This window comes from Podarcis cretensis (assembly GCF_951804945.1).
Source record: "Podarcis cretensis genome assembly, chromosome: 8".
NCBI classification, from domain to species: domain Eukaryota; kingdom Metazoa; phylum Chordata; class Lepidosauria; order Squamata; family Lacertidae; genus Podarcis; species Podarcis cretensis.
The window spans coordinates 85,873,492-86,442,518 of NC_137177.1; the positions used below are offsets into that span (position 1 = coordinate 85,873,492).

General features: G+C 47.4%; 6 protein-coding genes and 1 pseudogene across 16 annotated transcripts; 4 read left to right on the top strand and 3 right to left on the bottom strand.

Moving 5' to 3' along the window:
- The first annotated feature begins 231 nt into the window (after window positions 1–231).
- On the top strand, window positions 232–63,865 carry ATXN2 (ataxin 2). 9 transcript variants are annotated; one of them, XM_079987428.1, is made up of 25 exons: window positions 233–677; window positions 18,414–18,450; window positions 20,975–21,034; window positions 21,942–22,013; window positions 24,067–24,217; window positions 28,874–28,998; window positions 30,533–30,624; window positions 31,391–31,588; window positions 34,345–34,523; window positions 37,006–37,215; window positions 38,811–38,993; window positions 39,971–40,168; window positions 41,807–41,917; window positions 42,630–42,700; window positions 43,669–43,973; window positions 46,546–46,609; window positions 46,840–46,992; window positions 49,468–49,534; window positions 51,340–51,524; window positions 52,050–52,182; window positions 55,456–55,509; window positions 57,752–57,897; window positions 59,696–59,923; window positions 61,755–61,926; window positions 63,118–63,865. In XM_079987428.1, exons 1-25 carry the CDS (start codon window positions 328–330, stop codon window positions 63,144–63,146), a joined length of 3,573 nt encoding a protein of 1,190 aa, XP_079843554.1. In that variant the 5' UTR covers window positions 233–327; the 3' UTR covers window positions 63,147–63,865. The 9 variants fall into 9 exon arrangements, with proteins under 9 accessions (XP_079843557.1, XP_079843558.1, XP_079843554.1 ...); XM_079987429.1 differs by having other exon boundaries at window positions 49,468–49,528; XM_079987426.1 differs by having other exon boundaries at window positions 234–677; window positions 24,067–24,223.
- Window positions 63,866–65,370: 1,505 nt separating this feature from the next.
- On the bottom strand, window positions 65,371–144,771 carry SH2B3 (SH2B adaptor protein 3). Its single transcript, XM_079987688.1, has 8 exons — window positions 143,541–144,771; window positions 127,767–128,549; window positions 80,203–80,310; window positions 77,188–77,279; window positions 73,801–73,895; window positions 73,280–73,494; window positions 71,794–71,965; window positions 65,371–69,318 (listed from the first exon to the last, which is right to left on the bottom strand). Exons 1-8 carry the CDS (start codon window positions 144,369–144,371, stop codon window positions 69,008–69,010), a joined length of 2,607 nt encoding a protein of 868 aa, XP_079843814.1. The 5' UTR covers window positions 144,372–144,771; the 3' UTR covers window positions 65,371–69,007.
- An 8,909-nt stretch (window positions 144,772–153,680) lies between these two features.
- LOC307223309 (protein FAM53C pseudogene) lies at window positions 153,681–155,286 on the top strand (annotated as a pseudogene). The gene has a single exon. The product of its transcript is annotated as a protein FAM53C pseudogene (transcript).
- Window positions 155,287–163,755: 8,469 nt separating this feature from the next.
- Window positions 163,756–174,779, top strand: PHETA1 (PH domain containing endocytic trafficking adaptor 1). Of its 2 annotated transcripts, XM_079987599.1 has the most exons (3): window positions 163,756–163,917; window positions 166,466–166,587; window positions 173,089–174,779. In XM_079987599.1, exon 3 carries the CDS (start codon window positions 173,101–173,103, stop codon window positions 173,905–173,907), a length of 807 nt encoding a protein of 268 aa, XP_079843725.1. In that variant the 5' UTR covers window positions 163,756–163,917; window positions 166,466–166,587; window positions 173,089–173,100; the 3' UTR covers window positions 173,908–174,779. The 2 variants fall into 2 exon arrangements, with proteins under 2 accessions (XP_079843725.1, XP_079843724.1); XM_079987598.1 differs by lacking the exon at window positions 163,756–163,917 and having other exon boundaries at window positions 166,154–166,587.
- Window positions 174,780–184,848: 10,069 nt separating this feature from the next.
- Window positions 184,849–450,082, bottom strand: CUX2 (cut like homeobox 2). The gene is made up of 22 exons (XM_079987653.1): window positions 449,806–450,082; window positions 297,254–297,364; window positions 294,354–294,401; window positions 252,519–252,597; window positions 232,259–232,396; window positions 230,814–230,937; window positions 227,871–227,947; window positions 223,962–224,028; window positions 219,940–219,988; window positions 219,720–219,824; window positions 217,011–217,202; window positions 215,575–215,633; window positions 212,469–212,517; window positions 210,429–210,528; window positions 209,011–209,658; window positions 207,042–207,143; window positions 203,493–204,274; window positions 202,713–202,872; window positions 193,282–193,551; window positions 190,540–190,728; window positions 188,191–188,464; window positions 184,849–185,667 (listed from the first exon to the last, which is right to left on the bottom strand). The coding sequence occupies exons 1-22, from the start codon at window positions 449,941–449,943 to the stop codon at window positions 184,896–184,898; spliced, it is 4,533 nt and encodes a 1,510-aa protein (XP_079843779.1). The 5' UTR covers window positions 449,944–450,082; the 3' UTR covers window positions 184,849–184,895.
- A 40,106-nt stretch (window positions 450,083–490,188) lies between these two features.
- MYL2 (myosin light chain 2) lies at window positions 490,189–503,843 on the top strand. The gene is made up of 7 exons (XM_079987633.1): window positions 490,189–490,327; window positions 494,542–494,631; window positions 496,819–496,894; window positions 498,877–498,981; window positions 499,943–500,018; window positions 500,499–500,547; window positions 503,537–503,843. The coding sequence occupies exons 1-7, from the start codon at window positions 490,325–490,327 to the stop codon at window positions 503,633–503,635; spliced, it is 498 nt and encodes a 165-aa protein (XP_079843759.1). The 5' UTR covers window positions 490,189–490,324; the 3' UTR covers window positions 503,636–503,843.
- Window positions 503,844–508,915: 5,072 nt separating this feature from the next.
- Window positions 508,916–533,170, bottom strand: CCDC63 (coiled-coil domain containing 63). Its single transcript, XM_079987512.1, has 12 exons — window positions 532,942–533,170; window positions 531,249–531,363; window positions 529,707–529,873; window positions 528,273–528,462; window positions 527,372–527,491; window positions 524,536–524,717; window positions 523,700–523,881; window positions 520,613–520,830; window positions 516,881–516,955; window positions 515,128–515,320; window positions 512,190–512,387; window positions 508,916–509,236 (listed from the first exon to the last, which is right to left on the bottom strand). The coding sequence occupies exons 2-12, from the start codon at window positions 531,285–531,287 to the stop codon at window positions 509,097–509,099; spliced, it is 1,704 nt and encodes a 567-aa protein (XP_079843638.1). The 5' UTR covers window positions 531,288–531,363; window positions 532,942–533,170; the 3' UTR covers window positions 508,916–509,096.
- Window positions 533,171–569,027: the final 35,857 nt, after the last annotated feature.

The window sequence follows — 569,027 nt, forward strand, 5'->3', positions numbered from 1 at the left end:
CTCCGGCCGGGCGCCGCTTCTCCCCCCCCCCACCCCACCCCCGCTACGTACCGCCGAGTTGGGCCCCGCCCTGCCGCCTCCCCGGTGCCGCCGCTTTCCTCACGGGCCTTCACCCTCAGCGTCGGTGGGCCGGCCGGCTTGTCTCCTCCTCCTCCTCCTCCTCCTCCTCCTCGCGCCCCACCTCCTGAGGAGGCGGCCTCAGCCGCCGCCGCCGCCGTCGTGAGGGGCGGAAGGAGCCTCCGCCGCGAGCACGGACGAGCGTGCGCGCGCGCGCTCCGCCCGTCCCTCCCCCTCTCCCTCCTTTCGCCTGCCTCCCTCAGCTCAGCCATGTCCCTCAAGCCATCGCCTCAGCCTTCGCCCGCCGCCGCCGCCGCCGCCGCTGTAACAGCAGCAGCAGCCGTGGGAGCGCCGCCGCAGCCGCCTCAGCAGCAGCAGCAGACCACGGCCTCCACCACGACGACGACGACGACCGCGACGACGAGCCAGCCGGCGGCGCCGCCGCCGCTGCCGCCACCGCCCCAGGGGCCGGCCCAGTCGGCCGGCAGCAGCAGCAGCAGCAGCAGCAGCCGCAAGCCCCTCGGTAGCGGAGGTGGGAATAGCAGCAGCGGCGGAGCAGGCCCCGGCCCCGGCGGGATCCCGGCTGGAGGAAGCGTCGGAGGCAGGCAGAATCTGGGCAGGTGAGTCGAGGGGCGAGAGGGAGCGGGGCGGGGGGGGCGCCAGGCCTAGCGGGTTTGACGGGCGGGCCTCGCCTGCTTCCCTGCCGGCCTCTTCCGCGGCTACCTGGGCGCTGCAGGGTGGGGAATAGGGTTGGCCATGCCCGGTCGCGGCGGGTGGAAGGCCTCGGGTGGCAAGGCGCCTGACGGGATAATAAATAATATTTATTTTTTTGGGGGGGGGACAGACCTCCGCTTTAGGCCTCTCCCCTCCCACCCCCGTTTCATCCCCAATAGATTCGGCGCCGGGCCTCGTGCATCAATGAGCCCATAATGAACAGCGATCGTAATAAGCAGGAGCCGGGAGGACGTGTGGTGGATGCGGCCTCGGAAGGGCTGCGATCCTGCGGCCGCTCGCTTTGGGGGAGGGAAGCGGGACGCAGGCTTGCTTGGGAGTAAGGGAAGGGGAAAGGGAAAAGGGGTCGCGCGGTGGGATTCCCCTGCCGGGCGCTTTGCTGGCTGGTTTCTCCTTGAGGAGGGCAGACCCAGTAACAGCCATGGAGGCATATGCTGTGCAAATATTTGTTCAGGAGGAATATTGCCGCCTTTTGTGTGGGTCTGTGTGCCGCGGAGAGAGGCCTATCTAGATGGTTGCGATTGCGGCGTTGATACCATTCTGATTAACCTGCCTTCTTCCCGTAAAAGGACCCGAGGCAAATAAATGTTACGACTGATGATTTGGGGAGAGAGGGGCTGGGGCCGCCGAGAGACTAGGTGGAAATGTAAAGGGGCCGCGTTGCCTTGAAATAAAGAGAAGATTCCCCCTCCCTTCCCACCGCTGGTCGTTGTAGAAATAATGGCTAAAGAGTGTCTCTTTTCCTCCCAAGTTCTCCTCTAAAAAAAACCTGCATAATTGCATAACAGGGTTGGGGGGAGCATGCGAAGATAGAGGCAAGGGTGGCATTGTTTGAAGGGAGCACTTGTCATAGGGGAGGGGGGCAATGGAGGTTGCCCGCTTTGGAAGTGGGGGAGAGAATGGGAAGGTTTTGGTGAGTGGCATCACTTTCCTTTGCATTGTATTGAGGGGGAGGTGTTACCTGGAATCTTAAGAATGGGGGGGGGGGTACGTAATCATTCAATGGCTGACTTTGACCTGGAAGAAATTGTATTTTAGGGGTGGGAGGAGAAAAGGGGATTCCACGTTCCGCATCCCCTCAGGAAAGGAAATGGGGGGCCTCCCCCTCCCCACTTCAGCTGGCCCAATGTTGTGTGTGTGATGGGAGTTACCAGGCGCAGCAACTGGCATTGCCCTGGGAAGGGGGGTGGCATAATGCCTTTCGTGGAGGGTGACAGGGGCAGGAAAGGCAGCTTGGCCTCCATGTTGGGCAGAGGCTTGAGGAGAGAGAATACCGCATAATAGTATTTTGGAGAGGGGGTGAAGGAGGAGAAGCAAGCTGGGATAGATCTTCTGCTCACACTGCCGTGGGGAGGCAGAAGGCATTTCCAAGCTTTGGGCATTGCTGTGGGGTGGTGGTGGAGAATAGGGAAGGACAACCCTGGTAGGAGCCCTCCAGATTTTGCGGGAAAGCATTTTTTGGCAAAGGGAGGGAGGGAGCAAGAATTGCCGGGGAAGGCATGCATACACGGGCGCTGCAACCAGCGAGCTGTGACAGTAGAAGGCCTCTCCTCCCCTCCCCAAGGCCGAAGCTGCAGCAAAGGCTGGCCGGGCCTGGAAAGGACGTTGGTGCTGTCGTAAGTGTCACTCCAGGGTCTAGGCCTTTGGAGTTGATCGTTCCCTTGTGTATGTGTGAGAGGGGAGATGATTAGCAGACGTGTGTGTTGGGGTGCCTGCCCTTCAAGACTCGCAGGCAGGAAACTCAGCCTGGGCAGAGGGCACCTGGTTTGCTGCGAGGCAGGCCCCTGCCAGTCGGCCTTACCCGTTACTGCAGCCTTGAGTGCAGAGAGTGACCATTTTATATCGCAGTTGAGGTTCTCCCCCAGCTCCACCCCCCAAATGATCCTGCCAAGCCTCATTGCCCAAACCAGGGGGGCCTTCCCTTTAAAACAGGCCTCTTGGAAAGGGAAGAGAAAGGTGATTCAGGAATGTGTGGGACTAGATTTCCCCTCCAGCTGCGATAAGAAGTATTTTTCTGTTATGATTTTCAATACCATTGCTAATCTGTTCAGAGCAGCGGAGTTTTTATACAAACTGATCCAAAACATTGATGATTCTTACAGTATTAAAATTATGCAATATAAGGTGCATAGACAGTAATGTGCATTTGTCATATTGAATCGTGTGCCTGCAGGAAGCAATATAACTTCGGGCTAAGCAACTTGCTGTGCTGTCCCTGGAACAATGTATAAACAGAACTTGTGTTGTTGCCAAGATGTGTTTAATACCCTTAAAAGTACTGGCTTCCCCACTTCTTTTTGCATGTTTTATTTACCCAACTACAACTATCTGATATCAAAAGAACAGTCACTTAGAAGAAGGACCAACAGAAGTAGCTCAGACTTGCTTCCAAGTAAAGCTGCTGAGAGTTCTAATCAGTGGGATATTTATTTATTTATTAAATTTCTATATCGCCCTTAACCCACAGGTCTCAGCGTGGTTCGCAATATAAAAACACAAAATACATGATAACAACAAGAACGTAGATCAAACCAACAAACCAGTAACACCCTTCCCCCTCTTTCTATCCTCTTGCAATTTAGACATTTCTTTGAAAACTTGCTTCTATATTCATGAAAGCCAGAGCCTTCAGTTGTGCAGAAGTACATCAGATACTTAGATCAATAGCAAGAAGGCTGAACTGTGAACCAGGAAGTCCCCAATTCAAATGTTGCTTCTGGTGGCCTTTGGCAAACTTCTTTCTCTTTCTCTCACTCCACCCTGTCTGTAATAGGAGGATAATAATATTGGTTGTAAGTATTCCCAAGATATTGACAAGTACTTTAGAGAGTTCAAAGTACTTTAGAGAGTTCATGTTTTAGATCAGGGGCATGGGTGCATAGTCTGATATCCAGGACTGCATTTTGCCACACAAACTTTTTGCAGACTATATAAACCTGATACAACCAGCATATCAGCATATCTTGTACAGCTGGTGCATAACATACAAAACTCACAGAGATGTAGCATTGAAATGTACAGTGCCTCCCTTTCTCTTTTCTGTATGAGTGAAAAATTACTGCACATAGTGGATGTCAATAGTGCAATTCTCCAGAACTTACTCTACTTCTTAGATGGGAGACTTGGGGCGGGGGGGGGGGAATAAATAGGAATATTCTTGGAAAGGGCATAAGGCAGGACCTGTTTGATGTTGTCACCCACCAGTGTTTGAAATCCCCTCAGCGCATTTTGCGACTGGTATGGGTCCAGTTGTGAGGACATGGAGATCTCTAGATACCAGGTTGGTGACTGACATCTCCATTTGGCTGACCCTCCAGATTGCTTAAGCAGGTAAGCTGAAGAGCTTCTTCACTGCATTTATATCCCACCCTTTTCTTCAAGGAGTACATGGTTTTCCCCCCTCCTCAGTTAATCCCTCCAGTGACCCTTTGAGGTAGGTTCAGAGGCTGTGACTGGCCCAAGGTCACCCAGTGAGCTTTATGATTGAGTGGGGATTTGAATCCTGATTTCACAGGTCCTAATCCAACACTCTAACCACATCAGCACACTGGCTTCCTGGAGTATTTATTCTATGGGGCAAATATATAGATTAAGTAGGTACCTAAATATGGGGAAAGCAAAATGTAACTTAGGGAAGGATCTGAAATATTTTGAATTATGGTTTATTCTAGATTCCTTTATTTGATGTTTTACTGTGTTGTAAACCACTTTGAGATTTTTTCCCCTTCAAAATATAAAGCAGTATAGAAGAGAAATGAATAACAACAACAAAATTTCATTAAAATGTGCCTACACATTCTGTTGTGGTGAGTATAGGCCAGTTTTAAGGTGCCATTTGGCTATTAGCTTACATATCTGAGTTTCTAACACTGGTCACCCCTTTTGAAATGTGATATCTGTGAGTATAGCTATTAATTCTAATATTAAGCGAGATTTCAACAGAAATAGCTTATTTTTCTTTCACCTACTTACCTCTTCAGTGTGCTGAAATTATTTTTAATAATTTGAATTTTCATTGGTTGTGCTCTGTCTCAGGATAATGCTTTTATGTGGAAAAGCAAAATCTACAGATTGAAAGAGTTGTTTATGAGTCAGTTGGAAATGTTGCATGTACTGAGGATTAAAGCACCTGTTTAGAATCTAATTTGGGTTTCTAAAATGGGCTTGTGTTCTTGTACCTCTGTGTGGGGACCTTACTGGATGCTGATAATTCTGGCATGCCCCTATTCTGATACCATGTTTCTTTTAAATATGAGAATAGTGACTACTGCTTTTTAGTTTTTGAATGCCTTTTATTACTCTTTATGCTACAATACTAGTTTATTGTACAATAGAATCCTGCTGAAGTGAAATGTCCTGCTGCTGTCTGTTTTGAAGTTGTTTTTTGTATTCAAAATGTGAATGAATATTCCATTTTTATCCAGTGGAGATAAATTCTGAAGGAAATAGGTATGTACATCTGCTTTTTTGGCAGAGAACAGGAATGCCTGCTGTGTTCAACCAAAAAGGTTGAACACAGCCAAAAAGGAGAAAATATTGTAGCGGATTAGAGGATTTCCTGGTATCAGTATTAATCATTTTGGATATGTGTATTAATATTAGCAGACGGACCCTGAGAGCTGCTATAGACACACCCAAGCATTTGTGTGTGACTGTTGCTGTTGTTGTTGTTATATTAAATTTCTATTAATGCCCTTCCTTCGAGAATCACAGGCTGGTTTACAATATAAAAACACAGTAATATACAACACAGTTACAAATACAAAACATACCAAACCCCCTCAGTTTAAAAGGTCGTATATTCTTTAATTAGCCAAAAGCCTGGGACGAGAGGGATACATTTGCCTGACACCTAAATATATGTAATAAAGGTGTCAGGTGAGCCTCCCTGGGGAGAGCAGTCCACGAGTGAGGAACCACCGCGGAAAATTGCCCTCCAGACCCCTCATGGAGGAGGCACATGAAGAAGGGCCTCAGATGATGATCACAGGCTCTGTGACAGTTCATGTGGGGAGAGGCAGTCCTTGAGGTATTGTAGTCCTGAGCCATTTAAGGCTTTATAGGTCAAAACTAGCACTTCGAATTGGGCCAGGAAACTAATTGTCAGCCAGGGTAGTTGGGCCAGGATTGGAATTATATACTCTAGCCGTCAAACCATAACTCTTCCCCTGTCCCTGGTTATGAAGCAAGTCCTCGTACTGTTTCACAAACTGCTTTTGAACGCCCCCCGCCAATCAGTTGCAAAAGAGGTTGGACATAAGTACATAGTACCATTGGGTATGTGGATGTCAATAAACCATGGTTTTCCAGGACTGAGCAGCATGCTAGTGCATACTGCTTCATCATTCCTGCCCTACTTCTCTCCTTAGGCTGGTGGGGACAACAAACCATGAGCCTTGGTTTGTTGCCATATCTAAACTAGGAACATGGTTTATCTCTGACAAATCACAATCAGCAACAAACTATAGGAATATAGGAAGCTGTCTTAAACGGAGTCAAATGATTGGTCCATCTAGCTCAGTATTGGCCACAGCTCTCTCAAGATTTCAGACACAGGGTCTTTCCCAAACCTATGTTGAGTTGTAACCTTTGGCAAGCAGAGCACATGGTCTAGCAGTGGTGTCCAAACTTTTTTAGAGAGCGCCAGATTTGATGAAGTGAAGCGCCGTGAGGGCTGACCAAAGTTGTTAACCTTTTTTTAGGATTGAAGTTGTTGAGTTTTTTATGGTTTTGCCCCAAAGTTGTTGAGCTTTTTAAGGGTTGAAGTTGTTGAGGTTTTTATTAGGATTTTACCCCAGGAAATAAACTGCCACAGGGGCCGGATTAAGCTGACCGGTGTGCCGGATTAGGCCCCCGATATGGACTTTGGACATGTCTGGTCTAAGGTCATTCCGAAATACATAGACCTTGTTCACAAATAACAAAAAGAGATGGTCAATGGCTTATTTGGACCAAAAAGCATTCTAGTGTTCACTGCCCAATTGCTCCCACTTTGCTGCTTCCCCTTATGTGCGTAGGAACAATTTACAGTGGTACACTGGTGCCCCGCAAGACGAACGCCTCGCAAGACGGAAAACGCGCTAGACGAAAGGGTTTTCCGTTTTGGAGGCGCTTCGCTAAACAAATTTCTCTATGGGGTTGCTTCGCAAGATGAAGAAATCTTGCGAGTTCCCGCGGGTTTTTTCGCTCCCCCCCCCTTTCCTAAGCCGCTAAGCCGCTTATCAGCTGTTCCGCTGATAAGCCGCCTCTCAGCTGATCGCTAAAAGCCGCTAGACTGCTAATGCCGCTAAGCCGTCAATGGGCTTGCTTCGCAAGACGAAAAAACCGCTAGACGAAGAGAATCGCGGAACGGATTAATTTCGTCTTGCGAGGCACCACTGTACCTCGGGTTAAGTACTTAATTCGTCCTGGAGGTTCATTCTTAACCTGGAACTGTTCTTAACCTAAAGCACCAATTTAGCTAATGGGGCCTCCTGCTGCCGCCGCGCCGCCGGAGCACGATTTCTGTTCTCATCGTGAAGCAAAGTTCTTAACCTAAAGCACTATTTCTGGGTTAGCGGAGTCTGTAACCTGAAGCCTATGTAACCTGAAGCATATGTAACCTGAGGTACTACTGTACCATGAAGCTTGGTGTCTATTGGTTCTTTAATAGCCTATATGAATTTTTAATACACCAACCTAAAGGTGTGTTTGGTTTGCAATTCTAAGAGCCCAGCCCAGGGGTGGGAGGAGGAGTCCAGCTACCTGGAATTGCCCCCATCCTTTCAAATATCATTTGAACAAATGTATTTGCTTTCTCTCTGAATCCATAACCTTCATGAGGGTATATTGTGTCTTTTGGATTGGGGCTGTTTGCTTGTCTGAGCTGTTTAGAGGCTTGATTGTGCATTTGTGAGTGTGGCCATGTGGTGTGCTAGAGGAAGTGATTTGGGGGAAGGTGTTAGCAGTCAGCAGCAGTTCCAGAATCATAGGCTTGGAAGGTACTCTTATCTAGGGCTAGGCCAACCCCCCCCCCCCGCAATGCAGGAATCACAGTCAAAATGAACAGTACATGTAAACAGGGGTGTTTAGCAGGGGAGTTTGAGCTGGAGGCCCAGAGTGCTGTCTTACGGTGTGTGTAGGACCAAGAGATATGGAAGCAAAGGAGCGGTTGCAGGGACCTGTGACACCTGTGCCGTGTTTGTTTCCTGCTTGAGAATGTGCAAAACTACACCTGCAGCACAGTGATCGAAATTAACTGGTTTCCAGTCTTCTTCTTTTTTGAGACTCAGCACCAGCTACCTAGTGAACAAACTGAGATTTCTAGTTCTATGATTTGCAACTGAGAGCCTTCCTTTTTTGCAGGCTTCTCATGAAGACTTTTGATGTGCTAAGCAAACTGTGAAGAAGCTCTTTCACACATTTAAATGGATTGCTTTTCTCTTGTGGTTGCAAACAAATGGATTGCAGGACATGGGGCAGCAGGGGAGAGCTAGCTGTTTTGCTTCTGATCACACAGAAGATAGTCACTTTGGAGAAACAGAACTGCTGTGTGGGAAACACCCTTTAAAGTCGACCATATTCTATAAAATAGATTTTTTTTTAGAAACAGAAGAAAGCTGGAGCGGAATTGTATGATCTTTTAAGTGCAAGGGATGTCAGTATGACCTATCAACATTTTATAATTCGAAGCACAAGTGTTCGAAATTAGCCAGGCTCATTTTGCACCTGACTATTGGCCACTTGAGACCAAGTGAAGATGCCTGGGCACCCCTAATACCTCCACCATCTGGAGGTGTATGCCTGGGGATCATTGGGCCCTTGACTGTTTTCACACATGAATACCTCATCCTGTAGAATTCTATCAATTATATTTAATCTGCGCAATCGGAATGAATTTCTGGAACTAAAATGCTTTTTCTTTGCAGCCTGAGCAGGAGCAGTGAACAACATTATAATTGTTGTAGCTTGTTTTCACTTACCCTACCCCCACTGCTGTCTCATGGAAGATAGAGCAAGCTTGTTTTCTCCTACTCTGGAGGTTAGGACCCAAACCCATGGATTCAAGTTACTGGAAGGGAGTGTCCAGCTCAACACCAGGAAGGATTTTCTGAGCTGTTTGACAGTGGAGCAGACTCCCTTGGAACGTGGTGGTCTCTCCTTCATTCACTAAGCAGAGGTTGTAAGGCCAACTGTCTTGGGTGCTTTAGTTGAGATTCTAGCATTGCAAGGGGGTTACGCTAGATGATGCTTTGAGTCTCTTCCAACTCCACAATTCTGTGATTATCCTATATATTTGAAATCAAAGATGGAGTTGGTGTTTCTCTTCTTGCAATCATTAACTAAGCTTGATATCTTTGCCCTGCTCTTTTGGAAAGTCAGGGAAATGTGCTCTTTCTAACTGTTCCTGAAATGATGAAGTGACCTTGAGAATCTCTTCCTGCCCCAGCCAGTTGCTAATTAGTATCTTTACAGCAACGTCTTGAGACTGATACATGCGGAGTACAAATGAGCTACTGCCGACAAGGTGGTAGAATCCCCCACCTCACTGCCCCAGTAAGGGGCATGGGAAGCCAGTGAGTTTGTTCTGAGTAGTGTGGAAAGTGCAACTGTTATTTTTGTACAGTGGTACTTCTGGTTAGGGACGCAGGTGGCGCTGTGGGTTAAAGCCTCAGCGCCTAGGGCTTGCCGATCGAAAGGTCGGCGGTTCGAATCCCTGCGGCGGGGTGCGCTCCCGCTGCTCGGTCCCAGCGCCTGCCAACCTAGCAGTTCGAAAGCACCTCCGGGTGCAAGTAGATAAATAGGGACCGCTTACCAGCCGGAAGGTAAACGGCGTTTCCGTGTACGGCTCTGGCTCTGGCCAGAGCAGCGATGTCACGCTGGCCACGTGACCCGGAAGTGTCTTCGGACAGCGCTGGCCCCTGGCCTCTTAAGTGAGATGGGCGCACAACCCCAGAGTCTGTCAAGACTGGCCCGTACGGGCAGGGGTACCTTTACCTTTACCTTTACTTCTGGTTAAGAACTTAATTCATTCTGGAGGTCCGTTCTTAACCCGAAACTGTTCTTAACCTGCAGCAGCAGCAGGAGGCCCCATTAGCTAAAGTGGTGCTTCAGGTTAAGAACAATTTCAGGTTAAGAACGCACCTACTGAACGAATTAAGTTCTTAACCCGAGGTACCACTGTACAGAAACAATTGTGTAAATGTAATCTAAAGGACTGCTTAACTCTAGAAGAATACTTAACGGAAAACTTAATCTGAAGAAGTGTGCATGCACACGAAAGCTCATACCAAGAACTAACTTAGTTGGTCTTTAAGGTGCTACTGGAAGGAATTTTTTTATTTTGTTTTGACTATGGCAGACCAACACGGCTACCTATCTGTAACTTAACCAAAAAAAGATTGCAGAAGGGTAGTCATGTTTTTACTAAAAGAAATCATTAAGGAGCTTGTGGCATCTTAAAAGACTTAGGGATTTACCAAAGCATACATTTTTGTAGATGGGATTTCATTTCATTATATGCATGAGGTTTATCTTCAGTTGAAATGTAAATATACATATGGGCGGCAGTGGTAAACATTGAGGGGAAATGTCATGAACTGCAAAAAATGCAGTCTGTGACAATTCAGTTGTACTTTAAATATATACAAAATAAACAGAGTTGACCACAGCAGCAGTAATGAGTGATAACGTAATCACCAAACAAACAAAAACCTGGGACGTTTGCATTTATTTATTTATTTATTTATTGGAGGGAAATTGCATTCTGCTTTTTACAGAAGAAACATAAACAGATTACAAAAACTTAATACATGACAATAAAAGCAGTTCATATCAAGGTAAAAACATATCAAGATAGTTAAAATACCTTTCATGCAATAAAAACAGGATGCAAACAGAATTCAAGCTTTAAGAAGCTCACCTGAAACCAATCAAAACCTCTCTAGGAAAGAAGTTCTGCAACTACTGCAGAAAACACCCCCTGTTGTGCCCCAGCTAATTGTGCTTCTGAAAGTGATGAGATGCATTGCACGGTCACTGATGCTTAATGCATCGGGTAGGAAGAGTTGTGTGGCAGGAGGTAGCCCACCAGAACTCCTTGACAGTATGCAGCTTCATAGGTGAGTAATGATTGATAACAGCTATAGCAATCCTTGATCATTGGGGGGGGGGGGTGTTTCCCAAGTGTCTTTGTAATCTTATTTAGGAATTGATACCCCTTTTAAAAAAGCACCCACGCCAGGCCAACAAACTGCTTTGTTGCAAATATACTTTAGAAAACATCTGAAGGCAACATCTGAAGTTCAGGAAAGTTTTTAATGTCTAGTGTTTTATTGTTTTATATATTTTGCTGGAAGCCTCCCAGAGTGGCTGGGGAAGCCCAGCCAGATGGGTGGGGTATAAACAATAATATTAATATTTATCTGATGTTGGTCCTTTATTCTTTTCAGTCCCTATTTGAACATAAAAAGCCAGTCACTTTGTACCTATCTGCTGAACTCAATAGGATGTGCAAACCAAGTTTAATGAAGGAGGTAATGATTGACAGTCATGGAAACGTTTTCTAGGACTATTTTGAGGAAAACTGTGGTTGTTGGAGCATAGAGCCATTTATCAGGACAGCTTCACCGTTTATAGAGTTTTTGCTTTCTGTTCACTTGTATGTTTGGCATTAGCTGCATTCAGACAATCATAAGCCAAGATAGACTAGGAAATTTCTAATTACCGTATTTTTCGCTCTATAAGCCGCACCAGACCATAAGATGCACCTAGCTTTTGGAGGAGGAAAACAAGAAAAAAAATATTCTGAATCTCAGAAGCCAGAACAGCAAGAGGGATCTCTGCACAGTGAAAGCAGCAATCCCTCTTGCTGTTCTGGCTTCTGGGATAGCTGTGCAGCCTGCATTTGCTCCATAAGACGCACACACATTTCCCCTTACTTTTTAGGAGGGGAAAAAGTGAGTCTTATAGAGCAAAAAATACGGTAATAAGTGAATATATGAACAAGCTTTTTACTCACTCAAATATGTTTGTTTAGAACTAGGAAACTATAGATTTGGAACAAGACAGGATCCTAAACCATAGTATGTTGTCTTTGTATGTCTTGGCTGATGTAGTGTGTTGATGGATGTGGTGTTTAGATATGGGAAAATCCCCACTCAAGATTTTGGAGAGCTGTGGATAATCCTGAGCATCTCTAGGTAGAGCTGGGAATGTCCCTTGCCTGAAAACCTGGAAAGCTGTTGCTAGTCAGTGAACAATACAGTGGTACCTCGGTTTAAGAACTGTCCAGTTTAAGAACGATTTGGTTTACAGACTCCGCAAAACTGGAAATAGTGTATTGGTTTGAGAACGTTACCTTGGTCTAAGAACGGAAGCCACACGGTGGAAGGGCACCGGTGGCGGGAGGCCTCATTAGGGAAAGCGCGCCTCGGTTTTGGTTTAAGAACGGACTTCCGGAACGGATTAAGTTCGTAAACCGAGGTACCACTGTATTGAGCTAGATAATGTCCCACCACCTTTCACCCTTCAGAATTGTCATAATGGTGATGATCCTCAGAGCTCCTTGAAAGAAGGGGTTGTGCATGAGATTATTGATTTGCCCCCATGTTCTACATAATACTACACAAACACTTTAAAGTATGATAATCAGAACTGGTTCCAAAATGAGTTTGAGGCTTTTCATTAAAGATTACTGCCTTACAATGTATTTGATTTGTTCTTTCTATATTTGGGTTTTTTTGTGCTAGAAATACCAGAAAGCCAAGATCCTAGTTGCTTCTCTGTTTACACAGAAATATGTTTATTTTGAGCTCAGGCCTGAGCTCATTACTGTAAGTAGCCTGAACCCCCATGTACACAAAGAGGCCTTGGATTTGCCACACTGTTTGACCCCACTTTTTTGCCAAAGCTTTCATGCCTCTGTAAATGTAGAGCAGAGGATGTACATCTGAGTCTCCTCCAACATGAGGCATAGTTGTCAGTGCTACGTGAGAGCACAAAGGTAATTGAAGAACAGGCCTGAATGCACCAATTTGTCTTGTATGCCAAACTGGTCAGGAGTAATACAAGCTTATTCATCAGGGCAGAAGGTTTTGAGTCTTGGTTGCAACTAAGGGAATCCATTGACAGACTTTTTAAAGAACCGCCTCTGCAACAGCTCCTGGGTGTGAACTGAAGCCCTTCTAAGCTTACACACTGTGTTGTGTCTAATGACGTCGACTGAGAGCTTGGCAACTCAGCCACCAAGGTTCTCACTATTTAGTATTGCTGTCATAAGGGTTGATGTGCCCCTGTGGGTTTAAAGGGGATTGTGATTGCTGCTGTTTTTGGTGTGTTCTGTGGTGGCAGGGAATATACAGTGGTACCTTGGTTTAAGAACAGCCCTGTTTAAGAACTATTCGGTTTATGAACTCCGCAAAACCGGAAGTAGTGTCCTGGTTTGTGAACTTTACTTTGGTCTAAGACCAGAATCTGAACGGTAGAAGGGCACCGGTGGCGGAAGGCCTCGTTGGGGAAAGTGCACCTTGGTTTAAGAACTGTTTCGGTTTAAGAACGGACTTCCGGAACAGATTAAGTTCGTAAACTGAGGTACCACTGTCGTTGCCTTTCATATTCTTGTTCCCACTTTTCTGCTCCACTCTAGTGCAGGCATGTCTAACTCCTAAGAGACTGTGATCTACTCACAGTATAAAAATACTGGCTGTGATCTACCCATTGTTATTGACAGCCAAAGTTGTTGAGCTTCGTGATCTACCACAGACGTCCAGTCATCTACCGGTAGATCACGATCTACCTGTTGGACATGCCTGCTCTAGTGTGACCAGCGAACATAGCTGAGAATGGGGCAGTGCAGAGAGCAGCAGTCTGGATTCTTAGCAGCTGAGGGAGGTGGCGTCTCCAGGGTAGGGAGACAGCTTGGACCTTGCCTCAGTGGTCTGGTCTTGTTAACTTTCAAATGTGTTGTCATTCAGTCCTGTAGGAAAATGCTTGGCAGTGGGTTGCGGTGAGGACAAAGCTGGCCCCAACCCTGATGCTGGGTGTCCTGGCCCGCACTGACAACCATCCTGTGCATAGGGAGTGGTGATACATTTTCCAGAGGGTTTTGCTGTGCAGTACAAGTCTCTCTCTCTCTCTCTCTCTCTCTCTCTCTCTCTCTCTCACACACACACACACACACACACAGTATATTGTAATGAGAAGTGTCAACTTACATTGAAGTGTTGCATCACGTTCAGGGTTTCAGTCACTTAATTCCATCCTTCTGGTTCAATTCCCACAACCAAAAGTATTTTGTGCCCATTGCAGATGCTCAGGTGTCTTTTGGGAATTTCTGGGTTCCCTCCTTCCATAGGGTTTTCCTCCAATTCTGTTATTGTTTTTTTTTTGGGGGGGGGGGAGTGCAGTGAACACACTTGCACCCAGTCCCAGCTATATTAAATTCTTGAATTTTTCTACTGTTGTCTATAAGCAGCTCTTTCTCCCGCTTGAAAAATGCTGTGAACCAGGAAGTGACCTATCCAGACAATGAATTTTTTCTGTTTGCCAGTTCTTTCCCCCCAAGAAAAATAGGTGCTGGAACTCAACATGAAGTTGTTACACTAAGTCACCGGGCAACTCAAGGCAGCCCTGAACAGATGCCAGTTTGACAACAGTTGCGTTCATCACCCACAGAGGCCCTAAAAACTGCGGCAATCTGTCTCCCTAGCTAGTTTTGGGATTGCCCCTGGTTTTGGTGGATGTCCAATGTGCCTCTGCCTTCCTTGTTCTCTTAGATTCAGGCGGATGGCTAGGGCAGCTCAGAAGGGCACATTGCGTAAATGTGCACGTGTGCAACAGTAGATGGCTGGCTGGAAAGCTTAAATCCCACCACCGCAACCTGGGAGAGATTGAAGAAAAGGAAATACAAATTGACCCTTCTCCGTAGCTTGACTAGGAGTGGCTATGAGATAGGTGAAGTCATAGATCTAAAAGAAAGTGTAGAATTGCACACACTGACCAGCTTCTGTTTTGACTTGAAATGTTTGTTTTGGGGTTCTCAGAAGTATGTAAAGGCAAGAAGTAGGCGGGGGAGTGCTGATCGCAATGGCACCCATCTGAGAGGTGCCACAACTGTGCTCTGGCATGCTCCAGCTGAAAAAAAGCACTGCTTTCTGCCATATACACACACAAAACTAATTTTATTAAAGTTTTCTTGGTTTACAAAGGTATGCGCAATGTCTCTTTTTTCAAGTTACATTTTCCATAGGTCAGTTTCATTTTTTGAGACATTAGGGTTACATTAGGAAGAAGAGGGGGGTGCTTGTGTTACTTTGGTGGTGAGAGAATTTGGGGTTGGCCTAGGGTGCGGTTGCTTGTTGTGATTGGTTGGTTAATAAGTGCATGCATGAGATGACTCAAATTGGTACTTATGTAAAGATGCTCTGGATTCACTTATTGAGGCCTGTTATTTTAATATTCCCCCCCCCCCCCGTTACTTTAACAGCTGTTTTTGTGGGTGTTGTGGCCCTTAAGCACAAGAAAGGCTTTTCGCAGTGCTGTCGGCATGCCCTCAGGAATTTCACTTAACCACTCAATGATTTAACAACACCAGACATAGCTAATTGAGAGCTCTTCGAAGTCCACTATGTTGTTGCTTGTGTAAAGCACTTGAAGATGCTTGAGCAGAAGGAACTAATTTGTAGATATACTGTGGTAAGAGCAGAAGCGAATTTTCCAGGTAGCTTCACTGCATTACTATATCAGCTTCTAGGAAGCCATAGCATGCAAGTTTGTAACTGCTATATGTAGCCTTTCACCTAGCTGGCAGTAAAAACTAATGTTCACAAGATCTCTAAATAATCCAGAATAGCTGGAAGGTAGTAATGTTAGGCAAATGAGCCAAGTCTCTTACCGTATTTTTCGCTTTATAAGACGCACCAGACCATAAGACGCACCTAGTTTTTGGAGGAGGAAAACAAGAAAAAAAATATATTCTGAATCTCAGAAGCCAGAACAGCAAGAGGGATCGCTGTGCAGTGAAAGCAGCGATCCCTCTTACTGTTCTGGCTTCTGGGATAGCTGCGCAGCCTGCATTCATGCCATAAGACGCACACACGTTTCCCCTTACTTTTTAGGAGGGAAAAAGTGAGTCTTATGGAGCAAAAAATACGGTATATGTCTTTGCAGTGCTTGATTTATGCAACTATTGTCACTTGTCGGTACAGTCAGTGTTGGCCATTAAAAAAACAATTAGAAAGGGGCCAGTGTAAAGAAGTGATGGCTTGCAGCAAGTGTACAAATGTGCCTTTGAAAACGGGACAGGGTGGAATGGGGCAGGGTGGGCTTATGCACGTCCCAGCAGCATGTGTAGGTACCTCGGAACACAACTCCCACCCTGCAAATGGGGAGTTGCATATATGAACATTGGTGATTGTTACCAATCTAGAACATTTTAAAAGATCATTAGACAAACACATGGAGGAGATAGTGATTGATGGCTTCAAGCCATGATGGCTATGCTTTGCCTCCACTGTTGGAGGCAGCAATGCTTCGGAATACCAGTTGCCAGAAACCATACGAGGAGAAAATGCTCTTGTGCGTGGCTTTTGCCTGCAGGTTTCCCACAGGCATCTGGTTGGCCACTGAGAATGTGATGCTGGACTAGATGGGCCATTAGTCTGATCCACGAAGCTCATGTTCCTATGTGCACACATACTTGATTCATTAATAGGTGAAGCAAGAATTTAAAACACTCCAAGCTTGCTGAATCAGATCCCAATCTGTTTGGAATATTATTTTTTTTAATTGGAAAATTACTAATAACTAATATATGTACATATTTAGGTGGCTCTTCAACCAAAGTTCACAGGGCAACATACAAAAATTACCATAAAACCATGGAACATAGTAGCAAAGATATCAGATATAATGTTATCCATATGCCTGGGCATTTTATTGGTTAGATAAACAAACTATACTAATGAGCAGCTACCAGAAATGCACATCTAGGTCTCAAAGAAATCGCATGCAAGTTACAAGTAGGGGAGAACTCTTTGTTCATCTTTGAAAAGTTTAAAAACACGCATAATTGGGGGGGGGCAGTTCACAAAATAGCTGAGCATTTTTTTCGCATGTGTAACAATCATAATACTTTCTTTGTTACTGCTCAAAACTAAAATGCAGCTAATTAAATCTTTTAGCTTTATACATTTATGCATTTTGACCTGGTTTTGGGTTTTTTTGAAGCAGGAGTTGCTTTGTATTGAGGCTAGTGTGCTTTTTGAGGTGATGGGACCCCAGGGGAGAATGAGCTACTCTAATTCAAATATCTGAGAGTTTTGCAATAGGAGAGGTAGTCAGAGCTTGAATTAAGATAGAAAGTGCTGTGTTAATTACCAAGCTTTATATATTGCCCTTGTTATCAAATAACATCAGATGTGTGCGAGCAGAATTATGCTTATGTACATAATTTCTCAGAAAACAATTTTGAAAAGTACTCAAGTATGTAATTTCTGTTCTGTATATCATAAGTACCTTTATTTTTTATAATAATTTTTATTAAGTTTTCCATTTTAACAATCCATTATATCATAAGTACCTTTATTAAATGAATTTGTTGTAATTTGAACTGTTTGACATTGGTTACCATCATAGAATTGCAGTGTTGGAAGAGATCACAAGGCTCATCTAGTCTAACCCTCTGCAGTGCAGGAATGTTTTACTCAACATGGGGATTGAACCCACAACCCTGAAGATAGTGTCTCATCAAGTTAGCTATTTTTTCTTGGTATGATTTTTCTGAGCCCCCATTCCCCCACTTGTTGCAAGTCAGGGTGATATATCCCAGATCACATGCGGAAATGTACATAGTGGGACTATATGCAAGACTTAAGGGAATTCTAGAACTGCCATTAAAATCAATCCTGTTACTGTTTTTCTGCTGTTATGTCAGTGGGAGAACTGATCTAATAGTTTTAGGTTGCTAAAATATCATGATGTCTCTTCTGTAGGCATTGTGCTCTGCTGTGCCATAACACTTCTGCCTTTCAGACTCATGATGACCTGTGTTGAGTGAGTTAGTCCGATGAGTAGATGACTCTGACTTGCAGTGAGGGGTTAAGATTGCTTGGCTTTTTGGTATTCCGGCTCTGCTTTTCTTTGATGAGGGAATTTTTGAATTTCAACATGTTTGCAATGAGCTGTTTGAGTGCTTTCCAGTTTATTTCCCCTCTTAATAGACTGGGGGGTGGGGGCGGGGAGAGTTGCTTTGAGTTATATGTTTAGGTTATAATTTATTCCCCTCCTCCACTTGCCTATTTGGGAAGTTAAAATTTCTGTCACCATTTTAAAGGTTGCTTATTTTTGTGACCTTTTTTAAAAATGAAAAACAAAATATTCTGATGTGTTGAGAAACACGCTAGGCAAATCTGTTTCTTAGGGAAATCATTGATAGCTGTAAACCCTAGAGTACATTTAAATAATACTTGATTTATATGTGGTAATGTTCTGGACAATAACAGAGAAGAATGTCTGCAAAAGGGGTTTTTCATCCTTGTTTCATACTATAGTGAGGCTTTCCATTCTTTTTGGAAAGTTAAATTTTAGCCGCCTAAACAAGCATCTTTTGTTATATTTTGTCTCATAACTGTCTTTATTAATTGCAGAGGTCGCAGCAGCGGCAAAAGTCTGCCTCAGCCTTCGGTAAGTAAATATTTTATATTGTGGTTCTTTGTTGCACACCTGATAATGAGATATATTGAGTGTGAAAGGCAGAACGCAAATCTGCTTTACTGTTTGGAATGATTCAAACTACCGTACCTTTTATCATAAATATGTTAGCTTCATTGCTATTGGGTTTTCCTTTGGGCCGGATCAGATAATAACCTCTCCTTGATCCAATCCCATATCATTTGGGTTGGATCAGATAATGACCTCTCCTTCATCCAGTCCATATGGAAAAGAGAGTGAAAGACTGAATTGACATGCCAGTCCCGCCCACAGATGTTCACGTGTGGCAATTTCCTAGTTGGATAGGGAGGGCAGACATGCTCTTGCTTCTTTCAACATATAACTTGTGTGGGCTGGATCAGAGAGAGGTGTTGTCCAGCCAAGCCATTTGTCACACTCCGGTGGAATGCAACATGACATTTTCAGACAAAATTATACTTGGGAGTATAAAGCACTAAACTGACAAGTTTTCTAGATATTTTTGGCAACTAGGCAGCACACAGGCAGAATAATTTAAAGCTGTTGCTGGTGACAGCACCTAAATATTTTCATTCTTGCTTGAAACTTGAAGCACCAACCTCTCCCTCCTACACTGATATGATAATATGTTATTTATCAGTTCTTTTATTGCATTTGTAATGGTTTGTCTTGGGCACCATATTCAGAAAAGTGGGGCTCAGGTTTATTTTATTTTTTAATAACAGATTTTTTAGAGCATTTAGAATTCTGTCAAGTATCTATAAGAAAATGCTGATAAAATCAACAAACTTTGAAAATAAGAAATCATAATAAAATTAACAAAATATAGATACAATCAACAGAGTTTAAAAAGAAGTTTTCTTAAATTAGCTTTACCCATCTTGATAACTGCAGTAGGGTGATGTGCAGAATTGGGACCGTACATTATATCTCTGTTCTGTTGTTTTCCCTTACTGGTGAGAAATCGAACTTCATTCTTGACCATGGCTTTGACCACCTCCACTCAGTTTCTCCTAATCTGAGAAACTTTGGGAAAGCTATGACATTAAATAGTAGTAGAAAACTGACATAAATATATAGTCATATTGATGATAAAAAATTGATGTTAGAAACATTTTTCTCTTGTTGTATTTTAACAAAATATATTGTCTAGGAAGCTCAAGGTGATTCAGCTGATGACCTTAATACAGTTTTACTGAGTTACCGCCTAAGATGCTTTCTTAGGTAAATGGGTGATGTCACAAACCTAATGTGCTTCAATATAGAGAGGGCTACATGACACCCAGGCAGTAGGAGACAGCCCAAAGTCAGCTGGTCAATCAAAAAGATTACAATGGAGCTTTTGTTATTCATGTTCTCTGGTTCACAAGAGTAAAATTGATGGAAGAATGGAGACAGCTTCCAATCTAGAAGCTCTGCCATCGCTACACATGTGTATGTGCAGACCCACGAAAGGCAGCTGCCTGTGTGACATTTCACATTTGGTAGGATCAGAAGCATGCCATGTACGTTCTTTTGTAATGAACAGTGTGCGGTCTTGGAATCTATTTTGAATTGACTTTAACACAGCTGTTTTAGACATGTCCCTGTGAATCTGTACTTATTGTAGAAGTGCTAGCTTTTAAACCAGCCTTACCATAACCTGGTGCTTCCCTCCAGATGTTTCGGACTACATCTCCAACCACCTCCATGTGCCATAACCATGCTGAATTATAGCTGGAGGGCACCATGTTAGGGGAAAGCTGCCTTTAACTCACAAGTAAAAATTGCAGTGCTTATTCTTGTCTTTCCAGGATTTCAAAGCATTTTAATTTAATGTATCTTGTTGGAGCACAAAACAATAGGGAGGTTAAAATAAGCCTGGCAATGATTAACATACAGGCATCAAGCATGTTGGAGGCAATTTAGAGGGTTCTGTGTGTACTCTGTGAATTTACAATAGCAACCCTATGGTTGTTTCCAACCAAGTCCTCATGTGAGCAGCACAATTTCAGTTTGCATAACAGAACCCACCCCCTTCCATGCACCTTCCAAAATCTGCTTTGGGGGTTCTCTCGCCCCCCCCCCTTTAGTGATTTTTAAAGCTGTTGGTGGGAGCCCCTTTTGGCTAAAGAGCAGGCTTTTAAAATGTCCCTAAATCCCCTAAAATTTTAGCACTAATTTGTTGTACTGTTTTAAATATCACATTGTTTTTCAACAGTAGCATGTATTACTGTGGGGTTTTTTAATTAGTTTATATATCAAACCTGTTCTATAAAGTACTGAGCAGTCAAACAACCAAATCTTTTTTTTTATTGGTCAGACATCCAACCCCTCTTCAGCATTTGGCAATTGGTTTGTCAAATGAACAAACATCAGTGCTGTTTTGATTCACTTTGACTAACCCAGTTGTAATTATTCCAATGGCTTCCTGGCTCTTCTCCCCTCAGCCCGCCTGGCCTGGCCCACCAGCAATCTGAATTTTTGTGAGTTGCAGCTGTGCTTTGATGCCTAATGAGTTTCTCCCCTCTTGTTTCAGGTTTCTTTCCCTGGTATATATGCGAACATGCGGATGGTTCACATTCTCACATCAGTTGTCGTAAGTTATAACCAAACATTTCCCTGGGGATTCTTGTAACAACAATGTTAGAGGAGATCTTAATGGCTTTTATATATATAACTGTTAATTTACATTTCTAAGTGGGGTGCATAAAACCAACCCAGAGAAAATAGATCAATAAAATACTAAAAAAAGCATAAAACTAAACTACCTTAAAATTAGTAAAAAATCCTATTTCTAGTCAGGACATTTGTACACTGCTTCTTTAATATGAGGTTGGCAGAGTGTATTTCTCCGTACTCCCCCTATCCCCCAGTGATCCTTCCTGAACCCTGGTTCCATTATGGAAGCTCTTACTCTGCCACCTGAGTATAGGCAAGTAGTCACACAGGGGAGGGTTTTCTGGGTTGTGATATCTGGGATAGGGAACTGATCTCTCTGGAGAGGTATGCCTGACTTCCTCTCTCCTGTCTTTTAGGTTTTATTGAAGCAGACCTTTAAACAATCTTATTTGTTTTATATGCTGCCGTGACTTTTAAACTGCTGTTGGTTTGCTTTATTACTGGGTTGTTTTGCATTAACTTATATTTATTTCTTGTCTTACTTTGCATTGTATTCATTTTATTTAAATAGCCTCCATACTTTAATAAAATTAAGTCAGCAAAGAGTAAGGGGCTCTTATTGTGTTGGAACTTGATTCACTTTTGCTGTTGGAATAGTGTTCTTGTATTATGGCCTGCACCAAGCTTTGAAGGGGGTGTGCTATAAACCTTAGTTGATTGAGGGCTAGAGTCAGAGGGATAGAGAATCACCTTAAATGTGTAGTGAGATTTTGTGTAGTTATGTAAACTCCTTGATGTTTCATTTCCCTTGTGTTCAATCCTTTGTTTTCTAACTCCTACATTAAAAAGGGAATTTCTCTGAATGAGTCTTTTTTTCTATCTAGGGATCAAAATGTGAAGTCCAAGTGAAAAATGGAAATATATATGAAGGAGTTTTTAAAACTTACAGCTCTAAAGTAAGTGTGATTAGCTTTTTGCTCTGATTCTGTTGCCTATCCTCATTTGGTGTAGGTCAGAGGTTTGCGTTGGGATCTAGTCTTTCTGGTTTTCACTTGATGCCCCAGTATAGAATTAATTATTTTGGAGTTCACGGTGTTAAGAATTCAGTGGTTTTATTTGAATATTTCTAAAAACTCGCAAGCAGATGAAAAAAATGAGTCTTGGGTTCAGTGGTGAAGTCCATGCATTCGTGCACTCAATTTTTGAAAGCCCATGTAGGAGGTAAGCTGTTATATTTTTGATAACGTAGGAATGTCATCTGGATTCTGTTAACTGGCACCATGTAATTTTTCTTTTCTTAAACTTTGTGTTTGCATTGCCTTTTGAGATGTATGTAAAATTTGCTGGAGCAGTTGTTCCCAAAGGGGCTGGCAGGAGAGGGTGGCAAGTGTGGCAGGAAGATTCAAGGACAATCAAATGAGAGTTTGTCTCAAATTGGACCTAATATAAATGAGATTTCCTGGCAAAAGTAACCTCACACCTCTCATCAAGTTTGCATATATACTTAAGGTATACAGTCATACCTCGGGATAAATACGCTTCAGGATATTTTCGGGTTGTGCTCCGCGGCAACCCGGAAGTAACGGAGTGCATGACTTCTGGGTTTCGCCGCTCGCGCATGTGCAGACGGTCAAAATGACGTCATGCGCGGAAGCGGTGAAATGCAATGCACAGTCACATCTTACGTTCTGTTCAGGATGCGAACGGGGCTCCGGAACGGATCCCGTTCGCATCCCTAGGTACCACTGTATACGTAAGAGGCTTGTTTATAATTCTGTTTTGGGAATGATTCCTGCCCATATGTAGCTGCTTTGTTTTATACTTTTTGGATGCCCCGTGAACATATTACAAAGCAGTTGTGTTCTGGTTCAAAATCAAGCACTGCTAGGAGTTGCTTCTTTTTGTTTTCCTATGTATTTTTTATCAATAAAAGTTTTGGTATGGCGTGAGCAAAATTTTGTTCTGAAAGTGTAGCCCAGAGGAAAAAAGTTTTAAGAACCACTGTGCTAGAGGGAAAGAGGGAGGCTATTGTACGTTAAAAAGGTAAAGGTACCCCTGACCGTTAGGTCCAGTCGCGGATGACTCGGGTTGCTCATCTCGCTCTGTAGGCCAAGGGAGTCGGTGTTTGTCTGCAGTCAGCTTCCGGGTCATGTAGATTAGGAAGATTAAAAAAGCCTTCTCTTTTGGGCAGCCTTTTGAACAAGGTAAAAATACCTCACTGTCTATTGATGTGCTTTAATCTGAGCTGATCAGCAGGTTGTGTGAGTAGTAACATACCTCCACTTTTGCTTGTCACATTATGACCACATGCCTGTTGGTTCATTTTTCTCAATTTTTACATTTGTGCAGGCTAAATATCTGGAAACCCCACACTGATTTAGAAGATTTGAATTATGTGCATAACTTCCGCTCTCTTCAGACAATGGCTTGCAAATTAAAAGCTAGCTCCATTAGCATATCCTCGCTTCCCTGTTTCTCTCCAGGGCAATTTCCTCAATCTCTCTACTGTTAATCTTGGTTTTGTGCTATCTGTGCACTAGTTCAATTGTGGTTAATGCAAACCCTTAACATTTTTTTAATAAACCGGAGACTGAAGCCGTTGTTTGGTTTATAAACCCACTGAAGCCAAGTTGCAAGAGAGCCTGATACAAGTTCTCCATGGTTTGTGTTGGCATTCATGAAACAAATATTAATGCTAAAAGGGATGGAAATACTACACTTGATAGGAAGAAGGGAAAGGAAAGTGGCATGCCTTCTGAGGTGTGCAGAGAGCTATAGTTATGTCTGCACTAGTTGTAAGGATATCAACAGTGCAAACCCAAGTCTTTGAGAAAACTTTCTAAACCCCCCCCCCCCCGCCTTCCTGGGGCCTTTCAAATGTTTTGAATTGCATCAACCCCGGCCAGCATGGGAGGGCACCAAGTTGTGGAAGGCTGTTCCAGGCCATCTGTTGTAACTTAAGTTCTTTCACATTAAGCTTGCTCAGTTCATGTTTCCCTTGTTTTTTAGTGTGATTTAGTGCTTGATGCAGCTCATCGAAAGACTGCAGAATCCAGCCCGGGTCCAAAACGAGAAGACATTATAGAGAGTATCTTGTTCAAGTCTTCGGATTTTGTGATGGTGCAGTTCAAAGACATGGATTCCAGTTATGCACGGAAAGGTACCTGTTTCTATATGTTAGAATGGTTTATGAAACTAGCTTCTCTTTTAAAAAATGTTCCTAAAGGCTTAGCTTGGCGTGTGTTTCTTTGTGGGAGGAAGGGGTTAGGCCATAAGGAGCTGCCTTCTGTGGCATTGGAGTCTTAGTCCACACAGCTTCATACTGTCTACTGACTAGCAACTCCTCTTCTGGGGTTTTGAGGAAAGTTATTTTCCAGCTTTCTTACTCTGGAGCTGCCAGAGATTCGCCACAAGGCAATGTACACGTGGAGCATATGCTTTCCCACTATTGAACCCTCCGAAGGTTTGGCGCACCCAGTCTTTGCAACTACTCAGAAGGATTCAACCTCTTGCGCCGTTTATTGCTCCCTGCTACAACACTTGACAAAAGCTCCTTGCCCCTTGTAATCTGCCAGGCAGAGGAGGACAACTGTGGTAGCTGCATTGTTACAGCAGAACAGCTACAGCTCTCCCCATGTTATGTAGTCACACAGTGGGGGTGGCTGATATTTTCAATTTAATCCAAGCATTCGGATTCTGGTGGCAGCTGTCTTCGATATTGTTTTCAAAACCCAGTGGGGAAGAAAATAAGTCTGTTTGGGCTCTTCTTTGGAGGATGTCTTTAGAAAAGTAGTGATAGTAACTTATTGACAGGAGGACTCAGCTTGGAGATCAAAGCCAGACTGGATTTATAAGGACAAAAGCAGCAGGCACCCGAACAGGTGAATAAATGTGGTGAAGTCTTAAATGTCCCAGAATTGTGAGCAATAGTTTAAAAGCAGGGCTGGGGAACCTTATTCCTGTCAAGGGCTGCATTCCCTCAGGGGTAATCTTTCAAGTGTTGCATGCCAGACATGGGCAGGGCAAGAGCCGAAAGCAGGCAGAGTTTGCAGCACTGCTGGATTGCTTAGCTTTCTCTCTGTCTCTCTGCTACTCCATCATGCTTGTGGTGTCTGCCTTTCAGCTTTCTCGGTCCACCTCCCCTTCCATTAGTACAGGGTAGAACTGATTGCTTGCAGAGGGCTTTTTCTTTGCTCCTTCCCTCACTCCATCCATCTCCAGTTTTTCCCTCTGTCTCTCCCTCGAAGATCCCCCCCCCCAGCCTGTGGCTCACTGTGAAGCTTTTCCCTCCAGGCTCACCATGTAACAACAGCCACGCCTCCTACTCCACCTGTCTCTCATTGTCACACAATGGAAGACAAAGCAGTTCTCAGGGGGTGGCCCCAGAGAGCAAGAGTGGGCCAACAATGTCTTGAATGCTGCAGGAAATTGGGGCCGGGGCACAGATTCCCCATCAAGGTTTAAAATGACCTTTTGCAATCTTCATTTGTTGTGTTAGCATATTAAGTATTTGGAAAAAAGAATACTTTTAGTTCTCCTAGTACTGTATATTGCAACAGATGGCCAACTTACTTGATATACTCTGGGTTGACTGGCAATAACCTTCCAAAAACAACAACACCCCAAACAGATAAAGAGCTCAAAAGTGCACGTGCTAAATTAGTATAACTAGTGAGTTCCCAAGTGTTATAAGGAAAACAGATGAATCCTGCCAAGGTTAAATATTGGAAGTATGAGAGATCTGTGTCTGCTAGGTAACCTGAGTTTTTTCTAACTGGTTTAACAGGAAGCTCCATTGTAGAACAAAGGAATTCCTGAGGCTCCAGTAGCATGTGTGTTTATAACTGAGGGAGCGGAGACAGAGGGTGAGGAGGGAGTAACTAAATTCTGGCAGTCTTGACTAAGTGAGATTTAAAGGATTCCATGAGCTTAGTTTGCAACCCTGAAAGAAGTCATGGCGCTCCATTTCTTTTCTCTGGAGTGGGGTATGTGCGTTGAGAGTACAGTAATATCACAAGGGGGTCTTGTTGAGCTTTTGACTGTTAATCATTTATAGATGCACTTTTCTCTGTTATGACTAACTCACTTCTGATAACAGGAAATGCAGGACAGCTGACTGTTCTGTTCAGAGAGTAGCTAAACAGTGTCCAGAACGGGGAATGAGGAAGAAGCTTATTTTGCTACTGCATCAAAAACCAGCCACCCCGTGACTCTAAATTCCGTCTACCATAGTGGATCAGATTTGACAAAGGGAGGAGGGAGTAAAAGAGGGTGTGTGTATGTATGTATGTATGTATGTATGTATGTGATTTGGGGACCCACCAGGTAAACTTATTTTAGCACTGCACTTTGGCGCTAATCATATTTTTGTGTTTGGGTTTTATTTTGGAAGATGGCACTACCAGTCAACCCAGAGTATATCAGGTACTGCAGGCTCCCTGTTATGAAATGGTAGGAGAACAAGGAGCACTCTTTTTTCAGGGTTCTGTTCCAAATTCATTATTTTAAAGCCTTCGACTCTATTCAGACAATCTTCTAAACCAGTGTTTCCCAACCTTGTGCCTCCAGCTGTTTTTGAACTACAACTCCCATCATCCCTGACTAGCAAGACCAGTGGCAAGGGATGATGGGAATTGTAGTCCAAAAACAGCCGGAGGCACAAAGTTGGGAAACACTGTAATCTAAACCATGGACTTGGATGTGCCCCCCCTTCCCTAAACAGCAGCAAGAAGAATTATTCCAGTTGTAGTTCATTGCAGTTTCCCTGAACTGGGAAAACTATGGTCTCCAAGCCATGGTTTTGAATTGGTCCTTTGGTTTAGAGTTAGTGCTAAGCGTCATTTCTCAAAACTAGGAAGTTGAGGACAGAATTGGCATGTGAGGCTGCTGCTTGTTCCCAAGTCCTCCGTACTACAGTGTGGAAGATTAATAAGGTCCTTTGCTTTAATAGCTTACATGGTTCTTGCATTATTGCTTATGTTTTTCAAGCAAACTTTGGAAAACTCATCACATTTTCAGCTACTGCCTCCCGCCTCCCTGTTGCGAGATAAAATGTTGGTAGCTTTCTTGGCCCACTGTGATATTAGATATTTGAATGGTTGTTGAGCAGTAGTGCATGTACAGCAGTTTTCAAGCTGTGCTGCAGAACTCTGGGCTCCCTCTGAAAAACATCTCTTTTTTAAAAAAGCCTAATCCGAGACTGAAAAAAAAAAATCCTCAAATTTTAGTCACCAACCCCTTACAGGGATTGAGGGGATGAGGTGGGGGAAATACGTGCCTGCCATCAAACTAATAGGCTTTTTCAGATCCTGGAGTACCTGGTGAGTTTGCTGGAATATGCCTTGTGACACAGTCATCATTCATGTTCCTGACTAAGTTTGCTAGGGCACTGCAGTTACCTTACCTGCTACTTTTATTTGTGATATTTAATCATGGTGTGCTTGATTTTCCAAACTTCTAACCGAACAAAAAAGCTAATAGCCTTTGCTGCAGCTGTTAACTTTCTGGATCAGAATTCAAACCCTGAAGCTGTCTAAGCCATGTTTGTATTTACAGTATATTTAAGGAGTATTAGGATGTGCATCTAGCAATAAACAACTTATCCAGATTTTTGAGGCCATGGCGGTCAGTTTTCAAAGCACAAATGACACAATAAATGTTTGTGAAGGGATAGATAAGAGAATGCAAAATACGTGAATCTGACTGATTTTTATTTTCTTTCTTTTCCCATGTCTGTTGTAACTCCTTCAGAAGCAGGTAATATATTTGGCAGTCTTTTATTTCTGTACTTTGAATTTGCATATTTCTCTTTTAAAAAGTAGTATGTAATCTGTGTGTTTTATACTTGCTTACAGCTTTATGGCAGAAGAAATCATGCAGGCTGCAAATAATTGAAATTGGTTACAAGATTATTTTTGTATACAGGCAACTCCCAATTTATATGGGGATTACGTCCAAGGCACCACATGCTTAAGTGGAATTGCATATATTTGAAATACCATTGAAAAAGCCTGCAAACACCCTACCTCTTTCTTGTGACATTTTTGGGTAACTTCCGGGTTTGGTGCAATGTGTGTGGTCACAGTTCTAGCTGTGTGTAATTTACATTTATTTTAAAATATAAATATTTCCTCTTGCTACACACAGTATGAAGCCTAAAGCAATTGCATGAGAATTGTTTGTAGCCATGTGTTGATAAAGCAGTTTTGTTTTTGTTTTTTAAGTAACCAGGTTGCCAGGAATATCCCTTGGAGTGTGTGTCCCTACCCTTTTTTTGCTGCAACTTGGGGGGCTTCAGGTGCCTGGCCTGATTCTCCTTGCCATGTGTGAGATACAGAGAGTTGTAGACTGTGAAATCAAGTGGTGCAGCCCTCAGAGGGGGAGTTGTGCTAGTGTAACTTGTACTTTATAGGACTTATTTCTGAGTAGACATGCATAAGATTTGTACGGCCTTCCCAAGTGTTGTTAGTGATGCTTCTGCCCAACGCTAGGGGTGCAGAGTTGGCTCTAAATTGGAAGTAAAATAAAGCAAACTTAAGGTGATGAGCTCCAGATTCATAATACTTTCCTGGTCATAGACATAGTCTTATGTAACTGAAGCAGTTCCAAAGTTTGTTTTTCAAGCCATAAAGTTGGCTACGTAAGCAATTTCTACAAAATAAGGGCTCCTGATTGTTGAAGTTTTGTCCTAATCTTGTTCAGTTTTTCCTTCATTCTATGGAATCAAATGATTGGTTTTGGAATTTGAAGGTATATAGACTATTAACTAACTTGAACTGATGTTAGCATTGCATTAATTTTATTTTTTCAATTTCAGATGCTTTTACAGATTCTGCAATCAGTGCTAAAGTTAACGGTGAACACAAAGAAAAGGATCTTGAGCCTTGGGATGGTGGAGAAGGCACTACTACAGATGAGCTTGAAGCTTTGGAAACCGATGTTGTGAGCATATCTTTGTCTTGGGTTGACATTTGAGGGAGGGCATGAAGTTTGAAGAAAAATCATCCAAGCAATATGGCATTTTTTGTTTTTGCACAAACCGCTCCAAAAAGAGCTGCCTTACTAGGGCAAGGCAGTGTTGTAACTGGGATTTTTTTTATAAAAAGAACATTGAGGATAGTGGGAACCAGGGTGGATTTGATTTAAATCACTAGTCAGTAAGACTTGATTTAATTTTTTTTTTCTCAGAAAGACATTCCTGCTGGTATAATCTTAATATTTACAATCAGATGAAGGTTTCGTTTTTAGAATAATAAATTTTCAGAGTAGTTTTTACAGTTGTATAAAAAAATACTGAGTTGGTTATACTATTAGAAATACCTAGATAATTATGAAATTATTGTGAGGTTCAGTAAGTTAACTGTTTATATTTGGACAACTTTTCTGCTGTGCTTTAGTGGAAGGAGAAAAATAATAACAATTAATAACAATTTCCTAAAAAACCAACTTAGACTGTATTTCAGCACACATGAAAAATTTAAAACAAATCCTTATTTCCTGATGGAAATAAGCCTTTGGACTATAATGTAATTTAAATAGAAAACTATCTTTAGAAAGATTTTTTCCTCCAAAAGCATTTTATTTTAAAAATCCAATTTATATATATAAAAAATTTTATTTATATTTTTAAAGCATTTTTTTAAAGCATTGATATTTTTTTTAAAGCATTGATTTTTATCCATCCTGGTGAGAACTAGTTAAAACAGGATTTTGCTGAACCCCTGTACCTTAAAGTTGAAGGAACTTCATTTAAATTAAATTTTGTAGATTTAGTGCTAAATTGTTGACTAACTTCTGGAAGTGTCTGAGGTTTTTGTGTTGGGGGACAGACCTCACCTTTTCATACAGAAATATTTCATATATGTCATAGTTGTCATATGATAAAATTTCTGGATGCTTGTGCAGCCTTGCATTAGTGTGATTGTTCCTTGATTGGTGTGATTTCCTATTCTGCAAAATACCATGTCTTGCAGTCTCTAATCAAGCAGCTGCTCCAGGAGTTGTCTGTAAAATGTAATGAAGATGATTTTGAACAGCAGTTTGCTGAGAGATAGCCTTCACCCCCTAGCTCTGTGGCTTGACTCCAATAACCTTCCCAAATATGTTGTGTCTATAATAGTAACGCTTCAAAGCAGTCAAAGCAAGGCAGACTATTGGTGTGTTTCATGAAGTGAATAATCTTCCTGTTTTACTAAAGATAATTTACGCAGCAGCTCTTGGGTAAAACATAGCTCAGCAGTTCAAAACATTCCAGGCTTTATGATTTATATCTGTAAAATGCAAAGATACTTCCGTAGGATTAGGGATGGGGAAGCTGTGGTCGTCCAGCAGTTGTTTGATTCCAGTTCTCCGCATAGCCAATGCTCAGGGATGATGGGAGTTGTAGTCCGGCAATGTTTGGAGGGACACAAGATTCCCGCCCCTGCTTTAGATGACTTTTGAACTGTTGTGAATCCCAAGCTTCTTTTCCTTCTAGTCTAATGGATGGGATCCTAATGACATGTTTCGATACAATGAAGAAAACTATGGTGTAGTGTCAACTTACGACAGCAGTTTGTCTTCATATACGTAAGTTACAATAGGTGGTGTTATTTTTATTGTTCCTGTTTCATTTAGTCTGCAACATTAAGAATATTCCTCTAGGGTCTTTGCCTAGGAGGCTGGGGGGGGGGGGAGGATTTTAAATTTTTTCCCCCCCTGCATGTGTCAGGGTGGATACAGGTTTCTGACGCAGGTCAAACTTCATTCTTTTTTGGAGATAGTAGTAAAAAAGAATTCTAAAGTTGAAACAGTTGCCAACATTCACTTGGTACATAAAAAAAACCAACAGATAGGGGAGGGAATCATTTGGAATAAGGTCAGTTTTGCCATCTGAATCCTATTTTACTGTAATCAGCATATCACAAATTTGACTGCTTAACGGGAAGCTTTGGGCAGTGCTATGTGTACTCTGGATTGTATCCCAATACGTTATTAATTGGCTTTGCCCTTGACAGCAAAACAACCGGATCAAGGTGCAGATTCGTTACCCCAAATGGTACAAACCCCAAATTCAACTTGTTCTTAATCAGGGAGTTGCTTTAAAGAAAAAAATGTAAAATACTGTGGTTCTGTGGCAGAGGAGTTCCTTTGCAGAGAAGATGACGGTGCAGACAGTATTTCCTGAAGGAAGCTGGTTGGGAAGTCACTGGCAGATGTGCTATTAAACCGTCATGCCACCATCAGATGGCTCCTCCGATGCTGCAATCTTAACACTATGGAATTTTTTTTTGCTTGTATCGAGAGTTTAAAACCAATCTCCTTTTTTTACCTCTCCTTCTCCCCTTTGTTTTAGGGTACCCCTTGAGAGGGATAACTCCGAAGAATTTTTAAAAAGGGAAGCCAGAGCAACCCAGTTAGCAGAAGAAATTGAATCTAGTGCTCAGTACAAAGCTCGAGCTGCTTTGGAAAACGACGACCGGTCAGAAGAGGAAAAATACACAGCTGTTCAGAGAAGTGCTAGTGAGAGAGAAGGCCATGGTGTGACCCCCAGGTATCTGGCGGGGCAGTGGGGAATCACTACATTTTCCTATAATTTTAGAAATAGGTATTGAATTGTTTTTACAGGCCAAGTAGTTTGGCGTTGATCTGTTGATTGAGTTTCTGAATGACAGCATAGCTTCTCTGTAATCTTTGTACAGTTTATGGGGAAAAGGGATTGCTACATCGTACAAGGTTATTTTCCTACATAAGGAGTGTTCTTCCTCTGAACTTGTATAAGGTTCCTCAGTCTTCTGTGTGTACAGTGGAATCTGCATGAGGGTCCAGCTAAAATGGTTCAGTTGTAAAACTGGACTGCTTCTCTGTATTTTAAATTAGTGGAGATATTTGTATGTGTATACAGTGCTGCTTTTCTAGAAAAAGGTGCCTGAACTCACCATGAATGCCTCCCTTGTTCTCTTATCATGGCAATGGCACCCACCTGAATGGTGCTGGAACAGAGTTTCAGCTCTACCTAGCTCCTAGCCGTGATTGGTCAAGCTACTGGTCAGGGCCAATTCTTTTTTTAAAAAAATAATTTTTATTAAGTTTCCATTTACCAAATTAAACATATCAAACCAATTAATCCAAATTATAACAATACACATCATATAATCCAATTATTTCCCAATTGTAAATTTTTGTGAATTTTTGTGGGGGTACCCATGCTTCTTGATTGGCAGGAGTCCAATCCTCAAATATTTCTGCTGCTTTCATATTTACAATGATATTTTCAGTCCCTCTTCTCAATCCTTGTCGTTACTCATTTCCCTTTTCATTCACCTCCAAGTTATCTCCGCAAGTGGGTTAAAAAAACAGTTATTTATATTTCTGTGTGGATTCTGTATTGCTCTCTCGTGAATTACTCTCATCCAATAGTCCAGGCGTTTCCACTTGAGCGGGCAATCACCATCTTGCCCTTCCGAGGAAATACAGTCTAAAATCCCGCTCGTTAACTTTCCAGACCTGTTGCATCGTAAATTAGTCTTTTCCAGGAGGGCTGCCCCTTCCAGTTCACAATCCCATCCAGATAAGAAATCTTCGGCTTGCCCTCCCTAAGACCAAACTCCCTGCAACAGATGTCTGTCCTTCTGTATCAAATCTCAATTCTTGCTGTGTCACAAAGAGAGCCTTCCCCCCCCAAGTCCTTCACAGAATAAAACCTTTAAATTCATATAATTTTCCCCCACACAGCTCATTTTTAACCCCATTTGCCAACTAGTTATTGTGACGGATCTTCTGAGGGGGAGGGTTATTAGGTAATCACATGAAACAAGAAATAAAAAGTCATTCCCCCCCCCTTTCCATTCCGTTGCCTTCCACATACCAGCATGTCTGTAGTACTTTGATGTAATCTTCCGTCTCAATCTTCTTCCTTTCAGTGGCCAAATTATTAGCAGATAAAACCTCCTGCCTCTCTCAAAGCATGTGCATTAGCTTTCTCCAAATTTTTCCTTTTAAGTAACACAACTAGTTTCGCTCCTGGAAGCAGCTTCGGAGGAGTGCCGAAACCCGCCGAGGGTTGTGCACCCAGTGCTTTGCACCCCCTTCTTCTTCCGAACTTGGGGGTGATTTATGGCAACCGCGGGTGAAAACTGCGTCTTTCCATTCCCTGGAGAGACGAGGGAGACTGATTTACTCCCCATAATCAGCCTCAAATTACCTCGTGCGGGCTGGATAGATGGTATTATCCGCCATCTTCCAAGGCGCCCCTAGTGGCCCCCCGGTCAGGGCCAATTCTTATTTCCTTTTCTTCAATCCATCTCTCATGTAGCAGTGGGGGGCCTTAAGCTTTCCAGCCAAGCCTCTACTGTTGCATGTACATGCATTTGTGCGAGGATCCTTCCGAGCTGCCCTAACCATCTGCCTGAATCTAAGAGAACGAGGGAGGTGGGGGCGTATTTATTTGACCTGTACTAGGTGTGACCCCCAAAGCATCCAGGGAGACCGCTTGTTGTAGTTTTTTAGCACCTCCAGAGGTGCTAAAAAATTGTACAAATTGTACAATTTGTTTGCATCTCATTCTTTTGTTCATCTTTCTATGTACTGATAACATTTTATTGTTTATGATTTCTGTATTTATTGGACATGTGTTAGTGGATTCATATGACAATGATGTCAGCAATACTGAGATGATCCCAAGAATTATTTTCAGAACCTAGCATTAAATGTCTCAATGTCCAGTATTGCTGGTGGCTCTGGGCTGTAATTTGTTGTCATTGTTGCATAGAAATAAAGACAACTCTCCCAATTTGAAGCTAATGTGAATTGCTAATACAGTGGTACCTCGCAAGACGAATGCCTCGAAAGACGAAAAACTCGCAAAACGAAAGAGTTTTTCATTTTTTGAGTTGCTTCGCAAGACGGATTTCCCTATGGGCTTGCTTTGCAAGATGAAAACGTCTTGCAAGCTTGTTTCCTTTGTCTTGCAAGTTTATTTCCTTTTTCTTAAAACCATGCATTCACTTCGAGGAGCAACTCATAGCACGCGGTGTGGTAGCCTTTTTTGAGGTTTTTGAAGACTTTGGTGATTTTTGAAGCTTTTCTAAAGTCTGTGCTTCGCAAGACGAAAAAATTGCAAGACGAAAAAATTCGTGGAATGAATTAATTTCGTCTTGCGAGGCACCACTGTATCAAACATGTCCTGCTCCCTTTTATTCCTGAACATTTAAACATTTCCCTGCCCTTACGAACAAAGCAACATGTGATTTTAAGCCAAGAGCTGAAGTCCCATCTTACATCTCTCTTCCTCCCCCCTTTTTTCCTCAGGGAGAATAAGTACATTCCACCTGGACAGCGGAATAGAGATGTTCTTTCCTGGGGAACTGGAAGGCAGAATTCACCAAGGATGGGCCAGTCCAGTACAGGCCCACCAATTTCAAGATCTGGGTCTCACTCATCGGACTACAGTTCTAACTCTGGAGCAGACCAAAGAGTAGTTAATGGAGGCAAGTGTTCATCATGACTGAAATAAGAAAGCTTTTCTAGAGAGAGCTCTCCATCGCTGGATCCCTGGGGTAGTAGCCCTTTGAAATAATGTCTCCTGTTGCATTCCACCACTAAAACAGAAAGAAACTAAAGCTGTGTTCATGGATATATAGTGAATTCCCTTTTGAAAACATCAAGCGAGTCCCTGTTTCATTAGAAAGGGCAGTTCTCTGACTCCCTTCATTGCTGTAATCCCAGTGTGGTCAGTAGGTCTACATCAGCTGAACTAGCCAACAAATGCTTTTGTTTAGTCCACACTAAGTGTTGAAATAGAGATGGATCTGGTGGATGAGAAGAAAGGCAATCCAGCAGTCTTCTCTCTGGTTTGGCTCCTAACAACAACAACAACACCTTTATTGCCAATGTACAACCTGTGTACAATGAAATTAACTGAGCCTCCCCCTCCCCCCACAAACACTCAGTCTCATTGCACTCTGTGTGCTTGTCACACAACACTGCACACCTAGCACACTTGCTATCAGATGCTGCTTACAATAACTATGGCAATACCAGCAAACAGTTACCGTATTTTTTGCTCTATAAGACGCACCAGACCACAAGACGCACCTAGTTTTTGAAGGAGGAAAACAAGAAAAAAAATATTCTGAATCTCAGAAGCCAGAACAGCAAGAGGGATCGCTGCGCAGTGATCCCTCTTGCTGTTCTGGCTTCTGGGATAGCTGTGCAGCCTGCATTTGCTCCATAAGACGCACACACATTTCCCCTTACTTTTTTAGGAGGGAAAAAGTGAGTCTTATAGAGCAAAAAATACATCAATATGTATTTTTTTGTGTTATTGATGTATATGTATACATCAATAATAGCTGCAGCTTTTTGTGTTCTTAAAATTTAATTTCCAAAATTGGCATAAAGTACAGTGGTGCCCCGCAAGACGAATGCCTTGCAAGACGAAAAACCTGCTAGACGAAAGGGTTTTCCGTTTTGGAGGCGCTTCGCAAAACGAATTTCCCTATGGGCTTGCTTCGCAAGACGAAAATGTCTTGCGAGTTCCTGCGGGGGTTTTTTTCCTCCCCCCCCCCTTTTCCTAAGCCGCTAAACTGCTTATCCGCTAAGCCGACAAGCTGCTAAAAGCCGCTAATAGCGCTAATCCGCTAAGCCATCAATGGGCTTGCTTCGCAAGACGAAAAAACCGCTAGATGAAGAGAATCGCGGAACGGATTCTTTTTGTCTTGCGAGGCACCACTGTAATCAAAATACATAGTCCAGTTAAAAACAAAACTGTAATTCATTTTTTTGTGTTGTAAGCTGCCCTAGGGGTCTTTGGCGCCATGTGTGGCAAGGTATATATTTCACTAAAGAAATACAGCTCGTTTTTCTTAAGTGTGGGGGTTGGGGGAAGAAAAGGCCTGGACTGTACATTGATTTCAGGTAAGTGGCATTAACAAGACTTTGAACTTCAGCTGGTAAAAAAACAAATGATAGCTGTGTGGTACCTGCAAGATAAAATGAGGCTGAAGCCCACCAAGCACTCCTCCTGCTGCTGCTGCTGCTGCTGCTCCTCTCTTTTTACATTAGGGGGTCCCATGAAGGGCTCCTGTTCAGATGAGCAGTTAAGTCCATGCCTTGGACTTGTGTCGTTCTGTTGCTTCTTATATATTCCATGGAAGATCATCAAAGGCCTTGTGTTTTTGAAGTGCAGCAGGTTTGAATTTGGAAACAGTGCCCTCTAGAGGAACCTCCTGCTGTAGCCCAGGGGCAGAGATCTATGTGGATCTATTGTGGCCCAATTTCCTCTTTCACAAAAATTCTGAATGACTTCATTATTGAAAGGGCACAATAGAAGTAAATGTCAGCAGCTAAACACAGCTCTCTTTGTAACGTGATTTCTGTAGTTTTCACATGTCTTAGCGTTTGAAAGTGGTACATCCAGCGGTCAGTGTGCCTCACCCGCTTAATGAAATTCCCTGGAAGCCTCTTGTAGCTCCATTTCTGAAAAGCTGCTGTGCCAAGTGATGCATTCAGTGCATTCCTTTTACCCTGGGCAAGTTGATGCAGGCATGTTTTCCTTGATACATGGGGGATTAGCTGCACCATTTAGGTTTTCCTCACTGCTCATGGAACCATGCACAGCTATCTGTGATTAAGCACAAGCCATATAAGTGTGATATGCAAATAGTCTTAACTGATTTACACGCTATTGTCTTTTCCATGGTAGTGTTCATAGATCCTGAATTTAACCCATTGGGGGGAAACTCTGGTTGGTGATTGCAAACTAATCTGTCCTAGATTGAGGGTGGAATAACTGCAGATTTTTATTTATTTTGATTTTGTACGAACCTGTAGAAATCCCCAATGGGTTAAAAAAAAAAAGTTTTGAGAAATCATTTTTGTCATTTTTACTTTCCCCTCCCTCTGTTTTCCCCCCCATAATTTTATTTTCTTTAGTTTTTATACTTTCCTTCATATCATTTGTTCTGTCAGGTGTTCCCTGGCCATCGCCTTGCCCATCTCCTTCCTCTCGCCCACCTTCTCGCTACCAGTCAGGTCCCAACTCTCTTCCACCTCGGGCAGCCACCCCTACAAGGCCGCCCTCCAGGCCCCCTTCGCGGCCCTCCAGGCCCCCGTCTCACCCCTCTGCTCATGGCTCTCCAGCTCCTGCCTCTACTATGCCTAAACGCATGTCTTCAGAAGGTACAAAGACCACAGTTTTGTTTGTTCATGAATTTTCGTTTGTCTTTGTGTTCTCCCTTTCCTCTTGTGAGTTACAGTTAAAAGAATTGTTCTCTTCATTACTAAACCTTTTATTTGTGCACTTCAAAAAAATTAAAGTTTTTCTTTTTGTTTTGTTTCTGTTAACCTTTTTTTTTTGTTTAAAAAGGGGAATTTCACAGAAAACCAAACCATTAAAGGGATGGCCCTTTCCTGAAAGTGAGAAATTTGGCTTCCTAGTGCTACTTTAGTGCATTGCAGAGCACATGTGGATGTATCATCTGCAGTCACTTAGCCATGGTTGCAGGATCACACCGTCGCCCCTACCGGTCACTGGCCGTAACCATGGTTAAAGGTTATATCTCCATTGCCGTTAACTGTGTTCAGTGCTAGCTATGTTTTGTTTGAATTCAGATGCTTAGTTAAAAACAAACTGGTTAGCTTTAGCCATGGTTAAGATGAATGTCACCTTCAGCCTTTATTAAGGCCAGTCCGGGGAATTGCTGTGCTAGATGGGAAGATCAGGTGGAGGGATAGGTATATGAACCTGAGACCCATTCCTGATCCCATAACCTAGTTAAGGAGCTGAGAGGGCTGCATCTACATATTTCCTGAAGTGGCTGGTGATGGAGGGTTTTGCTCAGAATGATGCTTTATGACATAAATCTGTTAAAAATGCCTGATTCACATTGTGCCCACTGCAGAATCCTCCTTACTGGCAATTGCAGTGAGGGAGACTGGTTAGAAGTGGGTGGAAATTAATTGTGTATTTAAATTCAGTTTGAGTTCCTCTTGACTTTCCTGAAACTGTTCAGTGGAATTGAATAATTTTAATTCTGTCTTGAGAGGATGAGACTTGTTCTGCAATAAGGAATCATAGACTGAACCTATTCTCAGCTGCAGCTAATTTCCATACTTTAATTGCATTCAACTCATATACTATCTAGGAATTTTGAAGATGCTGAACCATTTGCAGGGGGCACGCTGACTTGTTTCTCAAATTCTAAGGCAATTCTTTGAAATGTCTCCGTGATATGCAGGGACATAAAAACGATGAGAGCTGAAAAACTATTAAGTGTGGGCTGCTTAATTTGCTGTTAAATTTTCTAAGTTCTCTGCTGCCAGGAGGGCTAGAGCATTCAAAGTGGTCAGGTTTGGGTTTTCTTAGCAAGAGTTAACTGAAGAAATCCACTTGAATTCTCTCTGCTGTGCTTTTGCACACCTCCTATTTTTGTTTTATGGGGCATGTGAATATAGGGGACATGTCCAGTGGATTGTGTCCTAACCTAGCATCTGTCTGGCTTCATATTTTTTCCTCCCCAGTTTTGTCACGAACTATATTGAGAGGAGTGCTGATTTTTAAATGTCCTGAGACAGGGATGGGGAACCTTTGTGCCTCCAGATGTTTTGGAGTACTGCCTCCCATCAGCCCCAGCCAGCATGGTTAGGGATGATGGAATCTGTAGGGTCTAAGGTTCCCCATCCTTTATGTAGAAAAAATTAATAGAATTCGGGGGTGAAAACGAAGATTTCATGTTGTGTTCATAGTTTAGGGTGTCTTTTCATGCTTTCTTCAGGACCTCCGCGGATGTCTCCAAAGGCACAGCGGCACCCTCGAGGCCACAGAGTCTCTACTGGGAGGGGCACAATTTCAAGTGGCTTAGAATTTGTCTCTCACCCTGTGCCAGGAGAAGCCACCACACCTTCATCGGCCCGAGGCAGCCCTTCAGGTGGGACATGGTCATCGGTGGTCAGTGGTGGTAAGTCAAGCTCGGCTTCCTACAGAAAGTCCTGTTTGGGGATTTTACAGTTAAAAGAATCCTGTTTCTTAAGCCAAACATTTGAGAACCCAACAGGCCTGCTGCTGCTGCTGATGGTTGGCGAATCCTGATTCTTTATTTTGCCTGGCTAGAAACCAAATGTTACAACTGAGGCTAGTAAAACTGGATTGTCATGGAAAGCAGCAGATGTGCCGTTTCTCCCTTCCACTTTGATAGACTGTTTTTATCAGTTGATTACATTCCTTTCCAGAGACAGGCTGGTAGGTCAGTTGATTGGAGCTCTCAGCCTTTATTAGGTGATTTGACTTTTCTCCCCCCCCCCCCCCAGTCTCTTCTCTGTGTTCATCATCCTCTGGAGTGATGATCAGGTTGTGCTCCTGTGAGCCTCAGTATTCTTAGGCCTAGACCCCATTCCTGGTTGCCCACTTTCCTTCTTTCTGTCCTGTTTTGAGGGTGACTCAGAAGACACTGAAAGCCACAGTGAGAAACTAGGTGGACTTTCACAGGGCAGCGAGTTTAGGATTTTGCCGCAGATCAATTTTTGGGACGACAAGCAGAAATTGGTTCTTACCATGAATTTCTGTTTGAAGAGTGGACTGGGTCATTAGGCGATGGAAGCTGTTTCTCAGATTCTTTTCCATGTTAGTGAGGGCTGGTAATAGGAAGCGACCTGACTCTGCTTAAAGTCTCCCTTGACAGACCTTTGCTTCAGTGCAATCAATTATCAAGCATTGTTTAACAGTAGAAGGATTCTTAGTACTGTATTCTACAAGAATCGTTTAAAAGAAGCACTTAAGAAGTAACATCACAGAAATCTGGGGACTTTCCTAGGAAGGGAAAAAGAGTTTTGGTGACAATTTTATCAGCTCAGTGTAAGCCTGGCATTAGGTTTCACTCCTTTTAGTACAAAACAGCTGTGCAGTGTTTCAACAGGCTCTCTCTTATTTTGTTTCTAGTCCCTAGGTTGTCCCCTAAAGCACACAGACCCCGGTCTCCAAGGCAGAGCAGCGTTGGCAGTGTGCCTTCTGGGCCGGCTCTGTCTTCTCCTCAAGCTGGCTCTACTCCAGCAGAGCCTGTAGCTGCCCCTGTTCTAGCTGCATCTCCTACCCCAGCCAGCCCTGCGTCCATTAGAGCAGGTACACCATCAGTTGAAGGTAAGAAACCCTTTTATCTCCCCCTCTTCTGAGCCTGAGTACAAATGCAAAGACATAGGATGATCTAAAAATGGCTTCTCTGTTTTAAGTGGTTGGAGAGCAGTTCTCACACACGTTTATTTTTGTGCATTAGGTTTGCTAATCATATGCAGTCAATTTTCTCTCTGTGTGGGAATCTTTATACAGAGGGAGAAAACTGGCGGCTCCAGGCAATTACATAATTTTCTGAATGGCTGTTGAAAATTACAAAAATGAGTAGGAAAAGGTTGCGCTCTGTTTTTCCTAAGACCTCCTGCTGACTTTCTTTCAACTCAGCCGATTAGGGCAGCCTTCCCCAGCATGGTGCCCTTCAGCTGTTCTAGAATTAAAAGGTAAAGGTAAAGGGACCCCTGACCATTAGGTCCAGTCGTGGCCGACTCGGGTTGCGGCGCTCATCTCGTTTCATTGGCCAAGGGAGCCGACGTACAGCTTCTGAGTCATGTGGCCAGCATGACTAAGCTGTGAACCAGAGCAGCTCACGGAAACGCCGTTTACCTTTCCGCCAGAGCGGTACCTATTTATCTACTTGCACTTTGACATGCTTTCGAGCTGCTAGGTTGGCAGGAGCAGGGACCGAGCAACGGGAGCTCACCCCGTCACGGGGATTCGAACCACCAACCTTCTAATCGGCAAGTCCTAGGCTCTGTCGTTTAACCCACAGCGCCACCCGCGTTCTAGAATTAAACTTCCACAAATCCCATCTGGTATGTCTGTGCCATCAGGGGCTTATGGGAGTTGAAGTCCTAAACAACTGGAGGGCACCAGGTTGAGAAAGGCTGGATTAGGGTTTCATACAGTAAAACAGTAATATTTTAAAAGTAATATTGCCCTTCCATGTATTATTATTTTGGAAGAAATACATTTAATTTGATTTGCAGAGCTGTTGTTTTCTTATTGTTGTTTCTAACCCACCCTTTCCCAAGTCCAAAACTCAAGGCTGCCTACATAGACAAAATAGAAAAAAGTAAAAACCATAGAAAGACAAACATTAAAATGTAATTAAAAACTAATAGAATTAAAATATTAAAAAGTGGCTCTTTGAAAGTCTCTCTTTAGTCATCTTCATTATCATCGTTTTATTTGTACGCCACCTTTCCAAAATCAGGATGGCTTACAACATAAAACGATCTACATAATTACAAACATAGCAAAAGTAGTCATAAACAATAAATAAAACACAGCAGAAAGTACACAACCAAACTGAATAATTTCCACATAAATCATAATATTTAAAAATAAAGATGCAAAAATAATATTAATAACAGCAACAATACCCAGTACAAGAGTTTTTCCAGCAACCTCAGCTTTTGTAGCTGTTGTCAGTCAGGGCCCTGTTCTCCCAGGCTGGCTAGAGAGAGGCCAGCAAGAGAATAAGTAGGTCTTCCACGACTCACAGCCAAGATTACGGTATGTTGGTTCCCCAAATAAACAGAGACACAATCAGGATAATACCTTGTTTGGGACAAATTGTTTTGGTGCTGAGCTTTGGTGCTGAGCTTCAACAACCTGTCCCTCTTTCCTTCCCCACCCATTGCTATCTAGAGTTATTAAGAGTGCTGTGTATGTGAAATCTCAAACAGGACTGATTTTCCTTCCTAGCTAAAGATTCAAGGCTTCAGGACCAGAGGCAGAGTTCTTCTCCTGCTAGCACCAAGGAACCCCTGAAGCCAAGTGAAATGTCTCCCAGCTTTAGCAAACCTGAAAACAAAGGTAGGAGTTTTCTGAAGTTGTGTTCAACTCCCATCATTTGCAGCCAATATAGACAATGGTCGGGGAATAATGGGAGTTGGAGCCAAGTACACCTGGAGGCACCTTGTTGGTTACTCCTGTACTGCAGGCTTAGTTACATTGCTGTTTGGATTGTTGTAAACACAACATGGCATGCAGCCCTCAAATATATCTCTGCACACAATGAAAAAGGAGTTCTGTAAACTAAGATCACTCCAGTTTCTCTGCTGCTCCAGCTGCTTGATTCCCACCCCACAACCTCCTGGGTTGTAACTGGATTGCAATTTCCGCGGAACTCTTTGGGGGCGTTTTCTTTTCTTTTCCGCCCTGAGCTGAGACAGCATTTCAGATTTGGGTCACTCTATTGGGACTTCCTTTAGATAGTTTCAATTGGCCCAAATATATGCTGGATCCATGTCATCCATGTTTATAACCCAGTAAAGTGATATACCTTGGTTTACAACCATAATCCATTCCAGAGGTCCGGTTGTAAACCAAAACAGGTTGTAACCCAGGGCGTGCTTTCGCCATTGGGGTCTCTCCCCCCCGCCACCCAAAAAGGGTTGTAATCAAAAAAAATCAAAAAAAATGGACCCGCACTTCTGGGTTTGACGTGGTTGTAATCCAAAACGGTTGTAATCCAAAACGGTTGCAAACCAAGGTACCACTGTATATGCGTATATTCTCTTAACAGGTGTGTCTCCAGCTGTCCTAGAACATAGAAAACAGATCGATGATTTAAAGAAGTTCAAGAATGATTTTAGGGTAAGTGCTTTTGCTATTAACGACAGCTGTCTGAATAAACAAGGCAGTACCAGATCAAACTACATGCAGGTAGGAACGGTGGCTTCAGGAATAAGCATGTATGCCCTCCGCCTGGTTCCCTGTAGCTTTGCTTTTCGCAGTGAGGGAACCGCCAGAAGGCTCTCAGAGCTGGACCTCAGTGTCCAGGCAGAACGATGCGGGTGGAGACACTCCTTCAGGTATACTGGGCCGAGGCCATTTAGGGCTTTAAAGGTCAGCACCAACACTTTGAACTGTGCTCAGAAACGTATTTCAGGACTGGTGTTATATGGTCTTGGCGGCCACTCCCAGTCACCAGTCTAGCTGCCACATTCTGGATCAGTTGTAGTTTCCAGGTCACCTTCAAAGGTAGCCCCACGTAGAGCGCATTGCAGTAGTCCAAGCGGGAGATAACCAGAGCATGCACCACTCTGGCGAGACAGTCTGTGGGCAGGTAGGGTCTCAGCCTGCGTACCAAATCCTTGTCTGTTCTTTCCCTCGACTAAAAGAACATTGCCTAGGGCAATGAAGGTCACTATAGAACATTCAAATGGCTGCAAATAAGACACTCCCTAGAGTAACCACTACAAGTGTGCCTTGCCACCCCTTCATCCAGATACGTACTCGTTTTGAAATGTTTTACAGGCGCCCTCTCTGGGGAGGGAGTTCCACAACTTAAGGGCTTACTTCGCCTGGGCTGCCACCCCCTGAGCTTCTCAGTACGGTGGAAGAAGCAAGAGAACTCCTTCTACTGATATTAGAACCCAATATATTCCTGGGTTTTCTGTATGTAGGAAATGAAGCAACTTTTATTTCAAGCTGTAAGAAAGAATGTGCAAAAATAAAATCAATGTAGACTGTGCCTTCTCTCCAAATACCCTCGGTCAGGAAGTACTGCTAAAAGTATAATTTTTCTGTTTCCTCCCACCCCACCCCCCTGCACTCTCCAGTTACAACCCAGTTCCGCCCCAGAAGCAGTGGAACAGCTGCTAACCAAAAACAGAGATGGTGAAAAATCCAGAGAGGTTCCTAAGGAGAAGGGTGACGCCAGCTGTAAAGACTCTGTAACTGAAACTGGCAGCAATGCCACCTCAACCAGTGGCAGTAGCAAATCGAACAGCCCCAGTATTTCACCACCTGGTGGCAGCCTGGAGCAAAAGCGAGGGCCTGAGGTGACCTCACAAGGAGTGCAGACCTCTGGCCCCGGAGCGAAGCAGGAGAAAGAGGAGAAAGAAGAAAAAAGGGACACCACCGAGTGAGTAACTCTGGCTGCAGCAGCTCCTGCTCAGATTTGGCACTGCTTTCGTGGAGGGCCCAGTTGTTGAGATGACTCAACCATGCACAGCATTTTCTTCTCTGCTCCTTATTTAGATTTAACATATTTGTATAAAGTTTTTTACCTCCACTGCTGGAGGCAGTGCTTAGGAAGCCAATTTCAGGGAATTAGAGGTGGGTGGAGTGCTGTTGCTCCCCCTGGTCTTGCTTTTGGGTTTCCCACAATAGGCATCTAGTTCACCACTGTGCAAACAGGATACTGGGCTAGATGGGTTTTTGGCCTGATCCTGCTACAGGGCTCTTCTTCATGTTCTTGTGCTCTTCTGTTCAGCTTCTGGTGTCGAATTGGAAACTACGCACAGGACTTTTTAAGGGTTGTATTATCCAGCGGAAATGCAGCACCTGGAGAAAAATGGGTGTTGTGCTTTTAAATGTGTTTGATCAATGACTGGGGAGAGAATACTATTTTCTGTTCCTGCTCCCTTGTCAGTCTTTCTCCTCCTACTCTGTGACATTCATCCAGGATTTCATGCTTTTGTTGGAAGGCTTGTGTTGCATTTTGAAACAGAAACAAGGCATCAAGTGATGGGCAGTTTTCCTCCACTCCACCAACGGAGGCAGAATCTGTAGAGGCTTCACACTTGCACCAGGCGGCGTAGTTGCCACCTCAGTTTTCAGCCTACCCTCCACAGAGGGAGCATGGCTGACAGAATCTCTTACGGAGTTTAGAAGCTGTGAATTACTATTTTAAAAAAGATATTCTTTCCTCTTCTTCCTTAGTTGTTGTTGCTAGTTGTTGCTTCTTAATGTACCGTATTTTTTGCTCTATAAGATGCACCAGACCACAAGATGCACCTAGTTTTTGGAGGAGGAAAACAGGAGGGAAAAAAATTCTGAATCTCAGAAGCCAGAACAGCAAGAGGGATCGTTGCGCAGTGAAAACAGCAATCCCTCTTGCTGTTCTGGCTTCTGGGATAGCTGCGCAGCCTGCATTCGCTCCATAAGACGCACACACATTTCCCCCTACTTTTTAGGAGGGAAAAAGTGAGTCTTTTAGAGCAAAAAATACGGTATTTACTAAATTTGTATATTGCCTTTCTGCCGATACGTTCAAGGTTTCTCACAGTTTTAGACAGCAGCTAACTTGGGACTGTGCAGATTTTGCTGGGCTCCCAGCCAACATAGCTAATGATCAGGGGTGATGGGAATTGTCATAACAATATCCAGATGACCACAGGATAGCAACCTTTGGTTTGCAGGCTATTTTCATTTATTAATTTTATTTCATAAGAGTCATATACCACTTGATTGTAAAGGAAAAACTTCGAATTTTAATAGACATGATCCAAAAGGGAACATGGAGAGAAATTAGCAAATTCAGGTCCCGCAAGAGGTGTGTTTGTGTGAAAGAGAGAGAGATGGAGAGACTGACTTCTGGGATGGGAGGAGCCAAATAGTATTTGGCCCCATCTGAGCCAAAGGAGGTTAGGGATTTTGGTTCCCTCCCCCCCCCCCCCCCGGGATATTATTTTTGACCCTGAGCCTCTAATATCTTCGTGCAGCAAGAGCTGCAGCTCGGGATCCAGGACTTGTCAGCAGAGCTCTCTGGGTGGCAGCTGGGCCTTCTCACACTCTGCAACAGGCTTCTGGGCTTTCTCAACGAGGGTAGGTGCATTTTTAAATTAGCAAGAGCTGCTCCTAGAGCTGCTGCTGGCAGGAGGATGTCTTCGCAACTGCTTATCTATGCCCTCTATTGCCACAAGCAGACCTTCCAGTTTTGATTGCTGCAAGCAGATCTTGTGCCTTCTCAGTGGTTCTGTTCTGGCTGCAGTCTGTCCGTTCTAGTAGCTAGTAGAAGACCTTGAGCCTGCAAGGAGCTGCAAGAAGCCCAACTATAACACTGACTGCTGATAAGGTTTGGTTGCAGGCCCCCAAGTATGTGTCAAGGCATCATGCTAAGAGTTCTTACTATGTTGTTGATCTGCATCTGCCCCTCCCCCAGTGGTCTAGTTCAGGGATGGCTAACACATTGCCTTCCAGATGTTGTTGACTCCACCTCCCATCATCCCCAGCAAGCATGGACGATAGTTAGAGATGATGAGGGTTAATAGTCCAGCGACATCTAGAGGGCCAAAGGTTAGCCTCTCCTGCTGCAGCCCGTCAGTCTCAGAAAAAAGGAACAGTCTAAGGTCAAGGAAACAGTGGTGTTGGAGTGTTTTCTAGTTAAAACCTTGCAATGAACATCTTTTTCCTGTCCTTACTTTCCTCTTCGGTGGCAGCTCCGCCTTCAATAGAACGTGTTACATTTTGATAGATTTTTAGTTGTGCATCCTCAGCAATAGAATGTCCTATGCACAGAGGACAACTCCCTGCCACTCACGCCCAATGCACATGGCGCAGGTTTGAAGCCTCTGCAAGTCTTTCTCCACTAGTAGATGTGAGGAGTCAACCATCCCTGGATATTCAGCTCTTATCTGAGAGAAATGAACTATCATGCTGGGAAGTCCAATCTGACACAAATCTTTCTTGTGTTTCCCCCCACCCTTTCATAGACAAGTTAGAAAATCAACACTGAACCCTAACGCAAAGGAGTTCAACCCTCGATCATTTGCTCAGGTGAGTCTTAAGAGGCATCGCTGTCCTCATTCTCTGCTTATCCGAAGCTGCATTTCTTTATGTGCCACCCATTAGAAGCAGTCACTGCATAGTTTGTTTTCCTGCTTTAACCAGCCGTAACGAGAACTCGCTGGGAAAAGTCCACGGGGCATGTTGATGCACGCTTGATCAAACTGTTCAGTGCCTACTTACAGCTCAGCTATTCCGTTTTTCCTTCATGTTTTTGGCAGCCCAAGCCTTCCACCACACCAACGTCACCCCGTCCGCAGGCCCAGCCCAGCCCTTCCATGGTGGGCCACCAGCAGCCCACTCCGGTGTACACCCAGTCTGTTTGTTTCGCACCAAATATGATGTACCCTGTTCCCGTGAGTCCAGGTGTTCAGGTAAAGCGGCAAAGGCTTTAATGCGGCAAGCTTATACTTGCTGCATTGAGTGTGGATAACAACTTGTCACTGCTTTGGAGTGTGAAAGGCAGAACAGGGCATGAAGCATGTGAGAGTTCTTTGTGTTTATGGGAGATGGGGTGTGTGTGTGTGTGTGTGTGTGTGTGTGTGGATCGGTGAATAAGGAAAAGATTAAAAAGCCCCTCTCCCATACAAATGCCCCCCTCATTAATGTTACCTGCTCAAATTTGGACTTGGATACCTTTGTTTGCCAAAGTGATGTGCATTCCTACCTTCTGAAAAGAGGCTGGGCCACTTTGTTTTCAGCACTACATAGTACCCTTTCTTGGCACTTAAAAATATTGAGTACCTCTACTAGCTGGAAAAGGGAAGCGGGGTGGCGCTGTGGGTTAAACCACAGGGCCTAGAACTTGCCGATCAGAAGGTCAGCGATTCGAATCCCCGTAACGGGGTGAGCTTCCGTTGCTCGGTCCCTGCTCCTGCCAACCTAGCAGTTCGAAAGCACGTCAAAGTGCAAGTAGATAAATAGGTACCGCTCCAGCGGGAAGGTAAATGGTGTTTCCATGTGCTGCTCTGGTTCGCCAGAAGTGGCTTAGTCATGCTGGCCACATGACCCGGAAGCTGTATGCCGGTTCCCTTGGCCAATAAAGCGAGATGAGCGCCGCAACCCCAGAGTCGGCCACGACTGGACCTAATGGTCAGGGGTCCCTTTACCTTTACTAGCTTGAAGGCTACCTTGAAATATATGCAGGGGCCTACTCATTGTCTTGAAAAAAGATCCCATCAGATCAGTAACTTTGTATTTGCAGAGCTCATGTGACTGAGAGCATTTGTCCTTGTGTACTCTATTTGTGAAATGTATACTCTCCCAAGAGGAGATCCTTGTTGGAGGGACTGGCCAACTATTTAGTTAGCCAACTGTTCTTACCCTTCTGTACAACTAAGAGTATTTGCTGTGGCCACAAGAAAATTATTACAACAAATGTCAGAAACGATGAGTGTATATGATAAGATGTGCATTTTAAGCATATTCATTCCCTGTACATACCTTGGTTTGTTTACTTATTTTTACTTTGGGTCCAGTTTTATCTGATACAGTGGTGCCTCGCAAGACGAAATTAATCTGTTTCGCAAGTCTCTTCGTCTAGCGGTTTTTTCCTCTTGCGAAGCAAGCCCATTGATGGCTTAGCGGATTAGCGGATAAGCAGATTAGTGGCTTAGAAAAAGGGGGGGGAGGGGAAAAAACCCGCGGGAACTCGCAAGACATTCTCGTCTTGCGAAGCAAGCCCATAGGAAATTCGTTTTGCGAAGCACCTCCAAAACGGAAAACCCGTTCGTCTAGCGGGTTTTCCGTCTTGCGAGGCACCATTGTACTTGATTTTGTCTATGACCTGTAATGATGATGAAATCTTCTAATAGCCTAATTGATTAAACAGTGTGTTTTTCACTTTACTAATAAGAGACCAGAGTTCAAAGAACTTTTAGTTCATCTCAGTAGAATGCATTGTGCTCTTTCTGGCTGCCACAGCGTTCCAAAATTATCTCCTAGTGGTGCCAATTTGTCTTCAGTGGTTGGTATATGGGGATCACTTTAAAGTAAGGCATTTATTTTTAGTCACGTTTCTAACAAGTATTTTGATCCCGTTCCCTCCCACCCAAGCTATTTTCACCTGCCTCTTGACTTCAACCAAGCTTGCACATCGTGGCACTGTTAATGTTCTTTCAAGCCTGGTTCAGATATAAAAGTAGCTGCCTAAAGAGAATGAACATGGTGCTGATGCTTTCCCTCCTCCTGTCTCTCTCACACTGTAATGGAACAATTCAAGGTTTTGTTACACCATAGTTTCCGGTTAACACTGGAGCATGAAAACTGTAGCTTAAACTCTTGACTACAAACCATCTAAATCAAGCCTGAGGGAAGCTCTATTAGCATTCAAGGCAAATGTGATGTGCTCCTGTTCAAGATAAGTTCAATCCTCCCACTCAGGTGGTCCCCCTCTTCCCCACCCCCAACTGTTAGCACCTCCACTTAGCTTTTTCATGTGTGCAACTTTTGGGTTCCCCCAATACCTCCCTCTTGTCTGCCGGTGATGCTGTTTGGGCTCCATAAGGAATGGTGACAGTCAAGAGGTGTTGGTTCTGCTGCTGCAGATAGCCATGGTTGGTTCCTAAAACTAACCTTTGGAGAGCTCCACCCAGGATCCTCTGAGCATTGCAAGGAATCCTTTGTGGGCACCTCTTGGGTTGGGTGGTGAGGTTCAGCACAAGACAATAAGCAGACAGTAGCACCCATAATCAAATGTTCGTTGGGAAAAGTGTCAGGTGCATATCTGCTGGGAACCCAGTGGGGAGCAGGCCACCACGCATGACTTGCACCCAGAGAGGAGAAATATATATATGATGCGTGGTGTGCACGCGTGTCTTCCTCTAATTGTCGGCCGTGTTATTTTTCAGCCTTTGTACCCCATTCCCATGACGCCTATGCCAGTCAACCAGGCCAAGACCTATAGAGCAGGTAAAGGTGAGAATAATACAGTATTGCATGCTCTTGTACGTAGCTTGCGTGTAGAATAACTAACATGCCTTGCTCATTGTTCTGTTACATTTACTTTGCTTACGAATTAGCAACCTGCCTTTCTATGCAACCCCTTTACCAAGCTGCCTCCGCCGCCTCCTCTTCTTCTTCCTCCTCCTCCTCTTCCTCCTGCTCATGTGCCCTCTTGCTTCTTGCATTTTGCAGCACTGAGCAGACAAAGTTTATATATAGCAGCATAGGGCCTGGTGTATGGGTAGGCAAACTAAGGCCCAGGGAGCCGGACCTGCCCAATCGCCTTCTATTTTTTAAAAAAATAATATTTATTAAAAATTTTAAGGGTTACAAAAAGCAAAAGTAAAAGTAATAACACCATATTAAACAAAAACAAAACAACACATCACAATAAGGAAAAAAGAAGAAAAGAAAAAAAAGAAGGAAAAAAACACAACTAATCTTCCCATAACTTATCTTTCATTTGCTTGTTTCCTTGACCTCCTCACACCTCCCTTTTTTGTATTCTAATTCGGTTAACTATTTCAGCAAATCCTTTCCATCTTTTCCAATTTTTGTTCTGTAATTTATCTCAATATGATGTAACTTTACTTTCCCTCCTTTCACCAATTAACAGTCTATTTTTTCCTAAACCCTTATAACATTTCTGCTAAAACCACATAACTTCATTCCAACATCCTTCTAACATTCATTAATTTTACAATGTTTCTGTAAATAGTCTTTAAATTTCTTCCAATCTTCCTCCACCGACTCTTCTCCCTAGTCTCTGATTCTGCCACTGCCCAGTTACCTTCTAAATCAGGCCCACATACAGTCTGGGAATCAGCGTGTTTTTACATGTGTAGAATGTGTTCTTTTATTTGAAATGCATCTCTGGGTTATTTGTGGAACATAGGAATTCGTTCACCCCCCCCCCCATATAGTCTGACCCCCCCCCAAGGTCTGAGGGACAGTGGACCGGGCCCCTGCTGAAAAACTTTGCTGACCCCTGGCTTAGTGTCTTGGCTCCAGTTCTAAATCCTTGAATGGATGCTTTTAAGCGTACTTAAGGCTGAAAGATCCTATCCACACTTTCCTAGAAGTGCACTCTGCTGAACACAGTGCACAACTTACCCCCTCAGTAACATGCATACGAAGGTACTGAAAGAGTGTTTGATTAGCTCCTGTACCTAATGATGAGGAGAAGCAACATACTGACTTTCCACGTCAGAGGCTTGTTTCTTCTGCTCGGCTTTTAGCTGAAGGAAACTTTTATGCATACAGTTGGGCACAAAGCTACTGATTCTGAAAGCTCCTCCCTGACATCAGAGTGCTGTGTTTTAACAGGATTTTACTGTTGTTTTGGGTTCTGTTGGTCTTGGGGAGAAAAAATGTAATCGTAGAAAAAATAATAATTATGCCATTCTTCTGTATGGGAGGAATGTGAACCTTGTATGGGTTGTCTCTGCCCATCTCTCCACAGGCAGGAAGTTAAATCTTTTAAAAGTAAAACATTTTTGTTGCACCAGAGCAGTGTTCCAGTATATATCGGCTAATGCTTGGATAGTGTTTCTGTGATGCCTTCTTTCTGCCCAGCCTACTCTGAGCTGACCTCTCTCTCCTGTCGCCTTAAAGCCTGCTCACAGGGTGAGATTCTTGAACCCTACCAGCAGCCCTACCAGATTCCTCATCTTCATTTGGCTTCTTTGTGGTTGCCATTGTGCCTAGCTGTACGTAGAAATGTTGGCACAGGTTTGTTTTAGTGCTTTCGTAATGTGCCCTTTCCCCTTCTTTTGCAGTATCAAACATGCCCCAGCAGCGGCAAGACCAGCACCATCAAAACACCATGATGCACCCTGCCTCTGCTGCTGGGGCTCCTATTGTTGCTACGCCACCGGCTTATTCAACGCAGTACGTCGCCTACAGCCCCCAGCAGTTCTCCAACCAACCTCTCGTTCAACATGTGCCGCATTACCAGTCTCAGGTATGCCTTCAGCTGAGCTCTTTGCAGCTTGAATGGTGGAATTAGAATATGTATTTTGCCACACTGCATAAGTGGTGATGCAGTGCTTGCATAGCACTTCAAAAAGAGCTGCCTAGGGCCGTTGTCGCATGATGCCCTGTGTGCATGTTTGGGGTTATGTGTGTGTGTGCAGGCCACCTTCCATGCAGACAGGATTGACAGCTGAGTGATGGAACAGACTCAGAGACCTGGATGTTTACTGCAGTCTTACATAGATCTATTGGCACGTGAAAGCTTTAGGTTACCTAATGGCATAATTTCACCTTAGTGCTATAGTGTTAAGAGGCCTGTGTGCCATAATAGGAGGGGCTGGGAAAACTGCTGCAGAGGGGAACGATGGTGGATCCGGAGTCTTCCTCTAAATCCAGCCAAGTCTGCTAGTATAACTGGGCATCTCTGACTAACTTAACGAAAGGCATTTTGTACCTGTGAAAGTACCTGTAGGGATTTACTCCTTCCTTGTTCTCTTTCTCATGCTTAATGCAGCACCCCCACGTCTATAGCCCTGTAATACAGGGCAATGCCCGGATGATGGCACCACCGGCACACCCGCAGCCCGGCTTAGTTTCTTCCACCGCTACGCAGTACGGTGCGCACGAGCAGACCCACACGATGTATGGTAGGACACTTTTTAATGAGTTCTCTTTTGAAACTTTGAAGGATCTCATTTTTAGTGGCTTGCCGAGAGAACTGGAACGCTCTGTGTTTTGAAATTCACTGAAACCCGTTTGGATACCGGTATAGTAAAGAGAGACTGGGAGAATGAAATGCAATTGTAAAGCATGAACAGCTGACTTTTCTGTCCCAGATACAGTGGTGCCCCGCAAGACGGAAAACCCGCTAGACGAAAGGGTTTTCCATTTTGGAGGCGCTTCGCAAAACGAATTTCCCTATGGGCTTGCTTTGCAAGACGAAAATGTCTTGCGAGTTCCTGCAGGTTTTTCCCCCTTTTCCCCCCTTTTCCTAAGCCGCTAAGCCGCTTATCAGCTGATCCGCTGATAAGCCGCTTAACAGCTGATCGCTAAAAGCCGCTAAACCGCTAATAGCGCTAATCCGCTAAACTGTCAGTGGGCTTGCTTCGCAAGACGAAAAAACTGCTATACGAAGAGAATCGCGGAACGGATTCTTTTCGTCTTGCGAGGCACCACTGTACCTCTTATAAAACAGCATATCACAATTTCTCCATTTAAAGGGCTCGTATTTATCACTGGTGACCGATTCACTTATGTATGTCTCCACTTGCATGTGTGACTGAGCTAGTGTGCATCATTAAGCCCCGCAGAGCGAATATTTGTAGTGCTGCTGTGTCCATTCAAATGTACTACTATTCCGCAGACATGAACCATTTTGTATTGGTAGGGGATTCTTAGCACCTAACTCTGCTCTCAGTTGGCACTCAGAATTTGTGCCAAGGATTTGAGGCATGGCCTCCATTCACACAGGCACTGTTTTGGGCTCAGATTTCCTGTTCTGGGGCAGTGTTTGGGTTATGTGCCTGCAGTGCTCAGTTGATTCCTCAGCATGAATTGAGATGTGTCTGTCTTTTGCCTCCCCGATACGAGGCCCTTTCTGGCTTGGAGGTATCACCAGGTGTGGGTTTTGCACACTGATTGCTTCCTGTAAACCAAGGATGACTTCCTTGTGGGCTGATGGCATTAAGTGATGCTGAGTGTTAAGAATGTCCCTGTTGCAATGTGGGATTGTGCCCATTTTCAGAGATTATGCTAATATTCTTTGGGGCAGCCACTAAAGGGCTATGTTGTTATGCTGGACCACACAGGAGGACTCACAAGTAAAATAAGCTTAATTCTTCTTCATGCCCTTTTTTGTCTGGAGTGGGAAAGGCAAAAGTTGAGGAGAAACCTCCACTGCTGTGTCTAGTCAGCCAGGTCACTCAACTAGCCATGGGAACACCAAGGTGGTCCTTGCTTTGCAATGAATTTATGGGTTCTCCTTTTCGAGGAAAGGACTGTGGCTTGGTGGCCAAGCACCTGCCTTGTACATGGAAGTTTCCATTCCTGGTATCTGCAGGCAGAGCAGAGGAGGGAAAATCCTAAGACCATCGAGATCTACCAGTCTCTGTAGACAATAGTAAGCTGGATAAACAGACTCTGTATGAGGCAGCTTCCTAAATATTAATAAAAGTGGGAAGGTCTCTGTAGAACTCTCCAGGCAGCCACTGTTTAGCTATTAAATCTCCAGAAGGGGTTCTCCCGTTCTTCCCCTTCATGTGTGAGGCAGGTCTTGAGATTTGTCACCCAAGAGTAACTTGGGGGTTTCAGCTGGCTGCTTTGAAGTGCCATGTTATCAATTCTAACACAGAGACGCCCCTGCTGACCACTGGATGCTGTGAGTGAGCTTTCCCAGGCCCAGCTGACCGGCCTTGCCCTCTAACCTGTTTGCTGCAGATGACCTGGAAGCAAACTGACCCGTTTGGGCCTTTTGCCTTCATGGACGTATGAGCCCATTGGCCCAGAGATGAACGAGCCCAGGCACACAGCCACTCAGTTTCTCCTTTTTGCATGAGCAAACATACCAAGAAGTCTTCTGCTGAATGTAGTTTCCTATTTCATCCAAACTGGGAAACTCATTTATTTATTTGTCAAGCTTTCTATACTGCTTACTTGACAGAATATCTCTCAGTGCTTTACATTATACTTAGCTTTGGAATGAAGCCAGCTTCAAATCATGGGGGTTCGAGGCAGAAGGCTCATTCACATCTTGGCTTATTAAACCGAGATACAATCGTCTGAAACCGACCACTGTTTCCAGTTTGTCACCTTGCGGCCACTTTTTTTACCAGGATGAATCCAAATTCTTAGTGCTCAGTGGTTTTTGTTAAGAAATTCCCTGATAGTTTTCTTTTAGTATAAGGTGGTGGTCCTTGGAAGCTTAAATCATCAGAAGTGTTAGTGACTGGTTGGATTTTCTTGTCTGGCTTGCACCAACTTAGCTACCTGTAGCAAAGAAAGGAAGTTACTGTAAACCGCTCTGTGATCCTCAGATGAAGGGCAGTATAAATAAACCATCATTATCAAAAGTTCTTGGTTCAAACCTTAGCACAAATGTATTGGTGTTCACTTTTCAATCTCAGCAGCCCTCTCCATCTGAATCGTAGGTATGACAATACTCTTCTGTCTCACAGGTTTGTTGTAGAGATTACTGAGAGAATGTGTGTGAAATACTGAATAAATGTTAAGTGGAGGTATACTGTTCCCTTTAGCAAAACTGTAATCGGAACGCTGCATTGATTTGTAGCACCTCTAGTGCTCTATGAAACTACATCTAGCAAAGAGAATGAATAGGAATTCATTCTATTAACCTTTGTATAAACGTGTGTATATGTCAGCAGTTGCTAATTGCTGAACTTCTGTTAAGATGGAAAGGCTTGTTTCAAAAGTCTGGTAAACCAAGATAATGTTTATTCACCAGCTTGATCCTGATTTTGCTTTGTATTTTATCCAGTATTTTTCTGTGTCTTATTCTCTCTCTAAGCTATCTAGTTTCCTGTCTCTGCTAAAAAATAAATAAACAAATTAGTATGCTGAACTAAGCAATAATTGGGGAACTGGGGCTCTGCATCTTGGGGAAATCCAGTTTTCTGGGATTGTAACTGGTGTTTTTCTCTTTGTCAAAGCACTTTTAATCCTCATTCTTCATGCTGTGGTTAGTTAATGGAATGTAAAATACTTTAAAATAGTGGACATTTTAAAATTGATGAACACCAGCTGAAGATTGTATGTGTGATTGAATATCTCTTTAACTTTTTTTTTTAATTGCAAATTGGTTTGTGCATGAAAACAATGATTGACTTAACCTTTCCAGAAGACTGGAAGTGGTGCTCTCATCTTGTGGCACACAGCTAATTTCCCTTTCTATTTCCCAAATTCAGCATGTCCCAAAATACCCTACAGCAAGGAGACAGGTCCTTCTTTCTACTTTGCCAGTGAGTTGGGGTTTTTGTACTAACTTTGATTTGCACAGTAAAGAACTTTGAAAGAATCTGTTGGAGAATAGGCTTGTTGAACAGATGTCTTTGCACCAAACCTACTCAGAATTAGGAAAAGCTTTTCTGTCATTGAGAAACCAGTGGACTCATGGGACATGTAAAGGATGAAACTGTCTGAGGAAGATTATCATAACAGAGAAGGTAAGATGACAGCCAGCACTAGGTGAAAAGAGTAAAAATAAGTCCAGTTATGTAGAGACTTGGTTGACGTGTTTATTTCCTCCTTACATTTCCTTGAAACCAATATGGTCTACTGCCCTGTGAAGGAAGGGTTCTCTACTTTGCAGTGGTCCACAATAAAGGGTACAGAATTGGTTGGTCAGAGATTTGGGAAAGGAAGATTCAGACTTTTAGGGGGGTGGGAGAAGAAATCTGAAAGGGCAAGATTGGAATTTACAGGGCAAGACATTCCCCAAAGAGTTGGAATGGTGACCCCTGGAAGGCCTAACCCAACTATGAACCCTTGCAGAAAGAATGCTGAAAATTTGCTTTAACCACAAGAGCTAGAAAACTTCGAAAAAGCCTGAGGTTGAGCTGAATGGAATTCAGTGTTGGATTTTGCAAGACAGTTGTGGTCACAAAGGCCCCTGGATCTTTTAATCAAAAGCGCTGATTCCCTTTTATGTATTTGAGTGAACGCAAAGATCCATTGTGACAGAATGACCTACACAGCCAGAGCTGTTAGCTGGAGAAGGAGGGCACTCCTTTTTATTGCACAGCAGAAATCAGGAGCTCTGTGTCTTTTGGGTATGGAGTTGTCCCAGGAATCTGCTGCTAACCTGTTCCATTTGGTCAGAGGGCTGTAATGCAACCACATTGGTTTGGTGGACTGAAACTCTTTCAACAAGTCAATTTCCTTTAATAGATCTTCCTTTGCAAAATGGAGCCCGCTGTCTGTCTGTAACATCCGTTTACATTTGCTTCCTCTAATTCAAATGAAGGTCTCTTTTGCCGTCTAATTGTGGTTATGTTTACCTTCAGGCAGTTTTCACACTTAAAGCACTGACTCTTCCCAACATCATCTAAGTGGGTGTTTTATTTGGTTGGCCTTTCCCTCCCCTCTCTGCCTTTCTTCATTTCCTACTGCCTTGACTATCCACCACCCATCTCCCTTTTAGGATTACAGTTGCAACTTGCAACTTCTACACATTATCCTTCCCTTATCCCAAAGCATTTGCTCTTGTTTCTGTTTCCTCCTTCCTCTTGCTGACATATTGCAGTTTGCAAAGAACTAAGTGCCATCTTACCCCCTGTTCCCATTTATGGCAGGGGGCAAGGGAACTAATTATGTAGCATATCTATCCTGTGAAAGGCAGGTGATGTTCACATTGGATGTTTCTTCCTTTTGCATCTGCTATGGGAGCTGTAAAGGCAGATTTTAAAATTTGGGTGCAGGTTCTGGGTCCCCATTTTGTCTACAGTAAACTTTGGGCATGCTTCTCTGAGCTCTGAATGTGACTGCCCTGAGCTAGTTCCTCCAGTTCCTGCCAGCAAGATAATCTATTTTGGACTGAAAAGAGATCACCAGCAAGACCCATTTCTTCTCTGTGGGTTTGAAGAGGAAATGAAGAGTTTTAAGGCAAGGATGGGAACCTGTGGCCGTCCAGATGTTGCTGGCTACTAGCCATGCTGGCTGGGCCTGATGGGAGTTGAGTCCTGCAACATCTGGAGGGCCCCACAGGTTTCCCCTCCCTGTTCCATGGCCAGACTTGTATGCTAGGGAACCCAAATGCTGCATGCAGTATGAAGCACAGTTCTGTGACTGGAGCCAGGTGTGTGTGTGTTTGTGTGTGCTTTCCCACCCCGACCCAAATAAATTTGACTTTTGTGACAAGAGCTTAAGGTTAGAGGAAGCCTGGAGCCAAATGGCCATTTTCAGCAGGAGAGGATTGAAAAGCCTCTCAACTCTCACTGAGCCTGGCACTTTACTTCTACACAGTCCTCACACACCCTCAAACTTTCCCCCGCAACCATGTAGGTTTTAAAGAATGTGCTCTGCAGGCTGCAAAAGTGATGTTGAGTCGAGGGCAAGTCCCAGGTGGCTGGCATTTGTATTGTTTCTAAATGAAGGAAAGAAAAGCAGCTATTTAAAAGGGAGACACCCAGAGTTGGGGGAGTCCTATGTGCTGACTCAGCTTGGCATCCGTTCTCAATTTCCTTTCCCCTCTTTTCTTCCTAGTTTCCACTGGTTCCCTTGCTCAGCAGTATGCCCATCCCAGCGCCACCCTGCATCCGCACCCGCCGCACCCACAGCCTTCTGCCACGCCCACAGGGCAGCAGCAGAGTCAACATGGGGGAAACCACCCAGCTCCCAGCCCAGTGCAGGTAAGCGCTACAACTGGCCATCTGTGTGGCAACAGAGAAGCAGGTTCCTGCTCTGCCGTTGTTTGGGCCTGTTGCATTCATTGCCTGGAGACTGTGCAACCAGAGCTGACTACTCTGGCCAACATGCTGTCATGGTAGGAACCATATCACTAGCTCATTGCACACTGGAGGCTACTATTTTCCACTGGAAAAGAAGCTAGCAACTGGCATTAGCCATCCTGATGGATGCAAGCTTAATGCAAGTCAGAAAGTTTAGGCAGATAGTTACACTTCTTAAACAACAAGTGTAAGAAGTTACACTTCTTAGCCAACTTAAACGGCTAAGAGAGCTGGGCATGTTTAGCCTGGAGAAGAGGAGGTTAAGGGGTGATATGATAGCCATGTTCAAATATATAAAAGGATGTCACATAGAAGAGGGAGAAAGGTTGTTTTCTGCTGCTCCAGAGAAGCGGACACGGAGCAATGGATCCAAACTACAAGAAAGAAGATTCCACCTAAACATTAGGAAGAACTTCCTGACAGTAAGAGCTGTTCGACCGTGGAATTTGCTGCCAAGGAGTGTGGTGGAGTCTCCTTCTTTGGAGGTCTTTAAGCAGAGGCTTGACAACCATATGTCAGGAGTGCTCTGATGGTGTTTCCTGCTTGGCCGGGGGTTGGACTCGATGGCCCTTGTGGTCTCTTCCAACTCTATGATTCTATGAACTATTTCTTAAAAGGTCCCACGGCACTTGTATTTATGAGTAAAATACAAATGTTCTTTCTCTGTCCAAGAGTATCTGTACCCTGCTCTTCATTAAAAAATGCCTCTGGCACAGCTTACGAACAGTCTGTAAAGGAAAAGTTCTTGCTCACAAGCTTGCAGTCTAAAACACAGAAGGAAAAAGAGACAGGGAGGGAAGAGGGCAAAAGCACACTTGGGCCCCAATGTGGTCTGCAGGAGTGGAAACTTTTCAGGAGCAGGAAGCACAAGATGGAGCTGGCCTTTCACTAGAGCTACTGAAATGAGCTCTGCCTCCCATCTCACCCCCTGAGGCAGCCTGTTGGAAAAGCTGCTATCAGGTTGACGAAGTCTGACGGAGCTGGCCTTTCAGTGGAATTGAGAGAATAAACCATTGTTTATAAATTCATAAAGTACATGGGCCTTCTGGCCACTGAAAAATACCCATTACAGCATAAAAATGATGATCTGCTTTTAGTTTATTTAACACAAAAAGAAGTAGCAGCTCGGAACATCGAGAACAGAATAGTGATAATGTTTAGCAGGCTTCAGTCTGGATGTTCTTCCATAAGTTTAGCAGCACCAAAGAGAGCCCAGCCTCTGGATCTTTCCTTCCTCTGAGTGTGGCTTGAATCCGCAGCAGAACCTCTGAGCTGCCCTGGTGGATTGTAAAGGGTGAGGCATACACCTGAGGTTCCTCAACCCATAATGTGGAATGTGAACATGGATGTCAAGCATGTTGGATTATGCAGCTTTTTTGCTGCTGGGAAATTTGCCTCTTCCCAGCCAGGTTTCCTTGCTGTGTCAGCTTGCCATGAGGTGGAAGGAGCCCTGGCAAAGCACTGTATTTTGCATTCCCAGCATAGCTTGAGAGCAGAACAAGCGTTTTTGAGGGCAATGCTTTTTTTCAGCCGGAACTCACCGGAGCTCAGTTCCGGCACTTCTCAGGTGGGCGCCATTGCCATTATAAGAGAACAAGGGAGGCGTTCATGGTGAGTTCCGGCACCTCTTTTTCTAGAAAAATAGCACTGTTTGAGTGTCAATATTGCCAAGCCATTGCTATGCTTATGATTTCTTCAGCACCATCAGCACCAAGCCGCCCAGGCTCTCCACTTGACAAACGCCCAGCAGCAGTCAGCCATCTACCACACTGGTCTTGCGCCAACTCCTCCTTCCATGACCCCAGGCTCAAGCACACAGTCTCCTCAGAGCAGCTTCCCTGCAGCTCAACAGACGGTCTTTGCCATTCATCCTTCCCACGTCCAGCCCGCCTACACCAACCAACCGCACATGGCCCATGTCCCCCAGGTAAGAAAGACGCTTGATGTAGTCTGAGGTCCAAAGAGTGCTCTCTGTTCCAGGGAGGAGAAGACTGGGGGCGGGGAGCTATTTCTCATTAACATGAGAGAGATTCAGGCTGCTTTGATCCGGGGAAGGCCATGGGTATGTGTCACACCCTTGTGCACCAAAGAGCTGTTCAGAATGCCTGATGAGTATTTATGGACAGAATAATCTCTGTCCAGCAGGAGGTGCTAGCGAGCACTACGGGATCCCTGGACTATGGGTTGCCCAGGGTAGAAATGGTCACTTGAGTACTTCCCTCTGGAAGGCAGGCAGAACAGGGCATGACACTGTGCACCTTTTGTGCTAGAGGGTAGACAATGGTGCTGCTGCTGCTGCTGCTGCTGCTGCTGCAGTTGCTTGGCTAAAGCTGAAAAGGTTGGGCATGGTGGTTGAAGGGTGGTGTGAGTCCTTGGCCCCCTGTTATGGAAGCGGGCTCTGAGTGCCACAGAGGGTGGTGTCCTTCCTGAGGAAGTTAGGAGTGAGAGAGATCCTTGCTATGGAATTGGTGGTCAGTCAGCGAGCTTTTGGGTCTGAGGCTTGAACACTGGAAAAGGTCCTTTGCAGGGAAGTCTGAAGCCTCCCTCAACTGTACACTTAGATTTTGTGCTCTGCCCCCCCCCGAATGTGTCCCCCCCCCAGCTGTGAATGGCAAGCCAAGAGCTGCCTCCCTCCCTCCAACTGGCTACTTAACAACATATTTTGTGCTGTTTCTAGCAGTAAGGCTGTCGTGTTCCTCTGAGAGGGGAGCCTAATAATAGTAATAATAATAAATGAATAATAATAATTCATTATTATTTATACCCTACCCATCTGGCTGGGTTTCCCCAGCCACTCTAGGCAGCTTCCAACAGAACACTAAAATATAATAACCTATTAAACATTAAAAGCTTCCCTAAACAGGGCTTAATAATAATAATAATAATAATAATAATAATAATAATAATAATAATATATTTATACCCCACCCATCTGGCTGGGTTTCCCCAGCCACTCTGGGCGGCTTCCAACAGAACACTAAAATACAATAATCTATTAAACATTAAAAGCTTCCCTAAACAGGGCTGCCTTTAGATATCTTCTAAAAGTTTGGTAGTTATTTTTCTCTTTGACATCTGGTGGGAGGGCGTTCCACAGGGCAGGTGCCACTACCGAGAAGGCCCTCTGCCTGGTTCCCTGTAACTTGGCTTCTCGTAGCGAGGGAACTGCCAGAAGGCCCTCGGCGCTGGACCTCAGCCTTGCAACTATAGCCTGAGTTCGGTGGGGTCCCGGCCTCCCCCCTCCCCTGCTGAAACAAACCCACTTTTAGCGCCATCTCTGGGATTCCTGTGGTGCTGGCTGTGGGCCCCCCTCACCTTTGTGGCCTTGCTACTAAAGAGCTGGTTTGACATCGACTGATAGGAAGTGCCTACAGAGGGTGGTGAATACTGCACAAGATGATATGGGCTGTCCCATGAATCCACTGGATGACATTGCAGAAGAACGTTGCCTCAGGAGAGTGAGGAAAAGTCTCAGGGATGATTCACACCCTGACCAGCATTTTCTTGATCTCTTGCCCTCGGGCAGAAGATATAGAAGCATGATTAGTCGCACCAACAGGGTAAAGAACAGCTTCTATTCGTGGGCTGTTAGGCTGCTGAATGAAAAGATAACAACAGGGCAACTGACTTTCGGGTTTGGTGGGTGTGCGTCAGTAAACAAGGGGAATTAAGACTAAGAGAGCTGAGTGGGGGGTGCTCATGTAATCTCACTGTATACAAGTTGTACAATAAAGTATTTCAATTTCAATTTATTTCAGGCCCATGTGCAGTCGGGAATGGCTCCTTCTCACCCAACTGCCCATGCTCCAATGATGCTCATGACAACCCAGCCACCACCCGGTGGGGCCCAAGCCGCCATTGCGCAAAGTGCACTACAGCACATTCCAGTTTCAACAGCAACACACTTCCCCTACATGACGCACCCTTCAGGTGAGCGGAGTGTGTGCTTGGGAGCTGCCGCAAGTCCCAGGAGGGGGGGATAAGGGAGAGAAGATGAAGGTTGTGTGATGTTGAGGCTGGGCTTGGGAACGCAGAGAGGGGGAGCACAGAACAGGCACAACAAATGCTCTTAAAATGCCCTCTCCCCCCACAACTGAATCTTTACTCTGTTCAGGAGCAGTCTTTATTTCCAGTCATCATCATCAATCTTTATTACGGTCCAGAGACCCAACAAATCGTTACAAAGCAATACACAATTCATACAGCCTACCTCCAGGTTAAACAAGCATTTTGTTCAGAATATAGGGATCATTGGTTCTTGCAACCACCGATAAAAACTTTGCCACTGCTAATGTTCTAGCATTTGTCCGGTCTTCCAATAGGAACCTGACATAGTGAGCCTCTGATTTTCCCGGGAAAGGTACCAGCAAGGGTAGTATCAGTTCAGCTCTGGCTTGCTCATATTTTGCACAGTGCGACAAAATATGCTTTATGGAATCGATGTCTTGAGCACACGAGCAAAGTCTGTCCTGGTAGGGAACTCCTCTCAACCTACCACCCAACACTGCAGAAGGAAAGATGTTTAGTCTGGCTTTGGTGAAAAGCCTTCAATAGTTTTTTTTCAGAGTGAGGATCCTGTGACCTCCATATGTCATTGGACTCCATCAGCCCCAGCCAGGGTAGCCAGGAATGAGGGGCCAGGGGACTTGCAGTTCAAGGGGCCTCTGGAGGACCACAGGTTCCCTACCCCGGCTTCATGGATACACCCAGCTGTGTTGTGAGTCCTCCCACCTCCTGGCCTTTCCTCTCCCAACACCTTAAATGGCAGCCTTGGTGTTGCTGCCTACACTTGGCCCTTGGCAGACTAGCCGTCATGCTCCAAAACCCATTCATGCTCATGCTTATTAAGAAAGCCTTCGCTGTGCTCACGCCACGTTTTTTAAAAGCACCCACCACCTGGTTTTCCATGTGTCGTGTTTTCCGTTCCTCTTCCCCACTCCTGCCACCCTGGCCCATGAGCAAGAATATGTGTTGCAGGCGGATAAAGGGCACGGGAGTGTTTATCTGAGAGAGACATCTCTTGTAGTAGCCGAGCCGCTTTTTAAAATGCCCTTGGTAGGATTTGGGGTCTTTAACTCATGTCTCAACTCATTCTTCTCTCTCTCTTTCTCTCTTTTCCAGTACAAACCCACCATCAACAGCAGTTGTAAAGCTGACCTGGAGTAACTGTGAGGCTGGATCCCTCTTCGTTTCTTTCTTTTGTTTTTTTTTTTAGGCCAAATACCTTCCTTCTCCTGCTTCTACCAACTTGGAAGCACAGAAACAAAAACAGAAATCAAAACAAAATCTAGTATTTCACTTTATTTTTGTTTCTAAGAGGAAAAAAACAACAACCTTGTAACATCCAATAGGAATGCTAACAGTTCACTTTGCAGTGGGAGAAATTCGGACTGAAACAAAAGGCATGTAGAGCTCTTGTGGGACGATTCCATAATTCCATGTGTTGTGTCAAAAAAGGAAAACAAAAAAAAGCCCTGCCCCATTTCCGCTTGCAGATAAAACTGGAAAAAAACTATTTATTTTTTAAAGCAACCCTTCAAAGTCACAAATTCATCAGCTAGAGAAAGATGTAACGAGAGTGATTCTTGCTGCTATTCTCACTAAAAAAAAAAGAAATTAAATGAACATAAAAAGAAAATCAATACCTTTTACTTCTAACTAAACTTGAAAGAGGTTTGAAAAAAAGCAAGTTCTAATCGTCAAGCAGATATGGATTTATTATTTATAAAATCATGTTTGATGATGGGGGAAAGCCGCCGTCGCAAGGCAGCGGTGTAACTTTTAAGTTAAGAGGAAACTTTTACTTTGTAGATAATATAAAATAAAAACTTTAAAAAAAATTAAAAATAAAAAAAGTTTTAAAAACTGACCTTTTTCTTCTGGAATCTGTATGGTTCACCTTGTTTCCTTTACCTATTTTCTGGTTTAGCAGTTCACTGGTGCATAAGATAGGCAGAGAGGCCTTTGGACAGGGGAGCAAAAGAGGGAAAACATCTGTCTTAAAGGTAGCTTCAGTATAAATGTGTGAGTTGGGCCAACAAATGTGTTCTGGCAGATGAAGGGATGGTAGTGCTTCAGGCCATTAAAGCATTAAGCCTTCTTCAACCTAGTGCCCTCTTGAGTGCTTTGGACTCATTCCCTAGCCAACAACATCTGGAGGGCACCTGGTTGGGGAAGGCTGGATTGGAAGTAGTGCCGATTTTCACAATCTTAACCAGAAACAGGGAATCTTAGGCATGGTGGCCACATGTGGCCCTCCAGACATGGTCCTTGGGGCTCTCCACAGGCCACACCCCTCACTGGCCCTGCTTCACCCACCATGTGTTTTGGACTGCCTGGAATGTACCCTTGAACTCTGATGACGCCTCTTGCTCGTCTGGAAGAAGGATATTGAGGAGTGTTTATGGAAAGGAGCATAGTTTGCAAATGGGGAAATTTGCATGCCTTGCTTCACCCACTCATGTGGACCTGGGAAGGTTGCCCAGAACAGAAAGCAGCCCTCAGGCTGAAAAAGTTTCCTCACCCCGATATAAACTTACTGTATTTTTTGTTCTATAAGACTCACTTTTTCCCTCCTAAAAAGTAAGGGGAAATGTGCCTGCGTCTTATGGAGTGAATGCAGGCTGCGCAGCTATCCCAGAAGCCAGAACAGCAAGAGGGATTGCTGCTTTCGCTGCGTAGCGATCCCTCTTGCTGTTCTGGCTTCTGAGATTCAGAATATATTTTTTCTTGTTTTTCTCCTCCAAAAACTAGGTGCGTCTTATAGAGCGAACAATACGGTGCTTTCACTTAGGAGTTGGTACCTGCTTGACCATACTCTGTCCACCAGGAACCAGGAACCCAGGGGCTGAAGGCAACAGTTGCCCACACCCTAAGCTGTTTATTCCTTTATATATCAGAGGCAGATACCTCTGGCATGGAAGCTTCACGGCTGCTTGGGCTCATAGCTTAAGAAAAGCTCATGGTGCACTCTTCCACCAACGGCTTCTTGAGCTAGTGACTCATCATCACAACGTAATTTGGGCTCAGGAATGCCTGAAGTGGGAGGTGTGTGTGATTAATGGAAACTCTTCCTTACATTCTGTGCTCACAGGATGTAAGACTTGCGTCCTCCAGGCAGTTCTTCCCTGTTCCAAGAAGTGTGACTGATTTCAGCTTGAAAGCAGGAGAAACCGAGGTGGTGCCCTTCAAAAATTGATGGGCTCCCAATTCGCAGCAACCCACACGGTTGATCCTGTTATCTGGAGGGCACCACACTGGCTATTCCCATTTTTAAGTATCTTATCAGGTGATTTAAAAATAAAATTCTGTTAGGATGGCTCCGGGGGGGGGGGGGGGGTGGAAGGAAAAAGAAATGACCACGAAACCAACCAGTGAAAATTTCTAAAAACAGTTTTATTTTACTGCAGGGGCAGATCTGTATGCATTTTTTAGCTGTATTAAAGAATAAGTTACATGTACAGTACATACAGAAACAATATATAGAAAAATTATACTATACAAGAGTAGAAAGGTGGAGAACAAGAACACTCAGTTTTTTTCTTTAAATGCCTGTTTAGTTTTTTTTTTTAAAAAAAATAAATAGCAAGCTGTGGAGCTCATTCATTTGCTGCTGTTGATAGAGACTAATCTGTTAAGATTTTAAAATTTGGAAACCACAGTGCAGGAAGCTTATACCTACAGCTCACAGAGATGACGTCAAGTAAACTGTTCATGGCCGGGTGCTATTCAGCCTTGGGGCTTTGCCATCCTGCTGTCCATCTCCTTTTGTGTGGCGCATCTTGAAGGACGACTGGCACAAATGTGAGGATGTAGCTGGATGGACCCAGGTAAACTAATTTTACAATGCATGTTGAGCCCCTTTGAAGGATGCTACCTGCAGGGCAATTCTGAGCCTGAATGCAGGTTTGCCCCCAGCCTCTGAAAACCCTGCCCTCAATGAGCTCCTGCACTTGTATCAGAAATTGTAACGCCCCAGAAGACTTTGTGCCCTGATTGACGTTCTGAGCAAACAAACAGGATCTCTGATGGTGATGGTCAGGGGATGGAGAAAGAAATTTATTTGCATGAGCCGCCAAGCACTGCTGGTGATAGGAAAAAGGCACTTAATATCTAGGCAGGGACCTCGCTACTGCTCTACTACCGGTTATGTGGTTTGGAGCATTTAGGTTTACTAGGTAGGAAAGATCAGAGCAAGTTCCTTAGAAGAACTCAAGAATGGGCTGAAACCGGGGGGAGGGGGGAGCAACCTTGTGGTCCTTCAGATGTTTTTGGGCTCCTGCTTTGAACAAACTTTCACCAAAGGTCATTCCAGCACAAGGCGTTAGTGTGATGAAATGCTAGCTAATCATAGGCCCTTTTACCGTCCAGCGGGCACATGGGTCCCATGCTTAAATCTGTGTGAGGTTAGCTTGTGTGGGCAACAGCTCAAAGAGGGAAAAGCATTTTTAAAAACCAACAACAAACCTCTAGTATCTTTGGATACACAGCCCTCATTTTGAATAACAATTTGCTAGACTGTGGACAACGTTGTTAACTTGACTATACTATATATGCTTTGCCATTACCCATGTTTATTTTTTGATACATGCTACCGTCCCCATGCCCCCCCAAAATCGGAACACCACCTTAGCCAAAGAGAATAATTGTTAGATTTTGCACACACACAGTGGCGTAGCGTGGGGGGTGCAGGGGGGGCCAGCCGCACCAGGCGCAACATTTGGGGGGGGCACGCTCCCAGCTCTCTGCCCCTACCTGGCTCACTCTCACTGCAGTGCTGGCTGTGCGAATCCGATCTGAGCTGCCGGGTCGCCGCCCACTGTGGAGGGGGAGGGTGCCAGGCGTGCGTTGCGGTGCAGAGCGGATAGAGAGCGAGGGAGGGACTATCTGGGGGAGGGACAGTGCAGCGGCCGCCCAGCGCAGCGCTGAGCGCGGGAGAGAACCACACCTGACCAGCCCAGGCAGCAGCAAGAAGAAGCTGGCAATGGCGGCAGGTTAGGGGTTAGGGGCGCAAATTACTTGCCTTGCCCCGGGTGCTGACAACCCACGCTACGCCGCTGCACACACAGCAGATACCCTTGGTGCTAATATGCTGTTAGACCAGGCTTTCTGCTTTTTGGAGAGGTTTCCCCCAACTCTGGCGTTTGTGGCTTTGAGGATGCTGGAAAAGAGCAAATTCAGCGCTGTGTCGTTTTCATTGTGCTCCTAAAGTTAATGCATGATAAATGTGTGTCTTAACCTCACTGAGGTTCGTAGACTTCCTCTAAGAATTATGCTGTTAAAATTACTCTCAAAAGCATTTTAAGCATTTTTGAAACTGCTTAAAGGCAGCTGCTGTGGATTTTTTTTTAGAGGAGGGAAAAATCCCTGTAACCCTCGTTAAGGTTGGTGTGGCATTTGTAAAGAAGTCAGATTTGGAAATGGATCAGAAGCTATTGACAGTTTTGAGTAATTCTGTGCTGCACGGTTGGGCTTGAACTAGGGATGCTAAGCAACTTAAGACCAGAGTAGCCCTATGGGGCAAGGCAGAGATGCAAGATGACTCCTTTTCCCACTGGAATGGTTGGAAGGAAGCAGCTATTTGAGGCTAGGTCATCTTAACCTCAAAACGTATAATTTCATAGCTCAGTGATGGAATGTCCCATGTCGTAACAGGGAAAACCTCTTTGCGTGAGTCTTTGGAAGAGCTGGTCCAATGAGATAATACCAAACCAAGCGGACCAGTTGAGCTGACCAGCTGCTTCCTAGTAGGTTCGGTTCCTTTTGACTTGCTCATGAGCATCCAATCCATTAATTGTAGCCTATTCCCTGACCCTTCCCTTGCTGTGTCTCTAGCTGATGTTGAAAGGAGATCTGTGTTGCCAGGAATGATGGCGCTTCTAGTTTAAGGTGGGGAGGCATAGCCCAGTTGTAGCATGCATGTGGCAGTCCTAAGGCTCAATCTCTGCCACTAGCCAGTTAAAGGACCACAGGTATGGGTGAGGCTCTGAAGAGGCTATGCCAATCTGGAGTGCACAATGTTGGGCTAGATGAGGGACAGTGATGGGATTGTCAAAAGGAACTTTCATCCACTCCACAAGTGTGATCTTCCTCTGCCTACTCAAGACCTTGTGCTTCTTGCTGGGAAGCCACAACAGTTGAATCTGTCTTACTTGTGGTGCATTTGCATCGTTTTAGGCCTGCATGGAGGTTGATGGATCTGAGTGTTTAGATATTTAAGGCCAAAAATTGTGCACAGGGGTAGTGGTGATGGCCTTCTGCCATGGTTATTCCTCTTGCCTTTACTTCCAACAACCACCTGGTTCTGTTTGTATTACCCTACTTGGAAGGAAGCTTAAGTTTTCAAAAACAAAACACAGATTTCCTTAGTTCCCAAGGGAGCCAAGAAATTAGCTCAGCTAAAGAGAGCTCTCAATTGCCTTCATTCAGCAACAAAATGAGAGGCAGGTGATGGAAAGAGGAAATCAGATCAATTACTTGAGTCTAGTTGGATCTGGGGTTTTTCTTCTACTGCCCACACATTTCCCCTTTTCCTCAAGTGGAGGAACATCGTTACAGAGACCAAAAAATATTGTATGTACCGGTAGCAACAAAAATAAGCTAGGAGCCTAAAGCAAAAGAAGAGCCATGTGCAAAACCGATGAGAGGATTGAGTGAAAAAACTTAACAGAGAGGCCATTTAATAAGCCGAATCGAAGGGTCACATCCATAGTGGAGTGAGTTATCAATCTATCTTACAAACCAACACAGCCAAGCAGGCATGTGCAGAGCTTTCCTGAGGCCTGGGGCAGAGTCTTGTTAGAATAAAGTTATAAACTCAAACAAAAAAGCAGCCGGTCCCTATTACACCCCCCCCCCGCCATCTTAGCCCTCCAAGGCTTGGGGCAAGTGTACCCAGCTGCCTCGCCCCAGCACGAGCCTGCAGCCAAGAGGAATAAGTCTTTTCCGTGGCTTTCTGAAACATTTATCCAGAGTCTTGTGCAAAAGCAGGCTGTTGCCCTATGCAGCTGTGTCAGAGGGATGTATACTGGTTGTTAACCGCCCGCAGGTGGGACCTGCCTTGTGAGTCCATCTCGTAATCATTGTCCCACTGGCGCGTTGCAGGGGTGGTGGGTGGGCTGGCCAGGTGGCTGCTGGGCCACAGGCCGCTGGCCAGCTCTTCTGGAGGGGGCACCAGGTGGAATATCTGCTCCACCGAGGAGCTCTGTCGGAGGTTGTCGGCCAGGTGGATCCGCGGGCAGCTGGAAGGGCTCAGCTGGACAAGGCTGAATTCCGGGTGGCAGCGGTGGACGGAGGGAGAGAGTGGGACTGTGCTGCTGGAGCCTGCATTGGGAGGAAGAGAAATGAGGGGGAGTTACACTGAATAGCCTAAAAATATGCTGACATAAGGGAATATGACGTTCCACAGATGGGGCGGCATCTGCACCCTGTAGAGATTATGCAAACAAATAAGAGCATTACAAGAGGCTGATCTGGCCAATGGCCCATCTAGTCCAGCATTTTGGTTTTACAGTGGCTAACCAGATGCCTCAGCCCACAAGCAGGACCCGAGCACCCGAGCCCTTTCCCTTCCTGTGGCTTTACTGTCGCCAACTGTGGAGGCAGAGCATAGCCATCATGGCAAGGAGCCATTGACAGCCCTCCATGAAATGGTCCAGTCCCCTTTTAAAGGCATCCAATATCGTGGCCATCACTGCCTCCTGTGGGAGAGAGTTCCATAGTTTATTCTGTATGACAAAGTCCTTCCTTTTCCTTGTCATGAATCTTCCAACATACAGCTTCCCTGGATGTCCTTAAGTTCTAGTGCTAAAACTATTAATTTTATCACTTCTATCGTGCCGCCTGTTATGCCTTTTCTCTAAACTTAAAAAGGCGAGTAAGATGTGACTTTGCCGATGTTTATAGAACTATATGCATATTTTTAAAATTTATTTATTTTTTACAGTCTTGCTACGGCAAGTTTCTAATATGGGGCACCCGACCACATCCTCAGCCATTGAAAATGTAAGGCCGTGTCAATTCATTTCTGATATTTGAGGAGGCACGACCCACCGACTCTTTAAAAAGTACCGTTAGTTGTAAGGACTAGAATCTTGTGTTTAAAGGTAAAGGTACCCCTGACCGTTAGGTCCAGTCGTGGATGAGTCTGGGCTTGCACACTCATCTCACTCTATAGGCCGAGGGAGCCGGCGTTTGTCCGCAGACAGCTTCCGGGTCATGTGGCCAGCATGAATAAGCCGCTTCTGGAAAACCAGAGCAGCGAATGGAAACGCCATTTACCTTCATGCCGGAGCGGTACCTATTTATCTACTTGCACTTGACGTGCTTTCAAACTGCTAGGTGGGCAGGATCTGGGACTGAACAACAGGAGCTCACCCCGTCGCGGGGATTCGAACCGCCGACCTTCTAATCGGCAAGCCCTAGGCTCTGTGGTTTAGACCACAGCGCCACCCGCGTCCCTTTGGTGTTTACAGAACACCAAATATGACATTCCATACAACTCCACAGTGGGGATAGGCACAATGGCCTGGTTCCATGTTTCCAAGAACCATGATAAACTGCAATGTCTCCACAGCTGCAAGGGCAGCACAGAAAGCAGCCAAATAGCAGGTGAGGCACTCTGCTCCCTTCTCGACAAGACTCTGAAAGTTACTAGCCCTGAATGGACCTACAGTAGTCATTGCTGGCATGACTAGAAAGGAAGCCAAGAACTAGCTAACTTTTACACTACTGCACCTGATTGCTTTGAGGTCATCCATGTCTGCAACTGTGGGAAGTGGCGCTGTGGGTTAAAGCCTCAGCGCCTAGGACTTGCCGATCGAAAGGTCGGCGGTTCGAATCCCTGCGGCGGGGTGCGCTCCCGCTGCTCGGTCCCAGCGCCTGCCAACCTAGCAGTTCAAAAGCACCTCTGGGTGCAAGTAGATAAATAGGGACCGCTTACCAGCGGGAAGGTAAACGGCGTTTCCGTGTGCGGCTCTGGCTCGCCAGAGCAGCGATGTCACGCTGGCCACGTGACCCGGAAGTGTCTCCGGACAGCGCTGGCCCCTGGCCTCTTAAGTGAGATGGGCGCACAACCCCAGAGTCTGTCAAGACTGGCCCGTATGGGCAGGGGTACCTTTACCTTTACCTTTATGTCTGCAACTAGCTAGGTCTTCCTTGGTGGTGCTAAGAGTTTAAGAGCTTCCTTCTTTTCTGTTTCCAATTCCTGTATCAGCAATACAGGAGTAGGCTATGTCACCCCTAAGCAACACACATTCCTGCTTTGCACCTAAGCAGAAGCATCATATGTTGGTGATGTGATTTGGGTGGTTATTTTTTTATACAAAGCACACACACTTCTCCAGCTCAGTTCAGCAGGTAGAGGCTTCCACCTTCCAGCTGAGTGATCGAAAGCGGAAGAGAGCAGAGGATATGGCAGGGGATTTCCCCCACCAAATTACAGTGGAAGGAAACCACAAGCGCTGGTGTCCAAAGCCATCTGCCTTCCTCATTCTAGAAGGACAGAGCCTTCGAATTCTCCAAGGCCTGCTGAAGCTGTTCCAGCAGGAATTCTAGAAAACAGCACTTTCACCTTGATAGATGTTGGCAGAAAACAGAGGATGGTGTAAAAATCTTAACTGTAAGTGTTCAGTGATCGCAGCCTTAGCATGATGAAGAGAGGAAAGTTCCCCAAGTTCAGTCCCCAGCCGTCTGTGCCTCTGTCTGCCTCCGCTCCTTATTTCCTGCTTAAAGCCAAGTGTGGTTGGAAAAGGCCCAATGCACGGAAGAGGCTAAATGGCAGCCATAGCTGCCTCCTACCTTGTGCATGTGGAAGAACCACTACATAGCTGGACAGCTGCACGTTGCAGGCTGTTCCGCACTCCAGGGGGATGGGGAAGCGCTGGAAGTGGTGCAACATGTCCAAAATGGAGGCAAAGTGCAGGTGCTGGACACGACACTGGCCTCTCTCGGTCAGGGAGAGCCGTAGGTGCTGCCAAGGTAAAGGAAGCAGGAAGACGCATGTCAGTGACAGCAGCCAATTCATACAGGTCATGTAAAAGTTTCAGCAAGGATCAGAAGGGCATGTGCAAATCCCATCACCTGAGCCGGGGGATACCCCACTGCCTAACCTTCCACAAATCCCATGAGCACGTCAGCATGGCCATGGCCTTGAGAGTTGTAGTCCAACTCATTTTTCTCTCTCTTTAATTGCATTCTCCTCTCTTGCACTGAACATAATAAAAGTATACCAATCCACTAAAACTGTCTTTTCATTTCATTCCTCTTGCTATTTTTTTGTTTAGCAATTAATTTTTCCATCAACACTAAATGCCAAACATCTCGACCATGTGGTCAGTGCCCCATCCTTTAAGAATTTCCAGAAGCTTGCCAATAAGAGGCTTAAAATTCAGATTTATATTGTCCCCTGGGTAAAGATTACTGCATTTTTCGTCCCATAGGACGCACCTATTTTTTTTTGGGGGGGGGGGGAATAAAGGAATTCCCCCCCCTTTATTTCCCCCCCCCAAAACCAGGTCGGGGAACAGCGGGATGGCGGCGCTGCGCCTCCCTGCTGTCCCCCCAGCTTGTGGGGCTGGCTGATGTCTGCCCGGAGCACGGGGCGCTCTGCTTCAGGGTGCGCCGGGCGGCAGGCTGCTATCCGCAGCGTGGGGAGCCGTGCAGGAACTCCCGCAGGGCTCCCCACGCTGCAGATGTCTGCGCGGGGCGCTCTGCTTCAGGGCACTCTGCGCGCCGGGCGGCAGGCTGCTATCCGCAGGGGGGGAGCCGCACGGGAACTCCCACAGGGCTCCCCATGCTGCGGATGTTTGCCCAGCACGCTCTGCTCCAGGGTGCTATGCGCGCCGGGCGGCAGGCTGCTATCCTGCAGGCTCCCCAGGCTTGCTGATAGTTTCCTGAAGCCTGGAGAGCGAGAGGGGTTGGTGCGCACCGACGCCTCTCGCTCTCCAAGCTTCAGCGAAAGCCTGTATTCGCCCCATAGGACGCACACAGATTTCTCATTCATTTTTGGAGGGGAAAAAGTGCGTCCTATAGGGCAAAAAATACGGTAAGTAAAACCAACTCCGTGCCTTTGAATATTTTTGGTCCGGTTATCTAATTCCTTTGACTACATCCTCCCAGAATGTGGCTGCCTTATCGCAAGTCTCCTGGACATTAAAAAAGCCCACTATTTAGATATGAAGTACAAGTGGGATTTCAACAGTGCTCCAGTTTTGGGCCATGAAAGCCCGCCTGCTAACGTACTGACTGGTGTCAGAGGGAGTTCCCTCAGCAAGAGACACTGTACCTTTGCTCTTCCTTGGAAGTTGAACGTGAGGACGTAGTCTCCCCTGCGGGTTTCACTCTGTCGAATGAGGAAAACCCCATGTCCGTCAAGGCCCTGGTGCTGAACCAGCTGAGCGGCTTTGACTCGAGAAATGGGGCCATGGAACCAGGGGAAGGATGTCAGGTAGTGGTCGGTCTTCTGACCGTTCTGGTCTGGGAGGCTGGGTGGCATTGCCCCTAGGGGAGAAGGAAAGACTCAGCTGTCATTTTAAACAATTTCTCCCCCCAGAAAAGCTCAAGGCAGCTATGGTAAAAACGTGTTGCACCACACACAAGTGCTTACAGTTTGCAGAGCCAGAGAATTAGCAACACAAAACAAAAAATAGGCAGCTTTGTTAGTATCGGGAAACTCCCTTCTGCTGGTTGCTCAGAGTCCAGTAGCTTGAACTGCTCAACCAGATGTTTCTTGGTACTTTTTCTTGGCAGGCATAGGAGAAGAGCCCCCTCCAACCTCAGACCTCACCACAGATGAGCCCCAAATACCTTGGTTCAGGGAGTCCGTGCTGCTGTTTGTGGGGCTTGCGGTCACAGCCTCCGAGTGAGAGTCCGAGATCAGCTCAACATCGGCGCCTTCTGACCTGAAAGAGGAGGGAATGTTTCTTATTGTGAGACACCAACAGGGCAGCAACAAGGTTGTTGCCCCCAAGGCCAGCAACAAAAGATAAGGCAAAGAAAAGAAAAAAAGCAAAAGAAAGAGCTCCCTGATGGGGGTGAGGACTGGAAAACTTGAAATTCCAGGAAAAAACCCATATTGTTTTCTCTCAGCATAAGGCAGTGTTGAGTCTGCTGGCACTATACTTTAAAGGAAAGAGACTTTTTTGAATGCCTTTGTAAGCAAGCCTATAAGATGAAGGAAAACACACTGGTCAGAAGGGTTGGAATGGAAATGGGTTTTGCAATATGAGGTTCCACATGTGAGATCACATCCATCCTTACTACTGTCGAATCGTAATACAGTGGTGCCCCGCAAGACAAACGCCTCGCAAGACGGAAAACCCGCTAGACGAAAGGGTTTTCCGTTTTGGAGGCGCTTCGCAAAACGAATTTCCCTATGGGCTTGCTTCGCAAGACGAAAATGTCTTGCGAGTTCCTGCGGGTTTTTTCCCCTCCCCCCCCTTTCCTAAGCCGCTAAGCCGCTTATCAGCTGATCCGCTGATAAGCCGCTTAACAGCTGATCGCTAAAAGCCGCTAAACCGCTAATAGCGCTAATCCGCTAAGCTGTCAATGGGCTTGCTTTGCAAGAAGAAAAAACCGCTATACGAAGAGCCTCACGGAACGGATTAATTTCGTCTAGCGAGGCACCACTGTACTTTTATTATAGTTTTTATAGGAAACATGGTTAGCAAATACATGGAACACCCAGGCAAATGAAGCCATGTGGCGAAAGCCATCAATACACGGCCTCAGAATTGGTGCTCCTGTTAGGCCTGAGGTGCAAGGCCAGCAAAGAGGCCAGATTTAGTGGCCCTGCTCACTCCGCAAAGGATGCCATGAACTTGGGGCTAGCCACAGACTTGAGGAGGGGTTGGGACCACATTGCTAAGCCTTCTCCTGAGTCCAAGGCAGGGTCCATTCACAGGGTTCCCCCTTGCCAACCACTTGCCTCAAAAACTAGCCTTAACCCTCCCAACCAACACCTGGAGTTGGTTACAAAACTCTTTCTTCCTATACAAATCACTTGAAAATTGCTGACCACCTATTGATTTGTCTGCTTGTCGTAGCAATCATGATATGCTGTTGTAGACATTGTAGGATTATTATTGCTATCATCATTGCTCCTGTTATTTATTACTTTGTATTTTATTGCATTCCCATTTTAGTTCCGTAGAACGCAATGGAAAATACTGTGATAAATAACAAAATGCAAGGCAAGAAATAGAAGCAGCAATAAAAATGCAACTAAAAATCAAAAGGACTATTTCATACGCTGCTTCCACCATTCTTCAAACACACTGTGCAGCTTGCGGGCCACCGGTGGTCCCCAGACTAAAATTTGGGAACTCCTGCCTTGAAAATTAACCTTTGCAGGACGAGGAGAACTGTTGGCATTACAGGCTTATTCACGTTGCACTGAACACAGGTCCAAGTTGCCTTGTGCATGAACAGGTGTTTGTGTGAAAGAGATTTGTGCAGCACAACTATTTGGGCACACACAGATTACATGCTCAGATGTCACCCAGGTTGTCTTCACCCCCCCCCCCCCCACTTACCAAGCGGCCTGGCACTAGTGACAAGTTTGGGAGCTGATTTCCTGGCACATTTATGCTACCCCTGACCAAACACCCAGTGTTAATGTAGCCATTTTATACTCCGAAAAAGGGGCAGAGAACCTTGGAGAAGCAGGCAGATTGGGATAGTAATAGCTCTTAGGTTTTGTACACAGGGAGTTCAGTTGCCACCCAGCACTGCAGCTACAAGCTCAAAAAGGAGCCTGAAATTTGGTGGAAGGTGTGTGTGTGTGAATGAAAGGAATCACAGTGTGGCTCTCTGCAAATCACAATACCACTTCTTGCCCCTGGCAGATTTCAGTAAGAGGAAGCCCCAAGAGGAAGTGGGACGTCTTTGAAAGAAGTACATTTTCCAAGAGGCGTGAGAGAGAGACTGGCCTTGCATCCACACTCTGGGCATCCCACACTCTGTCTTGCACAAGATACACAAGAGGAAGTTCTTGCTTCCTATGGACTCCAGGGCTTAAAACAAATTTCCCAAGCCAAGCAGAAGAGAAGGTGCAGAAAGGACATAGATTCTGCAGTCCAAGTAATAATAATAATAATTTATTACTTGTACCCCGCCCATCTGGCTGGGTATCTCCAGCCACTCTGGGCGGCTTCCAACAAGAGATTAAAAATACTAAATTAAATAATAAATTAAATAATAGATTAAATAATAAAATAATAAATTAAATAAATAATAAATTAAATAAATAATAAATTAAATAGATCAAGATTGAATTCCTCAACCAATTCTTCAGCTTTCCTGCATCGTTGCACACAAGGAACACCTAGTTCCACACCGTTTTCTTTCGGGTTTGGCTATTTTCATCACAGAAGCCATCCTTACTCTGGGCATTTTCACTTCTAGGTCAGTCCAGGCTATAGAGTACAGGAAATACCCAGTAAAGGATAGTGTGGAGTTGGAAAAAGATAAAAAAGGGCAATAAAGAGGATAGTATGAATCCCCCATAAAGAAAGCCTGCCATGTTTGGGACTTTAGAGAAAAGGTCAGTAACAAGAGACAGTATAGAAGTTTATAAATTATGCCTGGCATGGGGAAAATGGATAGACTAAAGTTTTTCTCCCTCATAACTCTAGAATTCGTGGGCAACCCATCAGGCTGAATCTTGGAAGTTTCAGGACGGGCTTTTGTTTATTTAAAGAAGCAGGCTTCTAACCCTCATGAGGTGCTGGGGTTGGGGGAACATTCCTACGCACTTCCCTGTCTTCCAATCCCTTCTGTCCAGAGCTCGCTTTGTACCAACCAAGGACCAGCCCCGGAACCACTTTTTAGGGCCTAGATTACAGCCTGCAATACATGAAGCAAAAGTCAACGCGAGAGACTCTGAGCATGTGAACCTGGATCCGCACCGCGCAATAAAGAGAGAAAGAAAATCTGCGCCAGGAATAGGTGGAACCTGTAACCAGCTTAGTCTGCATTTTGAAAGATAATCGTGTCTAATTCAGTCTGCATCTGCCAATCAAGGCAGCCCAATGCCTCCCTTGCTTCAGATATTCCACAAGGAATCGCTGTACACATTCAAGCTTATCCATGAGGACTATAAATCCTCTTTTTTTAAACACCCTAGCAATGAAAAACACTTGGAGAACTGCACCACACAGCCCTGGCACAGAGAGTAGTGGGGCAATAACTTACCCTCGATGGAGACACTCTTTAATTTCACACATCCAAGAACGCAGTTGCTGGTCATCGCCAGCCTCAAATACAACATCCATGGAGGTGTTTACCTGTGGCAGGGGGAGAGAAAAAGAAGATAAACACTGGGAGTTCTTCATAATGCTGAGGCAATGCTGTCTAGGTTCAGATCGTCTTTAAAACCCCATGGGATATCCACACCTGTAATGGTTCTAGGGGTTGCTCGTGCGTAAGTCGTCGCCACACCTGGCTGAGTCACCTGGGTGAACCCTTTCTGTCCGAGTTACAGATAGGTAGCCGTGTTGGTCTGCCTTAGTCAAAACTAAATAAAAAAATTCCTTCCAGTAGCACCTTAAAGACCAACTAAGTTAGTTCTTGGTATGAGCTTTCGTGTGCATGCACACTGATGTATCTGAAGAAGTGTGCATGCACACGAAAGCTCATACCAAGAACTAACTTAGGTGGTCTTTAAGGTGCTACTGGAAGGAATTTTTTTATTTTGTCCTTTCTGTCCGGACAGCCACCCATCCGTGGCTGTCTCAATCGCTGGCAGAATCCGTCAGTGGGCGTTTCTTGAACTTCTTCCAGCAAAGAAGTTCTTTGACTCCAAGTCTCCGCCTACTCTCCCTGCGTGGAAGTCTTCTGCGCAGGGAGGGTGTGGGCAGTGGAGGACCCGTGCTCTCCCCGCTGGTCTCCGGCGAGGAGTCATGGAGCCTCCTCACCGATTCCCCCATCTGCCCCCCTTCTCCACTGGTGCTACGCTGATTTCCTTCCCCCACAGATGGGCTGCTTCTCTCCCTCCTGGGACGCTCTCCGGCATCCCTCTGGAGCCCTCCCTCCTCCTCTGGCTCCGATGGCAGTTCCCTGACAACACCCTTTAATTAATTTCACAAAATGTGTATCAGTATGCATATATACTAACAGTAACACCTTCAGCTTGGCCTAGCGGCAAACTGGCATCCAGTGAAGATCTCAGAGCACAGGAGTTATATACTGCCCAGGAATGATAAATAATAATAATAATAATAATAATAATAATAATAATAATAATAATAAATTACTTATACCCTGCCCATCTGGCTGGGTTTCCCAAGCCACTCTGGGCAGCTTCCAACAGGAGATTAAAAATACATTAAAACATCAGTCATTAAGAACCTAAACAGGGCTGCCTTCAGATGTCTTCTAAATGTCAGATAATAGTTTTTTTCTTTGACATCTGATGGGAGGGCGTTCCACAGGGCGGATGCCACTACCGAGAAGGCCCTCTGCCTGGTTCCCTGTAACCTCACTTCTTGCATAGAGGAAACTGCCAGAAGGCCCTTTGTGCTGGACCTCAGTGTCCGGGCAGAACGATGGGGGTGGAGACGCTCCTTCAGGTATACTGGGCCAAGGCCATTTAGGGCTTTAAAGGTCAGCACCAACACTTTGAATTGTGCTCTGAAACGTACTGGGAGCCAATGAAGGTCTTTCAGAACCAGTGTTACCGTAGTTTTCGCTCCAAAACACGCACTTTTTTGCTCCTAGAAAGTAAGGGAAAATGCCTGTGCGTGTTAAGGAGCGAATGCACGGATCGGAGCCATGGCTGCCGTCAGTCAAGCAAAGCGGGAGCCGCTTACACACTCTACGAGGCTCTCGCTTTGCTTGCTTTAAAGCGACCTGGAGCCGGGGAGGAGGGAGGGAAGGAGAGCCATGGCAGCAAAGCGGGCAGCAGCCGCTTACACGGGAGGAGGGACAGACGCTAGCAAAGGTCCGTGTGCTCTCTAAACAGAGCAATGAGGCTGCAGAGGGACGGCAGGAAAGATAAAATTTAAGCAACCAGCAGCAAAATAAAACCAACCTCGAGCTCTGAGCCACGCAGTGAAAACCAGGAAGTTAAAAAAAAAAGGCTGGGGATGAGGGAGAGGGGAAAACTTCGCAAATCCCCGCGTCTCAGCTGATCCGCTGAGAGGGAGCAGCTTGTTTTCAGGCAGGATAGATTCGAGCATTGTCTGGGTCCTAGTGCCCCTACCACTTTTTTGTGCTCCATTCTATTGCTGCTGGTGGCTGCTTATCACTCAGGCTACAAGGAGGAGCGCTTTTACACAGCTAATGGTGAATCCCCTGCAATCCAAGTCCTCCTCACTTGCTCAAATCTATTCTGCCTCAAAACAAGGAGCAGAAGGAAAAGGCTGCAAACTGTTAAATGGAAAAAAACCCAGGCACAGGGCAAGTACCTTAAGTATACCTTTAAAGCAACAGTGCTCTTTCCCTCCCTCCTCCCCGCTCAGCTCGCAGAAAAGCTCCTTCTCCACCCGTGCTCCTTGTCCCTTGAGTGCTTTTCCTTCCCTCCCCACTTAAAACGTGGTTACAAAGCACGGATCCACATGGATCCTCAGGATTTTTGCATTGGGCTACCCCAAACTCACCATCAGATCACATGTCTGTGGCCACAGCATGAACCATAAAAATCATGCACCCACTGTTTCATTCAGAATATTTTTTCTTGTTTTCCTCCTCTAAAAACTATGTGCGTGTTATGATCAGATGCGTGTTATAGAGCGAAAAATACGGTATATGGTCTCAGCGGCCACTCCCAGTCACCAGTCTAGTTGCCGCATTCTGGATTAGTTGTAGTTTCCAAGTAACCTTCAAAGGTAGCCCCACGTAGAGCGCATTGCAGTAGTCCAAGCGGGAGGTAAATAGAGCATGCACCACTCTGGCGAGACAGTCTGCGGGCAGGTAGAGTCTTAGCCTGCGTACCAGATGGAGCTGATAAACAGCTGCCATGGACACAGAATTGACCTGCGCCTCCATGGACAGCTGTGAGTCCAAAATGACTCCCAAGCTGCACACCTGGTCCTTCAGGGGCACAGTTACCCAGGGAGGCCCCCACACTTGCCTGCTCCCTGTCCCCCCAAAACAGTACTTCTGTCTTGTCAGGATTGAACCTCAATCTGTTAGCCGCCATCCATCCTCCAGCTGCCCCTGAAGTGTCCCTCCCTCCCTCCCATAAGTGCAGCGACTGCATAAGGATACCTTCATCTTGAGGACAAAGGTGTCTGCGTGGTCCGGCATCTCCAGGCGAGTGCAGGGACGGATTTCTTGGATCTCCGAGCAGGTGGTCTGCAGCTTTGGCTTCGAACTCTGCGGAGAGAGGCAGGAGAAGCAGCTGCGGTGAGTCTGCGCACTGGTTGCACAAGCGAGGCATCCCTCAGAGGATCTGGACTACGGGTAGAGCTGAACCGTACATTGAAAGGCACATCACTGTTGTGTTTGCAGTGTCCGTGCACAGCGGAATGATGAGGAATACGTGCACATACTCTATATTGCTTTATTTACGTTCCAAAGCTGGTAGATTACAGAAAAACATCTTGCCTCTGCCGGAGCAGAGAAAGCATCCTCTCTCCTCTAAAGCACGTAGAGAAGCACTGACTGAGAACAGTGAAAAACAGGAAACCAGTGTACGTCACATCCAGTCTCCTTTCCCGTGAGAAACTCCAACAGCAACTCTGACTGGAATGTAAACATTGCCTCGTGACAAGCACTTCGCTGCACAGTGAAGAGAGCAGAAACCAACGATCACATGCACATTCAAAACACGTATCTTGCCCCCAAAGAATCCTGGGAACTGTAGGGTGCGGGGAATTGGTCTGCGAGGGGGCAACTGCAGTTCCCAGAATTCTTTTTTTTGGGGGGGGGAGGGGGAGTCATGTGCTTTGGAAGTGCACTGTGGATCAGCCCTGCATCTCCTGCCGACCTCCTGCCTGGTGTAAGCTACAGTCAAAAACATCTGGAGCATTCCAGGTTGGAGAAGCAGAGATCATAGAATCATAGAATCCTAGAGTTGGAAGAGACCACAAGGGCCATCGAGTCCAACCCCCTGCCAAGCAGGAAACACCATCAGAGCACTCCTGACATATGGCTGTCAAGCCTCTGCTTAAAGACCTCCAAAGAAGGAGGCTCCACCACACTCCTTGGCAGCAAATTCCACTGCCGAACAGCTCTTACTGTCAGGAAGTTCTTCCTAATGTTTAGGTGGAATCTTCTTTCTTGTAGTTTGGAACCATTGCTCCGTGTCCGCTTCTCTGGAGCAGCAGAAAACAACCTTTCTCCCTCCTCTATGTGACTTCTCCCTCCTCTATGTGACAAGATCGTGTCCTAGGACTCCTGAATGAGCAAAAAAACAATGGACCTAACATTTAGGGTTTATTATTTGATTCGTTAAAGTATTTGCTTTTGGTTATGTGGGCACCTCAATGAAAATCACTAGAGGAGTCAGGCAGACTCTTCAAAAGCATCCTTGGAATCTCATAAAAGGCTGGCAGCAGCAGCCAGGAGACAAAAAAACATTTTCAGCAGGTGTTGGAAGTGCTTGACCAGTTGCACATGCCTTATTTTGGATGGGGAGTTAGGGAAATAAGGCGTGCACACCTTGATCCTGCTGCTAAAGGTAAAGGTAAAGGTACCCCTGCCCGTACGGGCCAGTCTTGACAGACTCTGGGGTTGTGCGCCCATCTCACTTAAGAGGCCAGGGGCCAGCGCTGTCCAGAGACACTTCCGGGTCACGTGGCCAGCGTGACATCGCTGCTCTGGCGAGCCAGAGCCGCACACGGAAACGCCGTTTACCTTCCCGCTGGTAAGCGGTCCCTATTTATCTACTTGCACCCGGAGGTGCTTTCGAACTGCTAGGTTGGCAGGCGCTGGGACCGAGCAGCGGGAGCGCACCCCGCCGCAGGGATTCGAACCGCCGACCTTTCGATCGGCAAGCCCTAGGCACTGAGGCTTTAACCCACAGCGCCACCTGCGTCCCGCCCGATCCTGCTGCTAGATTGGATCAAAAAGTCTAGCTTTCTGTCTCTGAGAGATGCCAACAAAACATCTCTGGCAGGACAAAAGAAAGGCAGAAATCTGGCAGCATTGTTGCAGCTCCGCCATCCAATAACTGGTTGGAATTCAGAAGCATTGCTGCCTCCTCCATGAACCTCTCCAAGCCTCTTAAAACCATCAGAGTTGGTGGCTCCCCCACCTTCTCCTGTCAATCGTTCAGAAATTGTGCTCGGGCGGCAGCGGGAGGCCCCATTAGCTAAAGTGGTGCTTCAGGTTAAGAACAGTTTCAGGTTAAGAACGGACGTCCGAAACGAATTAAGTACTTAACCCGAGGTACCACTGTACACGCGAGATGCGGGTGGCGCTGTGGGTTAAACCACAGAGCCTAGGACTTGCTGATCAGAAGGTCGGCGGTTCAAATCCCCGCGACGGGGTGAGCTCCCGTTGCTCGGTCCCTGCTCCTGCCAACCTAGCAGTTTGAAAGCACGTCAAGTGCAAGTAGATAAGTAGGTACCACTCCGGCGGGAAGATAAACGGCATTTCCGTGCGCTGCTCTGGTTCGCCAGAAGCGGCTTAGTCATGCTGGCCACATGACCCAGAAACTGTACGCTGGCTCCCTCGGCCAATAAAGCGAGATGAGCGCCGCAACCCCAGAGTCGGCCACGACTGGACCTAATGGTCAGGGGTCCCTTTACCTTTACCACTGTACACAGATTCTATCCGTCATTCCACCCTCTGTTTAAAAGCTACCCCAGAATTCAGCTGCCTCTGTGGCTCAGCCTTTCAGGGGCCAAAGTTCCAAGCAATGATGACATGTATCTCTCACTGTAAAAAAATGAAGGACCACAGTTTCTGGCTTGTTCAGACCCCAAGGGGCTTTGACAGTGGCCGAGTGGAGAAGCCACCTGGGTAGGAAGACAGAGATCAAGACATCCCTCCTTCTACCCTGATTTCTGACACCACCACTGTGAGATACTCTGGGTGGAGAATCATGGTGAATTTGCATTCGCCCAAACAGCTGGAAGCGGCCAGGGATTTGACCAAATAAAACATGCTAAGGGTGTTTCCTTAGTGGAAGCAAATGGTTGGGAATAGGAATGTCTGGAGGGGAAACTTTTGATGAAGAGGGAGAGGAAAAGAAAGCTAGGGCAGTATAGTGGTTAGAGTGTCGGACCAGGACTGGGAGAGACCAGGGTTCAAATTCCTTAGTTGGCCATAAAGATCGCTTGGTGACTTTGGGCCACTCACTGCCTCTCTCAGTCTAAGCTAGGACATAAATGCAATAAATGATAATAAATAAATAAATAAATAAATAAATAAATAAATAAATAAATAAAGCAGCAGTTTAAGAACAGAGAGACGGAACCAGAGAGAGAATTAAGAGCTTAAAACAGCAAGTGAGGATCCTGTCGCCTTCTAGGTCATGGTAGGCAAACTAAGGCCTGGGGGCCGGATGCGGCCCAATCACCTTCTCAATCGGGCCACACAGTCAAAGAATCAGTGTTTTTGCATGAGTAGAAAGTGTCCTTTTATTTAAAATGCATCTCTGGGTTATTTGTGGGGCATAGGAATTTGTTCGTTTTTCTCCTCCAAAATATAGTCTGGCCCCCCACAAGGTCTGAGGGACAGTGGACTGGTCCCCTGCTGAAAAAGTTTGCTGACCCCTGGTCTAGGTGGTGTTGTACTCCAACTCCCATCAGCCCCGCTCAGAGCTGCCAAGGATGATGGGAGACGTAGTCCGTCAATCTCTGAAAAGCCACAGGTTGCCCATCCTTGAGCCACAGATTGAAGAAAACAAAATGTCCTGGGTGACTTCATGGTAACAGATACCTGGCTGTATCTGTACCAAAGAAAGATGAATTCAACAGCTTGTATAAATGATGCAAATGATTCCCACCCACCCCCCCCCCCGCATAATTTTAATCTGCTCATGCTCCCAAGGCAGCCCCCAAATCTTGCCTGCACCCTCCAAGTGCCCCTATTTTCCAGGGCCAGCATTCATCCGGTACTATACCAGCTGCACTGGCTCCCGGTGGAGTACAGGATCAGGTTTAAGGTGCTGGTTTTAACCTTTAAAGCCCTTCACAGCCTAGGACCCTCGTACCTACGGGACCGCCTCTCCTGGTATGTCCCACAGAGGACCTTACGGTCTTCAAACAAAAACATATTGGAGGTCCTGGGCCACAGAGAGGTTAGACTGGCCTCAACCAGAGCCAGGGATTTTTCGGCTGTGGCCCCGATCTGGTGGAACGCTCTGCCACAAGAGACTAGGGCCCTGCGGGACTTGACATCTTTCCGCAGGGCCTGCAAGACAGAGCTGTTCCACAGCCTGACCCCCTCCTTTGGCAATCCTCACAGAACTCTAGCCCAATAGTTGCCATTAATCTGATTTGAACTGATTTTATAATGAAATGATTTTAGAATGTTTTGCCAGTTTACTGTTGTTAGCCGCTCTGAGCCCGGCTTCGGCTGGGGAGAGCGGGATATAAATAAATTATTATTATTATTATTATTATTATTATTATTATTTACAGAAGCCATCCTGGTTTCTGATTTGATCCCATAATATCCTGCTTTTCCTTAGGACGTCCCTATTTTCATAGGAGGGTGTGGAGTTATGTGACCCCTGAGCCAAGGGGATAAGAAACTATACAACCTTTAGAAGACATCTGAAGGCAACCCAGTAGAGGGAAGCTTTTTAAAACGTTTAATGTTTTATTATCTTTTTATATATGGTGGAAGCCACCCAGAGTGGCTGGGGAAACCCGGCCCTATGGGCGGGGTAACAACAACAACAACAACAACAACAACAACAGAATAGGATGTCCCTGTTTTCATCAGAGAAATGTTGGAAGGTGTGCAATTCAGAATCTGATTAGACCACTCCAGCTTTGAGATTACACCTAGTAACCCAGATTGCTTTAAAGCACAGACTGACTCCCTCCATTGGCAATCTTCACAGAACTCTAGCCCAATGGTTGCCATCAATTTGATTTGAATTAATTTTATAATTAAATGATTTTAGAATGTTGTATTATTTTATTGTTGTTAGCCGCCCTGAGCCCAGCTTCGGCTGGGGAGGGCGGGATATAAATAAAAAAATATTATTATTATTATTATTCTCCGCTGTCAAGAGGACTAGAACCTTGGAACTTAAACAGATGTATTTTCAGCAGAGAACCTCACTGTATTCAGTGACCACTTCCACTTCCCGTGCTCCCTTGACGTGACGGAGGAGCACAGAAAGCTCCTGACGGGTGGAAAAGATTCCATGCGGTGCCCGTTATGTCTGTATGGGTCTCTGGACCGCAGGGGGTGTGCATTCTTGCCCCTCCCACACTGCTTCCGAAATGCCACCTTCCTTGGTAATTATGCCACCCCAAGAAACCAGGAGGGGAAAATGAGACAACAGCTGCGACCAGTTCCCCCAAGTGAGGCAGCAGGACTGGCACAAAAAGGGTCGGATTCTGAGAGCTGGCGTGAGGCGCGGGAATGCTGAGCCAATGCACGAAGCCTGATGACGCAATCGGTTTACCAGACAGGCCGTTTCCATCCCCAGCTGATGGGCTGCTTGGATTTTTCCACAGGCCGAGAGCCTCAGAAATCCTCTTGGCCGAGAGGGGCGGCCGGCGTGACTCACTGGCATTAAGGAGCCATGAGCCACTCGGGGTCAGCGGTGTTAGTAGAGGGGCAGCAGGGTGGCCAGCAGGCACCCAACCAGCCAAACCCCAGGCCTGCTGGATGCTGGAAAAGCACCACCCTGCAAGGCTGTGTGTGGGGGGGGGAACAGGGGGCAGCCGGCTCTGCTGGAGGTTACACAAAACAGCAACAAACTGAAACGAAAACAACCCCACAGCTGCTTGAGATTCCAGCATCTGTGAAACCGCTTGCAGATCGAGGGCTGCAGAAGTCATCCAGGAAGTGGGAGGAAGACAGATGCGTCTTTCCCCAGGCGGAAGGCGCAAGGGAACAGGAGGGGAGGCCAGCTTAAAAGGAGGGGGCCCCAGCAGGCACCCCGAAAAAAACAAACGCCCCATTCACATGTCCTGGAGTCAGTGCAGGGCCATCGGCTTCGCCCCTTCCCAAATGATATTCCCAAGGATGGTGAACATTGTGATAGGAATTTCATGGTCTTAGATATATGGCAACGTTCATAACCACACGTACATAGATCAGCACAGGAAAGCCAACTTGGAACCATTTTGATTCCTAAACTGAGCAAATGTTTCTCTGCATGGTCAAAATGGAAAAGCCTCCCCATTGTCTCTTCCTTCACAAATCCTGTCTTAATCTGTGCTTGAATAAGGGTGTGAGCCTTATCATTACAAAAGACTGGCCAGGCTCCCCAGGCAATCCAATCAAGTAACCTGCCAGACAGGAAATAAACAAAGCGACAGGAGAAAACAACATGCAAATGTTCTGTTTTAGATCCGCCTTATCTGAGGGGTGGTCTTAGGTTACACCCCTTCTGTGATGAATGCATAATGTTTCTGGGGGTGGTCTTGATCTACAGGGTGGCAATTTCAAAAGTCTTTATAAGGCCTTGCACACCATTTTTCTGGGTTCCTCCTCTCTCCTGCGGATAAGGGGAGCACCCTGTTGCAACAGATCAGTAAAGATCAAGCTTACTAGCTGCTTTGCTACTCAATATTCTCTGGTTGGCCTCTGTTATTTTCTCCTACCAGTAGGGAACCTATGTAAGGACTCTATATGGGCTCTTGGATACCCCATAAGAGAAAAGGGCATATTTTTATTTACAACAACATATGTTGTTGTAAATCAGGGACGCAGGTGGCGCTGTGGGTTAAAGCCTCAGCGCCTAGGGCTTGCCGATCGAAAGGTCGGCGGTTCGAATCCCTGCGGCGGGGTGCGCTCCCGCTGCTCGGTCCCAGCGCCTGCCAACCTAGCAGTTCGAAAGCACCTCCGGGTGCAAGTAGATAAATAGGGACCGCTTACCAGCGGGAAGGTAAACGGCGTTTCTGTGTGCGGCTCTGGCTCTGGCTCTGGCCAGAGCAGCGATGTCACGCTGGCCACGTGACCCGGAAGTGTCTCCGGACAGCGCTGGCCCCTGGCCTCTTAAGTGAGATGGACGCACAACCCCAGAGTCTGTCAAGACTGGCCCGTACGGGCAGGGGTACCTTTACCTTTACCTATGTATTAATCAGCACACAAGAGCAGATCGTTTAGAATCATAGAATCTTAAGAGTTGGGAGGGACCCAAGGGTCATCTAGCCCAACCCCCCGCAATGCAGGAATCTCAGCAGATGGCCACCTAACCTCTGCTTAAAAACCTCCACGGAAGGAGAGTCCACAACCTTCTGAATGAGTCTGCCATTAGCTAAAGTGGTACCTCAGGTTAAGAACAGTTTCAGGTCAAGAATGGACCTCCGGAACGAATTAAGCACAGTGGTACCTCGGGTTACATATGCTTCAGGTTACAGACTCCGCTAACCCAGAAATAGTGCTTCAGGTTAAGAACTTTGCTTCAGGATGAGAACAGAAATCGTGCTCCGGCGACGCGGCAGCAGCAGGAGGCCGCATTAGCTAAAGTGGTGCTTCAGGTTAAGGACAGTTTCAGGTTAAGAACAGACCTCCGGAACGAATTAAGTACTTAACCCGAGGTACCACTGCAATCATCATTCATCATCATCATCATCACCACCACTATTCATCATTAATAGCAGCAACAATACCACCTTCCAGGTACTGGGCAAGTTAGTTGGCGGTGCTGGGGGGGGACGTGGGGGGAGGAGGAGGAGAATCGGATTTCCTTGTTGCCGTGGAAGGGGATGTGGCCGAGACTCCCAAAATATCTCTGCTCTCTTGGCTATCCGGGAGGGGGGGAGGGAATCCGCTTCTGCTTTCCATCTATGTCATGCTGTTTTTGTTCCCGGTTTTGCAGCCTTCTGAGGTTTGTGGGTTGGTGAGTCATGGACCCCTTTTGTAATCCGGAGCCAAATGCTGCAGCAGCAGCAGCAGCAGCAGCAGGGGCTCCGAATGGTCAGCTCGCTTTTGTCAGGAAGGGGGGGTAGGCATCGCTAAACAGCATTGCCTATTATAATATATGCCATTTAACATCTACAGGAAACCGCTCATTCGGAGCTTTGGAGTACAGTGGTGCCCTGCAAGACGAACGCCTCGCAAGATGGAAAAACCGCTAGACGAAAGGGTTTTCCGTTTTGGAGGCGCTTCGCAAAACGAATTTCCCTATGGGCTTGCTTCGCAAGACGAAAATGTCTTGCGAGTTCCTGCGGGTTTTTTCCCCTTTTCCTAAGCCGCTAAGCCGCTTATCAGCTGATCGCTAAAAGCCGCTAAACCGCTAATAGCGCTAATCCGCTAAGCTGTCAATGGGCTTGCTTCGCAAGACGAAAAAACCGCTATACGAAGAGCCTCACGGAACGGATTAATTTCGTCTTGCGAGGCACCACTGTACGTTGTCAGGAATATGCCGACGACACTCAGCTCTGCTTCTCGTTTTCATCTGCAGGTGAGGCAGTGGAAGTGCTGGACTGTTGTCTTGCCTCGGGACTGGACTGGATGAGAGCCAACAAACTGAAGCTCAATCCACATAAGACAGAGGCACTTTTAGTGGGCGGTTTCCTAGACTGGATGGATGTGAACCTTCCCTGCTCTTGATGGGGTCACACACCCTCTGAAGGAGCAGGTACGTAATTTGGGGGTACTCTGGATCCTTTGCTGTCACTCAAGAAAGCTCATACCAGGAACAAACTTAGTTGGTCTCTACAGTGCTACTGGATAATTTTTTAATTTTTTTATACAGTCATACCTCGGGTTGAAGTAGCTTCAGGTTAAGCATTTTTGGATTGCGCTCCGTGGCAACCCAGAAGTAACGGAGCGTGTTACTTCTGGGTTTCGTCGCTCGCGCAGGCGCTCAAAATGACGTCACACGCATGTGCAGAAGCAGCAAATCGCGACCCGCACAGCCGTGCGGACGTGGGTTGCATTCGCTTCAGGATGCGAACGGGGCTCCAGAACGGATCCCGTTCGCATCCAGAGGTACTACTGTATATATTTCTACTGTTCTCAAGGCTCTAATAACCACTAGGCTGGATTACTGCAACACATCATAGACAGGGCTGCTTCTGAAGACAGTTCAGAAACTTGCAATGAGTACAGAATACGGTAGCTAGGTTGGTAACCAGGCCATACAGTTTGAACATATGACACCGCTCCTGGCCCAACTTCACCGACTGTCAAATAGCTTCCAGGCCCAATTCAAAGTGCTGGTTTTGACCTATAAAGCCTTAAACGGGTCAGGACTGCAATACCTCAAGGACCGCCTCTCCTCATATAAACCACCCCAGACTCTCCATTCATCATCTGAGGCCCTTCTTTGTGTACCTCCTCCATGAGAGGTCCAGAGGACGGGAACATGAGAACGGGCCTTCTCTGTGGTGGCTCCCCATCTGTGGAATGCTCTCTTTAGGGAGGTTCACCTGGTGCTTTCATTATATACCGTATTTTTCGCTCCATAGGACGCACTTTTTCCTCTCCAAAAATGAAGGGGAAATGTGTGTGCGTCCTATGGTGCGAATGCAGGCTTTCGCTGAAGCCTGGAGAGCGAGAGGCATCGGTGCGCACCGACCCCTCTCTCCAGGCTTCAGGAAGCTATCCACAAGCCTTGCAAGCCCGGCGGGAGGTCCCGCCGGGCGCGCGAGGCTTGGGGCGGCAGCCTGTTGCCCTAAGCACGGGGAGCCCTCCAGAGGGCTCCCCATACTTGGGCGAGTGTCTGCAAGCCTTGCGCGCCCAGCGGGAGGTCCCGCCGGGCGCGCAAGGCTTGGGGCGGCAGAAGGGTCTCCTTCTGTTCCTTCTCCAGGTTCGCTGAAGGGCGATGCCCCTTCTCCCTCTCTGCGCAGCACCTCTCCTGTGAAGGAGGGGCGCTGGGCAGAAAGAGAGAAGGCGCAGTGCTCCTTTTAGCGACGCGTCTGTCCTGGCTTCTGCTTTAGCCCTGCGCAGCCTCTTTGGGCAGGGGGAGCCTTCATCCCGCTGCCCTGAAGAGGCTTGACGCGGTTACCCCAGAAGCCAGAACAGCCACACGGTATCCCAGAAGCCAGATCCCTCTTGCTGTTCTGGCTTCTGGAGTTCAGAATAATTTTTTCTTGTTTTCCGCCTCCCAAAACTAGGTGCACCCTATCGTCCGGTGTGCCCTATGGTGCGAAAAATACGGTATCTTCAGGCACCAGGCAGAGACGTTCCTCTTCAGACAGGCCTTGGGCTGATTAATATTCTACAGCCTTTTAAATGTGTTTTTGTGTTTTTGTGTTACTGTTTTGTTGCTTTCTGTGTTGACTATTTACTTGTGCTTCAATAATGATAATGATTAATAATAATAATAATAATAATAATAATAATAATAATAATTTATTATTTATACCCCACCCATCTGGCTGGGTTTCCCCAGCAAATCTGGGCAGCTTCCAACAAAATATTAAAATACAATAACCTATTAAACATTAAAAGCTTCCCTAAACAGGTCTGCCTGCCTTATGTTTTTAATCTTGTGAACCACCCTGAGATCTTTTGATGAAGGGCGGTATATGAATCAAATCAAATCAGTAATCAAATCAATAAATTCCACCACGTCCTCCGACACTTGTGGACAGCAGCAGCACCATCCAGCCCCTCTCTGGGACCAGCCAGGTGTCCGAAGGCTCTCTGAACACTTTGGCCTTTTTCTTTGCCATGCCCAATAAAAACGACACCTGGGGTGACATGCCGTCGCCATGACACCCCAAGCGCACAGTGTGATGCCACGGCGTCACCTCAAGCATCGTCTGCATCAGACGTTGGCCACATTCGGACCACACATTTAAAGCTCTACGATTCAAAATTCACACCTTCCCCCAAAGCATTCTGGGAGTTGTAGTTTGTTAAGGGGGCTGAAAGGAGGCCCCTTATTCCTCTCACAGAACAGTAATTCTGAGTGGTTTATCAACCAATCCTTCTTCCCAGGGAACTCTTAAGAAATTCATATTTTAGTGCAGTAGCCCCCACACTTTGGAACTCCCTGCCAATTGACACCAGGGAGGCACCTGCTAAAAACATTTTTGAGTGGACAAGCTGCCCGGATATGTAGAAGGCTGATACGCATTTAATCATGATAGCAAATGTTTTATGTAGATGCTCGTAACTGTTTTCACTGATAATTTTATTGTTTTATTCTTTTCGTAAATTGCTTTGATGTTTTGTTTCATACTGAAATTCTAGGACATAAGTAGATAATAGAAACTGTCCCGCCTACAGTTTGTACGGTTGCACGAGGGTCGTTTTGACGCCAACACATCACTACCAAAACAGAAAGAAACAAAAAACAAAACCTCTGTCTCCCCCCCCAACAACATGCCCATCAGCTTCGCCCAAATTTGCTCTGCGGTTCCTCAGAATGCAACACCAGGAACAGACAAAAGGCAGAGAAGCAGGGAGTGTTAGGAGACATTTGGTGCGGAGAGATAAAGAGTCACCAGGCTCTGCAGCGAAATAGAACAGGGTGTCCTTTCAACACGTAAAACACAAACAGCACGCTCTTCGGAGGTCCCCAACCTCTGCAGGATCCAACCAGGTTTTTAAAAAATATATATAATTCTCAGCTTGCAGATGCTGAAATGCATTTGCCATTGTGATAGAAATTTTGAGGTCTTCGATATATGGTAATGTTCATAACCGCATGTACATAGATCAGTACAGGAAGACCGATCTGAAACCATTTTGATTCCTAAACTGAGCAAATGTTTTCTCTGCAAGGTCAAAGTGGAAAAGCCTCCCCATTGTCTTTTCCTTCACAAATCCTGTCTTAAGGGTATGTCTGTGTTTGAACAGGGTGTGAGCCTGTGACCTGGCCCAGGAACTAAGTATTTATCACTACAAAGGAATGGCCAGGCTCCCCAGGAAATCCAATCAAGTAACCTGCCAGACAGGAGATAAACAAGGACAGGAGAAAAACAACATTTAAATTTCTGTTTAGGCCGCCTTTTTTGTGATATAGGTATGATGTATCTGAGGGGTGGTCTTAGGTTACACCCCTTCTGTGATGTATGTATGATGCTTCTGGGGGTGGTCTTGATCTACAGGGTGGCAATTTCAAAAGTCTTTATAAGGCCTTGCACACTATTTTTCTGGGTTCCTCCTCTCTCCTGCGGATAAAGGGAGCACCCTGTTGCAACAGTTCAATAAAGATCAAGCTTACTAGCTGCTTTGCTTCTCAATATTCTCTGGTTGGCCTCTGTTATTCTCTTCTACCAATAGGGAACCTATGTAAGGACTCTATATGGGCTCTTGGATACCCCATAAGGGAAAAGGGCAAATTTTTGTTTACAACACCATAGATAACTGATGGAAAAAAATTCTTGCCCCCCCCAACCCTTTGCAAAGACGGACTGTGGGGCGGCGGGGGGGGGGGGGGGGAGAGAGATAAAAACAACAAGAAAGAATTATAAATTCCAAAAGCACAGAGAGCAGTAAAGTACACAGAAGCTTCTGGGCAAATAAAAGTTATTAATTATACCCTGCCTGCTAATTTAGCAGGGTGGGAGTGGGGCAAATGGTGGCTATTCCAGCGGCGGACTTTGAAGTTAACAGAGTCTCCCAGATGGGATGCAATTATCTCCGTGACAATGCACTGCGAGACCCAGAGCAACTGCAGGAAGCCTGGATAATAGAAAACGTAATGAAATTTAACCTGCCAGACATCAGGGAAGGGCCTTTAGCTTCTGCGTTGCAAGCAAAGATCCCAACAGCATGTCCTGGGAGGGCTGGGAGAGACTCGCGGCCTGGAATCGTGGAGAGCCTCTGCCAGCCAGAGTAGGCAATATTGAGCTACGTAATTGGGAGCATAAGGGACGCAGGTGGCGCTGTGGGTTAAACCACAGAGCCTAGGACTTGCCGATCAGAAGGTCAGCGGTTCGAATCCCCGTGACGGGGTGAGCTCCCGTTGCTTGGTCCCTGCTCCTGCCAACCTAGCAGTTTGAAAGCACGTCAAGTGCAAGTAGATAGATAGGTACCACTCCAGCGGGAAGGTAAACGGCGTTTCCATGCGCTGCTCTGGTTCGCCAGAAGCGGCTTAGTCATGCTGGCCACATGACCCGGAAGCTGTATGCCGGCTCCCTCGGCCAGTAAAGCGAGATAAGCGCCGCAACCCCAGAGTCGGCCATGACTGGACCTAATGGTCAGGGGTCCCTTTACCTTTAATTGGGAGCATACAGTGCTGACCCCTGGGCTGCTGTCGAGGCAAAGTGTACTTTAATGCCAGCAGCACTCGCTTGCAGGGGCCCAGGCCCTTATCCAGGGTTTGTGTTTCCTGGGTTTTTGCCTAATCGCAGGAGAGGCAGAACACACCCTCTGTGGCATATTAAATGGCAGAGACGGGAGAGGATTTCAGGTGGAGGGCTGGCTTGAGGAAGAGTGGACGCCACAGCCTGTGTCCTTTTATAAATCAGTCAGCTAAAGGTTTAGCTGACGGAGAAGTAAATTATTTCTTAGGGGTCCAAGTTAGGGTCCAAGTTGCTGATATTTCAGAAAGCTGTTCTGAGGCCCGTATGTTACTGACTTTCCTTCTGAGAGCGAGTGTCAACACGTAAAACTGCAAATCCGACCTTTGTTTCCGTTTTGAGCTTTTTGGCAAAGAAAGCAAACCTTATTTATACTGAAACTCAATTAGCAAGCAATTCACGTAGTAAGTGTACACGATTCATGTACTAAGAATTCTCCCAGTCGGTTAAAGTAAAGGTAAAGGTACCCCTGCCCGTACGGGCCAGTCTTGACAGACTCTGGGGTTGTGCGCCCATCTCACTTAAGAGGCCAGGGGCCAGCGCTGTCCGGAGACACTTCCGGGTCACGTGGCTAGCGTGACATCGCTGCTCTGGCGAGCCAGAGCCGCACACGGAAACGCCGTTTACCTTCCCGCTGGTAAGCGGTCCCTATTTATCTACTTGCACCTGGAGGTGCTTTCGAACTGCTAGGTTGGCAGGCGCTGGGACCGAGCAGCGGGAGCGCACCCCGCCGCAGGGATTCGAACCGCCGACCTTTCGATTGGCAAGTCCTAGGCGCTGAGGCTTTAACCCACAGTGCCACCTGCGTCCCTAAACCTTATTTATACTGAAACTCAATTAGCAAGCAATTCACGTAGTAAGTGTACATGATTCATGTACTAAGAATTCTCCCAGTCGGTTAGGAGCCCTAAAAATAAGGAAACCTGCCAGATCAGAGGTTGGAGTGGAGGACGGATCCTCAAGAGGCCGGAATCAAGTGCAGAAAGCAGAGTTGGTTCCACTATTTATGACAAAAAAAGGGTACAAAACCCCAAGCAGAAACTTCCACAAAACGCCACCAGCTTCCACAGCACAAAACTTTCATTTCCTCTACCCCACAAGAGAAGTGGTTCAGTGAGGTTGAAGCGTTACTCAAAAGAGGATTCTCTTTGAGGTAGGGCCTAGGCTGGCACCCTCCTCCTTCATCCAAAGGGTATCCCCCCCCCCCCAGCCAAGTAATCTGCCTGGGATCCAGTGGGTGGAGCTCAAGAGTCTTTAAAAAATGCTGATTTAACTCAAGTCAGGATTAAATGGGTGGCACTGGGTTCTCACTGCAAGGGTATATGTCAGCGCGGGTGCACATGCTGCCATGTGCACAGCAAATTCTGAGAATTATGCCCTCGTTTGTTGCATTGTTAAAATAAAACTGTTAAAAGTTCAGTGCATTCCAGAAATAAAACATATAGCATAAAAGAAGAGTACAGCAATAGAAACATGCAGACAACTCTATGTTGTATCCCAAATGAGCAGGAAACAGCAAAGGTTGCTAGGTTCATAGCTGGGGCAATCAGAATAAGGGCCACTAACTGACTGCTGATTCAGGACTTTAAATTGTGCTCTTATATCAAATTTCTTTTTCTTCATATACAGTGGTACCTCAGGTTAAGAACTTAATTCGTTCTGGAGGTCTGTTCTTAACCTGAAACTGTTCTTAACCTGAGGTAGTATTTCTGGGTTAGCGGAGTCTGTAACCTGAAGCGTCTGTAACCCAAGGTACCACTGTACTGTAATGTTTTACTGTTGCTATGGCCATTGGCTAATGCAAATAAAGTTTTATCTTATCAGCTATGTATGCATCCACCGCACTTTCCTCCAAGGAAAGAAGAGCAAGCGTTCTTCATTTCTATCCTAACGACAAGGTAGGTTAGGCTGGCCCAAGATTACCCGGTGAGCTTCTATGGCCAAGTGGGCAACTTGGGTCTCCCCAGTTGTAGCCTAACACTCTAAACAGTGATGGTTCTGCGGTGACTCCTGAGTACCGTTCACAACTCTGTTTCTTCATCTAGGGCAGACCCAAAATACTACACTCCACTCTTCTCCTCCATCTGCCGCTGGGAACTAGGACTGGGTTGCGTTAAGAATAGCTGCTGTGGTTAAGAAGAGCACAGCTGCTTCAATTGCCTGTACAGTTTGCTCAGAGGAAGGGCAGTTTAGCGGTTCGTGCCTTGCACGTAGAAGGGTCCCAGGAGCCCAAGCAGGCAAGCAGGCATGGGACCCCATGGTGATTCGAACCACAGCCCCTGCAGAGGACTTGTGGGAGTCGTTGGGTGCAGGGATACCAAAGGCGTCAGAACGGCCAGTTCTAATGCTTTATTCTTGCAGCGAGTCAGGCTGCCAGGCCTAGCCTCCTCTTGCAGAGATGCAATACGGACACCGCAGCAAGGAAGCAAAATTACACATATTCTTTATACACAAAGCAACATGCATCACACTGTCCAGGACCTCCCATTGCTCCACCTGCCCAAAGGAGGGCATAGGAGGCAAATACCCAATTATTACAGATAGCTCCCCTTTCTGGGCTTAGAGCCCAGCATCCCAAGCCCACAGATAAGGACAACATCAACGCAAGCCAGTTAGCTTATACCCAAGCAACTGAATGTAAGCAGGCCTGAGCTCATTGCAGCTACAACAACAACCAATTCATTGTAAGGTTATCTTCGCTGCCAAGATGGTGTGAGTGGAACTTCTGGGACTGTTCACCTTTGGTTCAACAGACACGGAGCCCAGCTGGGGACACAGAAGAACCTGCTATAGGCCTAATGCAGCCTGATGTTCTAGTCTTGCCCGTACCCTCAACAACCCACCCCCCCCCGCCGCCCCAAACCCTGCCCCAAACCCAGATTCCCCTCCTTTGCCTCTGAGACTTTTCTGGAACAAAGGCAGCACCTGATCCCTCTGTCAGCGGCTCTCATGTGTCTCTTGCAGAAGCAGAGGCCTTTCTCAGTACAGTGGTAGCTCGGGTTACATAGGCTTCAGGTTACAGACTCCGCTAACCCAGAAATATTACCTTGGCTTAAGAACTTTGCTTCAGGATGAGAACAGAAATCGTGCTCCGGTGGCACGGCAGCAGCAGGAGGCCCCATTAGCTAAAGTGGTGCTTCAGGTTAAGAACAGTTTCAGGTTAAGAACGGACCTCCGGAACGAATTAAGTACTTAACCCGAGGTACCACTGTGCCTGGGACGCAGGTGGCGCTGTGGGTTAAAGCCTCAGTGCCTAGGGCTTGCCGATCGAAAGGTCGGCGGTTCGAATCCCTGCGGCGGGGTGCGCTCCCGCAGCTCGGTCCCAGCGCCTGCCAACCTAGCAGTTCGAAAGCACCTCCGGGTGCAAGTAGATAAATAGGGACCGCTTACCAGCGGGAAGGTAAACGGCGTTTCTGTGTGCGGCTCTGGCTCGCCAGAGCAGCGATGTCACGCTGGCCACATGACCCGGAAGTGTCTCCGGACAGCGCTGGCCCCTGGCCTCTTGAGTGAGATGGGCGCACAACCCCAGAGTCTGTCAAGACTGGCCCGTACGGGCAGGGGTACCTTTACCTTTACCTTTTTACCACTGTGCCTGCTAACGAGATAACAACAACAGCAACAACAACAACAACATATCCTGCCCATCTGACTGGGTTGTCCCAGCCACTCTGGGCAGCTTCCAACATAATATAAAAACACAGCAAAACATCAAACATTAAAAAGCTCCCGGGGCTGCCTTCAGATGTTCTACCCATGAGCATTTATCAGTCCTTCTCATCTCAGGAGGAAGTAGATAGACCTCGTGGCCAGGAACGACAAAAAGAAATTCTTCATCAGGCAGCTCTTAGAAGTCTCACGTGGAAGAATCTGCGTGAAAGTAATCCTGAGAGGATACTGGGAATGATATGCCAGCAGCCAGCAAGGAAATCTAGAAGGAAACATGAATATGACGGAGCCCAGGACCTTTTGCATGCAATGGCCTTGCCAGAAATGGCTTCTGCTCCAGTTTACAGGACGACTAATAATATGGTATACTGGTTTAAACATCTATGTGAAAATCCAATGACATTAAAAACATAAAATTGGGGGTGCAGAGAGGGAGAGAGAGTCATGGCCATGTGAATCCCAACGCACGTCCCCACCCACTAGGGAGCATCGCCTTTCCATCTCAGAAGCCACTGTTCCGCCACGTGCTCTCTGGGGAGCACAGAAAAGGAAGAAGTTCTAAGAAGCAGCATTTCAGAGAAAAAGCAACCTCAGAGCTGCCTAGAACTGAGAACACAGAGGGGCGGGGGAGGAGGGGGGGAGAGAGAGACCAGGGCATAAATTAAGAGAAAGAAAGAAAATGAAGAAACTAAAAGAGGAAGTGATACATTCCTGCGATAAGGAGGCCAGCAAAGTCCGGTCTTCGAAGAAGCCTCCACCAGCCACTGCAAAAGGCATGCAGGGGTCAGGATGCAGAGGATGGGCTCCCCCAGTTCTGAAGATACCTGGGTGAGATTTGGAGCCACAGCAGGAAAGGGACATTTCCAAATACAGTGGTTAAGTACTTAATTCATTCCGGAGGTCCGTTCTTAACCTGAAACTGTTCTTAACCTGAAGCACCACTTTAGCTAATGGGGCCTCCTGCCGCCGCTGCGCGATTTCTGTTCTCATCCTGAAGCAAAGTTCTATTTCTGGGTTAGCAGAGTGTGTAACCTGAAGAGTCTGTAACCTGAATCATATGTAACCCGAGGTACCACTTTAAAGCGCTCAAGGACTTTTCAGGAAGATGAAAGAGGTTGATATGTCCAAGCCTCAAAAACCCAGGAGTGGCACAAGCTGCCCTCACATGCCAGTCTCCAAAGCCGTTCTTTCCAATTACACTGGTACCTCAGGTTACAAACACCTCGGGTTACAAACACTTTGGGTTACAGACTCCGCTAACCCGGAAGTAGTACCTCGGGTTAAGGGCTTTACCTCAGGATGAGAAAAGAAATCGTGCGACAACAGCGGGAGGCCCCATTAGCTAAAGCGGTACCTCAGGTCAAGAATGGTTTCAGGTTAAGAACGGACCTCCGGAACGAATTAAGTTTGTAACCAGAGGTACCACTGTACAGACAAAACATCAAAAGAAACAAACTGGTATGAAACGGTCAAAACATCCCTATGATCACGTTGAGTGGCGGGGAATATATAAATGAATTATGCATCCTTCATTACACACTTTGGAAAGTATTTACCTATAAATGCCAAACATGGATGGATACAACAACAGCAGGCTTGTAAAGTTAGCATCAACCTTGGAGTCAGTGGCGTAATATCTAAATAAAGAAGATCTAGAACATGGGTAGGCAAACTAAGGCCCAGGGGCCAGATCCGGCCCAATCGCCTTCTAAATCCGGCCCACAGACAGTCCAGGAATCAGCGTGTTTTTACATGAGTAGAATATGTGCTTTTATTTAAAATGCATCTCTGGGTTACTTGTAGGGCATAGGAATTCGTTCATCCCCCCCCCAAAAAAATATAGTCTGGCCCCCCACAAGGTCTGAGGCACAGTGGACCAGCCCCCTGCTGAAAAAGTTTGCTGACCCCTGATCTAGAATATCCAGTGCCGGATTTACATATAAGCTAAACAAGCTACTCTCTTGGCCCCCCTGCAAATTTCACTGTTAATATACTTCTTAATTGTATTTCAGTTCAACAGTTACTTTGATAAAATACATGTTTTGTTGTGTGCAAATGGCTTTAGATACCTATTAGGTCCATAAATGACCATATATCATATATTCAACACAAAAAACAGTGACAATTTGTTGTTGACAAAGGACAGCTGGACATATAAAGGGCCCCATTACCTTCAATAGCTTAGGGCCTCATCAGACCTAAATCCGGTCCTGGGAATATTGATAAAAAGTTCAGGATAGCACACCTCTCCAAAAAGAAAAGTGGGCAGAAAGTGGTCTAGGCTCTTCTGGCGATGAACTAATGATAGAAATGAAGGGAGACCAGTTCAATTACCATAAAATTCACTGTGATACTGTCGCCTCTGACTACTCTGGAAGTGTTTCTAAGATATAGCATGCTGCGCAATTAATAAAGCTGCGCCAAGCTTCTACCCCTCTTCATCTGTGGCTTAATTCGCCCTGGAACATCTGAAGTCACAACCAAGATGACCAACGTTTTTAGAGTCTGCCAGGAGAGGTTGACTGGCGAGTGAGGGGGGTCCATCTTGAGATTCTTGGAGGAAAAGGTGAGATTTAAATGTTTTTAATAAATAAAATGGGTTTGATACTAGTACAGCTACTGTGGATTGCTCCAGGAGAAGTTTGCTCAACCTGACGTATTTATATAAGAAGAAGAAGAAAAAGATTACCATGAAATGTTTTCAGTTTAGGGAAGACTTGGATAGCTCCGAGGTCATTTGCAAGCGAAGAGATATTACTATCTGCTTCTTGTCATTACATTTCTAACTCACCTTTCCTCCCAAGGAACTAAAGGTGGTTCGCTACCACAACCCCTCCCTCAACCCCTCCTTTCTGTGATGTATGCATGATGTTTCTGGGGGTGGGCTTGATCTACAGGATGGGAATTTCAAGTCTTTATAAGACCTTGCACACCATTTTTTCTGTGTCTTTCCTCTCTCCTGCAAGTGAGGGGAGCACCCTGTTGCAACAGTTCAATAAAGGCCAAGCCTACAGGCTGCTGTTTTGCTCCAAGTTATCCTGGTTGGTGTCTTTGTTTTTGTCCAAGGGAGCCCTCGGATTTTTCCGTTAACAGACATCACGGCTGAGTGGTGATTATTGGAGAGTTAATGATCTAACAATGCTTCCACAGTTTTTTCGAACCATGGAGGCAGAGAGCATAGCCATTGCGGCTACAAGCCATCGATTGGACTCTCTTCCATGAATTTGTGAATATGCTGTGACCAACTGCGCAACGTGAAAAAGAGGGTTGTCCGGAGGCCTCCCTCCCCCCATTCCATGATTATGATTAAATATTATTATTTAAATGTATTACCTGCCTCTCGCCTTAAGATTCCAGGGCAGGTCAGAACAATTAAATGTTACAAACAGTGAAAAATAACTTAGATGGTACACTACTGCCTTGCAATATTTGGCTGAAGGGTGACTTTCAGAATATTAAATAAATGTGGGTTCAGAGGCAGCACAGAATAGGTGGATGATGTGGGATCCAGCTTCCTCAGCATCTCGTTTTGAACCAAAGAAAGATCCCAGGCCTCATGGATGCAGTCCTGTACCCGACAAGCAGTAGATGGTAGTCAAAGCTAAGAAACAGTGAGAGACTACCGCATCTTCCCTTCCCCTCAGCTGGCACAGGGTATGTTCTGTGTATTCATTGCGAATGAATCACGCGAGTTTCTGCTCAGCATGATTTCGTACACATCTCAGAATTCAGTTCATCCTACTACAGAATACTACTCATTTACAGTGGCACCTTGGTACTCGAACGGCTTGGCTCCCGAACAAATCGGCTCCCAAACACCACAAACCCGGAAGTGAGTGTTCCGGTTTGCGAACGTTTTTCGGAAGCCAAACATCCGACGCGGCTTCCGCTGCTTCTGATTGGCTGCAGGAAGCTCCTGCAGCCAATCGGAAGCCATGCCTTGGTTTTCTGTTATGTACTGAAGTTCTCACCCTGGGCCAGCAGGGGGATACTGTAGATAGTTGTGCAAATGAAGGATGGAAAAGTGACGTTCAGTGATTGGATAGTTTGTATGCAAATGAAGGATCGAAAAGTGATGTTCAGTGATTGGATAGTTTTAGAAAATGGCAACAGTTACATTGTTCTGGAACTCTATATAAGCAGGCTGACTGAGCCCCTCAGCTTAGTTCTGTTCTGACATCTGAATAAAGTAGAGCTGTTTGAAGAATCGCTGTGTCGTCTGCTATGTTCGCCCACAACTTAACATTTTTGAACCATTTCGGGAGTCGAATGGACTCCCGGAACGGATTAAGTTCGAGAACCAAGTTACCACTGTATTTAAGTACAGTTTTTTTTATATAAAAAACAAGAACACAGCACTTCTTTTTGTGCTTTGAATATCTGTCACGAGTATTTCTCAGGGGGGTGGGAAGCATATGGTAGCAGGTTTGGCTGACATTACAGTACTCTTATTATTATGGTTATTAAATAGGGATCCATTCTGGTCAGGATCAAGGGGAAGCTACAGGTCTCAACAGAAAAAAACCCAGCAACTGCTGCCTCCCGAAACCACACAAAGCCCAAGGGAGCTAACAAAATCAGGCTTTGACCAAGTGGCAAATCTACACTTGCAACGGGAAGCGAGATTGCAAGGTCACATTAAAGCAGACCCTCCAAGTGTCCTTATTTCCCAGGGACAGTCCCAGATTGACAGAAGCCGTCCCGGTTTCTGATTTGATCCCGGATTGTCCCACTTTCCCTCACGACGCCCCTATTTTCATCGGAGGAATGTTGGAGGTTATGCGGTCGCAGCTGGAAGCGAGATTGCAAGGCCGCAGGAAAGTCACAGCGGCCATCTTTTCCTCTCAAAAGCTTGGAATAGCTATTGCGAACCTGGTGCCCTCCGGACTACAACTCCCATCAGCTTCAGCCAGCATGACCATACGGTGCTGGGGCTGATAAGACCATAAGAACAGCCTTCCGGATCAGGCCAGTGGCCCACCTAGTGCGGCATCCTGTTCTCAACAATGCCCAACCTGATACCCATGAGAAACCCACAAGGAGGAATCGAGAACAAGAGCCCTCACCCTTTTTGTGGTTTACAGGAACTGATATTCAGAAGCATGGCTGCCTCTAGCCATGAAGGCAGAGCAGAGGCATCATAGCCAGTAGCCGCCGATAGGCTTCTTGTCGCCCCCTGCTAATCCCCCCCCCGCAAAAAAAAAACCCCACACCCTCTAGTAGCCTTGAGCTCTTTGGAGAAAAGATGGGATAGGCAGAATGGTTCCCAAGGAACTCTGGGGCTACCATAAATATAATAAATAAATAAATTTTATTTGTATCCCGCTCTCCCCAGCCAACGCCAGGCTCAGAGCGGCTAACATATAAATAAGACAATATGCATAATACAATATGCAATATGCAAATAAAATAACATCCAGCATTCATTAAAATATAGAATAATATTAAATATCAGCATTTCAAAATTAAACAGAAATCCACTCAACAGTTACAATAAGTAATTTCTAAACTCCAGTCAATAAAACAACAGCAAACCACAGTGCACAACATAATACAATACAAAATGAGAAGCAGAGACTGGACTCTCTCAGCTCCCTTCCTCCGAAATCTGAAATGTGAGCAGTGCTGGTTTTGAGGGGCGCCTGGACAAGGTGCCTTCTTGTGGGTCCCGTCCTTGCTGCCAAGTCCAGCAGCTAGCATTTTAGATATTGCACAATGCCACAATTGTCACTCCCAATTTAAATGGCAGATCCCAGACTCTTTTCAAAACACAGAGGCAGGCTCCATTAGAGTGTAGAGGGGTTGGGAATTGCACTGACTTCAGGCTTCAACAACAACAACAACAACAACAACAATAATAATCTCTTTTAAGTTAAGCTATTGTTGTTATTATTATCAGTTTAACAAACATGAAGTGCATAGCTGTCAACGTTCCCCCTTTTTTAAGGGAAATTCCCTTATTCCGAATAGGATTCCTCGCAAGAAAAAGGAAAGGTTGACAGCTATGATGAAGTGCTTCGAACACAATGATCTGCTAAGTTTTTCCTTTTTAGTTTTGAAGAAAACATTTACAGGTTAGACTTTTCACATGCTTAAATGGAACTATGTTTGCTGGGTTAATTTTAAAATGCGCAAAACAACAACAAACCTCTGGTTACGTGAAACATATTACCTCTTGTGTGTTTATTGAATGGGTTAATTTTAAAAGGCAATGAAAAATGAAGGGTCCCCTGATTTATCAGGCTGATCTGCAAACTGTTGTGTGAACTGACCTAGTAACCACTAGGCAAGCTGTCTACCTTCCTCCACCGCCCCTCCACCCCCTCAAAAAAATTGCAAAGGGGACTTCTTGACACAGTTTGAGATGCTTTTTTTTTGCGCTGGAAGGAAACAAAATCCCCAGGAAGACCCAAATGCTGACAGGAAATCTGTGTGCAGGCAGGAAGGGGGTCTCTTGGATCGTGGCGGGCTTTCCCTCAGTGGATAAAAAACACTAGCCTCCATCCAGTCACAAAAGCTTCCTTGTTGAAATAGCAAACAGCTGTTTAGCAACAAAATAGAAGTAATTTTTGGTGGGGAGGCAGCTTCCCTTCTCTCCCCCCCCCCCCGGGCCAATAAACATGCATTTCTTATGAAGACGAACACATTGAAGGAAAGAAGCCGATTGGAGGCATTAAAAATATGTTTGCAAAAGCCAGAGAAAAGCTGAGAAACCCCCATCATGCTCTGATAAGAAAACAGAACAAATAATTTAAAGGACGTGTGGGGTGTGCATGGACGGAAGGGGGGGTGGTGTTCCTGCTTTCAAGCTGGAGTGAACAACAAGCAAAGTATTTCGTTACTAAAAAGCCTTGAATGAAAAGAAGAAGAAGGTGCCTAACCACACATTTTCATTTTGATTGAGGACCGAGGGGCTGGCCCCTGTCAGGCGGAATCTGGTGCCGCGATTCACTCTCGGTTCCTTCAAAACAAAACTGGTTTTGGGGAGAAGATTTGACAGAAAGAGACATGGCAAAATCCGCCCCGAGAGTTAACCTCAAGGGCAGGAATTGAAGAAATAACTCATCGTGTGTGAGGGTAGAAGGGGAAAGGGGGGGAAACAACCACAATATTGACAGGGTTTGTTGTTGTTTACAGTTGAAGAAGCCCACTTTTAGGAGTCGGCAGCTGGCGGCCTTAGGGCCAAACCCAGCCCAGAAGGGCTTCCCTATTTGTGTGCTCCCAAAGCAGAGCCTTTAGTCCCAAAGGCCCCTTCCACACACAGCCGCAATATCATGTTGACAAGGGCTTTTATTGCAACACCACAACACGCCTGCAAACAGCATTTCTAACCACATATACCGCCTAGGGGATGAGGCAGTTCTCCTGCGCTTAAGCCCAACACATAGGCAAAACACCTCTTGAAGCCTTCGGTCTCGGGGTTCTCTACTTGCACACCCATGTGCCTGTGCCAATATGACTTTTGGCTCATGCAAGGCACCCAAGTAACAGCTAGGAGAACCTGGCAGAGCCTTGCTTGCCCTTTGCACCAGGGAGAAGGGGATCAAAGAGCCCTTTCCTTTCGGTCAAGCGGTGTGTCTCCTGCCTCCAGTTTCAGAGACACTTTGAATACCATTTGCTGGGAATCACAAATGCGGACAGGGCTGTTGCCATCTTCAGGTCCTTCTTGCAGTCATCCCAAAGACTGGTGGCCAATGGGTTTTGGGGTCGATGGGCCCCCTTTGGTCAGATCCAGTGTCAAGTCTCTTCTGGTAGTCTTATCCCCGCATAATAATGATGATAATAATAATAATGATTTATTTGTACCCCGCCCATCTGGCTGGGTTTCCCCAGCCACTCTGGGCGGCTTCCACAGAGACTAAAAATACACTATAATATCACACATTAAAAACTTCCCTGAACAGGGCTGCCTTGAGATATCTTCTGAATATCAAGTAGTTGTTTATCGCTTTGACATCTGATGGGAGGATGTTCCACAGGGTGGGTGCCACTACCGAGAAGGCCCTCTGCCTGGTTCCCTGTAGCTTTGCTTCTCACAATGAGGGAACCGCCAGAAGGCCCTCGGTGGTGGACCTCAGCGTCCGGGCAGAATGATGGGGGTGGAGACGCTCCTTCAGACCAAGATTGGGTTAATTCTCATTTTACTCTGGATTTATGTACTTAAGCCTTGTTGTAGTTTTAAAAACATTGAATTCATTCAGAGTCTGCTAAATTGTTAACTTTTGTCATTTTTGGATTTACTGACATGCTCTGTATTTTGTATATTTTTATTTCCAGTGCTCTGTATCTTGATGTTTTGAATGTTTGCTGTAAGCTGCTTTGTGCACACATCATGAGGAAGGTGTTCATTTCTCTAGAAAAATAGTACTGGATAGCACTCAGGGCCAGATTTAGGTTTGATGAGGCCCTAAGCTACTGAAGGTAATGGGGCCCTTTATATGTCCAGCTGTCATTTTACAGGGAGCTGTTTTTTATTTAGTGCAAAGGACGCACGCAGCCCTATGAGCGCCAGGCACAAGCGCCACATGCTCCTCACAGAAGTCACGCTGCTGACTTAAGGGCACAAGTGATTAGGAATCCTACCAGTATATTGTACAAGGAAATAGTAAGGTAAAGGTAAAGGTACCCCTGCCCGTACGGGCCAGTCTTGACAGACTCTGGGGTTGTGCGCCCATCTCACTTAAGAGGCCAGGGCCAGCGCTGTCCGGAGACACTTCCGGGTCACGTGGCCAGCGTGACATCGCTGCTCTGGCGAGCCAGAGCCGCACACGGAAACGCCGTTTACCTTCCCGCTGGTAAGCGGTCCCTATTTATCTACTTGCACCCGGAGGTGCTTTCGAACTGCTAGGTTGGCAGGCGCTGGGACCGAGCAGCGGGAGCGCACCCCGCCGCAGGGATTCGAACCGCCGACCTTTCGATCGGCAAGTCCTAGGCGCTGAGGCTTTAACCCACAGCGCCACCTGCGTCCCTTGTACAAGGAAATATACACACACACACACAAAAAGAGGAAATTTGGATTACATAACATATTAGCTCATCAAATAGAACTTAAACTCACTTGTGTAAGACAGAGATACCGGGAGAATGTTGAAAGACCAGGAAAGATTTTGACTAATCGTCTAAAGAAAGACAAGTCAACAATCCCACTTACTAGAGGAGATAGAGGTGATGTTTACAAAACTTCAAAAATCATTTTTTTAAAATTCTACTTGGAATTATATATTAACCCAGAAAAAATTCCCTATGAAGACATAGAGGCCTTCTTTAATAAAATAAAATTACCATATTTAGATGATTCACAAAAGCAAAATTTATTAACATTCCATTGCTGAGCTTTCCCCACTTTCATAGTTCCAATGCCTGGCTGTCCCATCCTAAGCAGAGGCCACAGGGTTGAGATGCATGCAAAAAGCAGATACTTTGCAGGAGTGTGTGTGTGTGTGTGTGTGTGTGTGTGAAGTTCAGTCTGTAAATAACCAGTTGCCTATTTATTTATTTACATAACATTTATCTACTGCTTAATTGCAAAAAAAAAATCCCTCAAAGCATTTTACAAAACTAATAAAACAATAAAAGTTTCAGTAAAAACAGCTATTTAAATATTCAAATAGACTTTTTAAAATAACCAATAAGCTAAATACGTATCAACATTCTACATACTTGGGTAGGCTTGTCTAAAGAAACATGTTTTTAGCAGGCACCGAGAAGGAGCGTCTCCACCCCCATCGTTCAGCCTGGACACTGAGGTCCAGCACCGAGGGCCTTCTGGCGGTTCCCTTATTGCGAGAAGTGAGGTTACAGGGAACCAGACAGAGGGCCTTCTCGGTAGTGGCGCCCTCCCTGTGGAATGCCCTCCACCAAATGTCAAACAGAACAACAATTACCAGACTTTTAGAAGACTTCTGAAGGCGGCCCTGTTTAGGGAGGCTTTTAATGTCTGATGTAGTACAGTATTTTAATATTTTTCTTGGAAGCTGCCCAGAGTGGCTGGGGAAACTCAGCCAGATGGGCGGGGTATAAATAATAAATTACTATTACTATTATTATTATTATAGTACATCAAAGGCCTGGTGTCAATAGGCAGGGAGTTCCAAAGTAGCTGCTGCAACAATAAAATACAGTGGTGCCTCGCAAGACGAAAAGAATCCGTTCCGCGATTCTCTTCGTCTAGCAGTTTTTTCGTCTTGCGAAGCAAGCCCATTGACGGCTTAGCGGATTAGCGCTATTAGTGGCTTTTAGTGGTTTATTGGCTTAGCGGATAAGCAGATAAGCGGCTTAGCTGCTTAGAAAAGGGGGGGGGAGGAGGAAAAAAAAGTCGGAAAAACTCGCAAGACATTTTCGTCTTGCGAAGCAAGCCCATAGGAAATTCGTTTTGCGAAGCGCCTCCAAAACGGAAAACCCTTTCGTCTAGCGGGTTTTTCGTCTTGCGAGGCATTCGTCTTGCGGGGCACCACTGTATCTGTTTCTTAACAAATGTGCAGCAGGGCCAGATTCACAGGTCGAAGCAGTCAAGTGGACAAACATAGGGTCAAGCTATCTTGCAAGTTAACTGGTCCCAAGGTGTTAAGAGCTTTTCATATACCTTGAACTTGGCCTGGTAGCAAACGGGAAACATAGCACATCCCTGAGCACAGGTGTTCTATGCGCACCCATCAGCAATCGTGCTGCAGCGTTCTGCAACTTCTGAAGCCCCACACAGAGCGCAAACTTTGCCTCCAGGTGACCAAATCTGCCCGCACAAAAGAGAGGCGCAACATGTGCAATACTAACCATTATTGGCTTGATACGATTTATTGTGAGTGCGGATTTTATTTGCTAGCAGGGACCTCCCTGGGCACGGACCCCCCCCCAACTCCCTTCCTGTCCTCCTCCCCCCACACCTCACTTCCCCTTGACTTCCTTGCCAAACGCGCGGCTGGCATAGAGCACGAGAAGGCAGGAAACAGACGGGAGCACATTCATGCGCTCTCCGGCCCAAACGAACAAAGACATGCAAGCCCTGCAGGAAGTCAAAGAGGAAGATCTCAAGAGAACTCTTTCCCCAAATTAGACAGCCCCTCGCGCAAGCGGAAGAGAAACTCTCTGCATTAGCCAGATGAGAAAACCTGCTGAGGCGGCAAAAAAAAACCCAATAACTCCAAAAAGGGGGGGGGGTGGAGAGAGAGAGAGAGAGAGAGAGAGAGAGAGAGAGAGAGAGAGAGATTTAGAGGGAGACAAGGGATTTGAAACTTCCTTCTGCTAATAGGTTCAGGTTTTTGAGGACTGGAGAAACAGGTCTCTCTATCTGTAATCTATTCTTCACCATTGTGAACAGCCACATAAGGCTGGATGCAGTCCCATTCTCTCCCTTCGCCGGCAGGTCCCGGGGGGGGGGGGGCATGTGACAGCAACTCAAAATTCAGAATTAAAAACAGTTAAAGCATATGACATTCACAGGAACGGGGATGGGCCCTGAAAACTCACATCTCGGATGGAAAAAGGCCTGCATTCACTGAAAGCTGTGCAGTGAAGAAGACCAACACACCTGAGTTCCACAGCATAGGGGCTGCCACAGACAAGGCCCTGCAGACAATAATCAAGGCTTTTCTCTGGTGTGAGAGAGGGCGAGGGAGGTGGCCTCTTCTAAAGCGATCCAAAAGAAAATATAGGTCTGCCTTTTTCCTTTAAACCATTTGTTGCTTTCCCATATGCAGATATGCATGCAATTAATTGACTAAGATTTTTCTCTTTATATAGCAGGCCTGCTAAATGGTCACTAATAGACCTTTGTTCTGCTTTCAGATTTCTTCTGAAACTCTTCATTCTCAGTCATGCGGACTTGAATCTTACTTTACTGGCGGGTTCTGGGCCCAAGCAAGATTCAGGTTGCGGAGGGGGGTGTCCCCCATTTTGTAGCTCAGCTCCTTTGCTGCTAGAAGAATGTTTATAACCAGAGTCCAAACACGTTTTCCCAAGTCTTAAATTGTTGGAGTGTGTAAACACCCTCAGGAAGGAACTGCAGCTCCTCCGAATGAGCTGATTCAGGGCTTTCATTCTACCTCAGCATAGAAAACCCAATGTTTTTTGGCGCCTGACGCAAACCACAAAATAGTGCCCCCACTTCCCACCAGGGAAGAAAAGGTGAGTGAGGATGTACATCCGGAAAAGCAGGAGGGGATAAAGATCTACATTGGGATCTGCTGACCCTGTGGATCCTGCCACCTGAGGCGGTTGCCTCACCTTGCCTCATGGTAGGGCTGGCCCTGTAGCTCAGTATACCCAAAAGGAGAAACTTCAGTGTCAACAGAGACAAGCTGGGAGGTGGGGGTCAATCCACAGCAAGGCCTTCTGCATCGCAGTCCCTCCTGGGTGGAGAACAGTTCCCCCCAAGAGAGGGAAAATTCCCCCCTCTACACACAACCGCACACACAGGCGGAGAATGTGGTTCATTAAAATGGGCCCTTTTGGAATCACAAATACGATACAACACAATATGATAATCTTTATTGTCATTGTCCCATACAGAACAACAAAATTGAAAAAATCTACACCAGACATTCAAAAACCCACAAGCCTGCTATCCCAGCTATCCCAGCCTGGTTAGCCCCTAAAAACTCTGATACCCCATAACTGAATACAATATAAGACTACCTTACACTGCGTTTAAAACCAAAATCGCATTTGGGTAGAAACTGTTTCTCAGGTGGCTAGTCCTAGTCTTTATAACCCTGTACCTTACTCCAGAAGGCAGAAGCTGAAAGAGATCATTTCTGGGGTGCGCACTATCCTGCGCTATCTCTGCAGCTTTCTTATGGCACCTGGAAGCATAGATTTGATCCAAGGTGGGAAGAGTGCACCCAATTATTGTCTCCGCAGTCTTTACAACCTTGGACAGCATTGTTTTTCCCCTGACCATGCAGCTCCCAAACCACACACAGAGACTATAAGTTAATGCACTCTCCACAGTACAGTGGTAAAATGCCATCAACAAGTCCTTTAAGAGATTGTTTTTCCGGAGGATTCTCAGAAAATATAACCTTTGCTGTGCTCTCTTCATTAGGTCTTTGCTGTTTTCTCCCCAGGTTAGGTCATCTCTCAACTCCATTCCCAGAAATCAAAACACCGAGACCTGTTCCACACACTTCCCCTCAATAATAAGTGGCTGAATATTCAATTTACATTTCCTAAAGTCCACAACAATCTCTTTTTGTTTTATTTAACTTAAGGAGTAAGTTGAAACTGGTTCTATTTGATTTTGTTGTTTGGAGGCTACATACTGTTGACTTTTTAACATAAGAATCCCCATGTGTTGTTTTTTTGCAAAAAGGATGATGAATAATAACAATAAATTCATAGCAATAGCAACTTATTTATTCCAGGAAACCTTGCTAGCAACAGACAGGCCTCCCTGCTCTCTGCCAAGGCTAAACGAAAGGAGTCAGGGAGTTCATTCTCTTTCCTTTCTTTCTGTATTGCATCTTATCTAAAAATAGGACTAGATGTCCTCCGGTAGAAATTGCTGCAGAACAAGAGATGTTTGTGAAACAGATTTGTCTTTGTAAGCAAGTGTACAAGGCTGTAATCCCATGTGCTGGTTGTTGTTCCCCAACAGCGCCAGCTCCAATCTGGATCGGGCCCTCACAGCTGATTTCTTCCCTGGAATCAGCCCACCTGAGAAGTGCTGGAACTGCTGACACCCCCCGCCACCAAAACCCCTGGGTCTCCCCTAATGAACGAACACCACAGCGATTTGCAATTGACTCCTACCCACATTTACCTTTACCTAAGTCTTCCAGCCCCTTCATGAATCACTGCCTTGCCATGGCGAAGGGGCTTGAATAACTCAGAGAAGCTATGAGCTATGCCGTGCAGGGCCACCCAAGATGGACATGTCATAGTGGAGAGTTTTGACCAAACGTGATCCACCTGGAGCAGGAACTGGCAAGCCACTCCAGTATCCCTGCCAAGGAAACTCCATGGATAAAGACAAACAGATCCTGAAGCTGAGGTTCCAATACTTTGGCCACCTCATGAGAAGAGAAGACTCCCTGGAAAAGACCCTGATGTTGGGAAAGATGGAGGGCACAAGGAGAAAGGGACGACAGAGGACGAGATGGTTGGACAGTGTTCTCGAAGCGGCCAACATGAGTTTGACCAAACTGCGGGAGGCAGTGGAAGACAGGAGTGCCTGGCGTGCTCTGGTCCATGGGGTCACGAAGAGTCGGACACGACTAAACGACTAAACAACAACAACAAGTCCTTCAGTTCAATCAGGAATTGAATGGTTTGGGATAATTTGCAACCTTGAAGGCTACTGATGATGCCCAGCAATCATAGATAGTTCCTGTTCAGAAGCGGCCTTGCGAGCAAAACATAACCCTGTCAGCTGCTGCTACCTTGCGCTGTTGACATCATCTTCTCCCCGGCAGCACCAGTGTTCGGTGGCAAGCTCCCTTTGTTGTGTTAGGCCACAAGTCCAGTACAACAGCAGAACCTTCTTCCTGGCATGCTGCCCTCTCTAAACCTCTGAGCAAGCTGGCACCAGGCCTTCCTGCCTGCCATTTTGGAAACATGCTAAGAAAAAAACCGAGCCCATACTGAAAACAAGAACTTTCCATAACTTCATGTTATTAAACTAACTGTCAATAGATTACACAACCTTTTAATGCTCATTTGCGCTCCAGGGTGGGATGTTGAAAAATAAGATCGCCACACCAACACGGAGTACTAGCAGCTTTTTATATAACTTGGAAATCTGTATTTTAATAAGGAAGGGGAGGGGGGGGGGTTCCTTTCACTGTGGTCTTCTCTTCAAAGAGCCCATCTCCTTTTGCACACCCTGACTGTCCCAGCAACAGAGTTTTCAAAATGAGAAACACGTCATACATTAGTGATTAATGCCAAAAAGTGTAGCTGAGCTGCTCTGAAGTCTTAGCCGGAAATTACCAATGATGGAAAAAAGCTGTGGTTTAATAAATGACAAACAAAGATTTTGACACATCTTGTCTCCTCTTGCAAAACTTGGAGAGGAAAATGCTCCTCAGCGGGGGGCGGGGGGTGGGGGGGCGAGGAGAGAGAAACCATCACGAAACCCCAACACTTGCCTGCTAGACAGCCTTCGAAGAAATATTTAAAAAACCTCAGAGTTTCCGAATTTAAAGAGCGGGGAGGGAGGCTTAATCAGGGCTGTGACTCAACTGGGGCTTAGCCCAGAAAACTTCAGTGTTGGTACTCAAGAGCCGTTTCACACATTTCACACAAATTAAAGAGGAATAAAATATTGGGGTTGGAGGCCAGGTAAGCTCCACCCCCACATAATCAATTACAAGATGTAGTAAAGTAAAGGGGGGGCCCTGACCATTAGGTCCAGTCGTGGCCGACTCTGGGGTTGCGGCGCTCATCTCGCTTTATTGGCCGAGGGAGCCAGTGTACAGCTTCCGGGTCATGTGGCCAGCAGGACTAAGCCGCTTCTGGCGAACCAGAGCAGCGCGTGGAAACGCCGATTACCTTCCCACCGGAGTGGTACCTATTTATCTACTTGCACTTTGATGTGCTTTCGAACTGCTAGGTTGGCAGGAGCAGGGACCGAACAACAGGAGCTCACCCCGTCGCAGGGATTCGAACCGCCAACCTTCTGATCAGCAAGTCCTAGGCTCTGTGGTTTAACCCACAGCGCCACCCGCATCCCTTACAAGATGTAGTACATGCACACTATTTGAATGGCAATGCCCAAATATTTTTTTGGGGGGGGGAGCGGAGGGACGTCAGCTCCTAGAAGTTGGCTCCTAAGACACAAAAACAGTAACAAAAGCCCAGTTTTGCCTATCTGGCAACAAGCAGGCTTACCAACACACATCTTTTTAGATAACTTGACACTCAATGAAATAAATTCCGGGGGGTCGGGAATTAAAAAATTCTGAAAAGTACTCTTAGAAATACAATGCGCTAAGAAGCCCTGGCTTTAGTGTATTAATACAGTGTGCCCAGTCTATTATTAACTATTAGCATTTATTTATTCATTTTATTATTAATCTCTAGTTATTACAGGGGACGCGGGTGGCGCTGTGGTCTAAACCACAGAGCCTAGGACTTGCCGATCAGAAGGTTGGCGGTTCGAATCCCCGTGGCGGGTTGAGCTCCCGTGGCTCGGTCCCTGCTCCTGCCCACCTAGCAGTTCGAAAGCACGTCAAAGTGCAAGTAGATAAATAGGTACCGCTCCGGCGGGAAGGTAAACGGCGTTTCCGTGCGCTGCTCTGGTTCGCCAGAAGCGGCTTAGTATGCTGGCCACATGACCCGGAAGCTGTACGCCAGCTCCCTTGGCCAATAAAGTGAGATGAGCACCGCAACCCCAGAGTCGACCACGACTGGACCTAATGATCAGGGGTCCCTTTACCTAGTTATTACACTGAAACCCAACCTTTCTGTAAGGAGCTCGGCAGCCCCTTTTAACCCTCACTCACAGCAACCCTGTGGGGTAGGTTAGAAAGCTGGGGGTGCAGAGTACGACCAGGTCACACAATGAGCTCCTTGTCTGAATGACGATATGAACCAGGATCTCCCAATCTTTGGCCCAATGCTCATCCACACCACCCCTTCTTTGCCGAGTGCTCTATGCCAACCTCTTCCTACAGAGAAAATGTTTAATTTGAAATCCGTTTACAGATTCAAAGGCAAGGCACAGACTTTCAAAGGCGTACCGCAGAACCGGGGATGCTCTGGAGCGTGATAAGAGTGCTTTTCTATGCTTCAACCTGCCTCTTCCTATACACCAAGCTTTCTACGCAAGAAATTTTGGATTCAGCCCCTGCCTCAGAGACAAAGACTGAACCGACAAGACTTGTTTCTCTTGTGCTTTTGAGGTCTCCAGAAGCTGTTTGATGGATAGGCATACCTGTCAATTTCAGACTCTTTCAGTCTCTCGTTTCTTGCTTGCTCTCAAAGGCACATTGCGTACAAAGCAACTTTCCCCAACATACGCCTTTTTATATGTTATTTTCACTAATATATGCCTCTTATGCCCACTGCACTTTGTGTGCCTTATTTGTTTGGAGAAGCCACAAAATCTGGAGAGGTGCAAATTTCGAGCGACAGCCGAGTTTCAGTTTACGGACTCTTTCGGAAAGTGCAAATCAGGCAGGTTCGCATTAAAATCTGAACCGCGCTGGTTTCCCCCCTCCTCTCCATCCCTGTTGGACTCCAACTCCCATCAGTCCCAGTCAACACAACCCCTGGTCAGGGACGATGGGAACAGGAGTCCAACTGCAGCTGCAAGGGACAGCTTGGCCGCCAAAAGGCAAGCAAGATATAAACATTTTAATAAACAGAAGTCAGGAATAAATAAATAGAGAAATGCGGGTGAGTGTGGCGCTGTGGGTAAAACCTCAGCGCCTAGGACTTGCCGATCACATGGTCGGCGGTTCGAATCCCCGCGGCGGGGTGTGCTCCCGTCGTTCGGTCCTAGCGCCTGCCAACCTAGCAGTTCGAAAGCACCCCCGGGTGCAAGTAGATAAATAGGGACCGCTTACCAGCGGGAAGGTAAACGGCTTTCCGTGTGCTGCGCTGGCTCGCCAGATGCAGCTTGTCACGCTGGCCACGTGACCCGGAAGTGTCTGCGGACAGCGCTGGCTCCCGGCCTATAGAGTGAGATGAGCGCACAACCCTAGAGTCTGTCAAGACTGGCCTGTGCGGGCAGGGGTAACTTTACCTTTACCTATTTGCACAAGAGCTGTTTCAGAGCATAGCTGTCAACGTTTCCCTTTTTTAAAGGGAAATTCCCTTATTCTGAATAGGATTCCTCGCAAGAAAAGGGAAAAGTTGACAGCTATGTTTCGAATCCCCGTGATGGGGTGAGCTCCCGTTGCTCGGTCCCTGCTCCTGCCAACCTAGCAGTTCGAAAGCACGTCAAAGTGCAAGTAGATAAATAGGTACCGCTCTGGTGGGAAGGTAAACGGCGTTTCCGTGCGCTGCTCTGGTTCGCCAGAAGCGGCTTAGTCATGCTGGCCACATGACCCGGAAGCTGTACGCCGGCTCCCTCGGCCAATAAAGCGAGATGAGCGCCGCAACCCCAGAGTCATCCGCGACTGGCCCTAATGGTCAGGGGTCCCTTTACCTTTATGTTTCAGAGGCTCGTCAAAAAGCCAAGTTTGGCATCTCCGCTTCAACCCACTCCCCACCCCACTCCCACCCACCCCCATATCAAAACAGTCTCGGTGCCGTAACTGAAAAGGCGCCCTCCCAAAGAGGAAGCTGTGTGGCAAAGCAGCTCTTTGCAAGCAGGCCCCCCCGCCCTCCCTATGAATGAAAGGCGGCTTTGCAAAAGACTTCTGCTCCATTCACAAAGGCGCCAGCCAGCCCAGGGACTTCCGAGCCGGGCCTGCGGTTAGGCCTGCCGTGGCTCAGGGCTGCAAGGTTCTCCTGCCTTGCCTCCAGAGAAATCAAGCACAAGGGACAGAAACCGAAGAGCAGGGCAGATGTATCTGGAACGAGTGGGCTGGGGGTCCCCACACTCGCCCACCTCCACCCACCCCACGGGTTTTGCGAGTATGGAAAGGAGAGGCAAAAAGACATTGCTGTGCTAAGTCTCCAGGTTTCAGAGTGGGAAATGGAACAAGCGGCTGCGTCACAGCCGGATGGCGGTTTCAAAACGTTCTGCCGGCAGGAAACCCTCTGCAGGTTGACTCCTTTGCTCTGGGGATTCCTGCACCTTGCAAAGGATTGTGGGTCGTATTTTGCAAGGTGTACGCTGCGTAGTTTCTGGAGGAGGCCTCACAGTCTCCCCCACTTCGAAGTGAGGATACCTGGAACACACAACTTGGGCCAACAACCCATTCCAGTGTGGTGTAGTGGTTAAGAGCGGTGGACTCGTAATCTGGGGAACCGGGTTCGCTTCCCCGCTCCTCCACATGCAGCTGCTGGGTGACCTTGGGCCAGTCACACTTCTCTGAAGTCTCTCTGCCTCACTCACCTCACAGAGTGTTTGTTGTGGGGGAGGAAGGGAAAGGAGATTGTTAGCCTCTTTGAGACTCCTTAAAGGTAAAGGTAAAGGTACCCCTGACCATTAGGTCCAGTCGTGACTGACTCTGGGGTTGCGGCGCTCATCTCGCTTTATTGGCCGAGGGAGCCAGTGTACAGCTTCTGGGTCATGTGGCCAGCATGACTAAGCCGCTTCTGGCGAACCAGAGCAGCGCACGGAAACGCCATTTACCTTCCCGATGGAGCAGTACCTATTGATCTACTTGCACTTTGACATGCTTTCGAACTGCTAGGTTGGCACGAGCAGGGACCCAGCAACGGGAGCTCACCCCATCACAGGGATTCGAACCACCAACCTTCTGATCGGCAAGTTCTAGGCTCTGTGGTTTAACCCACAGCGCCACCCGTGTCCCTTTGAGACTCCTTAGGGTAGTGATAAAGCGGGATATCAAATCCAAACTCGTCTTCTTCTCCTCCCCTGGCTGGCCAGTTTACCTAGCACAAACCACAGTTTCGCACATCTGCACATCCCCACTCCAGTTCAGCTTTGGCCCAGAAGAAAAGAACACAAGGAAGATCGGGGCACCACCTGTTGAACTGAGCACTCATTCTGGTTCGTTTGCAGGGAGATCAGACAACGCTGGCTATTTAATGAACATTCACTCTGATTTGTTTGTAGGGAGGTTAGATGACGTTACAACAAAACAAGTGTCATACCACACTTTCTTTCTCCCAATCAGCAAACTTTAGACTGGAAGCTCCAAGGGGCAGAGGCCTGACTAATCTTTGCCTGTGCCAATTAATAAAAAACAAATAAAATAGCAGCATATTCTGTTAAGTTATCAACATTCCAAATTGGTCCCAAATTAGTCCCATATTACTGGGACCAAGCAAAGGGGCTCAGAGGGAAGGAAGGAAGTGTGATTAAGTGAGGGGTATCACTGGAGAAAGTGGGACGCAGGTGGCGCTGTGGGTTAAAGCCTCAGCGCCTAGGACTTGCCGATCGAAAGGTCGGCGGTTCGAATCCCTGCGGCGGGGTGCGCTCCCGCTGCTCGGTCCCAGCGCCTGCCAACCTAGCAGTTCGAAAGCACCTCCGGGTGCAAGTAGATAAATAGGGACCGCTTACCAGCGGGAAGGTAAACGGCGTTTCCGTGTGCTGCGCTGGCTCGCCAGATGCAGCTTTGTCACGCTGGCCACATGACCCGGAAGTGTCTCCGGACAGCGCTGGCCCCCGGCCTCTTGAGTGAGATGGGCGCACAACCCCAGAGTCTGTCAAGACTGGCCCGTACGGGCAGGGGTACCTTTACCTTTACCTTTATCACTGGAGAAATTTGTAGGAACTGAGAGAGACACAAGGACAGCATCTCTACGTTCAGTTCTAACCAAATTCCACCTTCTGATTTGCTGGAGACGCTAAGAATCTCGCTTTGCGGCAAAAATGATGTCTTTATTCCAGGGAATTATTTATATTTCAAATTTTTATCCATTCCATCCTTATAGCAGACTAACTGTCCATCAAGCCTTGTGTGGGGGGAATTACCAGTTCCAATCTAGCTCAGATTACTCATATATACTGAACACTGGCACAAGCCGTCTCTATAAATGTCCAAGCGTTTGTGCGATGGAGTGTACTGTTGTTGTTGTTGTTGTTTCAATTTATATACTGCCCTTTATCAAAAGATCTCAGGGTGGTGTACCGCAATAGAAACACATTAAAAACTTCCATGATAAAAAACTTAATTAAAAACATACTGGCAGGCAGCCTAATGGTAAAATAATCACCATAATAACTCTTTTCCCACACACTTTCACAGGCCATAGATTACTTAATTGCCATAGGTCTGGGTAAAGAGGAATGTTTTCCCTGGCATCTAAAAATGTGTAATGACGGTGCCAGGCAAGCCTTTCTGGGGAGAGCATTCCACAGTTGGGGAGCCACCACCGACAAGGCCTGTTCTCTTGTTGCCACCCTCCGAACCTCTCTAGGAGTGGGGACATAGAGAAGGGCCTCAGATGACAAGCGCAGGATCTGGGTCGTTTCATATGGGGAGAGGTGGCCCTTAAGGTATTGAGGTATTGTTGACATGTACACGGATTGCATGTTTGCTGCATGTAACAGGCAAAACCCCTATTACCTTCTGTGACTACTCTTCCAGGATCTCAGGTAGAGAAAGACTTCCTGGGCTGGAGATGCTTTATTGCCGTTCAGCTGACAGAGCAGAGGCAAGCAGGAGCAAGGACTGGGGAGAGTCCTGAGGGCCGGAGAGTGTTGCCTCAAGGGCCACATGTTTGCCCAAGTTGCCAGGAGCTCCCTATCCCTGCAATAGCCATAGTGATTGGGGGGGGGTAAGGACGTTCCTTCCTGACCCCCACACCGCACATGGTGCTAAACACAGCACAAAGAGCACATCCTCTCTTCCCGAAGCCTTCTCCTGCCGTAACATCTGGTTGAAATAAAATGACTACAGATGCTTCCGTTGGAAGTACCAATTTTCATGGGATTTTTCAGCTTGGCTGTAAATACTGTATTGCTCTGGGCTGGAACCTGGCAGAGTAGTCGAGTCAGCTCTCAAAGGAGAAAACAGCCCCCACCCACCCTGAAAAATGCTTTCCTAGAATTATTGGTTCTAGTATCCTTTCAGCTTGCCATCTATCACCTGCGGCCAGGGGATGCCCAAGGGAGAAGCTCGATGGCACAGAATTTGCCAATTCTTCTCCTTTTGAGGCACCCAATTTTTAGGCCAAGTCCCCCTCCTGCGTTGAAATCTGGGCTTTAGTCTCTCTATTTCTGGATTCTCCCCCAACACCATGTCCAAAACCATTTCATGAGCATCGTGTTCCAAGAGCTGGATTTGCTAGATGAAAGCAAACATTGCTTTGCATGGCACGTTAAATTAAGAGGGGAAAGGAAAAAGAAAAAGTTTGCCGAACCTCAACTGTGAGGCAAAAGGAGTGCTAAAAGTTCTGCCAAAAGTCAGAGTATCTGCTCCTTGAGCTCAACACACACACACACACTGCAAACAGAAAAGCACACCATATAAACATTGTCATGCATGCCATTCTTGACACTTGCTCCTTTGCCCAGTAGCCAGCTGGCACCTCAAATGCCCTGAAGGACCTGGCAGGAGAGACAAAGTGTGAAAATCTCCAAGTGATGCTGTGGAAATGGATAAAACCATCAGAAAGAATAAATCAACACATCCTTTTACCGGTAAGAAACATGTCGCAATCTGGAATACAGTATTTGTGTGTGTGCACAAGAAGTATTGAACCAACAGCAGGATGGCAGCCAATAAGGTGACGCTCGATCCTAGCAAGACAGAAGCTCAGTGGGTGGATCACCCACTGACTCTGCTCTGGAGAGATCCACATTCCCCCAGTCTGGAGTTGAAGTGCCTTTCACCAGCTGCGAAGTCTCTGGGACATTACTATCTTGGCCGCAGTGATATGAACCCTGGTTCTCTTTTGGCAATACATTCTATGCTGTGCTTCCCTTGAAGACAATTTGGAAACTATTAGAATCCTAGAACTGCAGAGCTAGAAGGGACCACAGAGGTCATCCAGCCCAACCCCCAAAATGCAGGAATCTTTGGCTCAATGCGGGGCTCAAACCCACAACCCTGAGATTAAGAGTAAGGGATATCTCTCCCGACTGAGCTATCCTCCTCTGCTACACCTAGCAGAGACTGCAGGTGCAAGGTTTCTGGGCACTAAAAGTACTTACCGTATTTTTCGCTCCATAAGATGCACTTTTTTCTTCCTAAAAAGTAAGGGGAAATGTCTGTGCGTCTTATGGAGCGAAAGTGTGGTCCCTGGAGCCGAATTGCCCAGGGGCAAAAAGCAGATCATGCTTTTTTTTAAAAAAAAAAAAAAAGAGGGAAGTCGGTGTTGAAACAAAGCCGCTGATCGGCAAGTGATCGGGAAGGAGATAAGGGATGCTAGCAATAAAGTAGGCCGCCTGGGAGGGGGGAGGTAAAGACAGCGAACTTGCAAGGAGAGGAGACAGGAAGACTAAAGCAATGAGGAGAGAAATTAGAAGAAAAGGAGGAGCAAAAAACTGCTCTAGCTAAGGAAAAGATACTAAGGCAAACAAGAGGGAAGGGGGTGCTGAAAGGAAGCAGCTGATCGGTAAGCGATCAGGAGGGAGATAAGGGACGCTAGAGATAAAAGAGGCTGCTTGAGGGGGGGGGAGGTAAAAGCCCATAGATCCTCAGGAGTTTTGCATTAGGTCACTCCAAATTCACCATCAGATCACATAGCATGTCCATGGCTACAGCCTGCACCAAAAAAAATCACACATCCACTGTTGAATGGGGCCACAATGCTGCAAAAACGTGGTTATAAAGCATGGATCCACAAGGATTCTCAGGATTTTTGCATCGGGCTACCCCAAACTCACCGTCAGATCACATGTCTTGAACCACAAAAATCCACTGTTTTGTTCAGAATATTTTTTTTCTTGTTTTCCTCCTCTAAAAACTAGGTGCATCTTATGGAGAGAAAAATGCGCTAATTGGCTTCCAAATTTACTTGCCAGCCCAACTCAAGGTAATGGCTCTGAAAGCCCTATGTGACATTGCCCCAGGTACAGTACCTAATGGAACACCTGCCGAGATTCAGAGGTCATCTGATGATGCCCTTCATCAGGTCCTCTCACTAACAGCGATGACACATTTTTAGCTGGGATTCCCTCCCCAAAGAAGACTGCCCAGAGTCCATTCTGCCATCCTTTCATGACCAGGCAAAATTGTTCTCATTCTCTCAGGCTTCTTAAGGGATTCTAGATCTATCTGAAGTTTTAACTGGGGTTTTCTTCTAATTACTTTTCACATTAATTGCCTTTTGATTTTTAAACATGACATTTCTTTGTGAACCGCCCTGGGATCTTTGTTGTTGAGTGAACAGTGGTATATAAATCTCCTAAACGAAATAAAAATAAAGAAAGGTGGAATCTACATACATATAAAAAAAAGTTCTGAAAATGCTTCTTTTTTTAAAAAAAAAAAGTTTTTAAGAATACAGTGGTATACCTTGGTTTACAACCATAATCCGCTCCGGAGGTCCATTTGTAAACCAAAACAGGTTGTAACCCAAGGCGTGCTTTCACCAATGGGGCCTCCCCAAAAAAATTGTTCATAATCCAAAAAAAAAGGGGTTGTAATAATAAAAAAAAAGCTGCAAACTGGGACATGCACTTCCGGGTTTGACATGTTTGTAATCCAAAACATATGCAAACCAAGGTACCACTGTGCCTTGAATTTTCCATAAGGCTCACCATCGCTATCTAGGGTCCCACTGTATATTGTACTTGAAACACGCTTAAAACATTTTATTTGCAGCTGAGACCAAAGATAGGTCTTGATGTGACCGAGAGACAGAACCCAGGGAAAGGATCTAGATCAGAGCCAGTTTAGGAATAGCAAAACTAGCATCACTTGCAGGCTTGAGTCTGTGCTAGATGCTAGGAGCTGCTGATGCAACAGTTTTCTCTTAACACCCCTGCCCGCTTTATAATTTCTGTGGGGCAAAGTTAACATGCACAGTTGGCAGTCGGGGGGGGGGGCAGAAGGAGGAATCTGCCCCCATTCCCTGCACTAGCTAGTCTGAAATATACCTCTGCTCCACCCAGAGACCAGGCTTGCTCTTAAAGATTACCAAAGGTTGAAAGTGGATTGATTGGGGAGGGGGGGGGGTCGAGAACCTTGGCATGTTATCAAATCACCTATACTCCTAGCTGCAATCCAAGCCATGCACTCCAAGCTCCTCCGGTCTACCTTGGAAGAGACGGGGCCTTCTCAGTGGTGGCTCCACCCCTTTGGAATTCCCTCCACCCTAGCGAGAAACATGGAAGGTCCTTGTCACGGCCGGCTTTTATGAGAACTCTTAAAGCCTTTAAAAATAAAATCCCAATCCTATGTTAAAGGGAGGGGGAAAAAAAGGTTTTGCTGCTGATCTGTTTGTGGTTTTTGAAAATGGCAAATTTGCTGTATTTAACTTGGGATCTTCTGATGCTTCTAAGCTTCGTTTTAAAAATATTTGCCCCCCCTGGAAACTGCCTGGGCATGGGCAATGTACCCTGAGGGGAGAGCACAGAAATCCGTTTAACAAATAAACATATACTAAAAGCTGTTAATTAATAACTAGTAGCTCTTGTTTAATAAGAATTACGAGCCGGTGCAGTGCAGTGCCAGACTAGGGACCTGGGAGCCCAGGGTTCAAATATTACCACCTGGTCACAGAGCTCTGTCTTGCAGAATCTTCGCCTAGCCTACCTCAAAGGGTTGTTGTGGGAATTAAACGAAGAGGTTTAAAACGTGCTTGTCGCCTTCAGCTCCTTGGAGGACAAGGTGGAATATGAATGCAATAATAAACTAATGAATTCGATGCAGACAAAGCAGCATTTATGCACTGGGGGTTTGGCAGGAATCTCTTGAAATGCCCCGGAGCCCCCCGGCACAAGAAATCACTTAGATTTGCGGCAAATCTAAGAAGTAACCCCCGTGCCCTCTTTTTTAAAAACAACAACAACAGCAGCACTTAATACTTATTCCCTCACAGATTTGTAACTTAAGGGCAAACGCAGACTGCCTTCCCCTTTCTTGCAGGGGCTGTGGGGGAGCTGCAGTGTGCAGAAAATATTCTCTCATTAAAGGAAGGCCAAAAGCTGCATGAGGAGAATGTTATGTTGTTGAGTCCTCCGGAAGACACTCGCATCCGACACGGCCCCACAGAGCTATATTTAGTTCCTGAAGGGCTGGGGGGTTGGGGAGAGAGGAGAGCGAACGCCAAACACCAAATCCTTTGGCGAGCCTACGTGAGTTTAAATTCAATCCCCGTCCTCAGCTCTCTATTAATTGCCGGCCTCTGTGCGCCGGATGAATAGATTCCTGTTTTAACATGGGATGGGGGGGGGGCCGCTTTGAAGGCATGGAAGAGAGGAGGAAGAGGAGGAAAGCAAATTTCTCCTCTGCAAAAAAAAAAGAAGACAATTCTTATTACTGATGGCCTTTACTACCTTCATTGTGACCTGCGCTTACAAAATTTTCCAGGCGAAAAGGCTTTCGCCATTCACAAACCTTCCTTTGGGGCAGCAGCCAGGATCGAGTGCGCAAACATGCGTGCGCACACACACACACACACCCCAAAAGAGATGGAAAGAGCATTTACTCTCGGCCGGCTCATCCAAGGACGCTGGCTTTCAGCCCTTAGCTCCCATGAGATATGCAGGGGCCAAATTTTTGCAGACATGTAAAAGCAGCTCTACTTGCCAAAGGAGGGGAGCTGCTATCTGTTGATTCCATCCCAACAAGGCAACCAAACTGTCAGAGGCACCCCCCCACCGCAACTTGCCCCCATCTCTGTTGTATTTTAATATTCTGTTGAAAGCCGCCCAGAGTGGCTGGGGAAACCCAGCCAGATGGGCGGGGTATAAATAATAAATTATTATTACAGTGGTACCTCGGGTTAAAGTTATGGTTTTCCCAGTAGTGATGTATGGACGTGAGAGCTGGACCATAAAGAAGGCTGATCGCCGAAGAATTGATGTTTTTGAGTTATGGTGCTGGAGGAGACTCTTGAGAGTCCCATGGACTGCAAGAAGATCAAACCTCTCCATTCTGAAGGAAATCAGCCCTGAGTGCTCACTGGAAGCACAGATCCTGAAGCTGAGGCTCCAGTACTTTGGCCACCTCATGAGAAGAGAAGACTCCCTGGAAAAGACCCTGATGTTGGGAAAGATGGAGGGCACAAGGAGAAGGGGACGACAGAGGACGAGGTGGTTGGACAGTGTTCTCGAAGCTACCAACATGAATTTGACCAAACTGCGGGAGGCAGTGGAAGACAGGAGTGCCTGGTGTGCTCTGGTCCAGGGGGTCACGAAGAGTCGGACACGACTAAACGACTAAACAACACCCCGGGTTAAATACTTAATTCGTTCTGGAGGTCTGTTCTTAACCTGAAGCACCACTTTAGCCGCCACCATGCGATTTCTGTTCTCATCCTGAAGCAAAGTTCTTAACCTGAAGCACTATTTCTGGGTTAGCGGAGTCTGTAACCTGAAGCGTATGTAACCCGAGGTACCACTGTATCATTATCATCATCATCATCATCATCATCATCATCATCATCTCTGGGTTAAATCTCTCAAAGGGAAAAGGGATGGAAGGGCCTGTCAGTTTCAGGTTATCTTAGTTTCTCATTTTCCCCAGTTTTAAAGACTTGTAGAGTTGAAAGGGACCTTCGAGGGTCATCTAGCCCAACCCCTGCAATGCAGGAATCTCAGCTAAAGCATCCATGACAAACGACCGTCCAACTTCTGTTTAAAAACCTCCAAGGAAGGAAAGTCCACAACCCCCCGAGGGAGTCCGTTCCACTGTTGAACAGCTCTTATAGCCAGTTCTCCACATTTCTGCAATCAGATAATCACGAAAATCAGTACGCATTTTAGTGCAAGTTTCTCCCAAGGAACACATCATTTGTTTGTTTGCAAAGATACTTATATCCGGCTAATTTATAAAGAAAATATCAAAGTGGTTCACAACAACTGCACACAGAACCATGCAATAAAAGCCACATTAAAAAGTTGAAATCAGAAATCAGATATTGTGGAAAGAGGAATTCCTAATTGCCTGCATAGGCCTGACAGAATAGAAAAGGTTTCAGTTTTGATGAATGTAGACATTTTTGCAAGCACTTTCCCCTAATATATTTTCACAAATGTATGCATTGTTTTAAAAACACTTTACATTTCCCCCCTAAGATATGCAGTTTTGTAAACATTGGCTGGGTAGAGAACTAACATTGGGGCAAGGGTGAATTTCAAAGGATAGTTGCCTTTTGGTTTGCAAGTTCTTTTGGAATCAATGTGAACTGAAGTGTTGGGGTTTAGGAAGGAGGCACGAGGTTTTCACAGGGTCCTCGAGCCCTCTGACCTCCTTCGCAAAGCTGGGGTGCACTGACTAGGCTTGGGGAAGGAAGCATGAGAACTCCAGGGCCTTGTCAGAGCCTTCCAAGAGCCAGTGTGGTGTGGTGGTTAAGAGCGGTAGACTCGTAATCTGGTGAACTGGGTTCAATTCCCTGCTCCTCTACATGCAGCTGCTGGGTGATCTTGGGCCAGCCACACTTCTATGAAGTCTCTCAGCCTCACTCACCTCACAGAGTGTTTGTTGTGGGGGAGGAAGGGAAAGGAGATTGTTAGCTGCTTTGAGACTCCTTAAAGGTAAAGGGACCCCTGACCATTAGGTTCAGTCGTAGCCGACTCTGGTGTTGCAGCGCTCATCTCCCTTTATTGGTCGTGGGAGCCGGCGTACAGCTTCCGGGTCATGTGGCCAGCATGACTAAGCCGCTTCTGGCAAACCAGAGCAGCGCACGGAAACGCCGTTTACCTTCCCACCAGAGTGGTACCTATTTATCTACTTGCACTTTGATGTGCTTTCGAACTGCTAGGTGGGCAGGAGCTGGGACCGAACGACGAGAGCTCACCCCGTCGCGGGGATTCAAACCACCGACCTGATCGGCAAGTCCTAGGCTCTGTGGTTTAACCCACCCGCATCCCTTTGAGACTCCTTAGGGTAGCGATAAAGCAGGATATAAAATCCAAACTCTTCTTCTTCTTCCTTCTCAAAGTCCAACACAGCATTTACCTGGCTTTGGGAAGGGAGGACAAGGGCTGGGGGGGGGGGCATCGTAAGTTGCAGAGGGCCATGCATTGGACCACCCTCGTCTAAAGTCTTTAATGAAATACGGCCAACGTACCTGTGTGCCCATCTCTCTATCCCTTGCGCTGGTGCTGCTAGGGACACAGGGAAAACCTGGCCAGAGATTCGCCAATAAAGGCCAGCTGCACCTTCTGCTACCTGCTGCACGGCTGGAAGTTGTGAGGTGCTAGGAATTTGGCAAATACTGAATCTTGGTATACAGTCGTACCTTGGAAGTCGAACGGAATCCGTTCTGGAAATCTGTTTGACTTCCAAAACGTTCAGAAACCAAAGCGCGGCTTCTGATTGGCTGCAGAAAACGTCCTATCGGACGTTTGGCTTCCAAAAATAGTTCACAAACCAGAACAGTCACTTCCGGGTTTGCGGCGTTTGGGAGGCAAAATGTTCGAGAACTAAGCTGTTTGAAAACAAAGGTACGACTGTACTTGATTCTGTGTGGTAGCATTGGCAGAAAAACTGACATATGAGCAGCACAGGGAAAATCTGATTGTTTATCACTCTGTAGCTCCTGGTAGCCATTCACAGGCTATAAGAGACGAAGATCATGGAAGAAAACCACCAAACACACATGGAGGGATGTGGGAGACCTTTTGGAATAAGCTGATGGACTCTGATTCTAGCATGCATTGCCAGGATTGTATGTTTGCCAAGCCAAATATTACATTATGTTGATCTTTATGCTTTTTTGCAATACTGAAAATAAATAAAAACATTTATAAACAACAACAACAACTGTGGGCTGTGTAAATAACAAATTCCTTTTATCTGGCTCCTCCAACATTCGGCATCACCGGGTGTCAACAAATTCCTGTGTTGCGACAGGATGAAAACTCTCCTCGGCCTATTTTCTCCATAAACCTCTGTAATGGCGGCTCAGATTTTCCTTTTCTCGAAACTAAAACGTCTCCAAGTCTGCGACCTTTCTTTATAGGGGAGTCACACCACCCCCTTGCTCATTTTTGGTTTGGCGAGACACATCCCAATTAAAATCAAAGCACCCCCAAACTTCCTTGCAGTTGCAAAACTGCACCGAAAGCGGGATTGCATTTTGCAGCCTCAAAACCACCATGAATGCACAACTGAAAAAGGGCCTGGTGGGGGAGGCGATGTCTACCCCACATCTAAGCTTAGACCCCAGCTCAGTTTCACTTTCAGTAAACCCACCTCCCTTGGGGAAAATGATGATCACTACTTTCACTAGGGCAAACACCATTTAACCAGGTCCTTCTCACCAGTCTAGAAAACGTAAACAACAACAACACCATTCTAGTAGAAGATTCACACAAAAATGGGTCTCCTTTCCCACACGCAAAGTGCCAGCACGACAACAAACCATTTGGACAGATACCTTCCCATGCCAAGCCGTGACAATGGACCTGCTCTTGATTAGCTGCTCCTTCCCTGTGAATTTCTCTAAGCACATAGTCATCATTAGGCATAGGCAAACTCCCGCCCTCCAGATGTCTGGGACTACAAATCCCATCATCCCTAGCTAACAGGACCAGTGGTCAGGGATGATGGGAATTGTATAGTGGTGTCCCGCAAGACGAATGCCTCGCAAGGCGAAAAACCCGCTAGACGAAAGGGTTTTCCGTTTTTCAAGGCGCATCGCAAGACGAATTTCTCTATGGGCTTGCTTCGCAAGACAAAAACGTCTTGCGAGTCTTGCAATTTTTTTCGCTCCCGCCCCCTTTTTCTAAGTCGCAAAGCCGCTAATAGCCGCTTAGCCACTTTGCCGCTAAGCCGCTAATAGCGCTAATCCGCTAATAGGGTTGCTTCGCAAGACAAAAAAACCGCAAGACGAAGAGACTCGCGGAACGGATTCTTTTCGTCTTGCGAGGCACCACTGTAGTCCCAAACATCTGGAGGGCTGGAGTTTGTCTTTGCCTAATGTAAAGCAAGCCCTTACCCTCTACTAGCAGTAGGACTCTGGAAATATAATTGTGCGCCGTAGGAAACAGACTAAGCCTCTGGGCAAAAGTGGTGGTTCTTGCCATGAGGATGAATGAAAATGCAGGAAACGACAAATTCTGCTTACTGGAAACAAGGCACAGTTGTGCTTCAGGGCAGCAAACAGCTTCCCCAAGGCAACCAAAACCGCAACAAGCCATTGAGACACAGAGACAGGCCTCCGGGAGCGGCTCCCTTCACTCACCTTGGGGGGATCAAACACCTCCAGGATGTAATCGTCGTTGTCCAAAGCCCCCGCTCTCCGCAAAACCAGCCGGCACCTCTGCCAGCAAGCCCCGCTGTCCATCGTAGCCTCGGTCACCATCCAGTATTTCAGACTGCCCTCTTTCTGAATCTGAGAAGAGGGGTCTTGCGAAAGGGCCCACGGGAAGAACTTCCGGGCAAGGCCAGGCTTTGAAACGGAGTCCAATATCTCCCCTCCTCCAGGGGCCGGCTCCAAGGACCTCCTGCGGAAAAAGCTGCGCCAACTCCTCCTCAAGCGGTCCAGGGAAAAGGGTCTCCTCGCAGCCAAGGGGGAAGGCGTTCCTGCAAGGTTCTCCGAGCTCCAGGCCTTGGTCAGGCCTCGGGGGTGGGCCTCGGGGGCCCTGGCGGCCTGGTCAGCCAGCTCCACTTCGGCTTTGGCCACGACGCTCCCGAGGGAGCCCCCCGGCTGCTTCCGGCCGGTCTCCCGGTAATCCCGCACCCTGCTGAAGGGGAGAATGCGGAACCGGTTCATGGCAAAGCCATACTTCACCTCATTGCGGAAGTACTGCTGGAAAAGGTCGGCGAACTGGAGGGAGAAATTCTCGGCCGCCAGGACTTCGTGCTGCGGGTTCTCACTGACAAAGAGGAGGTACTTGCGGGCCAGCTCTCTGGCGGTGGAGATGGCATGGTGCTCGCAAAACTCATTCCAGCCGCCGGGGTGCGCGGGGTTGCCTGGCGGGGCAGGGAGCCCGTTCATCACAGGGGCCGGAAACATTTGGGGGCACTGCGGAAAAACGAGAACACAACCGCAATAGGAATGAATGGCAAAAGTAGTAATAAGAATAATAATGCCACAGGAGCAACAATGGACTTGAATTCATAGACACTGCAGTGGTACCTCGGGTTACGTACTTACAGTGGTGCCTCGCAAGACGAAATTAATCCGTTCCGCGAGTCCCTTCGTCTAGCGGTTTTTTCGTCTTGCGAAGCAAGCCCATTGACGGCTTAGCGGATTAGCGCTATTAGCGGCTTAGCGGCTTTTAGTGGCTTATCGGCTTAGCGGATCAGCTGATAAGCGGCTTAGCGGCTTAGAAAAAGGGGGGGAAGGGAAAAAAACCCGCAGGAACTCGCAAGACATTTTCGTCTTGCGAAGCAAGCCCATAGGGAAATTCGTTTTGCGAAGCGCCTCCAAAACGGAAAACCCTTTCGTCTAGCGTGTTTTCCGTCTTGCGAGGCGTTCGTCTTGCGGGGCACCACTGTAGTTCGTTCCAGAGGTCCGTTATTAAGCTGAAACTGTTCTTAACCTGAGACACCACCTTAGCAAATGGGGCCTCCCGCCACTGCTGCGCGATTTCTGTTCTCATCCTGAAGCAAAGTTCTTAACCCGAGGTACTATTTCTGGGTTAGCGGAGTCTGCAACCTGAAGCGTCTGTAACCTGAAGCGTTTGTAATCTGAGGTACCACTGTATACGGGTCAATTTCAAGAGATTTCCCCTCAGGAGAGTTTCCATTTATTTTATTTATTTCGTAAGATTTACACACTGTCTGATTGCAAAAAGAAGAAGAAAGGAAACTCAAAGTGGTTTACAAAAGCGAGCTGGTTGGTTTCTTGTGTCCCCCAAGAACAAGAACGTCCCTGCATTGTCTTTCAATGACATTTTAAACCCCAAACCTCTTATTTAGCTAGTGAAACTGAGTGGAAACGCTGCCTGGTTAGGATTCGGAGAGATCCAGGTTCCAAGGTCAGCTCAAGGGCAACCGCCCCGACCTGGCCACAGTGAACCATGCGACAGTCATCTCCAGGCTTGACTACTGTAATTCGCTCTACGCGGGGCTGCCCTTGAAGCTGTCCCAGAAACTCCAGCGGGTGCAGAATGCTGCAGCGAGGCTCCTCACGGGGTCTCTGCCATGGGAGCATATTCACCCAGTGCTTTTCCAGCTGCACTGGCTCTCGGTGGAGTACAGGGTCAGATTTAAGGTGCTGCTTTTGACCTTTAAAGCCCTTCACGGCCTAGGACCCTCGTACCTACGGGACCGCCTCTCCCGGTATGCCCCACGGAGAGCCTCAAGGTCTATAAATAGCAACACCCTAGTGGTCCCGGGCCCTAAGGAAGTTAGATTGGCTTCAACCAGAGCCAGGGCCTTTTCAACACTGGCTCTTGACTGGTGGAACGCTCTGCCTCATGAGACCAGGGCCCTGCGGGATCTGATTTCTTTCCGCAGGGCCTGTAAGACAGAGTTGTTCCGCCTGGCCTTTGGCTTAGAATCAGTTTGATTCCCTCCCTCTATTTCTTTTTTCCTTTCCTTCTCCTCCTGCAATGAGGCTACATTTTAATATTTTAATGTTTCAATATTTTAATGTTGTATTTTAATTTTGTTTTTAAGTTGTAATCATTCAACCTGTTTTTATTATTGCTTGTAAGCCGCTCTGAGCCTGGCCTTGGCTGGGGAGGGCGGGGTATAAATAAAAAATTATTATTATTATTATTATTATGGCTCAGCTGGACCTACCTCGCAGGGTTGTTCTGAGGAGAGGGTTAGGGAAGAGACAACACAGCAATACTAAAATGCAATAAATGCATGTGGTTGAAAATGTATAGCCTTAAAAACTGCAATACAGATCCCTGACCATCTATAGGAGAAGGTTGTTCTTGGCTATCAGACTCCACATCTATCCCCCAGAGCAGCCCCCTGACCACCCACACCCCCCAGTTTTGCACACAGGCCAGGTTCTTCCAAAGAAAAGGAATGGACATGCTACGTTTTCAAGTATCTGCTCCACAACCCATACGGGGGGGGGGGTGGCGAACCTTGCACACAGGGGCCACAGGTTGCCCTACAAGCCTCTGGATCTGACCCTCAGGACTTCTCCCCAGGCAAGACGCCCTCCCAAGCAACACCCGCTTGTAGTCCTGGTTTGCATTCTCCTTGAGTGCTTGGACCCGGCTGGGATGCGTCCCTGAACTCTGAAACTGGAACCGTGACTGTTTAATGTGGTATCATAGTGCTCTGAATGAATGCTGTGAGTGTGGTCTTAGTTCCGCACTTTGCAACGGGATGATATCCTGCACTACAGTGCACCTGAGGGTACCAGGCTAGCTTAGCAGGGCGGGCATGCTGTGAGGCATATACCGGTAAGCACTCCTCAGTCCCTCCAGCGCCTCATTAGCAGCCTGAGGCAGGCAACCTCATCTCTACCTAATGGTAGGGCCGGCCCCAGGTTTGTGCAAGGAAGTCCAGCGTTCTCTCAAAGGCCTCTCTCTACACAAAGGCATGGGATTTCGCAGCCCGCTTGGCCCTAGAGCGTGACGCCCTCCCAGCAAGCCCCTCTCCTCATCCTGCAAAAGTGTTTTTATCGTTGCAGCGCACGCCACTCCAAGCAGGAAGTGCGTTCGTTGCCCGCCCCAGTCAGCAGCACATGGGCAGCCTCTCTTCTCAGGCAGGCTCCAGACTTCCTCGAGAAAACCCATGCTTGCAATTTAAAGGCAAACTGACGGGAACGCCTCTCTAGGAAAGTTTGCTGGCAGAGAGAGGGTCCTTTAAATAATAACGATCACAATCCAAGTCTTATAAACGGCAGCGTTCTGCCCACTGCAGAAGTAGCTATGCCAACTTCTGAGTCTAGCTCCATCAACCACTGCCAGACAGGGGCCCCCTGGCACCCCCACTTTCCCCAGGAGGCTGAAAAAGGTTCCCCGCTTCTGATTCACAGCTCGCCCAGATTGCAAGCTTTCTTTAACAATCACACACTCGCAATGGGCTGCTGCACGGAGCACCCAGTGGCTGCATCGGTTGCGATTTCAAATCAGCCGGGAACTTTTCATGGTTTCCAAGGGGGAAAGGGTCAGTCACAAAACGCTGAGCCGTGCGACATTTTGGGAGCACGCCCGGGAAGAGGAAAGCCGCCGGGGTCTGGCATGTGTCCAGAGCAGGCCTGAGTAGCAAGACGTTCCAGGGGTCAGAGTGGGGGACAGGAAGACATAGCAGGCGGCGATCTGAGAAGCAGGGGTCTCGATAATGGGCAAAGCGAGGAGAGAGTTAGCTGCAGCAGGCTGGGAGCTGGAGCAAAGGAGATAGCAGGAATAGGAGGGTCCTTTCTTACGCTGCTGCTGGTGCAGAAACTTCACATGCCCTTGGCCAGAACAAACGCACAGATAGCGACCCCCACAGATACCACGCCACCACGATTCTGGGCGGCCGAACCCCAGGTGGGGCGAGCCACCCGGACCAGAAGAGCTGGCAGAACTTGGAAACCAACGCCAGAAGCCTCCAATCCGCTCCGAATCCGGAACCCAGAAAGGCACGCCAACGTGCTCCGCTGCTGGTCGGGCGCCTGAGCTCTTTGCCCCCCAGCCGGGCCCCCGCCTGCTGGGTCTATCAGCGAGACCAGCCTGCGGATGACTCAGCAACTGCTCTCGCTTCCACACACCAGGCCTCGTGCTTCACCTCCAACTTTCCAGTGGTCACTGGGAAACGGGTGGGGGTAGGGGAGAGAGCGTGGGTAGGTGGGATCCAGCGGTCATAAACAGGAGGAACCCCCAAGCACCACAATACCCCTTGCCCTGCAAAACAACAACAACTGGTCCTCTCTTCCAAAGGAGAGGTGCCATGTTTGGGTTTTCCTTCCCATCGGACAACTACGTATCCGCGCACCTGGATATGGCAGCTTTCTAGAAACTCCTATTTTAAAGCCAGGATTGTCTTAACAACACACTGTAAATAGCCCACCCGGCGGTGGAAACCCCCCCCCCCTTAGTGACACAGCCAAAAATTGCAAAACAGCAAGCGCAATTTCAGGAAGGGGCTTCCCCCGCACTCCAGCGCAGCAGAGAAAGTAAAGGAAGGACCCCGCCCCAAATCGACACAAGATGTGCACTGTTACCTTGCAGGTGGCAATCTGGCACCTGTGGACTTGCTGGCCGGAGGGGGAGGCCCACCCATTTGGGAAGGAAAGCTCCTGGTGCAAAAATGGAGCCGCCCCCCCCCCACTTGTGAGCAGGGAGTTCCCGGTCACGCACTAGGAAGGGCAGCGTTGATGTGTGGCAACGGCAGCCGCGCAACACCGAAATAGAAGCGCTTGGAAGATTCCCCCTTCTGCCAGCCGAATAAAATAAAAAAAACACAATGGCTTTTTCTAGCGAGCACTATAGGAGGAAGTCAACTCCCAACTTCTCCTCCTTTTTAGACTGGGGAAGTTGACGCGCCGCTCAGATGGAGGCAGGGGGAAGCATATTTCATGCTCCTGAAGAGCAGGGAGGTCTGAAGTTCTGGGGCAGTTGGGTTCTCAATGAGAACCCCTCCCTTGGCACACAGAGGCAACACCAGAGTGCATGAAGTAGCAAACATATATACAAAAAACACACACACACACTGTACAGCTGTAGGGCTGCCTGCTCCCCTCGCCAGCCACCCTTCTATTCCCCCCCCCAATTAACCTCCCCTAGAGCCTCCCCTTCTTGCCCCATGCAGTTAGAAATCCTTTGATGGGGGCTGTGTGATGACAGCATTACATTTTAATGTATATAGGAAGATATTCAGAGGCTCACTAATCTTCAGCGGGAGATGTTCTAGGATCTTTGGGAGAGGAAAAGATTTTGAAAGAGCAAAGGCAGAAGAAAGATGAGAGGGAAAAGGAGGAGGACAAGCAGAACCAGAGAAGAGAACCGACAGAAGAGGAGTGTACAGAAGGAAAGAAATTGGCTGCCTGCCTGTACTAACCCCTTGTTTCCACGCTGAGGGAACCCTTTCCACAGAGACGGGTCTGCCACAGAGCATCTTGGCATTGTGGACGGAGATGGGAAGCCACAAAGTGCACACTGGCCAGGCTTGCTATGTGTCGCCATCGCTCTGAGTGCGCCAGCTCCCCAACCCACCTCTGGCTGAGCACGAAACTTGAAACACAAGATGCCCACCGTTCCTGATCTACTCGGAGAACCGCCAACAAACTTCTGGGAAACACCGACCCACCCCCAGAATGCAGCCAACCTGGGCACTGCAAACAACCACATCCAGGAGTCTGTGGCTCACACACTTAGCTGGCTTTCAGCCAACAGATTGGAAAAATAAATGCTGACCTTGCAAGGAAAAGTAGGGAAAGTGTATCGTGGAAGTTCACGACAGGACACTGACATTTTTCTCCAATGTGCAAAGTGTGCGTATGTTCACGCACACACACCTTTTCATAAAAGGCCCCTCACTACTAACAAAAATTCGTCATTACAGTCGTACCTTCGTTTTCGAACAGCTTAGTTCTCAAACGTTTTGGCTCCCGAACGCCGCAAACCTGGAAGTAACTGTTCCGGTTTGCGAACTATTTTTTGAAACCGAATGTCCGACGGGGCTTCCGATTGGCTGCAGGAGGATTCTGTTCGACTTCCAAGGTACGACTGTATTTGTATTGAATTTGGAGAACAGGCAGTACCACTGTTGATCGGTGAAGTATGCCTGTTTCCAGCCTCTCAATCTGCAGGCATTCTACAAAGTCTTTAATATTTTTAACACTGGCCTGTTAATTTTGGTAGCACTAAGAAGCCTTCCAAACCCCTGCCGTTGCTGTTTCTTCTCACCATTTGATAGTCAGAGGTACATTGCCTTGGGCTATGGAGGTTCCATTTAGTTGTCACGGTTAGCGTATCGGACTTGGACACAGGAACCCTGGCTCTGGACGTCTTACAGCCGGAATTGCGAGCCACGGCCCTCTGTATCCATCCTTAATCTTCCTGGCATATGATACCAGCAAGTCACAACAAGAGGCTCTGCAACTTCAAAAAGGCCGAGGCAAAATCCCTCACAGATGATCCTCCTGGATGTTATCCAGATATGGCATCAGCTCCCAGGGGGATGGGCGGAGAAAAGGGAGACGATCTTTCATTTTAACCTGCAACCCACTGAGGACATTCCAGACAAATAAGCCTTTGAGAAACCCCGTCCGTTCTGCTCTCGTATGACCAGAATGAGGGGAGAAAGTTTCTTGGGTGGGGGAAGGCACCAAAATCACAAACCCAACTGCAGAGATTATCCAAAGACCGCTCTTCTTACCCACAAACCTAGTCAACAATAATAAAAACATTTTTTAAAAAGTTTAAAAGTATTGAGCTATAAATAAACTAGCAACAAGCGCAAGTTAAATGAGTTCTAGCATTGTCCCACCCCACTTACATTTATGCACCACAATCCCCACCCACATATGAAGTTTGAAACCAATTACCAATGATGTGGAATGCATAATCCCAGAGGGAGGCACACCCGGTCCCATCCTGGCCCGCTCTGCCCACAGTGACTTTTCCAGCAGGCAGAGAGAACAGAAAGAGGAGATGCTTCACTTGATATATTCCACAATTCACAGAGGGTAAGGCTGTCCGTAGCTATGAGTTGCGATGGTTGTTTCACACCCACCAACATTTCTGCTGTGCTGCGAGACGCAGTGGTAGCCCTTAGCTCAGAGGGCTTTATAAGGAGATGAGGCTAATATGATTGAGGAGGGGGTGGGTCTATTGACCACAGCTCCCATCAGCCCCAGCTAGTAATAAATCAGGTAACTAATAATTCGCTGTGGGTTAAACCACAGAGCCTAGAACTTGCTGATCAGAAGGTTGGCGGTTCGAATCCCTGCAACGGGGTGAGCTCCCGTTGCTCGGTTCCTGCTCCTGCCAACCTAGCAGTTCGAAAGCACGTCAAAGTGCAAGTAGATAAATAGGTACCACTCCGGTGGGAAGGTAAACGGCGTTTCTGTGCGCTGCTCTGGTTCGCCAGAAGCGGCTTAGTCATGCTGGCCACATGACCCGGAAGCTGTACGCCGGCTCTCTCAGCCAATAAAGCGAGATGAGCGCCGCAACCCCAGAGTTGGTCACGACTGGACTTAATGGTCAGGGGTCCCTTTACCTAATAATTTGCTGCCCTTTGGGAATACCCCAAATCAGCTAACCAAGGCTGCTGCCTCACTCAGCTTAATGGTAGGGGCCAGCTTAGCCCAAGAGACATCGTTGTTACGAGTGTGTACCTGGACTCCCAGGTACGCAGCCAGCACTCAGGTGTATATTCTTATGCACACTGCTGAGAGATTTAGGATCTTTCGCTGGAGTTATGATGTGTGCTTGTTTATGGGTGTGTGTCAACAATCTTATGCCCACAGGAAGCTCTCACGCGAAGAAATAAAAAAGGCTTGTTTTATTACAAAAAATAGGAAGAAGCAGGTAGCATATAACAATAGCTAACACACCTTGATTAAGGGGTGGAAGATTCCCTAACTAGTCTAAAAGACTACAGAAGAATGAGCATGACAATTTTGCCATAAACCCACACTATGACGAAGAGAAAAGAAAGTATACCTGTCCTTAAAGCAAACAAGAGGAGTGCTGAATAAGTTCTGTCCTGTTGGAGCTAGGAGAACCCAACTAATATTTGCATCTATTTATATTTAATACCCTTTTTGCCAAGGCATGCCAGGGAAGAGGGGAGCGGGTTGTGAAATTTCTATATTTTCCATAGATCATCTTAGTGAAGAATGGCTGATAGTGAGCGATTACCTGAAACTAGGCGTCTTTGTTTGACATCCTTTACATCACCTTACCATCGTATGGATAGGTGAGGAGCTGAGTACAGTCGTGCCTTGGAAGTCGAACGGAATCCGTTCCGGAAGTCCCTTCGACTTCCAAAATGTTTGGAAACCAAAGCGCGGCTTCCGATTGGCTGCAGGAAGCTCCTGCAGCCAATCGGAAGCCGCAGAAGCCCCGTTGGATGTTTGGGTTCCAAAGAACGTTTGCAAACCGGAACACTTACTTCTGGGTTTGCGGCGTTCAGGAGCCAAAACGTCCGAGGAGGGCCAGATTTAGGTTTGATGAAGGTAATGGGGCCCTTTATATGTCCAGCTGTCTTTTGTCAACAACAAATTGTTGCTGTTTTTTGTATTGAATATATGCTATATGGTAATTTATGGACTTAATAGGTATCTAAAGCCATTTGCCACTGTTGCTGTATGTAGGTTTAATTTTTTTATCGTATATTTTGGGAATGTACATCCAGTTTTTTTCCCTTTAATTTTGGGGGGGCCTCCGAGAAAGTGGGGCCCTAAACTATAGCTTGTTTAGCTTATACAGCCATACCTTTTTTTTTTTTAAGCGTTTATTAATTTTCCAATAAAAACATCCAATTAACATATCAAATCAAATCTATACCTCAGGTTGAAGTTGCTTCAGGTTGAGTGCTTTCGGGTTGCGCTCCGCAGCGACCCGGAAGTAACAGAACGCATTACTTCCGGGTTTTGCCGCTCGCGCATGCGCAGATGGTCAAAATGGCGCCACGCGCATGTGCGGAAGCAGCGAATTGCAACCTGCGCATGCGCAGACGCGGGTTGCGTTTGCTTCAGGGTGCGAATGGGGCTCCGGAACGGATCCTGTTCGCATCCTGAGGTACCACTGTACGTAAATCCAGCACTATGTCCGAGTACCAAGGCGTTTGGGAGCCAAGGTACGACTGTATTTACCTGACAGCTAAATTTGCATGCGTTAATCATTAAATCAGATGTGTGTGGATATTCCTGAATCCCTTTCAGCAGGGGGCTGGAATCTGGCTGGTTCCATAGTCACCAAAACTCATCCTGGAGGATCTCATGTCGTATTAGAGTTATTTCAATCTTATGCCATGACCTACAGAGATAAACCATATCATAAATTCAGTTTCACGCACACTGCCTTACACTGTGGCTTCTTGCTCTATAATGAGACTCTGCTTTCTGGGAACAGGCCGGGGGAAAGTTGCTTTGGACAACTGCTCCCATCAGTCCCAGCCAGGAAAGCATCAGACTGTTTCAAAGCAATTCTCCTTTCTCCCTGCCTGCACCCTCGCACTTCCCTCTCTCCGTAGGAGCTTTCAAGGCCTCTTCTCCAGTTTCCTTGACAGCTAATCCTGGCCTCAGGTTGCTGCAATCCCTTGGCACCTGTAGAGGCCAGTCACCTGTACAGGTGGTGTCATCTCAATATGAATATTGTGGGGTGAGGGGGGTAGGATAAATGCTCCAACATGGGGCAGAAATCCTAACTTCAGTGGTCTAATGCAGTGTTTCCCAACCTTGGGTCTCCAGCTGCTGTTGGACTACAATTCCCATCATCCCTGACCATTGGTCTTGCTAGCAAGGGATGATGGGAGTTGTAGTCCAAAAACAGCTGGAGACCCAAGGTTGGGAAACACTGGTCTAATGAACCTTCAGCTCCACTTTTTGCTTATTCAGAAGTGTATTTTCTCACAGAGCATGGCCAAAGCTGGTGTTAAGTGGTTAGGGTGTTGGTCTAGGACCACAAGGGTCCAGGTTCAAATCCGTACTCAGCCACAATGGCCCAGAAAATTGCTTTCCAGGCCTAACCCGCCTCACAGGGTTCTTGATAGGGTGGGTGCGTGGGGGGGGGGGGAACGAACAACACTCCCTATATCTTGGGCCCTAAATTAATTGCAAATTAAAAGAAAAAGTCCCTGCCCTCCAGGAGCTTCCAAACATCAATGGCAGGAACAGAGCGAGATGAGTCAATGCGGCCAAAGATCTGAGAATGAAGAGGTTAGATGAACAGCTTTGTGACTGATACTACTACTACTATTATTATGAAGAGCCAGATTCACTGACCATGTTCTGATTTAATTCTTCTCTTTCTTCACAGCCACTAGGATTGTCCTAAGGAGCTACAGATTCTAGCAAGTGATCCGGAAAACCAAAAAACAAGCTAAACTTGGGGGTGGGTGGGTGTTTACACACGCACGGAAGATACATCATTTCAGCAAAATAACTACCAAACCCTTAATCTGAATTAATCTGGTTTCTGACAGACACCTAAATATATATAATGATGGGGCTCATCGGCTCTCAACTAGCAGGCTATTCTCCAAAGCAGAGGGCATCCTCTGCCCTCTAAAAGGGCTTGCATATTGTTGCCTCTTAAATCTAAACCATGGGTAGGCAAACTAAGGCCCGGGGGCCGGATACGGCTCAATCACCTTCTAAATCCGGCCCACGGATGGTCCTGGAATCAGCGTGTTTTTACATGAGTTGAATTTTCCTTTTATTTAAAATGCATCTCTAGGTTATTTGTGGGGCCTGCCTGGTGTTTTTACATGAGTAGAATGTGTGCTTTTATTGAAAATGCATCTCTGGGTTATTTGTGGGGCATAGGAATTCGTTCATTTTTTTCTTCAAAATATAGTCCGGCCCCCCATATGGTCTGAGGGATTGTGGACAGGCCCACGGCTGGAAAAGGTTGCTGACCCCTGGTCCAAACTAATAAACAAGGTCCAGACCAGGGGTAGGCAAACTAAGGCCCGGGGGCCGGATCCAGCCCAATCGCCTTCTAAATCTGGCCTGTGGACAGTCCAGGAATCAGCGTGTTTTTACATGAGTAGAAAGTGTGCTTTTATTGAAAATGCATCTCTGGGTTATTTGTGGGGCATAGGAATTTGTTCATTTTTTTCTTCGGCCCACCACAAGGTCTGAGGAAGGGTGGACCGGCCCATGACTTTAAAAGTTTGCTGACCCCTGTATAATACAGTTAAAGCACATTGTGTTTGTTGGGTTGGAGAGGGTCACAAGGTGACTTAAAAGAGCCTTAACAAGAGTAGCATTGGGTGTAAGAGGAATAGTGATAACGGGGGAGAGATTTGGATCACCCTGAACCAAAAACACAGCCATCCTTCAAAATCTGCACTTCTCAGAATTTTTTAGTGCAATTCTCTGGCCAAATTTATATATACTAAGGGGAAGATTGCCTAACACCATCCGTAGCAATGAAATAACACCAAAATGCATTATGATAGGCGGGGCGAAATTACATTTTAAAATGTTGCTTATTAGGAACGATTCACAATAAACAGCTGGTGAATTTTCATGACAACTTCTAAAGAGAAAAATCGCAACAACAAAAAAGAACAGTTGGAAATCAAAACTGACGGATTTGCCACCTGTGGCTGGAGAATTTCACTACGTGCAGCTTATTGGGGGGCGGGGGGGGGGGGTGAGGAGATACATTCATTCTCTGTCCTGCAGCCTGAAAGGCATAGCAAGGCAGCTGGCCATCTTTTACACCAGAGCAGACTAGCAGAGGCCAAAGGATCACACCAACCAATTCTTCTTTTTCCACATACACTCGGAACACAGACTGTCAAGAATCTCTCAGTGGATTCAAGGGGAAACACAGGAAATGACTGACAACTGAAGCCCTTTTTTTGTTTCTGTTTTTCAGAGATGGGTCAAATGCAAACTAATGGCTTGGACTAATTCCGCAAAAGCACATCCATTAGTATTGCACGTAGAAAAGAGAAGCCTAACATTCTCAGCTTTAATTTACGTAGTTTGTGGGTTTTTTGGGTTTTTTTTCAAGTTTCTAGTCATTGAAGAGGAAGGGTTGCTGAAACCTTATTTGGCAGTGGGGCAGGGAAGATTTATGGGGTGTGTGTGTTCATGATTGTGTCTAGGACCAAAGGGCCCCAGTGGGGAGGGGGGGGCTACATGAAGGAACTGGGAACACCCATTTGAGAGCCTGCAATTTTGCTGACATTGCATGTGAAATATATTGGTTGTATTCATTTATTCTGTCCATTTATATAGCCTGACTTTTAAAAACGTTGCTTTTGTCCAAATGTGCGCCATCCCCCCCACCACCACATCTCGCATCTCAGTTCTTCACAACTATCAAGACCTGTAAGATTTCTCCTGCCACACATGCGGTTAAGAGTTACCAACTTTTCGCCTTTTATACATGCAGAAATCTAGCAGACGAAAGGTTTTCCAGGCACGGAGAGAAAAAGTTAAGAGAGGAAAAGTGTCTCTGTGTTTTGTGTTCTATTTTAGCTGCCCAATCAAAGAGGCAGAGGTTCCCTGGCCCAAACTGGCAACCCTCAAAGCAGCAGCACATTTTGCATCGAGGTGCACGGAGGCCACCCCATGCCAGGCAGCAGGGAGACAGGACCCCCCCCCCAACTTAGGGGTGGCAGGTCCAAATACCGACCGGCTTGTTAAATCAAATTACCTGGTCAGGGGGAGGTGAGTCTCCAATATTTCACTTTTGGATTTTCAATTAAAACCCTTCCCTGGAAAGGCTAATGTCTGAATGACAACTGGTCTGGGGAAAGTATTGGGTGGATGCCCTGATCGGATTTTATCTGGACTGAACAGACTGGGCAGTGGGAAGATTTTAGGATTTTGCAGAAACATCAGTCTGTGAAGCGATGCTGCGAACCTACGGACTTAAAAATCACACAGAAACATACTGTTTTGAGCTATCTCACTTGCCGGAACAACTCAGAGGCTGCGGAAAATACAGTGGTACCTAGGGTTAAGTACTTAATTCGTTCCAGAGGTCCGTTCTTAACCTGAAACTGTTCTTAACCCTGAAGCACCACTTTAGCTAATGGGGCCTCCTGCTGCTGCTGCGCCGCCGGAGCACGATTTCTGTTCTCATCCTGAAGCAAAGTTCCTAACCTGAGGTAATATTTCTGGGTTAGCGGAGTCTGTAACCTGAAGCGTATGTAATCCGAGGTACCACTGTAATGAGGATTAACATCAGAATGGCTTATGGGAGCTATCGGGAATGATTATGAAAAGCAGTAGACGTATGAGGTGATCAGATCCCCCCCCCGACCTCAGAACATGGGGAAGTCCCCCCGAAAATTTTTATAATTTGGCATAATATTTGGTCTGTTGGGTTATTGAATAATATGCATAATTTGGAATATATGATGTGGTTTGACTGGATTGTTAAAATGGAAAATTAATAAGTATTATTTAAAAAAATAATAATAGGGGTGGCAGGTTCATATATTTAAAAGGGGTGTGGGTCTGGGAAAGGTCTCCCACGCACAAGATCGTACATTCAATTGGTCCAAAATGCAGCGACTGGGTTGCTTTCAGATCTCATAGAACTCTTCTTGTAAAATAGCTGCACTGATTGCCGGTTTGTTTGCTGGCCCAATTCAAGGTGCCCACATCGGTGTTTAAAGCCCTCGGTGACTCAGGCCCCAAATACCTGAAAGACCACCTACGGTTACCAGACGTCCCCATTTCCCGGGGACAGTCCCCGGATTTACAAACCAGTCCCCATACAAAATCCATTGAAGTTAAAGTGCGTCCCCATATTCACAGAAAAAAATCTGGTAACCTTGCTACAGACCCTCTCAGGTACCCAGATAAACCACCCTTTTGGGTAGTTCCATCTCCCTCAGAATTTCAGGGTTGCTGGGTGGCCCAGGGAGAGAGGGCATTCCCTGTGGCAGCCCCTAAATTGTGGGGCTCCCTCCCCACAGAGCTGCGCCTGTCTGGCACCTTCATTGTACAGCATTCATTTCGGTGAATGCTGAAGATTCACTTCTCAACCCTGGCTTTTGGCGCTTGAGATGTGGTTATTTCTAGAACCCACCGTAATTCTGGGATTTTAAGTTCCTTCAAACGGTTATGCCTTGCATCTTGCAGTTATTCTTATAGATCGTGGTTTGGTAATTATTATTAAGAGTGAATTTCTGTTTATCATTTGCTGATGTTTTTCGAGAGTTAATCTTATTGTGTGCTATTATATGCCAATAGATTATTGACTATTACAGTGGTACCTCGGGTTAAGTACTTAATTCGTTCCGGAGGTCCGTTCTTAACCTGAAACTGTTCTTAACCTGAGGTACCACTTTAGCTAATGGGGCCTCCTGCTGCCGCCACACCGCTGGAGCCCGATTTCTGTTCTTATCCTGAAGCAAAGTTCTTAACCTGAAGCACTATTTCTGGGTTAGCGGAGTGTGTAACTTGAAGTGTATGTAACCTGAAGCGTATGTAACCCGAGATACCACTGTATTCCATTTAATATAAGTTGTCCCACTTAAAAGTTACATTTTATTACGACTTTTATTATAACGTGTGTGTTCTTTGTTGTATATTTTGTTGTTTGTGCGCAGCAATACAGAAAGGCAGTATACAAATTAAAAGTGAAATGAAATGTTCTAGTTGTTGTAACCACCCCAAAATCTTGGGGTGAATTGGGGGGGGGGGATAATAAATGCTCCTACACTAATGATAACAATAATAAGCATTGAGGGAGGCAAGATGGCAGATCACAGCCATTCCCCAATGTATGCAGGAGAGCAGGGAAAAGTAGTTGCAAAAATCCTGCACTCTTCACATCTAAACCCAGCTGTCAGAAATCCAACAGGGGCTAATTGGTTAAGAAGGGTTGCTGAATAATTGTTTAAAATAAAGGATGCAAAAAGGGGAAGGTATGGGGAAGTCCGGGAAAAGAGGTTTATGGAAATAAGGTAAAGAAAACATGATTTTTTGTGTTTGTTTTTATGTTGTTTTTTGTGTTTGTTAAAAATTTGGAAATTAATAAAAAAAATTATTTAAAAAAAAAAACAGAAATCCAACAGGGGCAGCTTTCCCATCAGGACTCATTTCCATGCTGCCTGCTGGCTAAAACGGCAGCTCAGCTCAGCCTGCCCACCCCTTCATATCCTGAGCTCACACTTTCTCAGTACTAAGGAATGGGCACTCTGTCCATGCTCAGGGGCACTCTTTTTTTGTACTACAGCACAGGGGGAAACCCCAGTTTTTTTTTGGGGGGGGGGGAAGGCCTCGTGTTTTGTCCCCAAGCAATCAACTTTGAATAAAAGATGCCCTTTTTATGGGGCGGGGGGATAGTCCTCAAGCAAGTACTGTAAACCCCAATTCGAAGTATTTCCCGGAGCAGAGGCGCGCTAGGTGAGCGGTCTGCTCCGAGGGAAGAAAAAAGGGGGAGCGGCAGAAAGTTGGGGGTCCCCTTACCTGTAGGAGAAGCCGGCGCTCGTCCCGTGGCCCATGGTGCGCCTTGCCCGGCGCCCGTCCGCCCACAGCCCTCGCCGGGGCGGCAGCAGCAGCAGCAGCGAGGAGAGTCCGCCTCGTCGAGAGAGAGAGATACAAGGCGGTGGCGAAGGGACCGAGCTCGCCTCGCCCCCTCCAGGCGCCCGGGCGGCGGTGGCGACGCCTTTTTCGGGCAGTTATGTAAAAGGCAGCCCGGGTCCGGGAAGGAAGGAGGAGGAGCCGCCCCTCGGGGGCCGCGGGAGAGCCGGGCGGGCCGCGCGCTCGGGCGGCGAAAGGCTCCTCGGGGCGCGTCGTCGGAGGGAGAAGTTGGCGCTCGGGCGCGCACCGAGAAGCGCCCGGGCGCGCCGGGAAACTTTCTAGCGCCCGGTTTCGGTCCTGGAGAGCGGAAGGCGGCCGGGGTTGTGTAAGCGGGAGGGCCGCCGAGCCGCCGCTCCGCCGCCCCGCATCTTTCCCACCCTCGGAGGCGGCTCTTCGCCTGGCCAGGAAAGGGCGCGCAGGGGCGGAGAGCAAAGCGCGGAGAGGCGGCCGAGAGCGCACAGGAGTTGGAGAGGTCGCAGGGCTCCCCGCGCGCCCCTGCTCGCCGGCGCCGTCGGGGGAAAGGGCTGCTCTCTTGCCTACCCAAGGCTCCGGGTTCAAGTCCCCGAAGAACCGCTGCCGGCCCGTGTCGGTAGTACTAGTCTGGATGGGCTCTGTATGAGGCAGCGCCTTGTTGGAGGAAGGGCGCAGTGGCAGAGCAGCAGCAGAAGGCTCGGGTTCCCTCGTCAGCATATGAAAACCCGAAGTGCTGCTGCCCATCCGTGTCGGCAATACCAGTCTGGGTGGACTTCGTATAAAGCAGCTTCTTGTTAGGGAAAGGGCCGAGCAGCTGCTTTGCTTTCAGAAAGCTCGGATCCAGTCCCCCCCAAAGTACTGCTGCCAGCCGGTGTTGACAAAACTGGCCTGTATGAGGCAGCTTGTTGTTAGGGAAAGGGCTGCATAGGGCAGCAGCTTTGCTTGCAGAAGGCTCTGGGTTCTGTCCTTAGCACCTGAAATCCTGCAGAATGCTGCCAGTCAGTGTCAGCAATACTAATCTGGGCGGACCAGCAGCTTGAAGCAGGATAAGGCAGCTGCTTTTTTTCCCCGTTCAAAATATTTTAACTGAAATTTTAACAGACATAAAAGAGATGTGCAACACACAACGTGAATAAAAACCTTTTGTCACATCAACCAAGGGAAGAGTTATTTGCGAGCGACCTTTACTTTTTCTGGCTGGGAGTCCAGGAGAGAGGGGCCCGGAGGGGGGGGGGAGAGTGAGAGGGTAAAATAAGGAGATAGAGAAGGAAAATTCAGTCCAGTTCTACCACATTAAGAAAGTATCCCCTCCAGAATGAAGCATCACCTCTAGGACAGCACAAGCTTTGCTGTTTGTTTATAAAGTCGGTGAAAGGTTGCCAAATTACTAAAAACTGGCCTTTTTTGGTTGTGCTTCACATCAGCCGAGCCAGCCGAGCCAGTTTTTCGTACAGGGTGGTGCACCAAACTCTACGAAGCCACTTGTCGAAAGTCACCCAGAGTTGCTGGGGAAACCTAGTCAGATGGGCAGGATAAAAATATTATTTTTATCAATTTATTATTACTTGTGGTATGACAGTGTGGTTTGCATCTTTCCAATGAGTTGCTAATTCTGATCCAGCAGCTGCCTGGAGCAACACTGATTGAGTTTTTATGTTAACAATTGCCAATAAAGTAAGGTTACCAGATTTTTTTTCAATGAATCCGGGGACACTTTTCAGCTTCAATGGATTTGTATGGGGACTGATTTGTAAATCCGGGGACTGTCCCTGGGAAATGGGGACGTCTGGCAACCTTACAATAATGCTATCATGGGACCTGAAATCATCACCCATCATCATCATCACTTTTAATTTGTATACCGCCTTTCTATCTTACGATACTCAAGGCGGTTTACAAGCTGAAGAAACAAAGAATAGTAACATTCAACAATCATTAGAATAGTATAGAATAATAATAATGTTGTTGTTGTTGTTGTCGTTTAGTTGTGTCCGACTCTTCGTGACCCCCTGGACCAGAGCACACCAGGCACTCCTGTCTTCCACTGCCTCCCGCAGTTTGGTCAAACTCGAGAACACTGTCCAACCATCTCGTCCTCTGTCGTCCCCTTCTCCTTGTGCCCTCCATCTTTCCCAACATCAGGGTCTTTTCCAGGGAGTCTTCTCTTCTCATGAGGTGGCCGAAGTATGGGAGCCTCAGCTTCAGGATCTGTCCTTCCAGTGAGCACTCAGGGCTGATTTCCTTAAGAATGGATAGGTTTCATCTTCTTGCAGTCCATGGGACTCTCAAGAGTCTCCTCCAGCACCATAATTCAAAAGCATCAATTATTTGGCGATCAGCCTTCTTTATGGTCCAGCTCTCACTTCCATACATCACTACTGTGAAAACCATAGCTTTAACTATACGGACCTTTGTAGGCAAGGTGATGTCTCTGCTTTTAGACAATCCTAAGATAGATGGAACAACAGCAGCCTAACTCCAGGTAAGGTGGTTTCCTAGGTTCCTAACCAGATGTACCGACCCGCAACTTAGGACAGTCTGAAAAAGGGTTTGGACAAATTCACGGAGGAAGCCATGGGGGTGGGGGGGAGACAACGGTTGCCTCTGAGGTTGTTGAGGCGCATGAGCAGGAATGGGATTCTGTGCTCAGGCCATGCTTGGAGGTTACTGAGACTAGATGGGGCCTTTGCAAAGTCTGCTCTGATGTTCTCCTGGAACTGGCACCCTCCAGCCCACTGCCAGCCAGAGCCTGGGGCTTGGAAGTCTCTCACATCTGCTAACAGAGATGATGATGATGATGGTAATAAACCATTTTTATCTATATCCTGCCCTCCCCGGCCGAAGTCGGGCTCAGGGCCGCTAATATCAGATATATAACATTAGTATAAAATCAAACAATAAATTACCTCCTAAAAACAGGTCAAATCAAATTAAAGTCTAATTCAGGGGTCAGCAAACCTTTTCAGCAGGGGGCCGGTCCACTGTCCCTCAGACCTTGTGTGGGGCCAGACTATATTTTTTTTTTGGGGGGGGAGGGAATGAACGAATTCCTATGCCCCACAAATAACCCAGAGATGCATTATCAATAAAAGCACACATTCTACTCATGTAAAAACACCAGGCAGGCCCCACAAATAACCCAGAGATGCATTTTAAATAAAAAGGCACATTCTACTCATGTAAAAACACGCTGATTCCTGGACCATCTGCGAGCCGGATTGAGAAGGCAATTGGTCCAGATCCGGCCCCCGGGCCTTAGTTTGCATAAAAAGGTAAAGGGACCCCTGACCATTAGGTCCAGTCACGGACGACTCTGGGGTTGCGGCGCTCATCTCGCTTTATTGGCCAAGGGAGCTGGCGTACAGCTTCTGGGTCATGTGGCCAGCATGACTAAGCCGCTGCTGGCGAACCAGAGCAGCGCACGGAAACGCTGTTTACCTTCCCGCCGGAGTGGTACCTATTTATCTACTTGCACTTTGATGTGCTTTTGAACTGCTAGGTGGGCAGGAGCTGGGATAGAGCAACGGGAGCTCACCCCATTGCAGGGATTCGAACCGCCGACCTTCTGATCGGCAAGTCCTAGGCTCTGTGGTTTAACCCACAGCACCACCCGTGTCCTTAGTTTGCCAACCCCTCGTCTAATTAGATGGCTTTCCGCAGGGTTAGGGTTGGGAACAGTAAGTGCTCATCGGCCCAACTGTTTACGCTGATCTTATATGAATGGGCCTGTGAGAATGCTGAGAGGCCTCTTTCATATTAGTTCTTATACAAAAAGAAAAGGGGAGTCAGGCTGAGCCCTGACCACAGGCCAGGTGGAACAGCTCCATCTTGCAGGCCCTGCGGAAAGATGTCAAATCCCGCAGGGCCCTGATCTCTTGTGACAGAGTGTTCCACCAAGCCGGGGCCAAGGCCGAAAAGGCCCTGGCCCTGGCCAAGGGCAGCCTAATCTCTCTGAGGCCCGGGATCTCCAAGGTGTTTTTGTTTGAAGACTGTAAGTTCCTCCATGGGGCGTACCAGGAGAGGCGGTCCCGTAGGTACGAGGGTCCTAGGCCATATAGGGCTTTAAAGGTTAAAACCAGCACCTTAAACCTGATCCTGTACTCCACTGGGAGCCAGTGCAGCTGGTATAGCACTGGATGAATTATATCATTTTTCTGTTCCAGAGCAAGCGATGTGCAGGAGAGAAATGGTGTTTATGTGTGTGTGTGTGTGCATGGCTGGAATTGTAGATAAATTGAATTAGGCAGTGCTTTTTTCCTTTAAAAAGTGTTTAGGGGTACTCTCGTTTTGACTCGAGAAAACCACCATTTTATAGTTCAAATCGGGGAAAGTAAATAGACAAAAGTAGAAATATTCCCAAAATGTTTAGGGGTATGCGTACCCCCAGAAAAAAAGAACCGGAATTAGGATTCTCTTCCCTAGCTTGACAAAAACCTTGGCTTATTGTGCAGCCAGCGCCTCTTGCAGGTCAAATATCCAAAATCTTCCCCATGGAATCAGAATTGTATAATTGCTAGGGGAGGGGACAGTAGCTCTGCTGTGGGACATGGGCTCCTTCTGGGATCAACTGTCCTCCTTTGGCCCCCACCCTGCATTCAGCTCTTCACCTGTGGCTTCTAGAAGCCGTCAGCATGCAACAGACAGTGGCCACACCTGGAGAACGGCTTCGGCAAGCCGGCTAAACCAGGTGAGGGGAGCGGATGGGTTTCAAATCCTCGGTGAGTTAGGAACTACCCTTGCCACTGAAGACAGACTCCAGGGAATTGACCGAAGGTCAATAATTTTCTGCATGCGCTGGAGAGGAAAGTGAGGGGCCGGTGGGGCTCATTAACCTGGGAAGTCTAGGAGAAGGAAACTCTGAAAACCTCAGAAATAAATAAATTAAGGTCTTAATTTAAGGGACACAGGTGCCGTTGTGGGTTAAACCACAGAGCCTAGGGCTTGCTGATCAGAAGGTCGGCGGTTCGAATCCCTGCGACGGGGTGAGCTCCCGTTGCTCGGTCCCTGCTCCTGCCCACCTAGCAGTTCGAAAGCACGTCAAAGTGCAAGTAGATAAATAGGCGGGAAGGTAAACGGTGTTTGCGTGCGCTGCTCTGGTTCGCCAGAAGCAGCTTAGTCATGCTGGCCACATGACCCGGAAGCTGTATGGCGGCTCCCTCGGCCAATAAAGCAAGATGAGCGCCACAACCCCAGAGTTGGCCATGACTGGACATAATGGTCAGGGGTCCTTTTACCTTTACTTATGTATATAATAAAGGTCCATAAATGTACCAAGCAAACACATACATAGATATATAGGCCACATGTCTGAAGCTGCACAGGAGAGCAGCAACGGAGCCATTTTGACTCCCAGGCTGACCAGGTGTTTTCTCTGCAAGGGCAAATGGAGGAGCCTCCCCATCGTCTTTTCCTTCACAAATCCTGTCTTAAGGGTATGTCTGTGTATGAACAGGGTGAGCCTGTGATCTGGCTCAGGAACTAAGTATTTATCTTTACAAAAGACTGGCCAGGCTCCCCAGGGGATCCAATCAAGTAAGCATTAATAGGTAACCTTCCAGACAGTGTGAGATTTTGACCAGCTTCGGCCCATTAGAAGCTGATACAGGCTCGTCTTATCTTGAGCCCAAGCAGAGTAGTCCACACAGCAGAAGGATAAGCAGTATGTGCCACATTCTTAACTTTATTTCCACTCTATGCTGAGAGAATACAAACATGCATCTTGCCTCTGTGAGAGCAGAGAAGCAACCGTCTCTCTAACAAAGAAACCGAGAGAAGAGTGAAAAACAGGAAACCAGTGTACGTCACATCCAGTCTCCCATTCCCATGGGAATCCAACAGTAACTTGGACTGTGGAATGCAAAACAATGTCTTGTGACTGCAGTTGCTGCTCAGTGAGGGAAATAGAAACCAACAGACAGGAGGTAAACAATGCACTCAGATTTCTGCTGTAGACCGCCCTTTCTGTGATGTAGGTATGATGTATCGGGGGGTGGGTGGGCTTGGGCTACACCCCTTCTGTGATGTAGGTATGATGTTTCTGGGGGTGGTCTTGGGCTCCAAGGTGGGCAATTTAAAATATCTATATAAGGGCGGACCAGGGGACGCAGGTGGCGCTGTGGGTTAAAGCCTCAGCGCCTAGGACTTGCCGATCGAAAGGTCGGCGGTTCGAATCCCTGCGGCGGGGTGCGCTCCCGCTGCTTGGTCCCAGCGCCTGCCAACCTAGCAGTTCGAAAGCACCTCCGGGTGCAAGTAGATAAATAGGGACCGCTTACCAGCGGGAAGGTAAACGGCGTTTCCGTGTGCGGCTCTGGCTCGCCAGAGCAGCTATGTCACGCTGGCCACGTGACCCGGAAGTGTCTCCGGACAGCGCTGGCCCCTGGCCTCTTAAGTGAGATGGGCGCACAACCCCAGAGTCTGTCAAGACTGGCCCGTACGGGCAGGGGTACCTTTACCTTACCTATATAAGGGCGGACACACCTTGGTTCTGGGTCCTCCTCCTTTTGTTTGTTTTTTCCTCCGACCGATGGAGAACCTACAAAGGACTCTATGAGGGCTCTTGTGTCCCCCATAAGGGATTAAGGGCAGATTTTCGTTTATTACACCTTCATTGCCTTGCAGATGTTGTAAACAAAAATCTGCTCCCCCCCCCCCTTATGGGGTATCCAAGAGCCCATATAGAGTCCTTACGTAGGTTCCCTATTGGTAGGAGAAAATAACAGAGACCAACCAGAGAATATTGAGAAGCAAAGCAGCTAGTAAGCCTGATCTTTATTGATCTGTTGCAACAGGGTGCTCCTCTCACACGCAGGAAAGGAGGAGGAACCCAGAACCAAAGGTTTGTCCGCCCTTATATAGACATTTTAAATTGCCCGCCTTGGAGTCCAAGACTGCCCCCCCAGATACATCATACCTACATCACAGAAAGGGCGACAGCAGAAATCTGAGTGCATTGTTTACCTCCTGTCTGTCAGGTTATCTGTTAATGCTTACTTGATTGGATATGCTGGGGAGTCCGGCCAGTCTTTTGTAATGATAAATACTTAGTTCCTGAGCCAGGTCACAGGCTCACACCCTATTGATATCTTAAATGTGCCCTTAAGACAGAATTTGTGAGGAAAGAGATAATGGGGAGGTTTCCCACTTTGACCTTGCAAAGAAATATTTAAGGTCAATTTGTTCAGGACTTTTTTTCTGTGGGGATTCAGACATGTGGCTTATATGTACGTGTTTGCTTGGTACATTTATGAAGATTTATTACATATCTAAGACCTTAAAATTCTTATAACACAGATACACTCGTTCATGAGAAAGGCTTCAGGAGCAAACCCCAAGGAAAAATCTCTACCTGCTGCCTTGTGGACATCTTTGGGAGAAGAAAGAGAAAAACCTTTCTCTGTCTGATTTCTCCAGGCCAGGCAGCACCGTTATCCCCCTCGATCGCAGACACCTGGAAGAGATTATCCACATTTACCTTTCCAGGCACATGGCCACGTTGTAAAGGCCTGTGTCCAAATCAGAGAATTGTAGAGTTGGAAGGGACCGCAAGGGTCATCTAGTCCAACCCCTGAAGTGCAAACACTGAGTGGTGGGTGTGTTTTTTTGGTCCAGAGCTTTCCCCACAAAAACTCACTCTTTAGCGTTCAACCAGGCAGAGGGCCTTCTCGGTAGTGGCGCCCACCCTGGAACGGCCTCCCGTCAGATGTCAAGGAAATAAACAACCACCTGACATTTAGAAGATGTCTGAAGGCAGCAATGTATTGGGAAATTTCTAATGTCTGATGTTTTATAATTCTTTATGTGTGCTGTAAGCTGCCCAGAGCGGCTGGGAAAATCCAGCCAGATCGGTTGGGTATAATAATAATAATAATAATAATAATAATACAGTCATAGGTAAAGGTAAAGGGACCCCTGACCATTAGGTCCAGTCGTGGCCAACTCTGGGGTTGCAGCGCTCATCTCGCTTTATTGGCCAAGGGAGCCAGCATACAGCTTCCAGGTCATGCGGCCAGCATGATTAAGCCGCTTCTGGCAAACCAGAGCAGCGCACGGAAACATCGTTTACCTTCCCGCCGGAGTGGTACCTATTTATCTACTTGCACTTTGACATGCTTTCAAACTGCTAGGTTGGCAGGAGCAGGGACCGAGCAATGGGAGCTCACCCCGTCGCGCGGATTCGAACCACCAACCTTCTGATTGGCAAGTCCTAGGCTATGTGGTTTAACCCACAGCGCCACCCACATCCCTAATACAGTCATACCTTGGGTTAAATGTGCTTCGGGTTGAGCGTTTTCAGGTTATGCTCCACAACGACCCGGAAGTAACGGAATGCGTTACTTCCGGGTTTTGCCGCTCGCGCATGCGCAGACGCTCAAAATGACATCACGTGCATGCGCCGAAGCGGTGCATTCTACTCAGGATGCGAACAGGGCTCCATAACGGATCCTGTTCACATCCAGAGGTACCACTGTAATTGTCATCATCATCATCAGAGCAAACATCAATTCAGGTTTTTCACTTGCATTTGTTCCAATTCAGCTTTAAACAGCAGGTTTTTGCAGGGAAAACTGTGGACTAAAAAAAAAAAGGGGGGGAGGGTGGTCAGACATGGAGCTTTCAAGTGCAGAGTGTACCTGGAAAGAGTGGGAGAAAGGACAAGCCCTTGCTCTCTTTTTCTCAAAACTGAAAAGTCCCAAACAATGCAGCCTGGCTTTCTTTCGCCATGGGGAGTCGCTCCACCCCTTGATCATTTTGGTTACTCAGCAAGGGACGGTCAAGGGGCCCTTCCCCCCTCCCCGGCCCAGTGGGAAGAGCAGGGGCGAGAGTCTGCAGCAACATTGCAGCCAGCAGGAAGAGCAAACCTCAGGCCTTCTCCATGCATTAGGCACAACCTAAAAATAACTCAAAATTCCAAGGAAAACAGCTGCCATTCCAACTCCTGTGTTTCAAGAACAAGAGGCCACCGTGACCCCCCCAGAGAAAGAGGAGCTGTGCAAAAAAGGTTGCTTTCATTGTGTGCTGCTTTTTTTGTTGTTTTTTTGGGCATTTCCCCTCTCTTTTTTAATCTCACCCACTCCTTTCTTAAGAAGTGAGAATTTGCAAGGGCAGGTTTACAGTTTGCAGCGTTCGTATGTTGTCTTTAGAGCGAAGTGAGCGTAAAGCATTTGCGTACATGTAAATAATAATTTATGCGGGTGGCGCTGTGGGTTAAACCACAGAGCCTAGGACTTGCTGATCAGAAGGTTGGCGGTTCGAATCCCTGCGACAGGGTGAGCACCAGTTTTTCAGTCCCTGCTCCTGCCCACTTAGCAGTTCGAAAGCAAGTCAAAGTGCAAGTAGATAAATAGGTACCACTCCGGCAGGAAGGTAAACGGCGTTTCCGTGCGCTGCTCTGGTTTGCCAGAAGCGGCTCAGTCATGCTGGCCACATGACCTGGAAGCTCTGCCAGCTCCCTCGGCCAATAAAGCAAGATGAGCACCGCAACCCCAGAGTTGGCCATGACTGGACCTAACGGTCAGGGGTTCCTTTACCTTTAAATAATAATGACTAAAATAAGAAGTTACGCCAGAAACCCTACCAACCACCAACTACATACAGAGTTTGTAAATAAACAAAGCTCAAGCGCCACCTGGTGGCCGCCACCATGATTGCTCTGAGCCAACGGAAACCATCAGAAAATGTACCACAAATACAGAGGGGCCCGTAATTTACGTTCACAACTTTATGCAGGTGGGGAAAAATAAATAAGTAAACAGAGAACGGGGCAAACATTAGAATACAAACTCATTTGCAGAAAAACGTATGCACTTCGTTTCAATAATGCACAATTATGCCTTACTTATTGTTTATAGTTTTAGCTTAATCAAATTATAAAATCCAATAAAAATATTAAAAATAAATCGATCAATGCACAAAGCAATCCCCAACAGCAGCAGTAGAAATATCATGCAGAAAAAGTCAGCCCGGATAGCACAGTTGGTTAAGAGTGTGTTAAGAGTTAAGAGACCAAAAGTTCATCGAAGATTGGGGAAGGATCCACTCCCGACCGAAGGGGGAGCAGAGGCTCCTGGCGGGGTGGTGGTGGTGGGGCTGGGAGCCCTGTCCGCCGGGTTGGGGGCGGCAGCTGGACCAGGGAGGGCCGGTGGATGCTGGCGTGTCGGGGGAGCCCAGGAACGAGGTCTCCCCCCACACACGGCGGGTGGGTGGTCTCGGGGCTGTTCAGAATCGGGGGTGGGGGGCGCGAGAGAGAAAGGGGGGCGCACAACTGCCTGGCTGTGGGCCCCGCGAGGAGGTGCTGGAGCCGCCGCCTTTGCCGCCGCCTTCAGCTGGCGCGGGTTCCTTAGTATGAGATGGAGTATGGCTAGCATGTATGAAGACAACAACTTAGCAGATGTGATGGTGATGCTTGAATGCGGCTGGACTTGCTGAGGGAGGCGAAAGGGTGGCAGGTGGCAGGAGCTGGAGTCTCTCAAGGGTTCTGGTGCCTGGCCTCTGTAAGAAGCCATGATCACCTTGATAACTGAACAGCTACAGAAACAAAGCCTGGAGGAATTGAAATGCACATCCTTCAGAAACAGCCTGAGGGAACTTCATGGAGGGACCTAGCTCCCTGTCCAAAGATCCGTCTTCAGGGCAGCACAGGTCTTTACCAACACTCCAGGTGGAGCCTTCCCCTGCAGCCCCCCTGCAGCTCAGACAACCGTCCTCAGAACAGCCTCACATCCCAAACACTGGCCACCAACTCAGTAGTCTCAGAAAAGGCTTCTGTGCCCCCCACCAAAAGACACTGCCGTTCACTATCAGTGCCTGAAGACCTCTCCCGTTGGCCGGCTGTCTGGAGGCCCCTGGGCTCCAAAGTCTGGACGCACGTCAAACGCCGGGACAACAGTGGAGGGGACACTTTGGCAGTACAAGCCCAGAACCTGGCCCAGGGAGCCAACAGACCTTGCTTCAACCCTGCCCCCAGTGCCTCCCACCAGTGTGTTCAAGATGGTGCTGGTGGTAGCGGCAGCGGCGGCAGTAGGAGCCCCCCTTTCTTCAGCCTGGCCCTATCCCGAGAATCGCCAGCAAGCACATCATGGGAGACTGGAGAGACTTTGCAGCCCTACCCTCTGCACCTGTCAGATTCCTTCCCTCCCCGCGAAGCTCCACCACATCCACTCCAGAGTTGCTTCGACACCAGCACAGCCTCCCTCGCAGCCGCTCACAACCATGTGACTTGGACACCAGGAAATCTGGTCTCAAGCGGCGCCACAATGAGGATGTGAGGTGGCATAGGCCCTCGCTTGATTTCTACAAGATGAACCAGAAACCATTTGCAGGAGGCGTCTGTCAGCTGGACAAATCTGAAGAAGGTGGCTATTCATCATGGCTCTTGGGCTGCAGCCCACAAGCACCTTCAGCTCCATGTAGTCCCCTCAGCAACTGTGTCCAGGTTCTTAGTGAAAGTGAGGAAGAGGAGGAGGAGGAAGAGGAAGCAGCAGTACAAGCGGCACGGCGACTAAATTGGAATTTAGCAAGCAAAAGGACACTCTTCCAACCAGACTTTAGCGATCTGGATCTAACTTTGATTGAGGAGAACTAGGGGTTGGATGTCTCCACAAGAAACTGACTCTGGGATCAGCCACAAAGGGAGGCTGCACTCCTTGATGAGGGAAGTGGGGTGGGTAAAAATAATAATAATAATAAAAAAAAGATCGAAGATTGGGGAAAATTTTCAGATGATTTGAAATGTATATGTGATGAGCAAACAACGTTAGTGGGATTTCAAGAAGCTCTGTGAATGACTGAGGAATATTGTGTTGAAGAAAAATAAGAGGGTGAAGGTATGTAAACTGCAATATAAAAATTAGGAAATGTGTAACTGAAAAATTGAATAATGGATGATTGTTAGAGAGGCTGAAGGAAGTTCAAAAGAGAAAATATGTGATAAATTTAGATTGGATATTATAAATGTATGTTGGAAAATTAACAAAAATTATTTATACAAATTGGAAAAAAAAGAAAAGAAATATCGTGCAGAAAAAGTCAGCCCGGATAGCACAGTTGGTTAAGAGTGTGGTGCTGACAATGTCAAGGTTGCAGGTTTGATCCCCATCTGGGACAGCTGAATATTCCTGCATAGGGTCCCTTCCAGCTCTATGATTCTATGAAGTCACAGGAAATGACATCATCATTGTAGTTCATCAACAGCCTGGGAGCAAAAGGTGTGTTTTTCCCGGAACCAAAATGAGGGGACCTTACTTATGTTTAGCGTTGATCCAAAAGTTTATGCAACTGCCACCATATCACTCCTAATACCATTACTAGGGGCTGTGCCCCTGCTCATTCTGCCCACCAACTCCACTGCCATCCCCCCCCCACATTAACCCTCTAGAGCTTCCCCTTCTCACCTCATGCAACTACTAAGCTTGATTTTCACCTTTCCAACCCCATTCCTTCAGAGAAATCCAGGACTGTGGTGCAGCACTACCAAACATCCAATGGGGGCTGTGTGACGACAACCTTACATTTTTATGGATATAGGAAGAAAACTCAGAGATGCAACCAAGGGCAGTTCAAGACATTTTGCTTCCACATACAGAAGCTAACCTGATAGACGGCTGAATCTTCAAAGCTGATGATGGGATCACATACTGTACCAAATCCAAAAGCAGCAGACTATCTCAGTGGGGCTGAAGGAGGCATCTCTGTCTCCAAATAAACTCAGTGTTGCTTCCCACCCATCTGCCATCTGAGGTTGCCATTTAGCCTAATAGTTGGGCTGGGCCTGCATACAGCTGCAAAGGCTGATCATGTTGGAGCCCACATTTGTTTGCTTTAAAAAACAAAACAAAATAAGAAATAAGACGGCAAATAACAAATAACAAACTAAATATCGATGTATGTAATTTTTATTTCTTAATTATATTTAGTGGTAGTATGGCTGTATTTTTTTTTGTAACATAAAACCATTCAATAAAAATTATTTTAAAAACAAAACAAAACAAAACAAAACCAGTCACCTGCAAAAGCTTTTTCAAAGTTTAAGTCCCCCCCCCCTTTTTTTTTTTTACCTCTCTGTTGAAAAAAGGCTCTCAGGCACTCCCTGTTCTCAGGCTAACAATCTAGACATGACACAGGAAGAAAAGGGATTAGGAGGCTGGAGGAAAAATGTAAGCACAAGCACTGTTTTTTAGTTACGGATGTTATGTAATGGCCAGCTGGAATGGAAAGCGTTTGAGCCCAAAGTTGCTGCACTTTCAGCAGCACTGACCGAGATGGCCTGCAGATGCATCTCTCTCTCTCTCTCTCTCTCTGCTTTCTATAGTTATGAAATGTGTCTGTAGATTTCTGCCGGTTGCATGCAAAGGGGTTCAACAGACTGTGTCCGATTGTGAGTTGCTGGAGGGGCCTGTGGCGTTCATCAGTTGTATCTCCCTTAGTAGTGTCGCAGGAACCCCCCCCCCCCAATCATTCAGTTTGTACAAACTCCACACACACACACACACACACACACTCACACACAACATATGCTACGCTTCTGTTATAAATTCATAGAAAATCAACCACACATCGGATCTGCACCGTTCCACTTTTATTTTACTCCATGAAGGAAGGACTACAAAATGGGGAAGGTTTGATACAGGGCAGCCATAATCCCTTGAGCATACCAGCACATACACAGGAGCCCTGCCCTGTTGCTATGCCAACCCTGATGGTCCTAGACAGAAGACCATCAAGGTCACAAAGAACTTGCATATAGGAGTGGATTCAGCACTGACTGGAACAAAAGACAATGATCAGCTCTTCCCTCTGGGGGCAGGAAACTGCAAACTCCCCTTTGTCACCTGGAAAGTACTCATGGGGAGGGGGAAAGGGGGAACCAGCCAGGTGACAGGACACTCAGATTACCACAACTCCTCCCTCAACCCCTCCTTTTTTGTGATGTAGTTGTGATGTAGTTTTAGGGGTGTAGTTTGGGGGATTAATAAAAGTTGGGGTCTTCTTTTGTTCTGGGCTTCTATTTTGTTTCACCTGGTGGGAGGTGGGAGTCCTGTCGCAACAGTCTTCAATAAAGACCAAGCCTACTGGCTGCTGTTTTGCTCTGGTATTCCTGGCTGGTGTCCTTGGTTTTTTGTCCAAGGGAGCCCTCGGATTTCTCCGTTAACAGTAGTCTCTCGGCCTCCACAGATATCTCACCTGACTCGCTGCTAGTGTCAGCCTCTGACACCAGCTCTGTCCTGTCCTCGAGTGAGGCCAGCGGCGTAGCGTGGGTTGTCAGCACCCGGGGCAAGGCAAGTAATTTGCGCCCCCTAACCCGGGGCAAGGCAAGTAATTTGCGCCTCCTAACCCGGGGCAAGGCAAATAATTTGCGCCCCCTATCCCGGGGCAAGGCAAGTAACTTGCGCCCCCTAACCCGGGGCAAGGCAAATAATTTGCGCCCCTAACCCCTAACCTGCCGCCGCTGCCAGCTTCTTCTTGCTGCTGCCTGGGCTGGGGTATTTACGGTAAGGTAGCCACGGCGGCGGCAGCGGGTCCGTGTCAGGTGATCTGAGGCGAGTTGCCGCTGGCGCTGCTGCCCAAACGACGCTGCTTGCCCGGAGGAGGAGGGCAGAGAGGCGAGGAAAATGCAACATGGCCCAGCAGTTGCAGGGCTGTGAGGAGGGGCTGCCTGGCGCGCCCTCCGCGGCCCTGACGCGCGGGGACCGCGGCGAGCGCTGAGAGCCGCTGCCTGCCTGACGCCTTCAGCCCAGACGCGCACACAGCTCGTCGGTTCTGCGAGACATGGGGCTCTGCTACAGCCTGCGCCCGAGGCTCTTCGGCAACTCCGGAGGCGGCGAGCGCCCCCCCGATGTTACGCCCAGTGCGGCCGGCCCCCCCTGCACCCCCCACGCTACGCCACTGAGTGAGGCCAGGGCTCCAGGCAGCCAGAATACTTTATGATAAGCTGTATGGGGCTCAAACAAGCCAATTCATTCCCTCCACTCGCATTTTCCAATTTCCTTTTCCAAATGGTATTCAATATCCTGTGATTCCTGGTGATTACTGACTCATTTCCCACACGTTGCCCTTTTCCACCTGGCCCGACAAGCTCCACTTCTCCTTGCCTCCCCAACAACTTTGTTTATTTTAAAAAAAGCATTTCTGTACAGCCGTAGCACAAACTGTTAGGACTGTGTGCAATGCTGAAAGCACAAAACTAAAACAGTACAGTTAATCATTATACTGGCTGGCAACACCTGCAAAGACTGCTGACATTTTTTTTTAAAAGGTCTCCCACAGCCTGGAACCAGCAACACAAAATGCCCAACTTCCAGTTGAGTTCTGTTGGGCTTCCGTGACCTGGCTGACCCTCCTCTGGATAATCTCAGTGGTCAAGCAGGGATATAAAAGCTCAGGTGGCCCTTAAGGTATCTCAGGCTCAAACTGTGCAGGGCGTTGCATGCTGGCCCAAGGGCCTTGAGACTGGCTTGGCACTAGATGGGCAGCCAGCGAGCGCAGATGCTTCAGCAATGGAGTCCCATTGGTTACAGTTTCACCAATTAAATGATGTTTTCAAGACAGATGAAAAGAAAGGTTTTAGTTGTGAAATACAGTGGTACCTCAGGTTAAGTACTTAATTCGTTCCGGAGGTCCGTTCTTATCATAGAATCATAGAGTTGGAAGAGACCACAAGGGCCATCGAGTCCAACCCCCTGCCAAGCAGGAAACACCATCAGAGCACTCCTGACATATGGTTGTCAAGCCTCTGCTTAAAGACCTCCAAAGAAGGAGACTCCACCACACTCCTTGGCAGCAAATTCCACTGTCGAACAGCTCTTACTGTCAGGAAGTTCTTCCTAATGTTTAGGTGGAATCTTCTTTCTTGTAGTTTGGAGCCATTGCTCCGTGTCCGCTTCTCTGGAGCAGCAGAAAACAACCTTTCTCCCTCCTCTACGTGACATCCTTTTATATATTTGAACATGGCTATCATATCACCCCTTAACCTCCTCTTCTCCAGGCTAAACATGCCCAGCTCCCTTAGCCTGAAACTGTTCTTAGCCTGAAGCACCACTTTAGCTAATGGGGCCTCCTGCTGCCACTGCGCCACCGGAGCACGATTTCTGTTCTCATCCTGAAGCAAAGTTCTTAACCCGAGGTACTATTTATGGGTTAGTGGAGTCTGTAACCTGAAGCATATGTAACCTGAAGCGTATGTAACCTGAGGTACCACTGTATCAATATTTCAAAAAGATCTGTTAGAAAATAATGTTAAATTACTGTCCAGAATGTACAGCTTGCTTTTAGAGTGGCATACAAAAGATGAACAGCTCAAGTCTGTAATGATACACCAGACAAAGGACCTGGGAAATAATATTCAAATAGTAGATTGGGAAAGGCTATGGGAGACAGATTTGAAATTTACGGCATTGAAAGAAAATTATATGGAAATGATGTACCGGTGGTATTTAACCCCTACCAAGTTGGCAAAAATGTATAGGACAGCTACAAATACATGTTGGAAATGTAAAGAAAAAGAAGGTACCTTTTATCATATGTGGGAGACTTGTAAGGTAATAAAAGCTATATGGGAGATGATACAGTACAATGAAATGAAGAAAATGTTTAAAATAACTTCTGTTAAGGAACTAGAAGCTTTTCTATTTGGAATTACAGGTACAGTGGTACCTCGGGTTACATACGCTTCAGGTTACATACACTTCAGGTTACAGACTCCGCTAACCCAGAAATTGTGCTTCAGGTTAAGAACTTTGCTTCAGGATGAGAACAGAAATTGTGCTTCTGCAGTGCAGCGGCAGACCCCATTAGCTGAAGTGGTGCTTCAGGTTAAGAACAGTTTCAGGTTAAGAACGGTCCTCCGGAATGATTAAGTACTTAACCCGAGGTACCACTGTACTGATATCCCAAAGGAACAGAAGAGACTTTCTTATGTATGGAACAACAGCCGCCAGGATGTTATTAGCTCAGAGATGGAAAGAAGAGAATGTCCCTACCAGAGAGGAATGGCAAACCAAGCCGAGATGGTAAAACTGACTGGAAAACTCAGAAACCAAGAGGATAAAAACTTTATAAAAGAATGGGGAAAATTTGTAAGTTATTTAGGAGACCACTGTAAGCAGATGGAAACATTAGCAGGATTTTGATCTCACTTGTAGTTCAATAATTACCATGGATAATATGGTTTGATATAAAAATTGGTGTATAAAAGAATATGCAGTATTAAATGTTTAAAATGGGACCCCATGGAGGGGATGGGGGGAAACCTTGAGATTTGGAGGAATCTCTTTACACAAATATACTTTTTGATTCTTTTGGCCCCCAGGGGTGATAGGATGCTAGAAACAAAGGATAAAAAAGAAAAAAAAAACACCACCTAAACAACAAAACAGATCCCAAATGAGCCAGCTGGACCATCACAAACAAGATCCATCAATTTTAAAAATGAAAGGAACATCCTGTCTTAATATTCAACCTCCTACAAGAGACAGCGAGGACTCCATTTCTGCGGAAGAACAAGCCTTAATAAACCGTTTCTGGTCACTGCAGCCCTCAGCCCAATTAATGAATTCAGCGTTGCTGCTGTAATGCATTGTATTTTAATTGGGAAGGGGGGCACCCCCCCGAAGGTGGCATTTAAGCCCGCACAAATATATTGCTGTTGTTGGCATTTGCCTGTCTCGAGAGACAATGGAGTGAAGTTTAACCACTGTCTTGTTGTTGTTTAGTTGTGTCCGACTCTTCGTGACCCCCTGGACCAGAGCATGCCAGGCACTTCTGTCTTCCACTGCCTCCCGCAGTTTGGTCAAACTCATGCTGGTAGCCTCAAGAACACCGTCCAACCATCTCGTCCTCTGTCGTCCCCTTCTCCTTGTGCCCTCCATCTTTCCCAACATCAAGGTCTTTTCCAGGGAGTATTCTCTTCTCCTGAGGTGGCCAAAGTATTGGAGCCTCAGCTTCACGATCTGTCCTTCCAGTGAGCACCCAGGGCTGATTTCCTTCAGAATGGAGAGGTTTGATCTTCTTGCAGTCCATGGGACTCTCAAGAGTCTCCTCCAGCACCAGAATTCAAAAGCATCAATTCTTTGGCGATCAGCCTTCTTTATGGTCCAGCTCTCACTTCCATACATCACTACTGGGAAAACCAGGGCTTTAACCAGAACCAAAGTGACCCCCCCTCCCACAACCCAGGACACAAACCTGGGCTGTGTGTCTGGAGGTCCTGAGCTGTCCAGACCACAAGCATTGCTGATGTGGTCCAAAGGAATGCAGAGCGATATATTTGGCACCAGCTCGGCTGCAGAAAGCATATGCAAAGTGGCTTAGGGACTCTATTCTGGTTTTCTGTAGGGTTTACTCCTTATCCTTGTCTTCTCCCAGAGATGTCCTACAAGGCAGTGGATACATGTGCCTTGTTTACATCTGTGCCATGGTGGCTGTCCCTGATTTAAAACACGGGTCAGCAAACTTTTTCAGCAGGGGGCCGGGCCACTGTCCCTCAGACCTTGTGGGGGGCCAGACTATATTTTTCCGGGGGGAAATGAATGAATTCTTATGCCCCACAAATAACCCAGAGATGCATTTTCAATAAAAGGACACATTCTACTCATGTAAAAACTGATTCCCAGACGCCAGATTTAGAAGCAGATTGGGCCGGATCCAGCCCCTGGGCCTTAGTTTGCTTAACCATGGTTTACTCCTTAGGCTTGTCTTCCCCCAAAGATGTCCTACAAGGCAGTGGATACATGTGCCTTGTTTACATCTGTGCCATAGTGGCTGTCCCTGATTTAAAACACGGGTCAGCAAACTTTTTCAGCATGCGGCTGGTCCACTGTCCCTCAGACCTTGTGGGGGGCCGGACTATATTTTTCCGGGGGGAAATGAATGAATTCCTATGCCCCACAAATAACCCAGAGATGCATTTTAATTCAAAGCACACATTCTACTCATGTAAAAACACCAGGCAGGCCCCACAAATAACCCAGAGATGCATTTGAAAGAAAAGGACACATTCTACTCATGTAAAAACACGCTGATTCCCGGACCGTCCACGGGCCGGATCCGGCCCCCGGGCCTTAGTTTGCTTACTCATGATCTAAAAGATTTGTTGTTGTTTAGTCGTTTAGTCGTGTCCGACTCTTCGTGACCCCATGGACCAGAGCACGCCAGGCCCTCCTGTCTTCCACTGCCTCCCGCAGTTTGGTCAGACTCATGTTTGTAGCTTCGAAGATACTATCCAACCATCTCGTCCTCTGTCGTCCCCTTCTCCTTGTGCCCTCCATCTTTCCCAACATCAGGGTCTTTTCCAGGGAGTCTTCTCTTCTCATGAGGTGGCCAAAGTATTGGAGCCTCAGCTTCAGGATCTGTCCTTCCAGTGAGCACTCAGGGCTGATTTCCTTAAGAATGGATCGGTTTGTTCTTCTTGCAGTCCATGGGACTCTCAAGAGTCTCCTCCAGCACCATAATTCAAAGGAATCAATTCTTCGGCGATCTGCCTTCTTTATGGTCCAGCTCTCGCTTCCATACATCACTACTGGGAAAACCATAGCTTTTACTATACGGACCTTTGTTGGCAAGGTGATGTCTCTACTTTTTAAGATGCTGTCTAGGCCTGTCATTGCCCTTCTCCCAAGAAGCAGGCGTCTTTTAATTTCGTGGCTGCTGTCACCATCTGCAGTGATCATGGAGCCCAAGAAAGTAAAATCTCTCACTGCCTCCATTTCTTCCCCTTCTATTTGCCAGGAGGTGATGGGACCAGTGGCCATGATCTTCGTTTTTTTGATGTTGAGCTTCAGACCATATTTTGCGCTCTCCTCTTTCACCCTCAATAAAAGCTTCTTTAATTCCTCCTCACTTTCTGCCATCAAGGTTGTGTCATCTGCATATCTGAGGTTGTTGATATTTCTTCCGGCAATCTTAATTCCGGCTTCGGATTCATCCATGACATTTGAAAGAGAGAGAGAAGCAAGCGACGCCCCCACCCACCACCACCTCCACTGCGCGCCCCTACCCAATGCTGAGCGCAGCTGCCCAAGCGCCCCCGGCGGCAAGCGGAAGGCGAGGGGCGGCAAGCGGAGCGCGGCGGCGGCGGCGGCGGCGAGGCTCTTTGCCAGCCCGGAGAAGGCGGAGGCGGAGGCGGAGCCGCAGGCGGCCGGGCCAGGGCGCAGCGCCCAGCCCCGCCGGACAAAAGGAGCTGCCCGGCTGGCGAGCGGAGAGCCTGCGCCCGGCAAGGAGAGGGGTCCGGCGAGAAGCCACCGGGGCGCGCGCTCTGCACCTGGCCAAGGGGCGCACGCCTCTCCTTCTCCGCCTCCAGGTGCGGGGGCCAAGCTTCGCGACTGGGGCGGCGGGGGGGGGGTCCCTGGCTCCCCTTCCCTCCCGTGACACGCCCCCAGGAGAGGGGAAGGGGCGCAGGGGACCTTGGGGCAGGGGGCACGTGGGCATGGGCAGGGTCTGGGTGCCTTGCGTGTACACGTATATGCGATTGCCAGCTGTTTAAAACTGTTTTGAATACTGTGATTTGGAGCTGCAGCCGGCCCTCCTGTGGCCTTAGGGTGAAGGGTGGACAATAGAAGTATTATTATTATTATTATTATTATTACAGTGGTACCTCGGGTTACATACGCTTCAGGTTACATACGCTTCAGGTTACAGACTCCGCTAACCCAGAAATAGTGATTCAGGTTAAGAACTTTGCTTCAGGATAAGAACAGAAATTGGGATCTGGCGGCGCAGCAGTAGCAGGAGGCCCCATTAGCTAAAGTGGTGCTTCAGGTTAAGAACAGTTTCAGGTTAAGTACGGATCTCCAGAACGAATTAAGTACTTAACCTGAGGTATCACTGTATTATTATTAGGTAGAAGGTAAAGGGACCCCTGACCATTAGGTCCAGTCATGGCCAACTCTGGGGTTGCGGCGCTCATCTCGCTTTATTGGCCAAGGGAGCCGGCATACAGCTTCTGGGTCATGTGGCCAGCATGACTAAGCCGCTTCTGGCAAACCAGAGCAGCGCACTGAAACGCCGTTTATCTTTCCGCCGGAGCGGTACCTATTTATCTACGTGCACTTTGAGGTGCTTTCGAACTGCTAGGTTGGCAGGAGCAGGGACCGAGCAATAGGAGCTCACCCCGTCGCTGGGATTCAAACCGCCGACCTTCTGATCGGCAAGTCCTAGGCTCTGTGGTTTAACCCACAGCGCCACCTGCGTCCCTATTATTATTATTAGTGTTGATATTAATATATAATGTTTGTACATTTTTAGTAGATACAGGCCAGTGTGGCGCAGGGGTCTTAACCACCAACCTCAAAGGATGGAGCGTGATCATGGAATATTATCATTCCAGAAATAGAGGTCAGAGAGCAGAGGAAATGCACTTGGAGGAAAAATTTGTGGACAAGAGGGCAATTTGGCTCTGTGGTCCGAGGGAGAAATGATTCTGAATGTCAGTGGCTGGAAACCAGAGGAGGGGAGAGTTGTGCTTGAATTCTGCTCGCTGACTTCCCACAGGCACCTAGAAGGTGGCTTTGAGATGCTAGACTTGATAGGCTATGGGCCTGATTCATGCAGGGCTTTTTCTTGCGTTCTCAAAGGACGGGAGTCTCCCAGTCCTAACTGGGCTGGCAACTGGGTCTCACTTCAACACTGCTGGGGAGACCAGCAGGCTAGCTTGGAGGTCACGGGGTTAGGCGGTCGGATCCTGGTGGTACTTGACAGTTTAGCTTCATCTCTGCATGGAGAGATTTGGGTCTCACCTGTGAGTACAACGGGGGGGTGGGTGGGGCGGTTGGTTAAGAGGTGCTAAGGAGTAACAAGTCCATATTAAGTACCCATGCGAGGAAAGGTTAATTAGGAGAGTCACCCGGTGAAAAGAAAACCGAGTTGATTAATTGCACAAGTTTTCACAGATTGAAAAAGTTTGCATGTGAGTAAAATGACAGTGTTGAAGGGGTGAGACGATGGGGCAGGGCAACTGTTGCAGTAGGTGGCATCTTGAGGGACCTCTTTCTTCCTGGGTGAGAGTGCCTCTTCTCATAATAAATTTATTATGGGATTTTAATTTTTTTAAAAGATAGAATGCCTCTTCTCAAAGGACCACCAGTGCCATCTTAGATAAGAGGACTTCTCTTCCACGGTGGGAGAAGATTCCTCTCCTGAAGTTGTGTCTGCTGCTGCTGTGTGACAGACACCATCATGCAGCCCAGCAAGTACCGTATTTTTTGCTCTATAAGACTCACTTTTTCCCTCCTAAAAAGTAAGGGGAAATGTGTGTGCGTCTTATGGAGCGAATGCAGGCTGCGCAGCTATCCCAGAAGCCAGAACAGCAAGAGGGATTGCTGCTTTCACTGTGCAGCGATCCCTCTTGCTGTTCTGGCTTCTGAGATTCAGAATATTTCTTTTCTTGTTTTCCTCCTCCAAAAACTAGGTGCGCCTTGTGGTCTGGTGCGTCTTATAGAGCGAAAAATACGCTACACAGGAAGTTGCCTTTGGAAGACTCAGATCGTTGATCCATATAGTTCAGAGTAGTCCACACTGGTGGGCAAGATATTTTACCAGGAGATGCCATTGGGAGTTGAATCTGGGACTCTGGAATCTGGTGTGCAAGTCGGAGACAGATATCTCTTCCAAGGTGATTCCTCCTAAGAAAGACAACCGCTGTCCTAAGATTGCTTAACGTTTGGTAGACATACCCAAATATGCACAGCTTTGGCGATGGATTCATGCCTGGTCCCATTGCTTAACCATTTGACACACCGATGACTGCATATCCTCATGCCTGGTGCTTTTACATCCTGGGTTGTCCGGATGGAGATGAAACATTGCCTTTCCATTGTGAAAACTGAAATTTTCTCTTATTGCCTTATCAGAGCCAAGTTTAAAGTGAGGCTCCTGTGACCAGCAAGAAAATCCAGATTCCCCCCCCCCCCCCGTTTCAAAGAAGTTCCTTCCCATTTTGCAGCTTCCCAGCCTTGATGACAGATATTTACATGTAAGTAAACCCCTCTCAGTTCAACGGGACTTTCTCTTACAAAGAGGGAATGTTATTACCTGGTTCTTTTGTTAAGTACTTGGATAAAATAAGTAAATACCTTCTTTTCACATCTAAAATAACATCTGCCCCAGGTAAATCAGCAATTCTTTTTTCTGTCAAAGGTAGTGACTATGGAAGGAGATGGACTTAACAATGGGAGAAAGAAGAAAAGGGAGGAATCGAGTCAATATCTTACGGCGGTGGGGGAGGGTGTATATACTTTTATAAAAGCGATAAATTGATAAAATAGCTTCTTAATGATGCCATAATTCAATTGGCTAATATTACCATATAAAGGTAAAGGTACCCCTGCCCGCGTACGGGCCAGTCTTGACAGACTCTGGGGTTGTGCGCCCATCTCACTTAAGAGGCCAGGGGCCAGCGCTGTCCGGAGACACTTCCGGGTCACGTGGCCAGCGTAAAACTGCAATTGCACTTTCTTGGGAGTAGGCCCTGTTGAACTTGGTAGGGACTGACCTCTGAGTGGGAATGGTTAAGATTGTGCTGTTACTGCAGAAAAGGGAGCATATAGATATATATATTTTGCTTCGACTGCATCCATTTTCAGGCTTTGGTCCTTGGACTGAGCAAGATTAGTCCCAAGCATGGCAGGGATTTGTTCTGGGGTGGGGCGAACATCCAGATGTGGCCCTGCAGATGTTGGTGGACTACAAGCCCCATCATTCCCAACCATCGGTTATGTGCATCATTGGCCAAAAGGCTGGTTCGAGGGCAGCTTCTGGTTTCCTGCACTTCTTAGCTTCAGGTGATTCTTCCTACATCCACCTTGCTTGTCAGGAACACTCACTGACTGTGATGGATTCTGGGAGGTGCGCTTGAGCCCAGCAGGGTCCTCCTTTAGAAGCACAACCCTCTTGCCACCCTTGATTGTCTATGCCAGGCAGGTAGGGCTTGCATAATAGAGGTGGCAGGGACAGAGCGGTGCTCTCTGATCACCAACACATAGAGCCATGGAAAACGACAGCTTTCGATTTAGCTTTGCAAAGTTGGAAAGGCCTAGAATCATAGAATCATAGAATCATAGAGTTGGAAGAGACCACAAGGGCCATCGAGTCCAACCCCCTGCCAAGCAGGAAACACCATCAGAGCACTCCTGACATATGGTTGTCAAGCCTCTGCTTAAAGACCTCCAAAGAAGGAGACTCCACCACACTCCTTGGCAGCAAATTCCACTGTCGAACAGCTCTTACTGTCAAGAAGTTCTTCCTAATGTTTAGGTGGAATCTTCTTTCTTGTAGTTTGGAGCCATTGCTCCGTGTCCGCTTCTCTGGAGCAGCAGAAAACAACCTTTCTCCCTCCTCTATGTGACATCCTTTTATATATTTGAACATGGCTATCATATCACCCCTTAACCTCCTCCTCTCCAGGCTAAACATGCCCAGCTCCCTTAGCCGTTCCTCATAAGGCATCGTTTCCAGGCCTTTGACCATTTTGGTTGCCCTCCTCTGGACACATTCCAGTTTGTCAGTGTCCTTCTTGAACTGTGGTGCCCAGAACTGGACACAGTACTCCAGGTGAGGTCTGACCAGAGCAGAATAGTAAAGGTAAAGGTAAAGGTACCCCTGCCCGTACGGGCCAGTCTTGACAGACTCTGGGGTTGTGCGCCCATCTCACTTAAGAGGCCAGGGGCCAGCGCTGTCCGGAGACACTTCCGGGTCACGTGGCCAGCGTGACATCGCTGCTCTGGCGAGCCAGAGCCGCACACGGAAACGCCGTTTACCTTCCCGCTGGTAAGCGGTCCCTATTTATCTACTTGCACCCGGAGGTGCTTTCGAACTGCTAGGTTGGCAGGCGCTGGGACCGAGCAGCGGGAGCGCACCCCGCCGCAGGGATTCGAACCGCCGACCTTTCGATCGGCAAGCCCTAGGCGCTGAGGCTTTAACCCACAGCGCCACCTGCGTCCCTACCAGAGCAGAATACAGTGGCACTATTACTTCCCTTGATCTAGATGCTATACTCCTATTGATGCAGCCCAGATCTAACCCACCGTAATGCAGGAATCCCTGACACATGGCCCTCCAACCTCATGTTGTGTTGTGCTATTTACAGTATATCCCGCCTTTCCTCCAGTTTGGGACTCAAGACTGCTTACGCAGTTAAAATAAAACAAGCTGAAAACATAGAAGAGGCTTGGACTGTGGGATGTGATACGTAAGAAGCAGTGTGCTGCGTGTCTCGTCCTTGTTTTCCTAGAGTGGACACGCGGGGGAATGTTTGGTCCAGCCAGTCGAAAACTTCCTGTTTCCTCCTGGCTGGGACATCCTTCCTTTTGCATGTGACTCAATGTGGGTGCGACCTCACCTGTCCAGATAACAAAAGGACGAGACACGCAGCACACTCTCTCTCTCTCTGTCAAAAGAAGAAGCTTTATAGCTATAAAAGCCCTGTTGGTTTTCAGCCAACAGAGGACACTGGGATTATCCCCATATGGGATAGATCCATAGCTGTCAACTTTTCCCTTTTCTTGAGAGGAATCCTATTCGGAATAAGGGAATTTCCCTTAAAAAAAGGGAAACGTTGACAGCTATGGATAGATTCACATGTATATATCTTTAACTAAGCCTGCCTTCAGGGATCCCACTGTGAACTGATATGAGTAAACTCCTTTTATATACCTTAAACAAGCTTGGGGCATGTTTATTCTTTTAAGAGGGATATAAGGGAACTTACCAGGAACCTGATAGTGAGAGGTTTACACAAGCCTGCAACCAGCTATCCGCTGTGCATTTGAAAGGGGAATGTAAAACTCTGCTAAGTAAAAGAACTTGCTATCGCAAGTTAGGAAGGATATTAATAAACAATATATCCTCTCCTGCCTCCCTGAACATGCCCACATGGACAAATTCATGACGAGGCTACAGGTGGCTCCTAGCCCTGATGGCTGAGCTCTGACTCCATGGTTGGAGACAATAAATGCTTCTGCATCCTAGTTGCTGGAGCTGCAGGAGGAAAGAGTGCCGCTCTCACACCCAGGTCCTGCTTGCATCTGGTTGGCCACTGTGGGAAGAGGATGCTGGACTAGGTGGGCCCCCTTGGGCCTGATCCAGCCTCAGGTCTCTTCTTATGTTCTCCAAGGTTCTGTGAACAAGGAAGGGCCTCTTTGAAACAATGGAGTGGGTAAACATATAATAATAATAATAATAATAATAATAATAATAATAATAATAATAATAATAATTTATTATTTATACTCTGCCCATCTGGCTGAGTTTCCCCAGCCACTCTGGGTGGCTTCCAATCGAGTGTTAAAAACAACACAGCATTAAATATTAAAAACTTCCCAAAACCTGGCTGCCTTCAGATGTCTTTTAAAGAGAAGATAGCTGCTTATTTCCTTCACATCTGAAAGGAGGGTGTTCCACAGGGTGGGTGCCACTACCGAGAAGGCCCTCTGTCTGGTTCCCTGTAACTTGGCTTCTCGCAGCGAGGGAACTGCCAGAAGGCCCTCGGCGCTGGACCTCAGTGTCCGGGCAGAACGATGGGGGTGGAGACACTCCTTCAGGTATACTGGACCGAGGCCGTTTAGGGCTTTAAAGGTTAGCACCAACACTTTGAATTGTGCTCAGAAACGTACTGGGAGCCAATGCAGATCTCTCAGGACCAGTGTTATGTGGTCCTGGCGGCCGCTCCCAGTCACCAGTCTAGCTGCCGCATTCTGGATTAATTGCAGGTCACCTTCAAAGGTAGCCCCACGTAGAGCACATTGCAGTAGTCCAAGCAGGAGATAACATTAGAACCCTCCCAATTCCTCCTTAAAAGCAAATGACCTCAGAAGATGCAGTGGCAAGATGGGGAAGGAGATGGCTGGAAGGGAGCACATCCTCAGGAGAGTTACTCAGCACCAGGAGGGCAGGATGAGTTGTTTGACCCGATTAGCAACTTTCTCAGTAGTCAAAACCTTTTCCTCCTTCTTTCTTTCCTTCTGTTTTTTTTTTTTTTAATATGTTAGCAAAAACTGCTAAGATTAGAATAGAGGAAGTGAATTGGCATTGAAGAGCTTCCTTCTTGTTTGTTTTTTCGATCCTGGAAACAGCTGTCAGTCACATCCACATTCCGGGTCACCAAGTTGCCATATGCACAATTGCCCAGCAGACAATGTGGAGATGCTGGTGCTTGTTTAGAGAAAGCGTGCAGATTTTGGAGGCGTCACACCCTGGCCTTGTGAGGGGCTGGGTGCTGCAGGGAAAGTGCTCATCACTGTTCTACACACCTAACCTCAAAATCTTCACCTGTATTTTTTCAGCTAATGTGATCTGAAAGCAAACACATTTAAGTTGCTGTTCACTGCCAGGATTTGTGTGTGTGAGCACCAAATTAAAAAGTTGTTCTGCTCCATTTTTTAAAAAAGATTTAATTTATGCATCTCCTGTTTAACTTAGGGACACGGGTGGCGCTGTGGGTTAAACCACTGAGCCTAGGGCTTGCTGATCAGAAGGTCGGTGGTTCGAATCCCCGCGACGGGGTGAGCTCCCGTTGCTCGGTCCCTGCTCCTGCCCACCTAGCAGTTCAAAAGCACATCAAAGTGAAAGTAGATAAACAGGTACCGCTCCGGCAGGAAGGTAAATGGCATTTCCATGCGCTGCTCTGGTTCACCAGAAGTGGCTTAGTCATGCTGGCCACATGACCCGGAAGCTGTATGCCGGCTCCCTTGGCCAATAAAGCAAGATGAGCGCCGCAACCCCAGAGTCATCCGTGACTGGACCTAATGGTCAGGGGTCCCTTTACCTTTTACCTGTTTAACTTGCTGACAAAGGAGCTAATATCTTGCAATTAAGAACAGGTGTAATAAGAAGCCAAGAGGGGGAAAATAATAATTAAAGAGTGGGGAACATTTGTTGAATATCTGAAAAATTATGGTATGCAAGTAAGTGCATTAGTAGGGTTAACGTAAGCAGTTAAAATTATTTTCAAGGTAAATTGCAGGATAACTTAAAAATGGAGTTACAGATAGGTAGCCGTGTTGGTCTGCCATAGTCAAAACAAAATAAAAAAATTCCTTCCAGTAGCACCTTAAAGACCAACTAAGTTAGTTCTTGGTATGAGCTTTCGTGTGCATGCACACTTCTTCACATGAAAGCTCATACCAAGAACTAACTTAGTTGGTCTTTAAGGTGCTACTGGAAGGAATTTTTTTATTTTGTTTTAAAAATGGAGCAAAGTGGAAAATGCAGTGTTAAAAATTTAAATAGGACAAGAAACCACAAGGGGGGGGGAGTGTCTAATATGTATTTGTATTTGAAGTATGTGATTGTAAGGTGAACTTTTGAAAACTGCGAACGTTTCAAACTGAACATAAAATTAAAAACAATAATTCTTGCAATTAAGAAACTCTGCTACATGAGCAGTAAGATAACTCCCTTGCAAGACCTTAGACCTCAGCTGTGTGAGCAGCCCAGGGTTAGGAAAGCTACCTAAACGACCAGCTGCAACTCTTGGCAGTAAGTTGAGATGTGGGGATGGCCTGATATACTGATTTCCTTTGAACTTGTGTGCTCACCTTAACTCCAGAGGTTATTACCTTATTTGGCAATAAATTGTTTAGGAAGAATCCTGGCGGGGAAGCTGAGCTGGGGGACAACGTTTGTGAGATTCAACCTGAAATTTGGGCACCGGCAGGGCAGAAGTGTTGGAGGGCATGAATGAACACCAGAAGAGCCCAGTGTCTGGATCAGGCCAAAGGGGACCTAACTAGCCCAGCATCCTGTTCCCACAGTGGGCAACTGGGTGCCCCAGTAGGAATCCTGCAAGCGAGGACCCGAGATCAATAGCCTTCTCCCGACTTGTGATGCTCGCAAGGGGAATTCAGTTAGTTCCCCAGTGCTGGAATAGCGCATAGTCATTACAACCAGTAGTGTTAAGTAAAGAGGAGGATTGTTTTGAGAAGATACTGAATTATTTGAGTAGGTTTGAACAATTTGGGGCAATTAAAATGTTAAAAGTTAAATAAACCTTGTGAAAGGAGGAGTGTTAAGGTATATAGAAGTGTACATATGGTTAAACTGAATATGTTATTGAATATTATTGAATATGGATATTATTGAATATTGTATACCCAATGTATCACGACACCTGGGGGGTTTCACTGTTTGTGTTTTGGTGGTTGGTAAAAAATAAAATAGAAAAAAAAAGTTCCACGAATTTGCCCGCACGCCTTTCAAAGCCACCCCAGTCGTGACCGTTGCTTTATACTGTGGGAGCAAAATTTCATAGTTCCAACTAAGCGCTGTGTGAAAAAGTCCTTCCTCTTGCCTCTCCTGAATCTCTTCAGCTACATGGGGCGGAGGCTGCGGCCATTTTGTGCTTCCAGAAGAGGGCTCAAAATAGCCGACATCTCCTGGGTTCCAGGCCTGATAGATCTCCTGGTTCCTGCCAGGGGTTGGTTATGGCCTTGGGGAGCTTCAGCCTTTATTTCCCTCTTATTTCCCTCCTTGTTTCCAGGCCCGAGCGAACATGAAGCTGAACGAGCGGAGCTTGGCCTTCTACGCCACCTGCGACGCCCCGGCGGACAATGCCGGCTTCCTCTACAAGAAGGGCGAGAGGAACACGGCCTACCACCGCCGCTGGTTTGTGCTGAGGGGAAACATGCTCTTCTACTTTGAGGACCGGGAGAGCCGGGAGCCGGTGGGGGTCGTCATCCTGGAGGGCTGCACCGTGGAGCTGTGCGAGTCCACGGAAGAGTTTGCCTTCGCCATCCGCTTTGACTGCGCCAAGTCCCGCACCTACGTCCTGGCGGCGGAGAGCCAGGCCGCCATGGAGAGCTGGGTCAAGGCCCTCTCTCGCGCCAGCTTTGGCTACCTGCGACTGCTGGTGAGGGAGCTGGAGAAACAGCTGGAGGAAATGCAGAAGGCCTCTTCCGGCTGCCACCGGGTCCAGCGGAGGGCGCCGCTTTACCGGAAGAACAAAATGGCGCTGAATTCACAGGACTTGCTCCCGGAGAAGCTGTCTGTCCCGATTTGCATCCCGGCGAAAGAAAATGGCTGCGCCCTCTGGTACAACTCCGAAGGCCCAACCAGCCTGCCGACGGGGTACCCCCAAGCCAACTCCTGGAGCACCAGGACCTGTGGGGAGGACAGCTTTGATGGGGGTCTGAAGCCCCCACCGCTGCCTCCTCGAAGGAGGGCTCTCTCGGGCAATTCCTGTAGTTCAGAGGGCCCTGGCAGCCCAAGCTGCTTTTCCAGACTCCATGACTCGTACGGAAGGGAAGTCCTGGAGCTGAGAAGGGCATGGCTGGAGGGACAAAAGGATGGAGGGCTGTGAGGGGCTCCTTGGCAGCGGGGGCACCTTGGGAGAGGCCAAAAAATGGAGACCTTGGCTGCTGCAGATAACACTCGGCTCCTGGAAACTCTGCTCTCTGCCTGCCGTTGTGCCAGCTCAAATCTTCCCATTGCCTTTAAAACCTGGGCCAGTTGCTTTTCCGCTCCTGTTCCCCCCCTCTCCGTGCAGTTCCTGGAAAAGACTTGCCACCCTTTTGCACCTAGAAAGCCTCAGCTTGTTAATGATGAAAAGGGATCTGACTTTAATACTGGCTGTCACCACCACCCAGGCCAGACTCGAACCACTGTCAGAGATGTTGACATTTCTTACCGTGGTCCTCCTCTCCTTCCTGGCAGGGGCTTCTGCCGTAGAGACGGATGTCTGCTGTTACCAAACACTGGGTTGAGCACAGTTTGGGGCGGTGGGAGAGCATTCTGGCCAGGTTAAGCCATGGGATCAGATGGTTTGGGCCAGGTCTCCACCAAAGAGAAGGCAGAGACATCTACACGGACCATCCCGGTTCTGACATCATGGCGGGGCTGGTCTGGAAAAGGTCGCCATTTTTTTACTTGCTGCCTCCTGGGATTCTTCCATCTTGCATCAAGCACTGTCAGGTGTTGGGGGTTCCTGGTTTGTCGTTGGTTAAAGTAGAGGCACCTGAGCATACAGGTGTGAGAGAGGCCTTTGGGGACCCTTCATTCTGCATGCTCCTCTTAACTCAGTTTCACCTTTGAATGGCACTGGTTTAGGTGGGGTTAAGACTACGGTTACACTACAATTGTAAATGGGTTTAATACTCAACCTCCCCCCTCCCAAATATGACCTTGGGGAAACGTCCACTAAGAGTCTGAAATAAAGGGCAGCTGTCAAATTTTTTTCCTGGTGCTCTGATAATCGAAACCCAAGATGCATGGTTAATGATTCAGAGACGGCTGCAATATGCAAGGAGCAGGCTGTGTTTATTTGCGGAAGAAAAAAGTCTGTGTCCTGCCATAGAAAAATACTGGGCTGCATCCATTGCTAGTCCTGCTCAGGGGAGACATTTTGGAATGGATGGACACGACTTAACTTGGGGCCATTAATTTCAAGGGGTCTACTCTGAGTAGCACTTAGGCTGCATTCACCCAGCAGTTAGTTCCAATTTTCCTAATATTTCCATTACTGTTAATTTCTGTATCATATTCCAGCTTTTGCATGACATAAAAGGCACTTATGAAATATAGTAGAATATGGAGGCAGTTTAGCGCTCATCTCTCTGCTATCTGTGATACAGAAAAATTCATTTGCTTGCAGGAAAAAATCCTTCTGCAGGTAACATGGAAATGTGTGCTATATTTGTTCCATATTATGCTATGATTCCGGAAGTAGCTTTTACATTGAGTGAAAGCTCAAATGTAATGCAGAACCCAAAAGTTAAGGAAATGTCGTGGTAATTGAATGAACAGCAGTGTGGATGGATGCAACCTTTGTTGGCTCCAACCTGTTGTCTGCACTGCTTCTGTTAACTTATGAAGTTTCCCCTTTCTTTTGTAAAATATTTCCTCTGCCTTGACAACCACCCCATTTACCATTTTATAAAGCCCGTTTATAAAAGAGGAGGTTAAGGGGTGATATGATAGCCATGTTCAAATATATAAAAGGATGTCACATAGAGGAGGGAGAAAGGTTGTTTTCTGCTGCTCCAGAGAAGCGGACACGGAGCAATGGTTCCAAACTACAAGAAAGAAGATTCCACCTAAACATTAGGAAGAACTTCCTGACAGTAAGAGCTGTTCGACAGTGGAATTTGCTGCCAAGGAGTGTGGTGGAGTCTCCTTCTTTGGAGGTCTTTAAGCAGAGGCTTGACAACCATATGTCAGGAGTGCTCTGATGGTGTTTCCTGCTTGGCAGGGGGTTGGACTCAATGGCCCTTGTGGTCTCTTCCAACTCTATGATTCTAAGGACAAAGAATCTTTCTTGAACTAGAGCCATCATGACAACGCTGAGAGGGAATCTTTGCGATCTCATTTTACAGAAAAGTTGAGTTGCCCCAAAATGTACATGTTTTGTGTGTGTGCACAGGGGACGCCCAGCTGACTTTCGTGATGAGGAAACAAGAGGGACAGCTTTGTGTATGTTCATTTCTCCTTTACTCTTCATTGCTAGAGAGGGAGAGGCAGCATAGCATAGTGGTTAGAGTATCAGGGTTTCAGACAAAGGACATTCCCAGCCTTACCTGGAGATATTGGGGGTTGAACCAGGGACCTGTCTAGCTCTGCCACTGGACTACAGCTCTTCTCCTCAAAATGAAGTAAGTTCCTAGGCCTCATGGCTGTTGATAAGGAGCTGAGTGAAATAGGAGTATAGGAAGCTGTCTTGCTCCAAACCACATCACTGGTTCATCTCGTTCCATGTTGTCCAAGCTGGAGTGGCTATCAAGTATTTCAGGCACAGGCTCCCTGGGCCTTATCAGGAAATGCTACAGACTGAACCTTGGACCTTCTCCAGAGATCACGTTCCTGCTTTTCACGTTTACAAATGGCAGTGTGGGAAATTGCATTGGTAAAAGTGATTGGAAGAGGAAAGAAATGCCATTTCTTTCAGGCAGTCATTTTCGAACTTCAGCCAAAAAGACACCTCCTGAGCTATTTTCCCAGTCTGGGCTTTTCTTCTACAGCTGTTCCTCGAGTTAGGTTTGTGTGAAGTGGGGTTCCTGCGAAACCAGCTTTGTTTATGTGTTCCCGTGGGTATATATAATCTATCACTTCTCTGTTCCTGCTTCCTTCTGATGAACTCAGCTACCACAGACTGTAAAAATAGAACAGAATATGTACATCGCTTTGTCCGCCTCTAATCTTGCATTATGGGATAGGGGAAGGAGGCATCCTCTGCATTTCTGGTTGGTACTGTCCCAAAAAATGCATTTAGGCAAACGAAAATAGGATGCAGCTTACAAGCTAATACTGATCACGTCTAGTTCAGCATTACCTGCACGGACTAGCAGCTGCGTTCTGGGGGTTTCAAGCAGGGGTCTGTTTGCAGACCTACCTGTGCTTAGGGATTGAACCTGCCGGTGGGTTTCTGAAAAGCTCCACAGCTAAGGTCTTGGGCGGGGTTTCTTCTCAAAAAGAAAAGGGGAGACAAGGACAGGCTTCCTTGCAACAACCCAGCTTGCTCACAACTACTGGCTTGCAGCTGGGAGGCTGGGTGCCCGGTGCTTGGAGGCAGGTTTGGGGATATCTTGTGTCGAAAGTGCAGGCAGCTCTTTAAGGACAGAGGGCATATTTTTGCCACTGAAAGAGGAGAATGCAATTTTGTCACTCCGTATCAACAGCCAAGGGGGACGCGGGTGGCGCTGTGGGTTAAACCACAGAGCCTAGGACTTGCTGATCAGAAGGTCGGTGGTTCAAATCCCCACAACGGAGTGAGCTCCTGTTGCTCGGTCCCTGCTCCTGCCAACCTAGCAGTTCGAAAGCACGTCAAGTGCAAGTAGATAAATAGGCACCACTCTGGCGGGAAGGTAAACGGCGTTTCCATGTGATGCTCTGGTTCGCCAGAAGCAGCTTAGTCATGCTGGCCACATGACCCGGAAGCTGTACGCCGGCTCCTTCGGCCAATAAAGCAAGATGACCCGAGAGTCGGTCATGACTGGACCTAATGGTCAAGGGTCCCTTTACCTATCGCCAGCCACAAGAGTCAGCAGGAAGCAATTAGTGCACTGTGCCAGCTTTCACCAACTTGGTACCCTCCAGATGTTTTGGGCTACAACAGCATCCTGGCTGGGGACTTTAGTCCAAAACATCTGAGGGTGCCATGTTTGCAAAGGCTGGCACTATGGCAAAAGGTTAAGTCTTCTGCGCCCCCCCCCCCCTGCGATCATTTATGCTTGAGCATTCTCCCGTGGGCACAAACTTCCTCGCTAGATCTTGCCGTCTTGCTTTCAGTGATTCCAAATTCATTGCCGCGTCCAAACAGTGTGTTAGTTGCAGGTTGGATGTGACAATTCATTTCCATCAAGTCCCCTTGAGCTGCCTGGCAGTTGTGCCAGTCACATTCCCTGACAAGTCATGCAGTGAGAATTTGCACAACAAGGGAAAACCAGTTTGGAACTTGACTTCGCTGCCGTGGCTTTCTGTTCCCTCAACTAGGGCCTTGAGGAATCTTTGGATAAGTGTTGGGGATGGAAGAGAAATTAGGTTTGGTTTGCATTTTAATGCAGACCTGGCTAATTCATGCTTCCTGCAACCACCTGAGACACAAAGTGCAGCTATTTTTATTTATTTATTTTTGGAGATGGTGCATTTCTTAATTTGGGGGTGCAGTTCTCCAACCGAAAGATGTGTACAAAAATAACTTAAGGGGAAAGCGTGCCAAAGAAAATGCATGCATTGGTAAAAGCGACATACAAAAATGTGTATTAGGGAATATCACATGAAAAATATGTATTCTGGGAGGAATGTGCACTAAAATGCCGCTGAACTTTTGTGAGCCCTTAAAAAAAATACGTTGATGCAAAGATGTGAACTGAATTTGAGATTGTTCATCAACGTCTCTTGTTTCTCCTTCGAAACCTGTTTAAATTTGGTACTGTTTGTGAATGGCTGCCTCAGAAAGATGGATGCTACCCAGAAGAACCTTCTGCACTCCCCTAGAGCTGTAATTTGGCACCTCATTTTCACAGGTGATATGTGTGCTTTGGGGCTGTCATGGCAAGCACCCAGTGTTGTATCATATTTCTGATTAAGAAACAGGATTAAAGATTTCCACTGAATAATTGAGGTGCAAAACCCAACGTGTTGAGCCTGTGTTTTCCTCTTCCACAACCCAAGGAGCCTCTCCAAGCACAGTTGAGGGTGTCCAATTCACGCCCGAGCTGCCTGTGTGCTTTGCTCGAAGCCCTTTTCCGTTCCAGATAAAAACCACAAGTGTAAACATTTTGCAGCCGGTCAGAAATTGCTTCCGAGTTCCCAGAGCAAATCAAAACAAGGCGAGAGGCTGGGTGAGCTGGCGAGGCACAACGAGTTGCAATCTTGCCGCACCACACCTCCTTCTCCAGGCTCAGTTGTATTTGTTGATGGTGACCCAATTCAGCCGAAGGTGGGGCAGCTCCCGGTGGAAGGCAGCAACGAGGAAAACAGTGATTGAGCAACAGAGACAGACAAAGCAGTTGGGCTGCACTGACCTATTTCTCCACGTGTTTTGCTGAATTGTCAGTCTACTTCCACAACAGAAAGCTGTTGTCGGAGCTTGCTGTGAGCAGTAGAGAAGCTTGGGTACCACCTGCAAATGAAGACCATCTTTGCTGCCCGTGGAGGAAAGGCAGGATATAGACATTATAGAATTACTCTTGCTTGAGTTCCTTTGGCCTTTCTTCCCATCACCTAGTGCAGGAAGGCACAGGGCACAGACTTCATTAATCTAGCAGGGCAGCAGTGGACGAAAAAAGGAGATCAACACAATAAACGGAGACGCCAAGCCAAGATGTTATACAATTTCATTATTATTATTATTATTATTTTTAGTGGCTCTTTTACAGAACTTGTGGTCCTTTTTTTTTCTTTAAAATGTTTAACAAAGTTCAATCAATCTTGTAGAAACTTTTTAAAGTACAGTACATGAAGCTAAGAAAATGTGACCTGACGCAGCCCGCCAGCTTTCAGTGCAACAGGATTTCTCTCCGGGTTTGAAAGACTCTCTCTTAAGTGCTTAGTTCAAAAATCCTGTTCCACTAAAGCCAGGGGGGAGAAGTCAATGGATCCAACTCCACTTTCTGTTTCCTGCTGACGTGCAAACGGTTAGAAAAGTTAACGGTACATGAAAATTGCATTTGCTCAGATGGATCCTGCATGGGGGCCATTTTCAAGAAGGACAGATCAAGGGAAGCCTTGAACTGCCAATACAGTGGTACTTCGGGTTACATACGCTTCAGGTTACAGACTCCGCTAACCCAGAAATAGTACCTCGGGTTAAGAACTTTGCTTCAGGATGAGAACAGAAATCGTGCGGCGGCGGCGCAGTGGCAGCAGGAGGCCCCATTAGCTAAAGTGGTGCTTCAGGTTAAGAACTGTTTCAGGTTAAGAAAGGACCTCCGGAATGAATCAAGTACGTAACCAGAGGTACCACTGTACATAAAAATGCCTTCCATTCTGATGAAAACAGAGGGGGTGGGGGGGGGAAGCACACCCCCGACTCAATGCATAGCCTTTGCAGCAGGCTACTCATTGCTTCTCCATTTTCAAAAGCAGCTCGTTGTTTCAAAAGCGTTTCAAGCCCAAGTTAAGGAATGAATAACTGGATTAACCAGTGTTAATTGAGAACGAGGCAGGGTGGGAGGAAAGCAGCTCTCAAATCCAAACTTGTTAAGGTAGTCATTCTGAACAGCTGTACTCTCCTGGTCCGGTTCTGAGCATCATTTGAGTAGCCTTCAAAACCCTACATGGTGTGGGATCAGGGAAGCTCAAGACTCGCCTCGTCCTGCACAAACCTACACAGGTTTTAAGGTTAGGTCATTGGCAGTTGTGCAGCTAGGTTATTTCAAGAATTTTGGACTTAATGGTCTTGCAGTCAATCAATTCCTCCACCCCCACTGTATTGCTTCACTTCAAAATGTGGGAACGCCGACCCAGCCACTTTTGGGTGCCTTCCTGTTCACTCTCCTGAATGGGGCCTTGACAGACTGACTCAAAAACCTGCCCTGATGCCACCAGAGGTCATGGCGGCTCCTTTGCAGAGCTCTCAGGATGGAGCCCTGTGTTGTGGTTCTAGCTGGCTTTTTTAAAAGTTCTCCTTTGCTGCCAGCCGTAAAAATGTTTTAGCTGCTGCTTTATTATTACTGTGAGCTGTTTTTGAGAGGTTGACTCTGCTTGAGGGGGGGGGGGACATGCAGGTGTCCTGAGACATAATTTAATGAAAGCAGGAAATAGTTGAAGGAAAAGCTCCTCACATCACATGAGCTCAAAGTAGCCAAATGAAAGGAAGGGTGGGTAGGCCTGCTTAGTCTGTCTCCCGGCCAGCCTTCACCAGGTGATTCTGCAGCCTTCTTGCATCATCTGTTTGGATCATTCTGTTACTGCTGATGCAGAGTTGAAGCAGCAAAACCTGCCCTTGGAGGAGGTGGCCACGAAACAGCTCTCCTGAAAGCAACAGATGCAGCCAACAGATGCAACCGCCCCTATTTTGGATAGCTCTCGCCCTACAGCTCCAATGGTTTTTGTGTGTGTTTTTGAACACCTGTCAGAAGCAGCACAGTCTACCCTAAATGTCTCACCCAGAGGTGTAAAGTCTGTAAAGGTAAAGGGACCCCTGACCATTAGGTCCAGTCGTGACCGTCTCTGGGGTTGCGACGCTCATCTCGCTTTATTGGCTGAGGGAGCCGGCGTACAGCTTCCGGGTCATGTGGCCAGCATGACTAAGCCGCTTCTGGCAAACCAGAGCAGCGCACGGAAACGCCGTTTTACCTTCCCGCTGGAAGGTACTTCTACTTGCACTTTGACGTGCTTTCGAACTACTAGGTTGGCAGGAGCAGGGACCGAGCAATGGGAGCTCACCCCGTCACAGGGATTCGAACCACCGACCTTCTGATCAGCAAGTCCTAGGCTCTGTGGTTTAACCCACAGCGCCACCTGCGTCCCTAAAGTCTGACCTCTTCTCAAATACTAAGTGTCAGGGGTTCAGGAGCAGAAGCACAGGGAAGAGGGGAGATGGAGAGCGAAGGGGAAGAATCTGAGGGCAGCGTAGGAGAAGATGACAGTGGCCCGAGGGATTCCATGAGCCTCTCCAGCAAATCGGAAGATTCACAGAAGGGGGCGCCAGTGGCCAGGGGAAGGGGGTTCCCAAGGGGAACACCCCAGGAGCAAGGGGGCAGCAGGGACTCCCAGAACAGCAGTTGGAAATCAGGACCAGCTTCCCCACCAGAGCATAGTGGGGGGGAAGAGTCCCAGGTATCGGGGCCAGTGGATTCCCCACCAGGGAGAGAAGATAAGGCAGGGCTGACCACACCTCCATCGGAGAGTCAGACAACGGAGGGGAGGTCAGATCCGGCCAGTATCCCGGAAGAGGGAAGCAGTGACAGAAGTAGTGTAACGGTCAGGAGGAAGGTCACTGGGTTGGCGCGAGAGGCAAGTTCAAATGTATAGGAGCGCGGGACAGCAGAGAATGAGGATTGGGAACCGGGTCCTAAAGCACGCCGGAGGCAGGGGGAGGAGCTAAGCGACTCAGCGTCAGAAGAGTCCAGAAAGGGGGATGCCCCAGCGGGCAGGAGGACCCAGAGGAGGAGAAAGCAGCGGAAAAGGTGGAGCAGGGCTAGGATCTTAAACTGGTGTCAGAGGGGAGGAGATTCAGACGGGACTTCGCCGGTCTAGGGTTTAAGACGTAGAGCTGCGCGCTGCGGCTTTGAAATGGAAACTGAACCTCAATAAAGACTTTTGTACATAACGACAGCCTGGCGTTGGTCCTCTGTGAGCTGGGACCTAGGGGCAGCTCTGACACTAAGGCTAACTTACTTAAGCTTTCTCTTTTTCTATTCCAGTTGATGCAACTTTCCATGATCAATTTAGGATAGACTGTGCGTCCTTAAGTCCTCATTTGACTGGGTTTTTGTTTGGGGGGAGGAAGAGTTGCCCACTTCTGGGGAGATATATATACTCACTGACCAAGTGTCCCACCTAGACACATAGGGGGGGAAATTGGTCAGTGATCCTCCTCTAAGCGCTCCCTGGCCAGATTCCACCTAGGAAGCTGCATTATACAGAGTGAGACCCTTGATCCACACAACTTTCTACACTGACTGACAGTGACTCTCCAAGATCTGAGGGGGGGGGGCATTCCCAGCCCTACCTGAGGATGCCAGGGATTGAACCCGAAAACTTCTTCATGCAATGCATGCGCACTCCTCCGCTGAGCTATGGCCCTTTCTACTTCTTTTAGCATAAGTTCTATGCCAGATCTAGTGTCAATGAAAGCTACATTGCAGCCCCCAACCGATTTATGGGAGGCCGGGTCCACCCCTGCTTCCCTGCCAATTCTGCACCAAAGAAAAATGAATTTGAAGGTCAGAAAAAAAACATGCACATTTGCAGAAACTTACTTTGCATAATACATCCCACCCCCTTCTAATGCCATACATCATACAAGCATATTATGCGCTATGGAATTAGTATGCAAAATAAGTGTGTGCAAATTTGCATAAAGCTTTCAAAGGGCGTTTTCTTGGTAAGTGCAGGCAAACTAGGAAGAAGGAAAGATGGAGAACTGTTGTGGTTGGTGATGGAGGATGTCAGCTGTGGGAAACGAGGTCAGGGTCCAAAGCGCCATCTTCTTAACACACTGGAAGTTGTGCTCAGCACACATATAATCTACTCCAGCTTCTGCGTTTTCAGTACGCACTGCCAATACACTTTCAAGCTTCTCTTCACAGCAATGAGGACCAGAAACTTAAAAAAATAAATAAATGAAAATGGAAGTGTTCCATTTTAGGAAGCTGAATCCCACATCTGACAGGAGATTCTTGACTTGATTGGGATTCCAGTGGGGTCTGTTAAAAACACAAGAGTCCTGGGCACAAGCCTAAAAGTCCTTTGATGTTCCCCAGACCTTCTACTCTAAGCCTGCAGTACGGTCTCCCTTGGAATGAATAAGGGCACATGGGGAACTCATGACTGGGTTGACAATTGGGGGTGGGGTGGGGTGGAAAACAAACTGAGCATGAACCAACATTTCCTCTATATTTCCATACTCTTGTAGGCAAGAAACTCAGCTGGTTGCTCCCTTCCAGAAACGAAACACTGAGCTAAGCAAAAAGGCAGTGATTTTCACACACCCCAAAAATGTAAACCTTTGTATGGGGTGTCCCGGTTATTGAAGTCTGTCCTTGCCAAAAACCAAACGCACCACAATATTTTTCAAGCTGCCAAACACACCTTTCTGAAACAAAAGATGCTACTTTCTAAAATAGCGGGCAGGAGGAAGAGCATGGCTGCCGTTTGTTTGTTTGTTTGTTTATTTGTTTGCTTGCTTGCTTGCTGCCACTGCTGCTTCATTAATGACGTTTCTGGCCGTGTTCCTTTGTTTTGGTTTCTGGCCGGTCACTTGCTAGAGGAAAGCAAACCATGCTACATCTTGTTCAGGAAGGCTATTGCAAACATATCTCTACAACATATACAACGGCACGCAACACTTCCCACCCCCATGTTACAAAAAAAAGAAAAAGAAATAAAAAAGGAAAACAACCAAACAGGTTCCAAAACATACCACCAGAACTAAGTAACAGACTCAGGATGGCATCGTGGATTCCAAATTTAGAGTCTTCGTGGACTATAAGACAAGTCCCTGGAAAATGTCGCACGAACGCTGTGTCTTACAGACAGGTGGGGGGAGGAAAATGCGCCCACTCCCCCCCTCGGTGATCAAGTTTAGCAAAATTTTGGTCAGTCTCATAGTGCTTCTTGATGGCTTTGATCAATGAGTCTGGGTTATATCTTTAAATTTTTAAATTATTTTTAATCTCATCCAGTGGCAAACTACAAGACTTTTCAGTGGACATTTAATGACACAACTGATACAGTTTATAGCTATCTTTTAATATCAAAGCAGCTTGAGCTGTTAATAAATTCCAAAGTTTCCTTTTATTAAAATATCTAAAAGAGGTCTATAAATATTATTTTAATATGTTTTTTTCTTCTAAAAGTGTTCCCAAGTGGGTTTCTGTTTGTTTTTTTTCGTTTTCACATTTTAAACAAACAAGGTCAATTTTATCTTCCTGTCAGGAGCTAAGAAAAGGAGCTACAGCGTAGCTGTTTAACCACTCTTGTTCAACAAAATGGAGCTGGTTTATCTCTCTTCCTTAGTAGTCGAGGAAATTAATAAAATAGATATATGTATATTATATATATAGCTAGCTAGATCTATTTCTGTACACACTCCGCTACGACTCCCTGCTTCACCAGCTTGTTCAACAGCATCTAAAACCTGGACAACAAAATACGGGTAGTTTATTTCTTTTTGACTCAGCCTCCTCAAAATTCCCACTCCAGGGTTTCATCTCGGTTGGCTGCTCTCTCCAGCCGGTGGATGATGCTGTTGAGGTTGGCCATTTTCTCGTGCCGCCGCTGGATGTTTGTGTTCAGTTTGGCATTCGGGGGCGTCGAGCCTGTATCCGTGGCGGGACTTGAACTCGGCGCTTTGGCAGTCACGGCGCTCAGTGGCAACGGGGAGATGGGGGCAGACGAGGACGGGACGGGAGAGACGGACACCATGAGGCCTGGCGAGGAGGCTGCGGATGGGGAGTTCAGAGAGACCTCCAAGCTGCACCGGGAGGACTCAGAAGCCGATTTAAAGCTAATGGGGTCCGGGTGAGGCCTCTCGCTGCTGTCTGACTCCAGGGGGTTATGCAAAGAGGGGTAATCGGGAGCCCCGGGGACGTGTGTTTTGTTATGTGGGGCGCTGCCCCAGGTCACATTGTGAGCCTCGTTTGGGCTCCCTGTATATGCTGCCTCCACCAGCTCTTCTTTGAGGCTGGACCTGGAAAGAGGCTCCATCTCCCCATCCAGGCTGCAGGAGTCCCTGTGGTTTGCACAGTCCTCCACCTGCTCCTCCTTGATCTGGACCAGGGACTCGCTTTCCCCTTGGCACTCGGCGTCTCTGAAGGTGGGCTTCCTGTCCTCGTCTTCGGAGTCAGGGCTCTGGGGCGGAGGGTTCTTGAGGGAGTTCCTGGCTGGCGTCGTGCTCTGCTCCGGGTCTGTGTCTTCCTGCGCTCCTTCCACCAGCATCTCACGGCGCATTCGGGACCTGCCAGGGAAAAGGCCAGGGAGTCAGGGCGGCTAACAGCAGAAGACCTCGAGAACTTTTTTTTTTTTATAAAATAAATTTTTATTAAGATTTTAAAAATTACAGAAAAAAAGAGAAAATAATAACAATCAAAGAAAAAAAGAAAAAACAATACATATAAAATACATATAAAAAAATAATCATCAAAAACCAGAAAAAACAGAAGAAAAAAGATAAAAAAACAAGTCAAACCTGTACATCACTTGCTTACATTCACTTATTTCCTTGTCCTCCTCACGCCTCCCATTTTTGTATTCTAATTCAATTTGTTATTTCAGCAAATCCTTATTTTAATCTTAATAATTTGTCTTAATATACTATAATTTTACATTCTCTCTTTCACCAACTCATTTTAACTTAAACCTTTATGTCATTTCTACTAAAACCACATAATTTTCTTTTCCCAACATCTTTCTAGCAATCCTTAATTTTGCAATATTTTTGAAGATAAACTTTGAAGAAGACCTCGAGAACTTAGGGTGGAGCATCATGCAGTAAGGCTAAGAAGGTTTTAGGGTTCAAGGCCCACTTTTGCCACTGACTCATTCTGTGAGCATGGGCTGTGGTGGACTTTGGGCTTTCAAATTTCAGTGGCACCCTCTGTGACATCACACAAACACGCCTCTCACCTTCCATTGTTTGTTATTGTTGCAGTGCCCCTGGTGGTGTCCTCTCAGCAGGGCGCCCAGTGCCGGCAAACCATTTGCACTCCCCTAAATTCGCCTCTGGCATGGGCCACTCTTGCTATTCTCAGCCAAAATGCCTTACCTTAATGATTCCCTTAATGCCCTCCCATCAAATGTCAAGGAGATAAGTAACTATACAACCTTGGGAATACATCTGAAGGCAGCCCTGCACAGGGAAGCTTTTTAATGTTTAATTATGTTTTTGTATATGCGGGAAGCCACCCAGAATGGCTGGGGCAACCCAGTCAGATGAGCGGGGTACGAATAATAAAAGTATTCTTATTACAGTGGTGCCCCGCAAGACGAATGCCTCGCAAGACGGAAAACTCACTGGACAAAAGAGTTTTCCGTTTTGGAGGTGCTTCGCAAAACAAATTTCCTATGGGCTTGCTTCGCAAGACGAAAATGTCTTGCGAGTTCCTGCGGGTTTTTTTCCCCTCCCCCCCCTTTTTCTAAGCCGCTAAGCCGCTTACCCGCTAAGCTGCTAAGTCGCTAAAAGCCGCTAAAAGCCGCTAAGCCGCTAATAGCGCTAATCCGCTAAGCCGTCAATGGGCTTGCTTCGCAAGACAAAAAAACCGCTAGACGAAGAGAATCGCGGAACGGATTCTTTTCGTCTTGGGAGGCACCACTGTATTCTTATTACAGGAATCCCAGTGGCTTCACTCCCTGGGAGTGTCGTAAGGATGGTTCTTGAAAATGCACAAGAACCATCAATGCACCAAGCAGCCCACACCGCCTAAGCAGTTTCCGTGATCAGATCCTGACTGCATTATAGATGAGTGGACAATACGGAAGTGCGCTGCGGTGCCTCATTCCTTTCACTGCCCGGAGGTGGAGCTCATATTCAAATGAACACTGCTGTAATGGATCACCTGGGTGGGGAATCTTTTTATCAATCTGAGGTGTGCAATTCTTGGGGAGGAAATCTTCCTGGGGCCGCGTGCCAGTGGTGGGTGGGGGCCAGAGACAAAATTAGCCAGGCCAACGGGTGTGACCCTTTCACATGTCACAACTGGAGCTTTTTTGCATGCACACCTCGCTCTTTCCTGTCGCGGCTAAAAATTGGCCACTGTTTCTTTAATGCTAAAAGAACTAAGTCGGCATGAGTCAGCGGCCTGCAATGACTCATGCAACCTTTCACCAAATTGTACCTGTATATATAGAGTGGTCAATGTTAGTGTTGGGTTGTGGGTTGGTTGGATGGTAGAAGGCTGGTTGCATTTGGTGGGTGTAAAAAGCTGTCGGTCGTGGCTGGAGAAGAAGTCTTTTTAAGAATAAAAGCAGCAATACTCTGCAAGAATAAAGGTAAAGGTAAAGGGACCCCTGACCATTAGGTCCAGTCGTGGCCGACTCTGGGATTGCGGCGCTCATCTCGCTTTATTGGTCGAGGGAGCCGCCGTACAGCTTCCGGGTCATGTGGCCAGCATGACTAAGCTGCTTCAGGCGAACCAGAGCAGCGCACGCAAACACCGTTTACCTTCCCGCCGGAGCGGTACCTATTTATCTACTTGCACTTTGACGTGCTTTCGAACTGCTAGGTTGGCAGGAGAAGGGACCGAGCAACGGGAGCTCACCCCATTGCGGGGATTCGAACCACCGACCTTCTGATCAGCAAGCCCTAGGCTCTGTGGTTTAACACTGACACCTCCCACCTATCATGCAACTAGGACACATTCCAGCCAGGGCTGTGTTCTGCCCTTCGGCCTGCGGGCCCCCACCCCGGACTTAAAGCAGCCCTGGCCAGAGGCCTTAATATGGAAAGGAAGGGGTTGAAAGTTCATCCGGCCCGATTCTTCACCTGTAGTTATGGAACCAGTTGATCACTGTGTTGGTCTTGAGGTTAAGCTGGAAAGACAGCAGCTCGATGGTCTGTTGGGAAGGGTACGGCTCCAGCTGATAAGCCTTCTTCAGGGCCTCTTTCTCCTCGGGAGCCAAGACCACCCTTGGCTTCTTGATCTGCAGAAGGCTGAGGTCTTGAGATTGGAGGCTGGGGCTGGGGCACTCCGAGCGGGTGTTGGGAGACTCGCTGTCTGAGCCAGCACTGATCAGTCCATAGCGACGCTTCAGGTAGGCTAGAGGGAAGGAAGGAAGGATCCTTAAAAAGCATTCTTATGGTCCTGATTTAAACATCAGGCTATAAGAAGAGGCCACTGGATTAGGCCAATGGCACATCTAGTCCAGCACCTAGTTCTCACAGTGGCCAACCACATGCCTGCGTGAAGCCCACACGCAGGACCTGAGCACAACAGATATTTCCCCAGAGCCAGGCACCTTCTGCTTCTGAAACAGTGGGGATGATCCAGAACTCAACCTCTTGCACAAGAAAGACACTGAGCAGAAAACTCACAAGAACACTTTAGGGGTGCAACTGATCTTTGTAATTCAGGAACAGAAAGTTCTGGATGTGTGCCCTAAATAAAGCAACGGTTTCTCAAAAGTTATCTGTGAGCTATTTTTATATATAGAGAGAGAGAGTCATACCTCATGTTACGTTTGCTTCAGGCTGAATGTTTTCAGATTGTGTCCCGCAGCAACCCGGAAGTACTGGAAAGGGTTACTTCTGGGTTTCGCCGCTTGCGCATGCACAGATGTGCAAAATGACGTCATGCACATGCGCAGAAGTGGCAAATCACGACCTGCACGTGCGCAGACGTGGGTTGCATTCAGCTTAAGTTGTGAACGGGCCACCGGAATGGATCCTGTTCGCAACCAGAGGTACCACTGTATATAAAAGAATACATGGGTGACCGAGTGCAGAATGAAGCCAGTCATAGAATCGAGGCACAAGGTTGTCAAGGATGGGTCATTTGCAAAAGGAAGTCAGGCAGCACCCTGGAGGGGAGGAACAAGGCACCCTTAAGCTTAGAAGGGAACTAACTGGCAAATGAGGTCTTTGAAAAAACTCCATTTATCCTTGCAAAAACCAGACACCACTGGCTTTTGTGGAAAGATGTTCCAGATATGCAGTGTCTCTCCCCAACTCGCCCCCAGATAGAAATAAAAGGAAAGGATTCGCTCATCCTTATTGCATATCACAGAATCTTATAATTGCAGGGTCATCTAGTCGAACCCCCTGCAATGCGGGAATCACAGCTAAAGATTCCCTGATAGATGGCCATGCAACCTGTCAGGGGTCTGCTTTCAAGGGAGGGGGGAGAGACAGGAACGTACAGACAGCCTCCTCCTCTGTTGAGCAGCTCCACATCGTCAGAGTCTAGGGAGGGGGAGCTTTCAGGAGACACGGAGGACGAGAGAAAGGGGGGACGATGAGGCAAAGGCTCAGTCAGGCTGAGAGGAGCCAAAGCACCACTCCCAGGGAAGTGGATGTACCTCTTCCGTGCCATAGCTTTGGCCGGGGAATTTCACGTAAGGATAAAAGGAGGAGAGGGGTTTTTCCCGGGCTTTTATGCTGGAGGGTAAACAGGAAGAAGGCACTTCCTGAATCTGCAGGCATGGTTTTTGGATTTCTGCACTGCACATAAGTTTTGCACTCAATAAATCCTGTAAAGACAGGCTGTTATCTTCGCGAGCAACCACACTCCCACCTCACACAACCTCTGTTTGAAAACCTCCAATGAAGGAGTTAAATACAGTGGTGCCTCGCAAGACGAAAAGAATCCGTTCCACGAGTCTCTTCGTCTAGCGGTATTTTCGTCTTGCGAAGCAAGCCCATTAGCGGTTTAGTGGATTAGCGCTATTAGCGGCTTTTAGCAGCTTTTAGCGGCTGTTAGCGGCTTAGCGGATAAGCGGCTTAGAAAAAGGGGGGGGGGAAGGGGGGGAAAGTCGGAAAAACTCGCAAGACATTTTCGTCTTGCTAAGCAAGCCCATAGGGAAATTCGTCTTGCGAAGCACCTCCAAAACGGAAAACCCTTTCGTCTAGCAGGTTTTTCGTCTTGCGAGGCATTCGTCTTGCGGGGCACCACTGTACGTCCAATGAAGGAGGCATTACCCATTCAGCTCAAAGGGGAGACATGCTGGGGGCAGGAACTTTTATCTCAGGCCTGGTCCCTTGTAGCTTTACAGCATCCCTGGAGAAGGTGTGGTCCCCACAAACCATGCCATCTCCCCAGGTGTCACTCAGCTGCTGCCTGCGACGCCGGCCCAGGAAGGCAAGCAGTTTCGGCATGGTCACCCTCTCCTGCCTCACCTTTCTTCTCCAACTTCTTCATGTCCCGCAGCTTGTCGACATTGTGCGGGTCGTTCAGCCAGAGCTGCATGCGGACAAAGGGCTCCCTTCCTTTAAGGCTCAGCTTGTGCCATGGCTTGGGCCTGGAAAGGAGGTCAGAGACGGACCCCTGAGTCAAGCCCAGGATGCTCTCTCCAAAGAGCCGCTGACCTAGCAGGAGAGAGAGAAATTGGAAGTTCAGACTGCGGTGTGCCGCTGAGGACAAACTTAACTGCAGCACTGGCCGTTTCCAGCAAAGAGGTAACGTAAGTGAATAGCACCTTAGAGGGACTGTTTTGATGCTGCTGTTATCTCAGAAGTCCTTGCAGCTAGGGGAACTGCTTGTGGGTGACCCAGAGGGCTGAGATCCAGGTCTTTTGTGCTGGGACCCATAATAATAATAATAATAATAATAATAATAATAATAATAATAATTTATTTATACCCCGCCCATCTGGCTGGTCTTCCCCAGGAACTCTGGGCGGCTTCCAAAAAAACATTAAAATACTGTAATACATCAAACACTAAAAGCTTCCCTAAACAGGGCTGCCTTCAGATGTCTTCTGAAAGTCTGGTAGTTGTTGTTCTCTTTGACATCTGGTGGGAGGGCGTTCCACAGGGCAGGTGCCACTACCGAGAAGGCCCTCTGCCTGGTTCCTTGTAACGTGGCTTCTCGCAGTGAGGGAACCGCAAGAAGGCCCTTGGCGCTGAACCTCAGTGTCCGGGCTGAACAATGGGGGTGGAGATGCTCCTTCAGACCAAGATTGGGTTAATTCTCATTTTACTCTGGATTTATGTATTTAAGCCTTGTTGTAGTTTTAAAAACATTGAATTCATTCAGAGTCTGCTAAATTGTTAACTTTTGTCATTTTTGGATTTACTGACATGCTCTGTATTTTGTATATTTTTATTTCCAGTGCTCTGTATCTTGATGTTTTGAATGTTTGCTGTAAGCTGCTTTGTGCACACATCATGAGGGAGGTGTTCATTTCTCTAGAAAAATAGTACTGGGTAGCACTCAGGGCCAGATTTAGGTTTGATGAAGCCCTAAGCTACTGAAGGTAATGGGGCCCTTTATATGTTCAGCTGTCCTTTGTCAACAACAAATTGTTGCTGTTTTTTTGCACTGAGTATATGCTATATGGTAATTTATGGACCAGTCCATGCAGAATGTAGGTACTCTATATATAGAAATGAGCAAACCAGTGATATTTTAGGGAGCCGGCTAGCAGGTGGGGCTCATTACTTACATCATAGGAGCCTACACAACACAAAACACTGTTGCTGTATGTAGGTTTTAGTTTATTTGTTTTTTATCTTATGTTTTGGAAATATACATCCAGTCCCCCCCCCCTTTAAACTTTTTTGGGGCCCCCAAGAGAGTGTTTAGCTTATACGTAAATCTGGCACTGGTAGCACTATGCGTTTTGCTCTGTGAATTGCCATTCTAGGATTAATAATGTGCTTTCTTAGCACTATCAAATGCAAACCAAGTGAAAATGTGAAAGTGGGTCCCATGTTGGAGCTTGGGAGCCAGAGCTGGGGGTCTCAGGTCTGAACCCGCTGAAGACCACTGATCTATGTAAATTAGAAAGCTGTGCATGCTTTCACACTTTTAAACTTCGTATTCATAAGGTCTAGAAACTTGCTTTCTAACAAACAAAACAAAAACCCCCAACCCAAAAGTTGACACTCTGCTTCTGCAGAATCACGGGATACATTGAGCTCCTGATCTGGGACCTTAAGGTGAAGGGCAGATCATTAATAAATAAATATGTGACTGCCATAAGACAGGTATACATTACACCAATGCAAATATTATTTAGTTGGCTCAGTGGAGGTGATGCAGGCCCAGAAACAAGCTGGTGGAAACCGCAACACACACACCAACCAGTTGGTAGCTCTTCCTCGCCGCATTGCCTTCGATTTACCTCCGTGGCACTAAAATGTGCTGAGAAGAAGCCGCCATCGGGGGGCAAATCGTGACTACTGCTTTTCCAGCTGCACTGGCTCCTGGTGGAGTACAGGGTCAGATTGAAGGTGCTGGTTTTGACCTTTAAAGCCCTTCATGGCCTAGGACCCTTGTACCTACGGGACCGCCTCTCCCGGTATGCCCCACGGAGGACCTTAAGGTCCATATATAGCAACACCCTAGAGGTCCCGGGCCATAAGGAAGTTAGATTAGCCTCAACCAGAGCCAGGGCCTTTTCAACACTGGCTCTTGACTGGTGGAACGCTCTGTCTCATGAGACCAGGGCCCTGCGGGATCTGATTTCTTTCCGCAGGGCCTGTAAGACAGGGTTGTTCCACCTGACCTTTGGCTTGGAGTCAACTTGATTCCCTCCCCCTTTTTCTTTTTCCTTTCTCCTCCTATGATGAGATTGCTCCCTAATTGTTTTAATATTGTATCTTAATCTTTTAAATTGTATTTTAATCAACTTGTTTTTATTATTGGTTGTTAGCCGCCCTGAGCCCGGTCTTGGCTGGGGAGGGCAGGGTATAAATAAAATTATTATTATTATTATTATTATTATTATTATTATTAAACGTGCACGGGTTCAAAACAGAGTTTCCTGACCAGGGAAATCTTGGGGTTGTAGTTTTTTTGCCCTAGATCAATGGCGAAAACCTCTTCATGGCCTCCGTCCATGTAGCAAGCTGAACTGGGGTCCCAGAGTACGTCGTCGCCCCCCCGCCGGCAGCTGCCCCCTTGAGCACCCCTACCGAGGTTGTTATCCGTTAAGACCTCCTTGACCTTCTTGGTGATGGAGTAAGTGTCCAGCTCCGGCGACATGGCCACAATCTCCTGGATGCCGACGGACGCCTGGCTGCTGGGGCAGATCTTCCCGCTGAGCGATGAACCGGACCTGCTCTCCGGCTGCTGGTTTTCTTTGCTGCTTTCCAGGGCAAGGCTCAGTGGCTCAGGGGGGCTCTTCTCTTGCTCCGAGGGGCTGGGTGGTGGGGAAGGGGAAGAGCGAGTCTCCCCAGGACTGGCTGTGAACAACAAAAAAGGGTACATTGTGATTATGAGGAGGGGGGTAAGGGAATCATGGACCACCTGAAATTCAGAAAGGAACGGAACAACAACCTGCTGGTCCTGTTCTCACTGGCTAACCAGATGCCTGTGGGAAGCCAGGGAGCAAAACACAAGAGCCATCGATAGCCCTTTCTCCTTGAATCTAGTCTAACCGTCTTTTAAAGCCATCCAAGTTGACGGCCACCATTGCATCTTGGGGAAACATGTTCCAGAGACCAACGATGTGCTGTGTGAAGAAGTTGACAGAGGAGAGATGGAGGGACAGACTGGCAGCTCAACGAAGCGTATTTTTATTCTGTTTTGTAATGTGTCTCGAATCAGGGAGGAGATGAGACTTTAATGCTCATTTGATACATGCAGAAGTAATCGAGGAAAATTGGTAGCACCCTATGGCATGAGGTTTCTCCCTCTGCCTCTTCCCACTGTTTTTTCTTATGGTATATACAAAATACCGTATTTTTTGCTCTATAAGACGCACCAGACCACAAGACGCACCTAGTTTTTGGAGGAGGAAAACAAGAAAATAAATATTCTGAATCTCGGAAGCCAGAACAGCAAGAGGGATCGCTGCACAGTGAAAGCAGCAATCCCTCTTGCTGTTCTGGCTTCTGTGATAGCTGCGCAGCCTGGATTCACTCCATAAGACGCACACACATTTCCCCTTACTTTTTAGGAGGGAAAAAGTGAGTCTTATAGAGCAAAAAATACGGTACTTCCCGTGTGCAGTGCAGTGCAGTGCAGTAACAGTGATTTTACATATAAGAGAAAGAGTTTATATGATTTGTGAAGCAGCTTACAAAACAGGGGAATGTATTGAAGCATTTAGGGAACTACCCGACACTTCTACTACAAGGGAAGTTTATTTTTTTTTTCACATTAGGAGAACAATGATTTCTACTTGATCCCTTTGCTGCCGTTTTTGTAAATAACTTTTTCAACAGTGACAGTCTATAAAACACAGCAAAAGAGAAGAGCAAAACAGACTGGGAAAGGGGTTGGGGAACCATACAAAACAAGATCAGGGGCTTGTCCACACATTCCCAGCATGCAAGCAAGGTTTGGGGACCTTTTTGTTCGGAGCAAAAGTGATTTAGAGGTGACCTGGTGAAATTTTATAAAACTGTGCATGGCATAGAGAAAGTGAGTTGAGGGAATTTTTTTCTCCTTCTCTCACAGCACTAGATTTGGTGGACATCCAACGAAACTGAATGTTGGAAGATTTAGTATTACCGTATTTTTCGCTCTATAGGACGCACCTTGTTTTAGAGGGGAGAACAAGAAAAAAAAAATTCTCCCCCTCTCCGCTCAGCGCCCCCTTCAGCGAAGTGGCAAGAGAAACAGAGACCCTTCCATTTCTCCTCCCGCTTGGCTGAAGGGGCGCTGCGCAGCTCTCCCTCTCTGCTGAAGCCAGGAGAGTCTTGCTTTCCCAGCTTCAGCAAAAGGAACTCGAAGCCTCCGGAGCGCAGCGGGAACTCCCTGAAGCCTGGAGAGCGAGAGGGGTGGGTGCGCACCGACCCCTCTCGCTCTCAAGGCTTCAGCGAAAGCAACATGAAGCCTCCGGAGCACGGAGGGAGCACTCCCTCTGCGCTTCGGAGGCTTTGTGTTGCTATCACTGAAGCCAAGGAGCCTGCATTCACTCCATAGGACGCACCCACATTTCCCCTTAATTTGTGGAGGGGGAAAAGTGCGTCTTATAGAGCGAAAAATTCGGTATAACTATTGTCACTACTATTAAATACCACCCTGAAGATCGCAAGGCAGTTTACAGCATAAAGAATACAAAATGAAAACAGGAAATATATAACATGATAACAATTACCGCTCACCTGTCGGAGTGGTGGGTGGGGTTTGCGACCTGGCGTGGGCTTCCTGAGCCTCTGAGACATCTCTCCTTGCTGCCTAGCTGTCGCTCTGCCCCCTTTCTGGCTAGCCAATGGGCGGCTGGCTGCGGCAGTCTCCCCCACAACACCTGTATGCCCTGGGCATCCTCAGACCCAACCTGGGGCCGAGAGGGATGCTGTCCAATGCCTAAGCCAAGGTTTCCTACATCTGAAATTAATAAAGTTGTTGCCTAATTTAATCCCATACATTGCTGTGTCATGTCTCCTTGTTTATGGAGCTGGCTCCCGGGCCTGGGGGGTGGGGGGGGGGTTAGTGCATGGGCTTGCAAAAACCAATATCCCCACCCACCCATAAACAGATTTAAAGTCCACAGATGGTTTAATCAGCCAAAAGCCTAGTTATAGAGGGACATTTAAGACTGATTAACGGAATTGCACCCTACCATTCAATCAAATTATTCTCAAGGCAGCTTACAAGCAGAGGAAACAAACAAAAATTATCCAAAACACTGAGGATTCAGGTAAAGGTAAAGGCAAAGAAACCCCTGACTATTAGGTCCAGTTGCAGACGACTCTGGGGTTGGGGCGCTCATCTCGCTTTACTGGCCGAGGGAGCTGGCGTTCAGCTTCCGGGTCATGTGGCCAACATGACTAAGCCGCTTCTGGTGAACCAGAGCAGCGCACGGAAACGCCGTTTACCTTCCCGCCGGAGCGGTACCTATTTATCTACTTGCACTTTGACGTGCTTTCGAACTGCTAGGTTGGCAGGAGCAGGGACCGAGCAACAGGAGCTTACCCCGTTGCGGGGAGTCGAACCGCCGACCTTCCGATCGGCAAGTCCTAGGCTCTGAGGTTTAACCCACAGCGCCACCCGCGTCCTGAGGATTCAGGTACACACCAGCAAATTCATTTTGTGGCTTTAGCGCAATAAACCCACTCCTCCTCCCTCCTCCTATCTGACTATTTTTCTGCAGTAAGGAAAGTGACATGGAAATGCACTGGAAGACGTGGGATAACAAATGTTGCACAGCTTCTCCACATGCTCAGTAAACACTGGGTGTCATATTACCTCTCCTGAAAACCTTGAGCAAACAAATCAGGAAGAATGCTCAATGAGCAGACCCTCTGGAAGTGGTGAAACTGGAAAACAGGGGAGCACGCAGATACACATCCCTCAGTCCCTTGGCTGATATCTGGGGCCAAAGTGTGCTTCCCTTTCCAGTTCCAGAACCAGTTCCAGTGGCAGCCAAGAATACTTCATTGTGGTGGTAAGAGGGTGGTGGATCCATCTTTGGCTGATGAATGGGGCAGGCTGGTCTCCCCCTTGAAGTGATGTTCTTCCCAGGAGGCAACAGCCTCCCAGGGGTTCCCTGGCTTAAGCCCTTCTGTTCTGCAGTCCCAAGGTAATTGGGACTAAAATTTAAAGTTTACCATTATTGTATTGTTTTGTTTCTTAAGCACCTTTCATATTTTTTTAGGCGTATTTCAAAACTGCCTTTACGGAAAATTATTTTGGCCACACTGTTCTGTAAAAGCATTATATCTTTCCCCCCCATAACTATAAAAAGGAGATAGGGACCCCACTGGAGACAGTAGCCATGAAGATGTATTGACTGAACAAAGAACAGCAGAAAATAATGATGCTATAAGGTACTAAGAGGAAGTGGTTTGCAGGGAGCGTTGTTGGTTTTTTTTAGCCCACATGCTAATTTGTTCCCATCATTACCACACTTCCTGATTTTTTTAATTTTTATACTCCTAATTCAACAGCTCAAAGGATTGGCAGAAAACCCATAAAATTCAGCCTTGCCTTTAACAACTTGTTTGGTAGTCATAGGCAACCAGGAATTGCATGCAGGTGAGTAAGCAGACTGGCAGAGGAACTACGAACACTCCCTTCCTCTTCTGCCAGCCCACCTAGTTTTAGTGCTAGCTATGGAGGAAGGTACAATCTCTTTTTTTAAAAAAAACACCAATATTTATTACTTTTAAACCTTACAAAAAAGAAGAAAAAGAAAAAAAGAAGCAAAAGAAAGAAAAAAACAATACAATACAATACATAAACAGTACACAACGCAACATTAACACATTAGACTAAACAAAACAAAGCAAAAACAATTTAAAAACCTACATCATACCATTTCAATGCCTTATCGTTCATTCCCTTGTTTCATCGACCTCCTCACCTCCCTTTTTGTATTCCACTTCTATTAATTGTTTCAGCAATTCTTTCTATATTTTCTGTCATATAATTATCTTAACTTATTTTAACCTTATTTTCCATTAATACTATAATACTTATTTATGCTTAACTCCTTATAACATTTCTACTAAAGCCATATAATTTCATTCCAACATTTTTCTGACACTCATTAATTTTACAGTATTTCTATAAATAAACTTTAAACTTTTTCCAATCTTCTTCCACCATCTCTTCTCCCTGGTCTCGAATTCTGCCAGTCATTTCCGTCAATTCCATATAGTCCATCAACCTGGTGATCTTCTGTCTGAGGTTCTTAACTCTTTTCCAAGTCCCTTCTGCAGGTCTTCTTCATATTTATACATGCACTTTACTTTGTCTTCTGCTGATCTTGTTCTTAATTTCCTTCCTTGGATGCTGAAGAGTAGATCTCGGGGAAGCTCCGACCTAGCAATGTTTTTATTCCTTCTCGACAGGTCAGCCAAATCTCCGTAATTAAAACTAAAATCCAAAAGATATTTCAGGACGTGTTTCAACCCCCCCCCCCAAATATGAAAGTCCCCACAACTCCAATCTCCTCCTGACCCAGGTCCAGGTCCCAAAGGTCAGCAAATCCCTGCATGAGGTGATCTATCCAACTTTCCTTCTCCAGTCCAAGCAGGGCTCCAATCCTCAAACTCTGACTTTCTCTGAATTCAGTCATAGAAGGCAACAACTTATAGTCATCAAATTGCCTCTGTAAGGCTGGGGCTCTCTCCCTCTCCACTTGTATTACTTTAGGTTCAACAACAACAACTTTCTCCCTCGCCTTCTCCACAGTTTGCCATGTCAAAGTAGATTCCTGTATCGATTGCTGAATGGTTTCTGTATAGATGTTCACTTTTTGTCCCAAATTAGTCACTTTTTGTCCCAAGTTATCAATTTTGATAGTCATCAGATCCGTCTTCTTGTGGAGCTGTTCCAATGAAACACTTATCTTACATAATGCAATCACTAAGGCTTCTTCTAATGCAATCACTAAGGCTTCTTCTGTCGACAATCTTAACCTATCCAAGGTCAATCCCTGGTTCTCATGGTTTTTTATCTTGCAGCTGGAGATTCCACCAGCTCAACTCTTGTAACAGTTTCAAAGGCTCCCTCTAGAGGGAAACAATTTCTATTTGTATCAATCCTTTTAAGCACAGTTCAAGCAATAAAATTAGTTTCAATTTTCAGTTACTTTTACTCCTTTTTAAACGCAGGAGACAATGGAAACAATGTATTTCTCTTATTGAACTAGCTGTCAAGATACGTTTTATTCACAGTCAATGAACTTTCCCAAAACGTCAGTCTTACTAGCAGCCCGTTTCCAGGTTCAGAGCGGTGGTAATTTAACTTTCTTCACTCTCTCCTGCAGGCTTACGCGATCCCAAATTTCCCCCCCTCTTCTCCTGCTTCCAAGGGGGGTTTAATGATTTTAGCCGATGGAAGTTTAATCCTTTACAGAGGCCTTTCCAAGACTTTAGCTTGCAAGCTCTTTGCTTCAATCTATTTACAAAAGGGGAAGGCGGACTTCCTGTTTGAAACCTCCCTGTTTCGGTGCCAAATTTAGACGTTTAAAAATCCAATTTTCCGTTCTACTCACGGGTAGTTGTTTAGGATCAAATTGTCCACAGGAAAAAGTCAGCGCTCTCCGGCAACAGCAGTGCGGCTTCACTCCGTGAAAGAAGCAGTCAATTCTAAGCACCGCACCACTCACCCCACGTCACTCCGGATCCCCGAAACCAGGTCTCCCCGCGAGTAGGGGAGGCGCAAAAGGTGCCAGCCGAATCCCACGTTCACAGGCTTCTCCCGCCTGTGATTTTTAGTGGGTCTCCACCTTCACCGTGGCAGCCAGACCCTGATTTCCACGGAGCAAATTCCTCCCGATCAGAGGAATTCCGCCATTGTCGGAGGCGCCAACCCGGAAGTCTCTGGAGGAAGGTACAATCTCTTTCCTGGTAGAAGGGAATTTCTTTAAAACCAGCCCACTAAAAGGCCAGTGGCCAGCATTTCCATACTAGCTGCAGAGAAGGGGCTTGGCCAATAGGGAAGTTCAGGCCACCAGCAACTTAGTAGGTGTTGCAAAAAAAAAAAAAAAAAAAAACTGGTTAAATACAGAGTTCATTTCTCAGAAAATGAATGTTGAGGCTGAAAGACCCCAGTTTGGATCTCCACTCGGCCATAAAACTCACTTGTTGGCCTTTGCCGTCTCCCCAATCAGTGATATAAGGACAATGATTTAACAGTATAGGTAAAGGGATCCCTGACCATTAGGTCCAATCGTGACAGACTCTGGGGTTGCAGCGCTCATCTTGCTTTATTGGCCGAGGGAGCTGGCGTACAGCTTACGGTTCATGTGGCCAGCATGACTAAGCCGCTTCTGGCGAACCAGAGCAGCACATGGAAACGCCGTTTACCTTCCCACCGGAGCGGTACCTATTTATCTACTTGTACTTTGACATGCTTTCGAACTGCTAGGTTGGCAGGGCAGGAGCTGGGACCGAGCAACAGGAGCTCACCCCGTCGCGCGGATTCGAACCGCCAACCTTCTGATCGGCAAGTCCTAGGCTATGTGGTTTAACCCACAGCGCCACCTGCGTCCCATTTACCAGTATAGGATTACTGTAATTAACCATTGGAGGATTCACTGCCATAAGGATTACCGAGATATAGAACATGGACGCTGTTAATGCACCATATAAACGTTAAGCTGAGAAACAAAACTTAAAGACCAGTTTTCATTTCCCTCGGGATCTTACCTGGCACCTGCATGCCTCAGAATGAGGAGACAAGATATTGAAACAGGGTGACTGCGCAAGGAGGGTGCTGTCGGGACAGCCTGGGGGAATGAGCCCCTGGCCTTCTCCGGTTCTCCAGGCAGGCTTCCCCCACCCCCCGCATTTGGAAATAATATAATATATATCTCAAAGCCTCAGGGAAAGAAACAGAAATTTGATATCAAAGTAGCTTCTAAGTGCTGTGCAAAATAAGCTGGCAGATCGCAGCATCTTGAAGGTGGAAACGACACATCCCTGATTGCAACCTTTTGTGGAATAAATAATAATAATAATAATTGTTATGTACTGAAGTTATCACCCTGGGCCAGCAGGGGGATACTGTAGATAGTTATGCAAATAAGGGATCGAAAGTGACGTTCAGTGATTGGATAGTTTTAGAAAATTGTTACAGTTACGTTGTACTGGAGCTCTATATAAGCAGGCTGACTGAACCCTTCTGTTCTGTTCTGTTCTGGCCTGTGAATAAACAAGAGCTGTTTGAAGAATCGCTGTGTTGTCTGATATGTTCACCCACAACTTAATAATAATAAAAATAATAATAATTTTTTATTTATAATTAATTTTTATTTATAATTTTTATTTATACCCCGCCCTCCCCAGCCAAAGCCTGGCTCAGGGCGGCTAACAGGCAATAATAAAAACAAGTAGAAAAATCTACTAACAGTTGCCTAACAAGAAAAAGGTTACCTGCCACGTGAGATTTTTATCTGGAAAAACCAAACCGGACTCTTTGGTGGCAGTTTGGTGGGACTTGGTTCCGTATGCCAATGACAATCACCTAAATCAGTTCCTCGTGGGATGTATGGAAGCTCATAAGACTTCCTTACTGGACTTTCTGACTCCCTCCTTCACATTTTCAACCCTCTCATTCCTATTCAGTGTTATATATATTTTCCAGATGAGTCAGTAGCCTCAGACAGATGTACTTAATCCTCTGACCTCTGCCTGCCTGTTCCTCTTGTCTTATTTTGTTTATGGTTTTCCTCTTTCATACTGCATTGCAATACTGGAAAATCTTAATGCTTATTGAGAAATGGGGTTTCCATAAAAATCATCTTATTGTAGTAGTATAACCTCTGTGGCAGCCTTCGAATAACTTCTGCGATACAATGGATATGTGTAGGAAACTACAATTTTCTTGATAGCAACAATAACTGAGATAAATAGTGCATTAGGTAAATGAGCATTCAAAGAAATACGGAGTCGATGGGAAGTCGTTGGAACCTTAAGAAGATGATGACAAAGTGTAACAAATTTTTATGATTTTGTGTTATCTATGAAGAATTTTGTTTTTGATTCTATTTCCTTTTTCTTTTAAGTTCAATAAAGCATTTAAAAAAGAAAGGGGAAAAAAAGAAAACCTTAATAAAAATTGTTACCAAAAAAGAAAAAAAAAAGAAAACCATTTCCACCTTTGGTCTGACGTGGTACGTTGCAGTCAATTATCTCGAACGGCCGTTGCTTTTCCTGAGGTTTTGAAGAGATATGTGTGTGCGTTATTCTATGCTTTTGTCCGTAAGCCACCTTGAGTCAGGGAAAGCGGCATGCTTTAAATAAATATACAGTGGTACCTCGGGTTACAGACGCTTCAGGTTACAGATTCCGCTAACCCAGAAATAGTGCTTCAGGTTAAGAACTTTGCTTCAGGATGAGAACAGAAATCGTGCAACGGCAGCGCAGCAGCAGCAGAAGGCCCCCATTAGCTAAAGTGGTGCTTCAGGTTAAGAACAGTTTCAGGTTAAGAACGGACTTCCGGAACGAATTAAGTACAGTGGTGCCCCGCAAGACGAACGCTTCGCAAGACGGAAAACCCGCTAGACGAAAGGGTTTTCCGTTTTGGAGGCGCTTCGCAAAACGAATTTCCCTATGGGCTTGCTTCGCAAGACGAAATGTCTTGCGAGTTCCTGCGGGTTTCCCCCTCTTCCCCCCCTTTTCCTAAGCCGCTAAACCGCTTATCAGCTGATCCGCTGATAAGCCGCTTATCAGCTGATCCGCAAAAGCCGCTAATAGCGCTAATCCGCTAAGCTGTCAATGGGCTTGCTTCACAAGACGAAAAAAACGCTATACGAAGAGCCTCACGGAACGGATTAATTTCGTCTTGCAAGGCACCACTGTACTTAACCCGAGGTACCACTGTATAACAACGAGAAGAGGAATAGACTATTTCCAGTGGGGGCTTGGCCTGCCTGGAGATATGACCGCCAGGCCTCGACCTGAGGAAGAGGCTGCCCCATGCTGGAGGGCCAGCAGGGACCTACCGTGTGGCGGGTTGGCCTGCTGGCTCATGCCTTGGCCCAGCTGGTCCGTGAGCCACAGCTGCATCCGGATGAAGGGCTCCCGGCCTTTCTGAGTCAGCTTGCTCCAGGGCTTGGGCCTAGACAGCATGTCGCTCACGCTCCCTTGAGATAGACCCAGCACCTGAAACAAGACAGGAGATGAGGAGGATGGAGGAGGCCTTGGCCCATGTCCAAGCCCCGCCATTCAAAACCACCACTACAGAAGAACAAACCCCTGTGTTGCAAACTTAACACAACAAACAACACAAGCAACACGAAGACCAGTATACTAGATAGCACTGTAGTTCTTATTGCATAATATACACGATTCAGTACAACAAAAACAAAATGTGTACACTCGTAAATTCTCTAATATATTTGAAAACAAATGAACATGCGTCTGTCAATCTTTGAAAGTCCGCAGAAGTTTAATAAGTCTATGGTTTACCTTCCCGCTGCAGAGGTACCTATTTATCTACTTGCACTTTGATGTGCTTTTGAACTGCTAGGTGGGCAGGAGCAGGGACCAAGCAACGGAAGCTCACCCCGTCGCGGGGGTTCGAACCGCTGATCTTCTGATTGGCAAGTCCTAGACTCTGTGGTTTAACCCACAGCGCCACCCACGCCCTTTCTGCCTATATAATGCTGCCCAAATGCCCAGGAGAATAAAAAGTATTCTCCTTTCCACTTCTCTCTCACCCTCTCTTGAGCCAAGCATGGCCACAAGCCTCTTTAAGGGCTGAATGTTTATTGCTGGGGTACCTTTTCCCCAAAGATGCGCTGGCAGATCCCGTTCTTGGCCAGCTTCTCCTTGACCTGCCGCGTCAACTCCAAGGTGTCCACTTCCCTGTACATGTACAACTCATACTGCTCCGGCGTCAAGGGCGGGACGGTGGGTTTGAGAGTCCTTGGCACGTAGGACGGGTAATAGGACAGGCGCCCGGCTCCCTGGGCTTCTGAGCCGGCCACTTCCGACTTGACCTCTATCACCCTGTGGGGCTCATCCTCAGAGGTCACCAGGTCTTCCTCGTTCGGGTTGGCATCGCTGGGCTCGCTCCGCTGCCACGCCCGGCCATTGGCCATGCTGGAGTAGCTGGACGAGGAGGACAAGGAAGGCGACACGGAGGTGTACGGACGGCTCAGCAAGCTCCTTTCGGAAGCCCAGTGCTGGTCAAAATAGGAGCCGGCGTCCCCGATTTCAGACTTGACCTTCCGGATGATGCTCTGGACGAAGGCCGCAGGGGAGAGCACGGTCAGGGGGTTCTGCATTGTGCTGCCACTGGCGTTTGGGCCCAGCATGCCCTCCTCCTGTTTGATGTAAGCCTGGACGATGTTCTGGCTGACCGTGGCCAGGGTTGAGCGCTCCACAGGGGGTGTGGCGACAGGCCTGCTGGCGCTCCCCGCTTCTATCTCCAGCAAGGCTTGCTGCTGGGCCTGCATCTCCCGGCGGGCCTGCTCCAATATGCTCTTGATGGCATCTTCAGAGTTGCTGGTGCAGGTGCCGTTGGTGATCACCTGGGGCACTGCAGAGCTCTTGGTGTCCCCTGCGGAAGAAGGGGCACAGGTGAGGAGGGTAGAAAGAGGGAGGCCACTGGAGCTCAATGGGGATACCTTAAAGGACTTTTAAACGGGTTCCCTCCTCCCTAGCCCCTGTGCTACCTGATCAGATTTTAACGAAGGCATCCTAATAAAAGGCTGATCACAGATTCAGTAATTGAAAATTAATAATATAATATAATATAATATAATATAATATAATATAATATAATATAACATAATATAATATAATACTCCAATGCCATTAAATATGGCACTTCAACTTCAATGGATTTTGTATGGGGACTGATTTGTAAATCCAGGGTCTGTCCCCGGGAAACGGGGACGTCAGGTAACCTTAGTCCGTAGGTGGTCTTTCAGGTATTTGGGGCCTGAGTCATTCAGGGCTTTAAACACCAATGTGAGCACCTTGAATTGGGCCAGCAAACAAACCGGCAATCAGTGCAGCTATTTTACAAGGAGAGTTCTATGAGATGTGAAAGCAACCCAGCCAGAAATCTGGCCGCTGCATTTTGGACCAATTGAATGTACGATCTCATGCACGGGAAACCTTCCCCAGACCCCCACCCCTTTTAAATATATGAACCTGCCACCCAGTGCGGTGTAGTGGTTAAGAGCGGTAGTCTTGTAATCTGGGGAACCGGGTTCGAGTCTCCGCTCCTCCACATGCAGCTGCTGGGTGACCTTGGGCCAGTCACACTTCTTTGAAGTCTCTCAGCCCCACTCACCTCACAGAGTGTTTGTTGTGGGGGAGGAAGGGAAAGGAGAATGTTAGCCGCTTTGAGACTCCTGAAGGGGAGTGAAAGGCGGGATATCAAATCCAAACTCTTCTTCTTCTTCTTCTTCTATTATTATTTTTAAAATAATATTAAATTTTCCATTTTAACATTCCAATCAAACCACATCATATTATTCAATAACCCAACAGACCAAATAAAAAAATTGGGGGGGGGGGACTTCACCATGGTCCGAGGTCGGGGGGGCGGGATCTGATCACCTCATATTTCTACTGCTTTTCATAATCATTCCCGATAGTTCCCATAAGCCATTCTGATGTTAATCCTCATTACAGTGGTACCTCGGGTTACAGATGCTTCAGCTTACATACACTTCAGGTTACAGACTCCGCTAACCCAGAAATAGTACCTCGGGTTAAGAACTTTGCTTCAGGATGAGAATAGAAATCGTGCTCCGGCAGTGCGACGGCAGCAGGAGGCCCCATTAGCTAAAGTGGTGCTTCAGGTTAAGAACAGTTTCAGGTTAAGAACGGACCTCCAGAACGAATTAAGTTCTTAACCCGAGGTACCTCTGTACCTTAATTTAATGTTGCATTTCTTTCATTCTGTTTGTAACGTACATGGAATATGCAAACCAATCTGAGGTTGTTGTTTTTTTACAATCAGGTGGTGTATAAATTTTATGAATTATGTTTTATGACATAAATGTACACAATCACACACACACAAGTGCCTGTAACACTGCTGTAATGGTTCTAGGGGTTGCTCGTGCGTAAGCCGGTGCAAACACCTGGCTGGGTTGCCTGAGTGAACCTTTTCTGTCCTGAGCCATTCACCCGTGGCTGCCTCAATCGCTGGCAGAATCCGTCAGTGGGCGTTTCCTAAACTTCTTCCAGCAAAGAAGCTCTTTGACGCCTAGTCTCCTCCTACTCTCTCTGCGTGAAAGCCTTCTGCGCAAGGAGGGCGTAGGCAGCGGAGGACCCCTACTCTCCCCGCTGGTCCCTGGCAAGGAGTCATGGGTCCGCCTCGCCGCTTCCCCCATCTGCCCCCCTTCTCCACTGGTGCTATGCTGATTCTCTTCCCCAGAAGATGGGCTGCCTCTCCCCATCCCGGGACACTCTCTGGAATCCCTCTGGATTTTGCTCTCTCCCTCCGGCACTGATGGCAGTTCCCTGACAACTATGCTTGAACTTTCCCCCCTTTTCCTTTTACTTAAGTAGGCCTGGGCCTGGTCAGTGCCTGAAGAAAAGATTCCCTGGGAGCTCCCAGATGCTTCTCCTTATTATCCACTACTGCCTTGAGCAGTAGAAGGAAAGGGGTAATAACCGGAAATAAATAAAAAGCAGAAAGCTTCAACTTTTAAGCAATTAATTGATTAACAAATGGAAAAAAAGCTTTTAATCAACTAGAAAAATGCTCCTGAATAATGGGGTAGATTTATTTATTTTGTAAAAAAATGATTTTTTAGAAAATGGAAGTAATTGTAAAAGCTGCAGATGGCAAGCACCTCCTTAAAATACACATTCCTAGCCCTCCTCCGTCTCACACAAACAAGGGATACCACTATACAGTGCTTCAGGTTACAGACTCTGCTAACCCAGAAATAGTACCTTGGGTTAAGAACTTTGCTTCGGGATGAGAACAGAAATTGTGTGGCAGCTGCATGGCGGTAGTGGGAGGCCCAATTAGCTACAGTGGTACCTCAGGTTAAGAACAGTTTCAGGTTAAGAACGGACCTCCAGAACGAATTAAGTTCTTAACCTGAGGTACCACTGTACTATGATGATGCAAACAGTATTCAGTAGCATTATATTGTATAATCCAGGACTACTGGGGAGGAAAACACTTCCTGGATAGTTGCCGGATGCTGTCCCATTCCGGAGAGGTTGATTCGTAGCTCACTTTTCCATCCAGCTGCCCGGACGAAAGATCCTATTGAATTCTTGGACAAGCTCCAAACCTGCGAAATATTAAGATGCCACCGAGGGCAACCTTGGTGGTTCCTCACGGCCCTTACCTCCTTTCTGTGACTCTATCTCCTTCTTGGCTTGTTCCAGAATGTTCTTGATGGCATCGTCAGAGCCCGTCTCTGGCGTCCTAATCCTGGGCGTAATGCTGCCTGATCAAAGAAACACAACATTTGAGGCCTGCCACTTGCCTCGTGTTTTGTAAAAGCTCAGCTCGTGTTAATGTCAGGGAAGTATTTACCAGCGCCAGTGCTCAGCTATTTTTAGGAGCCCCTGTTGGAAGGAAACGTCTCCTATCATCAGTCGCATGCCATGGCGGGAACCAGGAACCAGGAACCCGGCTGTTGGGCCCTGCCTTTGCGAGGCCATGGCTTGGGGGGGAAGGATGGCAGGGGCTGAAACAAGAGCAATGCGGACCAGCCCAGAAGGGGAACTGCCAAGAGGCTGGCGTGTGGTACTCCACACCCGGATTAATAGATTCAATCTGTATAAATTTGCTTTGGGCTAAAACTACGCTTTAGAGCAGCGGTTCTCAACCTGTGGGTCCCCAGATGTTGTTGGATTGTAACTCCCATCACCCCTAGCTAGGAAGGCTAGAGCTCAGGTGTTATGTTGTGGGTGAACATATCAGACGACACAGCGATTCTTCAAACAGCTCTTGTTTATTCACAGGCCAGAACTGAACTGAACTGAAGGGTACATCCAGCCTGCTTATATAGAGCTCCAGGACAAGGTAACTGTAACAACTTTCTGTAACTATCCAATCACTGAACGTCACTTTCGATACCTTATTTGCATATGTGGACCTGAACTATCTACAGTATCCCCCTGCTGGTCCAGGGTGATAACTTCAGTACATAACATCAGGGATGATGAGAGTTGTAGTCCAACAACATCTGGGGACCCACAGGTTGAGAACCGCTGCTTTAGAGGAAAAGGCACACTATTCTTGCTTTCAGATTGGAGACAGAAACACCATCATCCTTGAACACTGGCTGATAGAAGTTGGGAGTATAACAACACATGAAACACCCTTGCCTCAAAGCCAAATTAAGCCATTCTGAGATAAAGGGAAAATGTAATTGACAACTGGGGGGTTCACAACATAAAAATAACCGTTGGGGTGGAGAATAGCAGAGCTGGCCCTACCATTAGGAAGAGCAAGGTACCTGCCTCAGGTGGTTGGGTTTGGGTGAGCGTGTAAGGGAAGCAAAGTGTTTTCTAATCTATATTGTATTTTCACTCCCAGGGAGAGACCCTGATGTGGCTTTCTGCTTCAGGTGCCAACCCAGCACTATGTGCCTTGGCGTGTGGAAAGGAGACCATTTGGACTACTGCAACGTGCTCTATGTGGGGCTACCTTTGAAGGTGACCCAGAAACTGCAATTAATCCAGAATGCGGCAGCTAGACTGGTAACTGGGAGTGGCCGCCTGGACCACATAACACCGGTTCTGAGAGATCTGCATTGGCTCCCAGTACGTTTCTGAGCACAATTCAAAGTGTTGGTGCTGACCTTTAAAGCCCTAAATGGCCTCGGTCCAGTATACCTGAAGGAGCGTCTCCACCCCCATCGTTCAGCCTGGACACTGAGGTCCAGCACCGAGGGCCTTCTGGTGGTTCCCTCATTGCGAGAAGTGAGGTTACAGGGAACCAGACAGAGGGCCTTCTCGGTAGTGGCGCCCGCCCTGTGGAACACCCTTCCTTCAGATGTGAAGGAAATAAGCAGCAATCCCTGTTCAGGGAAGTTTTTAATATTTAACACTGTACTGTTGTTAACACTTGATTGGGAGCCGGCTGGCTCAGCCAGATGGGCGGGGTATAAATAATAAATTATTATTATTATTATTATTATTATTATTATTATTATTATTATTATTATATTGTTCCTCTGCCTCAGGGGCCTGTTCCTCACAAGGCCTGTATAGTTATGCCAGAAGCAGCCCTCCCTGCTCCCTTCAGGCACAGAGAGACCCATGAAAACCTTGTCCACCTGCCAGTCCCCTGCCTAGCCTACATACCTCTCTGGCGGACTTGGATCGTCCTCAGGGCCAAGACGTTCTGCTCGTCGGAGAGGAACTGCTTCATCTTGATGAACGGCTCCTTCCCCTTGACCGTGAGCTTACGCCAAGGCTTTGGCCTGGCCAGGATCTCACTGACGGAGCCCTGAGAGAGGCCGAGGACGTAATGTCCAAAGACGCGCTGGCCAATGTTGTGCTTGAGGAGCTGCTCCTTCACCTGGAAGGCAATTTCGGCTGTGTCCAGCTGCTCTTCATCGGCCGAACCTGAACTGCTGCCTTCCGACTGGTCACTGGGTGGGCTCGCCTCGCTGGCTGGGATGGCTTGGCTGGGGTTGCCCGGCAGCGCTGCCGTTTTGGCGGAGTAGAAAGCAGAAGGGAAGGCTGCCATGCCGCCAGCCTCGTTCTTGTACGCAGGAGGCCCCATCTGTTTTGGGAGGAGGGAGTCCAGTGGGATCCGCTCAGCAGGAAAAGGCGAGAGCGTGAAAGTCCTCGGTACCTCCTGAGCCATGGAGGGGCCCAGCAGCGGCTGGATGAGGGACGGGGAGGTCGAATCTTCCCGGAGCGGGTGCGAGAGGTGCTGAGGGGAAAGGTAGGATTGGTCTGTGCCCATGGAGTCCTTCACCGACTCATCCTCCGAGGGATCCTCCTCTAGAGACCAAAGCGGAAGGGAGAGATACACAAACCAACTATAGCTTACTCCAAAGTAGAACCTATGGTTGGAAAATTCCATTCCACCTTAAGGACCAAACATGGGATTGTTACGTGTCACATGTCTGTTTACATTCCAGCACAGCTTGCTGGGAACTTCCGTTGTGTGTATAGCTTTTGCTTTTCACTCTCTCTCTCTGAAGAGAAGAAAGGGAGACGACATGTTTTCTTTGCCCTGATTTATGCTTAATAAATCTTTAAGCATAAGTATGTTTCCACAAGCCTCACACCTGTTCTGTTTGCGCAGTATGCTCTGCTAATATAGCGTGCTCAGGCTTTTGAAGTCTGAGTCGCTGATTTACGTTGCACCAGAAATCAGGGGATTGTCACGGCTGGAAGGGCATGATCCAGCTGGGGGCTAGCCAGCTGGCACCTCGACCCCTGAAGGATGCCGACACCTATGCCTCCCCCCCAGATGTTGCTGGACTCATAGCTCCCACCACCCCTGACCAATAGCCAGGTGTTGGCGTCCAGCAACACTAGGGCTGCTGGTTCCCCTGCTCAGCCTTAAAGGCCCCCAATGCCATTTACTTCCAACCCTCCATGGTGCAAATCTGCTTGTTCGGAGTTCTCTGTGGTGCTGCAACACCTAACCTGCGTTTAACTGGGGTAGTACATGCAAGGGCCCCTCTGCACGCAAGACCTCCTCCACCCCGTGAAAACCCACCAGGGACCTCTGTAGAAATGCATTTTCATGCACCCCAACCTACCAGTACTGGGTACGAGGCCTGGTTTTTCCAAAAGGAACTTCTGCGACGGGTAGAAGGATTCCTTTCCCAGAAGCAAAACATCACTGGGTTTTGATATGCTCTAAAAATAAAAAAAAAGATTGAATTGAGGGGGGGCGGGGAGTTGGGCAGGGAAGCAAGGCACCAGGACTGGCAGGTAAGGGGGCCCCCCTGAAGTCTGATTCTGGAGAGGGGAGCAGTGGGTTGTGGGGATCTGTACCAGCCAGGGGGCAAGAATTAGAGGCGGAGGAAGCTTCAGAGCTGGTGGAAGAGGCAGGCCAGACCAGTGAAGGGCTGAGTGCTTCCCCACCCTGGCCAGCACCACTGTCTCCCAGAACCAGGAGAGAACTGAAGTGGGAAGAGCCAAGGTAGCTTCCACACAGCCATCATCTCTAGCTCTGTGTACACAGGAAGGTACATAAATTGGTGGAGGGGGAGCGGTCCCCAGTTGCTGCAACTGCTCCATAGGGTGCAGACCTGGGAATAACTGCCTAGACGCTACACTGGTGTGCATATCCACAGCTGTATTATTATTATTATTATTATTATTATTATTATTATTATTATTACTATTAATTCATTGAATTTATATACCACCCTATACCCTATACCCGCAGGTCTCAGGGCAGTCCACAGAATAACATCAAAATATAAAAACCCAAAATGCATAATCAAAACAACAACAACAACACAACAACCCCCCCTCTCCAAAACCACCCCACATTTTAAAAGGGCATAGGATGCCAGTCAAATCAACCAAAGGCCTGGTTAAAAAGGAACGTTTCTGCCTGGCACCTAAAGGTGTATAATGAAGGCACCAGGCGAACTTCCCAGGGGAGATCATTCCACAGACAGGAAGCCGCTGCAGAGAAGGCCCCGTTCTCATGTTGCCACCCTCCGGACCTCTCAAGGAGGAGGCACACGAAGGAGGGCCTCAGAAGATGATCTCAGGGTCCGGGTAGGTTCATGTGGAAGGAGGCGGTCCTTGAGGTACTGAGGCTTTATAGATCAAAACCAGCACTTTGAATCGCTGTAGAAGTGATTGTGTTATCTTTGTCAATAAAGACTTAACTCTCTGCCGTGTGCATTCCTGTGGCTGCAAAGCATCCTTGACTCAAGGGTTGGAAAATGCTTCTCATGCGGTCACAGAGTTTGCAAATGTTTGAGTGCTTCTTCCCATTGATTCATGCCATTATTTCCAGGACACTCTTTAAACAACTATAAACTGGCTGGTCTTCCCCTTCCCCATTTTATCCTCGCTGCAAACCTGTGAGGTGGGCAAGTTATCTCTCGCTTAGACTACTGCAACGCGCTCTACATGGGGCTACCTTTGAAGGTGACCCGTAAATTGCAATTAATCCAGAATGCGGCAGCTAAACTGGTGACTGGGAGTGGCCGCCGGGACCACATAACACTGGTTCTGAGAGATCTGCATTGGCTCCCAGTACGTTTCCGAGCACGATTCAAAGTGTTGGTGCTGACCTTTAAAGCCCTAAACGGCCTTGGTCCAGTATACCTGAAGGAGTGTCTCCACCCCCATCGTTCAGCCCGGACACTGAGGTCCAGCGCCGAGGGCCTTCTGGCGGTTCCCTCATTGCGAGAAGCAAAGCTACAGAGAACCAGGGAACCAGGCAGAGGGCCTTCTCGGTAGTGGCACCCGCCCTGTGGAATGCCCTCCCATCAGATGTCAAAGAGATAAACAACTACCTGACATTCAGAAGACATCTTAAGGCAGCCCTGTTCAGGGAAGTTTTTAATATGTAATGCTGTACTGTTTTTAACACTTGATTGGGAGCTGCCCAGAGTGGCTGGGGAAACTCAGCCAGATGGGCAGGGTATAAATAATAAATTATTATTATTATTATTATTATTATTATTATTATTATTATTATTATAGGCTAAGAGGCAATGACTGGGCCCCCAAGGTGATATTCATAGCTGAGCAGGGAGATCTGAACCTTGGTCTCCCAGGTCTAGCAGAACCAAGACACCATGCTGGCCCTTAATGCAGTGTGCACTTGCCTGGGAAAGATTGCAGTTAGAGGAGGCCAGCTTCATCGCTTTCAAAATGCTGCAAAATAAAAAAGGGAGTTGTATAAGTGATGGGTTTCCTGGACAGCTTGCAAGCGGATCTCAGGCTCCTGTTCCACAGTGCAAAGATTGGCTTCTAGGACCTCCCCAGCCTGGTGCTCTACAGATATTATTTTGGACTACAGCCCAATCCAGCACATATAACAGCAAAGAGTGAGGTGTGGAGCTTGAAAACTCCCAGGCTCAAATCTCTAAAGGCTGCATGGTTTATGTTCAGTACAGGGAACCTACTGGCCCTCCATGTCCCCCGTCCATTGTTCATGTTGGCTAGGGCCAACAGGAGTCTATTTTATTTTATTTGCTAATCAAATGCGTTCATCAAAACCCCGTAACAGCCTCTGCCCTCAAACTTACAGTCTAAAAGGCCATGACGTAATAGGAAAACGGATGGGGAGAGAGGAGGAAATAAGGAAACTTAGGTACAGAATTATTTTATGGGCCAGCTGGGGTGGAAAAGCTCAAGGAGATAAAAAGGTAAAGGTAAAGGGACCCCTGACCATTAGGTCCAGTCACGGACGACTCTGGGGTTGCGGCTCTCATCTCGCTTTATTGGCCGAGGGAGCCGGTGTACAGCTTCCGGGTCATGTGGCCAGCATGACTAAGCTGCTTCTGGTGAACCAGAGCAGCATACGGAAACACTGTTTACCTTACTGTTGGAGTGGTACCTATTTATCTACTTGCACTTTGATGTGCTTTTGAACTGCTAGGCTGGCAGGAGCAGGGACCGAGCAACAGGAGCTCACCCCGTCACGGGGATTCAAACCACCGACCTTCTGATCGGCAACTCCTAGGCTCTGCGGTTTAACCCACAGCGCCACCTGCGTCCCTTGAAAAGCTCAAGGAGAGGAGGTGGTAAAAGTTGCTGGTCTCACAGCAGCGCCTGCAGAGTGGCCCTGCTTCCCTCCCCTATCTCAGCAGAAGAGGTGCCCAGTCACATCTGGAGGGCCACACGCTCCCCCATCCTGGGTTCATGGAAACATCTGAACCAAGGCCATGGAATCTGGGGTACAGAGAGAGGCATCATTAGCAGGCCATTAGCAGCAGCCATAGGATGCAGGTGGCGCTGTGGTCTAAACCACAGAGCCTAGGGCTTGCCGATCAGAAGGTTGGCAGTTCGAATCCCCGCAACGGAGTAAGCTCCCGTTGCTCGGTCCCTGCTCCTGCCAACCTAGCAGTTTGAAAGCACGTCAAAGTGCAAGTAGATAAATAGGTACTGCTCCGGCGGGAAGGTAAACGGCATTTCCGTGCGCTGCTCTGGTTTGCCAGAAGTGGCTTAGTCATGCTGGCCACATGACCCGGAAGCTGTACGCCGGCTCCCTTGGCCAATAAAGCGAGATGAGCACCGCAACTCCAGAGTCGGCCACGACTGGACATAACGGTTAGGGGTCCCTTTACCCTTTACCTAGCAGCGGCCATTAGCAGCAGCACCCCCAGCCTCAACACTAGACTCACAGCGACTCCTATGCACAGCACTCAGGTGAGACAGGGCTGCTTGCAAGGGCGAGCAGCTGCACAGACATACAGGCATAGGGATCCATCTGGCGGGGGGCTGTGCGTCCCCTGCCTCTGCACCACCATGGTGCCCTCCAGGTAGGCGCTGCTGGTGTCAGGAGGGTGGAGCCACCCCCAAACACCGCCTGCTGCTGTTTATGATACTCGTCTGGGGTGTGAGACAGTCTGTGTTTAGCTCTCAAACAATCTCAAGGATATCTCTTGCAAACTGCACAGCCTGCTTATTTATATCAACGCGGCAGTATGTTGGTGGTGTTGGGTACACAGAGGGAGAGAAAAAGTGCACGAAACACTCCCAGGTTTTCTTTCTTTTTTCCCAAATCTTTTTAATAAAAGATTTTTATTAATGTAGAATAAAAAAAGTTCAAAAGAAGCATAACTAAAGTTACAAAACGTAGGAGCCGTACAGCCCTCTGCTCCACAACTTGCCCCTTTGAGCTCGTGGGATGACCAAACAGCAACTTCCTGATCTAAGGGCTTTCTTAGGCAGATGCTAGAGAGATAACTTATTTGGCTCAGAAATAGAAGACACTACAGGATTTTAACCTTTTGTTGTGGTACACAAAGATGTGGACCATGGCTGTTTCCAGAGAAACTAACTCACAAATTATGGGTCTCTAAGGGTAAGGTCTCCTGCCAACCTAGCAGTTCGAAAGCACATCAAAGTACAAGTAAATAAATAGGTACTGCTCCGGCGGTAAGGTGAACGGCATTTCTGTGCGCTGCTCTGGTTCGCCAGAAGCGGCTTAGTCATGCTGGCCACATGGCCCGGAAGCTGTCTGCCGACAAACGCTGGCTCCCTCGGCCTATAGAGCGAGATGAGCGCGCAACCCCAGAGTCGGTCACGACTGGACCTAATGGTCAGGGGTCCCTTTGCTTTTACCTTTAAGGGTAAGGTAGACCTGGAACATTTCTACGCTGTGGTGGGATTTCATTTCTTTTGTGTCAATTTCAGGCATGCAAAACACCTACTCCCAACCAAAGCGTGAAAATTTGGCTTCCGTGATATATTTACAGCTGCTTTTATTTTCTACGTGATCTGCCCTCTATATATTGGGAAAATACACCCCTGTACTGCTCCTGTGTTTTGTAACTTTGATTATGCACTCCCTCTCTCCCTTCTGCTTCTGAATGCCTGAAAAAGCCTTATAAGCGATGAGAGCCGGGGCTACAGAACCCACAACCATGACAAGGGCAGCCTATATCAAGAGGACATGCTTCATGCTGTTGACATCCTTGCTTGGGGCTGCGTCTGCCTGCAACCTCCACCGATACACTGCAGCACCCCAAAACTCTCAGGCTGGATGTGTCAGTCTTTGCCTGCTCTAGGGGACAGGGCTGAGAAAAGCTCAGCAACCCAACTGTCCCTGGGCAAAACATCCAGGAGTGAAAAGAGCAGTGCCACAGCCCTGCAAAAGCGAAAGGAGAAAATCGCCTTATTGTGAATCTCATTTCCTGGTAGCCAGAGCATTTGACCTAAAACAGCACCCAGCGGAGGCCAGGCATCTGCACCCAGAGACCCTACCTCAGTTCCGTCTTGATTTCCTCATAATCTGACTGGGCCCGCAGCTTTTCTTCCAACTTCTAAAACAAAAAAGGTACAGGTACTGCAACGGGCAATGTTGAAAAAACATTAAACTGCTAGTTTAATTGGCTTCTGCACATAGAAAAGGGAGATGCCGTCTCTTCCTTTGACTCAGGCAGCACAATATCTTAGGCCAGTCTGAAATCCAGCACATTATTAGCCATGCTCAAGACGTAATTTAGATCTTCGCCCCCACAACCTTATCCTCAACTGAAATGGAGCTCAAATGCCTCAGTTTTCGAATGTACAGTGGTACCTCAGGTTACATACGCTTCAGGTTACAGACTCCGCTAACCCAGAAATAGTGCTTCAGGTTAAGAACTTTGCTTCAGGATGAGAACAGAAATCGTGCTCCAGCGGCGCGGCAGCAACATTAGCTAAAGTGGCGCTTCAGGTTAAGAACAGTTTCAGGTTAAGTACGGACCTCCGGAATGAATTAAGTACTTAACCTGAGGTTCCACTGTAATCCGTTCCGGAAGACCGTTGGAGTTCTGAAATGTTTGAAAATCGAAAACTCAACAGCCGACAGCTAGGCCCCAGGATCTTGCACTCAGCGGAAGCCGCCGTGGCACGTTTGAAAATGGAAGCATTTACTTCCCGGTTTACGGTGTTCGTAAACCGAAATGTTTGTCAACAGAGGCGTTCGAAAATCGAGGTACCACTGTACGTGTAATGGCACAGGCACACACTCAATTACACACACAGGGGTCTGTGCCCCTGTTTGCTTCACCCACCAATCCCCCTGCCACCTCCCCCCCACGAACCCCCAAAACCTCCCCTTCGCACCCCATGCAACTAATAAGCTCGCTTTCCTTGGTCTCTTGGATTTTTCTGCAAATCCAGGGTTGTGATACAGCAGGACAAATTGTCCCATGGTAGCTGTGCGATGACAGCCATACATTTTTATGTACGCAGTATGCGAAATATATACATATATGCCTTGTTACGAACCTTGGGTTAGGTCCACTTGAATTCATACCTGGCGCAAACCCATTGAAATCAGGGGACCTATGTTAGTCATGTGCACTAATTTCAGCAGGTCTACTCTGAGTATATTATTGCTACCATTTGTTATATTTTCAGTCGCTTTTCTCACGCAAGCAACCCAAAGCAACTTATAGGAATATTTAAAAAAAACACTATTTAATGGATACAGCTACTGATTCTAGATTAACTTCATCAATGAATAATGAAGCCAGATTCAAATATGTGAACAAAATTCCTCTGATTCTTAAAAAAAGAAACCTTTATACAGATGGGGTGAGTTGTGAAGGGTGGGGTGGGGCTCAATCCATCCCCCCTCAGCTCCCCCCCCCAACACAACAAGAGTCTGCAGGGGACGCCTTGAGCTCAACTCTGCATTCTGCATCACGAACCTCTATTGCATCATTCTTGGCTGCCACCTGTCGCTCCAGGTCTGCAATCTGGTTGGCTGAAGACTCTTCTAGCTCCTGCAGGGAGTTTTGCAAATGCTGGATTTCCTTGAGAAGGCGGAGGATCTCTCGGTCCTTAGAGGCCAGCGCTGCCTCCAACCGGGGCCCTGGACACAGGGAGTAATTCACTTTGTCCTGCAAAAGATGAGGTGGTTTACAGGGAGGGAGGCTAACATCAGTAAAAACATAATAGGGTAAAGGTAAAGGTAAAGGTACCCCTGCCCGTACGGGCCAGTCTTGACAGACTCTGGGGTTGTGCGCCCATCTCACTCAAGAGGCCAGGGGCCAGCGCTGTCCGGAGACACTTCTGGGTCACGTGGCCAGCGTGACAAAGCTGCATCTGGCGAGCCAGAGCCGCACACGGAAACGCCGTTTACCTTCCCGCTGGTAAGCGGTCCCTATTTATCTACTTGCACCCGGAGGTGCTTTCGAACTGCTAGGTTGGCAGGCGCTGGGACCGAGCAGCGGGAGCGCACCCCGCCGCAGGGATTCGAACCGCCGACCTTTCGATTGGCAAGTCCTAGGCGCTGAGGCTTTAACCCACAGCGCCACCTGCGTCCCTAACATAATAGGGAAAACCCCCCAATTTAAAATACAGGTTAAAATACAATTTAAAATGCAGCCTCATTTTAAAAGTAGCCCTTAGATCAAGACCATAAGGGGAGTGAAACATAAGAGTCAGACTGAGTCCAAACCAAAGGCCAGGCAGAACAGCTCTGTCTTGCAGGCCCTGCAGAAAGATGTCAAGTCCCACAGGGCCCTAGTCTCTTGTGACAGAGCATTCCACCAAGTCGGGGCCAGTACTGAAAAGGCCCTGGCCCTAGTTGAGACCAATCTAACCACCTTGCGACCTGGGACCTCCAAAGTGTTGTCATTTGTGGACCTTAAGGTCCTCCGCGGCGCATACCAAAAGAGGCGGCCCTGTAGGTACGTGGTTCCAAACCCCACGGAGCTCTTTAGTTTTTCTTTTCTTTTTTTAAAAAAGGAACTTCTTGGTGGCTGCATCCCAACAAAATTACAGCAGGATTTTTTTTTTTAAGGGGGGGGGAATTTGGAAGTCTGTCAAGGGCCGCATTCTCCCGTGGGCAATTTGCCAGGGGCCGCATGCTAGTAGCAGGAAGTGATGCACAAAAACTGTTTTGGGAGGCAGGTAAAAGTGTGTGTGTGTGTGTGTCTGCTACAGTTTTTTGAAAGCGTTTGCAAGTCTGCCCTCTGTGGGTTCAAACGTCTCTTGAGATATTGTTGCCTAATTTGGCTGGATGGTTCCTCAGCTGAGGGAGTCAGTTCTCATCTACGTCTGGAAGCCATTTTGAATAAAGATGGAGGACTGAAGCATCCCAAACTTTGGAGAGGGCCTCCAAAGTTCAGCCTCATTAAAGGGACCCCTGACCATTAGGTCCAGTCGTGACCAACTCTGGGTTTGCGGCGCTCATCTCGCTTTATTGGCCGAGGGAGCTGGCGTACAGCTTCTGGGTCATGTGGCCAGCATGACTAAGCCGCTTCTGGCGAACCACAGCTGTGCACGGAAACGCCGTTTACCTTCCCGTGGGAGAGGTACCTATTTATCTACTTGCACTTTGACGTGCTTTCAAACTGCTAGGTTGGCAGGAGCAGGGACCCAGCAACGGGAGCTCACCCCGTCCCGGGGATTCGAATCGCCGACCTTCTGATCGGCAAGTCCTAGGCTCTGTGGTTTAACCCACAGCACCACCCGTGTCCCATCAGCCTCATTAGGTAAAGGTAAAGGTACCCCTGCCCGTACGGGCCAGTCTTGACAGACTCTGGGGTTGGTGCGCCCATCTCACTCAAGAGGCCGGGGGCCAGCGCTGTCCGGAGACACTTCCGGGTCACGTGGCCAGCGTGACAAAGCTGCATCTGGCGAGCCAGCGCAGCACACGGAAATGCCGTTTACCTTCCCGCTGGTAAGCGGTCCCTATTTATCTACTTGCACCCGGAGGTGCTTTCGAACTGCTAGGTTGGCAGGCGCTGGGACCGAGCAGCGGGAGCGCACCCCGCCGCGGGGATTCGAACCGCCGACCTTCCGATCGGCAAGCCCTAGGCGCTGAGGCTTTTACCCACAGCGCCACCCGCGTCCCCTCATTAGGCCTCATTAGGCCTACACAAATAGAGAGGCAAATTGGGGTCCTTGTGGAGCCATTCCTGCTTGGAGGAGGGTCCTTGTGCTGGGGGCTTCCACTGGTAATTGAAGTTCATTGGGTCTGCTTTGTTGCCCTTTCAGGGGCAGGAAGACAGTTTCCTGGAGGACTGACCAGTCCAGAGGCTCTACACTTCCTGCCAACTGCAGGGGCTGATATTGCATGCCTCTGGGACCTGGGCACACGAAATCCCTTCTCACTCACTAGGCAAAGCCCCAAGCCTTGGGCTGCTGAGGTCGCCGGTTCAAGACTGCAAACTCTCAATTTGGAGAATCTCTCAAATATTTACCAAGGGATTTGGGGCAGCAAATCTGTTGTCAATTCACTTAGGCAAGCCTGCCTCCCACCAAAAAAAGTGGTCTTGGATTACAAATCCCATCATGCCCAGCCAGCACGATGGAAGTTGTAGTCCCAAAATTCAGGAGGTTGGGGACGGTTGACCATAGGCCTCGTGACATAGGCTGAGGCCCAGTGGAGGTCTCCTCCTTGTCCTCACCCCACTGGATCCCTGGGGAGAGCAGCAGGCCAGGCGAAGAGAGCTGTTTACAGATGCAAGCTGCTCCCGCAGGCTCTCCACCTCCCTCTGTGCAGCCTCGGCTCTCTGCAAGGAAAGAGAAGCAGTGGTTAGTGCGTCTGCCAAAGACAGCAATCGCAGGGGGTCACTTGCGCTTCCCAGCACACCCCAAACCCCTTCCTTCATCTCTCCCCATGGTTACCTGGTTGGCTTTTTCAAGGTTCGTCATAATCATGGCCACTTCATCTGTCCTGCGGCAGCAAAGCAAAGGCAATCAGTTATATAACATGTAGGGACAAGTGCAGAGCTTGGACGGGAGATTGCTTTACTTTACACTGAAACCTGGATATCTTATGGATGCAGGGAAAGGCTAGCAGAAGGGCTGGATCTGAATCCAAGGCAATATTATCGTCAAGGCTCTGGTAGCCCCGCCTGCGTTTCACCATGGGATGGCGAAAAGAAAAGAAAAAGGTAGCTGTGGTTTTGCTCGCAAGGAAAACAAATATATCATAAAACATATTCCATGTTCTAAACCAGGGGTCAGCAAACTTTTTCAGCAGGGGGCCGGTCCACTGTCCCTCAGACCTTGTGGGGGGCCGGACTATATTTTGGAAAAAAATAAAAATCAACGAATTCCTATGCCCCACAAATAACCCAGAGATGCATTTTAAATAAAAGCACACATTCTACTCATGTAAAAACACCAGGCAGGCCCCACAAATAACCCAGAGATGCATTTTAAATAAAAGCACACATTGTACTCATGTAAAAATACCAGACAGGCCCCACAAATAACCCAGAGATGCATTTTAAATAAAAGCACACATTCTACTCATGTAATAACACCAGGCAGGCCCCACAAATAACCCAGAGATGCATTTTAAATAAAAGCACACATTGTACTCATGTAAAAATACCAGACAGGCCCCACAAATAACCCAGAGATGCATTTTAAATAAAAGCACACATTCTACTCATGTAAAAACACCAGGCAGGCCCCACAAATAACCCAGAGATGCATTTTAAATAAAAGCACACATTCTACTCATGTAAAAATACCAGACAGGCCCCACAAATAACCCAGAGATGCATTTTAAATAAAAGGACACATTGCTCATGTAAAAACACGCTGATTCCCGGACTGTCTGTGGGCCGGATTTAGAAGGCGATTGGGCCGGATCCAGCCCCCGGGCCTTAGTTTGCCTTCCCATGCTCTAAACCAGCCTTTCTCAACCTGTGGGTCCCCAGATGTTTTTGAACTACAACTCCCATCACCCCTAGCTAGCAAGGCCAGAGCTCAGGGATGATGGGAGTTGTAGTCCAACAACATCTGCGGACCCACAGGTTGAGAACCACTGCAGTCTAAAGGTTATATCTTGAGTGTGTTTGTGTAAATGTACCAATTTTCATACAATGGACACGTTCTGCGGTGGCATACGGCTTCCCTGACTGATGATGCCACCTTCATTTTATTTATTTCTTAAAATTTACAAACCACTTGGTTGTTTACAATGTGCTGGATTGCTCCGGTGACAAAACACACTCCATAGCCTCCAGCTGGTCCTCTCTTACATTTGGTTAATGCTACATAGTAAGGGGAGGGACGTGGGTGGCACTGTGGGTTAAACGACAGAGCCTAGGACTTGCCGATCAGAAGGTCAGCAGTTTGAATCCCCGCGACGGGGTGAGCTCCCATTGCTCGGTCCCTGCTCCTGCCAACCTAGCAGGTCGAAAGCACATCAAAGCGCAAGTAGATAAATAGGTACCGCTCCAGCGGGAAGGTAAATGGTGTTTCCGTGCGCTGCTCTGGTTCTCCAGAAGCGGCTTAGTCATGCTGGCCACACGACCTGGAAGCTGTACGCTGGCTCCCTTGGCCAATAAAGCAAGATGAGCGCCGCAATGCCAGAGTCGGTCACGACTGGACCTAATGGTCAGGGGTCCCTTTACCTTGCAGAATCTCTAAAAGGATAAAGCCTCTCTCTCCTCCTCCCCCAACCTCCAACCCCACACAAAAGGAATGTGGATGCCAAATTCTGCCCCCACCTCATCCTTCCTCATTCAACATGTAGCAGCTAAAATCTTGATCAAAGGCAACGTTTTTTACCACCTCGCCCTAAGCAAACAGTTGCACACAGCATGATCAAAGAACATCTGGTCGGGCATGATAGGAGTAAGCATTCCAAGTCTGTTGCATAATCGGAACGAGAAATGTGGGAGATGCATCTGAATGGCCGGCCGGCCAGGAGAATGCTGAAAACAGCTGGAAGAGGAGTGGGGAGGGGCCACGACGACACACCACCCATTTCTGGCTGCCTTTCAAGGATGCTGCTGTGATGTTAACATATGAGAGTGCTGGAGATGAAATAGTTAAACAGGTTACCCAATCAGGACCCAGGGGGTGGAGTCAGAGGGACTATAAAACTCAGCTCTGGGAAGGGCAAAGGGAGGAGTTCGTTGGGTGGTTGGTTGGAGTGGGAGTGAATTGGGATAGAGTCTGTGGGTAGGTTGAGTTCGTGTAGAGAAATAAACTGAGTCAGGAACAGTTAGGGGCTAGGAAGACAAGTAAATATCTGAGAGGTGGTTTAGTGAGGGAGAGCAGGTAGCAGAAATTATAGGTCCGGATAGGCACCCCATGAATGTAATTGACTGATACGGTTTATGAAACCACACGCTTGTTAAACTGCAATAAATAAACAAAAGTTTATGTTCCAATTTAACCCTGACTGGACTCAGTATTGTCCCAGGTAGGGCCTGGGTGGTGGCAGCGAGAAATAAAGTGGTGGCACAGGGATCAATAGATGGTGAAACGACCGGGGACCCTGTGTGATCGCCACAGCTGCTTGCCAGAAAAAGGAGGCTAGGAAAAGGCACTCCTGCCCTGTGACAAAAAAAAAGAACCCCAACTGGGACACAACCAAAGAAAATAAACACAAGAGCGTCTAGTGAAGCTCTGTGAAAGATAAGTTGGCCTCTCAGGGATCTCACCCCCTCCCTCACCTGCAATAGGGATCCTGCAACAGGATCAGGATCAAGGTGGAGCAAGCTTGTTTTCTGTTGCTTTAGAGGGGAGCGGCCAGACCAATGAATTCAAATGGCAAGAAATGAGATTCCAACTAAACCTTAGGAAGAACTTTCTGACGGTGAAGACAGAGGAGTGGTCTGTTCAGCTGTATTAATGTGTATTTTTGTCAATGTTACAGAGCGTACTTGTAACATGTTTTAATGACCTGCCAACCACTAACAAAGAAAGTATGATAAGTCTATCTGATTTTGTTGGGCTTTTTGGTCACCATTGCCCTGGCTCTCTTGCTAGATTTTGTATTATTATTTTGCAGCAGTCACTGCCACCGCTGTTTTATTATCACATTTTTGTATTGCATGAGATTGTTATAAGGTGTATATTCTTTGTTTCTTCAGCTTGTAAACCGCCTTGAGTATTGTAAGATGGAAAGGCGGTATACAAATTAAAAGTGATGATGATGATGATGGGTGATGCCTGTGTTTGCTATTTTATTCATTTCATTGAGTGCTACAATTTTGCATGTTAAAAGCAGTGACTGTGAGCCACTTTGTGTGGGATGTGAAACACAAGAGCAGTCAAGTACAACATTCCTAGAGTGTACATGTTTACACATGGGGAGGGATGTTTGTCCAGCCAGCAGGTAAACTTCCTGGGCTGGGACAGACTTCCTCTACATGTGACTAGAGGTGGGTGTGGCCTCACCTGTGCAGGTAATGATAAAAGCACAGGGCAAGGCAGCCATCTCTCTCTTCCCTCTCTCTTTCACCACATGCATCGAAGAAACAACATCTACTGAGTGAAAGATGCTCTCTTGGCTGGAAGGGACTGTCTTCTTAAAAGATAGATTCCAAGTGTATGTTACTTCATTAAGCTAAAGTCTGCCTTCTGGGATCTGATTGTGAACAGAATGTGAGTAAACTCTTTTTATACTTTTGTAAAAGACTGTGTCGTCCAGAATAGTTATTATAGAGGCTTTAGCGAGCCTGAGCAAATGCTGCCGTTGCAAACTTAAAATAAAGGGGAATGTTTTACTCTGCTGAAATTGGGAAACTTGTTAACACAAGTTGGATAAGGATATAATCAGACAATATATCCTCTCCTGCATCCCTGAACATTCCCACACTTTGGACCTCTTTATGTGGAATAGCAGCCGAGAAATGCGTTAATGCAAATAAACGACTAAATAAATGAGAGGGACTTACTTTGAAGCTGCCTCTTCATCGTATTTACACCGCAAGTCGACCAGCTCTGTCTGGGTTGCCTTCAGTGCTGATTAGCAAGGGGCGGGGGGGGGGGGACACAACAGAAGCAGAGGGTCAAAAACACCCTTCCACTGGAATCTGATAGATCATATTTGCTCTGGACAGCAAGAGAGAGATATGACCCAAAGCCTTTTTCAAGAATATTACTCTGCAGTAGCATTAGGATGTGCCGAGCATCATGGGGAAGGAGATTTTAGCAAAATACTAGGACAGATGTTGCTAACCTGGTGCCCACCCAAATGTTTTGAACTACAACTCCCATCAGTTGCAGCCAGCTTTTTTCTTTAGCCATGCCCCCCATCAATATGAAATTTGTTGCAGGTTTAACTGGCTGATGTAATAGCCTAATGCTTGATTTAAACTGGGCAGCCGCCCCGTTATCTATCGATAAAAGGCAAACAAACATCACCTGGTGCTTTGCAGAGTATTAGCAGCAAAATGAAATACCCCTGTCTTGAGCTTACAATGCTGTCATTTAACCTATTTTATTTATTTATTTTCATAAATTTATATACCGCTTGATTGTGAGAAAAAAACCTGAAAACGGTTTAAAAAAGCAGCAGCAGCAGCAGCAAGGAAATTGTAAATAAAAAAACAGTTAACCACAGCTATTTTAAACATTCAGAAAATAATAATTAAAATCAGAAACAAACGAAAAACAGATTAAAATACGTGTAAAAACATTCTGCAAACCTGGATCAGCTTTCCTAAACAAAAATGTTTTGAGCAGGGGCCAAAAAGAGTACAGTGGTACCTCGGGTTAAGTACTTAATTCGTTCCGGAGGTCCGTTCTTAACCTGAAACTGTTCTTAACCTGAATCACCACTTTAGCTAATGGGGCCTCCTGCTGCTGCCGCGCCGCTGGAGCACAATTTCTGTTCTCATCCTGAAGCAAAGTTCTTAACCCAAGGCACTATTTCTGGGTTAGCGGAGTCTGCAACCTGAAGTGTATGTAACCTGAAGCGTATGTAACCCGAGGTAATACCGTACAGCGAAGGAGCCTGCCTGGTGACAATAGGCAGGGAGTTGCAAAGTGTAGGTGCTGCCAGGCTAAAACATTTGGGTTCTTAGAAATGCAGAATGGGCATTATGTGGCTCTGGGAACCAGGCTACTCCTGCAGACTGAAGTGGATGAGTGGGTAAGACGATCTCGCAGGTAAACTGGTCCCAAGTTGTTATGGGCTTTACATACTCATAATTGGCCTGGTAGCAAACGGGCAACCAGTGCAGATCTCTGTCCTCAGGTTTTGTATTCTGACAGGGCCTCGCTCCTGCCAGCAATCGTGCTGCAGCATTCTGCACTGACTGTAGCTTTTTGATCAAGTGCAATGGATGCCCCAGATACACTTGTTTTGAATGCCCCCCCCCTTTTTAAAAAAGGTTTAATTCTTTGCATTATACTTTAATCTGTACTTTGATGAACCCCATCTGGAAGCTGCTTTGGGAGTAATTTGTTGCTCTTACTGTAGAAAACATATATATATAAAGACACCTGGGAGATGGTGGGCAAGGCACGAGAAAGCAGCGAAACAAAAAGTTGGGACGGAATGCATGCTGCTGAATATAAGTAGATTTAGACTTAGGTCTTGTTCCACTGAGATGATAAACCTTTGTCAAGACAGTACCACTTAAGACAGCATATGATCTACCTGTTTCTACATATAAAAGACCTCCCTGCACCTAGAAAGCTAGCTACTGAGGTTCCAAGCTAGCTTTCTGTTAAGTTGTGGGTGAACATATCAGACGACACAGCGATTCTTCAAACAGCTCTTGTTTATTCCCAGGCCAGGACAGAACTGAACTGAAGGGTTCAGTCAGCCTGCTTATATAGAGCTCCAGTACAATGTAACTGTAACAACTTTCTGTAACTATCCAATCACTGAATGTCACTTTCGATCCCTTATTTGCATATGTGGACCTGAACTATCTACAGTATCCCCCTGCTGGCCCAGGGTGAGAACTTCAGTACGTAACACCTTCTGTGTGCAGCAAGGAGGATTTGTTCTGTTTCGTTTGGAGAAATCTGAAGTGGTACAACCCAGAGACCCAGGCTGATACCTGTAAGGAGGAACAAGGCCTTTGTTTTAATTGGGAGTAGGACTATGCAAAAGGGTCGTTTAGAAGCAGTGGGTGATCTAATGAAGGATTGGAAGGGAAGGGAAGAGAGAGGTGGGACTGTGCCCTAGGTAGAAACACCTGGGGTAGTAGAGTATTGGACCAGGACCTGGGAAATGAGGCTTCAAAGGCAGGCTTAGGGCCAGTCACATCTCAGCCTAACCTACCTCACAGAATTGGATACCACATACACCATCTTGAGATATATGGAGTACTGTGATGGCCTGGGATTCCGATTCAGAGGCTGAACCAGAGGAATCCCAGCCTGCACAGGAGTCCCCGCCTCCAGGGCCGGCTGAACTGGGGCAGGGCCTTGATGCTGAAGCGCCTGCACCTGTGTCGGAGCCTCCGGAGCAGGCACCAGGTGATCCCACTCTGGCTCCAGAGGTGGTTGAGGACTCAGTGCCTGCAGGTGAGTCTCTCCCTGGGCCCAGTAACCCTTTAGCCTCTCCTGAACTGCAGAGACTCAGGGCAGAGAGGCAACGGGAACTGGTTGCTCCCAGGAGGAGTGCTTGCCTTAAGGCCAAGAGAGGCGGGTCTCCTGGGGGCCGGGACCACCCCTGGCCTCAGAACAGATAAAGGCCAGTCGGCCCGGTCCCAGGTTGTGGGAGCAACGTCGTTGTTGAGTTCCTGTTCCTGCCCGGACCCAGACCTGACTCTCCAGTGCTCCTGTCCCCGCCCGGCTTCCTGTTTCGGACCTCGCCCCGCTCCGTGTGGACTGATTCCAGGCTAGTGACCAAGGACCAGACTTTGACTACGCCTACGGTAACCTTCCCCCTGGGATCAGCACAAGTACTGTATTTTTCGCTCTACAGGACACAGTTTTTCCCCTCCAAAAAGTAAGGGGAAATGTGTGTGCATCCTATGGAGCGAATGCAGGCTCCTTGGCTTCAGCGATAGCAACGTGAAGCCTCCGAAGCGCAGAGGGAGAGCTCCCTCCGTGCTCCTTGGCTTCGCGTTGCTTTTGCTGAAGCCTGGAGAGTGAGAAGGGTTGGTGCGCACTGACCCCTCTTGCTCTCCAGGCTTCAGGGATAGCCGCCTGAAGCCTTCGGAGCGCAGTGCGAGTTCCCGCTGCGCTCCGGAGGCTTCAGGTTCCTTTTGCTGAAGCCGGGAGAGCAAGACTCTCCTGGCTTCAGCAGAGAGGGAGAGCTGCGCAGCGCCCCTTCAGCCAAGCGGGAGGAGAAATGGAAGGAGCAGAGAGGGGGAGAAATTTTTTTCTTGTTCTCCCCCTCTAAAACAAGGTGCGTCCTATGGTTGGGTGCGTCCTATAGAGCAAAAAATACGGTAAATATTGGGGGGAGGCTATAAATGTCATAATAAACAAATAAATTAGAGGCAGCAAGAGGAAATCTCTGAAGTCATTTGAAACAAAAGGAGACAATTAGAAAGCCTACGGTTGGAAAAAGAAAACTGCCTTCAGTTAAAAGGTGCTGAGCCTCACAGATGCACGAATCCACAGAGGGTTATACAGTGGTACCTCGGGTTAAGTACTTAATTCGTTCCGGAGGTCCGTTCTTAACCTGAAACTGTTCTTAACCTGAAGCACCACTTTAGCTAATGGGGCCTCCCGCTGCCGTCGTGCGATTTCTGTTCTTATCCTGAAGCAAAGTTCTTAACCCGAGGTACTATTTCTGGGTTAGCAGAATCTGTAACCTGAAGCGTATGTAACCCGAGGTACCACTATACACGAAGCTAGAGGAAGCCTCAGGAGCATTCTGGTCACGAAAGAGCTACCTGAATGGAGCACTTTGATCTTCTCTTCTGCTTCCCCCAGCCGAGCGGCCAAAGTGATCTGTGCTTCCTGCAGCCCCCTGGAATGAGACAAATGTCAACTGGCCGCTCTTGAGCTAATAAGGCAGTCGAATCCCAGCCCGGAATAAAATTGCCACCTCTCCTGTCAGCCAGCAAGTTTGAACTGGGGTAAGAGACGGGCTGACTGAGGAGGGCTCCAGGTCGTTGTTTTTATTGCACATTTGTGGTGGCTTGTGCTCTTGATGCTATTGGGGAGGTTATACGCGAACCCATTTTCAAATTTGTTTTGAGCCTGCAAAGGTTCTGGGGCAGCCAAACTGCTTCCCTTCTGATCCATGCGCATCAACTTCCTGCTGAAAACTTTTAAAAACATGAATGCTCTGCTTAATTTTTGTCCTGCTTTCGTTGTGCTACAGACCCTCTGGGCAGCATCGCAGAACAAGCTGAAGGAGAATGAATTGGCCTCTAATGCGCTATTAGCTGTGCTAGGAATGTGTTGCAGAAAGTAAAACATCAGTCAGGAGAAGTCCTGAAAAAGCAACAAAAATGTGAATGGGGAGATCCTGGACTCTGCATCCCGAGTCATAAAGAGACCTAATTCCTTTAGAAAGAGCAGCTGGGCACTTTTGCAAAAACAGCTCGATGCTGTTTTTAACCACACATTTTGTGTGGATTACAGCCAGAGTGTGTTTTAAATTCCTGCATGAATGGATTCCAGATTTTTCTAATAATTTCTCCCCTCGTTACTGATTCCAGCAAAGAGGGGCATTTGTGTTAAAAATGCACAGGGGGAAAATCTTGTGTTTTACCAATAAATGCGATGGGTTGAGTGGGAGGGGCTGCACAAATCCTCTTGCCAGGTTGCCAAGGGAGGAACTTGGAGAGGCGACCAGCCTCTTCCCCAGTACGTTTCCAAGCACAATTCAAAGTGTTGGTGCTGACCCTTAAAGCCCTAAACGGCCTCGGCCCAGTATACCTGAAGGAGCGTCTCCACTCCCATCGTTCAGCCCGGACACTGAGGTCCAGCACCGAAGGCCTTCTGGTGGTTCCCTTGCTGCGAGAAGTGAGGTTATAGGGAACCAGGCAGAGGGCCTTCTCGGTAGTGGCACCCGCCCTGTGGAACGCCCTCCCAGCAGATGTCAAGGCAATAAGCAACTATTTTACTTTTAAAAGACAACTGAAGGCGGCCCTGTTTAGGGAGGTTTTTAATGTTTGATGCTGTATTGTTTTTAATACAGTGGTGCCCCGCAAGACGAATGCCTCGCAAGACGAAAAACTCGCTAGACGAAAGGGTTTTCCGTTTTTTGAGGTGCTTCGCAAGACGAATTTCCCTATGGGCTTGCTTTGCAAGACGAAAACGTCTTGCGAGTTCTTGCGAGTTTGTTTCCTTTTTCTTAAAGCCGCTAAGCCGTTAATAGCCGCTAAGCCGCTAATAGCCGCTAAGCCGCTAATGGGCTTGCTTCGCAAGATGAAAAAACCGCAAGACGAAGAGACTCGCGGAACGGATTAATTTCGTCTTGCGAGGCACCACTGTACTTGGTTGGAAGCCGTCCAGAGTGGCTGGGAAACCCAGCCAGATGGGCGGGGTATGTATAAATAAATAAATAAATAAATAAATAAATAAATAAATAAATATTATTATCATCAGCATCATCTGTGGTGGCCCCCCCCCCACCGTTCCACATTCTACAAAAAGCACCACACAGAGTGGCACAAGACCCCTCCCCTCCTCGGAAGCCCCTCTGGTATGCACAAAGGACTTGCAGGGGGAGGGTGTGCATGCATGCAAGGTTATTTTCTCCACGAAAAGGAAAGGAGTAGCATGCCAAGGTTTATGGATCCCTCTCCTCGACTCTCCTCTCCTCCCAAGTCCTGATTCTGAAACGTGTGTTTGATCTCTATCTCTTGGAAGAGGAGAATCAATTTATTTCATAGAATTTATGCCAGGTTTGATTGTGGAAAACAAACAAACAAACAAACTTCAAAGCAGTTTGCAAAAAGAATAAAGCAATAAAATGGTCAGAAAAAAATGTATTTAAACATTCAAATAATAATTAAAATAAGCGATAAGCTAAAACCAAATTAAAACACATGTCAGCATTCTACGTGTCTGGGGTAAAGGTAAAGGTACCCCTCACGACTCTGCGGTCATCTCGCTTTACTGGCCGAGGGAGCTGGCATTGGTCCACAGACAGTTTTTCCGGGTCATGTGGCCAGCACGACTAAGCCGCTTCTGGCGAACCAGAGCAGCACACGGAAACGCAGTTTACCTTCCCACTGGAGCGGTACCTATTTATCTACTTGCACTTTGAGATGCTTTCAAACTGCTAGGTGGGCAAGAGCTGGGACTGAGCAACGGGAGCTCACCCCGTTGCGGGGGTTCAAACCGCTGACCTTCTGATCGGCAAGCCCTAGGCTCTGTGGTTTAACCCACAGCGCCACCTGCATCCCATATATCTGGGGTAGGCTTGCCTAAACAAATATGACTTTAGGAGGGGCCGAAAAGAGTACAGCCAGGGTACCTGACTGATGTCAATAGAAGGAAGTTCCAAAGTTTGGGTACTGCCAGACTAAAATATCGAGTTCTTACAGACGTGGAACAAGTATTATACGGCACCTGTAGCAGGGCCAGTTCTGCCAACCGAAGTAGTTCAGTGGGCATTTATGGGGTAAAGTGATCTCTCAGGTGAACTCATCCCAAGTTGTTAAGGGCTTGGGACAATAGCAACACCTTGGCCTTGTATGTATGCTGTTGGGGGTCCCACTCCGGTTAGCAATTGTGCTGCAGCGTTCTGCACCAACGGCAGCTTCCAGATCAAGGGCAAGGGGAGCCCCACACAGAGCGCAATGCAGTAATCTTTCTTTCTTCAGATGTCAGCACCCACTCCCTGCCACCAAAAAAACCACAAAAAACTACTCACGTACTTTTGCTTCTCGGCTTCATTTCTGTGGGGCGAGTTTTCCGCAAGGAGTGCTTTGCTGTTGATGCTGGCAAGCCTGGGCCCCTCCGAAGCAGCCAGGCCGACCGGAGGGGTACCTTCTCGTTCCTCTGGGGGTGTAAAAACCAGACCCATTAGCACAATAGGGAAGGGCGGGAAGCAGCGGAGAAGCCTTCAGAGACCACGGTATCAATTGCAATTTGGAGTCCCAGCAGGGGAAACAGGGGTCTGAGAGCAGCCCTGCTTCTTGCCAAAGTGAGCAGCTTCCTGGCTTGGTTGTCTCTGCTAATGGCCTCCTTCAGCAAGGCAAGGCTGATGGGCAGAGCGAGAGAAGACTCTGCTCATGCCAGGCCCAAATGGGGGCACATTCTCTCTGCGCTTCCTGCAGCTTCGTGTGCAAATGACGGGGATGGAGTCTCCTTTCCCGCTGCTTGGCAGCACCGGCTATTAACGTTCATAATTTACAGAGGCAAAAAGTCCTCTGGCCTGAGGAGGGGACAGAAGCTTGCATTTAGCCCCCTAACACCCCCTGGGAAGTTTGCTCCCACCTGCCGCAGACTGCCATGCAAGCCACACTAAAAAAAACAAGTTAATTAAAAACAGAATTTGTGCCTCAAGAGCAGCAGAACTCTGCGTTCTTTATGCACAACACGAAAGCACAAAACGGGCCATTCGGAAACTCTCCATACTCATGCAAAAAGAGCCTGTAGAACCGTCAGATTGGCAGCCTTCTAAGTGAGACTTCTCAGCTAAGGCTGATGGGAGTTGTAGTCGAAATTGGCAACCAGTGTGGGTCTCTGAGCACAGGTGTTATATGCCCTTCTTGTAGGAATAAAGTGTTTACTATTTGGACCATATAAATGTGTGTGGGACTGGTGTGTGTGTGTGTACAAGCAGACAATAAAAAGAAAAACTAAAGAGACTAGGACACTGGGCACTGAAGGCACCAGACAATCAGCTCCCACAGCTGTACACTTTCAAGCATATACAGTGGTACCTTTGGTTGCGAACAGGATCCGTTCCAGAGCCCCGTTCACAACCTGAAAGGAACGCAACCCACGTCTGCACACGCTGCAATTTGCCACTTCTGCGCATGAGCACGACGTCATTTTGCGTGTCTGCGCATGTGTGAGCAGCGGAACCCGGAAGTAACCCTTTCCAGTACTTCCGGGTCACTGCGGGATGCGACCTGAAAAGATGTAACCTGAAGCAAATGTAACAAGAGGTATGACTGTAATCGCAAGCATAAGGACTGGAAACTTGGCTGTTTCCCACTAAATGAGAGCTGGGATTCCAGGGGGCTAAATTCCATGGCTTTCCCCTGCATCCCATGTATCTGCATCAGTTGCACAGGCCCTTGTCCTCACTCCATTCTGCAGCTTGGTACAAATGGCTTTGCTTGAATCATAAGGGGCTTGTTGGACCTGGTACCTTTTGCACAAAGGAGCTCCGAGTTCTTCTTCCGCAGCCTGTTCAGCTCCTTCAAAGGTGGGTTTTCAGGACCAAGGCAGTGCAGCTGCTGGCGCCGGTCTTCAAGGCTCCGCGCCGTCTCGAGGGCCGGTACAGGATCTAGACAAAGGGCAGAAGATGAACAGAGGTAGTACCAGCACCCACAAAGTCAACCCATCGAGGAGGCCACTCTGGCAAGGCAAGATGGCGCCAGTCTCTGAATTCCCCCCTCCTCATTTCTGGGGCCAGCTCCACATCTGAAGAGAGCCTTGGAAAAATCCCCCTTCTTGGTGGGACTTAACCTACAGGCAACAATGGGAGGCTGTGAGCTTCCATTTTAAATCTCCCACAATCCCCTTGGGTGTAGCAGCACCCTGAGGCATTGTGGGAAATTCAAACGATGGCTTTCAGACCCAGGGCAGGCAGGTACACCGGTGGGCTGCTGCAGCCTAGTTAGTGTGGCACAGCTGATGGCACAATGAGATTTACACCCTAAGGAGGTCTTTGGGCAAACAATTTAGCAACCATTTAAAAAACCCACAGAGTAACAGCCACAGAGTAAGAAGCAGAAGGTTGCGAGGCAGTGGAGGGCATGATCAGGGCACACTTTAAAACAACAATAGTTTTATCTGCTTACCACTTTCCCTGTGGACTTTAAAATGCCACGGCAGACTTAATGCAACATTGCCAATCATTCTGCCTTTTTAAATAATAATAATATTATTTTTTTGGGGGGGTGCCCCCCATGCGTTCTGATGAAGCCCAAGCACTTGCCACAGAGACCTCAAACGTCTCAAAGCTTCCTGTTTATCATCTCAAGGGCACACATTCTACAAATCTGCCTCTTTTGCTCACGGCCACTTCGTGTGAATTAAAGCTTAAGTTATGACAGTACCAGAAACAAAGGGGTCAACTCCATTCCAGATCTGGAATGCAAGTGGGGCTCACAGAGCTGAACCCTTCCTCTCCCACTCAAAGATTTCCCGCAAGGAGAAAACAAAAATGTCGTGGAAGAAGGTTTGAGCTACTTTTCAAAGTGTGGGGATATGGGTGGAGGTAGCATTCAAAGCAGAGACATCACCTTGCCAACAAAGGTCTGTATACTGAAAACCATGGTTTTCCCAGTAGTGATGTATGGAAGTGAAAGCTAGACCATAAAGAAGGCTGATCGCCAAAGAATTGATGCTTTTGAATTGTGGTGCTGGAGGAGACTCTTGAGAGTCCATTGGCCTGCAAGAAGATCCAACCGATCCATTCTGAAGGAAATCAGCCCTGAGTGCTCACTGGAAGGACAGATCCTGAAGCTGAGGCTCCAAGACTTTGGCCACCTCATGAGAAGAGAAGACTCCCTGGAAAAGACCCTGGTGTTGGGAAAGATTGAGGGCACAAGGAGAAGGGGACGACAGAGGACGAGATGGTTGGACAGTGTTCTCGAAGCGGCCAACATGAGTTTGACCAAACTGCGGGAGGCAGTGGAAGACAGGAGTGCCTGGTGTGCTCTGGTCCATGGGGTCACGAAGAGTCGGACACGACTAAACAACAACAAACATTCAATCATGTTATTCTCCCCCCACTGCCCACAATCAATTTTTCTGCTTTCTATGTTGTTTGATCAAGAGGAGGTGTCCCAGAACATGCACCCTCCCTACATTGCAGAGATGAACCAACTCTCCTCCAGGGGCACTGTTGCAACATTAACAGTAATTTTCCTGAAGAAAAGCCCCAGAGAGTTAGGCTCCAGGGAGTCTTCCGAACACAGCTTGAAAACTACTGTCCTCAGAAATGCCCACCAAGCCGGTTGCAAATGTGCAGGGAGGTTCAGCTGGCCCCACACTTCCCAGGGGAGGAATGGTGCTCAGGCAACCATTCCTCAACGCACGGAAGCACCGTGCGCACTGCTGAATGCGCACGCCCCACGCTCTGGAGAGCAGCCAGCATCCCTGCAGCTGTTCTTTAGCAACACCGAGCTCTGGCACACAGGGGATCCCCGCCGCCTCTCCAGCTACTTCCTTGTATTTAAATCATTGCTCTTAAAAGGGAATCAAGATGCAAAACAGTTCGCGTAACAAGTCATAAACGACCGTAACTCATGCCAATGCAAATGAAGATCAGGCCGAAAGTATGAGGGATAAAAATGCCTTAGCACATGTCTCTCTGTGTGTATACATTCGTATTCAACCTCAACAGGGTGGTTGGAGAGGAGAGGAGGATCTAAGCAAGACTAGAAGCTTGTGGAATTTGCCCAGGTACATCCAGGTTTCAGCCGGCATTACCCACCTCACTTCTAAGCATTGTCTTTGCAGCCCATAAAAGGCCAGAAGCTGGGTTTTGAACCCAGAGTGTTGCCAGCTTCCTGAAGGAACTCTAGTGCACCCACAGCCCTGAATTTATAGCAGCTGCCTGGGACCAAGCAACACACAATGCCATGAGGGCAAGCAATGAAGAAAAGGTAGAAGAACCAATGGCTGGTTCATGCCCCCTAACAAAGAACGGCAACCCCAGAAGCCCAGATCTTGCAGTCCTCACCAATATTGCATTGTACAGATGGTACATAACACCAGTGCAATTAGGGAAAATGTACAAAACTAGTTCAAATATATGTTGGAAGTGTAAGGAAAAGGAGGGGACATTTTATCATACGTGGTGGGATTGTAAGGTAATTTGGGAAGTGGTATACAACGAATTGAAGAAAATGTTCCATTTAACATTTGTTAAAAAACCTGAAGCATTTTTATTAGGGATTGTAGGGAAAGATCTGCCAAAAAAGCTGAAAAACATCTTCATGTATGTGACAACGGCTGTGAGAGTTTTAATAGCACAAGGATGGAAGACTAAAGAAACCCCAACTAAAGAATCGTGGCGAGAAAAATTGATGGACTATGCAGAACTGGCAAAACTGACATACAAGCTACGGGACAAGGATAACTGTGACTTTAAAGATGAATGGGAACCCTTTACAAAGTATTTGAAGACGCAACAAAGTGAACTGGACTCCTTGGCTGGTTTTGAATAAACATTCACAAACTTTTTATTGATAATAATCAGCTAAATAGTTTGAGGATCTATCAAACTGTGTAACATGCAGAAAACAGTATTTTTTGAGAAATCAAAGACTGGAACTGAGGGAAGTCGGGGGGTGGGGGGAGGGAGGGGGAGGGAGGGAGGAAAAATGGGGGTGGGGGAAATAAGGATAATACGTTTTGTTTTAATTTTGAATAAAAAAGTTATTAAAAAAAACAACCAAATATTGCCGGACTTGCGAACTGGAGAGCCGATCTAAGTGACAGAGTCTCTTGCAGCCTAGGCTTAAAGGATTTTCCATCCTGCTCCTGTTTGCCACTGCACGCCTGCCGGAGTTACTGTCCAACAGCACGTTCTGCCAATAATGCCTGTTTACTCAGGCCATTGCGGGCGCAGACAATGGCGGTTTCTGCAGAGGTAAGCAGGTGCATTCCAAACAGGCCTCCTCCTTTCCGTCAGCAAGCCGCCATCATTAGCCGGCATCTGCTCAGCGGGAGAGCTCCATTATGCCTCCCAGGGCCGATGTAATTATACATTGACATAATTAACCCAGCAAGCCCATTAGGAAGGCCAGCTAAAAAATTCATCTATAATTATTTGTTGTGTGCATGCTAATGAGTCCATCTGCACTGCCATTGTACAACACGAACAAATTAATTTACAAGTCTGGATCTTTTTTAATAAGTTCAAGAAAATGGCTCCCATTGTACTAGACTCTTGTTTCTTCCTTTCCCTATTTTTGTTTTCGTTTGAGCGGGGAGGAGGAGGGGTGGAACGAGACGAGGAATCGGGATTTCTAGGGTCAAAAATTAGGGAGACTAGGAAGAGATGGGACCAAGTGAGTTTTTCTTGCTAATATGGCAGGTGAAGGCAGCAAGAAAACCAGCCCTCAGTTATGACAATAAGAACAAGGGCCAGCATAATAACAGGCAGGAGAAAATCAAAGGCAGCTATTTTGGACTGTTCTTGTGAATGGTGACACGGAGGTGTTGCTTGCCACGGGATCCCTCATTGTCTGAAGGTAAAAATCCAGACAGAAAAGCTCCCCCATCCCAAAAGTCATTGTTTAGACAATTCACACCCGGACACCGACCGCAATATTCTGGATATGTCCTGGAGGCTCTGGATGTATGGCAAACCTACAAGGGGGTGACGTTGAGGGATGATGGCAGAAGAGGCAACCGGTTTTCCTGAAGGGGACCTCCTCCTGACCACTATTTTATGACAGAACATGGATACCCACCCCCTTTGTGTTTGTTTTTACTCCACATCACCGGCTGCTTGAAGTAGGGGAAATGCAAAGGGAAATGGCATTGGGGAACATGGTTGATTTTGCCACAAGTTAAAGGTAAAGGTAAAGGGACCCCTGACCATTAGGACCAGTCGTGGCCGACTCTGGGGTTGTGGCGCTCATCTCGCTTTATTGGCGGAGGGAGCCGGCGTACAGCTTCCGCGTCATGTGGCCAGCATGACTAAGCCGCTTCTGGCGAACCAGAGCAGCGCACGGAAACACTGTTTACTTTCCTGCTGGAGCGGTACCTATTTATCTACTTGCACTTTGACGTGCTTTCGAACTTCTAGGTTGGCAGGAGCAGGGACCGAGCAGCGGGAGCTCACCCCGTCGCGGGGATTCAAACCACCGACCTTCTGATCGGCAAGTCCTAGGCTCTGTGGTTTAACCCACAGCGCCACCCACGCCACAAGTTATAGAGGGGGAAAACAGGTTATGGGGATGCCATCTTACAGTGGCAGCATCACTTATTTATTTTTTATTTAAAGTGGACTCCTGTCCTCACTCAGAGGGCAAACAGTATATTTGCCCTGGGTTTATACAACACTGTTCAGATGTAAGCCTAGGTGAAATCACTCCAGAGACTGCGTCACTAATAACTAACGATATTCTCTCTCACCCAGAGACACAAAAACATGATGACAAGAAGACATTGCAGGCAAATATTTTCTCTACCCAGATAAGAACATTTTGCTGCCTGAGATGGAATAGTGAGTACCCGAGGCGACAAACTATTTTGGTACTCAAGGAAGAAAACCCTACAAGCACCTCTTCTTCTCCCTGGCTCTGTCAAAATGCAATAATAATAAATTAAACAACTATTTGGTGTCCTTTCATTGATACCCAACATCTGCCACCTGAGGCCACCGCTACACTTTGCCTAATGATAGGGCCAGCCGCATTTGTTCCCTTCCACCTTGGGCATCACTTTCCGAAGGCCCAGTTCTGGATGCTGCCACCCTTATCATAATGTTCCAGAGAAGCAATTCGCCCTGTAAAATGACTCCACCTGCCAGCCTGTTTCTGAGTGTAATTCGAAGTGCCGGTTTTGACCTTTTCCAAGCTTGAAGCTCCTTGAAGGACCGCCTCCTCCTATATGAATCTACCCATCCTTTCAGCTGTTTCCCATTTCCTCCATTTGCCACTGCTGTCTGAGGAATGCTTGGTGCCAATGTGTGAGGGAGCTTTCCTTGTGATGTTCGGACCCCATCTGTGGAACTCCCTGCCCTAGGAGGTCACGATATCTTATTCTTTATTTGTGTGCTGCCAGAAACTGGAGATATTTCTTTCTTTCCTGTTAAGCAAGCTTTTGATTCTGCTTAATTTGATTTATTGGGTTGTTAGTCTTGGCTTCTTTTCCTGCGATACCGCTATCACGCTGGTCACTGTGTATTTAACAATGGATGGTTCTTATTTTTTTAGAACTTGTTCTTATGCTTTTGCAAGAGACTTTTATAAGCAACCCCTTTCGGGATGGAAAGAACAGGGTGCGCATTTTTATGGAAATAAAAAACATTCCTGGCCTTGGAAAGTTTCCACCAGGAATGAGAAATCTCTTTCAGCCATATTCCCTCATGAGCAAATCTTTTGGGGGCCACATTCCAGTGGTGGATAGGGCCAGGCAACGGCTGAGACTCTTATCTGTGTACAGGTGATTATATTTCGGCCAAGGAAATGTGGAGGTTTCTACACACAGAGAGACACTCATCCTTTTCCCTGCAGTAACTTGGAGCACGGCCTTTAGTGTGGCTGCCCCTGTTCTGTGGAACAGCACCCCTGTTGAGATATGACAGGCACCTGCCATCTGCACTTTCTGGAAATAGGGTTTCCCAGCCAGATAAAAGGGTCTTGGCAAACCACTTGTAAGGGCTTTTGTCTTGTTTTAAATCTATTTGTTGTTTTTGTGTTTTCAACCGTTTTAAATTCTTTTATGTGCAGATCGCCTTGAGATAGTGGTTTAGAAAGCAGTGAAAAATTAATTGTATTAACAATAAAAATAGAAGCTGATACCCAGTGAAACAATTTACTCCTTGAAAGTTTTTAAAAGCCCAGGCTATCCAAAAAGGAAACCTTCCTTGGCTGTGTAGCAGGTGGAGGCAAATTTCACTCCAGCTAGCAAACAACACGAGCTGAAGTTCTGCCGGCCCTATAGTGGCCTCAACTGACAGATGGCCATCCAACCTCTGTTTAAAAAGCTCAAATGAAGGAGAGCTCGCCACCTTTCTGAGGGAGTCTGTTCCACTGTCAACAGATCTCTTACCATCTGAAAGTTCTTCCGTCTCACCCTGCAGAAGAGGGTGTCCCCTTCTTAGCGTATCACACTTTTGCAGCTCAGAGAAACTCCAGGAAACTGGAAGGCAATAAATCCCGAGCCAATAAAAGGGGCACCAGCGTCTTTTGCCTGTCTTATGATCCACCTGTAGGACACCCAGCTGTGGTGGATCATCAGCGAGAGACGTCGAGCGTAGCTGGGTTTGAAGCAGGGAGGGTGGAATAAAGGACTGGATAACTTTATGGCTGTTAATAACATTTGCAGCTATGCAAGCTAAGATAACGATATGGGCAATTAAACCTCATGCTTCAGGGTGTGAGCTGATGAGAATCCAATGGCGTTCACACCACGCAACCTTAGACTTTGTGTGTACGCTCTCCTTTTATTTTGCTGCCAGGGTGCTAGCAAAGGTGGCAGAATAACGGTGCTTAGAGGCCCAGCGAAAAGGATCTCAGGCAGCAGCTGGGACTGGGGAGGCGAGGATGCAAAAACAGCTCTGGATCTGGTCAAAGGTATATAAAGTCCAGCAACTTGCTTCCCACCGTGGTCAAATCCTACAAGAAGCCCCCCAGGCAGGGCTTGAAGGCAATAGTCCTTTCCTGCTGTTTTGCTCTCCAGCAACTGGTATTCTGTGGTATACTGGCTCTGCACATGGAGGTTCCCCAAAGCCTTCATGACTATCACAGCTACTACTGCAATTTATTTGCACAACAATTTGGGGGGCCTTAGCCCCCCTCCAAAAACAAACAAACAAACAAACAAACAAACAAACAAACTGTAAGCAGCGGAAATATGTATAGCAGAGTATAATGAAATGCTATAAATCCATCAGTAAGCAAGACTACGGGGACGCAGGTGGCGCTGTGGGTTAAAGCCTCAGCGCCTAGGGCTTGCCGATCGAAAGGTCGGCGGTTCGAATCCCTGCGGCGGGGTGCGCTCCCGCTGCTCGGTCCCAGCGCCTGCCAACCTAGCAGTTCGAAAGCACCTCCGGGTGCAAGTAGATAAATAGGGACCGCTTACCAGCGGGAAGGTAAACGGCGTTTCCGTGTGCGGCTCTGGCTCTGGCTCTGGCCAGAGCAGCGATGTCACGCTGGCCACGTGACCCGGAAGTGTCTCCGGACAGCGCTGGCCCCTGGCCTCTTAAGTGAGATGGGCGCACAACCCCAGAGTCTGTCAAGACTGGCCCGTACGGGCAGGGGTACCTTTACCTTTTTTTTAAGCAAGACTACACAGGACAGCAAAATCACAACACAGGAAGACCATCAGAACTCTTCTCTAATTAAGAGGATTAAAGGGGGCTTTGCACCCCACATTCTCACGTGTTTAAGGACTGGAAACATGGACAAGCCATGAACACTGTCTAGTAGCCTCTGTTCTTGGAGAGCCACTGGCAGGTGGAAGAGATAATACAGGGTAGACAAACCTAGACAGCATCTTAAAAAGCAGAGACATCACCTTGCCAACAAAGGTCCGTATAGTTAAAGCCCTGGTTTTCCCAGTAGTGATGTATGGAAGTGAGAGCTGGACGATAAAGAAGGCTGATCGCTGAAGAATTGATGCTTTTGAATTCTGGTGCTGGAGGAGACCCTTGAGAGACCCACAGACTGCAAGAAGATCAAACCTATCCATTCTGAAGGAAATCAGCCCTGAATGCTCACTGGAAGGACAGATCGTGAAGCTGAGGCTCCAAGACTTTGGCCACCTCATGAGAAGAGAAGACTCCCTGGAAAAGACCCTGAAGACCCTGATGTTGGGAAAGATGGAGGGCATAAGGCAACATCACATGGTGTAGGCTGGTGGATGATGATACTGTCCTGAGTGATATGGAGAGAAAATCTCTCTCTCTCACATGCACAAATATTTGAACTTGGAGTCATGCATCAAAGTCTATTGACCATGGGTTCAGCACTAGCAAAAGAAGTAATTCCAACAAATATTAAAGAATGAATGAATGGACTTTGTTGCCCAAAGATGTGGGGGGCAACCACTACCCTGGAGGGATATTAAATTCTTAAACACAGGCACACCTAGGCAGGGGCCCTGATGAATACATGAAAGTTTCCAGGCATAGGACCAAAAGGCACAAATGTTCGTCAATTTTGCATATGCAAAACTTGGAATTTAAATATTGCAGAAGGCAATCCAACTAATTCCCCACCCTAGTCACCCCAGATAATTTTAAAATGAATGAATTTGTACTCTGCCCCCAGATCACCTGAAATCAGCTCCTGATTAATTCATTTACCCCCCAGTTCATTTCCCAACAGGTCCTGCTGCGAATCAATTCAATTCCCCTCCAGTTATCCCCCTTCATTACTCTTAAATCATCTCTAGATATAGTCAGCTTCAATGTATTTCTATAATTTATTTCCCCCTACCCAGTAAGTCAGATCACCCCCCACAATTCAATTTCCTCTGAATTCATTACCCACCCTAAAAAATAAAAAGAGAAGATTTGGGGCCCATGCCTCAGACTTCTAGCAATGATCTGGATCAGGCTATATGATGGTGCCCATTGGTGATGCTTTAAGTTTTAATTTAAAAAACAAAAACCCAGAGGATATCCTCTGGTTAGATACTTTATGAGGAGATTAGAGAAATTCATGGAAGGGGAGAAATCTATCAGTAGCTATCAGCCAAGAAAGCTAAATGAAAGCTTCCTTATTCCAAGGTACTGAAGACATGGAGGACGAACCCCAATAAAACGTAGTTTGGTTGTTGTCACAGTCTTCCTAACAAACTACAGGGGAGGTTTCCCAGAGGCACCTGGCCAGCTGATGCTGGGAGACGGGTGCTAAACCAGGTGAGCTTTTGATCTAATCCAGCAAGACTATTCTTAGGTTTGAACAATGCCCATGACTCTGTGAATACAGCACAAGATATTATGGGCTGTCCCGTGAATCCGCTGGATGGAATAGCGGGAGAACGTTGCCTCAGGAGAGTGAGGAAAATTCTCAGGGATTCACACCCTGGCCGGCACTTTCTTGATCTCCTGCCCTTGGGCAGAAGATATAGAAGCATGATTCATCGCACCAACAGGGTAAAGAACAGCTTCTATCCGTGAGCTGTTAGGCTGCTGAATGAAAAGATAACAACAGGGCAACTGACTTCTGGGTTTGGTGGGTGTGTAAACGAGGGGAATTAAGACTAAGAGAGCTGAGTGGGGGGTGCTCGAGTAATCTCACTGTATACAAGTTGTACAAGTGACAATAAAAAGGACCCCTGACCATTAGGTCCAGTCGTGGCCGACTCTGGGGTTGTGGCACTCATCTCGCTTTACTGGCCGAGGGAGCCGGCTTACAGCTTCCGGGTCATGTGGCCAGCATGACTAAGCCGCTTCTGGCGAACCAGAACAGTGCACAGAAATGCCGTTTACCTTCCCGCTGGAGCGGTACCTATTTATCTACTTGCACTTTGACGTGCTTTTGAACTGCTAGGTTGGCAGGAGCTGGGACTGAGCAACGTGAGCTCACCCCGTCGTGGGGATTCAAACTGCCACATTCTGATCGGCAAGACCTAGGCTCTGTGGTTTAACCCACAGCGCCACCCGCATCCCTCAAGTGACAATAAAGTATTTCAATTCAATATCAAAGAGCGGTATAAGAAAGAGGGGCAGGTGGGGAGGAGTTGTGGGTCTGGGTCGCCACAGATTTTAGCTGAATGGCAGCGCATCTGCTTTGCACGCAGAAGGTCGCAGGTTCATTCCCTACCATCTCGAGGTAGGGCTAGGAATGTCCCCCCGCCTGAAATCCCTCAACGCCACTGCCAGCCAGTGTTGGCAAGACTGAGCTAGACGGACCCACAAGCTGACTTTGTACCAGGCAGCTGCCTGTGTTTCTATGACTCTGGACCCATTAAACCGGCTTCTTCTCTAGTGATCCAGTCTTCCCTTAGGATCCTGAATCCCAGCTGCTGGGAATTACAGGCGGGGAGAGGGTTCTTGTGCTCGAATACAGTGGTACCTTGGGTTACATACGCTTCGGGTTACATACGCATCAGGTTACAGACTCTGCTAACCCAGAAATAGTGCTTCAGGTTAAAAACTTTGCTTCAGGATGAGAACAGAAATCGTGCTCCGGCGGCGCGGCAGCAGCAGGAGGCCCCATTAGCTAAAGTGGTGCTTCAGGTTAAGAACAGTTTCAGGTTAAGAACAGACCTGTGGAACGAATTAAGTACTTAACCTGAGGTACCACTGTACTGCTTGCTGACTTCCCAGAGGCAACTGGGGTGGGACTGCATCAAAGCTGGGACAAACTTTCCCCTGATACTTTATATTAATGCTCGCTGGGGAATCTCTTTCAAATAAATGAATCATCCTGAGATGGCACAGTCTCTCTCTGTAAGACACCACTCTTATTTATACCTTTCTCCCTCTCTGTGGAACTTTTCCAGCAAAGCCGGAAACATATGTAACAAAATAGTACTTTAAAGCCATGCTTGCTATGACCTGAGACCACTAACGGCTAATTTAATTTGACTGCATTCGATGGAACGTTCGCAGGAAGAGACCAAACTCAGTCGGTCTTTGAAACAAGCCTTGCTATCTAGATCACCTATTTGACGTCCGGCCACGAGGAGGTGCTGTTGAACATTACTTGCAACCCCCAATTTATTCTGGAAACAGTTTTTGCATCAACCAGAAAAAAGGTATGGTGGTAGTGGGGGGTGACTTTACCCTTCTCTGTTCAAGTCAGCCTTTTGGGTAATAAAGTATTGACTCTGTAGGGCTTCTAGGAAAACATACACACACACACATATATAATGCAGGTGGATGAAGAAGAAAATAAAACGCATTTTGACAATGTCTTGCGAAACAAGGGGATTGCTAGGTACTTCATAGGCTAGGGGTACAAAGCCATGGCAAAAATTTGCATAAAAATGTGTATGCTAATAGATGCAAATTTAGGTCTCTAAGCAAATTAAGACAGTGGTTGGTTGGAGTCTCACTAGATCTGCTACCCTATGAGCAAGTTTTCTTTATTTTTTATAAATATACCCACCTAAGAGAGCCTGCAGTCCTAAATCCCATTTACCAGGGAGTAAGTCCCATTGAACTGTATAAGGCTTACTTCCAAACAGGCACAGTTACAACTGTGCGGTTAGTCAGGTCCATTCATTTCAATGGATCTACTCTGAGCATAACTAATGTTGGATGCAAGTATCAGAAAGACCACCTCCTTCCCCACAGGGTTTTCCTAGGGTAATTCCATCACCCTCAGCAGCTTGGGGTGTCGGGGACCCAGGAGAGGGCCATCTCTATGACAGCCCCTCCCCACAGAGGTGTTGGCCCAACACCTGACAGGTGTTGGCCCAAGTTAGGAGGATTCCAGTAGTTCCAGAATTCTAGGCAGAGAAGAAAGTGAAGGTGGCAAGATCAGCACCTTGGAGAGGGACCTAGCTGTGAGTTTCAGAACCAGGGTTAGTGATCCCGCTGCTGAGGCAGATCCTACAAGTTGTCGCAGCAGTATCCTGAAGCAACAGGCAGAGCTTCAAAGCCTGGGCTAGGTATGCTTGGTGGCTGGTCCAGACTGGCTCCTCCTTGTTGTCCTTCCGCTGGCAGATGAAGACTTTCTTATTCCAAGAGGCTTTTAGGAACTGACTGCTTTTAAGGAAAGGGATGGTGCTGTGATATTTGTATTGTAATTATCTGCATGTTTTAATACACACACACACACTTAATTATTTGTGTTTAACTGCTTTTGAATTGTTTTCCCCCTTATGTTTTTAGCCACTTCTATTTTATCTGTAAGCCACCTTGAGTCCTTGTTTGGGAAAAAGGTGGGGTATTAGCATCATCATCAATATCATCATCATCATCACCATCATGCCCCATGAATGTGATTAGTCATAGTGATCACGCCTTCCTCTGTAGCAACTAGCTTCTTCAATAAATAAATAAATTATAAATAAATTTTATTTATATCCCGCCCTCCCCAGCTGAAGCTGGGCTCAGGGCGGCTAACAACAATCAAAATAATCCAACGATTCTAAAAACATTTCATTATAAAAATTAATTAAAATCAAATTTATGGCAACCAATAAGCAAAATTCTGTGCAGATTGCCAGGGGAGGGGGGTCAGGCTGCGCCCTGACCAAAGGTCTGGTGGAACAGCTCTGTTTTGCAGGCCCTGCGGAAAGATGTCAAGTCCTGCAGGGCCCTGGTCTCTTGTGACAGAGCGTTCCACCAGATTGGAGCCGCGACCGAAAAGGCCCTGGCTCTAGTTGAGGCCAGCCTAACCTCTCTGTGGCCTGGGATCTTCAAGATGTTTTTATTTGCAGACCGTAAGTTCCTCTGTGGGACATACCAGGAGAGGCGGTCCCGTAAGTACGAGGGTCCTAGGCCGTATAGGGCTTTAAAGGTTAAAACCAGCACCTTAAACCTGATCCTGTACTCCACCGGGAGCCAGTGCAGCTGGTATAGTACTGGATGAATGTGATCTCGCAGCGAAGACCCCATAAGGAGTCTCGCCGCGGCATTCTGCACCCGCTGGAGTTTCTGGGTCAGTCTCAAGGGTAGCCCCACGTAGAGCGAGTTACAATAATCCAGTCTGGAGGTGACCGTCGCGTGGATCACAGTGGCTAGGTCAGGGCGAGAGAGATAAGGAGCCAACTGCTTAGCTTGGCGGAGATGAAAAAATGCTGCCTGGGTGGTCAAGCTGTTGGGTGGTCTCCTAAGGGCCTCCCTAATCCCCCAAGAAGTCTGTGGACCAACAGTATGTCCCCCTGGGGTTCGGGGGATGAGATATGGGCTCCACATGGGATGGACCAGGGGGTGGATCCATCTCCTCCTAGGATGCCTCATTGGTGGACTTTGCCTCCAAGGATTCTTTGGGGCCATGACAGCTGGGCTGCATGGGCAAAGACTCTCTGTCTCGGTGTCATCGGCCAGTCTCACTCTTCTGTGGTGATCAAACCTTCTTTCCTCACAGCTCGCTAGTTTGCAAGCCTGCTTTCTGCCCACCTCTGCGGTCTCTTTTCAAAATGAAGAAGCGACGCAGAAATCAACCAGACAATTGCTGGCCTCTTTTTAGAAGGCATAGAAGCTTCCATAACAGGTCCTGCATCTCTCCCCTTGCCTCTTGTACATTAACTGATCATTTTTAAAGGACTTTGTGGTGTCGCTAATCCTCATTTTAGCAACACCAACCTGGGCTCCGTTCACCATCTTTCAACGTCCTGCCTCCATCAAGAGACCCTTCACACTGCACGGTCACCCCACGTTAACAAATGCCTTCACATGCCGCTTGCAATTAATGCTGCCCAATGACATCACACCCTAAACAGTATCGGGTATTACAATACAGTGGTGCCTTGCAAGACGAAATTAATCCGTTCCGTGAGGCTCTTCGTATAGCGGTTTTTTCGTCTTGCGAAGCAAGCCCACTGACAGCTTAGCGGATTAGCGCTATTAGCGGTTTAGCGGCTTTTAGTGGATCAGCTGATAAGCGGCTTAGCGGCTTAGGAAAAGGGGGGGGAAGGGGGGAAACCCGCAGGAACTCGCAAGACATTTCGTCTTGCGAAGCAAGCCCATAGGGAAATTCGTTTTGCGAAGCGCCTCCAAAATGGAAAACCCTTTCGTCAAGCGGGTTTTCCGTCTTGCGAGGCGTTCGTCTTGCGGAGCACCACTGTACTGAGCTTTTGGGAGACATTTCCCTCTCCTTTTTAAATGTTGCATTACTCCCAACAACACCCTAAGAGGCATGTTCATAATGAAGAACAATGCAGAGGAGCAGCCTCTACACTCCACAGGTTCAAATATAACACATGCACACATGAACTCAACCACAGTGGCCCCAACTAACAAATTTCTGGCAGAAGTTTGTATGTGCAAAAGCAGTCATATTACAGCACACAGATGAAAGTCCTGCTTCTCCTCTGCCCAACATGTTTTCTCCTGCAGCTGGGGACAAGGACAGAATATAAGAGCTCCCCGGCTGGAACAGCTCCTGAGATTTCATTACGTGAGGCCCTTGCAAATATATCACCAGAATCTTGAGGTCTAGAATCTTGAAAGTTGGGATCCCAAGGAAGCTGAATTCTGGCCCCTATTATGTTGCGTACATCCCACATATTCCTAGCCCTGCCCTTTCTTAACAAGTTACTTTCTCCAACAAGTCTGTGGTTTGTTTGAATCTCCCCACCCCCATGAAAGCTAAAACACAATGAAGGAATAATCCATCACCACCATGCAAGTCAAAAGGGAGGCTTAAATCAAACCATCCTCGACAACAATGACATTAATTATGCTTTTAACACGATTTTACTGCTTCCCTTCCCTGCCACCCTCCCAGCCCAACACAGACACACACCCGTCCCTCTCCTCCATGCCACATCTGTCTGAACAATATCAAGAAGATTTATGATTTTTTTCCTTCTTCCCGTAATTACAGACACACAAGCCCGGGCTCACTTTATCAAAATACTTGCTGAGCAATCAGACTTTCTCGCTGCCTTTCTCCGCTTGAGGTTTGCATTGGCAGAAGCCATTCAAAACACACACACACACACACACACACAACCAAAGAAACACACCACCCCTCGAAGAAATCTGTCTTAAAAAGTGTTGAATCAGGAACTTGTTTGTTGCTTCTGAAATGTTCTACAAAGAATTTGCTTGTCAACAAATATACATGTATTTATAGGTGGAATACCTGCAGGGAAAGATTCATTCTGGGGGAGAGGAGTATTCAAGGAAAAAGGAGCAAGGGTGCATTGGGAAATTGCAGTGTGTGGCGGGTTTGTGTGTGACCCATCGCAAAGCACATAGTCCTTATAGTTTCATGCTCCATGATGAAATTTAAAGACAGGGGAGGGAACAGACATACACCCGCTTTGCCCAAACTCCTAACTGCCTGGAAAACGAATTAACATCCTTGCAGAAGCTCTCTTGCAGGACTCTGGCAGTTAGGAGCTCGGCAGACTCAGCTAAGCGGCACTCTGGCAGGTCAGGGTTTGGTTCTGGAGCAAGGAGGTGAGCAGAGGACTGATCTGGCCAGGGACTCTGGTGGGGTCAGACCCAGAAACAGATTCGAGAGTGTGCCATGCCCTTGCGGCTGACCCTGAGTGCAGCAAAAGTGGTCACCTTGATCAGGAAAGGAGAAAAGGCGGATGGGCCAATTGAGCACCATCCTACTGCCAGCCAATCATAAGAGGCAATGCTGTCTATTTCTAAATTTCTATTGGTGACTGAGTGGACCCTGAGAATGGGCACCAGTCATGGACCATCACAGCGCTGGATTATATAATAAGCTGACTAAGCAAGTGTTCGAAAAGCACGCCAAAAAGTACAAGTAGATCAATAGGTACCACTCTGGCGGGAAGGTAAGCGGCGTTTCCGTGCGCTGCTCTGATGTAGGGTGTTCCATTGCGCCAGAAATGGCTTAGCCACATAACCCGGAAAAACTGTCTGCGGACAAACGCCGGCTCCCTCAGCCTGTAAAGCGAAATGAGCGTCGCAACCCCAGAGTCGTTCGCGACTGAAGTGAACTGTCAGGGGTCCCTTTACCTTTACCTAAGCATGTGTTTAAGGCACCAGCAAACAACAACAACAACATATTTATATGCCATTCATTTGACTGGGTTGCTCCAACCACTCTGGGCAGCTTCCAACAAATTAAAGCAAAGCAAAGCAGGGGCACTGCCAAAAATGAGAAATTATTGAAAGAATTTGACATTTGGCATTCCCCCCTCAACCCCCACATCGAAACTATAAATCATGGGAAAAATCAGAACTTTGTGAGACTTTCTTACACTCCACTTTCCCTGGTCTCCTTTTATCACTTCCTCCCACCTAAACCAGGGGGACGTTCTACTAACATAAATCAAACCAATGCAAGGGAATCAGATCTTTTCATGTGTGGCACATGATAACCAACATTGCAGCATGCCATGTAAGCTTTGTGCCATTTTGAAAAACAAAATGTTATTTTTAGTATTTTTATTTTGAGTTGTATACGGGGGCAGGTGCTTTAATCTTCCCACTCCTTAGGGCCTCTAAAGGTCTTAATCGGGTGGTACATAAATGTACTAAACTACAATAATAATAAATACAAGAATTAAATAAACGCAAGGGAACTGAACACAAGAATCAGCCCCCCAAAGTCAAAGGATCACGATAACTACAAAACAAACCAATTCCGAGCACTGCTGACATATCCAGTCTTTGGCATTCTAGTTCCAAAACCCAAACAAGCATTGTCACTTTTTTCATCAATAGTATCAGAGCTATTTCTTCTTTGAGCCACTTCTGTTAATTTATTCATAGCTGCAATTTTGAGTATTTGTTCCTTTCTGCAAAAGGTCTTTTTTCTCACTGTTGGATAACCCCTAATGTTCCTAGGCAGAATATTCATTGGAACCTCTCGTGAGGCGAGTGTTCTGATCAAATCTTAGGACCTCTTTTGTCCTTGCAGATAATATAAGAGCTGCCACACTGGACTGGACACACATGAAGAAAACTAAAACAAACAAAGCTGGAATGAATTTATAGAGACAGTAAACGGAGCTGCAATATTTAGCCTGCAATCCTTCTGAGTTACTTCAGAGTAACTCCAGCTGAACTCAGTGCCATTTACCGTATTTTTTGCTCTATAAGACACACCAGACCACAAGACACACCAAGTTTTTGGAGGAGGAAAACAAGAAAAAAAATATTCTGAATCCCAGAAGCCAGAACTGCAAGACGGATCGCTGCGCAGTGAAAGCAGCAATCCCTCTTGCTGTTCTGGCTTCTGGGATAGCTGTGCAGCCTGCATTCGCTCCATAAGACACACACACATTTCCCCTTACTTTTTAGGAGGGAAAAAGTGAGTCTTATAGAGCAAAAAATATGGTACTTCTGAGTGTAGAAGCATATAGGAATCGGATTGCAGTGAAACCATTTACAAGAAGGAATGAAAAATATTTTAATCAACATCGGCCGAGAACTAGAGCTCCACCCTCAGCTTCAAACAATGGAACCTTTTCTCAGCCCCCTCACTGACTTCTGACATTCAATCAGGCATAGCTCACCTGTTTGCAAGCTAATCTTCACAGCCATGAGGACTAGGTAGTTGTTTCCCTTCCGGATTTCAAATTCCAAAATCTGGGCTTGCAAGTGGTAAAGGAAAGGTGGATAAACACTGCTCCTGCTTTACAGCTCCATAATCCTTTTGTCAAACGCACACGGATGCTACTCACAACAAGGAATACCTGAGAGGTATGGCCATATGCATCGCAACACTTCCAACCCACCCCCGAACCCATCAAATCTAAATTCCATTGTCTGCCCCTTTGCTGTGAAGGGAGTTCAGTCATCTTAGTTAACTTGCTGTCAAAGAGACAAGCGCAGATCGCGGCAGCGTTATTACAAGGCGAGAGCAAATGTATTCCTTTTTTATTGTCAAGACAGATTTGGCTCAGGCACTGAAATACAGCGATAGCAAAAGATGTTTCCTCTTGTCTGTTCTGCTACCTCTTCAAAAAGAACACGGGGGACACCAGCTCACCGCGAGCCCTTCCTGCCATGCAGGGAGCGATAGGCGAGACCCGACGCAGCGGGGGAAATGAAGTCAGAAACGCCGGAGGGGCAGGTGGAGAGACGGATGCTCAGTGATAAAGCCACTCCTGCAAAACTTTGCACCTTATGGTCCAAATGCCCACACCAGGAAAAGACAGTTACAGTGACCACCTATAAGTTAGGTCTGCCAAATTTAATGGGACAAAAACATGTGTCACTGATTAGTCAGGCAACATTATTATTACTGTTATTGGGAGAAATTCAACATAGTGCTAAGAAGATTGTTCCACCAGCCCAAGCATTTCTGCTAACCCAATACAGTGGTGCCTCGCAAGACGAAATTAATTCGTTCTGCGAGTCTCTTCGTCTTGCGGTTTTTTCATCTTGCGAAGCACCCCTATTAGCGGCTTAGCGGCTATTAGCGGCTTAGCGGCTTAGAAAAAGGGGGGAAAAGGGGGGGAAATCGCAAGAACTCGCAAGATGTTTTCGTCTTGCGAAGCAAGCCCATAGGGAAATTCGTCTTGCGAAGCACCTCAAAAGACGGAAAACCCTTTCGTTTAGCGAGTTTTTCGTCTTGCGGGGCACCACTGTAGAATGATCTACTTTCTCCTCCAGGGGTTTTCCCGGCACCTCTAAGCCAAGCCCATTTTACTTTTGGAGGGGGCTGCAAGGGGGCGGGGAGAGGGGGGAAATCCCTGTTGCATTTGTAGATGTCCTTGTGCAGGCTTCTGCTGGCATGACTAGTTAGCTGAACCTGGCCTATCATTGTATAATATGAATATATAATACACTTACTATATAATATATATGATACAGTCCGATCATATCTTATGCATGATTAAGCTGCGCAATTTCAACCTTGTGTGGCTGAATGCTGGCTGGCTGCAACTGTGCAAATTAATTGCACTCAAGGTGACAAGCTGAAAAGTTAATTTTGTGCTGGGTTTTCCTGGCATGGAAACAGCTTTTGCGCTTCCCACCTTGCTTATTGGGCTCTGGGATGCTTTCCTGAGATCTTGCAGGAACTCAAGAGGGACTCGTGATATTTTGCAAGCCTCCCGGAGCCTGGTAAGCAAGGCAGAAAGCTTAAAAGTTCTCTGTTTTGCTTTGGGGGGGGGCATAGCTCATCTTGTGCACTGGCTCTGGACGGACAGTCACACAGGGGTGGTTTGAGTATAAAGTGGTACCTCAGGTTAAATACTTAATTCGTTCCGGAGGTCCGTTCTTAACCTGAAACTGTTCTTAACCTGAAGCACCACTTTAGCTAATGGGGCCTTCCACTGCCGCCATGCAGCTGCCGCATGATTTCTGTTCTCATCCTGAAGCAAAGTTCTTAACCCAAGGTACTATTTCTGGGTTAGCAGGGTCTGTAACCTGAAGCATCTGTAACCTGAAGCGTATGTAACCTGAGGTACCACTGTACGTGCTTTTGCATTGACACCCCCCCAACACAACCCCTGTGCAATATGTGATCATACTGTGTAATAGTAATTTTAATATGTATTGTATAATATCATCACAATAATATATGTACTTATAGCAGGCATAGGCAAACTCGGCCCTCCAGATGTTTTGGGACTACAACTCCCATCATCCCTGACAACTGTTAGCTAGGGATGATGGGAGTTGTAGTCCCAAAACATCTGGAGGGCCAAGTTTGCCTATGCCTGACTTATAGAAACAACAGCCAGACAGCATCTTAGAACAGGCATTCCCACTTCACATTCTCCCAGGAGGGGTCTACTGTGACGTAACAAAACATGCCTTCAAATAAGGACTAAGTTAGAACTTAGCAAATATTCACCATCACAAGAACTAGCAACTTTCAAAAATAAAATCGGAGAGATCCAAATCGACTCTGGGTGCTGAGGAAATCTGGAACACCCCCAGCAAGCAGCTCTGATGACACACAAAAGTAGGAAGTGAGGATGCACTGCAAGGGATGAAAAGGCTGGTTATCATTTGTGGTTATCATTTTCATGGCACCGTTAATATAAAAAGAGGCTTAGGCATCTTGTTAGCCGGCACCTGTGCCTCAGCAAAGGCATCCTGAGGATGCTCCTGTGAGCAAAGGCTTCTGGATAATCATAACTAGGCACTCAGAACAACAATTCTGCCCTTTCAGAAGCAATTCCGCGAAAGGAGCCGAGGTGAACCATACCTGGAGCTTCAATCAGTTGCTTGTAAACACTCAAGAACGCTGCTTCTGCTTCTTTGCTTCTTTTACTAAGAGCAACCACCTGAGGGGAAGATAAAAATAACAGTAACAAAAACCACGCAGGAACCATCAAGAGAAATGCAGTTTTCTCCCATAAAGTTGTGCTCTCAGGTGAAGACACTGCAAATAGGACAGCCCAAGACAGCTTGGGTGCCGGAGGCAGAACCACCCTGAAGGTGGTAAAAAAACATAATAAATTAAGGAATTTAATTTATTATTTAATGAATGCCCTGTTTCCTCAGTCTTGCAGTGATGTGTAGTCGTCAGAGTGTCAGAAGAGGACCAGGAAGCGTGAGGTTTAAATTCTTGTTTTGTCCCTATCTCACCTCACAGGGATCTTGAGAGGATAAAATGCGGGAGGGATGAGGGGGCGAACAATTTCTGCCTCCCTGAGCTCCTAGAACAGGGGTCAGCAAACTTTTTCAGCAGGGGGCTGGTCCACCGTCCCTCAGACCTTGTGGGGGGCCGGACTATATTTTGGGGGGAAATGAACGAATTCCTATGCCCCACAAATAACCCAGAGATGCAATTTAAATAAAAGCGCACATCCTACTCAGCGGCGTAGCGTGGGTTGTCAGCACCCGGGGCAAGGCAAGTAATTTGCACCCCCTAACCCGGGGCAAGGCAAGTAATTTGCGCCCCCTAACCCGGAGCAAGGCAAGTAATTTGCGCCCCTAACCCCTAACCTGCTGCCGCTGCCAGCTTCTTGCTGCTGCCTGGGCTGGGGTATTTACGGTAAGGTAGCCACGGCGGCGGCGGGGGGGTCCATGTCAGGTGATCTGAGGCAAGTTGCCGCTGGCGCTGCCGCCCAAACGACGCTGCTTGCCCAGAGGAGGAGGGCAGAGAGGCGAGGAAAATGCAACATGGCCCAGCAGCTGCAGGGCTGTGAGGAGGGGCTGCCTGGCGCGCCCTCTGCGGCCTTGACGCGCGGGGACCGCAGCGAGCGCTGAGAGCCGCTGCCTGCCGGACGCCTTCAGCCCGGACGCGCGCACAGCTCGTTGGTTCTGCGAGACATGGGGCTCTGCTACAGCCTGCGCCCGAGGCTCTTCGGCGACTGCGGAGGCGGCGAGCGCGCCCCCCCCAGATGTTGCGCCCGGTGCAGCTGGCCCCCCCTGCACCCCCCACGCTACGCCGCTGATCCTACTCATGTAAAAACACCAGGCAGGCCCCACTAATAACCCAGAGATGCATTTTAAATAAAAGGACACATTCTACTCATGTAAAAACATGCTGATTCCCACGTCCGTGGGCCAGATTGAGAAGGCGATTGGGCTGAATCTGGCCCCCGGCCCCCATGTCCTAGACGAAGGCCAAAACTAGGACTAGGCCCTGTTTCCAGGAATAGGCAACCCTTCTCCTGGGCTTACATTAAAATATCAGTTGGTTTTACCCCAGTTTAAGGGTGCAGCTACACACCATACATTTAATTTTTTTTTTTTATAAATATTTATTAGCATTTCAATAATACACATAGACACACACAAAAAAAGAAAAAATAACAAAAAATACAAAAATTTAGAAAAAGAAAACAATTAAAAACAAATGAAATTTCAATTGCTTATTTTCATATAACTTCTTTCTTAGACCTCCTCTCCCCTCCCCTTCTTGTATTCCAGTTCAAATTATTAATCCTGCAAATCCTTATTACTTAATTCTCAGCCTTAAACTTAATGATTTTAACATACTGTAATTTTACCTTTCCTCATTCTTCCATTAAATTATTATTGCATTCCTCATTTTCATTTCATTTTAACCATTTTAGACACCAATTTTAACTTATCTAATCTTAAACATCTTATACATCATTTCTTATTCTTTAACATATTTCTTAAAGTCAATATTTCCCTTCCATGGCTTTCCCAACTTCCATACAAATATCAAAACAAATTAAAACAAAGTAATTAATAATTCTGTACCCTTTGGATTACCAAACTCCAACCCCCCTTTCCCGGTTTGGTCCCCAATAAATGTTCATCAATCAATACTGTTTAACCTGGAGATCTCACGTCCGAGGCTCTCAAGTCATCCTCAGTTCCTCTCTGCCGGCCTCTTGGATAGTCCTTTAGGTTAAGCCCCAAGGCTCGAAGGGGCTCTGACCCAGCAAAATCCATGATTTTTTCAGTTGGCCCTCCATATTTAAAATTAATACTAATGAGGTGCTCCACTCTCGAATTTGCAATTTCCAACTCAGTCCAAACTTTCCACCTCAGATTTTTATTCTCCTTTGTTGTCTGCATGCCAGGCCCCAAACTGTATTTCTCCCTTGACATCTGCAAAGTTACCAGTCCACCTTCCTTTTCCTCAAAATCCATAGTCTCATGGCTCTCAAGTTCCTCTTGTTGTTGATGTGTATAAACTTCCTGCCTCCACTCCCTGTCAGCTTCAACAATGTTGTTTACTGCCAGGGCCAGAGTGTTCGCATTTGTAGTCAAAACATCTGTCTGATCTTGTAACTTTCCCAGGAGAGCCAGTATTTTGTTGAGTTTAGTCTGATTTTTGCTTCTTTCAGCCATTTTTATAGTGTCTCTCAGTTTAAAAACCAGTCAGTAAGTTAATTTGTAGCTGCTCTCCCTTATTTTCCAGAAATTGCAACAAATATAGCCAGCAGTTGCAACAAAGACAAAGTTCCCTTTATCCTTTCCTTTTGACAGCTATTTTGACAGCTGTCAAAATCTTCAATGGTTCCTCAACAGGTTCTCTCGCGGGACGCCCCCGGGTTCTGGGGGGGTGAAACTTTAGCTCCTAACGTTAAGTTTATCCTCCAGTAAAATTTATAGCGTCAAGCCGTGAAGGTTTTTTTTTTATAAAAAAAAGAGTTCTCTCGACCTTAAGTTGCAAGCTCTTTGCGTTAGAATATCTACTCAAAGGGGGGGGCGACTTCCTTTTTGACCCTTCCCCGCTCGTTCCCAATTCAAGAAAAATTTGTTTAAGTTCCAAATTCCATATTTACTCACGGGTTCTTGTTTTTAAGTCCAAATGTTCCAAGGAAAAAGTCAGCGCTTCTCCGACAATGGCATGCGGCTTCGCTCCGCAGAAGGAGCAATCGACTCACAGCACCGCGCCGTCCCCCGTCCCCGTTCCTGAGCCTTTAAAAAGGCTCCTTCGCGGTTTGGGGGGGCGCAAATGGTGCCCGCCGAGTCACCACGTTCACAGGCATCAGCGCCTGTGATTTTTAAGGGTCCCCGCGTCGCCGGCGCGGACAAGACCCGATCCTGCGGAGCCGATTCCCTCCGGAGCTCGGAGGGAATCCGCCATTAATCGGCAGCGCTAACCCGGAAGTCCCACACCATACATTTAAAGCACCAGGAGAACACCTTGAACAGTTTATGGCAGTGCTTTTTTTCAAAAAAGAAAAAGAAAAAAGTTGAGGGGTACTCTCATTTTCCTACTCATATTGAAATACAGTGCTACCTCGGGTTAAGAACTTAATTCGTTCCGGACGTCCGTTCTTAACCTGAAACTGTTCTTAACCTGAAGCACCACTTTAGCTAATGGGGCCTCCTGCTTCCGCAATGCTGCTGGAGCACGATTTCTGTTCTTATCCTGAAGCAAAGTTCTTAACCCAAGGTACTATTTCTGGGTTAGCGGAATCTGTAACCTGAAGCGTATGTAACCCGAGGTACCACTGTAATGCCCCTCAATTAGGTCAAAGTTAGATTCACAAAATGTTTAGGGGTATGCGTACCCCCCCCCCCAGAAAAAAAGCACTGGCTTCCCCAAAGAATCTTGGGAAATGTAGTTTGTTTGTTTGTTTTTATTTGAAGGCAGCCCTGTTCAAGGAAGTTTTTAGGGTGTATTGCGCTTTTACTATTTTTTTTTTGGTTGGGAGCCGCACAGTGTGGCTGGGGCAGCCCAGTCAGATGGGCGGCACAGAAATAATAAATTACTATCATTTTATATTCTTTATTGAAAGATAAAGAATACAGAATTGTAATGCACAGAGACAAGACACAGAAAGAAGAAAAGAAATAGTACCCATGTAGAAAACAAAAAAGAACAGCAACAAAAATTGTATACACTGCAAAAAGAGAGAGATAATGTTATGGTAGTTAACCAGTTGTTAGGAGACCCCCCCTGTTGCCCCCTCCCCAAGCTACAATTCCCAGAGTGGTGTAATAATCAGTCCCTCTTCAAAGGGGAATTCTGTTTCCCAACCTTGGGTCTCCAGCTGTTTTTGAACTGCAACTCCCAACATCTCTAGCTAGCAGGAGCAGGGTCAGGGATGATGGTAGTTGTAGTCCAAAAACAGCTGGAGACCCAAGGTTGGGAAACACTGCTGTACGTTGTAGCTCTGCAAGGGGAATATGAGGGGCTCCTAAAATGCTCAGCACCCTTAACAAACGCTCCCAGGATTCTTTGGAGGAAAGGCATGACAATTTAAAGTGGTATCATAGTGCTTTAAATATATGGTGTGGATGCGGCCTCAAAGTAGGGTTGCCATACGTCTAGGTTTTGCTGGACATGTCCTCTTTTGGGGTCCAGCGTGCCCATCCGGGTGGATTTTTGAATTTTAAATGAATAATAATAATAATAATAATAATAATAATAATAATAAAATATACTGCCCTATACCTGCAGGTCTCAGGGCAGTTAACATAATAAAATCAAAATACAAAACACAAAATCCACAATCAAAATAAAAACGGCCACCACCCAACCCTAACCCCCAAATTATTATTATTTTTGAGGACATAGGATGTCAATCAAATCAACCAAAGACCTGGTTAAAAAGGAACATTTTTGCTTGGCGTCTAAAGGTGTATAATGAAGGCGCCAGTAAAACTTCCTTGGGGAGAGCATTCCACAGACGGGGGCCACTGAAGTGCCTGGGTTTGGTTTTTTAAAATAATAATAATTAAAATTTTTTAATCTGGGGGGGCGGGGATGCTAGAGCCACGCTTCGCCTTGCTCTTCAGAATATGGCAAGCCTACCCCAAAAACAATCAATTACCTCCAGGGGGTGGGCAATGCAGTGAATTCTCTATATTGTTAATACAGTGGTACCTCGGGTTACATACGCTTCAGGTTACATGCGCTTCAGGTTACAGACTCCGCTAACCCAGAAATATTACCTTGGCTTAAGAACTTTGCTTCAGGATGAGAACAGAAATCGTGCTCCGGTGGCACGGCAGCAGCAGGAGGCCCCATTAGCTAAAGTGGTGCTTCAGGTTAAGAACAGTTTCAGGTTAAGAACCGACGTCCGGAACGAATTAAGTACTTAACCTGAGGTACCACTGTACTTCTTAGCCAACTTCTTAGAATTATAGCTCCCTAGGGAACAGGAATGACTGCTAAAACCAGTTTAAGTTTCCTGTCCCTCGGGCATCTTTTGCCTGTTGTGAGAGACAGAATCTTTGGGTGACCCAAGATGGTTGCTATTCCTTTCTCCACCAGCTGACCTCAGAAACTGAATCCCAACTCTGCAACCGTCTCTCTTCAGCGACAGGCTGGCTTTTTATATTTTTACAAACGATGCCAGTTGGATTGTACTTGTCTTGGTGCTTGCATGCTGTTTCATGAAGATCCTTTTCCTTAAAAAGCAGGTTATAAATTTGTTATACCTAACTTTTTATAAGGGATGCGGGTGGCGCTGTGGGTAAAACCTCAGTGCCTAGGACTTGCCGATCGCATGGTCGGCGGTTCGAATCCCCGCGGCGGGGTGCGCTCCCGTCGTTCGGTCCCAGCGCCTGCCAACCTAGCAGTTTGAAAGCACCCCCGGGTGCAAGTAGATAAATAGGGACCGCTTACCAGTCTGCGGACAGCGCTGGCTCCCGGCCTATAGAGTGAGATGAGCGCACAACCCTAAAGTCTGGCAAGACTGGCCCGTACGGGCAGGGGTACCTTTACCTTTAACTTTTTACAGAGATCAACTTTAGCAACATGATGATGGCAAAAAGGAAGAAACAAGCAGCCATCTCTCTTGAAGAACAAGCCAAAATCTTGGGTGAGTTTTTAATCCCATTTCAGGATTTTCTAGTATTACAAATTTAAAATACACACACGCAAACCTGAAAGTTGCTTGTCTTTTCCCCTTCCAAATTTGGGCTTCACAATTGAACAGAAACGGCCTGCTCTGTATGGCGAAGCCTGCTTTCGCAGGCTCAACCAAGATAACCCAGCTTGATTTCAACCCATGTATTCCCTTTGTTGTTAGTGTATTGGAGAGAAGGGCCTGGGGGCTGGCGTTGGATAGACGATTCCTTCAGCCCCCCTCCTTCTTCTCTGTAATCCAGGTGGTCAGCAAAATCTCACTCTTCGTGTGTGTGCTGCGCATCAAATCCCTTCCCCCAAACTGCCATTCAAACTGCCAGGAAGACGCAAGAAATAATTAATCTCCTCTAATTAGGTGCCAGGCAGGCAGGCTGGCCCCCTTTTCAACCCCCCTCTGATAGCCGGATGTGAGAGGAAGAAGTTAAAAAAACAACAACAACGAGCGTCCATTCATATTCAGCGCTACATCCCATCAGTGGCATTGGAACAGTCCATCCAGTGGCATCGCAACGGGGAGGGTGCGCCCTGGATGCCATGTCTGGGGGGGGGGGACAAGAAGGCACCCTGCGGGGGCTCGTGGCAGCACGACCAGCCATCACGCCGCTGCAGCTGCATGTGGAGGATCCTCTGTTCACAACTGCAGCAGAGGATCCTAGTGTGGCGGCAAACTCTATGGCGTTGCACACATGCGCTGTACGTAGCGATGCCACACATGCGCTGTACATAAGGTTTGCTGCCGGCGCGACTCGAGCATTGTACGGACGGCGGTGGGATCCAGCAGAGGATCCCGGCACCGTCCGTACGGCACTGGTGGCAAACCGCTATGTACAGCGCATGTGCAGTGTTGCTACGTACAGCGGATGCGTCGTATGTAGCGATGCCGCACACGGGCCCTATGTAGCGACACCCCGCCCCGGGTGTCACGACGCCTTTGTTCGCCCCCCAGTCCACCATCACTGTACAAAGGCCCCCCCCACCTCAAAAATGCATGTTCTATTCTGTCCCTTCAACAGTAGGCCGAAGACTCCCAGGTGCAGAGTCCATACCTTCCAACACTCCTCAAATGAAATAGGATCATTTTCATCTGAGAAATGTTGGATACATCGGCACAAAAGGGAGCAGGAAAAGGAAGCAGCTTGTGGCCTTTGTAAAACGGGTCTTACGTCAGAGTGATATTTATTTATTTAATAAAAAAGAACATTTTTTTAAAAAATTGCTCAGCAATGCCAATTCCCTCGATATGACACCCCCCCCATATTGCAGGTCGTGGGGAATGTGGCTGATGACAACCGTGCAGTGTAGCCCACTATTAAAATTGCTGTTCAGATACAAGGCTGAGGTGTGTTTGAATCCCTAGCTAAATATACCGCATAGAAATAATAAAATAATAATAATAATAATAATAATAATAATAATAATAATAATAATAATTTATTAAACCCCGCCCATCTGGCTGGGCTTCCCCAGCCACTCTGGGCAGCTTCCAACAAAATACAGTAACCCATCAAACATTAAAAGCGTCCCTAAACAGGGCTGCCTTCAGATGTCTTCAAAAGTCTGGTAGTTGTTGTTCTCGTTAACATCTGGTGGGAGGACGTTCCACAGGGAGGGTGCCACTACTGAGAAGGCCCTCTGTCTGGTTCCCTGACACTTGGCTTCTCGCAGTGAAGGAACCACTGGAAGGCCCTCGGTGCTGGACCTCAGTGTCCGGGTAGAACGATGGGGGTGGAGACGCTCCTTTAAAATGCACTTTAAGCTCCCGCAAAGGTCACTTTTACTTGAACTATGCTGTCAGCCAGAGTCCTTCCTTCCAGCCTACCACGTGAAAGCGCTGGGCTTTCTTGCCTTGCACGCGGACGAACTGCGCTTTTATTTTGTAATAAACAAAACTGTCCCCCTCGTCATGGCAACACTAGGCAAAGTGCACCTGAGGAACTTCTGCCTTGCTTGGGTGCTCTTAAAGGAACAAAAACCCAGTTCTTAATGCTATACAGCTCCAAGAATTCTCAAAGGCTCTGAGATTACGCCTGAAAGTTCCTTTGGTACCGTTGGACGCAGTCCACCAGGCCCTGGAGATCTGAATATATTTAGAGTAGAGTAGTACCACCTCTTTTTCTATCTTCTCTGCATCATTTAGTGATCAGCAACCTTTTTCAGCCGTGGGCTGGTCCACCGTCCCCCAGACCATGTGGTAGGCCGGACTATATTTTGGGAGGAAAAATGAACTAATTCCTATGCCCCACAAATAACCAGGGATGCATTTTAAATAAAAGCACACATGCTACTCATGTAAAAACACCAGGCAGGCCCCACAAATAACCCAGAGATGCATTTTAAATAAAAGGACACATTCTACTCATGTAAAAACACGCTGATTCCTGGACCGTCCACGGGCCAGATTGAGAAGGCGATTGGGCCGCATCCGGCCCATGGGCCTTAGGTTGCCTACCCCTGATTTAGTCTGTCATCACCAGGTTGGGCAGTTTTCCTTTTGGGAGGAGGCAGAGGCAGGACAGTTGTTCAGCCGTTCCACATCACGGGGTCCTTTGTGGATTGTGGAGGCTCCATGAGAGATACCCAACAGTGATCCTCAGCAAATCAGTCAATGTGGAAGCGGTTCGCTGAACACAAAACAGTTGGAAATCCTTGGTATACAGCAGAGTAGCCAACACAGTGTTTTTAGATGGCGTTGGGCTACACCTTCCATCATCCTTGACCCTGGGCCAGGCTAGCTGGGACTGATGAGAGTGGGAGTCCAACTATGCGTGTAGGGCTCCATGTTAGCCACTGCTCCTGGCCTTAGAGGTCACGAGAAAGTAGGAAAAGCTCAGCTGGGTAAGGCCAGAGGTCCATCTGGCCTGCACTCTACATGGGGCTACATTTGAAGGTGACCCGGAAACTACAACTAATCCAGAATGCGGCAGCTAGACTGGTGACTGGGAGCGGCCGCCAAGACCACATAACACCAGTCTTGAAAGACCTACATTGGCTCCCAGTACGTTCCCGAGCACAATTCAAAGTGTTGGTGCTGACCTTTAAAGCCCTAAACGGCCTCGGCCCAGTATACATGAAGGAGTGTCTCCACCTCCATCGTTCTACCCGGACACTGAGGTCCAGCTCCGAGGGCCTTCTGGCGGTTCCCTCACTGCGAGAAGCCAAGTTACAGGGAACCAGGCAGAGGGCCTTCTCGGTAGTGGCGCCCGCCCTGTGGAATGCCCTCCCACCAGATGTCAAAGAGAACAACAACTACCAGACTTTTAGAAGACATCTGAAAGCAGCCCTGTTTGGGGAAGCTTTTAATGTTTGATGGATTACGGTATTTTAATATTTTGTTGGCAGCCGCCTAGAGTGGCTGGAGTAGCCCAGCCAGATGGGTGGTGTATAAATAACAAATTATTTATTATTATTATTATTATTATTATTATTATTATTATTATTATTATTACTGCACCCTCCCAACCAGATGTCTCTGGGAAGCCCTCAATGAAGGGCTTCAACAACCCTCGCCTGCTCTTTTAACGCCCCCTGCCTACCCAGACTGCCTCAGAAAATGGGGTCAGTGGCTAATAGCCACCGAGAGACCCTTCATTATTCATGCTACATTTAGTGGCAGGTGAATTCCACCAGTCATGTATTGTGTGTGGGAAAAATATTTCTTTTGTTGGTCATGAATCGAGGCATATGTGGTCAGTAGTCAATTCTGAATGCTTTGGGTTACAAACCCCTGCAACACTTCAAGAAGGGTAAAAAGAAAAAGATTGCCATACCTACCCAGAGCTTCATTTTTCCTCCCCAAATATCACCTGGATATCATGTAAAACCAGAGAAGGTACAAATGTTGCTGCTTCCGCCGCCCAGACCAGCAGCATTCAAAACCGTGCCCGACGCCTCAGGCAAAATTGTTGACGCTCCTGTAATGTCACGCCATCATACAACATTAATGTGCCTTGAGTAGGTGAAAATTATAATTTAATGCCATGGCTTAAATAAAAAATCAAATTCCGCCTCTTCGTTCAAATATGTTTGTGGGGAGATAAGTCCCACCTCAGTTCTTCCTCAACCAGCCAGAACAAGTGATGTCTTTAAGGAGAGTGTTGGGACATAAAAAAAGGCACATACTTTCATTTCTGTACTTCACTTCCTAAATGTACAAATTAAATACATCTCCGTGCTCCTGGATTCAGATTGTCTCCAGAGAGAAGGAGGCATAATAAAAATTATTTGTCATGCTAGTGAGATGGCACAGTGATTTTTCACTGAAAAAAATGAAGGCTCAGAGGCGTAGTCAGGTCCCTGGGTACACAATTTTTGAGGGGGCGTGAAACAGGTGACCCCAGGCCGGCCCAGCCCAGTGCTCCTCTCCACCTGCCAAGGGCCACATTGGCCAGCCAGGCTCCCCCCTGCATGGGAGGGCAGGTGGCTCAGTGTCGCCCCACTTTACTCCACTGATGGTGGGGTCACGACGTCCTTGTGTGAAATCCGAGACAGCTGCTGCCAGTCAGTGCTGACAACACTGATCTTAAAAATCCACGTGCGAGAACTTCCGGGGCATCTCAGCACTGCTTGGAAAGGAGGTGGGCTAGGATGGGGGAAGCAGGATCCCTCCTCTCACTTACATGGCCCAATCTCCCTCTCTCCAAGTACTGTATTTTCCGCTCTATAAGACGCACCTAGTTTTTGGTGGAGGAAAACAAGAAAAAAAATATTCTGAATCCCAGAAGCCAGAACTGCAAGACGGATCGCTGCGCAGCGAAAGCAGCAATCCCTCTTGCTGTTCTGGCTTCTGGGATAGCTGCGCAGCCTGCATTCGCTCCATAAGACACACACACGTTTCCCCTTACTTTTTAGGAGGGAAAAAGTGAGTCTTATAGAGCAAAAAATATGGTAAATCTCTCCCAGGCTCTTAACTTCTGCAAAACATTTTTGCATCCCTGCTAAGAACTGAATGGCACGAATGCAACCACAACATTACCATTCCTCATTTATGAATTATTTACCCCAGTTAAATCTGCAGCACCGCTCTGCAAAACCTAGGGAATTTTCGCAGCTCCATGTGGCTCCAGCTGTAATTAAAACTTTCCTCCCAACTTTGGTCAAACTTTGTGTCAGCCATGATGGATTTGCCACCAAACTCCCACAGCACAGCATCCCTCCCCCCTTTTTTTTGCTGAAGCCAGAGAAACGTCACCTGTCATTCTTCAATTCTCACATGGTTGGGGAAGGCTCAGCGAGTGCAGCAAGACACAGCGAAAAGACAAATGCCCGCTTTCCCCAAAAAAGACCTCGGGTGTTTATATACTTGTCAAGTTGTCCAATTTATTGCTTGTTAGAAATGCTAAAATGAGACTCTGAGAAGGTGGGGCAGCTGTGAGATGCGCTCCTTGCAGATATCCGAGCTGAGCCTTGCGCATGGATATTGCCAATGGCAGCGCTGGATTAATCATATGGTACAACTATTTCCCTGGAGGGATGTGGGTGGTGCTGTGGGTTAAACCACAGAGCCTAGGGCTTGCCGATCAGAAGGATCGGTGGTTCGAATCCCCGCGACGGGGTGAGCTCCCATTGCTCGGTCCCTTATTTATTTATTGAATTTATTTATTTATTTATTGAATATTTATTTATTGAATTTATTGTTTCCTTGGCACCAAATTTAAAGACTGTTAACTCCTCAGGGCAGAGAACTATCCCTTTGCACAGTGCACACTGATGGCATCCTATTATTCTAGAAATGCTTTATTAATTTATTCTTATTATTATTGACTTGCCTCAAGCTCATAAGACTTGCTGGACCTCACTAAGGGTCCATCTAGTCCTGTATTCTGTTTCCTTCTGTGGTCAGTTAGATGTCTCCAGAAATCCAAGAAGTGACCCCTTTAATATACACACACAGCAGCTGGTATTCTGCAGCCCACTGTCTCTGGGCTTGGAGTTTCCATTTAGCCTGATGCCAAGACAAGCATTTTTGTAAAAGGCAAAATTGGTGCATTGCGAGAAGCTAGAAAACAGACTAAAACACATTTACACGTATTAGAATAAGCTTCTCCATCTTGGGGAGAAACGGTTATTCCTGCCTAGCTCAGATCCTATCCCAGAAGCCCTGTTGCATTTTAAGCTACACACACACAGAGCTGAAATTCCCCAAAGATTCTGCCACCATTTGAACCCTGCAGCAATGTTATTAGCAAATGGTTGCCACCAATCCCAAGTGGCCGTTTTGATAATTATCAAATGAAGTCTGTCCTGGTGCAGTAGCTGCTAAGCCAATCTATTAAATCTAAAAAAAGGGGGGGGGCAGAGGAGAGAGAAGAGATGTATTTTTTCTTCCTTTCCTTTTTTCCTGCTCAAAAAAGCTTGCAAACCTTCCACACAAGACTGAATTTAAATTGCTTGTCATTCAGAACAGAAGCTGTACCAGTCATTTGTAATTCACCAGTCACCTGAGCAAACGGCCTTCTCTCCATTGCTGCTGCTGCTGCTGCTCCCGGGCATTGGAGCACAAAGATCAGCTCTATTTCTCCCCCCCTTCCCTATTGTCAACGTTGCGTAAGGCAGGGTCTTTTTTTAGTGCCCTAGTACACAGCCCTGCTTTCTCCCTTCCGTCCCCCAAATGCTTCTGGAGGGAACAGGATCTTTGCAAAGTGTGTTTTCATCAGTTTCCACCGACAAAAATATTGCCCTCGAGGCATTTTATTAAAAACCACAATCCTGGTTCAAGTGTGCGTATGAAACAAAGCAATCAGGGACTTAGGTGTGCAAGTAGCCCTTCCCACGATTACTTCCTTACATGTAATACAGTGGTACCTCAGGTTAAGTACTTAATTCATTCTGGAGGTCCATTCCTAACCTGAAACTGTTCTTAACCTGAAGACCACTTTAGCTAATGGGGCCTCCTGCTGCTGCCGTGCTGCCGGAGCACAATTTCTGTTCTCATCCTGAAGCAAAGTTCTTAACCTGAGGTACTATTTCTGGGTTAGCGGAGTCTGTAAGCTGAAGCGTATGTAACCCGAGGTACCACTGTATAGTGACCCAGGTGCTGTTCTAAAGAGAAGCAGCACGGTTACTACAGCATAGACAAGGCTAAGATAATGCGATTTTGCAGAAACAGAGCATGATGGGAAATGTAGTCTCACAGAAGATATAGAATCATAGAATCATAGAGTTGGAAGAGACCACAAGGGCCATCGAGTCCAACCCCCTGCCAAGCAGGAAACACCATCAGAGCACTCCTGACATATGGTTGTCAAGCCTCTGCTTAAAGACCTCCAAAGAAGGAGACTCCACCACACTCCTTGGCAGCAAATTCCACTGTCAAACAGCTCTTACTGTCAGGAAGTTCTTCCTAATGTTTAGGTGGAATCTTCTTTCTTGTAGTTTGGAGCCATTGCTCCGTGTCCGCTTCTCTGGAGCAGCAGAAAACAACCTTTCTCCCTCCTCTATGTGACATCCTTTTATATATTTGAACATGGCTATCATATCACCCCTTAACCTCCTCTTCTATGCTAAGCACTGGCCAGGAACCTCAGGTTCAAAGTCTAGTGGGGTCCACCAGGACTTGGCATTTGGCCTGCGAAGCCATCCTTACAAAGCCATGTACAGCTGTCCTTCCCCTGACATCATATGACATCGGGTGCTAGACGGTGAAACCATGGCACCATCAGAAACATTCATTATTTCCCCCTGAAGCCTTTTTACTGGTACCCTATACAGCTTCAAGAGGGGACGCAGGTGGCGCTGTGGGTTAAACCAGAGCCTAGGGCTTGCCGATCAGAAGGTTGGCAGTTCGAATCCCCGCGATGGGGTGAGCTCCCGTTGCTCGGTCCCTGCTCCTGCCAACCTAGCAGTTCGAAAGCACCTCAAAGTGCAAGTAGATAAATAGGTACCGGTCTGGTGGGAAGGTAAACGGCGTTTCCGTGTGCTGCTCTGCTTCGCCAGAAGTGGCTTAGTCATGCTGGCCATATGACCTGGAAGCTGTACGCCAGCTCCCTCGGCCAATAAAGCGAGATGAGCGCCGCAACCCCAGAGTCGGCCATGGCTGGACCTAATGGTCAGGGGTCCCTTCACCTTTATACAGCTTCAAGGACAGTATCCAATTCAAATTAGTGCCAAATTCATACTCCTATCGGAGGCGTCCTTAGATTGTGCTCTCAATTCTTCCTTCTGCAACCATGGCTTTCAATCTGAATCACGCTATGTGATGTCAGGTGACTGGGATTTGCTTGGCCCTGCCCCCACCTATCAAAGGCATCCATTCCTGGATCAGGCCCTTCTCTGTACTAAAGCAAACTCACTCTAAAATAAGGTTACCAGACATCCCCGTTTCCCGGGGACAGTCCCCGGATTTACAAATCAGTCCCCTGACAAAATCTATCTATTTAGTAGGAAGTTGAAAAGTATCCCCAGATTAACTTCAAAAGAGTCTGGGAACCATTTACAGTTGATTTGCAGAAACAACAGAACGGACTGGATTCACTGGCAGGATCTGAATGAACTTTCACAATTTCATTTGAGTAACAGATATTTCAGAGAAATGATAAGGGATTTTATTTTTGTGTCGGAAAAGCAGGACACGATAAATAAAACTAAATAACTCAGCAGAGGGGGAGTTGAGGGAAGTCCAGAGGAGGGGAGGGAGAATACAGTGGTGCCTTGCAAGACGAAATTAATCCGTTCCGTGAGGCTCTTCGTATAGCGGTTTTTTCGTCTTGCGAAGCAAGCCCATTGACAGCTTAGCGGATTAGCGCTATTAGCGGTTTAGCGGCTTTTAGCAGATCAGCTGATAAGCGGCTTATCAGCGGATCAGCTGATAAGCGGCTTAGGGCTTAGGAAAAGGGGGGGGGGAAGGGGAAAAAACCCCGCAGGAACTCACAAGACATTTTCGTCTTGCGAAGCAAGCCCATAGGGAAATTCGTTTTGCGAAGCGCCTCCAAAACGGAAAACCCTTTCGTCTAGCGGGTTTTCCATCTTGCGAGGCGTTCATCTTGCGGGGCACCACTGTAATTGTAAATAACATGATGAATGAGATTTGCATTTAAAATTCAATAAATATTCAATAAATTCAATAAATAAATAAATTCAATAAATAAATTCAATAAATAAATATTCAAAAAATTGAAAGAAAAGAAAAAAGAAAAAAGAAAAGAAAATTGTCCCCGGATTCATTGAAAAAAATCTGGTAACCTTACTCTAAAGGTGACCAGAACCTTGAACTAAGGATCGTAACAGCTGCACCTTCCTCAGCGCTCAGCAATGAATGGCGTCAATCTGAGGGGTAGGAGATGTACCCAGGGGGCATAAGCCCTGGGTCTTTTGCAGCAAGCCCCGAATCTCCTACCCCTTTCCCCATCTCTCTTCTGAAAAACAGGCAAAATTAACATCCCCCCCCCCACACTTTGAGTCCAGGTCAACTGGGTGTGCTACACAATGTTGTGTTTGTGAGACCCACTTGCCAAGTTTATTCGCCAAGGCGCCATCCACATACAGTTCACTGAGCCCAGAAAATAAAAAAAAACTGTTCGCACCCCACTGCTTACAGAAGCTAGATTTGGAGGGGGTGTCTTGAAGGCCCATTTAGTCCATCCACTTGTTCAGTGCAAGAAACCTGAGCTGCAACATCTGCAAGAGGTGGTTTTCCAGCCTCTTCCTGACCTCAAGTGAGCCCTCTAGGTAATTTAGGGTGGCCAGATGTAGAAGAAAATGTACAAGGGGCTCTTTCTTTGCACGAGAAGCTCCACTTGCGGAAACCCCCTCGGGTTTTAAAGGTGCAAGTGCCCCCCTCTCCTATTTTGCCTCTGACAGCCATAACCCCACTTGTCAATCTGCAGTTCCCCCTAACTGAAATTCTCCCTCCTGTAACCTAAGAGGAGCCCCTTTCCTGAGAAAGGGACATTCCTGGGAGTTCAGGCAGCTCCGACGGGATCAAAAATTTGCCTGCTTGCGGCACTTCTCGTGCCTGCTTCCATCATCGGGTTTAAATGCTACATTTTCTGCAATTGCAGACTGGTATTTTACCTGGGTGCTTTCTTACCTCACTCTCCTCAAAAAGTTTTTTCTTTTCAAGTTAAATGTCACACTGTAATCTGGCATTCTGTGATTAATGAACCGAAAACGCTTGCTGCTCCCTCCCAGCTATTTTGCTCATATGAAGTTGATTGTGGTACCTTCAGCTTTTGCACATGGGTCATGAGCACCCATACATCTGTGGGCCTGAGTTTTCTATGGTGAAGCCAGGTGACGCTTCCTCTACAAAGGGAATCCCCCAGGTGTCCTTTCACAGCTATTTCGGAAGAGCGGATAGTGCATGCCATGGCTCCCACATGGTTACCAGATGTCCCCGTTTCCCAGGGACAGTCCCTGGATTTACAAATCTGTCCCCGCACAAAATCCATCCCTGGAATGTCCCCGGATTTATATTTTAAGTGTTGTAGATTTATTGGTAAGGGGGTGAATGTTGTGTGATTGGTTCAACGGCACAAGACACATCATATGGGGACTTCTGGCGAGACAAAATGGCGGGCACCACGGCAGCAAGCAGCTCCTGAAGCCAGCCAGAGCCAACAGCGCTATCAGGCTGGCTCCGGGCTGCTGAGACTGCCACTGCTGCTGCCAAGGGGGAACCGGGGATGCCCGGCGCATCAACTGGGGGAACCGCTGACACCCCCCCACGACCCAAATCAAGCCAGGAGTGAAAGCACCCAGCCACCCAGCTGACTGCCCAGTGGCACTCTGGGGCCAGGAAAAACCTGGAGCTGACGCAGGGAGAAGGAGGAGAGGAGAAGGAGAAGGAAGAGAGAGGAAGAGGAAGGAGAGAAAAGAGGGGAGCCCCCACCTTGCCGTGCTGCTGCCGCTGCTGCCGCTGGGGGAAGAGGTAGGAGAGCACTGGGAGGCCAAGGACACGTGGCCGACCTCAGGCCCGACTTGAGCCTACTCCATGGTGGCTAGCACTCCAAGAGAGCAGGCCGCGACCCAGAGGAAGGCTGCGCAACGGAGGAGACCACAGAAGAGATTACTTCTTTTTTTTTTTTTAAAAAAAATAACTTTTTAAAAAATAACTTTTTTTCTCTCTTTTCAAAAAAAAAAAAGTGTCCCCGGATTCTTTGAAAAAAATCTGGTAACCTTAAAACGGCTCTATGCCACAACTGTCGTCACACCAATGCACTCACTCACTCACTCACTCATACACCTACACAACTGAAAACTGTTGGAGAAAAACAATCCTCCATCTCTCTTAAGAGAGAAAGAAACTAGACCACAAATGGCCTTTGGTACAGTTAATTTCACTGGTGTAGTCAATTTCACATTTCTGTTGACTAGTATGGGACAAAGAGAACAGACTGCAGTGCAGAAACCGCCTTTCCCCATGTAGCGATATTCCCACCCCTCTTTCCCCTGCCTCCTTCTCTTACATTTGCACAGCAACCAAGCTGCAGGTCTCATCCTGCAGAATGCAGAACTAAAGGGGAGTCAGGAACAGGAAGGCATGCTCAGCACCAGAGGCACTTTTCTCTCCGTTGAGCTACTTCATATGTTCCAAAGCAAGCCTTGACATTGAAAAATGAACCACAATTACACCTTGTGACATTCACACGGGGATTAGAACCCGGGACTGTCAGGTAGGAGAGCCTGAGCACTTTACTCCATTTGCCACCAGAGAAGCCCTTAAACTAAAGGAGTTATGAACCTGATATTCTACTGGGCTGTAGGGCCACTCCTGCAATGGTCAGAGGGGGTGACACAGCTCATCAGCCCAGGCTGGAGGGCATCCATTTGTCCTGGGGAAAAATGGCGGACTGTGCCTTGCGGGGTGAAGTCAAACTGATAGAAGGTTACAGTGCCCAGGCAGGCCTTGAGGCACCAGGGGGAAGGGCTCCCTGGCAGGGCACCAGCCTTGCACATAGACGGTCCCTGGTTCAGTCCCTGCGAGCATCTCCAGGTGGGTGTGCTGGTCCTGTGGGTTACCCGAGAGGCAAGGTCCAAGTCCGGTCTGTGGTCAAAGGTGCAATGTGGAGGCAGTCCGTAGTAGCTGAAGCTGGGTGCAGGGCAGGGAGTAGGTGAAGTCAGGAACAGGCTTGCAAGCAGGGAGCCAGGGCGGGTCAGAAGCTCAGGCAGGAAAGCAGGACAGGGTTCAGGCAGGAACTGGCAACCAACAATGTTGCTCCCGCAACTTGGAACTGGGTCTGGCTGGCTTTTATCTCCCCTGAGGCATAGGGCAGCCCCGATCCTCTGGTGACTTGCCTCTCCTGGCCTGGAGGCGAGCACTCCTCCTGCGGGAACTTAGTTCCCTCCGCCTCTCTGCCCTGAGCCTCTGCAGCTCAGGAGAGGGTGGCGGGTTACTGGACCCAGAGGCAACCTCAGCTTCCTCTCACGGGGCTGAGAGTGGAGCACCTGCAGGCATTGGGTCCTCCATCACCTCCGGAGCCAGAGCAGACTCAGCTGATGCCTGCACCTGAGGACCCAGCACAGGTGAGGACCCTTCAGGCTCATGCCCCAGCCCCGGCTCAGCTGGTTCTGGAGGCGGGGAATCCTGTGCAGGCTGGGATCCCTCAGGTTCAGCATCCGAGTCCAAATCCCAGGCCATCACAGTGGGTCTGGGACAATTCCCTGCCAGAAACCCTGGAGAGTCATGGCAGTGCAGACAATACTGAGTTGGAGAGACCAATGGTCTGATTAAGTACAAGGCAGTTTCCTATATTCCTAATAGGGTCCTGTTTGGTTCTATATAACCACTGGCCCAGCTTAAGAAACTTTTCCCCAAAAGAAAGTGCGGAGCAGCCTTTGCCTTGCAGCTCTGGAACTTAGGTTGCGTTCACCATCCCCAGATAAAGGTAAAGGTAAAGGTACCCCTGCCCGAACGGGCCAGTCTTGACAGACTCTGGGGTTGTGCGCCCATCTCACTTAAGAGGCCAGGGGCCAGCGCTGTCCGGAGACACTTCCGGGTCACGTGGCCAGCGTGACATCGCTGCTCTGGCCAGAGCCAGAGCCGCACACGGAAACGCCGTTTACCTTCCCGCTGGTAAGCGGTCCCTATTTATCTACTTGCACCCGGAGGTGCTTTCGAACTGCTAGGTTGGCAGCCGCTGGGACCGAGCAGCGGGAGCGCACCCCGCCGCAGGGATTTGAACCGCCAACCTTTCGATCGGCAAGTCCTAGGCGCTGAGGCTTTAACCCACAGCGCCACCACCATCCCCAGATACACCTGGCTAATTGGCTCACCTGCCAGGAAGGGAATCCCCCCCCCGAACCCTCCCTGCAGTGGCCAGCTCCCCCCTGAGCCATAATGGACAAAGCAAGGAACTGGTTGTACCTATCTGACCATAGGCAGTCCGTCTGACATTGCCTTGCAGACCTGCCAGACTGTTAGGTCCATCTACACCAGGGGTCAGCAACCTTTTTCAGCAGGGGGCCGGTCCACAGTCCCTCAGACCATGTGGTGGGCCGGACTATATTTTTTTTTTGGGGGGGAATGAATGAATTCCTATGCCCCACAAATAACCCAGAGACGCATTTTAAATAAAAGGACACATTCTACTCATGTAAAAACACCAGGCAGGCCCCACAAATAAGCCAGAGGTGCAGTTTAAATAAAAGCACACATTCTACTCATGTAAAAACACCAGGCAGGCCCCACAAATAACCCAGAGATGCATTTTAAATAAAAGGACACATTCTACTCATGTAAAAACACCAGGCAGGCCCCACAAATAAGCCAGAGGTGCAGTTTAAATAAAAGCACACATTCTACTCATGTAAAAACACCAGGCAGGTCCCACAAATAACCCAGAGATGCATTTTAAATAAAAGCACACATTCTACTCATGAAAAAACACGCTGATTCCCAGACCGTCCAACGGCCAGATTGAGAAGGCGATTGGGTCGCACCCAGCTCCCGGGCCTTAGATTGCCAACCCCTGATATACACCCATGTTGTGTACACTGACTGGCAGCAGTGCCTGTCCAGGATTTCAGAAGGAGAGTCTTCCCCAGCCCCCCCTGGAGATGCCAAGGGGTGTGTGTGTGTGTTGGATCTGGGGCTTTCTGCATGCAAGGAGGGGGGGGGGTGTTCTACACCTGAGCTACAGCTCTTCCCCTACCTTCCATATCCTCGCCTCCCCACCCCCCACGAAATCCCGCTCAGCCAAACCCCCTCAGCCCCCTCACACTTTTATACATCAATGTATCATTAACTCCCCCCCCCCTCCCCGCCATGCGCACCAACTCAAGGTGAGAGAAAACACAGCCGCGCTCTGCAACGACGCGAGATTGATGAATTACATTTCTGCGCCGGGTCTCTTCCATGGCTGGTGACTTTCCAGCAAAGCAATTATCACCGTAGAATGCATAATGGCCTAATTAATTACTACTGTCAGGCTGGCCTCTGTGCTATGATTATACCTTATCAAGCCAACTTTCTGATTTTTTTTCTTTTCTTTTTTAGAAAGCAACATTTGGAAGCAAAAATATTATTGTAATTGATGGGTTAAAAGAGGGGGGGAGGGGGTTTGCACGCTCTCTCTCTCTCTCTCTCTCTCTCTCTCCTGCCCTCCACTTTCTTTCTCTGTCTGTTGATATTTCCCCCCAGATCAAGGAATGGTTAAACACAAACAGATAAAAAGCGTAAGAATTGGCAGGACTAATTGCAACTGCAGGAGGATTTAGGCTGCATCAAACTTGCTTCAGGTCCGCCCCGCCCCCCCCCCCAAACACAGCGACTGGTGGTAATTATATTTTAATTTAAATTGTCACTCAAAAAATAAAATAAAAAATGAAGACAAAGCCCCCTAATATATATAAATTTTTTAAAGTCCTGTTATCCAAGGTGACTCCAGAAAGCTTATGACAGGGATAGGGAGACTGTGGCCCTCCAGATGTTGTTGTATTCCAACTCCCATAACCGGAACAGAGGAAGCTGCCTCAGTCCACCTGGCTCCATATCGCCTACACGGACTGGCAGCAGCAGCTGTCCAGGCTTTCAGGCTGGGAACTTTCCAGTTCTTTCTGGAGATGGCAGGACTTGAACTCAGGACCTTCGGCATGCAGGCTGGGGGTGATGAGACCTGGGGTCCAGCAACATGTAGAGGGCCATGGGCTCCCTGTCCCTCGCTGGTGGTGATGTGGATAGGGCCGAGAGAAAAAGTGGGCCAATTCTTTGTTCATTTCATTTTGTTATTGGCATTATAAGCGCCACTTGCTGAGAAAGGGGTGACAGTCTAGCAACAGAAAGCATGTGCCTTATATCGGTCATAATATAGATATGGAAACACGGGAACAAGTGTGGAATATGGATATAAAGTGTACAGCATGCCATGGTTTAAGAGAAAATTACATGAAAATGAGTATATCTGAAGGAGCGTCTCCACCCCCATCGTTCTACCTGGACACTGAGGTCCAGCACCGAGGGCCTTCTGGTGGTTCCCTCATTGTGAGAAGCCAAGTTACAGGGAACCAGGCACAGGGCCTTCTCGGTAGTGGCGCCCGCCCTGTGGAACGCCCTCCCACCAGATGTCAAAGCGATAAACAACTACCTGACATTCAGAAGACATCTGAAGGCAGCCCTGTTTAGGGAAGCTTTTAATGTTTGATGTATTACAGTATTTTAATATTTTTCTGGAAGCCACCCAGAGTGGCTGGGGAAGCACAGCCAGATGGGTGGGGTATAAATAAATTATTATTATTATTATTATTATTATTATTATTATTATTATTATTAATCATTGGTATCTAACACCAAGTAAACTGGCAGAAATGTATAAATTTAAATCAAACAAGTGTTGGAAATGTAAAGAGAAAGAAGGTTCTTTTTCTCATATGTGGTGGTCTTGTAATAAGGTTAAAGCTTCCTGGGAAATGATTTACAATGAACTGAAAAGGATGTTCAAGATATCTTTTGTAAAATAAAATAAAATAAAACCCCAGAAGCTTTTCTTTTGGGAAGTATAGGGACAGAACTACCTAAATGGAACAGAAATTTTTGTGTGCTACTACAGCAGCAAGAATGCTACTTGCCCCAAAATGGAAAGAAGCAAAAGTCCCAGCAAAGGAAGAATGGATACAAAACTTACCGACTATGCAGAAACGGCGAAACTTACCGGAAGAATAAGAAACCAAGATAACAAATTTTTTATAGAAGAATGGAAATGGTTTATTGAATATTTACAGATAAACTGCAAACAGATAAAAACATTAGCAGGATTATTGCAATAACCTGCAGTTTCATATGAGTATATATTTAAAGTAGATAATTATACAAGCAAATTAAATGAATTTGGACATGCAGAAGATATGAAAAAATAAATTTAAGGAACCGCAGAAAGAGGGGGGAAGGAAGTCAAACTTTGTCTGGGAGATGATCTATAATGAAATGAAAAAGGTATTTAAATATACCTTCCAGAAGAAACCAGAGGCCTTTCTCCTGGGCATGGTCGGCCAATTGGTGCGAAAGGAGGATAGAACTTTTTTAATGTACACCACAACAGCAGCAAGAATACTCATCGCAAAGTATTGGAAAACACAAGATCTACCCACCCGGGAAGAATGGCAGATGAAGGTGATGGAATACATGGAACTGGCTAAATTGACTGGCAGAATCCGGGACCAAGAAGAAGAGTCAGTGGAAGAAGATTGGAAAAAATTTAAAGTTTATCTTCAAAAATATTGTAAAATTAAGGATTGTTAGAAAGGTGTTGGGAAAAGAAAATTATGTGGTTTTAGTAGAAATGACATAAAGGATTAAGTAAAAACGAATTGGTGAAAGAGAGATTGTAATATTATAGGATATTAAGACAAACTATTAAGATAAAAACAAGGTTGGAAGGATTTGCTGAAATAACAAATTGAATTAGAATACAAAAAATGGGAGGTGTGAGGAGGTCAAGGAAAGAAAGCTATGTAAAGGTTTGATTTGTGCTTTTTTTAAATGTCTGTATTTTTTTCTGTCTTTTTGTTTTTCGTCTTTTTTTTCTTTTTTCTTTTTGTAATTTTTAAAATTCGAATAAATATTATTTTTTAAAAAAAGGAAGTCAAACTTTGAAATGTTGAATTGACTGTAAAACTAATGAAATGTATAAACTTGAAAAGTATAACTAAAAACTGAAAGAAAGAAAGAAAGAAAGGAAGGAAGGAAGGAAGGAAGGAAGGAAGGAAGGAAGGAAGGAAGCATTTTGTAGCACCTTTTGCTTCAATGATGGACAGGGACAGGGTTAGCTGGAGGCTGCATGGCAAACCAGGGTTCTGTCCCCCGGTCCAATCCTTGACATGCCTATTTAAAAATATCAGGTAAGAGATGATGGGAAGAACCTCTTCCTGAAACCACGGACAGCTCCACTCAATGGAGAAGATATCTGCCTGGCACTCTATAAGGCAAATAGGTTGTTTATAAGTTTCGCGTGGGTAATACCCAGTGCTGCCAGGGAATTTGTAAACCCTCCCAAAAAATATATGTAATTTTAAAATTGATAGATGATTTGTGAGTTTGCACCCGTCACACCCAAAATCGGGTGAAGTCACCCCAAAGTCTTTTTTTTTTTTTTTAGTGTGCCATCTTGATTCAAAATGGTGCCCAGCACCCAAACATCAACAAACATTGCCATTGCCAACTCAAGAACCCTTGTGCCAAGTCTGGAGACCATGAAATATCTGCAGAGGCGGCCTGTCAGAAATTGGGCAATTGAGTGACGTTTGGGTCCGCCATCTTGATTCAAAATGGTTGCCGGTGTCCCAACACTGACAAAAACTGCCACCCTCACCTCAGGAACTCTCATGCCAGGTTTGGCAACAGTATCTCAAGAGGCAGCCCAATTTATAGAGGATGGACAGGCAAACCACTTTCCACGATATATACTGTATAGGGAACATGAGGCCATCCCAGTGTTGTTGGACACCAGTTCCCATCGCTCTTGACCGCTGGCCACACTGGCTGAGGCTGATGGGAACTGTAGTCCAGGAGCATATGGAGGGCCACAGGCATCCCACCACTGCTATATTTATTTATTGTTTATTGCATTTCCACCCCACCTTTTTCCTCCAACGAACACAAGGTGATGGACATAGTTCTGACCCTCCTCTTGAAATCCTCACAGCAACCCATGAGGTAGGTTAGGCTGAGAGGCAGTGACCTTCCGAAGGCCACCACCACTCAGCGAGCTTCATGGTCAACTGGGGTTTTGAACACTGCTCTTCCAGGTCCTTGCCTGATGCTCTAACCAGTACACCATACTGCCTCTATTAGGCTAACAGCAAACTCATCCTCCCAGTGCGGAGCTTTACGCAGCCATACAGCATCACCTGTGCACAAGAGGGTGGAATCAGCAGACTTGAGTTGGGGGAATCCCAGAAGTTTGCAGAAGCAAAATATTTCTTTGTGGGAGAGCAGAGGGGAGGAATCTGTCGAACAAGGAATGAGCAGGCTCAGTGGGTACAGAATGCCGAGAATTTGTTGGAGGATAGCAGAATGGAAAAGCTTTGAGGAGGAGTAATGCAAGGGAGTATCCTGGAGGAGGGCAGAGCGGGTGAGCTGGAGCCCTGGGAGGGAGCAGGCCAGACCACGATGACACCGGGTGCATTCAGATGTTGACAATGTTGTGTTAGTTTTCCTGCTTATAATGCTAGTGCTTCTGGCCCATTTTCTAATTCGTGTTGCATAATAATAATAATAATAATAATAATAATAATAATAATAATAATTTATTATTTATTATTTATACCCCGCCCATCTGGCTGAGTTCCCCCGGCCACTTCCCTAGCCAGGGCTGCCTTCAGATGTCTTTTAAAGAGAAGATAGCTGCTTATTTCCTTCACATCTGAAGGGAGGGCGTTCCACAGGGCGGGCGCCACTACCGAAAAGGCCCTCTGTCTGGTTCCCTGTAGCCTCACTTCTCGCAAGGAGGGAACCGCCAGAAGGCCCTCGGTGCTGGATCTCAGTGTCTGGGCTGAACGATGGGGGTGGAGATGCTCCTTCAGGTATACAGGACCTAGGCCGTTTAGGGCTTTAAAGGTCAGCACCAACACTTTGAATTGTGCTTGGAAATGTACTAGGAGCCAATGCAGATCTCTCAGGACCGGTGTTATGTGGTCCTGGCGGCCACTCCCAGTCACCAGTCTAGCTGCCGCATTCTGGATTAATTCCAGTTTCCGGGTCACCTTCAAAGGTAGCCCCACATAGAGCGCATTGCAGTAGTCCAAGCGGGAGATAACTAGAGCATGCACCACTCTGGCGAGACAGTCTGTGGGCAGGTAGGGTACCAGATGGAGCAGGTAGAAAGCCGCCCTGGACACGGAAGTGTAGCTTTTTGACCAATATAATGGCATGCCACAGGAAAAGTCATTCACACCGGGGGATTCAGAACTACAAAAGTCACTGGACGCCATTTCCACACAGGCACACTTTTGTCCTTTCCACAATTCCCCCGTGAAAAGAGCAGGAAAGAACGGCATGCTGGTTTAATCCCCCAAAATTTCATTGCTGTAATCCTGTGATTTTCCAGGTTAAGGGGGCTACAATAGCTTTTACATTCAGATATAATGTTGTTGTTGTTGTTGTTTAGTCATGTCCGACTCTTCGTGACCCCCTGGACCAGAGCACGCCAGGCACTCCTGTCTTCCACTGCCTCCCGCAGTTTGGTCAAACTCATGCTGGTAGCTTTGAGAACACTGTCCAACCATCTCGTCCTCTGTCGTCCCCTTCTCCTTCTGCCCTCCATCGTTCCCAACATCGGGGTCTTTTCCAGGGAGTCTTCTCTTCTCATGAGGTGGCCAAAATATTGGAGCCTCAGCTTCACAATCTGTCCTTCCAGTGAGCACTCAGGGCTGATTTCCTTCAGAATGGATCGGTTTGATCTTCTTGCAGTCCATGGGACTCTCAAGAGTCTCCTCCAGCACCATAATTCAAAAGCATCAGTTCTTTGGCGATCAGCCTTCTTTATGGACCAGCTCTCACTTCCATACATCACTACTGGGAAAACCATAGCTTTAACTATACGGACCTTTGTCAGCAAGGTGATCTCTCTGCTTTTTAAGATGCCGTCTAGGTTTGTCATTGCTTTTCTCCCAAGATCAATTCTGAAACATATGGAGGGCCAAAGGTTTCCCATTCTTGCTCTGCCTGGCACTTCACAAAATTCAAGAAGACAGGTCCCTGCTCCAATAGGCTTACAGGACCAGCAGAGCTTCAGGATCTGTCCTTCCAGTGAGCACTCAGGGCTGATTTCCTTCAGAATGGAGATGTTTGAACTTCTTCAGAAATAATATAGAAATTAGCAAATGGGACCATGACAGGAAAATGGAATAAACCGTTGTGTTACTGCACCTATTGCCTTGTCCCTGTCCCCCCCCCCCTGGGTTGATACCCTTTTTCCAAACTCAGGAACTGCAAGCTAAAATGGGATAGGATGTAAATGTTAAGACAGGGTCTGCCACGTGACGGAAAGATAGAGATCTCCTGGCTTTGTAGAAAAATGGGGGGCTATTTCCCTGTGAGTGTGAAGAAGGAAGGGCAAAGGGATCTGTTTGATGCCTCCTTCTGTTTGTTTGTTTTTAAATAATATTTATTAAAGTTTTAAAAGTTACAGAAAGAAAAAAGAAAAAGAATTAAACATAACAAAACCATACAATACAACCCAAAAACAAAAATATTACATATACTTAACAAAAATAAAACAAAAACAGTGAAAAAAAGAAAGAAAAAAGAAACACAACCAATACTTTCAATGTTATTAACTTTCTTTTGCTTGTTTCAGCGACCTCCTCACACCTCCCTTTTTTGTATTCCACTTCGATTATTTGTTTCAGCAAATCCTTTCCATCTTCCTCAAACTTCTGTCCTATCATTTAACTTAACAAATTCTAACGTTATTTTTTCCTTTAATCCAATTACAATCTATTATACTTAATTCTTTATAACATTTCTGCTAAAGCCATGTAACTTCATTCCAACATCTTTCTAACAATCCTTAATTTTACAATATTTCTGTAGATAATCTTTAAATTTCTTCCAATCTTCTTCCACCGACTCTTCTCTTTGGTCTCGGATTCTGCCAGTCATTTCTGCCAGTTCCATGTAGTCCATCACCTTCATCTGCCATTCTTCCCGGGTGGGTAGATCTTGTGTCTTCCAGTACTTTGCAATAAGTATTCTTGCTGCTGTTGTGGCATACATAAAGAAAGTTCTATCCTTCTTTGACACCAATTGGCCGACCATGCCCAGGAGGAAGGCCTCTGGTTTCTTCAAAAAAGTATATTTAAATACCTTTTTCATTTCATTATAAATCATTTCCCAGAAAGTCTTAATCCTTGGGCATGTCCACCAAAGGTGAAAGAATGTGCCTTTGGTCTCTTTACATTTCCAACATTTATTATCGGGCAAATGGTAAATTTTTGCAAGCTTGACTGGTGTCATGTACCACCTGTAGATCATTTTCATTAAGTTTTCTCTTACATGCCGTAAATTTCATACCTGTGGTCCATAACTGTTCCCAGTCAGCCATCATTATGTTATGTCCAACATCTTGTGCCCATTGTTTGATGCCTCCTTCTGTCCCCTCCCCCAACTGGTGGCTTTTTTGGGGGAGGGGGGGTTAGTTTTAGCTGCCCAATGGCTTCCTTAACAAAAAGCCTCAAACCACCTTCCTTCCAGGTATTGCGCCATCACAATAAAAAGCCACGTCCGACCTCGGGAGGAGGTGGTGTTGCGAGTTTCACGCCCCCAGCCCCGAGTGATCAGGGGAATCCTCTGCCGCGTCATTGCCCTGGCCAGCCAATCGGCTGGCTCAGAGGGCGTGGCTTGCTGCATTTAAGGCAAGCGTGGCAGAGGATCTTCCTCTTTGGCCGCCGCTCAGCTGGGTGAATTTCCCACCCACCCGCCCTTCAAGGTTTCTCCTTTGACCTTGCTATGGACTTTGGTTGGTCGCCGTTAAGGGGCCTAGTAGGAATTTTTCCACTTGGCAAATTGGCACCAGCCGTTTGGTTTTTTCGCCTACCTCGTAGAAAATCGTCACAACTTCCTCGGCTTGGCGGTTAGGCATTGGTATGGGTATTGTTATGTAGATGAATGGGGGGGAGGAGCACCATCACCTCCCCCTGTTGGTGAAGGGTAGCCTGGTAAAGGATTTTGGGGGGCATGGCCCCGTCCGAAGCCTATGGAGGCCAGGGCCCAAGGCACGCCCCCCAGCGGTGACCCCAGGGGAGTGCCTTGTTGATGTGCATCAGCAGGGCTCCCCCTGCTGGTGTTAACCCTTCCCAGCCTTCAGGCAGGCAGACTGAAGCCGGATAGTCGATTAGGACCAATGCCTAAGCCAATACCGCTCATCATCTGTAACCAATAAAGTTGTGGCCAATTTTAGCCCATTAACCTAAATATTGGTGTCTTGTGTCTTTATTTCTCACGTTAGTCCAAAACGTACACAAGATGGCGCTGCAATAACTAGTAAGGAAGACCTTCGCCCAAATGAGTCTCCTCAGACCCTCGGGTCAGGCCTGGGGGCCAAATGGCCTTCCCTGCTTGGCCCTTGGAATTTTCCATGCCCCTGCTTCACAACTCAAGTGTTTTGACTGTGTACTTGAACTCTGATCCTCCTTTGAAGCCATCCAAGTTGGTGGCCCTTACTGCCTCCAGTGGGCGTGAGTTCCACAGTATAACGATGTGTGCGTGAAGAAGTCCTTTCTTTTCTCTGCCCTGAATCTTCCAACCTTCCAGCTTCACTGGATGCCCACAATTCTAGTGTTAGGAAAGAGGGAGAAAACATTCTCGTTCCACTTTCTCTGCGTGCCTTGCATAATTTTCTAAACTTCTGTCCCTTCAGCGAGTGTCAGCCCGACCTCCCCAGCCAGGGGAAGGCAGGATAGAGATCAGCTGAGCCTGGCTGAGCCTGGCTGAGGCCAGCCAGGGGAAGGCAGGATAGAGATCAGCTGAGGTGTGTGAGCCTGGCTGAGGAGACCCCCCAAAATCTCACAAGGCCAGAACAAAACTGAACCCCACTCCAGCTTACATCAAACAGATCACACAGTTGATTCTAAAGCATGGGAATTCTAGTTCAAGATAAGACTGTGTGTTGTTCAAATTCAACATCATCATCATCATCATTCTGTTGTTAAAAGAAGAAATAGACATGAACCAGTATTATCCTTTGGATGATGTTATTCCTAATGGGATATATAACAAAGATCTGCTGAAAAAGACTGCTTAACTGAGGAGGAAAACAAAGAAGGGGGAGGGGCGGCTTTAAATCATTTACTTTGCCAAGATGATGATGCTGAATGAAATAAAATTGCTGCAAGCCCTTTATTTCCTCATAATACTTCCTGACAGGCACAACGGAGCTCTGGCAAAGTTCCTGATATTAGAAGCCAAAGGACAGTAATCTCATTACAACTTTCTCAAGGAGTCCTTTGCCTGTCACACCACACACAAGGACACCCACACAATCTTGTTTCCACCGCTTGACGGGGATCCTGGCCGAGTTCAAGGAGGCAGCTGTTGCCAGCTTGTGTATGAAGGTTGTGGAGGACCGGGCAAAGCCTGGGAACCGAGAATAAACCTCCTCTTGGGGTGGAGGGAGAGAACGGCTTGGCAGAAGCACATGTGAAAAGAAGCTCTCAAGATCTCAGTCAAACAGAAGCTGGTTGCGAGCCAGCAGTGTGATGGGGCAGCAAAACCGGCCAATGCAATACTTAGGCTGCCCTAACAGAAGTAATAAAAGCGTGTTTTCTGCACCCCTCCACCCCATTAAAAAACTTTGGAAACATCAAGCACTGGGGAAAAGGAGAAAGCAAGGCACCTTTTCAGAGGGATGGATGGCGGCTAACAGATTGAGGTTGAATCCTGACAAGACTGAAGTACTGTTTTTGGGGGACAGGGGGAGGGCGGGTGTGGGGGACTCCCTGGTCCTGAATGGGGTAACTGTGCCCCTGAAGGACCAGGTGCGCAGCCTGGGAGTCATTTTGGACTCACAGCTGTTCATGGAGGCGCAGGTTAATTCTGTGTCCAGGGCGGCTGTCTACCAGCTCCACCTGATATGCAGGCTGAGACCCTACCTGCCCATGGACTGTCTCACCAGAGTGGTGCATGGTCTAGTTATCTCTCGCTTGGACTACTGCAACGCACTCTGCGTGGGGCTACCTTTGAAGGTGACCCGGAAACTGCAATTAATCCAGAATGCGGCAGCTAGACTGGTGACTGGGAGTGGCCGCTGGGACCACATAACACTGGTCCTGAGAGATCTGCATTGGCTCCCAGTACGTTTTCGAGCGCAATTTAAAGTGTTGGTGTTGACCTTTAAAGCCCTAAATGGCCTCGGTCCTGTATACCTGAAGGAGCGTCTCCACCCCCATCGTTCTGCCCGGACACTGAGGTCCAGCACCGAGGGCCTTCTGGCGGTTCCCTCACTGCGAGACACCAAGTTACAGGGAACCAGGCAGAGGGCCTTCTCGGTAGTGGCGCCCGCCCTGTGGAACGCCCTCCCTTCAGATGTCAAAGAGATAAACAATTACCTGACATTCAGAAGACATCTTAAGGCAGCCCTGTTCAGGGAAGTTTTTAATGTGTGACATTTTAGTGTATTTTTGGTCTCTGTGGAGGCCGCCCAGAGTGGCTGGGGAAACCCAGCCAGATTATTATTATTACTTGCAAACATATTTGGCAATCATATTTTAAGAGGGACAGTTGTGGCAGGGTGGACAACCAGTCTGCACTGATGCTCAGCCTGAAAAGGCCCTGAGTGAAAACTCCAGCCAGGGCTGAGCGTAGGAGATTGATTTTAATTGCCAGAGTGAGAAAAGGTCAGTCTGGTGGTGTGTTGCTCTGAACTGTTTTGTGCCTTCAAGGCAGGTGGGGTGGGGAGAGAATGGAGCTTTGGCCGGCCGAGTGGAGAAACTGAGGCACAGACGAGGTAGAGGCAGAAGAGCAGGGAAAACCTGTGGCAGATTATCATTTGCTTTGCGAAGGCGACCCATGCTGTATTCCTTTAATTAACAAACTGCACAGCGCATATCACACAAACAGGGACAGCCTTATATATAAACAGGGCGAGATCTGCTTTTTATTTCCCTTTTAAAGAGGATATGGGACGCGGGTGGCGCTGTGGGTTAAACCACAGAGCCTAGGTCGGCGGTTCAAATCCCCGCGATGGGGTGAGCTCCCGTTGCTCGGTCCCTGTTCCTGCCAACCTAGCAGTTTGAAAGCACATCAAGGTGCAAGTAGATAAATGGGTACCGCTCCAGTGGGAAGGTAAACGGCGTTTCCATGCGCTGCTCTGGTTCGCCAGAAGCGGCTTAGTCATGCTGGCCACATGACCTGGAAGCTGTACGCTGGCTCCCTCGGCCAATAAAGCGAGATGAGCGCCGCAACCCCAGAGTTGGTCATGACTGGACCTAATGGTCAGGGGTCCCTTTACCTTTACTTAAAGATGATATGCCTACTCATCTTTCCAACTGTAGCTTCGCAGTGCAGGAAAGAACTACTAAGATTATCTGCCGCAGAGCCTGCTCTCAGGAGACGCCCAGGCAAGGACTGGGAACCACCCACTTTGGAACTTCTGTCCCAGCAGTGAAGCATTATCAGGCTTTAGCTTGGCCCTGCCCACCCAGACTGGCCATGGTCCACTCCTGGACAGGAAGGGCTATGAAAGGCTTCCTGTTTGGGGTGGTGTTATGAATCTTATGGAGGAGCTGGTTGGACCAGGATGATGATGATGATAATAATGATGATGATGATGATAACAACAACAACAACAACAACAACAACAATAATAATAATAATTTTTATTTATACCCTGCCCTCCCCAGCCAAGGCCAGGCTGAGGGCGGCTAACAACCAATAATAAAAACAAGTTGAATGAATACAACTTAAAAACAAGATTAAAATACAACATCAAAACATTAAAATGCAGCTTCATCACAGGAGGAGAAAGGAAAAAAGAAAGAGGGGGAGGGAATAAATTGATTCCAAGCCAAAGGCCAGGTGGAACAACTCTGTCTTACAGGCCTTGTGGAAAGAAATCAGATCCCGCAGGGCCCTGGTCTCATGAGGCAGAGCGTTCCACCAGGCCGGAGCCAGTGTTGAAAAGGCCCTGGCTCTGGCTGAGGCTAATCTAACTTCCTTATGGTCCGAGACTTCTAGGGTGTTGCTATATATGGACCTTAAGGTCCTCCGTGGGGCATACCGGGAGAGGCGGTCCCGTAGGTACGAGGGTCCTAGGCCGTGAAGGGCTTTAAAGGTCAAAACCAGCACCTTAAATCTGACCCTGTACTCCACCGGGAGCCAGTGCAGTTTGAAAAGCACTGGGTGAATATGCTCCTATGGCAGAGACCCCGTGAGGAGCCTCGCTGCAGCATTCTGCACCCGCTGGAGTTTCTGGGACAGCTTCAAGGGCAGCCCTGCATAGAGCGAATTACAGTAGTCAAGTCTGGAGGTGACCGTCGCATGGATCACTGCTGCCAGGTTGGGGTGGAAAAGGTAAGGGACCACCGCTTGATGCGGTGAAGGTGGAAAAATGTCGCCTTGGCTGTTGCTGTAACCTGCCCCCCTCCATGGGGGGCATTCAAGAAGCTGCCCACTGACAACCCTATGGAGGCGCCCAGTGGGCTTTGTTCACTTTTCTATGGAACACTCAAATGTTAAAGGTAAAGGTAGAGGAAACCCTGACCATTAGGTCCAGTCGCGGACGACTCTGGGTTTGCAGCACTCATCTTGCTTTATTGGCCGAGGGAGCTGGCGTACAGCTTCCAGGTCATGTGGCCAGCATGACTAAGCCGCTTCTGGTGAACCAGAGCAGCGCACGGAAACGCCGTTTACCTTTCCGCCAGAGCGGTACCTATTTATCTACTTGCGCTTTGATGTGCTTTTGAACTGCTAGGTGGGCAGGAGCAGGGACCGAGCAGCGGGAGCTCACCCCGTCACGGGGATTTGAACCGCCGACCTTCTGATCGGCAAGTCCTAGGCTCTGTAGTTTAACCCACAGCGCCACCCGCGTCCCTTCTCAAATGTTACTTTCAAATAAATAAATTCCACTGCTTTCTTTGGTTCTCTTCTATTTTTTCAGTCTGGATCTGGTGATTTGGGGAGTGATAAAACATAACTACAGCAACTCCAACTCCAGCATCACCCCTCCTATTCGTATGGACAGGTAAAGCACTATTGAAGCTTTTGGGGGTTCCTGTGCTTTTAATTAAAAGGGTCCTGTTTGCCAGTTCTACCCATTTTGTTGAATACAGGTTGAGGATAAGTGATATATAACCTCTTAATTGCTCCTTGAATAGCCTCTCCTGTCTGAATGTCAGTTTCTGTTCCTGCGGTGGGGAGAGCCCTGTGAAATAACCTGGATTCTTGAACTCGTGGCCTTTGGAAGACCCGTCAGTGACAGCTGTGACACTGTAGTCATCTCTTTGCTTTCCTTCCACCACTATTTTGGATGCTCAGGCATGTAGACTATGTTACCTTTATTTTAATGTACTAAAACTTTTAATTTAGATGTTTTCACGCATCCAGCCGAAGGAGGAGGAGGAGGAGAAGGTGGGGGGGGGGGGAGAATAAAGTTTCAAATAATGACTGTAATAAATGAAGGTAATTAATTGTAGTTTGTTCCTTAACTGTCTAGTCAGCTTAATTTTACCTTTTCATCTAATAATGAGAAAATAATTTTTGTGCTCTGAGGGTTAATGATATGTAACTGCAAGAGCTGCTAATTGCATGTTGCAAACTATTCATCAGAATCCCCATCTGTGCTACTTGATTATGTTTGCTAAATTATTGCTTTGAATTATCTTTCATAAAGCAACTTTTGTAATTAGCGGGGTTCTGGCTCTGCTCTTTTCCCTGTCTGCAAGGAGACTCAAAAACTTTGGCCATTTCAAGCTGTCGCCACTCCACTACTGTGGCGGGCAGGCCTTTTGTCTTCCCAGTAATGGAAAATTAAAGGCAGGTTTTTATTTATTGAATCAGGTTGGGGGGGCGAAGAGAGAAGCTGGTTCCCTCTCCTCCACAATGAGGGTGCCTCATATTCCTTCCTCCCCACAGGCACCGCTGGGTCATAGCTGTCAACTTTTCCCTTTTCTTGCGAGGAATCCTATTCGGAATAAGGGAATTTCCCTTTAAAAAATGCGCTATGCGCTGGGTGTGCCCAGAGTCTGGAGGCTCATCACATCCCAGATACTGAGATCTTACCAGCCAGGACACTGAGCCAAGGGTGGCACCATTCTCCAGTCTGCTTCCATGGAAAAGAAGGGCCATGGGGCACTGGAAGAACACAAGAAGAGCCCTACAACTGGATCAGGCCAGTGGCCCCTCTAGCCTAGCATCTTGTTCTCACAGCGGCCAGGTGCCCCAAAAGGAAAACAGCAAGCAGGTCTGGGCACAAGAGCCCTGTGGTTTCCAGGAACTTGTGTTCAGAAGCATTGCTGTGAAGATAATGTAAAGGGACCCCTGACCATTAGGTCCAGTCGTGATCAACTCTGGGGCTGCGGCGCTCATCTCGCTCTATAGGCTGAGGGAGCCGGTGTTTGTCCGCAGACAGCTTCTGGGTCATGTGGCCAGCATGACTAAGCCGCTTCTGGAGAACCAGAGCAGCGCACGGAAACGCCGTTTACCTTCCCTCTGGAGCGGTACCTATTTATCTACTTGCACTTTGATGTGCTTTCGAACTGCTAGGTTGGCAGGAGCAGGGACCGAGCAACGGGAGCTCACCCCGTCACGGGGATTCAAACCACCGACCTTCTGATCAGCAAGTCCTAGGCACTGAGGTTTAACCCACAGCGCCACTGTGAAGATAGAACACAGCTATTCTGGCTAGTAGCCATCGATAGCCCTCTCCTCCACAAACCTGTCTAATCCTCTTTTAACATTGCCTCCTGTGGGAATGACTTCCATAGTTTAATTATGTGTTGCATGAAGAAGGCCATCATTTTATTCGTCCTGAATCTTTCAATGTTCAGCTTCACTGGAAGTCCATGAGTTCTAGTATTACGACAGAGGGAGATATACTTTCCTTCGTCCATTTGCTCTCCATGCCACGCCAGGTCCTCCTCCGAGGGTCTTCTGGCAGTTCCCTCACTGCGAGAAGTGAGGTTACAGGGAACCAGGCATAGGGCCTTCTCGGTAGTGGCACCCTCCGTGTGGAACACCTTCAGATGTCAAGGAAATGAACGACTTCAGATGTCAAGGAAATGAACAACTATCTGACTTTTAGAAGACATCTGAAGGCAGCCCTGTATAAGGAGGTTTTTAATGTTTGATGTTTTCACTCAGGCTTCGCATGCAGAAGGTCCAGTTCCTTGACTCTCAGGTGGCAGGGCAGCAAAGGATCCTGGCCTCAGGCACCAGTCAGAGCAGAGCAGACCATACTGGCCTAAATGGGTGCATTGTTCTGACTCGATTTAGAAGAAGAGAAGAAGCGTTTGGATTTGATATCCCGCTTTATCACTACCCGAAGGAGTCTCAAAGCAGCTCACAATCTCCTTTTCCCTTCCTCTCCCACAGCAAATCCTCTGTGAGGTGAGTGGGGCTGAGAGACTTCAGAGAAGTGTGACTAGCCCAAGGTCACCCAGCAGCTGCATGTGGAGGAGCGGGGAAGCGAACCCGGTTCACCAGATTACGAGTCCACCGCTCTTAACCACTACACCACACTGGCTCTCAGCATCATATCCTCCACAAAATGAAAGCACATGAATGTTAGAAGCTGCCTCATATCAAGTCACACCAACAGTCCATCTCACTCTTTATTGTATAAACTAACTTCGCAGTGGCTCTCCAAGGTTTCAGGCAGGCGTTTCCCCTAGAATCACAGAACTGTAGTTGGAAGGGACCCCGAGGGTCATCTAGTCCAAACCCCTGCAATGCAGGAATCTTACCTAAATCATACATGACCGATGATCATCCAACATCTAGTTAAAAACCTCCAAGGAAGGAGAGTCCACCACCTCTCGTGGGAGTCTGTTCCAGTGTCGAACAGCTCTGACCATCAGAAAGTTATTTCTGATGTTTAGTTTGACTCTCCTGTCTTGTAACTTGAAACGATTGGCTAAAGTCCTACCCTCCAGAGCAGGAAAAAACAAGCTTTCTTCATCCTCCACTGAGAGCCATTAAGATATTTGAAGATGGCTATCATATCTCCGCTTTTCCAGGCTCAACATACCCAGCTCCTCCAACTGTTCCTCATAAAGCTTGGTTTCCAGACCCATCTTAGTTTCCATCTTAGTTGCCCTCCTCTGCTCAAGTTCCATCAATTTCCTTCTTAAATTTTGTGGTGTCCACAAGTGGACACAAGACTCCAGATGGGCTCTCACCAGTCAGAATAGAGCAGTACTATTATTTCCCTTGACCTGGACACTAGATGTCTGTTGATGCAATCTAGAACAGCACTGGATTTTTTGCTGCTGTATCACCCTGTTGGCTCATGTTACGTTTGTGGTCCCAGGAACTGAAGCTGGAAACTTCTGTACCATTTGCTGTACCACTGAGCTACAACCATTACCCTAGAATAGATCAAGAGAAGGAATCTCTGGCCCTCCAGATGTTGTTTAACTCCAGCTCCAACCATCCCTGGCCACTAGCCATGTTTGCTAAGGCTGCTGAGAGTTGTTGTTGTTGTTGTTGTTGTTGTTTAGTCGTGTCCAACTCTTTGTGACCCCATGGACCAGAGCACACCAGGCACTCCTGTCTTCCACTGCCTCCCGCAGTTTGGTCAAACTCATGCTGGTAGCTTCGAGAACACTGTCCAACCATCTTGTCCTCTGTCGTCCCCTTCTCCTTGTGCCCTCCATCTTTCCCAACATCAGGGTCTTTTCCAGGGAGTCTTCTCTTCTCGTGAGCTGGCCAAAGTATTGGAGCCTCAACTTCAGGATCTGTCCTTCCAGTGAGTGCTCAGAGCTGATTTCCTTCAGAATGGAGAGGTTTGATCTTCTTGCAGTCCATGGGACTCTCAAGAGTCTCCTCCAGCACCATAATTCAAAAGCATCAATTCTTCGGCGATCAGCCTTCTTTATGGTCCAGCTCTCACTTCCATACATCACTACTGGGAAAACCATAGCTTTAACTATACGGACCTTTGTCAGCAAGGTGATCTCTCTGCTTTTTAAGATGCCGTCTAGGTTTGTCATTGCTTTTCTCCCAAGAGCAATTCTGAAACATATGGAGGGCCAAAGGTTTCCCATTCTTGCTCTGCCTGGCACTTCACAAAATTCAAGAAGACAGGTCCCTGCTCCAATAGGCTTACAGGACCAGCAGTTGACCTCAGGAACTTGGGAGGCCAGTGAACACACTGTGTCTATCTGGGTTAGAAACAGCAACCAACGACCTGGTCTAGGCCATATCAGTCCCAAGGCCTTGACCACTGTGGATGGACTGGGATCTCAGGTTCCCTCCTGTCCAGCTCTGTGGGCTCTTGAAGTTCAGAGAAGCAGAGTCCAGTCACAAGACCAAATCAAATGCACAAGACCGAAGGCAGGGCTAAGAGAAGTTGTTTCGGAAGGCAGCTGGTATGGCTGGAAGTCTCAGGTAGGAAGACCAAAGTGTGGTAGGCCCCTCCTCTCTGGAAGAACAAATGGGGATGGCCACCAACTTAGAAGAAGAAGAAGAGTTTGGATTTGATATCCTGCTTTATCACTACCTGAACGAAGCGGCTAACATTCTCCTTCCCCTTCCTTCCCCACAACAAACACTCTGTGAGGTGAGTGGGGCTGAGAGACTTCAGAGAAGTGTGACTAGCCCAAGGTCACCCAGCAGCTGCATGTGGAGGAGCGGAGACGCGAACCCGGTTCACCAGATTATGAGTCTACCGCTCTTAACCACTACACCACACTGGCTCTCTAGGTGGCTATAAAAGAGGACTGGACAAGTTCATGAAGGATAAAGCTATCAGTTGCTGCTAGCCAGGACAGTTGTGCTCTGCCACCACAGTCTAGGCTAGGCTAGGCAGCCTAGATGCCATGGTGCATACCCTCCAACATTTCTCCAGTGAAAATAGGGATGTCTATTACAGTGGTACCTCTAGTTACGAACTTAATTCGTTCTGGAGGTCCGTTCTTAACCTGAAACTGTTCTTAACTAGAGGCAAGCTTTCACTAATGGGGCCTCTTGCTGCCGCTGCACTGCCAGCACACGATTTCCATTCTCATTCTGGGGCAAAGTTCTCAAGTCGAGGTAACTCTTCCAGGTTAGTAGAGTTTGTAACCTGAGGTGTTTGTAACTTGAGGTACCACTGTAGTAGTATTATTATTATTATTATTATTATTATGATTATTATACCCAACCCATCTGACTGGGTTGCCCCAGCCAATCTGGGTGGCTTCCAACATATCTAAAAACATAACAAAACATTAAATATTTTTTAAAATCCCTATACAGGGCTGCCTTCACATGTCTTCTAAAGGTTGTACAGTGGTACCTCGGGTTACAGACGGTTCAGGTTACAGACTCCACTAACCCAGAAACAGTACCTCAGGTTAAGAACTTTCGCTTCAGGATGAGAACAGAAATAGCGTGGCAACGGTGGGAGGCCCCATTAGCTAAAGTGGCACCTCAGGTTAAGAACAGTTTCAGGTTAAGAACGGACCTCCAGAATGAATTAAGTTGTTAACCTGAGGTACCACTGTATAGTTACTTATTTCCTTGGCTTGGGGGTCAGGCAACTCCATACCCTCCAACATTTCTATGATGAAAATAGGGATGTCCTAAGGAAAAGCAGGACATTCTGGGATCCAGTCAGAAACCATGACGGCTTCTGTAACTCTGGGACTGTCCCAGGAAAATAGGGTTCTTCTTATATTACATTCCTACAAACTAAAGGTAAAGATAAAGGGACCCCTGACCATTAAGTCCAGTCGTGACCGACTCTGGGGTTGCGGCGCTCATCTCGCTTTATTGGCCGAGGGAGCTGGCGTACAGCTTCCGGATCATGTGGCAAGCATGACTAAGCCACTTCTGGCGAACCAGAGCAGCGCACGGAAAAGCCATTTACCTTCCCGCCGGAGTGGTACCTATTTATCTACTTGCACTTTTACATGCTTTCGAACTGCTAGGTGGGCAGGAGCAGGGACTGAGCAACGGGAGCTGACCCCGTCGTGGGGATTCGAACCGTTGACCTTCTGATCGAAAAGTCCTAGGCTCTGTGGTTTAACCCACAGCGCCACCCGCATCCCTTCAAACTAGCTGGCTGGTTAAAAAGCTCTGAGGCAGCTGCCTCACCGTGACTCTTGGATACCCCGGCCCTGCTCCCTTCTCTGTGCCAGCACCCCCCCTCCATCCCACCCCCCCCTCTCCCAGAGGATCTAATGACATCTGCTGGGGAAACAGGCAGTATTTAAAACAACCAGAAATACATTCCTATTGTTATCATTCTCTTTTATGTGTTTACGCCGAGCGTTTCGGAATGAATCAATACCGGATTGCCCTATAAATAAATAAGCATATCAGTAAAAACTGGGTAATAAAATGAAGTGATGAAAAATATGGAAATCAGCCCACATTTGTGTAAATGCAGTTATTGTTTACTTTAATATTTTTCCTTGTGCCGTTATGTCGTTCCAAAGAGACAGATTTAGAAGTAAGGCGAAGCTCGCAAGATGACAGTCTCTAATGTGCTGTTGCCGTGCGCCGGCGTCTCTCTGGGGGTTTCGAGCTAAGCGGGGTAGAAGCCGCACAGACGGAGGAACTATTTCTCTGCTCCCCTCCCCACCCCACCCCGGCAAGAGAATAATGAAGATTTTAGGAACGCTCCAAAGTGTGATATTTCTCCAACACCTGCCTTCACCACCTCGGAAGCATTTAAATCTCTCAGAGCCATGGCTCCACCGAAAGCTGGAATAGATCTTATTCCCCACAGCAAAAAAGCCTTGATGGATGGAGTTAAGGAAGGAAGCCATCAAAAACAACAGACCTGCCCAGGGGCCCTCTCAGCAGTTCCACTTCCCTCACAAGTTTTGGGGGGTGGCCTGGGTGAGGGCCTTCTCTGTGGCAGCCCCTCACTATACAGCTTTTTTTGCGAATGCTGAAGACACAGCTCTTGGCCCTGGCCTTCGACACCTCTGATGTGTGTTTCAGGACCCACCCTGCTCATGTGAATGTAGTATGTTTTAACTGTTTTTATTTCTGAATTTTAACTGGTCGTAACCTGCCCTGACACCTGCGGGAGAAAGACAGGCAATAATAATAAATGTTTTCAAGGGGTGGTGGAAAAAACACACCCAGTCAGTGAATCCAGCATCAAATCCATCTCTTGTGCATGGAATTTAATGGGGGGAATAAATCCACACGCTCGTGTGGTATTGGCTTCTACCGCAGCAGCAAAGAGGTCGTCTCATCTGAGTGGGAGAGCTCTCTCTGTGAGGGAACCGCCAGAAGGCCCTTGGAGATGGACCTCTGGATGACGGAAGTGGAGACACTCCTTCAGGTATATACAGTGGTGCCTCGCAAGACGAACGCCTCGCTAAACGAAAAACTCGCAAGACGAAAGAGTTTTCCGTTTTTGAGTCGTTCCGCAAGACGAATTTCCCTATGGGCTTGCTTCGCAAGAAGAAAGCCCATAGGGAAATCTCCGGGGACCTCTTTTAAATGCTGGCGGTGGGGAGCAAAGCCTTTCGCCCCCCCTCCGGCCTTCACAAGAGGTCCTGGACCTCTTCTGAAGGCCGGTGGGGGGCAAAAGTCTTTGCTCCCCCCCCCGCCTGCCTTCCCGGGATAGCGGAGAAGCGCAGCGCGTTTCTCCGCTATCCCGACGGCTTTTGAAGGCAGGCAGGGGGAGCAAAGACTTTCGCCCACCGCCTGCCTTCAGAAGACCTCTGCTGTCCCGGGGGCTTTTAAAATGCTGGGGGTCGGCAGCAAAGCCCTCCTGTCCCCGGAGCTTGCGGGGCGGGAGGTGGGGAGAAGGGCTTTTCTTCCCACCGCCAGCCTTCAGAACAGTCTTCTGAAGGCTGGGGGTGGGAAGAAAAGCCCTTGTCCCCCCCCCCAGCCTTCAGAAGAGGTCGGGGGACAGACTGTCCCTGGACCTGGTCTGAAGGCGGTTTCCATAGGAACGCATTGATTGATTTTCAATGCATTCCTATGGGAAACCGTGCTTCGCAAGACGAAAAACTCGCAAGAAGAAAAAACTTGCGGAACGAATTAATTTCGTCTTGTGAGGCACCACTGTAGAGCCAAAGTCGTTTAGGGCTTTAAGTGACTCTCAGGCTGTGCGCCTGGTCTTTTATGGGTGCAGTTACCCCATTAGGAACCAGGGAATCCCCCCCACCTGCCCGCCCCCTGTCCCCTAGAAACAGTACTTCTGTCTTGTCAGGATTCAACCTCAATCCATTGACCACCACCCATCCTCTAATGGCCTCCAGACACCCACAGGACATTCATTCACCATCTTCATTGGTTCCGATTTAAACGAGAGGTAGAGCTGATTGATTGATTGATTGATTGATTGATTGACTGATTGATTGCATTAACACCTCACCTTTTGGTGTGCATAGTTGTCTCCCCATCCCCATCTAATCTCCACAACAACCTTGTGAGGTAGGGTTTGGCTGAGAGGCAGTGACTGGCCCAAGGTGACACCCCATGAACTTCCTGGCCAAATGGGGATTCGAACCCTGCTCTCTCCAAGGTCAAAGTCTGACACTCTAACCACTACACCCAACAACATCTGGAAGGGCACCATGTTGGCTACCACTTGAGTTGACACCGAAAACCTGGCGCCATCTTTGGACTTTGAACCTGCTGCTGTGTGTGGTTCGTTTTTCTCTTAGGCCCTGCTTCTACTTTGTGTCCCCCGAGCGGTTTACAGGCAGGCTCACGGTTGCTAAGAAGTACCTTGGGCACAGATGGCTTCTTACCTCTGCCTGGAAGCTCTTCAAGACAGGAGCCACCATGTCGCGGACCTCCTGGAAGAGAGAAAATGGCGGAAGCCCGCAATTAGACCCGAGTCTGCTAATCCAGCCCTCAGAATTGGGACTGGTTCCTCCTATGAAGCTGGGCTGTCACCTAATTAAAGAAGCCTTGGTTGTGATTAATTGAGCAGGTTTCAAATCGACTAATTAGCTGATTACATTTGCATACTGAGGATAAGAACAATAATACTTAAAGGAGAAACAAAGGCCCATTTTTAGGCTGGTGTGGTGGAGATGGTGATGTTTTTTGGCCACTTTCATCCTTGGCCACTCTTCCAATGATCGCAGAATGGGGGCAAAAATGGGTGTACCCACTCACACGCTGATCCACACTCTCTCATGTACACACCCAGGTACACACAGCCCCTCTCCTCAATTTATGACACAATTGCTCATAAAATGATTGATCTAACACCTAGGGAAGGAGCAATTTGCACACCCAACAGGGCGCTAAGCTCTGTCTATTCCTGTACTGGGTCTACTCTATTGCCCTCACCCCCATTTTGCTACTGGAGCCAATATGGTTGGGGCCAGAAATATTTGCTCTGTGTATTTGGGAGGGGGGGCTGGCTCAAGGAGTCCCCCACCTCTGTTTCTCCCTAGTCCTAGTCCAGCACTCTAACCATTATGCTACACTGCCTCTCATGGGACAGGGTTTGTGGATTTTGGCTCTCTACTTAATTGCCTCCCCCCCCCAATTAATACCTTAGTATAATATAAGGTGCTGCAAACCCTCCACCCCAAGTCTTCTTAATTTAGATACAAGCTAGGAACATAATTGTAGAAGCTGGCATGAGGTGGTGTTGGGAGGGGAGGGGAGCGAAGGCGGGGGAAGCCCCCAACTGTCAAACTGACTAAAACAACATTTATTTTGGGGAGAGGAAAAGAGCAGCAGCGGCAACAAAAACAGCAACAAAGTGGTGTTCCATCTGCTTAGAGAGGCGGGTGCCAGGATTTCTGCAACGAGGCCTTGGAACACATTTTCTTGTTATATAAAATAACTTGACAGGGTTGGGGAGAGCACAGTTCTGAAAGAAGGGACATTTTGTGCCAAGGCGCTGGGCACCCCGTCATTCTGACAGGCGAGGGCACAAGCCAAGACATGATGGCATGCAGTTAGTGCAGAATGCTGCAGCCCAATTGCTGACAGGAGTGAGACCCCATCAGCTTACAATGCCTGAGACCTGGCTTCCAATTTGCTGCTGGGTCAGGTTCAAGCTCAAGCTGCTAAAAAGGTAAAGGTAAAGGAACCCCTGACCATTAGGTCCAGTCGTGGCTGACTCTGGGGTTGCGGCGCTCATCTCGCTTTATTGGCCGAGGGAGCCGGCGTACAGCTTCCAGGTCATGTGGTCATGTGGCGAAACAGAGCAGCGCATGGAAATGGCGTTTACCTTCCCGACGGAGTGGTACCTATTTATCTACTTGCACTTTGACGTGCTTTCTAACTGCTAGGTTGGCAGGAGCAGGGACCAAACAATGGGAGCTCACCCCGTCGCAGGGATTCGAACCGCCAACCTTCTGATCAGTAAGTCCTAGGCTCTGTGGTTTAACCCACAGCGCCACCCGCGTCAAGTAGTGTCAAGCTGCTACTTGGGGCCAATTTAGCTGCATGATCGCCTCACTGCGTAAATACCCATTTGACCGCTTCGATTTGTGGAACTGGACCTGCCACAGCTGCCACATAGTACCTGTTCCACATTTGTAAGAAATGGATATTTTAGTCTGGCAGCACCCGCACTTTGGAACTCGCTGCCTATTGACATCAGTAAGGCGCCTTCGCTGTACTCTTTTCGACCCCTGCTAAAAACATTCTTGGTTTAGACAGGCCTGCCCAGCTGTGTAGAATGTCAACGTGTGTTTTGATGTGCTTTTAGCTTATGGTTCATTCAAGGGCAGATTTAGGTTTGATGAAGCCCTAAGCTACTGAAGGTAATGGGGCCCTTTATATGTCCAGCTGTCCTTTGTCAACAACAAATTGCCACTGTTTTTTGTGTTGAATATATGCTATATGGTAATTTATGGACCTAATAGCTATCCAAAGCCTGTTGCTGTGTGTAGATTTTATTTTATTTGTTTTTTATCTTTTATTTTGGAAATGTAGATCCAGTTTTTTTTCCTTTAAATATTTTGGGTGCCCCCAAGAGAGTGGGGCCCTAAGCTATAGCTTGTTTAGCTTGTACGTAAATCCGGCACTGGGTTGATTTAATTATTGCCTGACCCATCATTCTAACCATTTTAGCAGATAGTTTTATTGTTGGTGAACCCCTTTGAGGTATTTTATGACGTAAACGACATGCATGGAAACCAGCTAGACTAGCATCTAGCTTTGACCAGGGCCGTGGGACAGAATCCTCTGCTGTAACCAAAGGAAGCAGGCCAGCTTTGAGAATGAAGGACTGCCCCCCCCAACTTGCATTCTCCTCCCCACACACTTGCATCCTCCGTCCGAGGCAGCTGCCCACCCCTGCCTGTTGGCAGGGCCAGCTGTGCTGATAGGCCTCAGAGGCCCTATCTATGGTCCTCCCTCTCCCAAAGGGTCGCTCAGTGCATCTCAGGATCAGGACCACGGGCTCCTTAGCTGCAATTGCACCACCAGATTGTGTTGTAATATGCTATAGTTGGGCATTTGAGGCCATAATTTGGGGCTGATTACCTTATCCTTCTCTTGTTGGTCACTCAAGTCTGTAAATAAATATATAAATCTCTCTTTCACACACACACACACACACACACACACAGAGAGAGAGAGAGAGAGAGAGAGAGAGAGAGAGAGATGTTTGAATGGGAGAGGGGAGGGAAATCCAGCTACCCACTGAGTTAATTCTATAATAGCAAATATACTGTACCTCAGGTACATTTTTCTTAAATTCCCGGCTGAGTTCAATTAAATGTTTATGAGAATGCTCGCTTTCTTCCTGCCGTGCCGCCAGTTCGGAAGCAACAGAATTAAGCTCCTTCTGGAACAAAACAAAACCAAAACAGAACAGAGAGAGAGAGAGAGAGAGAGAGAGAGAGAGAGGAATGAGTCGTGGCATTTTACCCCTTGTATATAATGCATAGCATTTTCTGAAGCGAGCCGTTTCACACAACTGACTCGAAAGGCAAAAAGATGGACACTGTCAGTTTACGAGGTTTTTGCACTAACTGGCGGTGAAACATCCAACGATGGCACATTTTGAATTTAGGAGACAGAGGCACCCAGTCTCCTTGGGCAAGCAACAGGCAACAGTCATTTGCCCCCCTTCCCCAGGAGCCAAGGGCAATTGCAGAGGGGGGGGGGGGTTTGCAGCTTCTGTTGCATACATCCACCCATTTACTAACGCCCTCCCCAAGAAATGAACACCCCACCTTTCATGTCTAAAGAAACCTCAAGTTGGCTCAGAGTAGGAAAAAACAACCCCAGAAACATGCATGAACACCACAATGACCTACACCCCCCCAAAGTGATCTCCATACTATGAACACAGTCTTTCTCAAAGGAGATATTTGAGGCTGAGCTAAATGTGGGTTACCTTACTCCTGATTTTCCTTTCAAGTAACTGTTATTGGTTTTCTTACACGTATATAACAAAATATAACTAGACAATTAAATATAATCATAACACACACAAACGCAAATCTCGCCAGCTACCAGGTTAAGTATTCATGTATTTGCAATATTCGTTCCTCCTATGTTATTTGGTCAGGTTTGTATGGCATTCACATCCATCCACAACAAGGTCATCTTCTCTGGCTAAAGCATCCATAAGTGCACATGGTCTTGTGGCCCCTAGAGGGTCCCTTAAGTCAACTGAGGGGACGGGGGGTGGAAAAGGAATTCAGTTTATTGAAAGACACTTCAGTGGAGACACAGGTTGAATGAGATCACAAAACCTGTGCCCCCGGGCATTGGGGGAGAAGCAGATATTTACACATATTGCAAATATACCTGAGCTCGTGCCTGATCCCTATAAGCTTCTTAATTGGCCAAAGTACAGGGACGCGGGTGGCACTGTGGGTTAACCTACAGAGCCTAGGACTTGCCGATCAGAAGGTCGGTGGTTCGAATCACTGCGACAGGCTGAGCTCCCATTGCTCGGTCCCTGCTCCTGCCAACCTAGCAGTTTGAAAGCACATCAAAGTGCAAGTAGATAAATAGGTACCACTCCAGCGGGAAGGTAAACAGCGTTTCAGTGCGCTGCTCTGATTCGCCAGAAGTGGCTTAGTCATGCTGGCCACATGACCCGGAAGCTGTACGCCGGCTCCCTCGGCCAAAAAAGCGAGATGAGAGCCACAAACCCAGAGTCGGCCACGACTGGACATAATGGTCAGGTGTCCTTTTACCTTTACTGCAGGGACAAGGCATGCCACATCCAGATTTGTCGGGATGCAGAGGATAGCATATTTTGTAGGCCCTTTTCACTAGCATGGGAAATATATGGCCACGTGTTCTAGGTCTCCTCTAGCAAGACATCGACTCCTTTTCCAATTATTGAGGGTGTTGTGGTCACATCCACAAGAAGCCGTGACAGTCAAGCTGCGGGTCGCATGTCCCTGCCTGTCAAAGGGGAGAGATGTGGGCCAGTAGTGCTCCTTCTTTCCCTGATTCTGATGCCATAGGTGGGAGATGGGGCTCATCTCGCTTTACAGGAGCCAGTGCTTGCCCGCAGACAGTTTTTCCGGGTCATGATTAAGCTGCTCCTGGAGAACCAGAGCAGCGCACGGAAACTCCATTTACCTTCCCGCTGGAGCGGTACCTATTTATCTACTTGCACTTTTTGACGTGCTTTCGAACTGCTAGGAGTTCGAACTGACAGGAGCTGGGACTGAGCAACGGGAGCTCACCCCATCACGGGGATTCGAACCGCCGACCTTCTGATCGGCAAGCCCAAGAGGCTCAGTGGTTTAGACCACAGCGCCACCTGTGTCCCTTTGTAGTCCTTAAGCACACACATACAGCCTGTGGTCCAGGCCTTTTAAGATAATGCAAGTCAACTACAGCAGGGCTGAATATTTTGAACAGAGGAGAATATATTAAGCAGCCAAAAAATAAAAATAAAAATAAAATCTAGATTAGAGAGATTTCTATGTAAACAAATACAGATGGGGGTTCAAATTAACAGAGCACTTGGCTGATCAATATTCTTAATAACCCCTTCCCTTTTTTTCTTTGGTAACTGTAAGAAAAACACAGCAAGAGTGTCAAAATAGTAGAAGAGCACCATATTGCGTTGTGTGATATAGTTGTTGTTTTTAAGCTCCAAGTCTATGCCATCACCAGCTGATATATATCAGAACAGGAAGAAGGCATCCAAACGATAACTTACTTATGCTTCCAAGTGTTCATAAATAAGGTTTAAAAAAATCTAGATGGCTTTTTAATTCCAGCAGAATTTGGGGCAGGGGTGATGAAAGCGCCAGGATTGAGTAAACTGACCTTTTGTGTACAGCTCTGTAAATCAAGCACAGCTCACTTGGAAGCGCAGGGAAATGTTTCATTAAAGAATTATGGATTCATATCATGCTGGCTTTGGAGGGGGACAGACCGGCACGTGTGAAACCCATTAAGGAAATATGGAATGTTAGATTCTTCTTTTTAGAACGCAGAAAAGGACACTATTAGAAAAGAAAGTCCAGGAACATCAGGGACAGCACTCAAAAGGATAGCCCACGGCTGCCATGATGTTGCATATTTTAAGGGGTGCTTTTCATCAAAGTCCTTCCCCGCATTTGTTGCTGTACTACTTATTCTTTTCTTTCTTTTTAAAATATTGATTTAAATCACAAAGGCTGGATAGAGGAGGACTACGGTTCCTCTGAGGCTGGTGCAGGGCACAGTGGTCCGCCTGCTTGTGGGGGCAAACTCCTGCCAGCCGATAACGTAAGAAGAGCCTGGTGGATAAGGCCAAAGGCCCATCTACATTTCCGAGCACAATTCAAAGTGTTGGTGCTGACCTTTAAAGCCCTAAATGGCCTCGGTCCAGTATATCTGAAGGAGCGTCTCCACCTCCATTGTTCTACCCGGACACTGAGCTCCAGCACCGAGGGCCAGTGTAGTGTAGTGGTTAAGAGCAGTAGTCTCATAATCTGGGGAACCAGGTTCGCTTCCCCGCTCCTCCACAAGCAGCTGCTGGGTGACCTTGGGCCAGTCACACTTCTCTGAAGTCTCTCAGCCCCACTCACCTCACAGAGTGTTTGTTGTGGGGGAGAAAGGGAAAGGAGAATGTTAGAGGGAACCAGGCACAGGGCCTTCTCGGTAGTGGCGCCCGCCCTGTGGAACGCCCTCCCACCAGATGTCAAAGAGAACAACAACTACCAAACTTTTAGAAGACATCTGAAGGCAGCCCTGTTTAGGGAAGCTTTTAATGTTTGATGTATTACTGTATTTTAATATTTGGTTGGAAGCCCCCCAGAATGGCTGGGGAAGCCCAGCCAGATGGGCGGGGTATAAATAATAAATTATTATTATTATTATTATCTAGTCAAGCATCTTGTTCTCACAGAGGGAAACCAGCAAGCAGGTTTCAAGCCCAAGAGCAACTCTCCCCTCCTGTGGCTTCTAGGGATTCAAGAGCATTTACTGCCTCTGAGCAGAGCACAACCATTGTGGCAATAACACCGTGCTTGTGGGATCTGAACTTGCTACAGGGCCAAGTTCAAGGTGCTGGTACCTATACAGATCAGCATCAGGTTACCTGAGACACAGCCTTCTTTAACCCTTATACACACCGTAGATCACAAGCTTTGATGTGGCAGCTCCACAGGCTTCAGGGCTATGGCAGGAGGTCCTCTCTTTCCCCAAGATTCTTCAGCCCAACTTTGACGTACGGTCGTACCTTGGTTTTCGAACAAACGCTTTGGCTCCCGAACACCGCAAACCCAGAAGCGACTGTTCTGGTTTGCGAACTATTTTTGGAAGCCGAACGTCCGACGGGGCCTTCGCATCTTCTGATTGGCTGCAGGAGCTTCCATGCTTTGGTTTTCAAACGTTTTGGAAGTCGAAGGGACTTCCGGAATGGATTCCGTTCGACAGCCTTGCCTCCCATCCCAGCACCACCCTGGGAGCTACCAGTCCACCCTCTCAGGTTGAGCGCTGCTGCTGTCTCCTCCTCCATCACCTGGGTCATGGAAGAAGAAGAGTTTGGATTTGATATCCCGCTTTATCACTACCCGAAGGAGTCTCAAAGCGGCTAACATTCTCCTTTCCCTTCCTCCCCCCCACAACAAACACTCTGTGAGGTGAGTGGGGCTGAGAGACTTCAGAGAAGTGTGACTGGCCCAAGGTCACCCAGCAGCTGCGTGTGGAGGAGCAGGGAAGCGAACCCGGTTCACCAGATTACGAGTCTACCGCTCTTAACTACTACACCACACTGGCTCAGGAGGTTCTTACTGAAGAGATTTAAACTAGGGATGGACGAATCTTTCGATCCTAGTTTCTCATTCTCTGTGTTAACCTTCAGCCCATTCCATTTACACACCAGCTTATGGTTTTGTTTGTTTTACTTCTGGCAACAGGACCACAGATGCCCTTCAGAGGGAGGCTTACCTGCCCCATCTCTGCCCACCTTTCTGAAGGCTAGTGGTACCTTATCACCGATTCCTCACCCCTGTACTACAGCTGCTGCTTTATACGCTTCTAGAAGTTGAGTGGTTGCTTTATCCATACTGTTCGTTTTGATGTGGTATTTATTAAAGGTAAAGGGACCCCCAACCTTCGAACCACCAACCTTCTGGCAAGTCCTAGGCTCTGTGGTTTAACCCACAGCACCACCCGCGTCCCTCGTGGTGTTTATTATGCTTGTTTAAGTACCGTAAGCCAGTGTCAAGGTCCCCTGTAGACCCAAATGCCCGAGATTACAGTAATGATACACTGGGCTAAAGACATTGTTTATAATATACAGTTAGAAGAATGGGAGAGGTTATGGAAGGAAGGTATTGGTTTTACTGCATGCAGTACGCTTAAATAAATGTCATGAAAATGATGTATAGGTGGTATTTAGCATCAGTTAAATTGGCTAAAATGTACAGAACAGAAAATGACGGTTGGACATGTAAGGAAAAGGAGAGTACTTTTTTCCACATGTGGTGGACATGTAAAGAGGTAAAAGCTTTCTGGGAGATGATATATAATGAGTCAAGTAAAATGTTTAAAACCACTTTTGCTAAAAAACCAGAAGGTTTCTAAAAAAATGTTCTTATATGCAACAACTGCAGCAAGAATTTTATTAGCCCAGAAATGGAAACAGCATGAAATACAGTGGTACCTCGGGTTAAGAACTTAATTTGTTCTGGAGGTCCATTCTTAACTTGAGATTGTTCTTAACCTGAGGTACCACTTTAGCTAATGGGGCCTCCTGCTGCCACAGCACTGCTGCCATGCGATTTCTGTTCTCATCCTGAAGTAAAGTTCTTAACCCAAGGTACTATTTCTGGGTTAGTGGAGTCTGTAACCTGAAGCATCTGTAGCCTGAAGCGTCTGTAACCCAAGGTACCACTGTACCAACAAAAGAAGAGTGGCAGATGAAGATGATGGATTTTGAAGAACTGGCAAAACTGACGGGAACCATCAAGATCAAGTATTCCAAAAAGACTGGAACAAATTTATATTATATTTGAAAAACAACTGTAAGCAATTAACATCATTAGCAGGGTTATCTGAAGATTTGTAAGATGAATTAGTTACCTATTCAGCTTGAGTAATTTAATATTTTAAGTCATGATATAATAAGAATAGGAAAGGAAGTAAAATGCAAAAATGCAAAATTTTATTTAGGCAGGAGGGAGGGAAGTCGTTGAGGCTCGGTTGAGACAAGAGATTTAGTAAGAGGATACAATGTTATGGATTGTGATTATAAGTAAAATTAATAAAAATTATGAAAAATAAATACATGAAAGCAGCAAAAATTAACAAAGCAGGCTTGTGTGGGAGAATATTACCACTACCATATTACTACTAATTTATAATTTATACCCTGCCCATCTGGCTGGGTCTCCCCAACCACTCCGGACGGCTCCCAACAAAATATTAAAAACACAATAAAACATCAAACATTGAAAACTTCCCTAAAGAGGGCTTCCTTCAGATGTCTTCTAAAAGTCAGATAGTTGTTTTTTTCCTTGACATCTGAAGGGAGGGCATTCCACAGGGTGGGCGCCACTACCGAGAAGGCCCTTTGCCTGGTTCCCTGCAACCTCACTTCTCATAGGGAGGGACCGCCAGAAGACCCTCGGAGCTGGACCCCAGTGTCCGGGCAGAACGATGGGACTGGAGACGCTCCTTCAGAAAACCTTCTAACGTTGTTTTGCGCTCTGAGCTGAACTGAGTTTGCCTCCTCTCCCAGCAGCCCCTAAAACAACGTCCAAACTACGTCACCTGAAGTGACCGCCTTGTGTGAGGGCCTCGCTGGCCTAACTGAAAAAACCGAGCCCAGAATCCTGCACCTCAATTTATGACCATTGGTCCTTGAGCCATACCCAAGTTTGATGCACCCTTTTGCTGCCACAGGTGCTGCTGAAGAGAGACCTCCTGTTATTTAAAAAGGAATTGCCTTCCCTGGATTGTGGTGGTCGACAGGGTGGGGGGAGGTGACATGGAGAGTCCCGGTGTCACGGCCATGTTTGCGATGCAGGGCAGGGTGAGACAGGCCGCAGCGTGCAAGACGGATGGCGGTGCACATGGCCTCTCGGCAGACAGGCTGGCTTCCAGGAGCTATCAATCATTTTCCTGCGTATTATGTAAATTCTTGATGCTAAAGATGTATGGAGTCAATTACCAGGGGTCACGGCTGGGTGTTAAATTCGTACTAGGAAGCTCCTCTCGGTCTCCAATGAATTTGAGAGAGATTGCGAGCTTTCCGCCTTTTATTGGGCCGTATAAATATTTCACTGTTAGATATAAAAAAAATATTGGAGAAAAAGCAGATAAAAACTGAATCCCCCCCTGTGTATACAGACTGAGACAAGGAGTAAGAAAGCGGGAGTCAGCAGGTTTTTTAATGGCCTTGCAGCACGACCCGTGAATGGCTTGATTCGGGGGTTTGTTTTGTTTTTAGCTCTGTTTTTGTTTTTGCAGTGGGCAAGGCAGGGGTGCAGCGGACAGCCTCACAGCTTCAGCTGCCTTGATTCAGATAAGCGTGTGAGGCAGCAAAGTCACCAGGTCATCCCCAAATGGTGGGCCATGGGGCAACATAGTGCCACAAGAGAGCAACTGCAGAACCACCAGGAACAAACCTATTAAAAGTTTCCAAACCCAGGAAGAGGTTGGCCGCTGCACCCCTTCAGGGTACGCTAACCGTCAGCCCAGCCCGGAGGCAGATGGTTACACTGCACCCCTCCTGTTCAACTCTGGGCAGTGCTGGATTTATGTATAAGGACGTGGGTGGTGCTGTGGGTTAAACCACAGAGCCTAGGACTTGCCGATCAGAAGGTCGGCGGTTCGAATCCCCGCGACGGGGTGAGCTCCCGTTGCTCGGTCCCTGCTCCTGCCAACCTAGCAGTTCGAAAATACATCAAAGTGCAAGTAGATAAATAGGTACCGCTCCGGTGGGAAGGTGAATGGCGTTTCCATGCGCTGCTCTGGTTCGCCAGAAGCAGCTTAGTCATGCTGGCCACATGACCCGGAAGCTGTACGCCGGCTCCCTCGGCCAGTAAAGCAAGATGAGCGCTGCAACCCCAGAGTCGGCCGCGACTGGACCTAATGGTCTTTACCTTTACCATTTGCTGTGCCTACCTACCAAAGCCCTGGGTCTTATCAGTGTGGCATTGGGGGCCGAGAAAGCCTCTGGGCCGGATGAATAAAGTTATGTGCCTGAATCTTTGGCCTTCCTCTCCAAGCTGATCAACACACACAGCTATGGCTTGTGTAATATGCTCGATAGCATCACTCGTTTCCTGACCGTGTTCGTTTCTCACCCCCCGCGGAAAAACCCCACAGCTTTCATATCTTTCCCTGGAACGAACATCTAACACGCTTGTGAAAATCACTGTCCTTTTTGAGATCCCATTACAACTGTTTTGATAAAGCTCCCGAGCCAGAGATTCCATTTTAGATTAGGGGAAGATCACAGGCGATGGAGAAAGAAGGGAATTGTCTCCAAAGGGCTGTGCTGCGCGGCCCGCCGACTCCTCGGGGAGTCGCAAGCACAGACATTTGGGGGGCACAAGCGTAGCAAGGTTCGGCTCTGGAACACATAGTGGAGTTGCAAGATAAGAGTGCCTCTGAGCATGTACGAAGGATCTATCCTGTCACACAGTAGCCGCGACCAATCCCTGTGCACACTGAGAGCTGTAACAAAGGTGCTCAAATCTCGGCTTTAAAAAACTTAACAAGCAGCATAAGAGGAGCTTTCCAGCCCAGCCCAATGGGGGCCCACCTAGTCTAGACCACTGTTTTTACAGATGCCCCATGGAAAGTCCATAAGCAGGACCCAAGTAAGAGCCCTCTCATCTCCTGTTGTTTTTGTTGTTGTTTAGTTGTTTAGTCGTGTCCGACTCTTCGTGACCCCCTGGACCAGAGCACACCAGGCACTCCTGTCTTCCACTGCCTCCTGCAGTTTGGTCAAACTCATGCTGGTAGCTTCGAGAACACTGTCCAACCATCTCGTCCTCTGCCGTCCCCTTCTCCTTGTGCCCTCCATCTTTCCCAACATCAGGGTCTTTTCCAGGGAGTCTTCTCTTCTCATGAGGTGGCCAAAGTATTGGAGCCTCAGCTTCACGATCTGTCCTTCCAGTGAGCACTCAGTGCTGATTTCCTTCGGAATGGAGAGGTTTGATCTTCTTGCAGTCCATGGGACTCTCAAGAGTCTCCTCCAGCACCATAACTCAAAAGCATCCATTCTTCGGCGATCAGCCTTCTTTATGGTCCAGCTCTCACTTCCACACATCACTACTGGGAAAACCATAGCTTTTACTATACGGACCGTTGTTGGCAAGGTGATGTCTCTACTTTTTAAGATGCTGTATAGGTTTGTCATTGCTTTTCTCCCAAGCTCATCTCCTGTGGCTTCCAGCAACTGGTATTCAGAAGCACTGGTGCCTCCTACGAGGAGGTAGGATGGAGCCATTGTGGTTGGTGGCCATCAATGGGCTTCTCCTTCTTGCCTCTTGGACAAGACACTCACTCTTGCTCCCAATAGCCCCCCCCCCCGACATTCTCCAAAATGAAGATAGTATTAGCTTGCTCTACCTTAAAGGGCTGTTGTATTTATTAGACTTTATGCCCTGTTCTCCTCAGCAGGAAAAGCGCTAGCAGAACACCCGGCGAGAACGCAGGACTCGGGATGGAACAGGACCCTGGCAACCCGCGCCCAAGACTGGCAGAGGTGGGCGTTGGGAGTGATGCCAAATCAGGCGCAACGTGGCATCCTCTGAGTTAAGATATGCCTTGCGCCTGTTTATTGCTAAGTGATCTTAACAGTCGCTGATGCCTGACTCGGAGATACCCTCAAGCAAGTAACTTCCAAACTGTGCGGCAGAGAGAAAGAAAAAGAATTAATCTCGAGTCCTGCTTGTCGGAAACAGGGCATCCAATCTTAATTGCTTCTTTAACCATTTTATCCATCTGTGTCAGGGAATGGGGAGCGTGTGGCTCTTGGGCTGTTGCTGAGCTCCAACTTCAACCAGTCTTGGGCAGCTTGACCAGTTGGGGACTGGGAGTGGGGAGTGTCGCACAAAGTTCCTCTCCACCTGGCCTACACAATGTTACGTTGACACCATGGCCTTGGTGGTGGCAGCACTCCTAGGAGTCCTAATGGTTGGTGTTTGCTGCCTCAAACTCCCTAGCCAGTGTTTCCCAGTTGTCGGTGTTTATTACTATGTTTTTAAAGATATGCCTTGACAGAGTCTTTAAACCTCTTTTGTTGACCACCAGCATTACGCTTTCCATTTTTAAGTTCGGAATAGAGTAGTTGCTTTGGAAGACAATCATCAGGCATCCACACAACATGACCAGTCCAACGAAGTTGATGTTGAAGAATCGTTGCTTCAACACTGGTGATCTTTGCTTCTTCCAGAACACTGGCATTAGTTCACCTGTCTTCCCAAGTGATGTGCAAAATTTTCCGGAGACACCATTGATGGAATCTTTCAAGGAGTCGGAGATGGCGTTTATAAGCGGTCCATGTTTCACAAGCATACAGTAACATTGGCAGTACAATAGCTTTGTAAACTAGCATTTTGGTTTCCCTGCAAATGTCCCGGTCCTCAAACACTCTGCATTTCAATTGGGAGAAAGCCACACTCGCAGAGCTCAGGCGATGCTGGATTTCAGCATCAATGTCGGCCCTTGTTGAAGGACCACTGCCCAGGTAGGAGAAGTGATCAACATTTTCTAACATTACACCACTAAGTTGGATTTGTGGCACTGCAGAGGGGTTGTTTTGTACTTGTTGGTGCAGCACTTTGGTTTTTTGGATGTTGAGTGATAGGCCAATCCTCTGAGTGGGCACACACTACATTGTCATCAGCATACTGAAACTCTATGACTGAAGTTACGGTAACCTTACTTTTTTGCTCTCAGCCTGCTCAGATTAAAGGGCTTTCCATCTGTTTGATATATGATTTCTACCCGAGCCTCCCTGGGGAGAGTTCAGTGGTACCTTGGGTTAAGAACTTAATTCGTTCCGGAGGTCCGTTCTTAACCTGAAACTGTTCTTAACCTGAAGCACCACTTTAGCTAATGGGGCCTCCTGCTGTAGCCGCTGCTGCCGCGCGATTTCTGTTCTCATCCGGAAGCAAAGTTCTTAACCCGAGGTACTATTTCTGCGTTAGTGGAGTCTGTAACCTGAAGCGTCTGTAACTTGAAGTGTCTGTAATCTGAGGTACCACTGTACCACTGCCAAAACCAGCACTTTGAATTGGGCCCAGAAGCTAATTGGTAGCCAGTGCATTCAGGCCAGTTTTGGTGTAATATGCTCAAAGTGTCTTGTCCCAGGGAGCAACCTGGCTGCCGAATTCTGCACCAGCTGAAGTTTCCGAACTGTCTTCAGAGGCAGCCCCATAGAATCATAGAATCATAGAGTTGGAAGAGACCACAAGGGCCATCGAGTCCAACCCCCTGCCAAGCAGGAAACACCATCAGAGCACTCCTGACATATGGTTGTCAAGCCTCTGCTTAAAGACCTCCAAAGAAGGAGACTCCACCACACTCCTTGGCAGCAAATTCCACTGTCAAACAGCTCTTCCTGTCAGGAAGTTCTTCCTAATGTTTAGGTGGAATCTTCTTTCTTGTAGTTTGGATCCATTGCTCCGTGTCTGCTTCTCTGGAGCAGCAGAAAACAACCTTTCTCCCTCCTCTATGTGACATCCTTTTATATATTTGAACATGGCTATCATATCCCCCCTTAACCTCCTCTTCTCCAGGCTAAACATGCCCAGCTCCCTTAGCCGTTCTTCATAAGGCATCATTTCCAGGCCTTTGACCATTTTGGTTGCCCTCCTCTGGACACGTTCCAGTTTGTCCGTGTCCTTCTTGAACTGTGGTGCCCAGAACTGGACACAGTACTCCAGGTGAGGTTTGACCAGAGCAGAATACAGTGGCACTATTACTTCCCTTGATCTAGATGCTATACTCCTATTGATGCAGCCCAGAATTGCATTGGCTTTTTTAGCTGCCGCGTCACACTGTTGGCTCATGTCAAGTTTGTGGTCAACCAAGACTCCTAGATCCTTTTCACATGTACTGCTCTCAAGCCAGGTGTCACCCATCTTGTATTTGTGCCTCTCATTTTTTTTTTTGCCCAAGTGCAATACTTTACATTTCTCCCTATTAAAATTCATCTTGTTTGTTTTGTATAACCATGTATAACCCGTTTCAGTAATCTAACCGAGAAGTTAACTGGAGTCAGAATCTTGCTTTGTATATGCATCAAAACGTCTGTAGCTATCAGTGTTATTAAGTTCCTAAACCAAAAGGGAGCCCCGCAGTGGCAACGGCCATTCTGATTTATAGGCTAGCAATCCATACCCAGGGCTATTCACTAAGCCCAGACAACTTGACACTAAGTGGGGTTTGTGGTCTGTGCATGTGAACACTCTGTCTCTCACCCCCGCCCACCCACTGGCTCCATCATTTCCCTCTTTGATCCCCATCAAGGCCAGGAGCCGGCAATCAGGACAAGGCGCCCAACCCACTGAGCAAATTAAAGCAGAGCCACATCACATTGTTCGCTCCCCAACAGACACCCATTGTTCTTCCCTCTGCCGGAGGTAAACAGAAAACCTTTCCAGCTCAAAAGAGGCCGTCATGTTTCATCTGCTCTCATCTGGACTGTTAATATGGTGTGGCTCAAGCGTGGTGGGGAGGCAGGGGTTGCCAACTTGAATAAAATATTGGAGGGGGGGGAACAGGTAAGCCTTGCATAATTGATCACAAGACACGGTACACACACCATGTGAATGGCTACGCCCATCAACTTTGATCAGGTCCAACGTCAGCCCTTCCAAATTCTAATCAAGGTGTGGCGTTTCCATTTTCCGGGACGGGCATCAAGCCAGAATGGTTTGTCTCGGTTTTAAGAGAGAAGGAGAAATACTGAGCTTCCTAGTTTTATCAACTTTATCTGTAAAAGAGAGACTTAAGAGATGGAAGATGTGAGGAGCAGAAACAAGCCCATGAGCCGGATTTGAAGAAAATTTGCAGCTCCAGATAGACGGACAGAAAGATAGATGCAAATTCAGAGAGAAGAGTTTGAGCTTCTTCTTTTCATTGTAATGTGGGGCCAATGCAAAACTCCACACCAGGGTCTGGGCACCCCACAGCAATGCCCTAGCCTAAAACCAGAAGAAGAAGAAGAAGAAGAAGAAGAAGAAGAAGAAGAAGAAGAAGAGGAGTTTGGATTTTATATCCTGCTTTATCCCTACCCTAAGGAGTCTCAAAGCGGCTAACAATCTCCTTTCCCTTCCTCCCCCACAACAAACACTCTGTGAGGTGAGTGGGGCTGAGAGACTTCAGAGAAGTGTGACTAGCCCAAGGTCACCCAGCAACTGCATGTGGAGGAGCAGGGAAGCGAACCTGGTTCACCAGATTATGAGTCTACCGCTCTTAACCCCTACACCACACTGGCAAGCAGCCCAACCAAGAAACCACACACCCCAGGGTAGGAAAGACCTTTTTGTGCTGGCCTGATTGGGAGTGGGGCCATTGCCCTGCTCCTCAAGACCTCCAGGTCCTTCTCATTTCCAGGCTCCATCACCTGGGGCCTCGAGACATCAAATGACAACACAACCGTCCGTTCCGGTGACCCATGGCAAACACCGGAAGGACCTCCCTGGCTCAGTGGGGACCTCCTCGCCAAATGGATTGAAGCGAGTAGGAAGGGCAATCAGCATTGTGCCACGCACAGCTGAGACCTCCCTGTGAATTATGGGTCTCATTCCATTGCATGTTATTCTACTGCAGGCAAATGCCTCCACTTCACCTGGCAGCAGAAATCTCCTGCCCCGCAGCTCTGCTGTTCCCCTGGTCTGACACATTCCACCTCCCTGCATCCCTATCTATTTTGCTGGCTCTAATGCTTTCACTCGCCCCAGCGGCAGGAGAGCCAAGCGTGCATTGTGCATTTCTCTGGTGCAGATGTATAGGGTCTGTGACAATGGCAGCGGAGGACAGAGAATGCAGATTCCGGGTCCTCAAAAGATATGCAAATCTGTTAATCAAGAGGCCTATTATTGCACAAGCTTCATGCACCAGCGGCAAGCCATCCACCAAGAAAACTGATCAAGTGCTAATAACCGATTGTGTGGCAGAGAGACATTCCTTACCCAGCTTTGCTGCTGCATTTAAAGATTTTGCGGAACGGGGTGGGGGGCTGCGTGTTAACCCAACCAATTTCTAATTATGGCAAAATTGTTCTCTCGCTCTGAAAACATCTCACCACAATCCTCCATCCGTCAAGCTGTGCAAGAAATAAATCTGTCAGAAACTAGTTAAAAGGAAGATGCTCCACTGTTCTTTTTTTGGGGGGGGGGCAGGAGGAGGAAGAGTATTTTTTCCTGGAGGGGAGTTACAAAGGGAAGTGTTGCCATATCTCCTCTTTTCCCAGGACACGTCCTATTTCTCTTGGGTAGAGTCTTCATAGCGATCTGCAGTTAAAAGTAGAAGTCGGCAAATGTGCCCTCATTTTTGCTCTTCAAAATATGGCGGCCCTAACTAGCGACAGTGGGTCGCAGGTGGCGCTGTGGGTTAAAGCCTCAGCGCCTAGGGCTTGCCGATCGAAAGGTCGGCGGTTCGAATCCCTGCGGCGGGGTGCGCTCCCGCTGCTCGGTCCCAGCGCCTGCCAACCTAGCAGTTCGAAAGCACCTCCGGGTGCAAGTAGATAAATAGGGACCGCTTACCAGCGGGAAGGTAAACGGCGTTTCCGTGTGCGGCTCTGGCTCGCCAGAGCAGCGATGTCACGCTGGCCACGTGACCCGGAAGTGTCTCCGGACAGCGCTGGCCCCTGGCCTCTTAAGTGAGATGGGCGCACAACCCCAGAGTCTGTCAAGACTGGCCCGTACGGGCAGGGGTACCTTTACCTTTACCTAAATAGCGACAAGCAGTGGAGACGCTCCTTAGGTTGGGAAGAGGGAAATTATTGTTTACATTTCGGAGAACAGCAGCTTTCGTTTGGGGAGAAAGCAACAGCTCATGTATCTAGTCCTCACAGCTGAGCAGAAATTAAGCTTTGTCTGATTAACATCCTAGACCCTTTGAGATGTGTCTGTGGGAGGGGGCTGTGGGGAGGGGCGTTATTGTTTTTATCATGTATTTTGTGTCTTTGTCTTGCCTTCTTATACTATGAACTGGCCTGAGATCCATGCATGAAGGGCAGCACAGTGGTACCTCAGGTTAAGTACTTCCGTTCCGTTCCGGTGGTCCGTTCTTAACCTGAAACTGTTCTTAACCTGAAGCACCACTTTAGCTAATGGGGCCTCCTGCTGCCGCTGCGCCGCAGGAGCATGATTTCTGTTTTTAACCTGAAGCAAAGTTCTTAACCTGAGGCACTATTTCTAGGTTAGCGGAGTCTGTAACCTGAAGTGTATGTAACCTGAAGCATATGTAACCTGAGGTACCACTGTATACAAATTTAATAAATAATAATCATACGAAAACGTTACGGCCAAATTAAATTAAAAGGACTCCCAAACTGTTGTTGTTGTTAAGTCTCTCCCCCCACCCCCTTTATGATTTTTGGCAACCTAACCTATGGCTTTGTGACTGAGATGGACCAAAAATGCCCCCTATTAATGAGGCAAGATGCTGACAGGCCTAATTTGAGACAGGGCTGGTGAAAAACAACAAATGCAGGTGGAGAAAGGGGACTCAGCAAGCTGCCTTGAATGGCTACAAAAAGGCTATTTCTGAAAGCAGCATATGCAGCAACACTCAAAAGGAAACAGAATTTAAATGTGTAGCAGGCTTCTGCTGTAACTTTGTCGGCTGATGGTTAACTCCCAATTTAGGCAAAGAAATTTGTGATCAGACTAGCAGAAACAACACTTTGCTCATGACTGGGCTGAAACCCATGGAATTTTCGCAGGCTGTTTGAACTCTTTCTTTGGACGGCAGGCACCAGGATCTAACTACCCTGATCTTCAGCATGCAGAGAGTGATAAGAATATAAATTACTGTTATTACTGTTGGCGAAGCTGCTTTTGTGCAAAGGATGTCATCGTTTCACCAGGTCTACTGGAAGATGTGAAGGATGTAAGAAGAAAAGCAGGAGGCCCTCTCCTTAGAATGGGTTAAAAGGTAAAGGGACCCCTGACCATTAGGTCCAGTCGTGGCCGACTCTGGGTTGCGGCGCTCATCTCGCTTTATCGGCCAAGGGAGCCGGCGTACAGCTTCCGGGTCATGTGGCCAGCATGACTAAGCCACTTCTGGTGAACCAGAGCAGCGCACGGAAACGCTGTTTACCTTCCACCTATTTATCTACTTGCACTTTGACGTGCTTTCAAACTGCTAGGTTGGCAGGAGCAGGGACCGAACAACAGGAGCTCACCCGGTCGTGGGGATTCGAACCGCCGACCTTCTGATTGGCAAGTCCTAGGCTCTGTGGTTTAACCCACAGCGCCACCTGCATCCCTATAGAAAGGGTTACCAGCCTCTGGGATAATGCCGTCTTCGCTGGCAATGGTTTTTTGTGTAGAGTCATATTGATAGGAAAGGAAGCAGTTTCTCTGCCAACAAAGAGCACCACTGGCGAGGCCACAGGCCATCTTCCCTCTGGCTTGGCACCCATGGAAGCAGGAGATATTGCCCAGCTGGCCGGATTCAGCACAGGGGCTGCCGGCTGCCAACCCCACCTACCCTCAAGTCAAGTTTTGCTACCCGTCCTGCTGTCGGGGTTGCCAAGACCAGCCAGACCAGGAGGAGCCATGCTCAGCCGTCAAGGTAAGAGCTGACATTGGCTTCCTGCCTGCCGGTTGGAGGGTAGGCAGGAGAGGAGTGGATAGAGGTGCTTTCAGACCAGCAGGAGGAAGACGCCACAGGGCCCAGCCATGCCATTATACACTTTTATTGATGCTGTACTGAAGAAAGCTAATCAATATATTAGATTTCCAAAAGAAAGAAAAACAGCAACCGCCAGAGAGTTTTCCAGCGGGCGCTGAGAGCTTTCAACAGCACTGGCTGAGGTCATCGTCAGGAAGCTGGATAGCATCTGCATCCGTCCGTTTCCATTAAAAGAAATGGCTCCTTCGTGTAGCTGTTAAACTGTGGAACTCGCTCCTGCAGGAGCCAGCAGCAGTCACCAACTTACTTTGTAAGAGGATTAGGAAAATTGCTACGATGCCAGTGTGGTGTAGTGGTTAAGGGCGGTAGTCTCCTATTTACACTTAACCTCTAAAAACATTTCCACTAAGGCCAAAAATTTTTTTAATGGGGAATAAGATTAAAAATATTTTAAGATAAAGGATTTGCTGAGATAACGTACAGAAGTGGAATACAAGGAGGGAGGTGAGAGGAGGTCAATGAAACAAGGGAATGAAAGATAGATTATGGTAAAGGTATGATGTGTGTTAAATTGTTTTTGTTTTGTTTTGTATAGTTTATGGTGTTTAGATGTTAAGGTTGTGTTTTGTATTGTCTATATTGTATTGTTTCTTTTGTTTCTTCTTTCTTTTTTTTGGTAAGTTTTAAAAGTAATAAATATCATTTCAAAAAAAAAAAGAGCGGTAGTCTCGTAATCTGGTGAACTGGGTTCGCTTCCCCGCTCCTCCACCTGCAGCTGCTGGGTGACCTTGGGCTAGTCACACTTCTCTGAAGTCTCTCAGCCCCACTCACCTCGCAGAGTGTTTGTTGTGGGGGGAGGAAGGGAAAGGAGAATGTTAGCCGCTTTGAGACTCCTTCGGGTAGTGAGAAAGCGGGATATCAAATCCAAACTCTTCTTCTTCTAATAGCCACAATGGCTTTGCTTCCATGGTCAAATGGCTTCTGAATACCATTTCCTGAAAACTACAGGAGGGGAAGGGTCTCGTGTTCTCAGCCTGCTTGCGGGCTTGCCATTGAGGCATCTGAGTGGCCGCTGCGAGAACAGGATGCTGGGCAAGATGGGCCTGATCCAGCCACGCTCTTCTTACCTTCTGATGTTATGTTCTAATGATTCGGACTCTCGGCCCAGTATACCTGAAGGAGCGTCTCCACCCCCATCGTTCTGCCCGGACGCTGAGGTCCAGCTCCGAGGGCGTTCTAGCAGTTCCCTCACTGCAAGAAGCAAAGCTACAGGGAACCAGGAAGAGGGCCTTCTCAGTGGTGGCACCTGCCCTGTGGAACGCCCTCCCACCAGATATCAAGGACATGAACAACTATCTGACTGTTAGAAGACATCTGAAGGCAGCCATCTGAAGGAGGTTTTTAATGTTTGATGTTTTATCGCTTTTTAAAAACTATTATTATCGGTATTCTGTTGGGAGCCGCCCAGAGTGGCTGGGGAAACCCAGCCAGATGGGCAGGGTATAATTTTCGTTATTATTACAGTAGGACCTTGGGTTAAGAGCTTAATTCGTTCTGGAGGTCCGTTCTTAATCTGAAACTGTTCTTAACCTGAAGCACCACTTTAGCTAATGGGGCTTCCTGCTGCCTCCGCGCCGCCAAAGCACGATTTCTGTTCTCATCCTGAAGCAAAGTTCTTAACCCGAGGTACTATTTCTGGGTTAGCGGAGTCTGTAACCTGAAGCGTATGTAACCTGAGGTACCACTGTATTATTATTATTATTATTATTATTATTACTACTACTACTACTACTACTACTACAATGGAAGCATCAAAAGGCAACTAAAAAAGCCAATGCAATTCTGGGCTGCATCAACAGGAGTATAGCATCTAGATCAAGGGAAGTAATAGTGTCACTGTATTCTGCTCTGGTCAGACCTCACCTGGAGTACTGTGTCCAGTTCTGGGCACCACAGTTCAAGAAGGACACTGACAAACTGGAACGTGTCCAGAGGAGGGCAACCAAAATGGTCAAAGGCCTGGAAACAATGCCTTATGAGGAACGGCTAAGGGAGCTGGGCATGTTTAGCCTGGAGAAGAGGAGGTTAAGGGGTGATATGATAGCCATGTTCAAATATATAAAAGGATGTCACATAGAGGAGGGAGAAAGGTTGTTTTCTGCTGCTCCAGAGAAGCGGACACGGAGCAATGGCTCCAAACTACAAGAAAGAAGATTCCACCTAAACATTAGGAAGAACTTCCTGACAGTAAGAGCTGTTCGACAGTGGAATTTGCTGCCAAGGAGTGTGGTGGAGTCTCCTTCTTTGGAGGTCTTTAAGCAGAGGCTTGACAACCATATGTCAGGAGTACTCTGATGGTGTTTCCTGCTTGGCAGGGGGTTGGACTCGATGGCCCTTGTGGTCTCTTCCAACTCTATGATTCTATGATTCTATGAAAAGGACCCTCTCCACCCTAGACTGCAGAAATGAAGAAACCTGGAGATGTAACCAGGAGCAGCATTTTTGCATGTAATTTTTAAAAAAGAGATCATAGATCACAAGGGGATCACAAGGGTCATCTAGTCCAATGCAATGCAGGAATACTTTGATCAACATGAGGCTTGAACCCACAATCCTGAGATCAAGAGCCTTCTGCTCTGCCGACTGAGCTATCCCAGCTTTTTGTGACATCGTTATTCAGTTCTGGGACACAGAACAAGTTCGTGGCTACTAGCTGCAATAGCTCCCTGCAGAGTTGGGGAGCTAGCTTCATGTTGCAAGAAAGGAGATTTCAACTAAACATCAGGAAGAGCTTTCTGACAGTAAGTGCTGTTCGACAGTGGAACAGACTCCCTTGGGAGGTTGTGGACTCCCCTTCATTGGAGGTTTAAAAGCAGAAATTGGACGGCCATCTGTCATGGATGCTTTAGTTGAGATTCCTGCATTGCAAGAAGCTGGGCTAGATCACTCTCAGGGGAAGAAGATTGGAAAAAAATTAAAGTGTATCTTCAAAAATATTGTAAAATTAAGGACTGTTAGAAAGATGTTGGGAAAAGAAAATTATGTGGTTTTTTGAGCTGAAAAAGGTATTTAAGTATACCTTCACTAAGAAACCAGAGGCCTTCCTTTTGGGTATTGTCGGCCAGAAGGTGTTAAGGAAGGACCAAACATTTTTTATGTATGCAACAACAGCAGCAAGGACACTTATCGCTAAACACTGGAAAACCCAAGATCTACCCACACTGGAAGAGTGGCAGATGCAGCTGATAGACTATATGGAATTAGCCGAGATGACTGGCAGAATCCGAGACCTGGGAGAAGAGAAGGTTGAAGAAGACTGGAAGAAATTTAAGATTTATTTTAAAAAGCATTGTAATTTGGTTGAATGTTAAGAAGGATGCTAGATCATAAATAATTGACCACCACTAAATTAGATGGAATTAGGATGATAAGTAGATCGAGGAAAATATAAACCATTTGGAGAACGATTAGACTATGTTTAAAAGAATGGGACCTAGGAATATAAATAAGATGATAATTTGCTGGTTAAAATGTAAGAAGATGTAAGTGGGAGCGGGAGATGTGAGGGAGTCCAAAGAGGTTTTGAAAATATGTCATGATATATGCTATATTGTTGATTTTTTTTGCATTTGTACTCAAAAAATTTTTAATAAACATTTATTAAAAAAAAAAGAAAATTATGTGGTTTTAGTAGAAATGACATAAAGGATTAAGTAAAAACGAATAGGTGAAAGAGAGATTGTAATATTATAGGATATTAAGACAAACTATTAAGATAAAAACAAGGTTGGATTTGCTGAAACAACAAATTGAATTAGAATACAAAAAAAGGGAGGTGTGAGGAAGTCAAGGAAATAAGCAAAGGAAAGAAAGCTCTGTAAAGGTTTGATCTGTGTGTTTTTTTCTTTTTTTTTTAACTGTCTGTACTTTTTTCTGTATTTTTGTCTTTCGCTTTTTCTTTTTCTTTTTTCTTTTTGTAATCTTTAAAATTCGAATAAATATTATATAAAAAAATAAAAAATAGATCACTCTCTGGGTTCCTTCCCCCTCTACAATCCTATGATTCTATTATTTTTATTCCACTCGGACTGTAGTGTAAACTGGCCACATGCAATTTATTATCAGTAGACGGGAATGGAGGTGAGGTTCTGTTTGGGTAGGATTTCAAGCCCAACCTATCTTATTTACATTTCCTGAAACCAATACATGAACTGAACGAAACACAGCTATCTTTTGGAATTTCCAAAGTTTTATATGCAGCTCTCCAAACAAAAACTGTATACACTGGTACCTCAGGTTAAGAACTCAATTCGTTCTGGAGGTCCGTTCTTAACCTGAAACTGTTCTTAACCTGAGGTACCACTTTAGCTAATGGGGCCTCCTGCTGCCGCCGCTCCGCCGCCACGCGATTTCTGTTCTCATCCTGAAGCAAAGTTCTTAACCCAAGGCACTATTTTTGGGTTAGTGGAGTCTGTAACCTGAAGTGTCTGTAACCTGAAGCGTCTGTAACCTGAGGTACCACTGTACAGTCATACCTCATGTTGCATCTGCTCCAGGTTACATGTTTTTGTGTTATGTCCCGCGGCAACCCAGAAGTACCGGGACGGGTTACTTCTGGGTTTTGCCGCTCACACATGCGCAGAAGCGCTAAATCGCGCCGCGCACATGTGCAGACGCGACACTTCGGCTTGTGTCAGTTCCATGTTACAGACGGGCCTCCGGAACGGATCCCGTCCGTAACACGAGTTTCCACTGTATACAAAAAGTGCACATTTGGTGGGGTGTGTGTGAGGAAACTGCGCACAGAAATCCATATACAGCCGTACCTCGGAAGTGAAACAGAATCCATTCCAGAAGTCCGTTCGACTTCCAAAACGTTCAGAGACCAAGGCACGGCTTCCGACTGGAAGCTCCTGCAGCCAATCGGAAGCCTTGGAAATGGACGTTCAGATTCCAAAAGAACGTTTGCAAACCAGAACACTGGCTTCTGGGTTTCTGGCGTTCGGGAGCCAAAACGTCTAAGTACCAAGGCGTTCGGGATCCAAGATACGACTGTATTATTAGTGAAAATAACAAACAAAAATTCATGATGTTATGCAAAACTGCTTGCAAAAATATTAGAAACAATACACACTAAAAAAAAATCATGAGGGCTTTTTTTAAACACACACACACAGAGAGAGAGAGAGAGAGAGAGAGAGAGAGAGAGAGAGAGGCAGATATAGTGAACGGAATGCAGATACAGATACAGTGGTAGCTCAGGTTACATACGCTTCAGGTTGCAGACTCCGCTAACCCATAAATAGTGCTTCAGGTTAAGAACTTTGCTTCAGGATGAGAACAGAAATCGTGCTCCGGCGGCGCAGCAGCAGCAGCAGGAAGCCCCATTAGCTAAAGTGGTGCTTCAGGTTAAGAACAGTTTCAGGTTAAGAACGGACCTCCGGAACGAATTAAGTACTTAACCTGAGGTACCACTGTAAAGGGAAATGGAAATAACACTCATTAAGGGGAGCCGCTGCCAGTCAGTTAGATGGACCACTGCTCTGACTCAGAATAAGGCAGCTTCATATGCTCCTAAAGGAGTAAATCCATGGGAATGAAGTTTTATCCTCCATTTTACTCGCAACAAATGGACAGCTGCACAACAAATGGACAGCTGTCCTTTCCCTCAAAGTGTCCCTTTTTAATGGGAGTGGTAGTGTGACGTTCTGGGATGCCTCTCCCAATACGAACCTACCCACTCCTTACGATTCTCCCCTGAGGCCCTTCTCTGGCTCCCTTCCTAAAGGGAGACTCAGAAGATGGTGACAAGGGAGACGGGGCCTTTTCAGGAGTGGCTCCCCACCTGTGAAACTCTAAGGAGATCTGCCTTTGCTGACTTATTTTCAGTCCCAGGTAAAAACTTATTTTTGCCCCCAAGGTTTCGATAGGACTAGGGTGGTGGTGGTGTTTTTCTGTTAGTGTATTGCCAAAGTTTCCTGCGGCTCTTGCGAGGGGAGGGGTTGTTCTGGATATTTCCATGACTTTTTTTATGAATGCTCTGTTATAACAAGCAACTAACGAGCCTAATAAATAGGCTCATGGTTGTGGAAGCAATAAATAGCTGATGGCAGGATCCACTGCCAGAAATCGCTTGGAGGAATCTCACCCCTAACATCAAGGATCCTTTTATCCCAGACCTTTGTTCCGATCCCGAAGGATCCTTGCTGGTGGCAGCCATGGGGGGAAATCTTGTAGAGCAGATTTCCAAATTCTGAAGCACACAGGACAGCTTCTGGCTGACCTGGTGCCCTTCAGAGGCTCCGAATTGCAGTGCTATTTAGCCCCAGAGGCGGGTGGCACTGTGGGTTAAACCACAGAGCCTAGGACTTGCCGATCAGAAGGTCGGCGGTTCGAATCCCCACGACGGGGTGAGCTCCCGTTGCTCGGACCCTGCTCCTGCCAACCTAGCAGTTCGAAAGCACGTCAAAGTGCAAGTAGATAAATAGGTACCACTCTGGTGGGAAGGTAAACAGCATTTCCGTGCGCTGCTCTGGTTCGCTAGAAGCGGCTTAGTCATGCTGGCCACATGACCCGGAAGCTGTACACCAGCTCCCTCTGCCAATAAAGCGAGATGAGCACCGCAACCCCAGAGTCGGCCACGACTGGACCTAATGGTCAGGGGTCCCTTTACCTTTAGCCCCAGACAGCAGTGGTTCTCAGCACTTGGAAGAACCAAGTTGGCAAAGACTGGTCCAGGAGAACAGTGGGGTTTTTTTTTAAGGGGTGTGTGTGTGCAAAAGTTCTGTATCTTTCAATGGGATTACCTGAACCATGCCAACTATAATCTAACGATCCGCAATGCGATTACCCCTAACCCCAGATAGGAGGGGGCCTTTTTTTTTCTGGGTAACACAATCCTACCAGCCAGCCAGCTGCAAAGTTTCGGGGAAAGAGGCTCAGAGAGAAGGGAAACAAAAGAGGAGATTTAATAAGCAGAAAGAGTGCAGGGTGGGGAGGGAAAGCTCCCCCCCCCACAGAAGTGGGGGCAAGGGGGGGGCGTCTAAAGCATCTAATTGCAATCAACAGCAGACATCTGACGCAAGTGACGGGATCAGCAAAAAATTGCTGCTGAGAGGGGCAAAATCTTTGTCTAAAAATAATCAGCCATTCCGCACGCCACTGATTTTTTTCTCCCCCTTCCTCTCTTTTTTGCTATAATGGTAATCGATGCTGCAGGCTTTGAATCCCATCAATTTATAGATCTACCCCAGCTCTCTGTGCCTGGCGATTGTCTGCTGGCTCGCAGAAAGATGGGGCAGGGGGGGGGGGGAGAGAGAGAAGAGGCTTGCCATCCGGGCCCCCACTGTGTGATTAAGATAAGCCCAAATGCCTACCATAAATTCCTTTATCAGTTTTGAAATTCTCCGCCAGCCTACGGCCTGCTCCCTTTCCAGAGAGAGACACAGATTACATACATGTGTGTGTGTTATACACACAAATACAGACACACCCCTATGCACATACATGCACCCTCTTTCCTCTGCCCCCGAAGATGTTTGCAGCAGTTAAAGATTAGCCCAAGCTTTCTGAGACGCCAATTTTTTTTTCTGAGGCTATCGATCAATAAATCAAATCAGAGCCCAATCGATCGCCCAATCAGAAGCGTCTGGCCGATGCATTACTGCTGGCGCCTCTGAGCCTGGTGTGGCCTCCTCTGGCTTCCATCAAAACAGGACCAGCCTGGCGGGTTGCCAGCTCTCTTTCTCTCTCTCTCTCCCCCCCCCCCAACTTTCGCCTAATAGACTCCGCAGCACAGGAGCTCCCAGCCTGGCGCAAGAGCAATAAATTTCTCATCTAACAGCCGATCGAGAAACAAGGTGAACATCTGTTTTGCTGCAATGAAACTCGCCATGTTCTCCGGGAGTCGCAAACCAGCTCTGACAGTCTAGCCCCTTAAGGCAGCTCCCAATCGCATCTCCCCCCCCCCCCAAAAAAAAAGGCAGGGAGAGGAGGGAGTGTCCACCAGTTATTTCTATTAAGTAATTTCAATATATCCCCCATTTTCCCAGCCACTCTCCTCTTCTACCCCGCCCCTCGCTTCAGCTGCAGCAGAAAGAGAGAGAACCTCAGCTCGCTCTCAGTCGATAGTAAAAACCATCCTGGGACCCTGCAGTATGAAGGCAATTTTATGATACCCATTATGTAGCACTGTAACTTCATTAAAAGCTGTTTATCCCCTCTAAGCATTTCAAAGCACTTTCCCGCACCTTTAGAATGGGGACTGGATTAACTGGGAGGACGAAGGCACTGCGGAGCAAGGCAGGCTGGTCTGGGAGGCCGGCCCTGTGGTTGGACAGGGGTTCAACAATCCATTTATTGTTTATATCCCAACTTTTTCCCCAAGGAACTTTCAAGCGCGCCTACATGGCTTCCTCCTTATTCAATCTTCACAAAAACCCTGTGAGGCAGGATAGGCTGAGAGCAGCTGGTCCCCAGGGTCACCCAGTCGGCTTCATGGCCGAGTGGGGATTAGAACTCTGGTCTTCCAGGTCGCCGGGTGGCACTGTGGGTTAAACCACAGAGCCTAGGACTTGCCAATCAGAAGGTCGGCGGTTCGAATCCCCGCGAAGGGGTGAGCTCCCGTTGCTCGGTCCCTGCTCCTGCCAACCTAGCAGTTCGAAAGCACGTCAAAGTGCAAGTAGATAAATAGGTACCACTCCGGCGGGAAGGTAAACGGCATTTCTGTGCGCTGCTCTGGTTCGCCAGAAGCGGCTTAGTCATGCTGGCCACATGACCCGGAAGCTGTACGCTGGCTCCCTTGGCCAGTAAAGCGACTGGACCTAATGGTCAGGGGTCCCTTTACCTTCTAGGTCCCAGCCTGGCACTCATGCCATTGCACTACAGTGTCTCTGTCTCTCTGAACATAATTTGACGTGACAGCCTTGGGCTAGCAGTTAACAAAGCCCATCATGGCTGGGATGGGGAACTGGTGGCATCCCAGCATTCCCAGACTTCAACTCCCATCGCTGGCCATACCTAGACTGCACCCCGAACCTGCTTTGGTATTGTGGGAGAGAGAACCTCTCTGAGCATGAGCAGAGTACCTTTCTCTCACTGCTCAGCAACGGCCTAAGAACTGCTTTGCTGCAGCATTCAGGTCAGCAGTCAGACCACAGCCTCTGGAAGCTCAAATGCAAGGTGTGCCAGTCATAAGTCTTCTCCTATTCGTTCCTGGCATTTAGGAATCAGATATACTTCCTCTGAGCATGGGGGCTCATGGCTAACAGCTAAATAAATCAACAGGCTTCTCTTCCTCCATGAATTCGTCAGATCCCCTTCTAGCCAAGCAAGAAGGTGCCACCATATTTCCTGACATAGCCAAAAGGCCAGGAGAGCCATCATGGTGCCCACGCTCCAGGTGTTGGACTACAACTCCCATCAGCCCCAGTCATCATAGTCAGTGGTCAGGAATTATGGCTACCCCGGCAATAATAATAATAATAATAATAATAATAATAATAATAATTTTATTATTTATACCCCACCCATCTGGCTGGGTTTCCCCAGCCACTCTCGACAGCTTCCAACAAAACACTAAAATACAATAACCTATTAAACATTAAAAGTTTCCCTAAACGGGGCTGCCTTCAGATGTCTTCTAAAAGTTTGGTAGTTATTTTTCTCTTTGACATCTGGTGGGAGGGCGTTCTGCAGGGCGGGTGCCACTACCGAGAAGGCCCTCTGCCTGGTTCCCTGTAACTTGGCTTCTCGTAGCGAGGGAACCCCCAGAAGGTCCTCGGTGCTCGACCTCAGTGTCCGGGCAGAACGATGGAGGTGGAGACGCTCCTTCAGGTATACTGTAAGCAGCATTGGCGTCCCTCTGTCTTTGCCAACCTGATGCCCCCCAGATGTTGACCAGGGCTGATGGGAGTTGTTATCCAAAACATCTGGAGTGCACCAAGTTGGTGAAGGCTAAGCTAGATGTATCTGTGGCCTGATTCTGCATAAGGCAACTTCTGATGTCTCCAAGTGCAAATGTTTGCTGACTGTAGTAGCAGGATCACCCCCCTGTCTATGGCTTAGTGGTGAGGATTACCTCTGGGAGTATGGCTTCTCAGAGACATCTTTCTGGCCGTGGTGAGAACAGGATGATGGACAGGGTGGGCAACTGACCTGATCCAACAGGATCTTCTGATGTTCTTAGGTAGCCCAAGCTATACCTGCCTCTGAGAGTGGAAAGCCCATTGAGCTACAGTGGTGCCTCGCAAGACGAAATTAATCCGTTCCGTGAGGCTCTTCGTATAGCGGTTTTTTCGTCTTGCGAAGCAAGCCCATTGACAGCTTAGTGGATTAGCGCTATTAGCGGTTTAGCGGCTTTTAGTGGATCAGCTGATAAGCGGCTTATCAGCGGATCAGCTGATAAGCGGCTTAGCGGCTTAGGAAAAGGGGGAAAAAGGGGGGGGGAACCCGCAGGAACTCGCAAGACATTTCGTCGTGCGAAGCAAGCCCATAGGGAAATTCGTTTTGCGAAGCGCCTCCAAAACGGAAAACCCTTTTGTCTAGTGGGTTTTCCGTCTTGCGAGGCGTTCGTCTTGCGGGGCACCACTGTATAATGGCTAACATCTATCAATAGACCATGAATTTGTTATTCCTAACTGCGAACTCAGTTATCGGAGTGTGGCTCCTTATATGGTCAAAATGGCACCATCTTCACCCAAGGGAGAGGTATCAGGAGTTTCAGGAAAGCCCTAATATTTGGTGGAGCAGAGAGAACTCCTGCGGGGGCAAAACAAAAAACCAAACCCCCAACACTGCCCAGTGAGGAACGAACACACTCAATGGCAACAGAATACTGGCAGCTTGGGAATGGGAGGTAGGTGGTTTGGGGGTGGGGGGAGCAGAAAACCAGGGAGAGAAATGGAATGATGTATTATGGAAAGGGCCGGCCTGCTGAACAGAAGCATTTCACGCTGCAACATTATGTTGCAGGTGTCTTTTTGAAAAGACAAGGGAGTGTCCAGTCCACAGGGGTGCCAACTTCAATAAAATATTGGGGGAAAGTACACCCCATCACAGGGACGCGGGTGGCGCTGTGGGTTAAACCACAGAGCCTAGGACTTGCCGATCAGAAGGTCGGCGGTTCGAATCCCTGCGACGGAGTGAGCTGCCGTTGCTCGGTCCCAGCTCCTGCCCACCTAGCAGTTCGAAAGCATGTCAAAGTACAAGTAGATAAAAAGGTACCGCTCCAGCAGGAAGGTAAACGGTGTTTCCGTGTGCTGCTCTGGTTCACCAGAAGCGGCTTAGTCATGCTGGCCACATGACCCGGAAGCCGTATGCGGACAAACACCGGCTCCTTCGGCCAGTATAGCGAGATGAGCGCCACAACCCCAGAGTCGGCCATGACTGGACCTAATGGTCAGGGGTCCCTTTACATTTTACACCCCGCCACACATAACCAATCACATGACATGGTGCACCCTCTATATGAATGGCAATGTCTATCAACTGTGGGGAGGGCTCGAATATTTTAGGGGAGGGGAGTGAAGGGATCTTGGCCCCTAGGAATTGGCTCCAGTCCACCACACCGTTTGTGGCAGCAAATTTGCCCAAGTTAGTGACGTGTTGTGAGAAACGGCACTGCCTTTCATGCGTCAATCAACTCCCTTACACAGGTTTTTGTTGTGATCAGGAACCGGTTAAGACTCAACGTTGGTTAGCAACCAATCCCTCTCCACAGGGAACTCTGGGAAACCATAATTCTGTGAGGGGAAATAGGGGTCTCCTAACAACTCTCATCAAAAGGGACACTGGTGGTGCTGTGGTCTAAACCGCAGGGCCTAGGGCTTGCTGATCAGAAGGTTGGCGGTTCGAATCTCCATGACGGGGTGAGCTCCCGCTTCTCGGTCCCTGCTCCTGCCAACCTAGCAGTTCGAAAGCACTTCAGAGTGCAAGTAGATAAATAGGTACCACTCCGGCGGGAAGGTAAACGGCGTTTCTGTGTGCTGCTCTGGTTTCGCCAGAAGCGGCTTAGTCATGCCGGCCACATGACCCGGAAAAACTGTCTGTGGACAAACGCCAGCTCCCTCGGCCAGTAAAGCGAGATGAGCGCCGCAACCCCAGAGTCGTTCGCGACCGGACTTAACTGTCAGGGGTCCTTTCCCTTTTTAACAACTCTCAGCACCTTTAACAAACTACAGCTCCCATGATTCTTTGCAGGAAAAACCATGGCTGCTCAAAGTGGTATCACTGAAGCTTTCAAGGCATGGTGTGAATTTGGCCTATAACTCATCAGGCCCAACCAGGGTGGCCAGAAGTCAGGCACGACGGGAACATCTGATGAGCATCAGGTTGACTAACTCAAGTGTAGACGATCCCAGCTAAGATGCGCCAAAAACCTGACGGAGGATAAGGCTGCTTCATCTGCCCACGCAACCTTGCCAAGTTCAAAAGTTGGGCGGAATGCAGAAAACCTCCACCCATTGCATTCTTATTTTGCTCAGGCCACTGGGCAGCAACCACAACAGAGCCATTTGCAAATATTTAGAATCCATTCATAAAAATATAAAAACCAGCTGCTAGATCTCCCAACTGAGGGAAAGATGGTGCAAGGATACCATGTGTTGGTATGAAAAGTCTGGCTTGATGAGACACAAGATTTACCCACCCAGGAAGAATGGCAGATGAAGGTGATGGACTATATGGAACTGGCGGAAATGACTGGCAGAATCCGAGACCAAGGAGAAGAGTGGGTGGAAGAAGATTGGAAGAAATTTAAAGTTTATCTACAGTAACATTGTAAAATTAAGGAATGCTAGAAGGATGTTGGAATGAAGTAATGTGGTTTTAGCAGAAATGATATAAAGGATTAAGTAAAAATGGATTGTTAATTGGTGAAAGAACAGAACGTTAAATTATAGTATATTAAGATAAATCATTAGGATAGAAATAAAGATGGAAAGGATTTGCTGAAATATCTAATTGAATTAGAATACAAAAAAAGGGAGGTGTGAGGAGGTCAAGGAAATAAGCAAAGGAAAGAAAGTTATGTAAAGGATTGATTTTTTTTTTAAAATTATCTGCATCTTTTTTTCTGTATTTTTTTCCCCTTTGTTTTTTTCTGTTTAAATATGTTCTTTATTTTTTCTTTTTGTAACCTTTAAAATCTCAATAAAAAAGAAAAAAAAAGAAAAGTCTGGCTTGATGGCGCTCTCTGGAAAAGGTGAGAGAGAAAACCAAGGACACACAGCAACCATTTGCAAACAAATTGGGCGGGGGGAGGAGGAGCAGGTTCGATGCTGTTCCTTTGCCGTACAATAAATAGACCTTTACAACTTTGATATATCCACCCCCTAATGACTTTTAAGGGCAGCCCAATAAAGCTGAGAAAGAACAGGGAAGAAACCAACAAATGCTTAATATTCAATAAATGTGTCAATTTTACATAGAGAGGCAAATGGGCCTTTATTGAGGAATTGGTAAATTTCCTTGGAGAAAAGTAAGTGCGTTTTAGCCTTCAAGGGGTCCCTGGTGAATGGAAATGGAATGTGATTTGTGATAAAACTCAGCTGCTCCATAAAAGACGTTAAATAAATGTTGCTGTTTCACTTGGGATATACAGAATTGATTGCATTATAGACCTGTTCTAAGATGCACAATTCTCCCCGCAAGGTATCTTGCGAGTTTCTGTGCATTTTTGAAGCCGGGGAGCAGAGACGATTTAGATTACATCTTAACTCGCTGGCTAATGGCAGCCAAGAATTTGCCAGGGGACGGGGCGGGGAGACAGGACTCGGGGTAGCAGCTTCTCTTCCCCAAGACTTGCCCTTTTATTCGGAGCTGACGCAACGGGCATGTCTGGCTTAGCCAACGTGGGAAAAGGGTCAGGCAAACTCATCAGAGGAGGGGGCAGAAGCGGGGGCTGCACTTGAAATAAGGTGTGCTGTTCTGTACCACACCGTGGAAAGGATATTGTGGAATCGGAAAAAGCCCAGCCAGAATGACCAAGGAGCCACAGTGGAGTCCCCTACAAGCAAACTTTAGAACAAAGGGGGCTTTTTAAGTTTAGGAGGGGAAAGGTGAGTAAAAGAGGGGCATGATAGAGGTGTTGAAGATTTTGTATGATATAGAGAAAGAGGAGAGCGCGCCTTTCCCCCTCTTTCTCATCATACTCAGTGCCGGATTTACCTATAAGCTATAGCTTAGGGCCCCACTCTCTTGGAGGCCCCTCAAAAATTTAAAGGAAAAAAATCTGGATGTACATTTCCAAAAAATAAGATCAAAAACAAATAAAATAAAACCTTCATACAGCAATCAATTTAAGTTAGAGCTTAATAATTATTTCACTGTTAATATACTTCTCAATTGTATTTCACTATTATTGTATTTCAGTTCAACAATTACTTTGATAAAAATACATATTTTGTTATGTGCAAATAGTTTGAGATACCTATCAGGTGCATAAATGACGATATAGCATATATTGAACACAAAAAACAGCAACAATTTGTTGTTGACAAAGGACAGCTGGTCATATAAAGGGCCCCCTTACCTTCAATAGCTTAGGGCCTCATCAGACCTAAATCCGGCCCTGATCATACTAGAAGCCAAAGGAGTCATCCGATGAAGCTGAAGCTTGGAAGGTTAGGTAAAGGTAAAGGGACCCCTGACCATTAGGTCCAGTCGCGGACGACTCTGGGGTTGCGGCGCTCATCTCGCTTTATTGGTACAGCATGACTAAGCCGCTGTACCAATGTGAATCAGAGCAGCGCACGGAAACGCTGTTTACCTTCCCGCCGGAGCGGTACCTACCGTATTTTTCGCTCTATAGGACGCGCTTTTCCCCCTTCAAAAATGAAGGGAAAATGTGTGTGCGTCCTATGGAGCGAAGACGCCATAGCCCCGCGACCCTCTCCCGGCTGGAGAGGTGACGCGCGACTATGGCAGCAGCCTCTCCGCTGCACCTTTCCGCTGCTCCCTGACCTGCTCTTTGGGGCTGGTGGTGGGCTTCCCCCTGCCAGCCCCAAAGAGCAGGTCGAAAGGAACCTGAAGCCTGGGGAGCGAGAGGGGTCGGTGCACACCGACCCCTCTCACTCTCCAGGCTTCCAAGGTAGCCGCCTGAACGCACCTTAAATGGCACCTTGTTTTAGAGCGGGAAAACAAGAGGGGGAAAATTCTCCCCCTCTCTGCGCAGCGCCTCCTGCCGCTTCGCTGAAGGGGCGCTGGGCAGAGAGGGGGAGATTTTTTTTTTTCTTGTTCTCCCCGCTCTAAAACAAGGTGCGTCCTATTGTCCGGTGCGTCCTATGATGCGAAAAATACTGTATTTATCTACTTGCAATTTGACGTGCTTTCGAACTGCTAGGTTGGCAGGAGCAGGGACCGAGCAACGGGAGCTCACCCCGTCGCGGGGATTCGAACCGTCGACCTTCTGATCGGCAAGTCCTAGGCTCTGTGGTTTAACCCACAGCACCACCCGCGTCCCTTGCTTGGAAGGTTAGAGACAAACAGAAAGGATGGACTTCTTCACACAGCACACGGCTGAACAATGAAATTCGCGCTCCCACTAGATGCAGTGGTTGCCAAACAACATTGAGATCAGACCAATTCGGAGATGCTCAGGTTGCCAGACACTGCAGCTGAGGATGACCGTGTTTTGTCTCCAGTACCGTTGGGGAGCGTGGATGAGGAGACAGCTGCTGTTGTGCTCATGCCCAGATTGTGGGCTTCCCATTGGGGCCTCTGGTTGGCCGCTGTCACTAACAGGATGCTGGATGTGGCCCTGATCTGGCAGCCAGGCTCATGGGTTCACGGGGCACCAAGGCCAAATGTAAGCAGGCATGGCATAGTGTCAATCATTTTGATCCATCATGGCTGCCCTGCTGTGTGCATGAAAGATACTGGAAGTGCTCAATGTGACGGACATACATGATAACCAGGACCCAGATTGATGTGGGGATTGTTAGTTTAGCCTTGACAGTGGCCCAGAGGTATATTTCACCACAAAAATTGATCCGGCCTCTTTTGAGTGATGCTGCTATCCCAAAGACGCCAGCCTCCATCTCCAAACGCTCGTTGGGTGGCAATTCTGCGCGCGCACACCCAGTTTCACCCTTCCCATCATCTCCTTCTGAGTGGGCACACTCTCCTCAGGGCCCAAAGCTACAAGGGTTTTAACACAACACCACAACTTCCTGGGCAACCTCTGGAGCAGGGGTCAGCAACCTTTATAAACCATGGGCCAGTCCACCGTCCCTCAGACCATGTGGTGGGCCGGACTATATTTTGAAAACAAATATGAACAAATTCCTATGCCCCACAAATAACCTAGAGATGCATTTTAAATGCAGTGGTACCTTGGGTTAAGTACTTAATTTGTTCTGGAGGTCTGTTCTTAACCTGAAACTGTCCTTAACCTGAGGTATCACTTTAGCTAATGGGGCCTCCCGCTGCTGCCGTGCCACCGCCGCACAATTTCTGTTCTCATCCTGAAGTAAAGTTCTTAACCCGAGGTACTATTTCTGGGTTAGCGGAGTCTGTAACCTGAAGCGTCTGTAACCTGAAGCGTCTGTAACCCAAGGTACCACTGTAAAAGCACACATTCTAGTCATGTAAAAACACCAGGCAGGCCCCACAAATAACCCAGAGATGCATTTTAAATAAAAGGACACATTCTAGTCATGTAAAAACATGCTGATTCCCAGACCGTCTGTGGGAAGGATTGAGAAGGTGATTGGGCCGGATCTGGCCCCTGGGTCTTAGGTTGCCTACCCCTGCTCTGGAGCCTAGAGATTGGGGACAGGTGGGTGAGGAGATCTGAAGGCAATAAATTACTCCTGGATAAATAACAAATAGCAAGAAACCCTGGCAAGAAACAGCAAATAAAACCCAGTACAGCAAATATAAGCAAAGCAATCTTCATACAGAGAAGTGGTGGGGTGGGGTGGGGGGGGAGAGATGAGCAGCCCCGCCATGGTGACGCAATTGTGCCGCTGCTGCTGCTCCAGATTCCCTTCCAATCAATCACATCCTGGGGCTGCCACCGCCTGGGCTCAGCCCTGATCCCAGGCTTTGCCAAGAAGCAGCGTGGGGCTCAACAGTCCAATAGTTCTCCACACACTAATAGGTGGCTTGCTCCTCCAACCCTGCTGGTATTTTAAACAAACCTAAACTCCCGTAATTGTTTAATGCTTATTTTTCTTCAGTTCCAGTTCGCAAACTATGCCTCTTCAAGACAGAAATTGATATTTTCCATACTTCTTTTTTAAAAGGATAAAAAAGGTAAAGGTAAAGGTACTCCTGCCCGTACGGGCCAGTCTTGACAGACTCTGGGGTTGTGCGCCCATCTCACTTAAGAGGCCAGGGGCCAGCGCTGTCTGGAGACACTTCCGGGTCACGTGGCCAGCGTGACATCGCTGCTCTGGCCAGAGCCAGAGCCAGAGCCAGAGCCGCACACGGAAACGCCGTTTACCTTCCCGCTGGTAAGCGGTCTCTATTTATCTACTTGCACCCGGAGGTGCTTTCGAACTGCTAGGTTGGCAGGCGCTGGGACCGAGCAGCGGGAGCGCACCCCGCCGCAGGGATTCGAACCGCCGACCTTTTGATCGGCAAGCCCTAGGCGCTGAGGCTTTAACCCACAGCGCCACCTGCGTCCCTAAAAGGATAAAAAGACACCTGTAATTCCAAGCATGTGTTTGTACAGAAGAGGCCAAGTCTATCAGTTGACACTAAGTTTCCTCCACTGGGCCATGGACAGATGAACTCTTCCTCAGTCCCCACAGCTGTTCCTCTGCACTAATAATGAGCACTAGAAATTTGCTCTTGTGTATTTAAAAAGAACAGAGGGGCCATGTTCTGTGCTGGAAAGCCAAATTAAAAAGCCCGCTTTTGAAAGCCCTAACCTCCATCCCCTCTTCCCTAGAATTTCATGCACTGCGGTGGAGCAGCCCAAGAGCACTGACCAAATTCAACATCCATGCATAAGAATGTTAAGAAAAGGCCTGCAGGATCAGACCAACGACCCTGTTCCCACAGTGGCCATCCAGGATCCTGTGTTGATGACACATGCCAGGACCTTGCCGTATCATTAGACCTGGCAACCAGTGTTGAAGCAATGATGATTCAACATCAACTTCGTTGGACTGGACATGATGTTCGGATGCCTGATTATCGTCTTCCAAAGCAACTGCTCTATTCCGAACTTAAAAATGGAAAGTGTAATGCTGGTGGCCAACAAAAGAGATTTAAAGACTCTCTCAAGGCAAATCTAAAAAAAAAAAAATGTAGGATAAACACCGACAACTGGGAAACAATGGCCTGCGAGAACAGCCTTTACCAAAGGTGTCATGGGCTTTGAAGATGCTCACACTCAGGACGCAAGGGAGAAACGTGCTAAGAGGAAGGCACGTTTGGCAAACCCTCACCAACTCCGTGATCAACTCCTACCCGGAAACCTATGTCCCCACTGTGGAAGGATGTGTGGATCCAGAATTGGCCTCCAAAGTCACTTACGGACTCACTGTTAAAACTGTGTTTAGGGCAGACCATCTTACTCTGCTACGAGTGATGGCCAAAGAAGAGACCTGGCAAGGAAAATTTGCAACCCAAACTCATGAGACCTGTGGAAATGTCTTGTGGGGAGCGGTCAGGCAGGGAAGAGGAGGAATAGGACTGAACTCAGATTCAGCTGCCAGTCTGGTACATGGCATGAGGGGCGCCATCTTGTCTTCCTCCTCTGGCAACAAGAACATCCTGAGCCAACCGATCTCCAGATGTTGCAGGACTCCAACTCCCATTAGTCCCATCCAGGGTGGCCAATGGTCAGCCATGGTGCAAGAGGCGGTGGCAACATCTGGAGGGCCCCCACTCTCTCCCCCTTCCTCTACCCAAACAAAGGAGGGCTGTGCAATGGCTCCCACACAAGAGAGCCATTGCACAGGGACTGAAGGCAACTTTACTACAAAGGCCCAACTTTACACAATGTCCTCTTGCCTTTGAGCCTCAGTTGAGGGTACTCTCGCAAAAGTACAGGATAGGGAAGAGCCGTCTCTCTCCAGGAGATCCATCACGTCACATTAGCAACTCGGCTTCTTATTAGCAATTTTCCATCCTATCGAATTAATATTTGTTTTCACTGATACAATGCAGGAGTCTTGTCAGATTAGCAACTTTCGGATCACATTAGTGCCGACAAAAACTAATACGATGCAGGACTAATATGACGTGCCCTGACAGGGGACGGCTAATGTGAGTTGACTCGCTCTTTGCCATCTTGGGAGAGAGTCGCTGCAAAACCCAAGTGGGCGAAGGTCGCGCCTTGCTAAAAATACCTGAGCGCTTCCCAAGAGGGAGGTGAACACACTGGTGTCTACCCTCGCCCCCCCAGGGAGGGAGGGTCGCTCAGGCTGGGGCCTAACTTAAGGTTACCAGATATTTTTTTCAATGAATCTGGGGACACTTTCCAACTTCAATGGATTTTGTATGGGGACTGATTTGTAAATCTGGGGGCTTTCCCCGGGAAACGGGGATGTCTGGTAACCTTAGCCTAACTTGCTAAGTCGGTCCTCAGAAAGTCATGCATCTGAATCTATGAAGTGCCATGACCACATTATATTTTTTTGTATGTTTCATTTATTTATTTTTTAAAACGAAATATTATAAAGAATGCTCAACTTCATATTTATACAAGTTATTAAGATTAAAAGACTATATATTGAGGTTCCCAGTTGCGCTATTACAGCAAATATTATAGAATTACCTAATCCTAAAACTGATAAAAGATGTGCCTATCATCACCTGGCTGTACTGTTCTACTTAGGTTTTCTTTTGGGTTGGCGGAGCCCCACAAATTAAATTTGCTTTTAGCCTCATAGCCTCAAGACTGCCAATGTTAAAGCACTGACTTTTTGTATATACACTGAAGTGGTTGAGATCAATAATGGTTGAGATTGAGGAAGAGTGTATATGTGGGTTGATACGTTTAGGTTTGCTGAGGCATGGGTGTGCCTATAGAGTGTGGCATTTGCATGGGTATTGAGTAAACAGGATCTTATTTTATGGATTTTGATGTTTTATATACTGTATTTAATTTTGTTCTACTTCCTTTCTAAACCGCTTTGCGATCTGTTCTGATGAAAAGCAGGACGCAAAATACTTGGAATAATAACGCTTGCATGCGTACTGTTTCAACAAGTAAATGAATGAACTTCAGTTCTTTGCAAGTCTGTTACGCTTCTGATCTCTTAATTTCAGTCCTATGTAGTTTGTAAGCTCAGTCATTACAGCATGTTCACAGAATACACAATCTGTGAATGAATAGAATGAAAACCTCTTCAAGAACTGGACCAAAAACCTTCTAAAGACAGGAGATCACCCCAATGCCAGAGAATTTTTGATTAGTACATCCTACCGCTTCTGGGTGTCTTGACCACAAAACCCTGAAGCTAGCACCACATCCCTCCCTTACAGAATGGGAACCTCAGGACAACCCTGCTGGATCAGGCCCAAGGTCCTCCTGTCCATCACCTCGCTTCCTACAGTGGCCAAATACAGAGGTTCCATTAACACCCCAGAGGACAGGATCACACTTCAAAACGACCTTGACAGATTAGAGAACTGGGCCAAAACAAACAAGATGAATTTTAACAGGGAGAAATGTAAAGTATTGCACTTGGGCAAAAAAAATGAGAGGCACAAATACAAGATGGGTGACACCTGGCTTGAGAGCAGTACATGTGAAAAGGATCTAGGAGTCTTGGTTGACCACAAACTTGACATGAGCCAACAGTGTGACGCGGCAGCTAAAAAAGCCAATGCAATTCTGGGCTGCATCAATAGGAGTATAGCATCAATAGGAGTAGATCAAGGGAAGTAATAGTGCCACTGTATTCTGCTCTGGTCAGACCTCACCTGGAGTACTGTGTCCAGTTCTGGGCACCGCAGTTCAAGAAGGACACTGACAAACTGGAACGTGTCCAGAGGAGGGCAACCAAAATGGTCAAAGGCCTGGAAACGATGCCTTATGAGGAACGGCTAAGGGAGCTGGGCATGTTTAGCCTGGAGAAGAGGAGGCTAAGGGGTGATATGATAGCCATGTTCAAATATATAAAAGGATGTCACATAGAGGAGGGAGAAAGGTTGTTTTCTGCTGCTCCAGAGAAGTGGACACGGAGCAATGGTTCCAAACTACAAGAAAGAAGATTCCACCTAAACATTAGGAAGAACTTCCTGACAGTAAGAGCTGTTTGACAGTGGAATTTGCTGCCAAGGAGTGTGGTGGAGTCTCCTTCTTTGGAGGTCTTTAAGCAGAGGCTTGACAACCATATGTCAGGAGTGCTCTGATGGTGTTTCCTGCTTGGCAGGGGGTTGGACTCAATGGCCCTTGTGGTCTCTTCCAACTCTAGGATTCTATGATTCTAAGTCATCATAAGCCATTATAGACCTATCATCCTCCCTGAATAATCTCCCTTTTGAAGCTTCCTGAGCCAGATTCCATCACCACATCTTGTGAACCTCATATGTTAAATTATGTGCAGGGTGAAGAAAGAAAATGACAAAGCCGAACAGTGATCAGATAGATAAGGCATGTCCAACAGGTAGATCGTGATCCACCGGTAGATCACGGGACGTCTGTGTAGATCACTGGCTCCCCCTAAAGAAGCACAGCAAGTTTGGCTCCCCTAAAAAAAGCTCAACATTTTTGCCCTGCATCCCCCGAAAACGGGCCTTCCTCCTTCCTAAAAAAAGTTCAACAACTTTGACCTGAACCCCAAAAAAGAGGGTAGATCACTGCCTGCCAGTCTTTAACTCTGTGAGTAGATCACAGTCTCTGGGGAGTTGGCCACCCTTGAGATAGATCATAAGCAACAGTTTTGGACCAGCCCCCTTCTGCACTCCTTTTCCTGAACCCCAAGTATACTGTACCCCTGTATACCTGAAGGAGCATCTACATCCCCATCGTTCAGCCCGGACACTGAGGTCCAGCGCTGAGGGCCTTCTGGCGGTTCCCTCGCTGCGAGAAGTGAGGTTACAGGGAACCAGACAGAGGGCTTTCTCGGTAGTGGCGCCTGCCCTGTGGAACGCCCTCCCTTCAGATGTGAAGGAAATAAGCAGCTATCTTGTCTTTAAAAGACATCTGAAGGCAGCACTTTTTAGGTAAGTTTTTAATATTTGATGCTGTATTGTTTTTAACACTCGATTAGAAGCCGCCCAGAGTGGCTGGGGAAACTCAGACAGATGGGCAGGGTATAAATAAATTATTATTATTATTATTATTATTATTATTATTATTATTATTATTATTCCTCCTATTTCTACTTTTAGAGCCACATCTAGCAGTAATAAATGCTCTGATAACCGAACTATGTGCATGCCCCACTTTATAAAAGAAAGCCTGTAATTCTGCACCAAGGCAACCAAAAACCTGTACTACCAACAACTAGTATACAGTGACAGTTACATTCTGCAACCTGTACAAATTGGCATCAGTGTACAGTGGTACCTCAGGTTAAGTACTTAATTTGTTCCGGAGGTCCGAACTTAATCTGAAACTGTTCTTAACTTGAAGCACCACTTTAGCTAATGGGGCCTCCCGTTGCTGCTGCGCCGCCGGAGCACGATTTCTGTTCTCATCCTGAAGCAAAGTTCTTAACCTGAAGCACTATTTCTGGGTTAGCGGAGTCTGTAACCTGAAGCGTATGTAACCTGAAGCGTATGTAACCCGAGGTACCACTGTACGTTGATAACTGAATTCTGCAACCTGCACAAACTGACAGCTGATTTCTGCAACCTGTGAAATCAATGCCTGCACAAATCGAGTGCTGAATTCTGTAACCTGTAGAAATGTTGCACATTTGCCAGCTCCACCTAACTGAAAATATTATTAGAATCCTCGAATCCTCAAGTTGGAAGGGACCACAAAGGCCATCTAGTCCAACCCTCTGAAATGCATAAATCTTTTGCCTAACATGGGGCATGAACCTATGATCCAGAGATTAAGAGTCTCCTGCTGTACCGACTGATTTTAGGTACATAGGAAGCTGCCTTATACTCAGCCAGACTGCTGGTCAGTTGAAGAGAAATTCAGATTAATTGCTCAAAGGAATATCAAGGCTGGGGAGGCTACACAACAGGTTGTAGCCAATATTAGCCCTACTAAAAATAGACAACATTGAAATGAATGAAAATGACTAACTTGGGGTCTATTAATTCCAGTGGGTCTACTTCTGCTTCCAAAGTTCTTCTTTTGAGTTGGGGCTGCCACAGAAAAACAGAAAGTAATCCACAGTTATGTATTTATTATTCCATGCTACGAATTTAGGAGATTGATGTTAAGTAGTTTTCTGTTCTCAGCAAAAAAGAAAGGGGGTAGAGTTTAGTTCTACTGAATTAGGGTTTTGTATTGAATTAGTATCTGTGTTCCCTAACATGATATAAAAGCATAGGCCCATTATCAACTCTGAAGTCACATTAAGCAGCATAAGGGGGGGGGGACCCACCTCACTCGCCTGCAGGGGCAAAGCTTGTTGTTGTTGTTGTTTAGTCATTTAGTCGTGTCCGACTCTTTGTGACCCCCTGGACCAGAGCACGCCAGGCACTCCTGTCTTCCACTGCCTCCTGCAGTTTGGTCAAACTCATGCTGGTAGCTTCGAGAACACTATCCAACCATCTCGTCCTCCATCGCCCCCTTCTCCTTGTGCCCTCCATCTTTCCCAACATCAGGGTCTTTTCCAGGGTGTTTTCTCTTCTCATGAGGTGGCCACAGTATTGGAGCCTCAGCTTAAGGATCTGTCCTTCCAGTGAGCACTCAGGGCTGATTTCCTTCAGAATGGAGAGGTTTGATCTTCTTGCAGTCCACGGGACTCTCAAGAGTCTCCTCCGGCACCATAATTCAAAAGCATCCATTCTTCGGCGATCAGCCTTCTTTATGGTCCAGCTCTCACTTCCATACATCACTACTGGGAAAACCATAGCTTTTACTATACGGACCTTAGGGCGAAGCTTAAGAGACTGCTAATCAATGGGACTATCCAAACAATGGGTTGATGAGCAGGCTTTTCTGGGAACACACCTGGCCTCAGGGAACATGGTTGGTAGCATCCTCTTTGCTCTATATCACCCGGTAAACAAACTGGGCTCAAAAAAATGATATGAAGTCACAGAGGCAACATCTTGGCACACAGGTTAGGGGTAGAGGTTGGGGGGACCCCAGAAACCAAATGACAGCCATGTGCAAATTAAACATGAATATTTCCGGCACAAGCCCCCACCCCTCGCCGAAAAATGAGCAATGGTTTGCGCAGCTTGTCAGCAATTAATTAATTAATTTGTTTAAAAGGCTGGTACCCTTCCTTATCAATCACGAGCCTTCTCAAGATGACTAGTTGTTAAACAAATTAGGCCATTGCTACAAAACAAACAGATGAAAGCAGCTGTCAGATCTATTTGAACGGTGCTTGTCAAAAGCCACTGAAAGCATTGGGGTTGGGTAGAAAGCAGCGTTTCCTATTTTTAAAAAAATGTTGTTCCCTAAATATCACCAGAGAGGGAAGCTGATGGGCAGTTAAAGGGATGGAGTTCCAGAAATGAGGTGCCACAACCCCAAAGACCCTGTCTCTTCTCACCAACTGCCTCATCTCAGGAGAAGGAAACTCTTTGAGCAGGGACCCTGAAAAAGGTGGGAGGAGTTGGTATCTTACATTGGGAGCTCACTGGAAGGACAGATCGTGAAGCTGAGACTCCAATACTTTGGCCACCTCATGAGAAGAGAAGACTCCCTGGAAAAGACCCTGATGTTGGGAAAGATGGAGGACACAAAGAGAAGGGGACGACAGAGGACAAGATGGTTGGATAGTGTTCTCGAAGCTACCAGCATGAGTTTGACCAAACTGCGGGAGGCAGTGGAAGACAGGAGTGCCTGGCGTGCTCTGGTCCATGGAGTCACGAAGAGTCGGACACGACTAAAAAACAACAACTTGGGATCTGAGAGACCTGGGTTCAAAACCTGGCTCAGCTATGAAGATCCCTGGGTGACCTTGGGCCAGTCACTATATCTCAGGTGCTTACCTTGCAAGCTTGTGATGAGGATAAAATTGGGAGAGGCAGGACCAATGCAACACCTCAAGCCCCTGGAGCTCTACTGATTACTTATTCACATTTCATCCATCAATCCATTCATCCATCCATTCCCATTATATTTATATCCCAATATTCTTCCAAAGCAACACACATTTGGTTCCCAAGGCGGTTATTCACTGACCAGACCCAGAGCTCTTTAACTTCTAAAAAGTAGTGGTCTCATCATATACCATATCATGGGATTATATCATCAATCAATCAAATCCAATGGAAGACGCTGCTTAGTTTCTTATTGAAAAGCCCCTTCCAATGCCAAAAATTGGGGGCACACGCTGCGAGCCCATTGGTCCCCTGTTCCCTACTGTCCTCTGCCTCCCTTGCCCTCACTGACTTACCCTGCTTTGCCCACACTGCCCATTAATCATTGCAGCCGCGGCACCATTTTACCGATGAAATCACAATGCTGCACACAACACGCCGACGTCATGGGTGCTTGGAAAGTCACACAGGGTGCCACAGCCAAATCGGATTAAAAATGACAAGTGTGGGCGAACGAGGCCAAGGACGGCAAGGGCAGAGAAGATGATGGGAAAAACAGATCCATGGAGCAGGAGGCAAGGAGAAATGAAAGGGCATGCTCAGCTGAGTATTTCTCTGGTCATCCGCTGAATGTGCTACTTTTGAAGCAAACATCAAAATTGGAGGAGGTTTGGCACAGTCCTACCCAAAAACCATTCCATGGTCAATGGGGGCAAGACTGAATCATTCAGACCCAGCTCCTTCATTGACCTGGGTTGCACATATCATGAACTATAGTTAAACTATAGTTTATTAAACTATGGCTTAGTGTTATGTGTGAACCATAGTCTGTCCCTTGTCATACTGCACCACTGTGTGCACATTTTAGGCTAGTGTCGTTTCATGGCAAACAATTATGTACACTGAGAACCTTGTGTTCCTTTTGTAGTAAAAGCAAGCTTCTTATTGCTGGAATAAACAAATAGCAGTGAGTGTGGACCACAAGCCAGAGATTGGTGTGTGTGTGTGTGTGTGTGTGTGTGTGTGTGTGTGGCCCTCTTCAAATATCTCAAGGGCTGCCACATGGAAGATGGAGCAAGCTTGTTTTTCCAGCTCTAAAGGGTAGGACTCTAAAGAATGGCTTCAATAAATTAAAAAATTGTCCAGTAGCACCTAAGGTGCTACTGGACAATTCTTATTTTTTTATTTATTTTGACTGTGTCAGACCAACACGGCTACCTACCTGAATCTAGAACAATGACTTCAAGTTACAAGAAAGGAGATGATGGCTAAACACCAGGAAGAACTTTATGACAGTAAGAATTGTGGGACAGTGGAACAAACACCCTAGGGAGGTTGTAAACTCTTCTTTCTTGGAGGTTTTTAAGCACAGGTTGGATGGCTATTGGTCACTCGCTGGAGGGTTGATCACTTCTCCTACCTGGACAGTTATCTTTCCACAAGTGCCGACATTGATGCCGAAATCCAGCATCACCTGAGCTCTGTGAGTGCAGCTTTCTCCCGATTGAAGTGCAAAGTGTTTGAGGACCAGGACATTCGCAGGGAAACCAAAATGCTTGTTTACAAAGCTTTTGTACTGCCAACGTTACTGTATGCTTGTGAAACATGGACCACTTAAAAACGCAATCTCCAGCTCCTCAAAAGGTTCCATCAAAGGTGTCTCTGAAAAATTTTACATATCACTTGGGAAGACAGGTGAACTAATGCCAGTGTTCTGGAAGAAGCAAAGATCACCAGTGTCGAAGCAATGATGATTCAACATCAACTTTGATGGACTGGACATGATTATCATCTTCCAAAGCAACTACTCTATTCCGAACTTAAAAATGAAAAGTGTAATACTGGTGGTCAACAAAAGAGGTTTAAAGACTGTCTCAAGGCAAATCTAAAAAAAATGTAGTATAAACACTGACAACTGGGAAACACTGGCCTGCGAGTACTCCAATGGGAGGACAGCCTTTATCAATGGTGTCATGGGCTTTGAAGACACTCGAACTCAGGATGCAAGGGAGAAATGTGCTAGGAGGAAGGCACGCTTGGCAAATCCACACCGTTATCAACTCCCACCCGGAAACCTATGTCCCCACTGTGGAAGGATGTGTGGATCCAGAATTGGCCTCCACAATCACCCATGGACACACCATTAAGACCATGTTCATGGAAGACAATCTTACTTGGCTACAAGTGATCGCCAAAGAAGTAGAAGAAAGATGGCCATCTGTCATGGATGCTTTAGTTAAGATTCCTGTATTGCCCTATTCCCTGTTCTGCCTTCAGGCTGACCAAGAGCACCTCTGTCTTGTCTGGATTAAGTTTCAGTTTGTTCACCCTCATCTAGTCCATTACTGATGACAGACACGGGTTTAGAACCAAGACAACTTCCTTGGGTGATAAGGAGAAACAGAGCAGGCTGTCATCAGCATACTGGTGACACTGAACTTGGGACAACCTCTCCCAACGGTTTCATGTAAATCTTAAATAGCACGGAGGAAAGAGCAGAACCCTGAGGGACCCCAAGCCCCTCCTTCTGGGTTCACCCCTAAAGGAAGGGCCACTGTAGCACAATGCCTCCAAGTCCCACCCTGGCAAGATGGCCCAGGAGGATACCATAGTCGATGGTATCAACAGCCACCAAGAGGTCCACCAGAACCAAGTGTGATGGCCTGGGACTCGGAACCAGAGGAGTCTCAGTCCGCACTGAATCCTTTGCCCCAGGCGGCATCTGAACCTAGTCTGGGGCCTGATTCTGAAGAGCCCCAGTCTGTACAGGTCCCCCTGCAACAAGCACCAGCTGGGCCGAGTCAGGGGCCTGAGCCTGCCCTGGCTCCAGATGCGGGGTTTACCTCGTTGCCTTCAGCTGGGCTATCACCTACAGCTGCTCCACTACCAGTTGGGTCAGGAGAGGCTGAGGCAGCCTCTGGGTCTAGTAACCCACCGACATCTCCTGAGCTGCAGAGACTGAGGTCTGAGAGAAGGAGAGACCTGAGTACTCACAGGAGGAGTGCTCGCCTTTGGGCGAGACAGGGAGGTGAGTCACTGGGGAATCAGGACCGTCTGTTACTCCGACAGAGATAAAAGGCTGCTGGACCCCGGCCCAGGTTGCGGGAGCAACGTTGCTGTTTGCCAGAACCTGCCTGTGATCCTGTGCCTGTCCTTGCTTGGTTTCCTGCCTCGTGTCCTACCCCAGCCCTGTCGGACTGACTCCTCGCGGAACCCTTGGATTCGGGACCGGACCTGGACCGTGTTACTCTGGTTACACCAGCTGTCACATGCTCCCCCTGACTGGTTCCTGGTATAAGTCATCTACCAAGGTGACCAAATCCATTTCTGGCCTGAAACCAAATTGAAGTGGATTTAGAGAAGCTGTCTCCTCCAGAAACCCCTGGAGCTGAGATGCCTCCGCGTGCTCTGCTACCTTGCCCCAAAAATGGGATATTGGAACTGGCCGATTAATATTAAATATGGTAGGATTCAGGGAGGGCTTTTTTCATAGAGATCTTATAACTGGCTCTTTTAGGCCTGTTGGAATCCTGTCTTCTTGCAAGGACGCATTGACCACTCCACCCACCCACCCACCCAGCCCAGTCCCCCACTGGACTTTTTGATGAGCCAGGAAGTGCAAGGATGTAGCACGTATGCGGTAGCTGTCACATTTCCAAAGATCCTGTCCACATCTTTCAGGCTGTACAAATTGAAAAGTATCCATTAACATTAGACAGGTAAAGATAAAGGACCCCTGACAGTTAAGTCCAGTTGCGAACAACTCAGGGGTTGTGGCACTCATCTCGCTTTACTGGCCGAGGAAGCCGGCATTTGTCTGCAGACAGTTTTTCCGGGTCATGTGGCCAGCATGACTAAGCCGCTTCTGGTGAAACCAGAGCAGTGCATGGAAATGCCGTTTACCTTCCCGTTGGAGTGGTACCTATTTATCTACTTGCACTTTGGGGCGTGCTCTCGAACTGCTAGGTTGGCAGGAGGTGGGACCGAGCAAGGGGAGCTCACCCTGTCGCGGGGATTCGAACTGCCGACCTTCTGATCGGCAAGCCCTAGGCTCAGTGGCTTAGATCAAAGCGCCACCCGCGTCCCACTGGACAAGCAGAGGCCAAATCTACCAGATCTGTATCAGCTGTAGCATCCAAGTCAGAACGGATCTGAGTGATTTTGTGAGCGAAGTGCTGAGCAAATTATTCACAGTGGGTTGTTGAGTGGTCTTAAATTCTCTCCACGTGGGCCAGAGTGTAAAGACCCTTGACCACTCAAAACAGCTCTGTTGGACTGCTCCTTGCTAACACAGTGGAGGCAGAGAAAAAATAGTTTTTTGCTGCCCACACTGTCACAGAATAGGACTTCAAAAAGACTCTAGACTCTGTTCAGTCTGATTCCCAAGTTTTCTGCCAATATCACTCTAGTCACTGTTCTCATGTGTTCCATCATCACCAGATCGCCAGAGAACTAAGGGGCTGATTTGGCTCTACTTTGTGAGAGGGGATGCTCAGGAGTGATCGAGTCCACCATCCATTCCAGAGATCCACCAGGGCTTCAACAGAATCGCAAGTTGAGGCAACAAGAAACTTCCTGAGCGTCTCCTGAGGTGGACCATCTTAATCGGTTCTCCACCTGCAGAGGCTCTGAGATGTAGCAAGTCTAAACACCACCAAGTAGTGAGCTGACCATGACCACAGAACAATAGAAAGTTCCTCCACTCTAGGATCACAACATTCAATCGAGCACAGAAAACCAAGTCCAAAATGTGTCTTCCAGCATGGGTAGGGCCAGAAATTACTTGGGCCAGAAATCCTGAGCCACTCTTGACAAAGGAGGCTCAGTGTTAATGTTAAAGTCCTCCAGCACAACAAGCCGGCGGGGAACGACAAGATTTTGAATGAACCGCAAGATTTTGAATGAAATATGTGGATAGTAATGTTATAGCCTGCTTTTTGTAAAGCTAACTGAGAAGCTGTCTACAACTTAGTACTAAAGTACTTAAGTGCTAAAGTACTTGCTAAAGTGCTTGGAAACACTCTTATACTTAATGCTGAGTATTTTTAAAGATGTAGGTTACAAAGGCTACGAAGGCGAAAACAGCTTCGATTCTGCTCTGTACCATCATACCTCGGGTTACGAACGCTGCGGGTTGTGCGTTTTCGGGTTGCGTACCGTGCTGAACCCAGAAGTACCAGAATGGGTTACTTCCGGGTATTGGTGCTCGCACATGCACAGAAGCACAAAATGCCGTCACATGCACGCGCAGACGCAGTGCTGCGGGTTGCGAACATGCCTCCCACATGGATCACGATCACAACCCGAGGTATGACTGTAGTTCGGTACACCCCCGATTTCCGAAACTTGGGTCTCCAGATGTTTTGGGACTACAACTCCTATCATCCCTAGCTAGCAGGACCAGCGGTCAGCGGTGATGGGAACTGTAGTCGAAAAAACAGCTGGAGACCCAAGTTTGAGAAACTGTGGGTGTACCCATTCTTAAAATTCATAACCCCAGTAATACTCCTAACCTGGGACGGGGTGGAAGTGGAGAGAAGAGAGATGGGAATTGTAGTCCAAGACATCTGGAGGGCACCCCACTGGGGAAGTTCGGCACATGTGATTTGCACACCCAGTGTCTATGAAATTCCCCTCCTGAACAGAACCTCGAGCCTATGAGTTGCAGCCACAGGTTATCCCTGCCCAGGCGCCAGAATCCCAAGGAAATTCTGAATTTCCTCTGCCGGTGCTGTATATCACTTTGAGATATATACCATATTAGCCAAAAGAACTGAATTATATTGCATTCATGATGCAATTAAACACTTCGCTAGGAATCAATGTAAAACCGATGAGGCCTGAAAGTACTGCATATGGCTTAGAACATTATAAAACATTACCTTCACTCAAATCCTTTTCAGTAGCAATTTAAATCTTCTTACAGTTACCGCTGCCAATGGTAAACCATCTACTGATTCATAACAGCGCACAGGAACGGATGAATTTATATATATATATATATAAAATTATTCAACTACTAAATTACCCATGAAACCGGAATGGCTGACAGTAGTAATCTGAATTATTATTAGCCGCGGCAAGTCGCCTGCATTAACCAATTTAAAACCACGGCTCATGGGTAGAAGCCAGTTAATACAGGCAGGGTGTTAAATGACAACCATAGTTCTTCATTTTACTGCTGCTTATGCTTAAAAGGTCAAGAGATAAAAATTACAGATGACTGCAAACACGGAGAGGGTGTTTATCTTTTTCTCCCTCTCCTCCGACTTGCTCTCTGCCCCTCCTGCATTCCTGCCCCCCTCACAGCCCCCACTTGGGTTAGCCATGAGCTTAAAGAGAGGGAATTAAAAGAATCGCATGTCTCTTTCAAGAGGGGAGGGGGAAACCAAAACGCATCTGTGCCCTGAGTTTCTTAATGCATCCAAAGGGGAACAATCACTTTTGGTTAAAACTGCCAGTATCACAATGTTGTTGTTGTTTAGTCGTTGAGTCGTGTCTGACTCTTCGTGACCCCATGGACCAGAGCACACCAGGCACTCCTGTCTTCCACTGCCTCCCGCAGTTTGGTCAAACTCATGTTGGTAGCTTCGAGAACACTGTCCAACCATCTCGTCCTCTGTCGTCCCCTTCTCCTTGTGCCCTCCATCTTTCCCAACATCAGGGTCTTTTCCAAGGAGTCTTCTCTTCTCATGAGGTAGCCAAAGTCTTGGAGCCTCAGGCTCAGGATCTGTCCTTCCAGTGAGGGCTGATTTCCTTCAGAATGGAGAGGTTTGATCTTCTTGCAGTTCATGGGACTCTCAAGAGTCTCCTCCAGCACCATAATTCAAAAGCATCCATTCTTCAGCAATCAGCCTTCTTTATGGTCCAGCTCTCACTTCCATACATCACTAATGGGAAAACCATAGCTTTAACTATACGGACCTTGCCAGTATCACAATGCTGTTGTGCAAATCTATGGTGTGGTTGCACACGGAACACACTGCATACAGTATTCTGATCGCCTCACCTCAAAAAGGAGATTGCAGAGTTGGAAAAGGTTCAGAAAAGGGCAACCAAACCAGCCAGGCTCCTGTGCTGATTGGCCACTGTGAGAACAGGATGATGGCTCTGCTTATGTTCTTACGAAGGAACTTAACTTGGGAGAGTTGTCAAGGCACCAGGCTGGCTAGTTGGAAGGGATAGATATATTCATGGCCAAGGGATATTTTTTGTTTCTCTGGCACAATCATGACTTTGCACTTAACTGACATCAAATTTCATCAGGACATCAAATTTACATTCACCCAGTTTGGAGAGTCTGGATCTCACCGTCCTGAACCGTTTGGCACCCTCTGCAAACTTGACTGTTCCAATTCTCACCAGGGATGGGTGATATTTGGTTTTCAACATCATGATATATCACCAGCCAAACATCTCAATATATCCATATGTCACAATGTCAGAAGTAAGGATGGAGTTGGCTAGGGGCATTGGCTGACTTCACTGTTTTTCCCACATGGTGATTTTTGCCGGTGCCTGCTTTTGTGGTTCATTGCCCGCTACATGAGGAAGGGAAAAGCTGAGCCGACAGCAGAAGAAGAAGAGGAGGAGGATGAGGATTTGATATCCCGCTTTATCACTACCCTAAGGAGTCTCAAAGCAGCTAACAATCTCCTTTCCCTTCCTCCCCCAACAACAAACACTCTGTGAGGTGAGTGGGGCTGAGAGACTTCAGAGAAGTGTGACTAGCCCAAGGTCACCCAGCAGCTGCATATGGAGGAGCGGGGAACCAAACCCGGTTCCCCAGATTACGAATGTACCGCTCTTAACCACTGCACCACACAGGGGCTGCAGGAATCAAGAGATGCATTGGCTGGCTTAATGGTTTTCCCCACATTGTGATTTTTGCACAGAACAAATATATTCGCAATATAATGCCAGGTCAAAAACTATGAAACTAATTAGTGATGTATGGAAGTGAGAGCTGGACCATACAGAAGGCTGATCGCCGAAGAATTGATGCTTTTGAATTCTGGTGCTGGAGGAGACTCTTGAGAGTCCCATGGACTGCAAGAAGATCAAATCTATCCATTCTTAGGGAAATCAGCCCTGAGCGCTCACTGGAAGGACAGATTGTGAAGCTGAGGCTCCAATACTTTGGCCACCTCATGAGAAGAGAAGACTCCCTGGACAAGACCCTGATGTTGGGAAAGATGGAGGGCACAAGGAGAAGGGGACAGCAGAGGACGAGATGGTTGGACAGTGTCCTCAAAGCTACCAGCATGAGTTTGACCAAACTGCAGGAGGCAGTGGAAGACAAGAGTGCCTGGCGTGCTCTGGTCCATGGGGTCACGAAGAGTCGGACATGACTAAACGACTAATCAACAACAATGCCACAATATGAACTTCAAACCGGTTTTGGGCAATATATTGCCCAGTCCTACTGTTCACCTCAGTGACTCCAGATCTTGAAGAACAACACTGAGCTCCAGTTCCAGGCGAACCCGCAATGCTAATTTCCCTCCATTGGGTCAGTTGTCCACTGATTCCTGCTCTCTTCTTCCTGTTCTTTAACCAGTTGTCTATCCGGCCCACCCCCCCACCCCCCCAATCTCAAAAACATCCCTAGGATAAAGATTCCATGAATTTAAAGAACGATGAGCATTGGGAAGGGCTGTTTACTGTTTATCTGTCTTGCCTGCAACCCTTGTCTGAAAGACACCTGGAAAGCCATTGCTAATGGTCATTGGGCAGACCAACAGTCTAGACTCTGTTTTAAGTAAGGCAGCTCCCCATATTCCTATGTCGATTCTCAACAGCCGAGGACGCACCAACGGTGTTTCCTTCAAAAGGAGCAAGGCTGTCCTGGAACAATGGGTGAAAGTCGAAGGAACAATTCCACCGCCATAAATAATGGCAGAGGAAAGCAGCAGGGAATCTCATCACATTAATATAATGAGGAACGAACAATAAACCGGCAGTCAATCAAGGCACCATAAATCTGTGGGTTTTATGAAGCTGTCTTGCTGGCATTTTCGCCAAACACACACACACACACACACACACACACACACACACACACACACACACATGTGAGACACCAACAGTGCTTTATATATTTAAGCCTAAACTCAGCCACTAGCTATAGATTTCTGGTTGTTGTAAGAAGGAGCTGCTAAATTAATTCATCCTGCCCTCCCTCATTTGGGCAGTAACAGATCCATTGGATGTATATTTGAGATCAGGGTTTCCCAAACTTGGGCCTCCAGCTGTTTTTGGACTACAACTCCCATCATCCCTAGCTAGCATGACTAGTGGTCAGGGATGATGGGAATTGTAGTCCGAAAACAGGTGGCAGTCCAAGTTTGGGAAACCATTTTAGAGGGTGCTGTCAGCAGTTTGTGGGAGCCTGGTGCATTGTTTTAACAATTCTGTATTTTAAAAACTTTTTTATATGTAACGGCTTATTTTTGTAAAATTGACTGTTGCTTAAGTTGCCTGTTGTTGCTTTAGTGTTTTGTAAATCACTTGGATTTTTAAAATATATTAAGCGGTATAGGAATGGAATTAGCATGATCATTAATAATAGTAATAGATTTCAGATGCAGCAGCAGAGACCAACAAATATTTCTCAGCACAAAAGCTGAGAGGCCTCATTCTGCTCCAGGCTGCACAACTGATGGGTTGGGAACCAAATAAGGTACTTCTCATGAAAATGGAAGCTGGAGAAGGGCATTGTCTGACAATCCAGGTGCCCGAGAGTGGCTGAGGCAACACAGTCAGATGAGGCAATATAAATTATTATTTGCTACTGTTATTATTATATTGTCTTTATTTGCCTGCCCCACCTAAGCTCAGGAGCCGGGTGAGGGGAGCAGCACAGAGCCCCAGTTCAAGGTATGCTAAGGTCCCACAGCTGCAAAATTAGCCTACAAGCCAACTGGACCAAACAGCTTCCTGGCCATAGCTGTCAACTTACAGCCTTGAAAATAAGGGATCAGCAGCCAAAATACTGGATTTTGCCTTAGCTTATACATAAATCCGCCACTGATGGAGCCATGCTGCTTTTGCTGCGACTGACTCTGTTTTGCAGGGGGCTGGACTAGATGATCCTAAGGGTCTACAACTCCGACCAAAGAAGAGTGGCAGACAAAACTGATGAATGACGTTGAGATGGCAAAGCTCACAGGCAGAATTAGAAACCAGGAAGGGGACCTCTTTAATAAAGAATGGGAAAGTTTATAATTTAGTTGAAAAGCTACTGTAAAGAGTTACATACATTGGTAGGATTGACAGAAAACTTGTAGTAAAAATTTGAACTATGGATGGACAAATGATTTATAAAAATAGAGTTATGAAAGGGATGCAGAGGGGGAAATCACTACATTAAGATGCTGCACTGGTTGGAGGGGATGCTAAGCAGCATGTCGGGGCTGCTGTCATCCCAGTGTGAGGAGTTCCATCAGCCCTTCCCCGCCCGAGAGAGAGGGAGGGAGGGAGACTCTCGCCCACGCCGCCTGCGAGCCCGGCATGAGGCAGTTGTGGCGCCGCGGCAGCCGCTGAAGCACTGCCCTTCTGTGTCCCTCCCCATCCCCTCCTCTTCCTCCTCCCTCAGGCCGCCTCCTCAGCCGCCGCTGCCGCCTCTGGCTTCCCCTGGCAGCATGGCGTAAGTCTCGCAAGAGAGGGGCTGCCTGCCCGCCCGCCGCCACCCGTCTCCTCACGACGTGCCCCTGAGGGGGAAAAAGAAGAGACGGAGACACGGCACCTCGTGCGTTCGTTCTCTCGACACAGAGGACCCCGAGCGGCTGCTTCCCTCCCGAGCCAGGCGAGCATGAAACCCAGGAAATTTAAGGGACATCATCAATCCAGCAGCGGGAAATGGTGCTGGGATAAAGGAGTTTCCCGCCAAATAAGGGACGGTTGACAGCTATGTTCCTGGCATCAAGTTATGGCTGCAAGATGGTATCTGGAAAGCTTTTTTTTTTAATTATTGGCTGTCAAACAGCCACAGAGGCCTCTGAATGGAATCCCATGCCCAAGGGGGCACTGGCCATGCAATGCACTTTTGCCAGAGCAAAGGAACTTTATTTGGATACGATGCATTGGATTTGTTCGTTTTCATTGTGTCAATGCTTGCTGTTGGTCGCCCTGGACAACTCTGGGAGGAATGGCGGGATATTAATGTAATAAATAAATACTGTATTTTTTGCTCTATAAGACTCACTTTTCCCCTCCCAAAAAGTAAGGGGAAATGTGTGTGCGTCTTATGGAGCGAATACAGGCTGCTCAGCTATCCCAGAAGCCAGAACAGGAAGAGGGATCACTGCGCAGCGATCCCTCTTGCTGTTCTGGCTTCTGAGATTCAGAATATTATTTTTTCTTGTTTTCCTCCTCCAAAAACTAGGTGCGTCTTATAGAGCGAAAAATACGGTGAATAAAAACGGCAAAAGAGGAGATGGAGGGATGGCACATACGATGCCGGACACCCATCGACGGTTTGCAAATATCTGGGGGTGCCCCTCTCGTTCTCGGGCGCCCAGCGCCGAAGCCCAGGCAGGCCTGGCTTCAAACAGGCACCTCACAAAGTGGCCTCACGTTTCACCTCATCAATAAAAACGATGGGGATCTGTGGGGTTTTCAGAAAGAAGGAGCGAGAGCCCAAAACAGAAAGAAACATTGTCTCTTTAAGTGAATGTAACAGTGCATCACCCTCTGTCTTCCCATCCTGGGTTTTATTAGCAAAGCAGCCCAATGTTTATACTGGTGGGTATTACATTTGCCACAACAATTACAGTATGACAAATGGCGCATCAATGTAATCCATCAACTCAGCCCAGACAGGAATCCTTTAGACGGGGCTGCCATTAATTCCAAGGCTCTGATCTCAGGGGTCCCATGCTTCAGTATCCATGACAACGCTGAAGACGCCTAGCGAAAATGGCAGGCCGCCATGAGAGATGGGCACCTGATTGGCGCGCTGAAACTTAACCTTTTGACACCTGCACATTTAGTTTGCTGCAAGGAAGAAATTATAGGTCCAGGGGCTGTAAATATGCAAGGGGGCCTCCTTGAGCCCCATTCGCCATCAAACATTATTTCAAAATAACCACGGAAATCTGCTGTTGTGTGTGGGGTTTTGGGAGAGCTAAGCAGGCCTCGGGGGGGGGGGTGTAGCCAGGAGTTCAAATTCCTCCTCCTCAGCTTTCATTTCAACCTGAGAATCTCACTCTGCACTTATCATACTGATGATGTGTTTACAACAACATTTTACGTACCTCGAGTGCGCTGGCAGAAAAGTGGTTACGTACAGTATAACGTCACTGTAAATATAATGCATTAGTTTTTATTAAGCCACTTTTATATAAAAAATTGTCGTTTGCAATTTAACAGACAAAAATGGGGACGCAACTGGAAGGGGAGAGGGAAAACAAAAAAATTCAGGGACCACAGCTCAGCAGGGCCAGTGTCAAAAGTGAGCACACCCAGGCATTTGCTGAAGACCTTGATTGTTCCACTGCCTCTCACAATGGCCCAGTCAACGGTGGTGGCAGTGAGAAGGAGCAGCGGATACCGCTGCCCGCTCGCTCACTAGCTCTCGGCTTGGCAAGCAAGCAGGGGGTAGCCACGAGCAGTGGTGTAGCATGGGTTGCCAGTGCCCGGGGCTGCAAGGAAGGGCGGCAGGGAAACGGACAGAGTATGCCTGCACATTCAACTGCCTAGCAGCGTCCGTTTCACCCAGGAGATCACAGCCACAAAGAGAAGAAGAGCTGTTCCAATGTCTAGAGACGTCACTTCCTGATTTACACGGAGAAGCCATTTTCAACAGAGTCCAGTGTCAAGAGCCCTAAATGGTTTTGGTCCTCAATACCTGAAAGACTCCCCTCTCTCCTTCCCACTCCCCCAGGTGCTAAGGTCTACAGAGGGGGCCCTCTTGGCTGTTCCATCTCCTTCAGATGTCTGGCGGGGTGGGGGTGGCACATGAGAAGGCCAGTGTGGTGTAGTGGTTAAGAGTGGTAGACTCGTAATCTGGTGGACCGGGTTTGATTCCCCGCTCCTCCACATGCAGCTGCTGGGTGACCTTGGGCCAGTCATACTTCTCTGAAGTCTCTCAGCCCCACTCACCTCACAGAGTGTTTGTTGTGGGGGAGGAAGGGAAAGGAGAATGTTAGCCACTTTGAGACTCCTTTGGGTAGTGATAAAGCAGGGTATCAAATCCAAACTCTCTCTCTCTCTCTCTCTCTCTCTCTCTTTGAAGCAGCCCCTAAGCTGTGGACTTAGTTATAGTAATAATAATACCATCTTGCCTGATGGTTCTCCAGAACCTGGAACAAACACTGTTTGTTGGGGTGGGGCTTTCCCCACGGAGGAGACCTCACCAACATGGATCTTCTTAAACGCTTCACCTTTTTTGAGCTGCCAGTAATCCCTTTAGACACTGCCTCATCCTGTCCTGTGGTGTGAAACAGGAACTTGCCCTCTCTTGCTGCTACTGGGAATGTTTCTTGGGTTTTGTCTCGCACCAAATCTCCTCCTTCTTCCGCACCCTGCTTTACCCAAGGGGCGATGTGCTGGTCTCCCTACATCTGTCCCTTTGCCTTATTCTGGCCAGAGTCCCTCTGGCCCTGTCCCCTTCCCATGGCTGGGGTTGGCTCATATGTCCCCCTGTGGGGATCGGGACTAGCTAACTGCACAGTCTGATGTGCCCACGCTTTCCACTGGAGAGAAGGCTTCCCAATCTCTGATGGCAGGTGGATTTTGCGGTTTATTGGAAGCCAGTGCTTCCTATGGGCCAGGCCTCTTCTCCCCATTTTCCCTGCTAGGACCACTGAGAATCCTGTTGAGGATTCTTCTGCTTCCTTGCCTGAATTTTATTTTATTTCAAAGAGACCATGGGTGGGATCATTGGGGCTTGACTATGAAATTAAAAAAAAGCAGAGACACCACCTTGCCAACAAAGGTCCATACAATTAAAGCTATGGTTTTCCCAGTAGTGATGTATGGAAGTGAGAGGTGGATCATAAAGAAGGCTGATCGCTGAAGAATTGATGCTTTTGAGTTATGGTGCTGGAGGAGACTCTTGAGAGTCCCATGGACTGCAAGAAGATCAAACCTCTCCATTCTGAAGGAAATCAGCCCTGAGTGCTCACTGGAAGGACAGATCCTGAAGCTGAGGCTCCAATACTTTGGCCACCTCATGAGAAGAGAAGACTCTCTGGAAAAGATCCTGATGTTGGGAAAGATGGAGGGCACAAGGAGAAGGGGACGGCAGAGGACGAGATGGTTGGACAGTGTTCTCAAAGCTACCAGCATGAGTTTGACCAAACTGCGGGAGGCAGTGGAAGACAGGAGTGCCTGGCGTGCTCTGGTCCAGGAGGTCATGAAGAGGCGGACCCGACTAAGCGACTAAACAAAAACAATGAAATGCATCTGCCATCAGCTCCCATCATCTCCCACCCTACCCTGGTCATTGGTCAGGCTGGTTGGAGCTGATGGGAGTGGGAGTCTGGCAACAACTGGGGGGGGGGTGCCACACAAGGCTTCCCATCACTGCTGTAGGCAGCTCTTGAGAAGTCCAGTTCTCACAGAAAGGAAGAAGTCGATGACGCCTGTCTCTTGCGAAAAGCAAAAAAAGAATAAAAGCCAAAAAGGAAAAATAAAAGCCATAGCCTTCTAAATGAGAGATGCTTTTCCCAAGTCTGAAGACCTGGAGAGGTGGGGGCTCTGTCTCCCCTCCCACCCCCGCTCCTGATAAATCAATCTGGCCCCAACCCAAGTATGTAAGCAGACAGAGACAGAGCTCACCTGCTTTATTAAGCCATTACCAGAATCATTTTATTCCCATTTATAATGTTCAATACATGCTCTGAAGCCTTTTCTAATGTAGTAATTAGATGGAACACTAGATAGATGGATTAAATTGGAAGAGTGTTTTATGCAACTGCACTGTAACTTTATAGCTTGATTTAAAACCCAGAAAAGGTGCCTTTTTTCTTTTCTTTTCTTTTTTTTTACTATGTCTAGAATGCAAAAGCAATCCCGCCTTCTCTCCATCTTTTTTTATTTGTCCCCTTTTAGAAAGCAGGTTGTCACTTAGAGAAATGATACGAATTCCTCCCATTTGGACTTCTGTTAAATAATATATACAAACATTGCACTGAGAGCATTAGATTTTGCCATTTTCTGACTTTGGACAGCTGAACCCCCCCCCCCCCCAAAGTTTACTTTTAGTGCAAGAAAGATAGCCTAATTAACTTTCCTCACAGAGCTACATCACACCAGTTTTAAACAGTCATGGCTTCCCCCCAAAGAATTATGGGAGCTGTAGTTTGTTAAGGATGCTGGTAGGTGTTAGGAGACTCCCCATTCCCCCCACAGAACTACAATTCCCAGAGTTCCCTGGGCAAGAAGGGTTGGTTGTTAAACCACTCTGGGAATTGATGCCTCATACAATTCTAGCCCTGCCAGCTCGTTGTTCCAATATATGACCCAAATAAAAGATCCCAATCAAGCGCTCCCCACCTCCCACCCCCGTTACAAGATGTTTACACTACAGTTTCATGGACTGGCCGAGTTCACACAGCTCCAAAACTTGGGAAGCCCAGAAATGGTAGCCCTGTAGAGAAGCAATGCTGGGGTGAGGGGGTGTCTTGAGCGAAATATTCCCAGCCCTCTTACAAAAAACACACAAGCCCCGAGGAAATACTTCATGGGAAGTGTGGAAAGTTAAAACTGCTTTGGAAACATTTAAATTTAGTATAACAACAACAACAACAACAACAACAACAACAATTTATTTATACCCCGCACATTTGGCTGGGTTTCCCAAGCCACTCTGGGCGGATTCCAATAAAATATTAAAATACAATAGTCCGTCAAACATTAAAAGCTTCCCTAAACAGGGCTGCCTTCAGATGTCTTCTAAAAGTCTGGTATAGTGGTACCTCGGGTTAAGAACTTAATTCGTTCTGGAGGTCCGTTCTTAACCTGAAACTGTCCTTAACCTGAAGCACCACTTTAGCTAATGGGGCCTCCCACTGTCGCAGCATGATTTCTGTTCTCATCCTGAAGCAAAGTTCTTAACCCGAGGTAGTATTTCTGGGTTAGCGGAGTCTGTAACCTGAAGCGTCCGTAACCCAAGGTACCACTGTATTGTATTTTTAATACAATACCAGATGGGCTGGGTATGTATAAATAAATAAATAAATAAATATCATTTAGACTCCAGATGTTGTTGGACTCCAGCTCCCATCAGCCTCAGCCTGGATGGCCACTGGTCAGGGCTGATGGGAATTGTAGTCCAGCAGAAAGTGAGGGGCCCCAGGTGTCAGGAGCCCTGAGGAGACATCCTGGAGGGGCTGGCTGGACCCGGACAAGGGGGCGGGAATTTGGAGGAGCTGCCCACTGAAGACCCTGGGAAGGGGCCCAGTGGGTTGGAATTTAGCTGCCTTAGGTCTCAAGACAGAAGCCACCCCAGGACGGAGTCACAAGCAACGAGTCAGACACCAGGGATGGTCCTAGTGGAGCTCCACCCTGTCCCCTCACATGTCACCCAGGCTCTCTGCACCTACTTTACTCCGGGCTCCCATGCCAGCCTTGCCTCCCATCCCAGCACCACCCTGGGAGCTACCAGTCCACCCTCTCAGGAGAAGCCTGGTTGAGAGCTGCTGCTGTCTCCTCCTCCATCACCTTGGTCATGGAAGAAGAAGAGTTTGGATTTGATATCCCGCTTTATCACTACCCTAAGGAGTCTCAAAGCGGCTAACATTCTCCTTTCCCTTCCTCCCCCACAACAAACACTCTGTGAGGTGAGTGGGGCTGAGAGACTTCAGAGAAGTGTGACTGGCCCAAGGTCACCCAGCAGCTGAATGGACTTCTGGGTTAGCGCGATCCGAGTAATGGCGGATTCCCTCCGAGCTCCGGAGGGAATCGGCTCCATTGCAGACGGGTCTCACCGCGACGGCGACGCGGGGACCCTTAGAAACCGCAGGCGCGGAAGCCTGCGGACCTGGTGACTCGGCGGGCACCTAAAGCGCCCCCCCGACCCACGAAGAGCCTTTTTAAAGGCTGCGGAGAGGGTACGGGGAGTGGCGTGGTGCTGTGAGTAGACCGCTACTGCAGTGGAGCGAAGCCGCGAGCCATTGCCGGAGACCGCTGACTTTCTTCCCTGAAATTCGGACTTTAATTAATCCGTGAGTAGATTGGAATTTGGACTTTAAAAAGTTTATCCTTGAATTCGGCACGATCGGGGGATGTGCTAAAGGGAAGTCCGCACCCCCCTGCCTACAGAAAATTTAAAGCAAAGATCGGAGAACTAAGGTGGAGAGTTCTTTCTTTGGTGTTCTGTAAAAGATAATATTTGCACGAATTTGACAGAAGAAGATGTGTGCTGGAGAGTAAGAGTGGATTTTTAGAAGTTTTTGTTTGAACCTCCCCAGACCCGGGGGTGTCCTTTATGTGAGCTGGAGAAAAAGGAACGAGGAGTTTGACAGCTGTCAAAGGAGCTGTCAAACGGGCAGCGAAAGTTAAAAACTCTATTATTTAACACTTTTTGGACTTAATTTGGTATATTTGAACTAAAGTGGTTGGAAATAAAGTAGGGAAATAACAAAGTAAAGGACTATTGGAAAAGACTATTAAGTAACTAGAATCCCCCTAGGGGAAACATTGAAACATTGCAATGGCTGCAGATGGAAAATTACAGGCAGAGTTAGAAAGAATGTTTTTTCTTGTGGGAAAACTGGAGGAGCAGACTACGGTCATGAGTAAACAGCTCATAACCTTGAACTCTAAAATAAATGACTCTGCTGAAGGTACAATGGACTTGACTGGGGAAAAATCTGCAGCTGAATCAGAAGAGATAGCTTCGGAACAGGGGGAGAGAGAGCAAGGGCTAGTACAGATGGAGACTACCAACCACAAGCCTACATTGTTAGAATACAAAGAAGAAGACCCTTGGACTACAAATCTGCGAAAGATGCGAAAGAGGAGGGAGGAAGCCCCTGGAACATCTGGAATATCTGAATTTAAAAGAAATAAGAAATATGACTGGGGCTTCCTATTTGAGTATGGACTGGTTGATCTTCTGCAGCAGCTGGTGTCAAGTACTTTGGATGGAAGAAATTCTGATGAGACCGAGCTGGAACTTCCCCGAAACCTGAGGACCAATGAGGAGGGCTACCAACAAGATCGGCAAAGAGAGACTGACAAGGACTTAAAGGCCTCAGATGTGAGGAACCCAGGCTAAAAACTGTTGTTATGGATGTGGGGACATTTGGAAGGGACAGAAATCGGGGCTGGGGGGGGGGGAGGAGAACTTGTTTTTAAATCTTTATGACTTTTGTGTTTGATTACTATGACCTATTTTTAAGATTAAAGGGAAATTCGTGGAAGGAACTCGAGTCGACCTTAGAAAAGGCTTTAACATTCATAAGAGAATTGGATAAGTAAAATCTGGCCAAGTAAATAGTTTTTTTCAATATATATATATATATATATACAATAATAATATGCAAAGGATGAGAGATATGAGTTTGCTGAGTTAATGTAACTGAACTAGGATGTATGAAGGGGGGGTGGGGGGAGGTCAAGAACTGGGGTTAGGAAAGTAAGGTTATGAAATTTTATACGTGTTGTCTTTGTCTATGTGTGTGTATGTTTGTCTTCATAAAATGTGAAAAATTAATAAAAATATTTAAAAAAAAAAAAGCAGCTGAATGTGAAGGAGTGGAGACGCGAACCTGGTTCCCTAGATTATGAGTCTATCTCTCTTAACCATTACGCCCTCAGAGACCTCGGAGCAAGAAGACTCCTCAGGTCCAGCCCTCCAGGAGGAGTTCTCGTTTACTTGCCCAGTCCAAGCAACAGGCTTGCTCGCTCTGCATTCCCACCTAACAGGATTGACGTCTTAGCTTGCTAAGTTATGCAGAGCACCCGTTGTGCCTCTGATCCCTAGTACTGCACTGATTTGAGCGTTGCAGATTTGGGCGGAAACCGTACTCGTGAGTTCTCTATCCTCCGGTGAGAGCCAGGGCAGCAGGTTCCCCGTGCCTCCCCTGCAAAAGCCCCTGTTGTTCCCTGCGGTGGAAGATAGCCATGGAGAATTATGCTCGGTTAAGAGATCAAAGCCAAGCCAAGCCCCAATAGCAAGATGGGTTCTCACTTCTCACCACCTCTCATCCGTCAGGACTCCCTAAATCATTCCAAAGCAGCCCATAGCATTTATCGGCGGGACATTAAACATTATGGCCAATAACTATATCAAATTACACCATGAAAGATTAGGTTTAGTAGGAAAATGAATTTTTTAAAGTGCCATCAAATTAAAAGCTAACCAGAATGAAATTAGGGGTTTCTAAACCAAAATGGCTTTTTAATACTTTCACACACAGAGAGATGGAGAAAGGGGCGGTGGTTTTGTTTTGTTTTTTTTAAAAAAGGCTATTGCGTGACAATTCCCACCCCCCCACCCCCTTGTGCTGGTTCTTCACATCAAATCAGACCATTTGTCCAGTTGGTTAGCCCAATGTGGTCAACTCTGATGGACAGCTGCTCTCAAAGATCTTACACAGAGAGAGAGAGATAAGGAGGGTGGGAAGTGGCAGTGTGTGTGTGTGTGGGGGGGTTTCTTTCCCATTATTTATTTATTTAATCGGTGTCTGGACTGCTTTTCGGGCAAAACCATCTCCCAAACACAGTTTACAACCGTTTACAAATACAGAGATATAAATTCCAATAATAAAACCATTTAAACAGTTAACAGATATCCAATTCCACCCTGAAAAGATATTGGACCAGCATACTAAACAGAAAAACAATCCACCTGGACTGGGCTTCCAAACCCAAGAGAACAAAGTCAGACTTTAAGGCCCATTAAAATACATATCTAAGGGACACAGGTGGTGCTGTGGGTTAAACCACAGAGCCTGGGACTTGCCGATCAGAAGGTCGGTGGTTCGAATCCCCACGACGGGGTGAGCTCCCATTGCTTGGTCCCTGCTCCTGCCAACCTAGCACGTCAAAGTGCAAATAGATAAATAGGTACCGCTCCAGCGGGAAGGTAAATGGCGTTTCCGTGAGCTGCTCTGGTTCGCCAGAAGTGGCTTAGTCATGCTGGCCACATGAACCGGAAGCTGTCTGCGGACAAACGCCGGCTCCCTCGGCCAATAAAGCGAGATGAGCGCTGCAACCCCAGAGTCGGTCACGACTGGACCTAATGGTCAGGGGTCCCTTTACCTTTACCTTAAGGGGTCCCTTTACCTTTACCTTATAGAAAAGGTGGGGCTTGCTCAAACTCACTTTGAATAAAGTTCCAAAACGGGGAGGGGGGCACACCACTGAAAGGGCCCCCTCTTCTGTTCCCAAATCCTTCAACGCAATTCTTACCCAAAGGTCTGCAAATGATGCACAACATTATGTTTACAACACAGGTACACTGTGCCATTAAAAAAATCATCACCACCACGCAAAACACTGACCATTCATTAAAAGGTACGCACACACGCACACAGGAAGTTTTGGCGGCAGACTAGTACAAACAGCATTGTCTTAGTCTATTGAAAGATGAGGGGAAAGGCAGATCTTTTACTTGGCATCGAAAATGTGTCAGCAAAGGCTCCAGGTGGTCCTGGAAGGAAAGAGCATCCCACAGATGAGGAGCCACAACTAAAAAGGCCCTACTCTCCCCTAGCGGCGGAGGAAGCCACTCAGGTTCCTGGGGCAGCGTGCCCATAGGGGCAGGTGCACTGCGGGGCCTCTGAAGTCTGCCTGCCTCCTCCCACTCAGCTGCCCTACAGCTGGGGGGGGGAGGCAGCGGGGGACGACGACATTTGGGCAGCGCAGAGCCACTGGGCAGAGCCAAAGGCTGTAAACAGTGGTACCTTGACTGACTCCAGCTGCAAAAGATGAGACTGCTGAATGGACTCATTAAGGGGGCATCATTTAGGGCAGCCTTTCTCAACCTCTGGGTCCGCAGATGTTGAACTACAACTCCCATCACCCCTAGCTAGCAAGGCCAGAGCTCAGGGATGATCGGAGTTGTAGTCCAACAACATCTGGGGACCCAAGGTTGAGAACTGCTGATTTAGGGGGGTTTGTTGCTACTATTGATATTATTTTTTATATCTTCATTTTTATATCTTATTATGATTCATTGGGACGCGGGTGGCGCTGTGGGTTAAACCACAGAGCCTAGGACTTGCCGATCAGAAGGTCGGAAGTTCGAATCCCCGCGCCAGGGTGAGCTCCCGTTGCTCCGTGCCTGCTCCTGCCAACCCAGCAGTTCAAAAGCACATCAAAGTGCAAGTAGATAGATAGGTACTGCTCTGGCGGGAAGGTAAACGGCGTTTCCGTGCGCTGCTCTGGTTCGCCAGAAGCGGCTTCATCATGACCCGGAAGCTGTACGCCGGCTCCCTCGGCCATTAAAGCAAGATGAGCACCTCAACCCTCAGAGTCGGCCACGACTGGACCTAATGGTCAGGGGTCCCTTTACCTTTACCTTTACGATTCATTATTTACAAGGGAATTGTTTAATTTGGCTGTGTATTTTCTGGTGGGCTTTATTTATTGTGTATGACTACTTTTGTTATAATTACGCACATCTTTTCATATTGTAAGCTGCCTGGCACATGGTTTTAACTACGGAAAGGAGGCATACAAATAAAATGATTAAGATGATGATGATGATAAACATGGAGGTGCCATGAACTGAAGCTGGGGCCTTCAGCACACAAAGCACAGGAACTTGGGGCAGAGCAGAGACAGCCAATGTGGACCTACTGACATGGGTCTCAGTCTAGAGTGGACAGAAGATAGATCTGGATCTACTGGTAGATCCAAGAATAGTTGCAGTAGATCAGCAGGGATGTCTCACTTCAGTTTTTAAAAGCAATAGAAGCAAAAAGATGACCACCTTTCTAAATTATTGTGCTGAAACGAAGACCCCTGACTGTTAGGTCCAGTCGTGGCTGACTCTGGGGTTGCAGCGCTCATCCCGCTTTATTGGCCGAGGGAGCTGGCGTACAGCTTCCGGGTCATGTGGCCAGCATGACTAAGCCACTTCTGGAGAACCAGAGCAGCACACGGAAAGGCCGTTTACCTTCCCGCCGGAGTGGTACCTATTTATCTACTTGAACTTTGTGCTTTTGAACTGCTAAGTGGGCAGGAGCAGGGACCGAGCAACGGGAGCTCACCCCGTTGCGGGGATTTGAACTGCCAACCTTCTGATCGGCAAGCCCTAGGCTCTGTGGTTTAGACCACAGCGCCACCCGCCTCCCTTGAAACGAAGACAGCTTGCAGTAAATAGTAGTGGATTTGTACATGGAAGGACCGTGAGCTCTGTTCTTTTCCAGTACTCAAGACAATTTCCCGGGTTCAGAATTCTTCAAAACTATATGGCTTTTCCACCTGACTCCAGCTGGCAGATCTCAAAGATCTAGTTAACACCAGCGCAAATGCTGCAAATCTGAAGTCCACCCACCCGTTTCCTTCTGGGATCCTAATTTGGTACCATGGTCAGTCCTTCACCTACTTGAGCATTTCCTCCGATGACTGAAATCCTAGTCATTATTTCATCCCAGTTTTTAAACCGCGTTCAGCGTATTGGCCTTATCCGCTCACATCTTGATTCCCTGCTGCCTGTGCATTGATAAAAGAGTTGCATAAACAGCTCGGGCAACGGCATACATCTATCGATTATTAACACAGACAGATTTAAACACACACACACACACACACACACACACACACACGTATGGTTAATGGGCACCTCCCAATCAGTGGGAAGAGGCCAGGGCAAATCAAGAATGCAGAACACATCTCTTAAAAACAGCCTCATTAGAAAGCTCGGGTCGCGCTTAATTATTCACAGATATACTGCTCTCGCAGAAGATTAATGCAGAGGCAGCGAGCAAAAATCCAGGCAGTACTGGGGCCTTGCAAAATGGCAACGTGGCCAGAGCTTCTTTCATGGGCTCCTGATGATCGGCTGCCTCTTCCAGACTTCCTGAGCCACAACACAGTCCCTTTTCCACCTTGGATGGTTTCCTTCTCTCGCCTCACCTCAGCCCGCCCAACCTTCTTGGAAAGCCGAAGGTAACTGGGAGTTTCCAAGACTTCCCAGGCCAATATACCGTATTTTTCGCTCCATAAGACACACTTTTTCCCTCCTAAAAAGGAAGGGGAAATATCTGTGTGTCTCATGGAGCGAATGCGTGGTCCCTGGAGCCGAATTGCCCAGGGGGAAAAAGCAGATTGTGATTTTTTTTTTTAGAAAGGGGGAAGGGGGTGTTGAAACAAAGCTGCTGAGCAGCTGATTGGCAAGTGATCGGAGGGAGATAAGGGACTCTAGCGATAAAGGAGGCTGCCTGGGAGTGGGGAGGTAAAGACAGCGAACATGCAAGGAGAGGAGACAGGAATACTAAAACAAGCAATGAGGAGAGAAATTAGAAGAAAAGGAGGAGCAAAAAAACTACTCCAGCTAAGGAAAAGAGGCAAACAATAGGGAAGGGGGTGCTGAAAGGAAGCAGCTGATCGGCAAGCAATCGGGGAGGGAGATAAGGGACGCTAGAGATAAAAGAGGCTGCCTGGCAGGGGGGAGGTAAAAGCACATGGATCCTCAGGATTTTTGCATTGGGTCACCCCAAACTCACCGTCAAATCACATGTCTGTGGCCACAGCATGAACCACAAAAATCATACATCCACTGTTTCGTTCAGAATATTTTTCTTGTTTTCCTCCTCTAAAAACTAGGTGCGTCTTATGGTCAGGTGCGTCTTGTGGAGCGAAAAATACGGCATCAAGTGAGCTAGCTAGGGTGGAAGCTGTAAGTAGCACATGGACGGTTAAGTACAGAAGAGCAGCCTCCTGGATCAGGGCCGTGGTCCATCTCGTCCAGCATCTAGTTCTCACAGTGGCCAACCAGATGACTGTCCTGCAATCAGGATTCGAGCACAAAAGCCCTCTCTCCCCCCCCCCGTGGCTTTTAAGTGAGAAAGTGCACAGCCACCATGGAAGTGTCTAGAGAGCATCAGGTTGGCAAAGGCATGGGGCACATGGAGAAGGCTGACCACTGGGGTGGGGTGGGGGAATGAAATGCATCACACACTCCTTCCCGTTTTCTGAAAGGGATCTTTAGAAAGCAGGACGTTTGTCACAGCTATCCAAGTGAGAGGCCAGGTTTTTCCTCCAAAATACCTGCGAAACCAACATCAATGGAGAAATGTAGATGCTATTTATGCATCTCCCTCCCCTTGACCCACTGCCTCATTTCCTGTTCTCTGTTCCAGTTTTCTAGCCATGTTTTACCTCATTTCCTGTCTGCAACCTTTAAAGCCCTTTGTGGTTTAGGGCCCTCGTATCTACGGGACCACCTCTCCTGGTCTGCCCCGCAAAGGACCTTAAGGTCCATGAATAACCATAGTTTAGAGGTCCCGGGCCCAAGGAAGTCAGACTATCCTCCACCAGGGCCAGGGCCTTTTCAGTGATGGCTCCGACCTGGTGGAATGCTCTGTCCCACAAGACTAGGGCCCTCCAGGATTTAACCTCCTTCCGTCGGTCCTGTAAGACAGAGCTATTCTGCCTGGCCTTTAATTTGAATTCAGCCTGATCTTTTATTTCCCTTCTCTTCCCTCCCCCTCCCCTTTTATGAAGATCACCCGCTCTGAGACCCCACAGCTAATTCTCCCCTGCTGTGAGCCACTTGGGGCACAATTTCCTAGAATTGTAGAGTTGGAAGGGACCTAAAGGGTCATCTAGCCCAACCCCCGAATCAGATGGTGGTGATCTTCAATCCAAGGGCCTCTTTCTGCTTGCCTTTTGGGTGCATACTTTAGGAATGCTTGGAACACACGCACCATAAAGGCCCACTCCTTGGTGGCCCAGACTGGTGTGGCTCCTGGTACATCATGGAGAAGAGCCACAACTCAGGGCTCATCTTTGTGTACAGAAGTCCCATGGCACCTCCAAGCTGGGCTGGGAATGTCCCGTCAGAAAAGTCAGGTTTGTTGCCATGCAATGGGCAGGCTGGATCCAGGCATCATCTCGGTGCCCTGCCAAACTTCATTCAACAGGGCAGGTGGAAGTTTGCTAACTTCTGATCCTGCCACTCCCACCAACATCACAATATGGTCATGTGACCCAAGAGGCCAAGGGAAAGTACAGTGGTATCTCTGGATACGAACGGGATCCGTTCTGGTGCCCCGTTCACATCCTGAAGAGAACGCAAACCACGTCTGTGTGTGCGCGGGTCGCGATTCGCAGCTTCTGCACATGCGCGAGCGGCGAAACCCGGAAGTAACGCGTTCCGTTACTTCCGGGTCGCTGTGGAGCGCAACCCGAAAACGCTCAACCTGAAGCAATTTCAACCCGAGGGATGACTCGGGTTACATAAGCTTCAGGTTACATACCCTTCAGGTTGCAGACTCCACTAACCCAGAACTATTACCTCGGGTTAAGAACTTTGCTTCAGGATGAGAACAGAAATTGTGCTCCGGCGGCATGGCAGTGGCAGGAGGCCCCATTAGCTAAAGTGGTACTTCAGGTTAAGAATAGTTTCAGGTTAAGAACAGACCTCCGGAACGAATTAAGTACTTAACCTGAAGTACCACAGTATTCAGATGACTTGGCGGCATAGGAGCCCCAGCTCCCTGACCTATTTATTTATTATGACAGTTCCCTTTAGCGTTCCATTTGTTGGAATGCTAGAGGTGAGGGTGTTGTTTTTTTTAAAAAAATGAGCGGAGTGAAGAGGTGGGGGTCTGTGGATTTCCATTATGGGCCACCCTAACTCCTCCCAACCGCAATTAAATTGTTGCAAACCACCCCCGCAAATAAAATAGATGCTCCCTCTTGTTGCTGTTGTTAATTAAATTAGTATGCTGCCCAAAGACGCCAGGACGGTTCGCAACATGGCATTTTCATAGCATAATATGTGAACCCGAGACCTCTGTAAGCAGGTCAAGAATTTTCCTTACGTTACAGGCAAAGGTGGCTGGAGGGGAGGGGGCAGAAGAGTGATGAAAACTATCGGCGTAGTTTATGGGGCTCTGTTTACAAGGAAATATGGGGCAAATTTCACTGCAGAACAGTCTGTCTGCACTAGACCAGTTGCACTTTCAGCTGCTATCAGATAACAGCAACACTGGTGTCTGCCTGAATTTCTTTCTTTTTTTAATGTTCTCTTTATCTGTGGATATTATTTATTGCTCAGTTAAATTGGAAGCTCCCTCCATTCTCAGTGGCCGCCACCCCCACCTCCCCGATTCCCCAGCTTGTTTCTTTTCCAGAAGAGTGCAGACGCGGGACCTAGCCTCCCAGACGCCAACCGAATCATCTTCTTTCAACAACATTAATTATCTCCGGCTTTCCATAACTTTGAGGGGGGGGGGGCCGCAAGGCTGAGGAGGGAGAGCACTGTGACCCCGCTTGCTTGCCAACAGTTAAAGGGAGCCTGAACAGGAGGCGCCTTTTATCTCCACATCACTGCGAAGGCCCTTTGATCCACCTCTTTATCCCGACCTCACCCCCCCCCCCGCAAGCCCATGCCCTCTTTGTCAGGAGTGCACAAACGTTTCATTTTACAAAGCTCGATGTGGAAGTGGTGGGAGGGCAGGCCGTGCTCGTCCTTGTTCAAATCCCCCCTTCCTGACTGACTTATGCACACGCACGCATGCGCACTCTCTCATGCCTCCCAACATTTCTCGGGTGAAATTAGGGAGGTCCCATTCCATAATTGAGGGACACGGGTGGCACTGTGAGTTAAACCACAGAGCCTAGGACTAAGGTCGGCGGTTCGAATCCCCGCGGCGGGATGAGCTCCCATCATTCGGTCCCAGCTCCTGCCAACCTAGCAGTTCGAAAGCACGTCAAAGTGGAAGTAGATAAATAGGCACCACTCCGGCGAGAAGGTAAAACGGCATTTCTGTGCGCTGCTCTGGTTCTCCAGAAGCGGCTTAGTCATGCTGGCCACATGACCCGGAAGCTGTACACCGGCTCCCTCGGCCAATAAAGCGAGATGAGCGCCGCAACCCCAGAGTCAGCCACGACTGGATCTAATGGTCAGGGGTCCCTTTACCTTTACCCTTTTATTCCATAATAATAATAATTTTTTTATTTATACCCTGCCCATCTGACTGGGTTGCCCCAGCCCCCCTAGGCAGCTTCCAACAAAACACTAAAGCCTGGTGACCTCCAGATATTTTGGAACACAGCTCCCAATGGATGTGTTATAAGAAAAATACTGCTCCCTTTCCCTTATCCAAGAGCCCGTACAGAGTCCTTAAGTAGGTCCCCTATTGGAAGGAGAAAATAACAGAGCCCAATCAGAGAATATTGAGGAGCAAGGCAGCTTAGTAAGCCTGATCTTTATTAACTATTGCAACAGGGTGCTGACAACCACATGCAGGAGGCAGGAGGGACCCAGAACAATGGTGCACAAGCCTTTATATAGACTTTTGAAATTGCCCATCCTGTAGCTCAAGACCCCCCCCCCAAACATCATACATACATCACAGAAGGAGGCGGTCTCCAACAAAATTCCTGCTAGGTTGGCAGGAGCTGGGACCGAACAACGGGAGCTCACCCCACTGCGAGGATTTGAACTGCCAACCTTCTGATCCGCAAGCTCTAGGCTCTGTGGTTTATACCACAGCGCCACTCACGTCCTTAAAGAAGACATTAGAAACAGCAAATATTGCCCACCTCAGCTAGTTTGGCCCTAATGAAGCAAGAGGCCCCAGTCCTTCAAAGTGTCCCTATATGCCAAGAATAACTCCTATTTTCTGACATGCGCCATGGGTTATTAAAAAAACCAAAACCTTTCCTATTTGCTCTTATTTTTGCTTTGGGAGAATGCTTTTTAACCATGTTTTGGCAACGGCTATTCATTGAGAATAAGGGTGGCGCTGTGGTCTAAACAACAGAGCCTAGGGCTTGCCAATCAGTTGGTCAGCGGTTCGAATCCCTGCGACAGGTTGAACTCCCGTTGCTCAGTCCCAGCTCTTGCCAACCTAGATGTCTGAAAGCACGTCAAGTGCAAGTAGATAAATAGGTACCACTCCAGCGGGAGGGTAAACGGCGTTTCCATGCGCTGCTCTGGTTTCTCCAGAAAGCAGCTTAGTCAAGCTGTCTGCGAACAAATGCCGGCTCCCTCAGTCTATAGAGCGAGATGAGCGCCGCAACCTCAGAGTAGGACCTAACGGTCAGGGGTATCCTTACCTTTTACCTATTCATTGAGATGTTGCCTCCATTCAGCCCTTGAGGCTAACAGCCAGATAGACCTGCTCTCCCTTCCATGGATCTGTTGCCATCATCTTTTTAGCTCAAACTCATTACAACATCTTGCACCACTGAGTTCTGGAGATTTTACATGCATTGTGTGAAGAAGTACTTTCCGACCGGCAAATCACTTTCAACAGGTGACCTCAAGTTGCGGTATGATGCGCATGAGAAGGGCGCAAGCATATCTGTATCCACTTTTCCTGTGGCTTTTGTTATTTTATTGTCCCTCTGGCACCTTTCCTTTTCTAAGAGAAATGTGTCTCTGAAAGAGTCTGCCAGGTGTACAGAAACATTCAAACAGCAGAACATATTAGAAGAAGATAAATCTGATCCTTGTTTCTTTCAGAATTCTGGGCACCATAACCATTCTTTGTTTTGGTGGCATGGGCTACTGGGCAATGGGAATTTCTTGCACCCCTTCTCCATTTTTATTTAACATTTCACACTTTTCACACTTCCCCTCAAAATCCCCACCGCCACTGCTCCCACAAACTGCTGCTGCCGCATCTCTACACCCCTCAGGCACCCATTGGATTTTCCTTCCCATTCAATAAATATATTATCTTCATAAGAAATTTAAATGGCTTAGCGCATCTTTTGCCCTGTAAGCAATTGTGTTGCTTTTTTTAAAAAAAAGCTTCATTCTCGTGGAAAAAATGCAAGAGCAAAGAGGGAAAGAACGCCAAGTTGAAAAGATTTCTTTAATTTTAAATTAAAGTTCAGGATTAAAGGCATTGGAGCTTTCACTTGCTATTGTAAAAAGCTTTTTTAGAAAAAGGCCCAAGTGAGCAGCCTGTAATCTTCTTTTAAACTGCTAAAATTAGAACTTGAGCACATCACACACTCTCTGCAAACTACAGGCCCCAAAGTTTTATATATGCCCATGGGAAAAACAAAGAGGTTTAGACAACTGGATGGAAACCTTTTTGTTGCCCCGGAATCATATTCAAAACTGACCACGTTATTTGCAACCCCTCTGAACAGGCTAACCAGATTTGGTTAGTTTGTGGTCTGTAGCCTTGCGCCTTTTTACGTAACCAGGAACCTACCCAGCTAAGCAGTTACCACCTCACTCATGGCATTTTTGCTGATTTTGTTGTCGGCTGTGAAAAGCACTTTTCTTTTTAAACCGGTGTGTGTGTGTGTGTGTGTGTGTGTGTGTGTGTGTGTGTGTTGGTGCTACAGAAAGGGGACCAAGTGCTTGCCCTCACTCTGCACGGACAACGCACTGGCAGCACATTCATGAGCAAGGATGGGGAATCTGTTGCCCTCTAGACATTGCTCCCTGACCAACACCCCACTTAATCCATCTCAAGACGCAGCGCATGAACACCATTTGAATGGCAAAGCCCATCAACTCTGGGGTTGCCCTGGGACCTACCGTATTTTTCACTCTATAGGACGCACTTCTTCCCCTCCAAAAATTAAGGGGAAATGTGTGTGAGTCCTATGGAGCGAATGCAGGCTCCTTGGCTTCAGTGATAGCAATGTGAAGCCTCCGAAGCGCAGAGGGAGTGCTCCCTCTGCGCTCCGGAGGCTTCCCGTTGCTTTCTCTGAAGCCTGGAGAGCGAGAGGGGCCAGTGAGCACTGACCCCTCTCACTCTCCATGCTTCAGGGATAGCCGCCTGAAGCCTTTGGAGCACAGCGGGAACTCGTGCTGCACTCCAAAGGCTTCGGGTTCCTTTCGCTGAAGCCAGGAGAGCAAGACTCTCCTGGCTTCAGCAGAGAGGGAGAGCTGCGCAGCGCCCCTTCAGCCAAGTGGGAGGAGAAATGGAAGGGGCTCCGTTTCTCCTGCCGCTTCGCTCAAGGGGCGCTGAACAGAGAGGGGGAGAATATTTTTTTTCTTGTTCTCCCCCTCTAAAACAAGGTGTGTCCTACAGTCGGGTGCGTCCTATGGAGCGAAAAATACGGTACACAGCACAAAGAAATGTTCTCATGGGCTGGTTGACAGCTATGGAACTCATTTCCCTTGGAGACTTGCCCAAGTTTGCAAATACTATAAAAGTTCCGTTCCTTTTCACACTGATCTGGCCCTGGTTGGTCAGAATAAAAACTTTTTAATGGGGGTGAGGCCTCCATGTCCAGCTATGATTTAATTAGATTGCTCTCTGTGTGTGTTGTTTTTATAAACCCTCACCTCCCCAGAGCTTTGAGGATGCGTAGGTTTAGAAATCCAGATACAAAACGCCATCATTGCATCTAATAAATAAAAAAAATTGACTAAGTTCATAGCTATTTCAGATGATGAATGCTTGCAGATTTATAACCACTGTTCATGCAAGTACTACATTACATGTAAATCAATACCATAAAGAACAATTTGCTAAAAATATCCACACCCTGTTTACTTTCAGACTGTATTAATAACATCTTGATCCTTACAGCCTGTAACTAAAATCCCCTGGCCAGAATAGGACCAAAGTTGTACTGAAATTAATTAAACATGAAATTGGGGTATTATGGCTGTGACGTTCAGCGTATCTACTTGGAAGTGATTTCATGTGAAATCAATGAAACTTGCTCCCAAGTAAACTTCTTTGCTTGGCAGGCTTTCATGGACATTCAGACAACTGGGTCCTTGCATAGTCAGGATTTAGCATTTTGATCAGGGCGCTTTCCACATGCTACATGGCGACAAACCCAGGTTTGCAACAGAGTTCACACACGGCATTGAGATCTCCAGCCAACTTGGGGTTTCCGATCGAGTGTTCCTATTATGAAATATTAGCTTCTGGTCAAGGGTTTGTCTCACCCACATATTACGCTACCCATCAGTGAATCAGCCCCAGCAGCACAGATTTCATGGTCTGCTTGTAGCAGGCGAAAGAGAGAAAGTAAATGTAGTAAACCACTCACACAAGGGCTTTTGCACTTACACAACATCACAGAACCCTGAAATAGTGTCTTCTGAGTGCAACACACACAGGGCACCTCCCTAGTGCTCCATGCCAGGTCCTGCATCAATGTGGGCAGAGATGGGGCAATGGCAACACTTAAGCACAACCAACCATCAACCGGAAGAAGGAAGTCTCTCCCTTCCATTAGACTGAAACCACTTTAAAAAAGGGATGGCGAACATCTCTGTAGGTTGTGGAACTTCCTACTCCCATCTTTATTCCCACGTTTTTAATGTTGATGTTTTGTCGCATTTTTAATATTCTGTTGGGAGCTGCCCAGAGCGGCTGGGGAACCCAGCCAGATGGGTAGGGTATAAATAATAAATTATTATTATTATCTACCCCAGCCAGGTTCTCCAATGGGCAGGGATGACAGAAGTCCAGGAACATCATGAAGAGCCCTCTGGCTCAACCGGGGGATTAATTTAAAAAGCATAGGAAACTACCTTGTTATCAAGTCATGCCACCGGTCCATCTTGCTTGGTATGGTCTACTTTATGGGTCACCAATGTAATAATAATAAATTAATAATAATAAATTTTATTTATATCCCGCCCTCCCCAGCCGAAGCTGGGCTCAGGGCGGCTAACAACAATCCAAATAATCCAACGATTCTAAAAACATTTCATTATAAAAATTAATTAAAATCAAATTGATGGCAACCATTAAGCAAAATTCTGTGCAGATTGCCAGAGGAGGGGGGTCAGGCTGCACCCTGATCAAAGGCCTGGTGGAACAGCTCTGTCTTGCAGGCCCTGCGGAAAGATGTCAAGTCCCGCAGGGCCCTAGTCTCTTGTGACAGAGCGTTCCACCAGATTGGAGCCGCGGCCGAGAAGGCCCTGGCTCTAGTTGAGGCCAGCCTAACCTCTCTGTGGCCTGGGATCTTCAAGATGTTTTTATTTGCAGACCGTAAGTTCCTCTGTGGGACATACCAGGAGGGGCAGTCCCGTATGTAGTAATAATAATACCCCTTTCGTCTAGTGCGTTTTCCGTCTTGCGAGGCATTCGTCTTGCGGGGCACCACTGTAATAACATTAATAGTAGTAGTCGTATTCTCAACATGTGATTTCCACCTTCGCCCTCCAGTCTATGGAATTTTCTGATTCAATATTATTCTGCAAGTTTCCTTTCTTTTCTTTTTCCCCCTGCGCGTTTTCAACACATCCAGGAAGCCTGTGAAGAGAAAGTCTTCTTAATAAAGTAAGCATCTATATACTAATTATTTCTTGTAAAAAGTCTCCTGAGATGTGTGAGTTCAGCTTGACAATTGTGATTTAAATGCAGCACTGCAGAAACAAGCAGAAAAACAAAACCAATCATTCATTACCCATTTCCTTATTCCAATTGGGCCAAATAGCCTGACTGGTGTCCATGAATTACTGCTGAAACAAAACAATGGAAGGATGTAGAAATCTACCCACTTCGAAGCAGTAGGATCTGACGACAGACTGCCAAAGGGATTCCTGACAAAACTGTGGGCAAAACTTTGTCCAAAACACTAAACCTTGTGGGTTTAGCAAGCCATTGAACCGTCCCCGTGAATGCAATTCCAAAACCGGTTTGAAGTCCATATTGTGGTATTGTTGTTGTTTAGTCGTTTAGTCGTGTGCGACTCTTCGTGACCCCATGGACCAGAGCACACCAGGCACTCCTGTCTTCCACTGCCTCCCGCAGTTTGGTCAAACTCATGCTGGTAGCTTCGAGAACACTGTCCAACCATCTCGTCCTCTGTCGTCCCCTTCTCCTTGTGCCCTCCATCTTTCCCAACATCAGGGTCTTTTCCAGGGGGTCTTGTCTTCTCATGAGGTGACCAAAGTACTGGAGCCTCAACTTCAGGATCTGCCCTTCCAGGGAGCACTCAGGGATGATTTCCTTCAGAATGGATAGGTTTGATCTTCTTGCAGTCCATGGGACTCTCAAGAGTCTCCTCCAGCACCAGAATTCAAAAGCATCAATTCTTCAGCAGTCAGCCTTCTTTATGGTCCAGCTCTCACTTCCATACATCACTACTGGGAAAACCATAGCTTTAACTATACGGACCTTTGTTACTAACAGCTTCCCTTAGCAAGAGCAATGCTATCTTCTGAACTCCACAGACCCCTTGGAGGATCAGGAGAGGCCTGAGGAGATCCTCCCTCAACTTTAAACCCTTAGAAAGAGCTAACTACGGCAGACGAGGGCAGATTTTCACTAGCCAGATGCTGCATTCAGTGGCCAGGCCCTTAGCCAACTAATAATTAGCTCAGGCTATGAAGACCTTGGGGCAGCTGATTGCTTTAAGGCACTGCTGAAACAATGTGAATGCTCTGCCTCAGCCACTGGGTCACTGTCCATGGTCCTGAAACCCACATTCTAGTTCCTCTCCAATGTTCTGATCCTGCCTTACTTTCCAGCCCACCTGGGACCCTTTGCTTCATCGTAAGATGAAGGGAGACCTCAAGGTTCAGGACAGGAGGGAAATGAAATGCAGGAAGTACAAGGACATAATTAAGAGTGGTCACTGATAACATAGACATTCTGGCATTAGTAAGTCAATGAAGCCTTTTGTGGGTGCCTCCAAAATGGTGTAAGTGTGTACAGAGTTGGGCTTCGGTTCCCAGAAGTTCAGCAACCACGGCACTAGGAGGAGAAAGCCCCTCCTCTAGACTCCCCCCCCCCCCGAGGAGACCAAGAGCTGAGCGGTTTAAAGAGACGTCTCCTGCTGTAACTACATAACTCAAAATAAAAAGACAAAGCTTCAACATGGTGCAATTAAAGCAGGAGGCATTGATTTCTGCACCGGCCCGGCTCATTAATTCCAGATGCTCCGACAAAACCCATCCCTGCGCAGCCTCTCTCTGCAAGAGGAGGCGGCAGACCAGGAGGATATTGGATTCTGACATCCCGGTCACCAGCCACCCTTTATCGCTAGCCAGCCGTAAGGAGGAGGACAGAGGCTGCCTTGATCCTTCCCAAAGGCATGGAGGACCGCTGCCTGCCTGGGATGGTCAAAAGTGTCCTGGGATACACCTCCTGTGATGTTCTGTCATGCCAAAAGCAGCACAACTCCTGAAGCTTTGCAAATCAGGTATCTCAGGAAATGTTAAGAACAGTGATACTGGAGCCAGTGTTGTTCTTTGTCCAGGGCTCTGAAGCGAAGTACAACTGACCAGGTGCCTCTGAGAGGCTCACAAACAAGGCATGCAGGATACTGGCCATTTTTGCCTGTTGCAGTAACTGGGATTCACAGATAGACTGCCTATGAATAGGGAGGCTCAACCAACAATTGTGGCTAATGGTCTTGGCTAGCCCAATACTATTCTCCATGCATTTGTTTACTCTTTCTAAAAAATAAATAAGAGCAATCAAAACTATGGGCCACATCCTGTGGGAGTGGATTCTGCAACTTAATCATCAATTTGGTACATTTTTGGCTCACTCTTGAAGCTGCTTTGTAGTAAACACGTATTTACTTAATCTGCAAAGTAATAGTAATAGGCCCAATTTGCATCAATTTAAAGCAATTAGTGCACCCAAGTTTGAAAATCAAAGCTTTCCTCGGCTCAGAATTACTTCAGTGCAGTATTTTGATTTTTGATATTTTTCCCCCTCCTTTTCAAGGAGAGCCGACCAAGTCCTGACCAACAATTGTGAGCATTCCTGGAGGGGGGCGGGGAACGGCTCTTCCTCCATTGTGCTCCAAATCTTGCACGTTTCTGGTGCTAAGCTAAAAATAGAACTCTGAAGTTCTGTAAGTTCATCAGTCTGATTAATCACTTAAGAACCGTTTAATAGACTAAAATAGGTGTTCCCAGTTGAACCTAGAAACGGATTCTTCTTATTCTCTTTTTAATGCAGTAAGTGTAGGTGACAGGAAACCCCTCTGAAGATACATCTCTGTTCTCAGAATAGCCAGGATGGGGCCCTCCAGAGATTGCTACACTCCAACCCCCATTTAGAAGAGGAATATCTCTTCCAAAATGGCACCCTCTGCAAGGCACACATCTAACAACAAAAGAAGACATTCACTTCAAACACACATTTCATTCCCATGCCAATCTAGGCATTAATAGTATATTTATTTTTACTTATACACTGCCTTATTGCACAGATTCGAACCACCGACCATCTGATTGGTAAGCCACCAAGACCATATAACACCAGTCATGAAAGACCTAAATTGGCTCCCAGTACGTTTCTGAGCACAATTCAAAGTGTTGGTGCTGACCTTTAAAGCCCTAAACGGCCTCGGCCCAGTATACCTGAAGGAGCGTCTCTACCCCCATTGTTCAGCCCGGACACTGAGGTCCAGCACCGAGGGCCTTCTGGCAGTTCCCTCACTGCGAGAAGCCAAGTTACAGGGAACCAGGCAGAGGGCCTTCTTGGTGGTGGCGCCCGCCCTGTGGAACGCCCTCCCATCAGATGTCAAAGAAATAAACAACTGTCTGACTTTTAGAAGACATCTGAAGGCAGCCCTGTTTAGGGAAGCTTTTCATGTTTGAAGTTTTATTTTGTTTTTAATGCTCTGTTGAAAGCCATCCAGAGTGGCTGGGGAAACCTAGCCAGATGGGCGGGGTATAAATAATAAATTGTTGTTGCTGCTGCTGCTGCTGCTGCTGCTGTTGTTGCTGCTGTTGTTGCTGTTCCTGTTACCGTGGTGTCTCAGGTTAAGAACTTAATTTCGTTCCGGAGGTCCGTTCTTAACCTGAAAATGTTCTTAACCTGAAGTACCACTTTAGCTAATGGGGCCTCCTGCTGCCGCAGCGCCATTTCTGTTCTCATCCTGAACCAAAGTTCTTACCCCGAGGCACTATTTCTGGGTTAGCGGAGTCTGTAACCTGAAGCGTCTGTAACCTGAGGCGTCTGTAACCCGAGGTACCACTGTATTATTATTATTATTAGCCCAAGAGGCTCAGTGGCTTAGAGCACAGTGCCACCCGTGTCCCAATACCCTCACAGCAGCCAACCAGAGCTCTACAGGGAACTTGCAAACGGGACACGAAGGTAACACTGCCCTCCCTGCTTTGAACACCAGTTCTGCTAACAACAACTGGAAACAACACCGCCTCTAATGGAGAAGGCCACAGCTATCATTGCTAGAAACTAGTCTTTAGAACTATCCAGGTGCAGGGCAGTGACTACCCTGCTTGGAGTTATTTCCACGGTTTCAACTATGCGCTGTGTGTGGGCCTACTGACTTTTGCCTGTCTTGAATCTTCCAACAGGGACCCTGCTGAGTTCTAATATTTTAAGACGGGGGAGAAACTTTTGATTTCCCCCCCCCAAAAAAATATTGAAAACCACAGCCACAGAGCCACTGCTTATTGTTCCTAGAATATTCCCAAAGATTATACTCATTTCAGCCACAAAGATTTCAATGAATGAAGCGAAACTTCTCCCTCACACCTGAGTGTCCCTTCTCCAAAATAAGGGTTTTCTTTGTCCAGATACTGTGAATGAATGAATGCTTCCCCCCCCCCCAATTTGGCTGATTATTAGGGGGTGGGGCTCCACTGTATGGCACATAAAACACCTACCCCTTTGAACTGGCAGATCAGATTCCAACCACCACCCCAGTCCACTCCTCCGTTTTCTCAGCTATTATGGCAAACTGAACAAAGATCATTTCATGCGCCAAATACCATGTAGTTTTCAATTGTCATTACTGAATTCTCTCAGTTTTAATGAATGCCAAAGCCGGGTCTCTCCCCCGCCCCCCACCCCCAAAGGAGGAAGGAGGGGGAAATGGAATCTCTGTTTTCAGCAAAGGTTAATAAACAGCGAAAGCAACAAGTCTTCTTCGATTAAGCAGGCTGAAAGACGCCGCTGTCACGTGCAAGGTGAAACCGTTACAGGGTTTAATTGCACCATATGAAAATGAAGTGCGGACGTTGGGTGATTCGGCATTCAAGTCCTTCTTCACGCAATGCAGAGTTAAACTATGGAACTCACTCCCACAGGAGGCCGAAAGGGCCACCAACTTGGGTGGCTTTGAAAAGGGACTGGGTAAATTCATACCGGAGGAGAGGGTTATTGAGGACCCCACCCTGCAAAACACCATAAAACAGGGGGGAGGGCCGTCACTTAGTGGCAGAGCAGTTGTGTTGAATGCTGAAGGTTCCAGTTTCAAATCCCAGCATCTGCAACTAGGGCTGGGACTGTCCCCTTCCTGGAACCCTGGAGGGCTGCTGCCAGTCCGTGTAGACAGCATTGAGGTGGATGGACCCATGTTCTTACTTGGTGCAAAGCAGCTCCTTGTGTCACCTGGTGGCTACACCCTAACCCGGGGGGGTAGGGGTGGATGGGGACGTGGAACCAAATCCCATCATCCTTGGCTAGGCTGGCTGGGGCTGATGGGAGTGGGAGTCCAAAAGCCTGGAAAGCCACAGTGTGATGGCCTGGGATTCGGACTCAGATGCTGAACCTGAGGGATCCCAGCCTGCACAGGATTCCCCGCCTCCAGAACCAGCTGAGCCGGGGCTGGGGCTTGAGCCTGAAGGCTCCTCACCTGTGCTGGATCCTCAGGTGCAGGCATCAGCTGAGTCTGCTCTGGCTCCTGAGGTGATGGAGGACCCATTGCCTGCAGGTGCTCCACTCTCAGCCCCATCAGGGGAAGCTGAGGTTGCCTCTGGGTCCAGTAACCCTCCAGCCTCTCCTGAGCTGCAGAGGCTCAGGGCAGAGAGGCGGAGGGAACTAAGTTCCCGCAGGAGGGGTGCTCACCTCCAGGCCAGGAGAGGTGAGTCACCAGAAGATCGGGGCCACCCTAGGCCTTGGGGCAGATAAAAGCCGGCCAGCCCCAGTCCCAAGCTGCGCGAGCAACATTGTTGGTTGTCAGTTCCAGCCTGATCCCTGACCTGCTTCCTTGCCGGAGCTCCTGACCTCACCCGACGCCCTGCCCTGCACCCAGCTTCAACTTCTATGGACTGCCTTCATATTGCACCATCGACCTCGGACTGGACTCAGACCTTGCCTCTCAGTTAGCCCCCGGGACCACACACACAGGTTTCCTTACTCTCTACTTTGAAGGGGAAAATTTATGGAGAAGAGACGGGTCAATCAGTGGCTCTCAGCAGTAATTGCTAAGTGGAACTCAGGGCCAGTATATCTGAGTACTGGAGGCTGTAGGACAGGAATGGGGAACCTGTGGCCCTGCAGATGTTGCTGGACTACAATTCCCATCATCCCTGGCCACTGGCCATGCAGGTTGGGACTCATGGGATTGGGAGTCCAACAATTTCCCGAGCGTCAAAAGTTCCTTTAACTTGCAACCTTCAAGAAGTGTGTTTCTTCAAGGAGTTGCACATTGGGCTAACCCAACTGCCAGAACGTCCCCACAAAAATCCCAAACGTGCCCATTTCTGCGCTTGGAAAAGCTGTGCAGATTATGGAAATAATCTTGATTTGCATGGTTGTTTATGCAATTGTGACTACAGTGGTACCTCAGGTTACACACGGTTCAGGTTACAGACTCTGCTAAATCAGAAATAGTGCTTCAGGTTAAGAAATTTGCTTCAGGATGAGAACAAAAATCGTGCTCCAGCGGCGCGGCAGCAGCAGGAGGCCCCATTAGCTAAAGTGGTGCTTCAGGTTAAGAACGGACCTCCGGAACGAATTAAGTACTTAACCTGAGGTACCACTGTATTTCAAATCAAATGTTTCTGTTACAGGTGCCACATAATACTGATTCCGCACTTGTAAAAAAATCAATCTATTTTAGTGTGGCAGTAACCACACTTTGAAACTCCCTGCCTATACAGACCAGGCAGGCCTGCGCAAAACATTTCTGTTTAGGCAAGCCTACATAAATGTATGTGGAATGTTGATATGTGTTTTAATCTGGTTTTAGCTCATAGCTGATTTTAATCATTTTCTCATTATTTCAAATACTTGTTGTTGTTGTTTTATTGATAAATTCATTGTTTGTAAACTGCCTTGGATTGTGTCTTGTTGTTTTCTTTATGATCAAGCAGTATATAAATTTTATGAAATAAATAATATAAACTCAAGTGGCTCTGAAATTTCATCAAGCATTGCCTGGGCAGTTTTGAACCTCCTTTCATATGGTTTATACAGTGGTACCTCTGGATACGAACAGGATCCGTTCCGCATCCAGAAGCAAACGCAACCTGAGCCTGCAGGCTGCGATTCATCGCTTCTGCGCATGCGCGTGATGTCATTTTGACCATCTGCGCATGCGCGAGCAGCGAAACCTGGAAGTAACGCATTCCGGGTCACTGTGGAGCGCAACCCGAAAGCGCTCAACCTGAAGCACATTTAACCCGAGGTATGACTGTAATTTGCTTTTGGAAAGCTGAGATTCTCATGAATTTGGCACCAAACCCCAACCCTCTCACCTCCAGCGGAATTGCACCAAACCTGCACACGCAACCCCCCTTCAAATGCAGCTTTCAAAAAATGAAGGAACAAACTGCTTCGCCTGTTCTTTGAACCCTTCAAAGTTTTCAGAAGGGGACAGCAGCGTAGCGTGGGTTGTCAGCACCCGGGGCAAGGCAAGTAATTTGCGCCCCCTAACCCGGGGCAAGGCAAGTAATTTGCGCCCCTAACCCCTAATCTGCCGCCGCTGCCAGCTTCTTCTTGCTGCTGCCTGGGCTGGTTGGGTGTGGTTCTCTCCCGCGCTCAGCGCTGCGCTGGGCGGCTGCTGCACTGTCCCTCCCCCAGATAGTCCCTCCCTCGCTCTCTCTCCGCTCCGCACCGCACCGCACGCCTGGCACCCTCCCCCTCCACAGTGGGCGGCGACCCGGCGGCTCAGATCGGATTCGCACTGCAGTGAGAGAGAGTGAGCGAGCCAGGTAGGGGCAGAGAGCTGCGAGTGCGAGCGCGCCCCCCCAAATGTTGTGCCCGGTGCGGCTGCACCCCCCACGCTACGCCTCTGGAAGGGGAGTAGACCAAGGGTAGGCAACCTAAGTCCTGGGGGCTGGATGCGGCCCAATCGCCTTCTCAATCCGGCCCACAGATGGTCTGGGAATCAGCGTGTTTTTACATGAGTAGAATGTGTCCTTTTATTTAAAATGCATCTCTGGGTTATTTGTGGGGCCTGCCTGGTGTTTTTACATGAGTAGAATGTGTGCTTTTATGTAAAATGCATCTCTGGGTTATTTGTGGGGCCTGCCTGGTGTTTTTACATGAATAGAAGGTGTCCTTTTATTTAAAATGCATCTCTGGGTTATTTGTGGGGCATAGGAATTCATTCATTTCCTCCCCCCCAAAAAATATAGTCTGGCCCACCACATGGTCTGAGGGACAGTGGACCGGCCCACGGCTAAAAAAGGTTGCTGACCCCTGGAGTAGACAGACTGTCCCGTTGCAATATGTGTATGTGGGGGTGGAAATCCATGGAAGGGGTTAATTCTCTCCACACACAAACTTTTAAGGCTCTGAAAGGGTGCAGAGCCATTCTATCTGGCTGAAAAGAGATTAAGGCTGATGCCAGGTTCTCTCGTGCTTGTTGAGAGACCGGACGATGATTTATGAGATTTTATTTCCACGTCCCTTTAAACTATAATGCAGCGATAAAACACACAGGCACATCCATTTCATCGCAGTCACGTTAGCCCCTCGTCTTTTCTCTCTCTCTTCTTCCTCCCCCTCCGCAAGAATCTTCCCAGCATTCTATAGACAGCCACCTTCCGACTTTCTAACATAAAAATACAGTGGTACCTCAGGTTAAAGATGCTTCAGGTTACAGACGCTTCAGGTTACAGACTCCGCTAGCCCAGAAATAGTACCTCAGGTTAAGAACTTTGCTTCAGGATGAGAACAGAAATCATGCTCCAGCGGCAGCGGGAGGCCCCATTAGCTAAAGTGGTGCTTCAGGTTAAGAACAGTTTCAGGTTAAGAACGGACCTCCGGAACAAATTAAGTTCTTAACTCAAGGTACCACTGTAGCAATTTAAAAAATCAAACAGAATCAAGCACCACTCAGTGTAAACATGTTAAGTCCCCACATTTTACCTATTTGCAAGGAGCAAACAAATTTTGCTTCCTCCAGTTATTGTGGCTAGTAGCCACTGACAGGCCTCTCCTCCATTAGTCTGTCCAATCCTTTTTTAAAGGCTTCCTTTTAAAGGCTTCACTGCCTCCTGTAGGTGGGTGTTCCATAGTTCAACTCTTCTTTGGCGATCCCTCGTAGCTGAGTAAGATTGTCTTCCATAAACACGGTTTTAACAATGAGTCCGTAAGTGACTGTGGAGGCCAATTCTGGATCCACATGTCCTTCCACTGTGGGGACATTGGTTTCCAGGTGGGAGTTGATCACGGTGTGGATTTGCCAAGCGTGCCTTCCTCTTAGCATGTTTCTCCCTTGTGTCCTGAGTTCGAGTGTCTTCAAAGCCCATGACACCTTTGGTAAAGGCTGTTCTCCCGTTGGAGCACTCGCAGGCAAGTGTTTCCCCATTGTTGGTGTTTTTAAAAACTTGCCTTAAGACAGTCTTTAAACCTCTTTTGTTGACCACCAGCATTACGCTTTCCATTTTAAAGTTCAGAATAGAATAGTTGCTTTGGAAGACGATAATCAGGCATCCACATAACATGACCAGTCCAACGAAGCTGATGTTGAAGTATCATTGCTTCAACGCTGGTAATCTTTGCTTCTTCCAGTACACTGGTATTAGTTCGTCTGTCTTCCCAAATGATGTGTAAAATTTATCGGATACACCGTTGATGGAATCCTCCCAAGGAGTTGGAGATAGTGTTTATAAGTTTCACAAACATACAGTAAGGTTGGTAGTACAATAGCTTTGTAAACAAGCATCATGGTTTCCCTATGAATGTCTTGGTCCCCAAACACTCTGCACTTCAATTGGGAGAAAGTTGCACTCGCAGAGCTCAGGTGATGCTGGATTTTGGCAACAATGTCGGCCCTTGTGGAAAGATAACTGCCCAGGTAGGAGAAGTTATCAACATTTTCCAACATTATACCACTGAGTTGTATTTGTGGCACTGCAGAGGGTTTAAAAGGTAAAGGGACCCCTGACCGTTAAGTCCAGTCACGGACGACTCTGGGGCTGAGGCGCTCATCTTGCTTTACTGGCCGAGGGAGCCGGCGTACAGCTTCCGGGTCATGTGGCCAGCATGACTAAGCTGCTTCTGGTGAACCAGAGCAGTGCATGGAAACACCGTTTACCTCCCCGCCAAAGTGGTACCTATTTATCTACTTGCACTTGACATCCTTTCAAACTGCTAGGCTGGCAGGAGCAGGGACCGAGGAACGGGAGCTCACCCCGTCGCGGGGATTCGAACCGCCGACCTTCTGATCAGCAAGCCCTAGGCGTATTGGTGCAGCACTTTGGGTTTTTTGGATGTTGAGTGATAGGCCAAGCTTTTCGTAAGCTTTTGTGATGATATTTAGGATGGTTTTTCCATGTGCTGCATGAAAAGTACTTTCTTTTATCTGTCCTGAACAGAAGGGAGCCTTATTTAGAACTCCTTCCACTTAGTCATCTGGCTTTTTAAATTTTTTTGTGGTGAATTATCCTAAATGTACTTCAAATTCAGCATGAAGACACCTCTATCTTTCAAGAGTTGGACTACATGACCCATGGGAACCCCTCTAATAGTCTATGATCCTATTCTTTGACCCTTGTTGTTGTTGTTTAGTCGTTTAGTCGTGTCCGACTCTTCGTGACCCCATGGACCAGAGAACTCCAGGCACTCCTGTCCTCCACTGCCTCCCGCAGCTTGGTCAGACTCATGCTGGTAACCTCGAAAACACTATCCAACCATCTCATCCTCTGTCGCCCCCTTCTCCTTGTGCCCTCCATCTTTCCCAACATCAGGGTCTTCTCCAGGGAGTCTTCTCTTCTCATGAGGTGGCCAAAGTACTGGAGCCTCAGCTTCACAATCTCTCCTTCCAGTGAGCACTCAGGGCTGATTTCCTTCAGAATGGAGAGGTTTGATCTTCTTGCAGTCCATGGGACTCTCCAGAGTCTCCTCCAGCACCATAATTCAAAAGCATCAATTCTTCGGCGATCAGCCTTCTTTATGGTCCAGCTCTCACTTCCATACATCACTACTGGGAAAACCATAGCTTTAACTATACGGACCTTTGTTGGCAAGGTGATGTCTCTACTTCTCAAGATGCTGTCTAGGCCTGTCATTGCCCTTCTCCCAAGAAGCAGGCGTCTTTTAATTTCGTGGCTGCTGTCACCATCTGCAGTGATCATTTTGCAGTGATACCCCTTCATGGATCACTGCCTTGCCGTGGCGAAGGGGCTTGAAGAACTCAGAGAAGCTATGAACTATGCCGAGCAGGGCACCCAAGATGAACAGGTCATAGTGGAGAGTTTTGACCAAACGTGATCCACCTGGAGGAGGAACCGGCAAGCCACTCCAGTATCCCTGCCAAGAAAACTCCATGGACAAAGACAACAGGCATATTCTTTGACCCTTACACTGAGTCAAACCCTGTGTCTATCTAGCACAGTGGTTTTCAAACTTTTTTCCTCTGGTCCACACTTTCAGAATAAAAATTTGCTCTGGTCACACTATTTTTTTTCATTGATAAGAAATACATTGGAAAACAAATAGGAAAAAACTCCTAGCAGAGCTTGATTTCTAACACAGAACACAACTACTTTATAATATGTTCACGGGACACCGAGGAAGTATAAAACAAAGCAGCTGCGTAAGAACATGAATCACTCCCAAAATATAATTAGAAACAAGCCTCTTACATATATGTAGCTTAAGTATGTATACAAACTTGGGAGTGATATAAATAGAAAAGAATGTAAGCTCTTTTTATATGCAATAACAGCAGCAAGAATATTATTGGCCCAAAAATGGAAGCAAGAAGAATTACCGACGATTGAAGAATGGAGGATGAAGTTAATGGACTATGCAGAACTAGATAAACTAACAGGAAGAATTCGAAACCGGCAGGACCAGAAATTCACGGAAGACTGGAGTAAATTTACGGACTATTTGAAAAGTATTTGTGAAGATCAGACGACGTTTGTAGGTTTGCAAGAAGTTCTGTGAGTATTATTAGAAGTATTGTAAAAATGGATAAGGGGGAGGATGATTTGTTAAGAGACTTAAAGGCAATAGAAAGTTAAGAAATGTGTAAGATAAGTGGATGAAATAGTGGATTATCAGAGGTGCTGATGGAAGTCTAAAAAGATTGCATAAGTGATAAGTTTCGTGGTACATTTTATAATTCATATGTTAAAATCAATAAAAATTATTATATAAGAAAAGTATGTATACAAACTCAATGACAGGCGTGAACTTGCTTTTGCTGGGAAATCTCACTCGTAGTAGATCTGATTTAGGAGACAAACAAAGTCTCATCTTCTTATCAATGCAAAATCTTGCTCTCGTTTTGAAAAGATATCTGTCTATATTCTGCAATATAAATACAGTGGTGCCTCGCAAGACGAAAAGAATCCGTTCCGCGAGTCTCTTCGTCTAGCGGTTTTTTGGTCTTGCGAAGCAAGCCCATTGACGGCTTAGCGGATTAGCGCTATTAGCGGCTTTTAGCGGCTTATCGGCTTAGCGGATAAGCAGATAAGCGGCTTAGAAAAGGGGGGGGGGAGAAAAAACCCCGCAGGAACTCGCAAGACATTTTCGTCTTGCGAAGCAAGCCCATAGGAATTTCGTTTTGCGAAGCACCTCCAAAACGGAAAACCCTTTCGTCTAGCGGGTTTTCCGTCTTGCGAGGCGTTCGTCTTGCGGGGCACCACTGTACCATACTATACTACACTGAAATGCTTAAATGTTTGATTGTCCTTTGCTGTCCTCTCCTTTGAGACCCTTTGAGAACCACTGGTCTAGGCAATGCAGCCTACACTGACTGGCAGCGGCTTCAGGCGACAGGGGCTTCAGGCAATAAACTGTATCCAGCAATTTATGGGTACGATTTATGGTGACTGAACCTGGCATCTTCTGCATACAAAGGAGATGCTCTATCACTGAGCTACCCATTTTTATTTTTATTTTGCAATATGCCAATTTTTTTTCAATTAAAAACCTGTCCATCCATTAAAAGGCAGATAACCAATCTGCCTAAAAATCCTTTAAACTGGTTAACAGTCTTAACATATTTAAATCAGCAGTACAAGGAAGTTGGCCAAAATAAAGCGAACAATAAGAAGAGGATGCAAAATGAGACTTTTTTTTTCAAGCAGTTAAAAAAACACACACACCAAGTTGTACAGTTTTCAAAGTCTGCAACTTTTGGCATATGGCTGAAACAATATTTCCTTCAAATAAACCCAATTACTTCATTAACCTAATCTGCTCAGTTTGCCATTGCGACACTGCCGCAGCTGCTCAGACGGAATTTGCAAGTGATCTCAGCCCCCAAAATAGAAAAGGGGGGGGGAGTAATGTGACTTTCCTTTTCCTTTTTAAATTTAACGTATTTGCCACCAATTAAACTCTCCTCAAGACAACACAACCACGGAAAACATGAATTTAAACACGAATGAAATATAACCCGTTCCAAGCCAGAGGATCTTTAGCAAAGTTGTCCTGGAGTTCTCTTTGTTTTGTACTGAAGCTGGGGGAAAAGGACTGCCTGCTCCATAATCCAAGCTTCCTCAAGCTGCTGCCTTCTAAATGGGAGCTGGACTACAACTCCCATCAGGCTCAGCCAGCACATGCTGACGAGAGTTATAAAGTGGTACCTCGGGTTAAGGACTTAATTTGTTCCAGAGGTCCGTACTTAACCTGAAACTGTTCTTAACCTGAAGCATCACTTTAGCTAATGGGGCCTCCTGCTGCCGCTGTGCCGCCAGAGCACAATTTCTGTTCTCATCCTGAAGCAAAGTTCTTAACCTGAAGCACTATTTCTGGGTTAGCGGAGTCTGTAACCTGAAGGATATGTAACCTGAAGCATATGTAACCCTGAGGTACCACTGTAATCCCAAACATCAGGTTGGGCATCGGGCTGGAGAACGCTGCTCTCAAGGAAGGACAACGGAGGAGGAAACTTCTCAGGCACCTGGGGCAGTGTGCCCAGGGTTGGGGCGAACCGCCCATAGGGGCGGGGTGCGCGGCGCACATAGTAGTAGTAATAATAATAATAACAATAATAATAATTTATTATTTATACCCCGCCCATCTGGCTGGGCCTCCCCAGCCACTCTGGGCGGCTTCCATAGAAACCAAAAATACAGTAAAATATCACACGTTAAAAACTTCCCTGAACAGGGCTGCCTTAAGATGTCTTCTGAATGTCAGGTAGTTGTTTATCGCTTTGACATCTGCTGGAAGGGCGTTCCACAGAGCGGGCGCCACTACCGAGAAGGCCCTCTGCCTGGTTCCCTGTAGCTTTGCTTCTCACAATGAGGCAACTGACAGAAGGCCCTCGGTGCTGGACCTCAGTGTCCGGGCTGAACGATGGGGGTGGAGACGCTCCTTCAGGTATACAGGAGCGAGGCCGTTTAGGGCTTTAAAGGTCAGCACCAACACTTTGAATTGTGCTCGGGAACGTACTGGGAGCCAATGTAGGTCTTTCAAGACCGGTGTTATGTGGTCTCGGCGGCCGCCCCCAGTCACCAGTCTAACGGCCGCATTCTGGATTAGTTGTAGTTTCCGAGACACCTTCAAAGGCAGCCCCACGTAGAGTGCATTGCAGTAGTCCATAGTAGTCCCTATGGGCGCCACTGTGTGCTGTGTCCTTATGGGCGCTGCAGTGCACCACGCCCCTATGGGCACCACTGTAGTGATCAAGTGGCATTGCTATGAGGAATTATAACAAATATAGAGTAAGCCATCTGTGTCAGCATTGCATTGCGTTGACTGGGTTTAAACTATTTTGATATGATTTTTGATCAATCCACACCTCTGCATCCCTGTTCCATTTCTCTTTCTTGACAAGTCAGGGGCTTCTTATCGTGTGTATTCCTTGTTTATGACCTATGCGGTTGCCAAATGCACTCCTTTGTACAGTGGTGCCTCGCAAGACGAAAAGAATCCGTTCCGCGAGTCTCTTCGTCTAGTGGTTTTTTCGTCTTGCGAAGCATCCCTATTAGCGGCTTAGCGGATTAGCGCTATTAGTGGCTTAGCGGCTATTAGCGGCTTAGCAAAAGGGGGAAAAAAGGGAAAAATTCGTCTTGCGAAGCAAGCCCATAGGGAAATTCATCTTGCGAAGCGCCTCGAAAAATGGAAAACCCTTTTGTCTAGCGGGTTTTTCGTCTTGCGAGGCATTTGTCTTGCGGGGCACCACTGTAGTTCTGTTTTGTTTACCCCAGAAATATGTGTGCTTAATTACTTTTCGTAGTTTAACTTCGGCCCCACGTGGGGTTTGCTGAAATGCTCTGACGAACACTCTGTAAAAAGTTCTTTTGTGAATAAAATGACCTGGGCTAGGGGGAGAGACAGATTATATACGCACCCTTCCCAGAGTCTTGCTGGTTCAAGCCTCTGTGTGTATACTTATTAATCAGAGTTCAATCCTTCCTTTACTTTGGGAACGCCTCACACCACCGCACGCCCCGTGCTGTCCCTATGGGCGCCGGGCGCCACGGGGCACCCAGCACCCATAGGGACAAGACTGCGCCCCTAGGGACAAGACGGGGCACACAGCACCCATAGGGATGGAGCATGCGGTGCCCATAGGGACAGGGCACACAGTGAAGCCTCAGCAGCCCTATGCTGGGGGGAGGCAGCAGGAGGATAGTGCGGAGCCTGCGGGGAACCGAGACACATGGCTCGTGCGCTGCAGGCCCTGCGGTGACGAGTGCTGCCCGCCATTTTGTCACACACACCCTGTCAGGATGGTACACGGGGCGGCCCGCCCCCACCCTTCGTACGCCCCTGACTCTACCCAATCATTTACAGTGGGAGGGCATTAATAGTTTTTGTTGTGACGTGGGGTTTGTGATTTCAGCTCTCTTGACATAATATGCTGGAGACAGTTCTCTAGTAACACTTCTTTATTAAAGCAACAAGACTGAGACCTGAGGAGGGGAGAGCTACATTTATAGGGACAGGGAACTAGCTAGAAAGGATACATTTTGGAGGGAACAATATCAGGCAATCACAGTCCTGCCTTTTGGAGGAAACCAATAAGACAGAGGATCCAAATACAGCAGCTTAAATGAACCAATAGTAGCTGTACCCTCTGGAACCAAAAGGCAGTTACTTTACCCTAATGCAAATACAGACAATATTAATACAGATATAAAATCCTTTGACTCAATACACAACACCTTTATTGTCGTCATTGCCTATAATAGCAAACTTGGGTAGATGAACACCTATCAGTTGGGAAGCAATTTAGAGCCACTCAGAAACTACTTAGTGGTTTCAGTCTAGTCAAAGGACTTAACTTTGTAGATTACAGTGGTACCTCGGGTTACATACGCTTCAGATTACATACGCTTCAGGTTACAGACTCCGCTAACCCAGAAATAGTGCTTCAGGATAAGAACAGAAATCGTGCTCCGGCGGCATGGCGGCGGCAGGAGGCCCCATTAGCTAAAGTGGTGCTTCAGGTTTAGAACAGTTTCAGGTTAAGAACGGACCTCCAGAACGAATTAAGTATTTAACCCGAGGTACCACTATACAGGGACGCAGGTGGCGCTGTGGGTTAAAGCCTCAGCGCCTAGGACTTGCCGATCGAAAGGTCGGCGGTTCGAATCCCTGCGGCGGGGTGCGCTCCCGCTGCTCGGTCCCAGCGCCTGCCAACCTAGCAGTTCGAAAGCACCTCTGGGTGCAAGTAGATAAATAGGGACCGCTTACCAGCGGGAAGGTAAACGGCGTTTCCGTGTGTGGCTCTGGCTCGCCAGAGCAGCGATGTCATGCTGGCCACGTGACCCAGAAGTGTCTCCGGACAGCGCTGGCCCCTGGCCTCTTAAGTGAGATGGGCGCACAACCCCAGAGTCTGTCAAGACTGGCCCGTACGGGCAGGGGTACCTTTACCTTTACCTTTTACCACTATACAGTGGTACCTCGGGATGAGGATGAGATCCATTCCGGAGCCCTGTTCGCATCCTGAACAGAACGTAAGACGCGACTGTGCGTGCCGTGTTTTGCCGCTTCCGCGCATGCGTGTGATGTCATTTTGAGCATCTGCGCATGCGCAAGCGGCAAAACGCGTTCCGTTACTTCCAGGTCGCCGCGGAGCGTAACTTGAAAATGGTTACTGAATATATGGGTGGAACTTGACGCTGGTAGCATTAAGTTCAATTCAACATTGCAAATAAGTTTTGATGGATGTAACAATAGATTACTGAATGTAAAATATGCAGGGATGTGTGGTATGCAAAATGAACCATGGAAAGAGAAGAAGGGACGTCATTGATTTAAGATTGTTTAAATTAATATTTTGAAATGCAAATTAGTGTGTGTGTGTGTGTGTGTGTGTGTATTTATATTTTGCTGGAAGGAAGTTGATCCAAGGAGGAGAGAAGGGACAGGAACATAAGAACCTGCCTTATATGGAGTCAGACGCCGGGGTCCATCAGCATCAGTATTGTCCACACTGACTGGCAGCTTACCAAGGTTTGGGGCAGGAAGCTTCTCCCAGCCCTAACTGGGGGTGCCATTGGGTTTTGAACTGGAGACCTTCAAAACCATGCCAGGTAGATGCTATTGCTCTTTCCCTGTGTGGCCTTCAGGTATCACAGAACTCCCATCATCCCTGGCCACTGGCCATCCCAGCTGGGCCTGGTGGGATTTGGAGTCCAACAGGTCCCTCACCCCTGGTCCAAAGGAACGGGAAATTAGGCAGACAACAGAGAACAGCATATCAGCTGAGGAGAATTAAGGAAGATAGGGGGCAGAGAGAAAGAAGGATGGGGCCAGCTTGAGCCCCCAACAGCTTATAATAAATATCCTGGAGCAGGACGGGGGGCATGCTATGATGCTAAAAACCTTCCCCCTCCAGGCACTGCCCTATTCAGCAATTACAATGACTGCAGCTCACAACTTAAATGGCCTGGAAGAATAAAAAGGATGGCCCAAGAGATAGCCAGGTGAGTCTTTCTGGGGAAGGAGCTCCAGAAATGGGCCGCCACCACCGAAAAGGCCCTGCCTCCCATTACCCTCTACCTTTGCCCCTCAGACAACAATGGGGACACCTGGAAGAAGGCCTTGCTTGCTTCAGGACTCTGCACAGCCACCCCCCCCCCAATGTGGCTTCTTTCTGTGGGGCATTTAGAAAAGGCAGGGAGGAATTTTCCACACAAAGATACAGAACACCAAACTGGGACTTGCTAGTTTCCGAATACTTGGGAAATGCCAGGCCACATTCACCTCAGCCCTGCAACGCTCCAAGACAAGGAAGAGACCATCACACCTCCCCTCCCCCCGAAACATTTGAGCTTTTTCATTTGTTATATTTTTACCCCCTCCTTCGCCTCGGGATGCACTCCAACTCAAGATAAGACAGTCAAAGACTCATGTAAAAATGGTAATAAACAGCAATGCATAATAATAATAATAATAATAATAATAATAATAATAATAATAATATATTATTTATACCCCACCCATCTGGCTGGGTTTCCCCAGCCACTCTGGGCGGCTTCCAACAAAACACTAAAATACAATAACCTATTAAACATTAAAAGCTTCCCTAAACAGGACTGTCTTCAGGTGTCTTCTAAAAGTTTGGTAGTTATTTTTCTCTTTGACATCTGGTGGGAGGGCATTCCACAAGGCAGGTGCCACTACCGAGAAGGCCCTCTGCCTGGTTCCCTGTAACTTGGCTTCTCCCAGCGAAGGAACTGCCAGAAGGCCCTCGGTGCTGGATCTCAGTGTCCGGGCAGAACGATGGAGGTGGAGACGCTCCTTCAGGTATACTGGACCGAGGGTGTTTAGGGCTTTCAAGGTCAGCACCAACTCTTTGACTTGTGCTTGGAAAATGTACTGGGAGCCAATGTAGGTCTTTCAGGACTGGTGTTATATGGTCTCGGAGGCCACTCCCAGTCACCAGTCTAGCTGCCGCATTCTGGATTAATTGCAGTTTCCGGGTCCCCTTCAAAGGTAGCCCCACATAGAGCGCATTGCAGTAGTCCAAGTGGGAGATAACTAGAGCATGCACTACTCTGGCGAGACAGTCCGCTGGCAGGTAGGGTCTCAGCCTGCGTACCAGGTGGAGCTGGTAGACAACTGCCCTGGACACAGAATTGACCTGTGCCTCCATGGACAGCTGTGAGTCCAGAATCACTCCCAGGCTGCGCACCTAGTCCTTCAGGAGCACAATTACCCCATTCAGGACCAGGGAGTCCCCCACACCCACCTGGCCCCTGGCCCCCCAAAACAGTACTTCTGTCTTGTCCGGATTCAACCTCAATCTGTTAGCCGCCATCCATCCTCCAACCGCCTTCCAGCAAGCCAAGGCAGAAACAGTATTCCCAATCAGCCCCTTCCTAAAGGCTTGGGAAAATGGGTTTTTAGCTGTTGGGAAAAATATGTCAATGAACTTCCATGGGGCGGTCAGTCCATAGGGGGTCGGTGGGTGTGGCTGCCACAGAACAGGATCTAGCCTGCATCCCTGCGGAACAGATGACGCTCACTTATGGGATGAAGAGTGAGCCCCTTTCCCTTGCGGATCTTAAAATGCTGAGCTAATGGTTTTAGAACCAAAACTGAAAGGGCAAAAAGCCTTTTCGCGCCCCCCACAAAAGGCCGGGGTGGGGAGTCCATCGTTTCCTCCGACAACAATATTCCTCTCAAGGACTTTCCCAGCCATCCAGGCTTTTTCCTCTTTGTTCAGATCAAAGACCTATCCCATAGGCGGACAATTTGATTCATTGGCTTATTGACTAACACTCCTCAATTACTAAGCCGCAATTAGCCTCCGGCCAGGGCCTCGTCCTCAACCAAAGGTCACGGACCATTTTCTGGGGTCGCTGTACATCAGCAGACAGACACCCGCGTTGGACGAAGTTCATGCTACAAGATCAAGCCGATGAAGGCAGGGGGAAGGGCCAGAGCAAACCATATCTCGTTTGCCCCAGGTACAACTGATGTTCGTACGATACCAGGAACGAGGTGCCATTGAAGCAGGGGATAAAGGTAAAGGGACCCCTGACCATTAGGCCCAGTCGTGACCAACTCTGGGGTTGCGGCGCTCATCTCGCTTTATTGGCCGAGGGAGCCGGCGTACAGCTTCCGGGTCATGTGGCCAGCATGACTAAGCCGCTTCTGGCGAACCAGAGGGGCGCATGGAAATGCCGTTTACTTTCCCGCTGGAGTGGTACCTATTTATCTATAGTGGTACCTCAGGTTAAGTACTTAATTCGTTCCGGAGGTCTGTTCTTAACCTGAAACTGTTCTTAACCTGAAGCACCACTTTAGCTAATGGGGCCTCTCGCTGCTGCCGCGCCACCAGAGCACAATTTCTGTTCTCATCCTGAAGCAAAGTTCTTAACCCAAGGTAATATTTCTGGGTTAGCCGAGTCTGTAACCTGAAGCATATGTAACCTGAAGCGTATGTAACCCGAGGTACCATTGTACCTGCACTTTGACGTGCTTTCGAACTGCTAGGTTGGCAGGAGCAGGGACCGAGCAACGGGAGCTCACCCTGTTGCGGGGATTCGAACTGCCAACCTTCCTAGGCTCTGTAGTTTAACCCACAGCACCACCCTTGTCCCTTGAAGGAGGGGGAGGGGGTCATTATTCCATCCGTAGGCACTTCCTCAAGCTCACTGGACTGACATTTTGCTTCCTCTCCCCTAAGAAATCATAAGTCCATTGCATGCAGGAGCACCCCAGTTAAACCCCAGAATCTCTAGCTAAAAGGAGCTGGTGTTTGAGAACTGGGGAGGACCTTCTGCCTGAGATTGTGAAGGCCTTCTTCTGGATCAGTAACTGGTTAAAGAGATGGACTACAGGAAAGAGCCCTCCAATAAGGGCTACCAGGACCTAGGCTTTCTAAACTTGTTCATAAATTATCTGTTTTTAGGAGTAAGCATGAAGGCTCCCAAGTTTGCCAATGACACAGAGATTAAAAAATAAAATAAAAACCAACCGGGAATTGTGGGAGCTCCAAAAGAATTTTCCTCTCCAGTGGCATTAAAACGGCAAATGTGGTCAAATGTAGGCAAGTGGAAAGTGATACATGTTGGGGCAAAAATTCCTGACTATATTCCTACCCATGTATACCATTTGGGCAAGTAAGTGGTTACGCATAGATGAATGAATAACTGCCAATCAGAGTAGTCATTTTTGAGCTAGAAGGACCATGGGATTGAACTGTGTGTCTCTCTTCCCCTTGCCTTGCCAATCCGAAGTCTCCCAATAAAAGAACCACAGAGCCTAGGACTTGCCGATCAGAAGGTCGGCGGTTCGAATCCCTGCAAGGGGTGAGCTCCCGTTGCTCGGTCCCTGCTCCTCCCAATCTAGCAGTTCAAAAGCACAAAGTGCAAATAGATAAATAGGTACCGCTCCAGCGGGAAGGTAAATGGCGTTTCCGTGCACTGCTCTGGTTCGCCAGAAGCGGCTTAGTCATGCTGGCCACATGACCTGGAAGCTGTACGTCAGCTCCCTTTGCCAATAAAGCGAGATGAGCGCCGCAACTCCAGAGTCGTCCGCGATTGGACCTAATGGTCAGGGGTCCCTTTACCTTTAACTTGCGTTAGCAAGTTTCTTTACTTAGCAGAGTTTACATTCTGTTTAAAGGTAAAGGACCCCTGACCATTAGGTCCAGTCGTGACCGAGACTGGGGTTGTGGCGCTCATCTTGCTCTATAGGCCGAGGGAGCCAGCGTACAGCTTCCGGGTCATGTGGCCAGCATGACTAAGCCGCTTCTGGCGAACCAGAGCAGCGCACGGAAATGCCATTTACCTTCCCGCCGGAGCGGTACCTATTTATCTACTTGCACTTTGATGTGCTTTTGAACTGCTAGGTTGGGAGGAGCAGGGAACGAGCAATGGGAGCTCACCCCGTCGCAGGGATTCGAACCGCCGACCTTCTGATCAGCAAGTCCTAGGCTCCGTGGTTTAACCCACAGCGCCACCCGCGTCCCACATTCCCTTTACCTTTATCTTTAATATGTTAACACCCCACTGCTGCCAACTTCAAATCCGCATCTCATATTCTCAACTGCACACGGGAAGCAATTTTGCAGACAGAGGCATCCATAAATGAGTTTTGGAAACGGCAGAACCCAATGCGCCACCTGGGAACTCCTCCCCACAAACAGAGCAGGGTGAAGCCCCGTGGCATCCAGCACAAACAATGCTCCTGCAGCGCACATGAAGCTTGGATTCCCCGCGAGGAGAACCAGCGCCCACGAGGGTCAAAAGTCACCCATGCACAGCATTAAACACAGGTGCCTTTGCCCTCGGAGGTGTCTCACCAGAGGCAAATTAAATCAGTGTTTACCGCTTCCTTGAAAAATCTCCTTTTCGAAAAAGAAAGGATTATTTTGAGGAAAACACACACAGTGTTGGCCCACCGATATGCCACTGTGTAAACAGAGCTGCTTTGATCCCAGCTGACAGCACCCCTTTGCGGACTCGTCAAAAGATGACTGGCAGCTGCCAGCAATGATCATAAAGTGTAATTAAAAGGTTGCTCTCACGGCACAGAGAGATTTGCTGGTGGGACCAGTGGTGACATCCAGTTAGATGTCAGAGGGGGCAGGAGTGGAGCTGCTTCCGAGGGGCAGGAGAAGCAAGCAAGGCCAAGCGCTATTTTTTTTTTTAAAAAAATAATATTTATTACTTTTAAAACTTACAAAAAGAAAGAGAAGAAAAAAGACAAAAAGGAGAAAAAAACTAACAAAAACAAGAAAAGGAAAAAACAATACAATACAATATATAAGCAATACAAAACACAACATTAACCTAAACAAAACAAAACAAAAACAATTTAAAAACATACATTGTACCATTTCAGTAGTCTATCTTTCATACCCTTGTTTCATCGACCTCCTCTCACTTCCCTTTTTGTATTCCACTTCTATTAATTGTTTAAGCAATTCCTTTCCATCTTTCTCTATTTTGTGTCATATAAATATCTTATTTTTACCCTTATTTTCCATTAATACTATAATGCTTATTTATGCTTAACTCCTTATAACATTTCAACTAAAGCCACAAGGCCAAGCGCTATTGAGGGTGGTTGAAGGCCAAGGTCAGAGGTCAGGTCCACAAAAAGGATTGTTTGCAAATTGGAGCTGATAAGCCAGTTCCAACAGTCAGAAGGCTGCCGCAAGACCCTGAAATGAGGCCCCCAAGACTTCAGATGTTGTGAAAACCATGGGTGAGATTAGGTGAGCGATTGTAAGGATGTGCTGGTTGCAATTTTAAATAAAATTCCCTTTTAATAATAATAATAATTTATTATTTGTACCCCGCCCATCTGGCTGGGTTTCCCCAGCCACTCTGGGCGGCTTCCAACAAAGATTAAAAATACATAAAAATGTCACACATTAAAAGCTAGCCTAAACAGGGCTGCCTTCAGATGTCTTCTAAATGTCAGGTAGTTGTTTATTTCCTTGACATCTGATGGGAGGGCGTTCCACAGGGCGGGCGTCACCACCGAGAAGGCCCTCTGCCTGGTTCCCTGTAGCTTTGCTTCTTGCAGTGAGGGATTTTGTTTGTTCATGGATACAATTAAGCAAAGGTTTGATGGCCATCTCTCATTCCTGCCGTACAGGGGGTTGGACTAGATGACCTGTGGGGGTCCCTTCTGACTACGATTCTATGAATTATTGTTCATCAGTTTTGTTATATGAATCATCTGACGTGGTTTTAATTACTGGGCACATATGCTAATGTATTTATCCACTGTAAACTGTTCTGAAATCTTTCAGGTAGTAAAGGTAAAGGTAAAGGTAAAGGGACCCCTGACCATTAGGTCCAGTCGTGGCCAACTCCGGGGTTGCAGCGTTCATCTCGCTTTATTGGCCGAGGGAGCCGGCGTACAGCTTCCGGGTCATGTGGTCAGCATGACTAGGCCACTTCTGGCGAACCAGAGCAGCGCACGGAAACGCCGTTTACCTTCCCGCCAGAGGGGTACCTATTTATCTACTTCCACTTTGGCGTGCTTTCGAACTGCTAGGTCGGCAGGAGCAGGGACCGAGCAACGGGAGCTCACCCCGTCGCGGGGATTCGAACTGCTGACCTTCTGATCAGCAAGTCCTAGGCTCTGTGGTTTAACCCACAGCGCCACTCGCGTCCCTCCTTTCAGACAGTAAGTGGTCTATAAGTGAAAACAGAAGAAGAAGAAGAAGAAGAAGAAGAAGAAGAAGAAGAAGAAGAAGAAGAAGAAGAGGAAGAAGGAGGAGGAGGAGGAGGAGGAGGAGAAGGAGAGGAGAAGAGGAAGAAGAAGAGGAAGAGGAAGAGGAAGAAGAAGAAGAAGAGGAGGAGGAGGAGGAGGAGGAGGAGGAGGAGGAGGAAGAAGAAGAAGAAGAAGAAGAAGACGATGATGACGGCAAGAAGGGGGCCAACATTGCTCCCTTGTCTGGCTAGTCACAGGGCTTTCTTCCAGCAGCCACCATTTAATTTCTTAGAAGTCCACTGTGAAATGATGGTGTCTTGTCATAAAGCATTGCTCCCAGGTGGATTGTGGGAAAAGATTGCTGCTGTTTATTAAATATTCATACCGCCGTTCATCTGAATATCCTGGGGCAGTTCACAAAATGGCAGGCAACGAGACTATAGCCACCAGAATAAGGTAAGTTTTCTGCGAGGCTCTTTTCACTGCACTTTGCCTCTCTCCCTGCAAAAAGGCTTTGCCAAGTTGCTCCCCATTTTGCAGCCTGTGAACGTGTAGACAAAAAGGCTGCCCATACGTACTGGAGAAGTGGGAATTGGGGGGTGGGCAGGGAGAGTACGCTGGCTTCCCTTCCAAACAGGATTGTTCTCAGTGCTCCCGTAACAACGGTGCCTCAGTAATCTCAAAATTTCCAGTGATCAGCACTTTCAGACCAAATTGCTCTGAAGGGCTGGCAATTTATTGATCCCGCCCGACATGTTCTCAGGCTTTTTCCTCACCACAACAACCCCTTTCTACAGTTTCCACTTTGCTTAAGCAGAGCACCGGCGGGATCAAGCAAAAGGGAGTCCACCATCCTGTTCTCACAATGGCCAACCAGATGCCCCAATGGGAAACTCGCAGGCAGGATCCAAGCACAGGAGCAACTCCCCCATTCTGTGGCTTCTGGCAACTGGAATTCAGAAGCCATTGTGCCTTATAGCTCTCTCCTCCATGAAACTACCCACTTCCATGGTTCTTTGAGCTCTCCTGAATCTTCCAGTGTTCTGTTTCATTGGATGTGCATGAAAGAGGGAGGAGATCTTTTTTCTATCCACTTCCTCCATACCCTGTGGTATATACAGTGGCACCTCAGGTTACATACGCTTCAGGATGCAGACTCCGCTAACCCAGAAATAGTACCTTGGGTTAAGAACTTTGCTTCAGGATGAGAACAGAAATCGTGCTCCAGCGGCGCAGCAGCAGCAGGAGGCCCCATTAGCTAAAGTGGTGCTTCAGGTTAAGAACAGTTTCAGGTTAAGTACAGACCTCCGGAACGAATTAAGTACCGTATTCTTCGCTCTATAGGACACACTTTTTCCCCTCCAAAAATGAAGGGGAAATGTGTGTGCGTCTAATGCAGGCTTTCACTGAAGCCTGGAGAGCCATAAGGGTCAGTGCGCACCGACCCCTCTCGCTCTCCAGGCTTCAGGCAGCTATCTGCAAGCCTTCTGAGCGCAGCATGAGTTCCCGCCGGGCTCCGAAGGCTTGCGGATAGCAGCCTGTTCTGGGGGCTGGGGTTGGGGTTGGGGAAAGCTCGGGCTTCCCCCGTTCCCAGCCCCGCAAGCTCCGGGAGCAGCGGCAAGGTTGCGCGCAATCTTGCCGCTGCTCCTGGACCTGTTCTGGGGGCTGGGGTGGGAAATTTTTTTTTTCTTTATTTCACCCCCCTAAAAACTAGGTGCGCCCTATGGTCCAGTGCGCCCTATGGAGCGAAAAATACGGTACTTAACCCGAGGTACCACTGTACTGTACTTCTTTTCTGCTGGGAGCAGAGGCTTTTCCCCCCGGCAACAGACCAGCTGCAACCACACACATCAAACCAGGGCAAGAAATCCAGCCTGCCTCAATGCTGTGGTTTCCGTGCCAATTTTCTTCCATCTTTGGCCAGCTTTCCCAAAATCTGGTGCCCTCCAACGTTTTGAACTACAGTAATACCTCTGCGAACGTCCGCCCTGTTGGCCATCCATTTCGGCAAACCCAGAAGTATTGGAATGGGTTACTTCCAGGTTTGCCGCTCACGCATGTTCTCGCGCATGCACAGAAGCGCAAACTGCTCCGTGCACGTGCGCAGAGCAGCGCTTTGCCCAGCCTCCCTTTTGCTGAGCGCCAGGGAGTAAGCATATTTTGCATGGAGACAGCACTACTGGGCTCATGGCAGTGGCTCCATCTGGCATCTGGAAGGCAACCTGGAGGCTAGGGAGAAGAAATTCCACACAGAGGGAGCTACAACTGAGAGAAGAGAACTTCCAAAGAGAATCTTTTCAGAGGGGAAAAGTTAGGCAAAACCTAAACAACAAATCGATGAAGCGGAGAACATGAGGTCTGGATCTGTGGCCGCCACCACTTGCCACTGCCCTGGTCTCACTCAGCTAGTCAACCACCCCTTAATCCTTTGCACTAATTGCAATCAATGAATGGAAGATGGGAGGGGGGCTCTTAACTTTGCCATCCTCACAGCATGCAAACTGAGGAGCTAATGCATTGAAGTTTTAGAGGAAAGGAGAGCGTTTTGTGTCTTGAAGGCCTCTCTCGGGGACACGCTCAGAGCGATGCCCTCCCCACAACAGACATTTGCATTTTGCAAACATGTTAGAGCTCCTTTGGAGGGGGAGCAAAAGGAACAAAAAAACCCACCTCTCTCTCCCCACCTGCCTCCCCTCCCAACCCCAAACGACAAACCTCGAAACCAGCCTAGCTAAACAACTCGTCTCCGCTGATAATGTGAACTTTGCAGCACCTAACATTGCGGTAATCTCTTTTGACACTCAAGAGCAGGAATGAAAGTCGTTGGGGAGCAAGGCAGGGGGGGGGTGGGGGCTGGGGAGAAAAAGAGCACAACGCTAGCAATAAAAGAAAGAAAAACATAGCAGCCTCAGAAGTCGCTGAAGCTCAACATCCAGAGCTTCTGGGTTTCCAAGCAGGTGGTTTGTGCATCCCCAAAATAAAAACCAGGGCAGGGGCAGTCCAGGCTGCTTCAACGCATTCAGGGAAACCCAGGCTTACAGAGCAGTTAGACTCTCAGGCTAGGAAACACAGGTTCGAATCCCTCATGGGCCTCTGAAATCAGTGTATGCATGTGTAACTGTGGGCCAGCGACCCTCTCTCCCAGACTAACCCACCTCGCAGGACCGTTGTGCATATAAAATTTGGGGAGAGGGGGCTCACCTTTCTTCTCTTCAGTTCCACAAGACCCACTCCCCAAAGGATGACAAGTGTGGGGAAAATATCATCAGAGAGAATAACTGGGTGCACTCTTCCCACCTTGGATCAAATCTATGCTTCCAGGCGTCATAAGAAAGCTGCAGAGATAGCGCAGGACAGTGCGCACCCCGGAAATGATCTCTTTCAGCTTCTGCCTTCTGGAAGAAGGTACAGGGTTATAAAGACTAGGACTAGCTGCCTGAGAAACAGTTTCTATCCAAATGTGATTTTGGTTTTAAACGCAGTGTAAAGTAGTCTCTATGGGAGTATATTGTATTTAATTATGGGGTATCAGAGTTTTTAGGGGGGTAAACAGGCAGGGATAGCAGGCTTGTTGGTTTGAATGTCTGACGTAGATTTTTCAATTTCATTGGTCTGTATGGGACAATGACAATAAAGATTATCATATCGTATCGTATCATTCCTACATGAGTAAAGAGCACCAAAGTGTCCAGGTGCGGCGTGAAGAAATTCCTTCATGCTCTGCCCCTCTTCATTATGGGGAGTTCCACTATGGGTCACTCGCCCAGGCCTCCCCTAAACCCCGCAACTCCAGAGGGCAGCATTCCTAGAGTTAGCCCATATTATCCAGGTGTGTGTGTGTGTGTGTGTGTGTGTGTGTGCACCCATATTGTTTCATTTTTTTTAAAAAAAAATATTTTCATACTTTTACGTTAAGGCATGTATCAGAGCGCATTTGCACATTTCAGATGATTCAATTACTGTTTCAATTCTCATGCACGGCGTGATTCTACGGAGGCATAGGGAGAAAATCACAGAGCACTGCATCTGTCAGATAATTCACCTGACCAAAAAACTATTCCTCGCAGAGTCAAAATTGTACAGAAAGCGCCCGAAAGGAAAGGATTTGCAAAAGCTACTCACAACACTATCCAGGGAAGATTTCCTGCACAAATAGCGCTACGGCGAATGAATCAAATATAAGTTCGTTTCCCGAACGTGCAGAACGCACACCAGGGCAATGAATCCATCACTTCCCTGGTAATGAATCTGGACTATTAACACACACACACCGCCCCCCGCAAAGGACCCCCAGCTTTGGCGAGGGGCAAAGCGGATGCGATGTTCCATCCCGGCGGCCTGCCAGAAGCGCCACAGAGCAAAGGGCCCTGCGAGGACTCCGATTCAAGATCCTTTCTTCCCTTTTCCTTTCCGCAGCTTGAGGAGCCCCTGGGGTGAGACTAATGAAAGACAAGCCTGATTTTGCATCTTAAAAGCACATTCTCCAAGACCCCCCAAATGCGCCCTGGGACTCACAACAAGGGGGGGGGGATCCACTTCCTCACTGCTAACCTATTTAGGACCCGTTGACATGCAGCGCCTCAACATCTCCGATTTTGCAAAATCTGCTACACAAGATGGTTGAGAGAGCGAAGTGAGGGGGGGCTGTGGCCGTTTAGCAAGCCTCTTGTTTGCTTCAACTGTTTATTGACACCCCCTCCCAACTTTGGGGGTGGGGGGGGAAGGAGCCTTTCTTCCTGTCTCAGATTATTTGAGGAGCAAAGAAAGCAGGCTTGAGAAAAAAGTGACCCAAGAACCATTTTTCCATCCAGCCCAGCAAACAGAGGAGTGAAGGGCCTTTATGAAGAAATCAAGGAATTCTACCTCAGCCCATAAGCAGCTCGGACTTTCCTCCCAGCCTCCAGCACAGGCTGCCGTCCTGGGGCCAAGTCCTGCCCTCTGACCCAGAAGGAGGCAGCAGCGCCGGCTCAAAATCAATGGAGCTAGCGGAAAACGCAGGCCTGGGCCCGGATTCGTCTCTCCAAGGCATCTAGCGGCTTCTTGCAAAATTCAACAGGCTGCTGCTTAGTTCTGCAACTGAGGATCTTGCACAGCTGGAAAAGGGATGGAGTGACTTCCTCTGAAGAAAGGATGCAACAACACGAGAGCAGTTTAAAAAATTGTGCCAGGCATGGAGAAAGTGGGTAGAGAAGCGTTTTTGTCCCTCTGTCATAATGCTGTAACGTGGGTGCCCAGTGAGCTGAATGTTGGAGGCTTCAGGACAGTTAAAATAGGATGCTTAATCATGCAGTGCATAGTTGAACTGTGGAACTCCCTGCCACAGGAAGCAGTGAAGGCCACCAACTTGGATGGCTTTAAAAGAAGGCTGGACAAATTCATGGAGACTATGCTACAAATAGGGACGCAGGTGGCGCTGTGGGTTAAAGCCTCAGCGCCTAGGACTTGCCGATCGAAAGGTCGGCGGTTCGAATCCCTGCGGCGGGGTGCGCTCCCGCTGCTCGGTCCCAGCGCCTACCAACCTAGAAGTTCGAAAGCACCTCCGGGTGCAAATAGATAAATAGGGACCGCTTACCAGTGGGAAGGTAAACGGCGTTTCCGTGTGTGGCTCTGGCTCGCCAGATGCAGCTTTGTCACGCTGGCCACGTGACCCGGAAGTGTCTCCGGACAGCGCTGGCCCCTGGCCTCTTGAGTGAGATGGGCGCACAACCCCAGAGTCTGTCAAGACTGGCCCGTACGGGCAGGGGTACCTTTACCTTTACCTTTTTTATGCTACAAATAAAATTATTATTATTATTATTATTATTATTATTATTATTATTATTATTCTGCCCCAGCGCTACATGCCTCTCTGGGCAGGGCCAAAGGCAGACATGGGCAGAGCAAGCATTCCCCCTTGTACTAGTTTCTACACACACAGCTCTCCATCCTCCATTCGGTGGGCAAGAGGCATTTGCAGACTTCAGAGACACACTCCAGCCAGGGAAAAATATGCAGGATGCAAATCAAGGCAGACAAGGCGTGTGGCCTGGGGGGGGGGGGACTTCTGAGGGCTAGACCATTTTGCCTTGGGGCTTGGGGCTTGGGGCTTGGGGCCCCACACACCTCTGGTAGGATAAGGCAGCTCCATAAGTATTCCATATCTAATAGACAAATCAGCATCCTGACAAGCCCAGCTTTCAGTTACAAAAACAAAGTTTCTAGTCCTTATGATCAGCAGAAAGGCATCTATGCCTCCACTCAATTCCTTGTGCCTCATCCCGTGGCTGTAGCATCTGGGTGGCCACAGCTGGAATCCAGGTACAGCCATGCCTCAGAAGTCAAACACCTTGTGAGTCAAACGTTTTGGCTCTCGAACGCCGCAAACCCAGAAGTGAGTGTTCCAGTTTGCGAACATTCTTTGGAACCCAAACGTCCAACGCGGGTTCCGCGGGTTGCGATTGGCTTCCTGCAGCCAATCGGAAGCTGCGCCTTGGTTTCTGAACGTTTTGGACTTCGTTCAACTTCCGCGGGACGACTATATTGGAATAGACGGACCACTCTGCTTACGGTCTTTGAACAAATCATGCACAGCCAAGGAAAGAGCACACTATGCATACATTCGCATGTCAACAAGAAGCCTTTCCTTCTTGATGCATGTTTTGTGGTCCTTGACACAGAATTATTTGCTATTTCTTTATTACTAAAAAACCTGGACTCAGTGGGACTCAGCGCCCTGCCCTGGGTCTGGCCGGAGACCTTGCCCTCTTGGAAGAAGCTGAGTTGCTTCTTCTGACCAGCTCAATTCTGATCTGCGGCTGCACAGATGGGACCCGCTCCGTGTCAGGAGGTGAGCTGGAAAAGAGCTGTTCAAGAGCCGCGCGTGCTTCCCAGTATTATCGACCGAGGAGCGGTAACAGCCGGTATAATTTTGCTTAGCTTCAAATACTTGGTGGGTCCAGGACGCACCAGCCGTAAAGACAGAATGCATCCTCTGAAAAAGCGAGGAAAAGATGAAGTGAGCTTATGGCTAATAATATCCCCCTGTGCTGTCTATCAAGCCAGCCGCTCGGCCATCACAGAGGCTACTATGAGGTGCTTATTTAAAAGGCCTCTCAAGGGGTTGGGAGAGAGGAATGCACTGCTCCCTGCTTTCTCTCTCCCCCCCCCCCACTTTCTCCCTGGCAAGAACTACTGGAGATAAACATCAGTTCACTCCTGCAGATCACAGTAGCAGTAAATAAATTTTTCAGGAACCTAAGTTCCACACAAAAGGCTCTCGCTGCACACAGCATCAATGCTTTTCAGCCGCAAAGAAATAAAAGCCTCTGGAACAGAGCATGCACCAGAAGCTGGAATGATCAGTGGCTGTCACATGGCAGAAAAGGGAGAATATAGGCAGGCAGAAGGGGTTTCGGTGAGAAACAGGGAGGTGATCTCAAAGGCCCTTTTGACCTGGGGGGCGGGCAGGAAAAGGACAAACTTCTCCCCACCCTGCACCAAACATTCACCCCCTTTCCAACTTTTGTCCTCCGCGCAGGATGCATAAGGAAATGTTTCACCAAACAGTAATCTCCCAGAATATACACAGTGAGTAGGGTCATGGCTCACATCCACACAAGGATCTGTGGGAGGTCGACTCTGGAACCTCGCTGGTTTGGGGCCCAGGGTCTTGAAGAAGTGCAGCAAACTCCCCATCACCCTTGATCTGTGCTGGACGTGCAACAGGGGGAAAGAATTTAGGAATCTTGGTGGAAATGAAGCCAACACGCAGCTGAACTTTCCTACGATTATTTAAAGCTTCAAACTTCAAGAAATGTAATTGCGTGTGCAACTGCAAGATGCACGGACTCCTTTCTGCTTCTTTGCAAGGAATACCAAGCTGGATGACGCGGGTGGCGCTGTGGGTTAAACCACAGAGCCTAGGACTTCCAGATCAGAAGGTCAGCGGTTCGAATCCCCGCGACGGGGTGCGCTCCTGTTGCTCGGTCCCTGCTCCTGCCAACCTAGCAGTTCAAAAGCACATCAAAGTGCAAGTAGATAAATAGGTACCACTCTGGCGGGAAGGTAAATGGCGTTTCTGTGCGCTGTTCTGGTTCTCCAGAAGCGGCTTAGTCATGCTGGCCACATGACCCGGAAGCTGTACGCCGGCTCCCTCAGCCTATAGAGCGAGATGAGCGTCGCAACCCCAGAGTCAGTCACGACTGGACCTAATGCTCAGGGGTACTTTACCTTTAAAGGGAATGTAAACTCTGCTAAGTAAAGAAACTTGCTAACACAAGTTAAAGGTAAAGGGACCCCTGACCCCACTCCCATACTTTGTACAACATCACAAGCCCTTTCCCCTCCCCACTAGGGAGGAAATTCAACTCTGTTCACATTTAAAGGTGATTCTATCCGTTTTGCACTTTCCAGAACAATACACACACCAAAACTCAGCTATCCACTGCATATCACACTTACCTGAATTTTGCGGCGTGGTTTCTCCGAACAATGTTTGCAGAAATGCATACATTCTGGGGAAGTGTGCATCGAAATGAAGACATTAGCAAACGTAACATTTAAAAAGCTGATTATTAGGGAAAACCGCTTGCAAAAATGTGTACATTAATAAGGACCACATATAAAAATGTGTTTTTTAGGAGAACTTTGCACTAAAATGCTGTTGAATTTTCATGAGGAGTTAAAATCCATCAATCCCAAATTGCTGCAAAATGAACGAAATTTAAGGTTGGGAAAATGTGAAGCTGAGGAAACCAAGACTGGTTAGATATTTCTACCCCCACTGAGCACCTGATGGTTGGGGGGCGGGGAGGCAACCCAGAGGGTTGATGATATCTAGCCCCAGGTCCACATTCCCGGGGGGGGGGTGTTCCCCACCTTGGCTGCACGGTTGCCTGTTCAAGCCTCATAATCCCAGTCAGACAGCTACCTTCAAACAGCTAACTCAACATTTCAATTACACAGGCCCTCAATCACTTGAATCAAAACAAGCACTTACTTTCAAAATTATATACTGCAAAAAATTATTTTGCCATTTTGAACCAGTACCACTATTGTCGAAATGCGCTCTCTTTTAATCACGGGCTCTCCATTGCTCTGGAGAAAATAAAAACGCCAGGGATGATATAATATGCATATTTAACCTCCTGAAGTCACTAATGTTTTTAATCAGGAGCTGATATATCTTGCATTCCCGCTGACACGAGGGAGAGAGGATAATAAGCCATTACGGCGGTCATTACTTGAGTACTTCTGTCTTGCAGAATGTTTCTTAAAACTCTGCATTGATGCTGCTATAATAGCACCAAGCTCTGTATTAACTCTGGACAGGAGTTCATTTGTTACCACAAGGGGAAAAGGTCGGTGGGGAGAACGAGGAGACTCCATCCCCATCTATCCAACTCTGCAAACATATGTCCGTCATGTACATAGCATGGCTTGCAAATTCTGGCCTGGCCAGTCATTCTCCATGTTAACGGTGACTAAATGCAAGGAGTATTTAGGGGCTTATAGCAAGCACATAATCCCCATGAGGGAACCAGCTCACATCCAGTTTTAAAATGTCAATAATTTTGGAAGGAGGGTCAATGGGTAACAGTAATCATACAATCACATATTCCTTCCTCTAGCCTGATGCCCTTTCTTTTGCTGTCCCCACACCCTGGGTCCAATTTTACATTGCAAGCCTCTCGGGGAGAGATCTGTCCTTCTGTATACAGAGGAACCTCGAGTTACAAACGCCTCAGGTTACAAACGCTTCAAGTTACAAACTCTGCTAACCTGGAAGAGTTACCTCGAGTTGAGAACTTTGCCCCAGGATGAGAACGGAAATCGTGTGCCAGCAGCGCAGTGGCAGGAAGAGACCCCATTAGTGAAAGCAAACCTCCAGTTAAGAACAGTTTCAGGTTAAGAATGGACCTCTGGAATGAATTAAGTTCGTAACTAGAGCTACCACTGTACTGTATAAAGCAGGGGTCAGCAACCTTTTTCAACCGTGAGCCGGTTCACTGTCCCTCAGACCATGGGGGGGCGGACTATTTTTTTTGGGGGGGGGGGACGAATTCCTATGGCCCACAAATAACCCAGAGATGCATTTTAAATAAAAGGACACATTCTATTCATATAAAAACATCAGGCAGGCCCCACAAATAACCCAGAGATGCATTTTAAATAAAAGGACACAATCTACTCATTTAAAAACACGCTGATTCCTGGACCGTCTGCAGGCTGGATTGAGAAGGTGATTGGGCTAGATCCGGCCCCCAGGCCTTAGGTTGCCTACCCCTGGTATAAAGTGCCATGCACATGATGGCAGAAATAATATCAGAATTGCTTTTTGGAGTAGGTCTGAGGTGGTATTTGCAGATAACACCAAACCATGGTTTAGTGCCACGTGGATGAGCCTCTCAGCTGGCTTCTCCCCAAGTCTCACATACAGTGGTACCTCGGGTTAAGTACTTAATTCTTTCCGGAGGTCCGTTCTTAACCTGAAACTGTTCTTAACCTGAAGCATCACTTTAGCTAATGGGGCTGCCGCCACACAATTTCTGTTCTCATCCTGAAGCAAAGTTCTTAACCTGAGGTACTATTTCTGGGTTAGCAGAGTCTGTAACCTGAAGCGTATGTAACCCGAGGTACCACTGTACTTCTCTCTCTCTCCGCCCTGCATAGCCAGGAGGAGATCCTGCCAACTTTCCATTTCCTCATATCTCCGCTTTGCGTTACGTATCAGCTGAGAATCCTGGTCCAATGCAAACCCTGGTCAATTTCAAAACAAGGCAAACCACAGTTTATGAAGCTGGCATATTAAACGAGCCAGAGTTTGTTTTAAACCAGAGTTCCCTGGTGTGTACGGAATGCTGAGCAGGGGTTCTTTGAAACTGGAGAAATCTCAGCAAGTGAGCTTGGTCCTTCAGTCAGACTTGCTGAGGTTCATCCATAAACCAGGGGCAGCTAACCATTTCTGGGCTGAGGACCGCATGGATCTGTGGTTGACCCACAAGGGGCCAAAATATAAAAGTTCTCGAGGCTGCCCTCCAAACATCTTTCCCCTCAATCAGCTATGCCACACTATTTTAAATAATTTCTCATTCACTGGTAATTTAAAATGAAATAATAATTTTTTTTTTTTTTTGAACATATACAAGTTTAATTAATTAATTAATAACATCACAATTGCACTCTCTTATTCAATATAGAAAAATATAGTTGGCTCTCCTTCGGTGAGGTGTTTAAGCAGAGACTGGATGGGTCATCTGTCAGGAATGCTATGACTGCATCTCACACCCCAGATTCTGCATTGGAAAAGGGGGTTTGCCCTAGATTATCTCCAGGCTCCCTTACAACTCTATGATATATGCTTTGACAAAACATCATCAGCATGATTTCTCTACAGCTGTTTCAGGGCTACAGAAGTTTTGCCTTTGTTCTTTACGTGGAAAAAGTCTAAGAGGAAGCAACAAAAAAGCCCTTGTGTCTTTGGAAAGCAAAGCAAAGAGACAGCGGCCCCCAAATGTTTGCAGGTGGAGAAAATGCTAGATAATCACATCACCCCAAAACCGTAAGCATTACAATACATGTAATTGTTAGTTTAATTAGACCGCCAGTTTCCTTGGAGCCTTCATATTTTCCACAAAAGGCAAAAAGTCAGTTCCATTCAACTGCCCAACTAACACACACACACTCTCTCTCACACACACTGTGTGTGTGTGTGTGTGTGTGTGTGTGAGAGAGAGAGAGAGAGAGAGAGAGAGAGAGAGAGAGAGAGAGAACTAAAAGCATCTTGAATAGGACCACTCTGCAATTAAATAACTGTGGAATCAATTAATAACATGGGGTTTAGTTGGTTCACCGACCAGCTCCTTGCTTAAATTTGCAAACAATTTACACAGCAATGGAAAACACATTCTTTGTTCCTAAGACACTTGTTTCTAAAACACTGCAGGCATCTGCATTCGCATCATCTTAAAAGAGGCATTCATCGCTGTGCACAAGAAGACTGGGAGATGCCTGTAAAAATGGGAAATTGTCTACATTCGGAGCTTTGAAACCAGCAGTACGAAGGGTCACACGTAAAACACTCAGGCCCCCTTCCTGCCTCCCTAACAGTTGCAAGCACCTCAATATGTTATACAGTGGTGCCTCGCAAGACGAAAAGAATCTGTTCCGCGAGTCTCTTCGTCTAGCGGTTTCTTCGTCTTGCGAAGCCAGCCCATTGATGGCTTAGCGGATTAGCGCTATTAGCGGATTAGCAGCTTTTAGCGGCTTAGCGGATAAGCGGCTTAGAAAAACGGGGGGGGGGAGGGGGGAAAACCACAGGAACTCGCAAGACATTTTCGTCTTGCGAAGCAAGCCCATAGGAAATTCGTTTTGCGAAGCACCTCCAAAATGGAAAACTCTTTCGTCTAGCGAGTTTTCCATCTTGCGAGGCATTCGTCTTGCGGGGCACCACTGTATATAACTACATAAGAGTCTCCTATTGGAGGTAGGATACAGCCATCAGCACTAGTGGTTGCATCCTCCAAGAACTTGTCCAATTGGTTGTTTGGACTTTGGATCCCCAGGGCTTGCTGGATCCCATTCCCATCATTCCTGACCCCTGGCCCTGCTGGGAGTCCAAGTTTATGCAAAGGCGGTAGATGTCAGGGCTGGGGTCAGCTAAGCAATAACTCAACAAGGTATCAGTGAAGTTAAGGGGGAGACAACCTTGCTTCCTCAGCAGCCTGACTCATCTCTTCCTTTTGGCCCTCCTCCTCTCCAGCCTCTGCTTCTGGCTCTGATTCTGGACTGCTCTCTGTCACAGCCTCTTTCTGCTCACTAAACCCTGTTACCCCTTCTGCTTCCTCTTCCTCCTCCCAGTCTGCTCCTCCTTATCCCTCTGACCACTCATCATCATCATCTTTTATTTATACCCCACCCTCCCCGGTCAGGGCCGGGCTCAGGGCGGCTAACACCAAATATAAATTACATGGCAGAATCCGAGACCAGGGAGAAGAGTTGGTAGAAGAAGATTGGAAGAAATTTAAAGACTATTTACAGAAATATTGTAAAATTAAGGAATGTTAGAAGGATGTTGGAATGAAGATATGTGGTTTTAGTAGTAATGTTATAAAGGAGTATTTAAAGATGGATTATTAACAGATGAGAATGTAAAGTTATAATATATTAAGATAAATTAGTAAGATAAAAGTAAAAATGGAAAGGATTTGCTGAAATAACTAATTGAACTAGAATACAAAAAAGGGAGGTGTGAAGAGGTCAGGGAAACAAGCAAATGAAAGTTAAGGCATTGAAAGGTTGACTTGTTTTTAACTGTTTTTACTTTTTTGTACTTTGTATTTTTTGTTTTTTTGTTTTACTTTTTCTGTTCTTATTCTCGTAACTTTTCTTTTGAAACTTTAATAAATATTATTATATATATAAAAAAACCACCAAATATAAATTACAGTGGTACCTCGGGTTACAGATGATTCAGGTTACAGACGCTTCAGGTTACAGACTCCGCTAACCCAGAAATAGTACCTCAGGTTAAGAACTTTGCTTCAGGATGAGAACAGAAACCGTGCACCGGCAGTGGGAGGCCCCATTAGCTATAGTGGTACCTCAGGTTAAGAACAGTTTCAGGTTAAGGACAAACCTCCGGAACTGATTAAGTTCTTAACCTGAGGTACCACTGTACAATAAAACGTAATAGGAACCCCCACCCCCCAAAAAAACTAGTTAATTGAAATACGGCTTAAAATGCAGCTTAAAATGCAGCCTCATTTTAGTAGTAGCCCATTAATCAAGACCACAAAGGGAGGAAACATCAGATATTCACCTGAGCCAGCTATCCATCAGCATGGATGGGCCAGCAAAAAACAACAACAAGGGAAAATTTATATACCAAATCGCATATATGGGGTCAGAGTGAGTCTAAGCCGAAGGCCAGGCGGAACAGCTCTGCTTTGCAGGCCCTGCGGAAAGATGTCAAATCCCACAGGGGCCTGGTCTCTTGTGACAGAGCGTTCCACCAAGTCGGGGCCAGTGCTGAAAAGGCCCTGGCCCTTGTTGAGACCAATCTAACCTCCTTGAGGCTCAGGACCTCCAAAGTGTTGTCATTTGTGGACCTTAAGGTCCTCCGCGGGGCATACAAGGAAAGGCGGTCCCGTAGGTACGAGGGTCCGAGGCTGCATAGGGCTTTAAAGGTCAAAACCAGCACCTTAAACCTGACCCTGTACTCCACCGGGAGCCAGTGAGGCTGGTAAAGCACTGGATGAATGTGATCCTGCGGCAAGGACCCCATAAGGAGCCACTACTGTCCCACCACTACTCCCCTGGGGGTTCCCTTTGGGGTTCCCTGGCCGGTGTCCCCCACCACTCATCTGCTTCCAGCCAGTCCATGACTCTAGACTAGGAAAAGGGAAAAATGTCAACTTAAGGCCTGCAGCTCAGTGGCAGAGCATCTGGAGGCAGGGCCTTTTCAGTGGTGGCGGCGGCCCACAGATGGAGCTACTTCCCCAGAAAGACTCACCTGGCCCCAACTTTGCTACTGCTTTGGCCTTCCGTTTTATTCTTCCTGGCCTTTTAAGTTTTGAGCTGCAGTCGTTTTAATCTGCTACTTTAATCGCTGGGGGCGGGGGCGGGTGGTTCTTTGGCACAACGGCATGCACCCCCCAGGCTTAATCCCCTCTTCCACTCCAGAATATTTAATATAAGCTGTTGGGGCGCAGGCCAGTCCCCCCTTCTCTCTATGCGCGCCATATTTTCCTCAACTCCCCTCAGCTGGTATGCTGTTCTCTGTAGTCTGCCCAATTTCCTGTTCCTGTAGACTAGGAGTAAGGGACCTGTTAGGGACGCGGGTGGCACTGTGGGTTAAACCACAGAGCCTAGGACTTGCCGATCAGAAGGTTGGCGGTTCGAATCCCCGCGACGGGGTGAGCTCCCGTTGCTTGGTCTCTGCTCCTGCCAACCTAGCAGTTCGAAAGCACGTCCAAGTGCAAGTAGATAAATAGGTACCACTCCGGCGGGAAGGTAAATGGCATTTCTGCGAGCTGCTCAGGTTCGCCAGAAGCGGCTTAGTCATGCTGGCCACATGACCCGGAAGCTGTACGCCGGCTCCGTTGGCCAATAAAGCGAGATGAGCGCTGCAACCCCAGAGTCGATCACGACTGGACCTAATGGTCAGGGGTCCCTTTACCTTAAGGGACCTGTTGGACTCCAAATCCCACCAGGCCCAGCTGGGATGGCCCACAGCAAGGGATGATGGGAACTGGAGTCCTGTGGCATCTGAAGGCCACACAGGGAAATGGCACTGCCTGGCATGCAGAAGGACCCAGGTTCAAAACCCAATGGCATCTCTAGGTAGGGATGGGAGAGGCTTCTTGACCCACACCCTGGCAAGCTGCTGCCAGCCAGTGTGGACAATACTGAGGTAGATGGACCCCAGCATCCATCTAAGCCAGCTTCCTCTGCTCTTATGTCTCTACCCCCCCTTCCTTCTGACAAAACCAGGGGAGGGCATTTCTGCAAAGCGGCTGCAGCAAACCTCAAAAGCGCGGCCGTTCCCAGCGAGCCTTCAAAGTCGGAGCAGTGGGTGTCTTTTCAGCGCAGAGTGTATCTTGAAGCTGGAATTGATCGCTGCTAATGCTCTCCCCGAGTGCCCCACGCCCTCCGACACTCTCTTCGCTCGAGGCCCCCAGGACTGCACACACTCAAAGTGCATCTCCAGATTGCTTCCCCCCTCCCCGCATTCTCACGACCCTCAGAGTAGGACTGGATCTGACCCAAAAGGCTCTGTATGCGAGGCGCTGTAGGCTTTCAAGCGCCACACCCTGCAGTGCTGGGAAATGGTTTTGGAGGGGTGAAATCAATACCCCCCCCAAAAAAATATAAGAGCAGGGCTGCAGAAACCTACATTCTGGGGGGGGGGGCACCTTCCAACCCAACCTCTAAGTGTTTCTCGAAGCAGGCTGGTCACCTAGATGGGCTGGCCAAGCAGAAGTCAGAGCAGCAAAGAGGTATTTCACAGCATGGCACTGAATGGGTTCATTTCTGAAACATATTGGCTCACAGAAGGTCGTTGGTTCGAATCCCCGCGATGGGGTGAGCTCCCGTTGCTCGGTCCCTGCTCCTGCCCACCTAGCAGTTCAAAAGCACATCAAAGTGCAAGTAGATAAATAGGTACTGCTCCGGCAGGAAGATAAACGGCGTTTCCGTGCGCTGCTCTGGTTCGCCAGAAGCGGCTTAGTCATGCTGGCCACATGACCCGGAAGCTGTACGCCGGCTCCCTTGGCCAATAAAGCGAGATGAGCGCCGCAACCCCAGAGTTGCTCACGCCTGGACCTAATGGTCAGGGGTCCCTTTACCTTTACATACTGGCCCACAGAAGCTATTTTATTGGTATTATTTTCTAGAGGAAGTCTTTCCCACACTGAGAATTCTTTTACTGCCTTGGCTCCAGAGTGGAGAAAGGGGATTCGGCTGAAAACCTGCTTTGTGACCCACAGGCTCCAGCTCAGATTTAGCCATTCCTGCTCAGCCATTGGAAGCTGCTCCCCCCTAACCTGCTCCCCACCTTCCAGATGTTTGTATTATTTATTTTATTCCATTCCTATCTTGTCTTTCCACCAAGGAGCTCAAGGTAGCCTACAAACTTCTCCCCATTTCATCCTCAAAAGGTTAGGCTGAGAGTGAACTTCAGATGTCTTCTAAAAGTTAGGTAGTTGTTTATTTCCTTGACATCTGATGGGAGGACGTTCCACAGGGTGGGTGCCACCACCAAGAAGGCCCTCTGCCTGGTCCCCTGTAACCTCACTTCTCACAGCGAGGGAACTGCCAGAAGGGCCTCGGTGCTGGACCTCAGTGTCCGGGCAGAACGATGGGGGTGGAAACGCTCTTTCAGGTATACAGGACCGAGGCCGTTTAGGGCTTTAAAGGTCAGCACCAACACTTTGAATTTTGCTCGGAAACGTGCTGGGAGCCAATGTAGGTCTTTCAGGACCGGGGTTATGTAGTCTCGGCAGCCACTCCCAATCACCAGTCTAGCTGCTGCATTGTGGAAATCTCTTTCCCCCATCCCACCACCACAGGGAAGTTTTTAATGTTTGAAGTTTTATTGTGTTTTTAATATTTGGTTGGGAGCTGCTCAGAGTGGCTGGGGCAACCCAGTCAGATGGGTGGCAGAAGAAGAGGAGGAGGAGGAGGAGGAGGAGGAGGAGGAGGAGGAGGAAGAGGAAGAAGAAGAATTAGAAGCTAGGCCAAATGGATGTCTTGTGCTCATGGATTAAGATTACCAGACATCCCCATTTCCCGGGGACAGTCCCTGAATTTACAAATCAGTCCCCATACAAAATCCACTGAAGTTGAAAAATGTCCTCGGATTCATTGAAAAAAATCTGGTAACCTTATCATGGATCTCTAGGCTGCAATGCTAGCTGGACTAAGGAGTCCACCAGCTGATTGCCAGTCCCTGCCTGCCAGGCCACTTAGGGCTCACTCACCATGCCAAGCAACTGGCGTCTGGCATGAGGGCGCTGCCTGAGCACCCATCCCTATCAGATCCTTAACCCTTGCCTGTTTGACATCACATGCATGCTTCTGGACCCCCTCAAGCCAACAGCCCCCAGGTCCTGCCTGCGTGAACCCTCATCTTTCACACCAGTGGGTTCAGGCACTCTTTAGCACACCTGAAGCACAAAAGAAAACCAGGGAGAGGGACGTCTATGCATGAATCGCCACCCCCACCCCCATGTCTCCAGTTGCTTCCAGCAAATCCATCAACCCGGTCTCCCGATTCCTCAAAACATGCCATTCTCCTGCAGTCTCTGGCACATGCCTCCACCCTACGCTGCCAAAGAAGGCTCAAAATTTCGCAAAGAGCTTGGGCAGAGCATCTCTGAAAGTGCAAATCCAGGGATTTCAAAAGTGGAAGATCCCTTGAAGGTTTTGCTACCCTCGCGTCACGGTGAACCAGCAAGAGGTAAACAGCAGATCCACCCCAAAACTCTCCCTCTCTCTTTTTGCTGTCAAAACAAGGAACACCATATTGCTGATGAATGCATATTGCTGCAATATTCCTCTTTAATTGAATTCAAGGGTGGCGTCAGACTGACAGGCTGGGTGAGGAGAACGTTGAAGAGCGAGCAGATGGGACTAAGTTATGCTAGGATTAGGTTAATAATTTATGCCAGAAATAAGAACAACACCTCCCCCCCACCCCACTGGCCGCCGGCCCACCTCAGGAGAATTGGGTATTGGAAACAGGACTTGGGAATTCAGGGCCCTGAAGGGATCAAGCCAGGATCCACACATGAGTCTTCCATAATGACATGTGGCATTGTTTCAGTGCCAGAAGCAAACCTCTGAATGTTCAGTCTTCCATTTTTTTAAAAAAAAAAATCTCAAGGTTCTAGACCTTATGTTTGAGATCGGAGGCAGACCAAGCCGTGTCTGGGAAACTTAACAACAAAAAGACCTAGCAAGGGTTGCACAGATCCGATCCAGGCTCAATCTTCAGGGTGCGAATGCCAAGGTGGCTTGCCCCATTAGCTAGATGACATCTTAGGAGCACCCCTCCCTTCATCCATTAAGCAGCATTTCCCAATTGGCGAGTCAATAAGAATGGATAACTGGACTCAAACATTTAGTTGGCGCTCTTATCTCTTAAGCAGCACCGATGGATTTTCTAACAGATGGATCAAATGCAGACAACTGGGGAGTCAGGAATTTGTTGTTGTTGTTTTTTAAAGCCCTGCAGTCAATTTTATTTTCAGGGTGGGGTCTGGTTCCGGCCCCGAACATTTGCCTCTACTGCGGAGGAAGAAACGCACCGCTCTCTAAATAAGCCAAAAATCCTCTCCCCCCCCCTTGCTGCCGCCACCACCCGTCTCCGCCGTCCACCCCCCACCCTTCCGCCACCATGCTACACTCTTATTGAGTGGGTCAGATGTTCTGCTGATTAAAAATTGATCCATTTCAAAATCTAATCAAGAGAATAGGATTCTTTCATATGTTATCAAGCCAGCTGCTGACAGCCAACACACACACACAGGCACACACACCACACCAGAGGAAGAAGAAAAAAAAACGCACCCTGTTATTAACCCATGAACTTCGATGACCCGGCCCAACCCGAGAGTGGCAAGTGTAAATTATTCAGTGGTCCAAGAGCAATATCGGAAGCCTGATGAATTTGCACGCCAACTAGAGACTTTGTGGGTTAAAGCCAATATCACAGGCCCATCGGTCCCCAGGGAAAGAGGTTCATGACATGCTGCCACGTTGTGTCATGACTGGGAATACATTACTGGCGTCAGCAAGCTGCCTCCTTTGCCGTCGCCACTGTTCTCGGCTCTGGAGAATGTCAGAAGAAGCTGGCGGACGGAACGAGCCCAAGGGCTCTAGCCAGCCCAGCGTCCCGGTGCCTCTGGAAAGTCCAGGAGCAGGGCAGTGGGACGGGGATGATAAACACCCAGTTGAGATCCCCAGCAACTGGTACATTCAGAGGCAGACTCTGGCACAGAGAAAAGTTTCTTCTCCCTCTGTTGTCACACTAGAACTCACAGACATCTGACAAAGCTGAGCACAGGAAGGCAAAAGGGTTTGTCACGGAGAGCATAAACTATGGGACTCACTCCCACAAAAGGCAATGAGGGCCACCAACTTGGGCAGCTTTAAGAGGATCAGATAAATTCTGGGAGGAGGAGGAGGCTACCAGTAGCCACCATGACTGTTCTCTGCCTCCATGGTCCAAGGCAGCGATGCTTCAAACTGCAATGGTGGGAAGAGAGCTCTCAACCTGTTTGCCAAGAGAAGACCTCTTGGACCTAGCATCTAACTCAGGGATGTGAAACCTGCAGCCCTCCAGATGATTCTGGACTCCACCCGTCCCAGTCAGGGACAACAGAAGCTGGAGCCCCGAACTATCTGGAGAGCCGAAGATTTGCCCTCCTTGATAGAACCCCTCACCTCCCTTGGCTTGGTACTGTGCGATGCCAGGGCACAAATCCAGCCCTTTGTAGCAACTTGTAAGTCAACAATCCAGGTATTGGGTCCATCTAACTCAGTACTGTCTAAACCAGTGTTTCTCATCCTTGGGTCCCCAGTGTTGTTGGACTACAACTCCCATCATCCCTGAGCTCTGGCCTTGCTAGCTAGGGATGATGGGAGTTGTAGTTCAACAACACCTGGGGACCCATAGGTTGAGAAAGGCTGGTCTAAACCATGGATAGGCAAACTAAGGCCCGGGGGCCGGATCCAGCCCAATCGCCTTCTAAATCCGGCCTGCGGAATCAGCATGTTTTTACATGAGTAGAACGTGTCCTTTTACAGTGGTACCTTGGGTTATGAACTTAATTCATTCTGGAGGTCCGTTCTTAACCTGAAACTGTTCTTAACCTGAAGCACCGCTTTAGCTAATGAGGCCTCCTGCTGCTACCGCATTGCTGGAGCACGATTTCTGTTCTCATCCTGAAGCAAAGTTCTTAACCCAAGGTACTATTTCTGGGTTAACAAAGTCTGTAACCTGAAGCATCTGTAACCCGAGGTTCCACTGTATTTAAAATGCATCTCTGGGTTATTTGTGGGGCATAGGAATTCGTTCTTCCCCCCCAAAAAAAAAATATAGTCTGGCCCCACACAAGGTCTGAGGGACGGTGGACTGGCCCCCTGCTGAAAAAGTTTGCTGACCCCTGGTCTAAACTGACCGGCAGCATCTCTGGCAGGCTTCTTTCCTGGCCCCACCTGGAAATGCCACTGGGGAGTGAAGCTGGGCTCAGATGCTCTACCACTGAGCTAGGAATCTTCCCCGACAGGCAGAAAAGCTCTACTAGACTGGGATTGTAAAAAGGAAGATGAGCCCCAGTTCAAACCCTCCCCTGACACCCGGCAATTGTTATCCTTTGCTGGAAGATTACAGGTGGCCAAGGGGCCTCAAACACTGAAGAGAGGCGAGGGAGTTGTCGATTCTGGTTCCTTGTTTCAAGGGCGGAGCAGAGGTTGCCATCTGGGTGGCCTGCAACCATCTCTGCTTGTTATTTGGCTTGTTACTGAACCTGGCCATGCCGAGTCCAGACAAAGCCTAATCCTAGGTGCTAAGGTCCACCATAAAATATTTGAGGGGGCTGGAGAGCCCCCCAAGTTGACGGGCATTGCCATTCAAATTGTGTGCATGCACTGTGTCTTCCCACTAGTGATGTATGGAAGTGAGAGCTGGACCATAAAGAAGGCTGATCGCCAAAGAATGGATGCTTTTGAATTCTGGTGCTGGAGGAGACTCTTGAGAGTCCCATGGACTGCAAGAAGATCAAACCTCTCCATTCTGAAGGAAATCAGCCCTGAGTGCTCACTGGAAGGACAGATCATGAAGCTGAGGTTCCAATACTTTGGCCACTTCATGAGAAGAGAAGACTCCCTGGAAAAGCCCCTGATGTTGGGAAAGATGGAGGGCACAAGGAGAAGGGGACGACAGAGGACGAGATGGTTGGACAGTGTTCTTGAAGCTACCAGCATGAGTTTGATCAAACTGCGGGAGGCAGTGGAAGACAGGAGTGTCTGGTGTGCTCTGGCCCATGGGGTCACAAAGAGTCGGACATGACTAAACAACAACAACAACAACAACAACTGCATCTTACGATTGATTATGTGGGGCGGGGCTTACCTGCTCCCCTATTTCATTCAAGTCGGCACTCCTGCCCCCAACTGCATTTTGCTGCTAACCAGGACCAGACGTTTTCTGCTAGCCTTCCTCCAGAAGTTCTGGACTACAGTGGTGCCTCACAAGACGAAATTAATCCGTTCCGTGAGGCTCTTCGTATAGCGGTTTCTTCGTCTTGCGAAGCAAGCCCATTGACACCTTAGCGGATTAGCGCTATTAGCGGTTTAGCGGCTTTTAGCGGATCAGCTGATAAGCGGCTTAGGGCTTAGGGAAAGGGGGGGAAAGGGGGAAAAAACCCGCAGGAACTCGCAAGACATTTTCGTCTTGCGAAGCAAGCCCATAGGGAAATTCGTTTTGCGAAGCGCCTCCAAAACGGAAAACCCTTTCGGTCTAGCAGGTTTTCCGTCTTGCGAGGCGTTCGTCTTGCGGGGCACAACTGTACAGTTCTTAGCATCCTCCAAAGTGCAGGTTGGGACAGCTAAGAACTGCAGTCCAAACGCCCTGGAAAGGGAAGCGAGGACTATGCAAGCCTGAGGTCAGCGCCAACTCTACAACTGAACTGTGTTTGTTGCCGCATCCCAAAGCAGCCTTTGTAAAACAGGAAGCCGCCTTATGCTGTTGGTTTATCTAACTCAGTACTGTCCGCACGGATCGGCAGCAGCTCCTCAGGTTTCCAGGAGGAAGTGTCTCCCAACCTAGCCTGAAGATGCTGCTGGGGAATGAACCTGGGACCTTCTGCATGCAAAGCGGAGGCTCTAACCACTGAGCCACGGCCCCGACTGAGTTGCACACCCGTTTTCCTCCTCATCTGCAAGGTTCGTCCTCAACACAATTCGGCTACGCTGACCCAGAGATTTGCTTTCAAAGGAGAAAGCCACTTTGGAAGAAAGCCTCAGAGGCTGTAGCCTCAGGAGCGGCTAGAGAAACAGCAACACCTTCACACTTGTTAGGCTCCAAGCAAAGAGTTTGCTACCCGCCAGCCAGTCAGATACAATTTCATCAGCTCAGTCCAGCATGAGCTCCTGTAAGCTCCTTTTGCCTGCTAACACGCATTTTCACTTTTTCCTTCCAGAAGACCCAAGACGAAAATGATTTTTCAAAAACAGAAAGCAGCAATACTTACACAGCCTTAAAAGCGGTGAGGGCCCTGCAACGCAAAGGTTTTGTGGGTTGTACTAGCAAGTTCAGGCTGCAATCTGAGGCATACTGAACACACTGGAGGGGCGTTTAAAAGGTAAAGGTACCCCTGACAGTTAAGTCCAGTCACGAACGACTCTGGGGTGGCGCGCTCATCTCGCTCTATAGGCCGAGGGAGCTGGCGTTTGTCTGCAGACAGCTTCCAGGTCATGTGGCCAGCATGACTAAGCCGCTTCTGATGAACCAGAGCAGCGCACGGAAACGCCATTTACCTTCCCACCAGACCTATCTATCTAGTTGCACTTTGATGTGCTTTCGAACTGCTAGGTTGGCAGGAGCTGGGACCCAGCAACAGGAGCTCACCCTGTCGTGGGGATTCGAACCGCCGACCTTCTAATCGGCAAGCCCAAGTTCAGTGGTTAAGACCACAGGGCCACCTACGTCTCTCGCAGGGGAGTTTACTTCTAAGCAAACATGCCAAATGTTGTGGTGTGTGTGTGTGTGTGTGTGTTTAAGATGTAGCCTCACAGTCTACGGCAGCAAGTTAGTGTTGTGAGTGAGGCCTGGGCTACCATTCTCGGGACTATGAGAATGCCACCATTCAGAATCCGAAACAACATTTAGGATCCTAAAAACCTCATTTTCCCCTTAAATGAAACATTGAGGTCCTGTGGCCCTTATGGCTGCAAAGTCAGGCTTGGAAAGGCATTTGGGCCCTGTATGGTGAAATATCCCTGGTGGGGTGGGTTCAAGAGGCTCAACTACTTTTTTTCAAAAGAGCCTCATGGCTGCAAAGAATGGTTTTTTGCATTTGTTGGCACTCCCAGAAGCAGGGAGGGAGGCTGGGGAGCGGGAAGGAAAAAAAAAACTATCCTCTACTCCAAAGTAGACCACTCTGCCCCATCCTCCAGTTCAGATGTCCCCTTCTCCACAACAACCTAGAAGCCCCAGAAGACATTCCTCCTCCACCCTCTTAAGCCGATCAGCTATTCCAGCCCTACTGGAGAACACAACAGAATGTTGCCCGGCAGTGTTAGAAACTCAGATATGTAAGCTAGACGCCAAATGCCTCCTTAAACCAGGGTTACAGTCGCCAAAACGGAACGCCTAGTTGCCATTTTGGCGGCAAATGGCTCAAAGGTCATATTCTTCAATGAAACTTTTTGGTTTCTGAAGTTCATTCTGATTGTGCAGATAAAATATAACGGGTAGAATTCTGCAGAATGTGTTGCTCGTGTGTGAAAACAGTCCAGATCCAAGGATCCCCAGGCATGCACCTCCAAGATGGTGGAGATGTCAAGAACCATCTTGGCACCTGGGCACCTTGACTTGGACACAAGTGGTCAATAACCAGTTGCAAAACGTGCCTGTTGCCTAGCTGCTTTTGAACGCTGTTGCCCACCCAAGTCTGAGCAGCCTCTTCCCACCCCCCATGAAAGAAATGACACTTTTTACTATGTTCTTATTACAGTGGTGCCCCGCAAGACGAACGCCTCGCAAGACGGAAAACCCGCTAGACGAAAGGGTTTTCCGCTTTGGAGGCGCTTCGCAAAACGAATTTACCTATGGGCTTGCTTCGCAAGACGAAAATGTCTTGCGAGTTCCTGCGGGTTTTCCCCCCCTTTTCCCCCACTTTTCCTAAGCCGCTAAGCCGCTTATCAGCTGATCCGCTGATAAGCCGCTTAACAGCTGATCGCTAAAAGCCGCTAAACCGCTAATAGCGCTAATCCGCTAAGCTGTCAATGGGCTTGCTTCGCAAGACGAAAAAACCGCTATATGAAGAGCCTCACGGAACGGATTAATTTCGTCTTGCGAGGCACCACTGTATGTTCTTATTATGTTTCTATCATTGGTGTTTTGTAATGTGTTTCTAATGTTGTCACTGCCCTTTCGATAAAGGGCAATATATAAATTGAATTAACGACAACCCTCTCTCCAATGCTATGTAAAACTCTCCATAGGATCCGGACCAGTACCAGAGCAGTTTGTCAGTGTGGAGACCCCTTATTTTCTCTCTCAGTCACAATTCCCAGAGTAGTTTAGCAATCAATCCCTCTCCACGGAGAACTCTACAAACTGCAGCTACGTGAGGGGGATGGGGGAGGACGTGACTCCAAACATCTCTCAACACGCTTAGGAAACTACAGCTCCCAGAATTCTTGGGGGGAAGCCCTGACAATTTAAAGCGGTACAATGCTGCTTTAAATGGTGAATGTCGCCCAGGTTGATGGGAATTTTTTAAAAAACAAAACATTTTCTTTCCTAACTGAATCCCAACAGACAACTAAATCTTGCAGCTATTTGGGTTAATTCAGCAAGAGTGGCAGCCATAAAACACAACTGCACGGAATGCTGGCGCCATGTAAAGAAGAAGAAAAAATAAAAAGACAAAAGACGGAGTCTGGAGTCTGGGCTGAATCCCCTCTCAAATAATAATATATTTATAAGTGCATATGCATCACGTCAACCTCTTCTGAAAAAAAACCCAAAACAATCCCCTCCAGGGGGCCTTGCAGACCTGATCATATTGATCTCGTCTGGACTGCCATTTCACAGCAGTGTGTGTGTGTGTGTGTGTGTGTGTGTGTGTGTTAAAAGCCACAACCCTCCTCCAGACCAAATTCTAGATGCTCTGGAAGAGCCCACGGACCTAAACACTAAAAAAGGTGCCTTTGAATCAGAGCAAAGGTCCGCCAGGGTAACCAGAGGCTATTGGATCAATTTTTCAGAAAGTGCCATCTCCCAAATCACATTATACCATTTCCCTACATTTAAACTCGTTGCTTCTTTCCAGTTTCTGGCTATTAACATTCCAACGTCCAAGCTCCTAGTCCTTAGGACTGATGAAGCTTCCCACCTGGCAGCTTGTATGTCGTGCATATCACACAAACAACCTTTTGTTCCGCACCTACTACTGAAAACATGCTTGCAGCAGGAAAAACACAGCAACCTAAAAAGTCTATGAAGCTGGAAGTGAAACAACAGAAATTATCCTATACAGTTTGAGTCCACAGTGTTCATCTAACCAACAGCAGCACACACAAAAATCATAATTTTAAAAATCCAGCAGCATACAAGAAAATCAGCCATCAGTGCCTGCAAGGAGAGTCTTTACCTCGTGCTGAGAAGATTACAGTGTTGGTGCCAGGTAGGCCTTGCTGGGGAGAGCATTCCTCAAACGGTGGAGCCACAACGGAAAAGGCTCTCTCTCTCTGGTGGTTACCTCCCAAGATATCCCCTCTTAGAGGGGTAAGTTGGATGTGATGTGGTTAGTTCACACAGTGCCAAACAACAACACACAATTTGCACAATTTTCTCAGTTCCACCAAAGCTCTGTCCGCTCAGCTGCCTGAAATCTCAGATTGCCCACTATTTTGAAACTATCTTTGCAAGAGCTAGAAACTTGGGGATGGGGCCAGGTTCTGGCCATTGCTTTAAATGAGTCTTGATTCTCAAGGTGTTGAATCTGGTGCCCAATGTGTTTGTGCAATCATAGATCTGCAGAGTTCAAAGGGACCCAAAGGGCCATCTAGTCCAACTCCCTGGAGCCAATAAAATCATGAAAGACACAGCCTTGAATTCTCTTCTCGTGGATTTGTCCAGAATTTGGACTATTTGATAGGTGCTTTTATTTAAGCAGCCAATGTGCTAGAGGGCAGGATCAGGCCCCTTGATGCTCCCTGCCGAGAGTGGTCAAGATGGGTCACTGTTTCGTTCATGCAAATCTAGTCCATGCTGTTTTGCTCAGCGTCAAGAAAAAGGAAACAGAGAAAGAGTCAGTATTTGCCAAGATCAAGTTGCAATTGCAATTGCAATTGCAACAGCAACAGAAACCTGACAACCTTGGCTGCCTGTGCTGTGGGAACGTGGCACACAGCTGCTACCAGCCCAGCACTGATGCTTCTAAGACCTTATTGATGCTGTTAAAATACCTTGTGCTACTTCTCTTCTTTGCTAAGCCTACTGGTAGGTCTGCCGGGGAGCCAGGAGCCAAAATCAAAACAAAATCAAGAGATAGCGCGGTGTAGCAGTTACGGTTAAGCCAGGACCTGGGAGTCCATGCGTGCTGGTCCCGGGGGAGGGGGTTACCGTGCGGCGTGGTCTGAGTCCGGTCCTGGGTCGAGGGTCTGGAGACTGTCCATCAGGGGCAAAGCGGGGTTCAAGGCAAGGAGCTGGGCGTGGTCAGGAACTCCGGAAGAGCAGGTCAGGGTGCTGGCAGGAAAAGGTTTCCAGCGATGTTGCTCCCGCAACCTGGGACTGGGCTGACTGGCCTTTATCTCCTCTGGGGCCTAGGGCGGTCCCAGCCCACAGGTGACCCACCTCTCCTGGCCTTAAGGCGAGCACTCCCCCTGAGAGAACTTAGTTCCCTCCGCCTCTCTGCCCTGAGCCTCTGCTCACCTTCCCCTGACAGGGCTGGGAGAGGAGCACCTGCAGGCAATGGGTCCTCCATCACCTCCGGAGCCAGAGTGGATTCAGTTGGTGTCTGCTCCTGAGGATCCGGCACAGGTGCGGGCCCTTCAGATTCAAGCCCCTGACCTGGCTCAGCCGGCCCTGGAGGCGGGGACTCCTGTGCAGGCTGGGATTCCTCCGGTTCAGCCTCTGAATCAGATTCCCAGGCCACCACACCATGGTTCAAATCCCCCATTCAGAAAGGAACCTCTCTAGGTGAACTTGGACCAATCATTGTCTCTCAGCCTAACCTACCTCACAGGGTTGTTGTGAGGGCAAACTGGAGAGGGGGAGAGTTGTGGAGGCCCCCTTGAGCTCCTTGGAGGAAAGATGGACCTCAAGACATGAGAAGAGCCTTCTGGATCAAGCCAATGCCCCAAGTAGTCCAATATCCTGTTCTCGCAATCTGAGAACAAGAGCAACTCTCCCCTCCTGTGGCTTCTGTGGAGAGCCAATGTGGTGTAGTGGTTAAGAGCGGTAGACTTGTAATCTGGGGAACCGGGTTCGCGTCTCCACTCTTCCACATGCAGCTGCTGGGTGACCTTGGGCTAGTCACACTTCTCTGAAGTCTCTCAGCCCCTCTCACCTCACAGAGTGTTTGTTGTGGGGGAGGAAAGGAAAGGAGAATGTTAGCCGCTTTGAGACTCCTTCGGGTAGTGATAAAGCGGGATATCAAATCCAAACTCCTCCTTCTGGCAATTGGTATTCCAAAGCAGTTCAAACAGAAACAATCAAACTGATTAAACAACCAATTGAGATCAGGATCGTAGAGACCACCTGAGAATCTGCAAGGTATAAATCCCCTCACTTTCCCAACCCTATTTTTGAAATCCTTTCGATTCTGCAAACCCACTTTGCACCCGTTTCAACTTCACCCCATGCCTCCTCTTCCTCCCACCTCCATTTGTGCAAACCCCTCCCTGCACGCAAGTCACCCCCCATGGTAATCTCCTTGTCACCTTCTGTTTCATTATGGACCCATCATGCAAATCCAAGACTGCACTGAAGCACTGCAAGTCCTCCAATCAGGGCCACGTGACGACAGCCTTAAGTTCTTATGTGTATAGGAAGAAATACCAGAACATCACAAGCTTCACAGCTGGAAGGGAGGGGATCTGAACCCCAGTCTCCCCAGTCCCAGTCTTACCCTCTAGCCACTACACCATGCTGGATTCACTTCCCGGGCCACCCGAATCCTGAAGGCCAAGTGGGATTTCAACACAGTCTGCCCTGCTTTTGCCTCCTGTGAGCAGGGAGGGCAAGGAACCCCAGCGTGTCCCCTTCCCCAACATGCCAATAAGCCAATTTGATGGTTTAATATCATTACCAGCAAATGTCAATGGCCCATTTCTCCTGTCACCGTCTAATGAAAATATTACACCGATTCGGACACAGCAGAAGAACCACCAGTTTCTGCCGCTGGATAAAATCAGATATGCTGCATGATTTCGTTAGGCGACAAGGTAGATTATCGGTAACCTGATCAAGGGAAAGGACATGTAGCTCAAAAAGAAAATTTTGGAAATTACTTAAAAGGTGGGAAACACAGATGCATACGCTTACACAAAGTTTTCGGTTGCGTTACAGCACTGATGAAATCAGAGGGTCCAAATGGGGTTTGTATGTGTGAAAATCTATTCTCTGCGTGGCTACGCCAGGCTAACTTTTGAGTTCTCAGGCTACGTTTTGAGAGTCGGAGGCTTTTAGCCTGCACCCAGATTATAAGCTCCACTCCAGACGTAATTGCAGCAGGCTCTGCACTGTAGAGAAGCAGGATAGTGTCCGTCCACTGTGCCCATCAGCACATCTTTCCCAACTCTACATCCACCTGCTGCCCAAACATGGACATCACACACCTTACCAGCCCAAATAGACCACTGTCAAGCAAGCTGAGTACAATGCCATAGTCAAAACAAGCCATACAGTGGTGCCTCGCAAGACGAAATTAATTCGTTCTGCGAGTTTTTTCGTCTTGCGATTTTTTTCGTCTTGCGAAGCACGGATTTTGGAAAAGCTTCAAAAATCACCAAAGTCTTCAAAAACCTCTAAAAAGGCTACCACACCACGCGCTATGAGTTGCTCCTCGAAGTCAAGTCGCAACTGCACCCCCTGAATGCACGGTTTCAAGACAAAGGAAACAAACTTGCAAGACGTTTCCGTCTTGCGAAGCAAGCCCATAGGGAAATCCGTCTTGCGAAGCAACTCAAAAAACGAAAAACTCTTTCGTCTTGCGAGTTTTTCGTCTTACGGGGCATTCGTCTTGCGAGGTACCACTGTAATTCATCAGCCAATAACAAACCATGGCTTCGCACTGTGGTTTGTAACAAACCATGGTTAAGCCTCCTGGACTTGGTTCAAAGAAATCATAAGTTCAACATTCTGTGTATATCAAGCCAGTATCTTAGTTAAAGCATTCCTTCCTTCCTCCATGAGAAAGATAGAGGGGTTTTCTTTTTCCTTTTTCTTGCAAGTTGTTGCATTAAGAGTAAATTGGGGGGGGGGGCAGAATCTGCTGCCCAAATTAATAAGGGACACCCTCTTAATTGATCAAAGGGATTGCTTAATTCATTAACACAAATCACTCCAGGAATGAAACCACCGCAACCCTAATTATTTGGAAAGCTGTGCATATACAAAGGCGCCGTCATTTCCCTAAGCACCTGCTACATATAGAACCATAGGCTTCTATATGGACCCCAAGGGGCATCCAGCCCAAGCCCATGGAATCACAAACCCATGGCGAGGGGAGCTATTTCCACAAACCGTTAGGAGAACTCTAGTCCCACCACAGAGCTGCAAGCCAGTGGCTGCTCCTTGTTCCCTCTGCTAAAATCCTTCCTCCTTGCTCTCCACCCCACACTTGAAAAAGGCCCATTTAGAACGAAGAAGACATCTGCAGAGAACCCAGCGATTCGGGGGGGGGGGTTTAAACTCGTGGAGCATTAAAAGCCTTCCTCTGAAGGGTTTGCTAATCAAACAGCCAAATCTTCCATGAGCAACTGATCCCAGCAGAGCAATTAAATCTTTCCCCTTTTAAAACACTCTGGGGATGTACACCCCCCCCAGCCACCCCCACCAATTTTCCCCTTCTTTTTGCAAAATTCATTTGATAAATTAACCAGGGGGGAAGAAAACGACCGGGAGTAGTAGGGGTGGGGTGGTGGGGTTCGTTCTTTCTTTAAATTATCTTTGTTCTTTCTTTTCTTTCCTTTTTCTTTCTTTTTTTTTAATTACAGAATCCACAACGCCTGAATAATGTTTAATAAGAACTATGAAAAATTCCTAACAGCATTACAACACAGCACAAAAGAATTAACCTGCTTACCGTGAAAAAAAATGCATATTTAATTAAGAACAGAGAGTTCAAAACTACCCAGAGACTTCCAAAGTACTCTTGCCTGAGGGGGTGAATTACATGCTAGCGGGCTGCTAACAGCGCACAGAACGCACCATCATTACCCAGGAGCCCCCATTAAGTGACAATGGACAGATGACATCAAATTCATTTCAACAGGCAACAGGAACTGAAGCGTACACAAGGGTAGCTGCAGAGAGAGCGAGACTAGCCTGCTGGTAGAATCAGACCCCTTGTTGATAGAGGCAATAATTAAAGAATAATGTTAATTAGCTGCTTTTATTGGAAAGAAAAGTTCAGTAGCAGGAGACTCTGGAGCAGGCTCCAATCTTCCGGGAGGGGGGGGGCAGGGGGGAGAGAAGGAACGAACGGCTGCAAAGGATAACAAGGGAATGTTCCATCTCCACATCACCTCTCCTTTTATAAAAGCAGTTGACACAGTGCGGTTTTTGCTAATCAGATATTTACTGCAGCAATACTCCAAAGGCTGGATTACAATAAAGAGGAATCAAATTATGGGAGGAGGGTGTGTGTGTGAGAGAGAGAGAGAGAGAGAGAGAGAGAAAGAGAGAGAGAGAGCGCATCTAGAATGCGAGAAACTCCACAAACCCAGCAGTCTTTCCAAGCTTTGCCTGCTAAGAGGTCGGGCATGGGAGTGGGCCCAATCCACCTTCGCTACCCTTGCAAGATGTGAAACAAGCATTTCCAATCACCCGGGCAGCCGCATTGCAAGCCCCTTGGGGCACAGGCCTTCGCTTACATTGCACTAAACTAAATGAACCTTGCGGTCTCTTCCAGCTCCACAATTCTATGATTCTAGGTCAGGAGGTCTCAGTGGAAAGTTGTCCAGGCAGCAAAAGATCTGGGAGCTTTATATGACACTGCGACAGCTGATTGGCCTTGTTGGAGTCACCTGACTCCCCAAGCCAAGAGGATTCTGGGCTGGGCTGCGACTGCCCAGATGCAAATCTAGCGGTTCAGAGAGCTGATGTCCAATTTACAGAATTTCCAGTGCAAATCTCCCAGGCTTGTGGGTTCGAGTACCACGTTGGGCAAAATATTCCTGGCATTGCAGGGGTTTGGACTGGATGACCCTCGTAGGCTTTTCCAAGTCTACATTTCTAGGATTCTGTTGTTGTTGTTGTTTAGTCGTTTAGTCATCTCCGACTCTTCGTGACCCCATGGACCAGAGCACGCCAGGCACTCCTGTCTTCCACTGCCTCCCGCAGTTTGGTCAAACTCATGCTGGTAGCTTTGAGAACACTGTGTAACCATCTCGTCCTCTGTCATCCCCTTCTCCTTGTGCCCTCCATCTTTCCCAACATCAGGGTCTTTTCCAGGGAGTCTTCTCTTCTCATGAGGTGGCCAAAGTATTGGAGCCTCAGCTTCAGGATCTGTCCTTCCAGTGAGCACTCAGGGCTGATTTCCTTCAGAATGGAGAGGTTTGATCTTCTTGCAGTCCATGGGATTCTCAAGAGTCTCCTCCAGCACCATAATTCAAAAGCATCAATTCTTCGGCGATCAGCCTTCTTTATGGTCCAGCTCTCACTTCCATACATCACTACTGGGAAAACCACAGCTTTAACTATACAGACGTTTGTTGGCAAGGTGATGTCTCTGCTTTTTATGGTCCTGCAAATCCAACAGTGTTGTGGGGGCGGGAGAACGACTTAGGTAGGACATCAGGCAGAAATTTAGCTTGCATGCCCTTATTACACTGGGAACGAACTACAAAACTGCCAAAAGGTGACAGGAGGGTCATGGGACAAACCAACAAACCAAGGACCTCTTTATGAATTTCTTGGCCAACTTCTGTTTGGGGGGGAAAGGGGGGGCATGGCTTTATGCTCTGACCCTGCCTTGTCCTGCTCTGGCCGCTGCCTCCTCCAGACCCTATGACAGGGCTGCCCTCTGTGCCCAGGGTAGGTGGCCGGGCAAGACTGTCAAGTCAAGTGTTAGTCAAGTGTGATGCCCATTAGCCCATTCAGCATCGCTCTGAATACCCACTGCTGGGGGGCGGGGTGTGCTTCAAGAATCATAGAAATGTGGATTTGGAGGGAACCTCAGGGGTCATCTAGTCCAACCCCTGCAATGCAGGAACTACAACTAATCCCAGCTTGGTTGGGCGCAAGCCCAAAGCCAGAACACAGAGCAAAGACAGAGCAAAAATGCCATGTCAACACCTTCAAGCAGAATGCCTTTCTCAAGACCCCACCGGTCCAACATTGAAGGGAGCATGATGGGCAAGACATCTCAGAAGACTTTTCCCTTTTGAGGACAGAGGTTTGGGCCTTTTGCTGGAGACATAGGCTGGAACGGGCTGAGGTCATTCCCCGGCTTGGCTGCGAAGTGACCCAGATCCAGCGGCTCTTGCGGGGGACCAGAGCAGTGCAGATGACTTCAGTTTTTAAAAATACCTTTCTGAAGAAACCAGAGGCCTTTCTCTTGGGTATGGTCGGCCAAGTGGTGCCAAAGAAGGACAGAACATTCTTTATGTATGCTACAACAGCAGCAAGAATACTCATCGCAAAGTATTGGAAGACACAAGATTTACCCACCTTGGAAGAATGGCAGATGAAGGTGATAGACTATATGGGACTGGCAGAGATGACTGGCAGAATCTGGGACCAGGGAAGAGAGATGGTGGAAGATGATTGGAAGAAATTTAAGGACTATCTTAGGAAACATTGCAAAATTAATGATAGAATGACGTGGGTTTCAGAAGTTAAGGGGTTTTCAGCGCTATTGATTAAGGAAAAGGAAAAGAAAGGTTAAAAATTAAATTGAAAATAAGGGAGAGGATTTGCTGATTAGATAATTAGAAATTAGAATACAGAAAGGGGAGGTATGAGGAGGTCGGGGAAGTAAGTTACACGAAAATAAGGGATTGAAACTATACCTGTTTTTGTTTGTGTTTGTTTGTACTGTTGTTTTGTCTTTGTGTATTATTTGAAATTTTAATAAATATCATTAAAAAAATAAAAATAAAAACCTTCACACCTGGGCAATCCAAAAAACCATGCACCGCAAAAATTCCAAACTCCACATTCCACATCCAAGAATTCTGTATTCCTCATGCATTTTTTGTCTTAATTATTACTTTGTTTATTCTGAAAGTTTTCACTAGAGTGGTACCTCGGGTTAAGTACTTAATTTGTTCCGGAGGTCCGTTCTTAACCTGAAACTGTTCTTAACCTGAAGCGCACTTTAGCTAATGGGGCCTCCCGCTGCCGCCACGCGATTTCTGTTCTCATCCTGAAGCAGAGTTCTTAACCCGAGGTACTATTTCTGGGTTAGCAGAGTCTGTAACCTGAAGCGTATGTAACCTGAAGCATCTGTAACCTGAGGTACCACTATATTTGCAAAATATCCTAGTCCATGGGTCTGCAAACTAAGGTCCGCAGGCTGGATCAGGCCCAACTGCCTTCTGGATCTGGCCCACAGACAGTCCGGGAATCACGGCATGGATCGCCAGCACGCACGCATTTTTTCCCTCTCTCTCACACGGCGGCGTCACCTCCTCCTCCCTCCCTCTACCTGGCTTCTCCCCGCCCTGCCTAGAGGAGGAAGGGGGCTGGGTTTTGTTGGTGCCAGCAGCAGCAGCAACGCTCAAGAGGCCGCCATTTTAAGCAGCCCCTCTCTGGAGCCCTTTCGCACACCACTGCCGCCAGCCCCTGCCACTCGCAAGACACAGGTAAGCAGCCACCGGGGTCATAGCTGTCAAGCGTCCCTTATTTGGCGGGACAGTCCCTTATCCCAGCGCCATGTCCCGCTGCTGTCCCTTATTGATGATGTCTCTTAAACTGCATGCCTTGTGCTGATCAAATCGGCTGCGTTGCCTGGGGACTCGGCTTTGCTCAGTGCTTCCCAGCGGAGAGGTGACTGTGGTTTTCCTTGCTGCATCCCCTTTGCTGGGTTGCTGCGCTGTGGAAACCACCGCTTGAGGCTTCGTTTGGCTGCTGGCTGGGCTTTCTGCCTTTGGCTCGGAGGGGCTCAGAAGCTGAACATACCTGTGCCCAGAAAATCCCTTATTTTGGCTGCTAATCCCTTATTTTTGAGGCTGCTGGTCCCTTATTTTCAAATCTGTAAGTTGACAGCTATGACTGGGGCTCGTGGTGCTCTTGCATAATTTTTTCCCCCAAAATAGAGTCCGGTCCCCCACAAGGTCCGAGGGACAGTGAACTAGCCCCCTTCTGAAAAAGTTTGCTGACCCCTGTCCTAGTCCCTCCAGGGGTGTGTGTGGAGCAGCTACAAAAGTTGTTGAACTTGCATCATGCCATATACACCCACTCATCCACTTCAATCTGCCAACGTGGTCCTGTTAAAGTTGCCACATAATACTCATTCTGCATTTGTGAGTAATTGATCTTTTCGTGCTGCAGCACCTTTGGAACTCCCTGCCGATTGATAGCAGGCACCGCTGTACTCTTTTTGGCATTTTTGTTTAGACACACTTATCCCAGTTATGCAGCATGTTAATAAATGTTTTAAGCTGATTTTAGCTTACTGCTGATTTTAATTATTATTATTTGAATATTTTAAATAGCTACTTCAACTCTTCTTGCTGATATAATTTTACTGTTTTATTCTTTTTATAAACCTCTTGGAGGATTTTTTCCCTTCTTCTTACAATCAAGCAGTGTGTAATTTTTTATGAAATAAATAATAATAAATCACTCACTCCCAAACGAATAGCTGCTAAACGTTTTCAAGCGCGTCTTGGCTGCCATAAACACCAGACACGCTTGTCTTGTGTATGCATTTTTAATAAAAAAAATTAAAATGACGTTCTAAGGAAAGGAAGTTCCATGCACATCCTCACATTCTGCACTCCATAGAATTATGGGGTGTACGCACACGAAATTAAAAGACGCCTGCTTCTTGGGAGAAAAGCAATGACAAACCTAGACAGCATCTTAAAAAGCAGAGACATCACCTTGCCAACAAAGGTCTGTATAGTTAAAGCTATGGTTTTCCCAGTAGTGATGTATGGAAGTGAGAGCTGGACCATCAAGAAGGCTGATCGCCGAAGAATGGATGCTTTTGAATTATGGGGCTGGAGGAGACTCTTGAGAGTCCCATGAACTGCAAGAAGATCAAACCTCTCCATTCTGAAGGAAATCAGCCCTGAGTGCTCACAGGAAGGACAGATCCTGAAGCTGAGGCTCCAATACTTTGGCCACCTCTTGAGAAGAGAAGACTCCCTGGAAAAGACCCTGATGCTGGGAAAGATGGAGGGCACAAGGAGAAGGGGACGACAGAGGACGAGATGGTTGGACAGTGTTCTTGAAGCTACCAGCATGAGTTTGACCAAACTGCGGGAGGCAGTGGAAGACAGGAGTGCCTGGCATGCTCTGGTCCAGGGGGTCACGAAGAGTCGGACACGACTAAAGGACTAAACAACAACAATGCACACCCCCACACTTCGCCCTGGAAGTGGGTGCCCAGGTCTCAAGAAGAAAAGCACCCCCATTCTTTGGGTTGTGTAAAGGAACTTTTCATTTCTTGAGTTGCATTCCTGCAACAATGAGAGGGCCTAAACTCAAGTGCAACTGTGATTCACTTGGTGGTGCGAATGACGCACAGCCCTGCTCCCACTAGGGCAATATTTACATGGGCCCGTGCTTGGTTATTTACTCTCTCTTTTTGGAATCCATGTCGCAGAACTGCCGGCGAGCGCACCTCGCGTCGAGCAATTAATATTAAAGCAGCCTCTGCGTTGGCTGTGAGTCACTTAAAACTGCAGCTAGATCAATACTCCTGGGTCCTCTCGAAGCTTTGGGGAAATCAGTAAACGTTACACTGAACTAGTAAAAAAACACACGAATACACACACACACACCAAAATCCAATAATTACACAGCAAGGCAGTACAAAATGGCATGGCTTTGTCAACAAAGAAACAATGAGATTATCATCGAAACGGTGTTGTGTGCATAATCATTGAACTTCGAATAAGCAACCAAAAAGAAAAAAGAAAATGAAATCCACACACACACTAACAACACACCTGTCTTGGGGCATAGCGTGCCGATAGGAAAATCTCTGTGCAGCAGCCAAAAGAAAATAGAATTTGTACAGATAAGGTTAAAACAACCTTTGGGTTACCATCAAACCCTTCCAACCAGATTTCTTTCTTTGATCCTGTTGCCTCTTACATTAATCCTCCAAGCATCTGGGATGAAGCCAACCTTGCCAACTATTAAATCTTAAAACCCAAACAACCAAACGCCAAGACCATTTCCAAAAACATCTATCCAAAATACAGGTCAAATTTTGGATGGGACAGCAATAAACCAAACCTCTCTCTTGGGTTCTTACAGGATGTCCTGGCCAAATGCTTTCCAGCTGACCATTTACAGCCTTGAGGGCTAGAAGCTTGGCTGTTAAAAAACAAAAATAAAAGGTAGAGGAGCTGCAATTCTCAGGGTGGCGTTGTTCAGCCACAGCTACATTCCAGACTCACAATGTGCAGCTCGCAGCTCAAAAAGGCAAAAGTGGGGGAGCAGAAGGAAGCCAGAGCGACAAATTTGATCAGCATGCAATAACAGATCTCCAGCGGGCAAGATAAACATTCTCCATCCTTTCCACTTATTTTCCAACAAGCAAAAATTGCTCCAAGACAACAGGAGTGTGGAAGCGAGATATCAAAATATTTGTATCCAGCAAGGAGGAGAGGGGGGAACAACACACAAGGATGGTATCCATCTAGATCCTACTCAAGAGTAGGTCCTCTGACAGCAGTAGTCTCCAATTAGCCATGACCAACTTAACCCCGTAGGGTCTGAGCACAACTTAACACCAAATCCAGAAAGCAGGTCATAGAACAAAGCAAAAGAAAGGGCCCAAAATGAAGTCCAAGCAGTTTTGATAAAGGAAGAACTTCCAACCCCACAAGAAGGCAGAGAGATTGGATAAATATTGGTAACAATCTCAGAAGAAGCCTAAAAGGACTACCACGAAGAAGGACATCTTTTGTAAGAGGCTGGAGGGGCAAATAACTCATCCGAAGACCGTTTTGGAAGGGGGTCACTCATGGCTCAAGCCCCTGTTTCAAAGAGGCTCGTTTCTTCTACCCGCCATTTGTGAAGCACAACAAGCACAACCACAAAGCAAGCCTGTCTCAACAAGCAACTTGCTCTCTTTGTAAATGAATATCCCCCAACCTGGTGTGTCATTCCCCCCCCCCAATGTTTTAAGCCCCAAACCTCCATCGGCCCTGGCCAGCATGGTTTCGTACTCCAAAAACATCTGGAGGTGGCGTCAGGGCAAGGCATTTTGCTGCCTGATGACAAGATGGCGCCCCTCCCCAATGCCACACGCAGAAGTCGACGGGCATGGGAGCCAACTCCGAGGGGCTGAGGTAGCAAAAACCCGGGCACATTGGGGCACCCCACCACCACCCCGCATCTCCGTAAATAAATAAATAACACCCCCCAAAAAAAAAACCCTGGACACTTGATGTAAAATGCATAAATCCACCTGTATGGGCATGCTGGCCCCCCAAAAGAGGATATGTCTGGGGAAACCCGGACGAATGGCAATCCTAGGCTGAGGGGTCTTTGACCCCCCCATTAAATAATTGAGAGGGCCGCCCCCTCCAAGTTGATAGGCATGGTCATTCAAATAGTGCGCATGCACCGTGTCATGTGATTATGCAGGGCGGGGGTTAACTGCAACCCCCCCCCCAATATTTTACTTAAGTTGGCACCCGTGCCAACTGGACTGGGTTGACTCTTAGGCCACATTAATAGCACTATGGTAGCACTACACATGGTCATGGGTTGCCCAGCAGAATTCTGGGGGCTATGGTTTGTTAAGGGTGCTGATGGCTTACTATCATCATCATCATCATCATCATCATGTAATCTCACTGTATACAAGTTGAACAAGTGACAATAAAGTATTTCAATATTATTATTGTTGTTGTTTTGTTGTTGTTATTGTTGCTGCTGCTCCTATTGTTTTTTATTAAATTTGTATACCACTCTATACTCGCAGGTCTCAGGTTGGTTACAACATAAAATCACAATACAAAACCACAAAATCTGTACTATTGCACTGGGGCGGTTGTGATCTGCCGTTATCTCCCTCGCCAAGTAAAAAATGAAATGAACTCAGGCGGAAAACATCAGAGGGGTTTCTTCGGAGACCAAAAACTTCTCGCTTGAACTAGTGAGATTTTGTGGGCAACTTTTGCACACTCCTTAAAACCCATGTTCCCGTCATAAGCTTTATAAATATTAATAGCAATGCTGCCCCCCCCCTCTGGAGCCTCCAGTCCCTCTTTTTCCTGTCAATGTTATGATTAGAGATGAAAAGCAAGAGAGGTCACATAGATTAATCAGTTAATATTTATTTTCCCGCCCAGATCTTCCACCCACCCAGGAGACCCTGGACAGCTAGCAATAGGCTAAATAAGAACCACAACAAAACACAAAAGCCAGAATTTTGCACAGATGTTCCCTAGGCTATGACTATGTTGATTCTCGTAACTGTTGATTTCTTTTGCAGGGGGTGGGACTGGTACTCAGGTGCAGATATTTATTTCATAAAAATTACACGCCGCTTGAGTCAAGAAATAGATAAAACGGTAAAATCATCACAAAGCAAAAATTACAGCAATAATTTAAAACATAGGAAAAGTTAAAGCAGCAATGGCGGAACGTTCTGGTCTGAATGCTGCCGCCCTTGAGGCCAAGGGAGGAACTGCAGGGAGGCAAGGTGGCCTCTTAACACCCATAGGGCAGAGCCTGTCACATGATTCCGCCTGTTCACAAAAAACACATAAATTAAATGTATTTATTTAATCAATTTGTATACTATCTTTCCTCCAGGGAGCTCAAGGTGCCCCACATAGCTCTCCCTGGTTTATCCTCACAACAAAACTGTGAGGTAGCCTAATAATAATAATAATAATAATAATAATAATAATAATAAATTTATTTATACCCCGCCCTCCCCAGCCAAGACCGGGCTCAGGGTGGCTAACACCAGGTATAAAAACAATTGATTGAAATACAACTTAAAAACAATATTAAAATACAACATTAAAATGCAGCCTCATTTCAGTAGAAACTCAAATCAAAAACTTTTGGGGGATGAAAATGTCGTCTTCACCAAGGCCAATTATCCAGACTGGTCCTACGTGGGCCAGAAAAAAGCCAGGGAAGTCCCCAAATAGGAGTTCCATCACAGAAGGAGAAAGGAAAAAGGAAAGAGGGGGAGGGGATCAAGTGGATTCCAAGCCAAAGGCCAGGCGGAACACCTCTGTCTTACAGGCCCTGCAGAAAGAAATCAGATCCTGCCTAGGCTGAGTCACCCAGTGAGTTTCATAGGCAAGTGGGGGGATTACAAACCCTGATCTCCCAGCTCCTGATCCGGCACTCTAACCACTGTGCCATACTGGCTCTCTAAATGAATTCAACCACTTTCTGGCCACTTTAGGAAAGTGCACATTGCTATCTTACATAATATACGTTCCTTTTCCCCTTTTATCTTACTGTAAGGTTTTTATATTCTGCAATTATATTGCTTAAACTGAGCATGCCTTTCTATCAAGAAAAGAAAAAAAAACCAGTGTGCATTTTCATTACATGTATAAAAAAGAACATCCCTGTCGTCCTTAAAGCCAGACTTCCTCATGCTTATACTGAAATTCTTACTTGCAATACCCCACAGGTCCCTGAAACCCATGCGCAGCACAGTGAACGTGGAAACATGTTTCCCTTAAACAACTAAGGCTCATGCTAAAAAAAAGGGCAAGGAATTTAAACCTTTTTAAAATAGCAATAATAATAATAATAAAATCACAATTTGCAAGCTGACGATCAAAGCGATCAAGCTTTACACTCGGCAGGGGGAAACAGCATTAGCTCAGGGATCTGAGGATGCATGGATAATACCTGCATTTTTTTATTTTTAAGCCTCTGTGGCTAAGAAGAGGAAGAAAGGACTAAGAGGGCACCCAGCTCATTTACCAAGCAAATGGGGAGGAACAGTGAATGATGTGCAGGCGCTAGGATAAGGTTCCTTGCTTGAACATATGCCTCTCATAAGGTGCCTCCAGCTGGCCCTCACCATTTGGCCAACTCTTTGCCAAAGCAATTAAACATTCAGCGCCACCCCCACCCCGCCACCCCCAAGCTTCACACAGCAAGATTCAAAATTTGTTTTAACACCTTATGTTCCTACTTTTCCTCAGTCAAAGTCAGATTTTCAAGACTGGGGTTTCGGAGGTGCTTGAATGACTTAGGATTCACTTCCAAACAAACAGCCCTTGAACTGGTTGCCTTTGGCGAGGAGAAACTCTCTCCAGGTGACCAGGCAGGAAAAAGAGAGTTAGTGGACTGTGTACCCGTGGTGCAGACCTGTCCAACTCTCAACCTGCTCCCCTTTATGGTACATGGGTTGGGGCTACTTCACTTTCCTTCCGTAAGGTGCCACGGTGAGATTTTGAACCCAGGCATCCAGCACTTGGACTGTGGTGCCTTAAAGGTAAAGGTAAAGGGACCCCTGACCATTAGGTCCAGTCACGGCCGACTCTGGGGTTGCGGTGCTCATCTTGCTTTATTGGCCGAGGGAGCCGGCGTACAGCTTCCGGGTCATGTGGCCAGCATGACTAAGCCGCGTCTGGCGAACCAGAGCAGTGCACAGAAACGCCATTTACCTTCCCACTGAAGCAGTACCTATTTATCTACTTGCACTTTGACGTGCTTTTGAACTGCTAGGTGGGCAGGAGCAGGGACCGAGCAACGGGAGCTCACCCCGTCGTGGGGATTCAAACCACCAACCTTCTGATCGGCAAGTCCTAGGCTCTGTGCTTTAACCCACAGCACCACCCGCGTCCCTTACCCCTTACAAACTGAGCTGGTTCTCAAGGACCAAGCACTACACTCGAGTAGGACCCTGGCAGAGACACATGCCCAACTGGCATGTTCTCTCTCTCCTGTCCATTCGTTCGGGAGCTTCCAAAGCTTTCTTCTGCCCGAACATCACAGCAACCAGTGCCAACGGACACCGGCACACTTAGGGATCCGCAGAATCTTTGCAGTTTGCGTAACAGACCTCAGCAACTCAGCATTTTGGCTAATCTACTTTATTTACATATAAACACACACGGAGCACTGCAACATGGCTCCCTCTCTCTCTAGCAACAGACAGCAAAGAGAAAGAACAAAGGACAATAGTCCCACTTCACAGAACACAGTAACACAAACATCCTGTCTCCGTCACTTCCCACTCTGTGGAATGAAAACAAACACCATCATGTGATAGACAACAATCCCATGACTGCAATCATGGAGCAGGAATTCTAACACCTCTATGAAACTGTGGCAGTGAGGTTAATGACGCAGGACCACACAGCTCAGTGGCAAGGCACAGGCTCTGAACACAGGGGGTCCCGGGTTCAGTTGCCAGCAACTCAGGTAACAGGAGATTGGAAAGACCCTCTAGATGAGACTTGGGAGAGTTCTCGTGCATCAGCCTAGACAGCTCTAGGGGGTCCAGCCATCTGACTCAACCGCAAGCAGCTTCCTGTGTACACCCCTCAATGGCTGCACCCCCGTTTTGTCTGCTGGGCTGCAGAAAGAATCCACTAACCTCCATCTCCAGGTTAACCAGCCCCCAACTCTTAATGGGCTGTGGTGTGCACACAATTAATTAATGGGCTTATTAATTAGGAAAGAAGTCCCTCTTTGGGCTGCAATTGGGGTCATCCGTTTCTAAAGTAAGAACAGCCTGTACTAAAGATAAAATTGGTGGGAGGAAACCCTCGTAGTCTTCTGCAGGGATCTGATCTGGCGGAGTCTCAATTATGCAAACCACAGGAAACAGGAGAAATAAAGGGGGAGGTGGAATTGGGTGAAACCTTCACTGTCCCAATTTCTTTCCCAACAGCGAAAGAGAGATAGGAAGCCAGCCCAGCCACTAACCCTTGGTCAAATTATGGTGGTGCAGCAGAACCCACCTGCCATTCTGCACCCAGGGCGGGGAACCCTCCTTCCTCCAGATGTTCCTGGACTCCAACTCCCATCATCTCTTGGGCTGATGGGAGTTATGAGTACAGCAACATCTGGAGGGTCAACTATTCCCCACCTCTACTCTGCATAAACCAACTCTGCTGGAAGACAGGGGGACACTCAAAAGAGATCCAGCATGATGTAACAGATTAGAATTTGGGACATGGATTCAGAAATCTGGGTTCAAATAAGCACATTTGCTGCAAGGTCTACATTTATTTTCCACGTTTATATTGCTCTGTAACAAGAGTTCTCCAGGAGGCTCCCAAAACAAGAAAAATGGTAATACAATATAAACTGTAACAAATTCATTCAATGGAAAGAATTAGAAGCCCAGTTTAAAACAGAGAGGTTCAGGCTATAGAATGTAAGTCATTTAAAAGGCGTGAGCGAATCAAAAGGTTTCTAGGTAAAGTAAAGAGGACCCCTGACCATTAGGTCCAGTCATGGCCGACTCTGGGGTTGTGGCGCTCATCTCGCTTTATCGGCCGAGGGAGCCGGCGTACAGCTTCTGGGTCATGTGGCCAGCATAACTAAGCCGCTTCTGGCGAACCAGAGCAGCGCACGGAAACACCGTTTACCTTCCCACCGGAGTGGTACCTATTTATCTACTTGCACTTTGACGTGCTTTCAAACTGCTAGGTGGGCAGGAGCTGGGACCGAGCAACGGGAGCTCACCCCGTCGTGGGGATTCGAACTGCCGACCTTCCGATCGGCAAGAAAAAGGTTTCTACTTGGTACCAAAAAGACCACTAAGATGGTACCAGATGGAAGTCTGTGGGAAGCTTATTCCACAAAGCCTCCAGGAGTTTCACTCCTGAAAAAGGGGACCCAACCAGCCCTTCTGACTGTGACTCTTCTATCTCAACCTTCCCAACCTAGGGCTTTCCAGGAGTTGTAGACTACAGTTCCCATCAGCCCTGGCTGGAGCTGATGGGAATTGTAGTCCCAAACATCTGGAGGGCACCAGGTTGGCAAAGGTTGCGCTCTCTATCTCTCTCGTTTCCCATTTTAAGGACAAACACCCCAACTTTCCCAAAGTTAATGGAAGCGATAGCTTATTTACCACTGTCATCTAGGATAAAGAATTTTGACACATCGTTAAATGATAGCACGTTTAGATGTCGAGCTGTCACGCCATTTAATGGATGTCTCAACTAGCTGATATGTATGTAAAATTTATGCACTCTGGTATATCACGCAGAGATAATGTTTTAATCAACATCCCACTTTTTCAAGGTCTAAGATTCCAAACAATGAAAACATTCCGTCAGGCGCTTCCAGACTCCTCCAAGACACAGAGGAAGAAACACACCCAAGCCCTTCAACGTTTGACAAACACACACACACACACACACACACACACACACACACACCCCTCCCAAAATGGGCAAGGGAGACAGAGATGCACATGACTTGAAGTACGGTAAAATAGACCCTCTGCACAGAGAGAGGCACTAGACCAGAGGTCAGCAAACTTTTTCAGCAGGGGTCCAGTCCACTGTCCCTCAGATCATTTGGTGGGCCAGACTATATTTTGAAAAAAATAATGAACGAATTCCTATGCCCCACAAATAACCCAGAGGTGCATTTTAAATAAAAAAGGACACATTCTACTCATGTAAAAACACGCTGATTCCCGGACTGTCTGTGGACCGGATTTAGAAGGCGATTGGGCCAGATCAGATTGCCTGCCCATGCGCTAGACCTCTAGACCAGGGGTAGGCAACCTAAGGCCCATGGACCAGATGCGGCCCAATCGCCTTCTCAATCCGGCCCACAGATGGTCTGGGAATCAGCGTGTTTTTACATGAGTAGAATGTGTCCTTTTCTTTAAAATGAATCTCTGGGTTATTTGTGAGGCATAGAAATTCATTCATTATTTTTTTTCAAAATATAGTCAGGCCCACCACATGGTCTGAGGGACGGTAGACCGGCCCACGGCTGAAAAAGGTTGCTGATCCCTGCTCTAGAGCAGGGACAGGCAATATGTCACCCTCCAGGTGTTGCTGGTCCACAGCTCGCACAATCTCCGCCCATTGGCTTCTTGCCTACATAACCAGTTTGGGGGCTTCCCAGAAACATCTGGCTGGGTGGACGGAACTAGGCAGACCTCGGGGTGAGACAGAAGTCCAAGTAGTGAACAATCCATCCCTCTTTACCAGGATTCGAAATTCCCCAGGAGCCAGGCCCATTTTGCACCTGGCTATCGGCCACTTGCGACCATGTGAAGATGTCCAGTGCCAGGACGGAGGTGCCTGTCTGGGGATCCTCAGGTCTGGACTGTTTTCACACACAAGCAATCCATCCTGTAGAATTCTATCTGTTATATTTAATCTGCACAATCAGACTGAATTTCAGGAACCAAAAGGTTGTACTGGAAAACATGACTTTTGAGTCGTCTGGCACCCAAATGGCAATTAAGCATTCTGTTTTGACGACTGTACAGTGGTACCTCGGGTTAAGAACTTAATTCATTCCGGAGGTCCATTCTTAACCTGAAACTGTTCTTAACCTGAAGCACCACTTTAGCTAATGGGGCCTCCCACTGCCGCCGCACGATTTCTGTTCTCATCCTGAAGCTACGTTCTTAACCCGAGGTACTATTTCTGGGTTAGCGGAGTCTGTAACCTGAAGGATATGTAACCTGAAGCGTATGTAACCCAAGGTACCACTGTATGCAGAACTGGCAAAACTAACAGAAAAACTACATGAAAAGGACAACAAAGACTTTAAAAGAGAATGGGAACCATTTACAACATATACGAAGAGGCAACATAAAGAAATGGACTCATTGGCAGGGTTTGAGTAAACAATCACAACTGTATACAACAAAAAATAAGACTATATGTATTGGGGAAATTTTGGGGAAACAATATGGAAATAAAGCAAAACAGGAGTATGAGGGAAGTCCAGGGGAGGAGCGTGGAAATATGAAACATTGTTAAAGATATGTTGTTAGAAGAAGTATACATGGAGAAATCAATAAAAAATATTTTAAAAAAGAAGAGTTGGGAGCCAAATGGCTTCTGGGACCTGGGTCATGGGCACCAAAACAGAATATCCAGTTGCCATGGGGGGGGTGGGCGCAACACTTTTTATTTATTATTTTGATAAGCATGAACTAATAAGCAATTCACCTAAGTGACATATTGTTAATATCACATTTTTAGCAGAAATTGTTAATGCATGTTTAACTTGCTGTTTAGGGACACGGGTGGTGCTGTGGGTTAAACCACAGAGCCTAGGACTTGCTGATCAGAAGGCCAGCAGTTCAAATCCCCGCGACAGGGTGAGCTCCCGTTGCTCGGTCCCTGCTCCTGCCGACCTAGCACTTTGAAAGCACGTCAAGTGCAAGTAGATAAACAGGTACCGCTCCGGTGGGAAGGTAAACTGCATTTCCGTGTGCTGCTCTGGTTCGCCAGAAGCGGCTTAGTCCTGCTGGCCACATGACCCAGAAGCTGCACGCCGGCTCCCTCAGCCAATAAAGCGAGATGAGCGCCACAACCCCAGAGTCGGCCACGACTGGACCTAATGGTCAGGGGTCACTTTACCTCTACCTAACTTGCTGTTTACAATAAAAATATTGGTACCTTACAAACACTCTATGTTTTATTGTTAAACTCCTTAACTTATCGTCTGTCCTTAACATATACTTTGAGGCTTCAAAACACATTTCAGTAATCCTTGAGTGTCAGCCAGGCGCAAAAATAAAGCACCCAGACTTTTTGAGGTGCTCGCAAATGGATAATCTTTTAGGTGCAAAATGAGCCTGGCGCCCTGCTAATTTTGAACCCCATCCTTATTTCAAGCCCACAACAATCCTGCGAGGTAGGTTAGTCTGAGAGAGGCAGTGACTGGCCCAAAGTCACGCCCAGTGAGCTACACAGCCAAGTGGGGATATGAACCCTGATCTCCCAGGTCCTAGTAGTCTGATGCGCTAACCACTATACCACCCTGCCCCAGAATGCAAACCGCTGCTTATCCTTAAAGGTAAAGGTAAAGGGATCCCTGACCATTAAGTCCAGTCGTGGCCAACTCTGGGGTTGCGGCGCTCATCTCGCTTTATTGGCCGAGGGAGCCAGCGTACAGCTTCCAGGTCATGTGGCCAGCATGACTAAGCCGCTTCTGGCGAACCAGAGCAGTGCACGGAAACACCATTTACCTTCCCGCCAGAGTGGTACCTATTTATCTACTTGCACTTTGACGTGCTTTCAAACTGCTAGGTTGGCAGGAGCTGGGACCGAGCAACGGGAGCTCACCCTGTCACAGGGATTCGAACCGCCGACCTTCTGATTGGCAAGTCCTAGGCTCTGTGGTTTAACCCACAGCGCCACCCACGTCCTTACCCACCCTGCTTATCCTTACCCACCCTCAATCCATTAGCAAAAGCAGGATAAACTACACCAAACAGTAAAACCTTGCCGAACGATCACTGCAGATCATAAAACAGTGTACACCCAAGAAGCAGAAAGGAGGGGGAGAGGAGAAGAGGAATTACAAAAGGCATAAATCTGGTTATGTGCCTATTAGGGAACAGTGCAAGAAACCCTACATCAGGAATATTACGCTATTAAGACCATTTCCGGAGCCTAATGAAATATGCCCAGCGTCATCTCAGAGAGAATTATTTATCTCTCCTCATTTCCGTGAGCTCTCGCTGTACCGACGACCAACGCCACAATCAAAGCGTTTTGGGGGCTATCGTGCTATCGGCATGTATTACACGCAGCACCCATTTGTCAATGTTGTCCAAACACCATTGTCCCTGGATCCCGTTTACAAATAAAGCACCTTTTCTAGGGAGTAACCTGCGCCTTCTGGCTCAGGTTGTCCTGGAAACCGGGTCAAGCAGGTCCGCGTCTTCATTGAGATTCTACAGGACTACAACAAAGGGGAATGAATGAAGTGCGGGGACAAGCAAGTATCTAGTCCTTATTGACTTCGCTGGCAAATGCCTGCAGGAATCTGAGCGAGTGACAACACGCACCTGAGCATTTCCTGTACAGAAGGAAGGCTCATCCACTGGGCAACAGCGTCTGGGGTTGCATGCGGTGATCACTCTTCCTGCCATCTCGCCCACTTTGTTTGCTACTATGGGATTTACTCCCAGGTATGCAGGTGGCGCTGTGGGTTAAACCACAGAGCCTAGGGCTTGCCGATCAGAAGGTCGGTGGTTCAAATCCCCGCGACGGGGTGAGCTCCCGTTGCTCGGTCCAGCTCCTGCCAACCTAGCAATTCGAAAGAACGTCAAAGTGCAAGTACATAATTAGGTACTGCTCTGGCGGGAAGGTAAATGGCGGTTCTGTGCGCTGCTCTGGTTCGCCAGAAGCGGCTTAGTCATGCTGGCCACATGACCCGGAAGCTGTACACCGGCTCCCTCGGCCAGTAAAGCGAGATGAGCACCTCAACCCCAGAGTTGTCCGCAACTGGACCTAATTAGGTCAGGGAACCCTTTACCTAAGGATTCAGAGGATTGCTTTGGCTGAATTAGTTATCTAGTAAATGGAGGCCTCAAAACCCTTGCAACAGCTCTCATCTGCCCCTCCCATGTCTGTCTCTCTCTCTCTCTATATATATAGGTAAAGATAAAGGAACCCCTGACCATTAGGCCCAGTCATGGCTGACTCTGGGGTTGCGGCGCGCCTCTCGCTTTACTGGCCGAGGGAGCCGGCGTACAGCTTCCGGGTCATGTGGCCAGCATGACTAAGCCGCTTCTGGAGAACCAGAGCAGCACACGGAAATGCCATTTACCTTCCCGCCGGAGCAGCACCTATTTATCTACTTGCACTCTGACGTGCTTTCGAACTGATAGGTTGGCAGCAGCAGGGACCGAGCAACGGGAGCTCACCCCGTCACGGGGATTCGAACTGCTGACCTTCTGATTGACACCTTCTGGGTGACACCTGGCTTGAGAGCAGTACATGTGAAAAGGATCTAGGAGTCTTGGTTGACCACAAACTTGACATGAGCCAACAGTGTGACGCGGCAGCTAAAAAAGCCAATGCAATTCTGGGCTGCATCAACAGGAGTATAGCATCTAGATCAAGGGAAGTAATAGTGCCACTGTATTCTGCTCTGGTCAGACCTCACCTGGAGTACTGTGTCCAGTTCTGGGCACCACAGTTCAAGAAGGACACTGACAAACTGGAACATGTCCAGAGGAGGGCAACCAAAATGGTCAAAGGCCTGGAAACGATGCCTTATGAGGAACGGCTAAGGGAGCTGGGCATGTTTAGCTTGGAGAAGAGGAGGTTAAGGGGTGATATGATAGCCATGTTCAAATATATAAAAGGATGTCACATAGAGGAGGGAGAAAGGTTGTTTTCTGCTGCTCCAGAGAAGCGGACACGGAGCAATGGTTCCAAACCACAAGAAAAAAGATTCCACCTAAACATTAGGAAGAACTTCCTGACAGTAAGAGCTGTTTGACAGTGGAATTTGCTGCCAAGGAGTGTGATGGAGTCTCCTTCTTTGGAGGTCTTTAAGCAGAGGCTTGACAACCATATGTCAGGAGTGCTCTGATGGTGTTTCCTGCTTGGCAGGGGGTTGGACTCGATGGCCCTTGTGGTCTCTTCCAACTCTAGGATTCTATGATTCTATGATTCTATGACAAGTCCTAGGCTCTGTGGGTTAACCCACAGCACCACCCGTGTCCCTATATATATCTAGGCAGAATTCAGATTGTCGGCGGGGGGGGGGGTGTCCAAGTTTTGTTTTATTCAGTGTGGCACACACACAGGTTGTCTTTGAAGGTTGCCATAATGTGCCCACCATTGTAGCTCATCCAATCCACTGATCAGTCTGTCCACCCTTGAGCTCTGGACTGGCACGCCCAAGGGGGGCTGTAATGGAGCCTGGTGGAAGGAATCACTGGTAGGCAGGGGCTGATGGGAAATGTACTCCAGAACACCTGGAGGGCACCCAGTTCTTCTTGGGAAGCCCTGTTCTCTCTGGCCAAATATGAGCAATGATGTCAAGGCTGGGGGTGTGTTCTTAAAGGGGAATGACCCCATATCTCCTACGCGTAGCAGCAATTCTCTTTCATATATTGTGCCAAGCATGGTTACATGATTATTCCACCCCCCCCAAAAAAAAAAAAGAACGCACCCACATCACTCCACTTTGTAGTTGCCCCAGTTTCTACAAGGATGGATGATCCTATTTTAGAGTTGAACTTGGGAGTATGAATGAAGTAGTAACAACAACAGAGGTTTGGGCATCTCACCAGCAAATCTCACCAGCCAGGAGATATCCGAATCCAGACCCAAATCCAGACACATGTGGGGCATGGAAAGATATGGCAGCCCCAAATGCTGCCCAGATCAAACTATGAAGCATAGAACCATAGAATTGTAGGGTCATCTAGTCCAACCCCCTGCAGGAATCCCCACATTGCAATGGTGCCGTGCATCAGGTGCTAATTCCCTACACCATCACCTGCTGGGGGAAGGTTGGGCAAGCAGGAGGAGCAAGAGGATGGAGCAACTGCCCTGTGCTGTGTTAGAAACAAGGTATAAAAGCTAGAAGCACAGCAGCACCTTAAACCTAGGCTTCAGTCGCCACAACCGAATGCCTAGGCGCCCCACAGATCAGCTGATTTGCACAGTGGTGTGGCACCAAGAGACATGCCTCTTTTGGTGCCCGCAAGCCAGGTGATCCGTGGGGTCAGCTGATTTGCAGGGCAGCGCAGCACCAAGAGAGGCATTTCTTTTGCTGCTGTGCTGCCCCGCAAGCCAGCTGACTGGCACAGCAGCAGCACCAGCCAGCCAGATGGAGATGTTAGTCACCAAACCTGGCGACCAGACTTCTCCAATTCCTCGCAGAAGGCCGCTTGCCTGGCACAAAATGTGGCTGGCACCCAGTTTTGAATGCCGCTCCCGCGAGGAAAGGATTGGGGGGGTTCCACTTAGAGAAAAGGTGAATAAGAAGAGACATGACCAGAGAAGTTTGCCTCCGTCTCTCATTATGCTAGAACTTGTGGAAATCCAAGGAAGCAGAAGATTCAGACCAGTGAAAAAGAAGCTAATTGATAGGGGATGCTCCTCAAGAAACATCAATGTCCACCAACCCTAACCAATGGCCATTCTGCTATTGGGCAGAGGAGAGCTGTGTTCAAGTCCTGCTTTCAGGCTTCCCAGAACGATCTGTCCAGCCACTGTGGGAAACAAGGACAGTGGACTAGGTGTTCCCCCTCTGGACAGCTCCTGGGCTCTCCTGGCGTTCTTAGTTACAACTCAGCCAAGCACACAACAGTGTTTAAAAAGGCAAAAGCCAGTGGACATATCCCTTTAGGATTGGCATCTTCATTGCCAATGCAGCAGCAATGCCACTTCACAAACACCAGAAAGCTACCCAGCCTCTTGCCAGTTCTCCTAACCAGCTGGCAGTACCCCTAACCCCAGCTCAGAAAGACACCCACAACTGCCTCTGTAGCACCAGAGGGCCCCCCCCCCCACAAAATGCACCAGATAGTTATCACAAACCCTGAGAGAGAAAAGGGTATAATCCCCTTTCATCGACCAGCAACGAACCATCATCCAAATCCAACAGATTCTACCACCTGTGATCCATTTAGGCCTGGGAATTGCAGCTGCATCGCGTAATCTCCTTAAAAGCTAAACTGCATTAAATTCTCAAACCGCCGATATGTTACTGAAGCTTCGGGAAAGTGTACCTAAATTTGCTTCCCCCGCCCCTGTAGAGCATACTGCATTTTAAAGCTCGTTTTAATGCCCATCCAAAAATCAAGTACTCATTTGTAGCCACAGCAAAGCGGTGGATTTCAGCTTAGACACCTCAATCCAGTTACGCAGTTTGTGCACAGAGACAGCGAGAACTTTTGTTGGTGATTCAAACCTGAACAAGAACAAACGGGGTGGGGTGGGGGTCCACATTTTGAAGGGCTTCCCCTCTCAGATCTACCCACCTCCTCCTGCCCACATGAGTAGAGCCTGAGGGCTACATGTTTTTCAGGATGGCTTGTGGGATCCCATTTACCAACTCACCAATGCAATGGGGCAGGGTACCAAGAAACCAGGTAGGATATAGTCATAAGATAGCCAGCCACCCCACCCCACACAATCATCGCACAAGTTGCATCTGTTTCCACCTGCAGGTTTCAGACGAATGGCAGTCTGAGGTTAAGTAGAGGACTACAGCCTTCGAAGCAGCCAGCAATCTAATCTTGTGGTGCCACAATTACACACCACTCAGCTACGAACCAGTCAGGACCTGCAGCTTCTGAGGCCATGATTTAACACAGCCTTGTATTTAACGACTTGCCTGGTGGTCACAGGATTTCAGTGCAGAAGCACCCTCCTTTCTTTCTCTGCCGGCTCCCAACAGGCTAGCAAAACATTACGGTGGTACCTTGTAAGACGAAATTAATTCGTTCTGCGAGTTTTTTCATCTTGCGAATTTTTCGTCTTGCGAAGCACGGATTTTGGAAAAGCTTCAAAAATCACCAAAGTCTTCAAAAACCTCAAAAAAGGCTACCACACCGACCGCGTGCTATGAGTTGCTCTTCAAAGTCAAGTCGCAACTGCCCCCCCCCCCGAATGCACCCTGGGTATTAACAGTTTTAAGAAAAAGGAAACAAACTTGCAAGACGTTTTCGTCTTGCAAATAAACTCAAAAAACGAAAAACTCTTTCATCTTGTGGGTGAGGCATTCGTCTTACGAGGCATTCGTCTTGCGAGGTACCACTGTATTGTGCACGGTAGGAACTTTTGTGGTCTTTTCGACAAGACTGAATAGCAACCTGTGTGTCTGGGGCATGCAAACATGCTACAACAACTTGGGGTTGTTGTTTTTAAAAGCAAACGTTTAAAGACTCCCGCACATTCAAGTCTTCACCCACAGAGGAGGTTGGCTGCTGCATCTCTGCATGATCCACTGCGACGCTGGCCTCAGCTCATTCCAATCCACCTCTGCTGGGGGTAGGTAAGCTTAGGATGCTACCATCATTCCTAACGCAACAGGTTTGCTTGCCCTCAGAAAAGCATGCCTTGTGTGCCCCTGCGTGAGTCACTGCTCTGCAGGCACACTTTGGACACTTTTGCTCATGCAAAAACAACAAGGAGGCTGGTTCTTCTGAGAACAAGCAGATTTTGCTTACTGAATCTAAGGAGCAGGAAGTCTTTTTCCATGCATTTGAGCGAAGGGCACTTCAGGTTTCTTTTTCGCGAATGAAAGCATGGCAAGCAAAGATGCCATTACTCTGTCAATGGCACAGCACCTTGGCCAACGGGGGGAAGCTCCTCCAGGTTATAATTGTTGCAAAGGAACACAATAGTTATACAGACGTTTGCCCCACAATAAAAAACGGCTCTCACGAGTGTGGATTTTGCTAGTCCATGCACAAACGTGTCCTACACTCCAACTCCTCATGCGTTAAGTCCGCGCTGTGTGCAATTCCTGCGGGAAACACCGGTGATTCCTATGCAACCATAACATGCAGAGCTGCCCTGATTTGGGCAGTGAGGACGTCTGCCATGCCCACCTCAATTTTGCAGTTGAAGTTTCCAAACACCTCCCACCCCACGCACACACAGAAGGGGCCCAGGGACAGCAAGGAACAGACCCAATCCCGCCCCTTACTTCTACCTTCTCCCTTTGCCATGCTCCTGTCATTCTCCATGCTACAGAGCATCAATCATAACTAAAGAGCAAGTGCCCTCCATGCGCCACAGAGGTCTGGTTTGCAAAATGCTGTCGGGGAAGGGAAGGCACTTCCGAAGGAACACAAGAATTTTTAAAACATGGAGATTTGTGGCGCGCGCACGGGGGGGGGGGGGGGGCAGGAGACAATAGTGTGCTGTACTCTCAAGTCAGCCCCACTGATATAAGGACTGCAGCCTTCCCCTCCGTCTCCCTAATATCCCAGCAGTTTAAAAGAGAGAGAAAAGAAAACAAGCATAATTTCTCTGCCGCTGATGTACATTCCTGTCCAGTAAATACAACCAGCAAGCCTTTAAACAACTCTCTTACCTGCTTTTGGGGAGAGGTGGGATGCAGTGGGGGGGGGGGCAGATGTGTGCAGAGGGGAAAACACCTCCAAGCAGTTCCGCCTTATTTTGCAGAGGAGGACATGCAAACGGGATGGCTAGGGGGTTTTTTGATGGGGGGAGGGAGATACATCCAAGCAAATCTATCTGACATTCCCGAAATACATTTGGAGTCCAGTTTTTCAAAAATAAACCTGAAACCATCTCGTTTAAAGACAAACAGCGAAAATTGCACTGAAATGGGAGGGGGGGTGAGAGGGAGGGAGGGCTGGAGGAGGTCAAGGGGGTGTGCAAAGACACCTATTTTCAAAAACCACAAAACCTGCGCCTAGGCCTGGCGAGCCGACTTGAAGATGTGAAATGGGTACCAATCCCAGGGCTTGGCAATGTTGGGGCCGAAGATGCCATCAGGGGCCATCCCCAGGCGGAGCAGTGCCTCTCTATTTCTCACGCCCCCCCCAAGGAATACCAGGAGATTCAGCCCCTGGGGGGTGGGGAAGAAGAGGTCGCCCAGGACTTGGAACAGCAGGATGAGGTCCTTCCCCCCCCCCCACTTTGCAAGCCACATGAAACAACTCCTCTAGAAAAACTATTAACCATTACTATTATTAATAATACAATGAGTTGACCTCCCCCCCCCCAACAAAAACCATTCTAAGTCGCAGCTCCGAAAGTTCCAGCCATTCACTTGACACTTTGGGGGAGCCCGTTTTGTGTGGGGGGGGGGGAGAATCGTTGTGAAGGAGAGCGCTGGTAGGGGGGGGGGGGTCAGGGAGCAAAGAGGCAGGAGAGCCCGGAGGCGGAGCCGGTTGTGGGGCGCATGTTCTCCCCCCCCCCGGCACTCCCTCCCTCCAGCTCCCGGGACAACCCCGAGAGGCGCCTTAGTTAGGAAAAGCACAAAGCGCGCACACACCCACACACCCAGCCACCCCCTTTCCCCCCCCCGCACCCCAAAATAGAGCTGGGGAGGGCGCGAGAAGAAGCAAACTGCGGGGGACCGGGAGGGGGTGGGGAGGAGGCGAGAGAAGTCCGCGCGCGTCACCTTTGCAGCCCGGAGAAGTTGCGCGCCGGCGGCGGGGGAGGCGGCCGGAGAGGCGGAGGATGCGCGCCAAGGGGCGGAGGAGGAGGAGGACGAAGCGGCGGCGGGGAGAGTCCGCTCCGGTTCCGGCGGCGCGTCCATCCAGCCCGGCGAGCCGGCTGCGCTGCGGGGCGCACGGGCAGCGGCGTCGGCTGCCTGGCTCGCTGTGTGGCGCTGCTGCGTCTGCGGGATCAAGGAGCGAACCGAACAAAGAGCAGCGGCGCCGGCGCCGGGGAATCAATTTCTAATACCTATCGATGGGGAGGGGAGGAGGGGAGGGAGGGAGGGAGGGAGGCAGAGGCAGCCAACCGCCCCGTCCTCCCCCTCCCGCTCCTCCGCCTCCTCCGCCGCCTCCTCCCGCTGCGCCCCGAAAGGCCCCGCGCCCAGCCACGCCGCCGCCGCCGCCGCCGCCGCGCGCGCTCCGGACACCAACCTGGCGCCGCCGCCGCCGCCGGAGGAGGAGGAGAGCCCCGGGCTCCCGATATCGAGCCATCGATCCCGCATCGGCGGCCATCTTGGGGGAGGGAAGGCAGGCAGGCCGGCCGGCGGGGGCGGGTTGGGGGGGTCCCCGGCCACCTCTCGGGGGGCTTCGCTGCGGCTGGACTCGGTCTCCCCCCCCCCGCTCTCCTCTTCCTCCCCATAGCGGAGTGGAGAAAGAAACTGCAAGCGAGGCAGCAAAATGAAACCGAGATCCATATATTGGAAACGGGGGGGGTGGGGGGGTCATCAAAAAAGAAAGGTCGGCAAATTGGCTTGCAATACAAACCCAGCGCAACAAAATATTTCATCCCCGCGCCCCCGGTCCAGGCATGCTTACTCGGAAGTAAGTCCGACCGACTTTGCTGGAGGAGTGTCATCATCATAAGTCATTCGCGCCCAGGTCGCCAGACCATACTCGCGAGGAAGCCCACCTATAGGATCGGCCTGATTCCACGCAGGTCCCCGAGGAAGGTGGTCCTGTCGACTTCGGCGGAGCTTTATCCTCCAAAGTGGGAGGGGGGCGGCGACAGGCGGGATTTGGAGCAGAGTCGGGTTTACTCGGGAGTAAACCGCGCCGACTTCCCCGGGAGCTTCTTCGAAAGTTCGCGCAGGGCGTAGGATCGCGGCCGTCGCTGGTGCGATTTGGTTCGGCGCTCGGATATGGGATTAATTCGCAGACCAGAGCCTATCCAAATGGGGATGGATGGCAGCGAAGGTGGTCTTCTTTCTGGGGAGGGGGGCTCAGCTAGGATATGGGGGCAACAGTTGCTAGAAATGAAATGGCTAAATTAGAAAGGGAAGGGAACCCATGAAGTCATTGGGATTCACCTCAACCTGTGCCCCAAAGGCGATTGGCGTGACCCACATTGACCATCCACAAAAGAGCTGGCTGAAGAAATTAGGGCAACAGCCCCCCCCCCCTTGAGAGCTTGCAAAAGCCTCAGACCCCTCCTTCTGTAGGGGTTGCTTCTCCCACCCCCACCCCCCAAAAAAACCTTTTCACATTGCCCACCTCCCCTAAAATCCAGGCATCAAAGACCCAAGTTATATCTGTACCAGAGATGGAATATCTTACAGGCACTGCTCCCTGGCAGTAGAAGCCCAGGCGTAATAAAGTTAGTAACCATTTGATGGTTTCAGGACATGCCAAATCAGCCGCCCGAGGCAGCAGCTTCACTCGCCTAATGGTAGCGCCAGCCCTGCAAGGGCCAATCCACAGGTGCGCTCTGGGATCTGAAGATTTCCAACACAGCAACATTGATGTGTTTGGAGCATAACAGAGGCCTGACAGGCCTTTTTTTAACAGCAAGGAGCCCCCTTCCATCCCAGTTGGTTATTTTATGAACACTGTGGTGCCTGAATTTGCTTGGCTTCCTCTCGCCTCCCCATCCCTTCTTCCTTTAAAGGTAAAGGGACCCCTGACCATTAAGTCCAGTCGTGACCGACTCTGGGGTTGTGGCGCTCATCTCGCTTTATTGGCCAAGGGAGCTGGCATACAGCTTCCGGATCATGTGGCCAGCATGGCTAAGCCGCTTCTGGCGAACCAGAGCAGCGCACGGAAACACCATTTACCTTCCCGCTGGAGTGGTACCTATTTATCTACTTGGACTTTGAGGTGATTTCGAACTGCTAGGTTGGCAGGAGCAGGGACCGAGCAACGGGAGCTCACCCCGTCACGGGGATTCGAACCGCCGACCTTCTGATCAGCAAGTCCTAGGCTCTGTGGTTTAACCCACAGCGCCACCCACGTCCCTCTTCATCCTTTAGGGGGAAATAAATGAGACAGTCCCCTGCCCCAAGACGCTTACCCTCCCAACACTGAAGCAGATGAGGGGAGAGTCAGCAGTTCCAGGACATGTACTTTGGCTTCCCTCCTGCAGGAGGAGCTAACGGGTTGTGCCTTCACAGACAAGGTGGCTTTCGAAGGCTCTCTGAGGGCCGGCTGGCTCCCCACAGGCAGGTGGGGTGGGGCAGTGCCAGGCACCCTGGGCAACAGGCTACAAAGGAGTAAGACTGTTGTTTGTATCTGCCTCATTGGCACAAGAGTTTTCTGTGCTGTGTTGGATCTCCCGTGACCCGCTCTCAAAGCTTGATGGCACAAGTCAATATTGTATTTCATAATCATAATAATTTATTATTTATATCCCGCCCATCTGGCTGGGTTTCCCCAGCCACTCTGGGCGGCTTCCAACAAAGTATTAAAATACAGTGGTCTGTTAAACATTAAAAGCTTCCCTAAACAGGGCTGCCTTCAGATGTCTTCTAAAAGTCTGGTAGTTGTTTATCTCTTTGACATCTGATGGGAGGGCATTCCACAGGGCGGGTACCACCACCGAGAAGGCCCTCTGCCTGGTTCCCTGTAGCTTTACTGCTCGGAAGGAGGGAACCACCAAAAGGCCCTTGGCGCTGGACCTCAGTGTCCAGGCAGAACAATGGGGGTGGAGACGCTCCTTCAGGTATACTGGTCCGAGGCTGTTTAGGGCTTTCAAGGTGAGCACCAACACTTTGAATTGTGCTCGGAAACGTATTGGGAGCCAATTTATACATTCCACCTTTCCTCTGAGGTGCGGAAGGCAGCTTGCATGGTGTCCCTCAGCTGGGCCAAGAGACGCTGGCCGGCCCAATGTCACCCCAGGTGGCTCCCAAATGCAGCCCATTGCAGTCCATGAGTAGATTTGCAATTTCCGCACAATCTGGGCTTATCGAGCTTTTTCTGTGTGTGCGTCACATTATGTTCTGTCCAACATAACGTGGCATAGGTGCTATGGGAGAAGCATTTGCAGCCCGGCACGCATTCACTGTGTGTGGACCACAGCTCAGTGGCAGGCCATAATAATAACAATAATAATAAAAATAACAACATTAATAACAATAATTTATTATTTATACCCTGCCCATCTGGCTGGGTTTCCCCAGCCACTCTGGGTGGCTTCCAGCAAAATATTAAAATACATGCTTTGCATGCAGAAGGTCGCAGGTCCAGCCAGGTTCGCGCTGGGAATGCCCCCCATCTGAAACCCCAGAGAGCCCCCCATCCTGCAAGTGAGAATAAATAATACAGAGTTAGATGGACCTAGTGGTTTGCCTTGATAGAACTTCCTGCCTCCCTGCTCCTATAGCCCTTTTGGAAGGTGCCATTGGGTGACCTTTATTTCATTCCAATGTTTTCATTATCACGACAACACTTCTCCAGCTATTTCCCCTCACCCCCAAATGTTAGAAAGGCACCGTGCTCTAATACCACTCTGCGTGCTATTAACACTGTTTTGTAAGACGGCACGATGGTGTTATAGCACGATACCTCTCTTACCATTTTTTAAAATATATATAGCCAGAAATTTTAGTGCTAATTAAAAGATTGTTAACACACACAAAATGGGGTCATAAAATGATGCTCACCACAAAACAGAAGAGAAACACAAAGGGGGATCTTCCTCTATGGATAATGAAGTACACTTCCCCTTTTCTGGAAAAAAATGGGCTTTTTGGAGTCTGAGAAAAAATGGAAGAACCAATGCAGGATGGGACCTGTCCAATAGATGATGTTGCATAGAGAGTGAGTGGATGTATCAAGGCGATGTTGCACTAAACATCTAGTTTAGCTTCATGGCTGAGTCAGAATTTGAACCTGGGTCTCTGCGGTCCTAGCCCGAGATTCTTAACTGTGACCCCCACAAACGTACACTATCCTTTGTTGACAAGCAGGTAAACGCATGATCTGAGTGTTTGAGGCAATTTGGCAGCTCTTTTGTGGGACAGGGATGCTGAAGCACAAACGAAAAGAAAACACGCCTCCATTCTACTCAGAATTTATGTATGGAAGTGACAGCTGTCCTTCATATATGTAAGTCATCAAGGAGTGAACATATATATTCAGGGGGTGGGGGGGGAAAGCCCAAATTCTCATTTATTTCAGGCCATTCTTGGCTGAAGATCTCAGAACTGGTAGCTAGCATGGTAAATAAAACTAAAAATCTATCCCAACTTTCTATCATTTTTCTTCCAAGACGAACCTGAGTTGATAACCGTACGTCTTCCTTGATACACTGCCTCCTTCAGTTTTATCCTGAATATCGCCCCATGACAGGCTTTCGCCATCTTACGTACCTTGACCTTCCTGCTGAAATTGCTACACTCAAAACGCACACGTTAAAATTGCTCCCTGGTTTTAGGATAAGAAAAGTTATTTAAGTTCCTCTTTTGTAAAACCAAGAGAGCTGGCAAACAGATCATGCCAGCAGACAAACCATCTCTCTGTGCTTTATAGAGGCACGTCCACAATGCCTTTCCTGTAGAGATAAATCCCTTCAGAGTCCATTTGGGGTTTAGGTAGCCAGAGCTAACAGAGAGGTTATGATAAAAGCTTCTTGCTTTTATTTATTTTATTTTTCATTCAAAAACTGTCCCCTTCCTCATCCCGTAGGATCCCGGGGCAGTGAACACAAGTAAAAAACCCACTGAGCTTCACTTCTAGACCTCCCACAAAGATGAAGGTTGGAAGATTCGGGACAGGAATGGAAAGGGATCTGGTCTCACATCCTGATTGCTGGCTTCCCAGAAGAGGCATCTGGGTGGCCGCTGTGAGAACAGGATGCTGGACTGGATGGGCCTGATCCGCAGGCTCTTCTTACGTGCTTAACCATGAAACAAAGGATTTGAACACCAGTAAAAGCATGCGGGTGGCACTGTGGTCTAAACCACTGAGCCCCTTGGGCTTGCCGATCGGAAGAAGCAGAGTTTGGATTTGATATCCCGCTTTATTACTACCTGAAGGAGTCTCAAAGCGGCAAACATTCTCCTTTCCCTTCCTCTCCCACAACAAACACTCTGTGAGGTGAGTGGGGCCGAGAGACTTCAAAGACGTGTGAATAGCCCAAGGTCACCCAGCAGCTGCATGTGGAGGAGCGGGGAAGTGAACCCAGTTCACCAGATTACGAGTCCACCACTCTTAACCACTACACCACACTGGAAGGTCGGTGGTTCGAATCCCCATGAGGGGGTGAGCTCCCGTTGCTTGGTCCCTGCTCCTGCCAACGTAATAGTCCAAAAGCATGCCCAAAAGTGCAAGTAGATAAATAGGTACCGCTCCGGGGGGAAGGTAAACGGTGTTTCTGTGCGCTGCTCTCATTTCTAAGCCAGAAGCGGCTTAGTCATGCTGGCCACATGGCCCAGAAAGACTGCGGACAAACATCGGCTCCCTCAGCCAGTAAATCGAGAGGAGTGCCGCAACCCCAGAGTCAGTCACAACTGGACTTAATGGTCAGGGGCCCTTTACCTTTTTTAAAAAAGCACATTGGTTGCACCAATGCAAACCGTTCCGTTCAGACCTCTCCCAAATGCCTGTGTGGACACAGCTGTCACGAGATGCCTGAAAACCGACCACTGAGAGGGACAGCCTTGTCTCAGACTGGGGGGGGGGGGGAGCACAGAGGAGGCCTCACCCCACACAGATCACAAAACCTAACCTGGCAGGTGGTGAGACACCCATCAATCAATTGCTTTCTGTGACCATGAACTGGAGGTTGCAACCCAAAGAGGTTCACTGAGAAACGAGATCTCTGAGGCTGCGCAGCCTCCTCTTGCTTTGCTGCATTGAGGAGAGTTTGGGCCCCCACGCCCAGCTCTATATCAGCTCCTTCCCCAGTCAGATGTACAGGGGCCACAGCTCCTGTATTGCATGCAGAAGGTCCCAGGTCCAATCGCGGACATCTCCAGGGACGGATGGGGAAGAATCCCTGCAGGGACGCTGCCGGCCAATGTTGGCAATGCCAAGCTCTCTAGGTTAGGGGTTTGACTGGTAGAAGGCAGCAGCGTTGAGAGTTGCAAGCCCAGTCCTTTGGCATCTGATAGCTTTAGAGCAGGGGTAGGCAACCTGAGGCCCGGGGGCCAGATGCGGCCCAATCGCCTTCTCAATCCGACCCAAGGACAATCTGGGAATCAGCTTGTTTTTACATGAGTAGAATGTGTGCCCAGTAGTGATGTATGGAAGTGAGAGCTGGACCATAAAGAAGGCTGATCACCAAAGAATTGATGCTTTTGAATTCTGGTGCCGGAGGAGACTCTTGAGAGTCCCGTGGACTGCAAGAAGATCAAACCTCTCCATTCTGAAGGAAATCAGCCCTGAGTGCTCACTGGAAGGACAGATCCCGAAGCTGAGGCTCCAATACTGTGGCCACCTCATGAGAAGAGAAAACACCCTGGAAAAGACCCTGATGTTGGGAAAGATGGAGGGCACAAGGAGAAGGGGACGACAGAGGACGAGTTGGTTGGATAGTGTTCTCGAAGCTACCAGCATGAGTTTGACCAAACTGCGGGAGGCAGTGGAAGACAGGAGTGTCTGGCGTACTCTGGTCCATGGGGTCACGAAGAGTCGGACACGACTAAACGACTATACAACAACAAAGAATGTGTGTGTTTATATAAAGTGCATCTCTGGGTTATTTGTGGGGCCTGTCTGGTGTTTTTACATGAGTAGAATGTGTCCTTTTATTTAAAATGCATCTCTGGGTTATTTGTGGGGCATAGGAATTCATTCATTCCCCCCCCCCCAAGAATATATTCTGGCCCACCACATGGTCTGAGAGACTGTGGATCGGCCCATGGCTGAAAAAGCTTGCTGACCCCTGCTTTAGAGGGGTGGGGGGAATCGGTTTTGCAATGTACGCTTTGCCCCCACCACACCTCCGACTAGCAGACAGGGTGGACTCCAGCAGAATGAGTCCCCCCTGGACTCTGAGAGACCCATTATCTCAAGGAGCTTTAAAAGAAATTCCTCCCTGTAAGGGTTATTAAATGATTTAAACGGGTTTGGCTTTGTTTCTGCTTTTGCATCCTCATGAATAATGGAAGCTGTTGCTTGTTAACGTCCAAACCTATTACGGCAGGTGATTTACTCTGCATCAGTCTTCGGGCTCTGCTCACCTCGGCAAGGTTTGCTTCCCCCATAAATTTGTAACTTCCACTAATAATTCAATAGATTCCCTGACATGGATTATGGATATGACAAACTCCGGCGCGTTGGCTAAAGGCGCCATCTGGCGGCGGCAGGGCAGCGCTGCAGCAATACGGGGACTGCGCAATCACAGCGTGGAGTCCCGGACCTCTATTTTGACCTCAAGATGCACAAACTGTCCAGAGTTCAGGCCCACGATCCTGCGTCCCCATTCATGATATTTCGCTGGGTCAGCCACAATCTTGCAAAATGTTGTGAGAGGCTCCCAAAGCCCAGTAAGCAAGGCAAAGAGCTTATAAGCTCTTTCCAGGTCAGGGGCTGTGCAAAAGGAGCTTTTCAACTCTCTGCCTTCCACTACATAGCTGTCAACCGTCCCTTATTTGGCGGGAAACTCCCTTATCCCCGCGCTGTTTCCTGCTGCTGTCCCGGATTGATGATGTCCCTTTAATTTCCAGGGTTTCATGCTCGCCTGGCTCGGGAGGGAAGCAGCGGCTCGGGGTCCTCCGCCGCGAGAGCGCGCGCGCATGAGCTGCTGCATCTCCGTCTCTCCCTTTTCCCTCTCAGGGGCTCGCTGTGAGGAGGCGGGTGGCGGCGGGTGGGCAGGCAGCCCCTCTCTTGCGAGACTTCTGCCACGCTGCCAGGGGAAACCGGAGGTGGCAGCGGCAGCAGCGGCTGAAGAGGCGGCCTGAGAGAGGAGGAAGAGGAGGGGATGGGGAGGGACGCAGAAGGGCGGCGCTTCAGTGGCCGCGCTGCAGCCGCCACATGCCGGGCTCGCGGGCGGCGTGGGTAAGAGTCTCCCTCCCTCCCTCCCTCTCTCTCGGGTGAGGAAGGGTCGATGGAACTCCTCGTGCCAGGACGACAACAGCCCCGACATGCTGCTTAGCATACCCTCCAACCAGTGCAGCGTCTTAATGTAGTGATTTCCCCCTCTGCATCCCTTTCATAACTCTATTTTTATAAATCATTTGTCCATCCATAGTTCAAATTTTTACTACAAGTTTTCTGTCAATCCTACCAATGTATGTAACTCTTTACAATAGCTTTTCAAATAAATTATAAACTTTCCCCATTCTTTCTTAAAGAGGTCCTCTTCCTGGTTTCTAATTCTGCCTGTAAGCTTTGCCATCTCGACGTCATTCATCAGTTTTGTCTGCCACTCTTCTTTGGTCGGAGTTGTAGATCCTTAGGATCATCTAGTCCAACCCCCTGCAAAACACAGTCAGTCGCAGCCAAAGCAGCAGGGCTCCATCAGTGCCGGATTTCTCTATAAGCTAAGGCAAAATCCCTTATTTTGGCTGCTGATACCTTATTTTCAAGGCTGCTGGTCCCTTATTTTCAAATCTGTAAGTTGACAGTTATGTTCCACTACAATGCTGGTGGATTTTCAAAAGGGCTTTAAAACAGGGGTCAGCAAACTAAGGCATTGATGCGGCCCCCCAGGCTCGTAAATCCGGCCTGTGGACCCTGCCGCCCGCTCGGTCAGTCCCCGTACGCTGCGGACTCCTCACCACACATGGACGGACTTCTGTGATGCTGGCACGGCTTCTGTGCGGGCAGCGGTGCTGGCACAACTTAGGATTGGCTGCAGGAAGTTCCTGCAACCAATCTGAAGCCTCATTGCTGAGGTAAACCCGGTGTAGCCATGGACTGAGAGACCAGCGGGTGGCAGTGGGTCTGGGCTCAGCGGCTGCGCTGGAGCAGCTCGAGGGTGAGCTGCGCGCCGCATGCCCAGCGCTCTACATGCGCGGCCTACCCGCCGACCTGGCCTCGGACAACAGGCCACAGCGCATGGTGCACTCCGCCTGGGAGCTCTGTGGGATGGGCCGATGGAGCGGCTGCCGCTCATCAACTACGCCGGTGAGCGGGCGGCACCAAGAGGTGCTCCTGAGCGCGTGCAGAGTGCGTTCCTCCTCCAGGTCCAGAAGCAGCTGCGGGACTGGCTTGCAGGGTACAGTGGTACCTCAGGTTACATACACTTCAGGTTACATATGCTTCAGGTTACAGACTCCGCTAACCCAGAAATAGTGCTTCAGGTTAAGAACTTTGCTTCAGGATGAGAACAGAAATCGGGCTCCAGCGGCGTGGCAGCAGCAGGAGGCCCCATAGGCTAAAGTGGTGCTTCAGGTTAAGAACAGTTTCAGGTTAAGTACGGACCTCCGGAACGAATTAAGTACTTAACCTGAGGTACCACTGTATTTATATTTTTCAAAATATAGTCCAGCCCCCCACAAGGTTTGAGGGACAGTGGACTGGCCCCCTGATGAAATAGTTTGCTGACCCCTGCTTTAAAAGAAAGCAAGAATTGGAGGCTGGCTTGGGGAATGGGGAGAACTGGACCCAATCTCAGATTGGAAAAAAATTAGGAAGGGAAAGGAACAGAAACGGGTGGCTTTGTCCTGTTCTTGGGGTCCTTTTCTCCCACAGGCTAGACTTTCTGTTCCTGGCCACCTGTTCAAGGGTGCTGCTGCACCCTCCCCAAGCGCCACACATCTCTTCCCATCTTTATCACCATTTGGCAGATGTCAAACGATGCTTCTTCTCCCAGCTGCCTCGCCTTATTTCAGCAGCCTTGCTTGCAACAATTAGCGCATGATCTTTAATTAGTTTTACCATTTCGCTGTTTTGACGCTGCGATCTGAACCACGGATCTGTCAGATGAGGACGCTTTTTCATAAAAAAAAGCCTGTCTAATTATTTGCAAAATTATACACAGATGTAGAATACATATTTAGAGTCAATGTATTAGAGTTAATAAATTTCTGTAGTATTAATTCATGCACATTCTTCTACAGTTATATATGCATTTTTGAATGCATCTGCCTATGTCCTGCTTACCTTGGGAAACCTGAACGGTATATGCATATTATATGAGTATTATGCAGATAATTATGCAAGAGTTCATCATATTTTTAATGGAACTGGGGGAGGGAGTGGGGGAGAAAACTCGCTTCTTGCTGAGATTAATGAGCGAGTTGGAAATTAGAAAATAATTCCGTGCTGATAAGCTTGACTTCGAGATTATCAGAAAAGACCATTCCTATTAATAACTGTAGCCCTGCCTTTTCAGTGCTAGCGTTGAAGTCAAAAGCAGCGCTATATTTTCAAAACCTTCAACCCAGCTGCTGAGATAGAACCCTTTAACTGGTGTTTTTTAAAGAGAAAAATTAGTAAACTACATGTCCCAGGGCCAGAGATTTTTTCAGTTTCTCTGATGACCAGGGACCCGGTAGAGAGGAAATGAGGAACAGGGTTCAGCCTGTCGTGGGCATGGACAGAGTTAACAAGGGGCTGAGAAATTTGTGTGACTCCTTATCTCATACCCTCCCACATTTCTCCAATGAAAACAGGGACGTCCCATTCCATAACGACAATTTTACTATTTATACCTGTTACGGAAATTACGGTGGGAGGATGGGACGGACACATCTTTAAAGTTGTTAAATGTTACAAATATTATGCCTGAATGTACCCTTTCAACTTGACAGCTCAGGGAAGTTTGTTGTTGTTGTTGTTGTTTAGTCGTTTAGTCGTGTCCGACTCTTCGTGACCCCCTGGACCTGAGCACGCCAGGCCCTCCTGTCTTCCACTGCCTCCCGCAGTTTGGTCAGACTCATGTTTGTAGCTTCGAGAACACTGTCCAACCATCCCGTCCTCTGTCATCCCCTTCTCCTTGTGCCCTCCATCTTTCCCAACATCAGGGTCTTTTCCAGGGAGTCTTCTCTTCTCATGAGGTGGCCAAAGTCTTGGAGCCTCAGCTTCAGGATCTGTCCTTCCAGTGAGCACTCAGGGCTGATTTCCTTCAGAATGGATACGTTTGATCTTCTTGCAGTCCATGGGACTCTCAAGAGTCTCCATGGGACTGCAGGGAAGTTCAGGGAAGTTACATTAGCTTTAAAAATAATATAAAATCAACTCCTTTGCCAGTTTCCTCCATTCCAAAGTATTTTCCCCTTGAAAAAGGACTCCAGGAAGTTCCCAGAGGTGACAATTGCTGGGCTCATTGTTAGCCAAGGGAAGCCAAATCTCATCACCTGACTTGCCTCAGGCTCCAGACATGCAAAGAAAGTTCTATTGTACTTTTGCGTGGTGGGTACTTAAGACATATTTGCATCTGCTAATCTTATACTTGTGTGTTGCCCTGACACATCTGTCTATGCTAATCATGTGTAACCCTCCCGTTTTGTGACATGTCAGTGATGTAGCAATGATGCTGTACAAACTGTATTCTGGGATATGGTGGGAAAGTTTTAAAAGTCCTTGTCACCCCATCCTCTGGGTTCAAAAATTCCTCTTTGAACCTGTTGCTCAATGAACTCGGAAAGCATTTTTAAATGTAAATACTTAAAATAATTCTTTCCCCTATGTATTTTTAAAAAGCATTGTTGTACAGTGGTACCTCGGGTTAAGTACCGTATTTTTTGCTCTATAAGACGCACCAGACCACAAGACACACCTAGTTTTTGGAGGAGGAAAACAAGAAAAAAAATATTCTGAATCTCAGAAGCCAGAACAGCAAGAGGGATCGCTGTGCAGTGAAAGCAGCAATCCCTCTTGCTGTTCTGGCTTCTGGGATAGCTGCGCAGCCTGCATTCGCTCCATAAGACGCAGACACATTTCCCCTCACTTTTTAGGAGGGAAATAGTGAGTCTTATAGAGCATAAAATACGGTGCTTAATTCGTTCCGGAGGTCCATACTTAACCTGAAACTGTTCTTAACCTGAAGCACCACTTTAGCTAATGGGGCCTCCTGCTGCTACTGCACTGCTGCAGCACGATTTCTGTTCTCATCCTGAAGCAAAATTCTTAACCTGAAGCACTATTTCTAGGTTAGCGGAGTGTGTAACCTGAAGTGTATGTAACCCGAGGTACCACTGTATATCTATATTTTCCATTTTGTCTTTATTTGCAGATACGGTTCAAGCCTTGAAATAAAATTTGTCAGCATAACTTTTGTGAAAATTATTTATATACTTATTTATAAGACTTTAGTTATCCCCAGGGTAAAAAAAGGGGGGGCACATTATCTACCTGGCCCTGTGGGTTACACAGCCTCTTCCCCCTCCCCATCTTTCACCAGGCATTTCAGAGTTTCATCTCCACAGGCAAACCCACGTCTGCCTTCATTAGTTCACCCAGCTGTTCACATATTCCCGCCGCTTCCCACAGCCAGAGAGGCACCTATCTTCCTCCCACCCTGAAAATCCATTTTTAGTGAGGGGAGGGACTTCTCTGCAGGTCACAAAGGAGGGTATCAAATAATGCCTTCCTCATTTTTTGTTTTATTGCAAGAGGCGTTGTGCTCCTTTGCTTGGAAATGGAGTTCAATCAGGCATAGCTGTTAAATTAAGTCTGCCTTTACCCCTCAGGTAAACAAACAAACAAAAACCCATAACTCTACTCCCCCCAAAAAAATTATTGAAAACCCTACAAGAACAATTGCATAGAAGAACAAAAAGCAAGATGGCGCAGAAGAAGAACATACCCTCCAACATTTCTCCGATGAAAATAGGGGTGTCCTTTTCCATAATGATGATGATGATTTTAATATTTATACCCCACCCATCTGTTCTTTTTTTCAAAAAATAATTTTTATTGAGTTTTCCACTTAAATCATATTCACATTTTGTTACGTAATTCTATGACTTAATATATTACTCTGTAAGAGCATCGACCTCCTTCCCTCCCTCTTTCCAACTTCCACATAACTTTCCATATTGTTCGCATTTCTACAAGCACTTATTTACCCTTTGTCAAATTATAATATTTCACCTCATTATCGGTAAATCTTATATTTACATTACAAAACATTTCAGTTCAAGCCTACAAATGTTTACAATTTTCTTTCATATAAAATATAAATTTTGAAACAGTTCGTCACGCTGATGACGGATCTTCCCCGTCAACTTGGCCATCTCTACGTAGTCCATCATCTTGACCTGCCAATCTTCCAGTGTTGGAAGTTCCTGCTGCCTCCATTTCTGAGCCAAAAGTGTCCTTGCAGCCGTTGTGGCATACGTAAACATGTTTACATCACTTTTATGTATTTCCTCACCAATTAAGCCTAATAAAAATGCCTCTGGTTTTTTATTAAAATTATATTTCAAAATCTTTTTTAACTCGTTGTATATTATGTCCCGGGTGCGGGTGGCGCTGTGGGTTAAACCGCAGAGCCTAGGACTTGCCGATCAGAAGGTCAGCGGTTGAAATCACTGCGACGTGGTGAGCTCCCGTTGCTCTATCAGAGCTCCTGCCAACCTAGCAGTTCAAAAGCACATCAAAAGTGCAAGTAGGTAAAAAGGTATCGCTCCGGCGGGAAGGTAAACGGCGTTTCCGTGCGCTGCTCTGGTTCGCCAGAAGCGGCTTAGTCATGCTGGCCACATGACCCAGAAGCTGTACGCCAGCTCCCTCGGCCAATAAAGCGAGATGAGTGCCACAACCCCAGAGTCGGTCACGACTGGACCTAATGGTCAGGGGTCCCTTTACTTTTTATATTATGTCCCAAAAGGCTTTCACTTTAGAACAAGTCCACCACATATGGAGGAAATTCCCCTCCTTCTCCTTACGCTTCCAACTATACCCCACCTATCTGATTGGGTTGCCCCAGCCACCCTGGGCGGCTTCCAACATATGTAAAAAACATAATAAAACATTAAACATTAAAAAGCTTTCCTATACAGGGCTGCCTTCAGATGGCTCAGGGGTCGGATAACTCCATAACCTCCAACATTTCTACAATGAAAATAGAGACGTCCTATAGAATAAGTGGGACATTCCAGGATCAAATCAGAAACTGGGCCAGCTTCTCTAAATCCAGAACTGTCCCTGGAAAATAGGGACTGTTGTAGGGTCTGAGAGGAGGGTGGCGATGGGGATGAGAGACTAAGTAGTTCAAACCTTTTGGCTTAGGTAGCAGAAAGGAGGATTCGGAGTGACCCTACTGTCCAAGAAGCACTTTCTTGGGGCTCAATAGCTGGAAGAGCGCTGAGGATTTGACTCTGGTGGCCAGAAGGATACTGTTGTGGACTCTCTTGGTACTGAACAATAGCACCTGTGCACTCACTCCCTGACTTTCCTTGGGAGAAAATCCCACTGAGTTTACTCTGTAGTAAGTGTGTGTAAATACCCTAAATACCTGTGTGACATTTTGGAAAATATGCAGGTAATTGTGAGCAAATGATACACCGCTGCAATTATTATTATGACTTATATGCTGCCTTTTTCCTTGACAAGAATTCTGTTCTCCCAACTGAAATGGACACAGGATAGGTAATCTCACCTTGAGTTCTCCTCTGCACAGGCCCTTTTGCTGGATCTGACCCCCTGAGTGGATTATGGAATCCCAAATGGGCTCTGTAATTCGCTCTGCAGGTGTACAGAGAGCCACCACAGCTGAGCAATATCTGTGCTCGTTGTGTTCAGATGGTATTTCCTGAACAGATCTGGAGAGTTGCATATTGAAAAGGATATTGCAGGGTTTAAAAAGGTTCCAGAAAAAGGGCAAACTGTCACAGTCCGGTTCACAGGTGACCGAAGTCCCAGCAGGGGACGTCAGGACCGGGGGGGGGGGGGGAAGATGGTGGGGTGGGAGCAGGAATGGGAGTCCAGAAGCCAGGAAGCCAGGAGTCAAGAAGCCAAGGGTCTGAGGGTCAAGAAGCAGGGAGTCACGAAGTCAGGGGTCCAAGGATCAAGAAGCAAGGAGTCACGAAGTCAAGGGTCCGAGGATCAAGAAGCAAGGAGTCATGAAGTCAAGGATCCGAGGATCAAGAAGCAAGGAGTCATGAAGTCAAGGATCCGAGGATCAAGAAGCAAGGAGTCACGAAGTCAAGGGTCCAAGGATCAAGAAGCAAGGAGTCACAAAGTCAAGGGTCTGAGGAACAAGAAGCAAGGAGTCACAATGTCAAGGGTCCGAGGATCAAGAAGGAAGGAGTCACGAAGTCAAGGGTCCGAGGATCAAGAAGGAAGGAGTCACAAAGTCAAGGGTCCGAGGATCAAGAAGCAGAGAGTCACGAAGTCAGGGGTCTGAGGAACAAGATGCAGGGAGTCACGAAGCCGAGGTTCAAGGATCACGAAGCAAGAAGCCAAACACAGCAAGGTAGAAAGCGTGTTGCTGTGGCAAAGAGCCGAAGGGAAATGCTGACCTTGTATCCCTTCCCATCTCTTGCCACCAGGTGCTGTGAGTTACCAATTGGCCTCACCTGTATGGCCACGCCTTGACTCTTCAGAGCAAACTTAGGAAGGCCCCAGTCCTGCAGAGTCCTGTTGGTCATAGGGCCCGGCTCCTGCACGCACACCTGACACAAACCAACATGACCGGGGATGAAGAAAGGCTGTAGCGTTTGGGTCTTTTAAATTTAGAGCAAAAGTGAATAAGAGATGTCATGATGCTTGACTTGGAGAAAGCAGATAGAGAAAAGTTGTTTCTCTCCTCTCTTTCTCTCATGACACTAGAACTTGTGGAAAGCCAAAGAAATTGAATGTTGGAAGATTCAGGAAAAGATAAAAGATAGTGCAGAGTGTTTGGATCTTGATTGCTGGTTTCCCATCTGGTGGGCCACTGTGAGAATAGGATGGGACCCCCTTTCTACCTGATCCAGCCGGCTCTTCTTATGTTCAGACAGACGACCCTAATATCCTTCATTTTATCTTATTGGTCAACCAGAAGAAGTTGTAACATTCCAGGGAATGCACCCAAATTCAAGATGTGGTACAAAAGCCACAATCAGTCAGCGCTCTACGTGGGGCTACCTTTCAAGGTGACCCGGAAATTACAACTAATCCAGAATGCAGCAGCTAGACTGGTGACTGGGAGTGGCTGCCGAGACCACATAACACCGGTCCTGAAAGACTCCCAGTACGTTTCCGAGCACAATTCAAAGTGTTGGTGCTGACCTTTAAAGCCCTAAATGGCCTCGGTCCTGTATACCTGAAGGAGCGTCTCCACCCCCATCGTTCAGCCCAGACACTGAGGTCCAACTCCAAGGGCCTTCTGGTGGTTCCCTCACTGCGAGAAGTGAGGTTACAGGGAACCAGGCAAAGAGCCTTCTCGGTAGTGGCACCTCCCCGTGGAACGCCCTCCCATCAGATGTCAAGGAAATAAACAACTATCTGACTTTTAGAAGACATCTGAAGGCAGCCCTGTTTAGGGAAGTTTTTCATGTTTGATGTTTTATCGTCTTTTTAATTCTGTTGGGAGCTGCCCAGAGTGGCTAGGGAAACCCAGCCAGATGGGTGGGGTATAAATACAGTGGTACCTCGGGTTACATACGCTTCAGGTTACACACGGTTCAGGTTACCGACTCCGCTAACCCAGAAATAGTACCTCGGGTTAAGAACTTTGCTTCAGGATGAGAATAGAAATTGTGCTCCTGCGGTGCGGCAGCAGCAGCAGCAGCAGGAGGCCCCATTAGCTAAAGTGGTGCTTCAGGTTAAGAACGGATCTCTGGAACAAATTACCTAAGTACATAACCAGAGGTACCACTGTAATATATTCATTATTATTATTATATAAGCGAGAGCTTGTGGCCTATCCAACTTCAGTATGCAATGCCACAAAACAGCAGTCCATCCCTTTCTGTTTTAATAACTTTTTCCCTCCCAAACAGAATAATCATTACCAGTAAACAAACCTACTGGCTAATGTACATAAGCAGCAAATTAAGAAGCTTCGTGGATTTGTCATATACCTCTCAGCCTCGCTCTGCACAAACTCGGCTGCTTGTGGTTTGAGGGGGGGGCACTATCGATTTCTGCAAACGTATATTATTTTGCACTGTAAGTACCTGTGGTCTGTTGTCGTTAATATATGACAGATAAATTTAAAATGCATTAGTTTAATAAAAATGCATAAAGTAGAGTCAGACTGCATTAGTTGCCCCACAAAATTCAATTTCATAAATATTAGCTCATGTTAAAATGCATTGATTTCCTGGGAAATTGGATTGGTCAAAGGGAATTTATATTTGGCTGGGATGGAAATGTTCCCATTTTCTTACCTCCCCCCAACACAAAAAGCCCCCAAAACATATGTATTAGCTTCGTGAACTGCATTAACCCATAATACTCCCACGTACCTGTAGTATATACTGTAAATATATACTGGAGAATGAAGAATGTATTCCTGAGTAGCTAGATGACAGGGGATTGAGCAAGCAATCTCTGATGCATTGGCTTCAATGAGACCTTTGTAAACCAAATTTGGGCTTACAAGAAGAAGCTGCCATAAAACAAGATACATGCCCACATAGAGAAAGGCAGGTTTTTCCAGTAGATTTCTTTTCCAGCAGAGTGGTCTCCAAGACCCTCATCTTGCAAGCAATCCCTCCTAGATATTGTGATCCCGACAGATTTTGTTACCAAAATGGCTTCTCGGCAGCCAGGTTGTACAAGCTGAGAGCAAAATCAAATTAGGAATGCAAGGACTATGCAGAACTGGTTTGTGGCATTCACACCCAGAAGCGTCATCAGCCCGGGCCTGTGGAACTCACTGCCACTAGAGACTCAGCAGGAGGCAACTTATAAATGCCTGCTGAAAACAGCTCTATTCTGCCGGGCCTATGCAGGCAATTAAGAATACATTCTTCCTCAATGGTGAATGGATGCTTGTTTTTAACTTTCCTGCTTGTATGTTTTATTTAAAAAATATATTTTGAATGTCATAAATCATAAAAATATATCAAAGCTGTTTAGCGGTACTGTATAGAAATGTTTTCCAAATAAATAAATAAATACATCAATGAGCAAGCTGCAGTTATGGCAACTGGGTTAGGAGATTTAAAGGGGGCGATGAGACAAATTCATGAAAATGATTTACCGATGGTATTTAACTCTGAGTAGACTTGCTAAGATAATCAGATAAGTGCTGGAGATGCAGTGAGATGGAGGGTACTTTCCATCATATGTGGTGGACTTGTAAAAGGGTAAAAGAGTATTGGGAAATGATCCATAATGAATTGAAAAAAATGTTTAAAAGTACTTTTCAAAAAAAAAGAAAAACCACACACACAAAAAAAACTCCAGAGTCCTTTTTCTTGGGGATAATTCAGAGGGAAATTCCCAAGTGTCAAAAAAGATTGTGTATGCTACTACTGCAGCTCATGTTTTGTTAGCCCCAAAATGGAAAACAAGCGAAGTCCCAATGAAAGAAGAATGGCAACTTAAACTGATGGAATGCACGCAGCTTGCAGACTTAAGAAGAACATACGTTTAAAGATTAGGAAATGTTTGTGGAATATATGGGGGGGGGATTGTGTACACTTGGAAACGTTGGCAGCATTAAGATAGATTCAACAGCGTAAATCAGTTTTGACGGCTGTAATAACGGAATACTGAATGGTTTGTTGTTGTTGTTGTTGTTGTTTAGTCGTTTAGTCGTGTCCGACTCTTCGTGACCCCATGGACCAGAGAACGCCAGGCACTCCTGTCCTCCACTGCCCCCCGCAGCTTGGTCAGACTCATGCTGGTAACCTCGAAAACACTATTCAACCATCCCGTCCTCTGTCGCCCCCTTCTCCTTGTGCCCTCCATCTTTCCCAACATCAGGGTCTTCTCCAGGGAGTCTTCTCTTCTCATGAGGTGGCCAAAGTACTGGAGCCTCAGCTTCAGGATCTGTCCTTCCAGTGAGCACTCAGGGCTGATTTCCTTCAGAATGGAGAGGTTTGATCTTCTTGCAGTCCAATGGTTTAGTTTATGTAAAACTGAGTGGTTTAGTTTATGTAAAACTGAATGGTTTAGTTTATGTAAAATATGCAGGGATTTATCATATGCAAAATGAACCTTGGAAAGAGAAGCTGGGAAGTCACTGATATTTTAAGGTTGTTTAAATGAATATTCTAAAATGTAAAACGGAAAACTGTAATAAAAAATGATACAAAAAGAAAAAAATCCACGAAGGAAGGGTGACCCTACCAATCAATTCCCTCTTGCTTAGTCTCAGCTTCTCTCTTGTAAAACTCAGTGGAGGGAAAGGGACTTGACTCCACCTGTCCTTGGCTCTGGCGCCACCTACTGGCGGGCTCCCTGCCTTTTGCCCCACCAGTTCCAATGCCCACCAGCCACCAGACCCAGCAGCATAGCTGTCAACCTTCCTGTTCTGTACTGAGTTGAATAGGCTCCAGAATGCAGCAGTCTGATTGGTCCACAGGAGCCACCCAATCCAGCTCCAGGTGGAAATGAATCCGCGACCTGATTGGCCTACAGGAGAATCCTGGAATTAGCCAATCACGTGCAGCCCATTGTGTAAATAATGCAGTGGCGTAGCGTGGGGGGTGCAGGGGGGCCGGCCGCACCGGGCGCAACATCTGGGGGTTAGGGTTAGGGGGTGCAAATCCACGGGTTAGGGGGCGCAAATCCACGGGTTAGGGGGCGCAAATTACTTGCCTTGCCCCGGGTGCTGACAACCCACGCTACGCCACTGAAATAATGTATATAAAGCAGATATTGTGGGGGAACTTCCATTCCTCCTCACCACTATGAGCTGAATAAAGAGCATGAAATACACTCTCGACTCCGAGTATATTTCACAGAGGATAATGTAAAATAAATAAATAGATAACACTGATGCAATAGCAGGTTGGAGTAAATTATAGTGGTAAATAAAGGGAACCAGGGAAATATTTTGAACCTCAGTGGTACTGCTTTCATGCCTGGCCCCAGCCAAACTGATGAACATTCAGTGGAGTCTTTTGCCCCCACAGGCAGGGCCAATGACTGCCATGACAGGCCGCGAAGAACAAGCCTTGCACAGTTAAAGGCAGCATTGCTTGTAGACTTGCATGCAGCCTTTCTGCCTTCCACCCTAGTCTGTGCATGGCTCCATCTTTCAAGATCTCACGAGAATCCAACAGATGAAGACCCAGATGGTAACAGAGGCAAGAAAGAAATAAAGAACTTCAAATGCAACTAAACAGCAGCTGGATTTTTAAGAGCATCGTCTTGTGGTCCAGAAACTGACAGCTTCAGGCACATCTGGGACTCAAACGATAATGTTTGTCTTCTAATTGGAAAACACATGCCAAAAGACGGCAGACACTTTCTAGCCTGTTACAGAAGGCATAGGACCAAGAAGAGCAGATGGTTCAGCCCACTTTGATTGCAACCCAAAGAATTCTGGGAACTGTAGTTTTCCAAAGGGAGCTGGGCATCATCTTCCCATGGCAGTCAGAGGCCCAGGTTTCACGGAAAGTGCAGCAGCAATTAAAGTGAGCTGAGTTTGTAGCAGTGTGCAAAAGTAGATTCACAGTGGTTTAAGGATTCATCCTCTCCATCGGTTCTCTTCCTGACCATTGATGTTTAAACTGTAAGCTTCTTGTGGCAGACACTTCTGCCATGCATTTTAGAAAGGGCTCTTTCAGACTGTCACTATTTTGTGATTCAGTTACATACCAACAAACGCAGGTTCATAGAATTATAGAGTTGGAAGGGACCATGAGCAACATCTATTCTAACCCTACAATGTTGTTGTTGTTGTTTAGTCGTTTAGTCATGTCCGCCTCTTCGTGGACCAGAGCACGCCAGGCACTCCTGTCTTCCACTGCCTCCCGCAGTTTGGTCAAACTCATGCTGGTAGCTTCGAGAACACTGTCCAACCATCTCGTCCTCTGTTGTCCCCTTCTCCTTGTGCCCTCCATCTTTCCCAACATCAGGGTCTTTTCCAGGGAGTATTCTCTTCTCCTGAGGTGGCCAAAGTCTTGGAGCCTCAGCTTCAGGATCTGTCCTTCCAGTGAGCAAGCAGGGCTGATTTCCTTCAGAATGGAGAGGTTTGATCTTCTTGCAGTCCATGGGACTCTCAAGAGTCTCCTCCGGCACCATAATTCAAAAGCATCCATTCTTCAGCAATCAGCCTTCTTTATGATCCAGCTCTCACTTCCATACATCACTACTGGGAAAACCATAGCTTTAACTATACGGACCTTTGTTGGCAAGGTGACGTCTCTGCTTTTTAAGACGCTGTCTAGGTTTGTCATTGCTCTTCTCCCAAGAATCAGGCGTCTTTTAATTTCATGACTGCTGTCACTATCTGCAGTGATCATGGAGCCCAAGAAAGTAAAACCTCTCACTGCCTCCATTTCTTTCCCTTCTGTTTGCCAGGAGGTGATGGGACCAGTGGCCATGATCTTCGTTTTTTTGATGTTGAGCTTCAGACCATATTTTGCGCTCTCCTCTTCCACCCTCATTAAAAGGTTCTTTAATTCCTCCTCACTTTCTGCCATCAAGGTTGTGTCATCTGGATATCTGAGGTTGTTGATATTTCTTCTGGCATCTTAATTCTGGCTTGGGATTCATCCAGCCCAGCCTTTCACATGATGAATTCTGAGTATAAGTTAAATAAGCAGGGAGACAATATACTGCCTTGTCATATTCCTTTCCCAATTTTGAACCAATCAGTTCAGGAATATTTTGACTCTGAGATTAAGTGAATTTCGGGTTGTTGTGCAATGAACTCTTCCCCGCCCTCTGCAGTCCAAAGCAGAGTTTCGTTCTAATGGAAGTCATTGGGAAATGCACACTGAAAATTGTGAGGCAAAACTTGCTACAAATGTTGTTTAATCTCCATCAGACAAATCAGTGTGAATGTACAATAAAGGACCACCTACTGCCCTGCGAACTTTGTGCAAGCAAGTCAGGATGGATGCGCGATAAAGAGGTTGTCTGCAAGCAACCTAAATCTACTGCAGGAAAAGTGTGCAAAACAAACTGTTTCCTAGCATCCATTCTGTCATTCTGTTCCCTATTACACAACACATTGTGAACTTGTGGGTAAAATGTTGGGTCTCTGTCTCAGCTTGAAATAAAAGCAGCAGTTCTCCCAGAGATGCTAAGAAGGGCATTTTTGGATCATGGGATTTGAATCCTGTGCCTTGAGTAAGGCATTTTGCATTTCCCTACCTGATTTAGACCTGCTATGCTAGGAAACGCAATGACAAACCTAGACAGCATCTTAAAAAGTAGAGACATCACCTTGCCAACAAAGGTCCGTATAGTAAAAGCTATGGTTTTCCCAGTAGTGATGTATGGAAGTGAGAGCTGGACCATAAAGAAGGCTAATCGCCGAAGAATGGATGCTTTTGAATTATGGTGCTGGAGGAGACTCCTGAGAGTCCCATGGACTGCAAGAAGATCAAACCTATCCATTCTTAAGGAAATCAGCCCTGGGTGCTCACTGGAAGGACAGATCCTGAAGCTGAGGCTTCAATACTTTGGCCACCTCATGAGAAGAGAATACTCCCTGGAAAAGACCCTGATGTTGGGAAAGATGGTGGGCACAAGGAGAAGGGGATGACAGAGGATGAGATGGTTGGACTGTGTTCTCGAAGCTACCAGCATGAGTTTGACCAAACTGCGGGAGGCAGTGGAAGACAGGAGTGCCTGGTGTGCTCTGGTCCATGGGGTCACAAAGAGTCGGACACGACTAAACGACTAAACAACAACAACAACAAATGCTAGGAAACAGTTTGTTTTACACACTGTGTAAATCCAGAAATCCTTTCTGGATTTTACGCACACTGAAATCTGCATCTGTTTATGCCAAGGTGGAGAAACCCATGGAATTTCAAAATGAATCAGGACACCCACACAGCAGGGGAGGCGTGGAACCAAACAACAGAAACACGCTTGTAACGGTAGGAGAATCAAGTATCTTCTCTCCTTATCTGCAAAGGACGTCATGTTTTACATGAAAAAAGGCCTTCTAATTAATAGGGCAGCCCCCTCTTGCATTTGATAAAAAATAGAAAGGAAAAAAAGATTTGATTAACCTGAATTCTTTTTCCCCCAATTTGGTCTGCTCTGCCTGAGCGAGGTGCAGAAGAGAGAGGCTCGTGCTTTCTGCAAAGGGCCGATAACAACAAAAAAAGGGAACAAAAGCAATTTATCCCCTTGGGCCACAAAGGGGGGGGGGTGTTCCGCTGCGCAGTCGCCTGCCAGAGAGCCAGGCGAGGTTAATTAGCTTGCCTGATTGTATGTTAATTTAACCCACATGAAAGGTGGTGTCAAAGACGAGGGGGAGTCCATACCACCCAACATTTCTCCGATGAAAATAAGGACGCCCCATTCCATAATTATAATTTTACTATTTATACCCGACACATCTTACTGGGTTGCTCCAGCCATCTGGGCAGCTTCCAACTTATATAAAAACATAATAAAACATTATTATTATTATTATTATTATCATTATTATTATTATTATTATTAAGTCCCTATAAAGGATTGCCTTCAGACAGCTCAGGAATTGAATAACTCCATACCCTCCAAAATTTCTCAAATGAAAATAGGGACATCCTAAGGAAAAGTGACAGGGACGCAGGTGGCGCTGTGGGTTAAAGCCTCAGCGCCTAGGGCTTGCCGATCGAAAGGTCGGCGGTTCGAATCCCTGCGGTGGGGTGCGCTCCCGCTGCTCGGTCCCAGCGCCTGCCAACCTAGCAGTCCGAAAGCACCTCCGGGTGCAAGTAGATAAATAGGGACCGCTTACCAGCGGGAAGGTAAACGGCGTTTCCGTGTGCGGCTCTGGCTCTGGCTCTGGCTCTGGCTCTGGCTCTGGCTCTGGCTCTGGCTCTGGCTCTGGCTCTGGCTCTGGCCAGAGCAGCAATGTCACGCTGGCCACGTGACCCGGAAGTGTCTCCGGACAGCGCTGGCCCCTGGCCTCTTAAGTGAGATGGGCGCACAACCCCAGAGTCTGTCAAGACTGGCCCGTACGGGCAGGGGTACCTTTACCTTTACCTTAAGGAAAAGTGAGGGACGCGGATGGTGCTGTGGGTTAAACCACAGAGCCTATTACTTGCTGATCAGAAAGTCGGTGGTTCGAATCCCCGCGACGGGGTGAGCTCCTGTTGCTCAGTCCCTGTTCCTGCCAACCTAGCAGTTTGAAAGCACATCAAAGTGCAAGTAGATAAATAGGTACCGCTCCGGCGGGAAGGTAAACGGCATTTCCGTGCGCTGCTCTGGTTCATGAGAAGCGGCTTAGTCATGCTGGCCACATGACCCGGAAGCTGTCTGCAGACAAACGCCGGCTCCCTCTGCCTATAGAGTATGATGAGTGCCACAACCCTAGAGTTGTCTGTGACTGGACCTAATGGTCAGGGGTCCCTTTACCTTTACCTAAGGAAAAGGGGGACATTCCAGGATCAAATCAGAAACCGGAACAGCTTCTCTGAATCAGGGGCGTCCCTGGAAAATAGGGACACTTGGAAGGTCTGGGAGTCTGGATTTCCCAGGGTTTTAAAGCCCCAACCAAACTTAAAGCAGGACGAGTGGAAAGAGGTGGCAGTTTCTGATGTAAAAGGATTCTTGCAATGCCAAGCAAAGACTGCAAGCAGCCAGCCTCTGATACGCTCGGCTGAGAAGCTTTAGCACTAAATCGGGCCAATCTGGATAAATCTGGAGGAAACCCTACCGGCATTTGTTCCAATTCAGCAGTAAACAGCAGGTTCCTTGGGAGAAAGTGGCAGGAGTGTGGATGAGCCCCAAGAGGTGACAGGATAGCCCTCTTTGCTGTGGGTTAAACCACAGAGCCTAGGACTTGCCGATCAGAAGGTCGGTGGTTCGAATCCCTGCGACGGGGTGAGTTCCCGTTGCTCGGTCCCTGCTCCTGCCAACCTAGCAGTTCGAAAGCACATTAGTGCAAGTAGATAAATAGGTACCGCTCCGGCGGGAAGGTATACGGTGTTTCCGTGCACTGCTCTGGTTCGCCAGAACCAGCTTAGTCATGCTGGCCACATGACCCGGAACCTGTACGCCAGCTCCCTTGGCCAATAAAGCAAGATGAACGCCACAACCCGAGTTGTCTGCGACTGGACCTAATAGTCAGGGGCCCCTTTACCTTTACTGCCTCTGGCAGTAAACCTGAGGCAGGACCCCTGTAGCCTTGGTCTCTTGAGGTGTGTCTCTGGGAACGGGGGGGAGGGGTTCCTCTACCATCACCTAAAATGTTTTGTACGCCTTATCAAAACTGTTGGGTTTATATACCGTATTGACCCAACTGTAAGCCGCACCCACAAATAAGCCACACCTTTAAAATTCAAGGCTTATTTGTGGATGAGGCCCGCCTCCTGGCACTTCCACACTGAACAGGGGATGGAAGCAGCTGGCGCTTGGCTCCAAATATAAGCCACACTTTAACTTTTCACAGTCGGAATTTGGAGAAGAAGAAAAAGGTGCAGCTTATATTCGGGCCAATACGGTAACAGCTTCTTTTAATTTGCAATCTTATAGAAAAAGTATAATGAGAAAGATTGGAAGTTTTTTCACAGAAAACTTTATTGGATAAGACATGATGTTGTATAAACATTTGGTTCTTTCTTTATTGTTACTTTTTCTTTTTTTTTAATCTCCCCCCCCTTTTTTGATGTGATTAATTTTCTTTTTTTTCTTTTTCTTTTCTTGTTTTCTTTTTTTTTGTACTTAACTCTGATATACTTACCTTTGTTGTATGATTGTATTTTAAAACAATAAAGATTGATTACATAATAATAGTAATAATAATAGTAGTAGTAGTAGTAGTAGTAGTAATAATAATAATAATAATAATTCATTTGCAATCTTGTATATTGGACTAGGGGGTTGGACTAGATGACCCTTGGTCCCTTCCAATTCTGCAATTCTGCAATTCTGCGTTCCTGTGTTCTTGGCGAGTCTACTGCAACCACCACCACTCCCTTATTTTTTGGATAGCTCCATTTCACTTCCAAACTGACAGACAGGATAAGGAAGGATGTGTTGCGCAGTGGTTAAAAGGTAAAGGTAAAAGGTAAAGGTACCCCTGCCCGTACGGGCCAGTCTTGACAGACTCTGGGGTTGTGCGCCCATCTCACTTAAGAGGCCAGGGGCCAGCGCTGTCCGGAGACACTTCCGGGTCACGTGGCCAGCGTGACATCGCTGCTCTGGCCAGAGCCAGAGCCAGAGCCGCACACGGAAACGCCGTTTACCTTCCCGCTGGTAAGCGGTCCCTATTTATCTACTTGCACCCGGAGGTGCTTTCGAACTGCTAGGTTGGCAGGCGCTGGGACCGAGCAGCGGGAGCGCACCCCGCCGCAGGGATTCGAACCGCCGACCTTTCGATCGGCAAGCCCTAGGCGCTGAGGCTTTAACCCACAGCGCCACCTGCGTCCCACCTGCGCAGTGGTTAGAGTGGGGCAAATCTCCAGCAGATGAGATGGATTTTAAAACTTGTGGGAAGTATCCCAAATCTCTGTGTCCTCCTGTTTCTATACAGCTGTCATCGTTCTGGTGGCAGGGAGAGGTGTGGGTATCCCAAAGCCCTGAAGTATCTCATTCTTCCTTTCTGTTCTCTTTGGCATTCAGCGTCCCACGCTGTTTCGAACGCAAGGCCGAGGGGACCCGGCGGTGGCTGGCATGACAACTCCCATTAGGCAGCCGCATGTTACTTTCTGACATTTATAGATTTTTAGCTAATGCTGGAAATTAAGGTAATTGCACCCAGGGACAATTAATTTAGCTGAACTTTGGAGGAGAGAGGGTGGGGGAGGAAAACAGCCGCCAGAGATTCATTGAAAGCCTTTGGCGTCTCCTTCCTCCTGGCTTTTCTCTTTTTTTTTATAGAATATTTATTAAAATTTTCAAAAAATAATACAATGTAAAGTGAAAAAAAGAAAAGAAAAGATAGAAGGGTAGCAAAAATATATTTAAAAAAATACAAAAATACAAAAGTAATTAAAAACACATAGAATTTCCATTACCGGTACTTATTTTCTTTTAACTTGTTTTCCAGACCTCCTCATACCTCCCTTTCTTGTATTCCAATTCAAATTGTTAGTTCAACAAATCCTCACCATTAAAGGTAAAGGTAAAGGTACCCCTGCCCGTACGGGCCAGTCTTGACAGACTCTGGGGTTGTGCGCCCATCTCACTTAAGAGGCCAGGGGCCAGCGCTGTCCGGAGACACTTCCGGGTCACGTGGCCAGCGTGACATCGCTGCTCTGGCGAGCCAGAGCCGCACACGGAAACGCCGTTTACCTTCCCGCTGGTAAGCGGTCCCTATTTATCTACTTGCACCCGGAGGTGCTTTCGAACTGCTAGGTTGGCAGGCGCTGGGACCGAGCAGCGGGAGCGCACCCCGCCGCAGGGATTCGAACCGCCGACCTTTCGATCGGCAAGCCCTAGGCGCTGAGGCTTTAACCCACAGCGCCACCTGCGTCCCGCCCCTTTCTTGTATTCCAATTCAAATTGTTAGTTCAACAAATCCTCACCATTAGTTTATACTTATTTCTAAACCTTATTTTTCATATCTCTTAAGCATTACAGCTGGAAACCACTTAATTTCTGTCCAACATCATTCTAACATTCATTAATTTTACAATATTTCTGCAAATAGTCTTTGAACTTCTTCCAGTCTTCTTCCGCCGACTCTTTTCCCTGGTCTCGGATTCTGCCGGTCATTTCTGCCAATCCCATATAGTCCATCATCTTCATCTGCCATTCTTCCAAAGTGGGTAGATCTTGTGTCTTCCAGTATTTTGCAATAAGTATTCTTGCTGCTGTTGTCGCATACATAAAGAAAGTTCTGTCCTTCTTTGGCACCAATTGGCCAACCATGCCCAGGAGAAAGGCCTCTGGTTTCTTCAGGAAGGTATATTTAAATACCTTTTTCATTTCATTATAAATAATTTCCCAGAAAGCCTTGATCCTTGGGCACGTCCACCAAAGGTGAAAGAATGTACCTTCAGTCTCTTTACACTTCCAACATTTATTATCGGGCAAATGATAAATTTTTGCAAGCTTGACTGGGGTCATGTACCACCCCTCCTGGCTTTTCTCATTCATCCCTTCTGCCTCCACGAACCAAGAAGTTACGCCACAGCATCCTTCCTCTTCCTTCTCACCTGGATCCGACTCAGAATGCATTGGAGCAATCCACGTAAAACATGCAAACAACAAATATTCAAATATTCCCTTGCTTTGTCGTGCATAATTCTCTCCACTTTTTCTTTTTTTCCTTTTTTATCCAATTCAGTCTTTATTATTTTTTAAAATATACATTTATACAACACTCTGTTTTTGTTTGTAACGAAAAAGAAAATGGGGCAACTGAAGCAAAGATACCTCACAATACACATGACACTACAATTTATGGGGGGGGGGAGAGAAAGAAAAGAATAAATAAAAAGAAAATAAAGAAAAAGTAGTTGAGGTTTTAAAAAAGACTTCCAAACATTCTCATTGTACGTTATCTGTTAAATACACTTTTACCACACAGTTACTTATTTCTTCTTCTTTTTTAAATCATATTTCTATGTAAATTGTCAATTACCTTTATATACTACAAGGCTCAGCCTAGGTCCGCCAGGAGATTACCCTTTATACCATGGCTCTTCAAATATTCTTTAAATATTCTCCATTCCTTGTGTACTTTTTGTTTTGTTTGTCCTCTAACTCTTCCCGTCACCTTTGCTAGCTACAGATATTCTACCATTCATGTTTGCCAGTCCACTTTCATGAGTCATGTTTTTCAAAAGAACCATGGGAGGGGATAAGCAGGGGCAGGGATGGCAGAAGGGAAGCAAGGGCCATGAGGTCTAGAAACTTATGTATGCATATATGAATATGCATTGCTCTACTATGCACAGCCTTCTTATCGCTGTACAGTGGTACCTTGGGTTACAGACACTTCAGGTTACATATGCTTCAGGTTACAGACTCCGCTAACCCAGAAATAGTGCTTCAGGTTAAGAACTTTGCTTCAGGATGAGAACAGAAATCGTGCAGCGGCAGTGCAGCAGCAGCAGGAGGCCCCATAGGCTAAAGTGGTGCTTCAGGTTAAGAACAGTTTCAGGTTAAGAACAGATCTCCAGAACGAATTAAGTTCTTAACCTGAGGTACCACTGTAATCTGCTTCTCAGAAGCAGGAAGCTGCGGGGGTCATTGCTGGACCCTCTGGCACCAAGGACAGCTCTCTGGTTTGGTAGTCATTTTGGAGGGATCTGAATGGCGTTACCGTGGGACATCAGGTGAGACTGATGTTCACATTACAGCTTGGTCTGCCTCTAGGGTAGCTGCAAGAGCATCTCCCACACCCAATGGAAAGTGTCAGTAGTAATAATAATAATAATAATATGCATAGCATAGGGTCATTTTTACACAATCGATAGAACAATGAATCACTGTTGGAGAGTGAGAACTGCAACAGAACGTTGTGTCCTGGAGTGCTTCTGTTAAGTGTTCCAGCCAGCCAGCCAGCCACACCCTCCTCCCGGATATTCCATTCCATTCCCCTCTGGCTTTCCATTCCACCCCCCACCACCCCAGAAAAGCCAGTCAGCATTCTCTGGCCACCGAGCATGCTCATCCCTCATTAACCTGTTTTTCTGTTCCCTACACTTGGAGGATAGGGACACAGGTGGCGCTGTGGGTTAAAAGCCTCAGCGCCTAGGGCTTGCCGATCGAAAGGTCGGCGGTTCGAATCCCTGCGGCGGGGTGCGCTCCCGCTGCTCAGTCCCAGCGCCTGCCAACCTAGCAGTTCGAAAGCACCTCCGGGTGCAAGTAGATAAATAGGGACCGCTTACCAGCGGGAAGGTAAACGGCCAGAGCAGCGATGTCACGCTGGCCACGTGACCCGGAAGTGTCTCCGGACAGCGCTGGCCCCTGGCCTCTTAAGTGAGATGGGCGCACAACCCCAGAGTCTGTCAAGACTGGCCCGTACGGGCAGGGGTACCTTTACCTTTACCTTTTACACTTGGAGGGGTTTGTAGGTTTGCATGTATGTTTTGCTCTTACCATAGAATAGTATAGTTGGAAGGGACCTCGAAGGTCATCTACTACTACAACCCTGGGAAATGCAGGAATCTCAGCTAGATCAAGCCCCACGTTGGGTAACAAGCCCCATTGTTGCAGGAATTTATGTATAGGTTGGGGGGGTTGCCCCTCCAGCAGATATCATGCACATGCAGCCCACTACCAAAATCAGCACAATCACTTTTGTGATTTGTTCCCACAAAACACTTCATCACAGTTTCTTCCTATCTATTCAAAGGGCCTTTGCTGCACGATACCAAATGTAACAATTCACTGATAATTGTACCTATGTACTGGCTCACTGGGAAAACTTCAGAAATTAATATAGACATGTGAGCTCAGCTACTCAGCAGCCCCTCTGCCTGAGTGATAATTCCTGGCATCTTGATACCTGAGTGCCAGACAGGTAGCCATTCCTGTCTAAATAACAGTAGTAATAATAACTAGCTTACACTGAGCGTTTGGCTTTAACAGACGTTTGACTGCTGTATCTTTAGAGTATATGGCTTTGTTCACACATATCTACAACCTGAGCAGAGGCTGGAGGGGTTCGCAGCATTAACGCCCCTGACAGAATTTGTCTCTTCCTTGGCATTCCTACCACGGAAACTGAATCCTGGGTAAGCTCAGGTACCCTTGGGGAGATGTGTGTAACAGTATCTTCCAACAGGCCAGAGAAAATCCAGTTAATGCAAATTGCAGGAGAATCAATGATTCACAAATTGCCCAAGTCAAACGTCTGTTAAAGCCAAACGCTCAGTGTAAGCTAGTTATTATTACTACTGTTATTTAGACAGTAGTGGTGAGATGGCAATGGGTCTTCCTTTCCCAAGAGCATTGGTGCTACTGCCAAGTCTGACCACAAGAGGGCAATGAAAACCCAATCTTGGTCTTCTCTTTATTTATTTATTTAACCAGGAGCATAACCTGCATTTACAGGAATGCCTTAAGACACACACATATGCACACGGTTCCTTTCTATTTCTACTCGACAATAACTCGTCCGGAAGCCCCAGTTGCTGGAGGTTTCAGCAATCTGGACATGAAGCAAAATAAAATACTTTTGTGTGCAATAATGGGATGTGGGCAGTTGTCTTTCGCCCCACTCTTCTTGAAAAGAAAACTGCTGCACTTTGCAATTCGGAATAAAAGGTAAAGGTAAAGGTACCCCTGCCCGTACGGGCCAGTCTTGACAGACTCTGGGGTTGTGCGCCCATCTCACTTAAGAGGCCAGGGGCCAGCGCTGTCCGGAGACACTTCCGGGTCACGTGGCCAGCGTGACATCGCTGCTCTGGCCAGAGCCAGAGCCGCACACGGAAACGCCGTTTACCTTCCCGCTGGTAAGCGGTCCCTATTTATCTACTTGCACCCGGAGGTGCTTTCGAACTGCTAGGTTGGCAGGTGCTGGGACCGAGCAGCGGGAGCGCACCCCGCCGCAGGGATTCGAACCGCCGACCTTTCGATCGGCAAGCCCTAGGCGCTGAGGCTTTAACCCACAGCGCCACCTGCGTCCCTAATTCGGAATAAAGTCACCACCTAATCCAGGTGTAGGCAACCTAAGGCCTGGGGGCTGGATGCGGCCCAATCGCCTTCTCAATCAGGCCCGTGGATGGTCCGGGAATCAGCGTGTTTTTACATGAGTAGAATGTGTGCTTTTATTTAAAATGCACCTCTGGGTTATTTGTGGGCCATAGGAATTCCTCCTTTCTCCTCCTATGATGGGATTGCTCCCTAATTGTTTTAATGTTGCATCTTAATCTTTTAAATTGTATTTTAATCAACTTGTTTTTATTATTGGTTGTTAGCCGCCCTGAGTCTTAGCAGGGGAGGGCAGGGTATAAATAAAAAATTATTATTATTATTATTATTATTATTCATTATTTTTTTCAGAATATAGTGTGGCCGACCATATGGTGTGAGGAACAGTGGACTGGCCCACTGCTGAAAAAGGTTGCTGACCCCTGACCTAATCCAACAGAAATAATTAATCAAAGAAACAAACAAACAAACAAAGGAAATCAAGCCGCATAAATCAGCCAAGCAGTCACCTAATCAAAAGTCGAGAGGCTGAGCTATGGACCTGATCCAGGGGAGTTCCTGCAAGGCATTGCTGATATGTTGTGACCTTTTGCTGCTTGCTAGGGTTATAAATCTGAATAAATTGCAGGGGTATATTGGCAGCAGCGGTGAAGCAGCTATCTTTAGAAGAGCAGGGGTGCTAGAACATCTGCTCTGCACAGGGAAGGTCCCAGGTTTAGCTCCCAGATACCCTCACGGGACGACTGGGAGGAACCTCTGCCTGAAAACACAGCCAGTTCTTCAGAAGCATCTGCTGGGGACAGTTCAGGGGTGAGAGTGGCTGTATCCGAACCTTAGGTGTTTAACTGAATGTGCGAGAGCCATAACTCAGCAGCCAAGCATCTGCATGCAGAAGGACCAAGGTTCGAATTCCAGCATCTTGAAAACCCTGGAGAGCTGCTGCGGTTTGGACAACACTTTGATGGCCTGGGACTTGGGCTCGGACTTGGAACCAGAGGAGACTCAGTCTGCACCGGATCCTTTGCCTCAGGCATCATCTGAACCGAGTCTGGGGCCTGATCCTGAAGAGCCCCAGTCTGCGCAGGTTCCCCTGCAACAAGCACCAGCTTGGCCGAGTCAGGGGCCTGAGCCTGGCCTGGCTCCAGATGCGGGGATGACCTCGTTGCCTTCAGCTGGGCCATCACTTACAGCTGCTCCACTACTGGTTGGGTCAGGAGAGGCTGAGGCGGCCTCTGGGTCTAGAAACCCACTGATGTCTCCCAATCTGCAGAGACTAAGGTCTGAGAGAAGGAGAGACCTGAGTACTCGCAGGAGGAGTGCTCGCCTTCGGGCAAGACAGGGAGGTGAATTGCTGGGGGATCAGGACCAGCCGTTACCCCAACAAAGATAAAAGGCTGTCGGACCCCGCCCCAGGTTGCAGGAGCAACATTGCTGTATGCTAGATCCTGCAACTGTTCTTGCCCGGTTTCCTGCCTTGGCCCTGACTCCTAGCAGAACCTTTGGATTCTGGACCGGTCCTGGACCGCATTTCACAGGTTACCCCCGGGCCCAGCACAAACACTGAGCTTGATGGGCGAGGCGTCAGACTCAGCCCAAGGCCGCTTTCAGTGGACGCTGGGACATTGAGGAACGGCACCCCCCTCCCTCAAGTCCCCCAGCCGGGGAGCAATTGCAAGGCAAACCAACTGCAAGGTTCAGCTTGAGTCCAGGAGTTTATTCTTATCCTGTCTCTCTTTGTCCAACAGGCTTGGCCTGCTGTCTATTTAAATCCCTTTCAAAATGCCTTGGCTCTCACCCCAGAATAACTCGCATAGTCTCCCTCCCCCTTTTGTTCATGGTCCCTCTTGTTTTTCCAACTGGGAAGGTGACACTTCCTAGGAGAACATCAGGGGAGCCTTGTGGTGGATCAGGCCCCTGGCCCATCTAGTCAGCATCCTCTTCTCACAGTCGCCAGCCAGACACCCCAAAGGGAAACCTGAAAGCAGGGGCACAAGAGCCCTCTCTCCTTTTGTGGGTTCTAGCATGAAATATACTCGGAGTCGAGTGTGGATTTCATGCTCTTTATTCAGCTCATAGTAGTTCATATACTTCTTCCAACCTTCTGTAAATCTCTGGTCCCCCAGGTTTCAAATCCTTCCTGCCATTTTGTCCAATTCTGCATAGTCCATTATTTTCGTCTGCCATTCTTCTTTCGTTGGAATTTCTTCTTGTTTCCATTTCTGGGCTAACAATCAAGCTGGCAAAACCTATTTGTGGAGTAGAGCCATCTGTGTTGTCTCCTGCAGTCTGAGATGTTGAGCCCACTTTTATTCCTCTATGGAAACCGCTAGGACAGTGGCTTTCAACCAGTGTGCCGTTGCACCTTCTGGTGCCTTGAATGATGGTCAGGGGTGCCGTAGGCAACACTGCCCTCTGTCCCTCTCTCCTCTCATGTCCTCTTGTGTCTCTGCCACCCCAAAGGCTTGCACAGCTGTTTGTTGCAGCAGCCCTGGCTACAAGCTCTCCAGGCGAATGGTGCCTCTGGGGCTGGCCAAGGGGTACTGGGTGTCAGGAGCTGAGGTGGCCTCGGAGTAAGCAAGCAAGGAGCCAAGGGAGCTGAAATATACTCAGAGTCGAGAGTGGATTTCATGCTCTTTATTCAGCTCATAGTGGTGAGGAGGAATGGAAGTTCCCCCAGAATGTCTGCTTTATATACATTATTTACACAATGGGCCCCACGTGATTGGCTAATTCCGGGATTCACCTGTAGGCCAATCAGGTTGCGGATTCCCTTCCACCTGGAGCTGGATTGGGTGGCTCCTGCGGACCAATCAGACTGCTGCATTGTTCTAGGACCAATCAGACTGCTGCATTCTGAATCCTATTGTTTTTGGACCAATCAGACTGCTGCATTCTGCTTCCTATTGTTCTAGGACCAATCAGACTGCTGCATTCTGAATCCTATTGTTCTAGGACCAATCAGGCTGCTGCATTCTGAAACCTATTGTTCTAGGACCAATCAGACTGCTGCATTCTGGACCCTATTGTTCTAGGACCAATCAGACTGCTGCCTTTTGGATCCTATTCAACTCAGTACATAACACAGCAACTGGTCTTGCTGCCTGTGACCAGGAAAGCAGAGCATCATAGTTGCCATCCATAGGCCTCTCTTCCTTGAATTTGCCCAAGCCTCTTTTAAAGCCATCCAAGTTGGGGGCCACCACTGCCTCCTGCAGGGGCAGGTTTTGGGCTTCCTTTTCCCTGCCCCGAATGTTCCAACATTCAGCTTCTTTTTTTCTTTTTATAACATCTGTATTAATTTAAAATACAGTCATACAATAAAGGTAAGTACAACAGAATTAAGCACAAAAAAGAAGAAAGAAGAAAGAAGAAAAAGAAGGATAAACAAGAGTTTAACAGTAGCAAGAAAATGTCAATTAAAAAAACACCAAATCTTTATACAACATCATGTCTTATCCAATAAAGTCTTCTATAAAAAAAACTTCCAATCGTTCTCATTATACTTTTTCTATTGATTTTATCGTGCAGTTTATTTTACAACTTTTTCCATATATTCCTCTGAGATGTTTATTCCGTTTATTTATTGTACACAAGTATCATTCAATTCTGCTAGGATGAAATCAAAAAGTATACGGAGAATGGAAATTATTTAAGGAATATATAAGACTATGTTGAAAAAATGATAACAACATTCAGTTTCACAGGATGCTCAAGAGCTCTATCCTGCAGTTTCCTATATTCCTATAATCCTCGTTAAATGTACAGTCTAAGGCAGGCATGGCCAAACTCAGCCCTCCAGATGTTTTGGGACTACAATTCCCATCATCCCTGACTGCTGGTCCTGTTAGCTAGGGATGATGGGAGTTGTAGTCCCAAAACATCTGGAGGGCCAAGTTCAGCCATGCCTGGTCTAAGGGCTCATCCACACCCAAAAGGCAGGGGTCCAAGTGGTTTTCTCCATGCCCCACTGCTTCCTGGTACCAAATCGGCAAAGGTCAATCCAGTGAAACGCCTAATTGCTGTTTGCTACACTTGAGGGCTATAGATCGATTTCCCCCAGGAGGGAGCAGCAGTGTGGATAAGCCCAGTTTTCTGGGATGCAACTGAATCTCACCTGAAAAAGGGCATCAGCGGAAGGAGCCTTGCCCTCAAATCAAATCAAAATGTTTATTCGGCTTTACGCCCATCATGAAACACAACACAACAAAACAAATCAAATAAAACAGCAGACTCGTACAAGCCACAAGTAATATAACACAGTTCACAACTCGCAAGGACAAATATCAGCCATTCATAAGAAAAGTTTAAGATTAAGATTAAAATTTAAAAATTTTTGCACTACACTAAAATCAATATCTGATGTCGTTATAGAAAATTCTTATAACTATCAATAATCAGCTAACATTCCATTCCGTCTCCTCTCCACCTGTAGCGCCCCGTGGCCTCCTTTCATCTCTTCTGAACTGCTCCTTCCATCCTGGTGTTGGGTGCTTAGTTTAGCTCCAGCTCCATCCCAGGATATCTAGGATAGCTTGCTAGGCCTTTTAAACCCTGCGAATTAACATCCAACTAGGGAGGAATCCAGAACAAAGGCGATGTGAGTGAGAGGCAGCTGCCAGGAAGGATATTCACTGTACTCCAAAAGAAGTACAGATTGAACTTTTATTTCTGTTACAAAAAATCCCCAACCCTGAACATTTGTTTTCTTTCTGAGCATGTGCCACGGCAGGGCGTGGGGGTGCCTTTATACCAGATTTGTCTTCCTCAAAACAGAATTGACAAATACTCCCTAAGAGTTGTTAACTCATCAGTGCACACACAAGTCCTTTGTTTCCTTACAAAAAGGAATCATGCAATCTTTGGGTTAACAAAGACGCAGGCTATAAAATCTCCCTTTTGGAGAGACTCATTGAGTTCACTTGGTTTTTCTTGCAACTGGGAGTCATTGCCCCCCTGGCTCCTTGCTTTGCTTGTTTCCGGAAGCAGGAAGAGAAAAGAAAAAGGGGTGGGGCAAAGCCTGCTGAGAGCCTGCTAAGCCACACCCTCACGAGCAACCTGAGCTCAGGGCTCAGGTTAACCCTTTCGTGCATGCAAATGTGAGTCAGTATCTGTATATTACGACAGTGCCCCCTCTCACTGGCCCTGCTCTGTGGTCTCCTCAAATGCTTTGGCCTGAATGGAATAGGTAATATTGATCCACCCATGTTCCCCTCTAACTTCACCCACCACTGGAACTTACACACGGCTTTTCTTAGCCAGAATACTGCAGTCGGAAACAGTGTCCGGGCAGAAATAGCTGCCACCAGAAATAAGTTCAACAACTTTTGTGTCCAGTTTTTCACTTTTTGAAACATGGCAACCCTAGAGTTGGCCAACCACTGGAGATATTCCCATTTCACTCGAAAAGGATGGTGGAACAAGGTGGGAGCAGTTGACAGTTACAGAAAAAGAGACAGAGCAAAACAGACAACTTGGAGGAGTTAAATTCAACAATCCTTCTCAGTTACTTTGGGTTTTGTTTGTCACTTTTGTTTTGAGACAACAGGGAGCAGTCCTCCCCACCCTAGATATCCATCATCCATTATGGACTGGAACTTTATTCCGTTATAAAAAAGGTAAAAGGACCCCTGACCATTAGGTTCAGTCGTGGCAGACTCTGGGGTTGCTGTGCTCATCTCACTTTATTGGCCGAGTACAGCTTCCGGGTCATGTGGCCAGCATGACTAAGCTGCTTCTGGCAAACCAGAGCAGCGCACGGAAACACCGTTTACCTTCCCGCCAGAGCGGCACCTATTTATCTACTTGCACTTTGACGTGCTTTCGAACTGCTAGGTTGGCAGGAGCAGGGACCGAGCAACGGGAGCTCACCCCGTCGCGGGGATTCGAACCGCCAACCTTCTGATCGGCAAGTCCTAGGCTCTGTGGTTTAACCCACAGCACCACCCGTGTCCCTCTTATTCCATTATACCTAAGCTTAAAATCTAAACATTACCTTTCATGGCCTTCCATTTCACTTTTTCTACATCTTCACGATTGTTTGGGTTTTTCCTTTATGCAGCAGCACCAGAATTAAGTTCATAGTGAAGCTTTGTTATATGTGTCTTGTTTGATATCATGTACAGTATTTTTTTGCTTATCTGAAAGAATCCCATATCTATCTATCTATCTATCTATCTATCTATCTATCTATCTATCTATCTATCTATCATCTATCTATCTATCTATCATCTATCTATCTATATATCTATATCTATCTATCTATCTATCTATCTATCTATCTATCATCTATCTATCTATCTATCTATCTATCTATCTATCTATCTATTTATCTATCATCTATCTATCATCTACCTATCTCAGATATGTGGAACTTCCAGCCTTCTAGATGTTGCTGGATGTCAACTCCCATAGGGTTCCCAATGGCCAACGGTCAACTGGTCAGGCATGGGGAGAGTGGGAGTCCTTATGGGCAAAGACAGACTGAAGAAGGGCTGAAGAAATAGGAGGCTCTGCTTTGGGGACTGAGAAGGACTCCCCTTCCTGGAAGACTGGACTCCAGCTCTCTCATGTAGTTTGGGAGGAGAGGGAGGGGGAAAGGGGGTGGTGCAAAAGCACATCCAAAACAGCAGCTGCTGCCACCTTCATCATTCATTTTCATCCTGTGCAACTAAGACAGCTGCACGCAAGGACAAAGACAGGGTATTGTGGGTGTCACCTTCAGCCCCCTTCCCCTCGTCTAAGTATCTCTCTGCTCCTGGCCCCAGGCAAGGAGATGCTCTGGGGCAGAGTAAAAAGCTAAAAATATAAACACAAAGACTGTCAGGGTGGGGTCAGCTGAAAGGTCTCTCTCCCAAGCAGACAGGGCCCCAGCATCTTGTATAAACAGAGGAAAACTGCCCCACAGCGTGGACGTTGAGAAATCTTGCTCTAGAGTGTGCCAACTTGAGGGACCTCCTTACCCCTTACACATCTATGAGCAGAAAACCCATTTGCTCCGATGGAGTGCTCAAGAGTGGTTAGAGCAGGGCTTTCAGCGTGGCTGCCCCTGTTCTGTGCAGCGGCATTCCTGTTGAGATAACAACAGATTTTCCAGGAGCAGCTGAAGGCCTTTTTGTCCCGACAGCCTTTTCCAGCTGGTGAAATGGGTCCTTGCCGTGGCTGTCTACTTATCGGGGTTTTCGTCTTGTCTTCAATGTGTTTGCTGTCCCTTTAACTGTTTTTGATTCTCTTGCGCATAAAACGCCTTGAGATGGTGGCTTAGAAGGAAATTGAAAAAAATGCTAACAACAACAACAACAACAACAATTGCATTTTTATACACATACACTCACCAGTCTTTGCCAGCCTGGTGCCCTCCAGCCATTTTGGATTACCGTGGTACCTCAGGTTAAGAACTTAAATCGTTCTGGAGGTCCGGTCTTAACCTGAAACTGTTCTTAACCTGAAGCACCAGTTTAGCTAATGGGGCCTCCTGCTGCTGCTGTTCCGCCGCTGCGCAATTTCTGTTCTCATCCTGAAGCAAAGTTCTTAACATTAAGTACTATTTCTGGGTTAGCGGAGTCTGTAACCTGAAGCATCTGTAACCTGAAGCGTCTGTAAACTGAGGTACCACTGTACTGTGGGATGTAAACACAGGAGCAGTCAATGACAACATTCCTAGAGTGTACATGTTAGAACATGGGGAGGGATGTCTGTCTAGCAAGCAGGTAAACTTCCTGGGGACGGACTTCCTCCGCATGTGACCAGAGGTGGGTGTGGCCTCACCTGTGCAGGTAAATGATAAAAGCACAGGGCAGGCAGCCATATCTCTCTCTCTCATCTTCATCTTCTGAAGGAGCAACATGCCCTCTTGGCTCTCAGCCAAGAGAGGACAGTACTATCTTCCTATAAGATAGATTCTAAGTGTATGTAACCTTTTTTAAGCTGTCTGCCTTCTGGGATCATATTGTGAACAGAACGTGAGTAAACTCTTTTATACTTTTATAAAGACTGTGGCGTGTCTTGTATTTTAAGAGGGAACAAAAGGGGAAATTACCAGAGTAATTATTATAGAGGTTCTAGCGAACCTGTGCAGACGTAACCGTTGCGAACTTAAAAGGGAATGTCATAAACTCTGCTGATATTTTGGGAACTTGTTAGCACAAGTTGGATAAGGATATAATTAGTCAATATATCCTCTCCTGTACCCCAGAACATTCCCACATGTACAACTCATATAGCTGCGCCAGAGATTCATAACTCCAAACAGCTGGAGGCCCCCAAGTTTGTTCAAGGCTGATATGCACACACAGACACAAAATGCATCACTGCTGGCTGGTAATTCTGCTTGGTGTGCCATTTAACACACACACACACACACACACACACACACACACACACACACTTCTGCTGCCCCTCCAGCTGCACATCCAGGAGAAACTGACACACGCAGGTGTCCAGCTATTATTCAGCCACTGAGCAGGACTTGTGTCGACGTCTTAAAAGGAGAAACTGTCAGGGCGCCCGGCATGCCTCTAACCTTGGAGCCCGTTGTCCGTCTCACATGTCACCGCATGACAATGAGCTGTTATTTAAGAAGAGAGAAAGGAGATGGGGGGGTTGGAGAGAGAAAGGGGGACTAACTCACCTGCCACAGCCAAAAGTGGAGATGGGTTTATTTTTAATCTGGGATGGGCTCTATTTATTGTCTCCGCAGCCGGAGTGCAAGGGGCACCAGCTGAAAGATTCCTCTTGGAACGGGACTGTGGGCTGCACAGTTTGGTCTGAGACATGGTAAGTAAGAGGGTCAGAGAGGGGATATTTGGGGTAGAGGGCAGAGGATGGAATGAGAAAAGGTCCCAGAAAATATTGGGAAAGCAGGATGGTTATTGATCTCAGGTGAAGAAGAGCTGCTTAACAGGCGAATCTGTTTCCCCTTCGCAAGGATGTTCAAGGCTAGATTCACAGCACATTCCTTTACATGTCTCCAATGAATTCAGTGGGGCTTACTTCCAGGTAAGTGGGGTAAGGACCACAGCCTACATGAATCAGGGGGAGCTGATTTGAATCAGAGGAGGCTGAGAAGTTTTACAGCAGCTCATGACTGTTCTCTGAGGTTTTGGAAGCATGCAAATTATCCCACAAGTTAGTGGGAACGCAGGTTCTTTAACTGGTTTGTTTGTATACTTGAAATATTCCAGGGCAGCGAACCCAAAGTGTGAATATCATTAAATGCACATGATGTATAGATACAATTTAAATCCAGAAAATGATTATAACGAAAAGACAACCCCACTTCCCATAAAAGCTTAAAAACAGAAGAGTCCACCTACAATCTAAAATTTGTCTCCTATAAAAGGTGTGTCTCCTATGAAAGGGCCACCTGCTTTGCATGCAAAAGGTTTCCAGGTGAGCCTGGCGTCTCCAGGTAATGCTGGCAGACTCCTTGCCTGAAATCCTGGACAGATGCTGCCAATCCGTGTAGACAAGGCTGGGTGGGATGGACCAGTGGTCAGACTCAGTCTAAGTCAGCATCTTATGTATGCTCCCCAACCAGGGTGGCCATCTCCCAAGAGACTGCGATCTACTCATAGAGTTAAAAACTGGCAGTGATCTACCCCATTTTGGGGGTTCAGTTCAAAGTTGTTGAACTTTTTTTAAGGAAGGAAAGCCCTGTTTGTTTGTTTTTATAATATTTATTAAATTTTAGTTTAACAATAAAATACATAGGTAATAACACAATCTTTTCCAAAATCCACATTTCATGTTCATCTTTGGACTTCCTCACAACCCTTGTTCCTGCTTTCTAAGCTCATAAATTTTACCAGCAAATTATTAACTTGGTTTAATTCATATAATATAATTTTTCAATATTAATATCTCAAATTTTAAGATTTAACATACTCTTATTGACACTTAATTATAAAATGTTACTTATCCAAAATTTATCTTTTCATCTTCCAATTAAATTTAAATTTGTATTCTTTTCAACTAGTTTGTTGAAGCCATGCTTTTGCTAATCTTACATCTTTCTTAACAGTCATACAATTTACAATATTTTTGTAGATAATCCTTGAATTTCTTCCAATCTTCCTCCACCAGTTCTTCTCCCAGGTCTCGGATTCTGCCCGTCATCTCCGCCAATTCCATATAGTCTATCAGTTGCATCTGCCATTCTTCCAGTGTGGGTAATTCTTGAGTTTTCCAGCTTTTAGCGATGAGTATCCTTGCTGCTGTTGTAGCGTACATAAAAAAGGTTCGATCTTTCTTTTGCACACTCTGACCAACAATGCCCAAGAGAAAGGCCTCTGGTTTCTTAGGAAAGGTATACTTAAATACCTTTTTCAGTTCATTATAAATCATTTCCCAGAAAACCTTCACTCTAGGGCAAGTCCACCAGAGGTGAAAGAATGTTCCTTCAGCTTCTTTACACTTCCAACATTTATTATCAGACACATGGTATATCTTTGCAAGCTTGACTGGGGTCATGTACCACCTGCAAATCATTTTCATAATATTTTCTTTCAGGAAAGCCCTGTTTTTTGAGGTTCAGGTCAAAGTTGTTTAGCTTCTTTGGGAGGAGTCAGTGATCTACCACAGACGTCCAGTGATCTACCGATAGATCACGATCTACCTGTTGGATGTGCCTGAAATTCATAGTGAGGTTGTGGAATTGACTCCTTCCGCAAGCTGTGGTTCTGGCAACGAACGTCAAGGAAGAAGGCTACTCAAGAGGATTTGATCATTTCCCTAGGTGCCCGGCTCGAAAACAGTGGCAGCCTGAGTCTGCAGCATGCCCACGGGCGACTGAGAAAGACCCTGATCTGAGATCTTGGAGACCACGACCTGAAGGTCCAGCCAGTTGATGTAGGCAGCACTGCACTAGACAGACCCAGGGTCCAATTCTTCATGAGGCAACTCCCTGTGTTGCTGTGGAGAAGACGAGTGGACTGACCTCAAAGGCAAATTTATTTATGGGGGGGGGGTCATGCTCCTAAGTCAGATAAAGGCATCCAAAGTAGTTTATAAATTGTAGAAGGCTCATAATATAAAATGACGCAACACAAACGCTAAAGAAGAGAAGAAAATGAGCAACCTCGCGTTCCATATCCTGTCTATTTATTAGATAAGCAAACATTGCCCTCTGGTGAAGTCCACAGAATAGTGGTTCTAAAAACCTTTACTTAGGAATTTCCCACGGTTCACACTCACCTGTAAAACCAGCTAAGATGAACCGGGAAAGGAGGCTCCCAGAATGCGTTGCCCCTCATTCGGCGGATGCAGTTAAGCTGTTGGTATACAGTCTGGTTTTATATTTAAGTGAAATATTTATTTGCTGTGTTTTAAAAGTTGTTCCTCAGGGCTTATTGACACTGAACTGTGTTTTTGCCGTGAGTTTTCCCTGCAAAAACCCACCCATTAAAGCGGAAGCGCAACAAATGGCAATTTGGGTTTTCTGCAGGTTGCTGCTTGTGCCAATTCAGCAGGAAAGAGCGGGTTTTCAGGGAGAAAGCTCAGTCAGAGAAACAGCAGTCGGACATGGAGTTTTAAAGTGTGGGCAATGCCTGGAAAACACAAAGTTAAGTGGGAACAAGCCCTCCCTCTGGGATTGTGTGAATAATGAAGAGTGGGGTATAAACAATTTAACGGGATGCTTTAAAAGGCCTCTTGTTTGACGGCCTCTTTTAATAGAATCATATAATTGTGGAGCAGGTAGGCACCCCAAGGGTCATCTAGTCCAACCCCCCTGCCATGCAGGAATCACAGCTAAAGAATCCCCGACAGACCTCCGATTTAAAAACTCCAATAGAGGAGAGTCCGCCACCTTCATGATATTGGACATATATAGGTAAATGTTTATTGGTTAATGTTTCAATAGGATTGGTTTGTTCTGTATTTTAGCTACTCTCTTTTTTCCCAATTGTTCCATATTTTATCAGTGTGGTGCAACTGGTTTTTGGGTTTGGCAAATTGCTTAGAAGCCACCTGGGCATCAAACAGCAACAGCATAAATAATCAATTACTAATAGTAATAATAATAATAGTAATAATAGTAATAATAATGGGACGCAGGTGGCGCTGTGGGTTAAAGCCTCAGCGCCTAGGACTTGCCGATCGAAAGGTCGGCGGTTCGAATCCCTGCGGCGGGGTGCGCTCCCGTTGCTCGGTCCCAGCGCCTGCCAACCTAGCAGTTCGAAAGCACCTCCGGGTGCAAGTAGATAAATAGGGACCGCTTACCAGCGGGAAGGTAAACGGCGTTTCCGTGTGCGGCTCTGGCTCTGGCTCTGGCTCTGGCCAGAGCAGCGATGTCACGCTGGCCACGTGACCCGGAAGTGTCTCCGGACAGCGCTGGCCCCTGGCCTCTTAAGTGAGATGGGCACACAACCCCAGAGTCTGTCAAGACTGGCCCGTACGGGCAGGGGTACCTTTACCTTTACCTAATAGTAATAACGACCCTGGGAGTCCCTTTGCAACTCTACAGTTCTGTGATTCTATGCAGGGCCGTCTTTAGCAGATGCGGCACTGGGGTGCAAATATCCGCCCAGCGCCCCCAAATTACCATGGATAGTGTTGGGGCGACCGTAGCTGCGCAGTGCCAGTCATCGGGGGCGCGACTCTCCCCCATGCCGCTGCGGGAGATAGATCCCTACAGAGGCTTGGGAGTGAAGCTGCGCCCCTCCCAAGCCTCCTCGAGAGGAGAGCAATCCTTATGGTTGTCGGGGCGCAACTGGCGGGCATGCAGGGAAAGGGGAGGCCGCGCAGCTCCCCCATTCACTGGGGCACCCCTGAGAGGCCAGTGCCCTGGCGCAACGCACCACTGAGCCCTATGGGAAAGACGGCTCTGATTCTATGGAATAATATAAATGAATGATAAAATCTGCTGGCTTTTTAGCTGTGCAGGTGGAACACCTTCCTTCTGCTCCCCACCTCTGCTGCAGCCCTGATGCAGCTCCGAGGCTTAAGGGGGCACCCGTGAATAACTATTCTCCCCCTTGCTTCTCTCGAAGTCTCCCAAGAAAGCAAAGAAGCGATCCGAAGGCGCCAACTCCAATGTCTTTTCCATGTTTGAGCAGGCTCAGATCCAGGAATTCAAGGAGGTACGTCAAGACAGGGGTGGGGGAACGGCCTTTTTGGGGTAGAGTTGCACCCAAAATCTTCCTAAATCATTCTGGTTTTGTTTGTTTTTTTCCAAAAAAATTATCGAGTTTCCAAATTTATATAACAACAATAAAAAGAAAAAAGAAAACATTACATTAAAGAGAAAAAAGACAAACAAACAAACATTTATCTTAACTGTTAGATATCCACTTTTGTACCATTCTTATATGACTTCCTCAAATCCCACTAGCTGAGTTTCCAAATTATTCATTGTCGCAGTTTTCCAACGCTATTTTCCAATAATAATTACTTAGTCATTTAACATCTTTCTTCCTTTCCATATTGACTTCAATCCATAGTATTGTGTAATTTAACAGAGTTACCTCCTAGGCCAATCAGTTACTCACAAGTAGTTCTACTTAGATTAACTTAACATATTTATTTAAATAGTCCTTAAATTTCTTCCATTCATCTTGATACTCCTCCTCCTTCTGATCACGGATTCTTCCGGTTAGGTCGGCCAGCTCCAAAAATTCCATCATCTTCATCTGCCAGTCCTCCACTGTTGGTAAATCTTGTAGTTTCCAATTTTTAGCTAACAAAATTTTGTTAGCTTCCTAGATCATTCTGAGAAAGCAGTCCAGGCTGGCTGTGCACTGAGTCAAAGAGGCAGCTCCACATTCAAATCTCACTCTCCACAAACTCCCCTGAAGAGCCTTTGGCTTATCTCTCAGTCTCTGTTCCACACCTGTAATAAAAGCAGCCCCTCTTTGCAGGTGTTCATTTGCTATACCAAATCAGCCGGCCGCGGGGAGCCTTGTGTCTTGAGGGCAGGCCAGGCCAATTCTTTTACTCATTTATTTTAAGCACAGAATTCCATGCCAAGTCCTGGGTGAGTCCACATTCTCAGAGACTAAAGGTTCTAGAAACCAATTAAAAGGGGCTTAAATGGGAAGCCCGGTCTCAGCCGTGGAACCTGTTCACAATACCAGAGCTTAAATGCTGGAATACAAGACTCCTGCCAATTTCAACGCATGGCAAAACACCAGCAGGTGGTGCATACTCTGGGTTGATTTTCACTCCGTCCCCGTCCCCCATCCTATTTTTGTTCGGTTCTGCAGAACAGATTTCTGGGTTTGCTCCCAGGTAGAGCCCGGGAGCCTGGGTGTGGGGAGGGGGAGGCATTGAAGTAGGGGGGGGGGGACAAACGACCCAATCAGTTTCCCAATTTGCAGTGACCACATTCCCGCAGCATTTTGCAATGCATTTATTTTATTTTATTATTATTATTTTTAAATAACTTTTTTATTCAAAAGTAAAACAAAACATATTATCCAGAAACATATCATCCTTATTCCACCCCCATTTTCCCTTCCTCCCCCCACAGAACCCACCCACCCCCACTCCCCGACTTCCCTCAGTTCCAGTCTTTGATTTCTCTAAAAATGCTGTTTTCTGCATGTTACACAGTTGTATAGATCCTCAAACTATTTAGTTGATTATTATCAATAAAAAGTTTGTGAATGTTTATTCAAAACCAGCCAAGGAGTCCAGTTCGCTTTGTTGCATCTTCAAATACTTTGTAAAGGGTTCCCATTCATCTTTAAAGTCACAGTTATCCTTGTCCCGTAGCTTGTATGTCAGTTTTGCCAGTTCTGCATAATCCATCAATTTTTGTTGCCATGATTCTTTAGTTGGGGGTTTCTTCAGTCTTCCATCCTTGAGCTATTAAAACTCTCGCCGCCGTTGTCACATACATGAAGATGTTTTCAGCTTTTTTGGCAGATCTTTCCCTACAATCCCTAATAACAATGCTTCAGGTTTTTAAACAAATGTTAAATGGAACATTTTCTTCAATTCATTGTATATCATTTCCCAAATTTTTAAAATTACCTTACAATCCCACCACATATGATAAAATGTCCCCTCCTTTCCCTTACACTTCCAACATATATTTGAACTAGTTTTGTACATTTTCCCTAACTGCACTGGTGTTGTGTACCATCTGGCAATGCATTTATTTTAAAGCCCTCGTGAAAGTTCACCACCATTTTAGTGTGAATTTCTCCTCATGCACACATTTACGGATGTAATTTCCCCTAATAATAATGCCAAGATTCTCAGGAAAGCAATTTCTTTCCTGTGTGGCTAGGTAACACAACTGTGCCCTGATATCCCTCATTTAGGCCTTCACCATCATGGATCAGAACCGCGATGGGTTCATTGACAAAGCAGACCTGAGAGATACGTTCGCCGCATTAGGTAAGCGAAGAAACCCTATAAAACACCCAAAAGCTAGTAAGCGAACCAGGACAAACCTTACATTTTTATGGTTTTGTATCTAGGCTGTTCTGTCTGCTTTTAAAACTGCCTCTAGTGTTTTTATTTATTATGATGATGTATTATCCATAACTGTATTACAGAGGATTTCTCTGTTTTGCTTTTCTTTACCTTTGTATAGCAACCTGGTATCTTTGTATAAAAAGGGGGCGGGGGGGGGGAAAGGTTGCATTCATTGCTGGTCCTACGCAGAGTAGACCCACTGAAATTAATGAACCTGAGTTAGGCCCCATCTGCACTGTATACATTTAAAGCAGTATCATACCACTTTAAAGAGACTACAATTCCCAGACAGTGTATTCCTCTTCCTAGGGAACTCTGGGAATTGTAGTTCTGGGAGGGGGATAGAGTGCCCTACTAACTACTCTCAGCACCCTTCACAAACTACATCTCCCAGAATTCTTTAGGGGAGACCACGCCTGTTTGTAGTGTTGTGATTTGGGCGTCTTGGGTTCATTAATTTCAGTGGGTCTGCTCTGAATAGGACTCAAGTTGGATTAAAAAAACAACCCCAAAGAGCAGCCTAGAAGCATTTTTAATAAATAGACATACATACAGCATGCATGGATTTTTTTTTTTCAACGAAAAGGCCTATTTCAATTGCCAACATTTTCTCTCCTCTCACCACCCAACTAAAATTCTCTGCCAGGTCCACCAACTTAAATTCAAAATGTCGATTCCCACAAAGTCTGAAAAACCAAACATGCAGAAATCTGAATCATTTGCTATTCAAAGATCTGGGATCTTTCTGATAGTTCAGCAGGACTTGTAACCCATCAAGCCCAAACCAGTCTGCATTCATTCATTCATTCATTCATTCATTCATTCATTCCCTGCATTTATATCTCACCTTTTCCTCCAAGGAGCTCATTGTGGATCTCCTCCTGCTCATTTAATCTCCACAACAAACCTGTGAGGGAGGTGAGACTGGAAGGCAGAAACTGGCCCAAGGCCAGTTCCAATGGGCTTCATGGATTTGAACGCTTGTTGGAACCCTAGATCCCAGTCTAGCATTGTAACCACTACACCACACTGCCTCTCATGAGCCCTGTGAACTATTTATAGTGGCCTGCTGTGTGCCCGGCAACCCTAATTTTTTGCAGTTCCAGGTAACAAAACAGCCCTCTGGTGGGCCACTGGATGCAGTTGGTCGGTTGCCAAAGGTTTGGTGGGGGCCTCTCAATCTGGTGTGGCCAACACGGTGCTCTCTTTTCAAAGTATAACACCTGTCACCCACGGCTATCGGCTCTGCTGACTGGGGCTGGTGGAAATTATAGTCCCCCAAAAGGCGGTAAGCTGCCTGCTCCTGTTGCACAGGCTTAACGTGATAATTCCTAAACGGCCTCTGTCCAGTATATCTGAAGGAGCATCTCCACCCCCATCATTCTACTCGGACACTGAGGTCCAGCGCTGAGGGCCTTCTGGTGGTTCCCTCACTGCGAGAAGCCAAGTTACAGGGAACCAGGCAGGGGGCCTTCTCAGTAGTGGCACCTGCCCTGTGGAACGTCCTCCCACCAGATGTCAAAGAGAAGAACAACTACCAGACTTTTAGAAGACATCTGTTTAGGGAAGCTTTTAATGTTTGGTGTATTACGGTATTTTAATATTTTGTTGGAAGCCACCCAGAGTGGCTGGGGAAGCCCAGCCAGGTGGGTGGCGTATAAATAATAAATTATTATTATTAGTTCGATATTTGAATGGATCGTTGACAAATCTCCCCTAGAGTTCTTCTACTCCAGGCATCCCCAACCTGTGGCCCTCCAGATGTTTTGGCCTACAACTCCCATGATCCCTAGCTAACAGGACCAGTGGTGAGGGATGATGGGAACTGTAGTTTAAAACATCTGGAGGGCTGAAGGTTGGGGATGCCTGTTCTACTCTGTCGTGTTTCCCTCCTTCCTCAGGACGCTTGAATGTGAAGAATGAAGAACTGGACGACATGGTCAAGGAAGCTCCTGGGCCTATCAATTTCACAGTGTTCCTGACCATGTTTGGAGAAAAACTTAAAGGTGAGATTGGAGACGAGGGTAGAAGGTGTTTCCCCCTCACCCCCCATGCCACAAGCAAGGAGCACCTTCTGGGAAGAGGTTCTTGGCATCTCCTCACTGCCTGCTCCAACCACCTTGCCACACACATAGAATCAGAGTTGTGAGTGCCTGGAGGCGGTTGGAGGATGGATGGTGGCTAACAGATTGAGGTTGAACCCTGACAAGACAGAAGTACTGTTTTTGGGGGACAGGGGGCGGGTGGGTGTAGAGGACTTCCTGGTCCTGAATGGGGTAACTGTGCCCCTGAAGACCCAGGTGCACAGCCTGGGAGTCATTTTGGACCCACAACTGCCCATGGAGGTGCAGGTTAATTCTGTGTCCAGGGCGGCTGTCTACCAGGTACACAGGCTGAGACCCTACCTGCCTGTGGACTGTCTCGCCAGAGTGGTGCATGCTCTGGTTATCTCCTGCTTGGACTACTACAATGCGCTCTACGTGGGGCTACCTTTGAAGGTTACCTAGAAACTGCAATTAATCCAGAATGCGGCAGCTAGACTGGTGACTGGGAGTGACCACATAACACCGGTCCTGAGAGACCTGCATTGGCTCCCAATACGTTTCCGAGCACAATTCAAAGTGTTGGTGTTGACCTTTAAAGCCCTAAACGCCTCAGCCCAGTATACCTGAAGGAGCATCTCCACCCCCATCGTTCAGCCTGGACACTGAGAATGCTGTATTGTTTTTAACACCCGCTTGGAAGCCGCCCAGAGTGGCTGGGGAATCTCAGCCAGATGGGCGGGGTATAAATTATTATTATTATTATTATTATTATTATTATTATTATTATTATTGGAAGGGACCCCAAGGGTCATCTAGTCCAACCCCAAGCAGTGCAAGAACACCCTCCCCCACAGTGGTGGAGAGAACAGGCCAGCCTCCCATAAGTATTTCACTTTCCAGATCTCTTTTCCGTGACTTCCAGGTGCAGATCCAGAAGAGACTATTCTGAACGCTTTCAAAGTGTTCGATCCAGAAGGCAAAGGCCTGAAGGCGAACTAGTAAGTACCTGTGGAACTCCCTACCACATGAGGCAATGATCACCACCAGTTTGGATGACTTTAAAGGGGGGCGGGTGGACAGTTTCATGGAGGAAAAGGCTATTGACGGCTACTAGCCATGGTGCCTACGCTCTGTATCCACAGTCAGAGCAGTAAATCTTCTGAATACCAGTTTCTGGAAGCCACAGGAAGAGAGAATTGCTCCCATGCTTGCATCCTGCTTGTGGGTTTCCCATTGGGGCATTGGCTGGCCACTGAGAACAGGATTCTAGCCGAAATGATGTTGGTGCTGATTTTGGAAGCTTCGCGGTGAATCCTTTCCCGTTTCAGCCTTTGATTACGAGATATGAAGGCCATCGGTCTCTCAGGCCCTTCAATTAAAGGCTGCAGCCTCTGCTCCTCTCAAAGCTTTCCTTGTCATTTTGCTCTGGGGTTTTGCTCCCTCGTGGTCCTCCATCTGTCCCCTGCTTTGTATTGCAGCATCAAGGAGATGCTGATGACGCAAGGAGAACGGTTTTCGAAGGAGGAGGTAAGAGGAGGCCTTGGGGGCTGGCAGGCATTGAATGGGCTAAGTGGGAGGGCAGGAGCTCAGAAACAGAAGGGGAACAGCTTGGCATTCAGTGCCTGCCTTCTGCATAGCTGTCAAGCGTCCCTCATTTGGCGGGACAGTCCCTTATCCCAGCGCCATGCCCTGCTGCTGTCCCTTATTGATGAGGCTTCGTTTGGCTGCTGGCTGGACTTTCTGCCTTTGACTCGGAGGGGCTCAGAAGTTGAACAGACCTGTGCCCGGAAAATCCCTTATTTTGTCTGCTGATCCCTTATTTTCGAGGCTGCTGGTGCCTTATTTTCAAATCTGTAAGTTGACAGCTATGCTTCTGCATGTAGAACTGGGGGAAACCGCTGTCCTGGACCTTGGACCACTGCTGTCCATCACGATGTGCAGTGCTGAGACCAATGCTCTGCCTGCTATGCTTCTAGAAGAATTGAATTGTAGAGCTGAAGAGGACCCTGAGGGTCATCTAGTCAAGCCAGGGGCATACATAGACTCCCTTGCGCCTTTGGTAAGGAGCTGTATCAGTGCCCCTGCCCCTTGCGTTCCTCTGCCAAGGTGCCCAGAGGAACCTGTGTCCTTGCCTGGCCACCCAAAGCCGTGCAGAAACAAGCAGGTGGACTCATATCCAGTCCGAGCCAGAGTGTGCTGGTCCTGTGGGTTACCCGAGAGGCGAGGTCCAAGTCCGGTCCGAGGTCAAAGGTGCAATGTGGAGGCAGTCAGTAGTAGCTGAATCTGGGTGCAGGGCAGGGAGTCAGGTGAAGTCAGGAACAGGCAAGCAAGCAGGGAGCCAGGGCGGCTCAGGAGCTCAGGCAGAGAAGCAGGACAGGGTTCAGGCAGGAACAAGCAACCAACAATGTTGCTCCCACAACTTGGGACTGAGGTTGGCCGCCTTTTATCTGCCCCCAGGCATAGGGCGGCCCCGATCCTCTGGTGACTTGCCTCTCCTGGCCTGGAGGCGAGCACTCCTCCTGCGGGAACTTAGTTCCCTCCGCCTTTCTGCCCTGAGCCTCTGCAGCTCAGGAGAGGCTGGAGGGTTACCGGACCCAGAGGCAACCTCAGCTTCCCCTGATGGGGCTGAGAGTGGAGCACCTGCAGGCAATGGGTCCTCCATCACCTCAGGAGCCAGAGCAGGCTCAGCTGATGCCTGCACCTGAGGATCCAGCACAGGTGAGGACCCTTCAGGCTCAAGCCCCAGCCCCGGCTCAGCTGGTTCTGGAGGCAGGGAATCCTGTGCAGGCTGGGATCCCTCAGGTTCAGCATCCGAGTCCGAATCCCAGGCCATCACACTGAGTGAAGTGCATTTTCTGCACCCCCTTGGGCCAACCAGGCCATTCCCTGCCTAGCCCAACCTCCTGCAATGATTCAAATCTCAACTAAAGCATCCCTGACCCATGGCCATTCAACCTCTGCTTAAAAACCTCCAAGAAGTCCAGTACCTTCCCAGGGAGTCCGTTCTACTGTCAGACAGCTCTTACTGTCAGAAAGTTCTTATAACTTGAAGCTATTGGTTTGGGTGCTACCCTCCAGAGCAGGAGAAAACAAACTTGCTCCTTTCATGTGACAGCCCCTTAGATATTTGAAGATGGCTATTATATCTCCTCTTTTCCAGGCTAAACATCCCCAACTCCTTCAACCGTTCCTCATAAGGCTTGGTTTCTAGAAATTAGAACATCTTGTTCGCCCTCCTCTGCACACTTTCCAGCTTACTTAATTCCACCCTCGTCAAGAACGTTGAGTTCTAGCAGCTCCCTTTATTTTTAGGGACAGGCCATATCTGAGCAGCAGAGCCCATGCTTTGCTAGCAAATGATCCTAGGATCAATTCCCAGCAACTCCAGGTAGGCTGGAAAAGTCCCCTACCTGAGACCTTGGAGAGTTCCTACCCAACAGTGTGGACAACCCTGAGCTAAATGGACCAAGGGGGTCTCTCTTTGCTTACCTCCAGGGAACCCTGGGAATTGTAGCATTGTGAGAGCAAGCGAGAGGACTGTGCTCTCACTCTGTGCTCTCATCTCAGCAGCCCCGTCCGTATGGAACAGGATGCTGGCCTAGGTGCAGGCCATTGGCCTGATCCAGCAGCCTCTTCAAATATTCATATTAAATATTTTTGGCTTAGTAATGTTGCTTTTCTGCTGGCGGGGCACCAGCAAGTATTCAGCAGTATTTTTACAGTAAACCTCCCAGGACTAATGATAAGGATATTAAGGCTCCCTGTCTAAACACATTGACAACACAGAAGGACTTACTTCCAAGGAAACAGACATAGGGTTGCCCTGCTGTTAATTGGCTGGCAGTCTTATGCATGTCTACTGAAATATAAGGCCTATTTCAGTGCAAGTTATTCCCAGGTAACTGCACATAAGATTGCAGGCTAGAGCTTGGGTTGATTAAGAGTGCAATCCTCTATGCACACTTGGTTTGGTGTAAGTCCCACTGAGCACCCATCTTAAGGGGCTTAAAAGGTAAAGGTAAAGGGACCCCTGACCATTAGGTCCAGTCATGGCCGACTCTGGGGTTGTGGCGCTCATCTCGCTTTATTGGCCGAGGGAGCCGGCATACAGCTTCTGGGTCATGTGGCCAGAATGATTAAGCCGCTTCTGGCGAACCAGAGCAGCGCACGGAAACGCCGTTTACCTTCCCGCCGGAGCAGTACCTATTTATCTACTTGCACTTTGATGTGCTTTTAAACTGCTAGGTTGGCAGGAGCAGGAACCGAGCAACAGGAGCTCACCCCGTCGCGGGGATTCGAACCGCCGACCTTCTGATCGAAAAGTCCTAGGCTCTGTGGTTTAACCCACTGCACCATCCTTACAGGGCTTGCTTACTTCTAAATAAATGTGCATAGGGTTGTGCTGCTTGAGCATCAGTCAAAGCAGTTAGAGGACTGCAATTCCAGGTATAACCGGTGCAAGGTTGGATAAAATGAACCTCCAGAGAACTTTTCCCTGCCTGCTTCTTTCCTGCAGATAGACCAAATGTTTGCAGCCTTCCCTCCTGACGTGACCGGAAACCTGGACTATAAGAACCTCGTCCATATCATCACTCATGGAGAGGAAAAAGACTGAAGGCTGGGAGAGTACCCTTCCTACGGACCTGGAATGGTACCCAGTGGGGCTTCCTTCTCCTCACAACTCTGTTTGTTCCTCACCGTGAAAACTGAGAGGTTCACAGGCTTCCTGATAGTTCTTGTCTTCTTGGTGTTCCCAGTCCCTTGTCCGTCTTCTTTGTGTGAAAGAATTCATTCGTGACTTGAGAAACATTTCCAAAATTGTATTTGTGTTGAATTATTCACCGAGTCCACGTGTCACGATCCAGTTCACGGGCGATCAAAGTCCCAGCTGGGGACGTCGGGACCGGGGGTTGGGAGTAGGAATGGGAGTCCAGAAGCCAGGAGTCAGGAAGCCGAGAGTCCGAGGGTCAGAGAGCCAGGAGTCAAGAAGCCAAGGGTCCGAGGAACAAGAAGCAGGGAGTCATGAAGTCAAGGGTCCGAAGATCAAGAAGCAAGGAGTCAAGGAACCAAACACAGCAAGGCAGGGAACATATTGCTGTGGCAAAGAGCCGAAGGGAAAATGCTGACCTTATATCCCTTCCTAGCTCTTGCCACCAGGTGCTGTGAGTTACCAATTGGCCTCACCTGTGTGGCCACGCCTTGATTCTTCAGAACAAACTTAGGAAGGCCCCAGCAGTGGCGTAGCATGGGTTGTCAGCACCCGGGGCAAGGCAAGTAATTTGCGCCCCCTAACCCGTGGATTTGCGCCCCCTAACCCTAACCCCCAGATGTTGCGCCCGGTGCGGCCGGCCCCCCCTGCACCCCCCACGCTACGCCACTGGGCCCCAGTCCTGCAGAGTCCTATTGGTCACAGGGCCTGGCTGCTGCACGCACACCTGACACCACATGTTCCTACATGAATAACAGCTGGCTTTGCAAAACCTGGGAGGGGAGAATGGACTCATGCAGGAGCCAGCACCCAAGCTGAAAACAGGCACATATCCCACTTCTGACACCACTGCTCCATCAATGCTGAGGAACCATTCCATGGACCAGCTACAGTTACAGGGACCTGAGTTAGACAAGGTGTTGCATCAGTCCTGGAGCTTTTATACTCCTCTCCACCCATGCTGGCCCATCCTTCCCTGGGAGAACTAGGAGGGTTCTGGTCCACAGCACATGTCTTTCTCATCCCAAGGAGGACTCAGGGAAGGGAGACCTCAAACTGCCACGTGGGAATGATAGCTTTAGGTCTGGGCTTTCACCAGTATCTTGGGGCTTGGGATGGTTTTGATGGATCTGAAGGGTGATGGTAGTGGGTAGAACCCGACAGAGTATGTCGGGTGCCTTGAATCTGCAGTTCCTCCTGCAGGGGGGCATTTTCCCAGATGGTAATTTTGCAGGGGTTGGGGGCTGTCTCCCCCAATGCAATAGGGCCAGCACTCATGGGAGCAGGCCCCATCTGTCTGGTGATAGGAAGCCTCCAGCTTGTGGACCAGTCTGGGCTCACCAGTTGGCTCATGGCATCATTTCTCCCATACCACACCTTTGTGTCCATCGACTGACAGCTCCCCACCTGTGCCTTAACGTCACAGGTGTCCTGAAACTTGTTTTGTTTCTCAGTTGGGCTTAATTGCCAAGAAGGGCAGAGGACAATGGATGCTCAGGTTGCGAACATGAGCCATGTGGGATGCATGTTCACAACCTGCAGTGGCGCATCTGCGCACATGCGGGTTGTGATTCAGTGCTTCTGCGCATGCGCAAAGCATGATTTAGAACTTTGGCGCATGTGTGACCATCAAAACCCAGAAGTAAGCCGTTCTGGTACTTCCAAGTTTCGGTGGGTCCATAACCCGAAAAAATGCAACCTGAAGCATCTGGAAATGATGCCTTATGAGGAACGGCTAAGGGAGCTGGGCATGTTTAGCCTGGAGAAGAGGAGGTTAAGGGGTGATATGATAGCCATGTTCAAATATATAAAAGGATGTCACATAGAGGAGGGTGAAAGGTTGTTTTCTGCTGCTCCAGAGAAGCGGACACGGAGCAATGGTTCCAAACTACAAGAAAGAAGATTCCACCTAAACATTAGGAAGAACTTCCTGACAGTAAGAGCTGTTCGATAGTGGAATTTGCTGCCAAGGAGTGTGGTGGAGTCTCCTTCTTTGGAGGTCTTTAAGTGCTCTGATGGTGTTTCCTACTTGCCAGGGGGTTGGACTCGATGGCCCTTGTGGTCTCTTCCAACTCTATGATTCTATGATTCTATGATTCTATGATCTGTAACCCGAGGTATGACTGTACAGTGGTACCTCAGGTTACAGATGCTTCAGGTTACGGACTCCGCTAACCCAGAAATACCTAGTACCTCAGGTTAAGAACTTTGCTTCAGGATGAGAACAGAAATCGCGCGGCAGCTGTGCAGGGGCAGTAGAGGCCCCATTAGCTAAAGTGGTACCTCAGGTTAAGAACAATTTCAGGCTAAGAACGGACCTCCAGAACGAATTACGTTCTTAACTCGAGGTACTACTGTACGACTAAAACAGTCCTAGCTGGTTTACAACACTCAGAATCAGATCGTTGGACAGTGCTGCCCTCCGGTGTTTTTACGAGAGCATTTCACTCAAGGATGAATAAGACCAGGCTCCCACCAAACACACACACACACACACACACACACACACACACACACATGACAGCAGTGACTCTTAATGGACAGCAAGGAACAAGTTTTTGTTCAAGGTCCAGAAGCCACGATTCCAAGGTATATGAGGAGCGAGGCGAGAGGCTCGTAACCAAATGAAACTACGAAGATGTCCAAATGGTTGGCGGGTCCCTCCAGCCAAGCTGTGAAAAATGAAACAGGGCACGCTTCTGGGACTCTGTCTTCTAAGGCTCCGCTCCACACACTCTGCCTGGGTGGGGACACCCAATGCCCCCTACAAATGGGATGTCTGGTTCTCAGCAACAAGAATTCGTCCTTCTCTCTTGCCTCCTGCCCCCAAGGAGCCCCTGACAGGACCCCTCCAGATGTTGCTCCCACCCTACCAGCCACTGGCCATTCTCGCTAGGGCTGCTGGAAGCTGTGAGTCCGACAACATCTGGAGGGCCACAGCTGTTCCCCATCCTTGCTTCAGCAAGAGCAGTGCTTCCCAAACTTGGGTCTCCGGCTGTTTTTGGACTACAACTCCCATCATCCCTAGCTGGCAAGACCAGTGGTCAGGGATGGCCCTCCTCCCTCTGTTCATGGGGGCCACCTGCCTGGCTTTCTCAACTTGGTCCCAGACTCTGAGCTTGGCTAAGCTTCAGGGCAGCCTGGTCTTCAGCCCCACAGTGCTTTGTGGAGACATGCCATCTTTGACCCCCTTCAAATATATCTAGAGTACCTGTGGTCTGGAATCCAGAACCACCTATGGTATGATTCCATGAACCAGCATTTGGAGGGGTGGAGATTCTCCGTTGGGGAGAGCACCACCTTTTACCTGCGTAGGAGGGAGAGAAGGTAGGTGCTGCAGGCTGCTTTTGTTTTGCAAATGCCCCCAAAATGATGCTCATGCGACTTAGTTCTTCCATTGCGGTAAATAAGAAATGGGTAGGGATGTAGTTTATGGGAGGAGCTCAGATTGATAGAGTTGAGGCAGGAAGTGGTTGATGGAGTCAGGCAGGAAGTAGAGACAGGAGACCTGTGTTCCTCGAGATGTGGTTTGACTACCACTCCCATCATGCCTGACCATTCACCCCATCGGCCTGAACTGTTGGGAGTTGGGGTCCACCAACATTTGGAGGGCCACAGGTTCCCTGACTCTGCCTAAGGTTACCTGTACATTTCCTGAAATATACTCATACTTGGAGTCAAGTGTGGATTTCATGCTCTTTATTCAGCTCATAGTAGTGAGGAGGAATGCAAGTCCCCCCAAGGTGTCTGCTTTATATACATTATTTACACAATGGGCCCCTCGTGATAGGCTAATTCTGGGGTTCTCCTGTAGGCCAATCAGGCTGTGGATTCACTTCCACCTGGAGCTGGATTGGGTGGCTCCCATGGACCAATCAGACTGCTGCATTCTGGATCCTATTGTTCTAGGACCAATCAGACTGCTGCATTATGAATCCTATTGTTCTAGGACCAATCAGACTGCTGCATTCTGGATCCTATTGTTCTAGGACCAATCAGACTGCTGCATTCTGGATCCTATTGTTCTAGGACCAATCAGACTGCTGCATTCTGAATCCTATTGTTCTAGGACCAATCAGACTGCTGCATTCTGGATCCTATTGTTCTAGGACCAATCAGGCTGCTGCATTCTGGATCCTATTGTTCTAGGATCAATCAGACTGCTGCATTCTGGATCCTATTGTTCTAGGACCAATCAGACTGCTGCATTCTGAATCCTATTGTTCTAGGACCAATCAGACTGCTGCATTCTGGATCCTATTGTTCTAGGACCAATCAGGCTGCTGCATTTTGGATCCTATTTAACTCAGTACATTTCCCCTCTGAGTGCTGCCAGGATCTTCCCATTGGCTAGCCCAGCCCCATCCTGGTCCTCCTAGCTTTACTACTGTCATTGGAAGAAACAAAGATATGCTCGGATAGATCCCTGGGTTTTCCCTGGCTAATGGACCCAGCCAATCTCCTGGCTGTGCAAAAGCCAAGCATTAAAAAGAAAAATCAATATGCCTTGCAGGCACATCAAGGTCAAGGTGGACAGCTCTGTTCACATATTTCTAGAGGGGAAAACTCCCCCTCCCCTCCAGGGGCTGAGTTCACTCAAATGTGAGGCAGCACATCTCTCTCAAAGCAAACTTTGTGTAAAGGATTTTTTAAAAAGCTTTAAAGAAATATGTGGGTGCATGTATGGTTCTGCTCCTATGCTGCAAACAGGAGCAGACAGATGCCCACCTCCATACTCAGCCAGTAGATGGAGAGAAATATTTGATAGTAAAAGTAAAGGTAAAGGGACCCCTGACCATTAGGTCCAGTCGTGGCCGACTCTGGGGTTGCGGCCCTCATCTCGCTTTATTGGCTGAGGGAGCCAGCGTACAGCTTCCGGGTCATGTGGCCAGCATGACGAAGCCGCTTCTGGCGAACGAGAGCAGCGCACAGAAACACCGTTTACCTTCCCGCCAGAGCGGTACCTATTTATCTACTTGCACTTTGACGTGCTTTCGAACTGCTAGGTTGGCAGGAGCAGGGACCGAGCAACAGGAGCTCATCCCGTCGTGGGGATTCGAACCGCCGACCTTCTGATCAGCAAGCCCTAGGCTCTGTGGTTTAACCTACAGCGCCACCCACGTCCCAATAGTAAAAATAAAACATTGCAAAGGTTAGAAAATTGCAGAGACTGTAGAAATGCAAAAATCAAATTGTGTCCTTTATTAATAACCTTTTATGTTTACAAAAGAGAGCCCATTTTGGTACTCCATCCCATTTTGTATTTTTTAAAATATAAATATATATATATATACAAACAGACATACATAGTCTATGACTGGGCTGAGAATCCCTGGGCTTCCTAGCTGGGGTGCCTGCCTGCCTCCTCTTAGGGTATGGTGGAATACTTCTTCTTTTCTCGGCTGGTCTCCATTCTCTCCACCGAGGTTTTAATCGATTTCATCTTCTCCCTCTCCAGGTTCTCCAGGATCATGGCCCGCAGGGTGCTGTGGTCCAGAGGACCCTCCACTGTTGGGAAATTCAAGGGGTTGCAGCTTAGAGGTGGAATCCACAACATTAGCCTTGGTTTTTAATCACAGCTTGCAACAAACCGAATTTGAGCCTGGCCACCTGCTCCTCCTCACCCTCCGCCCAGGATCAAGCGTGCTTCAGATGACCAGTAAGACCCCCTCGTCCCCTTGCTCAGCTTGTCATAAACTTGGGTCTTCCTTGGAAAAGATCAGAAAATGATCTGCTGGTTGGCCAACCTCTCACTAGCATTTCAGTTCCCCCTTTGCTAAACAGGACTGGTGGCAGTGGAGGCCAGGTGGCAGTAGGAGATGCGCTGGTGTTCAGAAGCATCATTCCCTGTCCATGGAGACTATCCCTTCCTCACCAGACTCTGGAAGGCTTCTGGAAGGCTGTGGGATGCCACACGAGCCTCCCAGAGAGCCAGTGTGGTGTCAACAAAGGACCTGTTGATGGCATTCTACGATTGCACTGTGGAGAGCGTACTAACTTATGGTCTGTGCGTGTGGTTTGGGAGCTGCACGGCCAGGGAAAACACAATGCTATCCAGGGTTGTAAAGACTGCAGAGAGAATTATTGGGTGCACTCTTCCCACCTTAGATCAAATCTATGCTGCCAGGTGCCATAAGAAAGTGGCAGAGATAGCACATGATAGTACACACCCCGGAAATGATCTCTTTCAGCTTCTGCCTTCTGGAAGAAGGTATAGGGTTATAAAGGCCAGGATTAGCCGTCTGAAAAACAGTTTCTACGCTAATGCAATTCTGGTTCTAAACGCAGCATAAGGGGTCTCTGTAGTATAGTGTATTTTAAAATGGGGTTTTAGAGTTTTTTTAGGGGTTTTTGAATGTTTTATGTAGTTTTATGTAGTTTTGTGGTAGTTTTATGTAGTTTTTATGTAGTTTTATGTAGTTTTTCAATTTCATTGTTCCGCAAGGGACAATGACAATAAAGATATCGTATCATATCATAGTGGTTGAGAGCAGTGGACTTGTAATCTGGGGAACTGGGTTCGCGTCCCCGCTCTTCCACATGCAGCTGCTGGGTGACCTTGGGCTAGTCACTCTTCTTTGAAGTCTCTCAGCCCCACTCACCTCACAGAGTGTTTGTTGTGGGGGAGGAAGGGAAAGGAGAATGTTAGCCGCTTTGAGACTCCTGAAGGGGAGGGAAAGGCGGGATATCAAATCCAAACTCTTCTTCTTCTTCCCAGAGCCCAGTAAACAAAATGGAGGGCTTGAAAACTCTTTCAGTAATGGGAAACCCCCGCAAAGAAAGAGCTTTTTAAGCTCCTTGCTCACAGGGTTCTGGGATGGTCACGTGAGATCTTGGATGGCCCCTTCCCACTGTCCATTCTCCCCTACCCAGTTCTGCATTTGTTTGCTTGGTTGCGCTGGCCGATGATCCCCAGTGGGCTAGGGACGAAGGTGAAAGCTGTTTCCTAGTTCTGCTGGATCTCTTAGTGGCCTTTGATACCATCAACCATAACATACTTCTGGACCATCTAGAGGAGCTGGGAGCTGGAAGTGGTTCCACTCCTTCCTCCTGGACCATGTCCAGAAAGTGGTGATGGAGGATGAGTGTTCAGAACCCTGGGCCCTCACTTGTGGGGTGTCTCAGGGTTCCGTCCTCTACCCCATGCTTTTTAACATCTATATGAAGCCACTGGGAGAGATCATCAGGAGGGTTAGGCTGGATGTTCATCAGTATGCAGATGATACCCAGCTCTACCTCTCTTTCAAATCAGAATCAGTGAAGGTGGTGAAGGCCCTGTGTGAGTGTCTGTAGGCAGTCGGAAGATGGATGGCGGCTAACAGATTGAGGTTGAATCCGGACAAGACAGAAGTACTGTTTTGGGGGGACAGGAGGAGGGCGAGTGTGGAGGGCTCCCTGGTCCTGAATAGGGCAACTGTGCCCCTGAAGGACCAGGTGCACAGTCTGGGAGTCATTTTGGACTCACAGCTGTCCATGGAAGTGCAGGTTAATTCTGTATCCAGGGCAGCTGTTTACCAGCTCCTTCTGGTACGGAGGCTAAGACTCTACCTGCCCGCAGACTGTCATGCCAGAGTGGTGCATGCTCTAGTTATCTCCTGCTTGGACTACTGCAATGTGCTCTATGTCGGGCTACCTTTGAAGGTGACCCAGAAACTGCAACTAATCCAGAATGCGGCAGCGAGACTGATGACTGGGAGCGGTCCCCGAGACCATATAATCCGGTCCTGAAAGACCTACATTGGCTCTCAGTACGTTTTCCAAGCACAATTCAAAGTGTTGGTGCTGACCTTTAAAGCGCTAAACAGCCTCAGCCCAGTATACCTGAAGGAGCGTCTCCACCCCCATTGTTCAGCCCAAACACCAAGGTCCATCTCCGAGGGCCTTCCGGCAGTTCCCTCCCTGCGAGAAGCGAGGTTGCAGGGAACCAGGCAGAGGGCCTTCTCGGTAGCGGCGCCCGCCCTGTGGAACGCCCTCCCATCAGATGTCAAGGAAATAAACAACCACCTGACTTGTAGAAGACATCTGAAGGCAGCCCTGTTTAGGGAAGTTTTTAATGTTTGATTCTATTTTTAATATTCTGTTGGGAGCCAGCCAGATGGGTGGGGTATAAATAAAAAATTATTATTATTATTATTGTTTGTTTTCCCACCTACCACCCCCTGCAGAGCTGGAATTGTGCAAGTAAATCACATGTAAGCTGAGGGCAGAGTCGTAGCTATGGGGGACCTAGCCAGGTTTTTTGCCCCAGGTGAAGCCTCCAGAGGGGCACCAGTGAGACTGCCAGCCTCTGTATGTGTGTGTGTGTTACACAAATGCATGGGGTGGTGGTAGTACCAAACTGGGTCTTTGACCCACATGAAATAAAGCCTCGTTTTACCCCTAGCTGCAGGCCTGCATATATTGAGAGTATCTAGAAACATTTTGCCTCACTGTCCTCTGCATCAGAGCCACAGTTACTTACAGGGCTCCAGCGTCTCTGCGAAGGGATCAACACTGAGAGAAGGTGGCGCAATCTTAATGGTCTCCAGTTTCTTCAGGAAGGCGGAGCCGCCCAAAAAGGGGTTCAGCATAGGGACTGAGTCCAGCTCCCCCTCCAGCTCCTTGTAACGTAGGAAAGATTCGATCAGCAAGAGGTCGTTGCTTTTCTTCTCCACAATGCCTGCAGGGAGGAGACAAGTGGTGTACTTCAGGAGCAGTGGCGTATTGGCTGGAGGTCGCCAGGGGTCAAAGAACCCTTGCTGTTTCTGTGGGAATGTTCAGGGTGGCAGGAGAGGATATACTGTTTATTAATATCCCTCCTAACTTGCACTAGCAAGTTCCTTTATGTAGCAGAATTACATTCCCCCTTTTCACATGCACAGCAGATAGCTGGTTGCAGGCTCGTGTGAGCCTCTCACTATTATACAATTCAACCTGTCTCAGATTGAATTGTACGTTCCTGGTAAGTTCCCTTGAATCCCTTTTAAAAGAATAAAGACACGGCAATCTTATTCAAAGTCAACAAAAGAAGTTTACTTACATCAGTTCACAGTTGGATCCCTGAAGGCAGACTTAGTTACAAATATGTACATGTGGATCTACCCCATATGGGGGAATAATCCCAGTGCTTCTGCTAGCTGAGAGCTTGCAGAGCAGTCCTACCTAGAAGCTGGTCAAAATAAGAAGGAAGTCAAAAAGAGAGAGGTGTGCTGCGTGACTCGTCCTTTCGTCACCTGGACAGGTTAGGTCACATCCACCTTCTATCACATGCAAAAGGAAGGATGCTCTGGCCAGGAAGTTTCGACTGGCTGAACCAAATATTCCCTCGCATGTCTTCTGTAGCATTACAAGGAATGTTGTACTTGACTGCCTCTCATGGATCACATCCCACAGTTTCCACAGTCACCTGTGTCCTGGAGCTACTGAATCTGCATGCAAGGGGGTCTTTTTAAGCACTGTCTTTCCCAAAGCTAAGCATGTAGGAGCACTGAAAATCACAAGGTGCTTCAGTTTCAAAGAGAATGGCATGCAAGCTCAGTTTTGTACAATGGGACTTCACAGAAAACGCAGCTTAAGTTGCCCGCGCCCGTGCACAGGGAAAAGTAGTTCGAGCTGAAAGGCAACACAAACAGATCTGCATTGCTTCTTGCAATGCATCCACTATTATGATTGTACCGTATTGCCCCAAATATAAGCCGCACCCGAATACAAGCAGCACCTTTAAAATTGATGGGGGGGGGGGGAGAAGAAGAAATAAAAAATACCCCAATATAAGTTGCTCCCTTCCTCGCTGCTCCTGGCTGCATACCATAAGGTCGCAAATATAAGCCACACTTTAACTTTTCGCAGTCGGAATTTGGGGAAACACTGAGGCCAATGTGGCAATTGTAAGATTACTTAACATGCATTGCATGCACACAAAAGCTCATACCAATAACTAACTTAGTTGGTCTCTAAGGTGCTACTGGTAGGAAATTTTTTGTTATTTTATTTATTTTATTTTGTTTCGACTACGGCAGACCAACACGGCTACCTACCTGTAACGCATTTAACTTAACACACATTTAACTTGTGCCATTCTAACCATACATGGTTGAAGGCTGCTTGAAGGGCTGAAATCTCACAAATTAAATGCAAGCAAGGCAGAGAGCTTAAATGCTCTTTTTGGGATGGGTTTCCTGGTCCATAAAAACCTTTTAAGCTCTCCACCTTTCTTGGGAAGCAAGGCCCTCTCCAAGCACCAGGTCTGGGATATTCCCAACAGCCCTGCAAGATCTTGCAAGAGCATCTTGAGCCCTCCAGAAACAGAATGCAGAGAGCTCCTTGCTCCCCAAGAAGACAGAGCTTCAAACATCTTGCTAGACTAAAACTCCCATCATTTCTAGCAACCAACCATGCTGCCTGCTGGAGCTACTGGGCAATGGATTCCAGCAACGTGGGTTGTTCTTGCCCAATGGAGATTTGCAGGGATATGGCCATAGCTCAGTGGCACAGTGCCTCCCTTGCAGGCAGATGGTCCCAGGTTCAAATCCTAGTGGCATCTCCAGGGAAAGATCCTGTGCCTGAAACCCTGCAGAGGGGTTGCCAGCCCCGTGATGCTTTTTGGTGTCCGGTGTGCATCTGGGTCCATTGCAGAAGTAACCCAAGAGATGGGACCAGTCTAGGGCCCCGTCTGGATATGGTCTGGATATAGTCTAAATATGGTCTGAAGCGCAACATCAAAAAAACGAAGATCATGGCCACTGGGCCCATCACCTCATAGCAAATAGAAGGGGAAGAAATGGAGGCAGTGAGAGATTTTACCTTCTTGGGCTCCATGATCACTGCAGATGGTGACAGCAGTCATGGAATTAAAAGACTGCTTCTTGGGAGAAAAGCAATGACAAACCTAGACAGCATCTTAAAAAGCAGAGACATTACCTTGCCAACAAAGGTCCGCATAGTTAAAGCTATGGTTTTCCCAGTAGTGATGTATGAAAGTGAGAGCTGGACCATAAAGAAGGCTGATCGCCGAAGAATTGATGCTTTTGAATTATGGTGCTGGAGGAGACTCTTGAGAGTCCCATGGACTGCAAGAAGATGAAACCTCTCCATTCTTAAGGAAATCAACCCTGAGTGCTCACTGCAAGGACAGATCCTGAAGCTGAGGCTCCAATACTCACCTCATGAGAAGAGAAGACTCCCTGGAGAAGACCCTGATATTGGGAAAGATGGAGGGCACAAGGAGAAGGGGACGACAGAGGACAAGATGGTTGGACAGTGTTCTCGAAGCTACCAGCATGAGTTTGACCAAACTGTGGGAGGCAGTGGAAGACAGGAGTGCTTGGTGTGCTCTGGTCCAGGGGGTCACGAAGAGTCGGACACGACTAAACGACTAAACAACAACACAACAACAACAACAACAGGGCCCCGTCACTCACTGAAATACTGCATCAGGTTCTGATCTGTGATCTCCCCCGTCTCGCCCAGGTGCTCCCTGATCTTGGTGGCATCGCAGCCGGTTTCCTTGAACAGGAAGTCCACCGCCTGCTTCAACTGGTCCAGGATTTTGCTGTTCTCTTTCAGCTTGTACTCGTACAGGTTGGCATCTTCCGTGGTCTTCTGCAGCTTATCCTGCGGACCAAAGGAGAGGTGGTCAGGTGAAATATACTCAGAGACGAGAGTGGACTTCATGCTCTTTATTCAGCTCATAGCGGTGAGGAGGAATGGAAGTTCCCCCAGAATGTCTGCTTTATATACATTATTTACACAATGGGCCCCACGTGATTGGCTAATTCTGGGATTCACCTGTAGGCCAATCAGGTTGCCCATTCACTTCCACCTGGAGCTGGATTGGGTGGCTCCTGCGGACCAATCAGACTGCTGCATTCTGGACCCTATTGTTCTAGGACCAATCAGACTGCTGCCTTTTAGATCTAATTCAACTCAGTACATAACATCAGGGCTATTGGGATACTGCCGTGGAGACAGGGGCATTAGGCAGGCCCCCAGCTGGCTCCAGCCACTGGCCGGCAGCTGGACGATCACCGGTCTCCCTTGGAACAGCATCAATCAGCGACATGAGCCTCAGATACGTTTAGAGACCCGTGCACACTCTATCAGCAGAATGTGTAAATCTTCTCACAGCAGAAGAAGCGGACAGAGCCATGTGTAAGCAGTATATTGCAGCATTTTATTCAGCAGCAGGAACAAAGGAAAAAACATGTCTACTTCCCTTCGTGTCCAGCAAAACAGCAGCAATACAAAAGCTATATACAAATGGAAGTTCCTAGACTGTGTTGGAAGTAAACAGGCATGTGACAACAACAGTCATGCCTGTTCCCTTTTAAGGTTGAGCTCCCGTTGTTCGGTCGCTGCTCCTGCCAACCAGCAGTTCGAAAGCACGTCAAGTGCAAGTAGATAAATAGGTACCACTCCGGTGGGAAAGTAAACAGCATTTCCATGGGCTGCTCTGGTTCTCCAGAAGCGGCTTAGTCATGCTGGCCACATGACCCGGAAGCTGTCTGCGAACAAACGCTGGCTCCCTTGGCCTATTAGAGTGAGATGAGCCCGCAACCCCAGAGTCGTCCGCAACTGGACCTAACGGTCGGGTGTAAAGGTAAAGGGACCCCGACCATTAGGTCCAGTTGTGGCCGACTCTGGGGTTGCAGCGCTCATCTCGCTTTATTGGCCAAGGGAGCCGGCATACAGCTTCCGTGTCATGTGGCCAGCATGACAAAGCCGCTTCTGGCAAACCAGAGCAGCGCACGGAAATGCCATTTACCTTCCCGCCAGAGCAGTACCTATTTATCTACTTGTACTTTGACGTGCTTTCGAACTGCTAGGTTGGCAGGAGCAGGGACCGAGCAACGGGAGCTCACCCCATCGCGGGGATTCAAACTGCCGACTTTCTGATCAGCAAGTCCTAGGTTCTGTGGTTTAACCCACAGCGCCATCTGCGCCCCAGGCCCCCAAGAAAGAGGGGTGCTAAGCTATAGCTTGTTTAGCTTATATGTAAATCTGGCACTGTCTGTGTTGACTGACAGCAGCTCTCAACCCCTCCCGGGGATGCCACTGGGCATTGAACCCGGGACACGCTGCCTCTGAGCTATGGGACTCGAAAGTCCCAAACGTTGCAGCCTTTCCCCACAGCGACGGGACCCCCCAGGTTAGCCCCACATGTGCCCCATTTACCTCCACTTCTTTCATGTTGCCGTGAATGATGTCTTCCGCCTTCTTGTGCTCGGATTTCAGCTTGCTGATTTCATTCTACAGAACACAGAAGTGCACAAAGGGGCTCAGGCTGAGAGTGGGGAACCTTTCCCACCAAAATTGCAAGGGCCATATTTTCTCATTGCTGAGTTTCCGGGAGCCCACATGCAGCTGGTGGGTGGGGCCAGGGGCAAAAGTGGGTGGAGCAACATATGTAGCTCCTCCCTTTATTCTGTGGGTGTCGCTCCAGCTGTGCTGGATTTCTAGAAGTAGGGTGGAATCTAGGCACATATTAAAAAAATTGTGAAAGTGCTTTTTTAAAGAAACGTTTTGAAAAATATATTGAATTTGCCACAGCTCACCATCGCCATCTAGTGTCACATTTGTATAATGCACCTTACAGCACACTTTGTCTGAAAGATCACATAAAATGTGAAAATTGATAGGTAAAGAAAAGTTGGAATTATGTGCCACCTGAGTGCAATGCTAGTCTTGAAAGAAGAAACCTTCTGTTGCCAATAGATATCCACTTAAGCACGCAGGGGCACAAAAAAGTTGGTGCCCACTGCCTAGGCTGTATAATTATTAAGGACTGTAGGTCCATTAATTTCCATGGGTATTGATGATAATATAGCATAGCTGGTGATTAATCAGAGTAAAATATTTTACTCCTTTGCATGCTTATAGTTTTTATTTATTTGTTTTATTTTTTTCCCTTTCATCCTTTGCATGAATATGTATAAGCAAATGGAAATAACAAGATAAAATATTTTAATGGATGGATTAATCAGAGAATTCTGTTTTTGTTCCTGTAGCTGTCAATGTTGCAGGCTCCTTTTTAGAAGGAATCTGGTACGCATTCCAGGATTCATGGGTGGGTGTTGGTAAAAGCATTTTGAGAGCATACATCAAGTGGTTTGGTCCAACTCATAGCTGTCAACTTTTCCCTTTTCTTGCGAGGAATCCTAATCGGAATAAGGGAATTTCCCTTTAAAAAAGGGAAACGTTGACAGCTATGGTCCAACTCCCAACCAAAAGAGTAGTTGGTGGTGATAGAGAGGTTTAGCCATCTTGTAGTCCCTTCATTGGCTACATGGTGGCAGCAATGAGTCAATTTTGGCTCCTGAAATGTTTCTCTCAAGCACATTCTTTATTTTATTATTATTGCAACTGATTTCTTAATCACCTCCCAAGCCACCATCTCAAGGCAATTTACACATAAAATAGTTAAAAACACTTAAAGACACACAAAAAAGTACGTTTAAAACAGTGTTTCCCAAATTTAGGTCTCCAGGTGTTTTTAAGACTACAACTCCCATCATCCCTGACCTGCTTCCTAGGGATGATAGGAGTTGTAGTCCGAAAACAGCTGGCGACCCAAGTCTGGGAAACACTGGCTTAAAGCAAAACGAAAACCCTAACAAGTAGAGACTTGTAGGCCCTCTTATCTAGCTGGGAAAACCTGTTAGAACAAAAATGTCCTTGACTGCTTCTGGGAAGTACAGTGGACACTTGGTTTGCGAACGTGAACCGTGCAGGAGGCACATTCGCAACCCGCAGGGCCGTGTCTGCGCACACGCAGGTTGCGATTTGGCGCTTCTGCACATGCGCAAAGCGCAATTTAGCACTTCTGTGCATGCGTGACCGCCAAAACCCGTAAGTAACCTGTTACAGTACTTCTGGGTTTCGGCGCGTCCAGAAAAAAACCTGAAGCGTCTGTAACCCGAGGTATGACTGTACAAGGATGGTGACTGGGAGCGGCCGCCGGGACCACATAACACTGGTCCTGAGAGATATGCATTGGCTCCCAGTACGTTTCTAAGCACAATTCAAAGTGTTGGTGCTGACCTTGAAAGCCCTAAACGGCCTCGGCCCAGTATACCTGAAGGAGCGTCTCCACCCTCATCGTTCAGCCGGACACTGAGGTCCAGCTCTGAGGGCCTTCTGGCGGTTCCCTCATTGCGGGAAGTGAGGTTACAGGGAACCAGACAGAGGGCCTTCTCGGTAGTGGCGCCCGCCCTGTGGAACGCCCTCCATTCAGACGTGAAGGAAATAAGCAGCTATCTTCTTTTTAAAAGACATCTGAAGGCAGCCCTGTTTAGGGAAGTTTTTAATATTTAATGCTGTATTGTTTTTAACAAACTCAGCCAGATGGACAGGGTATAAATAATAAATTATTATTATTATTATTATTATTATTATTATTATTATTAAGCAACCTGGTTCTGAGCTGCGCAGGGCCTTAGATGGCAGTACCAGCACCTTGACCGTGGCCTGGTAGCAAACTGGCAGGCAGTGCCAGATCCCCCGAGCAATGTGTTGCATGCTGGTGGGCATCTGACTGCCATGTTCTGCGCCAGCTGCAGCCTCCATACCAAGCCAAGGGCATTGCAGCACTGTGTGGTCGCCAGGGCATGGACAGCTGTGGTCAAGCTATTCATGATTGCTCGATCAAAACACAGCCCACTTGGGGGGCCACTAGGTGGCGCATCGGAAGATGGCTGACAATAACATCTCTCCGACCCACACGAGGTAATTGGGAGGCTATGATGGGGGTTATTAGCCTCCTTAACCCCACCAGGATTGTGGTGGGGACGGCCCTTGCCTGCTGTGCCCTATACCACCCCCGAATTTGTGGGGGTGGGGGCACTAGGCAAAAAGCCCTCCTGTGGGATTTTCGGCACTCCTTGACGCCGTCCCTGATTCGCGCCACTGGTTGCAATGATCTTTAAAAGAAACAATTTGGACGAGATTAATTGCACATACATCAAGGAAAAAGGGGAGTAAAGACTGCTGACAGAAGAGATCTCTGATAACAGGACAACAATAAAATACGAGAAGATACGTCAAGATATGGTATGATAAATGACTGAGGGGGGAGGGGGGAAAAAACCTGCCTTTCCCTTTTCTATGTGATTTAACAAGAATCCCCTCCCCTAATGAGTCAGAAATTAAGGACTTAAGCTGTGGATTTAAGGCTGTGTGGAGATAAACTTTCGATCCAAAGCAATGTTTCAAGATGAAGCTGGGAAGCTAAGAGTTTTGGAGTGACGCAGTCAGTAAAAATGTCGTCGCCATTTTGTGAGGCATTGTTGGAGCTCTTGGGTCTGGGAGGAGGAGAAAGAGAGAAATAGAGTTGTTTACATATCGTGAATCAACTTCTCGGTGGGACTTAAGAGCGACAAATGCCAAAATTTACGATGGAAAGAGTGATGTTATCTGCGAAGGAGATATATGGAAACCATCTGGACTTAGTGGAGGAACGGGAAATCCACACAGGAATATTACACTTGCTATCGGCTTAAGGAGACTAACAGAAGAGATCGTAAAGGAAAAAGAAAAATTATATGAACAAGATATGATGTGGCAACACCAAGATAAGACTGGATAGAATTATGAACTTTGTTTGGACTGATTGGGACTGATTTGGACATTAACGCAGCAATAAAAAGATGATTTGAATCCCCCTTTGGATCTTGAAGTATGGGTTCCCCCAACAAAATTTAAAAATTTGGCTTTGTAATTTGGAATTTATATGATGTGATTTAATTTGATGTGATTGGCCAGTTAATAAAAATTATTTAAAAAAACAAAAACAAAACACAGCCCACTTGCAGCAGGATCAGCAGCCCAGAGCCCAGCCTGGGGAGCCAGGGCCAGAAGACCAGGGACAAGTGAGGGGCGCAGGAAGGGTGGGGAGGGCAGAGAGGAGACCTGGATGTCTTCGATCCTTTTCTGCAGCCTCTCCATGTCATTGTTCAGTTCAGTGACATAGCTGAAGTAGGCAAAGTTCTTCTCCTCCTTCTCAATGAAATCCTCCACCAGCAGGTCAATGTCCCCGTTTTCCGTCAGCTTCAGCAGTCGCATGTAGGCAACCTCGTAACTCTCAAAGCTCTCCCCCTTGGTCTTGGCTCGCTTCTTGGCCTTGAGAGCTGGAAGGGATTCAAGGGGGAGGGTTCATAAAATTGTCTCTTGCCACCTCAGTCTCTGAGGGGTGCAAGGCTCCAGGGGGTTCCAGGCACTTACCCAGGAGTCCAGGATCCCAGGTTGATAACACAGTAAGCGTAGATAATTAAAAAGGAGGATTTATTGCCAAGACATAAAAAATAACTCTGGACGGCTCTAACAAAGCCTCTGGCATCATTACTCAAGATGACCCTTCTGAAGATTTCTTCCGGGATCTACAGAAGATATTGAACTTACGACTCTCATGTCTCTTGTTTTGCTTCCTGTCTAGCAGCCCTCCCATTCACCAACTCTTTGGACTGAGTGGATCAGGTCCACCCTCTCCCTGGTCTGAGAGGCTGCCTCTGAGACTCTTCGTGCCTTTTTGTGCTTCCTACGAGCTTTGGCTGTGTTCCAGCCTGCTCTCAGCTACTGCCCATCAAGGTCAGGAAAAGCAGCAGTCTGCCACTGCCGGCTCTCCCCTGCCGAACATCTAAGTCTCACTGTTCCTGGCTGCTTTCTGCAGTTGGCTGCAAACCTTCACTGGGAGCTGGCTCATTCCTGGCAGGTTCGTGTTTCCTTGCAGAATGTGGGACAGCAGAGACTATGGTGATATATGGTTTATTTACACGTATATACAACCTGAGCCTAAGATAGAGGAGTTCATAGCATTAACACCCAAAGAAGGTCTTGCTTCTCCCATAGCCACAGTCCTGGATTTAAACAGAAATCAAGCATGGCTCTCACTCTCTGGCTTCTGCCTTTTCTGGCTCAGATCACACAGACCAGCCAGGTGAAGGAGGGGACCCACCCATTTGCCCTCTGGCACAAAGCTACTTCCTTCGTTATACAAAGGACCATGCTTAGGTGGTTCTTATGCCCTTTGCCTGGCTAACTCAACAGCAGAATCCTCCATTCGATTTCGACCCTTGTTGAATCCAGGACCCCAAGAATTGCAGGAGACTCGGGCCTCAAGCTGGTTAACTCACTCCCATGGACTCACAACACTCATGAAAAAACATCACTGCAGGATCACATTCACCCAGTGCTATACCAGCTGCACTGGCTCCTGGTGGAGTACAGGATCAGGTTTAAGGTCCTGGTTTTAACTTTTAAAGCGGTTATATAGCCTAGGACCCTTGTACCTACGGGACTGCCTCTCCTGGTATGTCCCACAGAGAACCTTACGGTCTTCAAACAAAAACATCTTGGAGGTCCCGGGCCACAGGGAGGTTAGGCTGGCCTCAGCCAGAGCCAGGGCTTTTTCGGCCGTGGCCCCGATCTGGTGGAACGCTCTGTCATATCACAAGAGACTAGGGCCCTGCGGGACTTGACAACTTTCCGCAGGGCCTGCAAGACAGAGCTGTTCCACCAGGCCTTTGGCCAAGGCACAGTATGACCCCCTCCTTTGGTAATCCTCAGAGAACTCTAGCCCAATGGTTGCCATTAATTTGATTTGAACTGATTTTATAATGAATTGATTTTAGAATGCTGTATTATTTTACTGTTGTTGGCCGCTCTGAGCCCGGCTTTGGCTGGGGAGGGCGGGATATACCATATTTTTTGCTCTATAAGACTCACTTTTTCCCTCCTAAAAAGTAAAGGGAAATGTATGTGTGTGTGTCTTATGGAGCGAATGCAGGCTGCGCAGCTATCCCAGAAGCCAGAACAGCAAGAGGGATTGCTGCTTTCACTGCGCAGTGATCCCTCTTGCTGTTCTGGCTTCTGAGATTCAGAATATTTTTTTTCTTGTTTTCCTCCTCCAAAAACTAGGTGTGTCTTGTGGTCTGGTGTGTCTTATAGAGCAAAAAATACGGTAAATAATTTTTTATTATTATCATCAATTGCTCAACCCACTAAAAGGCAGCCATTAAAGAGCTGAAATTTAAAGTCATGGAAGCTGTGGTGTCAAGCAATCAAACAGGCCGGGATATGAGCCAGTTTCATGACTGCACCGGGACTGAATACCACCCACAGGATCCGTCCTCTCGCTTTCAGCAGCAAGTGTGTTCTGCTTCACACATTCAGGGGCCCAGAGGCTGAGCAACTGGCTAAAATGTACAAAGCAGACCCTAACAGCAGAAACTTTAAAATCTATTCCTTTCATAAATACAGGAGTGTCTTCAGCAATCCTTTAAATCATAACTTTAAAGCATAAATTCAAAGCATATTATTGCAAGAATTCTAAAGTCCCAAATATAAAACAAATGTTTATAAATGTACAAGGCAAACACACACACAAGTATATAAACCACGTGTCTGAAATAGTACAGGAGAGCAATCCTGAAGCCATTTTGACTCTCCCAAATAGACCTCAATATATTTATCTGCAAGGAGGGAGGAAATGGGGAAAACCTTCCCTTTGTCTTTTTGCTTACAAATCTTGTCTGAAGGACGTATTTGTGTAAGGTGAGCCCATGACCTGGATTCAGGAACTAAAAGTATTAACCATCACAAAAGAATGGCCAGGGTGCCCAGGTAAAGCAATCAGTGACCATTAACAGGTATCCTGGCAAACAGGATTTCTGTTGTAGACCGCCTCCTTCTGTGATGTATGTATGATGTTTTTTGGGGTGGTCTTGAGCTACAGGGTGGGCAATTTCAAAAGTCTTTAGAAGGGCTTGCGCGCCATTGTTCTGGGTTCCTCCTCCCTCCTGCGTGTGGTGAGTGAGGACCCTGTTGCAACAGATCAATAAAGATCAGGCTTACTAGCTGCTTCGCTTCTCAATATTCTCTGGTTGGCCTCTGTTATTTTCTCCTACCAATAGGGAACCTATGTAAGGACTCTATATGGGCTCTTGGATACCCCATAAGGGGAGGAAAGGGCAGATTTTTGTTTACAACAACGCATGGTACCTTCTTCCTTTTTGGCCTGCTCCTCAAATTCTGAGCGGTCAACCAACTTGATGAGCATGAAAGCCTTCAGCTTGGTCTCGTGGTTGTAGATCCGCTCCAGCTCCCGAAACTCAATGTTGAACTGCGCAATGTCCTTGTAGCGCCGCTCCTTCATCGCAGAGATCCTGGCAAGGGCCTCCACCCTAGAAGCGGGCAGAAGTGGTGGTGACGGGGAAATCATAGAATCACAAAGGGGTCCCCAAAGGTCATCTAGTCCAACCCACTGCAGTGCAGGAAAATGCATGTTCAGAAATAGGACAGGAACACAGGGTGCTGCCTTTAACAGTCACACTACTGACCCATCTGGTTCAGTGCTGTCTACATTGACTGGTTTTTGAATTCTGGTGCTGGAGGAGACTCTTGAGAGTCCCATGGACTGCAAGAAGATCAGACCTCTCCATTCTGAAGGAAATCAGCCCTGAGTGCTCACTGGAAGGACAGATCCTGAAGCTGAGGCTCCAAGACTTTGGCCACCTCATGAGAAGAGAAGACTCTCTGGAACAGACCCTGATGTTGGGAAAGATGGAGGGCACAAGGAGAAGGGGACGACAGAGGACGAGGTGGTTGGACAGTGTTCTCGAAGATACAAACATGAGTTTGATCAAACTGCGGGAGGCAGTGAAAGACAGGAGTGCCTGGCGTGCTCTGGTCCATGGGGTCACGAAGAGGCGGACATGACTAAACAACTAAATAGCAACAACAACTGGTAGCATCTCTACGAGGTTTCGGGTGGGGGGCGGGACGGATCCCAGGATTTGATCCTGGTGGGATTTGAACCTGGGACCGGCTGCTCTCACCTTTGCTCATAGGCTTGCGTCGATTGCTCAATAGACAAGTCCATCGTCTTCCTCTGCTGCTCTAGCTGTTTGTGAAGCCGGGAGTAGATGGTATCGAAGACAGACTTCCGGCACTGGAGGTTCTCTATCTCCTCGCGGAGTTTGGCATTGGTAATCAGGATGGTGTCAAAATAAACCGTGACCTGGAAAGAGCAAAATGAGGAAGGGGTTGAATCCAAAATACTGTTTTGGGGGGACAGGGGGTGGGTGGGTGTGGAGGACTCCCTGGTCCTGAATGGGGTAACTGTGCCCCTGAAGGACCAGGCGCGCAGCCTGGGAGTCATTCTGGACTCACAGCTGTCCATGGAGGTGCAGGTCAATTCTGTGTCTAGGGCAGCTGTTTATCAGCTCCATCTGGTACGCAGGCTAAGACTCTACCTGCCCACAGACTGTCTCACCAGAGTGGTGCGTGCTCTGGTTATCTCTTGCTTGGACTACTGCAATGCTATCTATGTGGGGCTACCTTTGAAGGTGACCCAGAAACTACAACTAATCCAGAATGCAGCAGCTACGAGAAGAACGTCAAGATACGGTAATGACTGGGGGGGGGGGGAGGAAACCTGCCTCTACCTTTTTATGTGACTTAACAAGAATCCCCCTCCCCTAATGAGTCAGAAATTAAGGACTTAAGCTGTGGAGGACTTAGTGGAGGAACGGGAAATCCACACAGGATTATTACACTTGCTATCGGCTTAAGGAGACTAACAGAAGAGATCGTAAAGGAGAAAGAGAAATTATACGAACAAGATATGATGTGGCAACACCAAGATAAGACTGGATAGAATTATGAACTTTGTTTGGACTGATTGGGACTGATTTGGACATTAACGCAGTAATAAGAAGATGATCTGAATTCCCCTTTGGATCTTGAAGTATGGGTTCCCCCAACAAAATTTAAAAATTTGGCTTTGTAATTTGGAATTTATATGATGTGATTTAATTTGATGTGATTGGCCAGTTAATAAAAATTATTTAAAAAAAACAAAAAAAAAACAGAATGCAGCAGCTAGACTGGTGACTGGGAGCAGCCGCCGAGACCATATAACACCGGTCTTGAAAGACCTACACTGACTCCCAGTATGTTTCCGAGCACAATTCAAAGTGTTGGTGCTGACCTTTAAAGCCCTAAAGGGCCTCTGTCCAGTATACCTGAAGGAGCGTCTCCACCTCCATCGTTCTGCCCGGACGCTGAGATCCAGCGCCGAGAGCCTTCCCTCGCTGCAAAAAGCCAAGTTACAGGGAACCAGGCAGAGGGCCTTCTCAGTAGTGGCACCCGTCCCGTGGAACGCCCTCCCACCAGATGTCAAAGAGAAAAATAACTACCAGACGTTTAGAAGTCATCTGAAGGCAGCCCTGTTCAGGGATGCTTTTAATGTTTAATAGGTTATTGTATTTTAGTGTTTTGTTGGAAGCTGCCCAGAGTTTGGGAAACCCAGCCAGATGGGTGGGGTATAAATAATAAATTATTATTATTATTACTGTCCTAAACTGCAAAACCTTCTTCCTGCAAAGATTTGCTGAACCACCTCAGCATAAGTCTTTGCCGTCTAGAGGAATAGTCATGATTTTAGATCGGGTGTTGTTTTTTAATACGTTTACTTTGGCTGGAATTTGAGGGCACATCCCAGGAAGATGTGGAGCAGAGGTAGCGAGAGTTGTGACCTGCAGAGAGGGAATGTGGCTTGGGGGGAGACATGAGGGCCAGAGAGGACCTTGGAGGGCCACATTTGGCCCCTGAGTCTGAGGTCCCCCATCCCTCCCACACGGTTTTTCTCTCCAATCTCAGCATCCTGTGCCACTGAGATCTTCTGGGGATTCCCCCCCCCTTAAAAATAAATAAATGGGTCCTTCTACAAAACGTGGGGTCCCCGCAAGTCTGCTGGTCCTTCCCTTGTGTGTGTGTGATGGCCTAGGATTCGGACTCGGATGCTGAACCTGAGGGATCCCAGCCTGCACAGGATTCCCCGCCTCCAGAACCAGCTGAGCCGGGGCTGGGGCATGAGCCTGAAGGGTCCTCACCTGTGCTGGGTCCTCAGGTGCAGGCATCAGCTGAGTCTGCTCTGGCTCCTGAGGTGATGGAGGACCCTTTGCCTGCAGGTGCTCCACTCTCAGCCCCGTGAGAGGAAGCTGAGGTTGCCTCTGGGTCCAGTAACCCTCCAGCCTCTCCTGTGCTGCAGAGGCTCAGGGCAGAGAGGCGGAGGGAACTAAGTTCCCGCAGGAGGAGTGCTCGCCTCCAGGCCAGGAGAGGCGAGTCACCAGAGGATCGGGGCCGCCCTATGCCTCGGGGCAGATAAAAGCCGGCCAGCCCCAGTCCCAAGTTGCAGGAGCAACATTGTTGGTTGTCAGTTCCTGCCTGAACCCTGGCCTGCTTTTCTGCCTGAGCTCCTGTCCCACCCTGGCTCCCTGCTTGCAAGCCTGTTCCTGACTTCACCCGACTCCCTGCTCTGCACCCTGATTCAGCTACTACGGACTGCCTCCACATGCACCTTTGACCTCGGACCGGACTTGGACCTCGCCTCTCGGGTAACCCACAGGACCAGCACAGTGTGTGTGTGTGTGTGTGTGTGTGTGTGTGTGTGTGTGTTTTGCAGGATGCTCCCCTGAAGCTTGGGAGCAGAATATAAACAGTTCCCTCTGCTTTTAACTGGGTTTATAATGTTGGTTTTTCGCAGGGGGTGAGATTATTTCATTGCCACCTCCCCGAGGAGGCAGACTCTGGTTCTCAGCAGAGGCAGAAGGTGTGGGACTCAGGAGGGGGGTCTGGACCGGCGGAGGTGGGGGGGGGGCCACAGCTCACATGATTGAGTCGGTTGTCCAACAGCTGAATCTGCTTCTGCAGCCACCTGCCATCATACTCCTGCCTCATTTTGATGACAAGCATTTTCTGTTTCTTAATTTTGTTCTCCAGTTCTGCTATCTGAAACAAAAGAGATCCATAAAGACCTTTATATGAATAGCTCAGGACCAGTTTACCTGTGAGGTCGCTTTGCCCCATAGACATCCACTTTTTGGAGCCTTCCCCCAGCCAATATTTCTGTTTAGATAAGTCTATACAGACACATCAAATGTTGCTGCTGCTGTTCCGATCTGTTTTTATTTTTTTAAAAACAATTTCCACAATTACGTACAATAAATATAACATAGAAAAAAGAAAAGAAAACACACAAAAGAAAACACAATACAGTACTAAACGAGAAAAACACAAAATGATGGAAATTTAAACACATATCCCTTAAAAACCCAATTTCTCTTACATTGTTAATTGACTTCGTCAGATCCCTCCCTTCTGAATTTCATTCTACCTGCATGTAACAGCTCTCCAATATCATTCTTAATCTAAAATTATTTCCAACTATTAACTATCTTATTCTCTTTTCTTACTGTTCTAAATCCAATTTAAGGTAAAGGTGAAGGGACCCCTGACCATTAGGTCCAGTCGTGACCGACTCTGGCTCTGTAAACTGCTTCTGGCATGTCAAAGTGCAAGTAGATAAATAGGTACCGCTCTGGCGGGAAGGTAAACGGCATTTTCGTGCGCTGCTCTGGTTTGCCAGAAGTGGCTTAGTCATGCTGGCCACATGACCCGGAAGCTGTACGCTGGCTGCCTCGGCCAATAAAGTGAAATGAGCACTGCAACCCCAGAGTCGGTCACGACTGGTCCAGACCTCACACCCCTCTGGACATTTCCCACCATGTACCTTGTCATCCAATTCCGAGATCAAGGCCTTGGTGGCTCTGATGAGGGCGTCGTATTCATCCTTGGTCTGCAAAAGGAATTTAAGCTCCATGCAGTTGCGGTCGTCGATGAAAAGGTTCCGAGGTGACTTGGTGAGGCTCAGAAGTAAATTGATCTCGTCGTGCTCTTGTTTCAAGGCGTGGATTTGCCTCCTGCAGCAAAGGAGGGAAAGAGGTTGAGTGTGCATCCTCACATCAAACACTGCACAGACGCACCAATGGAGGCCCACAACTGAGCTGTGCATTCTCCGCACAACGGGACGTATGTGCAAGGGGGATGGGGTTCACCTACATGGCTTTAAAAGGAGATGGGGTGGATCCATAAACAGTGGCAGCCAGTGGCCATCGGGAATGAAAGCAGAGCCTCCATGTACAGGAACAGTGCGCCTCAAATAATGGACGCTGGAACCAATCCATAGTGGGAGGCTATCGTCTTAATGCCAGTGGGCATCTGAAAGAGGGGGTCTGGTCCGGAAAAGGGGTCTGGGGCTGGTGATATTGATCTAAGTCAACATGGCAATATGTACCACAGACCTTCCTTCAGCCCCAAACAGAACAGGTGCAGAATGGTGGTTAAGGAATGTGCACTATGGGAAAGAGGGAGGCGAGTTCCCAAGGAGTTGCTGGGAAAATGAGCCGCCACTGTGCTGAGATTGCTTTTTCTTTAGGATATTTTAAAAATGTCTTAATGTTTCCGTAGTCGGACGCAGGTGGCGCTGTGGGTTAAACCACAGAGCCTGGGACTTGCCAATCAGAAGGTCGGTGGTTCGAATCCCCACAACAGGGTGAGCTCCCGTTGCTCGGTCCCTGCTCCTGCCAACCTAGCAGTTCGAAAGCATGTCAAAGTGCAAGTAGATAAATAGGTACCACTCTGGCGAGAAGGTAAACGGCGTTTCTGTGCACTGCTCTGGTTCGCCAGAAGCGGCTTAGTCATGCTGGCCACATGACCCGGAAGCTCTATGCCAGCTCCCTCGGCCTATAGAGCGAGATGAGCGTCGCAACCCCAGAGTCGGTTACGACTGGACCTAATGCTCAGGGGTCCCTTTACCTTTACCTAACGTTTCTGTAGTTTTTCTATAGGAGAGATTTTTTATTTTATTTTTTTGTTAATAGCGCATCTGCAGTGGTCATTAAAGCTTCTGGCAGAAACCGTGATGTAATTCCATGTCCTTCATCAGATGGGAGCCAGGACAGGTGGGGGTCAGGGGCAAAAAAACACATGGATTTGGCACCTTTGCCTTTGAAAAGCAAGGGCTATACTCATGGGGATAGTTCCGAGGGCCAAACAGGGAGACCCGGGGGCCGCATTTGGCCCCTGTGCCTGAGCTTCCCCACCTCTGGTCCCTGTGGCCGTCCCTTCATATGTCCACCCCCTTGCAAAACTCTGCCCCACTTACTCCTGCTGGAACAACTGCCGTTGAGTCTTGATCCCAAAAGACTTCCTATTCTCCACCATGATCCGAAACTGTTGCTGTAGCTTCCTCAGCTCAATCTCGGCCATCATCTCTTTCTCCTTCTCGGTGTAGTCAGAGTTCTCGCTCCTGGAGCGGGATTGTTTCCGGCGCTGCGGATCAGGGCAGATCAGGAGGGAAGGGGCAAAGAGAGGGGAGTGGGGTCTGTTTTAAGCTCAAAAGGCTCAAACCTCCCTGTCCATGGTGGCACAGGTCAATTCTGTGTCTAGGGCAGCTGTTTATCAGCTCCATCTGGTACGCAGGCTGAGACCCTACCTGCCCGCAGACTGTCTTGCCAGAGTGGTGCATGCTCTAGTTATCTTCTACTTGGACTACTGCAATGCGCTCTACGTGGGGCTACCTTTGAAGGTGACCCGGAAACTACAACTAATACAGAATGCGGCAGCTAGACCGGTGACTGGGAGTGGTCGCCGGGACCATATAACACCCGTCTTGAAAGACCTACACTGGCTCCCAGTACATTTCCGAGCACAATTCAAAGTGTTGGTGCTGACCTTTAAAGCCCTAAATGGCCTCTGTCCAGTATACCTGAAGGAGCATCTCCACCTCCATCGTTCTGCCCAGACACTGAGGTCCAGTGCCGAGGGCCTTCTGGCGGTTGCCTCCCTGCGAGAAGCGAGGTTGCAGGGAACCAGGCAGAGGGCCTTCTTGGCAGTGGCACCCATCCTGTGGAACGCCTTTCCACCAGATGTCAAAGAGAAAAATAACTACCAAACTTTTAGAAGACATCTGAAGGCAGCCCTGTTTAGGGAAGCTTTGAATGTTTAATAGGTTATTGTATTTTAGTGTTTTATTGGAAGCCACCCAGAGTGGCTGGGGAAGCCCAGCCAGATTGGTGGGGTATAAATAATAAATTATGATGATGATGATGATGATTCCTATATATCTCCCACCAACAAAAGCCATTTGATGGGGCTGAAGCATAGCAGGTGCCCTACCCTACTGGGAATCCCACAAGCGTCTGGTCCCCTGGCCCCAGCTTCCAAAATCCCAGCAGAGAAAGAAAGCATCTTCTTATTTGGGCAGTTTTAAAACAGCAGCAGCAACAGTGGAGATACCAGTGGAGAACTCAGGGGGGAGGAAACAAAACCATCTTTTTCTGCTGTCAGAGAGGGAGACCAGCTGACATCCTTCGGAAGAGAGTTTCAGAGCTCTGGGGCTACGACAAAAAAGGCCCTGCATCCCACAGCAACCAATCCATTTAAGAGTTAGAACCTGAAGTTGCCTGATCTGAAATTGTGTGTCAGGCATGTAACCACAGCCCAGACCAGCAATTATGAGTAAAAACAAAACAAAACCCACACGTGGAAACGGCCTCAGTAAAAGAGAAAAAAACCCACTGGTACCAATGTCATCTTTTCAATATAGTGTAAGATGTTGGTGACAACCTGGGCCCATCAATAAATGTGCCCTGTAATTAAACACAAGATGTCTTCAAGAGTCATTCCAGAGCAGTCTAAGAGTTACCAGGGTAGTTCCAGTCGCCATTTTAGTCAATGCCTTCATTCTCTCTCCTGTTGATGTCAGTCGCCTCCGTCAAGCAAAACGAAGGTAATATGTTTCTTGAAGGAAGACCCGTGCCCTGAAAAGAACAGCAAATGTGCACTCGGAAGCGAGACCCCACCAGCAATTGCTCCATCGTACTGGCAAATTTGGTCCTTACCCCCTTTCCTCTGCTTCCCTTAAGGCGAAATCACCCCAGATGGCTCTCCCGGCTTAATGGGAGAACATTTTCTTGATGGCATCACAGAGCTTGTTCTCCTTCTATAATGAGGGGGTGCAACAGATGGCTCAGCTTTGTCCAACCCATTCAGGACTTGGGTTTCCATAGAAATGACAAGAGAGCACATACTGGTGGGGGCACAAACCACCTTCTTGCCATTTCTATGGAAACCAACCTATTCCAAGCGGGTCGGTCTAGACATTTCGTTAGGTCTTGGCATGAAGGAGTTGCAAGGTTGACTGACGTTTGCCAAGCCCAGAATTTGGGAGCAGGTGAGGGCGGAGTGGGGTGGGGGGTGTCATTTAGTCTGTTTACACCTGAACTCATCAGGTACTGACCACACACTTCCAAGCACCATTGGAGTCTCATGCCAGTGTGGTGCAGTGGTTAGAGTCTTGGGATAGGACCTGGGGGGAAACCAGGGTTCAAATTCCCCCACTTGAGCCATGAAGCTCACTTGATGATCTGGGGGAGGGTGGTTCAGTCCCTGCCTCTCAGCCTAACCTACTTCACAGAGTTTATGTGGGGATTAAATGAGGAGGGGGAGAAGAATGGCAGATGAAGTGGACGGATTATCACAAAAAGGGCTAAAATGACCGGAAGAACCAGAAATCAGGAAGACCAAAATCTTAATTAGGGATGGGGAAAATTCAAATTTATCCTAAAAACCATTGTAAATAGCTAAAATCCACCTAGCCTAGGGGGCGAGGCCCAGACTCACCAGCCCTAATGAAGAGGTTTAATATGCTGTAAACCGCTTTGAGATTTTTATTAAAAATGCAAAGCGGTATAGAAATAAATAAATAATTGTTAGTAGGGTTGGAATAACATTTGTAGTTTAATGGTGAATTTTGGACATAAAGGAGATGCAAAAGATTTGGATTATCATAAAAGATGCAGGAGGATATGATTAACAATAGGACCCACAAAGGGGAGGAGGGAAGTCCAGCAGAGAGATATGCGATTATAAAACTTTAATCTGAAAAATCAAACAAATTTATTTTTTTAATAAAACAAATAAATTTATTTTTTTAATAAAAAAAAATGAGGAGGGGGAGAACCATGTATGCCACCCTGAGCTCCTGGAAGAAAAAAGTGGGATATACAGTAAATGCAATACCTGTAAATTAATAATAATAATAATAATAATAATAATAATAATAATAAATGCGTCTCCCATTTCAACTGCACTGACCCCTTGGATCCACCCTCCCGCCTGCTTATTTTGCAGCATAGAAACTGTAAACTTCTGAGGGCAGGGACCTTAGTTATGATGCTTTTGAAAGAACCGTGAATATCGATCACATAAATAGGGGGGGAAATTAGGAGAGGCTTGATGGGGAAAGAGGGCTCAGATGTGATTGACAACAATTATTTGGACAGCACAGGGAGAGAAGGAAGGGAAATAACGGAGCCTGGGCTAAGTAGAAGTCTCACTTTCCTCCGGGCACCAGCCGCAGCGCTGCCTCCCTTCTTCTGCGGGACAGGATCTCGCAAGCGTCTTCTTCTAACCGCCGCGCAACTTGCGCGACGGCGGACTCCTCTACCTTCCTTTCAGAGAGGCCGGCCAACGAAAGGCAAAATGCTGATCTTCCAAAGGGCAGAAAATGAGGCCAGCGTCGGCGTCCCCTGCTTTCGCCCGCCTCCCCCTCCGCTTGCAGCAGAAGCGCCTCGCTTACTAGAACGCGACCCGCGGAGAGTTCCGCGCACAATGCGGAATCCGATTGTGAGCGGGCAACTTCTGATTGGCTGGGGCGCGGGCGTTCCGCGGAGTGGGCGCTCCTCACCAGATTACCCGATTTCTCATTGCGTTGAGGTTTACGGACCGAGCTTGATCTGACCCATGGCTCAGCACCAGAAACTAGGATTTAACCCCTAATCCCAGAGAATGCGCAGTGAATCTTTCCTAGTGTGAATCCTCGAGACTGAAAGCCGGACCCTGGAGCCGAACCTTGACAGTTTTGCCCTTCATGCATCTGCAATAAACCAGGGTGCTCTGTGCCAGAGGATGCTCTGCCAATGACTACTAACCATGACTGATGGAGGCTAAATTCTACTTCAAGCGTCATAAGCAGCAGCGCTTCTGAATACCAGTGGCTGGAAGCCGCAGTGTCCTCCTTGGAGAGGGATTGGACCTGGGACGTATCTGAGATATGGCCATTCCCCTCACACACTGCACAAGCACATTTACAATTACCTGGCTGGGTGTCTTTGCCAGCGGCGTAGCGTGGGTTGTCAGCAAGTAATTTGCGCCCCCCAACCCGGGGCAAGGCAAGTAATTTGCGCCCCCTAACCCAGGGCAAGGCAAGTAATTTGCGCCCCTAACCCCTAACCTGCCGCCGCTGCCAGCTTCTTCTTGCTGCTGCCTGGGCTGGGGTATTTACGGTAAGGTAGCCACGGCGGCGGCGGCGGGTCCGTGTCAGGTGATCTGAGGCGAGTTGCCGCTGGCGCTGCCACCCAAACGACCCCGCTTGCCCGGAGGAGGAGGAGGGCAGAGAGGCGAGGAAAATGCAACATGGCCCAGCAGCTGCAACAGCAGCGGCGGGGGGGCTGTGAGGAGGGGCTGCCTGACGCGCCCTCTGTGGCTCCGACGCGCGGGGACCATGGCGAGCGCTGAGAGCCGCTGCCTGCCGGACGCCTTCAGCCCAGACGTGCGCACAGCTCGTCAGTTCCGCGAGACATGGGGCTCTGCTACAGCCTGCGCCCGAGGCTCTTCGGCGACTCCGGAGGCGGCGAGCGTGCCCCCCCCGATGTTGCGCCCGGTGCGGCCGGCGCCCCCTGCACCCCCCACGCTACGCCACTGGTCTTTGCACATTTTTGGTTTTGTGAAAACAAAGTGCATTTTAGGTGTTTTAGGGGTGCAATAGAATCGACAGATTAGAAAGCAGTGACCGCCCCCCCCCCCCCCCGCAAAAAGAGGAATGCCTCCTGGTATGAACAGGAAAAGACAGAAGTTGGTCCCCATACACAAATGCAAGCATGTGCAGGTGTGGGCTGCAGTAAAAGGTAAAGGTAAAAGGACCCCTGACCTTTGGGTCCAGTCATGGACGATTCTGGGGTTGCGGCGCTCATCTCGCTTTATTGGCCGAGGGAGCCGGTGTACAGCTTCCGGGTCATGTGGCCAGCATGACTAAGCCACTTCTGGCGAACCAGAGCAGCGCACGGAAACGCCGTTTACCTTCCCGCCGGAGCGGTACCTATTTATCTACTTGCACTTTGATGTGCTTCCTAACTGCTAGGTGGGCAGGAGCAGGGACTGAACAACAGGAGCTCACCCCATCACGGGGCCTCGAACCGCCGACCTTCTTATCGGCAAGTCCTAGGCTCTGTGGTTTAACCCATAGCGCCACCCACGTCCCATAAAAGAGGAATGCCTCCTGGTATGAACAGGAAAAGACAGAAGTTGGTCCCCATACACAAATGCAAGCATGTGCAGGTTTGGTCTGCCGTACTCCCAACTAATTTCAAGGCATGGATGAACAGGCAAATGATGCTCAAACGTGGGCAAGCCCTGAATCAACCTTACCAAGCAGATGGGCTACCTGAGGATGGAGGGAACTGCAATGCAAAACACCCAGAAAGCATCATCTAAATAAAAAGAGGCAAGAGACTGAACTATAAACTGGAAAGTCCCCAGTTTGCCAGGCACCTTTGCTGCAAACTCACTATGAGGCCTTAGTTGAGCCTCAGTCTTCCCATCTACAATATGGGGCTAATAATAATACCGGTCTGTCATACAGGGCCGTGTTAGGGGCTACACGATACTGTGAATATGTAGGCTAAATTGTTATAGGGGTACATGTCCCTTGGCTCTGTGGTCTAAACCACTGTGCTGCTTGGACTTGCCGATTGGAAGGTCGGCGGTTCGAGGCCCCGTGATGGGGTGAGCTCCTGTTGTTCAGTCCCAGCTCCTGCCCACCTAGCAGTTTGAAAGCACATCAAAGTGCAAGTAAATAAATAGGTACCGCTCTGGCGGGAAGGTAAACAGCGTTTCCGTGCGCTGCTCTGGCTTCACCAGAAGCGGTTTAGTCATGCTAGCCACATGACCCAGAAAAACTGTTTGCAGATAAACGCCGGATCCCTTGGCCAGTAAAGCGAGATGAGCGCCGCACCCCCAGAGTCGTTTGCGACTGGACTTAACTGTCATGGGTCCCTTTACCTTTACCTTTATTAGGATGTGAGTCAGGTTCGTATGAAAGATCTTCTCCCATTTATTGCAATTTACATTTTATTTTGCAATTACAGTGTCTAAGAAGAGCCTTTCCCCCTGCTATTCTGCATATACTTGCAGTGCACTGTCCATTTCGGTGTGTGTGCAAACAACAGTTCTTTGTGCCACAACTTCTATGGACCCCATTCTCCATTGTTTGCCGGCACTGGACCAAACAGTCAATGGACTTGTCGGGAAAGGAAATGATGTGGTCAAGTGTCTCTTTATGTTTCTCACTTACAGAAAACATTTGCTTGGGCCACAGAAAAGGGCTTCTCTTTGCTTTTCATCTCAAACAGTGCAGAACTGTCAGGCTTTGCTGGGAATTGATGTGATTTCATTGCTTCAGCACTCCTCCCGGGATGCTTCTCAGCGAAACCACCACCACTGTGAATGAGCAGTGTGTGTGTGTGTGTGTGTGTGTGTGTGTGTGTGTGTGAATGAAGCATCTGAATCCAAAAAGGCTGGGAGGGGGTTGCCTTGCCTTTTAATGTAAGCAGAGGAGACTGAACGCTGGGAGATTCAGGACAGAAGAAAAGAAGCAAATCTTCTGTTCTGGTCGCCTCACCTCAAACAGGGTACCGTATTTTGTAATTAGCTGATTTGCTGCAGTGACTGTCCAAAACACATCCAATTGGTATGTGGATGCCACAAAGAATGAGAAAAAGATAAGCTGCTCCAAATCCACATCGAACCTCAGTGTGGATGAGCCTTATTGTTGTGAAGATATACTTGGAAATGGGAGGACAGTGAAACCTCAGAGGTCCGAGAGGTTAGGGAATCAGAGGCTGTGCAGAGAATTTTAACGTTGCCTGGGCTTTCCACAGCTCTGCATTTACATTCCTTCTGTTCCTATTACAACAGCCCTGTAAGTCAGGTCAGTATTATTGTACCCATATTGCAGATGCTGCAGTAAAGGCGAAGAGATTGAGGTTCCCGCAAGGCCATTGGGACTGCAGTTCTAAAGACCAGGGAGAGTTCCTATTCAGTTCCGTTCAATGGGACTGGGTTGGAGGCAGGAGAAATTGTCTCCCTTTATCCCATCAGAGACCGGGTGCCAACATCTGCAGGCTCTTGCTTGCAGTCAATTCCTGCACCGATAACTTTCCCTTTGCAGGTTCTGCTTCATTCTAATACAGTGCCCATAGCCCAGTGTTTTCATTTCAGCTCCTGGCCACAGTTGCTTCTGTTCCCTCCAGCTTGCAGAGAGCCATTTCAGATGGTGTCTTATTTTTCCGCTTGGTACTGAAGTTCTCTCACTGTTCCAGCTGGCTTGTTCCCTTGTTAATGGGCACAGTTGCTCCCAGTCCCCACGACGGGGGATGCTTGGCTTTCTTTCTAGAACTGAATCGCTGCACAGTGCCTTAGTGGCTCCAGTCTAGCATAGCTGGCGGTAGTGGGGTAACACAACTGAGAAAGGATTCTCTGCTTTTTATACAACTGCGCTGCAGCCACTGATATTGCAGAAGAGGTAAGTTGCTTATGCAATGAAACTGGGAGGTGGCTTGCCTCTTCAGCATGTGTTGGAAGCTCAAAAGAAAACCGAAGGTTCGCCAGCATTTCCTCCTATTATTTTCACCACAATCTTGGGGTCTGCCTGCCTCAGCCAGTTTGATGTGCAGAACTGACACTGTTACATGTGCCACATAATATTCGCTCCGCATCTTTAAGAAACTGCATTTATTTTTTTTAGTTACAGGTAGGTAGCCATGTTGGTCTGCCGTAGTCGAAACAAAACAAAATAAATCCTTCCAGTAGCACCTTAGAGACCAACTAAGTTTGTTATTGGTATGTGTGCATGCACACGAAAGCTCAGACCAATAACAAACTTAGTTGGTCTCTAAGGTGCTACTGGAAGGAATGTTTTCATTTTTTTTTAGTTTAGCAGCACCCACACTTTGGAACTCCCTGCCTATTGACAGTGTAGCCTTATTAGACTTTACCGATTGGTGGGCTCTGCGTTGCTCCCGGATGGGAGGAAGGAAGTCAAATGACACCGAGGGTTGGTTCAGAGAAAGAGTTCTTTATTCCTGCTCTCCAGAGCAGCAGAAAGGCATTTGCATGGTCAGTCCACAGTAAGTCCAAAGAAATGAGAGATTTCATGCAGTATATATATCCTCCAGGCACCCTCCCCCACTTCCCCAGGATTCCAAGCATGTCAGCTTGTCCACGCAGGTTGACATCACAGATGTTCCTGCTCTGGTTACTCTTAACCATAAAAGGGTTTTCCTTCCTGTACTTCTGACCATAAAAGGGTATTCTGTTCCTACTCTTATCTTGGAGCAAGAGGTCACCATTTCCAAGAACACACTCTGGCACTGTTCCCAGACTAGGTCTGTGCGTCAGTGTGGTCAGGACATAAGATAAGACCTAGACATGTCATCCCTACTCCACTGGAACAGCCAAGGTCATCCTTGCCGTCACAAACTGATAAAGGAGAGGGCTCTGAGCACTTGTTTATACATTGACTCAGAGCTCAAGTTAATGGATTTTAGCTAAGGAAAAATAGGGATTTTGGTGCCCGTTTCAAACTGCCTGCACAGTCAGTTTTGGGTTTTGGGAAACCAATAATAATAATAATAATAATAATAATAATAATAATTTATTATTTATACCCCGCCCATCTGGCTGGGCCTCCCCAGCCACTCTGGGCAGCTTCCATAGAAACCAAAAATACAGTAAAATATCACACGTTAAAAACTTCCCTGAACAGGGCTGCCTTAAGATGTCTTCTGAATGTCAGGTAGTTGTTTATTGCTTTGACATCTGCTGGAAGGGCGTTCCACAGGCTGGCCGCCACTACCGAGAAGGCTCTCTGCCTGGTTCCCTGTAGCTTTGCTTCTCGCAATGAGGGAACTGCCAGAAGGCCCTCGGCACTGGACCTCAGCGTCCGGGCAGAACGATGGGGGTGGAGACGCTCCTTCAGGTATACTGGACCGAGGCCGTTTAGGGCTTTAAAGGTCAGCACCAACACTTTGATTTGTGCTCGGAAACGTACTGGGAGCCAATGTAGGTCTTTCAAGACTGGTGTTATATGGTCTCGGCAGCCGCCCCCAGTCACCAGTCTAGCTGCCGCATTCTGGATTAGTTGTAGTTTCCGAGTCACCTTCAAAGGTAGCCCCACGTAGAGCGCATTGCAGTAGTCCAAGCGGGAGATAACTAGAGCATGCACCACTCTGGCGAGATAGGGTCTCAGCCTACGTACCAGATGGAGCTGGTAAACAGCTGCCCTGGATACAGAATTGACCTGCGCCTCCATGGACAGCTGTGAGTCCAGAATGACTCCCAGGCTGCACACCTGGTCCTTCAGGGGCACAGTTACCCCATTCCTTCAACAGCAGGCAGGTTCCTTGGCTGTACGCTTTTCAGCACCTGCTAAAATCATTATTGTAGAACACTGATGTGTGTTTTAATCTTTTTTTAAATTTACCACTGATTTTACGTTTTTTGAATGTTTTAAAACAGTCATTTTTAACTGTTTTTACTGATATTGTGTTTGTCTTATTCTTTTTTGCAAAACATTTTGCACTTTTTTTTACAAGCAAACAGTGTAAGCATGCCGAGAAATAAAATAATTAAATAAAATCTCCGGGGACCTGGATTGCGGTTTAGCAGCCACTGATTTAGGAGCTATGCTGGCGTAAAGAAGAAAAGGATCAGGATTAGCATGGTAGATTCATACTCCCTCATCCTGTCAAAAGACAGAAGATGTGTTTAAAAAATGATTAAGTTTGGGGCTTCTTATGTAGAAGGATTAAGCCTTGAGTCACTTGGGCTAAATATGGAACTGTCAAAAAGTTTTATTCTTTTTTTGAAGGCATCTTCCCTCAAATACAAGTCTGTGGCTTGACATAATGCAGAGAGGAAGATTTGCAAGGGAGAATCGCTGCATAGGAGCTGAATGTCAAGCCTTTCATTGCCTGCTGGTTCTCTTCTGCAAATAAAACAGCATTTGCACGTTTCCCAAAAGCTGTGGGGAAACTGTAGGGAGAGAGGAAAACCTGTGGGGAAAATAACTGCAGGAGCAAGAAGGGGTGATCAGGAGATTTGTGCCACAGAGACAGATTTGCTTGGCAAAATCTTATATGGAGGTTAGCTTATCTTCAGTGTCCTGTGGCACAGTTGGTCTGCTAAGGTGGGTGGTTTGAGCCCACCCAGAGAGAAAGCTGTGGGCAGGATTCCTGGATGGCAGGGGGTTGGACTAGATGACCCCTTGCACTTCTTCATGAGGACCTGGGACTTATGCAATGTTGTTGTTGTTGTTGTTTAGTCATTTAATCATGTCTGACTCTCTGTGACCCCATGGACCAGAACACGCCAGGCACTCCTGTCTTCCACTGCCTCCCGCAGTTTGGTCAAACTCATGCTGGTAGCTTCACGAACACTGTCCAACCATCTCGTCCTCTGTCATCCCCTTCTCCTTGTGCCCTCCATCTTTCCCAATATCAGGGTCTTTTCCACGGAGTCTTCTCTTCTCATGAGGTGGCCAAAGTCTTGGAGCCTCAGCTTCAGGATCTGTCCTTCCAGTGAGCACTCAGGGCTGATTTCCTTAAGAACGGATAGGTTTGATCTTTTTGAAGTCCATGGGACTCTCAAGAGTCTCCTCCAGCACCATAATTCAAAAGCATCAATTCTTTGGCGATCAGCCTTCTTTATGGTCCAGCTCTCACTTCCATGCATCACTGCTGGGAAAACCATGGCTTTAACTATACAGACCTTTGTCAGCAAGGTGATGTCTCTGCTTTTTAAGATGCTGTCTAGGTTTGTCATTGCTTTTCTCCTAAGAAGCAGGCGTCTTTTAATTTCGTGACTGCTGTCACCATCTGCAGTGATCATGGAGCCCAAGAAAGTAAAATCTCTCACTGCCTCCATTTCTTCCCCTTCTATTTGCCAGGAGGTGATGGGACCAGTGGCCATGATCTTCATTTTTTTGATGTTGAGCTTCAGACCATATTTTGCGCTCTCCTCTTTCACCCTCATTAAGAGGTTCTTTAATTCCTCTTCACTTTCTCCCATCAAGGTTGTGTCATCTGCATATCTGAGGTTGTTGATATTTCTTCTGGCAATCTGAATTCCGGCTTGGGATTCATCCAGCCCAGCCTTTCGCATGATGAATTCTGCATATAAGTTATGCAATATTAAGGTCAATTAAAAAGTCAATTAAAACAAACTGTAAATAAGTGCACCTTCAGCATGTGACAAAACCTTACATGGTGAAGGTGCTAGACAGACTTTTTGTGAGAAAGTAATTTTCCTAAAAGCTGTCAGTTCAACACACACACACACACACACACACACAAACGGGTGTTAAAAAGAGGAGCAGATGAAAGTCCTTAGACCTCCATATCTGAGCCAGCTCAATGCATGGATTTTCATCTCATTTTCATATTAATAAACATGGGGGGCCCACCATATTTCACAGGAAAATGGCACTGGAATTTCAGAGCCAGGTAAGTGAAGATAGGGAGTGAAAAAAAATCTTAACATCACATGGTTAGGACAAATTACATGGATACATTAAAAAAAAACAAAAACCAAACATGGCATTGCAGAGAGTTGGACTAGATGACCCTTTGGTCCCTTCCAACTTTAAGAAGTAGAAGAAGAGTTTGGATTTGATATCCCGCTTTATCACTACCCGAAGGAGTCTCAAAGCGGCTAACATTCTCCTTTCCCTTCCTCCCCCACAACAAACACTCTGTGAGGTGAGTGGGGCTGAGAGACTTCAGAGAAGTGTGACTGGCCCAAGGTCACCCAGCAGCTGCGGAGGAGTGGAGACCCGAACCCGGTTCACCAGATTACGAGTCTACCGCTCTTAACCACTACACCACACTGGCTCTCTAAGATTCTACAATTCTATGAAATAGCTGCCTGCTCCTGATATTAGAAAACACAGTGCCTGGAACAGCAGTTATTGAATGTCTGGGGTTTTTTTGGGGGGGGGGTGGATGGGATGACAACAGGGAAATAATCACAGGCAGTGTCAAATGCCCAGCCTATATGTAAACCCCCCATGTTGGGGTGTTTTGGCCTGTGGTTTAAGTGGGTGCATAAAGCTTCAAGGTTTAATGTTTCTTTTTTGGCCAAGTGTCAGAAAGCATAGACACAAATGAGTAGTAGGCAATTGTGGGCATGGGGTCTGCCCACAATATTAATTATTGTTGTTCTTAATTATTAATTTATTGATTTAATGGAATAAATCAATTTCCAGATGATCTGGGGGTAATTCATGGGGGTCACTTATGGGGGAATTGAGCCCTTTTGGAGTGAGATCCATTGGGAAATCACTTGGCGGTAAATTGAATGAAGAGAAACTGATCTGGGGTGCGGCAAAAATAATAATAATAATACCCATGGACTGCAAGAAGATCAAACCGATCCATTCTGAAGGAAATCAGCCCTGAGTGCTCACTGGAAGGACAGGTCCCGAAGCTTAGTCTCCAATACTCTGGCCACCTCATGAGAAGGGAAGACTCCCTGGAAAAGACCCTGATGTTGGGAAAGATGGAGGGCACAAGGAGAAGGGGACGACAGAGGACGAGATGGTTGGACAGTGTACTCGAAGCTACCAGCATGAGTTTGACCAAACTGCGGGAGGCAGTGGAAGACAGGAGTGCCTGGCGTGCTCTGGTCCATGGGGTCACGAAGAGTCGGACATGACTAAATGATGAAACAACAAAAACAACAACAATAATAATATATATTTTTATTTATACTGTGCCCATCTGGCTGGGTTTCCCCAGCCACTCTGGGCGGCTTCCAGCAGAATATTAAAATACAATGATTCATCAAATATTAAAAGCTTCCCTAAACAGGGCTGCCTTCAGATGGCCAGGAAAAGGACACCTGACCACCTGGGAGGAAGCCAGGGAGTGCCACCACTGCCACCCACCGAAGAGGGTTAGAGGAAGAAAAAGGTGGGAAAGCACTGCTGGAGTCATGTGTGCTCCCAAACTGGCTAGCTGTGAGGACAGGAGGGCAAGGCGAGTTTTTTGCTTTTCTGAATCACCCAAGATAAATCCCTCGGCCCAGCATACCTGAAGGAGCGTCCCTAACCCCATCGTTCTGCCCGGACACTGAGGTCCAGCTCCAAGGACCTTCTGGCGGTTTCCTCCCTGCAAGAAGGAAAAGAAAACATTGCCCCAGTCCCAAAGACCTGGCCCGGCTCTGGCCTTGATGAGGGAGCCTGTTGTGGGGGCACCTGATTGCACCCCTTAGTTTTGGATTTGATATCCCGCTTTATCACTACCCGAAGGAGTCTCAAAGCGGCTAACAATCTCCTTTTCCCTTCCTCCCCCACAACAAACACAGAGTGAGGTGAGTGGGGCTGAGAGACTTCAGAGAAGTGTGACTGGCCCAAGGTCACCCAGCAGCTGCATGTGGAGGAGCAGGGAAGCGAACCCGGTTCACCAGATTACGAGTCTACCGCTCTTAACCACTACACCCTTAGAAACTTGCACCCGGGGCCACGACCCCCCTGCCCCCCATGCTACACAACTGCTACTGGTGATGGACTGGAATGCAGTTCAAGGAAGATTCCCCTGGGGTGGGCTGGAAGAAGCACAGACTGGTTAGCAATGAGTCACTCTGCCACTCTTGGAGAGACAGAAGTCTCCTTGCGAGTGTGCTCCTTACCCCTGGTGCAGCTTCACAGTTTACACTCAGTCTCTCTCATTCCGCTCGGTGTTTTTGGAGCAGATTATCTGCTCCGATAATGTCTCCTTGGCCGCCTGTGTTCCCAACAGCCCCTTGGTGGGTTCTTGATGTTCCAGTAAGATTCCACGATTGTCTCAATTCATCAGCTTCATAGAGGTGTGGTGTTGCTGGAAGGGGAGAGGGATTTATGATCTAATGTTCACTAGAATGACATATATATATGTGGGAATGTTCAGGGATGCAGGAGAGGATATATTGTCTGATTCTATCCTTATCCAACTTGTGTTAACAAGTTCCCCAATATCAGCAGAGTAAAACATTCCCCTTTATTTTAAGTTTGCAATGGCAGCGTATGCTCAGGTTCACTAAAACCTCTATAATAACTACTCTGGTAATTTCCCCTTATTCCCTCATAAAATAGAAGAGACGACACAGTCTTTTACAAAAGAGTTTACTTACATTCTGTTCACAATCAAATCCCAGAAGGCAGACTTTTTTTTAAGAATATTTTTTTATTAACCGACCAATCACATCAAATCAAACCAAATTACATAAATTCCAAATTACACAGCCAAATTTTAAGTTTTTGTTGGGGGTACCCATATTTCAAGTTCCGAAGGGATCCAATCAACTTCTTGCTTCTTACTGCTGTTTTAATGTCCACAAATCTAACCTTATGATGTTCACAGTACTATCCAGTCCTTTCTTATTATTTTTCCACATCTCTTGTTGTTATTTTCATATATTTTTCCTTTCTCTTTGTGACCTCTGATAGTCTCCGCAAGCTGGTTAGAACAGTTTGTAATCCTGAGTGGATATTATTTTTTGATCCAGTAGCCATATCCAGACGTTTTCCATATAACATCACTTCCATACATCAAAACAGTCTTAGCGTCATTAATCTTCACCAATCTGCCTCCTTTCTCAAAACCTCTGAGGAGATTCACTAGGAATGCAATCTGAAAACAAGTCCGTTCTTCCTCCCGGCTATAAATCCTTTGGCAAGATGGCGACTCCGAATTAATTGCTGCGCCATTCCCAAAAGCTCTTATTGCTTCTCGGTCTCCATAAAGCATACTTTTGGTTAAAGTTTATCTCCACACAGACCTTAATCATCCTGCTTGGGTCAGTTCAACCGACGGTTCTACCCAGAAGGCAGACTTAAGCTTAATGAAGTAATATACATTTGGAATCTATCTTATAAGAAGACAGTCCCTTTGTCCACTCTTGGCTGGGAGCCAAGAGTGCATCTTTCACTCAGTAGATGTTGCTCCTTCAATGCATGTGGTGAAAGAGAGGTGAAAGAGAGATGGATGAGAGCGATGGCTGCCCTGCTCTGTGCTTTTATCATTACCTGCACAGGTGAGGCCACACCCACCTCTAGTCACATGTAGAGGAAGTCTGTCCCAGCCCAGAGGGAAACAGGAAGTTTACCTGCTGGCTGGACAAACATCCCTCCCCATGTCTAAACATGTTCACTCTAGGAATGTTGTACTTGACTGCTCTTGTGTCTCACATCCCACAATATATATATATCTTCAGCCTTCACCACGCGTTCAAGATGCTTTGGACTACAGCTCCCATCAGACCCAGCCAGCTGTGCTTAGCAAAGGCTCATGATATATATAAATTTTATTTTGCAATTAGCTGATTTGCTGCAATGGCTGCCCAAACCACATCTAATCAAGGACTGCATAGCTCTCAAGTGATGCTTGAGTTGGAGTTTTGTTTGATTGGTGTGTTGTTTTTTTAGACAGAGGTTTAAAAAAAGACTTTTTCTTTCAAAGAGGAATTTGATCTTGCTCAGTCAGTCTCAAACAGGACTGAATGGGCACTATTTTTGAAGTGCTTTTTGCTTTCCCTTACCCAGATGTTGGTTCACGAGGGCCTATAGTCTAGCTGCGGGGGTGGTGCTGTGGGTTAAACCATAGAGCCTAGGACTTGCCGATCAGAAGGTTGGCGGTTCGAATCCCCGCAATGAGGTGAGCTCCCGTTGCTCAGTCCCTGCTCCTGCCAACCTAGCAGTTCAAAAGCAGGTCAAAGTGCAAGTAGATAAATAGGTACCGCTTTGGCGGGAAGGTAAACAGCGTTTCCGTGCGCTGCTCTGGTTCACCAGAAGCGGCTTAGTCATGCTGGCCACATGACCCGGAAGCTGTACACCGGCTCCCTCAGCCGGTAAAGCGAGATGAGCGCCGCAACCCCAGAGTCGGCCACAACTGGACCCAATGGTCAGGGGTCCCTCTACCCTCTATAGTCTAGCTGAGCTTCCCAGATGTCTCCAACATATTTTTTTTAATGACCTCATGCTGGCACTGTTTGCCCATCTGGTCTCATATCCTCTGAAATAAAGTCTGGGCGCTGGTGAGGTCTTCCTGTTGGCCTTTTGAAATTTTCAAGAGTCTACAACTTGTTTTCTGCATCTGAATTTCCAACCTGAATTCCAGAGCTGCCCTATTCTTGTTTCCAAACTATATGGAATTATTTAAACATAGACTCAGGAGAGACACTATAAGTTATCTGGTTGCCTTGTTCTTCAGTACAGGGTTTTCAGGGCCAGAGTCTTGCAACTGCAGCATTCCCTAGTAGATGGCCAAGCAGCTTCCGCTTCAAACATCTCCAGACAAGCAGAGCCTCCTGAGGCATCCTTTCCCACAACCAAGCAGCCCTTACAGTTGGGATGTCCTTTATATTGATGCTTCTGGGACCCACTGTTATTCCAGATTGTCCCTATTATTATTATTATTATTATTATTATTATTATTATTATTATTACTAGTAGTAGTGCTACGTTTCCGAGCACAATTCAAAGCGTTGGTGCTGACCTTTAAAGCCCTAAACGGCCTCGGTCCAGTATACCTGAAGGAGCATCTCCACCTCCATCGTTCTGCCCGAACACTGAGGTCCAGCTCCGAGGGCCTTCTGGCGGTTCCCTCGCTGCGAGAAGCCAAGTTACAGGGAATCAGGCAGAGGGCCTTCTCGGTAGTGGCACCCATTCTGTGGAACGCCTTTCCACCAGATGTCAAAGAGAAGAACAACTACCAGACTTTTAGAAGACATCTGAAGGCAGCCCTGTTTAGGGAAGCTTTTAATGTTTAATAGGCTATTGTATTTTAGTGTTTTGTTGGAAGCCACCCAGAGTGGCTGGGGAAACCCAGCCAGATGGGCAGGGTATAAATAATAAATTATTATTATTATTATTACTATTTCTCACCTTTGCAGAGAGTGCCGTCACACCGAGTGGCACTTGTGGGCTGGCCCAGGCATTTTGCCGGTTCCCAGAGGAACTGTGGGGGAGCAAAGGAAGCACAGGTCGTTGCCAAGCAAAAGATGCATCCCACCAGCATCCCAGATGTATTTTGAGAGGGCATCCTCCGGTTGCTTAGCAACCACAGGCAGCATGCTAGACAGCCACACGCCCTCCAGGCAAAGGAGCAGGGTGTGTGTGTTGTGTGTATGTGAAGGATGGGGGGTAGAAGGTGATATAGTATGGTCAGATTTGGTGGGGGGCTGGGGTAGGCAGGAGCAGACAAGTATAGGTTGGGGAAGAGGAAATCCTCATTCCCAATAACAGGGTCTCAGCTATGTCATGTAGATGTATCCCAGTGAGAGAGTTTCATATACTGTAATTATTCCCTACCAAACACTTACTGGGACAATTGCATGACATTTAGTGCTTGGGTACATTTCGTTCATTTTGGGAAAAGCAGCCGCAAATTTAATTCCGCCCCCTCCCTTCCCAGTTATAAGGGAAGGGGAAACTTGAGGCTCCCTGAGTAGCTTACTGAAGGTTCTGGGTGGCGAGGGCACTGACGGGGGGGGCGGGGCGGGGGAGAGAAGTACATTTTTTAAAATGCACGGTAAATTTGGAAACAGACCCAACTCCTGTTTTCTGGCTCTAACGCACCCTTTTCAAGGAAAGCAGCCGTCACCCAAAAAAAAAGAGTGCTCTGTTATATTTAGCTCCCAAGGATTTATGTAACATCTCTGACGCACGCTGCTTTAAAATTTACAAGCTGTGCTCGCCCTGTTCTCTACCCGGGCCTCAAATGCGCAACCTCAAATTTGCTTTGATCAGCCTGACGGCCACAGAGCACTTTGACTATTAAGACTCTTCCAACAATTACCCCACTATTCTCTCGGGATTTCAAATTCATGTGTCCCTTTTTTCAAGGGGAAAAGAAGAAGGAGGTCTCACATACTTGGGCTTTTAAAAACAGAAACCTTGCAAGCTCTGCGGAGCCACTGGCTGAACATACTGTGATGTCAGGGGGGAAAGCATTCTTAACAGCTGAGGAACTATCACTGGGCAGTGAGAAACCACGGATGGGTTCAGTTTGGCAAGATGGATGTAGAACATCAGGAGTTGCCTTATTCCGGGTCAGACCATTCATCCACCTAGCCCAACACTGCTGACATGGACTGGCAGCAGCTGTCCAGGATTTCAGACAGGAGTCTTGTCCAGCCTGTGATAGGAATTTTGAGGTCTTAGATATATGGTAATGTTCATAAGTGTACCAACCAAGCACGTACATAGATCAGCACAGGAAGACCGACCTGGAACCATTTTGATTCCCAAACTGTCCCAAACTGACCAAATGTTTTCTCTGCAAGGTCAAAGGAAAATGGAAAAGCCTCCCCATTGTCTTTTCCTTCACAAATCCTGTCTTAAGGGTATGTCTGTGTTTGAACAGGGTGTGAGCCTGTGACCTGGCCCAGGAACTAAGTATTTACCATTACAAAAGACTGGCCAGGCTCCCCAGGGGATCCAGTCTAGTAAGCAGGGTATCCAATCAAGTAGCCTGCCAGACAGGAGAAAAACAACATTCAAATTTCTGTTTAAGACTGCCATTTCTGTGATGTAGGTATGATGCATCTGAGGGGTGGTCTTAGGTTACACCCCTTCTGTGATGTATGTATGATGTTTCTGGGGGTGGTCTTGATCGACAGGGTGGCAATTTCAAAAGTCTTTATAAGGCCTTGCCCGCCATTGTTCTGGGTTCCTCCTCCTTTCCTGCGTGTGAGAGGAGCACCCTGTTGCAACAGATCAATAAAGATCAGGCTTACTAGCTGCTTTGCTTCTCAATATTCTCTGGTTGGCCTCTGTTATTTTCTCCTACCAATAGGGAACCTACGTAAGGACTCTATATGGGCTCTTGATACCCCATAAGGGAAAGAAAGGGCATTTTTTGTTTACAACAAGCCTTACCTGGAGATGACTCATGGGGTTGAAATTGGGACCTTCACATGCAACTCAGGTGTTCTGCTGCTGAGCTAGCGCCCTTCGTCTACCTGAAACCACCCTACCAGGCCTTGCATGTTCAGTTGGGCGAGAAACCTAGTATTAATTTCGGCAGCATGTGGGGCAAAAAAACCAGCACGGGGGTGCTGGTCCCGAGGGCTAACCGTGCGGCGAGGTCTGAGTCCAGTCCGAGGTTGAAGATGCGGTATGGAGTCTGTCCATCAAAGCTGAAGCGGGGTCAAAGGCAGGAAGTCGGGTCAGGTCAGGAACTCTGGCAGAAGAGCAGGACAGGGTGCAGGCAGAAACAGGCTACCAACAATATTGCTCCCACAACCTGGGACTGGGCTGGCTGGCTTTTATCTCCTCTGAGGCATAGGGCAGCCCTGATCCTCTGGTGACTTGCCTCTCCTGGCCTGGAGGCGAGCACTCCTCCTGCGGGAACTTAGTTCCCTCCGCCTCTCTGCCCTGAGCCTCTGCAGCTCAGGAGAGGCTGGAGGGTTACTGGACCCAGAGGCAACCTCAGCTTCCCCTGACGGGGCTGAGAGTGGAGCACCTGCAGGCAATGGGTCCTCCATCACCTCAGGGGCCAGAGCAGACTCAGCTGGCGCCTGCACCTGAGGACCCAGCACAGGTGAGGACCCTTCAGGCTCATGCCCCAGCTGGTTCTGGAGGCGGGGAATCCTGTGCAGGCTGGGATCCGTCAGGTTCAGCATCCGAGTCCGAATCCCAGGCCATCACACACACACACAAAGTGTTCTAGGGTTTTCAACCTTTTTGAGTCCACAGCTCCCTTGACCAACTACATTCTTTCTGCGGCACCCCTGTGGGGCTCAGGAGCCCAGTTATGTCACCCCTTACCTGCAGAGCTGGCAGCCTCTCACCCTTTTTCGAACACCCTCCCTTCTGGTAGGTTCCCTCAGCCTCCTCTCCCCTCTCCTTGGGAGTCCTCTGAGCGGCCGCTGTCCCTGAGCTGCCCCCTGAGCTGCCCCCCCCCCGCCCCAAAGATAGGTGCCTACTCACACCTCCCCAACAAGGGCCTAGAGCTTGTCTGCCTTTCCCAACAGCAAGGGCTGGCGGACTGGCTGGCAGGGCTCCTGTTATGTACTGAGTTGAATAGGATCCAAAATGCAGCAGTCTGATTGGTCCTAGAACAATAGGATTCAGAATGCAGCAGTCTGATTGGTCCTAGAACAATAGGATTCAGAATACAGCAGTCTGATTGGTCCTAGAACAGTAGGATTCAGAATGCAGCAGTCTGGTTGGTCCTAGAACAATAGGATTCAGAATGCAGCAGTCTGATTGGTCCTAGAACAATAGGATCCAGAATGCAGCAATCTGATTGGTCCTAGAACAATAGGATCCAGAATGCAGCAGTCTGATTGGTCCTAGAACAATACGATCCAGAATGCAGCAGTCTGATTGGTCCAAGAACAATAGGATTCAGAATGCAACAGTCTGATTGGTCCTAGAACAATAGGATTCAGAATGCAGCAGTCTGATTGGTCCTAGAACAATAGAATCCAGAATGCAGCAGTCTGATTGGTCCTATAACAATAGGATCCAGAATGCAGCAGTCTGATTAGTCCTAGAACAATAGGATTCAGAATGCAGCAGTCTGATTGGTCCTAGAACAATAGGATCCAGAATGCAGCAGTCTGATTGGTCCACAGGAGCCACCCAATCCAGCTCCAGGTGGTAGGGAATCCGCAACCTGATTGGCCTATAGGTGAATCCCGGAATTAGCCAATCACGTGGGGCCCATTGTGTAAATAATGTATATGAAGCAGACATTCTGGGGGAACTTCCATTCCTCCTCACCACTATGAGCTGAATAAAGAGCATGAAATCCACTCTCGACTCTGAGTATATGTCAGCTCCCTTGCCTGCTTGCTTGCTTACTCCGAGGCCACCTCAGCTCCTGACACCCAGTACCCCCTTGGCCAGCCCCAGAGGCACCATTAGCCTGTGAATCTTGTAGCTAGGGCTGCTGCAACAAACAGCTGTGCAAGCCTTTGGGGTGGCAGAGACACAAGAGGACATGAGAGGAGAGAGGGACAGAGGTCAGTGTTGCTTACGGCACCCCTGACCATCATTCAAGGCACCAGAAGGTGCAACGGCACACTGGTTGAAAGCCACTGTCCTAGCGGTTTCCATAGAGGAATTAAAGTGGGCTCAACATCTCAGAATGCAGGAGACAACGCAGATGGCTCTACTCCACAAATAGGTTTTGCCAGCTTGATTGTTAGCCCAGAAATGGAAACAAGAAGAAATTCCAACGAAAGAAGAATGGCAGACGAAAATAATGGACTATGCAGAATTGGACAAAATGACAGGAAGGATTTGAAACCTGGGGGACCAGAGATTTACAGAAGGTTGGAAGAAGTATATGAGCGATTTGAAAAGCAATAGTAACCAACAAATTACGCTAGTAGGACTACAAGAAGTTTTGGAAGGAGGAATATATGAAGTGCTACAAAGTAGATAAAGAATAGAGATATTGGTTATGAGTTTTAAATGTAACAGAGAAAATAAGAAATGTATACTAAGAGATTAGATGGGAAAATTTTCAGACAGGACTGATGGAAGTAAAAAAAAACTGAACAAGATGTAAAAATATGTTTAATTACTGTTGAAAATGGTATGTTAAAAAAACCATTTATATATATATATAAATCCTGGTATCCTGGTACCTCAGGATACATATGCTTCAGGTTACAGACTCCGCTAACCCAGAAATAGTGCTTCAGGTTAAGAACTTTGCTTCAGGATGAGAACAGAAATCGTGCTTCGGCAGGATAGCAGCAGCAGATTAATGCCCCATTAGCTAAAGTGGTGCTTCAGGTTAAGAACAGTTTCAGGTTAAGAACAGACCTCCAGAACAAATTAAGTACTTAATCTGAGGTACCACTGAGGTATGTGGTTTTGCCAGCTTGATGCAGATTTACCCGTCTTGCTGGTGAGAAGGCGAGCAGGAAGGAGCCATCTTTCACATGTGGTGGAGCTGTCCCCATTTCCAAAAGTTCCAGGGGCAAGCATTGGCTAGCATTTCAGTCCCACGAGTCACCTGGACCCTGCCTGAGCATTTCACTAGAGTAGTAGCTGAGCCCCTCTATCAGAGGTAGGCAGTGCGGTGCCCCTCAGAAGTTGTGGGCCACAACTCCCATTACTCTTGACTATTGGCCATGCTTGCTTGGGTCTATGGGAGTTGTAGTACATCAACATTTGGAGGGCACCATATTCACATAAGGCCGGTTTAAGTGATGCCGAGCTTTCTTTATTAACATGAAATGCAGCAAGCTCAGATGTCTGTAGTTAGTGGCTGGAATGATGTCAAGTCGTTGTTGTTGTTGTTTAGTCGTTTAGTCATGTCCGACTCTTCGTGGCCCCATGGACCAGAGCATGCCAGGCACTCCTGTCTTCCACTGACTCCCGCAGTTTGATCAAACCCATGTTTGTATCTTCGAGAACACTGTCCAACCACCTCGTCCTCTGTCGTCCCCTTCTCCTTGTGCCCTCCATCTTTCCCAACATCAGGGTCTGTTCCAGGGAGTCTTCTCTTCTCATGAGGTGGCCAACGTCTTGGAGTCTCAGCTTCAGGATCTGTCCTTCCAATGAGCACTCAGGGCTGATTTCCTTCAGAATGGAGAGGTTTGATCTGCTTGCAGTCCATGGGACTCTCAAGAGTCTCCTCCAGCACCAGAATTCAAAAGCATCCATTCTTCGGCGATCAGCCTTCTTTATGGTCCAGCTCTCACTTCCATACATCACTACTGGGAAAACCAGGGCTTTTACTATGCAAACCTTTGTTGGCAAGGTGATGTCTCTACTTTTTAAGATGCTGTCTAGGTTTGTCAATGTCAAGTCGTACCATTGCTTTAAAGAAAAAGGATGAGGGAGCTGTTTGGTCCCTAGGTGGGGCCCTGGGATGAGAGCCAAGTGGCAAAGGACCAAGGGACCCGCAGGAAGAGGGGGTTCCCCCACTTGGCCACAAAGCTCACTGGTGTGGCCTTAGCTCACTGCCTCTGAGCCTAAGGTACCTCACAGAGTTGTTGTGATAATGAAATGAGGAGGGAGAGAACCACATACATGACCTTGTGCTCCTTGGAAAACAGGTAGGTATATACCATATTTTTCGCTCTATAAGACGCACCAGACCATAAGACACACCTAGTTTTCAGAGGAGGAAAACAAGAAAAAAAATATTCTGAATCCCAGAAGCCAGAACAGCAAGAGGGATCGCTGCGCAGTGAAAGCAGCAATCCCTCTTGCTTTTCTGGCTTCTGGGATAGCTGCGCAGCCTGCGTTCGCTCCATAAGACGCACACACATTTCCCCTTACTTTTTAGGAGGGAAAAAGTGAGTCTTATAGAGGAAAAAATATGGTAAATGCAGAAAAATTTAATCAATCAATCAATTAAAACCTATTTTAGAAGATGGAGGAGATAGAGAAATTAGGCCTGATTGGAAGACTCACTCATATTACAGGGAGACCATGTGGAATAAAAACTATTGGGGGAGAAATGCACTCTGCATGTGCTCAGAGGTGCTCTTCTCTCTTGGTGTCTGGAAGGAAGCAGATATTGAAAAGCCTCCCACAAAGATGAACAGCTCCATTCTGGAACCCAAACCCCACCCCACCCCAAAACCCCAGTATGATGTTTAGGAAAGCTCTCAAAAATAAAAATTAAAAAAAGACTTTTTATTAAAGTCCAGCTGATATGAAAATATCCGCCCCAATTACTCATCATGCATGGCTGCTGCAGAACGTTTAATCTTCATTAGCTGGGTGGCTTTCCAAGACTTTGCTTGGCAGAAGCCGCTGCGCTTCTATCAAGAGGGCCACTGAATCATTAGCCTGGAAGCAAGAAGAGCCTCTTTAGACGCAGGGACAAGTGCCAGACAATTGGTACCCAACTGGAAAGGAGAGGGAGAAGGAGAGGGCCCTCCTTCCTAAGGGGACTGAGAACTGCAGCTGGGGGTGGGCAGAGGAACACGACTGACCGTTTCCATGGTTCTTGAGGGAACGTTATGTGCTTTCAATACATGCTGCAGATCTGCCGGCGGCGAGACCGCCAGGTATAAGGTAAACATAAAGGGACCCGTGACCATTAGGTCCAGTCGTGGCCGACTCTGGGGTTGCGGCGCTCACCTCGCTTTATTGGCCAAGGGAGCCGGCGTACAGCTTCCGGGTCATGTGGCCAGCATGACTAAGCCACTTCTGGCGAACCAGAGCAGCGCACAGAAACATTGTTTATCTTCCTGCCAGAGTGGTACCTATTTATCTACTTGCACTTTGACATACTTTCGAACTGCTAGGTTGGCAGGAGCAGGGACCGAGCAACGGGAGCTCACCCCATCGCAGGGATTCGAACCGCCAACCTTCTGATTGGCAAGTCATAGGCTCTGTGGTTTAACCCACAGCGCCAACCGCATCCCTCCGGGTATAGGGTGGTGTATAAATTCAATAAATCATCATCATCATCCCTGAGCAATTAAAGAAAGCCATTGCTGCAAGCTTCCCAATTCCTTCTTCTCTGGATTATACGGAACTTCCATTCTCTCTCTCTCTCTCTCTCTCTCTCAATATAAGAGCTGGCTAGATCAGGCCAAAGGGGACCTATCTAGTCCAGCATCCTGTTCTCACAGTGGCCCACTAGATGCCTAATATGGGAAGCCTGCAAACAGGACACAAGAGCCCTCTGCCTTCTGGTGACTTCCTGCAACTGGTATTCAAGAGCATTGCCTCCTCTGAAATGGGGAGAGCAATACAGAAGAAGAAGAAGAAGAAGAAGAAGAAGAAGAAGAAGAAGAAGAAGAAGAGGAGGAGGAGGAGGAGGAGGAGGAGGAGGAGTTTGGATTTGATATCCCACTTTATCACTACCTGAAGGAGTCTCAAAGCAGCTAACATTCTCCTTTCCCTTCCTCCCCCACAACAAACACTCTGTGAGGTGAGTGGGGCTGAGAGACTTCAGAGAAGTGTGACTAGCCCAAGGTCACCCAGCAGCTGCATGTGGAGGAGCAGGGAAGCAAACCCGGTTCCCCAGATTATGAGTCCACCGCTCTGAACCACTACACCACACTGGCAGTTCGCCTGTTCCAAGGAACTTACAGCGAGACCCCAAATTTGCCCCTGTGAGTGGGGGAGCAAGGCATGGGAGGCTTACTCCCAAGTAAGTGGGACCAGATCACTCTGCTTTCAAACCCCAGATGAAAACTTTCTGTTAAGTTGTGGGTGAACATATCAGACGACACAGCGAGTCTTCAAACAGCTCTTGTTTATTCACAGGCCAGAACAGAACTGAACTGAAGGGTCCAGCCAACCTGCTTATATAGAGCTCACTACAAAGCAACAGTAACAACTTTCTGTAACTATCCAATCACTGAATGTCACTTTCAATTCCTTATTTGCATATGCAGACCTGAGTGAAAACTATCTACAGTATCCCCCTGCTGGCCCAGGGTGAGAACTTCAGTACATAACACTTCAGTACATAACCCAGGAGGAGTAAAGAACTTGTCACTTGCTCCTGAACTCCCATCAGCCCTGGCCAGTTCAACCAGAGATCTGGGTGGAGTATTCCAGCACCACTTTGCCCCCTCGAGCCTGACTGAATTTATTTTTGCCGTTTTTGTAATCTCGAGTTGTCCCCTCTGCTCACACCATTTTGCCCTCACAGCAACCTTGAGATTTAGGCTCAGGAGAACCAGCCCTGGTGAGATCCACGGCTGAGTTGGGATTTGTGTCTGTACCTCTCCAGTCATAGGCCAGGCCAGCAGATGCTGGCTGTCCCTGTAAGCTCCTTGGGGCAGGGCTCTGCCATATGCAGCGGTGTAGCGTGGGTTGTCAGCACCCGGGGCAAGGCAAGTAATTTGCGCCCCCTAACCCGGGGCAAGGCAAGTAATTTGCGCCCCTAACCCCTAACCTGCCGCCGCTGCCAGCTTCTTCTTGCTGCTGCCTGGGCTGGGGTATTTACGGTAAGGTAGCCACGGCGGCGGCGGGTCCGTGTCAGGTGATCTGAGGCGAGTTGCCGCTGGCGCTGCCGCCCAAATGACGCCGCTTGCCCGGAGGAGGAGGGCAGAGAGGCGAGGAAAATGCAACATGGCCCAGCAGCTGCAGCAGCAGCAGCGGTGGCGGGGCTGTGAGGAGGGGCTGCCTGGTGCGCACTGAGAGCCGCTGCCTGCCGGACGCCTTCAGCCCGGACGCGCGCACAGCTCGTCGGTTCCGCGAGACATGGGGCTCTGCTACAGCCTGCGCCCGAGGCGGCGAGCGCGCCCCCCCCCCCAGATGTTGCGCCCGGTGCGGCCGGGTCCCCCTGCACCCCCCACGCTACGCCACTGGCCATATGTTATTCTTTGTATCAAGGGGGTTGTAAGAAAGATGCAAGAATCGAGTCGAAATCACTAGGCAATATGAAGGAGATGCAAATTTTAACGACCACAACTGCTAACAGGAAGGGATTTCTCCCCTCTCCTGCTTTTTTTATGTAAAGCAAAATAAAAACAGCTCCCTAAAGGTGAATGTAAGAAGAGTCCTGCTGGATCAAGCCAACCAGATGCTTTTGGGAAGCCCACAAGCAAGACCTGAGTGCAAAAAGTGCTCTCCCCATTTACAGCTTCCAGAAGCTGACATACTACCTCTGATCTTGGTGGCAGCATCCAGCCATCGCAGCTAGTAGCCACTGATCGCTGCCTACCTGAATTTGTGCCATTCAAGTTGGTGGTCATCACTATATCCTGTGGCAGAGTGTTCCACAGTTTAACTAATCGCTGTGTGAGGAAGTACTTTCTTTTACCTGTCCCCTGCTCTCCTAAGATTCAGGGCAGACAAAAAGTGGAGGTAGAGCGCCTGCAGAAGACAACTCAAATGGGGGAGGTGGCAGAAGCTGCAATTAAGGCACAGGGTGGTGTGTGTGTGTTGCTCCTGCTCCTTTAATAGTAAAAGGTAAAGGGTAAAGGGACCCCTGACTATTAGGTCCTGTCGTGGCCAACTCTGGGGTTGCGGCGCTCATCTCACTTTATTGGCCGAGGGAGCCGGCGTACAGCTTCTGGGTCATGTGGCCAGCAGGACTAAACCGCTTCGGGCGAACCAGAGCAGCGCACGGAAACGCCATTTACCTTCCCGCTGGAGCGGTACCTATTTATCTACTTGCACTTTGATTTGCTTTCGAATTGCTAGGTTGGCAGGAGCAGGGACTGAGCAACGGGAGCTCACCCCGTCACGGGGATTCGAACCGCTGACCTTCTGATCGGCAAGTCCTTTAATAGTACACCTGCTGAAATTCCCTCTACTGCCAAACTATTAAAGGCACAGGAACCTCCTGGCCTCTTTTGCCTCCAAACGGGACACAGGCAGATCTGCAAACCTGGATATGGCTATTATATTTGTGGGTGGGCACCTTTAAAAAAAATTAAAATTAGAATAACACCATTCCTGTGCCTTCAACCTCAGATTGACATGCAGAATTTTAGTTTTCCTTGCCAGTGAAGGGAAGAGAAATAATTTGCTAAATGGCTCTATTGCCATGCCGCTGTAAAGCACATGTTGTGGGGAAGGGCGGCTGAAGTAAGAAACGTGGCAACAAGGTCACTTTGCAAACTGGGAGCACTGCAGAGATTTCTTTTTCTGGGTTCCCCCTTTGCTCCCTTACAGACCCCCACACCAGAGGAAGGCATAGGCTTCCCATAGGGCGTCAGTCAGATCAAGAATGGCAAATGAGCTTCCCAGAGTACATCTATATTATGTAATGAAGTTTTCACCCTGGGCCAGCAGGGGGATACTGTAGATAATTTTCACTCAGGTCCACATATGCAAATAAGGGATTGAAAGTGACGTTCAGTGATTGGATAGTTACAGAAAGTGGTTGCAGTTGCGTTGTAGTGGAGCTCTATATAAGCAGGCTGGCTGAACCCTTCAGTTCAGTTCTGTTCTGGCCTGAGAATAAACAAGAGCTGTTTGAAGAATCGCTGTGTGGTCTGATAGGTTCACCCACAATTTAACAATCTGACTTGCCAATAAACAATCTTCTCCTGCAGTGCACAGTCCTAGGAATGTTGCTATTACTCCAAGCCTGCATTTTGCAATGGAGCAATATTCAGAGAAGGGTCTTGGCTCAGTAGTGGAGCATACATTTGCATACAGAAGGTCCTGGGTTCAGGCCCTGATATCGCCAGGTAAGGCTTTGGCTTTAAAACAAAGACAGAATATTGAGCTAAATGGATTTGCCATAAAGCAGCATGCTATGTCCTTACATTCCTAACATTGTAACCCAACAGACATACAGAGGAATGCTCAAATGCGGGTAGAAGGATGCATGGTGTTGCACTAAGGTAAAGGGACCCCTGACCATTAAGTCCAGTCGCAGACGACTCTGGGGTTGCGGTGCTCATCTTGCTTTTACTGACTGAGAGAGCTGGCATTTGTCCGCAGACAGCTTCCGGGTCATGTGGCCAGCATGACTAAGCCGCTTCTGGCGAACCAGAGCAGCGCACGGAAATGCTGTTTACCTTCCCACTGGAGTGGTACCTATTTATCTACTTGCACTTTGACATGCTTTCAAACTGCTAGGTTGGCAGGAGCTGGGACTGAGCAATGGGTGCCCACCCCGTTGCGGGGATTCGAACTGCCAACCTTCTGATCGGCAAGTCCTAGGCTCTGTGGTTTAACCCACAGTGCCACCCGCGTCCCATGGGGGGTGCATTATTGGGCCACAAACCCCTCCCCAACACCTCTTCCTTTTAGCTAAGTAGCAGTTGCATCAAAAAAGCAGCGGACGTAGAGGTCTGTACCCCCTGCAATTCAACCAGGCTGCAATGGTCTTCTAAACCCCCAAACCTTCGGCAGGATCCTCTACAACATGCAAGAGTTTCATGGGAGAGTCAAAGGGAATCCTCAAGCTGGATAAACCTGGAGAACATTGCTGCACAGGACTGGAAGATCCTAGGGAGGCCATGATAGTATGGTGGAGTGGTTAGAGCACTGGACGTCAAAGAGATAAACAACTACCTGACATTTAGAAAACATCTGAAGGCAGCCCTATTTAGGGAAGTTTTTAATGTGTGACATTTTAATGTATTTTTAATCTTTGTAGGAAGCTGCCCAGAGTGGCTTGGGAAACCCAGCCAGATGGGCAGGGTACAAATAATAAATTATTATTATTGTTATTGGGCTATGCCCTCTGAGGCTCAGGTTCAAATCCCTGCTCAGCTACAACGCTTGAAATTGAGTCAGTCTCTGCCTCCCTCTCCCTGTCTAGCCTACCTCACAAGATTGTTATGAGGTTCAAGGCGGGGAAGGGACAACAAATGCTGCTTAGAGAGAGTTTGGATTTGATATCCCGCTTTATCACTACCCGAAGGAGTCTCAAAGCGGCTAACACTCTCCTTTCCCTTCCTCCTCCACAACAAACACTCTGTGAGGTGAGTGAGGCTGAGAGACTTCAGAGAAGTGTGACTAGCCCAAGGTCACCCAGCAGCTGCATGTGGAGGAGCAGGGAAGCGAACTCGGTTCACCAGATTACGAGTCCACCGCTCTGAACCACTACACCACACTGGCTCTTTGAGTGTCTTGAAGAAAAAGTGAAATACAAATGTGATTTGATGCTGTCTGATAAGGGTCCCTGCCACACTGCTGGGCTTTAAAAATCCTTTGTATGCTAGAAACCCCACCAGTGAGGGAAACACTTTTCTTTTTATGAACGAGATTATTTCCCACCCCCGCAAGACGGATCGCCTCATCTTTTGTGGACTTGCCACTGGAAGTTTAGCACGGGAGTGCGATCTGCAGGTTGCCAGACCTGTACAAGACCAGCAAGGGGTAGCCCCACCCTGCACCAGGTGTACTCTCTCTGCAGACGTGCACACACCTTGCACCTGGGGACCGGCTGACAGTGGCAATTAAGTGCAGGTGTACCTGCTTACCCAGGAATGTCTTCCCAGGCCAGCCCTTGAAAAAAGCATTCTGTTGCGCAACGGCCCAGATCCTACCTGGGTGTTCCTTGTGCTCAGAGCAAATTGGGCGTTTCTCATTCTGCTGGCCATACCAGTCTTTGGATCCAGCTGCAGGTATTTGAGTTGCCCTGTTTCTGCAGAACCGGGTGAGCGGATACATGCCTGGGTGCAGCCTGAGCTGTCGTTCCTTGGCTCCAAGTTGTTGTTCTTATAAAGCGTCGTGTTATGACTGCAAACTGGCTCTGCTGGTGATACTCCTTCATTGGGGAAGTCGCGGCTTCGTGGCTCAGGATGGGTGGTTTGGTGTCTATTTCCACCAGCCTCTGCCAACCTGGTGCCCTTGGTTTGCTTTGGACTACAGCTCCCATCAGCCTCAGCCAGCATGAGGATGATGGGAGCTGTAGTCCAAAGCAAACCGAGGGCCCCAGGCTGAGAGATGCTGGTGGAAATAGATAGTTACCGTATTTTTTGCTCTATAAGATTCACTTTTTCCCTCCTAAAAAGTAAGGGAAATGTGTGTGTGTCTTATGAAGCGAATGCAGGCTGCGCAGCTATCCCAGAAGCCAGAACAGCAAGAGGGATTGCTGCTTTCACTGCGCAGTGATCCCTTTTGCTGTTCTGGCTTCTGAGATTCAGAATATTTTTTTTCTTGTTTTCCTCCTCTAAAAACTAGGTGCGTCTTGTGGTCTGGTGCGTCTTATAGAGCGAAAAATACGGTATATCAATGGATCAACATACTGGCCTGCTGCAATTTTGGGTTCCCCTGGGGGTGGCTATGGGGCTGGCAGGATGTGAGCTTCTACACCTCTCATTTAACCAGTGCGCTGCTGGAGGATGCTTAGCTAGGCCAACAGGAGGTGCAGCATTTCAGCAGATGGATCTTTTTTCGAAACCTGATCCTTGCAGCTGCCTTGGGTGTCAAAGGAGCGGTTTCTCATTCCAAAGGTCTGCGGCTGCCAAACCACAACAGTAATTGCTTCTATTGCTGCAATTTGCCTTATCATGCAGAGCTGTGCTTTCGGAGGAACCCTAAGGATTATGTAAGCAGGAAGACATCGGCCAACTCCATCGCATTATTTATTCTTTTGTTTATCCCACTCCTCCACACGTACCTCCTCTCCCCGCACTTCCTGCTCAAACTGACAGGTTCTTCCATCCCTAGTCCACAGGCTTCCTCCCTACAGGGAACTTTAGAACAACCTGTCTCTTTCCTTTTGCAATGCACTCTGAGCATGCCCAGAGGCTGCCTGTTGTGCTGCAATGCATGGCTCCTTACAGGCTGCAGTGTCGTTTTTATTGCAAGGCACTCATGGTATGCTCAGAGTCTCCCTGCCCTGGGACCAGGCAAGCACATTTCATTTCGTTTCCAGTACTTTCTTCCCCTCCATAATCTCATTGCAAACCTCCATTAGTGGGTATATCAAGTGGTCTTTCAATGTCTTATAATATTTGGAGGTAAGCCCGTCAGGCCCTGGGGTGTTTTTGTCACAGGGCCCATGACTGCAGGCAACACCTTGCCCAGTTTAAAGGTAAAGGTAAAGGTACCCCTGCCCGTACGGGCCAGTCTTGACAGACTCTGGGGTTGTGCGCCCATCTCACTCAAGAGGCCAGGGGCCAGCGCTGTCCGGAGACACTTCCGGGTCACGTGGCCAGCGTGACATTGCTGCTCTGGCGAGCCAGAGCCGCACACGGAAACGCCGTTTACCTTCCCGCTGGTAAGCGGTCCCTATTTATCTACTTGCACCCGGAGGTGCTTTCGAACTGCTAGGTTGGCAGGCGCTGGGACCGAGCAGCGGGAGCGCACCCCGCCGCAGGGATTCGAACCGCCGACCTTTCGATCGGCAAGCCCTAGGCGCTGAGGCTTTAACCCACAGCGCCACCTGCGTCCCTGACTGTGAGCCTTAGCTTTGTGCAATAGACTTTATCCCTGCTGTGCAAAAGTCAGAGGTTTCAACGCATGCATGTGCACATCTTACTGCAGTCCCAAGGTCATATTCCAGCCATGAAAAGCAACACAGGAGGGTCCTGACTAGGGCTGGGCTGGGAGGTGGCCTGGGGGGGGGGTTATTCTGAATGCCTGATACAGAGGCTACATTCAGCTGCCAGTCCCGGGGTGCCACATCCATTTCCTGCAAAGAACCTGGTGCCCTCCAAGTCTTGTTGGACTACAACTCCCATCAGCTCCAGCCAGCTGATAGGAGTTGTAGTCCAACCACATCTGGGGGCTGCCCTCCAGCATCTGGCTGGCTATAGCTAAAGACAGGGAAGGTGGGCCTGACAGTTTCGTGGTAAAAAGGAGCTAAGCCTTTGCTGAAATCCAATTAACTGAATAGCAGCACCTTGCTAAGTCTTGTCTAAAGTCGGTGCCAGTAGGAAGGTCACCAACTATTGGATACGCGTCACCTTCAGCAGCCCAGAATCTTAATGCAACTTCCCTCTGAAGTGAGTGAACTAGATGCTGACTCGAAGAGAAGACTGCAGCAGGCTGAATCATCAGGGAATTTCCCCAGAGGGGGCGCCTTCCCTTCAAAGGAAGAGCCAGTTAATGGATAAGAGCTGACAAGAACATCCTTCCAAGGTGAAAGCACCTGCCAGGGCAAAGTGACAGGCCTGCTGGAAGCAGAGGTTCTGCCAGGTCTTTCAAAAGGCTTTGGGGTGCCATGGCACAGGCTCGGGGCTCCTCAGCCACTCCCCGATAAATCCCAGCTGTAAGGCTTACAACGTAGGGATGAATCCAGTGTGTGGGGGGGGACAGCTGGGAGAGATGCAGGATCAGGGCTGAATGATTACCTCAAGAGGCACTGACAATATTGTTGTTGTTGTTGTTTAGTCGTGTCCGACTCTTCGTGACCCCATGGACCAGAGCACACCAGGCACTCCTGTCTTCCACTGCCTCCCGAAGTTTGGTCAAACTCATGCTGGTAGCTTCGAGAACACTGTCCAACCATCTCGTCCTCTGTCGTCCCCTTCCCCTTGTGCCCTCCATCTTTCCCAGCATCAGGGTCTTTTCCAGGGAGTCTTCTCTTCTCATAAGGTGGCCAAAGTCTTGGAGCCTCAGCTTCACAATCTGTCCTTCCAGTGAGCACTCAGGGCTGATTTCCTTCAGAATGGAGAGGTTTGATCTTCTTGCAGTCCATGGGACTCTCAAGAGTCTCCTCCAGCACCATAATTCAAAAGCATCCATTCTTCGGCGATCAGCCTTCTTTATGGTCCAGCTCTCACTTCCATACATCACTACTGGGAAAACCATAGCTTTAACTATATGGAACTTTGTCGGCAAGGTGATGTCTCTGCTTTTTAAGATGTTGTCTAGGTTGTCAGTCATTGCACTGACAATATTATGGTGTCCCAAACATGTAGTTCATAACAAAAGCAGTACTAAACCGTAAAATAATACAATGCAGATTTATTTCAACACATGGTAAAATCAGATTCCCTCGCATAATTTTGATCTATGTTAGTAAGACACCCCCTGGTTTAGGTGGGGATAAGTAAAAAGAAGAGAATTGAAAAAAGGGGGGAGTTCTTATTTTCCCCACCATGACTGCTTTAATGGTTTCTTCTTCTTCCAAATATCAAATTATTTTAATTTTATTATATTTTGCAGTTCAGAATTGCTTTGATCTTATATATTGGGGGCACCATAATTTTCTCAGTTCTTAGGTCCTTTAAAGGCCTTGATTCACCCCTGCGCAACTGAGAAAGGAATGCTGTGTCACTTCCTGTCTTCTCAGTTGTGTGCTGACACGTCACCAAACTGAAAGCACGTGAAAGTACTGTCATGCTTCTGTTGTTGTTGCTTAGTCGTTTAGTCGTATCCGACTTTTCGTGACCCCATGGACCAGAGCACACCAGGCACTCCTGTCTTCCACTGCCTCCCGCAGTTTGGTCAAACTCATGTTGGTACCTTTGAGAACACTGTCCAACCGTCTCGTCCTCTGTCGTCCCCTTCTCCTTGTGCCCTCCATCTTTCCCAACATCAGGGTCTTTTCCAGGGAGTCTTCCCTTCTCGTGAGCTGGCCAAAGTATTGGAGCCTCAGCTTCAGGATCTGTCCTTCCAGTGAGCACTCAGGGCTGATTTCCTTGTCATGCTTCTGAGACTCCCTTAAATGTCAGAGAGAAAGGAAGCACACATTTTCCCTGTATTTTCCAAATGCAAGGTAATACCTTTTTTAAATTTTTGAAGAGTCAACTATTCTCGTTGGTCATAGGTGCCCCCAGAACTTGGAATCTTTTTCAGTGTGATGTTACGTAGGAGCATTCTATTAAATCATTTGGTCTTTATATCATTGGGCAGTGAAACACAAACTTGGGAAACATTTCTGTTGGAAACAGGCACATCCATCTTAACCTAGAAAGCAAATTCCTTAAAATGGGGAACAAGGAAAGAGTCAGAAGCCTTATCACAGATGAAGAGAACCTTGTAGGGCCATCTATTCATTTCATTTCATTTCTTTAAAAACATTTCTTACCAGTTCTTAATTGCACAGAGATTTCAGAGTGGGTTGCAGCTAAAAGTTTTAAATTCTCAACACAATTAGTAAAAAAATAGGCAGGTAAATTTCACAACCAGCCAAAGGTGCTTTCAGACAGCCTGTTGATTCATCCTGATCTGTTAGTGGGGAGCCAGGAGAGGCTAGATGACATTGCATCAAAGCCAGAGTCATCTCACACTTTCATGTCCCTTTCCTTGTTGCAAAAAGTCAGAACTTTTGGGGAAGCAGGTTTGTTTCGTAAACCCTCCCAGTCTACTGAAATTGTGAGACCTGAACCCCATGTGAAAATAGTGACACCCTGGAAGCAAACTAGGAGGTCTAAATTCCAACATCAGGTTCCACTAAAAGCCTGAGCGAATAAGCAGGTCTTGGGCTGGCCATCTACAGCTTCAAGGACTAGGGTCCAACTGTATCTCAGAGGGGTGGGGATTCCAAAATGGGAGCTCCCTTTCCACTGCCAAATGCAGGGAATCCAGAGGTGAATGGCTGCACAATGTCTGCTTGAAGGTCACTTCACCTCTTAGGTCATTGGTTTCACTGTTGAGCAGCTCACCAAGCAGTTTCTCCTAATGTTCAGTCAAAAATCTACCCTCCTGTAACTTACGCCTCTGAGAGTGAATCTTGCCCTCTGGGGCAGCAAACAAGGCTTTTTCTGCTTCTGCATGACACCCTTTTCCAGGGCTATCAAACCCCTTCCTAGGGTAACTATACCAAGGTTCCTTCCACCTTTCCTTACAGGACTTGTTTTCAATCTGTCTGACCACCTTTGTTGGCCTTCCGGCTTGTCTACGTTCTTCTTACAGTTGGGTGTCCGGAACAGTGCGCGGAAAAAAGTGGAACTATTACTTCTTCCTATTATTATGTTGCAATGTTGTGGTCATGTTGATACAGCCGAGTCACGTCATACGTGGAGGATTCTGTTTTGAAGGTCATGCATATAGGGGGAAATCATGTCTAGCCCATTTACCTTTTCCTTCACTGGCCAGAAACCTCCTCCATTGCTGCCTCCTCTGACCCCTTCGCATGCAAGCGACCAGCGGAAGGGAGGAAGGCAGAGAAACGCAGGGAGAAGAAAAAGGCAGGGCTAGATCTTGAATGGAACTGCATGATGCAACTCAACTGTGCAAGCTAACAGTGCATCAGCATTTTTTAAGGATCAGCTGGAATCCTATTAGGCCATTATGTCACCTGACCCCTGTCAAACTGGTAAGCTGCAATACTACCCTCTGGCCACTCAAAGTGGTGGCACCAATGTGCAACAGACAGCAGGTCAGCCTCTCCCCTCGGACCCCTGCCATGGAGCTACATAAAATGGACCGTGCTTGGGTCTCCTTTGTCAGATTCTCTGCTTAAGAGCCCTGAAGCCTTCAATAATTTTTCAATCCGTCTTGGAATACATTAATCCCCTTGCAAAAGTGATGTAACCTTTCATTTAAAATATGCATGCATATAGATATCAATACTGCAAATGTGATGACACCCACAGAAAAAATGGGACCTTGTCATCTATTATAACCCAGCTAATTTACAACTATAAATCATTTACTTAAGAAGAAGTAGAAAGCAGCCACAGTCTAAGAAGTCAGCAACCTTTTCAAGAGCAGAAACAACATCCAAGAAGGAGGAAGATATGAAAGGGAAACTTAAACAAACAGAGGCATTTCTAAACTGGGGTCTATTTGTGGAATTCTTAAGAGGAGCAGGAGGCGGCTATGCAAAGAACGAAAACACAGGGAGTGAAATAAATAACATGTCATCTTATATTATTTAGCCAAACTATAATTCAGAGCTTGGAAAATGTCAAGAGGGAGGAAGTACCCACTGCATGGGAAGGTGGGGGGGCTGTGCCTGCTTAGTTTTGCCAAGTACAGCAAATGTAAGGGATTGTCCCAGAATTTACCTTCAAGAATCACATCACTGCTTTTAACGGGAAGAGTGTGGAGCAATTAAACTGAAACGATTAAAGGCCTGGTTGGTGCTTTGTTGATGCGACAAAAAAAACACAACAAGCAAACTAAAGAGCTGCCTTCGCTAAAGTAACATTAATTCCGTAAGAAATGTATCTTCGAAGCCTACATTTTAACAACCAGTGTGTTCACAAGCAAAATGCTATTGCTTAAGAATCATGATTGTAATTTTATTACTGCAGTGCCTACAAAATAAAAAATAAAAATCCCTTGTGGAGCTGGCCGTGTAGAAGGGAGCATTGCAGGGGAGAAAACATGTGAGCTAACTTGGGGGTCTGGCTATCAAGTCAAAAGAGGGGGTGTTGTTTGTGGTTTGTAACCACGGTGCAATGCTAACACATGCAAAAGCTGGGTTGAAAGTTCTTTTGGGAAAAGGATTTTAAGAAACAAACAACCAAATTCCATCTGGAGTGCAAGATCCTGACATGGCCTGCCTTCCCACATAGGACTTTGTTGTCTATTTATAAAGCTCTTCTTGCCCAGCTGGTGCAATTTGGAACTCTTTGAGGCCCGGCCTGCTTCAGAACCTTTTGCGGTTCCAGAGTCATTACCTGTAGGTTGCCTGCAGCAGCGGTGGTTACCTAAGCTGCAGGTGACCTACATCTTACTTGCTCTGACTCTCCCTTCCTGACTTGCTTCAAGGTGAGCTGACACTGCAAATTCCTCCGACTCATCGTTCCAGCCTGAACTCTTAACTTGCAAGTTCCACCAGTTATAATGAGATGTTATGGTTATGGTCATGATATAACTGCCAGGGTAAAAGATCCAGTTGGTGTGTACATTAAGAAGGCATTTGCCCTGGAGGAAAAGAGAGGCAGAGCTGGCTTTGCGTCAATTAAAAAAACAACAACGCTACCCTAACTATTAAAGGAGCAATAAGTATGCTAATTAAACGACATTCAGCCAAAGATTAAAACCAAAAGTAGTTAAACATTGCACATCCTTTCTCCCTGCCAATGTAATTATAAATATTATCAGCACTTAGCTGATTTAAATTGCTTTGGGTTTTCCTTGGCTTCGCCCTGACTGATTTCTGCAGAATCCAGAAGAAAAACAATGAATATTAAAACATATCCAATTGTGGGCCTTTTTGAAGGAACACAAGTATGTATTTGACAAAAGCTTACTGTATAGCAAATTCATTTTCTGTGTGCTAATCCTTAGGCAGCCAAAATGGCGTCACATGGACAAAAGCAGGTTCGGGGGAACCCCAGGGTTTGCATAAAAACAAAAACTTAAAGGGTGGTGGGGAAACACCACAACAGCCATATAAGGATGTGGGGTGCTCAGAACCCACAGAATGTTGAGCACCTATGGGGCTGAGGAGAAATATAGGGGTGAGGAGAAATGGAGTATCTGAAATAATATGTGGCTGAAACAAAAGCGATTCATACTGCAAGATTTTGTTGCAGGTCCAGCTTACACGGGTTACATGGGTTCCCGGCTACACCACAATCCCATGTGTGGGAGTTATGATTTCTGTTGCACAAAGTACCACAAGAACAAAGAGTATTGTGGTTCCTTGGAAACATTTATTATGGCACAAGCTTTTCTGAACCACTTCATCAATGGTGCATGAATACACACACACAGGAACCCCGGTTGTTGAACGCTTCAGAAGCTGAATGTTTCGCCTTTCAAACGCCGACAAACCTGGAAGTGAATACTTCCATTTTCTAACGCGCCTCGGAAGCCATTCAACTTCCGAGGTGTGTTTTCCCATTTTTTCAATGGATTTTGCCAACTGCCCATTGCACCTCGGTAGTCAAACGTTTTGGAAGTTGAACGGTCTTCCAGAATGGATTACGTTCGACAACCGATGTTCCACTGTATACAGAGAGAGTATTTATATATTCATATCTTTCTATAGACATAAAAATGTAAGCTTGTCATCACGCTCTGTAGTTTGCATGGCTGCCAATAGGTGCTCACAGCAATTGCAGTGTGACAAACAGCAAACGGGCAGGGGAGCAAGGAAGCAACACAGGTGGCAGGTGGACTGTTTAATGGGGGAGATGCTGTTTAAACACACACACAATCATGGCTTGCAGGATGGGAGTTTATACACTGTGAGGTCAGAGTGCAACACAATTCAGAAAATACTTTTCTCATTGCCTGTACTTTTCTGCACATACTTTCCTTCCCCCCGCCAAGAAAACCACGTGCCTACATGCCCACAACTAAGGACAAGACTTCATGGTTCTGCTGAAGTAGAATGTAGTCCACAAAAGCTTGTGCCACCATAACCATTAGTTTTTCTGGTGCCACAAGACTTTCTCTTGCATTCTCTATTTTAAATCTGAAATTAACATATGGCCCACATTGTGGTTTGTCTACCATGCCCCTCAAATGTCCCCCCTTTTTTTGCTATATCTAATTAATTTGATATGAAGAAGAGTCCTCTAAAGCGTGCTAGTAAAAATAACACAAAAATGTACAATATTAGTAGAAATTGCTTGCAAAAATGTGTGCCTTCAATCAAAAACGCAAACGGCTGCAAAATGTGGAGAACTGAAGCTGTCTGGAAAAATGAGAACCTGGAAGGACAACAAGTGCCAGAGCTTTCCATCCCTACTGGGACCTTCGGCTTGGAAAAGTGGTGCTCTAACATTGAGCTATGGTTCAAGTTGGGTTTTTCAAATAAAATTCATTTAATAAAATAAGTGAAAGTTCACACACTTTCCCCGAAAGTAACCCCCCCTCCCCATGCAACATTCCAAAGGGAAAGTTCTCAGAAAGAACTGTAGAAGACTTGCGAAAGCCCTACATTTATAAGCTTTTGTGCTTTATATTGCTGCAGGTTTGTGGGTAGGAACCCCCCTAAACCCAAGAAATCAATAAATGGTAAGAGTTTGATTATTTGGGATATGAATAAAAATGCAAGCTGCAGGACTGTCACAGATAAGGAACCCCTGGGCCGGCTTATGCAAACCAGCCTGGCCAGGCTAGTGAACGGCTTTTTAATTTTGCGGTTGATAATTAATTTCTTAAGTGACAGGTGGTGGGGCT

Excerpts from the sequence above, each read along its gene's own strand:
- ATXN2 (XM_079987426.1), top strand. The coding sequence starts at position 328 with ATGTCCCTCAAGCCATCGCCTCAGCCTTCGCCCGCCGCCGCCGCCGCC. Across the intron at positions 49,535-51,339 it reads GACCTATAGAGCAGGTAAAG|TATCAAACATGCCCCAGCAG; the intron begins GTGAGAATAATA and ends CTTCTTTTGCAG. Across the intron at positions 51,525-52,049 it reads TGCCGCATTACCAGTCTCAG|CACCCCCACGTCTATAGCCC; the intron begins GTATGCCTTCAG and ends TGCTTAATGCAG.
- CCDC63 (XM_079987512.1), bottom strand. The coding sequence starts at position 531,287 with ATGAAGGCATTGACTAAAATGGCGACTGGAACTACCCTG. Across the intron at positions 527,492-528,272 it reads TCTCGGAATTGGATGACAAG|ATAGCAGAACTGGAGAACAA; the intron begins GTACATGGTGGG and ends CTTTTGTTTCAG. Across the intron at positions 516,956-520,612 it reads AAAGGATCGAAGACATCCAG|AATGAAATCAGCAAGCTGAA; the intron begins GTCTCCTCTCTG and ends TGTGTTCTGTAG.
- SH2B3 (XM_079987688.1), bottom strand. The coding sequence starts at position 144,371 with ATGGGCAGCAGCACTTCGGGTTTTCATATGCTGACGAGGGAACCCGAG. Across the intron at positions 128,550-143,540 it reads AGCGCCGGCTTCTCCTACAG|TGCCCCCAAATGTTTCCGGC; the intron begins GTAAGGGGACCC and ends GTTTTTCCGCAG. Across the intron at positions 73,495-73,800 it reads CACGGACTCCCTGAACCAAG|GGGCAATGCCACCCAGCCTC; the intron begins GTATTTGGGGCT and ends CTTCTCCCCTAG.
- CUX2 (XM_079987653.1), bottom strand. The coding sequence starts at position 449,943 with ATGGACGCGCCGCCGGAACCGGAGCGGACTCTCCCCGCCGCCGCTTCG. Across the intron at positions 204,275-207,041 it reads GATAGAGTCACAGAAAGGAG|GGGACACCAAGAGCTCTGCA; the intron begins GTAAGGGCCGTG and ends CTTCTTCCGCAG. Across the intron at positions 190,729-193,281 it reads CTTAACGGATAACAACCTCG|GTCAGCGGCTCTTTGGAGAG; the intron begins GTAGGGGTGCTC and ends CTCTCCTGCTAG.
- MYL2 (XM_079987633.1), top strand. Across the intron at positions 494,632-496,818 it reads AGATCCAGGAATTCAAGGAG|GCCTTCACCATCATGGATCA; the intron begins GTACGTCAAGAC and ends TCCCTCATTTAG. Across the intron at positions 498,982-499,942 it reads GTTTGGAGAAAAACTTAAAG|GTGCAGATCCAGAAGAGACT; the intron begins GTGAGATTGGAG and ends CGTGACTTCCAG.
- PHETA1 (XM_079987599.1), top strand. The coding sequence starts at position 173,101 with ATGAAGCTGAACGAGCGGAGCTTGGCCTTCTACGCCACCTGCGACGCC.